This window comes from Cricetulus griseus, chromosome 2, assembly GCF_003668045.3.
Source record: "Cricetulus griseus strain 17A/GY chromosome 2, alternate assembly CriGri-PICRH-1.0, whole genome shotgun sequence".
Classification (NCBI taxonomy): domain Eukaryota; kingdom Metazoa; phylum Chordata; class Mammalia; order Rodentia; family Cricetidae; genus Cricetulus; species Cricetulus griseus.
The window spans coordinates 8,555,190-9,068,943 of NC_048595.1; the positions used below are offsets into that span (position 1 = coordinate 8,555,190).

The following is a 513,754-nucleotide window of genomic DNA, read 5'->3' on the forward strand; positions in this document are numbered from 1 at the left end:
ATGTAGTCCAGGCAGGACTCTAATTCAGGCTCCTCCTGTTTGAACCCCATCATTACAGGCATGCTGCCACCACTCCCTGCCAAGAGCCATCATCTATCCATCTCTTACAGTAAGCTGGTCATGGTGTAAACCAGGCTCTCAGCATAGCCCTCCTGGGGAAGGGCATTCTTTTTCACAGGTGGGGACACAGTTGTTGGCTCAGGAACATAGCAAGTGAGTGGTAGGAGCAGGGTTTTGAGTATAGCTTCAGTGATTGAAGCAATCACATCCTTGTCCCGAGGGATTGCCATCCATGTTTGGAAGGCAGAAAATGTACCAAATCAATGCGCTTCCTGTAGACTCTGTGATAAATGCCAAATGTCACAGTGGCCACAAGAACAAAGATGTGTAGAAACAGTAGGGAATGGCCAGCTAGTATAAGCTATTTTTTTTTTAATTTATATGATTTTTGCCTCCTGGGAGACTTTTAGCCATGTCTGAGGCAATTTTTGGTTGTCACCACTGGGGAAGGCAGTGCTACTGGCTTCTCATAGACAGAGACTAGCATTGACATCCTAAAACATCAGTAGTTCTGGAGAAGGTTTGTCAGCAGATGTCACTGAAGCTGGGCCTTAGTGTGAGGAGGAGGGAGGGACACAGTGTTGGGTCCCAGTAGGCCTGGAGGGTGCAGGTGACTGGAGGAGGTCGTGTAGGCAGGTCAAACTGTAAATGGCTATTTCCCTATGTGTCACAGCTTATTTTCTTATGGAGAAGCAGGGAGGGGTTATTGTGGTTTTGAGATGGTATCTCTGTGTAGCGAAGGCTGATATAGAACTCATAGACTGGCCTTGAACTCAGGGAGTCCTTCTACCTTAGCCTCTCCAGGTCCACTTTCTATTTCGATACTGTAACAAAATATGACAATCTGGGCAACTTGTAAAGATGCCGGGGTATCCAACCTTTTGACATTCCCAATTGACAACCATTGTCATCTACAAATGTGTTGAGCCGAAGCCATAGCTACCTCGAGACACCACGTGACCCTCAGGCCACAGGTTGAGTACAGCTGGCTTACAAGTTTCTATCATTGGGTATGATGGTGCTCGTCTGTAACCGCAGCACTGGGAGGCAGCTGTGGGAGAGTGGAAAGTTTCAAGCTAGCCTGGGCTACATAGAGACCCCCATCTCTAAAAGCCAATGACAAACTAAACCAAAGCATAGAAGTTTATGAGTTCTGCAACACTGGGAGCTGCACCACGGTGGAGACGTCACATGACCAGGCAGAGGGTGCAGGCTCCCTCAGATTTCTCTTCCACTAAGGCCAGCATGGGGGTCCACCCTCATGATTTTATCTAATCCTGATTGTTCCCCAGAAGCAATACCTCCAAATGCCATTAATGGGACCTTCTCAGAATTAGGTTTGCAACATGGATGACATCGTAGGTGTCTGTGGCTGTGATAAAACCCCCTTACGAAAGGCAACTAGGAGAGGCTTGAAAGGGCTTGTTTCAGCTAATAATTTTCAAATCACACTCCATCACTGAGGGAAATCTGGGCAGGAGCCTGGAGACAAGAATTGAGGCAGAGGCTGTGGAGGAGAGCTGCTTACTGGCTCGACAGACCAATCTTATGGAGGTACTTCCTCGGCTGAGATTTCCTCTGCTCAGGTGATTCTAGCTTGTGTCAAGTTCACAAACAATCATCTGGCCAGCACAGACAGAGAACACATTCAAACTTAACGTAAGCGAAAAGGAGTTGAATTCCACTTGGAAGCAACCGGTTGTTTATGAATTGTGTGTATTGGAGCTGGTGAGTCGGCTCAGCCAGTAGTCACTTGGACAAACTGATGACTTGAGTGTGATTCCCAGAACCTACCATGTAAAGGGTAGAGGAAAGAATTAATTCCACACACATACCCCTTACATACCCCATGGGCACTTGCACGCACACCTCACACACATAATAATGATGATTTAAAAAGAACAGTATGTATGCCTTTCAAAAGATCCTTGAGTTTTGTTCGTTTGTGGCAAAGTTTACCTGTGTACGCCAGGCTGGCCTCTTGTGATCCTCCTACCTCAGCATCCTGAGTGTTGGGATAACAGACATGAACCACTATTCCCTGTTTATGGTTGTTTTTAACTAATAGTGACCATTTTTCTGGTTACAAATATAATTAACATACACGATGGAAAAAGTCAGTCAAAATAGGAAAGAATGACACAAGAAAGCCTTCTGCAGTTGGACCCAGCTCTCTCTGGACTCATTTCTAGTGGCAGTCAGCAATACTGGAGGAACTTTGTCTTTGAGGGGTTAAAGGAAGGCCTCACGGTTTGGAGTTCTGGTTCAGAGAAGCCCAGATTAAGGGTAAGATGCCTGGGACTGGGCTAAAAAATTCCTTCTTCTATCTAGGATGGGAATAGGGCCTAGGTCAAAGCTTGCAGGAGGCTACAGAACAGGAGGAATGGGCAGGAGAGGTTTTTAGGTAAGGTCCTCCTGGTCTCTGACTTGGGTTAAGATTCCACAAAAGGGAAAGGAAATGGAGTTCACAGTCTGTGCTCAGAGAATTCCCTAGGGAAGCTGAGGACACTGGAGGAGGAGACACTCTGTGCAGCTAAGACCTCAGTGTGCACCATACCCTGAGGTATGGCGAGGGCGGGGTGTGACTGTCCAGTCCAGAGTCTGTCATTACAGACAGAAGGCTGCCCTGTGGGCAGTAACTACAGCTTTCCCTGACTCACCTCCCTGGAGACTCAGAACTGGAGTGCTGACTTAACCTCTAAAGCTGTCTGAGGCATGACTGTACCCTGGCTATAGGGCAGTGCCAATCAGTGGAAAGCAACACGAGAGCTAGGTGTGGCGGTGAGTGACTACAGTCTTAGCCCTAGGGAAGTGGGCAGGAGGATCTTCTGTTCAAGGCTGGATTGGGCCACCTAGTGGGAACCCTGCCCCCAAAACAAACAAACAAGCAATGTAGTACTCACTACAAGGGCAGGCCACTTGGGTGATTTAAAATATTCAACTAGCCATATTATATGCTTTTAAATATTGTTTCCTATTTTTAGTTAATGTGTGTGAGTTCCCGCCTACATGTTTAAGAGTGCACCACACATGAGCCTGGTGCCCATGGAGGACAGAAGACGTCGGATCCTCTGGATTGTAGTTACAGATAGTTGTGAGCTGCCATGGGGTTCCGGGTTGTCTGTAAAAGCCACCTCCCTAGGCCCCAGCCATATTTACTTGTGTGTGTGGGATGGGGGGTGGATACACCAGGTCATGGTGCTTGTGTGAAGGTCAGAGAACAACTTTTCGGGAGTGGGTTTTTTCCTTCCACCCTATTGGTGGACATCTTTACCCACAGAGTCATTTTGTGAACTCCACGATTAGCTATCCTTTTAGAAGTAAAAAGAGACATGACTTTATATGAAATTGATAATGTATTTCATTTCGTTCAGTTTATCCAAAGCCTTAACAACATGTTATCAATATAAGAATATTAATGAGGTAGTTTGCATGTTTTCATATTTAGCACTGGGGAATCTCTCAGTTTGCAGTAGCTGCATTTCAGGGCCTCGGCAGCCAGGAGTGGCTGGTGGGCGATGTTACAGAACTCAGGCTTGGAGTCCTCCCAGCTTGGGATCGTCTGCTGTATTCTAGTTCCTGAGGTTGGGCAATCATGCCCTGAGTGTCCTGGAACTACTGTGAAAACTGAAAAATTGCATGTTCGATACTCAGCTCAGTGACCGGCACCTAGTAGGTGCCTGCATTGTGGCTGCTGTTTTGACTGCCTCAAAGGCAACTGAAGGACAATTACTTCACCCTAACGGTGAAGAGGCTTCCCTCAGATTATGAAATGTAAGTCTAGATTTCAAAACTGGCAGGTGTTACAGGGTCAAGTTCTGGAGTAACAAATGAAAACACACGCAAACCTTTAATCCACACCCCTGTCATCGTCGTCGTCCCTATGCTCCACCCACCCCCACGCTTGACAGCTCGAGGCTCCGCCCTACCCCGCCCTGCGCCGCGCTGATCCGAACTACAATTCCCATGATGCACTGGGAGCCCCCACCCAAAAATACGTCATCTGCATAGGACGCGGGACGGTTATCAGGCACGCGGAGGCACCTTTTGGAGCGTGGACCCTCTGGACGCTGCCGCGCTAGAGTGGTGGGGATGAAGTGACTGAGCTTCTGGGCCATCGGCTCATCTGGGCTGCGGTGGAGCGAGTGACGAGCGCAGTCCCCTCCCCTCCCTCTTCTCTTGGTGTGGCGACAGCTAGTGACGTCGTGGGTGTGATGGCCGCCGCGAGGCCGGGAAGGTGAAGGTGAGAGGGCGAGCGCGCCGGGGTGGTGGAACCGGCAGGCCCCCGCCGGGAGAGTCCTGAGCCGCCCAGCTTAGGACGCCGGGACGCTGGGGCCCCTGGGGCTCGGGCTCAGGCTCGGGTCACACGGGCGTTCCCCTGCCCCGGCCTCGCCGCCGAGCCCTCCTCGGCTCTGAAGAGGGGGCGGGCCGCAGGACCCAGGACTGGGAGGTGGGCTCCTCGAAGCTCCCGGCACCCCGGTCTTCCCTGCCCTGTGGTCACATTCCTGACCCCTGACCCTTTCCCAGTTTTCATCCTATACTTTTCTGTTTTCTTTTTGCCAGCATTCTTTTTTTTTTTTTTTTTCAGGACCCAGTTCACTGCCTACTCCGTTTATGGTGGAGGTCCTTTTACTTGTATGACTTCTCATTGCACGGTTAAGACCCTCGATGGTTGGAGCTATTCTTACCCGTCCCTGACCCTAGCACCTAGCACCTAGCACATTGAAGGCCTCAGAAAATACTGAAAAAGATAGCTGTTTGGGTGCAGAAAGGCAAAGCTGCTTGTAATACTCCTCTCTCACCCTGTTTGTTTACTTTCCCAGTCATCTCTGCCTACTTCCAGAAAAGGATTCTTGATTTTCCCCTTCTTGTCTTATGTTGGAAAACACAAGTGAGCTCTGGAGGCACAGTTAGTGTATCTTGGTCTCTAGCTTGGCCACTTGACTATATATATCTTCTCACTTGCTTCCCCCCCCCCCCCCAGGGTTTCTCTCTGTAGCCTTGTCTGTCCTGGAGCTCACTCTGTAGACCAGGCTGGCATTCAACTCACAGAGATCCATCTGTCTCCCAAGTGCTTGGGTTAAAGGCATGGGCCATCACCACTGGTGTTCCCACTTACTCTTAAGTGCAAGTTGATTCTATAGACTTGTGAATGGAACAGATTACTTTGTAGCAGCTGGGATAGACAGGCTTTCGATCAGGTCTGCTCTCTTCCTTTCCACACCCCTCCCACTGCTAGTTGACAGTTTCCAGGTCCTCAAGGCCGGGCCTTGTCCTGGTTGTCTCCCTCCTCTCTCCTCTGGATGTGCCTTTTCGAGGACCTCATTGGCGCCTTGCACTAGCACATGGCTAACAGTGTGTTTGTGCATGCCTGTGCTTTGTGTTCCTTGTCTCCACCCCCCCACACACACACACACCCTTCCTCACCTGCTCCTGAAGTACCTCAGTGAGTAAGCTTCCCTCAGGGATGAGTTAGTTTGGCTTTAATACTTGATTAGACATGCTTTGCACATCAGGTGGCATTTTTTCTTCCTGGTTGCCTATTGACCTCTCCCTTTTGCTTTCCAAAAGTGGGGACAGGTGGAGTCAACACCATCAGTGGCCAACCTGGACCTGAATCAACACAGAGGAGACCTCAAGTTCATTTCATCTTTTTGACTCCAGCCATGTCCAGGACGCCCACCCTGTGAAGGTCTCTTACCAGCTAAAAAGTAAGTGGAAGCTGTGGTTTGGGGCACCAGGGCCTGGCTCGAGAGTGAAAGAGCGTGTTCTGCTGGCTCTCGGGTGGCAGGTCTCTTGGATGGGATCCTGGAGCACAGAGCTGATGGCTTCCAACTTGTGTTGGAAGAAGCTGCTGTTTCTCCTTTCTGCTTCTGTGGCACTTCACTAGTTGACAGGTGAGAACATTGCTGGGATCTATCTCCTGGGGTCCCTGAAGCATTAGTCTCTTTCCCTTGTTTGTTCCTCTCTGTGTTGGCTCTTCTCTGTCTCTGCTTGGCAGAGGTTGGCTCCTTATCATGGCTCTAAGAGTTGGCTCTGTCCGTTACCCTGTGTACTCTTTTGTTTCAATTTCTCAGCTTCTCCTCTGCTCCAGTTTTGTCAGCAGACGATCTCTGGACCCATTTTATTTTCTCTGCTAGGAGTTGCTGTACATAAAACTGGGTAAGGAGGTGGTGTGGATTCAGAATTGCACCTCGGATCCAAACACCTTGCACTGAATTTTGCTGCTGCTGTGCAAACACCTAATACTTCCCCACTAATAGCCTGGGTTGAGGCAAAGCTTCTGATGGCCTTCAAGTGCTAATCCTGGCTTTTATTCAGAGTTGGGTTTGTTTCTGATTTAAATTAATATGCTATTACTGGGCTTTTGCAACTTCTGGGGGTGGGAGAAGTCTGTCAGATAATGAGTCTTTCCCTAAAGTGTGAGCCTTAGAGTTTTAAAGCCTGTTAGAAGTTTCTACTCACCCCATCCCTCCCTGCTTTCTTTTGAGAAAGGTAGGGCCACATGAACAGGTTGGCCTTGAACTCCCTGCTTAACTGAGGATGACCTTAAGCTCCTTTTTCGTGCTCTTTTCCTCAGATTTATTTATTTAGTGTGCATGTACGTCCCAGTGCACATGTGGAGGTCAGAGGACAACCTGTGGGAATTTGTTCCCTCTACCATGTGGGTTCAGATATTGGATTTAGGGTGTTAGGCAACAAGAACTTTTACCAGTGGTGGAGCCATCTCTCCATCCCAGCCTTGAACTGGTGATTCTCCTGCCTCCACCTCCCAAGTGCTAGGAGTACACTGTGTGCCACCATGCTGTTAAGAAGTGTCTTCTCGCCGGGCATTGGTGGCGCACGCCTTTAATCTCAGCACTTGGGAGGCAGAGGCAGGTGGATCTCTGTGAGTTCGAGACAAGCTTGGTCTACAGAGCGAGTTCCAGGATAGGCTCCAAAGCCACAGAGAAACCCTGTCTCCAAAAAACAAAAAACAAAAAACAAAAACAAAAAAGAAGTGTCTTCTCCAAGCAAATTGTTGTTGCCAATCAATTGCAGTGAGGCTGAGTTTAAGTCTGCCCTCCTGCCCAGGCCTCTGCTGCATTCATGTGCACAGAAATGTTTTGACTGTATAGTGTTTTTTTTTTTTTTTTTTTTTAACATGGTCTATTGGATACAATTGGAGTTCTGGGGGGGGTCAGTCTTTGGGAAATGCTACTGTTAAGTGCTCCAAAATCTGAAGTACTTTGAGGCTGTTAACAAAAGTTCAGAGTGTGCCATTTGGTATAACTAAGCTAGTGAAACTGATATTGGAACTGGACCCTCTGGCCCAGTTGTACTTAGGGGACAGGCCCCACATGCCTGCAGTGAGCCCTGTGGTAAGGGGAGGCCTATCAGGGCTTTCCAGAAGAGGGACAGGAACTCAGCCTCCTCCCGCCACCTCACTGGCAGGAAAAGCCCCAGATAGCAGGGGTTCTTTGGGGGCTTTTGGGCATGTATTTACAAATTTAGTCCTTTTGTGCACATAGACATGTGCAGTTTGCTCTTTGGGTTAAATTTCAGAATCTGAAATATTTGCTCATCTCTCTTGACTGGCTGAGCTCCAAATGCTTAGCTTCAAATTGCTTCTCAGGAAAAAGTGGATTTGGGTATTTAGGGATGGAAGGTTTTAGATGGTTTCCCTGGGCGGTATTCACTAGCACAGCCTGTGCGTCTCACAGCTGTGGATGAGGAAGGTTTCTAGAACTCAGCACCTGGGTAGAGACACGGTGTGATTTTTAAAAACAATTCAGACTAAAAATTTGGTAAGGTTGTGTCCTCTGTGTGTGGGTGACTTTGAGTTATGTCTAGAAGGAAAGTGAGCCTATGCAAAATGAACAGAAAAGGAGAGTGGTTTCTAGACAGAAAGCAAGGTCAGATGCAGACACTCCATCTGGGGATTAGCAGAGCCAGAGAAATCTGAGCTTGGAGCCAGCTGTGGTAGGTTTCTGCAGGGCTAGGGCGCATAGCCACAGGTGTGAGGTCAGGGCAGCTCCTGGCCAGGTGAACACGCAGCAGGCCCTTGGAGGTTTGCAGCCACTTGGTTTTACTAGTGTGTATGCCCTGGAGTCTTGCATTTACTGAACACCGACAGCTCTTGGTTTATATTCTTTGGGCTTGAAGACAAGGATCAGCAGCTTGGAAGCACCCACTTCTAAGAGCTCAGCTATAAAGGAACTTTCTTCCTTCAAGCAAATCACTGTGGGCTGGGCACTGCTTATCTCTTCCAGCTGACCTGTTTACTCCATTTCCATGGTAGCGGGTCGGAGAGTACAGGATGTGCTGGTAGGGTTACTCACCAGTGTTACTCCCAGCATCCTAGGCTGGGTTGCTGGGTGGCCGTGGGGAGAGTCTTGTGATCTGGCTGTAGTTTACAATTGTTTGCGACCATGAGCTACACTCTGCCTTTGAGCCTTGACTCTGCTGAGCATGTTGCTTATGCTATCATCTTTAGTCATCTGACAACTTACTCCATTTCTGATTTGTTGAATGTGAAGAAACCAGGGTTCCAAAGTGTAATACCTGGCTTGGTTTGTGCAGGAAGAACACAGGGACTCTCACTTTGTGCTGATTTCAAAATCTTTGTCCTGTGCAACCTTACCCCATCCTACACTCTTTCTCCTTCTCTGTCCCTTCCTTGTTCTCGTCTTCTGCCCACCCTACCGCATAACTAACTTCACGCACTCTTCCTTTGCTTTGTTGAATTATTTTATTTCCAGTGCCCATTCTGGGATCTCCCTTGTCTTTTCTAGTTGAGAAAGTTCATCTCAGAAGTGGGGTGTGGTGGTACACGCCCATAATCGCAGCCCTTGAGAGAGAGAGCAGGAGGATGGAAAGTTCAAGACCTCCATGACCCTGTCTCACCAGCACTATGACTACCACCACACACACCAACACACACCACACACCACACACACCACACACACCACACACACCAACACACACCACACACCACACACACCACACACACCACACACACCAACACACACCACACACCACACACACACACACCACACACACACACCACACACCTCACACACCACACACACCACACACCAACACACACCACACACCACACACACCACCCACCACACACACCACCACACACCACATACCACCACACACACCACACACCTCACACCACACACCACACACACCACCTCACACACCACACACCTCACACCACACACCACACACACACACCACACACCTCACACCACACACCTCACACCACACACCTCACACCACACACCTCACACCACACACACACACACACCTCACACCACACACCTCACACCACACACCTCACACCACACACCTCACACCACACACCACACATACCACCTCACACACCACACACCTCACACCACACACCTCACACCACACACCTCACACCACACACCTCACACCACACACCACACACCACACACACACCACCACACACACCTCACACCACACACCACACACACCACCTCACACACCACACACACCACACACCACAACACACACCTCACACCACACACACCACCTCACCCACCACACACACCATACACACCACAACACACACCACACACACCACCTCACACCACAACACACACCTCACACCACACACACCACACACCACCACACACACACCCCACCACCACTATACACATCATCACCATATACCCTGAAGAAAGAAGGAGAAGGTAGAAACAGCAGTGTGCTCACTTCCTTCCCCTGGTCCTGTAGAATCTGTAACATGCAACAGGGTTTGTTGATTTGAGCAACATATGTTGGTCCCCATTCCTGGACCTGTCTTTTTGCCTACCTTGATGTTGGCCCTTCTCAAAAACCCAGTTTTAGCAGTCAGGCTTCTTGTGCTTTTTTTCTGGCTGCTCTTCCTGCTCAGGACCTGTGTTGCAGCTTTTGACACCATTGTTGGGTTATCTTGTGTGTTCAACCATGAACAAGTGCTGATGGGCTGGAGGCTTGGCAGCAGGCGCCATGGGTAGGGTGGCCGTACACAGAATGACAGGACCAGACAGCCACACAGCTGCACACACTCCCCTCATCCTCGAGCCCCATTTTCCTTTTATGTTCCAAGCAAGGTCTCTGTGGGCTCTGCTGGGGAAGCAGCTCTTTCCATGGTTGGAACTCTAAGTAGGACCTTCCAGGGCTCCACTTGGGGGCCAGCCACACCTGGGAGAGACATTAGTATACATTTTGACATTTGATGTAAGATGTCTAAGGCGTTGCAGTCAAGTGTTGTGGCTTCTGTGAAGATATGTGAGACTAACAAAAAGACAAGCAAAGATAGACTAGCAGAGAGCAAAATGCCCCGTGTTATCACAAAACAGTACAGGGCTTTACCTTTCATTTCCAAATAGGCTTCTGCCGTACACTATCATAGCAGAGCCTGATAGGCTTTTGTTGTCATTTATTTGTTTATTTGAGACAGGGTCTTATGTAGCCCTGGCTGGCCTTAAACTCACTGTGTAGTCATAGCCAGCCCTGAACTCTTGATCTTGTCTCCAGCTTCCAAATGCTAGAATCACAGGCATGTGCTTCCATGCCTGCCACAGTACATTCCATTTTTTTTCCCTAAGTTTTAGAAGTAGATCTCTCTCTCTCTTGAGGGTCACTCGTGCTTGTCTCTACTCCATAAGCAAGCAAACTAACAAACCCTGTTAGGAATGAGGACCACAAAGTGGCCATGGAAGGGTATGGGTAATCCTGACCTTGAACGCACTTGGCTTTCACTGTCTGATGCTCCTTTGGGCTGATGGTGTTGAGGAAATAGGTCCAATTTTTTTTCTCTACCTGAGGATTCCTGTGTGTGTGACTGTGCGATCCCAAGACTTCTCCCCTCTCTCTGAGGTGCTAGTCAGTGTTGAACAGGCAAGGCAGGGATTGCCAGCACCAAGCCTGAACTCAGGGCTCTGCAACCAGGCATCTGTGAACCCACACAGTGTGACACGGGATGGGCCCAAGTGAGCCAAGAACTCCCTTCCTGTTTAGGCTGTTGGGATCTTGCTTCTCCTGAGTGAGTCCAGAGTACCCCATATTCTTGGTGGTCCCGGTTCTTGTCCCATGTCTGTACCGAAGCAGCATGGCCCAACATGGACGTGCCTATACAATACAGCCTTGGTTCTCTTGCAGCGAGATGTCCCTGCTCTTCTCTCGATGCAACTCCATCGTCACTGTCAAGAAGGATAAGCGACACATGGCTGAGGTGAATGCTTCCCCACTCAAGCACTTCGTTACTGCCAAGAAGAAGATCAATGGCATTTTTGAGCAGCTGGGGGCCTACATTCAAGAGAGCGCCAGCTTTCTGGAAGGTGAGAAATTTGAGTAGCAGGATTTGGGGATCCCAAGTAGGCCTGCTCTAGGGAAACACAAGCCCAAGTGTGCCATTGCCCTCACCTGTGCTCTGCTTGGATCCCTGTGGGCCCTGAGTACCAGGAAGATCAGGGTGAACTATTACCTTAGGGATTCCACGGGCTTCATTTGAAGGGTTTTTGTTTTGTTTTTGTTTTTTTTTTAAAAGATTTATTTATTATATATATAATATATATATTATGTATGCCTGCATGCCAGAAGAGGGCACCTGATCTCATTATAGATGGTTGTGAGCCACCATGTGGTTGCTGGGAATTGAACTCAGGACCTCTGGAAGAGCAGCCAGTGCTCTTAACCTCTGAGCCATCTCTCCAGCCCTTGAAGGAGGTTTTTGTTGTTGTTTTTTATTTTGTTTTCTTTTTGAGACAGCGTTTCTCTATGTAGCTCTGATTGTTTTGGAACTCACTTTGTAGACCAGGCTGGCCTCAAACTCAGAAATCACTTTGTAGACCAGGCTGGCCTCAAACTCAGAAATCCACCTGCCTCTGCCTCCCAGAGGGTAAGTGAATCTTTTTGGTTTTTCGAGACAGGGTTTCTCTGTGGCTTTGGAGGCTGTCCTGGAACTTGCTCTGTAGACCAGTCTGGCCTCGAACTCACAGAGATTCACCTGCCTCTGCCTCTGGAGTACTGGGATTAAAGGCGTGCGCCACCACCGCCCGGCTTGGGTAGGTGAATCTTACCCCATCAGAAAGGCAAGCAGGCAGGAGGTGTGGTATGGTGATTGCTCTGTTGGTAAAGCCTGGCTTACATTACACAAAGCCTGTGTTCCATCTCCAGCACATGCATAGGTATATGGTACATGCCTGTAATCCCAGCACTTGGAAGATTGCAGTGGTAGGAGCAAGAGTTTAAGGTCTTGACTGCTAGTGAGTTTGAGGTCAACTTGAGCTTTGTGAAACCTTGTCTCCTAAAGCCTACCAAACAGAAAAGCCAAAAGGCAAGTAGACTAAGGTTTGAGAGTTATCTGATGCCTTAGTGTCAGAGGGATGAGCTGGCTGTACCCAGGTGTCTCTAATGCCACAACCCATGTGTTTTATTTGGCTTGGTTCTGGCTGTCACAGCACCAAACACTGCTGGATGTTGATTATTTTGGACAGGGTGCCCTGTTTGGTATTTTTAGATTGGTGTTGGAAGTGCAAGTAGGAAACTCATGTCGCTGTGTCTTTTCTCCAGTTACTAATTTGAGCACAGCCTCTGTCAGTGGAGGACTGCTTCCCAGCCCCCTCTCTGTCTGGGGGCACTTCCAGCCACTAGCTATCAGGCTCCTTCTAAAGGGTGACCAGCTACTGGCCTGGAGCTTGTCTGTGGAGACTCAGGTGCTGAGTCTTCTCTGTGCTTGGTTTCCTTGTGTGTGAAGTTGTTGGGGGGGGGGGTCATGAGAGACTCAGCATCTTCAGCTTTACCTTCGGAAGCTGGCAGACCCAGTGGTGTGGGGGGTGGGGAGGAAGGGGATGGACAAGTGACACTACTCCTAACTCAGTGGACCGTCTCTCTGGCCTGCTCATTGTCTGACTTGGGCTAGCCGGTACATGAGGCCCCGATAAAGACAAGGACCATGTCCAGTTTTGCTAACCTACCTGTGCCCTGCCCTGTGTATGGGGCTTGAGGAAGCAATGATACCTGGGTAGTTGGATGTTTGGCCCTGAATCTTAGGGTGTGATGGAGACTGAAAGGATTGCCAATCACAGCCTGTTTATTAGCGGTAGCTCTGCTCTGCCTTCCCTGAGCTGGGCCTCGGTGTGCAGAGGTGGGGAACAGGCTGTTGCCTTCCCAGAGCCTGACTGGCCTCTGCCTTGAGTCACTCACTCATGTGATGTTGTGGACAGGCAGGTGTTTCAGGAAGGTGCCCTGTCACAGCTCTTTGATGTGTTCTTTTGTGAAAATAGGAGGCTTTTGTTTATTGACCACATGGAAGGAAAGAGACTGAATGTTGGAGCTGTGTTTGGGATTGCTCTGGTCAGGGGAGAGGAGGTTTCCCACCCAGGCAAATAATGAGAGCTAGTCAGCCTGCAAGCGCTTGTTGTTCTGTGGAGCCACGTGCCTGAGAGACAGCTTCCTCCTATGAGGCACTGCAAAAGTCATGCCCATGTGCCCATTTAAGGGAGGAATGTTGATGCATCTGGGGTGGGGTGACTGCTGGCTGGGTTGGGGGGGCATGTTGACTGGGTCACTTCCTTTCATGGCACTCATTAGAGGGAAAATTCACTAGGTAGTCTCTGACATGCCACTTGGCATATTCCAGATGCTTTAGGGAGTGTTCTTAGGGCTGGGACCAGCCAGTCCGGTCATTTGCAAGAGTTTGCTGCAAGCCCAAACACACAACTGCTTGCCAGAGAGTTGAAGCACTTAGTGGTAGAAGGGTGAGGCTGGGTCTTGCTCAGTTCCATCTTCTATAATGACTTTTTTTTTTTTTTTTTCACCCATCTGCCTGTCAAGGGCACTGGGGAAAAGCAACACAGTCCTCTAAGCATCCATTCACTCAGCCAGTGATGGTGAATCTGCTGGTCCAGCCATCACATGGGAGCTAACACAGGCAGGTGAGCTAGCCAGTTACACTGGGGAGAAGTACAGCGTACTGTGAATGCACAGACACACTCAGGCGTGAGACCCAGTCATTACTTCCTCAGGTCAATTGGGGCAGGTAGCAGCAAGCAAAGCCTCGAGGGACAGGAGGCTGGTGAGTTTGGGGAGATGGTGTGGTGGAGTTAAAAGTGGGAGCTGGCAAGGCCAGGCATGGCGACTTACACCTTTAATACCAGCAGTAAGGAGACAGAAGCAGGTGGGTCTCTGTGAGTTCGAGGCCAGCCTGGTCTACAAAGTAGATGTCAGGACAGCCAGGACTGTTACACAGAGAAACCCTGTCTCAAACAGCCCCCCCCAACACACACACACACACACACACACACACACAGAGAGAGAGAGAGAGAGAGAGAGAGAGAGAGAGAGAGAGAGAGAGAGAGAGAGAGAGATTTCTCTATTAAAGAAAAAATACTGACATAAAGAGTCAAGTGTTCAGGTACTCACTCAGCACTTTGCATTTGAATTCATTTCATTTTTAGACACCTTGGGAAGTAGATACAGCTGTTCTTATGAAAGAAGATGGGGGGACCCTGTCAGTCTTGCTCCCCAGTCTGTTCAAAACTGCCACACAGTAGGACTACAGTAGGGAGTCTGGGAGAGCAGGGAGTCCGCAGAGGTGGTCTTGTGTTGGAGAGGGAGGCTGTGACTCTGGAGCTTTCTGACCATGCAGTGACTGCTGTCATCTTCCCTGCAGACACTCACAGGAATGCAGAGCTGGACCCAGTTACTACAGAAGAGCAGGTCCTGGACGTCAAAGGGTACCTGTCCAAAGTCAGGGGCATCAGCGAGGTCCTGGCCAGGCGACACATGAAGGTGGCTTTTTTTGGCCGGTGAGTACTTGGAAGTCCTCCCTGCTTCTCGTTTTGTGGCCTGGGGCTGGGGTGGGGTGGGGGTGGGGTGGGGCTGTGGTGGGGGTGGGGTGGATGCAGGTGTGGAGAGAGGTCTTCTCCGCTGGACAGCAGTGGCTGGCGTGCCTGAGTCCTTGTGCTCCTTTTGGGAGCCAGGGCTTCACACATGCTGACTCTGTGTCTGTCACCCATCTGTGCCCAGCCCTGGATGAACCATTAGAAAGGGTGTGTCCCTGGAGAGATGCTGGTGCTGCTCTGCAGCTAGTCCCCAGAACTTTTCATCATGTGGGGTGGAAGTTGTCCCTAGTAAACAGTGACTTTCCACTCTACCCAGCTCGTGGCAACCAGTATTCTGGCCTCAGACCTGCTGCTGTGGTCATCCTGCCTCAGCCTCCCAGTGCTGGGATTTGATTATACTTATCCTGACCAGGAAGCCTAGAATTGATTGAGAAGTCACTGCCCTGGATGCCACACACGTGGACCCTTATGTTGCTGATGGTTCTCTTGCCCCACCTAGGTCCACTGCCTCTTCAGCCCCAAATAAGCACACAGATAATATATTAATTATAAAACTATTGGCTGATGGTTTAGGCTTCTTCTAGCTCTGTCTTAATTATTAACCCATTTCTATTAATCTAAGTATTTATTTCCACATGGTCTTATCTTATCGGAGAAGGGTCAGTACCTGTTACTCCTTTGGTGGCCTACATGGTGACTGTTCTGGAGGCTCCCCCTGCCTACCTTTCTTAGAATTCTCGTCTCCTAGCCCCGCCTGTCTTCCTGCCTCATTGGCCAAACAGTGTTTATTCATCAACCAATAAGAGAAACATATATACAGAAGGACATCCCCCATCATCTCCTCTTTTCTGTCTAAATAAAAAGAAGGGTTTTAACTTTAACATAGTAAAATTATATATAACAAAACAGTTATCAAGTAAGAACTGTAGTTAACAATATTTAGTCCATTAACATTTGGCAAAATTTAAAGAAAACATATTGTCATCTATCTTATCTTTGTGAGTCTTATATGTAACTTGCCTTTTACTAAGAAAACCATAACCATAACTGTCTTCAACTTCATCAAAGACCTCAAAAGGATAATATGTAAACTCTAGAATTGACAGAGACCTCTTGCTGTCTGGACAGTCACCCAAAGTTTCTCTGTAACATTAGAGCATCCAAGTTTAGTCCATAGGCCATAGTGTGTCTGGCAGTCCTCTCAGCGAAGCAGGAAATTTTAAACTGTCCACCTGTATTGGCAGTTTGTTAGTTATTTTTTTCTGTGTCCTGTAGAATGTCTGGCAGACTCTTCCATGAAGCAGGAACCCTGAAGGACTGTTATCTTGTTTTGGCAAATTGAGCAGTCACTTTCCTGTGGGTCCTGTATGTCTAGTTCATACAGTGTACAGTCAGACAGTCCAGTCAAGAGCACTGTCCTGCACAAATAGCTGCTCTTGCCATGTTGAAGGCAAGATGTCCGTCTTCCTCTCTGACATCATTGGTGTTGACATGGCAGAGAATCAGACTCTGGAGCCTAGGCTGGCCACTACAGTATGACAGCCCAGACTGTGTAATTGTTCATGGCCTCACTGTTGTTTTCTCCTAGGACGAGCAATGGGAAGAGCACTGTGATCAATGCCATGCTCTGGGACAAAGTTCTGCCGTCCGGGATTGGCCACACCACCAATTGCTTCCTGCGGGTAGAGGGCACAGATGGCCACGAGGCCTTCCTCCTCACTGAGGGCTCGGAAGAGAAGAAGAGCGTCAAGGTGGGTGCTGGCCAGCCAGCTCTCTGCCTTGGGAACCAGTGGGTGCAGTCTGGACTTGAACACTAGCACACCAGTGTCACAGGGCTCACTGGACCGCCATGCTCATGAACTTGGTGGAGGATTGGGAGAGTGTGGGGGGGCAGCAAAGGGAGCACCACTGTTAGCACTGTTGAGGGCGAGAGGCTGAGCTGGCTGGCCTGCGCCCTAAGCAGGGAGGAGAGCACACGTGTTCTCCAGGGCTTGCCAGCAGGGAGTGGTTCCTGAGGTTGCTCTGGGATTCTCAGGAAGCAGCCAGCAGCTGCTGCATTTTCATTTCCTGAGAGGCAGCTGTGCTCTGCTTGGAACCAGGTGTGCATTTTGATTCATAGAGAATTAATCATTGCAGAATAAATGGCTTCAAGGTTATGTTTGAGAAAGAGGCTTAAAGAGGGGAGTGCAATGACAAAGGGGTGCTGAGAGATGGCTCCTCAGCTAAGAGTTCTTGCTGCTCTTTCAGAGGACATGAGTTCAGTTCCCAGCACTGTCAGGTGCCTCATATCCTCCTGTAACTCCAGCGCCAGAGGATCCAACACCCTTGTCTGGCTTTGTGGACACCTATATACACACATGCACATAGATAAAAATTAATGAATCTTTTAAACGTTTTCTTATTTTATGTGTGTATGTGTCTGCCTGCTTGTATGTCTGAGTACCACATAGGTGCCTGGTGCACACAGAGTCTATCCAGGAGGGCATCAGATCCTCTGAAACTGGAGTTACAGTTGTGAGCTGCTGTGTAGGCACTGGGAAATGAACCCAAGTTCTCTGGAAGAGCAGTCAGTGCTCTTAATCTCTGAGTCATCTCTTCAGCCCTTGAATCTAATTTTCTTTCTTTTTTAAGGAAAAGGGGTAGTCAGTTGGTCAGCCATCCTAGGCTGCTGTGTTGCAGCAGGTTGCGCGGGAGATCTCCCAGCTGATGGCACATCTTGGCTGATATTTATTTCCTTCTCCACCATCAGACTGTGAACCAGCTGGCCCATGCCCTCCATCAGGACGAGCAGCTGCATGCAGGCAGCCTGGTGAGTGTGATGTGGCCCAACTCCAAGTGTCCACTTCTGAAGGATGACCTCGTGCTGATGGACAGGTGAGAGGGGAGTGACTCCTAGAAGCTCAGTCTGAGGGTACCAACTCCATTTCTGGGTGATTCAGGTCGAAGGTCCCTGTGTCCTCTCTCTCTTTGTTTAAGTACTGATGCCTTTCAAACATCCGACCCGAATCCTTCTGCCCCTTGGATTTCTTCCAGGGGCTGGTTGGTTATCATGCCTATTGGCATCAGAGCCCTGCAGATGTCCCATGGGTAGGTTGTTTGAGAGATAGGGGTGCTGAGAAGTGGGGGAGTCACTGTGTTTGGGTTCTGCCAGTTCAAGCTAGTTCAGGGCTTCAGAGGCACTTGTTCTATGAAACAGTCCTTGGCAGACATGTGCAAGCAGACTTAGTTAGGCTCTTTGCTTCCTTAGTTCCTTTCCTCTGGAAGCCAAAATACAATACTGTGTAGAGCATAGCCTGCAATAGCTTAGGACCTGTTTGATCATTCTATTTCTCTTTGTCTGAAATGCCCGTGGCAGACTGGGCCTTTAGACATTGGCTCTGGGAAAGCTGGTGGTTCAGAATAGTTAGTATGTGTGTTGGTAGCATATGTGGTCATTTTGTTCCTCTTGAAGGAATGCTTTGCCCTTCCTTTTGGACATGTTAGACCTACACCAAAAAATACAATACAATGACCTTGACCCGGACTCAAATACAAACTTGAAAGTCGGACATAGTAGTGCATGCCTGTAATCACATCTCTAGAGAGTTGGAGGCAGGAGGATCAGGAGTTCAAGATCAGTCTCTGCTACATGAGACCCTGTCTCAACTGAAAAAAAAGGAAGAAATTCTGGGGCTGGAGAGATGGCTCAGGGGTTAAAAGCACTGACTGTGCTTCCAGAGGTTCTGAGTTCAATTTCCAGCGACCACATGGTGGCTCACAGCCATCTGTAATGAGATCTGGCACCCTCTTCTGGCATGCAGGCAGGCAGAATACTGTATACATAATAAATAAATCTTAAAAAAAAAAAAAGAAAAAGAAAAAAGAAATTCAAAACCTGACTTCAGTTGTATATCTCTAACTGAAAACTACAAGATAGTATGTTTTTATAAAAGTAATAGGTGCTGCTGGGCGGTGTTGGCACATGTCTTTAATTCCAACACTCTACAGAGTGAGTTCCAGGACAGCCAGGGCTACATAGAGAAACCCTATTTCAAAAAAACAACCAAACAAAAAAAGTGATAGGTGCTAAAAAAAAAAAAAAAGCCTCCAAATTCTTCAATGATCTGGAAGGGCAGGGAAGGGGAAATGAAGATCCCAGTGAGGGTGGGCTTAGCCCCCTCCTCCCTTCCTTTGCCTGGCCATCCTGCAAGTCCCAGGGCTGTTCACACTGGGGCCCATGCCCTATGCCTGACCATACTAATTTACACCTGTCATCACCAGCCCTGGGATTGATGTCACCACAGAGCTGGACAGCTGGATTGATAAGTTTTGCCTGGATGCTGATGTGTTTGTGTTGGTGGCCAACTCAGAGTCCACACTGATGCAGACGGTAACTCTTCCTCCACCTTGTCCCTGGGCCTGCTGGGTAGGACAGCTAGTGGGGCTTCAACTGACAGGAGCCCTCCTCCATCACACCCTTGTTTAGGAGAAGCAGTTCTTCCACAAAGTGAGCGAGAGGCTCTCCCGGCCTAACATCTTCATCCTGAACAACCGCTGGGACGCGTCCGCCTCGGAGCCTGAGTACATGGAGGAGGTGGGTGTATCTCTGGCAGTTTGGAGGCTGCCAAGAGCCATGAATACTAACCACTCAGGTCTGCTTTCCGTCCCTGTCCCCTCCCAGTCACTTTCTTTCTTTTCCTCGATTTCTCCTAGGTCAAAAGAGCATCCCTGCCATGCTTGTTTTGTCTTTGTTTTTCTGTTCGCTTGGGCCAGTAACTTAGGTTCACACAAGCTCAGTACATACAGAAACAGACTTTAGGAAGACATTTGGGAAGGAAGCTTAAAGAGAATGAGGGATAGGTGGTTCTTAGGACAATTCCCAGCTCCGATTTTGTGTGAAATAAAAGAAAAGGGATTTGTGAGTCCAAATGCTGCTGAGGCTCTACAGTGGAGCTTTGGTTGTAATCCTGTCTCCACACCTGAGGGAGTGGGATCTGCTCACAACTTGACGGGTGGGCGTGGGTGGGCGTGGGTGTGGGTGTGGGGGAGTGGGGATGGGGCCTGTGGAGGCTCTTAACTCTTTAAGTCCTACCTGGGGGCTGGGACTCTCTAGGGGTACCTATTGTTTTCTAAACCAAGGTCCTGGGAGGCGTGGCCTTTCCAAGTAGAGCCAGGTTTAGGCTCCTTCCCTTCTGGAACACAAAGAACAATACTAGGCAGACTTCGACTTGAGGCAGACTGGGGCCTCAGGAGTCCTAGAGAGGAGCTAGGGAGACTGGTGGTGGCTCCACCAAAGAACAATAGTAGGCAAACTTGGACCTGAGGCAGACTGGGGTCTGTTCTGTGTCTCAGGAGCCCCAGACAGGAGCTAGGGAGACTGGTGGCTCTAGAGCAGAGGTGGTGGGTGACCTTCATTGTGTAAACGTTTATCCCTTTGGCCTGTTGAGCCCTGTGGATGGGGTTTCCCCACCTCTGCCCTGCTCACGCACACCTGTCTGTCTGGGCCCAGGTACGGCGCCAGCACATGGAACGCTGCACTGCTTTTCTGGTGGACGAGCTGGGCGTGGTGGATCGAGCTCAGGCTGGGGACAGGATTTTCTTCGTATCTGCCAAGGAGGTGCTCAGTGCCAGGGTCCAGAAAGCCCAGGGCATGCCAGAAGGAGGTAACCATGAGAGCTGATGGCTCCTTTTTATGGGTATTCAAAATGTAGAGTCTGGGTCTGTGGTCTGGCAGGGAGGTAGTGAGCAGAGCCTGCAGGAGGTCCTCGCTCCTTAGAATCACCTAGGAGATGCCTCTGGGCATGTCTTTGAAGGCATTTCCAGAGAGGACTCCCTAAGGTGGGATGACTCACCCTGAATGGAGCTGCAGCAGAGCACACCATTCCTTCCATTTCTTTGCCCAGTGAGGTCTGGGCAAGCAAACTCGAGTTCCTGCTGCTATTCCTTGCCTGCCATGACCTACTGTGTCCCCTTAGGCTGGGGGCCAGAGCAAGCCTGCCTCCCTCCCTTGTTTTTTGTTAGGTGTTTTGGTTGCAGGGTTAGAAGAGTATCCTAGAGAGGGCTCAGTGGTTAAGAGCACCAGCTGCTCTTCTCTTCCAGAGGACTCAGGTTCAATTCCCAGCACCCACACGGCAGCTCACAACTGCCTGTAACTCCAGTTCCAGGAGATCTGACACCTTCACACCAATGCACATAAAATGAAGTTAGATAAAATAAATTAAAAAAAGAAAAAGAAAAGTAACCTAGAGAGCAGCTTTCCCCGTTTTTGTCTGTGCAGCTGTTTCCTCACTTAACACTGCCATCCTCCTAGGGGGCGCTCTTGCAGAAGGATTTCAAGTGAGGATGTTTGAGTTTCAGAATTTTGAGAGGCGATTCGAGGTAAGTCTTGGATTCTGGTAGGTGGTGATTCTGCCCTTCAGGCTCTCTCTAGCCTGTCCCTGGCTATGAAAGCCATGGACAGCCTAGCCCTTGGAGGTGCTGGCTCCCACTCGGTGCTCTGTCTGTTCCAGGAATGCATTTCCCAGTCTGCAGTAAAGACCAAATTTGAGCAGCACACAGTCCGGGCCAAGCAGATTGCAGAGGCTGTTCGTCTCATCATGGATTCCCTGCACATTGCGGCTCAGGAGCAGCGGTGAGAGCTCTGAGTCTAAAGCCCAGGGAATGCTAGGAAATTATGGTTCTCTGTATTTTGCTTTGGGCAGCTAATATCTTTATGATCAGATCCTTAATGTTGAGCTGAGTCCATGGGCTCACACCAAAGCCTGTGTAGTAGAGCCACACAGACACCCTGGCCTGGAGGGCCACTTGGTGTCTGACACCTTTGTTCTTAATTTTCAGTGGTACGGGGTTCAGAGTGGAGGGCTTGCACCAGTTAGAAAAGCATTTGACTACTGAAGCTCTAGCCGAGGTTTTTTATTTTGTTTGTGGGGTTTTTGTTGTTTGTTTGAACATATTCTTGCTATGTAGTCCAGGTTAGTCTTGAACTTCAGTGCCCCACTCAAACATACCATATCCAGCCTAAACCTACCTTTTTGTTGTTGTTGTTGAGACAGGGTTTTAACTATGCATCTTTAGCTAGCCCAGAGCTTGAAATGTAGACCAGCTGGCTTTGAACTCAGAGATCTGCCTGTCCCTGCCGCATGAATGCAGGGACTAAAAGTGTGTGGCAGTTTTCAAAACATGGTGGGCGCTGGAGATGTGCCCAATTAGCAGTGTTTACCAAGCATGTAGGAGCCCTAAGCTCAGCCCCCAGCACACACTTGTGCACACATGCAGGTACACTGGCTTGGCTATAGGAGTGACAGCCTCTAATCCCAGCATTCTAGAGGTGGAGGCAGGATGATCAGAAGTTCAGCATTCTTGGGTATATAGGAAGTTTGAGGCCAGCTTAGGATACATGAGATCCTGTCTTTAAAAAAAAATATATTTGAGAAATTTAAAATGTAAAAAAGCACAGGGACTCTTATACAGACAATTCACAGTATTGCCCCTGAGTTAAAACAGAACAGAAAAGGAGTTAAGTAACCTTGATTCTGTGGTCCCACCCACTCCTCATGGGTGATGGTGAGTTTGTGTGGTTCTATGACCCAAAATTAAAAGTGCTTCTCGCCAGGCGTTGGTGGCGCACGCTTTAATCCCAGCACTTGGGAGATAGAGGCAGGTGGATCTCTGTGAGTTTGATGCCAGCCTGGTTTACAGAGTGAGTTCCAGGACAACCTCCAAAGCAATACAGAAAAACCCTGTCTCAAAACAAACAAACAAACAAACAAAAAAAAACAATCAAAAACAAACAACAAAAAAGTGCTTCTGGAGGAAAACATGAAGAGACTGTGGCTGCTGGGCACGTGCCACACATGTTCAGGCATGGAATTGCCTGTGTTGACACTCAGCCTGGTTTCCCCCTTTGTTCTTGTGGGGATGCTTGCCGTGGGTGCTGGGAACTGAGCAGGTGTCCGACCCACTGTTACTCAGCTTGTCATGGGAGCTCTGCAGAGCATCCGTCTACTGTGCCTGCTTGGAAGACCTCCTGTTCCTGTAGCTCTCACCACATCTTGAGACACAGGCATTTTCTCCAGGTGATCTGCTAGTTGCTTTCTTTAATTTCATTTCCCAATTACTGGACCAGCAGAACATTCTTTTGTTGTTGTTGTGTTTTTTTGTTTTGTTTTGTTTTGTTTTTAATTTCACACTGAACTGGACAGTGGTGGCAGCAGCTAAGCCTTTAATTCCATCACTCGGAATTAAAGTTTATAGTTTATAGTTTATATGGGAGGCAGAGGCAGGTGCAGGTGGATCTCTGTGAGTTCAAGGCCAGCCTGGTCTACAAAGCAGACAGCCAGGGCTACACAAAGAAACCCTGTGTTGAAAAAAGAAAATGTTTTTTTCACACTGTTGTGGCACAGCTCACATGTAGAAGTCAGAGGACAGCTTGTGGAATCAGATCTCTCCTTCTGCCTTTATCTGGGTCTTAGGGACTGAATTCAAGGCGTTAGGCTCGCACAGCAAGCATTTGACCCACTAAGTCATGTTGCTAACTTGTGAAGTACCTCCCTCCCCCATATTATTTAGCAGAACTGTTTCTAAACCTCTCTAGCCACCTCTCTTCAGACACCCTGTCCAGGCAGGATAGGTGTAGCCTAGGTGAGCTTCCCTTGGCTCCTCTGCTTAGTCATGTGGGGGCATGGGTTTCTGAGCAGTACTTTTTTCTTTCAGGGTTTACTGTCTGGAGATGCGGGAAGAGCGGCAAGACCGGCTGAGATTCATTGACAAGCAGCTGGAGCTCTTGGCTCAAGACTATAAACTGAGAATTAAGCAAATTACAGAGGAAGTGGAAAGGCAGGTGAGAAGTGAAGAGACGGTTCTGTGGGGAGATCCGTGCTCAAGAGTCAAAGTCAAGTTCAGTGGCAGCAGATGCTGAAAGCAAAGCGTCTCCTCCCAGGGCTTCCTCGGCTTTCTGGGAAGCTCTCTGTGGCCCCGATTCAAGAATATAGTTTCCCCTGGGCCTTCTTCCAGGGCCATTTTGGTTGCCCGTTTTCTTCCGCCTCTGAAGCTTCAAATCAAGAGGAGCCGCTTTGTGTGGGGACAGGCGAGCCATTCACTGCAGCCTCCTGGGTGTGGGGGCAGGCGAGCCGCTCATTCACTGCAGCCTCTCCTGCCAAAGCAAAGCACAGTCCTGATGCTCACAGGGCCCTCCCTTGGCTGCAGGTGTCCACAGCCATGGCTGAAGAGATCAGACGCCTCTCTGTGCTGGTTGATGAATACCAGATGGACTTCCACCCATCCCCAGTCGTCCTCAAGGTTTATAAGAATGTGAGTGAAGCACTGTGTGCTCTTGGCAGAGGCCTTTAGGCAGAGACCTTGTAGACAGCAACTCAGCCTTAGTTGGTCTGTCTGAGGGTCCCTGAGTGGATCAGGGACATGAGACCCAAGCTTCCTCTGCCTCCTTGGTCAGCTGGCGGTCTGCCTAAATCCCCAAGACTCCTGATGGTGGGGCCTCCTATCTTACCCTCTCTTTTCTGGAGGCAGGAACTGCATTGCCATCCGAGACTCCTGATGGTGGGGCCTCTTCTCTTACTCTCTCTTTTCTGGAGGCAGGAGCTGCATCGCCATATAGAGGAAGGCCTGGGCCGGAACATGTCTGACCGCTGCTCCACAGCCATCACCAGTTCCCTGCAGACTATGCAGCAGGACATGATAGGTTAGTGCCACAAGGGGCCTTGGGATCTGTGGAGCTGCCCTATCCAAGATGAGGCTAATCTAAAGTAAGATGGGGCTGGAGAGAGAGCTCAGTGTGTGAAGAGTGCGCACAGCTCTGGCAGAGGACCTGAGTTTGGTTCTCAGAGCCAGAGCCCATGTCAGGAGGATCACAGCGGCCTGAACTTCAGATCCATCCAGGAGATCCTGTGCCCCTGACCTCCATATATGCACCTGCACCCATGAGCGCACGCACACACACACACACACACACACACACACACACACACACACACACACACAATCAAAATAATAAATCAACTAGGATGGCCTTCCCTTACCTGTTACCTTTGGTGGTGATTGAACTTATTACCTTCGGGTTCTGGTGTCCTGAGCTCATTCTGTATGAACTTGGGTAGCCATGTGGGACAGTACACAAGCTGAGACTTTGGCAAGACCGATGGCAGGTTTGGGAAGGTGACCTGCCAGCCAGTCCCACTGGCTGACCACCTGGGCGTTGTTTCTGCACAGAGCTGCAGCATCCCCAGCAGCTAGGATGGACTGTGCCTGAGGGTGGGCACTGGAGTGGCGCGAGCCTGAGCTGATGCATTCTCTCCCCGCTTGTTCCCTTGACAGATGGCTTGAAGCCCCTTCTTCCTGTGTCTGTGCGGAATCAGATGGACATGCTGGTCCCTCGCCAGTGCTTCTCCCTCAGCTATGACCTGAACTGTGACAAGCTGTGTGCTGACTTTCAGGAGGACATCGAGTTCCACTTCTCCCTTGGGTGGACAATGCTGGTGAACAGGTTCCTGGGCCCCAAGAACTGCCGCCGGGCCTTGATGGGCTACAGCGATCAGGCAAGAAGCTTCTTTCCCTAGGGCATCATGGGAGATCATCTTGCCACCAGATACATGTATCAGCCTACTAGTGGGGTCCCTAAGGCAGACGGCCATGGCAGTGTGCTATTCTGTCACTGGTTGGCATTGTGGCCAAGCTGGTCTTGTCCTAATTACAAATTCAGAGGGTTTTCTAGTGCTTCCAAGGGTGTGATCTTCAACACAGACCACTTGGAGGCTGGGGTGTGGCTCCGTGGAAAGGTGTGCGCCTTGTATTCAGGAGGCTTTGGATTTGATCCTTAATGCTGCATGGGGCAGGGCACAACCACTTTAAGATTTAGTGAAAAAAATTAAAAATATTTTAGAATAAAAATACATTAGGAGCTGGAGAGATGGCTTAGCAGTTTAGAGTACTTATTCTTCCAGAGGATCCAGATTATCTCCTTAGCACCTATATGATGGTTCACAACTGTCTTTAACTCTAGTTCCAAGGCATCCAGTGCCCTCTTGACCTTCACATACACCAGGCACATATAAGGTACACAAACATACATGCAAGCAAAACATTCATACATACAAAATGAAATAAAGCCTATATTAAAAATACACATCAGGACTTTAAATTTTAGAATAAAAAGTGCATTAGGGACTCAGGAGAAGGTTCAGTGGATGCAAGCACTTACTCCTCCTCCAGAGTTAACTTATCAGCCTGGAGGAGACAGAGCCTCCAGTTCATTGAGAGACCAGTCTTACAGCAGGAAGCGGTGAGGGAGGGCATCTAACACTCTGCTCTGGTGTCTGCGTGTGGATGCATGGAGACACCCCCCCACACCCACACACACACAGAGAGATGTGCGCGCGCACACACATACACAGAGAGATGCACACACACACACACACACACACACACACACACACACACACTCACATCCATGCTTGAATCACTGCTTTTAGTACAGGTCCTGTGCTGGCACAAGCCAGGGCTTACAGCCCCAGCCCATGGCTGTCACGTGCTCACATTGGGCTAGCCGGTCTCTTAGGAAGCAAATACCCCACTGTGGTGCGCACAAAGGTCACTTTCCCTCTTCTGCCTGTTGGGAATTGAAGAACTGCTGAGTCCCTGTCCTGCCTCATGTAGTCTTGAGGGTCATTGAGGGTTGCTTGAAGGACAGTCTTGTAACAGTCTTGTCGTTCCTTTGTCATCTCTCTCATCAGGTGCAGCGGCCCATACCTCTGACACCTGCCAACCCCAGTATGCCCCCCTTGCCACAGGGCTCCCTCACACAGGAGGAGCTTATGGTCTCCATGGTTACCGGCCTGGCCTCTCTGACATCCAGGACCTCCATGGGCATTCTCGTGGTCGGAGGAGTGGTCAGTGACACCTGCTCAGGGAGGGGGAGGGGCAAGGGAGGGGCCTGGGGCTCAGTGAGGGTTTTCTACCTTGGGGAGCTGTGTGTCCGGAGCCCTTTCACACACATGTTCCACTGAGGCATCACACAGCTAACAGGATGTTCCCATTTCCTGAAGATAGCTTGCAGAAACACACCGCTAGTTTGAACCCTTCCCCCCCATAATAAGTAAACAACAGGGAACAACTAAAGGTTAAGAAGGAGCCCACCTGACCCTTGAACCAAACCCCAAGGGGCAGCTGAGTGTCCTCTGGTTTCTGTGGAGCTCACCTTGTTGTGACTCAGGACACTGTGAAGCCATGGTCCCTCATGTTTGAGATCTCCCTGGTGGTGTTGGCAAGCTCTCATGCCCTTGTAGACTGTGGCGAGGCAGAGTAGTGGCAAAGGGTAACTGTCAGGAGTCGCTTTTCGAACATGTCGTACAACGTGGATCCACTGAGGCCCCTCCCCTGAGACTGAGAATTGCATCCTTCAGCTCTTTCCATAGATAGTGACCTGGAAGAGGGTCGTGAACTGTGACCTGACCCTTGACAGACCCTTTTATAGCATCTTGTTCACCTAGATATATAACCTGGGAGTTAAATTTACACCACATACCTCCTTTGTGATTGAAGAAGCTTATAAGTAAACTGGCCAGAGTTCATGCAACCAGGATGATGCATGCCATGAAAGTCTTGATCCTGAGCTCCAAGCCCCATGCTATGACTAAACTACACTCTCTTCAGCCAGCTGTGGGGAGTGACTCTGAATTCTGCTTCTTAGAATAAGCTATTGCTTTGGATCGTGTGTTTCTCTTTAAGAAGCCTGCTTCTCTGTTTGGAGCTGAAGCTCAACACAGAGAGCTTGCCCGACATGTGCTAGGCCCCTGTATTCCATCCCGAGCCCTAAAAAAAGCAAACTTCTCACTAGATCAGGACAGTGGTCCTAACCCTAAGTTATCTCCTGTGGCCAGCAGCGTTTCCCTCACTCCCAGATGGAGATAGTCCCTGCCCTCTTAGCCTCCCTGGTCACAGAGACCTTGTTCAAATTGATCATGCATTCCTACAGGTGTGGAAGGCTGTGGGCTGGAGACTCATTGCCCTCTCATTTGGACTGTATGGGCTTCTCTATGTCTATGAGCGGCTGACCTGGACCACCAAGGCCAAGGAGAGGGCCTTCAAGCGCCAGTTTGTGGAATATGCCAGTGAGAAGCTGCAACTCATTATCAGTTATACTGGCTCTAACTGCAGCCACCAAGTCCAGCAGTGAGTAGCCCAAGGACCTGAGGAAGGACACCCCAATAGTTGGTCTCTCCCCACCTCCCTTTGAGCCTAACCTGAGAGCCCCTGGGTCTCGGCATCATGGGCTCCAGGACTGTGTAGTGCCCGCTTTATGTCCAAGGATAACGGGTCCAAGGCTGAGGTCAGGTAGGCCTCCATTGCCACAAGAGGGGAAGGAATGGGAAAACAGGGACCTGGGGCATGCTTCATAGACTTTAAAGGTTTGTTTGGGACTGGAATGGAACTCAGTTGGCAGAGCACTTGCCCAGCATGCATGAAACCCTGGGCTTGATCCCCACTATCGTAGAGACCAGGTGTGATGTCTTACACCTATAATCCCAGCACTCAGGAGACGGAGGCAGGAGGATGATCATTGGTATGGGGGGTTTGGGGCCATCCTGGGCTATATAAGACCCTGTCTGTAAGTAAATAAATAATTAAGGATTGCCTTGAAGGGCATGAGCTATGCCATCCTAAATCAAAGCCTGGTTACAGTGCCTCAAGTAGGTCAGGGGTACCTGTGGTTGCTCCATCTTGGAGCATGGAGAAGGCAGTTTTTCTACCCTGCACTGCCTAATTGCAAACTCAGGGCAACCTTCTGGCTTCAGCAGCCTGAGTCCTAGGATTGCAGACATGAGCAGACATGTTTGTTTGTCCTGTAATTGGCACGGCAGGCCCCTTATGCAATAGCTTTCCCTTTACTCTTGTAGCTGTGTGCTAGATGTTTCCTTGATAGGACTAGGGACATATAGCTCTGCTGGTAGAGAGCGCACATGCTCGCTCGCTCGCTCACATGCACGAGAGGATACTGAGACTTGGACTTGGAGATGAGGGAGGTGAAACCCTTTCCTTGCCCCATAGCTGATGAGCATCGGAGTCGGAATCCTGGCCCCTGGTATCCTGGTTAGCTTCACCACTGGACTGATGTCTCCTGTGGCCCTGCCCAGGGTCTTTGATGTGGGCATTGGGCTGTTCGTGGTTTCAGCAGAGATGGGAAGGACCTCAGGCCAGAGCAGGTGTGGGTGGCTCAGCTGCTGCTCTGTTCTGGGTGGATGTGGCCACCAGCAGAATCCTGCCTGAACCACCACCTGCCCTGTTGATCCCATCTCTGTCCCCTTAGGGAACTGTCTGGGACATTTGCTCATCTGTGCCAGCAAGTTGATATCACCCGAGAGAATCTGGAGCAGGAAATTGCTGCCATGAACAAGAAAGTCGAGGCTCTGGAATCACTTCAGAGCAAAGCCAAATTGCTCAGGTGAGTGGCCTAGTGGCCAAGCTGGGGGAGTTGGGGCTTGTCTGCCGTCTGCAGAAAATTGGTGGCCGTGGAAGCTAAGTCCCTTGTCTGGAGTGCCACAGGAAATGTCCAGAAGCAACTTGGGGTGCAGGTGGGCTGCACTTTTATTCTCCTTGCCCTGTGTGAGAGATGCCACACTGTTTACCAGCTGGGGCTTTCAGGACAGTGTCTGTTGCTGCTGGTAGCCACAAAGACAGGCTGAGATAGCACACAAACCTTCACCTGTCAGCCAAGAAAGCTGGCCTCCAGAGATTTGGGAATCTGGGCTGCAGCAAAACCAGAAAAACCTGGCGGGCAATGGTGGCCCACGCCTTTAATCCCAGCACTTAGGAGGCAGAGGCAGGTGGATCTCAGTGAGTTTGAGGTCATCCTGGCCTACAAATCAAGTTTCAGGACAGCTAAGACCTGTTACGCAGAGAAACCCTGTCTCAAAAAATAAATAAATAAATAAATAAATAAATAAATAAATAAAATAAAAGAGGCAGGAGGATGGCTGTGAGTTTCAGGCCAGTGTGGGCTACTTAGTGAGATTCTGTCTCAGCCCACCTCTTTTTTAAAAAGCCTGGCTCTGTCCCATCAGCCGTGACCTCCTTTTCCTCATCTGCAGAGTGGGAAAATGTGCTGTTGGAGTGTTAAATGAAGGTTAGTGTGACCTGTCATTGTCTGCTGTCTGTATAGAGCCATCTTGTCTTCGCAGGAATAAAGCTGGCTGGTTGGACAGTGAACTCAACATGTTCACACACCAATACCTGCAGCCCAGCAGATAGTGGGCAGCTGGGGCGGGCCTGCACTGAGAAGAGGCAGGGCTGCGCCTCCCATCAGCTCCAGTCCTTGGCCATGGCAGAGAGAAGAAGGAAAGCACCCGCTGCTGTCTTGTACTGTTTTGAGCCCTTCAGCACCAGTTACTCCCTACCCTTGCAGGAAGACCCCTGGCTCACACCCTGAAGGTGACTGACAAGAATTGGACAGCTCATCACCAAGGAGTCACGCATGTCCGTGTCTGCTCATCATGTTCACTTGGTTGAAATTCACTGTGCATTTGATAAGGTCTTCCTTAGGGTAGCAGCTTGCAGAATGACTGAGGGAGCCTCACAAGCATCAGGAAGACACTCCCACCTTCTCCAGCCCGAGCACCTACAGGGAAAGGCAGTATTGGGTGACTGGACTCACTGGAAGGATGCAGGATAGTGCTGGGAGGGCCAGTTTTGTCCCAGAGGACTTGCTTCTTGTGCTTGGCCCTCAGCTTTAGCGCTTTTCCCCACTCGCAGTCTTTCAGTTGTGCTTGGTGGCCAGGCTCAACATACCCTGGGCTTTAGACTCGGGCAGCTCGTATGAGAAGCTGGGGAGCTCGGCCAGCCAGAGCAGAGGGAGAGCTCAGGAGAAGGTATATGGATTAGGTGTCAGATGTGGTAATGCTGTTGGTGGCCGACAGTTGGTGAGATGGGACTTGCCTCGAGGTCCTTGCTCTTTCTTCAGCTCTTGGCCTATTAGTCCTAGCTTATTAGTGAGAGCTAGTTTCGGCCAGGTGGTTAAAGGATGTAGCAGGAGGAATGGTGGAAGATGGTGGCCTGGGGTGGCTGGAAAGGGCAGGCACAGACTCCATCTCTCTACCTGACTTAGCGCTGAAGGGCTCACAAGCCCTTGAGCTTATTTCCCTAACTTCTGCTTATCCCCGCCTTGCTGCAAGCTCCCTGTGGACACCATTCTCTAGACTGTACCAATGACTGCAGCTGGCCACAAAACAGCATGAGAAGCCTGACAGCCATTTTCCTACTTCCCTGACCCCTAGGCCTCCTCTTAGTCTACTCCTGAAACCTCCTGCCGTTTGCTTAGCCTCCTGTTGACTCTGAATTTCCCATGGTTTAATGTTGGAATTGTTACTGGTCAAAGTGAGGAAGATTCCAGTCACCAAGGTTGGTTGTCTTAGAAAAGCAGTTTCGGGGTGATGAAGCCTTTGTAGACCAGGTAGAGAGTGTCTTAGATAAACCATTGCTCCAGCCCCTCCCAGAAGCCCACAGCCAGGAGCTCCCCTGGAGACAAGTTCCTGCTGATTGGGTGCCCCGTGCCCATCTCCTCTCCTGCCCATGTCTGCGTGCTTGCTTGCCCCTCAGTCTACCCTGTTTGCAGTGACAGTGACCGTCTTAGTCAAGGTCAGCATATAATGGGAAGAAGTAGTGGGTGTATTACCAGGCTGGACAGAGGGGTTACTTCGAAGTGGGTCAGGACAAATCAGCGTAACATGATCCCAACAAATGTTGTGTTCTTTTGGGGGAACAAATAGAATACACTCTTTTTCAGTGTAGCCCCTGAGTAATGAATGAACTTTTGAACTATATTATATAAGTAAAAATTCCATTTATACCACCAGGGAGAGCCTGTACCTGAGACGTTTAGCGGAGCACTTTAGTTTCTTGCTGCTAACTGTTGTGTGATCTTTGCTGGGGCGCACAAGGCTCCTGACACAGTGAGTTGCTTCTGGTATATTTGAGGCAATGCACTTGCCTGAGTTACCTGTATCTCTGCTGATGTGTTGGAAACTAAAATAAAGCCCCAGTTGTGACCCTGTGTGACCTCTCTGCCTGGCAGTGGCCCTGCAAAGTCTGTGGGTTGGTCCGAGAAGAAAAGGGCATGGCCAGCCCCTGAGGGCCAGGAGATCCAGAGTGATTCCTGTACAGAGTTAGTTCTCTGTAAATCCACTCATGCAGGTTCATGTAAAACATCAGTGACTCAGCAGGCCACCCCACTCTGCCTTCTGAGAACTTGCCTGTGACCTTTCTTGAAGGGCCCTTTGGAATGGAAAAGGCCATTGGTGTCCTCTGCATGTGTCCTGTTGGCTGAGGTCCCACCCCTACCACCCACTTGTCTGTCTCAGAAATTCTTGAGCTCAGCTGATGGTAACTACATCCTGCCAGATTCCCAGGCCACAAATCCACCATCATGCGGGCTGTACCTCATCCGTCACTTTCTATGAGTCTCCAGATCCTGATCTCTTCTCCATCACAGCTGCTCTGGGGTGGTACAGGTTATTACCTCCTACCCTATTCCCTCTCCCACCCTTCCCTCTTATGACCTTTGCACTTGGAGTTGAGCGTGCGCCACACCCCAAGCCCCTCTACCTCCCTGCCCCTCTGCTGTACACGGGCGACACCGTCTTCCTCGCCCTGAACTGACAGCTTACCCTGGGTGTAGCACACAGGATATGCACGTGTCCCAGAACAGTCATCTCAGGAGGGGCCGTGTTTGGCTCCCCGGCTAGAATAGGCTCTGTACGTGTTGCTCTAGTGTTTCAGGAGAGCAGTTCTATTCACACATTAGCAGTCTAGGACTTTGGGGGAGTTCAAATGTTCCTGGAAGCCTGTGGGCAGACAGTTCTAGGACATTCAGATGTGTATGCTAAGAATTCAGCTTGTTCAGCCCCTTTGTGGGAACCAAAGTTCAGAGAAGTAAGACTAGCTGATGATGTCCTAGTGTCTTGGGCTGATTGGGGAGGGAAGGGAGGGGGAAGCCTACTTTTGAGCCCAAACCTGATTTTCCCCAAGCCTGTCAGCTTCAAGTGTGCCCTCTACTCTCCCCTCCACTAGAAACACCGCAGTCTAGTGCATGTGTACCTGAAATGAAGTTTCCCAAGGGCATGCACTCAGGGTGGGAGCTTCTGTCACTAGCAAGCTGCTGCTAATCACCCATTAGGTGGCAGTGCACAAGGAAAGGTGTTCTAGACCAGGCAGTGGTGGCACACGCCTTTAATCCCAGCACTCAGGAGGCAGAGGCAGGAGGATCTCTGTGAGTTTGAGGCCAGCCTGGCCTACAGAGTGAGTTCCAGGGCAGTTGGCTATACAGAGAAATCCTGTGTGTGTGTGTGTGTGTGTGTGTGTGGGGGGGGGGGCTATGTAGACTCTGGGATCCAAAAACCCAGTTGTCATGATTATGCAGCAAAGTCAACACTGAGCCATCTCTCTACCCCCCCCCTTTTTTTTCCTTCTCATGTGGCCTTGTTATCCTGTAGTAGACCAGGCTACCCTTGAACTCACAGAGATCCCACCTGCCTCTGCCTTCTGAGTGCTGGGATTAAAGGTGAGCATCCCAGGGATGTGTGCCCTCTACACAGCACTCTGCCTTCTGAGTGCTGGGATTAAAGGTGAGCATCCCAGGGATGTGTGCCCTCTACACAGCACTCCGCCATCTGTGCTACATCCCCAGGACACCTCTCTTGGAAACTGTGCACGTCCACACATTGGTGAACCGTATCATGCATATGGAGGTCACAAGTCTGTTCTTACCACTCCCCCCCCACCCCCACCTTATTGAGGCAGGGTGCCTCTTTGCTTCCAAACATGCTCCAGACTGGCCAGAGAGTTTACAGGCCATTCTGTCTCCACCCGCCCTCCCCCAGTCTTCCCCGAAGGGTGCTAGGGTTTCAGAGGTGTGCCATGTGTAGCTTTTATATGGCTCCTACTGACTGGACCCAGAGTCCTCAAGTTTCACAGCTAAAGAGATTGACCTGAGCCATCTCCTAGGCCCCACCATATTTTTGAGACAAGCTCTCTCTGTGTAGCCCAAGCTGTCCTCAACCTTAAAATTCTGCCTTAGCCATCCTAGTGCTAGGGTTATCGGTTCTTGCTAAAGTCAGACAAGTTCATTTTTAAGAGTATATTCAATCAGCTGGGCATAGTGGCTCCCACTGTTAGGTTCTGTACACAGAGCTCTTCTAGTTCTCTGTTGTTCCACTGACAAAATGTAACCTCATAGTAAAAAGTTTCTACACCCCAAAAAGTCTCTTCATTGATGCAGCAACCCAAATCAAACCAAATTAGAAAAAGCCCACGTTTAATGGATGCAACGCTCCCCGGTGGCCTTCTAGCCCCTCTTAGAGGAGACGGGAAAGGAAGAAAGGAAACCCACACATATGTTTTCGGAGGGGGGGGGGACAGTTTAAATACCCTGTGGGAGTGGTCTTGATCATCTCTGGGGGAGGGGCCATCATTTGCTGGGCTTTCTGAGATGCAGCAGAGTTTAGAGGGAGATACAGGAGGGGCTCGGGTAGAATTCCACAATAACATCCCAGACACTTTGGGTATATGATGCCAGGGCCTCGGATGAAGTTTCCACCATAACACATAGGTCTAGCGATGGGTACATCCTCTGGGCCCCTCCATTGCACAAGTAACTTTTACACAAAGACCACTCCACCATTCCGAGTTCCCTAATTTTTTAAATCCCATCATTAATAGAGTACCACCACAGGACATCAGGCATCGGCAGCTTTGTCATAGTAGGTCATCTTTGGACCCTTGCTTCAGGCAACCAAGCAAACTCTTGACACCATTTTCTTCTACAGTGTGAGCTATGATGTTAAACAAAAACATTAAACCTAAACCGATGAATTCAGTCTGATCCAGTATTGTGATCCTCCCACCTTAAAATCCATCCCCATACATGCTCTTTCCTTTGACTATTTGCATAAGCAAGCAGTTCGAGTTCTTAGGGAGAGTAGCGTTTCTGACTTGTAGGGATAGACAGACTTGGGTCTGGTCACAGATTCAGAAGTAACTAAGGGTGGTGAGGACTGGTTCTGAGGACTTTGTCCTGCTTGGCATGCCCTTTAGACAAGACAGAACACCCCTCCCCCTCAGACAAGGGTGGAGAGGCCAACACTACAGTGGGCAAGCCTGCTTTCTCAGTTCCATCAGAACCAGCATCCTCCCACACATCTCCATCCCATTACAGGACCCCACTCTTGGCCACTTACGAGGTGGCTGACACTTGACCTCCAACTGTAATCAGCTAATCTCACAACTCTCCCAGGACACACTTGAAACCTTTAGATCTTTAGTGTGCATCCAGGGCTGGGAAATGTCATCGCTAAGTTGGTCTCCTCCCTTTGTTACTTTATGCAGAGATGCCAAAAGCAGCTTAACAACTGCATCTAATTCCCTAATCTTCCAGAAATGTTCCAAAGTATATAGCTAGAGTCACTGAGTCCCTTCCTGCTCAGAAAGCATGAATGTCGGGGGTGGGGTCAGTCAGCCACATTTATCTTTTCAGCAGCTCACACCATTAGTGTTCTCTGCACTACCAGGAGAGTCATTGGCAACTTCAGGTTTGAAGAGCCAGCTCCAGATACCACCAAGCACACGAAGGAAAAAGTCATCCATGTCTCTCTAGAACCTGGCTGCTCAGTCCTACAAGCCTCAGATCTAAATTCTAAGTCTTCGCTGCAGGAGCCTAAAAGCACCCTAGGGAATTGTTGGTGTGGAGGCCACGTTGAAAGGTCAAAGAGGTCAGAGAAGACAGCGATGATGGCAAAGCAGTTTTCCCCTCTGACTTGACCTTGTCTTTGCCGCCAGTAAAAAGGTGCTGCCCTCACTGAGGGCGGCTCTTCCTCTGATCAGTCGCTGCCCCACCTGTCAACCCTCTGTCCACCCGCCTCTAACAGGGATGCAGATGTTTCTCTAGTAGGTAACCTTCAGATCTTTTTCTTTTGTCTTTTCTTTCCCTTACCCCCTTTTTATGAGTTCATCTCTCTCTCTCTCTCTCTCTCTCTCTCTCTCTCTCTCTCTCTCTGTTGATTGTCTGTTTTAAATGTTGGAACACTTAAAAATTTGGGTTGTATTACAGGGCTAGTCAGCAGGGGGAAGGCAAATTTGTCACCAACCCTAATGAACCTCAGGCTCCACATGGTGGAGAGAGCCATTTTTTGTTGTTGTTTTGTTTTGTTTTTCAAGACAGTTTCTCTGTGTAGCCCTGGCTGTCTGGAACTCACTCTGTAGGCCAGGTTAGCCTTGAACCAGATTGGCTTGTCCCTGCCTCTTGATCAAGGGGGGAGGGGCACCACAGCACAGCTAGCCATTTGTCTTTGTTTTTGCTTTAAGCCAGAGTCTCACTTTGTAGCCCCTGCTGGCCTGGAACTCATTATATAGCCCAGCAGGACTCGAACTCACAAAGACCCTGCCTCTGGAGCCCTGAATTAAAAGTATGTGCCGCCATACCCAGATAATAGACTGGACTTTCTCAAATGCTACAAGACCCCAAGAGAAAAAATCAGGATGCCTCCCATGTCCAACCCCTAAGAAAAGGACCAGGCTTATTGGGTTTTCTGTCTACGGAGATGATTCGGCTTTGACATCTTGTCTGTTGGACACCACAAATTGTGTTGTTTCTGTTGAGACAGGATCTCACTACGTAGCCCTGGCTGTCCTGGAGCTCATTATGTAGACCAAGCTGGTCTTGAGCTCCTACCTGCCCCTTGCCTACTGAGAGCTGGGGTTGCAGGTGTGCCTTAGTGCGCCCATGGAATTGTATCGACTGTAATGCTCTTGCCGAGGACTTCATCCTGCTCACTGCGCCATACCCGGCACAGATTAGGCACATACAATAGTAAAGTGTGCTTACTGAATGAAGATAGTGAGGGCAAAACAGGCCCCTTACACTAAATTCCAGGATGCTTATTTCAAGGGTCCTCCTCCGAGACCCTTTCCTGGGGCAGGCTGGCCTTCTGACTCTGTGACAGGGAGAGAGGAGAACAGCTAATAGCCTGGGGCATTTAAAACACTAAGGTAACACACTTCCATGCACAGAACTTCGGGTTCAGTCCCCAGCACCACACGAACTGTATGTTGGAATATTCTTATAATCCCATTATTAGCGGGGACAGAGGCTGCAGGTTAGAACGCAGTCAAGGTCATCCTCATGACATCGAGTTAGAGGCCAGTCTGAGCTACATTAAACTTTGGCTTAAATCTTTTTTTTTTTTTTTTTTTTTTGAGATAGTGTTTCTCCCTGTATCCTGGGCTGGAATTTACCTCAAACTCGGAGATCCTCCTGCCTCTGCCTCCCCGAGTGCTGGGATTAAAGGAATGCGTCAACATGTCCCGCTAATTTTGGTTTAGTTTTACAGAACCAGACTTTGGTATCTATGTTGTAATTTTGCCAGTGAGTTCTCTCCCTCGGTCCCCACTCGTTTACATCCTTGTCTTCCAATATCTCTGGCACAAAGTAGGCACTTCACAAAGACTTGACGTGTTAAAGAACGCGGGCCGTTTTGGGCAGGCCTGTAACCCACCCCGCCTCCCACCAACCCAGAGCAGCCTGTAGTCTGAAGCAAGCCCAACTTTGAAGCTTGACCGATGGAATTCTTTGCCCTCATCGCTTGTCCCGCCCATCCGCAGCCACTCGCAGCTTCACAATCATCCGGAAATTACGTACGGGGCCACACTGGCCAATCGCAACCTGTAGTTCTGGTCTTTCCATTCAGTAAAATTCGAGTTGGCAGACTTGACATTATGAATTAACAAATCAGCAGTGAGGGGCCATTAGCCCCACCCCCAAATTGAAACTGCCGCTTCCGGATGCGAAATAACGTTTGTCTGGCGGCCCGCTCCGCCAATTGGCCAATCAGGACAGCTGGCGGAGGCCCCGCCCAAAGGAGGCGGAGCCCCGGGCTGCTGGGGCCCTAGGCTTCCGGGTGGAGAACGTCTGAATGCTTTCATCCGCAGTGGCCACTGATCTTGGGACCAGAGGGATGTTCCTACGCCCGGCTAAGCCAGGTAGAGAAGGGGCAAGCGCCCAGGCCCGATGGGCACCCTGCTTGGGTGAGTGAGAGGCTGGGGTCTGCTTCTCTGCTCGTCCCCTGCAGACTGCATGGAGTCCCGAGTCCCCAGGGGCGTGTCGGGTGGCAGAGCTAGGACAAGCAGGGGTTCTGACCCAACCCGGAGTTAAAGCTCTGGTGCTGGTGGAGGAGTCTGGACCTGTGGTTGTAAAAGAAGTGGGAAGCGCTTCCCTACACTGCAGAAGCAAAGTGGTGTCCCCGAGTTGAAGGATCAAAGCTGACTCGAGAAGGGGGAGGTTTCCCAGGATCCCACTAACCCTGTCAGGGCCAGGCTTTCCTAAGTGCAGACCGACCCTTACTCGGCAGTCATATGCCAAGAAAGGTCTATTTGCCCCAGAGCACAGCCAAGAGAGCAGAGAAATGATTCCCCCATGGGTGAACCAATGAGTGTATTGGGGTCACTTCGGGAACTTATTTGACCCAAAGGCAAGCGGCTGCTTCATTGACAGACTCACTTAGCATGAGTTCTGATTCACCCCTGTACAGCGTGCAGGTGGCTCCGCTCCCGAGTCTTCTGTCTTTAGCACTGTCTAGACCATAAAATCTTGCAACTTTCCGAGGAAACTCTCTCCTCCCACCACACACGAGGGAGATGCTTGAATGTCAGAGGGAGTAGCCGCTGCACAACAACCAGAAACTTACATTTTAGTTCAAACCTTCTTTGACACTCACTAGCGATGTGGCCTTAGGGAACATGTGTGCGCACACAAAAACAAATTGACTGGGGGCAGCTTTGTGTCAGAGAACAGGCTTAATGCTGCAGGTCCTGGGTTCAGTGCCAGCACCAGATTACACAAGTTATTAATTTTGAATTAGCACTCTGTACTAGCCTCTTTCTGTATGATAAAGGAATCCTATTAAATTTAAAAACATTTTTTATTTGTGTGTGGGTATGGGCAAGGGCATGCCACGACCCACGGATGGAGGGAGGTCAGAAGACAATTCGTGGGAGTAGTTCTCTCCTGAAGATTGAACTCACATTGTCAGGCTGGCCACAAGCACCTTTACCCACTGAGCCATCTCCCAGGCCCCAGGAACAAGATTACACAAGGAAGGCCCAATGGCAGTCTTAGTCTCTGGGCAGGAAAGCGTTTTCTGTTGTCCATATCCATTCAAAAACAGCCCTCCACACCATCCTGAGATGTGGTCTTTGGGGAAAAGAAATAGCACAGTTGGCACGAAAAGCAGATTGTAATTAAGAATGCTGGAGACATTCCAGGCATTCTGGCTGGCTTAGCAGTAATGAACATTTGTAGCATGCTATCCTGATGGTTTAATGTGCACTGTCCTGTGTTGCTCTGAGTGGCAGCATGGTAGGGTAAACTCTCTGCTACCCTATTTAGTAGCTTAGGACAAGAGGCACACAGAGGTTAAGTAACCTGGTGACGGTTTGTATTCAGGCCTGTGTGACAGGTTCCCTCCCTCATCTTTTGTCATTGATGCTTTGACTTCAGGTAAAACCTAGCCCGAGCACTTCCTGTGAGTATCCTGCAGCCCAAGGCCAGTGACATTGCTGTGAAAAGCCGTGACCCAGGCCCAAGATGGCAGAGACTAAGGACCCCATCCAACTTAGGCTGCTCAGCCTGGAGCTGCTGAAACAGCTGTGGGCTGGGCATGATGCCATGTGCCGGTCAGTGGCCAGAGCCGTGTCAGAGGTGGGTGGCCTCCTTGGTAATGCCCGGGTGTCGAGGAAAAGACTGCCTACCCCATGTGACTATGCCCAAACTTCCAGGGTCAGCCTTATCCAATGCACCCATTTTTGCCAATGTTGCAAAACTGAGGCCTTCGGAGGAAGGGACTGGGCTGGGACACCCAGAGACGACAGCAGGACAAAGACCTATGTGTTCAGAGCAAGCAAGAGTGGTTAGACACTGGCCAGGCTACTGCTTGGGTAACCTGACCTGTTTCTTGCAGCCAAAACAGGACTGTAGCAACAGCAGCAACTTAGAGATGTCACTGTCCCAAGAGAGTTCTTGCACCTCCTCAGTGGCCCCAAGCTCACAGGACAAAAGACACGTGTGGAACTCACTGGACAATCATCGAGGAAACACAGCTGATACATCTTGGTATGACAAGGAGAACTCCAGGGTGAACTCTATCCCACCTGCCACGTGCCAACACCCAGAGCCCCAGAATGGACTGTGGCCCCCCTCAGTACCCTTGCTAGCCCCTGAAGCTGTGAAGGGGCCACCGAAAGGTATGGGACCGCAAAAGACACAGGTCCCAAAGTCTGTCCTGTCAAGACCAAGCAAGCCATCTAAGGTAACTCAGGAGCGCCTGGAAATCATGGGGACCTTTTTGAGCCTCAGTTGCCCTGTCTGGACAAATTGTTCTTGGACAAGCCTCCCTTGTAGGGGGTGAGGCTTCTAGAAGGTCCAGTGAGGTGTGTCTAGTTATTGTTCTTAGTTCTTAGTGCTTTGGGAAGAAAGAGGTAAGCCATGTTATGCTGGTGGAAAGACTGAGGCTTGTTCACAGTCATACCCAAAGTGGGCCAGACTTACCTTCTCGTTTCTGAGCTCTCCAGCTGAGGTCAGCGTCAACCTGGAATCTAAGTCAAGACACAGTGTGCTGTTCCCCTGAAATGGGGCCACCTCTGGGCCAGGCCTGCTGCTCTAGCCTTGTCCTCCTTGTCTACTTCCTCAGCCCAAAGTGACCTTCTCCCAAGAGTCTGTAATGCCTGAGAGCAGCCGGCGTTTCCTGCCATACCTGGGCTATGATTGGATTGCAGGTGAGGGACGGGGTTGGATTAATCTCAGCTTGGACACACATGAAGCTGAGTGAGTGGGCGAAGCAGGGCTGCTCCATATTTCAGTGTTTATAGAGGCCAGGCCCCTGCCCAGCACTGGTGGGAGCATCTCCACTCGACTGCCCTTCTCCTGGCATCTCAGGGCTCCTGTCCTCCGCCAACCTCTTCTGCCTCATTACTGTCAACTGAGTGCTAAAACGCACACAGCACAAATGTTGCCAGTTTAACTTTTTGTTTTTAATTTTAACTATTGATTTGTGAGTGTGTGTGTGTTTACCTGTGTGTATGTCTGTGTGTGTGCGTGCCTGATACTTGTGGAGGCCAGAAGCGGGCATCAGAGCCCAGAATTGGAGTTATAGATGGTTGTGAGCCATGCTGTGGGAGATGGGAACTGAATCTCTGCAAGAGCAGCCAGTGCTCTTTTTGCTTGTTTTGTTCGTTTTCTGAGACGGGGTTTCTCTGTGTACCCCTGGCTGTCCTGAAATTTACTCTGTAGACCAGGCTGTCCTGCAACTCTGAGATCGCCTGCTTCTGCCTCCCTAGTGCTGGGATTAAAGGTGTGCGCCACCACCCCTGGGTATCCTTTTGATTTGTCCACGTGACTTCCTTGGTCTCTACTCTGGTCACCTTCTCAGACCTCCCTTGGAACCTCTGTCCTGTGGCACCAAGCTACCAGGCTTTGGTCTCCAGCTTCCCAGCAGGTGTCTCCATTCAGTATTGAATCACAGTCCTTGGTGACTAATTAGTCTTTCATCCCTTTAGAATATAGCCCCCTCAGAGTGAGAACTTTGTCTAGTTTCCTGCTCTTCTCTAGCTAGTAAGAATGTAAGCCAGGGGCTAGGGAGATGGCTCAGAGGTTAAGCTCACCGGTTGCTCTTTCAGAGGTTCTGAGTTCAATTCCCAGCAACCACATGGTGGCTCACAACATCCGTAATGAGATCTGGTGCCCTCTTCTGTTGGGTAGACATACATGCAGGCAGAACATTGTATACATAATAAATGAATAAATCTTTAAAAATGAAAGAATGTAAACCAGGTACACGCTTACAGTGTTGAGTTGGAGGCCAGCCTAGGCTACATGAGACCTTGTCTCTAAAAAAAAAAAAGTAAGCAGAGCAAAAAAAAAGTAAGCAGGGCATAGAGGTGCATGCCTTTAATCCCAGCCCTCAAGAGGCAGAGGCAGTCCAGTCTCTGTGAGTTCAAGGCCAGTGTGGTCCGTATATGGAATTCCAGACCAGCCAGGCATACATAGCTCCTGTCGCTATAATAAAATAAGAAGAGTATGGGGCCCCTCTTAAGGGCTCTACGAGAGAGTTGTCTGTGGATGGCTGACTATATCAGGGCAGGCTGGTGCTCAAACAGAGCTGGCTCTCACAGTGGGTGAAGAGTCCTAGGGGTGAGGTGGGGCCCCAGTCCATGTAGCCTTAACTCACCCACCGGTGCTTTGCCCACCCACCCCAGGGTCCCTGGACAGTAACTCTCCAGTCACCAGTAAACCGGATGCCTTCTTCTCTGAGCTTCAGAGGTTTCGAGAAACCAACAAAGAGGACTGCATTTGCGACTCCCCTGAGTAAGCAGGGGTGCATGAGGAGAGCAGAGGGTGGTTAGGGGACTCTGTCACTCATCCTGCTCATCTTCTCCCCACCCCCTCCCCCCAGAGCTGTGTTCCCAGGCCTGCAGGAGAGCAGCTGTATGGAAGGGGACCACGAGTGTGAGTGTGTACTTCCACCAGGTCACTCTGAGCTGGCGACTCGGGGAGGGCAGCCTGGTGTCTGAGCAGTGTGGGATCCACTCTGGCCTGGGGCTCTGGCTGGTTTCGGTCCTGCCCTTTGTAACCACCTCTCTGTAGCAGCTTTCAGAGATGGCCGGGTGTAGCTCCCAGTGCCCCAGGAGAGGACGTTTCCCCTGAACCTAGGTGTGGACCCAAGACTTTGGGAGGGAAGGGCCTGGGGGAGAAAAGTAGCACAGTGTGACTCCTCAATGGATGGCATGGCTTGTGTGACTAGGGACAGCCAGAGGCCCTGGCAGCAAATTCCCTGGCTTAGGGGGAACTGTGCTATCATGGGCCTCACAGGTGTGTACTGTTACCGTGTCAACCGGCGCTTGTTTCCAGTGCCAGTGGATCTGGGTACCACTTGCCGCCTGTGTGGGATATCTCGAGACCAACAGGGCCCTGAGACTCTGGCGGAGCCCTCGCAAGTCAGGTGGGTGCACTGGAATTCCTGAGAGGTCCCAGTGGACAGTTGCAACTAGGGTAGGGTGCAGAACGTGGCCCCCGCTGATTTTAATACTGTGCCCCTTGCACAGGGTGAGCATCCCACTATCCATTCTGGACCCACCACATCAGTATCGGATTCATAGACGGAAAAGCTTTGATGCATCTGACACTCTGGCTCTCCCTCAGGTAAGCTGCCTGCCTGAAGAGGCCAGAGGCAGGCATGTGTGGGCAGGTTCCTGAGCTAGCATGGAAGAGAGCTTGCTCCAAGGCTCTTGAATGCCAGCAAGGGCCTCTGGCCTCACCTGGGATGGTGTAGAGCCTGTCCCCCACATGTTGTCTGAGATGGGTGTCTATATGGGCCCTATTCACTGAGCTCTTGGGTACCACATGCATGGCTCTTAGGAGGGCTGTTTCCCAGAGCCACAGCAACCACTGTCTTAGCCCACCCCCACACAGGCCACAGAGGCAGAGTAGAGCTGGTAGGAGAGATGGATTTGAACCCAGACTTTTATGTTTCCATTGTGTGTCATTCCTAGTCAGGATGGAAGTCAAAGGGCGTCCTGCTCATACCGGGTGAAGGACAGAGTAGCTGCAACTAGGACAAGAGAAGGGGGAAAGACCCTCTGGCTCCTCTATAAAGTGGATAGAAAGGGAACTTCCTCCGTGTTGGAGTCTTGAAGATGAAGATGGAATTTCTGTCCCACAGAGGCCTGCTGCTGTTTGGCCCCAAATAAACACACAGAGGCTTATATTAATTGTAAACTGTTTGGCCGATGGTGAAGGCTTCTTATTGGCTAGCTCTTAATTATTAACCCATTTTTGTTCATCTATGTATCTCCATGTGGCCCTGGTTTACCAGAGAATATCCCAGTGTCCTACCTTCCTGGTGGCTACATGGCATCTCCCTGTCGACTGTTTCTCTGCCTTTCCCCTTCCCAGAATTCTCCTAGTCTGGTAGTCCCGCCACTACGGCCAATCAACATTTATTCATCAACCAATAAGAGAAACATATTGACAGCGCCCAGAAAGACATCCCGTATCAGGGTCTCAAGGGTGGTTTAGCGAAGTCATGCAACCTAGGTGTTCAGGGCCACGTCCATCGTGGAAAGGACTCCATCACTACCCTCAGCCTCTCACCCGTCTTGGGGAGGGTTAGGGTGACCAGGTCAATAGGGACTGAGATTGGGGTGACCCAGGATAACTGATGGTTGGATGTACCTGCTGCCCCAGGGAGGGCATCATGCTGCTCAGGGGCCTTTTCCATAGTTGGGAATGACAGATACCTTTAACCTTTGCTCTCCACAGCACTGTCTACTGGGCTGGGACATCCTCCCTCCAAAGTCTGAGAAAAGCTCTGTACCCAAGAGTCTTGACCTCTGGTCCTCTGTGTCCTGTGAAGGAGCCCAGCGCCGACATCTGTCAGCCACCAGCTCATCCCTCCTGGGAGGGTCCAGGGTGTGTCCCAACCTTGGGGGGTGGTGTCCAGGTGGGACAGATCCTATCAAGATGGGAGCTCAGGCCCTGACAAGGTGTCCCTCCAACTTTGGAACTCATTGCTGCCTGCCCCATTCTACTCAGGAAGGTGGCCCTCACTCCAAGGTGCAGGAGGAATGGAGGCTAATACTGGGCCCCACCTGTCCCTGAGTGACCGCCCAATGTTTTCCCATTCATCTGTCCTCTAGTAACTCCCAACACCTCCGCATTCACCCTCCAGGACTTTCCAGCACAGGTCCCACCCCCCATCTGGTCAGAGCCTCGGGTTCCTCAGTTCCGTCCCTCCCACTAGAAGCCCTGCAGACGGACCACTCAGAAGGGAAACAGTATTCTACCAGCACCATCAGCCTCCCCCGAGGAGCCAGCACCTGAGAGACGGAAGCCCTCATGATGAGGCTGAAACCTGACAAGATGGAAGCAGCTGTGCTGTCTCCTGGCCTGGGCGGATGGGAGGGTCCAGGCCTGGCCCTGGCCCATTTGCCTCCTGGGAGTAGAACTCCAAAGTGGAGGGGAAGAGATACTGTGAGGACTATGTAAATAAAACTGAGGGCCCTATGACTCCCGTCCCAGTGTAAGCTTGTTTTTTCCTGTCAGCCCCCTTGATGTCCAGGTGTCCTGGCCTCACCTGGCTTGACTTTGCCTACAGGAGACACTGGCTGCCTGGAGGTGAACACCCTGTGAGCACCCATCACTTAGAGTGTGGCTTCTGTTGTGATCTTATTTAAGTTTTTTTAAAAAAGGTGCAAGATGAGAGGTGAGACGAGAGATACGTTAACCATACATAGTTTATTCCAGGTGGGGGAGGGAGAAAGTGGGAGAGAGAGGAAGGCAAGAGAGAGAAGAGAACAAAGAGAAGAGGGCTTGAGTGAAGGAAAAAGCTTGTAGATTCAAGATCTCTTCATTCAGATAAACACCAGCCAAACGCAAGCCGGAGCACGCCCAGGGGCAGCAAGGCAGGGAGGCCAGAGAGAAGGGGCAGCCGAAGGGGAAGAGAGCCTTCCATGTGCTCGTGGTTGCTTAAGAGCCCATGGCGTGTCTCTCTGACCTCACCTTGACCACGCCTTAACAGGCTTGAGGCGTGGTCAGGCACACCTGTAGCCAGCCCTTAGGGGCGTGGTTACGGTGTCTCCCCACACATGAGAGTAGGAGAAGAGAGGAGAGAGCAAAAAGAGAGCATAAGTGGGCTGGGGTCTGTCTTTTAAAGGGGTTCTCTACACCTGCGTGCAGACTTAGTTCCCATGGTACCCTGGGCTGACCAGGGTCCTGCCTGAGTGGATTCTGCCAGGTAACAGGGCCAGACCAGCATAATGCCTGAACCTTTCAGCTTCTTTTTTGTGTATCTTTTTCGACAGGGTCTCACATGGCCCAGGCTGGCCTGGAACTCATCATGTACCCAAGGATGACCTTGAACTGCTTTGATCCTCCTGGCTCCACCTGAGCTATTAGATTATAGGCATGCCCCACCGGGCCCTGCTCAGGCTTCTAGCTTTTTCCTGTAGCTCTCAGATCTAGATAGATGGCTATCTACCAGCCAAATGGGGTGGTTCCCCAAGGCAGGCTAAAACCAAGGCCAGTGTTACAGTGTTACAGGCCTGGGGAGGTGACGCAATGGATAAGAATCCTTGCTTTGGAAGTTTGAGGACCTAAGTTTAAATCCCCAGGACCCATATAAAAGCCAGATAGGGAAGCAAGATAGGTGGGACTATGAGTTGAGGAAGACTCTGGGAAATGTAGTAAGGAGTCGCCATGTGATCCCACGAAGAGAGGATGTATGAGGCTGGTGTCCTCGGTAAGATAAGACCTTGAGAAATATATATATATATATATATATATATATATATAATGTATATGTATGTATAGCAATCATGAGTTAAATACTTAAGGCAGAGTTAGCTGATAAAAGGCATTGACCAACAGTATTGTAACTAGTATAAGTCTCTGTGTGTTAATTGATGAGTTATCGTTACAAATGGCTTTTGTATGGGTCCCTAGGACTCATATAAAAGTCAGATACTTACTGAGTGTCTGTAATTCTATGGGAAGACGAGAGGTGGAGATAGAGGAATCCCTAAGGCTCATGGGCCAGTTAGCCTAGCATATACATTGGAAAAGCAACAAAGAAACCCCCTACCTCACAGTGGAAGGTAATCGATCAGCACCCAAAGTGGTCTTCTGACTTGTTTATGCACACCATGGCATGTGTGATGTGTGCACCTACATACACACACACACACACACACACACACACACACACACACACACACACGCGTTCACAGGTACTCACTGAAAAATGTACCTCATATTGAGGGAGCGAGCTCTGTCCTTGATCTCAGTAGAAGGGTTCTCTTTAGGTCCCTGGCAACTACAGCCCATTTCTGGGCCCAATTCTAGACACTGGGTGACCTACAACCCTAGGAAGGATTAATTGGGAGACTGACAGTTAGGTAACACATGAGAAACAGATTTGGAAGGTGTTTGGGATCCTGGTTCTCTCATTCCTTGTATGGTTTAGGTTGCATAATATTACATTTCAGCTTTGTGGGCTGGAGAGATGGCTCAGAGGTTAAGAGCACTGACTGCTCTTCCAGACAGAGGTCCTGAGGTCAATTCCCAGCAACCACATGGTGGCTCACAACCATCTATAATGAGATATGGCACCCTCTTCTGGTGTACAGGTGTACATGCAGGCAGAACACTGTACATAATAAGTAATAAATCTTTAAGACAGATTTTTCAGCTGGGCGTGGGAGCCAGGTGACAGATGGCTCCCAGTTAGGAGCACATGGAGTGCTTGTTTGAGTGAGAGTATTCTCTGTAGTCTCTGGCATGCGAATACTCGCTCTCCAGTGGTGGTGGGGTTTGGACAGGCTAGGAGGTGTGGCCTTGTTGGAGGAAGTCTGCCACGGGAGGTGGGCTTTGGGAGTTTAAAGACTCACTGTTTTGAGTGCCATCTCTGTGTCCCATTTGTGGTTCTAGATATGAAACCGCCATGCTGCCGCACCGTCCGTCATTATGGACTCTAGCCTTCTGGAGCCATAATCCCCAAGGGAACCTTTCTCTCTGCAGGTTGCCTTGGTCCTGGTGTTTGACCATAGCAGTGGAATAGTAACTAAGACACTGCTCCATCACAGGGCTGGCACTGAACCACTCATACCAGGTGGCACACCGATGCCTAAGACTCCAGCTGCAGGGGATCCAACACCCATCTCTAGCCTCTGTAGACACTTGCACTTGTGAGCACACACACACACACACACACACACACACACACACACACACACACACACACACGTATTTAAGTTCTAGTTTCAGGCTGGGGAAATGACTCAGCAGTTGGTATAGGCTGTTCTTCCAGAGGTCCGGGGTTCAGTTCCCAGCACCCACATGGTGTCTTATGACTTTCTGTAACTTCAGTTCTAGGAAACCTGATGGCCTCTTCCAGCCTTCTCAGGCACCAGACATGCTTGTAGTATACAGACATACATGCAGGCCAAATATCCATATGTACAAAAAAAAAACCTTTAAAAAAAATGCCAGAGTCACAGGACAAAACAGAGCAAATGGGAGCTGGAACCATTCAGAGGCACTTTGTGTGTGTGTGTGTGTGTGTGTGTGTGTGTGTGTGTGTGTGTGTGTGTGTGTGTTTTGAGATCAAGATGGCCTAGTTGGCTTCAAAGTCATGGCAACCCTCAGACCTTAGCTCTGGGACTAAGAATGCTGTTTTTGTTGTTATTTTGTGAAACAGGGTTTCTCTGTGTAGCTTTGGATCCCATCCTGGAACTCACTCTGGAGATCAGGCTGGTCTGGAACTCACAGAGGTCTGCCTGCCTCTGCCTCCCGAGTGCTGGGATCAAAGGCATGCGCCACCACTTCTCGGCCCACTTTGCCCTTCTTAGCATATGGGTTTTTGCTTTGTTTTTATTTAAAGTTTCTCAGCTTAGAGGATTGTATTGTCCCATGGCTCATGTCCAAGAAGCTGTGAAAATGTTTTCCTGTCTTTCATCCCCCTGGTGTTAGTTAGTCAGGGTGAGTCAGGTCATGCTGCAGTAACAAGTTAATGCCCCAAATGTAAAGGGTTATTTCAGTTACTTTTAAAATTTTCCTATTTATTTATTTGTATACAATATCAGACCTTTTACTTAAGACAATTTTCCCTTGCTTTCTGCTGGAGAGATGGCTGGAGAGAGTGCTTGCTGCTCTGACAGAGGACCAGAGTTCAGTCTTGGCACAGACATGTGACTCAAATCCACTCATAATTCTGGTTCTGGGGAAGCCAACTCCCTCTTCTGGCCTATTCGCCCAGTGAACATTTGTACTTGGAGGCAAAACACTCAAACACATGAAATAAAAATAAATGAATGTTAAAATGTTTTGTTTTCACATAATATGTCTTCTCATGATTAATTTCCACAGTAGAAAAATAAATAACAACTTACATTTGTGGACAGATTATTTAGGACAGGTAAAACATAAGAGAATGGTCTGTTCAGAATCTGGAAGGACAAGTTGTCCCTAAAAGGCTCTGTCTGCTATTGTGAGGGGACACATGCTGAGGTGCTGAAGGGGGTCAGGAGAAGACTCTGGGGAGTCGGTTCTCTCTCTTGTTTACCTCAGTCCTGGGATCAAGCTCAGGCCGCCAGGCTTGCCCAAACCGTCTTGTCAGCACAAGAATTCTTGCTCAACTTCCCTCCACTTCATCTGGGGAAACCCTGTCTCATTAAGTTGGACCTCCTGACATCTGTCTCCTCTTGCTGCTGGCAGCCATCATACTTTCTGTATTTTTTGTTTTGTTTTTTGAGACAGGGTTTCTCAGTGTAGTCCTGGCTGTCCTGTGTACCTCGAGATTGCAGGTTAAGTTATCTTTATTCAAATAATACTGGCCAAGCACAAGCCAGAGGCAGCAAGCTAGGGAGGCCAGAGAGAGAGAGAGAGCGAGAGCAAGAGAGAGAGAGAGAGAGAGAGAGAGAGAGAGAGAGAGAGAGAGAGCTCCCACGTCTCTGCCGCACCTTAAGAACTCCCTACTCATCATCCTGAACCTCCCCTGACCATGCCCTGACAGGCAAGGTTAAGCACACCTGTAGCCAGCTCTTAGAATTCGTGGTTATAGTGTCTTCCTACAATTCCCCTTTTAGTCTAAAAGAGGATTAAAACTTAATAGTGTAAAACATCCAAAATTAACAATCATAAAGGTGAAATACAAGAAGATACAATAATCTGCTATTGCACATCCTATGTCTATTCCAGCTAAGCCCTAAAGTCATCTGAAAGGGGTGTCCAACCTTACACCACCCTAATAGACAATAATGGGGAACGGGGGCGTAGCATCTTCCAAGTTACTTCCTGATGAAATGGGACGATGGTAGCCTTGTGGGGTCCTGAGGGAAGAAAATGTTAGTATAGTGACAGTCTCTAATGGGTTATCTCCAGTCCATGTTAGATGGGATTTGTTTGATTGAAGATCTAGGTTGAAATCCTCAACTTGATTGAAGCCAGTACTCAAAGCCCTGGTCGGAGTGTCAGTTGAAATGGAGTAAGTTGGATCCAGTGCACTCCAGGAGGTTATGGCCCAATTCCTTTTTCGGAGCATCCAGGGATTGTTGTCAGGCGGGTCTTCCTTGGCTGTATGGGACTCAAACACGAGTGTTAGCAGAGAAATGTTTGCTTGCATATGTATGTATGCTGGGAAAGGCAACTGTGGGAAAACGAAAATTATGAGAGGGTATAGAAAGAGCCAAGAAAAGACAAAAGATAGTCCTCAAATTCTTCATTTATTTTGTATTACATCAATTGGCTTCTTGATATAATACAGAAACTCTAAAGTTTAGTTAAACAACATTCTTGGATTTTAGGGGAGGAAAACCAAATCCAACTCTAAATCCAGCATTGATTTACTTGAATAGGGACTAGGAAATGAAGAAAAATAGTTATTTGAGAGACAGCTGTAATTTTTACCGTATGGCACGTTGAAACCCACGATCCATTCCGGCTCTTTGCAAGCCCGTGTGTGCCTCTGCTTTTGGCCACGAAAGGCTGCCTTTCGGAGTCTCTGTGACATGGCAGACCAAGCGGTATCTCTGCCCACTGCTGCGCTCTGACAACCTGCTCGCTGAATGGTGAGTTAAGTCTACATCCCGTGCCTGCCCCGCAGGCCCACACGCCGCTCATGTCAGCCGGTTGCAGGGACCCACTGGCTTGCAACGCCATGCCGCCTCTGGCCCTGCGTGCTCGGCTAGCTCAGTTGGTAGAGCATGAGACTCTTAATCTCAGGGTCATGGGCTTGAGCCCCACATTGGGCGCCAGGTGTACTGCGAGGTTGCAGGTTAAGATATCTTTATTCAAATAATACCGGCCAAGCACAAGCCAGAGCCTGACCAGAGGCAGAGGCAGCAAGCTAGGAAGGCCAGAGAGAGAGAGAGAGAGAGAGAGAGAGAGAGAGAGAGAGAGAGAGAGAGAGAGAGAGAGAGCGCTCCCACGTCTCTGCCGAACCTTAAGAACTCCCCACTCGTCATCCTAAACCTCCCCTGACCACACCCTGACAGGCAAGGTTAAGCACACCTGTAGCCAGCTCTTAGGAAGTGTGGTTACGGTGTCTCCCTATAGTCCTGGAACTCACTCTGTAGACTAGGCTGGCCTCGCACTCACTGAAATCTGCCTGCCTCTGCCTCCCAAGTGCTGGGATTAAAGGCATGAGCCACCACCGCCCGGCTTCTTTCTGTATCTTTGAATTTGACTAGCATAGGAACTTCATATAACTGGAATGAACCAAGAGCTATCCTTTGTTGACTGGCTTATTTCACTGTATGTAATGTAAGTTTTATCTGTGTTATAATGTATCAGGATTTCCTTAGTAATTTTATTTTTTTGCAAGAAATTAAATTTATTAAGTATATTGCCAGGGCTGGTAGGCTGGGTAATAGTAAGACTACAGCATGCTTTTCTTTTTTCCTTCAGAGTTTCTTTCATTTTTGAAGATTGAATAATATTCCACTATGTGGCTATTCCTCATTTTGTTTAACCATTCATATATATATATATATATATAATATATATATATATATATATATGTGTTTTTTTGAGATAGCATTTCTCTGTGTAACATCCCTGGATGTGCTGAAACTCTCTCTATAGATCAGATGGCCTCGAACTTAGAGATTCGCCTGCCTCTGTCTCCCAAATGCTGGGTTTAAAGGCGTGTGCTTCATTATTTTTTGGGGGGGGATGAATCCAGCACTGGCCTTGATTCCTCTTTATTTTTTATGTGCACTGGTGTTTTCCCTGCATGTATGTACGTGTGAGGATATTGGATCCCTTGGAACTGGAGTTGCAGACAATTGTGAGCTGCCATGTGGGTGCTGGGAATTGAACCAGGGTCCTCTGAAAGAGCAGCCAGTGCTCTTAACCTATAAGCCATCTCTGCAGCCCCCAGCGTTGGCCTTAAGGTCCTGATATTCCTTCCTCTCGCTCTCTAGAACTAGGATTACAGGTGTGCGCTACTTCTCCAGATCTCTTCAGTATTTACCCCTGTCCCTTCTGAGTGTGTATGTAGTATGAAATACAAGATTTTTACTTCTAAGAAAAGAATTTGGGGCTGGATAGATGACTCAGAGGTTAAGAGCACTGACTGCTCTTCCAGAGGTCCTGAGTTCAGTTCCCAGCAACCACATGGTGGCTCACAACCATCCGTATGAGATCTGGTGCCCTCTTCTGGTGTGCAGATATACATGGAAGCAGAATGTTGGATACATAATAAATAAATAAAATCTTTAAAACAAAAAGAATTCAATGATACTCATGTTCTAGGAATTCACATTTTGGTCCAACCCAAGGTCTTCCTGGGCCTTGCTCTCTTGACTTGCTCTGAGCATTTCACCGCAAACAAGGAGAGCAGGGTAAGGCTTCAGAAGCACCGCCTCCCACTATTGTGACCTTAGGTATATTGTGTCAACTCTTGAGCTGGCTTTCATTACTTATAACAGTGTGACAATGCCAATGAGAGGTGAAGGGGACAATACAGCCACTCAGAGTACTGCAGATTTTACTCTGTGTAATGTCTAGATGTTTTGCCCTCATGGTCTCCTGGCTGGGATCTGAACTGGGGTCTCCCTCCAGCATCAAGAAAGAGGATCGGGCCTCATAGCACCAGCACATAGAAGAGTCAAGACTCGATCAGGTGTGGATAGCTTCTATGGGATTCCCATGAAAGCACTGTTGTTATGTGGAAGGTTGGTAAATTGGACCGTGATAAGTACGGGATGTTTGCACCCAGGGAGACATGAAGCCTCTCCTTGGTTCTCTCCTGCTCTCTGATCTAGCCTGTCCTAACATCAAGATCATCCCCCAAAGGAAAAGGTGCTGAATTTGCTGTCCCTCCTCCTCCTCCTTTCAGACAGGGTTTCTCTGTGTAGCTTTGGAGGCTGTTCAGGAGCTTGCTTTGCAGACCAGTCTGGCCTCAACTCACAGAGATCCACCTGCCTCTGCCTCTGCCTCCTGAGTTCTGGGATTAAAGGCATGTCGATATTTCTTGCTTTCATCCGTTACTATGTTTGGACTCTGAGCTCTGTCCACAGAGAGGAAGAAGGTCTGTGGGTGACCAGGGCTTTCCCTGTGACCAGCACATGAGGGCTGAGAGTGGCTGTCTAGGACATGAGGTACACAGGAAACCGAAAGGGAAAATCCAGGCTGATGTGAGCAGTGAGAACCACTGAGGTTGGGTACACAGCAACAGGATCCCATGGTGGATTGGGTTGAGTTGGAGCCGGCCTGGCAGAAACAAGCCTAGTATTTGGCTTTCAAACCATTGAAGCAAAAAGCCCAAAAGACTGGGATTGCCCCAGGAATCTCACGCTGGGAGAAGGGAAAGGCTGCCGTTCCTGGGAGCAGAAAGTGTAATCACACAGTTCTGACTTGTCAGACCACCTTTCGGGAGAGACTGGATTTGAAAGGATAGGACAGTTTAGCTGGGTGTGGTGGCGCACACCTTTCATCCCAGCACTGGGAGGCAGATGCAGGCAGAGTACTGAGTTCCAGGCCAGCCAGCTCTACACAGCTAGTTCTAGGATAGCCAGGGCTACAGAGAAACCCTATCTCAAAACAAAAAGCAAACAAAGAAAAAAGAAGAGGAAGGGGAAGAAGAAAGAAAAGAAGGGGCAGTGATGGCCAGAACCACACCCTGGCCAGGACTGCTTAGCCCTGCCCAGCTCTCTCCTAAACCTCATGTCAGAACGAAGAAGATGCACTGGGGTGGGGCTGGGGGTCATTGGATTTCTTTGTTCTTCTTCTCAGTGTGGCCACATTGAATACATTTCCTTTTTTCTGCTTTTCACTATGTTTAAAAATCGGCTATTGAGGAAAGATGGCCGAATCTGGCTTATTAGAGCTGCCAGGTCCAGACTTTAACCCCAATAACTCCTGTAAAAATGTCAGTGACCTAGCCAAGAATTGAACATGAGATCTTCTGGTCGGCAGCCAGATACAAACTTTACCATGGCGCCACAGATATAACCCTCCCTGATCAGAGTACCTCAGGCCCCTTCTGGTCTGGTCCTGACACTGACAGCTCCTCTTCCCAGATCCATCAGTCCCTGAGACAGCAGAAACTGCTCAGTTTTGTCAGCCCCTGCTCTTGGGACAGGCGCCTGCTTCCATGTTGAGGATGTTTGTGTCTGCTGGGCAAGGTTGGGGACTCACCATCAAGACTCAGCCTGGGGAGGAAGATAAGGGAAGGCCTGAAGAAGTTCCAGGTCTAAGTTCTGGTGTGTCTGCAGGGTCCTCCTCCCTGTTGGGGTAGGTGAACAGGGAACAGGCTAGCCGAGGAAAAGGCAGAAGACTGAGAAATGAAAGGTTATTGGCCTGCAGGCTTGGAAGTCCTCCTGCTGTTGGCTAAGTGTCAGGACACAGAGCTTGCACATATGCACACCTTGCAAATGACCCCGGGATGCCATCTCAACCTCTGGGACAGGACTGCAACCTAGCCCTGGTACAATTCCCAGCCCATCTGTTTCTCTCCTTTGAGAAGTCATTTCCTTCCCCGAGTCTATCCATGTGCCTTCGCCGCACTTGCCAACCCTCCACCTCCTAGGAGGTTTCTATCTCAGAGGGAGAAGCAATGGGGCACAAGCCTCCTATTGTCATGGGCTCAGTGCTAGCTGTGGGTGGTGGGGCTCTGCCTGGGGCTCAGAGTCCACCCCAACCTTTGGGCAAGTCAGGACACTCAGAACCTGAGCCTGTTTCCTTGCCTGTCCATTGGGGTTCCGGCGCCACCCGCTTGGGATGTTTGGAGGATGGGGTGATTTGACCAGCGAGATGTAGAAGCTCTGGCCATTGACTCCTGATAGCCTTCGGGTCACCACATTGGTCTTTTCTCCACTGTCCCCTGACCCAGGCTGGGTGGGCTGGGTGCCCTGCTGGGCTGGGACTCCTGAGGGTGGGGTCTCCAGGTATGGACTGTCCCAGTCCCTACCGCTCAAAGGCTCCATGGTCATTGACATGCCCGTAAGTGAATGAAAACCCCTGAAAAGAAGCCACGTCTGCAGAGACTCACTGACTAGAACGGCCGGTCTGTGGAGAAGTGGGATGATGGGAGTCCACAGGATGATGGGAGTCTGACTTTATTTCAGACTAGTTCTGACCCTCTGAAACCGTCATTCCTTGCCCACCTACCATCCCCAGACTAACAGGTAAAAGCCTTTTAGAATCTACTGACTTAGTAGATCACCAGCTTCCACCAGCCCAAAAGCTCAATCCAGGGCATAAAGAAAAGCTTCCCTCAGCTCACGGAACCACCTCTCCGATGTACTCACCAGTATGTTTTTTTTTTTTTTAAGTATTTTTTTAAAGATTTTATTTATTTATTATGTATACAACATTCTTCTTCCATGTATATCTGCACACCAGAAGAGGGCACCAGATCTCATAACGGATGGTTGTGAGCCACCATGTGGTTGCTGGGAATTGAACTCAGGACCTCTGGAAGAGCAGTCAGTGCTCTTAACCTCTGAGCCATCTCTCCAGCCCCACCAGTATGTTTTTAAACTTGCCTTGATTTATGACTTTCTTTGTTCTGTAAAACTATAAAAAAATTCATGAAACTGCTTCCACATTGGAACATGGAATTAGGGTAACCTAAATCTGTGTTCCCCAGCCATGACCCCTCAAAATGGCTCTAGAATTCCCATTAAGAGGAGAGGGGTTTTGTTTTCTGGGTGGGTTTTTTTTTTTTCATTTGCATGCACCCTCCCCCATGTTCCTATATCCACACACGCCACAACACACGTCCACTAGCATGCATGAACACACACGGGCTGCAGGAGGCACCACCTTCATCACCACGGCCCCAGAACTGAGTCATTTAACAGTCTTGGGGCTGTGTGTCTTTCACAGAAGCCGCCGTTGGGCTTCTCCGTAGCAGAGGCCTCGAACTCAGTTTCTCTTGGTCTCACTTTTCATTCTGACTGCGAAGGGCTGTTTTCTATCTCTCTCATGTGGTTTTTGACAGAGCTGTGGCTGGTGCTCAAACCCCAAGCCTCCAGGCTACCACCTGTTTCTATGGTCAGTCCATTCGGGCTGGGAGAGGCCCAGGATTTCCCTGCTGGCCAGCCCAGCAGTTTGAGAGTTGGAAGGTAGAGAGAAAGGAGACAGGAAGACAAGAAAATGATGTCATGGGGGAGGGGTGTGGGGACAGACCCTGGCACTTAAGTATGTCATTCAAATTTCCTCATCTTGACCTGCTGAGGGACATCCAAGAAGTGCTGGTTCAGAGAATTATGACATGAGCTAGCTGGGAACTCTGGGGCGGGGGTTGCTTGGGGTCACCAGCTGATGGCAGAGCTTCTCCAGGGCTACTGCCACCGGCACACCCCATCCCCCAGCATCAGATTAGGGGGTCCTTTCTGTTGGCACCTACACACTCTTCCTGCAGCTCTGAGGGGTGCTTGGAGCTGGCTGTTCTGGTTCTTTCTCCTTCCCTTCTCTGTTCCCCTTTTCCCAGTCTTCCAATGCTGGGAATTGAACTCGGGCCTCATGCATGCTAGGCAAGCACTCTACTGCTGGGTTATACCCCTTGTCTTTCCTTCTTCTGATGTGACTTGGAACAAGTCACCTCTAAACTCAATATCTGTTTTTTCATTTTGTTTTGTTTTGTTTTTGTTTTTGTTTTGAGACAGGTTCTTACTCTGTAGCTCTGGCTGGGCTCAAACTCACAGAGATCTTCATGCCTCTGTCTCCTGAGTGCTGGAATGAAAAAATGTAGATCTCATGCCTGCCTCAACTTAGTATCTTTTAAAACACTTATTTTATTTTTATTTGTGCGTATATGTCTCTGTAGGTATGTCTATGTAGTGTGTGTGTGTGTGTGTGTGTGAGTGCTTGGAACCAAATTCGGGTCCTTTGGTAGAGCAACAAGTGCTCTTAACCACTGAGCCAGATCCTCAGTCTCCTCAACTCAATATTTTATCTACAAAATGCCTTTTACAATGCCCGGTTCGTGTGGTGTGGAGCAGAGAAGTGAGCATGTACCCAACTGTGCCCCTAAACCACAATTTGTGTGTCCAAGCTCTAGACACCCCATCACATAACTGTATCTGAAGGGAAAGCCTTTAGAGAGCTCGGCAAGTTAAGGCGGGGCCCCACTCCAGTAGGATGGCTGTCCTTTTAAACAGGGGACTTCCACAAGCTGCAAGCACAAAGATGCTGTATAAGAATCTGCCAGAGGGTGGCTGTCTATAAGCCAAGGACAGAGACCCTCAGAAAAGCCAGGCCACCAATATCTGACCTTGGCCTTCGACCTCCAGAACTAGGAGCAGTTTGATTCCTGTTGAGTGAGTATCCTAGTCTCTGGTGTTTTGTCATAGTCCTGGAAGACCAATGGAAGCTACTTCAGGCCCACTGTCTCGGGTCTGGAATGCATGAGGCTAGAACTAGTATAGATTTCAGGAGTTTTAAATATGAGACATTTTGGGCATAAGGCACAAATACAAACACACAATTCAAGTGTGCTTTATATACATGCAGCTATGAAAAAAAAAAAAAAAGCCTAACCCAAGGGCTAGTGAGATGGCTCTTAGGGTCAATTTGCTTGCCACACAAGCCTGATGACCTGAGTTCTGTCCCATGGTCCCCCACAGTGGAAGGACAGGAGTACTGAAGTTATTTTCTGACCGCCACACTTGGGCCCATCTGCTCACACATCCAAATAAATTAGAATAAGCCTGACAAAAGCAGCTTACAGAAGGAATGCTTTGTTTGCACTCCTGGTTTCAGAGGGACACAGCCCCACATGCCAAGGAAGGCATGGTGACAGGTCACATTGTATCTGCAGTCTGGAATCAGAGAGAGATGGATGCTCAGCTCACTGTCTCCTTGTGATATTCACCTCTGCACTTGTGTGTGGTCACAGGTGCGGAGTGATTGGTTAAAAGGAAAAGGATTTGGGTCTCGTAGAGCATCAGGGTGGCAGGGTCTTCATCCCTGGAGCTGGAGCATCGAAACAGTCACTTGTTTTCTGTGTTAGCTCTTTTTCCCCAAATAAACTCCACTACACTTATATTGAGTCTAGTGAACCCTGATTTCCACACCCATAGGCTCCTTTTTATTGAGTCAAAGACCCCAGCCCACATTCAGGGCGTGTCTTCCCACCTCAGCTGAAGTTCTGAGGAAATGTCCTCAGTGGCAGGTTTCCCAGGTGACTCTAAACCCAGTCAAGATGACAGTGAAGACACAAGGTCAGGGAGAGAATTTTCCACTTATGGCATGACATCGGCACTTGGAGAGTTTTGGAGTTGGGGATGTTTCGGAGTTTGAATTTTCAGATTAGGAGTGGCCACCCTTCAATGCGATGGCTGGCTTGCACATAGCAACCACTCAGGAAGTTAACAAGTATTATTGTCTGTCCAGGAGAAGGCCCTGGGACCTAGAAATCTGTCTTCATCTGTATCCTGGGGATGGCTATTCCGAGGCAGTGAGACCGTTTCCAGGGCTGGAGATGTGGCTCAGTCAGTAGAGTGCTTGCCTAGCACGTTCCAGCCCTGGCTATAATCCCAGCTTTTAGGAGGTAGAGATCTCTAGAACCTCAAGGTTATCCTTGACTGACACAGCATGCTGGAGGCCAATCAGGGATGTGTGAACAGATAGGCTTGCCAGTAGCTCCTCATAGACTGGGGAACTCCTATCTTGGGTGTCCAGCATCCCAGGGTTCTATACATAGAGCATCCTACAGGCTTAAAGAGCTCTCAGAGGAGCTCTACAATGGTGGCGCATGCCTTTAATCCCAGCACTCCGGAGGCAGAGGCAGGCAGATCTCTGTGAGTTTGAGGCCAGCCTGGTCTACAGAGCGAGTTCTAGGACAGGCTCCAAAGCTACACAGAGAAACCCTGTTTCAAAAAACCAAAACCAACCAAACAAAAAGAGCTCTCAGAGAAAATCAATGGGGAGAATAAGCTTGGCACAGGGATGCCCACCTATGATCCAAGGCCAGCCTGAACTACAAAGGAAGTTCAGGGATAAGGTCTCTCTTCCACCCCAGAGCTGGGATTGCAGACGTGCACCACCATACCTGACTTTCATTTGTTTTTTATTTTTATTTATTTATTTCAAGACAGGGTCTCACTGTGTAACCCTGGCTGGCCTTGAACTCATAGAGATCTACCTGCCTCAGCCTCCCCAGAGCTGGGACTAGAGATGTATGCCATCAGCATGCCTGCCTACTCCCATTTTTGATGTAACTTCTCAAGTAGCCCAGGCTGACTACGGGGTCACTATCTAACTGAGGATAACCTTGAACTTCTGATTTGCCTGCCTCTATTTCTCTAAATGCTAGGATTATAGGCTTATGTTGTCATACCGGGTTTTAGGCAGTGCAGGGGACTGAACCTAGGGCTTTCTGTATGATAGACAAGCATTACAGAGTCCTCCAGCAGCCTGGACCATAAAAGCTCTCTCCCTTTCCTCTTTTACATGCCTGGATACCTCCAATTACACACTGACTTTCATGACACAAACTGAGTCTCTGTGTGCTATTTGTTTTCATCTGAGTCCTGGGGAAGGCCACGGGGACCAGCTGAGACTAGGAAAAGCTGTCCCCCTATCTGAGCCCGTGCAGTGTGTTGCTCCCCACACAGGGGCCCCAGGGGGCTGACCTGGTCATTTGGAGATGAGGGGCCCTCTCCTAGGCAGTAGTGTGAAGGCCCAGTGAGCTGCAAGGCAGGCTTGAAGCAGCAGGCGTGAGATGACTCAGCTAGCGCTATTCTCACCCAGCATTTCTCGATCTGATTGGGTCGCTCGCAGTCCGAGCCCCTTTCCTTCTCAGAGCTGAGTCAGCAGCCTGGACTGGCTTTGCCCACTCCTGGCCTCCTCTGGGGCTCACTCCCTTTGCCTTCCACACTGAGGCCCCCCTGGGGCTGTCGGAAGTCCCCCTACAGCCATCCTTCAGGAAGCCTTCTCTTCAGAGATCACTGTCCCCACATTCAGAATGGGCCATCCTCACAGTTGTCTGCCCTCTTTCAGGACTGTCACTGTCCCCCAGCCTGGTCTAGCCTGTGCTCACAGCCTCGCTTCTTGCTTCTTGTTCACATCCAGTCATCAGCACACCCCAAACTTGGGTCAAAATCTGGTTCCTTTTCTCCTCGCTGTCCCTGCCTGGTGGGAACCTACATCTCCTAGAGAGCGCCTATGTGCTTTCCCCCACACCTGTTTCCAACACAGCAGAACTCAAAAAGCCCCCCTCCCAACCGAGGGACACACCCCAGAGTGGCCTCTCAGCAGACAAAGAATTTCATCCACCTTCAGCCCCTTAACAGACCCCTCCTCCTCTCCCAGCCCTCACCCCGATAGCCCGAGGGGTAGCCCCCTCCTACCTCAGGACCTTTGCACTGGTTGCACCTGACCTTCTCTGCCTATCTGCCTTCTCTCCAGCTTCAAGAAGCCACTTTCTCAGGGAGGTGCTGATCGCGTGATGTGATGAAGCCATCAACCCCTGGACTTCACCTGCACTAGGACAAGCCCTGCCTCATTTGCACCCCTAGTGTTCTGACCACCTCACACCTGTGTGCCCTCTGCTCCCGCACATGCCGCCTTTTTTTTTTTTTTCTTTGTAGCTCCTTGGACAGACCGTCTCCATGTCAGGGCAGACATTTGGTTTTGTTTTGACACAGGACCTCATGTGTTCTGGTCCAGCCTTGAATTTCCTTTGCAGTTGCAAAGGTAGAAAGATAACTCTTTCCTATCCTTCTACCTCCACCTCTTTCTCCCCAAAGCTGTCGGCCTGGGACCAACCCAGGAGTCCTGCATGCAAGGCAGGCACTTTACTACCTAAGCCACACGCGTAGTCTCTGCCTTCGGCTTCTGCATGATGGGTGCAGCATCCTAACAGGCTGCAGCCACGCCCAGTGCACGCTGGGGTCCCTAGCACATCTTCCCATAGTGGAGGCTGAGCCTCAAGCTCTTGCTCCCCGATGATGGGCTGCAGAAGCATCAGATCAAAAGCCACAGATGAATACAGAGAGGCTGCCGTTGTCCCTCGGAATCCGGGCCACTCAGGTGGGAGAAAGGTTCCCTGCTGCCTGGGGGGCCCTGAGATGCCTTCTGATGCCAACCTAAAACACAATGAGTTGTAGGGAGTCATGGCTGACAAATGGGTTTCTCTCAGTTGCTTTTGTCACTAGAGGTGACATCATGAGCCTCAGATCCAGCAGAAGCCTCTGGGAGCCTCAGGCTAAAGCAGTCCTTTAAGCCTCAGGCCTTCTTCTGTTTGAAACGAGGAATGCTGGTTGGCACTGGCCCTACCTGGCTACTTATTTATTGCCGTCGACTGGGGAAATCTCTGAGGGATTTTTCTGACAGAGCCACTCATGGGTGGACGGGGTCTTTCCTCACCCAATACTTCTTGCCTGGGGCAGTGACAATGGGGATGATGGCTCTGAGGAGCAGCCACATGTCTTAGCTCTCTCTGGGTTCTACTCTTTGATCAGTTTTGGTCCTCTCTGGTCTGCTCAGCACCCCTGGAGGGAGCACCAGCAGCAGATCTTACACCTTCCTGTTGTGCTTCCTAGGGCACTTGTCCTTGGTCACAATTAGGGCCACCTGTTTACATCTACTGTCAGAAGTATGATTTACACTGACCACACTTTCAACTTTGAATGAGTGAACTTGTCATGTAGGAGGAATAATTTTAAAATAATAAGCCTGGTTGTGGTGGCGCACACCTTTAATCCCAGGACTTGGGAGGCAGAGGCAGGAGGATCTCTGTGGTTCAAGGCCAGCCTGGTTTACATATCGGCACCATAGAAAGACCCTGTTTCAAAAAACAGAGAGAAAAAAAAATCCAAGAAGAATAAATAGCAAGTGATGATGGATTGATGGCAAAATATCAAAAACAAAACAAAACAATCACTAAACTGGGCTCTTGAAACACCCAGCAGAAATTGACTGGGGAAGCCCCTCTGAGGCAGCCAGCTGGGGTTCCCAGTAGATAGAGTCCTGGGCAGAGCAAGAGTCCCCTGGGTGAGGCTTACAAGTAACAGAACAAATAGGAACAGAGAGATGACATCATCAGTTACTGGGGGCTCATAATATCCAACCGAAGTCAACTGGGGAAGTTGAGGCAGTCAGCTAGCGTTTCTTTCCCATTTTTCTTTTTTTTTTTTCTGTGTTGTTTTCAAGATAGGGTTTCTCTGTAACTGCTCTAGCTGTCCTGGAACTAGTTGTATAGACTAGTTGTATAGGCTGGCCTGGAACTCAAAGAAATCTGTCTGACTCTGCCTCCTGAGTGCTGGCATTAAAGACATAAGCAATCACAGCAGGCTAGAGTTGCTAATGGAGCGTTCTCTCCACAGCAGAGTACCCCAGGGCTGACCTTCCAGCTCCCCTTCCTTCTGCAGGTCCTTTCCTGTCACTCATGGTAACTACAGTGACACACTGGAAATGGCTGCCCTTCCAGTTGTTCTCAAGGACCCTTGCAGAATCTTTGTTTCCTTCCCTCCCAATGGTAACAGAGTCAATAGGACCAGCCCATTCCCAAACAAGGGTTCTTGGTGACACTTTCAGACGAACAAGCCAGAGATGGTGGTGGTTGTGGTGGTGGTGGACAACCCCACTTCTGAAGCCAGCTTCCCAGTGAGTTTAAACAGCACCTGGCAAGGCAGGCTCGGTCTCTGTCCCCCTGTTCCTGTCTTAGCAGAAGTGAGCCTGTGACAGAGTGGCACCATCGGTGATAGCGGAGGAGAGGGAGTCTTAAGGCGAGGTTTTTACCTGAGCCGGGATCTTGATATATCACATTTGAGCCAGACACGCTGGCATATACCAGGGCTACACAGGAAGACTGTGTCTCAACTCAACATTTGAAAGCTTTTCTTATTTATTTATTTATGTGTCAGAAGAGGGCACCAGATCTCATTACGGATGGTTGTGAGCCACCATGTGGTTGCTGGGAATTGAACTCAGAACCTCTGGAAGAACAGTCAGTGCTCTTAACCCCTGAGCCATCTCTCCAGCCCCTTGAAAGCTTTTCTTTAGGGACATCCAGCTTTGTTTAGGTTCTTGCCACTAGGCCTGATGATCTCAGTTCTATTTCCCAGGCCCACACAGCAGAAGGAGAGAACTGACTCCGAAAGTGTCCTATGACCTCCACATGGGTGCTGTCCTGGATCTACATAAACAAACAGATAAATAAATGAGAACAAGAAAAAATACTCAGTTTTACTGAGGAACAATAGGGTGCAGTGAATCTAGCCTATTGATTTTATATTTATTTACTATTTTTTGTTCTTTTCAGACAGGGTCTTGTATAGCCCTCAAATTTAAAAAAAACTTTTAAAAGAAGATTTATCTATTTTATTTTATGCATGTGAGTGTTTTGCCTACTTGCAAGTATGTGTACCATGTGTGTGCCTGGTGCCCACAGAAGTCAGAAGAGGGTGTCAGATCCTCTGGGATTGGAGAGTTACAGACGGTTGTGAGCTACTGTGTAAGTGCTTGGAACCAGCCTAGGTCCTCTGCAACAGCAACAGCTGTTCTTAGCTGCTGAGCCTTGTCTCCAGCCCCAGCCTCAGTGGTTTTCATCCTCCTGTCTCCATCTTTCTTCTTGTTGTTTTGTTTGTTTGTTTGTTTTTTTCCAGACAGGTTTTCTCTGTGGCTTTGGAGGCTGTCCAGGCTGGTCTCGAACTCACAGAGATCCGCCTGCCTCTGCCTCCCGAGTGCTGGGATTAAAGGCGTGCGCCACCAACGCCAGGCTCTTCTTGTCATTTTTATAGACAGGATTTCTCAGTGTAGCCCTGGCTGTCCTTCTGTAGACCAGGCTGGCCTCGAACTCAGAGTGTTCCTCCAAGTGCTGGGATTAAAGGCAGTATGCCTGCATTTTTTGTTTGTTTGCTTGTAGTTTTGAAACAGGGTCTCACACTGTGGCCAGGTAAGCCTGGAATGTATTATGTAGCTCAAGTTGGCCTTAAGCTCAAAGCAATCCTCCTGCCTGAGCCTAAGTACAAGGGTTACAGACCCACTGCATCACATCCATCATTGACCAACTTATACAAGTTTGAGGAACACCAAGATGGCTCACCAGGTAAAGGCATTTGTCACAAAGCCTGATGACTGAGTCAACTCTTGGGCCCTCAAGAGAACCTATTTTCACAAGTTGTCCCTTGGACCTCCACAGGTGTCTCTCTCTCTCTCTCTCTCTCTCTCTCTCTCTCTCTCTCTCTCTCTCTCACACACACACACACACACACACACACACACACACACACACTAAAAAATGTAAAAAATAACGAGAGTACAAAAGTTTATGAATTGTGGCATGTCTACATGTGTCCCCACGACCAAGGTGACAGATATGTCATCACCTGGCATGGTGGCATTTTGAAGATCTGAGGAGATAGGGCTTCAGGCAGAAGGACCAGCAGGTGCAAAGGCCCCATGGCAAGGACAAGTCTGATGGCCCCAGGAACAGAAAGGAGCCCAGTGGGAAAATAGGGCAGGGGTTCAATTCCCAGGTCCCACCCAGGGTCCTTGTCTGGCTGAGGTGGGCAGCTCAGGTCTCTGTTGTCACGCCCTGAGCCAGCAGCAGCAGCCAAGCTGTGCTTGACTCAGAATCTTCTGGCCCCATTCTCCTGAGTTCTTCTGAGAAAAGTGTGAGGTGTGACACTTGCCAATGACTTAGCAAGTGGTTTCTCCAGAAATGATTTACATACATAGAGAGCCCGCCAGGATCCTGACCAGAAGCTGTGACTAACAGCGGCTTTTCAGGGTTGAGGGGCAGGCTGGTAGGTGGGGCCTCGTTCACCAGTCCCTCCTCCAGCTTCTGGAAAGGGGGGCCTTCAGGAGAGCCTAGGGTACTGGTTTCTGGAAAATTCAGAGATGTAAAATGTGATCTGATCACAGCATGCCTTGGGGCCCCTCAGATCCTCCAGGCTGCTTCTTGGGACTTTCTTCCTTGACCTCCACATGTATGCTGTCCCCCACATCAGAAAAACACAAAAATGAATAAATGAAAACCAAGAAAAGGTGTTCAGCTTTACTGAGGTACAACAGGGTGCTTATTTATTTTATATTTATTTACTATTTTTTGTTCTTTTCAGACAGGGTCTTGCATAGCCCAGGCTGGCCTCAAATAAATAAAAAAAAAAAACTTTAAAAAAGACATTTATTTTATTTAATGCTTATGAGTGTTTTGTCTACTTGCAAGTATGTGTACCGTGTGTGTGCTTGTTGCCCACAGAAATCAGAAGAGGGAATCAGTCCCCTGGGACTGAGTTACAGATGGTTGTGAGTTACCATATAAGTGCTTGGAACCAACCTAGGTCCTGTACAACATCAACAGCTGTTCTTAACTGCTGAGCCTTTAGATGAGGTGAATTTCCTTTACCACAGAGAGTCCTGGTAGTCCAGAGCTGATGCCATGGCAACCAGGGACTGTATGCTATGCCAGTTGTGTGTGTGTGTGTGTGTGTGTGTGTGTGTATGTGTCTGTGTGTGTGTGTTGCTACAGCAACCATCCTAGGTAGGGTAAGTCTTACCCTGGAGCCACAGCTCTGGGTGTTCACTGTGGCTCTGGACAGGCTGACCAAGTCACTCTGCAGAGTATCCCTTTTTCCCAGAGTTGGAAATAATTGTAACTCTTTGTAAGCCTCCTGTGCATACCTTGTAAGCATGTGCTGTTTACTCATTCTGCATGCATGTGTGCTTACACATGAGTGTGTATGTGTGTGCATGTGTCTCTGTGTATATGCATGTATATGTATGTGTGTATCTCCATGTCTGTGTCATCCGTGTGTTGCTGAGGACTGAATCCAGGATGTCAAGCATGCTAAACACATGCTGTACCCCTGGGTGACTCTCTCAGGCCCACACCCCATATTTGGTCCTAAACACCCACCCTTTCCAGGCATGGAATAAGATGAGCAAAATCCATGTCCTGGTAGTTTCTTTTCCTCTCAAGGAACCAGAAGACTCGGACATTATTTATTCTGTATCTAAGGAGGGGCAGGACTTCCCAGAAGGGAGAAGAAAGGTCCTGTGAGAGGCAATCCTCCCTTCAAAGCTGAGGTTATACCATACACCCTCTGCTCTAGATGTACGGGGTCCCCATCACCCCACAGGGCCACACCCATGGGGACACTTCCGTGGGCACCTCTAGCTGCTGTTACTGACCGTTGGGTCTGTTTCTTCATTGTGCTCAGTGTCTCTGAGCCTGTGATTAAAACTGGACCGGGCTGGGTTTCCTGCGAGTCTAAATGACTCACTTCCATGCACGGTGGCTTTGGTGAGATGGGGATGCCTTGAGGGAGGGTTTAGCCTCTTGTCTCCTCATTCTCCTGGGACCTTTCTTTTTATTTAAAAAAATTTTAACATTTATTTACTGTATGCATATGTGTGAATGTATGCATATGTCACCATGCGTGTGTAACAGGGCTCTGTCTTTTCTACTATGTGTATTCTAGGGTTCCAATTCAAAGCACCTTTACCCAGAGCCATCTTGCCTGACCATCCCAGGCCTCTAAAAGGGACTTTAGGATCATGGGTGATCACTAAGGATATATCTCCATTTTAGAGATTAGGGCACTAAGGCCCGAGGTGGGGAGTCTCCAGACCCTCCCTGGGGTCTTCTCAGGCTGAAGCCTAGGCTGAGTGAGCCCCAACTTGGTGCCAGAGGCCAAAGGAAGTATCCCCCTAGAAAACGTGACCAGCAGGCTGACCAGTCCAGAGGAGTAGGAAGTGGCCACCCATCTTACATCACCTGAGGGTACAGAAAAGAACATGAGACCTGAGTCTCTCCCACTGACCCACCACAGTGCCCCAAACCCTCTGTGAGTCACACCCTGATGGACAAGACATCCTGCAAGAAGGGGAAGCCCAGGCTTGAGCATGGGGCTCTGCTCCAGAGCGATGAAACCCGAGCCTGAGGCTCTTGCAGAGGCCCGTGGACACAGGGGTGGGGGACAAGAGAATTCAGAGCTCTTCCCATTTCTCCCCTCAAACTTCCAAAAGTGTCCTGAACCAGGTAAGTAGGGTGGTACCATCTGTAGTCTCAGCCCTCAGGAAGTAGACGTCAGAGGACTAGGAGTCTAAGGCTGTCCTTGGCTACACAGTGTGCTTGAGGCCAGCCTGGACTATTTGAGACTCTTACTTTATTTCTGTTTTTTATGTGCATTGGAGCTTTTGCCTGAGTGTATGCCTGTGTGAAGGTGTCGGATCCCCTAGAACTGGAGTTATAGACAATTGTGAGCTGTCCTGTGGGTGCTGGGAATCTCTCTAGCCACTTTTTGTTGTTGTTGTTGTTTTTGAGACAGGGTTTCTCTGTATTGCTTTGGAGCCTCACTCTGTAGACCAGGCTGGTCTCGAACTCACAGAGATCCGCCTGCCTCTGCCTCCCAAGTGCTGGGATTAAAGGTGTGAGGCCACCAATGCCTGGCTTCAAGACTGTCTTAAAAGGAACCACATACAGACACACTGAAGGCATGGTGATGCCATATCCCATAATAACTGTGAGTGGGCTGCCCAGGGAATTACAGTCCATGCCTGAAGAAGGAGAAACTGACCCCTGGATTCCCTGGCCCTGATGCTGACTCAGGTGTATAGTCCCCTCTACACTGAAGAGAGTAGCCTGTGTAACAACAGAATGTTCTGGAAGCTGCGCTGGGAAACTTCTGAAGCTAGGTCATCAAAGACATGGTGCTCTCTGTCTTGTTTAGTTGCAGTCATTTCCTTGGAAAGCAGTCAGGGCTCAACAGCTCGGCGATACTGTGACCTGCCCACAGCCACGGGTGTGGCCCAGAGAATCCATCCTCCAGCCCCCTGCCCACCTCTTAACTGCAATCCCACGAGGAATCCCAAGTCAGAGCCCACTCCCCCACCTCCTCCCCTCTACCCCCACTCACCCTTGCCAAGCCCTCCCATATTGCTGCCCAGCAGAATGTGCCAGGCAGTGCTTCTCGTGGGTTTTGGCATGTAGAATGCAGGCGAAGGGAGCACACATGTGATACACTCAGGGAGAAGCAGCATGCCCACAGCCACAGGGCCTGAGTGAGACTCCTTCCCAAGTGCTCTTGCTTCTAAGCAAAAGCCAGGGCAGGAGGGGAAGGAAGACGAAGCAGGAGGCCTGAGAGCCAGACAACGCTTGAACCAAATCCTAGCGCTGTCTCACCTGTGTAGCCTCAAGGAAGTTACTTAGCAACTCTGAGCCTTACTTTTGCTCACCTGTAAAGGTGGCAGGTCATCCTTGGCTACAGAGCAAGTTCAAGACCAGCCTGTGCTACATGATACCCTGTCTTAAAAAAAAAAAAAATCTCAGAACAGTAATCCACAGACTAAGGACCCCATGTCCTTTTGAGAGTAGGTCCCCAAAGACCCAGGGACCTCTGGCTTGGCCCTATTTCTTCAAGAATCCACCAGCAGCTTCCATACTGCCATACTGGAGACCAAGCTCCTAACACATAGACCTCTGGGATACCAAATGATACCAGAACTTGTGTCCGGTACAGCCTGACCCAGGTACAGCCTGATCCTGGGACCCAGGTAGGGGACAGACTAGGGACAACTCCGTGAAGCCACCTGATGGAGAGTCCTGCCTTATCAAGGAAACCCCCTGTGGGGTTCTGTAACTCAGTCAGCAGATCGATCACCTTAGCATGCACAGAGCACAAACTAGGTAGAGTGATGCATGGCTGAAATCCCAGTACTTTGGAGGTGGAGGCAAGAGGAGCAGAGGTTCAGGGTCATCCTTGGCTGCACAGTGAGTTTAAGGCCATCTTGGGGTACATGAGACCCTATCTCAAAAGGAAGGAAGGGAGAAAAAAAGAAAAGCCCTGTGCCAATGCGAAGAGAAAAGTCCGCGCCTTTCTCTCTGACTTTCAGCCGCCTACCTGCCTGCTGCTGCTTGAGGCAGGAGCAATCTCTGTCTGCCAAGGGTATTTTGGAGCCATTCGGGGCTGGGGTTCCCAGCCGCTGGGGAAGTCCCTGAATTTCCTGAACCAAGTCAGGACTGGCATCTTGCTCAGCATCCTTTAGCTAACATGACTCCTGCTCCCTTTGAAGGCTTTCTACTGAGCCCATTGCCCTCTGCTTGCTCTGGGGACCAGGCTAAGACAACACTGCAGGACTAGTGGCTCATAGAGCCAGAGTCCAACCCCAGGCGGCAGGGCAGGCGTGGGGACATAGCCTCCACAGCGGGCCTAGGCCCCTGTAGTCACAAAGGGGCTGCTGCTCTCAACCTAGGGACTTCCCCTCCCATTTTCAAAGCACTTTCACACCTGTTTAGGGGTTCATGAACTGCCTGGGACCTGCTGATGGCACCAGGGCCTCTGTTCGGAGTCCCAGGAGCAGCCGCTTCCCTAGGATGCTTGCTTTTCACCCTTTGCTTAAGATCCAGCCCACTGGCTGCAGGGTGTAGCTTTTCTCTCCAGCTAAGTAGTCACGGCCATAGCTGCATGCCACACACTGTCCTCAGCACCCCAAGCACTCTGTTTCTCTAAGACCCCACAGTGTCCTAGGGTAGAGAAACATTGTCTTAGGTAGAGTTTCTATTGATGTGACGATGATTCAACATGACTAAAAGAGAAAGTTGGGGAGGAAAGGGCTTATTTATTTGGCTTACACATCCAGAGCAGAGTCCATCACTGGAGGAAGTCAGGGCAGGAACTCAAGTAGGGCAGGGACCTGGAGGCAGGAGCTGATGCAGAAGCCATGGAGGGGTGCTGCTCACTGGTTTTCTTCCCCTGGCTTGTTCAGCCCACATTTTATAGAACCCAGCACCAGCAGCCCAGGGATGGCACCACTCACCATAGGCGGGGCCCTCCCCCATTGATCACTAACTGAGAAAATGCCCTACAGCTGGATCTCATGGAGGTATTTATTTCCTCAACTGAGGCTCCTTCCTCTCTGATGACTCCAGCTTGTGTCAGGTTGACACAGAACCAAGTCAGTACAGACATCGTGTTATGACTTGGTTAGATCAGCTCTGGAATTGAAACACAAAACAGCAGAAATGGCCATTTGACCAGAAAGTGGCGGGAACTGCACTAGATAACCTACAAATAGAATGACAGCCCCGGATCTAGAAAGAGTGTGAAGGAACACAGGCTGTGAACTGCAGCAGCCGGAATTCTAGATGCTTTCCTCTTGGAGTGAGGTAACCATGGATCAGCTGCTCCGGGCCCTAGTTTCTGGATTGCTAAATGGGCTCAAAAGTCAGGCTTTGCCGGGCGTTGGTGGCACACGCCTTTAATCCCAGCACTTGGGAGGCAGAGGCAGGCGGATCTCTGTGAGTTCAAGGCCAGCCTGGTCTAAAGAGAGAGTTCCAGGACAACCTCTAAAGCAATACAGAGAAACCCTGTCTCAAAAACACGCAAAAGAAGAAGAAGAAGAAGAAGAAGAAGAAGAAGAAGAAGAAGAAGAAGAAGAAGAAGAAGTCAAGCTTCATGAGATTTCTGAGAGGATTTACATTTCTGATGCCTGCAAACTCTTAGCAGGCAAAACAGGCCATAGTTTGCACTGTCCAATCAAGAATACAGAGCTGGTGAGGTGGCTCATTGGGTAAAAGCACTTTCGTGTGAAGGCTTTACCTGCGGAGAGGGGCAGTACAGAAACCACTGAATGGCCACGCCATGGTACAGTTAAGGGAAAGACTTTGACTGTGAATAGGAGAGAGAAAATATTCAGAGGCAGCTGGAAGAGTCTAGAGCAGAGCAAAGAGAGGTAGACTGGGCATGACCAGGGCTATCTGCCAGAGAAGTGAGAGAGCTGGGGATGGGAGTGGGTGTAGACAAATCACACGGATTATTAAGAGGACGGTGGCTGGGGGATGGGAAGGCCCAGGAGGCTAGTGTGGGCTTTGAGATGTATAGCATGTACTTGTGAGCAAGGCCTGAGGGAACCTGGAGGCCTGCATGGGTCTTTGACATGCAATCACAGGTGTATGTCCGTGGAGCCCATGTCCCTTCTGTCAGAGGCAAGGAAATGACTTCCTTTGGAACCATTTCAAAAGTTCTTGAGGAATGCTGGCTTTTGTCTAACTGCCAGAAATCCTTGTATGGACCAGCTTGAGGTTACTCTGACCCATAGGGACTGTCTGAGACCTAACACTGATGGCCTGATTTGATCCTCTGAACCTCGTAAAAAGCCAGATGAGGTGGCACACATTCGTGACATCAGTGCTTCTGCAGGATGGGATGTCTCTGGCTAGCTAGCCTAGAGTCATAGTACTCCAGCAGAAACAGCAGGAGAGACCCCGCCTCAAAACACGGTGGGAGGGAGGAGACCGCCAACTCAGAAAGTTGTCCTCTGAGTGCCACCCATTGCCTGTGGCACTTGTGCGGCTAGACTCACACACATATGTGTGTGTCACATGCACACACTAAAAGAATCAATCAGGTTTTCTTTTAAGAAAAAGAGTCTTGACAGTCATGGTGGCATACACCAATAATCCCAGCACTTGGAGGCAGAGGCAGGTGGATCCCTGTGAGTTTGAGAACAGCCTGGTATACTAAGCAAGTTCCAGGACAACCAGGGCTGTTACACACAGACATTGTGTTACACACAATGTCTTGCAAAACCAAAAAGAGAGTCTCCAGGGGGTGAGGCCGTTTCCTCCAGTCACAGTGAACCTCTGCTAGGATCCATGCTGAACAAAGGCCTGGGGATATGTGTATAGCAGAAGTTGCCTGTGTGTGGAGGAGAGCAGAGGGACAAACTTCTTCATCCACAGTATTATCATTTTGCTTGGATGTGGAATATCCCTTAAACTGGTGGACCTCAGTTATTCTCATTTCCTACTGTGTCTCAGAGTGAGTGTTCCCAACTTTTATAAATACCATTTAAGGAGACATTGGCAAATTTATAGTTTTCTGTTTTCATTTCCAAGTGGCACCATTGATTTTCATTGTTTTGCTGGTAAAATTTATGGAGCAATAAGTTGTAAACTTTAAAAAAAATTGTTGGGGAGCTGGAGAGATGATGGCTCAGAGGTTAAGAGCACCGACTGCTCTTCCAGAGGTCCTGAGTTCAATTCCCAGCAACCACATGGTGGCTCACAACCATCTACAATGAGATCTTCCAGCCTTTAAGGCAGACATACAGACAGAACACTACACATAATAAATAAATAATTTTAAAAAATTGTCCTTTTGCTTTTGCTAAGAACCTTCACGATGCTGAGAGAGCACATGAGCTGACCAGCACAGAGGAATGACATTCTCTTCTTTCCCCTAACTGTTGTTATGAATTAAAAACCCACCGGTGACTTAACAGGCTCAGGAGACCAATGAAGGCTGCTTTCATTTGCTTGCCTTTTGTTACTAGGAAGGTTGGACTTCCACAATGTGTGATTTTTATTTGGTTCTCACCTGGTACAAGCTATTTGGATGCTACAGTTTTGTTTTCTGCTCAGGGCAAACACCAGCTGCATTGTGGGAAATGGGCTCCAGCTTCTTCTGTCCCTCCCTGGCCCTGGGATTATTAGAGCTGGGCACTTTTATTTCTTTCTTTTTTTTAAGTTTATTTAATTTTATTTATGGGCATTGGTGTGAGGTTGTCAGATCCCCTGGAACTGGAGTTACAGACAGTTGTAAGCTGCCATGTCAGTGCTGGGAATTGTACCTGGGTCCTCTGAAAGAGCAGCTAGTGCCCTTAACTGTTGAGCTGTTTCTCCATCCCTGAGGCAGACACTTTTATCATCAGAGGAGGGGAGGGTCTGGAGTAGCTCTATGAAAGATGCACAGGAGGCATGGGTGGATTTTTCAGGTAAGATGAGGACATCAGAAAGGCCTGAATATGGGAGAGAGGGTTTGCAGGGACTTTGGAAGGTCCTCATTGGGAGTGGCAGCTGGTGCCCTGGTCCTCTACCAGATGGGGGCCTAACACTGAAGGCCAGACCAAAGTGTGGAAGCCAAAAGGTCCTTGGGTCCCATTGTTAGAACACACAGACAGCTTGCCTGTTTCTGTGTTGGTTTCTATATTTGAAAATAAAACAAACCGGGCATGTTCATACACGCTTTTAATCCCAGTACTCGGGGAGGCAGAGGCAGGCGGATCTCTGTGAGTTTGAGGCCAGCCTGGTCTACAGAATGAGTTCCAGGATAGCCAGGACTGTTTCACAGAGAAATTTTACCTCAAAAAAGAAAGAAAGGAAGGAAGAAAAAGGGAAAACAGACCAAAGCAGGCTATACCCGCTGGTCAGTGCTCATCCAGTGACCATGTGCTGAAGGTATTAACTGAAGGAAATGGAGAGCCTGGGGCTCGGGGGAGCCCCAGGTGGGAACAGCAGCTCCACAGAAAGGGAGTAGAACAAGGGTTCGAATGAGGCTTGATTGTAGGTAAGATGCCAGGTACCTTCTTCAGGTAAGCCAGCATAGGGGTGGGAATAGCTGTGAATTGATACACAGGTGCCCTGTTCTTCACAGAGTTCTTCCACCTGCCTACCCTGCTCCATGCATACATCTATCTGTCTGTCTATCTATCTATCTATCTATCTATCTATCTATCTATCTATCTATCATCTATCACTTTATTCATCCATGTCCCCATTATCCCAGGTATCCATTATCCCCTCTCCTTATCAGCCCTCCTATCATTTGTCCAAATGTCCGTTTCTTAATCTCCTCATACATCCCTCCACCCTCCCACCCACCCATCCTGGCCTCATCTCTTCACCCACCCACCCATCTCCTCATCTCTTCATCTGTCCACGCATCCATCCCATCCTTCTGTGACCCTCTCATCCATCAGTCCCCATCCATCGCACCATCCATTGGCTCTCTACCCATCTGTCCATCCATCCCCTTATCCGTCTGTGCGTTCTCTTGCCCCCTCATCCATCGACTGACCCACTTCCTCATCCATCCATCCACTCGTCTACCCTCCACCTGTCTGTCCGTCTTCCCTCACCCTCCTGTTCACTCACCCACCCTCCGTCTGTTTGCTCTCTACCCATCCATTCATCCCCCATGCACTCATTTATTTTACAGCAAATCTTCATGATGAAGAAACGCTCACTTTCTCTGAAATATTCTGATTCTGTCCCTTCCAAAGAATCCCAGTGACGCAGAAGAAGGCCAGTTTCTGTAGTGTACTGTCAAGAGCAGGAAACCGGCTCACCCTTCCTTGGGCTAGGGATGGGGCTGGGGGCCTCAGGACTCCGGATACCTCTCAAACTCCCGCGCCCTGCACCTTTAGGGTTGAGCTGCCTTCCCGGTTCCTCCTCAAATCCGGGGCGGACCATTCAAAGTGCAGGGCGCGTGCCTCAGGGGAGCCCCCTGAGTGTGTGCGCTGTGGCTAGCCCTGAGTCATCTCTGCACGCGGTGGCCCCTTCTCTCTTAGGCTTCACAGGGAAGCAGATCGCTGCATCACAGGTGGCAAGGGGGGAGGGAAGAATTAGGTCTGAACCCGAGGAAGGCGCAGCCACATTAGAAGTGATTTCACCGTGGGAGGCAGGGTGCCGGCAGGTGACCAGGCGCTGCGGCTATAAACTCCGGGAGACAGGATGAGCGCCCTCCGCGCGGCCTTGGGATTGCTGCTCCTGGGGATGCTTCGAGCCTTCCCAAAGGTAAGGAGGAGGGGGCAGTAGCCCCCAGGCGGCGTCTGCAGCAGGGGAGGACAGGGCCACTCCTCTCCTCATTCCCTCACCCAAACCGGAGTGCGGCAGCGCGGGAGGCAACTGCAATAGACAAGCACCCACAGGTGGGTGGGTCACCGAAGGGCAAACACAGAGCCCCGTCTCTTCACACCCGCAGGTAGTACATGGCTGGGAGTAAGTAGTTCATTCATTCTCCGTGAGCTGAGTCGGGGCAAGAGAAAGCTGTTCGTGTCCCCTTACAGCAGGTCGGGGTTGGCCGGTGGGGGTGGTGGGGGTGGTGGTGTCCTGGACAGATGAAAAGAAACCTGTGTGGGCCATTTAGGCTGGAGGATGATATCCGGCTGGTGGTGCTGGAAGGTCTCAGGAAAGAGAGGAGGGAAAGAGAAGACGGTCTGGCCAGCCCTGGAGCTGGGTGTGGGCTGGGTGCCCTGGAGCACATGGTGGACGCTTGTCCCCAGGAACGCCAGTGGTGTCTCTGGCTCCGTTGTTTGGACGCCCCAGAAATGAGTCTGGGCAATGAGTTAGGAAAACTGGACACTTCCTAGAAGACAACACCACACTGGGCATTAGGATGTAGGAAGGACGGGGCACTCAGATGGGTCAGGTATAACCTACTACGTGAAACCCTGGGTCAGCATAGGGAAAAAAAGGTCCATAGCTGCCTGGAAGCTGGGGGAGGGGAGGCAAGGAACAGTACCAGGCCGGTGTGGGCATGAGGTGTGAGGAAAGGGGTGGAGACAGGGCAGGCTGCGGGCATGAGGTGGCCCTTCCATCCCCAATGGGCAGTGTAATAACACCTGCCCTGGAGAGGGCAGAGGTGAGCAGAGGACCCCTCTCCCCCTGCCCCATACCCCTTCATCTGGGGAGGTAAGAGCGACAGGACCCTGGAGGTGAAGGGAAGGGTGTGATGTGTAAGGGGGAGCCCTGGCCAGTGTGTGAAGCCCGTCTCCTTCCTTTATTATACAAAGTGGGAACTTTCTTGGTCAGAGGCCGGAACACACTCTCAAGTGCATGTGGGGGTCAGAGAGCAACTTTTGAGAGCTGGTTCTCTCCTTTGACCTTGTGGGCTTGGGGAATAGAACTCAGGTCATCAGGCTTGGCAGCCGGCACCTTTGCTCATGGAACCATCATCTCTCAGGCCCCTGAAAACACTTTTGAAATTAAAATAGACAATGTACTCAACACCCCCCAAACTATAAATGCTATGATAAAGCCGATTTCTTTTTTTAATTATGCAAGTATTTTATTTATATAAAGCCGATTTCTTAATACCAATTCCTCCCAAGCTGTAACCATGCTCGCGCCTTCCTATATCATTTGCAGGCTTGCACAAATGCGTATCTGTATTTGAATCTCTTTTTATCAAAATACATAGAGGGTTTTTTAAGGTCTCATGTAGCTCAGACTGGCCCCCAACTTGCTCTGTAGCCAAGGATGGTCTTGAACTGACCTCCTCCCTCCCCTCCTGCTTACTCAGATTCCATGTTTGATGTAATATAGTCACATGTGTGAGGTTGGGCCCAGGGCTTTGGGTGTGCTAGGCAAGCCGTTTGTCTTTGTTTTTGTTTTGAGAATAGGCTCTGTGTAGCTCAGGTTGGTCTTGAACTCTCATGTAGTCAAGGATGTCTGCAAATACCTAATCTTTGTGCTGGTACCTCCAGAGTGCTGGGTTTGTTACAGTCAGGCACCACACCCAATCATGACTCCTCATTTGGCTTTTACAGAGTCTCGAGTAGGTCTTGGGGAGTACACCATCTACCCATTCACATACCTGGTGTACAGACAGTGAAGTTCCCACCACTGCTTTTTTGTTTTGTTTTGATGGGAGAGGGTCTCAGTGTGTCATCCTGGTTGGCCTGGAATGCGATGTGTAGACCAGGCTGGCCTTGAACTGACACATCTGCCAGTCTCTACCTTTCAAATGCTGGGAGTGAAGGTGTGTGCCACTGAGTGGCCCCATCATTGTTTTTTGTGTATTTGCTGTCTGGGGAGTAAGAGTGGCTCTTTCCTAGAGAAGAGACAAGAGAAAACCAGTGGTTGACAGGGCAGACGTGCGCTGGTTTTAAATGACACGCCGTCCAGTGTGCTGGGCAATGTTTTTTCCCACAACAGTGTAAGACAGTAGCAGCTTCCCACATCCTAACCGACACTTGATCTTATCAATCTCTGTTTTGTGGTCTTGAATGGGGCTATATCCTTCTTATGCTGATTTGCATTTCCCAGTGACTGTAGGCTGAACATCAAATCTCAAATCTGTGGGCTTTTCATGGCAGGACTTGGGGTATCTGTGGAGGAGCCGCCTGTCCAGGAAGATTCTCCATTTTGGTCCCTCAAGACTTCTGTCACCTTTCCTGTCAGTTGAGGTTTGAACTCCTATTTAAACCAACATTAGCAAGGAAACAAAAACAAAACAAACAAAAAGCTATTTAGAGCTGGGCATGGTGTTGCACGACTTCAATCCCAGCACTCAGAAAGCAGAGGCAGATGGTTCTCTAAATTCAAGGCCAAGTTGGTCTACATTAGCCAGGGCTATGTAGAGAGATCCTGTCCCAAAAACCAAAACCCAAGAGCCAAACAACCAAACAACATCTCCCCATCCCCCAAAAAACCTATTTAAAAAGCTGGGTACTACATGCCTGGAATCCCAGCCCTAGGGAGGCTGAGGCAAGAAGGATTGGAAGGCTACAGGTAGGACTGGCAAGATGGCTCAGTCGGTAAAGGCACTTGCCACCAAGCCTGACAGCCTGAGTTTCATTCCCAGGACTCACATGTTGGAAGAGAGAACTAACTCATGGGCATTGTTCTCTGATCTCCACATGTACACGGTGGCTTATGTGTGAGCATGCACATACACATATACGCATGCACACAAAATAAATAGTATACATACATACATACATACATACATACATACAAACAAAGTTCCAAGGTAGTCTGGACTACATAGAAAGTTCCTGTCCTTAAAAAATTTTTTTTGGTCTGAAATTTCAAATCCTTTTCCCAACTCCTGCTTTTTCTCAACTTTTGCCGCTTTGGTGACAGCATGTTTTCTGAGAAGGAGATGAGCCTTATTTTGTAATATTCTCTGGGACTCGGGTGGTGCAAGTCCAGAGAGGCAGAGTTCCCCCTGATTCCATTCTTTTCCTCCAGACTCCCTGAGATGGTATAGGGCCCTGACTTCTGGTGAATTCCATGGGTTTAGAATTCCCCTCATGTCTTCCCAGATACCTCCTGCCCACAGCTCCCCTCTGATTGCCCTCCTCCAGCTTTGGCTTTGTCGAGATTCTCATAGGGGAATTCTCATGAATGAGTCTTTGCAACATGCAGCCTGCTACTGGGCTTCCATTGGTGGAGCATGCCCAGTGGGCGTAAAGGTGACCCTGGTACACCACAGAGGGCAGGAGAGCTTTCTTGGATCCTGTCGGGGAAGTGACTTCCAGAACCAGTCAAATTCTGCCTAGAGGCATTATTCCATAGGATGCCCCAGAAAGGGAGTGCCAGAGGAGACTATGGCTTCTCTCCTCGCCCCGGTCCCCCCCTCCCCTCCCCCCCACCCCCCTTAGACAGGGTTTCTCGGTAGCTTTGGAGGCTGTCCTGGAACTCACTCTGTAGACCAGTTGGCCTCGAACTCACAGAGATCTGCCTGCCTCGGCCTCCCGAGTGCCTGGATTAAAGGCGTGCGCCACCACCGCCCAGCTGACTATGGCTTCTGTTAATAAAAGGTTGCCTTCCTCGATTGAGATGGATGCTGCCGCAAGAGCTCAGAGGCCACTGCAGGGCAGCTGCATTACTCAGCTTGAGAGCAGTTCTGCTGGGACTAGGACAACCCTTACTGGAAGTTTCTGCGGCTTCCACTCATATCTGACCCAAGGGCTTCATGGGAAGATGTGATTCATTTCTAGGTCTGCACACGGCAGCATCTGCTGCATCTCAGGACAGAAGGAAGGTCGGCGAGCCCTTGAGGCCGGGGGTCCTTGCATTGGCAGCTTAGCCTAGTTTGGGCCTGAGTGATTCTGTTGAACTGTGCTCTGACCTTGGGGATGGCCAAGCTAAGATCAGGCTGCAGTTTTCCAAGTAGCAGACGTACATGGCTGGACCTGCGGACAAGGCAGCCTTTCAGAGGACACACCAGCTATACACACACACACACACACACACACACACACACACCACATGCACGCACGTGCACACAAAACACACATGCATGCACACTCATGCACACACACACACATGTATGCACACACACACCAAAAGCAAGGGATCTGTCTAAGAGAGATTAGCAGAAGAGCTTGGCCTCTGAAGTGGGGGCGGGAAGAAGGTGGTGAGTGTGGCTAGCCCAGAGTGAGCAAGGAGGGAGCACCTCAAGGAGGAGGTAAGGGAGGAGTTGAGCTGTGCAGATCTCAGCGGGCTGTGGCCCCACTATCACTGGGCAGCCCAATCAGTTGCCACATCTTCCTTAACAACAGGAGCTAGTGATTGCAGCTGTCAGGAGAGGGGCAAGCAGAGGAGGGGCTGGGGGGGGTTCTAGCTGTATCTAGGGGTGGGCACCCAGCTGGATAGTGGGAAAACCCTGAGGAGACATAATAGGTGCTTGGGAGGAATACGAATTCTATTTTTGCCCAAGTTCAGGTGTCAAGTGGGGCTATTCAAGTGTGGATGCTTCAAAAGACTTCAGTTTCTGATCTAGCTCTCTAGTACGAGAGTAACTACAGACTTCCTGGTGCATTCTGGGTCACCGCCAGCAGCATCAACCCTTCTCACTGGAATTGTCTTACTAAGTTCGCCTAAGACTCCACAGATTTTCGGCACCTTTCAGTCTACTGTTTCTTGCCAGCCCAGGGTTAACATCTCTCCCTCTTTGTCTGTCTGTCTCTCGCATGGGCATGTGTGCGTACCCTTGTACTTTTAATGACTTATTTTTTATGTGTGCTGGTGTTTTGCCTGCATGTATGTTTGTGTGACGGCATCAGATCACCTGGACCTGGAGTTACAGACAGGTGTGAGCTGTCATATGGGTGCTGAGAACTGAACCGGGATCCTCTGGAAGAGCCGTCAATGCTCTGAACCGCTGAACCATCTCTCCAGCCAGGGTTAGGCTCTTTCATCAGCCTGGTGACATTGTATTAGTTTCCTCTTGCTACTGTAAGGAACTGTCACAAATAACACAGGTGTATTATTTGATGGTTCTCAGTAGGGTGGGGGGCTGAAAGAGGTCTCAGAACGGGGTTTCTTAGAGAGGCGCCAGGGGCCTCCTTGTCCTTCTCAGTTGCTTCCTCTGTCCTCATCTTCTCCAGGGCTCTGGCCCATCTGCCTGCATCTTCTGAAGCCATTGCAGGCTCACTGGGTCCCACGGAGGTGAGTTAAACTTACACTAACAATCCAGACCTGACCGGGTTCCTTGTGAATACACTAATGTTTTCTAATACTTGACAACTTCCTACCAGCTTCCTCTTCTTCTTCCTCTTCCTCCCCCCCTCTCTACTGACAGTCTAGGCTGCCTGATAACTCACTACGCAGCTACAGCTGGCCCTGTACTCCAAATCCTCCTTCTCCTACCTCCCAAGTTTTGGGATCACGGGCATGTATCACCATCCCTTTTCTTTCTCTTCCTCTTTCTTTCTTTCTTTCTTTCTTTCTTTCTTTCTTTCTTTCTTTCTTATTAAATGTATTCATTTAGCTCGGCATTGGTGGTGCACTCCTTTAATCCCAGCACTCGGGAGGCAGAGGCAGGCGGATCTCTGTGAGTTCGAGTCCAGCCTGGTTTACAGAGCAAGTGCCAGGATAGGCTCCAAAGCTACACAGAGAAACCCTGGCTCAAAAACCCAAAAATAAATAAATAAATAAATGTATTCATTTATCTTCCATCTTGATGCAGTTTCCGTCCTTCCTCCCACACCGCCCTCATCCTTCTTTCTGATTGCAGTCATTTACTTGTGTCACGTCTGTGTGACCATGCATGCCATGATGTGCATGTGGAGGGCAGAGGACGACTTTCGGGAGTTGGTTCTCTCCTCCCACCGGGTGGGTCCTGGGAACTTGACGTCATCAGTCTTGGCAGCATGCACCTTTACCTACTGGGGACTTCACTCATGCCAAGACTCCATGAGTCCCGCAGTGGGAGATCCCTGGGGATTGGGCGGGTGGGCTCTGTCTAATGTCACCCATCCTTACAGCAAAGAGTTTAGAGAGGGTGTGGAAGAGGAGACATGTGCCTGAGGACTTGGCCTGCCCTGCCAGCTCTGCAGACGGAAGATGTGGCCTGGGTCGTATGTGCTTGTTGTAACAAAATGCATGAGGCTGAGTGCTCCAGAGAGGTTTTATTCGGGACTGACTAGACGGGTCACTGGGTGAAAGTGTTTATTGCACAAGCCTGATGCCCTAGAGCCAACATAGAAGCACGCACCTGTAAGCCCAGATGAGGTTGGAGGTGGGAACAGGGGGTCTAGGTAGCAGAAGCAATGAAAGACCCTGCTTGAAGAAGGGAAGGTGGAAGGAGAGAACTGACTCTTGAGAGCTGTCTTCTTACCTCCCCAAGTGCATTATGGTTATGTGTGTGACTGTGTGTTGCACACGTACTCTCTCTCTCTCTCTCTCTCACACACACACACACACACACACATTCTCATATACATACACACAGAGAGGCATCATTATCATCAATATTTTAAATGTCAAATGTTTTTTAAAAAGAGGTTTCTGTGCTGGAGAGATGGCTCAGCCGTTAAAGGCTAGGCTCACACACAGAAGAAGAGGTTTCTTTGGCTCCTGATTGAGGGGGCTGGGAAGTCTGAACAGTTTGGTACCAGCACCCTATGGAGAAGAACTCAATAGTGTGGTTTCAAAGATCCTTTGGTAGTACCTGGAGAGAGACTCGGTGGTTAAGAGCACCTGTTTCTCTTGCAGAGGACCAGAGTTCAATTCCCAGCACCCACATGGTGGCTCACAACCATCCATAACTCAAGTTCCAGGGATAATATACCTCTTCTGACTTCAAGGGCACCAAGTAAACATATGGTACACATACTACATGCAGGCAAAACACATACACATAAAATAATCTGAATATATGTAAAGGAGAAAAAAAGCTTTTGATAGTAGCCAGACTCAGTGGTATAGGTCTGTAGGCAGGAGGATCACAAGTTCAAGACCTGACTGGGCAACTTAATGAGGCCTTCAAAATAAAAACAGAGGATAAACAAAGGGGGCTGGAGGTGTAGTTCTGTGGCAGAGTGCTTGCCCAGCATGCACCAGGCTGCAAGTTCTTCCGAAGTACCACAGAAACAAAGGCAATAAAACAAACCCCTTTCAGGGCTGGAGAGATGGCTCAGCTGTTAAAAGGCTAGGTTCACAACTCAAAGCAAAGACCTTTCTGGTGTCTGTATTGTAAGTGGGGATGGCAGGAAGGTGAGGAGGAGCTGGCGGACGGGGGTGGGGTGAAACCACAATTCAGGTAGAGGCAGGGACAGGTGGGAATGAGGGGGAAGGAGGCATTTCAGACTGCAGCCAGAGTCTGGGGCGGTAGGGATAGGAATGGGGGTCCCAGAGCACTGGGTGCAGCCACGCCCACAGCCTGTGGGTAGGAGCATCAGCAAGAGGAGTTCAAGTCCTGCCTGAAACATTTAGAAACAGGCTCTCATATACCCCATGTTGGCCTTGAACTCTCCATTTGATTCCTCTGCCTTCACCTCCCCAGTGCTGGGATTACAGGTATGGACCACCATGCCTAGATTATGTGGTCCTGGGGCTAGAACACAGCGCTTTGTATACAGACCCTCTACTAACTCAGCTACATGCCCAGCCCCAGTAGAGTTTCTTAATTTCCCTGCATCTCAGTTCCCCATCTTTAAAATGGGGGTGAAGTTGGCTTTTCCTGGTTGTGGGGAGCAGCATTTATAATTCTTTCTTTCCAGTCTGTCTCACACTTTCTTTAAAAATGAAAAACAAAAACAGGATCTTCTATATATGCATGTAGGTACCCTGCAGGCCAGAGAGGGCATCAGATCCCTTGGAGTTGGAGTTACAGGCAGTTGAAAGTTGCCTCATGTGGGTGCTGGGAACTGAACTCGGGTCCTCCACGAGAGCAGCAAGCCCAGGTGACTGCTGACCTATCTCTCCAGCCTCATCTCTCACTTGGAAGCAAATTCGGGTTCTCATTCAGTTAATTCTGCCTGGGGTGGTAGGCCACATCTCAAGTATTACAGTTACTGTTAATTACCTTGACTATGAGGTGGTTGTTGCATAGAGGTAGAGGTGAGGCAGGTGCTCACTTCTTCAGTTCTGCCCAGTGCTGGCCCGCTCGGGGATTTTGCTTTGACATGACTTTGTTCCCACAGGTATGACCCAGCTGTTCTTTCTCTCTTTCTCTATTGGCTGATACCAGGTGGGACTTTCTAAAAGTGAAATTACCAGGTCTGCTAGAGAAAACCAAACCAACTTGAAAATAGTCCCGGCGACAGTGAGGTTTTGGGTTACTCTTTTCATACTAGGACTGCCCAGGTAGGGCCTCAGCTTCTGGTAGCATAACTCAGCACCCTGTGGACATGTCACTTTGCCTTGAACCTATGGGGAACCCCACCTAAAAGCAGCCACCCCTTGGTCCTTGGCCTTCCCCCACCCACTCTTCCCTTCTGATCCCCCTCTTCCCTCCCAGGCAAAGGCCAGAGCCCAGCTGCTAAGTCCCCCACCCCTTGCCCCAGCCCCTTAGAGGACATTGGGATTGACCAGCTGTCTGGGCTCGTCTCCACTGGCAGCGGTGGGCTCTACAGTTCATGGGTAACACTGCCATAAACAGACACTGAGGCTGTTACCACCTCTCTGCCAGGGCCCCTGGTGGAGGTCAGAGGACAGGTTGGGAGTCGGTTCCATTAAATGTGTGTGCTGGGGCGCAAAGTCAGACTCGGCAGCAAGCCGCACGTTTCCCCCTGAGCCATCTCATCAGCCATTACAAGACTGCATTAGCTTAACCCAGTACTCCTGGCTCTTCCAAGGAGATGAGAATGGGCAGCAAAGAATTTCCTGAGGCTCTGTGGGAAAAGGCTGGCTCCGTGGCCTGGGAGCATTCCGGGTGGGCTTCGGGGCTAAGATGGACCTCCACTTGGCTTCCGCTTACGTCTCTAGGAATGGGAGGGTCTGTGGTTCGGTCCCTTTGTGGGACTAGGAGAAGTAGCTCCTTTCTCCCTAAGCCCCACTTGGGGTTCCCTCCACGGGGCTCTGAGTGACAGGTTCCCATTGCTTCCCTGGACAGTGAGAAGATAGCGCACCCTGCTGGCGGGTTGTGAACTTGCTCAGAATTTTAGAAAAAAGACCCCACCACCACCACCTCCTCAACATCCTGAGCTTGTTTTTCCGGTGCCACGGTTTACTGTGTTCAGGCATGGTGACGTCCAGTTAAGTCCCCGCTACTCAGACGACTGAGGCATGAGAAACTTGACAACCAGCCTTGTCCACATAGCATGGCTCCATGTCAACAAAGAGAAGCAAAATAGATGGCCTGCATTCTGATTTTACCGGCTATTCAAATATTGTCCATTAGCTGGATCTCCGCCCTCACATTCCTTAGCCCATGATTCAGACACTGAGGTTTGCTTGCTTGTTTAGTGGTGTTGGGCTTAAACCCGGGACCTCACTCATTTCTAGGCAGGTACTCTATCACCTGCCCCCTGGCCCCTGCCCCCAAGTCCTTTTATTTTGAGATAAAACCTCACCTTGTCTGCACCAGGGACCCAGGCTAGACTTGAATTTGTGATCCTCTTGCCTCTTTCTCCTGAGTGGTGGAACTATATGCATGAACTTTTTTTTTTTTTAACCTTTTGAGGCAGGGTCTCAGTAGCCCACACTGGCCTTAAACTTGATATATAAGTTGAGGGAGAACTTGAGGCCTTAATCCTACAGCATCTGCGTCTGGAGAGCTGGGTTACAACTATGTGCCAGCATGTTTGACTCTGAGCTGACATTTTTATTATTATTTATGTGAACCAACCGATATGGGTCAGGGATTTGAAACCTGGTCCTTATCAAAGAGTAGTAAGCACTTTTTTTCCCCCCTGAGACAGTTTCTTTATGTTACCCTGGAACTAACTCTATAGACCAGTCTGCCCTTGAACTCAGAGATCTGCCTGCCTCTGCCTCCCTCTGAGTGCTGGAAATAAAGGCGTGTGCCACCACTACCTGGCTGAGTGCTAAGCACTCTTGAGCCGAGACGACTCCTCAGTATCTGTACTGACATTTTAAAATGTGTAAATTGTAGAAAGTCCCTTAATTTTGAATCAAGTTTTGATATGGGTTATGGGGTGACTCGTTGCCCTTTCTGGTACACTGGACTTTTTAAAGATAGTCTGTGGCTGAGAAGGGAGAAAATAGAGACATTGTGGGGCTCCCACAGTAGTGTTGGCTCTTGGTTGCTGTGTGAGTTTGGGCAGACAGCTGTGCCTCTCTGGGTTGTAGTTTCCTTATCTATAGAGCAGGAGTTGACTGAAAGCAGGCTGGGTTTGGAGGAGTGATACACCGTATCGCACCCCCCCCACTGACCAGGGAAGGACAGCAGGGAGGTATGAAGACAGGTGACGCTCAGATGTTCCAGGTCTAGGGCCACACTCTCTCAGACTCTTCAGCTATCAGTGAGATGATGAGGCAGGCCAGGAGGGAAAACCCAGGGCAAGGACACAGAACTTTCCCACACTCTGAAGGCCCCCACGGGGCTGAGTCCCGACAGCTCTGTTAGCTGTACCTCAGGTTTCTGTGTACACTCAGGGAGGTGCTGCCAGTCAGGGAATTGCAGCTGGTGCTGCTGGGTTGCTGCCTAGAAGCTCCTGGGAGCCCCCCAGTGACCTGAAAAGAAAGAAAGGGTGATTGAAGTAACATGGATGGATGGTAGCAGAGACACTCTGTACCTCCCAACTGTGCTGTGTGAATGGCTCAGTGTTCCAAGCTGCTGCAGTCGGAACCCCGGCTTCACACATGCAAGGCAAACGTGCCATTGCTGAGCTACAACCCAGCCTTAAATGTACGTTAGGTTATATTTATCGTTTCAAGTACATGGTTTCAGATGTGTCAAAAAAAAAAAGATGTAATTAACACCCACATCCCCACCTTCCAGCCACAGTGACCTTGGTGTTGCTTGCTAAAGTTTCCAGAAATACCCATCTGTGTGTGTGTCTGTGTCTCTCTCTCTCTCTATCTCGCTCTCTCTCGTGCGTGCGTGCGTGTGTGTGTGTGTGTGTGTGTGTGTGTGTGTGTGTGTGTGTGTCCAGGTTGGCAATATTCAGGGTGTGTTTTCCCAAGTTAAAATTAACCTAATCTAGAAAATTCTTTTCAGGTGTGCCCAGAGGCTTGTCTCCTGGACAATTCTAGATCCTGTTAAGTTAACCATGACAAAGCCCATCCCACAGTGGGGCTTATGGTTCAAAGAACTCTAGAAAGCTCCAGGAGTTGATTTCCAAGAATAAATGAGGCCGGTGTTACTCATGAGAGAAATGCAAAGAAACCATTAACACCGTGCCCCCATCAAAGCTACTACTGAAACTTAAAAAAAGTTTTTGGTAACTGGCACGCATGGCTAACTGGCATACATGGGTGAGTGCTAGCAAGCGTGCTGGACAGATGGCAGCCTCACATACTGCAGCTAGTGACAGCAGGTGCTGGTGCTTGAAAAACTCAGGTGGAGGATCAGGCTAGGGGTGTGGCTCCGTTGGTGGAGTGCTCACCCAGCATGCCTGGGACCCTGGGTTCCAGCCCCAGCTTAAAACTGAGTGTGTTTTAAGCTGTGGGCACATGTCTATAATTCTAGAGCTTGGAAGGTAGGGGCAGGAGGACCAGGAGATCAAATTACCCTTGGTTAATGGTGAATTTGAGGCCAGCCTGACCTACATGAAAAAAAGGGGGTCAAGGAAGAAAAGAAGGAAGTAAATCGGATTCCAGTCAATCAGAGTTGTCAACTCATTGCATTGTAGTTGTGTTAGAAATAAACACATAGACTAGCACTCACCTTTAATCCCAGGACTTGGGAGGCAGAGGCAGGTAGATCTTTGTGAGTTCCAGGCCAGCCTGGTCTACACAGAACTTCTAAGACAGATATTCTACTATTCTCATAGATGGATGCCTAGTCCCGTGTCATCAGCAAGGCTGCCTCCAGCAGCTGATGGGAGTGGGATGCAGACAGCCATAGCCAAACATTAGGCAGAGAGCCCAGGTTGGAGGTCTCCATTAGGTCCCTCCCCTTGGAGATTGGGCAATCCCAAAGAAGAGGGGGAGGAGGAATTGTGGGAGCCAGAGGGGTTGAGGACGTGGGAGAGAATGCCACAGAATCAACTAAGCAGGGCCCATAGACACTGAAGAGGTAATTGTAAGGCCTGCATGGGTCTGTGCTAGACCCTCTGCATATATGTTATGGTTGTTGGCTTGGTGTTTTGGGGGGGATGCCTGACAGTGGGAGTTGGGGTATCTCTGACTCTTTTGCCTGCCATTGGGACCCTTTTTCTCCTCTGTGTTGCCTTGCCCACCCTTGATATGAGAGTTGGTGCCGAGTCTTGTTGCATCTTGTGACCTGTTTGGTTGATGTTCCTGGGAGGCCTGTTCTTTTCTTTTCTTGTGTGTGTGTGTGTGTGTGTGTGTGTGTGTGTGTAATGATAACTCTTTCCACCAGTCGCCTGAGATCTGCTATCACATTAGGGCCCCCAAATAATACACAGAGTCTTATATTATTTACAATGCTGCTGACCAATGACTAGGATTTCTAATTTGCTAGCTCTGTCTTAAGTATCAACCATGACCATCAATCTATATATTTTATAAAGACTTTATCTTTATAAAGTGGTGGCATGCATCCTCTTCATAGGGGCTGGAGAGATGGCTCAGAGGTTAAGAATACCAGCTGCTTTTCCAGAGGTCCAGTGTTCAAGTCCCAGCAACCACATGGTGGCTCACAACCATCTATAATGAGATCTGGTGCCCTCTTCTGGCTAGCAAAATGTTGTATACCTAATAAGTAAATCTCTTTAAAACATAAAATAAAATGGTTATTATCAATGGAGGAGGTTCTGTTTTAAAAAAATAATCATCATAATAAAAAGACATTCTGGGGGCTGGAGAGATGGCTCAGAGGTTAAGAGCATTGCCTGCTTTTCCAAAGGTCCTGAGTTCAATTCCCAGCAACCACATGGTAGCACACAACCATTTATAATAAGATCTAGTGTCCTCTTCTGGCATGTAGGCATACAGACAGACAGAACACTGTGTACACAATAACTAATTAACTAACTAACTAACTAAATAAATAAATAAACAAATCTCTAAAAAAAAAGATATTCTAAGACAGTCAGGGCTACATATAGATACCTTGTCTTAAAACAAACAAACAAACAAAAAAAGGTGGTACAACCCTTTAATCCCAGCACTCGGGAAGCAGAGGCAGGCAGAGCTCTGTGAGTTTGAGGCCAGCCTGGTCTCCAGAGCAAGTGCCAGGATAGGCTCCAAAGCTACACAGAGAAACCCTGTCTCAGAAAAAAAAAAAAAAAGCAGCATTAAATGTCCACCTAGAGTAAAACAGACATACATTGGCCATATTGCAAGGCCATTGGCATTAGTGACTTCCAAAAAAGTGAATGAGTCTTGAAACTTAATACTGAATTAAAGAGGCTGATTGTAGAAGCTTGGGGAGATGGCTCAATGGGGGAAGAGTGTGTGCTTTCTAACACAAGGGTCTGGGTTCAGATCCCTAGAAGCCACTTAAAAAGCCAGGTGTGGTCACCAGTGTCCGTTGCTCCAGTGCAGTGGGAGGAGGAAACAGGAAAATAGTTGGAGCCTGCTGGATGTTTACCTGGCTTTGGGTTCACTGACAGACCCTTTCTCAAGGGAATAGGGCGGACAGTGATAGAGCTGGACACCTGATGTTCTCCTCTGGCTTCCAGGCACACACACTCACAAAGATTTTGAAAAGCAGCTGGCTATAGGAGTGAATGCAAGCAAGAAAGCACAGTGATATAAACATGTTTGCATAATAAAACATTTTTTCTTTCTTTCTTTTTTTTTTTTTTTGTTTTTTGTTTTGAGACAGGGTCTCACAATGTAGCCCTGGCTATCCTGGAACTCAGTATGGAGATCAGGCTGGCTTTGCAGCCTGTCTCTGCCTCCCAAGTACTGGGAGTAAAGTGTGTGCTACCATGCCCTGCTCCCAAACCCATTATTTTGTACACCAATTTTTAAAAAGCCAGTTGCAAAGGAAAAGCCTGGGTAGCTTGATCCATGTCAAATTCAAGAGCAGACAGTTAGACACAGAGGTCAATGCCCTCTTTCCAGAGGGGCTTCTGAGCATGCCCGGTGAGACCAGCTGCAGCCAAGGCTGATGGCCTGAAGGTAGCTGAGAGAACTGGCTGGAGTATGTGTCTGGTTGAGTGGGGGTGGTGGCTGTGAGCAAAGCAGGGCGTGGAGACTCCTGGGTGCTCCACCTGCAACTAAGCTGCCGTTAGCTCCATGGGGAGATGTCAAGTCAGGGATTCTCTTCCTGACCTCTGCATATAGGTCTCAGTCTGGCCTTGGCAGTGGGTGGGCACCAGGCTCCCTGGGACAGCAGGGTGGCATTGAAGATAGAAGTCTGGCCTTGTCTCATCAGTTTCTCTGACACTTCAGGATCGACCACTCAAGACCACCTGTGCCGGAGACCCCAATTACTATGCTGGGAGCTGCTGTCACCGTTGCCCCCCAGGTGAGTGGGGTGCTGAGGGCAGGATGTTGATTCCTTGTTTTGATGTATGACCCTCATGGGGAACTGGTGACAAGGCAGGGCTGGATAGAAGCTAGCAAACACTGTCATGGTCATGGTTGGGTACAGGTATCCAAGGGCCATCCCTAATGTCAAAGGGTCTGGGGAAGAATAAAGCCAACAAATAGGCTAGGTCTGCTGCTGCCACAAGAATGAAGACCCCTCTTAGGTTTTAGTGTTGCCTATGCAGGGCTCTAGCCATGAGCATTCCGGCTGCCATGCTGACTTTCTTCGTCTCAACTCACTACTTACTTAGTGTTGTCTGAAGGAAAAAAAGAAATAAAAAGGAAGGACATGACGGCGCCTAGGTATGGTGGAGGGAGGAGAAAGTTTGTTGTAGAGAAAAGAGAGCGTAGCCAGAGACAGGGACATCTGGGAGAGTCCAGAGTGGACGTGACCTTGAGCCAGGCCATGTGAGGAGACGGGGGAGGGGAAGGGAGAGGGCAGACAGGGGAACCAAGTGTAGCAGCCAAGAGGGCAAAATGTCGTGGCCCGGCATGTCTCAGTCCCAAACCACGGAAGCCACGAGGTTTGGCCTGAGTGGGGGAGCGTGGACTTGGAAATTCCTAGCAACCCAATGGCAATAAAGACCAGACACAGGCATCTTGTCATTTTTAGAGAGCTCTCGATTCCATGCTGCAAAACTGGAGTCTCTCCTTTATTCAGCATCTTCCTGGCTGTAATCTAACTTCTTCCCTGACCCTGAGACCATTTCTGTCCCATCTTCCTAGACCCTATCAGCAGATCTCTCTCAAGTGTTCCTCCTCCTGTAGACAGCTCCGCAGATACCTCCAAACCATTAGTCCTCACTGTCATGTAGACCTAGCCCTCAGCCCTGGTGCAGGCCTATTCAAAATGCTTAGTTCTGTAGAGCTGCAAAACTAGGGGACATTCTCCACTGAGGCTATGCCATTCAACAGCAAATCAGCTAGTGTCTGCAATACAATGCAGACTGGAGCTCCGGAGGTTTGGACCCTCCCCGTCCAAGAAATTCTCCAATGGAATTGTACGCAGCTCCCAACAGCAAAAGGTACAAAAGTGGTGGGTAACCAAAATGTCTGGATTACATAGGGAAGAGAGCTCAGGGTAGAGGGTGGATATGCCAGCCCATGTCCTGTAACAAGCAGGGACTGAGGGATGCTGGGAGAACCTGGTCAGGTCCGCTTTGATGTGTTAAGTACCTCAGCTCTTTGTCCAGTGTTGGAGACCTAACACGGTTTTGCTCTGCAGATCAGGCTGTTGGGGTTCAGGAAGTTATGTGACTTGCCCAGGGTTACAGAGATGAGCATGGCAGCATTGGCTGGGGCTAGAGTACAGGAATTTGTGACCCCAGAATCTCAACAGCTAACACCCTCTGTGACCAGATGCCATTTCTGGAGCTCGGAAGCCTTTGCAAGACTTTATTTTCTCCTCTTCTCGCTTCCTTCTTCCCCTCCTCCCTTAATTTTTTTAAATTTTTGTTTCATTCTTTCGAGGCAGGGTTTCTCTGTAGCTTTGGAACCTGTCCTGGTGTTAGACCCCAGGAAAACTCAGGCCTCGGGGGTCTCAGCCCAGGACCACGGTCACCCCAATCACCAGGCGGATTAGAAAGCTTGCTGCAAACTGCATGAGGCTTTATTGTTGTTTAATGAGCTAACCCCATGTTAGCTCGGGTCTTTCATCCACCCACCATGGCGGATGGCTAGCAAAAGACAGCTAGAAGGGGCTGCATAGAGATCTTATAGGGCAGTGTAGGGGAGTGTCTAGGGGTACGAACAGGCTCAGGATTGGTGTGCCTCCAGGCTTGGAGGGCTTGTCCTGTGTTGATTGGCCAACTGGTTGTTATGGCCCATAGGACCTCCCAGGGTGGTTGCTATACTCTGTGCGTCATTGCTGTGTGCTTGTCCGTAAAGCACACCCAGAGCCGTAAAGCATAGCGCCACCAGCTAACTTCTGATTGGTTCCTTGCCACGAGGCAGGCACCTAACCTCTAGTGACCAAGGCAAGGTCCGAAAAGCACGTGTTACTGTCATGGCTGCCGAAAGGGGCAGGCATCTGACCTTAGTGACTAAGACAAGGTCAGACAAATACTTGTTCGGCTGTTATGGCTGCCGAAATGGGGAGCTGGTCCCTTCACTGGAACTAGCTGTTGTAGACCAGGCTGGTCTTGAACTCACAGAGATCAGCCTGCCTCTGCCTCCCGAGTTCTGGGATTAAAGGCGTGCGCCACCAACACCCAGCCCAATTTTTAAAAATTCCATGTGTATATTATGCCTGCGTGTATGCATGTGCACTACATACATGCAGCCCTTGCATAGGTCAACACGGGTGTCAGATGCCCTGGAACTAGAGTTACAGGTGTGTGTGAGCCACCATGTGAGTGCTGGGACTTGGCTCTGGGTCCTCTGCAAGAGCACCAATTGATCTTTTAACCACTGAGCTGTATCCTTGACTCCTCCCTCCCTCCCTCCCTCCCTCCTTCCCTCCCTCCCTCCCTCTCTTCCTTTGCCTCACAAAATTTCCCAAGCTGGCCTTGAATTCAATCTGTAGCTCAGATTTAGTTTGAACTTGCTGTCCTTCTGTCTCAGCATCTTTAGTGCTCGGACTGTGGTACACCACCTCTTCCTGACCTTTCCCGTTCTTGTCTGCTCCAAGTCAGGACATGTGTTTGTGCCAGGGTGCTCCAGGCTATAACTTTCTGGGGAACAGGGTTTGCCTAACCGCTGGCTTTCTGGAATGCTCACCCACCCCTAGCACAGCAAGAGTTATGGTAGAATGCCAGGAAATCCTGCTGGAACATTCTTCAGGCTTGAAGATTAGAAAAGGGTTATGAAGCATTTTGGTCCCCTGTGACTATGATCAAAAGTCCCAAGCACATGTGAGGGGCACTGGTGGCTGGGGTATGAGGTAAAGCTGTGCTGTGATCTCTGAGCTCCAGGGACAGATGGCAATTTGGAAGAGAGACATTAGCTATGAAAGTTGAGGGTGGGAGGAAGTCTCTGTCACTGGCTCAGTGTAACTGGCCCCTGCTTTTAGGACAGCCAGGCATCGGAGGTAGGTCACTGTGTCTGGAGAGATTCCTGTGGGTAGGGAGTTGCAGGCTTATGTACCCACTGTTAAATCTTCCCAGGCACACTGTCTAGAGGTGGGGACAGGCAGTACTATTCAAGGTCATTGGGGAAGTGGCTGGAGTTGAAGACTCTTGGTCAATTACTCTTAGGCCTGTGTTGTCTGAATGCCCCAGGAGATGGGACTCCAGCCTTGCACAGGCTACCAGAGGAAGTATCTACTAGTGTCTATTCCCAAAAATGATTTCAAAATGTTTTGGTGGGGCTTGAGAGATGGCTCAGTGGTTAAGAGCATTGATTTCTCTTTCAGAGGACTCAAGTTCAGTTCCAACACCTCCTTAGGCAGCTCACAGCTGCCTGTGAACTCTAGCTCTTCTAGGTGATCTGATGCCCTCTTCTGGTCTCTGAGGGCATCCACACACATGACATACACTCATAAACATACATTCGGAAAGTGTTCTTGTGACCAGCCTTCTGTGACAACTGGACAGTGTCCCATGTAGTTAGTCTGGCTGGCTTTGAACTTTTTGTGTAGCAGAGGTTGGCCTTGAACCCTTGATCCTTTTACTTCTGCCTCCTGAATGCTGAGATTAGAGGCCTTTATCACCGTACCCAGCTTCTCTTGGGTCCCTCCCCTCCCCCTACTGGCTTCCTCCATCCAGCCTATCTTCCTCCCTATTCCCGTTTGGGGTCCTCCAGGCCATTACTTTCCTCTGGTTAGAAAACAGAGAGTCAAAGGGCTTGTCCTGGCGTGCAGTCTGACCCGCCCACCTTCCTTGGTATATGCTCCCCTTTTCATGGAGGCCTTCCGCCCCCATCCTATGGGATGAGGGCTCCTTTATCCTTAGTGAGTCCCTAAAACTGTCTCTCCAAATAGTTCTATTGAAGCTAAGGGCTTCACTATGGGAGGGGGCGATTCTAATTCACAGTGTTCCCCTCCCCCACCCTTCACTCGGCCTCCCTCGTCTCTTTCCTCCCTCCACCCACCTCCCCTCAGACCAATGGCAAGTTCACTGTCTACTCTTGAAGAGGTCACCCCTTCCAGCTCCTCCTCCCGCTTTCAGGCCTGTAGTCCTCCGGCTATGCCTGTCTCCCCTGGGCGCCCCTCTCTGCCATCTCAGCCCTGCAGCAGCAGCCCTGACACCGCCCCCCCCCAGGAGCCTTCCTTTTTTGCAGGGGACTGGTTCCTACACCTCTCGGCGTTTTCCACCCCTCTGCCCACAGCGAACTGTGGCCACAGTGTGTTGTGACATTCCATGGCCACAGTTCCCTCACAGAAAAGAGAGACGAGTTCTCGAGCGAGCGTGACATCTCCATCTTAGGCTCTCTCCACTGAACAGCTGAGACTGACAAAGAGTGGTCACTCCTTCCTCCCACTCCCCCTCTCTCTAAGGCCCTGAGCAGAAGGTAGCGGAGCACCTCAGGCCTGGGTGGTGGGCGGGGCATTTTGCTGGAGTTTTATTGACCCTGCGTTTCCGGGCAAGCCACAAAGGAAAACCAAAAACCCCCCTCCTTCCGTGTTTTGGGGAAATTTCTGACATTTTGCCTGCCCTCTCAAATCAGCGCTCAGCTGTGTGGCAGGGTGTGCACGTGGGCGGGCTGGTGCAGGAAGGAAGCTGAGAGACCTTTGAATTTGAGAGGTCGTCCCATGTCTCTCCTTACGTATGCCCACAATGCCTTTCGACGCTCCTGACAGCTACTGCCCAGGTCTCTGCTTACAGACCCTTGGTGACAAGGTCACCCTGCCTCACACAATGACCCACAGTACTTACCGATGGACGAGAGAGAGAGAGAGAGAGAGAGAGAGAGAGAGAGAGAGAGAGAGAGAGAGAGAGAGAGAGAGAGAGAGAGAGAGAGAGAGAGAGAGAAGAGAGAGAGAGAGAGAGAGAGAGAGAGGGAGAGAGAGAGAGAGAGAGAGAGAGAGAGAGAGAGAGAGAGAGAGAGAGAGAGAGAGAGCAGCCCGGGCTGAGAGCGTCCTGAGCCCTTACCCTCCCTCCAGGCCTTGCACACAGTGGGGATGGGGAAGGGCCTGGCATATCTCCGGCTTCTATTCACGAAGTTGGCCGAACACGGCTTCACCAAATATGATCCAGGCCCTGCAACAGGGGAGTCATTGGTGGCTGGAAACAGAGCCAGCCGTCCTGGAGAGTCTGGAAGAATTGCAGGGAATTCAGAGACTGAGATTTAACCCCCAGGCGTGGTTAAAGGGACATGCCACCAAGCCAGGCGCTTGAGGAAATTCGGCAGTAAAACCAGAGGCCCTGGCGTGAAAACGCTCATGGCCAGGTGCCCAGGTTGAGCCAACCCCCGTTGGTGAGAAAGATGGCACGCTCTGATTGGTCTGTTGGAGTCACATGGGAAAAACGAAGTATTCTGATTGGCCCACCTGGGCCATGTGCTCGTTCTGTGACTCAGCTGTGGGGAACACACCTGAACAAGCCTGGCCGACCCTGTCAGAAAAGACAGAACCCTTTGCAGACCTCAGGGGTGGGGTGGGGTGGGGTGGGTGGGGTGGGGTGGGGTGGGTGGGTGGGGTGGGGTGGGGGATGATGCCCACTCCTCATTCTTCCCCTGCCTCGGCGTTATCATTCTGAATCTCCAGTCCTCAAAGATGGAAGGAAGGCCACTGGGTGATTCCAGGACCTCTCAGTAGCTTGGGTCGGGATCTCCAGGGTCTTGACTCCCTACAGTCCCCTCAGTTCCCTCGGGGACTCAGGACCTCTGCTGAGTTTGCTGACCTCCACAGCCCCCTGCATCCATCCGTTCGATGCTAGCAGCAGAGGCAGATCTCGGTGTTAGTGTGGACGACGTCATTGCCATTGTCCAATGCCACTGGGTGTCGGGTGGCTGCCCAGGAGTGCCAGATCCAAGTCCCCCCACCCCTGGGTCTCTCCAGCAGTGCCAGATCCAAGTCCCCCCACCCCTGGATCTCTCCAGCAGTGCCAGATCCAAGTTCCCCCATCCCTGGGTTGCTCCAGGAATGGCAGATCCAAGTTCCCCCACCCCTGGGCCAATCCAGGAATGCCAGATCCAAGTTCCCCCACCCCTGGGTCGCTCCAGCAGTGCCAGATCCAAGTTCCCCCAACCCTGCGCTGTTCCTTCTGCTGGCTTAGTGGCCTCCAGCGAGGCTCACACCTCCATCTGATACAACCTTGGGTTGCAGTAAGAGATGGGCGGGGTTTAGGTATGAGAGATGGATGACGGAAGGCCAGCTCAGGTTCGAGGTGACCGAGCCTCGAACTTCCCTGCTGCTTTTTCCAGGGTTGTCTCCAACACAGCCGTGCCCACAGGGTCCTGACCACTGCAGGAAGCAATGTGATCCCGACCACTACGTGAACGAAGATGGGCACTGCACAGCCTGCGTGACCTGTTTGGAAGGTGAGAACCTGTTCTCTCTCTCCCTGAAATGTGTGTTATAGGGAAATCTGAGAGGTAGGACGTCTCAGGATTTGATCCGCTGCTGCCTCAGTTTACCTTTCTGGATTTGATATAGGCAGTCACCTTTTGCATCCATACTTTTCAGAGAGACCTAGCGGGCTCCCTGGAGGGAAGACTCACGTCTCCACAATGGCTCCAGGGAGGACACTTTTCTTAGCTCGTTTCTGTAGAGATGAATCTGAGGATTCATGAGGTGAAGGGCCTTCCTGGTGTTGTGAAACGTGGTACATGGTAGAGGCAAAGTCTGGGCTGGTGACCTGGCGTCATGAGCCGCCATTTCCCAAGTCCTTCATCCTTTCCGAAGACCATGATGCTTCCAGGAAAGTCTCGAAACAGGTTCTTCTTAGGTTAATCGCTTGTGCTTAGTGATGGAGTATGGTGTTTTCTTTTGATTTTGTGTGGGTTTGGGGGCGTGGTTAGGTTGGAAGATGTGTTGAGATTTTCTTGAAACCTAATAATCATTTTAAAAAAGTTTTCAGTGTCTTTTTAAAAATGTAATTTGTTTATTGCACACAAAGTTCTTTTTGGTAAGATTATATTTTTTTTCTAGGTGTGTGTGTGTGTGTGTGTGTGTGTGTGTGTGTGTGTGTGTTTCTGCCTCCGTGTCCTGAGTTCTGGGATCACAGGTGTGCACGGTGTGCCTGGTTCATTCGGGGCTGGGAACGGCATGCAGGGCTTTGAGCATGTTAGGCAAGCAGTGCTCTTAGCCACTGAACCGTCTCTCCAGCACCGCCTTTCCTTCCCGTTTCCTAAAACATGGGATCCACAGATGAAACTCAAGTCCTATGCTTACATAGCAAGCGGTTCACCCACTCAGCCATCTCCCTCAGAGGGGACTTTTTCCTATACTATGGACATGGTGTTACCAAGTCCATCCCTCACCCTGATTCAGCTGGGGTGCCCATACTGTGGGTTTTGGCAATGGACAGTGTATGCCTGCACCCAGAACATACAGTGTGTTTTCTAAAACTCCTCGTGCTTCTGGAGTTTATCCTTCCATCCTCCACACCCTGCAACCACTGATTGCCCTCCTGCCTCTAGAGTCAGAACCTCATCTTTCTTTCTTTTTTTTTTTCCAAGACAGGGTTTCTCTGTGTAATAGTCCTGGCTGTCTGGAACTTACTTTGTAGACTGAGCTGGCCTCAAACTCGCAGAGATCTGCCTGCCTCTGCCTTTGCCTCTGCTGGGATTAAAAAAGTGTGTGCCACCACTGCCCTGCAAAGCATCATTTTTTGCAGGAGGCCCATGGAATCACAATGTAAAGCCTTTCGAGAATAGCTTGTCACACAGCGACATGTAGTTCAGTTCCCTCCATGTCCTGGGACATTATTTATTTTTGTATACATGCATGCTGTATGTGTGGCCAGAAGCTGACGCCAGCTGTCTTCCTCAATCCCTCTCCAACTTAGTTTTTGAGAGAGACTCTCTGGAGGCTACTGATTCACCTACACAGGCTGGGCAGCCCCAGGACTCCTCCTGTTTCTGCAACAGACATATGGGGTCCTGCTAGTTCAGTTTTTCACATGGGTGCTGGAGATCTGAATTCACATGTGTTAGGAGATCCAAGGAGAGGTACAGAGGTCCATGTGGCATCTTACCTTCACCCTGGACTGTTCCTGTGTTCCCTGGATCCCACCCTTGGCTTCCCTCTTCCCTTCCATCACCCTCTCTGTGTCTCTCAGGTCTTGTGGAGAAGGCTCCATGTTCCATGAACTCTTCTCGAGTCTGTGAGTGTCAACCTGGCACTTACTGCAAAACGCCAGGTGTCAATTCTTGTGCCCGCTGTTCTCTACACTCCCGCTGTTCTGGAGGCGAGGTCGTCAAGGTCCCAGGTGAGTGTCCCCTTCTCCTTCTCTAGCCCAGTTGCAGCTGCTGCCCAACCTGCCACAGGCCCTCTGGTGCCCCCCCTCCACCGTGGGGCCCCCTCCCCTCACAGTAGGTCAGACAGGCCGAAGCTTCTCTCCAAGCACTGTGATGTGCCTCGCACCTGGCTGGGCCTTTTGCTGCTCACATCTGTGTCCCATCAGAGGTACTCAGCTGGCTGAAGCCCAAGCCTGAAGCTTGGGGTTGGGGAAGGTTCTCTGGTGTCACACAAACAGTAGGAAGCCTCAAATGTCTGACCTGGGAGGTCCCTGACTAATCAGAGCTGGCTTCCGTGCCTCAGAATAGGGCATTGGGTGGGAGAGGTACCGAGACATTGGACACCGGATTCAAGGCTGAGAAAATTTCTTTTTCCAACTTACCTTGTGACCTGAGGCTACTAATTTCCTGATGATACAAAGGAGGGGCTCAAGGTCACTGAAGGAATAAGAATCATGGATCCTCTCTGGTTGCCATTAGAAGTGCTGTTTAGGGGGCCAGCCTAGGCTATGTAGTGAGACTCTGTTCTCAAAAAGTGGGGTGATGATGTGCTCTTTAGAAGGGGGTGGGGTCAGCCAAAAGGGTACCACTACAACACCACAACATGCAGATGGGGCAAACTGATGGTAAGGGCTGGGAATTGCAGGCCCTGTGGGGACCTTTTACAGTCACCCGTCTCCTTGGCATTTCTAGCTTTGTGGGCTCTGCCCAGCTGCCTGCATCAGGGAATGCTGTCTGCTAAGGGACACTGATCCCACTGTCTGCAAGCAGAGCAGGGTGGCTGAGGGACAGCGCTCAGGTGGGCCTCAGGCTGGGCTTTAGCAATGCTTGGTACCTGTGGGTGGGGCCGGTCCCTCTGCTCTTTCTCCCTACTCATGTGATGAGGAGATGTAACCTTCTGGAGCTTTCTCCACACAAAAACTCCTCTTTTTGAAAAACAGGTTCTGCTTAGCCAGTCAGGCTGCCTGAGGGTTGTTCCTGAGACTGCCACATGGGGGCGACAGAGGCCTGTCTTTGAGGTTCTGCCGTTGCTCACACTTGGCCAAGGAATGCTTAAAATGTGGCTGGTGGAGCCAGATGATGGCACACTCCTTTAGTTCCAACACTCTGGAGGCAGAGGCAGGTGGATCTCTGTGAGTTGGAGGCCAGCCTGGTCTACAGAGCTACAGCCAAGGCTATTCAAAGAAACCCTGTCTTGGAAAAAAAAAAGTGCCTGTTCTAGGTTGAGATGTTCCAGGGGGTTTCAAAGACCTAGCATGTAAATGAGAATGTGATGTATCTTGTTATATTTATACTGACTGACATAGCTCATTATGCTGTTAGGTTATGAATTTTTGAGACAGATCTTATTTTGTATCCCAGGATATCTTGTAAGTCACTATGTATTGAGGCTGGCTTCAAAATCACAGCAATCCCCCTGCCTCATCCTCTCAAGTGCAGGCATTACAGGGGTGAGCCACTATGTCCAGCTTGTGTGTGTTATTGCGGACAGGTCAGGCAAGTATTATATCACTTAGCAATACTCCTAGCCCAAATTAATGCATTATTAAAATGAATTTTTTATTTATCTTTTGAGATAGAGTTGCTCTGTTGCCCAGGTTGGATTTGAACTTGTGATCTTGTTTCCTCACACTCCTGTCTGCTGGATTACAGACATATACTATATATGAGTATTTTGCCTGCATGTATGTCTGTGTACCACATGCATGCCTAGTACCCAAAGAGGCAAGAAGAGGGTATTGGATTCCTTGGAACTGGAGTTGTAGAAGGTTGTGAACTCCATCTCCTGGAAGAGCAGCCAGTGCTCTTAACTACTAAGATATCTCTCAAGATCCATCCTCAACCCTCTATTGAGACAGGGCCTCACTATGCAGCTCTTGACTGGCTTGAAACTCACTCTGTAGACCAGGCTGGCCTGGAACTCACAGAATTGCCCTTCTGTGCCTCTCAAGTGTTGGGATTAAAGCTGTGTGCCACCAGCGTTGGCTCTCTTTCCACCATTTTAAATGCTGTTTCCAGAAAACTAATGCTGGTGTAGTGACCCACAGCACATCCTGTCAGCGGGTCTGCCATGGCCACCTGACCCTTTTCAGCTCTGAGGCCCTGTGGACTCTCTCAGAAGGCTGGTCTGGTCGATTGGGGCTTTCCGGCTGTGAAAGGAGAAAGTGACTTTTGTTTCTGTGACGCGCACGGCTAACCATCCCCTCAGAGCTATCATATCATAGACTTTCTCCACAAGGATTGAGTGTTTGCAAGGCAGACTCCATCACTCCCGTTCTGTAACTGGGGAGTTGACCTCCCAGAGGTGGCAGTCGAGTAGCCCAAGAACAGAGAACGTCCTTTCCAGCCATGACTGGGCGCCTCTGAGCTTTGTTAACTTCGTCAAACTGCTGACCTTGCTGTGGTCACCTCCATGGAAGCCAGAAGCCATTGGGGCATCTTCTGACCCATGTGGGTCTTTTTCTGAGAGATGAGATGGGAGCTGAGGTGTGGAAAAGGACATCCTCTTTGTTGAGGCTTGCTGTTTATTACTTAGTGTGGCAGACTCGTTCACACATTGTTGTTTATGTAAATGGCAGCCCCGTGAGGACTGTGTTATGGTCACTTGACTGCCGGGCATAGTAAGGGTATGGTAGAGGTGAAGGGCAGGTCCAGGGGTACCTGATGGTGTGCGGGCACACACACGTGCGTGTGTGTGTGTGTGTGTGTGTGTGTGTGTGTGTGTGTGTGTGTGTGTGCGTGCGCGTATGTGGAGAATAGTGCTGAGTGGCTTCGGGTATGACCAAAGCCAGGGACTTTGCCTTTTCTCACCTCTCATGTATATCTGTGTTGTTTTGTCTGTGAACTGGTAAGTAACCGGCAACCATAGGTCAGCCCCCTGACCAACCCAAATGGAGGGATAGATTGTCCTCGCTCTGGAGTGAACAGATGCTGGGAAAGCCACTGTCTCTGGATGGTCACTGTCATTCATGACTTGGCTTGGTGGTGACAGGTTCTGTTCCTGGGGACTCTGGGTTCCTCCATGTCTGTTCTGAGGTCATTGCTGTCCCCATTTCAGGCACAGCAGAGAAGGACACCGTCTGTGAACTGCCTTCCTCAGGACCTGGCCCTGATTGCTCCAATCCAGATGACTGCAAGACACTTACTAGGTGACTCCTGGCCTCATTTCTCTCCCCTTCCAGGTGACCTGTGGATGGGCCATTCTGTCTCAGGGACATATAGGGTACATGGATGGGGTCAGACCAGGCTGGCAGGACCCCAGGGTGATCCACCGCCAAGCTCACCAGTCATTGGAGACCCTGCTGTGTGTGTCCAGCCCTGCCTGGTGTACACAAGAGACCAAGAAGGCCTAGGGAACACAGCTCTTGCCCTCAGGAGCTCATAGCAGGGCTGAGGCAGGAGCTTTTATCCGCAGACACTAACCCCCAAGCCCAGACCTTGTAGACTCATCAGACTTCTGCCTGGCTTCTTCTCCAGCCATGCCACTCCTCAGGCCACACCTACTTTGAAGACCTCAGCCACTGACAGTATGAGGAGCTTGACAACGACAGGGAGCACCGGCCTTGTGCAGGAAGATGCTACTGAGCTGTTGAAGGTCCCAGAGTTTCCCTCTTCCCAGGCAAGGGAGCCCAGTCCAGACCCAGGTACTGTTGACTTGAAGCTGTGGCAGTCACCCATGGTGCTGCTCTCTGGTGAAGAGACCTGGTGGCTGTGGGGACTGAGGAACATCTCTAGGACACAGCCCCTGAGCCTGAGGCTTAAGGGCCAGAGGTTCTGCAAGGCCTACTTCATTCCCAGAATGCATGAGTGTCCTGCATGCCGGGGTCTGGGACAGGTGCTGGGTGTCCCTGTCCTGTACTCAGTGCTTGTCACAGAACAGGTGGTCTCTGCCTGTGGCCTCTAAATGTCCTCCTCGTGGCTCCCATGGTGGAGGACCCCACTGCTGTTTCACCCCTCTGTGAAAATGAGCAGCCTGTTCCATACAGATTCACCACACTTGGCTCATTCAAGCCGCTTTTAGAGGTTGGAGATGTTTCCACCTTGGGGCTCCAGGTGACTATTGAGTAACACACACGCGCGCACGCGTGTGTGTGTGCGTGCGTGCGTGCGTGCGTGCGTGCGTGCGTGCGTGCGTGCGTGTGTGTGTGTGTGATGCGTGTGCCTACGTGTGCGTCTGGAAGTCAGAGGATGACTTGTGGGAGTCAGTTCTCTCCTTCCACCATGTGGGTCCCAGGAATCCAGTTTAGGTCCTCATGGTTGACAGGGAGCATTTTTACCTGCTGATCATCGTGCTGACCCTTAGGAAGCTGCTGGGTACCATTCCCATGCAACCACAGCCTCTCTAATTTGATCTTTTAGAACACAATCCTGATGGTCTTTGCTGTAGCCAGGAATTCTGTGTTATGGAGGACCACCAGTCACTACCTCCCACTGCCTCCCACTGCCCCACACTGCATGATGGTCAAGTCTTCCTGGGGATTCAAAGTCTATGGTATTGATTCTAATATGTAATCATCCCTATAGATAAGGCAGAGATGAATATGAACTTGAAACTGCCATCTCCAGGGACTCTTCCTGACTTCAGCACCTCAGGAAACAGTGAGGAGCCTGCCAGGTGACTCCAAACCCCTCCTGTAGGCGGGATGGAATGGCCCCTTGTGTGTTCAGGTGATGCCCAGGGTAGTCTGGGCTGGATGGAGGTGCAGGGGCATCAGACCTGTAGATCTTGGTGGGGTTGGGGGTGGGTGGAATGTGACTGTGTCTGTCTCTATGATGACAGGATTGTAAAGCCAGGAGGTCTAGAAGCTGAATCCCTGCCCCCACAATGCCTGACAAGACTGCAGATGTTCTGGGTTCCCTGGCTCTCTTTACCTCTCTAGAGAAAGAATCATCCTCCATTAGACAGACGACCCCCCCCCCCCCCGCCCCGTGCATGGCAATTGTGATTGTCACTCCTGTCTTGGGTTTCCTTTGGTACAGTACCGCCTCCACCCTGAGCCTCCTGGTAGATGTGCAGACCAGCAGCAGGATGCAGCCCACCTCTCCCTTGTCCACAGGAACACCATTTCTGGATCCAGGTAGGGACTGCTCATTGTCCAAAACAAGAGATGGAGGGGTTTCCTCCCAGGGCTGTGGCCTCAGGTGCAATGTGGAAAGAGGTTGTTCCAGTTTTCTGGATTCTAGGACTGAGGCTGGGGCTCTGTCCCTTCCTAATGGGACAGGACTTTTTTCATGACATCATCGTGAAGACCTATAATTACCCAAAATATAGTTGCTAGGCTGGAGGTGTGACTTAGTTGCTGAGGATTTATCTCGAATGCACAAGACCTTGGGTTGGATCCCTAGCAGGGTATACACGGGGCTTAGTACTGTAATCCACTGCTGAGCATGGCAGTGTGTGTCTATAATCCAGTGCTGACTGAGCATGCAGTGTGTGTCTGTAATCCAGTGCTGACTGAGCATGCAGTGTGTGTCTGTAATCCAGTGCTGACTGAGCATGGCAGTGTGTGTCTGTAATCCAGTGCTGACTGAGCATGGCAGTGTGTGTGTCTGTATTCCAGTGCTGAGCATGCAGTGTGTGTCTGTAATCCAGTGCTGACTGAGCATGGCAGTGTGTGTGTCTGTAATCCAGTGCTGACTGAGCATGGCAGTGTGTGTGTGTCTGTAATCCAGTGCTGACTGAGCATGCAGTGTGTGTCTGTAATCCAGTGCTGAGCATGCAGTGTGTGTCTATAATCCAGTGCTGACTGACTGAGCGTGCAGTGTGTGTCTGTAATCCAGTGCTGACTGACTGAGTATGCAGTGTGTGTCTGTAATCCAGTGCTGACTGACTGAGTATGCAGTGTGTGTCTGTAATCCAGTGCTGACTGACTGAGCATGCAGTGTGTGTCTGTAATCCAGTGCTGACTGACTGAGTGTTCAGTGTGTGTCTGTAATCCAGTGCTGACTGACTGAGCATGCAGTGTGTGTCTGTAATCCAGTGCTGACTGACTGAGCATGCAGTGTGTGTCTGTAATCCAGTGCTGACTGACTGAGCATGCAGTGTGTGTCTGTAATCCAGTGCTGACTGAGCATGCAGTGTGTGTCTGTAATCCAGTGCTGACTGACTGAGCATGCAGTGTGTGTCTGTAATCCCAATACTGAGAGGTAGAGGAAGGAGAAATTCTAGATTGGGCCAGTGCGATGGCTCACTTGCCCTCTGCCCTGCCCAAGGATGTAATCTAAGGACCTGAGTTTGATCCCCAGAAATTATGGAGAGGCGGAAGGAGAGAACTGGCTCTACACACCCGACCTAACACAGGCACACACCAGCACTCAGGGGACAGAGGCAGGCATGTAGTCAGTTCAAGGCCAGTGTGGGCCACATGAAGCCCTATTAAAAAAGAAGTTACTGAATGAGTTACTGAATGGCTAGGAGCTTAATTCCTTTCTTCCTCAGTTTCCTCAGATGTAAAATGAAAAGCGAGCAGGAACCCAGGGTTGTCAGCATGTAACACACGTGTGGTCTTCATACTACGGGAGCTGGGGAGAGGCAGTTACTGTTCATGCTAATGAGGTGAACATCAGGGAATTGGCTTTAGGACTAGCAGTACTTGTTAGGGACACCAGGTGGCGATAGTTCTCAAGTTAACGGTTCTCAGGGCACCCTAGAAAAGTCTTTGAGGGTTGGTGCTGTGGCTCAGTAGTAGGCAGAGTGCTTGCCTAGCATGCCAGAGGGCCTGGGCTCCATTCCCAGAGTCACATAGGGCCAGTGTGGTAGTACACACCTGCAACCCAGCTCTGAGCAGGTGAGTTAGGAAATCCTGAGATCTTGACCATCCTTGGCTGCACAGAAAGTTTCAGGCTACCCTGGATCTTGGCCCAATATCAAACAAAGGATACTTGAGCAGTAACACCCGAGACCTGTACCCAATTAGCCATTGCGTAATTAAGATCACCAGAGTAGGCTGTGTAAGGGCACAGGTGTGGGCTAGGCTAGGTTCAGTTGTAGAGCACTTGCCTTGTATGCATTAGGTTCTGTGTTAGATCCTTGTTATTGAGCGCTCATTGTGTGTGTGTGGGGGGGTGGGTGCGTGCGTGCGTGCGTGTGTGTGTAAAAAGGATGTGGGATACTGAAGCCACCTGGCCTGGCCTGGGTGGTGGGTGGTGACTCTCTAGGTGACTTTAGACAAGCTTCGGTTTCCCTCCTTTGGCTTTGAAAAAAAAATTCGTTCATGTGTGTGATGTTTGAGTGTGCATGCCTGTGCATGGTGTATGTGTGGAAGTTAGAGAGCAACTTTTGTGGGGTTTTCTCCTTCCTCCTTTACGTGGGTTCTAGATATTGAACTCGTGTTATCAGGTTTGCAGTGAGTGCTCTGAGCCATCCCAGAAGCTCTCTCCTTTGTTTTAATGGAGAGAGTGCGTGCTGAGCCTGCCCTCAAGAGCTGATGGTCTCAGAGTTTTTCTAACCAGACTTCACCCTCCCTATCCCAACTAGCCATGGCCCTCAGCCTCCTGGAGTTCAACTCCTTCTTTAGTCTGGCTCTTTTTTTGTTTAGTTTTTAATTCTATCTATCTATCTATCTATCTATCTATCTATCTATCTAACTATCTATGTGTATGTGGGGGGGTTCAAGACAGGATTTCTCTGTGTAACAGCTCTGGCTGTCCTAGAACTCACTTTGTAGACCAGGTTGGACTTGAACTAACAGAGATCCTCTAGTCTCTGCCTCCCAAGTGCTGGGACTAAAGGCACGTACCACCACCACTTCGCTTTATTTTATTTTGATATGGGGTCACACTTTGTAGCCTTGACTGGCCTGGAACTATCTCTGTAGACCAGGCTAGCCTCATACTCACAGAGATCCACATACCTCTGCCTCCCTATATTAAGAAATAAAAGGAGCTTGAGATAAAGATATCCTTTATTAGAAAAACACCAGCCAAATGCAAACCAGAGCGTGCCAGGGGCAGCAAGGCAGGCAGGCCAGAGAGAAGGGGCTCCCATGTGCCTTGCAGCCCTTTAAAACCCTATCATGCATCATCCTGACCTCACCTTGACCAGGCCCTGACAGGCGTGTTCAGGCACACCTGTAGTCAGCTTCTAGCAGACATGGCTTACACTGTCCCCTACAATTCCCCTTTTAGTCTAAAAGAGGATTAAAACTTAACAATGTAAAGTATCCAAAATTAACAATCATAAAGGTGAAATACAATAAGATGCAATAATCTGCTATTATACATCCTAACTACGTCTATTCCGGCTAAACCCTAAAGTCATCTGAAAAGAGGTGTCCAAGCCTGAGCACCTCCTTCCAATCCCAACCATAAAAATAGTAAGTTATCCCTAACTAGGCTTACACTACCCTAATAGACAATAGTGGGGGACAGGGGCATAGCATCCTCCAAGTTACTTCCTGCTGAAATGGGACAATGGTAGCCTCGTGGGGTCCTGTGGGAAGAAAATGCTAGTACAGGGAAAGTCTCTAATGGATTATATCCAGTCCATGTTAGATGGAATTTGCTTGACTGAAGATCTAGGTTGAAATCCTCAACTTGATTGAAGTCAGTACCTGAAGCTCTAGTCGGAGTGTCAGTTGAAATGGAGTAAGTTGGATCCAGTGCAGTCTAGGAGGTTTGTCCCAATTCCTTTTCCGGAGCGTCCAGGGATTGCTGTCAGGCGGGTGTTCATTGGCTGTATGGGACTCAAATATAAACAGTTAGCAGAGAAATGTTTGCTTGTGTATGTATGCTAGAAAAGGCAACCATGGAAAAATAATGATAGTGAGATGGTGTACACCTTGAAGGAAAGAGCCAAGAAAGACAAAGACAGTCCCCAAATTCCTCTCTCGTTCTGTATTACATCAATTGGCTTCTTGATATAATACAGAAACTCTAAAGTTTAATTAAACAATGTGCTTGTATTCTAGGGGAGGAAAGTCAAATCCAACTCTAAATCCAGCATTAATTTACTTGAATAGGGACTAGGAAATAAAGAGAAATAGAGTTATTTGAGAGACAGCTGTAAAGTTTACTGTATGGCCCGTTCCTTTTGTTTGATGGTTATAGCTACCTTCTCTCCTTAAGTATCTACCCATGTAGTGTTCTTGGACTTCTGGAGATGAGTTTTCCTGTGAAGATAGAAGCAAAACACTTCCCTTTCCTTTGGGAGGTTTCTATTCAGTTTATGAGATATACCTCAGTAAAATACCTGTCACTTGTCCTTGTCGAGAGGTTTGTCTTTTTCAATTTGAATCTTGATCAACTTTGATGGTATCCACAGTTTTTCTTCTCTTGTGGAAACCAATGCAAAACCTCTACCCCAACATAATACTTGTCCAGGCTTCCATACCGAGGTTAGTACATCTTTGAAATATACTGGTTGATTCAATTCAGCAGTTTTTTCCATAGTCCAGTGTCTTTCTGTAGCTGTTTGTCCTTTGCCATTGGCATTAAGAAAGTTTAGGGTCAATAAAGCATTATGCAACCTATGTTTGGGGGGTTTAGTCTTCCCAGCCTGTCTATGGAGCATCTCCTTTAGTGTTCTATTGGATTTCTCAACCACTGCTTGTCCTGTAGGATTGTGTGGCATACTGGTGACATGCTTTATGTTATAATATTTGAAAAACTGTTCCACTTTTGTGGAGACATAATAAGAAGTGAAAATGTTACCAATTGAGGAGAACGATAAATATTTGGCCATATTTACCAGTCAGCGTCTACTCCAGATGCGGTAGGAGGTTTTCAGCTAGATGAATGCTTCCACTCCAGATGCAGTAACCACTTTGACCAGCAGGTGGCGCAGGTGTTCAGGGCGGTAGTGCTCCTTTGGCTTTGGAGGCCCGCAGTAACAAAAAAAACTGTCCCAGTTTGGTGTGGCAGGACAAAATGCAAAATGGGCCTAGCTGTGCGGCTCTCGACTCCGGGCCGCAGGCGTGCACACGCAGTTAGATCTAAATGAGAGCCTGCGGCTGAAAGCGGCTGTGGTATTTGCTGCCTAAAGCAGTAAAAACCGCAGGGAGGCTTGTGGGAAATTTAAAACTCTCCCAGCCGGGTGGAGGGCCCGACCCGAGCGCTTTGGGTGCGGGAGAGGCCACAGGCCTAGAAGGTTTAACTTACTGTGTTCCCAGGAACTTCGGTAGCAGCGGGTCAAGGTGCAAGCTTCTAGGGTTTTGGGTCGAAGCAGTGCAGAGACCTGGAGTGCAGCGGTATCCTAGGGCCCTCTTGGGTCACGCAGTTTCTGGGCTGGGCCCAGAGGGCTCACAATAAGCCTGAATGGGTTGTGGATTTCTGGTGGGCGCCAGATATTAAGAAATAAAGGAGCTTGGGATAAAAATATCCTTTATTAGAAAAACACCAGCCAAACGCAAGCCAGAGCATGCCAGGGGCAGCAAGGCAGGCAGGCCAGAGAGAAGGGGCTCCCATGTGCCTTGCAGTCTCTTAAAACCCTATCTCGCATCATCCTGACCTCACCTTGACCACGCCCCGTAGTCAGGCACACCTGTAGCCAGCTTCTATCAGGCGAGGCTTACACTGTCCCCTACATCCCTACTGCTGGGATTACAGGCGGGCACCAACCATGCTGGAATTGTTCTGATTGATTCCTTGATGCCTTAATGTATCACCCTCTAGATGGCTTGTTTTTCTCACTTTCTGAGTTAGCTGACCAGCTTCCTGGAGCCAGGTGACAGGGGGAGGGGCAGGCCGGTGAGGGCTCAATCAGATGGTCCAGCCTGAGGAATGGTCCAGCCTGGGGAAGGTCCAGAACTACTCATCTTAGTGGGACCCATGTCCCTGGAGGAGGAGGAAGTAGGCTGTGCCTAGGGCTGTCCCAAATGGCCTAACTGTCCACACAGTACAGGACGGCACTGTGTTTCAGGGCCCATGCTCTTCTGGGTGGCCATGGTGATTCTGCTGCTTGGCTCCAGCACCTTCTTCCTGTGTTACTGGAAGGCCTGCAGGAGGCGGATCCAGCAGAGTAAGTGTGCATGTGTCTTGGGGTCCCCTAGGGAGGTGGCTGCTTTATGTTGGCCTTGCCTAGGTCCTGCCCTGCCTGTCCCTAACCTGCTGCTCACCCCACTAAAGCTCCACTCCTGGTATCTTTGCAGAGCTCCACCTGGAAAACCTAGCCCAGACCTTCCAGCCGAAGATGGAGCAGGTGGGTGAGTATCTGGTAGTGCAAAGGGCAGCCTGGACAGGTGGGTGACCATCATAGGCTGGGGCTGGGTAGACTCACACCAAAACACTGTCCACCAAGGGGGTTTTGAGTTGGAGATGTTTCTTAAGTACGCGCTCGTACCTCCAAAGAGCTCCCCAGCGGAGGGGGTTTTTGTATTTTGATGGTTTCAAGCTTCTTTCCATGAGCTGCCAGGCAGGGCTTATTGAAACCAGTGTTTGCTTTCTTGACATTTCTCTAGTATTAGAGTTTCCATTGCCGTCAGTTAATTTTTTTTTTCTCTCCAAACATTCGTGAGAACAGTTTTGTTATAACAAGAAAGACAGAAAAAAAAAAAGATTAAAAAAACAAAACAAAAAAACACCTGAAGAAGCTGGGCTTACAGGTAACTGAGTGAGTCTGGGGTCAATGATTGTGTCTGAGCCTGGTTCTGGACCTCTGGCTTCCAGTGGGTCCCTTGATGTCTGGGTTTCAAGGACTGAAATGAGAGAAGGTTTAAATCAGGGTGAGCACACAGGGACCAGGTGACCATATCCTAGGCAAGGTTGGGCATGGCCTAGGGTGGGTGGGCCTGAGCAGGGTATGGATGGTCAGGACAGGGTGGACATGGCCTGAGCAGGGTGGGCGTGGCCTGGGCAGGGTGGGTCTGAGCAGGATGGGCATGGCCTGAGCAGGGTATGGATGGCCTGGGCAGGGTGGGCATGGCCTGGGCAGGGTGGACTTGGCCTGGGCAGGGTGGGAATGGCCTGGGCAGGGTGGGTCTGAGCAGGGTGGGTGTGGCCTGAGCAGGGTGGTCATGGCCTGAGCAGGGTGGGTCTGAGTAGGGTGGGTGGGTCTGAGCAGGGTGGGCATGGCCTGGGCAGCGAGGGTCTGTCCTGGAGCAGTGGGTTGTTCCAGCCCCTCTCACCTCTCCTCTGCAGGGGGACTGTCATTCCCTTAGCGGAGGACTAAGAGCAGGAACCTGTGGTCCGAACAGGTGCAATCAGTTGCCTGTCACCCGTCATCTGTATTAGCCCAACATTACAGCAAGTGCCCTCAGTACCTCTGCAGAGGACAGACACCATCACACTTTACTCCTGGGGTGGCCTTTTCAGCACCCACCACCGCTGTCTTCATCCCCCAGATGAACGGCGTGAGGCACAGGAAGATGAGGTCATCGGGCAAAGGCCACTTGAGAGCTGACAACAGGGTAGAAATTTGCTGTTATTGTCACTGGGGTTTCCATGAACAGGGTGTCTCATTCTTAGCACTGCTGACACGTGTCAGAGGAGAGTCGTTTGCTGCAGAGAGCCTGGGCTGGGTGTTGAAAGATGTTTAGCAGCCTACCAGATGCCAGGAGCACCTCTCCTCAGCTGTGACACCCCCAGGGTGTACCATGGCAGCCAGCCCGTCTTTTTATTCTATCTCTAATTAATTAATCTTGACAGGGTCTCTTGTAGCTCAGGCTGACCTCAAACTTGCTATGTAGCTGAGGATGGCCTTGAACTTCTAACTCTCTTGTGCTCCAACGGAGCTACATCCCAGCCTTCAGTCCTTCCCCTCAGTCCTCATTTTAATATACACCTGAATACCTTGACTATCTTTTTGAAATTGTTCTTAATAATGTGTCCATGGGGGCAGGCGTGTGTGTGTGTGTGTGTGTGTGTGTGTGTGTGTGTGTGTGTGTGTGTGTGTGTGTATGTGTGTGTGTGTGTACACGCGCACGCACGGAGTTGCCTATAGGAGTTAAGTGTGGTTGTGAACCACTTGACATGGGTGTAGGAATTGAGCTAGAGTTCTCTTGAAGAACAGTATGTGCTCTTTTTTGTTGTGTTTTTTTTTTTTTCTTTTGAGGAACTTTCTCTATGTAGCCCTGGCGATCCTGGAACTCACTGTGTAGACCAGGGTGTCCTTGAACTTGCAGAAATCCACTTGCCTCTGCCTCCTGAGCTAGGACTAAAGGCATGTGCCACAATGCCTGGCTAAGGAGTTGTGTGCTTAACCATAGAGCCATCTCTCCAGTCCCAACCTGCTGTTATCACAGGAAGGGTGGAGGCTGAAGAAAAATTCTTTTGCTCTGATAGAATTTCAGATTCTCAGAAAGTTGTAAACACAGTATGGAAAACTTACCTTTTCCAAAAGAGTTTTGGGAGTATCTTACCAGGCTCCATTCACCCTTGAATTCCTCCCTGTGTGTTTCATAATAATCAGGGCACTGCAGTAAGACCACTGGAATCAGAGAAATTATCCTGTTCCGTTACCACCAATGAGTGCTCAGGCCAGATTATATGTGTGTTTGCTTATGTGTCGTTGTCTTCTTCTTCTTCTTCTTCTTCTTCTTCTTCTTCTTCTTCTTCTTCTTCTTCTTCTTCTTCTTCTTCTTCTTCCTCTTCCTCTTCCTCTTCCTCCTCCTCTTTTTCTTTCCCCTCCTCCTTCTCTCCACTCCTCCTCCTTCCTCTTTTTCTTGTTTTTGAGACAGTGTCTCTCTGTATAGCCATGGCTGTCCTGGAACTCGTTCTTTAGACCAGGCTGCCCTCGAACTCAGATCTACCTGTGTCTGCCTCCCAAGTGCTGGGATTAAAGGTGTGCACCATTACACATGAGCAGGCTGGGTTTCTCGATGTGTCCCAATAATGTCTTTGGCTTGGATCCTGTGCTGCCATTGGTGAACAGGTTTGTGGGGTATCCCTGTTGTCTGGGTCAGTTCCCAAGCTCTTTCTTTGGTATCACTGCCTTGACAGCAGGTAGAGTCATGAGCCGATCCTGCCTGTGACCCTAAACTTGACTCGGTCTCGTATTTCATGGAAAATGGATTTGGGCATCAGTCTGATGCCGGGCTCTTTGGGGGCACTTCCTTCCAGCTTTCCTGATGCTTGGCATACTCTTGCAGGCACAGCCGCCAGGCTGCACTTGATAATGACTTGGCCATGGCTGTTAAAGGAGGGTTTTTGAGACTCTGCCAGTAACCTCTTCTGCTTTTTATCATGCTTTTGTTTTTGTTGTTTTTGTTTGTTTGTTTTTTGTTTTTTGTTTTTTTGGGGGTGGTTTTGAGACAGGGTTTCTCTGTGTAGCTTTGGAGCCTATCCTGGCACTCACTCTGGAGACCTGGCTGGCCTCGAACTCACAGAGATCCGCCTGCCTCTTCCTCCCGAGTGCTGGGATTAAAGGTGTGCGCCACCAACACCCGGCTTGTTTTCTTGTTAGTGTATGGATTTATATTTGTGTGGATTCATGGGCTTCTCTCATTATTTTAATGTCACCATCATTGTAGCAGATTCTTGATCACTGTCCCAGAGCTGGGAAGCAGGAACCCCTCAGGACATGTCCTTGTCCTCTTGAGTTGGCAATACCTTTTTTTGTTTGTTTCTGATTTTTTAAGATGGGGCCTCACACAGCCCAGGTGTCCTCAAACATGTAATGTAGCTGAGACTAGTCTTGAACTTGTGTCTTTTTATATTTATATTTTTTGCTTGTTTGTTTGAGCCTGGTTCTCGCTGTGCAGCCCTGGCTGCTTCTACCTCCCAGGTTGCTGGAGCTCCAGGGGTGAACCTACCATGCTCTGTTTTGAGTTGTGGGGACTATCCTCTTTTCTGGACCTCTCCACCTAGGGAGCCCACTGACTAAGCCTACTGGGTCCCCAGTTGCAAACTTCTACCTTGGGGCTGTCCTGCCTCCCTGAGCTGCAATGGGATTGACAGGGAGAGCTCAGGGACAGGCAGCTGGGACAGACTTTGAATCCTGCTTCGGCACTTGGGAGATGACATCCCGGGGCCGCCACTGTACAGAATGTCCTGGATTTGGATCCTAGGGTGCCGGATGGATTTACAGGAAGACTGTGATGGTTTCAAAAAGCAAGGGAACTAAGAAATGAGGACAAGCAGGCTAAAGCAGTGGCCTTAGGGGAAGAGCACTTGGGCAATCTGAACTCTGCCCTTGGCAGCATCGGCTTTGGATCTTTCTCAGAGAGCTCATGGGCTGGAAACGGCTGTTGGCAGGTTCTGGGGCCTTCTAGATTCTGCCTTTTAAAATGTTTTTATTTATTTACTTTTTTGGCTTTTTTGAGACAGGGTTTGTCTGTGTAGCCCTGGCTGTCCTGCAACTGCTCTTTAGACCAGGCTGGCCTTGAACTCAAAAATCCGTCTGCCTCTGCCTCTGCCTCCTGAGTGCTAGGATCAAAGGCTTGGGCCACCACCTCCCGGCTTAGACTGTCTTTTTTTTTTTTTTTTAACCTTGATGTTAGTGCCTGCTTGTTTCTGAGAGTTAGAATCTGTATTTCCTTTCTCTTGCCATAGAGTGTCTAAGCTATATTAGCATCTAGGGCTTCACACAGATGTCCTCAGGACCTCCCTTTGGTAATAATTTAACTTGAAAAAGTTCTAAAGAGACTTCACTTTTTTTTTTTTACCCCCCTGAGACAGGGTTTCTCTGTGTAGCTCTGACCGTCCTGGAACTCACTCTGTAGACCAGGCTGGCTTTGAACTCACAGAGATCCACCTGCCTCTGCCTGCAGAGTGCTGGGATTAAAGGTGTGTGTGCCCTGGCTGGAGACTTCACTTTTTAGAAGAATGTCAGGATAAAAGAACTCTGTTCGCTCCCTCCCTGAGCTCTCCCTGTGAATCCCATAGCAGCTCAGGGAGGCAGGACAGCCCCAAGGTAGAAGTTTGCAACTGGGAACCAGGCTGGCTTAGTCAGTGTACTCGCTAGGTGGAGAGATGGCCTGGAAGGACTCCAGAAGAGAGGACAGTCCCCACAACTCATTACAAAGCATGATGGTTCACCCCTGGAGCCCCGGCACTGGGGAGGCAGAGGCAGAGGCAGAGGCAGGTGGATCTCTGTGTAGTCATACCAGCCTTTGCTACATAGTGAGAAGCTGTCTCAAAGCCAGATGTGATGGTACACACTTGGGGTAGCAGCACTTGCAACAGTGGGATCAGGAGTTCAAAGTCATCCTCAGGTACCAGTTGGAGACCACCTTGTCTTACTCCCTTCCCCAAACTGAGAAAATAATGGAGTTCCAGCATGCCCATGGCCAGCTGATTTTATTATTGACCTCTTATGTTGGGGTGGCACAGTTACCACAGTTAAATAAATAAACAGTAATGTTCTAATTTTTTAAAGATACATATGAGCATTTGCTTGCATGTATGTAACTGTACCACATGCGTGGTACCCACTAAGGCCAGAAGAGGGCACTGGATCCCTTGAGATGGGAGTTTCAATGTTGTAAGCTGCCATATGGGTGCCGAGAACCAATTCCGACCCTCTGCAGGAGCAGTGGGGCTCCTAACCTCTCCTTACGGTGCCAGGGACCCTTAAGCTTCACAGTCTGTAACAGTTTTTCAGACTTCCTTTTGACCTAAGTGGCCTTTGACAACACTAATCAGACATTTTACAGGATTTCCCCTGCTGGGACTTGTCTAACATTTATTTTATACCATGAGACCAAGGTGCTGGATTTGGAGGAGGAAAAACACAGAGCACAAAGCCATGCTCATCACAGCCTGTTCTCCAGATGGCTTATCACAGAAATTTTACTCTGTGAGTGTGTGTGTGTGTGTATGGTGTGTGGTGTATGTATGTGGTGTGTGTGTGTGTGGTGTGTGTGTGTGTGTATGGTGTGTGGTGTTTGTATGTGGTGTGTATGGTATATGGTGTGTGGTGTTTGTATGTGGTGTGTGTGTGTGTGGTGTGTATGGTGTGTGTGTGTGTGTGTGGTGTGTATGGTGTGTGTGTGTGTGTGTATACACATGCTTGCACTGGGAACAGAGTCCTGGCCTTCACATTTAGCAGACAATGGCTCTCCCACTAATCCTGCCCACCCCCAGCCTTTTCTGCTGTTTTGAGATCTCCATCCTGTCTTCCTAAACCCCTCTGAATCTGGCCAGGTCTGTCCCATTTCCCAGATAGAAAGGCTGAGTCTTAGAGCTGTGAAGTACAGCTGGTTTCCTCCAAGGTGGTGTTGGGCTGACTGGCTCAGCCACACTATTGTTTGTCACTTGGCGTCTTTTCAGCTTTGGATTATAAATACTCCTGCTTTTGTCTTCATTAGTGTGACTTCCTGAGGGTGTGGTCCCTATTAGGAGGGTCCCCTGGTTCAAAGACACCAAGGGTCCTAGCCAGAAGGCCCTGTAAAGAGATGGCGCCTACTTACAGCTTCCCAGCCTCTAGCTCACCTACTTCTTTCTCAAGACAGAGTTGAGCACCTTTTGTTTGTTTTCTCGCTACTTCAGCACACACTTTTTTCTTCTCCAGGTTCCCACAATGACTTGGCACCACATGCCAGTTGGCTGATTGCAAAACTCAAGATTGCTTCCAAAGGACAAAAATTTCGTTTCACTGATGTCACTTTTAAAATAGCTCATTAAACCCTGTCCCACAAAACGACAATCAAACAAATAAAATGAGCAAACCATGGGCTGAGAGATGGCTCAGTGGTTAAGAGCACTGGCTGCTCTTCCAGAGGACTGGGATTCAATTCCCAGAAACCACATGGGGGCTCCCAACTGTGCAATTCTAGTTCCAGGGTATCCAATACCCTCTTCTGGTCTCCTTGGGCACCAGGCATGTGCATGCTGCACAAATGAGCACAGGTGCAGGTAAACACTCATACACAGAGAACAATAAAAATTTTTAAAAATCCAGACCCATCAAGCAGAACTTGTGTCTCAAGCCAGAGAGTACCTGAAGTGTCAGTGGCTTGGACTTGGTGGTTAGTAGCCACCTCAAGAGACCAAGCCACGACTTCCTGAAGTGACCACTCTACTGGGGACAGTGGTTACCAGGTTACATAAGCAAGGCACATTTGCTAACCTGAGACTTGGTCATGCCATTTTATGAGAGAGCTGTTCTGAGCATCACGCAGCCCATCCCTCTAACCCATTTCCCTGCCAGGCTGCTAAAAGCTCATCCCAAACTGCAGTGGCCATGTGACAGTTCTGTTTGTTGTCAGTTACTCTGCTGTGTGCATGTCAACTAGCATTCAGGGTCAAGCTGCTAAGTCAGAGAGCATGTTCTAGAAGCAGCCCATCCTGCATGCTAGCCTTTCCTGGCATGGTTGCCTTGTCAGTGTGAACCTGATTGGCATCGCAGGGTCCCTAGGTGGCCTGCTGGGAATCCGTAATGACTCTGTCCCCATGTGGGCCTGGGCTAGCTTGTGTTAAGTTGGGCTTGGTAATGTGGCCACTTCCTCCTTTCTCAGGTGTCTGGTGAGCTATGGTTAAATGTCACCATGTTCTTGGGTAGCTGGTCTTTATTTAAGACAAAAGGATACTGGGGTGAATGTCTTGGTGGGGGTGACTGAGGTGAACAGAGAAAGGTTGGGCCTTGAGAATTGTGGCCCAGGCATCTCCAGAGCCCTCAAATGCCACCTCAGGCTGGCACAAAGAGAAGCAAAGCAGACAGAGCAGGAGTGTCCTCCAGGGCTGCAGCCTGGGCTCTTCTGACTTGTGGAAGCGAGGCCCCAGTGCACTCCTGCTTCGGAGACTAGCTTTAGGCTTGCCAGAGGCTCATCCTGAAAGGATTTACTGCCAGCCTGGGGATTTGAGCCCTGGTGTGGGCAAGCCTGAACCTCACTGAAATCCTAGGGTGCTGTCTGTCAATAGATGGAAAATGCTGGAAGGGCATGAAACTCTTTTTGATGACATCACTACTTTTTTTTTTTTTCTTTCAGATTTCAGACCTGCCAAAAAACCAACTGTAAGTGCCGTCTCAACCCCAGCCCCCAACCCTCCTTTGCCAGGCTTCTGTCTTCTTGCTCGACTTCTTTCTTTACAGATCTGTGGTTTCAGGGCTGCTGGGGCCATAGGAAAGCAGGAGAGCTATCTCCTTCTCTGGCACCCAGAGTTCCAAGTTGAGCAGCTAGGAGCCCAGGGGCTTGGCCTAGGGCTTGGCCAGGGACAGAGAGCCCCACCCCACAGCAACCTCCTGCTCCTGGCTCAACCCCAGGGGATTTCCAGCAGGGATTGCAGATAGCAATTTGTTTTGGGCCACTTTGAGGTACTAAGTCTAGTCTGGAGGGAGGCTGTGTTATTTATCTCTCTTTACTCTGGGAGGCTTGCCCTCTAAACTGGATGACAGACACCAGCAGCAAACGCTTGCAAAGTTAGCTCTATGTATTGAGTGGTTGGCATCTGCTAGGCACTGACATGCCAGTCCTCCCCTGCCCTCTCTTCAGGCTTTCACCGAGTAGCCCACACCGATCTTGAAATCCAGGTGTGAATTTCACCACCACATCTGCCTTGCTAGACACCTTTATGCTTTCTAGAAGTTACCTCAGAGAGTCCTGACTCTCAGGAGTTGGCACTCTTATCACATTTGGTAAAAGAGGAAATGGCAATCAGACAAGTTAGGGGTTACCCAGTTGGTGGCTCTATTAGAACCCCAGCCTGTACTGGGGGGGGCTTCAGAGCTGGTGCTAGACCCTGGTCCCCTAGCTGACTCCTTTTGGGGCACTTGCATTACCTCTTACAGAGTGGCTCCCTGTGTGCCTGGTGCAGGGCTTTGAGGAGGCCTGTCCTTTGTCAGGCTTCCTAGGGGACATGTGATGGAGGGGTAGACTGGGGGAGGGGTGGAGGGTTAAGGATGAGGCACCTGCCTGTGGCCATGTGCTAGGTGCTTATGGCTCACACAGTTTTTACTTTTTTTCCGTTGAGCAAGTTGCTTCCCTCCCCCCCACCCCGCCTTTCTTTTATAACAGCTATTTTTTTTCTCAGTTTACTCTTTCTGTTTTTCATTTTTATTTTGTGTGTATGGATGTTTTCCTGCATGTATGCCTGTGCACCTGGTACCCGTGGAAGCCAGAAAGGTGCTTCGGCTCCCCTGAACCTGGAGTTACAAATAAATGGCTGTGAGCCACTGTGTGGGTGCTGAGAGCCAAACCGTGGCCCTCTGGAAGGGCAGCCAGTGCTTTCAACCACTGAGCGCCACCCCCCCTCCCGGTTGCTTATTTATTTATTTTTGAGACAAGGTCTTATGTAGCCCAGGCTGGCTGAAAATTCATTATATAGCTGAGGGTAACCTTGAACTTCTGATCTTCCTGCCGTCACCTCCCAAATGTGAGAATTACAGTCCTACACTTTGCCTGGCTAAAATTAGGGTTTTTTTGTTTGTTTGTTTATGTGTTTTCTTTTTCCTGTTCTGAGAATCAAATAGGAATGCTAGGCAAACACTATAATTTTGAGCTATATTTGCCAGCCCTGGCCTTCAGGTTATCATAAAAGAATAATCAAGATTACATATATCTGCTCTCTGAATCCCTTAGCCTGGGTCCTTTTGAAGACCTGAAGGCAAATGTCATACTCCAGGTATCTCATTTCCCTTTGCACTACTAACTCATGAACTTGAGAAACCAAACCACCACATTTCTAAAGATGTGGTTTTTTTGTTTTTTGTTTTTTGTTTTTAAACTGTATTAGGACACAATTAAAGACTGCTCTCCCCAGCAGTTGGGAGTGAAGAGGCACCGGAAGGCGATGAGCCTAGAGGAGCCTCCAGCATTTAGATCCTTGGCTAGAAATTTACTAACTGTATGTATGACTCTTGAGTGAGTTACCCCACTCCTCCAGGCCTCAGTTTCTCCATCTGTGAGAGAGGCAGGTGCTAATTCTACAACCGTGCAGGGTGGTGGAGCATGGCACATCACTCTTGGAAGGGCTCACACGCAGTAAGAGGAGAGTGTGTAGTGTGTGAGTCACTGACCGGCTGCTCAGCACAGAGTAAGTCGAGGATGTGGCCCAGTGGGTAGAGTTCTTGCTTGCCTAGGAAGCACAGAACCCTGAGCTGGAGCCCTAGCCTGGCATAACCTGGGCGTGGTAGCACCCCACCCTGTGATATCAGTGTTGAGGAGATGAAGTTCAAGGTCACCCTCATCTGCATACCAGGTTTGAGGCCAGCCTGGACTACAGGAGACTGTCATGGATGAAGACAAACAGCAGCTGGGCGCACGCCTTTAATTTAGCACTTGAGAAGCAGAGGCAGATGGGTCTCTGTGAGTTCTTGGGCCAGACTGATTTAGATATTAAGTTCTAGGTCAGCCAGGGCTATATGGTGAGATACTACCTCAATTAAAAAACAAAAAAAACCATGGGGGAAAAAAAAACCTGGACATTCTTGGGAATGCCACACACAGGTGCCTCGTGCTGTCACATGGCTTGCGGCAGCTTTAAGTCTCCCTGGCAGTTTGGTGGAGTTGGGGGAGCCCTGCCTCAGCTCTGACTCTTGTTCACAGCAGCTGAAGAGAAGTGTGTCAGCGACAGATCCCAGCACAGGACACAAGCTGAGCCCGGTGAGCCCTCCAGTTGTGGAGACTTGTACCAATGTTGGGGCAGCATGCCTGGAGAGCCAACCACTGTTGGATGACAGCACAGCCGGGAATCCTTTGACCCCCAGGGAACCTCCAGAGCCCCGGGTATCCACCACAGAACACACTAATAATAGAATTGGTGAGTCCTCCTGGTGGGAGGGCCTGGCCAAATCAGTGGGCAGAAGGGGAATGGATGCTGAGCTCTGGTTGGGGCTGGGGGGTGGGTGGGTTTACATTCCTTCACCGCTCACTCTGCCCAGGGAGAATGGCAGGGGTGTTACTTCATGGGGACTGCTGGGGGACAGTCAGTAAGTGGGCATGGGGTGATGAGTGCAGGGTTTATCATTATTAAGGAGAAAGAGAATCCTTCCCCCATTGGCCTAATACAGAGCTTGAAGGGACAGATGGCAGGCTGGTGGCATCAGACAATGATCTTTATGTCAGTCACATACATCTGGGAATGATGACTTCACCCTGCCTCATGGCTGGGGAAACTGAGGCTTGGGGTAGGGGATGTGAAGGGAGTTTGCGGAGACTCAGTCCCATATCTGATGGGTCCTGGAGCACTGGTTTGTCCACATGAGTGGATCTCAGCAGGAGCCCAGAGTCCAGCGCTGAGCCCCCAGCATTTCCATCTCTGCTGCCCTCCAGCCAGGACAAACATCTGCTGTGGCTCCTATGGGCCCTGCCTCCTGCCTCCTGCCTCACTTCTACCACCCCAGAGATATACATCAGTGGTTCTCAACCCCCTTAGCAATCCTCTGTCTACAGAAATATTCACATTACAATTCATAACAGTAATGAAAATACTATTTTGAAGTAGCAATGAAAATAATTTTGTTTTTTGGTTTTTCGAGACAGGGTTTCTCTGTATTGTTTTGGAGGCTGTCCTGGCACTCGCTCTGGAGACCAGGCTGGCCTAGAACTCACAGAGATCCGCCTGCCTCTGCCTCCCAAGTGCTGGGAGTAAAGGTGTGCACCAGCCACCAACGCCCAACTACAATGAAAATAATTTCATGGTGGGGGGGGGTCACCACAACCTGAGGAGCTGAATTAAAGGGTCACAGCTTTAGGGAGGCTGAGAAGCACTGATATGGTGTCCTCTCTCAGGATGGCGTGTTCAGTTCTCACTCTGACATTCAAGGCTGGTCCCAGCCAGCAGCTCCATCACATCAACCTGTCTGCTCGCCTCTTAGGGCTGCTTTTCTGATTTTCAGCTCTCTCTCTCTCTCTCTCTCTCTCTCTCTCTCTCTCTCTCTCTCTCTCTCTCTCCCTCTCTCTCTCTCTCTCTCCCTCTCTCTCCCTCCCTCCCTCCCTCCCTCTCACCCTAAGCTGCTCTACTGGGCTGTTTCCTCACCTACAGCAGGCAGTTCCTGTCCTTTGACCCTGGCTATGGTCTACTGTGAACCAGCTGACTCTCTGCCGAGCTTCTCCACCCAGTGGAGCCCCCTGCCCACAGCACCCCACCCCCCCCTCTGGGGCAGGTGCTCCCTGGGCCCTGTAGCCTTCTCTGAGTGTTGCAGACCCTGCCATGATGCTGGAAGGGAGTTCTTCACATTTCCATGGCAGTCTGTGGAGGTGAGAGCCTCTAGGGCTGTTTTGTCTCACAGCCATGTTTGCAGTCATTGCTTTCGGTAAGTTCTAGCTGCAAAGAATGTGTTTGGGAAAACACTGCCAAAGGCGCCTTCAGTTTCCCAAGAAGTCCTTCTGGCCTTTCGGTCCAAGATGACCGAAGGGCTTGGAACTTGGAGACAGGGCCAGAGCCTGTACAGGGAGGGAGGTGGCAAAGGCTGGGTATGGGGGTGGGGCTGCCGAGGGAAGGCCTTGGAGGTCCCCTGGGACACCAGGACTCTGATGACCTTTGTCCTCTTAGTGACACACCAGAAGAGCAGCCTCCCCATTCAGTTCCCAACAAGGACAAATGGGTCTAAACCTCCTTCCCTGGCTGTGACCCCCTGCCTCTCCTTTCCAATGCCTCATCTCTTTCTCTTAAATATTTGTTTATTTATTTATTTATTGTGTGTGCACTCACACACATGCACACACATCTGTCACAGTATGCGTGGAAAAAAAAAGGTCAGAGAGTGACTTGCATGTGTCAGTTCTCTCTTTCCACTATGTGGGTCCCAGGGATCAAAGTCAGGTCTTTGGGTTAGGCAGCAATTACTTTATCTGTCTCGTCACCATGCTTCATCTGTCATAGGTATAACTTTATGTATTTATGAATGCCGCTGCGTGAGTGTGGAGGTCAGAGGACAACTTTTAGGTGGGGAGTGAATTCTCTGCTTCAACCATGTGAATCCTGGGGATTGAACTCAGGTTTTTGGCTTGGCGTCAGGCACCAAATCCTTGGCCCCTTATCTCTCTTGGCCCCTCGTCTCTCCTTTGTCTGCTTCTCTGGCTTGTTCTCAGGTGAACCCAGCACCTGACCTATGGTCCCATCTGTCTTTTTTAGTACCAGGGATTGAATCTGGTGGCTTCTACATGCTAGGGGTGTGCCCCACTACTGAACTATAGCCCACCCATCTCTGTTTTAAATTAAAAAACTGAGCGTGTGGTATGTGTGTGTGTCGGAGGGGGGGGGTTGACGTTGGTTATCCTGATTGCATTCCACCTTTCGTCTTGCTGCAGGGTCTCTCACTTGAACCCAGAGCTCACTGATGCAATTGGTCTCGCTAGCCAGCTTGCTCAGGGGTCCCATTTCTGCCCTCCACACGCTGCTAATAGAGACTGCTGCCACACTCACCCAAGCATTACATGGCTGCTGGGGATCTGAAATGTGGTCTTCATGCTTGTGTAGCCAGCGCTGTGCCTGCTTGGCAACCTCCTTGGCCTTTAGAAGATGGGGGGGTCTCATGTATCCCAGGGTAACCTTGAACTTGCTTTGCACCCAAGGATGACCTTGAACTTCTGATCCTCAGGTGGTGTCCCATTGCTGCTGGTGCAAGCATACTATTCTGCACAAGCCCCCAGCTCCCTTTTACTTTTTTTTTTTTTTTTTTGAGGCAGAATTTTACTGAGTTACCCAGGCTGGCTTTGAACCATTCACTTTGTAGCCCTAGTTGGCCTTGAACTTGCTACCTTCCTGCCTCAGCTTTTCCAGATTTACAGGTCTGTGTCGCCAGGCCCAGCCTGGCTCCCATCTGTGGCTAGCCTCTCAGATGAGGGTTCCAGCACACCTTGATGGAGGACGTGGTGGGCGCTGAGGCCCTGCTCTTGGCTATGGAACCATGGGACACACAGTTTGTTTCTTTCTCTTGCCCTTGCCTCCACTTCTTGTTCTTTCCTATACTTCTGTCTTTCCTGGGTGTGTGGGAAACCAAAATAGAAGAACTGTCATGGTGCAATGCCCTCAGGCATGGCAGGGCATCTGAGAGACTTCTGGGCTTCCTGAATCTGAGGGTGTAACCGGGAGGCAGGGGTCCATGTGCCCCCTGCCTCCACCCATCCCCACTCATAAGTTCCTTTTTGAGTTTCCCCATCCCATCTGCAGAGTCCATTACAGGACGGGGGTAGGGGGATGCAGCACCCAGCTGAAGCTGTAGGTGCCATGCCCAGTGAGTAGAGCCAGCTGCTTCTCAGAGTCCAGACTTCTGCTTCCCAGTGCAAATGGCTTTGTTTCCCCAAGGCTCCCTGACTGCCTCTGTGGGAGGGCCATTCCAGCAACACCCCCCACCCCATGAGCCTGTGCTGAGGACTGTAGCATGCCCTAGTGTCGGGGACTGGGTTATCCATCCACTTGGCATTCATCGTGCACCCTGCTGGCTGGCAGTGAGGCTCAGGAGCTGGCCCACAGAAACACAGAGCCCACTGTTGCACATTGTCAGGACCCAGGTTTTGGAGGGCATTGCCAACCAGCCAAGTTTGCCTGGACTGAAGAGGCTCCTGGGACATGGGACCATCAGTCCCAGGCAAACAGGGTCACATTGGTCACCTAGTGTGTGGATGAAAGGAAAGGGCAGCCAGGTGGCTGGACGTTTCTTTGGAGGTGTCTCCAAACCTTACCTGCCAACCCTGGGGAGGCCTCAGGTTCTTAGCCATGCAGCAGATGGATGGTGGTGGGGGAGGGTGGGAATGCTGGGCCTCAGAGCTGGCTTGAGAATAGTCGGGGACACCTGTGGCTCAGCTGTGTCCCCAGCTGTTCTTGTTATCCTGGCCTCTTTTACTGCTTATTTCCTGGACTGACTGCATTCTCTCTCCGCTGGTCTCTGATGACATACCTATGAAACTATGGGTGGCCCCACAAAAAACCTCTGTATGCAGGAGAGGCTGTGTGAGCTGTCTGAAGTCACCCCGCAGGTGAGGTGGAAGTAGCTGAGGCCCTGGTTTCGCCTCCCTCACCCATCCTCTTGCTTTACAGAGAAAATCTACATCATGAAGGCTGACACAGTGATTGTGGGCTCTGTAAAGACCGAAGTCCCTGAGGGCCGGGCTCCAGCAGGGTCTACGGAGCCTGAGTGGGAAGCTGAATTGGAAGTGGATCACACCCCTCACTACCCTGAGCAGGAGACAGAGCCACCTCTGGGCAGCTGCACTGAGGTCATGTTCTCAGTGGAGGAAGGAGGAAAAGAGGACCACGAGCCCACGACTGTCTCTGAGAAGTGATGCCCAGTGTTAGCTGGGGCTAGAGAGCAGCTGAGTATTCCCTAGAGATCAGGTTAGCTCCAAGCTGGGAAGCTAATGTGGCTTGAACTAAGGCCCCAGAATCCGGTGGTAGCCCAGAAAGAAGCCTTCAGCTGCTGCCAAGAGCATTGGCTCTTGTGCCCCAGGAGTGGGCACTCGCTGTCAGGCTAGTGTCTGCCAAGGGAGAAGACACCTTGCCCATACTCTTGTGCCCTGCCTTCCCTCCCTGGGTCTCAAGTGATGGCTTTACTGACATGCTACCAGCCTTCAGTTGCTGTCCACATGGCCCCCTGTGGGAACAGATACAGCACCTGTTGGTCCTACTCCTGAGGCAAAGGGAAGTTAAAGGGGTGATGCTTGCTCGTTACCACTGGCCCTGTGACAGCCTGCATCCATCACACAGAACTCTGTACCACAGGGAGTCTACAATGAGAGTCTCCCAGCCGACCTCCCTGGTCTGAAGTCTACAAAATGGGCCATCGAGAACTCATTGTCCTCGGATGACCCTACCATGAAGCCTCTTGGAACCCACATATCTTTGCCACCCCCCCCCCAAGAAGCTGCAGTGACCCCCCCAGTGCTGCTAGAAACTCTGCTTTGTCCACAGACTTCCTGTCACATGGAGGTGGGAGTGCTGCCATCCTGGGGGGTCCTCTGTTCTACTCTAGAAGTGAAGAAGCATCGTCCCCAAGCCACCAGGATCAGGCCTGGTATCTAGCACCCCTGCCCTAGCAGGTTGTTGGAGGCAGCCTGGTCACACTGCTTGCCATACTCTGTCCCCACTGGGAGGAAGCAATACTGGGGGACACACCTGGAGTTCTGCTCTTAATTGTTTTGTTTTTTTTTTTTTTCTTTTTGAGGTGCTGGGAATTGCGCCTATGGCCTTGAACATGCCAGGCAAATGTTGCAGGGGTGATTTATATCCTCAGCCCCAGCATTTCATACTAAGTACTAAAGCTTCTGTGACTCCCAGCCTGGCTTGCTCCCAGGGACTTGAGGCCTCTTCTAACAAACAAGCAGCCGACTGGTCTGTGGCAGCCTGGGGACTCTGGACTTACCCTTGGGCCAGGCAGGGAGAGTTCTGTTTACTCACCAGCTGCTCGCTCTCTGGAGGAAGCTGGGGCCCTGTAAGGAATCAGGAGGGGAAGTTTCTGAAACTCTCTGGATCTTTGGGGGAAAGTTGGAGCAGCTGGGTGCCACCAGAGGCCTTATACCAGGGTCTGGATACTGGCCAGAAGGGATGTGTGTAGGGGTTGAATAGTTGCCCAATTGCCTTGTGCAAGGACACAGTGGGCGTGTGGGAATACACAGTGACCCTAAAGCCATGTCATGATGACCACATGGATGCTACACTCCTGAGTGGAAGATATTGCCAAACACACACACACACACACACACACACACACACACACACACACACACTCACACACACACACACACACACACTCTCTCTCTCTCTCTCTCTCTCTCTCTCTCTCTCTCTCTGATAGAATCTTTTTCTGTATTCCATGGTAGATTCAAACTTGGTATGTAGCCCACCCTGAGCCTTTGACCCTCCTACATTAGCTCCCTGAATGATTTTAGGTTTGAGCTACCATGCTAGACTGTTGTCACATGCTTCAACAAAGTGATATATTCTTTTGTAAAGTGACCCTTCACATAGTTTTCGACCCTCTAAAAATTCATAAGGGTCTGCAAAAATGTGGAAGTGTGAGGCTGCAGACTCTTGACAGAAATGAGTGATGAGAAACCCTGAACGCAAAGGCTGGCAGCCTGCTCTCCCCGACTGGCCGGGATGCTCTCCGTGTGCGTGCCACTCACAGCTGAGGACAGGAGCCTGCGACCAGCTGTGTGCCCCTTAAATCTCTCCTTGTCCATCCAGGCAGTGTCCTCCTCCCTGATAAAGGCCTGTCCTCTGAGGATGCTGGGAATAAATGGTCTCTGATCACAAGGCTACCTTTGGTGTTTATAGGAAGAATCCTGGAACTCTCTAGGACTTTCTTCCTACAGGCAGGTTTGGATCACACAGCTTTGGAAAGGGGGAAACTCCATGTTGCTGGAGGAGCCCGGGGGTCTGTGGAACCCGGAGCCTCTATGGCTAAGCAGGAGAGGCCCTGCCGCCCTGCACACAAGGCAGGGCAGAGCTCCAGCTCCAGGCAGCCAGCCTAGAGTCTCTCCTCGCTGGCTCTTGTCTATTCCGTTCCTAGGACTGTTGCCCATACCTGTGCCTGACACTGAACCAGCAGTTGCTGGTTGGCCATGTAGTCAGGCCAGGAGCCAGAGCTCTAGCTGATAGTGAAGAGACAGGCCCTGTTCTCAAGGGGGCAGCCCTGTGTGGTGAGGAACTCCGCCCCCACCTCTTCCTGAACAGTTGTCTACAGTTGGTAAGTGTTCAGTTCTTTGACGCTGTTGCTTCCCAAGGTAGTCCTGTGGAATCCCCAAGACCTGGCACCAGTCCCCGTGACCGGACAAGGGGGCTAAGTCTCCTGAACTCCTTCCCCTCCCGCTTCCCCTTCCTTCCTTCTCAACAGTGAGTATGCAAGCACGGGCTCTTGCCCGTCTTCACCAGACAGTGACGCACTGAACGGAGCAGACATGAGAGTGTCCATGTCAGGGCAGTCCCCAGCTGCAGTTCCCCACCTGTTTCCTCTGGCAGCTAGACAGCTGGTGCTTAGACGCAGGTTCAAATCCCCGCTCTCCCCGTGACCAACCAGGGAGCTTGCTTGATCCCTTGAAGACTATCATCATCTGTTGCTATGACACAACACCCGAGGCTGGGAATATTTATTAAGAAAGGAGTTTATTCTGGCAACGGTTCTGGCAGATAAGAAATCCACAACTGGGCAGCCACATTTAAAGAGGCTCTCGAATTGACTCATCCGTGGCGGGGAAACCAGGGCAAGTAGGTAAAACGTGGGCCAACCTGTTCTCACGGTAACTTCCAGTCCTCAGACAGTGTGGACTCACTCCTGCGGGGTCCTCGAAGTCCTGTCGACTGTGAGTGCCCTTGCGGCCCAGCCCTCCTAGGGCTGCCGCCTCTCACTGTTGCTACAATGACACTTGGATCTCAGCATGACCTTCGAGGGGCCCCACATACTCGCCCCACGGCTCCATGTCCTTATCTGTGAAATGGGTATTGGTCTCAACCTGAGAGGGCCAAGGGTGTCACTCATGACAAGTGACTTCAGTTTTTATTCCATCCCGGTGGCCACTTGTCCAGCCTGTGCTGTGGACTCAGGTTTTCTCCCTCTTGTAAGAGGGTCTCTTCTCAGAGGTCATTAGACTGGACATCTGAGTTCCAGGAGGAAAAAAAAAAGTGTGCTTAGTGATGGTTGGCTCCAAGGCTGTTCCTCCAAAACCTATTTTTGGGCTAGCCTGATACCTTGTCTCCCTTGGGGCCACGCTGTCCCCACAATGGACAGGTTACTTCTTGCTGTCTGCAGTACCCTGAAAACCCTTCAGTTTAGTCAGAGGGCTAGCTATGTGTTAGACATCTAAAGCTCTGGGTATATTTTGGGGGTTCCCTCATGTCTCTAGTGCTTTCCAGACCACATTACATTACTGTCCAAGATCTTTTCTTTGTGGTGGCCCCCTCCCCCAAACACCCAATCTGAGTAAGAAACCCAGGCTAGCAAAGAGTTCCTGGCACACAGCTTTCCTCCCAGGGATCCTGTGTCCACCCAGTCTGTGATGTCGTGGTGAATGCCTTCAATCCCAGTACTAGTGAGGTAGATGCAGGTGGGTCTCTGTGAGTTCAAGTTCAACCTGGTGTACATAGTCAATTTCTGGGCAGTCAGGGCTTCATATAGAGAGCCTGTCTCAAGAAAAAAAAAAAAAAGGCAAAAGTCCAGTTTGTGCATTAGCCTGATCTGGGTTCCCGTACAGAGTGTCTACAAGGAAGAAGTTAGGGACAGCTGGAAATGTCCCCTGGCCTCAACTCAGTGAAATGAGTCAGTGTGCCTCAGAAGGTAAGACCAGCCACTGGAAAGGGCCTGAGGTGAAAAAGCTTCTGGACTTGAGCTTCAGGAAGAATATAGCCATAGAGGAAGCCCAGGGTGGGAAGAGAAAGGGGGCGGGTGGAGAGAAACTTGCCCATGAGCCATCACAGGGCATCGAGATTTTTATCAGAAGGACACCACTTCGTGCTTAGTTTATTGTTTTAAAGGACAATAAACTTTTCAGGGTGAGTGACAAAAGCCAAACCACAGGAGCAGAAAAGTCCCAAGAGCAGATTTCAGGGGGAAGCTGGGTATGCTGGGGACAGGGAGCAGTTGAGCAGGCACCCAGACAACACTCCTAGGTACTGTTGGGGAGACCCAGGAGGAGGGAGCTGAGGAGTCAAGGTTCCTCTTTCTTCTGGTGTCATCCAAGTCTAGGCAGAGAATTCTAGGGAAGGCTGCAGGTCTTTGGGCATTGGCTCTCCTGTCATCTGAGCATCACAGGAGTTAACAGTGGCCTGGGTTAAGTCTGGGGACACTTTGTCATCGATGGCGATAGTGTAGGTTATGGCTATGGGCAAGGCGGGCCTCTAAGGTTCAGCCTTGGGCTCTGCCAGTTGCCAGCTACACAGTCTTACTCTTGCAACTAGTTTCCTGATTGAATTCAGACCTAGCAAAAGGCTGAAGGGTGATGGGGATGACAGGTGCAGCCCAGCAGGCCATCTCCACAGCCACCACCAGCTGCCTTTTAAGAGCCTTTGACCTCCCCGAGCCCTCCTGCAGTCTAGACCTGCCTGTGCTTCCTAGGAACAGCCCTGAAAGCTAAGCTGGGCTCTGGGCCGTGGCTCACAGGAATGTTCCAGAGTTGGAATCCATCCTCTCAATTCTGACTCCAATTCCCTGCATCCAGGTGGCCTGGCTGTCTCTGTGGTGAGGGGTAAGGTTGATGCTGTGGACATTCTAAGCCAGCTTGAGGCAAGTTTCAGCTGTGAGTCACCATCTCCATGTCATGTGAACAGCCTTCAGCACACATTTCCTTGCCTTGATGGACTGAAACCCTGTGAGACCACAAGCTGAATTCATCTTTCCTTCTCAACATTGTTTCAGTTAGACTGTGGTCACAGTGCTGTGGGAATTAAAAAGGAGGTGGATTTGGTGTGTGTGTTTGTGTGTGTATGTGTGTGTGTGTGTGTGTGTGTGTGTGTGTGTGTGTGTGTGTGTGTGTGTGTGTGTGTGTGTGTGTGTGTGTGTATGTGTGGTGTGTGTGTGTGTGTGTGTGTGTGTGTGTGTGTGTGTGTGTGTGTGTGTGTGTGTTGCACATGGAGGCCAGGGGAAGATGTCAGGTATCCTCTGTCTCTTTTTATCTTACTCCCTTGGGACAGTGACTCTCACTGGGTCTGGAACTAGGCTGGCAACTAGCAATCCCCAGTGATCCTCCTGTCTCCACCCCCACAGCTCTGGGTTATAGGTGTTTATAGCCACATCCTGCTTTTTACATGGGCTCTGTGGATTTGAACCCAGCCAGGTCCTAATGTTTGTTTACCAAGTATTCTGTCTTAGGGTTTCTCTAGCTGCACTGAAACACCATGACCAGAACAAGGTGGGGAGGAAGAGGGTTATATACACTCCCACATTGTAGTCTTTCACTGAAGGAAGTCAGGACAGGAACGCAAACAGGGCAGGGACCTGGAGGCAGGAGCTGATGCAGAGGCCGTGGAGGGTGCTGCTTTCTGGCTTGGTTCTCCTGGCTTTCTCAGACTGATTTCTTATAGAGCCCAGGACCACCGGCCCAGGAATGGTACCACTCATAATGGGCTGGATCCTCCCCCATCAATCTCTAATTTAGAAAATGCACTGTTGACTTACCTACCGCTGGTCTTATGGAGGCATTTTCTCAGTTGAGGCTCCCTCTTCTCAGATGACTTTAGTTTGTGTCAAGTTGACATAGAACTATCCAGCACACACTTACACACCGAGCCATTGCCCCAGCCTTTGACTTCTTCTTCTTTAATTTGCAGCAGGGATGGCACCAAGAGGCTGGATCATCTGTGGTTGTTTTCTGTTTGTTTGTGTTTCTGATCTCTCTGGCTGGCACTGAGGACACGGCTAAGGCAGCCAGAGTCACTTTCCTTGAAGGAGGGTGCTCTGCGATTCAGGGAGACCAAGGTCTAGAACATGTATATGGGACAGTTGCCTGGCAGGAAAATCTACTAGGACCTTTGAGACATTTGTGCCCTGCTCTCCACTCCAATCCAGGGCCCCTCAAAAGAAACAAGGTGTTTCTCCATTTCACAGTTGGAAAGTTGTGTCCCCCAGAACCTCCCAGGGCACTGTGTGGAATAGCTATGGCTGGGGTGGAGAGTCTTCTAGCCTAAGTGAGCAACACAAACACTTGCTGGTTTCTGTGCTTGCTTTAGAAACAAGTTGATGGCCCTGGGGGTGGGGTGAGGGTGGTGCACACCTTTAATCCCAACACTCGGGAGGCAAAGGCAGGCAGATCTCTGTGAGTTCGAGACCACCCTGGTCTACAAGAGCTAGTTCCAGGACAGGCTCCAAAGCCACAGAGAAACCCTGCCTCGAAACCCACCCCCCAAAAAAAGAACAAGTTGATGTTATAAATAGAGAGTAAAAATGGGGTGTAGAGGTCTATGCCTGTGGTCCCAATACTCAGGAGACTGAGACAGGAAGATGACCTGAGCCCAGGAGTTCAAGACAGCATAATATGATCTTATTTAAAAAGGAAAAAAAAAGTAGCTGGTAAGAATTGTAAATATATGTGTTTACATTTATTTATTTTTAATGGTGTGTGTTTATAGGAAAGAGAAGTTGGTTCTCCACTATCTTATGGGTCCCAGGTATTGAATTTGGGTTGCCAGTCTTGGCAGCAAGCACCTTTAGGCTCTGAGCCATCTCTCTGGCCTCAGTACTTATTTACAAGATCCAAGGTGCCCCCCCATAATCAGAGGGGACAGAATAGCACAGAAAGGGATGGGAGTGTAGCTCAGTTGGTAAAATGCCTGCCTAGCATGCCCAAAGCTGCGAGTTCAATCCCCAGCACGGGATAAAACAGGCATGGTGGCTCATGTCCTGGGAGGTGGAGGGGGGATTAGAAGTCTAAGATCACCTTTGGCTGCTAAGTGAGTCTGAGGCTAGCCTGGGCTACATGAGACCCTGTCTCAAAATACCCCCCCCCAAAATAAACCTCAGAACTGAGTGGCTTAAACCAACAAAGGTGGTAAGATTTGCTTGTAGTTCTGCAACTTGGTCTCAGGCTGAGCCACGGAGCATGTCTCTACCCACAGCCATTCCAGGTGGGGACAGATGGGGTGGAGCTCCCATTGCCCGGAGGCCTGGCAGGGTGGTGGTTGCTGTGCAGCCATTCTCTCCTTTCTAGAGTGAGTGTCTCAGTGGCAGTGTTGGCATCACAAGTCCCATGGCCCCGGTGCAGCAACAGAAAGTGCCAGGTTCTTCGAACGGAGCATGCGCCACATTTGCCCTACCTAGGCAAGGAGACACAGAACCCCAACTCCAGGGCTCAGGGGACTTTCGACAACATTTGCCCTACCTAGGCAAGGAGACACAGAACCCCAACTCCAGGGCTGCAGGGGGACTTTCCAGAACATCTCGTGTCAGGCCCTTCCACAACACACTTTCCCCGAACATTTTCCTTGTAGACTTTTCATGTGTGTGGTATGCGTGTGTGTGCATGTGGGTGTGTGTCCACATGTGTGCTCTTGAACACCTGAGGCTGAAGAATTATTCTTTATTGTTCTTCCACTTTATTCTTTGAGGCAGGGTCTCTCAATCAAGCCCAGATCTCACTGATGTGGCTAATCTTGCTATCCTGCTTGCTCTGGGGATCCCCTGTCTCTGCATTCCAAGGCTGGAATTACAGGTGGGTTTTACTTCCACTGGGCATTTATGTGGTTTCTGGGGGTCTGTACTCCAGTCCTCCCACTTGTGTGGCAAGAGCCCACCAAGCCAGGGCTCTAGTCCCGGATTCAAGTCTTTCTGTCTCCAGCTTGTGCTCTGCAATCCTCAGGGATGTCTTTGAGCACCCCTGGGCCAATTCATACATAAGGGGACAGGCTGAGCTTCATATTCCCTTGATGATTTAAGAGCATCGGTGGCTGCATTCTGTTTCCTTTTTAGAAGGGGAAACTGAGGCTCTCAGAGTCTCTGCCTAGCCTCCTGAGCAGGGGACAGAATCCAGCACTTTCTAGGGTAGGACCTCTCTCCGGCAACCCTTGATATGTCAAGCTACAAGGAGCCTGGCCAGGAAGTTAGAGTTGCCAACAGATTGCCCAAGAGAAGGATGTCAGAGGTCGTGGGTTTTTATTTGCTGGTTTGTATCACTTGGGAAATGCCAGCAACTTCAACACACATCAGGGAAGGCCCCAGCTTGAGCAGAGACCCTCCGCCAAATACTGGCACTCACAAGATGAGCCAGGGTCCCTCTGATCCAGGGTCAGTCATGGGTCAGATAAAGGGGCCTTATCCCTGCCCTCCAGGGATTCACACATGTTAGGAGGAGAGAACCAACTCCCTCAGAGGCTTCTTGTACTCTCTTCCATAACCTCACAGGGTGATTGAAGATGGTAACATTAGATACCCCTATGCTACTGGTAAGGAACCTGATGCATAGAATGGTCACTTGGCCAATGATACACAGCTACTAAATAGTGCAGATAGGATTTAAACCCAGGTCACCTGGCCAGGACTCTCGTTCCCAGTCACTGGGCTGTGATGTACTGTGGCTCAGGCAGGGGTCACCACTGGCCTCTTGTCAGTTGACATTTTACTTTATTCAGTACTTTTACCACTGTCCTAGAGTTGCCTCCAGGGAGTTTAGTTACGTGCTACAGTGCCAAGTTTACCTGGCCACAGTTAGAATGCGAGGTGTAACACGAAAAATAAAAGCCCAGAGACAGACATTGGGGCCCAAGCTTCAAGCTGAGATCAGAGAAACAAAACAGTTGGCCACTTGCTCTTACCTTTACCAAGCTGAAATGGCAATCCTGTCTCCATGAATCCTCAAAAGGCAAAAGCTCTGAGCTCCTATCTCCTCCTGCCTTATATTCCTTTCTCTGCCTAGCCATGTCCCTCCTGTCTCCACCTCCCTAGTGCTGGGATTAAAGGCATGTGATCCCAAGTGCTGGAATCAGAGGTGTGAGCTCTGTTACTCTTCACTCTTGCGTAAACCAGGGTGGCCTTTAACTAACAGAGATCCATCTGCTCATCTCTTGAGTCCTGAGATTCAAGGTGTGTGCCACCATCGCCTGACTCTGGCTAGCTAGTATGGCTGTTGGGATTAAGGATGTGTATAACCATTGCCTGGCTTCTATGATTTATGGTTGACTTTGCTTTCTGAACCCTCACCTAGGGTCTCAGAAAACACCCAGCGAATGGATTGGCTCCTGGCTTCTGCTTTGCCTTTCCTTTCCAAAGCTGGTCAAGCTGCTCTCTCACAGAACCTTCAGTGACTCCCTAGGGCCACAGTCTACCAATCTGACCTCATTTTCTTCCATAGCTCTCCCCTGTCTCTGAGACTCAGCTGTGTTCCCTGAATGGCCACACATGGAGGACATATTCCCAGCATGAAGCCTCTACTTAGTGGTGCCATCCCAAACTTCACCGATTCCTTTCTCTAACAGAGGACCTTCCAGGTCACGCAGGGCAGGACTTCCATGCCTTCTGAGCTCCTGTAGCACTGACTGATGGAGAGATGGAGGGAAAGTTTCAGAAATCTGGAAAAAATGGTCTGTATCTGAGAAGATGAGTCCATTCTGTCCAAGCCACTGTCCTAATTCTGTGAAGAGTCACCATGACCAAGGCAACTCTAACAAAAGGAAGCCCTTAATTAGGGCTTGCTCAATGTTTCGCAGAGTTAATCTATTATCACCACAGCGGAACATATGGTGGCAGGCAAGCGGGCATGGTGCTGCAGAAGCAGCTGAGAGCTTTCCATCTTGATCCTCAGGCCACAGAGGAGACACCGGGGCTGGTATGGGGTTTTGAGACCTTAGTGCCCACTTCCAGTAACACATCTCCTCCAACAAGGCCACACCTTCTCATCTTTCCAAACAAACAGTTCATCAACTGGGGACTCAGCATGCAAGCATCTGAGCCTATGGGGGAGTATCTGAGCCTATGGGGAGTATCTGAGCCTATGGGGGAGTATCTGAGCCTATGGGGGGCATCTGAGCCTATGGGGGTACCTGAGCCTATGGGGGTACCTGAGCCTATGAGGTTATCTGAGCCTATGGGGCTATCTGAGCCTATGGGGGGCATCTGAGCCTATGGGGGGCATCTGAGCCTATGGGGGTACCTGAGCCTATGGGGTTATCTGAACCTATGGGGAGTATCTGAGCCTATGGGGAGTATCTGAGCCTATGGGGGAGTATCTGAGCCTATGGGGGTACCTGAGCCTATGGGGGGCATCTGAGACTATGGGGGTGACACTGTCATTTAAACCACTACACATCCATTCACTCATTCAGCAGAACACTCATCAAGTATCAGGCAGGGTGCTGGGTGCTAAGCTGTACTGTGAGGATAAGGGGCCAGGCCTGGGGAGGCAGGGCAATTCTTTGAAGGTCAAAGCCCACCTGGGAAGAGCAGCCTGGAGCTGGGCTTTGACCTTGAGGAGCTTGGAGCTTTAGGATGAAGTAGCTGGTGTCCAGGGGAGGCCGGGCCTCCACTCCTTCCTCTGTGGAGTGGTCCTAATCAGCCTGCCTGCACCAGATGGATGCAGTAAGAATGAAGCTCTTATCTTAATTTGTTAAACGGATATTTATCAAACCCAAACTGCGCTCATGGTGCTGAGGGCATAGGTCATGCCCTCTTGGACCACTGAGGATCTGAGCTAACTCTATTTGGTGCAACTGACAGATAAAGACTGTGGCACAGGAGGACCTCACGGTGGGTCAGAATCACAGCAGGACTTGAGGATGTAGACCAAGCTATGAGGATGTGTTTTAGTTATTTTTTTCTTTGTGATAAAATACCTAACAAAGGCAATTTAAGGAAGGAAGGATTTTCTTTGGCTCACACTTTGGGTCCATCCTGGTGGGGAAGGCACAGAGATAGGCGCTTGAGGCAGCTGGCCACACTGCATCTGCAGTCAGGAACACAGAGGTGGACACTGGTGCTCAGCTGGCCTTGGAATGGATCTGTCCACATTTAGGGTGGGTCTGCCCACCTCCTTAGCTCAATTTAGGAACTCCCTCTGAGGCAAGCCCAGAGGTTTGTCTTCTAGATGTTTCCACATCCTGTTAAGTTGATCACCACCACTAACCGTCATGGGGGGGGGGAGGTCTGGAGAAGGAGGCAATGGCTAGAGCGTCAGGAGGAAGTGAATGGCTGGCAGAGAGACAAAGAGTGGGTAGGTTGTGAGTTCGGGATGCACACTGTCATGTCCCCCCCCCCCCCCCGCATGCGCTTGTCCAGGTTGCTGAAGGGGATAAAGCCATGTGTGGGTTGAGTTTTTCTTTACGAGCTCCAGGAGGAGGGGCTGGGAGTGCTGTGCAGGCAGGCAGCCGGAAGTTGTACTGGCCTCAGGAGGGGCCGGAGACACTGGGGTACAGGGCTTCCCTCCTAGCCTAAAGGGGAAGAGCAGAGCTGACATTTCAGGGAACTCATGCTTGCATCATCTAGTTCTGAGTCTGCATTTATTTACTTATTTATAGCAGGGGTTACAGGCATGTGCCTATCCATCACACCTGGTGTGTGTGTGTGTGTGTGTGTGTGTGTGTGTGTGTGTGTGTATGTGTGCTGTATTTATACACCTGGTGTGTGTGTGTGTGTGTGTGTGTGTGTGTGTGTGTGTGTGTGTGTGTGCTGTATTTATAGCAGGGGTTACAGGCATGTGCCTATCCATCACACCTGGTGCATGAGCTGTTAGGAATGAGCCCAGGACCATGCACCTCCTAGACAAGCACTCTGCCAACTGAGCCACATCACCAGCCTCTCTGAGTCTGCGTTTGCTGAGCACCCCATTGATACCAGGTGCTGTCGGCTTTGATGTGGAGAGAACCCCTGCCAAACAGAGGCCTGCCACCTCTGTCCTGCAGGGGAGGGAGGGAAGCTCAGGAAGGTGAAGAGACTGGTCCATGGTGAAAGCTTGATCCTGAGGTTAGGTGACCGCTAAATTGTTAACCCAGCTGCCTAAAGCAGCTCTCTCTCTCTCTCTCTCTCTCTCTCTCTCTCTCTCTCTCTCTCTCTCTCTTAATTTCACTGTTTATTTTAGTTAATGCACAAAACAGTGGGTTTCAATGTATTTTCATGCATGTATGCTGTAGAATCTCCTAAAATAGCCTCATTGGGAAGCTCCTTGGCAACTGAAATGCCATGTTATTCTAGGAGCTAAAGGTTCCTGGGTTCTCTTTGGGGGCACAGAGCTGTGTTTCAATTGAATGAGGGCAAAGGGCCATAGCTATTCTGCCTGGCATACAGTAGGTGCTTAATATATGTTGAGTTTTCAGGGCATGCAGAACAGGCCTGGGGAGTAGGAAGGGAAATGCTGAAGACAGACTTCATCCCAAGGACCAATTAGAGATAGCTTAGTCACTGTCGCTTTGAGAACCTCCAGGGCTTCTCCATCACTTCGTTCCCCTCTTTGGTCTGTCTACAAGGAGCTGGCCCACACTGAGTCACTGTGTTCCACTCTAGCCAAGGCTACTGCAAGGTACAGACTCATAAACCTATGACCGAGTGAAGATTGAGAAACTGGATGCTGGGAAAATTCTTTTTCCTTTTGAATAGAGGAAGGGTAAAGAGTGGTTGGGGAATCTGTGGTCCGTGACATGGGGACTGTGGGCTTACGCAGCTCCTCCGTCAGAGCAGGAGCGGGAAGCTGAGTGCTGGCCCATGAAATGGGACTCCAGCCATCCTGTGCCCAGCCTGGCAGGGAACTGACCCCATGTCCATCACTGCCCCTTCATCTTCTGTCTACTTTGGCTCTAAACTGAAGGCATAGCAATTTAGATGTGCAAAACACTCCATGCTGGCTCTCAGCAGTCCCCTGGGAGAGGCAGTGTGGTGGCCTGGAGGAAGCAGAGTGTGCAGGACTGAGCTGAGTTACATGAGAGCCTCATAGCTTTGAGGCCCACATCCTCCCTGTAACTTTTCCTTCTCAGAGTATGGGTTGGGAAACTGAGGCACAGGGAGGCGTGAGACATGCCAAGGCCATACAAAATCAGTGGCCATAGAGCAAGACAGGACTGTTGCTCAACCTCTCCCAAGGCGCTATTCCTGGAAAAAGCCATATTTTTTTGAGAATTTCTTCTCAGCAGGAGACAGAAACTATGCATACCCCCTTGATCAAACCAAAATATGATTTTACCAACGTTCACCCTGAAAAGTTTCTACATCCCATAAGTCTCTCTGCCAATGCAGCAATCCAAATCAAACCAAATTAGAAAAAAACCCACGTTTAATGGATACAACGCTTCCGGATGGCCTTCCAGCCCCCAACAGAGGAGATGGGAAGAGAGACAGGAAAACCACAAGTCTGGTTTCTGGGGGACAGTTTAAATACCCTGTGGGAGTGGTCTTGAGCATCTCTGAGAGAGGGGTCATCATTTGTTGGGTTTTCTGAGATGCAGCAGGGTTTGGAGGGAGACGGGGGAGGGGGCTTAGGTGGAACCTCCAGACACTTTGGGTATATGGATGCCAGGGGCTGGGGTGAAGCTTCCACCATAACACATCCCAGGCAACCAATGAGTTTATTGGGCTTCTTTACAAACATGAGGGAGGGGCTACTTGCAGGAGCCTAGATGACCCCAAAGCTGCCACACATGCATGGTGGCTTCCCTAACCCCATGGAAGAACCCCAGTCTATGTTCTCAGCATCTCCTGAGACCACAAACCACATGCAGTTAGGGCACAGTGGAGTGCCTGGAAACCCAAACGACTGTCCAATGAGCCTTCTCATTCCCTCCTCCTGTGAATGGATGCCAACAGTCAACAAGCCAGACCACAAAGGACCAAGGCAAAAAGTGCCACTAATTTGATGACGATGGTAGCTTTTTTTGCTCCAATGAGTTCTACACCCCTTATGTTTAGGGCACCTGAAGAACTTCAGTTTCTCTTTGAACTGGAGCCTCTTTGGAGGGCCTGGTGCAAGATAGCAAGCAGCCATTGCCTGGCAAATTGCACTACACAGACTTGAGATTATAACGAGATTTGCTCTGTATCAGGTGCCTATGATACACTGGCTGTGAGGACTCATGGGAGCTGATTAAAATAAAAGGTGAGATTATGAAGCTCTGCCATTTGGCTGTTCTCAAGTGACTGGGAACCCAGATGTGAGGTGGGTAGGGGAGTCAGGAGAAGGTGAAGTCTTCTGGCCCCAGCCACATCCAAATGGCCAGAGAGGAAAGAAAGCCGAGGGAAGACTTGAAGGGAACCTGCGTGTGCGCTGTGCTCACGGATGGAGTAAATCTCACCTGTCAGTTTGGTGAAATCTCAATTGAAATCTTCTACATTTCTTTGTGTGTATGCGCACGCACACATGGCATGACACTCATGTGTGGAGGTCAGAGGACAACTTTATGGAGTTGGTTCTTTCCTTCCACCATGGGCCTCTTGGGGACCAAACTCAGGGGGTCAGGCTTGGCACCGAATGTCTTTACCTGCTGAGCCATCTCGCTGGCCATGAGATCTCAGTTTAAAGCACAGTTGGTGTTTGGGGGAATTTGGCAAATGGATTTAGTTGAGAGGGTGATGAAGGGGTGATGGTGTGTGTGTCCATGTGTGCATGGACAGAGGACAGGCGAGGCCATGTGGTGTCCTGCACTGGTGCTCTCGGCCTTCTTCCCTTGAGACAGTGTCTCTCACCGAATCTGGAGCTCAGATGGCCAGCCATCCCCAGAAATGCTCTTGTCTCTGCCCTCTACTGCACTAGGGTTGTAGGCATGCATGACCAAACCTGCTTTTTTGTTGTTGTTGTTTCTTTTTTTATGTGGGTGCCGGGGATTTGATCTCAGGTCTTCATGATTGTATAACAAGCACTCTTAACCACTGAGCCATTTCCTTAGCCCTTATTATTATTGCTGTTGTTGCTGGGGAGGCAGTCTTACCTTAAGCCAATTATGAAAAAGAATAGCAAAGAGAATTCGCCCTGTCTAGCAAGCTTTCTTCAAGGCTCTACTAACAACAATGTGGACTCTGTCCAGAAATAACAAGACCAAAAGAGGAGATGAGCTCTCTCAGGAACAGACCCATACACTTGCAATAAATGGTGGAAGGGTGGGACATTTGGCTGGTAGTGTAAGAAAGACAGGCTGGAACTCTTTTTCAGAGTGGCTTTTTAACATTCTTACTAGGAATGAATGAGAATTCAAAATTTTCTTCCTGTTTGTCAGTACTTGTTTTGGTTTTGTTGCTGTTGTTTTAATTTATTTTGTGTATGGGTGGTTAGCCTGCATGTATGTCTGTGTACACTACATGTGCCTAGAGCCCACAGAGGGCAGAAGAAGGCATTGGATCCCCTGGGACTACAGATGGTTGGGAGCCACCATGTACCAGGGTACTGGGAATTGGACCCAGGCCCTCTGGAAGAACATCCATTGCTCTTGACCATTAAGTCACCTCTCCAGCCCTGTTTTTTTCTATGAAAAGTTATAATGTCTAATCCATGCGGAATGACACCTTACTATGATTTTGATTGTCTTTTCCCAGCTGAAAATGAAAGAGGCTGGACATCTTTTATGTTTTTATGATATATCTTCTTTGCATTCAAGGGTTTTACCCATTGTAAGTTACATTGTTTAAATTTGTTTGTTTGTTTGTTTTTTGAGACAAGGTTTTTCTGTGGCTTTGGAGGCTGTCCTGGAACTAGCTCTTGTAGACCAGGCTGGTTGAGAACTCACAGAGATCCGCCTGCCTCTGCCTCCTGAGTGCAGGGATTAAAGGCATGCGCCACCAACGCCTGGCTTAATTTTTGTTTTTCAGTTATAAAGATTTTTTTTACTCAAAATTGATAAGTAATTGCATGGAAAAAAAAAAAGACAGGCTGGCAGAAATAAAGTTGGATCTTTAGATCTCTCATACTGCGTGTAATTCAGATGTGTGACTGGCCCAGCCATGACAACTAAGATTATAAAACTAAGGAAAAAAATAGAGAAAAATATCTCCATGACTTCCAGGTAAGGAAGGCCCTTTCAATCATGAGCCAATGGAGAATTCTGATGCATTTTTGTTACATTAAAGGTAAGGAAGTTTTGAGACCAGTGATGGTGGCAAACCCTTTTAATCCCAGCACTCAGGAGTCAGAGGCAGGAGAATCTCCAAATTGGAGGCCAGTCTGGTCTACAGAGGTAGGTCCAGGATAGCCAGGGCTAGACACACACACACACACACACACACACACACACACACACACACACACACACACTTATTTACTTTTAAAATGGACCTTAAACATATTTTGGGTTATCTTAGTCTCTTTTTAAAACTGCCTTTATTTGTTAGTGTGTGTGTGTGTGTTTGGGGGAGGAATATGTAGGAGAACAACTTTCAGGAGTTGGTTCTCTCCTTCCACCATGTGGTTCACGGGGATGGAACTCAGGCCATCAGGCTTGGTGGCACTCACTCTCTACCTGCTGAGCCATATCAGCCCTCTAGCTAAGGAATTTTTAAACAATAGGGGGAAAGCACAAATAAGGACTGCAAACACAAATCAGAACACAGGAGGTCTTTATGATATCTAAGAGGGACAAGGGATTAATATCTAGAAGATACAAGGAATCAGAGCAGATCTACAAGAAGACAGGAAATAATCGGAAAGGGTGTTGAAAAGCAGTTCACAGAAGGGGAAACGCGAATGACTCAGCAGCAGCCAAGAGGTGCTTAGACCCCAGAACTTCAGAGAAATGCAAATGAGGCGCCATCGGGTTCCACTTCACACCCACCACATTGGCCCTGGGCAGAAAGCTGGCTAGTGGCGAATTCAGGGGAAAACGTGCAGAAATAGGAACTCTCTGCCCCTGCTGGTGGGGGGTGTGACAGCGTGAGCAGTGCAGAGGAGTCGGGCAGCGTTAGGAAATAGGTACACAAGTACTGGGTACCCTGTGGTCCCAAGCCCTCTCCTGAGCCGATGCTCCATCCATCAGCCACACCAACTGATTACAAGGATGGATGGATTGTAGCAGTAGGGATGCTGTGCAAAAGAGGTCAGGCAGCACATGTGTACACACACACACACACACACACACACACACACACACACACACACACGCGCGCGCGCGCGCACACACACACACACACATACACACACACACTTGCGAGCCTTGTATGGCAAGATCTGAATCTCGTTCACTCTACCCTCTGAATCCAAATTCCAATAAGCAAATGATCAAGAGGAGTTAGTTACATTAAAAAATGTAACGATGCTCAGAGCAGCCTCAGAATCATGACATGCCTGGGAAATACAAGGAAACACGGAGGAGGCCAGAGGAGCATTTATAGAGGGGACCAGGGGAACGGAGGCCAGAGTCGGTAGAGTATGTAAGGGTGAGGGCAGCCATTGCTGGCCCACAGATGGGACCAGCATCTCCCTATGCGGGGAAAGGAGAAGTGGATGTGGAATTAGAGGAGTGAGGGATTGGGGGGGGGTTGGCCCTGAGAAGGGCTCTCTCAATCATCAGGCGAGAGGGGCCAGACTGTGGGGAGGCAGAATTGAAAGCACTTTGAAGATGAAGGGGGCAGGGCCGGAGGTGGGACTCCTTTCCTAGGGTTTACAGGGCTCACCAGGAAATGTAAGTAAAGAATAAAAGGGGACTGGAGATAAAACTCAGATGGTAGCATCTTGCCAGCACTCAAGAAGCCCTGGGTACCATTCCTAGCATGGCATGAATGGACACCCTGGTGAGCAGCCTGGTAACCCTGGCACCAGGGAGGGGGAAGTAGAAGGGTTGGGAGTTCAGGGTCATCTTTAGCTACACAGTTAAGTTTTAGGCCAGTCTGGGCTACATGAGAGACCCTGCCTCAAAAAGAAATCTTAAAAAAAAAAAAATTGAAGGAGAAGAAGGGGAGAGGAGAAAAAGATAGGAAAGGCAACACTCGTGGAGATGAAATCACACTGCAGATGTAGGTCCTGGGAGTCTGGAGTTGACACTACAGGAGCCAGGGAAAATGAAAACGTGCACCACCCCTTTCCAGATGCCCCACTTTCTAGGTTTATCACCCGGGGAAACGCTCTCCTGTGCCTCTGACAAGTGCATGAGAGGGAGCACTGTTCACCCCCAAAGTCCACAGCTGGAGAGCAGCGAAACACGGGGTGGACGTTGGGGCATGCACACAGCCCAACTCCACCCAGCAGGTGAAAGAGAAGTAAGCCAGAACTGAACTCAGCAATGTGGGGATGCTCTCATCTCAGACAGTGCTGTTTGCAGGCAGGACCAAGCTGCTGCTGTGTGGGTTGGTACAGGTGAAACACAGTCGCCCTTCAGCATCTCTTGGGATGGCTTCCAGGAATCCCTCCTTGCAGATACCCAGACGGATGGATGCTCACATTCAGGAACCCTGCTTCTCAGCGTTCCCATACCGTGCGTGCTCTAGAGTCTTATGTAACAGTGCTTGGTGCTTGCAGGTAACACACATTTGCCTGTAGACTTCAATATAGTACCTCTATATCTTTATAAATTATCTTTATATAGTACAACTATATGAGTTTAGAGAATAAACAATAATGTCAAGAAAAAAAGGTCTGCGTGTATTCAGTATGCGCACACAGTGTTTTTTCTTGTCTGGTATCTAGAACATGCCTGATCCCTGGCTGGGTAGATCCCAGGATGTGGAGCCCACAGATCTGAGTGTCCACTGGAGTCCTCTGTGTTGTTTGTTTTCATATGAAGGCCCAAAATAGACTAGAGAAACAGTAAGTTCTAAGCAGTTGTCCTCGGGCAGAGATTTCGTGAGAGCTGGAACACAGAGTCAAGGACCTCGAGTTTAGTGATAAAATGAGAGAGTTTGAAATAAGGGGCTGTGGCGATGGCTCAGCGATTAGAGGGCTGGCGGCTTCAGGGTTTGGTTCCCAGAACCCAATACAGGCTGCTCAGATCCACCTGCAACATCAGAGGAATCTGATGTCCTCTTCTGGCCTCTGAGGGCACCCACAGACCATACACCCACTTGTACACATTAATAAAAATAACTCTTAAATTGGGTCCTCTGAAAGAGCAGTAAGCACCCTTAACCTCTGAGCCATCTCTCCACCCCCATCTATATAGTCTTGTGTGTGTGTGTGTGTGTGTGTGTGTGTGTGTGTGTGTGTGTGTGTGTGTATGTGTGTGTATGTGTGTGTGTGTGTGTGTGTGTGTGTGTGTGCACGCATGTTCATGCTCGATGTGTCTATGTATTTGAATGTGCGTGGGGGTGTAGAGGCCTGAGGAAGATGTGGAATGTGTTTCCTCAGCCATTTTTCACTAGATTTGGCTAGTCTGGCTCCCTAGCTTGCCCCAGGGACCTGTTATCTTCACTTCTCACATGTTGGGAATACAGATTGGCTACCACACCCACAAAGCATTTGTGGGTGCTGGGGGTCTGGACTCTAGTCTTCAGGCTCATGTAGAAAATAATTTACCCATGGAACCATCTCTCCATCCCCTTAGTTACTCATTTGTCTTTAAAGGGTGTTTATTGATCATACTTAAAAACACCCTTGCGCTGGAGAGATGGCTCAGAGGTTAAGAGCACTGACTGCTCTTCCAGAGGTCCTGAGTTCAGTTCCCAGCAACCACATGGTGGCTCACAACCATCCGTTATGAGATCTGGTGCCCTCTTCTAGTGTGAAGATATATATGGAAGCAGAATGTTGTACACATAATAAATAAATAAAATCTTTTTTTTTTTTTAAAAAAAAGCACCCTTATATCACAACTACATACAAAGTGCACGGGTGTACAATGTAATTCGGAGGCCATGCCCAGGACCCTCCTCCTCTCTTGGATAATGATTTAGCAATAAATTCTGGCCAAGACTTTGGCAGCTGTTTTAGAAAGCCTGGGAAAAGAAAACTCAGAATGAGAGATTTTGGTTGCCTCATAACAACCTTCCTCCAATCGCCTGGGCCCTCTTTGCAGCCTGGAGATGGGAAGATCTGTGTCCTCAAGCCCTCCCTTGCCTCAGAAGGAGATGGGACAAGAGACAGAATTTTTGGGTCAGTACCCTACCTCCCAGCACGAACGACTAGCTTAGCCCAAGATATGCAGTCACAAGTTCGTGCTTGCATGCTTGTGTGTATGCGAGAGAGTGTGTGTGTCTGTGTTTGCACAAGTGTGCACTTGTGCATGTGTTTGTCAGGGGTTACAGGTGGGAAGACAGCCAGGGGAGACAGTTGTGAGTCTGTGGCTAACACCAGGCACAGCTTCCTGTTAGAGTTTTTAGACTGTGACTCACCAAGGGGCTGGCCCAGCACACTCAGGGTGTGGTGATAAGCACAGGCAAGAGTCAGGCCAGAAAGGTCCTTGCTGGGACCACTGAAGGGGATGACAAGGGATCCTCTTGCCCAGAAGCAGCCTGATATGACAGGAGTCACTGGCCGCTAGAGGCCACATGGGAAGGAGCTTGCTTTGTGGCCATTTCTTGGAGTTCACATAGACAAGAATATCAGAGGTTCTCCCTCTTAGTGGAAACTGCCTCCCCCAGCAAACTTAGAGTCACTGTGTGCTGCTCCTAAGTCTCTGGTGGTTTCCCTCAGTCCCAGATATGTGTGAGGGCTCATTAAAAAAAAAAAAAAAAGAAAGAAAGAAAGAAAAAGAAAAAAAAATCAAACTGGATCAGACCATCAAGGGCTGGGGAGATGGTTCAGTAAGTATTTGCCAGGCAAGCTTGCAAACATGAGACCCACAGTTTGGATCCCAGCATACATAGGGAGGAAACAAAGCACAGTGGGTATGGTGGCCCTCCTGTAATCTTAGATTTGGGTGTAGAGACAGGATCTGAAGAGCAAGATAGCTAGACCAGCCAGGTAGGTGAGCACTGGGCTCAAGTGAGAGCCCAGCCTCCACATATAGGGAATTGACATTAATTTTCAGTCTCGATGCCCATATGCACATGTCCGTGCCCCTGAGTGTGCACATAACACACACACACACACACACACACACACACACACACACACACACACACACTGTTGCAGAAGGCATTCTCCCTAGAAAACATTGCCGTCTTCCTCAGATCTGCTGTGCTGAAAAGAGCCTACCATAGCAGGGGCCTATGGACTGTTAAATTTCCCTCAGAGGAGAAGCAGGTGGGGAAGGCCATTGGATCCTCCCTCACCTGACATCCCAACCACTCCTCCAAGACATTTGTACACTGTTCTGTCTAAATAGCCTCTGGGGGCTTGGGTGTGTCCCCAGAAGTGCCAGAGTAGGTCGTTGTAGAAGCCTAGAAGAGGAACTCTATCTATGGGACCATGTGGAAGTTATCCACGCTGGGTGAAGATGCTCCAGTGTGGGTACATCAGGGTCACCCGTGCCCTGTAAGGAAGGCCAATAAACTCATTGGTTCTCCAGGCTGAACCTGGGCAAAATCATCGGAGGAGGAGGTAGGCCAACACAGGCACACCACCCACACAGAACAAACAAAAAGTCATGGGGTCCTGGCACCGTGGCCTTTGGGACACAGTTTCTGGCTCAGTCTCTCTGGGTGCATATGGTGGGTGGTGTCTTGGAAGCTGAAGGCTATACTGGCTGAAGCTGGAGTGCTTCCTCCCAGAGGCTTGCTAGGATACCTGGCACACGGTAAGTGCTCAGTTAACAGCCTGGGCAATCCTGCACCCCTTGCCTTTCAAATATGAGTCTTCTGTTTATAGAAGCAGAGCTGCCAGTTTTGGGGTGTGAGATGACAAGGGGGATATCTGGGGGTTGGAGCTGCCCTGGAAAGTAGGGAGAGGCTCGGGAACCCCATGGCCAGGTTCATATGCTATGTCTGCAGCCCCTGAACAGGTCACCATCCTATGTCTGCTAATCCAATATAAGAACAACAGGGCCTTTCTGCACTATCGGGCTTATGGCTAAGAGATGCATGGTGGGGTGGGTAGAGCCAAGGACTGACTGGATTAGACTAGAGTCTAACCCTGATACGCATGCATTCATCCATTCCTTCACTCATTCATGCTCCCTCCACTTGGTGTTTTGAGACAGGGTTTCTCTATGTAGCCCCGGTTCCTTGTAGTCACTGTATAGATCAAGCTGGCCTTGAACTCACCACAATATACCTGCCTCTGCCTCCTTAGTGCTGTCATTAAAGGTGTGCACCACCATTTTTTTTATCTTATCGCTTCCTGTGTATACTTAGAAGTTTTCATTCACTTCTACTTTTTTGAGCCCTATCCTTTGTGTGTTTCCTGGGTTCCGAGGGAACAGCCAGGAGGGGATGGTGTGCCCAGACTGTGCAATGCGGCAGTGTGAGCAGGAACTGAGCTGGGAAGGAGCTCCTTGGCTACAGAGGCAACTAAGCTGGTTTGCCTCTAAGGACCCCTCCTAGCTGTGTAAGGTCCTACAAAACTGCAAGACCATGCGTACCAACAGACAAGTGTTGGCTACCCAGAGTAGCCCTCCAGTAACTGCTAGTTTCACAATTGCTAATCATTATTAGTGTGAACCACAAGTGATCCCTGGTGAGCATTTGCAAGGCACCTGCACAGATGCTAGGTTAGCTCATAGGGTGGGAGGGCAGGCTTCGGTGTTTTCACAGATTAACAGCTGATGCTATAAAAAGCAGTGACTAGCATTAAAGTCAAGGTAGAGCCCCCGTGGTTGGTATTGGTGGCTTTATGAGAAGAGAAACACAGACACACAGACACACAGACACAGAACACACACACACACACACACACACAGAGACACACACACACAGACACACACACACACACACAGACACACAGACACACAGACACACACACACACACACAATTCACATTCACCCCTTGCCTCTTGCTATGCAGGTTTTTGCCAGCGAGGTCATCATCATTGACTGTGACCAGAACCATGAGCCCAAACCATCCTTTTTTTTTTTTTTTTTTTTTTTTTTAAACAATGTACCCAGTCTGTGGTGTTGATTTAGTAGCCACAGAATACAGACTAAGATAGGAACTCGCCTGTGGCCTCCCATGTGTGCTCCCTTTTTTATTGTTCCCTGGCTGGAAAGGGTCAGTCAGTTGGACCAAACAATCAGGGTCCAGGGCAGACCACTGACTCTTCTTACTGGTGACAGCCTTTTCGGCTTTCAGCTTTCTGAGCGCCCCTGAGATGTTTTCCATAGGAGGCTGAGGGACCAGAACTCTCCCTGCCTGCTCAGTGGCTGCCCCTCTTCAGGGTCAAGGCTGTGTCCTATGTCTCAGAAACATGTGGAACCAGGTGATTTCCCAGGCTTCTGCCCATCAGGTGGGATTTTCCATCCTGCAAAGGGTCACTTCCCAGTTTCTCACCCAGCACCGAGAAGTACCATCCTTGCAGTTGCTCTATCAAGGGCTTTTTCCTGTCAGCCTACAGTGTGTGTGTGTGTGTGTGTGTGTGTGTGTGTGTGTGTGTGTGTGTGTGTGTGTATGTGTGTGTGTGTAAGGAGGGCGGGCAGAATAGTCACCTGTCTCACTGCCCAACTCCCCTCTCCAAGTGCGGCTTGTTCAGGGCTGGAGGAATACACACTGGCCTTGGGGCTGGCACTCAGATGGCAGCTAGAGCGAACGCTCTGATGAGGTCATTTCTAGAAAGCATGACTTCCTGGGTGCCTTTCTTCCTCCGCCTGTTTACCTGTCAGCCAAGGGGCTCTCACTGAAGGCTCCAAGCATGTTCAAGGAAACTGGAACAAATGAAATGTATTAAAAATAGTTGTACCTGTGCAAAACTGCACACCGTGCTTGTAACTCCGAGCAAGCAGACACATGTCACATGTTATAGGGGCCATGTTAAGCAGCCTATATTAATAAACTCCGTAGAAAAGTGCAAATATTCCTGTGCTTGGCTGGCTCTAGGGCTGTGGTTCGCACCCCATTTGGGGTCTCATGTCAGATCTCCTGCATTTCTGATATTTACACTACTATTCACGGCAGTAGCAAAATTACAGTTATGAAGCAGCAATGAAAATAATTTTATGGGGGAATCACTACAAGATGAGGAGCTGTATTAAAGGGTCTCAGCGTTAGGAAGGCTGACAACCACTGCTCTAGGAGGGAAATGAGTGAATGATCTAGAGCCCTTCGGTTCTCCAGAGCGATTGTCACCTTTGGGCTGTTTTCCCCAGTGTCCTACCACTGAGAGTGGGAAGTCAATGAGATTTGGGACACAAATACAGTGGACACCTATCTCCAGTGCCAGTCTCTTCCTCTGCATTGGAAAGGTGACCGGGAGGGGAAGGGGCGATGGAGAGAGCCTGAGTCTCCCGGGGCTGGAGACCCAGAGCTGCTTGGAGGGGAGTCCAGGTGGAGGTGCCCAGGGAGAGCAGAGGACTCTGTGTGAGGGGGCGTGTCTTCAGGCCGTGGCCCCTCCCCTTCCCGCCTCCACCCCCCCTCTACCCCCCATGGTCTGCCCTAGCTCCAGGCCTGGGGCTTTCGCTTTCAGTCACCAGCTAGATCGCAGCGGAGGCACTAGAGGTCCAGGCTCAAGGGCGGGAGCCACCGCCGCCCCTATGGCGCCCGCCGCCCTCTGGGTCGCTCTGGTCATCGGACTGCAGCTGTGGACCACCGGGCACACCGTGCCCGCCCAGGTGGGTGACTCTCAGGGTCACGGGGGTAACAGCCGCGCATCACACAGTGCCCATCGTGGCTATAGCACAATTCCGGGACAGCGCGAGAGGCCATCCCATCCCAGCCTGACATGTACCACGCGCCTCTGGGGAGTGACCGGGGACCCGAAACCTGGCACATTGGGAGCCTGGGCTGGTACGCGGTCCCGGCAAACTCTTGTTCCAGAAATGCGCTGTGGCTCTGTCCACGAGCGCGGCCAGGGCTTGGGTAACACCTAGCCACAGCCACTGCTCCTCTGCCCGAGCGCGTTGCCTGTTGTGAAGACTTCCTTCTCTGCGCCATGGTTTATGCCTTTCTTGGAAGCACTGGGGCTGCTAATTGTTGTCGGGGCCAGGAGTCTAAGTAGGCGCTTAACGTAAGAGACAGTTGAGCAGTGAGTCACTTCTCTGCCACTTACCCAGATCCCTTCCAACGATCCGCCTGCTGTGTTCAGGGGCCATTTCAGAATGATCTCTGTGTGCTGGGGACAGTGGAGGTCAGGGCAGCTACCCAGGGACCCCCAGGAAAATGGACAGAGTAAAAACCCCAGTATTCACTCAGCCTTCCCCTTACTCACTCCAAGAGCAAGGTCAAGTCTACAGAGTGGCCTTTCTATTTTATTTTTCCTTCCTGCCTCCATTGTTGGTAAGACAGGGTTTTAAAAGGAACACAGATTATGGGCATGGAAAGCCAGGCCCAGAGAAATCACCGTTTTTGAAGGGTATGGAGGAGGGAGCTGGCTACATAGGATACGCCTTCGCCTTGCTCCACAGTTGGGCATGCCTTCTGCCCACCCTGATGGACAGAGTGTATTTACCTGTCTGCAGGGGAGAAAGGGGAGAGGTGGCTTCTGTGGTGTCCTGAAGTGACTCCATGGCGCAAGACCTTTTGCCGTTCTCAGGATGGAAAGGAATGGACTCACCCACAGTGGATGTTGTGCCTCAGGGAGGTGTCAGGGATGGCCTCCGGATCAGGACGGTCCCAGTTCTGAGGGCTGAGTGTCAATGTGAGTGGTTGTGGTCACCAGCATGACTAGGGACCATTCTTGGAACTCCAAGGAAGAGTAGGTCTTTGGGCACTGAGCTCGGGCACTGGGACCAGAGCATATGAACTTCCAGACAGAAGGAGGGGCAGCCCAAGGCCTGTGGGACTCAGGTGGAGTGCTGGCATGAGTGTGACTGGAAGGGCTTCCCTCACACTTGCTTCCTTACCTGACCAGTCCCAGGTCAGCTTAGACTCCTACATTCTGCGACTCTGGCCACACGCTCTTAGCTGGTCTGCCCGTTCCCATTCCCACAATCCTTCTTTGACAGAGAGGCCTTGCTCAAGCCCAGATGTCTCTCTGCCAGTCTGGGAAGCCTCTGTGGCTCCTAGTAGTGGAAGGAGAGCTCTCACCTTCCAGGTTTGGCAGGCCAGAAGGAGGTGTCTGCATTCCCTGCTCACGTGCTCCTATGCCCTGTGACACTGGTCACTAGGTGCCTGTCATCGTGCCTGTATGAGCCCTGTGCACGTTTTGCCCACTCTACAGCCTTAACTCTTCCAAGACTTTTGTAAATACCAATTCTCCAGAAAGGCCTGTCTACATTCCCCCACTTAGACATGACCTGTTCCTTGGAACAAAGATTCCATGCTCCCTTTTATTCTCTGTCTGTCTTACCTGCCTTAAAGATGGGAGGGACCTGGAGCTAAGAGCTGTGCAATCCCCCTTCTCATGATTAATTCCACAGTAGTCCCTGGGTTGGGACACTCAAGTGCCAGACACTCTGTTGAGTACATTGTCACAGACTGGCACTGAAGCTTCCCATGCAGCTGTTTCTACAAGGTGGGTTCGCTGAAAGGTGTGAAAACGGGTGGCAAGCTGCGGCATTTCCCAGGGCCACAGAACTGGGAGGTGAGGAGGTGGGATTTGAAGGCAAGTTGAGCCTTACTCTCAGTGTTATTTCCCCTGACCCTCCCTTACCTGTATCCCCACTCCTAACCCTATTATGGGACTCAGAGATGTTGTGTGTAGCTGGATTGGGCAACAGAGAGAGCCCTGAGGACACTGGAGCAGGTCCTAGGGACGGCAGATTCACTTTGCCTTGGGGCTCTTGTCCTCTTTGATGGGGAACCCACCATTCACCCTTTCATTTAGTCTTTCGTTTATTTGGTAAATAAATACATGTGGAGACAGGATACTTGTTCTGGTCAGGGATAGGTCGTTCCTACCCTGGGAGTCCTGGGGCTGAGGGCTGCTGTGTGCTGCTTGGGCTGGAGTCTGCAGCATTTCAGGCTGGCACTGGAATGGAGTTTGGTGCCAGCATGTCACTGGGCCAGAGGGCTTTTCCCTCCTCCTCTCATATCTTTGCCTTTTGTTCACCGACTGACCTCCTTCTGGGGCATCTGTATCATGACTGAGGATGTAGCCTGGTGATTGGGACATTCAGACGGTGGTGGCCTAGTGGCCTGGCGCCCTGATTCATTGCCATCCATCCATCAACTCTCCCAGTGTTCATGGATACCTGCTCCGCACACTACCTACTATGTAGCTCTAGGAAGGCACCCCTAGAACCCCAAGAGCCACACTGCCGGAGGGTTACACACCTTACAGATGCACATTTTGCTCAGAACTGCCCCTGTGACCTGGGTCAAGTTAGCTTTTGTTTGCTCCCCTGTTCACGGTGAGAGAGACTTTGCTTGGCTTTTTTTTTCTTTTTTCTTTTTTTTTAAAGACAGTGTCTCATGTAGCCCAGGCTGGTCTCCAGTTCATTATGTTGGTTAGGATGACCTTGAACTCCTGATCCTCCTTCCACATCTCCAGTGCCAGGATGACAGCTGTGTGTCGTCAACACCTGACGCATGTAGTTGGGACATGTGTTTCTGCATGCTAGACAGGCACTCTCCCAGCCAAGCTATACCCGGGCGCTTGCCTGACATTCTTGGGTTGAAGAATATAGACTGGATTATTGTCCTGGTGCGTGGCCCAGTGACTTCCTGAAGCGTTTGTCCATCCCAAGGGCTGGGTGACACTTTGACACTTCATGGCCCTTGCTACCCAATACTAGAGGAGTGGCTTTGTGGGGGGAGAGGTTTGTCACCATGTCTGGTGTACGTGTTCCATTTCTTGTTGCTCTTCCTGAGAAATGAATCCCAGCACTCCAGGAAGTAAGGACAGAATTATCAATTCAAGGCCATCGTTGGGTACAAATGGTGTCTGAGATAACCTTGGGCTTCATGAAACCAAAAAAAAAAAAAAAAAACCAAAAAACTCAAAAACCAAAATGTTTGACTAAATGTCAAAGACATTTGACTGACCTTTGTAGTGACTCGTGACCCCATTTTACAGCCAAATGTGACAGGTTGGTGGGTAGATCCAGGTTCTAGCAGCCTTCCTCTTTCAAAGTGTGTCTCAGGGCTCCTCCCCTCTGCTGCGGCAGATCTGATGGGGTGGGGACCCTCTCCCTAAATAGCTCCACCTTCCTGCTTTTGCCTACCCTAGGTTATGATCGGGCCATCCCACAGGTGGTGGCTCAGGCCCTGGAGCTGGCAAGGAGGAGAGGAGTTGGGGGTTGGAGTTGGGAGAGGTCCCAGCAAGCAGAAGTGAAGCAGACACCCTACACTACTCCCCGTTTCAGACACTGCCAGGCACCAGCTTCCTCAGTCAGGGCCCGAGGCCAGAGTTACACAGATGCTAGCTTATAGCCTTACTCGGCTGTCCAGTGGCTGTGCAGCCTGTCCACCTCCCCCCCACACACAATGGAAACAGCCCCCTGCTGGTGGCCAGGACTGAGGTGTTTCATAGGTTTTGAAGCCACTGGTGGCTGTTTGAGCCACAGGTAGCCTGTCCTGGCTTGGTTATATGCGGCACTCATAGCTAGGCAGGGGACCACAGTATGCTCAGATCAGACCCCATCTCAGGGAGCCATAGGACCCCAAAGCTTAGGTGTCGGATATCCAGTTGCCCCGTGTTCCTGCCTCAGCGACTTTGCTACCTGGCAGGCACTCCAAGACCAACTTCCTTCCTGTCACCTTTCCTGCTATACTTCCTGCCCCATGCCCTCTAGTTAGGCCCCCTCAGATCACTTGCCTGCCTGCCTGGGGTCCAAGACCCCAGGTAGCAGCAAAGGCTATGTGGCCAGGAAGTCAGCGCCCCACCCTTTCAGGGGCAGGTGCCAAATGTCATTTGTGGGTGAGGAGGAGTATGTTTGATGAAGACAAAAGGATGCAGAAGGCCTTCGCTCAGTGGTTCTCAACCTGAGGGTCTTGATCCCTTTGTGGGTGGAACGACCCTTTCACAGGAGTTGCCTAGGGCCATCCTGCATGTCGGATATTTACTTTGTGATTCATAACAGTAGCAAAATCACAGTTCTGAAGTAGCAAGGAAGTGTTTTATGGTTGGAGATCACTGCAGCATGAGGAACTGTATTAAAGGGTTGCAGAATGAGGAAGGCTGAGAGCCACTGCCTAACACATGCCAGCGATCCCAGGCTTTCTCTAAGCTCGCTCTTTCTCTAAGCGCGCGCGCGCGCGTGTGTGTGTGTGTGTGTGTGTGTGTCTGTGTGTGTCTGTGTGTGTCTGTCTGTGTGTGTGTGATAGAGAGAGAGTGCACCTGTGTGTGTGCATGCATGTGTGTGTGTGTGTGTGTCTGTCTGTGTGTGTGTGTGATAGAGAGAGCGCGCACCTGTGTGTGTGTGTGTGTGTGTGTGTGTGTGTGTGTGTGTGTGTGTGTCTGTGTGTGTGTGTGTGTGATAGAGAGAGAGCGCACCTGTGTGTGCGTGCATGTGTGTGTGTGTGCATGTTTCTGATATTCTGTTTACTTATGACCCAAGATGGGGAAGCCCTCTTCTGACTGATGCTGCCCAGTCTCCAATGCCCACGTGACTTCTAAGACAGCACAACCTTGAGGAAGGATCATGGCCTGGGTGTTAGCAGAGCAATTTACCAGCTTGCTGTGTGTCCTTGCTCGGGTTATTTAACCTCTTTGAGCCTAAACCTTCAGCCAGCACAAGTCTCAACGTCTCAGAAGACGGGTGGGGAGTAGCTACACGAGTCAGCAGAGAAAAGGGCTGATACCCTTCTCCCTCTTTTTTCTTTCTCACTTTTTTGTATGTATGCATGCATGTATGAGTGGCGCATCTGCACACGTGAAGGTGTGTTTGCATGTATGAAGGTGCATGTCTGTGTGCGGGTGCCCAAATTGTCTTCCTCCATTGATGCCCACTTTATTTAATTGAGGCCGGGTCTCTTGCTGAACCGGAGCTCGCTGATGGGGTTAGTCTAGCTATCCAGTTTGTTCCGGGATCTCAGTCTCTGCCTCCCCTATGCTGGGTTTAGAGTCAGCGGCCACATCTCTCCAGTCCTTCTTGCTCACTTCATTCCCTCTTGTTTGGGCTAGAATTATTTCCCTGTCCCAGGCCCCAGTGCCATCAGGATTTCATGGCTGCCCATCATCAGTCAGCTTGCCCGAAGCTGGGGTGCCGATATCTCAGACAGGCTTGGAGGTCATGGGTTTCCTGCCCTTGGTTCACTAGAACTTAACACCTTTCATGTGTCAGCAGGGAGGCGTGTCCCCTGCTGAGGAAGTCAGAGTTTCACAACAGTGAGCAACAGGACTGACTATCTGGGAGCCTGCAGGTTCAAGGAAGCCCTAGTGGGGTGGGTGTTTCCTCGAAGAAATTCTTTGTCACCCATAAAGAGCACACTTTGTTTGGGGCCCATTCTGGCCTGACAGTGTGTTTCCTTGTCCTGGGATGCAGGTTAGGGGCTTTGGGGTTTGGGACCCACCCTTTTCCTGTGGGAAAGAGGCTCTGCAGTGCCGGGACCCACCCCTCTGGGGCCCACATCTTTTTTCCACCTCCATACCTTGTGATGCCATTGCCGACAGTGACACCACTGTGGTTTGGGCCACTTAGCTGTGAGCCAGGGAAGAAGTCTGCTTAGCTCACCATCGGGAGGCTGGGGGAAAGAGTTCCTTGTACCTCGAGTGTGTGTGAGCATGAGCCTGTGAGCCGTGCTAGGGCTCTGGTAAGAAAGTGTGTTCCCACCTGTAGCTCTGTCTGACCCTTGCCAGCTTGAGCAGGGTGAGACAGACTGCGTGACCTCTCTAAGGTCTCCCTCTCACCCTGTTTCTTCTTGTTTTCTGAAAGAGTCTCACTTTGTAGCTTTGGGTGGCCTGGAACTTGGTTCATGGACCAGGCTGGCCTCAAACTCATGGAGATCCACAGGTCTCTGCTTCCTGGGTGCTGGAATTAAAGGTTAGCACTACCACACTGGGCTCTGTTTCTTCTTTTTAGAGCAGGAGGGGTTAGTCTGTGGATGATACTCGGTTCCTCATTTAAGAAGGCCTCCTCCCAGCCGGCACGTTCAGTGTGGGACGATGCAAGAGGCCATGCAAGTGAGCAAACTGAGTGTCCTGTGACCGGCTCTGGGGTGCTGGGTCCTTGAGAGGCTCAGGGAACCACCAGTGTGTTTTCTTTGGGACCCGGGGCCCTCGGTCACCCCAGTCCCTCTGTCAAGACATGGGAAGACAACCCCCCACCTGGGGGTGTTGTTTGTCATGGTGGCCAGTGTGTGTTTCATCTGACCTTAGCCTTAGGACTGTAGTGACCTGAGGTTCAGGAAATCAAGTCGGTCTGAGGTTGAGAGGGTCACAGAGGTAGTTTTACAGGCCGTGCACAAGGACATTTTCTGTCTGTGCAGGACAGGGTAGAAGCAGGATAGAGTTGTGCATTGTGAGTTATGGAATCTAGGGCCCAGGCCTGGTGTGGCTTCCACTTTGCAGGAGTTGGCTCACCAGTTCTTGTCTCTGTTATGAATCTCCATTGCCCCAGCCCTGACCAGGTCAGCAAGGACCTCTCCAAGCCAGCATTGGAATCCAGGCCTGCAGCTGTTGGGAGGGAAAGTGAGGACAGGGCTCGGCAGCTTGAGCAGAGGGTGGAGGATAGCTCTGGACTGGACAGTGAGTCTATGGGGAACAGCTCTGGCGTGTTGACTCAGTCAGCAGAGCCCCTGCCGGTGCCCTAGCTGTCTCCAGTGCCTGGCCTCCTCAGCTGACCTACAGCCCTGGCTTCTGTGTACAGCTCCCAGAGCCAAGGTTCCTAATGGGGCTGTCACCAGCTGTTCCCGCTCAGACTGCCTTGTGGCTCTGGCCATGAACCTAGGTCCTGCCCCTTCTTGTTCTCTCTGGCAGGAGTCCAGCCCTCCCCACTCTTTGCCCTTAGGCCTCCAGGCTTGCCTCCCATGACTTGGTCCTGAGGTCACATCCTCACCTTCTTTTGTCACCCCTTTGATTCTCCCCACACTCTGCCCTCCTGCAAGAACTCCGGGAGAACTTTCCATGGCCTTGAGTGCCCAGCATGGCAGACTGGAGATGAGCGGATACCAGGTGGAGGCAGGAGGGCTAGACCATCTAGCGGGGGCAGGAAGTTTGTTAAGAGTCAACAATCACACATGAGGCTGTATGTCTGTGGTCAGTGTGTGAAAGACGCAATGCCAGTGACATTAAACAGCTGTTGGGCTGGGTGTGGCAGATTGCACGTGTAATCCCTTGGGAGGCAGAAGCCGGGAGATGGAGAGCTCTTAAGTCCAGTACTGTCTCAAAAGTTCACTCTGCAGAGAAAAAAGACCTTTATTTATTTGAAAATACAATGAACAGGCTGGGGCTGGGGAGATGGCTCAGCAGTTAAGGGCACTGGCTGCTTTTCCAAGGACCTTGGTTTGATTCCTGACACCCACAAAGTGGCTCACAACCATCTGTCACTCTGGTTCCAGGAGAACTGATTTCCTGGGACACCAGGCACACACATACATTGAGGAAAAACTCTCATACACATGCAATTTAAAACAATATGTGGGATGGTGGTGGCGCACGCCTTTGATCCCAGCACTCAGGAGGCAGAGGCAGGGGGATCTCTGTGAGTTCGAGGCCAGTCTGGTCTACAAAGTAGGTTCCAGGACAGCCAGGGCTACACAGAGAAACCCTGTCTTGAAAAACCAACCAACCAAACAAACAAACAAACAAACAAAAAAAAAACAAAAAAAAAAGAAAAGAAAGAAAAGAAAAAAACCCAACTACAGCAACCTGACAACAACAGCAAAATAACAGCGAATGGGCTGGGGAGGTGACTCTGGTCAAAAGCAATGGCTGCTGCTCTAGTAGAGGACCCAGGCTCTACTTCCAGCACCTACACGGTGGTTAACTGTCTATAATCCAGTTCCAGTGTATCCCATGCCCATTCTGACCTCTGTGGGCACCAGGCACACACGTGGTACATAGACAAGCAGGTAGGCAAAGCACTCATACACATAAAATAAAAATAAATGCATCTTTTAAGTATGTAACAAATATTCAAACAAAAATACAACAAACAGGGGCTGGGGAATACAACTGTACAGGAAAGGAGTCATGCTTAGTGTGTATAATAAATTAATAATTACATTAATTAATTAAAAAATAAACCCCACAGAAAAATAATTCCTTCAAGATGCCTGCCAATTAGAGAAGTAGTCTGAGTTCAAAGTCAGGCTTCCTTACTCCAGCGCAGACTGCCAACGACCACACCCTCTCCTCATCAGGAGATGAACCAATGGGAGCCACTGATAGTCTGGAGGCGAGGAGTGGCCTGGGGCAGAGCGCAGATGAGCTAGCTGGTCATTCTGGCCTTGGTGTGAAGGGCAGATGGGCTGGAAAGGCTGGAGGCAGGGAGGCTTGCTAGAAGCTGTCGTGGTGACTCAGGTGGGGTGGGAGGAGCCGCAGAGCAAGGGAGGAGTATGAGGGTTGAGAGAAGAGGAGGCTGAGGGTCAGGACGTTTTTTTTTTTTTTTTTTCCCCTCCCTCTTGCATAGAGGATTACGGCCCAGACTGAGCTGGGTGACCGTTTTGGTCACTGTGATTGTCTGGCTTTGAAATCACTATGTATCTGAGGATGAACTTGTCCTAATCCTCCTGACTCCCCGTCCTGGGTTCTGGGACTATGGATGTTCATCACTGTACCTGGCTTTTAGTGCAGTGTTGAGCATGGAACCCGGGCCTTCATGTGTGCTAGGCATACACTCTGACAACTGAGCTGCACCCCAACCTTTTCTGGGTCTTTCACAGCCAGCCACAGGAGCAGCCTCGCCACAGTCGCTCTGGCCTCCCACTCTGACTGGGGTGGAATTGGAGCTGGTGTCTGTGGTGTCTGCTGAGAGCACGCATGGGTCTGATGCACTGGGCGCATGGAGCCCTTCCATCCTCAGCCAGCGGGGGTGGCGGGCCCCAGCTCTTGCTAGCAGAGGTGAGAGAGCCAGGCCTGCTCAGGGGCCCAGTGCTCTCCCCAGCCAGAGCCTGGCTTCCATCCTTAGGGAAGCAGAGTCACACTGTGGCTGCCACCCAGATGTGATGGTGATTGCTTGAGGCCACCACATGCATGGGCTGTGCGATGAATGCTGCCCTGCAGTTTCTGGGGTCTGGGGACACTGCCTTGTCCATTTCTTGCTCAATTCTCATGTGAGCCAAACTCGGCTCAATGAATCGGCAACTAAATCTTTTGCTTCTGTTGATTATCGATGCATCCATTAGACACCTGTCCCAGCCATATGTAGCACCCAGCTCTTCACACGCACTGGTTCGGTGAATCACAGCACTGGGTATGGTGGGCATGGCTCTGTTCTCATTTTGTAGATGCCAAAACCAAGGTGGGAGAATAAGAGAAGCGGAGTCAAACCAGGTTCAGACTCAAGGAGAGATCGCAGTAGGGTGTCAGGGCAACACAAGGGAACCCAAGAATTAACCTAAATATGGTCTAACCTAGGAATTGTAGAAATAGCCCTAGGTTGTCACAGGTGCCTCCTGGGGGATTCTGGCCATCTGGGGTTCAGAGGTTTACATGAGAGTGAGATGGTGGTGGTGGGGTGTGGCGGGGTAGCAGTAGGGGTCAGCGTGTGGAAGAGGGGTGTGGGGGCCAGATGCTGTCTCAGGTGACAGGCAAGCCAGCTGAGGGCAGCAGCAGATACTGGAGAGCTTTTGTTCCAGCCTGAGGATAGCAGGTGCTGCCCAATCCTTTTAAGAAGGGCCAGTCTCAGAAGAGGAAAGGTGTCTGCAAAGGGACACATGCTGGGGCCCAGTGGTGAGGAGACCAGCTGACAAGAGTTGCCCCGGGGTGGAGGAGAGCCAGCAGGGGAAGGAGAAAGCTGCACCAAAGGGCCTGAGGAGGTGATAACGGGGAGGGTGGGGCATTCTCCATCACCCATCACTGAACCCAGTGCTACTTGGGGGCAGAGACCTTGGCATGCAGCAGGGAGCCTGGCTCTAAGAACCGGATCCCAGCGTGGGTTTCCTGTCTGCTGAAGCACACTTCTGAAGCACATCACAGGCGGCAGCTCGGAGGAGAGATGTGTCACCCCTGGGCCACCCACCTGTGATGTGGTTGGTCCTCCCTGACGCCAATGCTCTTTGTTTCCATGATGGTTGACAGGCCTGGCTGCCTAGGCCTTGCGTCGCTGTGACTGCCTAGCTTGATGTGGCTGTACCCTCATAGTCTATGGGGCTCCTGTAAACCTCCAAAGTCAAGACTGAAATGTCCCCCTCCACCTGCCATGCAAATGAGGTGGCCTCTCTAGTGCTTGAAGATAGCTTCCGGCTGTGTGTGTGGGGGGGTCCTTGTGCAAATGCCTCTGCCTGTCCCCGACAGCTGTCTCGTTTACCCAGGCATGTGGTGTCCCTTTTGTCTGGAAACATCGCTGAACTGTTTATCACAGGGCCACAGGGTATGAAGGGCTTTCGGTACAAGCATGAAGACTTGATCTCTAGAACTCATGTAAACATACCAAGTGTAACACATGCTTAGTATCCCAGTGCTGGGGAAGTGGAGATGGGCAGGTCTTTGGGTTTACTGAGTGGCCAACCTAGCCAAATTCATGCACCCCAGGCCAAAGAGAGACCTTGTCTTGAAACTAAGGTAGACAGTGCACTGAGAAGAGACCACCCAGGTTGCCCTCTGGCACACACAGACACACACAGACACACATAGACACACACAGACACACACATGGGCTCCCACATTCACACATAGGACAGCTATGTACATGTGTACCTGCACACGCATGTTCACTGTCCCATGCATGCATGTGGACCTGCACATACACAAACAGACATGCACACACACACCGAGATCACAGGGTATAAAATCGTCAGAGCTATGGAGGTGGGTATAGCTATAATGAGCTCCCAGTCTGCACCTGCATTGAACCTCCTGGACCCTCCATTTGTGCATCGAGAAACAGGCTTTGTTTAGTTACTTTTTGATTGCTGTGGAGAGACACCATGACTAAGGCGATTTATAGAAGAAAGTATTTAATTGGGGGCTGGCATACAATTTCAAAGGATGAGTCCATGACCATCATGGCAGGGAGCATGACAGACTGGCAGGCATGGTGCCAGAGCAGTAGCTGAGAGCTTATATCTGATTCACAAGTAGAGGAGGGAGAGAGGGAGAGAGAGGAAGGGAGAGAGAGAGAGAGAGAGAGAGAGAGAGAGAGAGAGAGAGAGAGAGAGAGCGCCTCCTGACATGGGCTTTTGAAACCTTGAAGCCCCCCCACCACCACCATGTGTCACACTTCCTTCAACAAGGCCACACCTCCAAATCCTACCCAAAACATTTCCACTAACTAGGGACAAAGCATTCACATATATGGAAGGGAGCCGTTCTCCTTCAAGCCACCAAAGGCTTGTACTGACCTCAGCATTTGGTTCAGAGAGAAAAATGGGGAAATTCATGTGAGCGTGCCCTGAATGGCACCTCACACAGTAGCTACTCTTTCCTGGGTCTAAGCTTTACCAGTCCTTCTAGCTGGTGGGTACGTACCCTTTTCCATGAGCTAGAAGCTCTTCCATGTCGCTTCTCCACCGTGTCCCATTCCTGTCTCAGGGGTAAATCCATGCCAGAGGTCTTGCCACCTATCATCCACTCATCTCTCAATCTTCTGTGTGTGTTCTGTGTACTTCTGTGTATGTTCATCTTATTGATTGTTGAATAAAGTACTGTTTGACCAATCAGACAGCAAGTTAGGCGGGACTAGGAGTCAAGGAGGATTCTGGGAAATGTAGTAGAGAAGTGCTGATCCAGGCAGAATATGACATAGCAGGGAGATTCATACATAAACAAGGGAAGAAGGAAGTGGGCCCCTTCTCTCTTCCTCCAGAGTCACCACGTGATCCCGGGGATGAGGACGCCAATGGAAGGTGTCCGATAAGATAAGTCTTATAAAATATATAGATTCATGATAATTAAGACTGAGCTAGCAGATGAGAATCCTAGTCATTGGCCAAGCAGCATTTGTACCTAATAGAAGTCTCTGTGTATTATTTGGGGCCCTAACTCGGAGGGCAGAACACAGACGACTGGCGGAAAGCGCCCATGTGGCAGTAGGGTTCGGGCGGCTTTTGGCGGAAAGATTTATCGTAACATCAATCTGTCCATCTCTACATCCGTCCATGTGTCCACCCATCTATTCATCTGTCTGTCCACCCACCCATCTATCTGTTCTTCCATCCATCCATCCATCCCTCTCTCCCTCCATTTTTTATCTATCCATTTCTTTATCCACCTCCACCCATCTACCCTCTTTTTAGTCTCCACCTACCAGGTTAATTCATATATGTTCAGTGGGTGGTTAATTCTTACCATAGGTTTCTAGTTCTGACCTGGGGGGTTGCCTTTTGTCGGGGGGAGCAGAGTCTCTCTATGTAGCCCTCGCTGTCCTGGAACTCTCTATGTAGACCAGGCTAGCCTTGAACTCACAGAGATCCTCCTGCCTCTGCCTCCTGAATGCTAGGATTAAAGACATGGGCCACCTCCCCACTCCCTGTTTGGGGCTTTGTGTTTTGAACAGCTGGCTCCAGTAAACATGCTGAGAATGGCAAGAGCAGTTGGGTTCATTTCCTCATTTCTCGGTGTTAGATCCCCAGGACTGTGGGTGGGGGCGAATCTGCATCTCCCCAATTCAAAGTGAAGACCGAGTCTCCCCAGCCCCATGAATGTCGGGACTTGTCTGCCCCTGCCCTTGCCTCATCCCAGTGTGCATGGTCCCTATAGTGGCCCTGAGTCCCAGCTCTGAGGGCTATGTTTTGGGGCTCTGGGGAGCTCCCCGAGCGGGAGTGACCTTTTGTTCTGCATTGTGCAGGGGCTTTCTGTTCCTCATTGTTTAGCCCTGACGAGGTTGTGGTTTGGTATATTTTTTTTCTTTCTCTGTCCAAGAGAATAAACAGGCCTCGAGGGTGTTGAGGGAGGGCTGGGCCCTTATGCCAGCCACTTGGGTTGGGGTCACACAGAGCCAAGGAGAAAGTACCAGAGTCCTTATTCATTGTGAAGCTGGGGACAAGGAGGGCCCTGGCAGGCAGGAGCTGAAGGCCATGGGGTCCAGCTGGCTACTAGGAGCCCTTGGCCATGGGCAGGTCAATGAGACAATCCAATTTGGTAAAGCCAAGGCCCTTTCCCATCAGACCCTCTAGGTCTGGCAGGAAGTTGTCCCCTACCCAAAGCAGTGTTTCTCTGGGCAATTAGAAGCCGCCCAGGCCCCAGATGAGGTAGGGGCTCCCCTGATTACCACAACCCAGGATACTGGAGGGGATAAACTCCAGGACTGGCAAGGGTAGGGTTCCTATGAGATCCAGGCCACCTACAGCCCCTGGTTGTGGGGAGGGAGACTGCTGTTTGAGGAAGTGGAGAGAGTGGGGTGAAGGAGAAGGTACTTAGTTAATGAGACAGTTTCCCCAGGGAGACTAGTCTGGGAGTTTTGTGGGGGACACTCAAGCCCTCCGTGTCAGTTAGCATTCTGTGGAATGATGGGTGAGAAAGCTATGACACTGTGATTTCCGGGGTTCGGTCCCCACCCTTCCCATTGGCTCTGTGAGTCCTGCCTTCTCCCAGCTTATCTTGCTCTGTCCATGGGGTGGGATAATCAGACCTATGGAGCACAGCAGAGGACTCTGCTGCCTGGGGAGAGTTCTATCTTATTTTTCCTTTCTTCTTTTGGAGCAGTGTCACCCCCTATCCCTGAGATACCACCCCCCGTAGGTGTGGAGGGGGCAACCAGTACCACTGACACCCTTTGCCTTGGACACAGGCAGTGAGGTCCCAGACAGTGTGGAACACCCTTTTAGCGGCTGCTTCGTTTCAGTGCATCCTTTCGTCATGAAATGGGAGAGCAAAGTGTCAGGATAGTGTGTGCACACATGTGTGCGTGTATGTGTGCCCCTGTCCAGAAGGAGCTGCAGTAGCTTTTTCAGACTGGGTACCCAGCACAGTTGGCTCTGAGGCGTCCCTCACCCAGCTGCCTGCATGACCTCCCTGGAAAGATGGTTTTGGTGGGGGACTCAGGAACAGGCCAGGATGGCAGGTGCATTTCTGTTCAGAGGCCCAGGATGAGGGCCTCTCCTCCACGAAATGACATTGGAATTACTGCCCTGCTCAAGGTAGCAGCTGCCGGTCTCCCTTTTCTGTCTGGCTCTGGGTAGAATAGCTCACACTGCAGCCCCAGTGGACCCCACCCACCCACCCACCCACACCAATCTGGGAGTACTGGGTGAGCACAGAGACAAGGTAGGGTCTGCATTGTGTGTGCATCCAGGGAGGGGCCTGGGCAGTGGCCTGCAGAGGTGATGCACTCTGAGGGCATGTGTGGACTTTGGCTAGAGGGAGCATGAGACAGCTAGAGCACAGGGTAGGACCAGAAGAACCAAAGACTGTCCACACCAGGAGTGCCTTGAGTCACAGCCGGGGTGGCTTCCAGCTGCTTTCACTGAATGGCTTGTTGGCTGGACAGGGAAGAACACTAGGGAGCAGCTCACTTGTCACTCCCTGCTGGGCAGGGTAGTGATGCTCCCCAGACAGTGCTGGGATGGGGAGGGAAGGCAGAGGGCAGAGCCACAGCCTACAGATCCTAGGAACTTGTCCAGTCTATACAGACTAGATGAGCCCAGTATTATATATAGTAGGTAACTTCTCTGATAGACTTGTTTACAGCTGCTGTTCAGGGGAACTGCTCAGTGCCCTTGTGCTAGTTGTCAGATGTTTTGTGTATTTCTCCTGCTCCCATGGAGTTCAGTCAGGAACTGAGGTCCAGAGAGGTGGAGACACTTACCTATGTTCCTACAGCTGATAAGCGGTAGAATAAGAAAATGAAACCATCTCTCTCTGTCTGTCTGTCTGAGGACTTATCATGGTTACTGCTTCAATAAACGTTCACTGAGCTCCTACTGACCATGTGATGGAAGCTGTTGGTACAATAAAGAGTATAAACCAGCCCTCAACTTTGACCTAGAACCACCCCCCCCCCCGGTCGTTTTTCAGGTGACATCAGCGGGAACGTTCAAGGACGTTGGGTGTGTGTGAACACCCTCTTTGTGCTCGGAGAGCCACTCCCGTGTTTGCCCATGTTTGCTCACATTCTTGCAGAAGTGGCTAACTCATGCTTGTCCCTAAAGGCTCAGATTGCCATCCCAACTCTTGGAAGAAGGCTGGAGCTCAGGCAGGTCTCCAGGGTACTGGGACAGGCACAGGGGTGACAGTTGCCGCTGCTGCACACTTTCCAGGGCCACTTGGGGAAGGGCCCTATGTTTCTCACTGCTGGTTCTGTGTCATGTGGGCTGTTTTCCTTTTCTCTCCTCCCTATCTGTCTGTCTGTCTTTCATAAATATTTATTAAAAAATAATTTAAAAGTGTGAATGTACCCAACTTAGAGGAAGAGTTAGACCCCCTGGAACTGGAGTTGCAGGCAGTTGTTAGCAGCCATGTTGGGAAACGAACCCAGGTCTTCTCCAAGACTAACAAGTGCTCTTAGCCACTGAGACATCTCTTGAGCTCCTTCTTCCCAACATTCCTGACTTTGCTGGTCTCTCCATGGAGGTACTTGGCACAGCCATCAAAAACATGGGCAAGAGAGGCAGACAGGACCCAGTTTCAAATCTCTGCCACTAACTCTAAGACCTTAGGTGGGTGATGAGCCCTCTTTATACTCCTGTTTCCTTTCTATACACTGAGAACAGTCCATCTTGGCTGGTTGTTGGAGAACTGCAATAATACACCCATCTCAGATTCAGTTTCTAGAAGCAGAGCCTGAGGTCTGGTTTCTTGTGACAGGAGAAGGCTCTCAGGCAAGAGGGTGGGGAGGCAGGATGTGGCAATGGGGCCACATGGTTGCCAGCCAAGACATATGGGCGTTGGTCCTGGTTTGAGGACAAGGTTTTGTCTCTTAGTTGGAAACTTGTTCTTAGCCAATGCTGAGGCCATTCTCCTGGTAGGGCCAGGACCCCCACTGGTCCAAACCTTCCCAGCCCCTAGGTTTGTTTCTATCCTGTATTCACTTCATGAGGCAGCTCCGCCGAGGCCTATGTCAGAAGCTTGGGTCGAGAGGTGACAAGGCCACTGCCTCTGCTCTTTGCATCATAGGTGCCAGCATGTAAACATGCGTGTGTACACCTGCATGCATACACATGGATGTGAGTACAAGGAAACATAGTGCCACGCCAGAACAATGACATGATTGTTGGAAGGGGCCATATCTATGTAGAGAGAGCCCAGAGGAGGGAGAACCTACATTGGGTCCAGAGGAGTCAGAGGGTACTTCTGGGAGGAGGCAGACCTCAGCCAGAAGGACAGAGGGACAGACAGACAGGCAGGCATCCTAGAAAGAGAGCAGCTTTGTATGGAAGACCTTGTCTCTGTGACCAAAGCCATTGTCTTCAAAAACTGCATCTTCTCTGAACCCTCCTGGGACTCACCCAGCAAGAGGGAAGGCCTGACAGGACTCACCCAGCAAGAGGGAAGGCCTGATGTAACCCAGTCCCTGGCCCAGCACCTCCTCCTGCAGACACAAGTGTGCCTTGCTGAAGAGCGAGGGAGGCCAAGGAGGGAAAAAGCCAGGACTCTGCTTTCTCAAGCCTTCTTCCTCCTCCCAAGCCAAGAACCCATCCATGGCGACAGGTGTTCTGGAGGCCAGAGTCACGGTGCTGATGGCTGCCTCCCTTGCTCTCTTCCAGGTCACCTTGACACCCTACATGCCAGAACCTGGGGACGCATGCCGGGACCCGAAGGAGTACTACAACAAGAAGGTTCAGATGTGCTGTGCTGCGTGTCCGCCCGGTGAGAGGCAGACGCTGAGTGTTTGGACGGTGGCGCCATGGAGAGAGTGCTTGTCCAGGGGTGGGAAGAGGGCCTTCTATTCTCACTGGGCTACATCCCAGGGCCCGTTAGTCATCCTGCCCTGGGCTTTTGTATGTGCTGTCCCTCTGCTCATCCCAGGGCCCATTAGTCATCCTGCCCTGGGCTTTTGTATGTGCTGTCCCTCTGCTCAGCACACTTCTCGGTGACTCTTCTTGGTTAACACATACCTACATTTTACACACTGTCTCCTTGTCCAAGAAGCCTGCTCCATACTGCAGTGATGGCCTGGTTCTTCCCATAGCCCTACCGTGTGCTCCTCTAGAGTAGAGACTGTAGCTTGGTCTCTGTGGAATTCCCAGCACATGACTGGCCCATAAAGGTGTCCTGTACATAATTACCAAGTAAATGAATGTGTACCCATTTCATAGATGGTGGATCTGAGCCCTAGCCTCAGTACAGAGGACTGAGTAGCTGGCCCTCAGGGCTGAGTAGCCCATCAAATGTATGCATTCACTTAAGTAGCATTCACAATGCACCTACTGTGTGTTCAGTCTGCTGGGATGATAACAGAATGCCAGGTAGACGTTCCTGGTCCTCATCCTACTTTCTTTCTTTCTTTCTTTCTTTTTTTTAAGTAAGATTTATTTGTTTTTATTTTACACATATGGGTGTATTGCCTGCATGTATGTCTGCATGCCACAGTGCCCTTGGAGGTCAAAAGTTGACATAAGGTCCTTGGAACTAGCAGTACAGATGCTCGTTAGTCACCGTGTGGTTGTTGAGAGTCTAACGTGGGTCCTCTGAAGAGCCACCGGCGCCTTTAACTGCTGGGGCATCTCTCCAGCCCATGTCTGCTCCTAAGGGTGGACAGACAGACTACCTAAGAGATGATGTGCTGCTTCTGCCAGGAGGTGCTGTGATGGAGAGAAGGCTAGACAGGCTGATGGAGACAGACAAGGTTGTGTGCTCCAGACGAGGTTGGGTGGTCCAGGAAGGTCTCTCTCAGCCCTGCAAGAGGGACAAGAGCAAGCCACACAAGCATACAGGGGATATCAGGCCAGGAAGTGAGTGGGAAGCCCCAAAGTGGAAGTCTGTTTAGTGAACTCAAGGAACCTTGTGGTTGGTGTGTGTGTCCCAGAGTAAACGGACAGTGTGATGAGAGAAGGGACGATGAAATGAGGGCGGCTGAGATGGCTCAGTGTGTTAACACACTTGTTGTGCAAGCCTCATGACCTGAGTTTGATGCCCTGAACCAACGGTGGAAAACAGGTTACACACACACACACACACACACACACACACACACACACACACACACACACTAATATTCATTTGATTAAGTGAGATGAGCATAGTCACCATGAAGAATTCAGATTTTATTTACTGGAGGTGTTGTGCCATTTGCTTGAGACCCAGTGAGTAGGAACACAAGGACATGTATGTGTGTTACCCTCCACAGTCACTTTGAGAGACGCCAGGGACAGTGGCTTTTATATTGACTAGAAGAGGGTCTAAGAATAGCAGTGAGCTCGGCAGAAGAGGGATGGAAGAGGATCTGGCTTTGGAAGAGGAACAAACACTTTAAAGGTTTGCCCTGGTGTCCCCATCTCCTAGACTTTCAGGAGTCCTGTGCCCTTGGCTCTGACAGGCTACTATGTGTGACATCTTTGTTGCTACCCTTTCCTTATAGTTCATACACCAGAGTAGAGAATTTTAACCAACTGTCAAGAAGACAGGGGTTGGCAAACCAACTCTTTCTAACGTGTTATGGACTGACAGTAGGTTTTCCTAGTGGTGGTGTTTCAGCTACGTGGAGAGAGCAGAGAGGGAGGCATGTTCAGAGGTGGAGTTGGCTAGGGTCCAACAGATGTGTGATGAGTCCATGGAGGATCAAAGGTTTTCCTGGCTAGGGTTCAGAACCCTGGAATCTAAGACCTTGACTGAGACCTGTCTTCCACTGAGACTTTTGGTCCTTGTTTTCTCAGGCCAGCATGTGAAACACTTCTGCACCCAAACCTCAGACACCGTGTGTGCCGACTGCGAGGAGGGCACGTACACCAAGCTCTGGAACAGGCTTCCCACATGCCTGAGCTGTGGTTCTCGCTGTGGTGATGGTAAGTGGCCTGAGAGGGATGGTCCCAGCCTCTTTCCTGACCACTAGCCCTGCAGCCTAGGAAGGAGTTAACCTGGGCCAGTTGTTTTCATCTCCCTGGACCTGAGTGGCTGGGACTGCTCTTTACCTATGTATTCATGTGGCTGAAACCTGGGGCTTCATGTGGGTAGTACACACACTTTTTAACTGTGCTACACCAATCCCCTGATCTTTCTTTAAAATTTAAAAAGATGTATTTATTTTTATTGTATGTGTATGGGTATTTTTGGTGGCATGTAGTGCCCACAAAGGCCAAAACGGGGCATCAGATCTTCTGGAATGAATTACAGACCTTTGTGAGACACCATGTGTTGCTGGGAACTGAACCCAGGTCCTCTGCAGGAATAGCCAGTGTTCTCAATCAGTGAACCATCTTTCCAGCTGCCAACTTTGGTTTTATTTGCAGTTTTTGGGAACTGAACGTAGGGCTTGTGTTACTCTATCACTAGGCTACATCCTTCCTGAGCCCTTTACTTATGAGACAGGATCTTAAAATGGTTCAGGCTGGCTTTGAACTTAACGAATTGCCAGCCTCAACTTCCTGGGATTACAGGCCTGAGCCCTCCAGACACAGCTTTCAATTCTGTCGTGACCCGGAATGTCTCAGCTCCAAGCCACGACAGCCATGAGGTTCTGCCTGAGTGGGGGGGGTGTGGACCTGGAAACTCCTAGCAACCCAGCGGCGATAAAGACCAAACACAGCCATCCTTTTGCCTTAACTTCCCCGATGTTGGGATCACAAGTGTGTGACACCTTGCCTGGCCACTTACAGATGATATTTCCTTCTAGATCCCACTGAGTCTTCATTTGGTCTCCAAGGTGGGAGGAGGGGAGGGGAGAGGCCGCCTCTATGTCAGAGTTGAGAATGTAGGACCTCGGAGAATAGAAGTGTGGTGAAGCTGGGATACAGACAACAGCCCCGAGAGACAATATGCACAGAGGCCTTTGGGTCTGTGCCGAGGGCCTACCAGCTCTGGCAGGCAGGGTAGAGCGGGTGAGTGAGACTTGACCCTGGCTGTCCTTCCCTCCTCCAGACCAGGTGAAGACCCAAGCCTGCACTAAACAGCAGAACCGAGTGTGCACCTGCAAAGCTGATATGTATTGCGCCTTGCCAACGAATACTGACAGCTGTCGACAGTGCATAAGGCTGAGCAAGTGTGGCCCCGGCTTCGGAGTGGCCGGCACAAGTAAGGACCCCTCTTCCTTTCCCGCATGAACACCCCAGAGATGTCTCAGCCTCATCTAGGAACCGAGCATCTGTGTATATGTCTACCGGCACCCCTGGTTAGGCACCTGCTGTGCATGAGGGTCTAACATAGATCCAGACATGAGTCATACTAAGCCCTAAGCTGGTAGGAAGTCAGATGGGGCAGGAAGATAACCCTGGGGAGCAGGTCCATGCAGGTGTATGGGCATGTGTGTACATTCATGTGTGTGTGTGTGTGTGTGTGTGTGTGTGTGTGTGTGTGTGTGTGTCTATTGTATGTGTATGTATACAGATGTGTGTGTGTTAAGGGAGAGACAGTTACAAACAGGCCTCTCCTGTGACCCCAGTGCTAGGACACTCCTCACCTGGTTGCATGAAGTATTCATGTTGTTGACCCGCTCTTGATTTTCTCTTCAAGGATCTGCCAATGGGAATGTGGTATGCAAGGCCTGTGCCCCGGGGACGTTCTCTGACACCACATCATCCACAGATATGTGCAAGCCCCACCGCATGTGAGCGTTGATTTCCTGGGTTCTGAAAGAGCGGGGAAGGGCGACCCCTGGGTGACTGGGGCCCGGGATATAGCACAGCTTGTCTCCCATTGTCTCTGGGGCTGAATTCTGGGACAGACATTGAATGACACGAGCCAGAGCCTGACTTGGAAGTAAGCTGGATAGGATGACTGGGGGAAACGTGGGCGTGGGAGAGAGTACCGCTAAGAAGCCATGGCTCATACTCACTGCTTGGCTATTGACATCCTTGTCCTCCAGCCTTGTTCCCTGGAGTAAGATCACTGTCCTCTGCAGCCTCCTGACCAAACCCTTCCTCCCTCAGATGTAGCATCCTTGCCATTCCTGGAAATGCAAGCAGAGATGCAGTCTGTGCATCTGAGTCCCCAGCTCCGAGCACCATCCCAGGAACAGTCTACGTATCTCATCCAGAGCCCACAAGAACCCAGCCTCTGGAGCCAGAGCCAGAGTCCAACCCAATTCCACCCACCTTCTCTGTCTTTGAGAGCTTGACCCCCCGTAGTGCACATAGCACCAATGGTGGCATCTCTCTTCCAATTGGTGAGTCCCCATCTCCAGAGTGACCTGTCCAGGCTTTCAAGTGCACAGTCTGAGCTATTGAGGAGGCTGAAACAGGGGGATTGCAAGTTCAAGGTCAACCTGGGCTACAGAATGAGTTCAAGGTTAATCTTGGTGTCTCAAAATAAAAATACATTTAATAAAAATGTATCCGATGAGAGAGTGCTTGACTAGTTTGGGGTTAAATACCCAACAAAAATAAAATAAAGTATAAAAAAGAGGCACTTTCTCTCCCTCCTTCTCTCTCCTTTTTTGCTTCTGGGAATTTCCATGTGGGCAAACCTGGGAGCCTGGGCTCTGTCCTTTAGAGCAGATACAGCTGTGGAGAAGCTGGGTCTCTAAAGGCCTGATGTTGTCACAGGGAATCCCTGGGTGGGATGAATGTGAACATAGGTTCTGGTTGCTGGTTCTCATGAACCCATTTGGCTTATGAGACTATGGACTGGTAGTGTATATGGCTTTCCTCCTGGCGTTAGCATGGCACCAAGCTGGAGGCCCCAGACTATGGCCCTCTGGCTGCATGTGGTTCACAGATGTTTATCTTTGATTCATCCCCGAATCTGAAGACTTCAGGCTGGACTTGTTGATCTCAGCACCAGCCCCAGCCACCTGGTACCTTCGTTTCTGACTGTTCTACCTTCTTCCTAGGTCTGATCGTTGGGGTGACAACTCTGAGTCTGCTGGTGATAGGTCTGGCAAACTGCTTCATCCTGGTGCAGAAGAAAAGTAAGGTTCTCCCTCCCTGTTCCCAGCCTCCCTGCTCCCCCTCACCGCTTTTCTGGGAACCTCAGGCCTGGGGGCGGGGGTGTCTAGTACAGAACACATCTAGAGACTACAGTGGCTTGTTCCCTAGGAGCTTAGAGGTTGGGGCAGAAGGTACAACCTCTAACCTGGCCACTGGAACGTAGTGTTGAGGCTATCCCAGGGGATTGACGTCTCTAGGACTCTGTGAGCTGGGCTGGATCTCCATGGATGGAGTGTGGTTGAGGCAAGGCTATATATAACTCAGGCTGGGTTAGAGGATGGCTGGGGGGCAGGGCACAGTGACTAAGAGTAGGATGGGCTCATCTGTGGGCCTTACGGGGCAGGTAGCTACCCCCTGGGCTGGGTCTGCTCCACTGGCTTGATCCTAGCCATGCTGTGTCCGTTAGGACACATGTGCTTAAGCCTGGCTCCTGACTTGTCCCTCTGTCTTCTTTGTAGAGAAGCCCTCCTGCTTACAAAGAGAAGCCAAGGTGGTGAGTATCCCTCTGTGGTCCTCCTCATCTCCCCCTTCCCTCTCCAGTTCCTTTTCTAGGGTACCGGGCATCATACAAGTACCACACCACAGGTATGGGGGTGCATACCTGTAACCCCAATAGCTGGCACAGATGAAGGTGGGAAGATCAGGACTTTCAATGCTCCCTCAGAGCCAGCTAATACCTAGCCACATTCCGGTTGGGGAGAAACAGGCTGGCTCTTCCCTGGCTGGGCATAGCCAGGCTCTTTTCCTGAACTATGCCCGACTCCTCACTGGTCCCCATGAGTTGGGCACCCCCCACTCCTCATTATATAGATGAGGAAAGGTAGATTTAAGGGCTACTGTCACTCTTGAAAGGGTTAAGAGTTAGGTCTGTGGTATGTGGTGGGGCTCAAAATCTCTGAGCAGATGGGTTTGGCAGACACATCGGAAACTGTAAACAGGCCTCTCCCATCAGGGCCTGCTCTCCAAGCTTCATCACCAGGAGTCGGAGAGCTTAGATACTGCCTTTTTCCCAGATCTATACCTCATCAGCCCCCTGCCTCGGGGCCCTCTTGGGAGCCCCGTGGATGGTGTCCTCATGTGCTAGAGTGAGGCCATCAGGCAGGACCTGGAGTGAGTGACTCAGCTCCTACTCCAGGGGCTGGGGAGGTAGGGTCATTCAGAAAAGCAGCTGGTGAATTCATCCACACTGTCCCCAGTCATGCGCATGGCCTCGTGTTTAGTCACCAGCAGTCATCGGGTATTGAGCTCATATCAGCACTGTCTGTGACACAGTCTCTGTGATTACTGTCCCCAGCTTTACAAAGAGAAAGATGCCATGGGACACGGTTCAAGCAGAGGGTTCTTTTTTGTGTTTTTTAATTAGGGAAAGGGATCATAAAAGGGGGGAAAGGGAGGGGGAGATCAGCCTCCGGAGACAGGAGCAGCAGGAGAGAGGAAAGGGGGGGAGGAAAGAGGGGAAGAGGAGAGAGGGGAACAGACAGAGAGGGAGAGAGAGGAAGAGAGAGAGAGGAAGATGGGAGGTGGGCAGGGCCCTTTTAAAAGGAAAAGTAATGAATGTGCACAGGTGGTGCTCTTAGTGGCTGCAGCTGAGGGTGTATCCTGTCAGAACCCCAAGGACAGGCCAGTGCAGATGCCTGGATACCAACAGTCCTGAGGCAGCACGGCTGATGGGCTCATGCTGGAACACAAACCTAGGCATGCATCTCACATGCTAGCATACAGTTACTAAGCCACTCTCAGGCACGCCCACGTGGCCCTACACATAGAGACACCCTTAGCTCCAAAGCCTACTGCAGCCAGCCATGCCTCTGTCAGTCCCAGCTCCATGTAACAGGGACAGGCCCAGAAATGTAGGAGGTGTCAGGCAAGCTGAGATCTTTGGTGCTCACTCAGTGGGGTCCCAGACTGAGTCACAGGACGGTGATGGTGTCTATACTTGAACATTGCAGCTTGTGGCTCTGAGCTGGGAGGTGGCTGTGACCTTTGGTTTTTGGTTTTTTTGTTTTGTTTTGTTTTGTTTTTTTCTGCTTGGCTCTAGCCACAGGCAGAGAGGGGAAGGCCCAGAAAAAAGGTCCTTCTCAGGAGCTGGTGAGTGTGACATTTATGAATGCTTCTGCGGGGCCACAGGGTAAGGCTGGTGCCCAAGGTCAGACTATGCATTCAGAATGCCTTCCATCCCTTCCCGACTAGGGTACCTGGCTGGCAGGATCCCAGGGAGGCAGGAGGTGTGCATTGCTTGCACACGCTGGCCTGGGTGATCTTGCTGAGCCCATCACAGCTATGTGATTCTGAGAAAGAGTTACCTGTTGTGGGCTTTGGTGGCCTCATGGGGAGAGCTTGTACAGGATCCTTCTAGTCCAGAGTCAGAACTGTGGACCAGGCAGGAATGGAGGCCTCAGGACACACATGGGCATCTAGGAAGCCATAGCAATAGTAGGCAGAGCCCCCCAGATGGCATATCAGTGACTTCTAGAGAGAGCACCAGCCACAGGAAGGATAGCTAAACTATTGCTTCTGAGCAGACTACACCTGGCATTGTGCCTTCCTCTGGAGGAAGGCCAGGGGGTTCCAGCCCTGGCCTGGCCACTTTTCCAGCTGGTGTGGACAGACAGTGGCCTTGGAATGGTATTTCCAGGTGTCCTCAACAAGGGTCACTGTGAAAAGGGATTTTGTCTTAAGCCTCTGGAGCTGAACCCCAGACACCCAGAAAAAGCTCAGTGAGTTTTAGCTTACCACACTGTATCCTAACTGTGACCTCGGGCAAGAAATCCAGTTTCCACATCTGGAGAGCAGGGTGCCACTAGGCTAGACTGAGCTCCTGAAAGAGCTGAGGTAGCTGTGACTCAGGTGCAGTACTTGGCACTAGGTACTCAGGTCACGTACAGTCTTGTTATCATTCTGTAAGAAGCCACAGGGAAGCCACAGAACATCCTCTGGGTGAACCATGGGAAGGGGGAGCTGAGATGGGCCAGTGAGGAGCCCTGTGAGTGGCCCCGGGGAAAGGGCTCCAAGAACCGAGCTGATTCATCAAACGGAAGGAATGGAGCGCAAAGGTGTGAAGCTTCCAGGACCAGGACGGGCCCCTGAGACAGCTACTTAGACTTGCCTGTAAATTAGGAAAGTCGCCCTTTGCAACTGAATGATGGTGGCTTGGTTGCACCAAACTTGTTTATTTGTGGGCACGAAAACTCATACTTTAGGTCTTGGGAATTTTGTTGCTTTAGACAGGGACTCATGTAGCCCATATTGGTCTTGAGCACTGGGGATGGCCTTGAATTTCTGTTGTCCCTGCCTTGCCTCAACCTCCCCACTCAGTCAGGGCTGGATGTGCAGACATACACCACCACACCTTGCTTATGCAGTGTTGGGGACGGAACCCAGGAGCCCTGTGCATAGTCTTTAGTCCTTCCTGTTCTTGCAGAAAAGGTGAGTTCAGTGCCCAGGACTCACAACCACCCGTGACTCCAGCTCCAGGGGACCCGATGCCCCTTACTGTCCAAAGACATCTGCACACACGTGTACCTACTCACACTAAGGCAAAAGTGTATACACACAATTGAAAATTTAAAAAAAAGAAGACTTAAAGAAAAAGAGAAATGTTACTATCTCTCTCTCTCTCTCTTTTTTTTTAAATTGGAACTGTTTAAAAGCATGAAGGTCATTCCTGGATGGCAGGCTGTGCCACCCTGTGAGTGGTACTTCTGCTAAGTTCTTATAAACAGTATCTAGGGCAGGGCTTATTACACAACTATCCTCGAAATTTCCAGATGTTTAGCTTTCCCTATAACCCTAGATGTAAGCTATAATTGTTCCTTTATATATGAAAACATAGAGGCCCAGAGAGGTTAGGTAGCTTTTTCAAGATCACACAGCCAGTGAGTGGTAGAGTTATGAACTTAGACTCAGGTGGTTTGGACTCAGAATTCAACTCTTAACTACCAGGCTGGGAACATCTCCCTACCCTGATGGATGACTTCAGAAAGTCGATTTTTCCGTTCCCTCGTGTGGACTGAGGGTATGGAAACAATGTGTGGCATGGGCAGAAATGTGTAGGCTGTGGAGCATGTGTGATGGGGGTGACAGGAGGGCAAAGACACCAGCAGGTGGGTTAACATTCTCCCTCTTTCCCCCAGGCTCACCTGCCCGATGAGAAGTCCCGGGGTGGTGCCACAGGCCTAGAGCAACAGCGCCTCTTGACCACAGCCCCCAGTTCTAGCAGCAGCTCCCTGGAGAGCTCAGCCAGCGCTGGGGACAGGAGGGCGCCCCCTAGGAGCCAACCCCAGGCAACAGCCACGGAGGAGGTCCGAGGGTCTCAGGAGGCCTGCGCAGGCTCCAGGAGTTCAGGTAATAGGCCGGAACCAGCTGGCTCCCTCCCGCCCTGTGCAGACAGGTGGTTCTCCACCTACTAGCTGAAAATAACCCAAGAGGAAAATGTCCTTAACACACCTGGCAACCGTGATGATTGGGAGCTTCGACTCTGAGCCGCTGCCTGTCCTGGGAGGGGAGCCTACTGTGTTTCACTGGTTCTTGAAGAGATCCAGGCTCACAGTGCTAAGCACAGCTTCTGTGGAATGTGCATGTCGCATTCCCATGGCTGCAAAATCTCGAGTCAGGCCTCTATAAGTCAGATTCGTGTGCATTCCTTGCCTAGTCTCTGCGAGTATCCCACAGTTGCCCTGTGGGGCTAGCCTTGCCTGCCCACAGCTTACTTCTGTTCCCTGCTCCTGGGCAATACAGCCAATTTAGATTCTAGGTTCGGCCCCGCCTTGCCCTGTGTCAGTCCTCTCACTGGCTCACCCTTCTGCCAGACACTCCTGCTTTGTCTTTCAAGTCTCCCATATCGCGTGGGGAGTATTCCCACCCCACCCCCACGATGTCATTCCCAGCTGGTGTGGCTGTTCCTCAGGAATCCCCAAGGCTATGCCTCCCTTCCCCAGGATTGTCTGTCTCCTTCCTCCCTTTACTGGGCTGTGTGATTCCCAAAAGCCAAGATCCTGCTTACATCCCCAGGCCCAGAACTGGTCTGACTCTAGATTTTATTCATTTATTTATTTTCTTTTGAGACAGGGTTTCTCTGTGTAACAGTCCCGGCTATCCTGAAACTCCTGAGTGCTGGGATTAAAGGTGGCCTCCAAGGTTCATATATATATATGTGTGTGTGTGTGTGTGTGTGTGTGTGTGTGTGTGTGTGTGTGTTTTACCTGCATGTATGTCTGTGCACCATGAGTGGAAGCCAGAAGAGGGTGTCAGATCCCCTGGAACTGAAGTTACAGATGATTGTGAGCTGCCATGGTGGGTGCTGGGACTCTAACCCAACTCCTCCGCAAGAACAGCCAGTGCTCTTAACTGCTGAGCCATCTCTCTAGGCCTATTCTTTGTAGGATCTACTCACTATAGCTCACTGAGGGTCAATTTGGGTCAGAGGCACAATGCAGGGACCTGTTGCATTTACTTGGTCTGCATCTTACCCTATAATCTATAATCTAGGATAGCACTAGGATAGTAATTGGCATGTCTAGTGCCCACACTGGAATGAGTCCCCGGTGGGGTTCCCCAGAACCCTGGGATTTCCTTTGTTTTGTAGTGGGAAGGTCAGGTCTACTGGCCTTTGCGGCCCCCCCCCCCCGTGACACTGACTAGTGGGGCAATAGAAATAAACATGAACGTGTTTGGTCATTTATCCAGTGCAGCCTAACTGCCCTGGGGCCATGAGAATCCAAGCCAGCTCCTTAAACCCATGAGCCTCCGTTTCCTCTTATGGCGATGAGCTGTGAACCTCCTTGGCGTGCTGTTGAGACACTGACTGCAGCATTGCGGCCACATTGGCACCTGCCAGGGGACTGGCAGCCGTGGTCACAGCTGCCTCGCACACACAGCCTCTTCCAACACCCACATTCTGCCGCTCCACTGTCTGTTGCACCCTGTGCTTGTCCACACCCTGGCGACCTTCTCTGCCTGCAGCACCCCTGCCTCCTGCCCGCCCACAGGAGCACGAGTGTCTGTTTCTGCTTTGCCCCTCAGAGCCCCCAGCCTCACCAGCCTGTGATGACTTGTCAGGGGCCCTCAATACAATCTGAGGATTCTCTGGGCCTGTCCCGGAACAGAGCAGATGGCTCTCAACATTTGTTGAGTGAATACATGTGCTCAAATAGGGATGTGATTCGTCTTCCTTGGCTTCCCTTCTCCCATCGTGTCCCACTGTGGCTTCTTCCTTGGCCCCTGACGATTTTGTCTGTCCCTCCCCTTTCTCCTCTGCCTTCTGCTCTCCTCTTTCTTCTCCTAGATATTGTGTACCCCGTCTCCCTGACCTCCCCATTGCTTGGCTCTCCCCTTCCTCTCTCTTCCCTCTCTCTCCCACTGATACTTCTCTCTACTATGGGAGCCTGTCAACCCCAGAACTGCCCACCCAACACCGCAATGTTTTGTACATGTAAAGGTCATGATGACTTTGCATGACTTTTGGGTGTTGTGGAGGCCCAGGATAGAGATTTCTTTGTTGTTCCTTGATTTCAGCCATTCCTCTCTCTGGTATATTTGAGGTTGCTCTGAGCAGAGTGGTTGGCCGGCTCTATCCTCACCCAAGCTTCCTTGGCCTCCGAATTCCTGGAGTCAGGAGTCAGGCTGAATAGCCAGCTGCCATTGCTATCGGCCCTGGCAGGTTCCGTAGACCAGCGGCAGTAGCAGCAGCAACTGACATACAACTGACATTTGGAGGAACTGTTGTGTGGCAAGCCCCTCGTGTCCACCCCTTGCTAGTCTGGCATCCAGTCCTCACCAACTTAAGAAACTTAGACACCCTGAGAGACCAGACAGGAAAATGGGTGGGCCGTCCCTGACATCTCTTCTGTTAGTGGCATCTGCCAGCTATCCCAGTGGTAGGGATCAAACTCCTCGTGCGTGGTAGGCAAGCCTTTCCCACTGAACTATGCCTCCAGCCCTGGAGCTTTAAAATAACCAACCCCTGAAGTTTAAATGTCGGTGGTCAATTTACTTAAAACCCTATTATTGCCGGGAGGTGTTGGTTCACACCTTTAATCCCAGCACTCGGGAGGCAGAGGCAGGTGGATCTCTGTGAGTTCAAGACCAGCCTGGTCTACAGAGCAAGTTCCAGGACAGCTTTCAAAGCAAAAGAGAAACCCTGTTTCAAGAGGGAAAAAAAAAGTACTTATATAAGATTTCTTTTTGTTTTCATTTTCCTAGTGAGTGTTTTGCCTGCATGCACATCTGTGCACCAGATGTGTGTCTGGTGCCCACAGAAGTCAGAGAGGGCACCTGACCCCTTGGAACCACAGTTACAGATGGTTGTGAGCCACCATGCAGTTGCTGGGAATTAAAAAGTCAGGACCTCTGGAAGAGCAGCCAGTGCTCTTAACCACTGAGCCACCTCTCCAGCCACACTTTTTGTTTTCTTCTTTTTGAGACAGAGTCTCGTGTATCCCAGGCTGACCTTGAATTGGCTGTGTAACCAAGAATAACCTTGAACTTCTGATCCTCCTACCTCCCAAATGCTAGAATTTTAGACATGTGCGATGATACTAAGTCTGTGCTGGGGACTGAACCCAAGATTTTGTGCCTGCAAGGCAAGCACTCTACAAATTGAGCCACATCTCCAGCCCTTCTGTACCCATTTAACAGCAGAGTAAACTGACAGAGGGAAAGTGATTGGCCAAGACTGAGGAACTCAGAATAGTCAATCTGCTGAGGGTCAGCATCCTAAGCCTCAGCTGCATAGGAAGGCAAAGTACCAATGCCCCCGTCTCAACTCCCAGATTCAGGAAGACCTAGGCAGCTGTGGACAGGAAGGGGTTCACTGAGAACAAAGATGGCATCAGAGTCAGGGACTGGCCACAGATAACGTGCCAATGATAGAGAGCTTTTACTGTTTGGTTGGTGGTGTGGCTGTCATGACCGACACCTTTCAGTGATTATGGGGGGGATGTTCTTTACCAGTCTTGGCCATGGCCAATCTCCTATAACTGTGTGCTGCTCATATGCCAGATTCTCTGGTAGGTCACAGTCTCTCTCTCTCTCTCTCTCTCTCTCTCTCTCTCTCTCTCTCTCTCTCTCTCTCTCTCTCTCTCACACACACACACACACACACACACACACACACACACAGGTCACATAGGCACAAGTGTGCTAATGAACCCATGTGTCTATGTCTAGAGGACAACCTGGGTATCATATTTGGGACACCATCTACCTCCTTTAAGACAAAGTTTCTCATTGGTTTATAGCTTACCAAATAGACTATGCTGGGGGCCAGCAAACCCCAGCTGTCTTCCCTTTATCACCTCCCAAGCACTGGGATTACAAGTTCTTGCCACCATGTCCAGCCTCCTTATGTGAGTTCAGGAATTGAACCCAGGTCCTTGTGCTTGCAAGACAAATGCTTAACTAACTGAGCCATCTCCTCAGCCCAGGGTTTTGTTCTTCTTGGAGCACAAGATTCTTTTGGGGGGGGCAGGGGGCATTTTCGAGATAGGGTTTCTCTGTGGCTTTGGAGGCTGTCCTGGAACTAGCTGTTGTAGACCAGGCTGGTCTCAAACTCAGATCCGCCTGCCTCTGCCTCCCGAGTGCTGGGATTAAAGGCGTGCGCCACCACCACCTGGCCCTTGGAGCACTTTATTCTGATTTAGATAATAGTTTCCTGTCGGCTACATGGAGAATTGGGCTGGGCAGCTGGGAGGTGAGCAAACGGCACAATGAGGGTTGATGATGTGTCTGGTGCCATAGTAGAAGTGAACTAGAATCTTTGGTTTCTTGGTCCTTGACTTACTGCTCTTTCCCACAATCTTAACCTGCCTCTGGGCCAAGAAGAAAACTGCAAGGACATCCCCACCCCAAGACCCCCAGACTCACACCCCCCTCCATCTTGTGCTTCGCAGATTCTTCCCACGGCAGCCATGGAACCCATGTCAATGTCACCTGTATCGTGAATGTCTGCAGTAGCCCTGACCACAGCTCACAGTGCTCTTCCCAAGCCAGCACCACAGTCGGGGACCCAGATGCCAACCCCTCAGGATCCCCGAAGGACGAGCAGGTTCCCTTCTCCCAGGAGGAGTGTCCTTCTCAGTCCCAGTGGGACGCCCCAGAGACACTGCAGAGCCATGAGAAGCCCTTACCCCTTGGTGTCCCTGATGTGGGCATGAAGCCGAATCAACCAGGCTGGTGTGACCAGGTTGCAGCCAAAGTGGCCTGACCCCTGCAGGGGCAGCACCCTGTAAATGGACCCCCAGTTCTAGACCCTCAATCCCCAGGACTTAACGACTCTTTCTGGGCCCATCTCCCTTAGCGGCCTCCCCAGCCCGACTTGCAGGTCAAGTGAGGGCTGAGGCAACCGTTGTGGTGGGAAACTTCTGCCATGGTGTTATATGGGGCAGTCCCAGCAAGTCCTTGCCCTTCTGTGACCTCTGGCTCTCCCGGGCTCTTGCCTGATTCTGGCTTCTGAGAGGCCCCAGTAGCTTTCCCTCCCAAGGAGCTAACATCCTCTTCCATACACTTGGGTAAAGGATAGCACAGCTCTTCAGCATGAATGCTGATACCACAGGGCGGTCCCAGCGGGAAGGAGGAAGTGGTGGCCTCATAGGGCACAGGGCCCTCGAGGTTAGTGCTGGACTCTTGGCAAGTACCCCCTCCAAACCCACCACCGCCCTTTTGATGCAAGAATCAGATGCACAGAGGCCCCGACAGGCAGGGTTTCTCTGCTTTATGGTGCTGGGGCTGTAACTCAGTGGTAGAGTATGCTGCTCGCACACCCTGGGTTCGATCCCCAGCTCCACAATGAGAAAGTGTGTACACACAGCTGGTTCTCATCCTCTGTCTTTGTCACTCCAGTGGGCACTCAGAGGGCTCCAGCTCCTCCTTCTGACCTTTTAAGGAACCCTTCCAAGGCCACACCTTCCTTTCAGGGAATCTCAGGGACTGTAGAGGTCCCAGGCCCCTGCAGCCACCTGCCTCCTCCTACCTCAGCCTGGACCACTCCCTCTAACTCTCCAACTGCTTGGTACTGTACCCACGGTGATCCTGAGTGCATGTCTGTCTTATGCATGCTGGGCTGGAACAGCTCAGGGCATCAGCTGAAAGAGCCGATCCGGAAGCCCCTGAAGCCGCTACAATGCCAAAGGATCCATCCCCGTTTTCTAATCAACACGCTTCCTTAGCTAGCGTGCCCAGATCTGGAAGGAAATAATTCAGGAGACTCAGTCTCAGGTGCTTGGATTCCATGTTCACAGATTCCATTGGATATGAAGTTAGGAGTTAAACTACTGGAAGTCTGTTACCATCGAGACTCAAAAAGCTCAGCCCTCTGGAATCAAGACTTAGGACCTATTGGTTAGTTCTCTGCAGTGCATCAGACTGGAGAGGCTATGGAACACGTCTGCACCCTGGTGGCCAGTCCTGAGATGACCTCGGGCTTCCTCGGCAACAAAAACATGAATGGAACGGACAGTATCTGGGTGTTGCCTCCGTTCCCGTGCTTGTGTGGGCCCCAACAGGGTGTGCTAAGGAGCATTTTTGCCTTTATGCTGGACAGAATTAATTCCTGCTTATAAATGGTTTTTGTTGTTGTCTTGCACACTGATTCCTTGCCGTGTCTCGGGGCTGGTTTGGGGTTTGTCTGTGGCCTTGCTGGCCCACCTCCAGTGTGTGAGGAGAGATGGGGCTACGGTTAGTGAGGTCCAAGAGGTCCATGTAATGAATGGCTCTGGAACCTCCCACCCAGGCCACCTTACAGCTGCTCTTGCTGAGGGAACTTCCAGCCAGCTGGTCTCCAAGTATGCCCCTGTCTCCTGCCCTCTCACCTGAGTCTGGCCTCCTCACTGTGTTCTGGGAGGGAGGTGGTTTCTGCCATCTGGGAAGCCCACAACATGGGTCTGAGCAAAGGCTGTACCACAAGCCCATCCCTGGGTACCAGCTCAGGGCTCTGTGAGCAGAGGAGGGGTCAGGGAACAGTTTGAGTGGTGACCTCTGTCACATTCTTGAGAGATAAGCAGTTTTCCAGAACTTCTCTTTCTCTCTCTCATTTTTTTTTTGTATGTGTGTGTGTGGGGGCGGGTAGAGAGGTGGGGTTGTGGGAGGGTGGTATCTGTGTGGTGTGTATGTATATGTATGTATTTTTGCATATATGTGTGTGTCTGTGTGTGGAGGCCAGAGGTTGATTTGGGGTGTTCTTGGCCATTCTCCATCTAATCTGTTGAGGCAGGGACTCTCATCTAAAGCCAGAGCTTGCATATTTGGCTAGTCTAGCTTACTTCAGGGATCTCCAGAGTCTGCCTGAAGTGCTTGGATTACAGGCAGGCTGCTGTACCTGCCCTGCATTTCCGTGGATACTGGAGATCTGACTCCTCATGCTTGTGTGGGGAGCACTTTATCTACTAAGGCATCTCTCCAGGTGCTCCCCCTTTTAATAAGTTAATGATGGCAAGATGGCTCAGTGGGTAAAGGTGATTGCTGACAAAGCCCGAGGACCTGAGATGGATGCCCAGGACTCCTACAAGTTGTCCTCTGACCCCTCCACACGCAACATGCATGTTTCTGCACATGTGTGCACGCACACACACAATAAATATAATAAAAATTTTAAAGATAAAGTTGATTTTATTTTGTATCATTATTTTTGCTTATTATCTGTGTGTTTATAGATGGGATCTTTCTATGCACCCAAGCTGGCTACATACTCTAGGCACCTTGCTCTTGCACATTCTCCTGCCTTAGCTTCCAGAGTGCTGAGATGATAGGCAGGTGCACCATGCTGGGACTTTTTTGTCATTAAATGTTAGTTATATATTTAATCTTATTTTTTCAGGGAGGTCTTGTGTATTACATGCCGGCATTAACCTTGTCTAAGGATGACCTTGAACTTGGTATCCTCTTGTCTCTACTTCCCAAGTGTTGGGATTACAGGTGTGTTCATGCTGTGCCTGGTGTATGTGCTGCTGGGGTTTGAACACAGGGACCTTGAACATGCTAGGCAAACACGGCCAACTGAGTACATGCCCAGCCCCAACTTTACTTTTTTCTTTTTTTGGTTTTTTAAGACAGGGTTTCTCTGTGTAGCTTTGGAGCCTATCCTGGCAATTGCTCTGTAGACCAGGCTGGCCTTGAATTCACAGATAAACTTTACTTTTTGTTTTTTAGTTTTTTTGTTTGTCTGCTAGCTTGTTTTGAGACAGGGTCTCACCATGTAGCTCCAGCCGTCTGAAATTCACTGTGTAGACCAGGCAAGCCTTGAACTCAGGGTTATACCTGCTTCTGACTCTGGAGTGCGGGGATTGTGCGCTACCACTAGCCAAACTTACTTTTAACTTGTGAATTATCATTAACACTGTTACCAAGCAGTCAACTATACTGGAGTAAATGGTGGTCATGGGACCACCATTCTGTTGCCTTTATGAACCCTGCACTTGGCTTTACCACAGCTCTATTTACTAAAGAATGCTAGTTGGGCGATGGTGGCGCATGTCTAATCCCAGCACTTGGGATGCAGAGGCAGGCAGATCTCTGTGAGTTGGAGACCAGTCTGGACCAGTCTGATCTACAAGAGCTAGTTCCAGGACAGGCTCCAAAACTACACAGAGAAACCCTGTCTCAGAAAAAGAGAGAGAGAGAGAGAGAAAGAGAGAGAGAGAGAGAGAGAGAGAGAGAGAGAGAGAGAGAGAATGCTTTTAGAGTTCCAGAACTTGCTCATCGTGACCTCTTTGTGGGCCACCTATCAGATACCCTGCATATATTTGCAGTTACAATTCAGAACAGTAGCAAAATTACAGTTATGAAGTAGCAATGAAGTAACATCATGATGAGAGGTCCCCACAACATGAGGAACTGTATTAAAGGGTCGCAGCATTAGGAAAGTTGAGAACCACTGTCCCAAAAGATAGTGGAAGTTGCTAATAACATTTAAAGAAAGATTTAAAAATTTTTGCTCTGTGTGTGTGTGTGTGTGTGTGTGTGTGTGTGTGTGTGTGTGTGTGGCTCAAGGAGGTCAGAAGAGGTTATTAAGTCCCCTGGAACTGGGGTTACAGACAATTGTGAGCTGCCAAGTGGGTGCTGGGACCTGAACTTGAGTCTTCTTCAAGAGCATCAAGCACCCTTACCTGCTGAATCATCCCTTTAGCCCCAATAGAATTTGCTTTGTTTTTGAGACACTGTTTCTCTGTATAACAGCCCTAGTTATCCTGGAACTAGCTCTGTAAACCAGGCTGGCCTCAAACTCACAGAGCTCTGCCTGCCTCTGCCTCCTGAGTACTGGGATTAAAGGAATGCACCACCACTGTCCAGCCCAATATATATATATTTTGAAGTCAAGTTTTAAAAATGATTTATTTATTTATTATGTATATAGTGTTCTGCCTGCATGTATGCATACATGCCAGAAGAGGGCACCAGATCTCATTATAGATGGCTGTGAGTCACCATATGGTTGCTGGGAATTGAACTCAGAGTTTAACCACTGAGTTCAATTCCCAGCAACCACATAATGGTTCACAACCATCCATAATGAGATCTTGTCCCTCTTCTGGCTTGCTGGCATACATGAAGGTAGAACACTGTATATACAATAAATAAATAAAAAGAACTTTAAAAAAATTTAGCATTCTGCCAGGTGTGGTGCATATCTTTAATCCCAGAATTTGTGAGGAAGAGGCAAGTGAATCTCTATGATTTAGAGGCCACCCTGATCTACACAGTGAGTTCCAGGCCAGCCAAGACTACATAGTAAGTCCCTGTCTCAAAAAAATTCTAGCATTCTTGAGGTCAGAGAGCTGGCTTGCTGGGTAAAGGGCCCAGGACCCATGTGATAGAAGAAGAGAAGCGACTGACTTCCAGTCATACACCATAAAATAAAACACACATAATTTAAAAATTTAAAAAATATGTAGTATCAACCGGGCGGTGATGGCGCATGCCTTTAATCCCAGCACTCGGGAGGCAGAGGCAGGCAGATCTCTATGAGTTTGAGACCAGCCTGGTCTACATGAGCTAGTTCCAGGACAGCCTCCAAAGCCACAGAGAAACCCTGTCTAGAAAAACCAAAAAAAAAAAAAAAAAGAAAAAAAAGCAAAACATAAATAAATAAATAAATAAATAAAGTTTATTAAAAGATATGTAGTATCCTTGGCTGGGATAGAGGGTTAGCCTAGCATTCGTGAGGCTCTGGGTTCAATACCCGGCATTGTATGTATGTATTGAGTGACCTGTAATCCCAGCACTAGGAAGCAGAGGCAAATGAATCCTAAGTCCATGTCATTCTTGGCTACATACCTAGATCAAAGATAGCCTAGGCCACATGAGACCTTTTCTCAAAAAGGAGGAAGAAGAGAGGAGGGGGGAAGAAAAAAATACAAAAAAAAGGAAGCTGGGCTGTGGGGGGCACACCTTTAATCCCAGTACTTGGGAGTAGAGGCCGGAGGATCTCTGTGAGTTTAAGGCCAAGCCTGGTCTACAGAGCAAGTTCCAGGACAGCCAGGGCTATACAAGAAAAACCTGTCTTGAAAAACAAAACCAACACAAAAAGACAAATCTAGCATTGTTCTTGTGACTAGACCTGTTACAGATCTTATGCCAGTTAGAGTTTAAGCCTTGGTTTAATACATTGTAACACCGCATCAAAGCAGGAAACACAACTATATTAAGTATTGCATATGTTACTTTTCCCTTTACCAACGAGGAAACACCTAACAAAAGCAACCTAAGGAAGAAAGAGGGTTTGTTTTTTTTTGTTGTTGTTGTTTTTTGGATCCTGTTTATAGAGTCAAGGCCATCATGGAGGGGAAGGCTGAGGGGCGCAGAAACAGGAGGTGTCTGGCCACATTGCCTCTGCAGTCAGGAAGCAGGGGAAGGGAGGGAGACAGACAGACAGAAAGACAGACAGACAGACAGACAGACAGACAGACAGACAGACAGACAGACAGACAAGGAGGGAGGGACAGAGGGAGATCATTTAGTTCCATCCATGACCCCTGTCCCTTAGAGCAGAGGTTCCCAACCTGTAGGTTTCAACCCCACAAGGGTCTCATCAGCTATCCTGTGTATCACATATTTACATTATGATTTATAACAGTAGCAAAATTACAGTTATGAAGTAACAATGAAATAATTTATGGCACATGCCTTTAATTGTAGGGAGATACCCTAGCCTCACCCAATAGTCCTGGGACAGGTGCCAGGTGGACCTGGGACTCACCCATAAGGTCGGGGTGAAGGAAAGCCGGGGTGACATAAGGGAAGGTTCTTAAGGGCTGCACGTGGAGACCCTAGCCCCTTCTCTCTGGCCGCGCTAGCTGGATTCCTGTGACCTCGCTCTGGCCTGCGTTTTGCCCTGGTGCTTTCTTGAATAAAGAAATCTTACCATCACGGACTACAGTTCATCTCTGGGCTCACGCGGTAATCTTAAGAGTTGGCGCCCAACGTGGGGCATGAACCCACGACCCTGAGATTAAGAGTCTCATGCTCTACCGACTGAACCGGGTGCACGTGGTAATTTTAAGATTTAACGTCACCACTCCGGAGATCAAGGCTAGCCTGGTCTACAAAGTGAGTTCCAGGACAGCCAGGACTGTTACACAGAGGATCCCTGTCTTGAAAAAACAAAACAAAACAAAATAAAATTATGGTTGGGGGTGTCACCACAACATGAGCATTAAAAAAAAAAAAAGCTCATGAACTTCTTTGTGTAGGGGGATGGGACGGGGGGGGGGCAAGGGTGTGGCTGAGACAGGGTCTCACTTTGTAACCTTGGCTGGCCTGGAACTCACTAAGTAGACTAAGCTGGCCTTGAACTCATAAAGACCTACCTGCCACAGCCTCCAAAGTGCTGGGATAAATGGCATGCATCGCCATCGCCATGCCCAGAACTTCATGAATTCTTTGTTGAAAAATCTGGCACTCAAAATTGAAATGCCAAGGCTGTGGGTGTAGCTTAGTTGCAGAGCACTTGTCTGCGTTCTGCAAGGCTCTGGCTTTAGGCCCAAGCATAGAAAAAGAAAGAAAGGAAAAAGAAATTATGACTCAATCATTGATGCTATTTTTGAGACGCACAGTTTCGTCCTCATGATCACAGAGAAGCTAGACAGGCTAGCTCTGGAGCTACATCCCAAGTGGGTCAAAACACAGGTGCACATATCCCGGGAGGAACATGATCGATCCCACAGCCTGCCCTGAGTATGCCATTGGAACGCAGGCCATGGCATTTTAAAGTGTGCCTCATGCTTCCCCAGCAAGCTACCTACTCAAGCAGGGGAGCTGCCACTTAAAAGCTAGCAATTATGCAGGGCAGTGGTGGTGCACACCTTTGATCCCAGTGCTCCAGAGGCAGAGGCAGGCAGATCTTTGTGAGTTCGAGGCCTGCCCGGTCTACAGAGTGAGTTCCAGGACAGCTAGGGCTATACAGAGAAACCCTGTCTCAAAAAACTAAAAACACAAACAAACAAAAAAGCAGCACTTGGTGTGGGGGAGACTTGGGAGTAACCTCCTCCATTAGGAACACCGGCTGTTCTTTCAGAGGACAGGGGTTCGATTCTCAGCACCCACATGGAGTCTCAGAACTGTCTGTAACTCCAGCTCCTGAGGATGTGATGCCATTGTGCTGGACCCTTTCTCAAATTGATTTTGTCAGGACATTTTATGTTAGCAACAGAAAAGAAACTAAGACAAATGGTAAAAGTGCTGGAAGCATCCTGGGCTGGGTCTCTCCTCAAAAATGCCCATGTTCCTGCCAGAGGCATGCCCCACCAGGCATGCCCACTGCCAGAAGCTAAAGTCACCTCTATTGGCAAAAAGTCCCACCACTGTGAACAAGTACTCAGAGTGAAGCTAGGTGTGGGTGTGCCTTGTGTCCTGTGTGTTTGTGTGTCTGGTGTGCCTGTGTGTCCTGCTGTCTAGCAAAGGTAGGAGGAGTGCTTGTTGCTAAGCCCGATGACTGACTTCCACAGTGCCCTTCACGTTCAAAGACTGCGGTGGTCCACACCTGTGAATCCAGCATTTGGGAGGTGGAGGCGAGGAGGATCAAGAGTTCAAGGTCATCCTTGGCTACCTAGCAAGTCTGAGACCAGATAGATTCCCTTGCATCAGAACCTGTGACTAAAGAAACAAAGCAACATAAAAACAGACAGTGCTGTAATATTTCCTGAAGCCACCTCCTCTCTCCGTCTTAAGACAGGGGCACCATGATTACCCTGACATGGTCCTAGGTGCTCTAGATTCTTCTGAGGGGCCACTCATTAGGCAGCCCTCTTCCCCACCGCCCACTCACTGTCCAGTAGACTCTTTCGCTCCTCTCAGCCTGGGCCCTGACTTGGCTCCTCCCTCATCTTTAGGTGGGTTGCCTGTCACTGACAAAATGACAGAAACAAAAGGGAATGCCTGGAGTCCCTAAGGCCCCCTCCCCCAAGCCTGCACCTGGGCGGTTCCCTTGGCTTCTCTGTGGTCATGGTGGAGAGTTCCTCATTCTCACACATTCTCAGCATATCCTTTCTCTCTCAAATAGCTATTTATTCTTATCTTACGTGTATGAATGTTTGCCTGCATGCATGTGGACCATGTTCATACAGTGCCCTCAGAGACCAGAAGAGGGTGGCGTCTCCCCTGGCACTGGAGTTACAGGTGGCTCTGAGTCACCATAGGGGTGCTAAGAATTGAACTTAGGTCCTCCGCAAGAGCATCCACTGCTCTTAACCGCTGAGCCATCTCTCCAACCCGTGGCAGCTCTCTTGAGAGAAAGGTATTGCTTCGGTGACAACGGCTTGCTTTCACTCCTTGAGCATCAGCCTCCCTTTCTCTGGGTTCTCCCTGTCTGATTACAGTGATCTTTTTTGTCCCTTTCGCAAAACAACGTCCTACCTCTCACCAGAAAAACAGAAAATAACAGTAGTTGGTGCCATGTGGAGAGAGTGAAACCCTGCGCCCTGTGGGTGGGCTGTAAAACAGTGCAGCTGCTGGGGCAGATGGTACAGAAGTCCCTCAGAAAGCTACACATACGAAATGAGCCCCGGATTCTGTCACAGGCACTGAAAATAAACCAAACACACAACTACCAGATGATCCAGAAATCTCACTTCCGGATATCTACCCAGACCACTGCAAACGCATGCCTGGATGGGTAACCCATTGGACATCGCCACTCCCTGCAGCACTGGCCACAAAAAGTGGGAGATGGAAGCAAATGACAAAGACAAAATGCAGACTAGACTACACATGCAACAGGGGCATTCTTCCTTAAGAAGGAAAAGGGCTGGGCTGGAGAGATGGCCCAGCAGTTAAGAGTGTATACTGCTCTTGCAGAGAACCCAAGTTCAGTTCCCAGGACCCCTGTGATCACACTTGTTGGATCGTAAACATCGATTACTGCATCCCGGCTCCAGGGGATGCAACACCCCTAGTCTCCATGGTTACCTGCATTCATGTGCACATCCCATAGACATAAAATAATAAAAACCAGAGCCAGGCATGGTGGCACATGCCTTTGATCTCAGCACTTGAGAGTCAGAGGCAAGTAGAGTTTGAGGCCAGCTTGGTCGATATTGTGAGTTCAAGGCCAGCCAGAGTTACATGGTAGGATCTTGTCTCAAAAAAAAACCAAATACAAACAAACATAGTGAGATCCTATCTTTTAAAAATGTATATTCGTGTGTATATTAGAATAAAATCTCAGAGAGAGAGAGTGAGAGAGAGAGAGAGAGAGAGAGAGAGAGAGAGAGAGAGAGAGGAAGACAGTTGACATCAAACTCTGGCCTCTGCGTGCACACATGCATGCACACATGCGTGCACACATGCACACACAACTTAAATAAAGATAAAAATAATTAAAGGTCTAAAAAAAGAGGAGATGGAAGAGGTGGCTCTGTCAGCAAACTACTTACTGAGTAAATAGGAAAACCCGAGTCTGTACTAAGTACCTGAGGTAAAAAACAATCAAAACCAAACGGGCTGGAAAGATGGCTCCGTGGATAGGAGCACTAACTGCTCTTGCAGAGGACCTGTGTTCGATTCCCAGCAATCCCATGCCAGCTGACCCAGCTCACAGTCAGCTGTAACTCTAGTCCCAGAGGACCCAACACCTTCTTCTGGTCTTTACAGGCACTGCATACATGTGTGATACACAGACATACATGCAGGCAAAACATTCTTGCATAAAATAAATTAAAAGAAGACGCATCTGTTAGTATTCAGGCATCTGCACTGGCCTGTCCTTGGGGTTCTGACAGGATGCGCCCTCAGCTGCTGCCTCTAAGAGCACCACCTGTGCATGTTCTCTATGTTCCCTATGGGCCCTGCCCACCTCTCATCCTTCTCTCTCTCTCTTTCTCTCCCTCTCTCTGTCTGTTCCCCTGTCTCTCCCCCCTTCCCTCTCTCCTCTCTCCTGCTGCTCCTGTCTCTGGAGGCCAGTCTCCCCCTTCTCTTTCCCCCTTTCATGATTCCTTTCCCTAATGAAAATCCCTCCTCTTGAACCCTGTCACATGGCGTCTTTCTCTTGTGTGCCGTTTTTCTTAAGTTCCCTATACACACCCCTACACATTTATGTGTGTATAAATAAACAAAAGGAAGGAATTGTGATATGCGATATGGCATGAGTGGACCTGAGGGCGGTGTATGTGAATGAAAGTAGTCACATAATCTCATGTGACTCCTCCATGAAAGACGTACAAGAGTCAAATCTGTAGCTGGAAAGCAGAGTGTTGGCTGCTAGGGGCTGGAAGCAGGCAGCAGGTCACTATTGTGGACAGCGTTTCAGTTTTGTAAGGCAGAGTTCTGGAGACAGTCAATAGTGAGGGCTGCATGTCAGTGCCAATGGTTAAAGGGTTAATGGGAGCAGGGGTGTGGCCCAATTGGTAAAGTGCCTGCCTAAAAAGCACTGAGACCAGAGTGTGGTGATGCATGCCTGCCATCCCAGCCCTCAGGAAGCCGAGGCAGGAGGATCAGAAGTTCCAGGTCATCCTAAGCAACATAGCAAGTCGAAGGACAGCTTGGATGCCCTGTCTTAAGAAATCAAAAGAGCCGGGCGTTGGTGGTGCACACCTTTAATCCCAGCACTCGGGAGGCAGAGGCAGGTGGATCTCTGTGAGTCTGAGGCCAGCCTGGTCTCCAGAGCGACTGCCAGGATAGGCTTCATAGCTACACAGAGAAACCCTGTCTCGAAAAAACAAACAACAACAAAGAAACAAACAACAAAAAGAAATCAAAAGAAAATAAAATACTACAAGCAGTTCTTGCCAAATGCCAATGATCACGTGAAAGAGTATTTGCCATGTTCTCAGCTGATCTTGCTTTCTAGGCTCTGGGATACTAAAACAGAGCCTGCCCAGGAAAGCAGGTAGGAATGAAACAGTGAAGGTGTGTTGGATGGGACAGGGGAATGGGTACCATTTTGGATGAGTGGTCAGAAAGGGACTGGAGCAGAGGCCAAAGGGAGGAGGGAGGAACCAGGCCTCCCGCTCTGCTCAGACGACATGGGAGGCAGAGAGGGGATGCTAGGGCAGAAGTGTCAGAGGGCGTCGTCCCCCAGTCGGCAGATGGAAGCAAGAAGCCAGCGGGTGTCAGTTCTCCTCCACTCTCCCCACCTGGTTCTTCCTTCTGCTTGCTGGTGTCCTGGGACTCTGCCCTCTGCACCCTTTGTGGTGGCATGGAAGACTTTAGCAGGAGGAGAGGGAAGCCAGGCCTGGACTCTTTCCTCCTTATGCACACTCAGATCCCATACGGGTCTGCTATGGGCAATGCCGAGATCGATCGTTTATTAATTGGCACTGTGCTAGAAGCCTCAGAATTTCATAAAAAGCGTCATGTAAATAGCAAAGGTTTAAAGAAGGACTTCTCCATCACTTGGCAACAAGCCAAGGAGATAGTGAGAAACTGTCCTACTTGTTCCTTTTATAACCAAACTCTGCTGCCAGCAGGCTGTAATCCTAAAGGCATTTGGAGGAATAAGATCTGGCAAATGGACACTTTCACTTTACAGAATTTGGAAATTTGAAATATGTGCATCATACCACTGACACATTCTCAGGTTTCCAATGGGCTACTGCTCTCAACTCTGAAAAAGCTGATTCTGTTATTACACACCTACTGGAGTTGATGGCAAGTTATGGGCATACCTGCACAAATAAAAACTGACAATGCTCCAGCATATGTCTCTACAAAATTGGAACAGTTCTTCAAATATTATAACATAAAGCATGTCACAGGTATACCACAAAATCCTACAGGACAAGCAGTTGTTGAGAGCTCCAATAGGATGTTTAGGAGATGCTCCATAGGCAAGCTGGTAAGTCAAAACCCCCCAAACATAGGTTGCATAATGCTTTATTGACACTAAACTTTCTTAATGCCAATGACAAAGGACAAACAGCTGCGGAAAGACACTGGACTATGGAAAAAACTGCTGAACTGAATCAACCAGTGTACTTCAAAGATGTACTGACCTCGGTATGGAAACCCGGACATGTGTTACATTGGGGTAGGGGTTTTACATTTGTTTCCACAGGAGAAGAAAATCTTTGGATACCATCAAAATTGATCAAGATTTGAGTTGAAAAAGACAACCATCTCGACAAGGACGACAGGTATTTACTGAGGTATATCTCATGAACCAAATGAAAGCCTCCCAAAGGAATGGGAAGTGTTTTGTTTTTATCCTCACAGGAAAACCCACCTCCGGAAGTCAAAGGACACTGCATGGATACATACTTAAAGGAAAGAAGGTAGCTATAACCATCAACCAAAAGGAATGTGCCGTATGGTAAAATTTACAGCTGTCTCTCAGATAACTCTATTTCTCTTCATTTCCTAGTCCCTATTCAATTAAATCGATGCTGGATTTAGAGTTGGATTTGGCTTTCCTCCCCTAAAATCCAAGCATGTTGTTTAACTAAATTTTAAAGTTTCTGTGTTAAAAAAGTTTCTGTGTTATATCAAGAAGCCAATTGAGGGGCTGGAGAGATGGCTCAGAGGTTAAAAGCACCGACTGCTCTTCCAGAGGTCCTGAGTTCAATTCCCAGCAACCACATGGTGGCTCACAACCATCTATACTGAGAACTGGTACCCTCTTCTGATGTGCAGATATACATGGAAGTAGAATGTTGTATACATAATAAATAAATAAAATATTTAAAGAAGCCAATCGATGTAATACAGAATAAATGAAGAATTTGAGGACTATCTTTTGTCTTTTCTTGGCTCTTTCTCTCAAGGCCTACACCCTCTCATAATTGTCATTTTTTCAATGGTTGCCTTTCCCAGTACACATACATGTGAAAGCAAACATTTCTCTGCTGACACTTATGTTTGAGTCCCATACAGCCAATGAAGACCTGCCTGACAACAATCCCTGCATGCTCCGGAAAAAGAATTGGGCCATAACCTCTCCGACTGCACTGGATTCATTCAACTCACTCCGTTTCGACTGACACTCCAACCAGAGCCTCGAGTACTGACTTCAATCAAGTTGAGGATTTCAACCTAGATCTTCAATCAAGCAAATTCCATCTAACATGGACTGGAGATAACCCATTAGAGACTTTCCCTGTACTAGCATTTTTTTTCCACAGGACCCCATAGGGTCCCATTTCAGCAGGAAGTAACTTAAAAGATGCTACGCCCCCGTTCCCCATTATTGTTTATTAGGGTAATGTAAGCCTAGTTAGGAATAACTTTCTTATTGTTTAGAGTTGGGAATGGAAGGAGGTGTTCAAGTTAGACAACCTTTCCACATGACTTTAGGGCTTAGCTGGAATAGACATAGTTAGGATGTGCAATAGCAGATTATTGTATCTTCTTGTATTTCACCTTTATGATTGTTAATTTTGGATGTTTTACACTATTAATTTTTAATCCTCTTTTAGACTGAAAGGGGAATTGTAGGGAGACACCGTAGCCACACCTCCTGTCAGGGTGTGGTCGAGGGGTGCAGGATGATTCGTGGGGAGTTCTTAAGGGGGCAGACACGTGGGAGCCCTCCCTTCTCTCTGGCCACGCTAGCTTTGTAGCTCTGGGCACGCTTTGGCTTGCACTTGGCTGGTGTTTATCTTAATAAAGATAAATCGATTAGCTAAGGCTAATCGATCTTAGCCTTACGGACTACAGATCGATCTCATCATCCACCTGTCAATGACAGCTGTAGGGTGACCCTCTCCTTAGGTGATGCCTGGATTCTGACTTACACTGAAGAAACTAATTTCTGGGGTAGCTAGATGGCTCAGCAGGTAAAGGAGCTTGTTGCCAAGACTCACAATTTAAGTTCGATCCCTAGAACCCATGTGATGAAAGGAGAGAACCAACTGCCTAAGTTGTTCTCTGACCTTTATCCTCTCACCACGGCACACTTAAATGTAAAAAAACTCAGAGGGCTGTAGAGATGGCTCAGCGGTTAAGAGCACTTGTTGCCCTCATAGAAGATGCAAGTTCAGTTCCCAGCACCCACATCCGACAGCTTGCAACTGCCTATAACTCCAGCGTCAGGGGATTCAGTGCCCTTTACTGACCTCCCTGGGCACACACACACACTTGTGCACACACACACACACACACACACACACACACACACACTTGTGCACACACACACACAAAAAAAAAATAATAAATTTTTTGTTTTTTTTTGTTTTTTTTGTTTTTTGAGACAGGGTTTCTCTGTGGCTTTGGAGCCTATCCTGGAACTAGCTCTTGTAGACCAGGCTGGTCTCGAACTCACAGAGATCCGCCTGCCTCTGCCTCCCAAGTGCTGGGATTAAAGGCGTGCGCCACCAACACCCGGCAAAAATAATAAATCTTTTTATAAAAGGAAAGAACTTCAGAATGAGTCAGGATGAACCAAGTTGGGATGTGTGTGTGTATGCCTGCCTGCGTGCAGGTATGTATCTGAACCTCCTGCCTCCAGCTTCTGTGTGCTGGGGTTACAGGCTTGTGCCACCGTGTTACATTTATGTTGCGGACTCAAATCTAGGACTTCTTGTCTGCTAGAAAAGTGCCCTCCAAGTTGAGATACACCCTTGATAAGACAGGGTTTTACTCAGTAGCTCAGGCTGAACTAGAAGTCACTGCCTGGCCCAGGCTGGCCTCCAATTCACAGACTCACCGCCCTACCCTCCTCCTCAACCTCCTGAGTGCAGTTATTACAGGCAGGGACTGCCACACCTGGAGTTGCTGTTCTTAAATTACAATTTTAAAATTTATTTATGGGTGTGGTGCATACATGGCACAGCACTAATGAGGATTGTCAGGGAACCACTTTTGGGAACTGGTTCTCTCCTTCTATTATTTGGGTCCCAGGCATTGAACTCAGAAGGTCAGCCTATTGGGTAGGCACGTTTAGTTGCTGAGCCCAGAGTTGGGACCTGTTAAGCACATTCTCTGAGGCACATACAGAGCACAGCGGTCCAGAAAGAGTGGCTCTTAAGTGTTAGAACAATAGGCACATACATGCATGCATATGTGTGTGTGTGTGCGTGCTCGAGAGTGTGTAGGTTTGATTTGTTTCTGAAGTCACACTGTCCAAAAGACATAATTTACATAATCTACAACCATATTTAAAGATTAAGTAGGTTTAAACCTTAAGTTAAAAACTATGAGATGGCTTAGTTATTTTTCTATATAGCATTTCTTTCTGTAACTGAAATTATAGGGTGGGTTATGAGATTTCGTGCTGCAGTTTAGGGGTGAGGAGGAATCCCGATAAGCTTAAACTCAAAGGTCATGTGCATTTGGCACTCAGGATAGACTGTAGTTAAGTGTTTGCACACTCTTGCTGAGATAGCTCTCACAAAAGGAGGATTGTCTCTGTGCAGGTGGTCCTTATAGGTAGGTGTGTGTGTGTGTGTGTGTATGTGTGTGTGTGTGTGTGTGTGTGCAGTACAGAGGCCAGAGGAGGATCCTGGGTACCCTGTCCTATTACTTTATACCTTATTCTCTAGCTTGAAACATAGGCTGTCACCTGGAGCTAGGCTTGCAGTCAGCAAGTCCCAGCAATTCTCCCCTCTCTATTACCCTCCCTGACAGCACCAGGTATACATGTGGCCACACTTGGCTTTTTTATGTGGGTTTTGGGGATTTGAACTTGGGTCTTCACACTTACACAGCAAGTTCTTTTACCCACCAAGCCATCTCCCAAGCCCCACATAGGGATGGGTATTGACTGCTATGATGAAATCCTCAACTCTCAGCCGGTGAGAAATGCAAACCAGATCTTCAGGTGACGGCTCCCTTTCATCTCCGTGCTTCCCTAGTTTCCCATCCTCCCATCTCCCCTCATCCTTACAGCTACCGCCCGGTTCTGCCTCTGCCCCTCCCTTGGCTCTAACAACTTCCATCTGGCTTGTACTTTTTAGGGTAGAGATGGTCAGCTCTGTGGTCTCCCCTGCTGGACTACCCTCAGCAAAGATTGCCCACGCCCCCTGATTTCCCATGTTCTGTCTCCTTCACCAGGACCCATGTAAACTTGCAGCTCAACAGCCCACTTACTGCACATACTGACCATCACCCTGAGATGCTGGGGCCATCTGTGCGGCGTGACGCCATTCCTGGGAAGATGTGAAGGGATGTGTCTATCACCTCATATGTGAAGGTGGGGACACCACCTGTCCAGCTTGGGGACCCATATGTTTATTGGGGTTACTTGCAGGAGTGTGGGTGAGGGGTTACAGGAGCAGAGATGACTCAAAGGCAGCTGGGTTGCTGAAGCTCGCCCCAGCAAGAGTGACAACTCATGAAAGCTGGAAGCCTGGAGCTTACTGCACAGGCAGCTCTGTAGTTGTAGGTGTGTCTTCCAGGCAGCCCTGCTGGTCTGAATGTGCCTCTCAGCAGTCTTTAGTGTTTATAACCTCAGGGAGTGTGGTCTCAGGGAGAAATGTCCCCCACAGGCCGAGGTGTTTGAATAGTTGGTTTCTGGTTGGTGGTGCTGTTATGGGAGGTTGTGGAACCTGCAGGGCATTACTGGAGGAATTACGTCATTGGGGGGGGTTGAGCCTCACCCCATTTCCAGTTTGCTCTCTTTGCTTCATGTTTGCAGTTGAAGACACGATTGCTCTGCCTTCCTCCCTGGCTGTCTGTGGCTGCACCTCCCCCAATGCTATGGAGTCTCCCTCTGGTACCACAAGCCCACATAAACTCTTCTTTCTAGAAGTTGCTTTGATCATGACATTTTATCACAGTACCAGGAAGTAACTAAACAGGAAAGGAGGGACCTAGTGCATCTGGTTAGTTTCAGGGATTTCCTGAAGCTTTTGCGTCACTTACCTCCTGGGTTTTCACTAGCTCCAGAGAACATTACTAGGCAATGACCCTATTCTAATCTTTGAGCTTTTCCATTGTTATAAGAGGCTTAAATCAGCCTTAGCCCTTCATAGCCAGGAGTGGTGGTGCACCCCTGTCATCCTAGCACTGGGAAGATAAGAAAGACTTTCAAGGCCATTCTTGGCTACCAAGTGAGTTTGAGGCTAGCATGGGTTACCTAAGACAGACAGATTTAGAGAGAATGTGGAGAGCTTGAAAGGGAGGGAGAACGAGCTGAGCAAACACAGTAGGTCAAGGGCTGATAAAGGGCTTCAGGGAAGGGTCATTGCCTCTTTAGTCTCTGGCTCCTTTCACCACCGGGCATTGACATGAACTGAGGATGGACCTCAGAGACCTAGCTGTGACTCACACCATTGAAGACACAGTAGCTGGGGACGCATCGGGTAATTAAGTATAAGGTACAATTTTGGAGCAACTGAGGCAGCCACCTGACTGAAGTCACCAGTAAACAGGTCAGGGGCATCCCCTGCTGACTGCTTTCCTCAGGACAGAGTAAGTAGTCTGGCTAAGATGGGGAGGTTGTGTCTGCTTGCTCTTTAGTTTTTGTAGCTTATCCCATTGCTAAGGGTCATGCCGATGCAGTAACAGCAGCCAGAATCAATGTCCTCCTGTCCTCAAAGCTGACCTGCCATGGAGTGAATGTTGGCTGTTCCACTCACTTCCTGTCTGTGTGATTGATATCAGGCAAGCAATGCCTGTTGCCCCTATCTGGAAATTGGGGTTAAGAAAATACTTCCCTCAGAGGGACAGATGGCTTGAGTTCCTACCTGTAAAATGCTTGAAACACTGCCTGGCCCACAGCAAGAGCTCAGTTTGTCTGTCTTGTGTGAAGGTTCCAGAAAAGCAGGACAGGACAGATAAGTCCTTTCCAAGAGAGCCACATACAGAGGGTGGGTGTGGGTGGGACGGCTGAAGTGCTGGTGCTTTAGTGAAGCCTGGAGGTGAGATAGCCCTGGGAGTATGAGGAGATAGAGCTGGGGTTGGGGAGGATCTTAGCAGTGCACGAAGTACAGCAAGTCCAGTTTCAGATGCCACAGGAGCGTGGGAACTGTTCTAGCATTGCCTGATCTTAGAGTTGGGAAACCGGGCTTGCGTAATTTCATCTGGGACACTGTTGAGGGAGAAAGGAAGCCGGCCATTGTCTGCTTTGTGGAGGATGACTAGGAGGCCAGGCTGGTGGGGCTGGTTAGGTGCGGCTTGGCGTTTATCTAAGGAGTGGGCTGGTTGCTTGTAGCAAGCTGTTGACTGTGGGAGGCTCCTGATAGCCAGTTCCTTAGAAATGCATAAGAAGCTGGGTGTTGGTGACGCATGCCTTTAATCCCAGCACTTGGGAGGCAGAGGCAGGTGGATCTCTGTGAGTTCGAGGCCAGCCTGGTCTGCAGAGCGAGTACCAGAGTGAGTGCCAAAGCTACACAGAGAAACCGTCTCGAAAAACAAAACAAAACAAAACAAAACAAAAAAAAAAAGCCAGAGTTTTTCAACTCTGTGGGTCACAACCCCCTCAGGGTCACATATCAGATATTTACATTGGGATTCGTAACAGAGGCAAAATAACAGTTATGAAGTAGCAAGGAAATAATTGTATGGGCAGGGGTCACCACGACGTGAAGAACCCTATTAACGGGCCACAGCTGTAGGAAGGTTGAGAGCCACTGGACTCTAAGAAAAAAGTGGCTGTGCCCCGTGCCATCACCAGTTGTCCTTAGAGTGTGGCATGGCCTCTGCCTTCCAGAGCTCAGAACCTCCCCTCTGAGCCAAGGGCTACAGTCTGCCATTTGTCTTTTCCCATGTCCCCGGGGTGACAGTGACCTTCCTCCCTGGACTGTCTCCCTTTTCAGTACAGACTGTAGCCCTGGGCCTCTCAGCACCATAGCTGCCTGGCAAAGGGTGCAATTGAGTTATCAACAGCAGGTCCACCCAAGACTGCACAATGAGTGTCAGTGCTGGGCGCTGGCTGTGGAGGACGCGGCTCAGACACACTTCTCTAAGCACTTAGACACATTACACAGTCACACACGCAGCCGTGTCATGGGTTATTTTAATGCTGATTACATATTTAAATTATGTTTTGGACGCCTTGGAGTCCATACAAACTTTAACATGAATTTCACGTTTTTTCTTTTCTCTTACCCTGATTTGGCTACTGGACAATTTCAATCTCTGCTGCTTGAGCTCCTGTCCATTTAGCAGCACTGTTCCGGAAGGTTAAAAGCATTCAAGAAACTGGGTGTGCACACATGCTTTTAGCCCAGCACTTGGAGGCAGAGGCAAGTGGATCTGTGAGTTCAAGTCCAGCCTGATCTACATATGAATTCTAGGAGAGACAGAGCTACGAAATAGAGAAACCCAGCCTTAGCAAAGACCTTTTTTTTTTTTTTTTAATGTTTTATGTGTATGAGTGTTTTGCCTACATGGATGTATGTGCACCATGTGCGTTCCTGGTGTCCTTGCTGGTTAGAAGAGGGCATTGGGTCCCCCTGGAACTAGAGTTACAAATGGTTGTGGGATGCTGGAACCAAACCCAGGCTTTCTTGCAAGAGCAGCAAGTGTTCTTAAATGATGAGCTCTCTCTCCAGCTCCTGGCTTTTGTTTTGTTTGAGATGGGGGTCTTGGTATGTTGTCCAAACTAGCCTCAAATTCCTGGCTTGAGTATCCTCTTGCCTTTCAAGTGGGTGGGACTACAGGCACAGCTACAGTGCTGGCTAAAACTGCTTGTTTAATTTCTTCTTATTAGCACATGCCAATCGAGAGCTCTATCAATGAGCCCCTCCCTCAGCCCCACAGCTGCTCAGATAGAGCCCACGACTCTAGGCTGACCGACCTAGCCTTTGAGGCTGAAAGGCTGACTCCCTTCTGCAATCCAGCTGGAGAATCCTAGGTTTTGTTCCCACATTGTGGCTGCTGAGGGGATCGGGCTTTGAGATGCTAAGATGTCGGTGGATTTTATCTTCCTGGGAATCCAGGCCTCAGTGAGGAGTGAGTCAGCTCACAATCTCACAGACACCGGCATCAGGGCAGCGTTATGAGGCTGGATAATTACTACAGGGAACATATTGCTACAGCCTTGCCCTTCAGCTTCCTGCATCTTCTGACTCTGTGAGCCCTAGGTTTGGCTCTTGCTCTTTCTGGGATAATGGAAGAATGAAGTGTTCATTCACTCATTCATTCATCCATCCATCCATCCATCCATCCATTCATCCATCCATTCATTTATTCATTCTGTGTTGGTTACCTTTTCTCATCACGGTAGCCCAATACCCTACAACAGCACATAAAGGGGAAGGGTTAATTGTGTCTCACATTTTGGGGTATGGTTCTTCATGGTGGAGAAAGCATGGCGGTAGGGGTAGCTTGGTCTGTGGCAATGACAAGGAAGCAGAGAAAGGGGAATGCTGGCGCTTAGCTCTCTTTCTCCTTTTTATTTAGAAATGTTTTAAATTAACTTTTATGTACATGCATGCATGCGTGCTGGCTTGTCTGTAAGTGTATCATGTGAAAACAGTACCCTTAGAGGTCAGAAAATGGTGTTGGATCCTCTGGAACTGGAGTTACAGGCAGTTGTGAGCCACCTACTGTGGGCACTGAGAACCAACCAGAAGCGGCCATCTTAACCGGGGTGAGGTGTTCTCCGTTCTCCCCTTTTCTCCTTTTCATTCAGTCTGAGCCATGGGCTCAACTTTCACATTCATCTTACTCCTCAGTTGATGCTCTCTGGAGAACCCCTCAGACACACTCAGAGGCGCGGCTCATTAGTTAGCGCCCTACGTGTTCTGTAGTCCAGTGACTAGCATAGACGCTTGAGAATTCCTTTCCTCCCTTTTCCCTGCCCTCTCCTGCCCTCCCCTCCTTTCTTTCCCTTCCCCTCCCATTCCTTCTCCCCTCCTCTTCCCTCCTCTCCTTTCTCCCCCCTCCCCCATCCTCTCTGCCTTCCTTCCTGGTAGGGTCTCTTACAGGCTTGTCTCAAACTGGCTGTGTAGCTGAGGAGAGCCTCGGACTCCTACCTCCCCAGCCTCCGCCTCCCAAGTGCTGGGATTGCAAGTATGTGCCATCACCTGGAGCTCAGACAGTGTTTGCTGAGGAGACGTGTGGACAGATGAAGCACCTGTCTTGGAGTAACTGCCAGGTAACCAAGGAAAGGTAACCAAGGAGTAGACACATACACAGATCATCTCAAGTAGCATTAAGTTCCATGAAGAGCTGGGCACCTCGGTTCACATCCGCAATTCCAGCTCTCCAGAGGTGGAGGCAGAAAGGCCAGGAGTTCAAGATGAGTCTTGGGCACACCAACCAACCAACCAACCAACCAACAAGGTCTATGAAGAAATATAGGAGCTGGAGACACGGTTCAGTGCTTAGAAACCCTTGGCTGCTCTTGTAGAGGAGGAATTTGGTTTCCAGCACCCACACAGCCACTAGGTAGCCCAAGTTGGCTCCCAACTATCAATCCTCCTGAGTGTTCGGAAGGAGGAAAATATTTTTTAGCTGAAAACTTTGCATTTATTAATTTTGTGTGTATGCGTGGGCAGGCACACAGAGGCAGGGGACAGCTTGTGGGAATCAGTGTTCTCCTTCTGCCATGTGGGTGTTAGGGATTGGACTCAGGTGATCTGTCCTGGCTGCAAGCTCCTGTACTGGTTGAGCCATCTTGCGGGTCCAGGAGGTGAGTTTTAATAAAAGTATAGTGGGGGAGGGTGGTTCAAGCAGAAAGGGGCATGGTTTGAATAACAAGAGTTCCGTGACAGTCAAGGGGTCATCGTGGGAGGGATGAAAAGTTGGTTGGAAAGCTGGGTGCTTTTGGAGGCACAACACTAGCTCGAACTAGGCTCGAACATCCCTACACGCTCCTGGGACTCAGTTGCAAATCAAGAAGCCCCCCCAGCCTCCTGCAAGGGCTCCGCAGCCCTGCAGGAGCGGCATGCTGACGCTAGGGGGCGCGCCATCGATGGCTCGGTGCTCGGCTGGCCAGGCGCAGGAACATAGCCCTTCGACTGGTCGGGTCTGGCGCTCCAGCCAGCGCCATTGAGGAGTGGCGGAGAGGAAGCGCCTCGCAGAGCCCGGCTAGGGCGGCAGCGGCGGCGGCCCGAGCTCCAGCTCCAGCTCCGGCTCCGGCTCCGGCTCCAGCTCCAGCGACAGGTAGCGGGGCGGCGGGCAGGGCCGAGGGAGGGCCTCGCGAGCGAGCGGCGCCCACCGCGATCGCCACGGCGGTGCTCGGGCGGCCCCGCTCGGGCTCCGCGGCAGCCGGCCTCTCCTGCCGGAGCCCGGGCGCCCTCGCGGGGACCCCGGATCCCGAGTGTCGCCGGCACCTCAGGCCGGGTTCGGGGCGCCGCTGCCTGCAGCCCGGCGACGCCCCTGGATGGTGGTGTCAGGCCTCCCGAGGCCCGATTCCGCCGTGCGAGGGTCCCTCCAGCACTGCCCCCGGCGCGGCGTCCTCCGTCCCCGCTGGGGTCAGCCCGGGCTGGGGGCGCCGGCCGGGCCTGGGCCCTGCGGTCCGCGCCGGCCCGGAGGGGACCCTGCCCCTTCCCTCTCCTCCCTGGGCTTGGTGGCTCTGCCCCCTGCTGCAGCCGGGCTTGGCGTTCTGACGGCCGCCGGCGTGCGGGAAGGGCGGGCGGGCGGGCGGGCCGGGAGGCTCTGCGTTCCCGTGCAGCCCCTCGGAGTTGTCCCCGCACGCAGAGCCCCCGCCGTCCCTCAGCGCGCTGCCCCAGCAGCCTCGCAGACGGACTCCCCGGGTCCAGTGGCCAGTGCGTCTCCTTCCCCGGGCTGGCCTCCTCTCGGGAGGGGCCTGGCTCAAGGTCACGTCCGGCTGTCTGCCCGGGCTGTGGGCTGAGCCCAGATCCTCAGTGTCACCTGCCACACTGGCTAGGGGAAGCCAGGTGGAGGTTATTGCCGGGCAGCTGCCTACAAGTCCTGATGGACCCGAGAGAGCATATGAACGCTCTGGGATTCTGCCCAGTCTGGCGGCCCTCCCTTCCTGAAACCGGATTCCTTAAGGCGACCCTTCAAGTGGCGTCAAGCCTGGTTTGGATGCTTCCCGGCCTGGCCCCGATTTACTACTGAGCAGAGGAGCGTCTTAGGGCGCTAACCGTCCATGCTTTTGTAATGTGTACTTCCACATTGAGAGTAAAGTACGGTGGGGCCCGAACTTGGGGACAGAATACAAAACGACAGTAGTTTCCTGAAAAAGTAAAATTAATTTACGTGTGTGTGTCTGTGTGTGTGTGTCTGTGTGTGTGTCTGTGTCTGTGTGTGTGTGTGTGTGTGTGTGTGTGTGTGTCTGTGTGTGTGTGTGTGTGTCTGTGTGTCTGTGTGTGTCTGTGTGTGTGTGTCTGTGTGTGTGTGTCTGTGTGTGTGTCTGTGTCTGTGTGTGTGTGTGTGTCTGTGTGTGTGTGTGTGTGTGTGTCTGTGTGTGTCTGTGTGTGTCTGTGTGTGTCTGTGTGTCTGTGTGTGTCTGTGTGTGTGTGTGTGTGTGTGTGTGTGTGTGTGTGTGTGCGTTGTCAGAGGACAACCTGTAGGAGTCTGGTCTCTCTTTTCACCAGGTGGGTTCCGGTGATTAAACTCAGGTGTGCTGTCTTGGTAGCAAGTACTTTTACCTTTTGAGAGATCATGCTGGCCTGACACTGGTTTCTCTTTACTTGGAAAACATCTGGAGTTGGCACTTCAGGGAGAGTTGGCGTTTAGGGCTGAAATTAATGGCAATAACAAAAATAAAGAGTACTCCAGCCTTGGCTGGGTGCCCAGCACTGTTTGAGGCTCACATAGTAAAACAGGCTAGTCAGTTTCACATTCTGTTTTAATAGATCTGTCTTTTCAAATGACAATAGAGAAATGTTTCTTTTTTCTTTTTGGTTTTTTGAGAGAGGGTTTTTCTGTGTAACAGCCCTAGCTGTCCTGGTACTAGCTCTTCTGCCTCCCGAGGAGAAATGTTTCTTTTACCTACACTGAGAAGCATTTTTGATTAAAAAGAAAATTTTGTTTTTGTGATCTATTTAAACAAATAGTGAAGGGTCTTCCCCAGATTCTTAGTTTTATGTCTGGAGCATTTTATATATATATATATATATATATGTGTGTGTGTGTGTGTGTGTGTGTGTGTGTGTGTGTGTGTATGTGTGTGTGTGTGTGTTTGGAAGAAATAAGCCAAGTATTTTGCAAAATGTTTGAATAATAGTATTATTTAGATAGGGTCTTAGTATGTGCCCTGGCTGGAACTCCCTATGTAGATGTAGACCAGACTGCTTTTAAAATTTAGAGATCTAAAGCTGGGATGTGGTCATGAACGCTCAGCAATTTAATCCCAGCACTCGGGAGGCAGAGGCAGGTGGATCTCTGTGAGTTCAAGGCCAGCCTGGTCTACAGAGCGAGTTCCAGGACAGCTAGGGCTGCCGAACTAAACCAAACCAAACCAAATCAAGCCAAACCAAGCCAAAAAACCCCTCAGAGATCTGTCTCCTTCTGCATCCCTTGTGTTGGGATTAAAATTTCATACCACTTCCCTGATTAGTTAATTGATTTTTAAGTGTCACTGATAATAAACAAATCTTGTAGGAAAGTGCTAGACATTACTGAGAAGTAAATGTCAGTCTGTCCTGGAGACTGACTTAACTCTCAGGGGGCTTTTGCCTTGGGTCTTCTTTGTGGTGCTAGCCCTTTCCTTGGGGTGAGTGTGTCTTCTGGCTCTTAGTTAACTCACTAGTCACTGGGCAAAGTTCTTGGAAAGGATCCTGATAATAGTCTTGTTCCAAGTGGGGCACATGCCACAGGAAATCTGGACTGTCTGGTGTGGTGGCTGGTGATCAGCATGAGTGGCCTACAGCAAGAATTACAACTCACAGTTCTAATTGGGATCCACTAGCTCAGTAATCTGAGAACCTGCCTAAACTTTTGTTTTTGTTTGTTTGTTTGTTTTGAGCTGTTCTGGAACTTGATATGTTGACCAGGCCTGCCTCCAACTTAGAGAGATTGCCTGCCTCTACCTTCCTCCTGGTCTGAGATGCCAAAATTAAAGGCATGCACCAACATTCTTGGTTCCACTTAAACTTTGTTTGTATGTTTGCTTGTTTGTTTCAGTCTTTCTCATGTTAACTTTTAAAAATTTTGTTTATTGTGTGTATGTGCAATTGAGTCTGTGTGTGGGTGTGCCCATTCCACAGCTTGCATGTGGAGGTCAGAGGGCAATTTTCTGGAGCCAATTTTCTCCTTCCTGTGTGTCCTGGGGATGGAACTCAGGCCCTCAGGTTGGCAGCAGGTGCCTTTACCCTCAGAGCTATTTGGATGGCCCTCATGTTAACCTTTTGTAGCAGTAAAGATCATCTATGTAACTTGAGCAGAACCTTGTTAACAATTATTTTATGAGTGTTTTGTCTGTTTGAATGTCTGTGCGCCAGGTGGGTGCCTGCTGCAGAGGACCAAAGAGGGCTTCAGATCCCCTGAAATGGAGCTACAGATGGTTGTGAGCCACAATGTAGGTGCTGGGAATTGACTGAACCTAGTTCTCTGGAAGGAGCAGCCAGTGTTCTTAACCAATGAGCCATCATTCCAGCATCCCCCCCACCAAAACCTTTTATAAATATTTGCTAAAGTATCTTAGTTGTTCTTATACCAGATGAAATGAAAACTGATTTTAATTGCCAATGTTTTGATAAGCTTTAGCATATTTAAAAGAATAGTTTATTTTTTTTTTATAATACTGGTAAACACAATATTATACCACTTATTGTAACAAGCAGTTGTGATTCAATAGTGAATCTAAATACCAAACCAATAACCAGAGGATTTCTGGTGTTTGGCTATAATAGTTCATTAGGTCAGCATCTTCGGGATGCAGGGCTGGGGATGCAGCTCAGTTGGTAGGGTGCTTGCCTAGCATGCTCAAATTAGGATCAATTAGGATCAATTCTCAACACAATATAAGCCCACTTCTAATTACAGCACTGCCCTGGGAGCTGAAGACTAGAGAGTCAGAAGCTGTAACCTCAGCTATATGGCGAGTTCAAGGCCAGCCTTGGGTATATGAGACCCCATCTGGAAAAAAAAAAAAAAAAGGAAAAGAAAAGTAGCAATAAAACACTGCCATCCATTTAGATGATTTTATGAATGAGCCGTATGAATGAATTTGCAAATTTTAATTAGGACACCTTAGCTAGTGTTGTAGAGTGTGAATTTCATTCACATAGCCTCTTGAACATTTTTGCTTTGACGTAAGTTCCCGCTTCTTAGCATTTGGGCCCGATGAGTCAATGCTCTGTGGGGTTGTCATGAGCACTGGAAGATGTTTGACAGCTTCCACAGCCACTCTTCACAAGACAGCCACAGCAGAATCTGAAGTGACAATAATCAGAACGGTCTCCACAGAGCTGGAGAGATGTTAGGGACACTGGCTCTTGCAGAGGATCTGGGTTTGGTTCCCAGCATCCACATGGAGACTCACAGCCTTTGTAACTCCAGTTCCAGGAGACCTTACGCCATCTTTTGCCCCCCCCCCCCCCAGGCTCCTGCATGTGTGTGCTGCACACACACACACCTGACCACATACACATGTTCAGATGTTGTCAGATTGGCCCTGTGAGAAGCCCTCACTAGGGCAGGCTGAACCAAGTCTAGTTCCCAAAGGAAGTATTTCAGAGAATAGTTAATTTAAAAGTCACGGCTTCCAGTTGTGGGTGATTTTCAGTAAGTTTCCCAGTGACCTTCCCTGTAGCTGAAGACCAGTGTGGGCGCTGGTCTTACATCCTCCCGGAATCTCGGTTAGCCCGCCCCTTGCATTCTTCCACTTGCAGGCAGGCAGAACTGGCGGTCAACAGAGAAATCCATCCAGGCTCTATTTTGTTGTTGTTTTTGTGAGCTGGCTGGCTTGGAAGTCTAGACCAGGCTGGTCTGAACTCACAGAGACCCACCTACCTCACCTCCAAGTGCTGGGATTAAAAGCAGGTGCCACCACACCCAGCCAAGCTGTTGTTAATTTCCTTTCCCCCCTTTTATAGATTCTGTGACCATGAGAGAGAGGACTAAAGACTGACCCATGATTTTCCGCACCTTTTCCTGAGGCAGTAGTCATGTTGGAAGGTCTTGTGGCCTGGGTTCTCAATACCTATCTGGGGAAGTATGTCAGTAACCTGAACACAGACCAGCTCTCAGTTGCACTCCTCAAAGGTAAGCACACCTACTCTAGCTAAGTGTGGCCTGCTTCCCTCCCTCCCTCCCTCCCTCCCTCCCTCTTCTCCCTCCTTCCCTCCCTCCCTCTTCTCCCCTCTCCATTTCTCCCTCTCTCCCCCACCCCCTTCCTTCCTTCCTTCCTTCCTAATTAAAGTGTGTGGGAAGGTGATGCACCTGTGGAGGTCAGAGGACAACTTGTGCAAGTTGGTTCTTTCCTTCTACCATGTGGGTTCTGGGGTGGGTGGTGGGGGTTCAAACTCATGTTAGCAGCCTTCCTGGCCCTGCCCTTACCCCCCGAGTCACCTCACCTGCCCTAGTTTACCTGTGGGTTTATGTGGTAACACCCATGCTTGTGCACAGGTGAGCTCATGGGTACTTTTGGAGGCCATAAGTCAACTTGGGGTGTCTTTTTTTTTTTTTTTTTTTTTTTTTTAGTGGGAAGTTTTATTGGGGGAAGGGAGTGGGGAAAGGGAAGGGAGAGAGAGGAGAGAGAAGCACTCAGGAGGCAGAGGCAGGCGGATCTCTGTGAGTTCGAGATCAGCCTGGTCTACAAGAGCTAGTGCCAGACAGCCTCCAAAGCCACAGAGAAAACCTGTTTTGAAAAACAAAGCAAAGCAAAGCAAAACAAAACAAAACAAAAAACAAAACAAAGCGGCTTGAGAGAGAAAGATGCATGCAACAGAGTTCAAGCAGAGGGTTGTTTTTTTGTTTTTAAATTAAGGGAAAAGGATAGTGAAAAGGGGACAGGAGCATCGGGAAAGGGGGGGCAGGGGGCAGAGGGAGGTGGAGGTGGGCAGGGCCCTTTTCAAAGGGAACATAATGAATAGGCACAGGTGGTGCTCTTGATAGCAGCTGAGGGCGTATCCTCTCTAAAGGCACTCCAGTAGAATGTCTAAATACTTGGTGACATACTGTTTGCTGACAAGATGAACCGATGGAGCTTTAAGGCATAGGATGTATTCCTGGATTTAGTAATGTCAGATTTCTAATCTCAGCGCTTCTAGGTAGAATATGTCCTTTTTTTTATTATTAAAGTGCCAGGTGTGGTGCATCCTTTTAATCCTAGCACTTGGGAGGCAGAGTCAGGTGGATCTTTGTGAGTTCAAGGCCAGCCTGGTCTACATGTGGGACCCTGGCTTAAAAAAGGAGGGGAGGGGGACTGGAGAGATGGCTCAGTGGTTAAGAGCCTTGACTGCTATTCCGAAGGATCTGGGTTCAATCCCCAGCACCCACATGGTAACTCACAACTGTCTATAACTTAAATTCCAGTGGATCCAACTCCCTCATGCAGACATTCATGCGGGCCACATACCAACACATAAAAATTATTAAATGAATAACAAAAGATTAAAGTTGCATTTATAGCTTTTGTACGTTTGTAGGCACACATGCTACAGAATGTGTGGGGAGTCTACTCTCTGTTTCCACCATGCGTGTTCTAAGGATCGTATTCAAGCTGGGCAGGAAGCACCTTTATTTACCCTCAAAGTCATCACCCTGGCCCTTCCTAATGGTTTTCACTCTGTAGCCCTGGCTCAAACTGACACAATGAAGTCTCTGCCAGCTTCAGACTGGTGGAGATCCTCCTGCCTCTGCCTCCCAAGTGCTGGGATTATAGGCGTGTGCCACCACACACAGCTTAGACAGAATATATCTTTCTTTTTCTTTTTTTAAATTATTTAACTTTTTTCATTTATTTTACACCCCATCACAGTTTCCCTTTCCTCTTCTCCTCCCGCTCCCCCTCCCGCCAATCTGTTTCTCCTCCGAATCCATTCAGCAGGATATATCTTGTAGCATCTTTCTGGTGCTTTAGGGTAACTTTTATTACATCCTTTTTAAGGACTACTATTTCTTTGACTTTTAAATCTATGGAATGAAGCTGAGTGTAGTGAGTCGTGCTTTCAGTCCAGCACTGGAGAGGCAGAGGCAGAGGCAGAGGCAGAGGCAGGCAGAGCTCTGTGAGTTCGAGGCCAGCCTGCTCTACATAGTGAATTTCAGTTAGGGCTATGTTGACAGACCTTGAATTAAAAAAAAAAAAAAAATTAGCTGGTGGCTTTCGAGGCCAGCCTGGTCTACAAAAGTGAGTTCTAGGACAGCTAGGGCTGTTACACAGAGAATTCCTGTCTCAAAAAACAAAAGCAAACACACAAAATTTATGGGATGAAACCTTGAGGAATTTTTTTTTTTTTTTTTTTTCGAGACAGGGTTTCTCTGTATAGCCTTGGAGCCTATCCTGGCACTCCCTCTAGAGACCAGGCTGGCCTTGAACTCACGGAGATCTGCCTGCCTCTGCCTCCCGAGTGCCAGGATTAAAGGCGTGCGCCACCAATGCCCGGCGAGGAATGTTTTTCTTTCATAACTGGTATTAGTTTTGAAAGAACTTGACCCCTTTACTTCCGCAGTGTGTGGGGGCTGTGATCTGAGGGACTGGTGATGAGGGACAGGGTGCTAGACAGGCCTGAGAGTGCTATTCTGCTCTAGCAGCGAATATTTCCTGTGTAAATGTTTGTGGAGATACAAAGGAGACAGCGCTCAACTGGCTGGACTGATAATAGGTTCCTGTGGCTGGACTGCATGGAAGGGGCAAAATGGGGGGGGCAGTCAGCCGTGCTGGGGTGGGACTGCTGGCTCCAGCCATGAGAGAGAAAGTACTCTACCTATTGAGCAACAGCCTTGGCCTTGGAGTTTTGATTTTTGTTTGGGAATGCTCAACCAGTGAAATCTATGTAAATATTTTAAAATCAGAAAATTCCCCAAATCTGAAATATTTGAAATCCCAAGCATTCCAGACAGGGATATTCAACTTGTAATCTTTCTTTGCCTTGTTATGAAGGTTGAGTGAGACAATACATGGGCTGGAGATGGCTCAGCAGTTAAGACCCGGGTTCAATTCCCAGCACCCACTTGGCAGTTTACAACAGTCTTTAATTCCAGTTTCAGGGGATCAGATGCCCTCTTCAGGTCTCTCTATGCACCAGGCACAGAAGTGGCACAGATATATATATATATATATGTATGTATTTATATGCGGGCAAAACATCCATATGCATAAAATAAAATTAGAAATTAAAGTGTATTGTCGTAGTTACTGTTCTATTGCTCTGAGGAGACATGACAACCAAGGCAACTAATAAAGAAAGTGTTTAACTGAGGGCTTGCTTACAGTTGGGGGCTAGGCCATGATGATCATGGAGGGAAGCTTGGGAGCAGGCCAGTAGGCATGTTGCTGTAACTGAAGCTGAGAGCTCACATCTGATTTGCAAGTTGCAGACAGAGCGACTGGGCCAGGCGTGGGCTTTTGAAACCTCAAAGCCCACTCTTGAGTGACACACCTCCTCAACAAGGCCACATCTCCTAATCTTTCCTAAACAGACCACCACCTAGGGAACCAGATATTCAAATATAAAGCCTCTGGGGGGCCTCATTTAAACCACCACATGTATTAAATATTTAAAAATTATTTCTTTTATTTGCTTGAGATTATATCATTCTCCCCTTTCCTCTTTCTAAACCCTCCCTTATTGCTCCCTTTCAAATTCCTGGAACATATATATTTTCTGATGAGATAATTCAGGGGCTGTGGTTATAGCTTGCTGGTAGAACATTTGCTTTGCACGAGTGGGTGGGAGATGAGGAGGGTCTGAGTTTGAGGCCCACTATTTGGGGGGAAAAGGGATAACCATGAAGTATTTGGCACACAGTAGGACCTCACTAAGTTGTAGATGCTATCATTATCATTGTCCCACCTCAGCCTGTAAATTCCCTGCCCTCAGAGCCACTAACCTGTTGGGGAGGCAAATTAAGCAGCAACACAAACAAGGCAGCCACTGCTAAATGGTTGGACTTCAGCTACAGGTGATAGTCGGATGTGAAGACTGGCTCTTGTGATCCCAGCACTTGAGAGGATGAGGCAGGAGGATTGCTGTGAGTTGGAGGCCAGTCTGGGGTACATAGTGAGTTCCAGGTTAATCTAGGGGGCACTGTAAAACTCTGTCTTTAATTACAATAAAAAGTTACATTATGCATTTGAGTGCATAGGAGAGTAGCCCTTTGTCTGAAGGGCCTGGGGGAAGCTACTGTGGGTGGCTTTTGAGTGAACCAAAAAGGGTTTCAGTGGGTTGCACAGGAGGGTTTGCCACACTCAAGGTGGAGTGAATCCCAGGAACAGAGGCTGGGAGCTTGTAGGCTCAGGGGAGTCAGAAAGTAGAGAGAGGCTTTTCTGTACAAGGACTCTGCACTTCAACTCCCCCTTGTTTTTAGAGCCCTATTCAGCCTGGTCCTTTAAATAACCTGGAGCAGAATGAAGAGAATCTGGTAGTCCACAGAGATGGCGGGGAAATGCTTGAGGCCTGAGTTCACTGCAATGTTGGTGAATAGATCTCTGGCCAGTGTGAGGTCAGGAATTTTGGGGCGAGCCATCCATGAATAAGCTTGGAAATTGTTTCCCTGGAAATCAATGAGTGGCATTCTGGCTTCGAAAGGCCTACCTCCTTCGGGTGCTTTGTTGCCTGACTCTCACTCAGGCAATCCTTCCTAGCAGGGCAGGACCCTTCCCAGCGGGGCAGGCTGTGGGCACACATGAGTGAGGGAGTGTGTGTGTGTGAGTATGTGTGTGGGAGACTAGCATGTCTTCCAAATTGGTGTTGAGCCATTCCCGTGTTTGCTGATGTTCTTAGCTGTTGGCTTCAGGCTTCTGTTTCTTCTCCGTCCTTTCTAAACCTCCGGTGCTTCTCATGTTTTATGTGTAAGCTCCTTCCCCTTCTCTGACAGCACAGCAGCCAGGGAAACCCTGGATTAGCATATGGAAAAACAAGGCCAATCAATGTGTAAAAGAGGAAAGGGCCAGGGCATGGCTGCACATGGAGCATTCACCACACGTGTGAGATCTGCCTTCTGTCCCTAGTGCTGCAGAAACAAAACAAGAAACTGCAGGTGTCTCTCTGAAAGTCATTTTCACCCAGCGAGATTTTCTGATTGTTTTATTTTCTTCTTTATGATAATTTTCTCTCCACGTTTGGAAATAGGGTTATTTTGCTTCAGGTTATTCTTAAAACATGTAATGTGGAACGCCCCCCCCCCAAAAAAAAAAAAAAAGAGATTACACTTGCTTAGAATCTGCCAAATGGCTAGGTTTGACCTGGTTTTTTAGAGTCTGCATAGTCATTTATTCAGGGAAGTAAGGTGCCTACATCATTACAACTTTGCAGTGAGCTTTGTCTGCCCTATTTCTGGACTTTCTACCAGTTAATGGTTGTTGTCTGTATGCCCTGTTCTCAAAAATATCTATCCCAGACAGATCAATGGCTCAGAGATGGTTTTGTGTTGTGCATGCAGCTTTATAATGCCAAGGCCCTCTCCTCAGGAGTTTGTGGCTAGGGGCGATGTTTTCTCTCATGTTTGGAGATATATATGAATGGCTTGCAAAGTCAGGTGAGTCTGTCAGTCTTCCCTTACTGTGATAAAATACCAGAGACAATCAGTTTAAAGGAGGAAAGATTATTTGGCTCACTCACAGTTTTGGTTCACATGGGTTGCTTGGCTGCATTGCCTCTGGGCCTACAGTGATGGTGGGAGTGGAGCGCCTGGCACAGCCAGCCTTCCCTAGGACAGATGGGGAGCAGAATCAGAGAGGGGCCCCAATCTGAGTACCCTTGTGAGGGCATGCCCTTAATTCCCTAATTTCTACGAAGTAGGCCCACATGTAAAGCCCCCACTGCCTCCCAGTAGTGTCATGGGCTGGGATAATCCCTTAGTTCATGGGCCTTTGGTGGACATCTGGATCCAAATGGTAGCAGAGCTGGAGCCGGCTGTCCTGTCTTTGCACACCTGGGTTGGAGTCATCATACAGGCTGGCCCTGCTCTTTCTGTGCCTTCAGACCAGTTAGTGTGCTTCTGGGAGGTGCAGAGTGACCATTTGGTCTCTCTAGAAAAAAGAGTACTTTGGGGTGACCAGTTTTATTTAGTTATTTACTTTTTTATTATTTATTTTTTTGAGGCAGGGTCTCTACCTATCCCTGGCTGTCTTAGAACTAACTATGTATAGACGAGGCTGGCCTCAGAGATCCGCCTGCCTCTGCATCCCAAGTGCTGGGATAAAAGGTGTGAACCACCATGCCTGCCTTCAGTTTTATTAACTAAACCATGGGCTCTCAAGCATTTCTCACTTATGCTCAATTATGGAAAGTCATTGCTGAGGGCCGGGACTGCCTGTTAAAAACCACAGCAGATTCTTGTGTTTTAACCTCAGAGATTCTGACTTGGGAGATGTTAGGGGGGATCAAGGAGCCTGCATTACATCTTAGAGACTCAGGTGATGGCATTCTTGCGGGAACTGTTAGCCTAAGCTGGGGGTCTTCAAACTAGCCAGCAGGTCAGACCAGACCTCCATCTCAGGATGGCTTTTACTAAATTTAACTAACTAACTAATTATGTGTGAGAGCTTCTGTGCATGCCTAAGAGTACAAGTGGTCAGAGTACAGCTTTTAGGAGTCTGTTCCCTCGTTGCACTGTGTGGGTCCTGGAGATTGAACTCAGGTCTTCTGGCTTGGCATAAAGCGCCTTTATCTCCTGTGCTATCTTGCTGGTCTGTCTGTCTGTCTGTCTGTCTGTATCCATCCATCCATCCATCCATCCATCCATCCATCCATCCATCCATCCATCCATCCATCCAGGGTTTCTCTGTGTAACAGTCCTGGCTGTCCTGTAACTCACTTTTGTAGACCAGGCTGACTTTGAGCTTCTGCTTCTGCCTGCTGAGTGCTGGGATTAAAGGTGTGTGCCATCACCACCTGTTCTCTACTTTTGAGCAGAATCTCTTGTAACCAGGCTAGTCCAGAATTTTGCTATCCAGCCTAGAATTATCTTAAATTCCTGATCCTTCTGTCTCTACTTTCCAAGTGCTGGAATTCTGTCTTTTACTTTCAGACTGGTCTTGGACTCACTATGTAGCTGAGAATGGTCTTGACTTTCTGATTCCCCTTGTCCCTACCTCTGAATTGTGGATTACAGGAATGTACCGCTAGGGTGGTGGTACATTTTCTTTGGTGGGGATCACAGGGTTTTGTGTATGGTGTATGACCATTGAAACCCCTAGCTGCCTGTTACATTTCTAAACCTTCTTTGGAGGAATAAACGAGCTGGGCTTAGTGGCATATGCCTTTAGTCCTAGCTACTCAGAAGGCTAAGCTAGGAGGATAGTATGGGAGCCCAGAGGTTTGAGGCCAGCCTGGGCAATACAGTGAGACCCATGAGTCAGGAAAAGAAAAGGAAATGCCAGCAGGAGAGCTGGTGGGTAAAGGTGCTTGCTGCCTGGCATGGCGACCCGAGTTCGATCCCTGGAACCACATGGTGGGAGGAGAGAACTGACCTCTGCAAGTTGTTCACTGACTGCCACATGTGCACAGCACACATGTGACATATACATGACACGTGTACACTCACACAAGTAAATGTAATAAAAAACTTTAAAAAGGAATGCCATTGTCATGATATAAAGGCTTAAAGTACCTACTCTCTGGCCCATTACAGAAATAGTTAGGATCTCGCCTGAGCTCTTCTGGCTGCTGTGCTTCAGCTGTCGTGTATGGTTCATTGGGCGGTCAGATTCTTACTACAGCCAGGACCCTCGGGCTAGTGGTGGCCTCGCCATGGTCCTTAGCCTTTGGTGTTGTGTGCACAGCCAATAGCACTGTCTTTGTGGGCTGACTGTTTCGTGCTGTTTTGTTTCTAGGTGCTGTTGAGTTAGAAAACCTCCCATTGAAGAAGGATGCCCTGAAAGAACTGGAATTGCCCTTTGAAGTCAAAGCCGGTGCGTGGGGCCAAAGGAGGGAGGTGGGCCTGGAGACCAAGGTGTCTGGACAGGAGAACAAAAGCCCTGGAGTTGGTAGACAGGAAGTTTGAGAGTTTATGTTAGCTTATATCAGTCTCACCATGTGGGCAGGTGGAGCTCTGTGAATTCTAGGACAACCTGGTCCAGATAGAGGGTTCCAGACTAGCCAGGACTATGCAATGAGACCCTGTCCAAACAGACAACAAAACCTGGCCTTAGAATAGTCAGGGAAGGCCGTGTGTTGGTGGCGCACGCCTTTAATCCCAGCACTCGGGAGGCAGAGGCAGGCGGATCTCTGTGAGTTGGAGGCCAGCCTGGTCTCCAGAGCGAGTGCCAGGATAGGCTCCAAAGCTACACAGAGAAACCCTGTCTTGAAAAACCAAAAAGAAAAAAAAAAAAAAAGAATAGTCAGGGAATAGGGTTAGGGGTGTAGTTTGGTAGTAGAGCACCTGCCTAGCATGCACAGGGCCTGGGATTCCATCCCAAGCATCATACACACACACACACACACACACACACACACACACACTCTCTCTCTCTCTCTCTCTCTCTCTCTCTTTCTCACACACACACACACACTCTCTCTCTCTCTCTCTCACACACACACACACACCCTTGCACACACAGAAAACCACAAGATCATAATAGTATTTATATGTCTTGTATTTTTAAAAACTTTCTACAGTTATTTATTTTTGTGTGTGCGTGTGCATGCATGCATACCACCAGCAAATATATTGACAGATAGGAATCTGAAAGGTTCAAGAATGCTGACAAGGTTACTTCCAGGAGAACATTCTTCAAATATTGAAGGATTAAGAGAAACTCTGGGGGGAAAATTGATGGTTTTCTAATATTGTATTAGCAAACTTGACCTTGTTTCTTACAAAAAGTACATAAGATGTGTGAAGTTCTGTCTGTCAGAATGCTTTGTGTCCTCTTGCAAACTCATTCAGTCCCACCACTGTGCCCAGCATGGAAGAGCAAGCCTATAACCCAGCATTTGAGAGGGAGAAGGAAGGTCAGGCTTCAGGCTTCAGGACCGACATAGGCTGTATCCAACCCTGTCTCAAGCCAAATAAATAGCTGCCACTGTGCACTAATTCAGATTGGCATATAAGTTCAGTTATAAATCTTATTTTCTAGAGAAAACTCCTTTTTCATTTTTTTTTTTTTTTTTTTTTTTTTGTAAAATACCCTCCCCCTCCATGGTACCGAATGTTAAACCTAGAGCCTTGTACATGCCAAACAAGTATTCGATCACTGCATTTCACCCCCGGTACTCTTAATTTACTACTGGGTTAGACAGTCAATCATTTGTATTCTCATTAGAAATACCATTGTGAGGACTGGGGCTATATCAGTGCATAGCCCTTGCTGAACATGCGTGAATATGTAAGGGCCTTGGTTTCCTCCTCAACTACATACAAAGGAAAATCCCTTGCTTTTTGAGACTGAGTCTCACTGTGTAGCCCTGACTGGCTTGCAGGTATGTCATCAGACTTGTTTCAAACTCACAGAGATCCTACCTTTGCCTCCCAAGTGCTGGGATTAAAGGCATGTGCCACCATGTCCAGTGACCTGCTTTTATTAAGTTGAATTTAAAGGCTTGGCTAAAAATGGAAGAAATTGGGCAATAAATATACTTTTACAGCCCAGGTAGCTCTCTGAGCCTTTCTTTCTTTCTTTCTTTATCTGTATGCTGTATTGTCTGTTTTAGTTTATGATGGGTATACTCAGGGTTAAATATGTAAACACTGCAACTCCTGACACATCCTTGTCAATCACCCAATTATTAATTAACAAGAGATAAGTTCTGTGACCAGGGTGTGTGCAGGTGGGTGCCAGGGGAGGGAAGACACCCCCTAGGAATTCCAGGTGTGCTCCAGTTGGAAGAGTGTCTGCATAGTAGATAATTCATAATTGATATGAAAAAGACTCACTGGTTATTTTTCAGTTTAATTCATTATAACTGGTTCTTTTTAATTAATTAGTTTATTGCAATTTAGCTCGACAGATTCTACCCTAACACTAGTTTCATATACATAGGAGCCTGATTGGCTACCCTTGAACTCACTTTGTGCTTCAGGCTGGTTTTGAACTTGCCATCCCCCTGCCTTAGCCACCTGAGTGCTGGGATTATAGGCATTCCCCCATCACTCTTGGCTTGTGTCTGTTTTTGTGATTTTTGCCTTTTTTTCTTCTGGTGCTGGGGACAGCATCCAGGGCCTTGCACTTCCTAGGCACATGTTCTAGCAGAGCTAAGTCCCCCCAACACCCCCCGGCTGGCCTTGGACTTGTGGTCCTCCTGCCTCTGTCTCTTCAGCATTTTTTAAATGCACCATCATAGTGGCCAGTTTTTTTTTTTTTTTTTTTAATAAAATAAATAATGGTAAAAGTAACCTGTGTGTTTTAAGGGGAACTAGTAAACACAGGTGTCTAATGAGCCGCTCCTTCTCCTCCAGGCTTGATTGGGAAAGTGACCCTCCAGATTCCCTTTTACCGCCCGCATGTGGACCCCTGGGTGATCTCCATCTCTGGCCTCCACTTAATTGGTGCCCCTGAGAAAATCCAGGACTTCAACGATGAGAAGGAGAAGCTGCTGGAGAGGGAACGTAAGAAAGCGCTGCTTCAGGCCCTGGAGGACAGATGGAAGGCAAGCAAGGCTTAGAGCCTCCCTCACGGTCTTAGGGCGGGGCCTTAGGGCTCCTGTGAGCTCCCGAAGCAAAGGGCAGGCCTGTGCTGACACTGGCTCTTTCCCTTGCAGAGTGAGCGACAGCAGAAGGGAGAGCCTTACTGGTATTCTGTCACCGCCTCAGTCGTCACTAGGATTGTGGAAAACATTGAGGTGAGCCCTGCCAACCTTCCTGAAGACATGTGAAGGGTTTCTGAGCCTTAGATGTGTTTTCGCTTCTGAGTTGCTCGTTTCTTGTGGGTTTATGGCTTCTCAGGTGTGCCCCTTTGGAGGCTGCACCAAAGGGAAAACCTGTAAAGCAAGTCCTGCTTTGTGAGGTAGACACAGGTCTTTCTTGCTTTAGCAAGGTATGAGTGGCATAGGCATTTCACGCACCCCCCACCACACTTTCTTTTTTAATGTTAGATGTTGGAATCTTACTTGCTAAAGGATTTATCACCTCAGAAGCCAGGTTACTTAGGCCTACATGACTGGTTTCAGGGCAAGTCATTTAACCTCTCTGGTCTCAGTTTTTTCACCCGCAAAATGGGAGAGCCTGGGTCCCCATTGCTTATCGTGTTGTGAACTATAGATGGCCACTAAGGCATCTGACCTGTCATTGATGTATCTTACGGAGTTTGGATGCACTGCACTGCTGGGGCCATGTTTTTGATCATTAGGAATAGGATAGTGGATGAAATATCCATTGAATGTCACAAGACAGTCCATGCTTAAAGTCTCTAGGGTTCTATTGCAGTGTCAAGGCAATCCAGGCCAAATGTGTTCAGTGTGTGCTATGTTCCCCAAAAGTATGATCTGAAGTTGTTAGTTTCATAATGGGGATGAAAAGATTGATGCACTTGAGGGCACTGATTTTTTAGAAAATGTTATTATTGCCAGGCAGTAGAGGTGAAGGCCTTTAATTCCAGCACTTAGGAGACAGAGGCAGGTGAATTTCTGTGAGTTTGAGACCAGCCTGGTCTACAGAGTGAGTGCCAGAACATCCAGGGCTGTTAGACAGAGAAACCCTGTCTTGAAAAACAAAAACAAAAACAAAACAAAAAATAAAAAATAAAACCCAAAACAAACAAAAACAAAAAACCAGAAAATATTAATATGATATTTTTGTGCATGTGGTATATATAGCTTTATGTGCAGGTGTATGTATATATTTTCTACAACAAAAAATATATTTTTCTCATAAAAAGTTTCTTTTTACATTTATTTATTTACTGGGGGTAGGAGGCACATGTGGAGGTCTGAGGATACCTTGTGGCAGTTGGTCCTCTCCTTCTACTGTGTGGGTCCTGGGGATCAAACTCAGGTCATCAGGCTTGGTAGCAGGCACTCTGGCACCCTTACCTGTCTAGCTATCTGCTGGCCCCAGAAATGTCTTTTTCTAGGACTAACTAGAAAGCCATTTCTCTACAGTGGAATCACAGGAATAGTCTTGCTGGTGGTGCACAGGTCTTAGGTAGAGAAGTCCACTGCAGCAGGTCTGAGCCAGGTGGGCGTGTCTTCACTGCATTCCTCATCCTCTGGGTCTAACATTTTTCTGTCTCTTCTTCCTTGATGTTTTCTGAGCCTTGGGGGTGAGGGTGTGATGTACTTCTGCCATTTAGAGCCGAGTACCCTGCCACCACTTTTCTTTTCTTTGTGTAACAGCCCTGGCTGTCCTGGCACTCACTCTGTAGACCAGGCTGGCCTCAGAGTCACAGAGATCCGCCTGCCACTGAGCCACCTCACGGCCCATATTATGATTTTGACATCAATATTAAGCATTGGTTTTTCCACGTTGGTCTCGATACCATGATTGTCTTTCGATTGTAATCATATTAATAGAGTGACGACTCACTGTTGTTTTATGTGTCTTTTCCTTCTCTGTGGTGTGGTGTGTGTGGTTTATGTTTGTTGGGCATGCACACACATTTGCCCTTGTGTTCATGGATGTGGAGGCCAGAGCACAATGCCAGGTGTCTTCCTCTCTTGCTGTCTGCCTTTTTGCCTTGTACAGGGACTCTCTCTAAGTTGGAAACTTATTATTTTGACTAGGCTGATCCAGGTCCTGGGGTCTGTCTGTTTCTGTCCCCTCCCTCAATACTAGCATCACAGGCAAGTGCAGCCAGGCCTGACTTTCTGTGTAGTGCTGGGGATTTGATCCTCAGATCCTCATGCTCCTCAGATCCTCATGCTTGCAAAACAATTGTTCCTACTCATTGAGCCATCTCCCTGATCTAGTTTGTATTTTCATAATGGTTAATGATGCTGAACATGTGTATATAGTTTTCTTTTTTCTTGACCACACCACGTGTTAACTTTCTTTATGTAGTGCTAGGACTTGAGCCAGGCCCTTGCACATGATAAGCACACACTCTACTTTTGAGCTGCTCCCAGATCCTATTATTGGTTTAACTCACTGAAGCAGAGTGCCTTCCTTCTCTTTCTCACACATGTGTAGATTCACACAGACCTTTTGTGCCTTGCTGCCTTTCCTGGGCTCAGATTCCTCAGAGACAAGAGCGGCAGGACCAATTATCTGGGTTCAATGATGTTGTTCTCTCTTCCCTTCTCTGTAAAACTATTATTTATGTATATATTATTTTATATGTGTGGGGGTACGTGTGCATAGGCGAGAGGACAACTTTCTGGCGTCTGTTCTTTCCTTCTATCTTTACGAGGGTTCTGGGGATTGAACTTACATGGCTAGGCTTGCACGACTGCTGAGCCATCTCTCTAGCCCCTGGTATTCCTGTGTTTAAATGTTTACAGTGACTTCTGGAATGATTTGATGGGAGCATTGCAGCCTTCCTGAGATAACGTCCATGGCAGTGAACTGTCATTCTTGAGTGGTTTGTCATCGTGCTCCCTTGGAATTTTGAGCACACTGGGAGCCCATTTGCAGATGCCCTCTGATTGGACCCCACCAATAGGATTCCACCTGCAGAAGTTATCTAAATGTTTTCCCTTCCTGTCTTTGCAGTTAAAGATTCAAGATGTCCATTTGCGCTTTGAAGATGGTCTTACCAATCCATCTCATCCTTTCGCATTTGGCGTCTGCATTAAGAACGTGTCCATGCAGAATGCTGCAAACGAGCCTGTGAGTATGAGATCTGACCACAGACCAAGAGTAAAACTGCCCTTGGCTCCTCAAAAGTGTTACGTAAACAAGCCCTGCTACTTGCCCACCTATGCCGGTGTCCTTTTCTTTTTGAGACTGGTTTCTCTGTATAGTCCTGTCTTATGGTTTTATACACAAGCAAGCTGAGGTGCAAAGGATTCTTGTCAGCAAAGGATTTCAACCTCCATTTTCCCACTCCTTTGTCAATCATCAAGGAAACTTGTTCTACTTAGGTTTCACCCGCTGTCTGGGAATGTCTGTGATGGTTTCCACGCAGTCCTTTTTTTTTTTTTTTTTTTTTTATAAAACTGCTAGGTGACATTTCTGTGGTGTTTTAGACTATCTGGTAAAACACCGATTCTCCACACTCTTCACATACCCTGGGTTTTTGTTTTTCCGACAGGGTTTCATTATCTTCTACTAGGATGGCAGGCCTCCACCACCACACCTGGCAACTGTCTTAATTGATTGTATTTCCTATTCTAGAGTCAGATAACGCCTTGTTCCATAAAACAAGTGTTTTGTCGGGCAAAGGGGGTCGATACTGTTGACATAGAAAAGTTGACAGATTATTTAAAAGTTTGAGATGGCCTCATGTCACTGAGGGCAACCTTGAACCAGATATGTAATTTACTAAACATCTCTTTGGACTTCTGGTCCTTCTGTCACTTCCCAAGTGCTGGGAATTACATGTATGAGCCACCATGCCTGCCTCAGCATCCTATAATTTTTACTTACTAGGACATGCATTTATAGCTTTTGAGCCTTGTGTGATTGTGGGTTCGGCACCCTCTTCTGACTCTGCAGGCATTGGATACAGCTGTACAGATATCCATGTAGGCAAAACATCCATGCACATAAAACAAAAAACAGCAGGACGTGGTGGTGCGCTCCTTTAATCCCAGCACTCGGGGCAGAGGCAGGCGGATCCTGAGTTCAAGACTAGACTAGTCTGGTCCATGCAGTGAGTTCTAGGCCAGCCAAGGACAATGTAGTGGGATCCTGTCTCAGAGCAAACCAGAGAGAGAGAGAGAGCGAGTGAGAGAGCTGAAATGTGAAGCTAAGAAGTCAGCGTGTCCTCATCCCTGTCCCTTGTCTGAGGGTCACTGGGAGCCTCTGGTTCCTTGGCTTACAGATGTGTCTCTACAGTCTCTGTTGGTGTTCACAAGGCCTTGTCTCCTCTGTCTTTTTGTTTTTCCTTCTTGCAAGGACCTCACTCACTCACTAGCTTTGTACCAACACTCATCCAGGATGGCTTCCTTTAATGTGAGTCTTGTGCACAGGTGGTGTTTACAAAAAGGACACACTCACACTTGGGGGTGAACGCAACTTCCCAGAAGAGTCCAAACTGATGGTCCAAACTGATACCCTAGTAATATTCCAAGATGCTTTTTCAACACTAACTGACTCCTGCTTCAAATATGTGTTCATGCACATGTGTCCATACTGTTTCCCTGCCATTCAGAGTTCTAGTTAGGAAATGTAATCACTGTTTCCTGAATATAGCAGGCCTTTGGTGCTGACTCAGTCCCTTGTATGAGAAACACTGGCTGTCCTGGAACTCGATCTGTAGACCAGGCTGGCCTCAGACTTACAGAGATCCGCCTGCCTCTGCCTCCCAAATGCTGGTAGGTACTGAAGGCATGCTCCCCCACTGCGTGGCAGAGATTTACAGATATTTTGACACTCCTCTGTCCAGTGATATTTTCTGTTTGTTTGCTCATAGCATCCTTTCACTGCTTCTTCTATGTAACTAAAAATATCGTGCATGTTGGTGTTAAATTTTGTTTTTGTTTGTTTATTTATTTATTTATTTATTTTTTTAAGGTAGGCTCTTAACTTTGTACTACTGGTTGTTCTGAAATTCACTGTATAGACCAGCCTGGCCTTTAACTCACAGAGACCCACTTGCCTCTGCCTCCTGAGTACTGGGATCAAAGATGTGAGCTGCCAGGCCTTGCACGGATAGTTTGAGCTGTGTAGGAGTGGACTGTTTACCTTTGGTCTTTTAGCCTTTGCAACTTGCAAAGTGCCTGATGTGTGAGGTTTCACACACGGTTTGTTGAGTGAACAGTAAATATAGCCGAGATTAAAGGTCGTCATCACGTTGTCTCTTTCTCCCTCAGGTACAGAAACTAATGCGGAAAAAAAGATTAGATGTGGCTGAGTTCAGTGTCTACTGGGATGTCGATTGCACTTTATTGGGGGATTTGCCTCATGTGGAATTACAGGTATGTTCTGGCCAGGGCTTTAGTGGAGCATGGCACTAAAGCCCCATGGTGTGGGGCCCTGATTTGCAGGCTGTGGTCCTCTGTGCTGTCCCTCTCCAAGCATCGTCTGTCTAGAGTCTTTGCCTGCGGTGCGTACTGTGTCTTCGGGTTTGAACTTCAGGTATACCATGGCTTTGTATTTTAACTTGGATCGCGCTGTGTGTGGATGCTTTTGTGTCTTTTTCATGTGAAGTTCTTTTTCTTTTTCTTTTTTTTTTTTAATACTTACTTTTGAGGCAGGGTCTCACTGTATAGCCCTGGCTGCCTTAGAACTCACTATGTAGACCAGGCTAAACACAAATTCACAGAGATCCGCCTACTCCAAATGCTGGGATTAAAGGTGTGCACCACCACACCTGGCTAATAACATTCTGTTTGTAAGATGTGTCTGTGTCTAATTCCTTACTTTTTGCTGCTATGTGCCTGTGGCACACTGTATTGGAATTTTGTCTGCCAGTAGGAATGGAACATGAAGATTTTAAGTGAACAGAGCAGCACATCAGCTTCTTAGAGAGGGGCCAGCCAGCTGGGGTTTCTCCTTGGACATCACTATGGAGGTGTCCCTTTAAGACACTTACATGGATAGACAGCGTTACTGTGGGAAGAACTGAGGAAAAGCTTCACTTAGTGTTTTTGTAAAGAAACTGTAGGTACTGTAGTGAAATGGAGACAAACGATTCATTTCCCCAACTCCAGGAGACATGCTGTGGATTAGGTATCAGTGAAGCTAAGGCACAGACCATGGCTTAGTTTGACTGTTCAGTCTAAATTCCCAGTGTTGTAGAAGGTAACAGCCAGCCGGAAGCCTGGTCTGTGTAGAACCAATGTTCTTGTGACACAGGAGGCCATGGCCAGAAGCATGGAGAGTCGCAGTCACCACTACATCCTGGAGCCTGTGTGCGCATCTGCCCTCCTGAAAAGAAACTGCTGCAAGGAGCCCCTGAGGTCCCGGCACAGCCCGAGGATCGAATGTGATATTCAGCTGGAGACCATTCCCTTGAAGCTGTCCCAGGTACATTTTCCTCCCAGAGGCTCAGACCCACTGCTGGGAGCCAGATAACGGAAACCCGCCTGTAACAGTGTCCTCAGCATTGTTTCTCTCCAGGCCAGAGTATGATAGGTGCAAATTCAGGTGCACCACATGGTGAATTGGGTTCATGTCCACCTCATTTTGGTTTTGATTTGGTGTTATTAATTTTTTGTGACAGGGTTTCCCTGTATAGCTTCAGCCTATGCTGGCACTCTGTAGATCAGGCTTCACCTGCCTCTGCTTCCAGAGTGCTGGGCGCTGGGCTAAAGGCATGCACCACCAACGCCAGGCTTGATTTGGTTAAGGGCTGAGCAAAGAACATAGGAGAACTAAGTAGCCACAGAGCGTGCCTCATGCCAATGCTTTGGTCACTGATTTCACCTCAGCGGAGTGAGGTGTTCTTGTTAGATGTAGGTCTTGACTGAGCCAAAGAACCAATTCCATCGTCATCTAGTGTCTCTTACTCTCTCACAAAGCTGCAGTACCGGCAGATCATGGGATTCCTCAAGGAGCTGGAGCGGAAGGAGAGGCAGGTGAAATTCCGGAAGTGGAAACCAAAAGTGGCCGTGTCCAAGAAGTAAGGGCACCTCTGCATGTTACCCATAATGCACTTTACAGCAGCATGGTTTCCTTACACAGAGAGGAAACATGCCTCCCCATCCTTCACTTGTGACTGCAGAGAAAAGGGCAGCTGGGTTAACTTTGGTAGAGTTTGTTAGGTTTTAAAATGTGTGAATGTGTTAACCTATGAGGAAATAGAAATAATATCTGTGACAAAAGGGGCGTGAAGTGTCTGTTGTCATTATTGCTTATCTCTGTTGAGGTAAGATCCACCCTTAGATCAAGAGTAGTGAAACTCAAAAGATCCTTGGTGTCTCTTAGCAAGCAGATCGCCGTTGCTTGGGGACATTTTGTGTGGGGACATTCTCTACTGTACTCTTCAAACTTCCTTTTCTGTGTCCTCCAGTCTGTTGGGTCCACATTATGTAGGTTGTGCTCTCTGACTTCAAGAGCAAGCATCAGTCCTCTTTGTTAGAAATATATTTTAATTTAAATTACGTGTGTGTGTGTGTGTGTGTGTGTGTGTGTGTGTGTGTGTGTGTGTGTGTGATTGTGCATGTGTGTGAGTGCAGGAGCCCACAGAGGCTGGAAGAGGACATCGGGTGGGAAGTAGAATTAACTGAACTCTGGTCCTCCATAAGGACAGCATGTTTTATTTGTTTGTGTGTTTATTTTTATGTAGCCCTGGATGTTCTGGAACTCACTATTTAGATCAGGCTGAGTTCAGACCCAGGTCTGCCTCCCTTGTGCCACCATACCTAGCCTCGGTATGTGTTCTTAGTTACTGCCATCTTTCCTGCCCCATAAACCCTCTTTTCATGTTACAGCGATACACGTGACCAGTCTGACATGCAAACCGTTTTAAAGATCTCAGGTGCTTCTATGCATGTCCTTAGAAACTCAGTTAAATCTGTAGTGGTCAAGTCTGTGGTGACTGTCTCAAGATGGTGCTTGCTGTACCGCCAGCAGCAATGTCCTCCTGGGGAAGGACTGCTCTGGGTGAGGCGTGTTGGTTACCTGCCGCAGTGTCATTGACACAGTGTAATTCAGTGGTCTTTTTGGTGGCAGATTTACTCTTCTACATTTTAATTTGTTTAATGTTAAAATAGACCCAAGACAGAGACTAAGGGCTGATACAAGAAATGTCTCAGGAGTAAGCAGTGTTGTGGGGTTGTCCTGGGCCAAGAGCATCACAGTGTTTTTTATTCAGAAGAGTAACACATTGTCACGGATTGTTGCAGCTGCCGAGAATGGTGGTATTTTGCCTTGAACGCTAACTTGTATGAGATCAGAGAGCAGAGGAAGTGTTGGACCTGGGATTTCCTGTTGCATCGTGCCCGAGATGCTGTGTTTTACACGGAAAGATACTTCAACAAGTTAAAAGGAGGCATGCTGTCTGCGGATGAAAAGGTGAGTGGGCTGCTTGCTTATTATGTTTTCTTGGTTTGTTTGTTTGGTTTTGAGACAGCATTGCATGTGTCCCAGGCTGTCCTCATACTCTATGTAGCTGAGGCTGGTTTTGAACTCCTAATCCTTCTGCTTCTATTTCTGTAGTCCTAGGATTACAGGCATGAGCCACCAGTCTTAGCTAAGAATATTTTCTCCCAGGCTGAATAAAAGCTGAGTCTGTGAAGATACAAAGTTCCTTACTGGAGGCACAGTTTTATAGGCTAGTGTTGGGCTCAGTAGAGTGGGGGCTTCCTTGAAATGTGTGAGCCTCATCTCAGCCAGAAGTGTTTTCCTCCTCCATCCCCACACCCCCTCCCTGAGAAGAGCCATCAGGTAGGCGGAAGCAGAAATGGCCACGACCCTGGCAGACCCCTCCTGTACAGTATGCATTTCTATGCAAGCAGTTCAGGGCGACTTTCATGGGATCACCAGCGTCTCTTCCAGTCTTGCACCTAGTCTAAGTGTTAGTTGGTCTGTAACTAATTTCTGTGGACTTTGACCTACATTTTCTATAATCCTAGTTGACTTGCTTGATTTGGGGTGGTAGAAGTGAAGCCCAAGTAAGTGACAGGCGAGAAGGCTGGCCTTGGCTGAGTCTTTTGTAGGCTGGATACCTAGAAGCAGCCCTGCGGATTCCTGTCCTGGCCCCACCCCTTCCTGGATCTGTTTTCCTTCCTCCCCCAGGGAAAGGGAAGGAGTGGGGCTGCTTTGCCCCTTAACTGTTTAGCCTTTGTGAGTGGCTGTACTTTGGCTCAGGTTATTTCTAACGGATTGTTCCTCTAGTTGACCTTTATAAGCAAAAAGGAACGGTTCTTCACTGGACGGTCCCTAGGAGCCATGCTTACACCCTGAGTTCTCACCCATCAACCAGCATGCTGAGGCCATGGCCCTCACTCGCCTGTGGCTGTCTCCAGCAGTGCCTGACATGGCTCCTGACAATGGGCACCTTGTGAAAAGGGTAGATCACATCTGATATTTGTCCTGATTGCTTTTCTTGAAGGCAAAGTCAGGGCACTACAAGGGAGAATCTGAATCAGTGCTGAGGTGTCCAAGTAGCGGCAGCTCCGCAAGCTCTGGGCACATGCTCAGGGTGCTCTTCTAAAGTTAGCAAATAAGGCGTTGTTTAGGATGGGTGATTTTACATTCTTAAAAAAAGGGACACAATAGCTGACATGCCGTTTACTGACTAGTGTGTAGAAATGACCACACCGTCACTCACTGTACATATGAAAGAGCTGGCGCCAGATCACACACACCGTGAGATCTGGGCCTGCAGGTTCCTCTTGGAAGGTGGGGACAGTGAAGGGTAACGTGGCTTGTGACTGTGTCAGTGCTGTGCAGAGCAGGCTGCCTGGCAGCCACCCCCTGAAGCAAAGTGTGTTCTCATTGCTCTGCCGGCTTCCACTAGTTCTAGGGGTTTTTTGAGAACAAGTAACCTCTGCTGGATTGTAGGGGAAACCCTGTAAGCCAGAGACAGGGTGTGAGTGGTCACTGACTCTCAGCCTTCAGGGGGTGTTGGGGCTAGTGACTGATGAGGGTGCTGACTTCCTACAGCTCTGCAGTGTTCGGGTTTCATTTTGTCCCAAACAGGAGGAGATGTGTCGGATTGAGGAGGAACAGAGCTTTGAGGAATTGAAGATTCTGCGAGAACTGGTTCATGACCGATTTTATAAACAGGAGGAGCTCGCAGAGGTGAGGAGTCTGTTGAGGAGGGGCCGTTCGGGCCCAGTGCACTCTGAGCCCTTCGGAATCAATATGCGTGCGTTTCTGTCGGACGCATGGCAATGGCAACCTCTGGCCCATCACAGCCCATATCTGCCTCTTTGTGATTACACAGAGTCTTCGAGAGCCTCAGTTTGATTCTCCAGGAGCCTCACCTGGTGACCCAGACGCCAGCGGAGGCAGCGGGATGCTGCAGTACCTGCAGTCCTGGTTTCCAGGGTGGGGAGGCTGGTACGGACAGCAGAGCCCTGAAGGGAAAGTGGTGGAAGGACTGTCAGCCGAGTCACATGAGCACTGGACCCCTGAAGAGATCTTGGGTATGTTGGGAGTCTGTCTGCACCCTCTCTCTCAGCCAGAGTGAAGGGTTAGATGCTAAATGTCATCCTGATCTTTGTGCAACAGTTTGAGAGATCATTTCTAGACTTAACCAAGGGAGATGACATTTGGACAGCCGTTTGTTACTTAGAGGTAGAGGGAGGACACTCCATGGCTGTGGTTGTTTGTACATTATTCCATAGACATGAGTGACAGCCATTGTCAGAGAACTAAATCTGAGCTTGTTCACAAACTCACTCTGAGGCTTGATTCCATCCTAGTGGCCCACTGTAGTCCTGTGCTGTCAGTGCGAAACCATAGAAACAAGGGACTATTTAAGTTAAATTGCATTAGCCACATTGGCCACATGTATCCTGCTGCCTGGTAGCCACATGTGGGTAGTAGCCACTGTCCTGTAGTCACCATGTCTTTGGGTTCTTGCCTGAAGAAGGCAAACCTGGTTCAGCGGCATCATCTCCGTCAGGGCGCCTGCTCTTTGATCTCCATGTTTTCTCTTAAGCTCGTTCTCCCTTACTGTCTAGGCACTGAGGAATTTTTTGACCCCACTGTGGATGCCTCGTGTATGAACACCTACACAAAGCGAGATCATGTCTTTGCCAAACTGAATGTGCAGCTCCAGCGAGGGACCGTGACTCTCCTGCACAAGGAACAGGGTGCTGCTCATGCCAGTGAGAGCGCGTTCATGCAGCTTGAGTTCTCAGGTACTGCACAGAGCCAGCTCTGCCCATCTCTAGTGCAGCACACTGTCTGTTTTCATCACCGGTGGCAGTTAGAGTCTGTGAGAAAGTAGGGGCTGGAGAGATGTCTCAGAGGCTGAGTGCACACTGCTCTTACAGAGTTTGGTCCCTAACACCCTTGTCATGATGGCCCCAAGGGATTTGTCTTAGTTAGGTTTCTATTGCTGTGATGAAACACTGTGACCAAAAGCCACTAGGGGAGGAATGGATGGTCATCTCAGGACTCAAGACAGGAACCTGAGGCGGGAACTGAAGCAGAGGCCATGGGGGAACTTTGCTTGCTAGCTTGTTCCTTCTGGCTTTCTCAGTCTGCTTTCTTATACACCCAGGCACTCTTGGGGGGTCTAGGACCTAGGTGCCCAGGGCTGGCATCATCCACAAGTGGACTGGGCATGTGTGTGTTTGTGTGTGTGTTCAAATTGCATGGAAAATTTACTTCCTAGTGTCAAATAGTTCTCTGTAAAATATAATCACTATTTCTAGACATAAAACACCTTAAGCCTTAAGTCATAATACCATCTCCTGTTTATTTTTTATAGATGTCAAACTTCTAGCAGAGTCTCTTCCTCGAAGAAACTCCTCCTTGCTTTTAGTCCGGTTGGGTGGACTGTTCCTCCGAGACCTGGCTACGGAAGGAACCATGTTTCCTCTCCTGGTCTTCCCTAATCCGGTATGTCCTGCGTTGGCGTGGCTAGCACACGTGGGTGTCAGTGTGTCCTGCAGGGGCCTGACTAACACATGTGGGTGTCACTGTGTATTGCAGAGGTGTGATGAGCACACCTGGGTGGTGGTATATCACTCGTGCCTGTTTTAGGAAATCAGAAGTCCCGTTAACTGGATTGATTTTGACATCTGATCTTTGGAGACAGGGTGGAACTAGGATACAGGACCTTGGTTGACTTTGTTAGAGAGGAAATGTTGGTGACCTATGTGGCTCTGCCTCTTCCCTCCCCATGCTGTAGCCACTATGGAAGTGACTGTCTGCCTGGGAATAGTGCCAGAACACCCTTGCTCTCTGCATTCCATGGCTAATACTTGAGTCTTTCCCATGTCTACCATCTGTACTCAGGACTGACTGTTAATGTGAAGTCTAACCTTTCTAGGAGTCTAAAAGAGAATTGTCTTAAGTCCTTTATTTTTGTTCAGTTTTATGTGTAATATCCCTTACTAGCTTTGGGTTCTTCAGTCCTATTAAGTTGTCAAAGACATAGTCTAAGCTGAATATTTACCCATTTACTCTGTTTGTACTTCTTTTTTAATGTTTTTAGAGAGTGACAGAGGGTGGACTCAAGTTTAAAAACTTACAAATACTTAAAAATCACTTGGCAGTTCATTAGATGCACTGGGAACCACATAGCATGGATGCGGTAAAACTCAGCGTAAAGGAGTGCAAAGGGGTCGTGTGTGCAAAGAGGGAGCAAGGTGTGCAAGGTGAAGGGCAGTGCACTATTCCTCTAGCCCACTGAAGCGTCTGTTTCTGTGTTAATAGCAGAAAGAAGTTGGCAGAGTCTCACAGTCTTTTGGTCTTCAAACTTCATCAGCGGACAGAAGTGATCAATACCCTGGTAAATTTTCATATGTTCTTAAACCTAATCCTTACAAGAAATCATTATTACTGATCGGTAGACTTTGATTTCTATTCTGTGCATAGTGGCTTGCTAGGTAGATCCAGGTTGTGCAAGGAGTCAGCCTGGCACTCTCCAGCTGGGACTGTGTTCCTCTGGTGTCACTAGGGTAGCTTTGCAAGGCTCCTGTGCTTTGGTTTGCATTATTAAAACAAATACAGTAGCCTAGCCATCATGATTCCTATTAAAAATTAGAGTCAGGCCTCATTAGACTTTATTTTAAAAATCTACATAATTGTGAACTGATTAGAAAGAATTTAGAAAATGTCTTTTTTCCCAGAATGCTTTGTGGACTTGTGTGGGTATGGTGGTTGTTTTTGCTGTGTTCTACTCTTTCGTTCTCTCCTTTAGCTGCAGACCCAGACAATCCAGTCTTTGAGATGCTCTATGAGAGGAACCCAGTGCACAGCCAGTTTGAGAGGCGGCTGCATGTCAGCACGAGGCCCTTGAACATCATCTACAACCCACAGGCCATTAAAAAAGTGGCAGACTTTTTCTACAAGGGAAAGGTTCATACCTCAGGTTAACTTTTTTTGTTTGTTTGATCCTATGTTACCTTTGGAAAAAAAAATCTTCTTTTGGGTCATTGCTGGTGCTCTGGACAAGGTTGTAAGGCATTTAGATGACCTGGTATTGCAGCAAAAGCTGCAGAATAAGTGACAGGATTGTGTGTGGACACTGAGTCGGTGTCCTTTGCCAGTGTCCTTCCCATGTCCCTGCAGGATGCTTCATCCAAGGGCAGCAGTTTCTTTGGCCAGCCAGGATGTTTTAGCTTGATGGACTGATGTGGAATGTTCAATGATTTCTTTTAGATAGCAGCATCTGTTTTTCTTTTGTTTTTCACTTGACTTAGACTGTAGGGCTCTAAGTATCATTGTTGGTCACTTTATGTTTCCCAAGGAGGCTGAGGTGGTTAGAGAAGTGAGCTCACCGACAGGGAGGCTTGTGAAACAGTAACGTTTACTCTGTGTGCATCTTTCCTTCTTGCTCACTTTGATGTTATTTTTTTTGACAGTTGTGAGGCTTTCATATAAACAATAGCTGTGTGTGACCGAGCTGACATTTTCCCCTCAATACAATAGTCTGCAGTTTGGAGTTTTCAGAAATGTTTCTAGGGACTCTAATAAGTTAGGCGCCCTTCCCTCATGTACCTCCAAGCCCTTAAGGCTGTCCACCGTTCCCTCTTGCCTTCTCCTGGCTGTCGGATGGTGGACCATTTCAGAGTAATGAGCTGTTTTTGGCTGGGCAGTGGCGCACGCACGCCTTTAATCCCAGCACTTGGGAGGCAGAGGCAGATGGATCTGAGTTTGAGGCCAGCCTGGTCTACAGAGCTAGTTCCAGGACAACCAGGGCTACACAGAGAAACCCTGTTCAAAAAAACAAAACAAAACAAAGAAAAGAAGACCTGTTTTTGTCATTGATTCTGGGTGAGAGCAGAGTGATGGCTTTTTTATTGGCCTAGCTACTTGCAAGTTCTGACGTCTTGTGCCTTTCCAATCTTGCAGGTTTTGGTTATCAGTCTGAGCTTGAGTTGAGGGTAGCTGAAGCAGCTCGAAGACAATATAACAAGCTGAAGATGCAGACGAAGGCTGAGATCCGCCAGACTCTTGACCGGTTGCTTGTGGGAGATTTTATTGTAAGTAGCCTTGTGTGAGTGATTCTGTTTGGGGATAGGAGAGGTGACTATGATTCCTGACAAGTTTAGGTAGACTTGCTCGTATCAGTTATGCCAGCTAGGTAAGGAAATCCATAGTTATATCTAGCTAACAAGCAGCCCATGTCTTTCCCATTAGTGGTTAAATTAAGGAAATGAACAGTGTTGACCAACCAGATCATGTTTTCCTTGCTCTGAGGGCACTTTCTAGGCTTGCCTGGGTGCTTCTCCAGACCTAATCTGCTGGTAGTTCCCAGAAGAACCTTCCTCTTACTGTTATCAAAGGGTATTCAGTAGAACAGCGTTCCACTTGTGGGGTGACTTTGTGTGGCTAGAGAGAGCCAAGAAGCTGCTGAATTGTCCAGAAAGGGAGTTTCTGACCATGTGTGTGGTAGTGCACTGCCCAGGCATGGCAATAGATGGCGCTGTTAGACAAGTGTGGCTCTGTGACACCCCTCCCTCCCCATAGAACCAGTTGTGGATAGAAGGTTGGCAGAAATGTTCCAAGTCAAATGCCTAAAGACTTGTTGTGGTGGGGGTAGGGAGGTGGGGAATTAGTCTTGTTTTTCTGTGGGGTGTGTGTGTGTTTCAGCATCAATATAGTTATCAGTGCCTTCCTGTTACCTTCAAAAAAAAAAAAAAGAGGGTTCTTTCTTTTTTTCTCTAATTTTTACTACATTTTTTTGCCTATAATGTATTTTGATATATTCTTCCCCTCCCCCAACTCCTCTCAGATCTGCCCACGTCCCTACCCATCCAACTTCATGTTATTTCTGTCTCAAAACAAAGTAAACCCAAACAAACATGAAAATTAAAATAAACAACCCAATAAGACAAGACAAAGCAAAGCAAGCACACACACACCATGGAGTCTGCTTTGTGTCGGCTCACTGCTCTTGGGCGTGGACTACCGTGGAGTGGGTGATGTAGTCCGTGATGCTCCCCTAGAGAAAACTGATTCCCTGTTCCCAGCAAGCATCAGTCGAAAGACAGCTTCCTGGTCAGGGGGTGGGAAGGCTCAGCAATGGGCTTGTCTGGTTTCTACCTGTGCAGGCAGGTCTGGTGGGCACTGTCACAGTCTCTGTGTGTTCCTATGTCGGGTAGTCCGTCGTGCCTGGAAGTCTGCCTCCTTGCAGTCACCCGCCACTTCTTTCTCTCTCAGTGTTTCTTCTGCTTCCTCCTCCACATAGGTCCTGGAGTCTTTGGGGAGGGGTTTGGTGGAGACATCTTCTCTAGGGTTGGATGCTCCAAAGTCTCTCACTTCTTGCACTGTCCTGTTGTGGGTCTCAGTGCTAGTTACCGTCTATGCAGTGCAGTGTGACATTAGGTGTCATTGCTGTGTTCCTCTAGCAGAATCCCTTCGCCTTTACCACATACATGTAATTACAGCCAGTTTTAATCAGAAAGAACAATTATATTACAAATACTAGAATGTATATTTCCCTCAAGATACTTTAGCATGAAAACTTATTTATCTATTTATTTAGGCTTTTCGAGATAAGATTTCTCTGTGGACAGCCTGTCCTTTGTACTCACAGAGATCCACCTCCCTCTGCCTCCCAAGTGGCGCGATTAAAGGAGTGTGCCACATGTCTGGTGAAAGTTTATGGTTACCTGTGTCTATAAATAAATAAAAGTATTCTGATTTCAACGTTAGTTTGTATTTCATGATTTCTATGATGCTTTGAAGTCTTAAGCCCTCTTACCCTATGGATCATCAGTTAGTACAAACAACTCCTCAATTTAGTAATTTGCTAACTTTTTCTCTCTATTTCACACATCAGCCTGTGGTAATGTTGCCAGCCAACAAGTGTAAGTGTCTTGTGTTGCAGTCCTGAGGACTGGCATCCTGGCTGGGGTTTCGGGAATGTTTAGAAACTTCCCGAAAGCTGCTTAGCAGTCACAGTTAGCAGTGATAAAATGGAGTAGCCCAGGCTAGCCTTGAACTTTGGTCCTCCTGCCTCCTGAGTTCTGGGGTTACAGCTCGCTTACAGCTGAGTTTTATTTTGCCTTTACAGGAGGAAAGTAAGCGGTGGACTGTTCGGCTAGACATTTCTGCCCCTCAGGTGATATTTCCGGATGATTTCACCTTCAAGAATCCTGTGCTGGTTGTTGTGGATCTTGGAAGAATGCTGCTGACCAACACCCAAGGTAGAGTGTCAGTGTGAGGTGGCAAAGATCTGTCTCTGCGTTGTAAAGCTGGGCAGGGCAGGGTTTTCATAACTTTTTTAAACTCTAAAGTTTGGGGTTTAGAGAGGTGCTTAGTGGTTAAGAGCACTTGCTGCTTTTACAGAGGACCTGGCTTCAGTTCCCAGCACCCACATGGTAGCTTACAGCCTTCCTTAATTCTAGTTTCAGGGGGTCCTACATTCTCTTCTGACTTCTCTGGGTACCAGGCATGTATGTGGCGCACAGACACGCACTCGGGCAAAAATGGGAAAAAAACCAAATAAAACCCTCAAGTGCAAAGTCCACTAACCCATCCCTTTGCTGCCTGCTCTTTAGGCTGCTACGGTCCCTCTCTCTCCCTCTCTCTCTCTCCCTCCCTCCCTCCCTGCCTCCCTCCCTCCCTTTCTTACTGTTTTTCTTTTTTTTTATTTTAAAAATTTATTTATTTATTACGTATACAACATTCTGCTTCCATGTATATCTGCACACCAGAAGAGGGCACCAGATCTCATAAGGGATGATTGTGAGCCACCATGTGATTGCTGGGAATTGAACTCAGGACCTCTGGAAGAGCAGCCAGTGCTCTTAACCTCTGAGCCATCTCTCCAGCCCTCTTATTGTTTTTCAAGACAGGGTTTTTCTCTGTAGCTTTGGTTCCTGTCCTGGAACTCACTTTGTAGACCAAGCTGGCCTCGAACTCACAGAGCTCCTCCTGCCTCTGGAATGCTGGCATGCGCCACCATGTCAGGCTCATGCGTTGCTTTAGTAATAAGGAGATAAAACTCACACTGCAAAATGTGCGGTTCAGCCAGGCTGAATCTAAACCCAATGGTAGTCTCTTAACACCTCTTCCCTGGCAACCAACCTTGATCTGTTTTTCTTCTCTTTTCTTTTTTTTGCTTATATATTTGTCTGTTCTAAACATTTCATGCTTGTGGAATATTTGAACACATTGCCTTTCATGTCTGCCTTTTTAATTTGAGTACTTTCAAGGTTCATCCATGTTGGTGTGTATGTGTTATCACATTCCTTTTTATGGCTTTCTAGTCCCTTAATGGATATACCAGGTTTTATTTATCTGCTCTTTGGTTAGGAAACATTTGCAACAGCCCCACCCTCGCACCCTGCTGTTTGAGTAACCCGCTGCCTATAGTCAGGTCATGTGTTTGTGGAAGCATATATTTTCAGTTCTCTTACATGCTCTCCCTGGAGTGGGGGGTGCTGGACCATGTGGGAGCCTTATGCTAACATCTCTAGGGACAGGGTTACTTTCCTGAGGAGTGGCTTATGTGCCCCCTGGTTTCTCCACATCCTTCTTGTCACTTGTTACCCGACCATTTGATGGCAGCCGTCTTGGGATTGTGAAGGAGTATCTCACTGTGGCTTTCTCTGTCTTTCTATGTGACATTGTATATCTTACTACACATTTCCTAATGCTTAGTGTTAGAGATAGAAAGTTAGCTTTTTATTTTTAAAATGTTATTTACTTATGATTATATGTATGTGTGGGCATGCATATCATTGCACATGTGGCACTAGGGACAATGTTGTGCTGTTGGTTTTCTCCTTCCACCTTTATGTGCCAGATAAGGATTTTCTATAGAACAAGAACAGAAGAGAAAGAAACACTACGACAAAGGGAGACGTGTGTAAGTTTGGAGAGTGCCATAAGAGAGTTGTGTCAGCAGCCCTGCCAGTGACAGGCACAAAGACTGTCAGTAGCTGGTGGCCTTAGCATCTCATTATTTAGGCCTGGTAGGCCTGGAACTTACTATGTAGAAAGGCTGACCTTCGACTAAAGAGGAGTGATCTCTGCCTTCCTGTGCCTCTGAAGTACTGAAATATTTCTTATGATAGAGTTCTCATATATGTATGTCTACAACTTGTTGAGATTCTTTTTTTTTTTTTTTTTTGAGACAGGGTTTCTCTGTGGCTTTGGAGGTTGTCCTGACATTCGCTCTGTAGACCAGGCTGGCCTTAAACTCACAGAGATCCACCTGCTTCTGCCTCCTTAGTGCTGGGATTAAAGGCATGTGCTACCAATGCCCAATGAGATTCTTTTTAAAATTTATTTTTTAATATATATGTGTATGAGTTTATATGTACCATATGTGTGCAGGACCCTGAAGAGGCCAGAAGAGGGCATCTGTTTCTTTGGAACTGGAGTTACAGGTGGTCATGAGCAGCCGTGTGGTTGCTCAGGTGCCCCTGAGCTCCGGAGCTGTCTCTTCATCCCTCCTTATTGTCATATGGCAAGGAGGGAGGGAAGACATAGTAGAGATTTTACTTACTGTCTTTTCATTTTCTCTTCTTAGAAGACTCTAGGAGGAAAAGTGGAGATGGGTCCGCTTCTGAAGAGAATCAGTTCAGTGACGATGAGTATAAGACTCCACTTGCCACACCTCCCAGCACCCCACCTCCAGAGACCACCAGCAGCAATGGGGAGAAAACACCGCCCTTTTCCGGAGTGGAATTCAGTGAGGAGCAGCTTCAGGCTCATCTGATGAGCACACAGATGTACGAGAGGTACTCCTTGACGTTCATGGACCTCCAGGTCATGGTGGGGCGCGTGAGAGACAACTGGAAGCGTGTGCAGGACATTGATGTGGGGCCAACACATGTGGTGGAGAAGTTCAATGTCCACTTACAGTTAGAACGCCGGCTGATTTACACGTCAGACCCCAAGTACCCTGGGGCTGTGCTGTCAGGCAACTTACCAGACTTAAAAATCCACGTCAATGAAGACAAGATATCTGCTCTAAAGAACTGTTTTGCTCTCCTCACCACACCCGAAATGAAACCCCCTGACACCCAGATCAGAGAGAAGATTTTCCCCCAGGAAGGACCGAGGGGAAGCTTGCAGGACTCAGTAATGAACTTGACCCAGAGCATTGTGATGCTGGAGCAGCACACACGGGAGGTGCTGGTGGAGTCGCAGCTCCTCCTAGCGGAATTCAAGGTGAACTGCATGCAGCTTGGTGTGGAGAGCAGTGGCCGCTACATCTCCGTCCTCAAAGTGTTTGGCACCAACGCCCACTTTGTGAAGAGGCCGTATGATGCTGAGGTCTCCTTGACTGTTCATGGGTTGCTCCTGGTGGACACCATGCAGACTTATGGTGCTGATTTTGACCTTTTGATGGCTTCACACAAGAACCTGAGTTTTGATATTCCCACAGGAAGCCTCCGGGATAGCAGGGCACAGTCTCCTGTCCCTGGACCTAATGTGGCCTTCCTAACTGACATGGCAGCCCTCAACAACCAAACGGCCACTAGTGTTTCCCTGGAGAAAATCCTCACCAAAGAACAAGAGTCCCTCATTAAACTGGAGTATCAGTTTGTGAGTTCAGAGTGCCCGTCCATGAACTTGGACAGCACACTGCAGGTGATTTCCCTGCAGGTAAATAACTTGGACATCATCTTAAACCCAGAGACAATTGTGGAGCTCATTGGCTTTCTTCAGAAATCCTTCCCTAAGGAGAAGGATGACATGAGCCCTCAGCCTCTGATGACGGACCTTGAAAGAAACTTCCAAGAACAGGGCACGATGCAGTCGACTTACGAGCAGAACACCGAGGTCGCCGTGGAGATCCACAGACTCAACCTCCTGCTGCTTCGGACAGTGGGGATGGCCGACGGGGAGAGGCAGGGCAGGAAAATCGCAACGGCCAGCATTGGAGGCACCAAAGTGAACGTGTCGATGGGCAGCTCATTTGACATGAGCGGTTCTCTTGGCTGTTTGCAGCTCATGGATCTGACACAAGAGAACGTGAAGAACCAGTATGTGGTCAGCATTGGGAACTCCGTGGGCTACGAGAACATTGTCAGCGACATTGGCTATTTTGAAAGCGTTTTCGTCAGGATGGAAGATGCAGCCCTGACGGAAGCTTTGGGCTTCACGTTTGCCGAGAAATCAAAGCAGGAGTGTTTCCTGAACCTGAAGATGGCGTCCTTGCATTATAACCACTCTGCTAAATTCTTGAAGGAGCTGACGCTGTCCATGGATGAGCTGGAAGAGAATTTTCGCAGTATGTTGAAAAGTGCCGCCACCAAAGTCACCACAGTATTAGCCACGAAGACTGCTGAGTACAGCGAGATGGTGTCGCTCTTTGAAACCCCGAAGAAGACCCGGGAACCCTTTGTCTTGGAGGAGAGCGAAATCTATGGGTTTGGTCTTCCTTCCCCTCGATCGGACACTGTGAAGCTCATCTTGAACATAAACATTGAGTCTCCAGTTGTCTCTATCCCTCGGAGGCCTGGGAGCCCCGAGCTGCTGGTGGGACACTTGGGACAGATATTCATCCAGAATTTTGTGGCAGGAGATGACGAATCCAGAAGTGACCGGCTGCAGGTGGAAATCAAAGACATTAAACTCTATTCTTTGAATTGCACTCAGCTGGCAGGCAGAGACAGTGCTGGGCCTGAAGTCACCCGGACGTTTTGCCCGCCCTCTGGGTCTGCCAGTGCCACCAGTCAGGAGGAGGCTCACTTCACACGACATGATTTCTTTGAATCTTTGCATAGAGGCCAAGGTGAGAGGCAGTATGGGTAAAGGTTCTCAACCCAGCTGCTGTGTATGTGTCCTTGAAAACAATACAGCCCCTCTTAGGGTTATCTCTGGGTAAGGTGTGAAAAGTCATAGTGGTGTTTTAACAGCATCGAGTCTCTCTTTGGACAAACTAAGAATGTACCTTTAGTCCCAGCACTTGGGAGGCAGAGGCAGAAGGATCTCTCTGAGTTCGAGATCAGCCTGGTTTACAGAGCTAGTTCCAGGACAGCCAGGACTGTTACACAGAAACCCTGTCTTGGAAAACAAAACAAAACAAAACAAAAGAAAAGAATGTACTTTGAAGTGTTGCCCTTTGAAGCTGGCGGAGTGCTCCTTCCCAGAGCTGCTCCAGTGGACAGATGTAGTGTGACCTCATTTTGTATACTTATTTCTGTTCTTTTGCTCTAAGCCGTATTTTCTTAGTTAAATATTGCTGCCTAAGGTAGAGCAAGAGGCTAATGTAAACAGAAAAGGAAACTTGGTCTCTGGGTGTTGGGCTCTTTCACTGCTCTGGCATCTTCTCATTGGGTCAGTGCAGGGCTCAAGGAATGGTGATGTTTCCATGTTTGCGGAATGGTGTTTTCGAGTTTGTACTCTGGATGTGGACAGTTAGATCCAATCAGATCCAATCAGTTCTCCTGTAGATCGAGGGAGGTTCTGGAGACTGTTCAATGGTGAAGAAACTAATGCCTTTGAAAACATCTGTGGTTCTCAGAAGGCCTTCACTGATTGATTCCTCTGAAATTTGGAGAGCCATCCTCTGGCCTCAAGTGTGCTAGGTGTGTGCTCGGCTGCTCCTTCATTTCCATGCTTAGCACACAGTTCTTAGAAAGCGTTCAGTTGGAATGATGATGTCTTAAGGCCTAATGAGAAGGCTGTGTTTGTATCTCTGAATGCTAAGGAAGGAGGAAGTCGGGTTTGGAAAACTGGCTTTTATGGCTAAGAGAAATGTAAGGCAGTCTGTGGACTGACATAGTGTTTCCCACACGATATACATTTTAAATTACATTTATTTGTTGTGTGTGGGTGGGCATATACACACTTGCATGCACACTACAGTGCTGAGTGTGGAGGTCAGAGGGCAACCCATGGAGTTGGTCCTCTTCTTTAGCCATGGGAGGTTCCAGAGATCGAAATGAGGTCGTCAGACTTGGCAGCAGGGCCATTTTGTCAGCCTTACTACTTAATATTTTGAAGCCGCCAAGCAGAAAATATCATGAAAATACCTTGTTTGCCCTCTTGTAAACTTGTCTTGAGGTTCTGCTTGCTGTGAGTTTTGGTCTCAATCATAGACTTAGTTGCCAGGCCAACCCACCATTAGATAACCCCTGGGCTTTATTTTATATACAGGCTACTTGATCATCAAAAACAAACCAGATAGTAGTGTTCATGGCCTGTCATTTGTTCCCTTCTGCCAGCCTTTCATATCCTGAACAACACCACCATCCAGTTTAAACTGGAGAAGATCCCTATCGAGAGAGAGTCTGAGCTGACTTTCTCCCTCAGTCCAGATGACCTGGGGACAGCCAGCATCATGAAGATTGAAGGAAAATTCGTCAACCCAGTTCAGGTAAACTAACACAGGATTGAGTATCAGGTCAGGGCAGCTGAGAGCCAATCAGGTTGTGTTCCTTGTCTGAGATGCCGGAGATCTGATGCATTTTAGCTTTTGGAACTTAGTGCATTCAGGACATTTATAAGCCCTTATGACCAGTCAAGCATCTCTGATCTCTAATTTGAAGTCTGAAATGATCTTAAGTTGGAAACCTTTGAACGTTGGGGTTGTATCAGCTATCAGAAAGCTTCAAATTTCAGGGGTATTTGGATTTCAGGTTAGGGGCATTTAGTTCATCATTGTTTATTTAAGTTTTATTTTATGTGTGTGAGTGTTTTGTGTGCGTGTATGGAGTCCACTGTGTATTTGTCTGGTGTCCAAGTAGGCCATTTGAGGGTATTTGATTCTGTAGAACTAGAGTTACGGGTGATCGTGGTTGCGGGGAATTGAACCTGGGTCTTCTGTAAGAGCAGCCAGTTCTTCTGATTGCCAAGTCATCTCCTCAGCCCCATCCATATTTATTTTGTATTATATGTAGTACTCGGATTATAATGGTATATATTTATGTATATTAAGCATTAGAAGAAAAATATATTAGTTCAAGGAAATAATCACCAGTGCATGTTCCTGTTGCTGATGACTTGTTCTCATAGACATGGAACAGCTTTGTAGCCCAGGCTGACTTTCAATTCATAATCCTCCTGACTCAGCCTCTCAAGTACTTGGATCCCTCAGCAGCATGGGCTCCTTTTGTCATGTGACTTTGTCCCTGGAAGTGGCTGTCTTCCTGTGCCACGGAGGAAGATAGTGGATCTCTAATCCCATGCCCAAAAGCCAGTTGCTCTTTCCCAGGAAGATGTCTTTCTCACCACCCGGGGACACACTTGGACTAGACTGCAGAACAGTGTGCTTTGAGCCATTGACAGATCTTTTTGATAGAGTTAGGCTTGTCCTCTCTGGATTGAATTGGGTCAGATAGGACACACAGGTGTATGTGTGTTTGCGAACTGTGTGTGTATGTATCTTTTCTCCTTCATAAATGATTTTTTTTTTTTCCTTTCCAATTTCACAGGACTAGGAGAAAAGAGTAAGGTTAAGAAAACATGTGTACTCAGGATCTCAGGACAGTTGACCCTCTGTCAGGCTGCAGTTGGTCTTGAGTTTGTCTTTCAGTTGCTCTGAAGTGACCCAGGAACATGTATCGAGGTCTCTGTTGGTGTCAGTGGCTCCTAGATGTAGGTCTTGGGGTGAGAAACCTTCCCCCACTGCTCACTGTCTTTGTGTCTGTGTCTGTCTGTCTCTCTCTCTCTCACATACACACACAATTAGATTTTTTCTTCTGTATGTATGGGTGTTTTACCTGCACTCATGTCTGTGCACCACATGTGTGCCTAGAGTCCACAGAAGCCAGAAGAGGTCATCAAATCCCTTGGGACTGGAGTTACATATGGTTGAGAGTTTGGGTGCTGACAAATGTACTTGGGTCCTCTGTAAGAGTATCCAGTACTCTAAACCACCGAGCCGTCTCTGCAGTTCCCCGGCCCCATTTTATTGAGACAGGTTGGCTTCTAACTTGCTGTGTTGCTGAGGAAGACCTTGAATGTCTGATTCTCCTGTTTCTACCTTCCAGTACTAGGCTCATTTTTCTTTTTTTTTAATGAAATGTTTTGGGGCAGGGCATGTGAAATGACTCAGCAGGTGAAGTGCTTGCTGTGAGAGCACTATGACTCAGCTTCCATCTCCGGAACCTACATAAGGGGAAGGAGAAAATCAACTTACTGTGCCGTGACTCTACACCTGCTCTGCACACACGTACACTGCACACACAAGGATAGCAAACATTACAAAAATCATTATAAGGCTTTTTTTCACTTCGTCTTGTATATTTGGAATGTGTTCTTTGAGCTGTGTGTCGTCCTATGTATTGCAATGGCTTTTGGTTCTTAAGAATATCTTCCCTTTGGTTTGTTTGCATTGGGATCCAAGCAAGGTCTGCAGCAGATTGCAGTTAGGTGCTGTGTCTTTAGGTCTCTCTGGGTCTGCCCCGCCCTATCTGCCATGTTCTAATTCTGTGTGGACACTGGTCTGTTGCCTACAGGATGTTGTACATGGTACACTGGCTGTTGTTTGTGTCTTTCCGAATGTATTCCTGCCATGAGCTACACGGGCTTCTCTGGACTCTGGGTCTTTTCTTGGCTCTGCTTCTCATTTGCCTAGAACTTCCCAGGTGCTGTCATGTGCCTCCGGTTACAGCAGATGTGTCACACAATGTCTGCATTTGATGAGGGTGTGTAGGTGGAAGAGCCTGATCTCTCACTTGCAAAATTCCCTGTCAGTCATTCCTGTTGCTTCATTCCACTGAAGAACCCTGTGGGGATGAAGATTAAATTAGGGGTTATAGAACGGTCACTTTGCAAGTCTGTCAAAATTTCTGTGTCTTTGAGTTGGAATCGCTTTGTTAATTGCCCTTAATTAGTAAGAAAGATGTACTTGAAAATATTTTTAAATAAGAAATTCTAACTAAAAGAGGGTAAGAAGCTGGGGGTGCAGCTCAGTGACAGTGTTTGCCTACCATGCATAGGGCTCTGGGTACCACCCCAGCCCCAACAATGGAAGCTGAGGAAAAAACATATAATTGCAGATTGGCACCTTTGTTAGAAAAGTCTTGTTTTTCGGTCCTGCGCTGTGCCCACTTAGACCTTTGGAAGGTTCCTTCTTGCTCTCTGCAGCTATTTTGTGTGGTTAGAAAGAGTGGCTTTGCTGACTCGAGCATACGGGGAATGCTTACTGAATGTTGATGTGTGCAGATTGTTTTACAAGGGGCTAGGGAGAGCCTTGTTAATGGAAGTGAACGGAAGGAAGCAAGGACAGAGAAGAACTGATGATCTTTGGTACCAGCTAATGGAAAGCCTCTTGGGAAACAGAACCTCCAACTGGGAGTTTAGGCGCTATGTGGTAAGAGTAGAATGTGAGGGGACTGGAGAGACGGCTTGCTGGCTAGGGTCACTTACTGCTCTTCTGGAGGACCTGAGCTAGGGTCCCAGCATTTTTATGTTGGGGGGCTGCCAGCCGCCTGTAACTTCAGCTTGGGGTGATGTGTATGGGGGCAGGTCCTGAGTCTTCTGCCTCCATGGGCATTTGCACTCCTGTATACCCCCAAACACAAAATTACAAATAAATTCAATGTTTACATGAGTGTTCTGGAGTAACGGGGTTGTTCTCTTTGAATGCAGGTGGTATTAGCCAAGCACGTGTATGAGCAGGTTTTACAGACTCTGGACAACCTTGTGTACAGTGAAGATCTGAATAAGTTTGCAGCCAGCGCCGCATCCTCCCCCTGCCCTAACTCGCCCCTGCCCCCACTCAGTTCCTGTGGAGAACCTTCTGTGGAGAGGAAAGAGAATGGATTGTTCAGTCACTCGAGCTTCTCTAGCACCTCTCAGAAGTCCTTGTCTGTGAAGGAAGCCAAAGCCTTTACTCAGATTCAAGCCAACTTCTGCATATCGGAGCTGCAGGTTCAGCTGAGTGGGGACCTGACTTTGGGGGCCCAAGGGCTGGTGAGCCTAAAGTTTCAGGATTTTGAGGTGGAGTTCAGTAAAGACCATCCACAGACCTTGTCCATTCAGATTGCCCTGCGCTCGCTCCTCATGGAAGACTTGCTGGAGAAGAATCCAGATTCCAAGTATAAGAGCCTGATGGTGTCTCGAGGGGCTCCCAAGCCGTCTAGCTTACCACAGAAGGAGTATCTCTCCCAGTCCTGCCCTTCTGTGTCGAGTGTGGAGTATCCCGACATGCCCCGGTCTCTCCCTTCCCACATGGAGGAAGCTCCTAACGTTTTCCAGCTGTATCAAAGACCCATCTCCACGTCTCGGAAAAAGCAAAAAGAAGTGCAGGACAAGAGCTACCCCATGACCCCACCCCCTTCTCCCACAGTGGACGAGCCCAAGGTGCTTGCTGGGAAAAATAAATTTGACGATTCCTTGGTCCACATCAATATATTCTTGGTGGATAAAAAGCATCCAGAATTCTCTTCCAGTTACAATCGCATTAACCGGAGCATCGACGTTGACTTCAACTGCTTGGATGTGCTGATCACCCTGCAAACCTGGGTGGTGATTCTGGATTTTTTTGGGATTGGCTCCACTGCAGACAACCACGCCATGAAGGTGCCGCCTGAGGGCCCGCTACAGAATGTGAAGTCAGAGTCCAGTGCTTCCATGGAGTCTGAGCTCCAGGAGCCAGTGAACTCCAAGCTGGATCTCAAGGTATGGTTACACTCTGATGAGTTTGAATCATATCTAAATGGGAGCAGTTTCCATTTATCCTGGAAAAGAGCTCTTATTGGCTGAGGCCTGTGTAGTCTCCGTCTGGCTGTTGAGAAATATAGACATTAGTGACGTCGTTGATGTCTTGGAAAGGGTTTTGTTGTAAACTCCATCTGGAGGCAGAGAGAATATGAAGTGAATATGCCATTTAAGCAGCTTGTCTTCCCCCTAGGCCATGTCATTCCAGGGAGTCCTTTTTTCTCTAGCTTGTTTCCTCGCCGTCCATCTTCTGTGACGATGTGAGGGGTGTGTGCAAAGCACCTAGCCAAGTGCATGGCAGCAGTTTGTACTCTGCAGTTTCTGTTCATGGCTTTCTTGCTAGTTTCTCACCCTCTCCCAGCACACGGAGTGCAGTGTGCAAAGTTAGATTGCCTGTTGGAATCCTGGCACGGAGTGCAGTGTGCAAAGTTAGATTGCCTGTTGGAATCCTGGCACGGAGTGCAGTGTGCAAAGTTAGATTGCCTGTTGGAATCCTGGCCCTTGTACTGTAACCTGCAGCTGTGTCCTTGAGTGCAGAGGGAGCCTCTTCCCCTTCAGGCGTTTTCACCAGTAAACTGGTGGCGTGCTACAGTGCCTGTATCGAGGGTGGTCCCAGCATTAGATGAGATTAATGTGAGATACCACCCCCACCCCCCTCATAGTGTGTGGCACATAGTGAGTATCCATTGAATGGTTGTTGTTACAGTGTCTATCATGACATGGGTTGCCGTGTTTTCAACTCAGTCTTGACATTCAGATTATAAATATTAAAAAATAACCCATAAGGTAGCAGTGAAGACTAGATTTAAGGCGGTCTGCAGTGTATGCTGGAAGAGGAGGCAGGTCCACCGAGTTGACCGTGTGGCAATGCAGGCCTGTTGTAAGTTACAGGGCCTTCCCAGAGTTCTGGCACCTGAGCAGCAGCGGCTGCTCACTTGTGTGTGCCTTGGGAGGAAGGCCTTTATCTGCATGTCTTGGTGCATGCGGCCTTGCGTGCACTGTTGGGAGCAGCCAGTTAGAGAACTCTGTTACCCATGTCGGTGTTGTCCACCTGGGAGGAGAGATGGGGGTGCGGGGCTGGGTGGGGCACTTCTGCCTCTTGCTCAGTGGGAGGGTGAACCATACTACTTGGCTGCACTCTGAAGCCCTGGGACATTGGGCCTGAAAGTTGACTGGAAGTGGCAGTGTTCAGTCATCCTTTGGTTGCATTCGATATGTTATTCTCCTGGTGCCTGTGGGGATCTCCTCAGGAACCCTTCCCTGCTACGGTGAGATGTGCTGGGCTCCTGGGGACTTTGCACAGACTGCTGCTGTAGGAGCACAGAGCTGCATTTTTTGAGACAAGAGTTTTTGAACATTTTTACTCTTTTTTTCTGAGACAAGGTTTCTCTGTGTAGCGCTTGGATGTCCTGGAACTTGCTCTGTAGACCAGGCTGGTCTCAAACTCACAGAGATCCGCCTGCCTCTGCCTCCCAAGTGCTGGGATTAAAGGCGTGCGCCACCAACGCCCAGTTTATGATGGATTTCTAATACATCACAGAGAAAATGAGTCGTGAACCTCAATATTCCCAACACTAAAATCCATCACATCACCTTTCTCCCCTTTCCCTCCCTGAAATCTTTTAAAGCAGAATCTAGGCTGGGTCAGATTGTCCGGTGGGTAGAGGTGTCTGCCGTCAAGCCTGGTGACTCACGTGGTAGGAGGAGAGAACTGACTCCTGAAAATTGTCCTCTGACCACCATGTCTGTACACATGCATGCTGTCTGTCACACACACACACACACACACACACACACACACACACACACACACACACACACACACATAAATGTTAAAAAGTTAAAGCCAAGGCTATGTAGTGAAATTCTATCTCAAAAACCAAAGTAAAATTTAAAAAAATTCTAGATACCATTACACCCATTTGTTTCTAGAAAAATATGGATATTTTTCTTACAAAATCACAATCATTGTTCGTCTTGCTACATTAACAGATGTGCCTCGGTGTTACACAGCACCATCAGGCCACACCCAGATTTCCACACATGCCTTTTTCTGGATGGATTGTGGAGGCGTGAGTGATTGGAGAGGCTTCAGGCCTTTCTTTTGGTATCTGCAGTGCTAGGCTTTTCTTGAGAGGTGAATTTTCTCATCTACAGAACGAGAAGAAGTCAGTAAAACAACACATGAAAATCTGAGTCAGTGTCCACCGTGGGTCCCCGAGTTACATTTGCTGCCGTGTTTCCTTAGTCTCTTGTGTGGAAAGTGAGTGTCTCTATTGTGTCTCCCCAGCCTTCTGTGCATCGACTTGCCAGGGAACCTGGGTTCGTGCTGGGGTACACTCCACATGTTAGTAGTTCTGCTTCCCACATGATTCCATCCTGCTTTGGGGATTGGAAGTTAGTGTGTGGTTTGATTTAGATTTAGATTTCTTGGAGAGGATATAGCACCACAGTGGCAAGTGCTTCCTGTCACTCTGAGGCAGGAGGCAGAGGACAGACAGCTGGTCCTTTCTCAGTGATGTCAAGGCACCATGTCATGAAGTGGGTTCAGGGGGCAACCGCTGGGTTCCTTCCAACAGAGCATCGCTTAAGGGTTTTATTTTCCCTTTTTATGGGACCTTGATGTCTTGAGATCCTTCTGTGGTCCCTGTCAGAGAAACGAGAACATCTCGGCTGAGGTCACTGCTCTGACGATGGTCCTTGTTCCACTTTCTCTGCCTTTTTTTATAGGTCCCTTCCCCCCTTTCTGCTCTCGTTTTCCTTCTCTCTTGAGTTTTGTACCCATCTGGCAACTCCTGAGGTCCGATTCTGTGAAGACTTGGAGGACAAAGGGGTGTGTGGTGAACATGTCCTTCCATCTCCCGATCCTGCTCTTCTGTCAGAGCCTGGCCCATAAGGCAGAGGAGCTGGGGACTGACCCAGCAAATTCTTAGACATACAGTGTTTTCAGTAGTTGGAATTACTTTAGTGTAGTGCAGCCTGTTAGAGAATTCTATTCTTGAGACAAGAGGACGATGTCCCTGTTCCCGTGAAGTCCCATTGCTGAATAGAGACATCTGTTAAATATGGGTTCAAAGACATTAGGCAGGATTCCAGGTCATTTTCATCATTTGCCTACATAGATTTTTATAGCTGAGACCTGACTTTACAGATCTGTGAGTCATTACAGAACTGTGCACTGCTAACAACTGATGCCAAGATGAGGACCCTTGCTTTATACTGAGTAACATTTCGCCACCATCAGAGGAATATAGGGAAGAGGCCACAGACTCTGAAATTGGAATTCCTTCCTCATGTGCTTGATTAGCAGATCTGCTCTGGGCACAGATGCAATTGGTATCATGAAAAGGTTTGAGCTGGCGAGGTGGCTCAGCAGGTGTAAGTGTCTGCTACCAAGCCCGACAATCTTGAGTTGGATTCCCAGAACCTATACAGTGGAAGGAGTGGAAGGAGAGATTCACTCCCACAGATTGTCCTCTGACCTCCAAACACATGTGCAAGTTCGCTCACTCGCTCACTCACTCACTCACTCACTCACTCACTCGATCGCTCACTCACACACACACACACACACACACACACACACACACACACACACACACACACTGAATAAATAAAAGATTTATTTTCTCCTTTCCAACCTGTCCCCATTCCTGCCCGTTCTGTCCTGCTGTTTCCTGTTCCCCTCATTGACTACTTTTTGCTTTGTACCTTGTGTCCTAGGTTCATTCGCTTTCTCTTGTGCTGAGCAAGGCCACCAGTGAGCTGGCTAAAGCAAATGTGTCCAAATTAGTAGCACACGTGGAGATGATTGGTAAGTGGGGCAAGACCAAACATGCACAGTCTGGTATGTATTCCACCACCCAGCACAAAACTAGCTGTCCTCACATGCCAAGTAAGGGGTCTGTCTGTGGCTTGATGAGGGTATTGGTATGGCCATTGTTTACAGTGGTGGTCCCAAATCCTGGCTTTGGGATCAGTATTGTCTGGAAGGTACAGCTTCCTCCCTGCTCCTCTCCCATCTCATCCCAAGGGCCCCTAGCATCTATTTGTGTAGTGTGACCAGATAATTTTTTTTGTTTACATTGGGATACTTTGAGAGTGATATTAATAGTTAGATCTGGAGGACAGTCAGGTCAAAGGGCTGTCTGTTGAAAATGGGACAAGCTTAATCTGTTTGTGCTCTTAAGTAGGATTTTGCCAAGAGAGGGTGTGGTGTTCTGCAGCAGGGGAGAGTAGCAAAGCTGGCCTCTTTCTGGTGGGCTTTTGCAGGTTGGAATTCTTACTAGAACACCATGTTCTAAGTGATAGGGTTTATAAAGCATGAACTCAAACACTGTCCTTTATAAATATAAATAAACATATATTTATGTATAAATAGAAATAAATATAATATAAAAAATAAAATATAAATAAATATTTATATATATAAATGACTATATGCCTTTGAGTCCTTGGGGAGCTGATGTGACCTGCCAGAGTTGTATAGCTTAGTGATGATAGTGACAGCTGTGTAAAGTTGCGATTGCTTTTGTCCTGTAGAGATAATAGTTGACTAGCTGGCCTGGAACCTCATGTAGACCAGGCTTCACTCCCAGGGATCCACCTGCCTCTGCCTCCTCAGGACTGGGATTACAGGCGTGCGCCAGTCACTGCACCCTGTAGGAAGGAACATTATATGCTCACGTTCTAGTACGTGTGCCCGCACCCATCTCCGTGCTCTCACCCCAGGGCTGTGCTCCTGCCAGCAGACTCATTTCCAATCTATGTCAGCACCGTCATCCCCACGCATCAGCCAATTTCCTTCTTTTATCAAGTCACTGCAAGCCCACACCGTGTTGCTTGAGCAGCTGACACAGACACTTCCTCCCTTGTTCTTTTATTCCTAGTACCATGAATAGACCTTGTGATGGGTATCCCACTTCTGACCAGTGGTCTGGTCTCCGAGGATCCTGCTTCTATCTATCTGCAGCTGCCTGTGTTTTGTTCTTCAAGTTGGCAATGCATTTAGTTTGCTTCCCTCCCCTTGTAGATGTGCCCTCTGGTATGCAGTGTTGCTGGCTTGTGCAGATTTGTTTGGACTTGTTCAACTCCTTTAGACTTTGGCATTGAAACCCTTAGAAATAGCACATCAAATGTTTTTCTGGTGCCTTGGCTTCTGGAAATTTACCTCTGACATTTAGTTTGATTAAAAGTGGAAGTCTGAGGCATGTGCACGTCTGTTTTAATTCAAATGTAATAAACAATTTCAGAAGAGGTCCGTAATAACGTGTTCTAATTTTAACACTGTAGAGGGAGACCTGGCCTTGCAGGGAAGCATTGGGAGCCTGTCCCTGAGTGATCTCACGCCTCATGGAGACTTCTACAGAGAACGCTTCACCACAAGTGGAGAAGAGGCGCTCATCTTCCAGACTTTCAAGTAAAACATGCACGTCTTCTCTCTGGGCTCTGTCAGGGTACCTGCTGTGAAGCATCCGTCTTTTCTCTGGCTGTGTATCGCGATCACTGCTGTGTGGAGTCCTTTTAAATGTTGCTTTACATGTGCTTATTTTCTGTGTGTCTCCTACTGTGTGTGTGTGTGTGTGTGTGTGTGTAAGTGTGTGTGTGTGTGTGTGTAAGTGTGTGTAAGTGTGTGTGTGTGTGTAAGTGTGTGTGTGTGTGTGTAAGTGTGTGTGTGTGTGTGTGTGTAAGTGTGTGTAAGTGTGTGTGTGTGTGTGTGTGTAAGTCAGAGGACAACTTGCATAGTTGGTTCTCTCCTTCCACCATATAGGTCCTGGGGATGGAACCCAGGTTGCCAAGTTTGGCGGCAAGTGTTCGTCCATCGAACTGTCTTGCCATCTCACTGTTTAAAATTCTTATTGACTAAGCAGGTAAAAAAAAAAAAAAAAAAAAAAAAAAAAACCTTTATTTTTCTTAAGTAAAATTTAAGAAATCTAACTTGTGAGGAGTCCTGATTTATACTGAATTTTCTTGGAGAGATTTGCATTGGAGATTACTTATATATTGATGTGGACCAAGGAATTGTCAAATTTATTACTTATATAATCGTCCCAGTTATCAGAAGACCTGGGGTCTGTCAGCTCCTACCAACTTGGTGTGTGACATGAAGCAAGTCACTTAATCTCTGTGTGAGCAATCTCCACGCTTGGGTGTAGCCCCGAACATTCTTGCCTGATTCAGTCTGAGAGCCCTGCTCACACCGAGTAATTCGAGTGTGCTCTTTTTGCAAATAAGTATGACTTACATTGAGTTCCTGCTGGATTTTAGAAGGCATCTTTAGCTTTGTCTGCTTACTTTAAAGAACGGTTTTCCTGGATGAGGTTTTCAGCTTCTTTGAGAGGAATTAGAAAATGTGGTTGTGTAGCCCCGCCCATCCGTGTTATATACGGTCGAGGCTCCTGTGCAGTCCCCTTCCACTTTTAGTGGCTGAAAAAAGTGGTTCCCAAAAGCCACCTGTGGGCTGAGGATGTGATGTACTTCCTGGTAGAGTGCTGCTAGCTTGCGCAAAGCTCTGGATTTTCTCTCTAGTGAACTCCCTTAGCTCACTCTCCTGAGTCTGAGAACTTCCAACTGTGAGGTTGCCTCACAGAAGTCCAACTGTGAGAATTTGGACTTCGGAGTTTAGTTTGATTTGCTTATTTTATACACGGCAATGACATGGTTCCACAATAAACGAGATGATTAATATGAACCTTAATTCTTTACATGACACAAAAGTGCATTCCTTGGTAAACGTGACTGTGTCCTTTAGTCATTTCTTTCTTGGCCCCACAGTGCTCTGTTGGTCCTTGACTCTACACCTGACATTGGAGTCTACATTTCACTGATGTGAAAGGGCAACTCCTCTCTGTTTCTTAGATGCCCCATTCCCCGGAAGCAAGCTCTGCTGCTTCCATTTCTCCCAAACCACTCTTGTCACAGTGTCTGCCAGGAGCCGCTGCAGCTCTTAGGCAGGGACGGAAGGGGCCGTGCAAGGGCTTCGGTGTTTTCCAGAGTGAGCTTTGTGTGTTTCGGTGTAGTGAGCTTTGTGCTCAGTGGTGCCCACTGTTGGTAGCCCTGGGTGTCATACCACCCTTTTTGTTGATGTCCTTATTATTAAATTATTAACAGGCTTGTTTTGGGGATTTTCATTTTAATAGCTAAAGCTTTTTGGAGGGGAAACCCTTAAATCAACCTTAGTTTTCTTCTAATACTCAAATCTTGCTGATATCTGAGTCCTATTTTTGTCCTAATTTCCAGATATGGGCAGCCAGACCCTCTGCTCCAGAGAGAGCATGATATTCGTGTGAGCCTGCAGATGGCCTCTGTGCAGTATGTGCACACGCAGCGCTTTCAGGCGGAGGTGGTGGCCTTCATTCAGCACTTCACTCAGCTGCAAGATGTCTTAGGGCGCCAGCGAGCTGCTCTCGAGGGTCAGACGGTGGGTAGCATCATGTCTCTAAGTTGCCTTTTCAATTTGACTGAGCCATAGAACTTTAAAACAATTATTTTCCGTTACTGATAATAGATTTTTTTCATACAGTATATTCTGATTATGCTTTCCCCGCTCCCAGCTCCTCCCAGTCTCTTTCCATCTGGATCCACATCCTTTCTGTCTATGGTTAAGAAACAGACATCTAAAGAATAACAGTAAAATAGAGTAAAACGATGTGGTGTTTGTGGTTGTGTATTTGCATGCGAGCTTGCTTATGTGGGCACATATAGGCATCAGAAGTTAACATCAGGGGCTGGAGAGATGGCTTAGCAGTTAAGATCACTGGCTGCTTTTCCCCAAGGTCCCGAGTTCAATTCTCAGCAACCACATGGTGGCTCACAACCATCTGTAATGAGATCTGGTGCCCTTTTCTGGCCTGCAGGTATACATGGAGGCAGAACACTGTATATATAATAAATAAATAAAAATCTTTAAAAAAAATAAAGAAGTTGATATCACTTCATATTAAGTTTTTGAGACAGGGCTTCTCACTGAACCAGAGCTAGCTGTTTCAGTTAGCATGGCTGGCCAGCAAGTCATCACTAGAATTCTCCTGTCTCTGCTCCCTGGCCCTGGGGTTACAGTCATGTACTGCCATGATAAAATACCCTAACACAAAGCATTGTAGGGGAGAAAAGGGTTTATTTAGCCCATATTCCTGGTTACAGTTCATCACAAAAGGGAAGTCACAGTGGCTGGAGTTTTTGGCAACTGCTCACATCACTTCTGTAGTCAAGAGCAGAGAGAAATGGAGGCACGAAGGCTCACTTGCTTGCTTGGTCAGCTTCATTTCTCCATTCTACAACAGCTCAGGACCCTGTCCTTAGGGAATATTGGGCTTGGTTCTCCCTCATCAGTTTAGATGTTCCCCGCCACCCCAGACATCGCCACAGGGCATCCCAATGTAGATGTTCCCTCCCTGAGAATCTGTCCCCATGTGATTCTAGGTTGTTACAGTTAAGTCTGATCAGCACATGTAGGTTCTGGAGATCCAAACTCATGTCCTCGTGGCTTACAAGCCAACACTGGTACCCGTTAAGCTATCTCCACAGTCCTGCTCATTAGAATTTTAAGAATTGTTTTATGATTTTTAATTAGGCAAATGGTGTGTATGTGTGTGGGTAGGTGCACATGAATGTATCCATTGCCCTGGGAACCAGAGTTTCAGGTGGCCGTGAGCTGCCCATTGTGGTGCTGGGAAAGGAACTCCTGGCAGAGCAATGTTTCTGTCTTCTGAGCCATCTCTAGTCCATGATCAGTGGAACCTCTAAGCCTCCAGGGATACCATCTAGGCCATCTCACTGAGAAAAGGAGAGGTATTTTCTGCTGAATGTGTGGTCTGTGTGGCAGGTTGACCCTCATCTCTAAGTCAGACTTTAAGTTCCTTTGAAATTTAGCTTTCGGTGTCTGTGAAAATAATAGAAGAGATTTATGGTCGACACTTTTTTCAGGACTTTATTGGGTCACTTCTGGAAACTTGGATGATTTTCCAAATGGCCGAAACTGTCTTAGACATTTCAGTTCATGGCACTGTTGGTGATGGAGTTCAGGGTCTTGCACAGCTGGGTACCTCTGCTACCCTTGAGCTATATTCCCCAGACCTTGGTTGGTGAGGCAGTGTCTTGCTACATAATCCAGGCTGGTTTTGAACTCACTGTGTTGATGAGGCTGGTCTCAAACTTGTGACTCACCTGCTGTAGCTCAACGGTTGGAATTATAGGCGTGTGTTACCTTGCCTAGATATTCCTCCTATGCATTTTTAAATGTTATAATGTATTTTATTTTTTCCTTTGAGAATTTTAAACATGTATACAATGCATTTTTATATTATAACTACCTCTACTTCTTCCCCCAAGTACCTCTCATGCTTCTAAAAAGTGCCCTTCCCAACTTAATGTCTTCCTCTTGTTTTGAATAACCCACTGAGTTCAGTTAGCTGCTCATGTACACATGGATGTGGGGGCCCTGCTGGAGCATGGGTAACCCACCAGTGGCTACACCTCCAAAGAAAAATGGCTCCCAGTGTATTTTAGTGTGATGACAGCAATAGGAAAACAAGGCTAATATAATACATTATGGTTATTCCTAGAGAAATAGTGTGTTCAGGCATGTAAAGTATTGGCTCAGATTTAAAGGTATTTGCACAAATGCCTGGTATGCTGAGTTTGACTCAAAAAATCCATGGTGAAGGTGGAAGAGAGAACCAACTCCAGTAGTCCCTTGACTTTTACATAGGTACCACAGACTGCATGCATGTACTAACCCAACACATGGGTACACACACACACACACACACACACACACACACACACACACACACACACAAATTAAATAAATTAAAAATTTAAAGAGAGTTGTTTGGTGGGTGTAGCTCAGTGACAGAGCACTAAGTTCAATCCCCAGAATCCCCTCCCCGACACAACCTCTTTGTACTGTAAAGTTTTATTTTTCTCTTAAAAGCAACTGGGCAGTGGTGGTGGCACATGCCTTTAATCCCGGCACTTGGGAGGCAGAGGCAGGCAGATCTCTGTGAGTTCGATACCAGCCAGGTCTACAAGAGCTAGTTCCAGGACAGCCTCCAAAGCCATAGAGAAAGCCTGTCTCAAAAAACAAACAAACAAAAAAACAAAAAAACAGGGCAGGGGGTGGGCTAGAAAGATAGCTCAGTGGTTAAGAGCACTGGCTGTTCTTGCAGAGGACCTAGGTTTTTGGTTCCCAGAACCTAGATGGTGGTTACCAACTGTCTGTAACTCCAGTTCCAGGGAATCTGATACCCTGTTCTACCTTCCTAGATACCAGGCACTCATATAGTGTATGTATGTACATTCAGGCACACACTTGTATGCATAAAATACATTGCCAGGTGTGGTGGCATATACTTGTAATCCTAGCATTTGGGAGGCAGAGGCAGACGGAGCTCTGAGATTGTGGCCAGTGTGGTCTACAGATGGAGTTCCAGGACATCCAGGGCTGTGGAGAAACTCTGTCTTAAACAAAAACAAAAACAAAACAAAACAACCAACCAAAGAAACAAACATCAAACCAACCAAACAAATTTAAAAGCAGCACAGGCCTGGTGAGAGTCCTTGTTACAAATCAGGTGTCCTATAATCTTATGTATTTTCTTCATCATCCTTGTGAAAGTATTTTCCCATTTCTCGTATGATTTATTCTCTAATCTGTGGTTATTTATTAGTATGAAATTAATTTCCAAGTATTTGGGAACTTTCCATTATCATTTTGTTTTTGGTTCTAATTTCCTCTGGTGGCCACCAATAAACTATTGTGTTCTTTAATTGCTGTGTAAGTTTATAAGAGTTTTTGGACCTTGTGGAGGTTTGATTATAAAATTGGAGAACTGACTGAGTCTCTGGTGCTTTTCTTTCTTACCAGGTGAGGGACCAGGCGCAGCGATGCTCCAGGGTTCTTCTGGATATTGAGGCTGGTGCTCCTGTGCTTCTCATCCCAGAAAGTTCCAGATCAAATAATCTGATAGTAGCAAATCTGGGCAAGTTGAAAGTGAAGAACAAGTTTCTCTTTGCGGGCTTTCCCGGGACCTTTTTACAGGATAAGGTGAGCCCTCAGCATCTGCAGATGTTGAGTTTATCTTGAATTTGAATGTGAACTGAAAAGTCCCCAGTCTGCAGCTCAGGGGCTGCTTTGTTAACTTCTGAGGTCCTGTGGCTGGGAAATTTCTTTACCATCTTATTGGCATTTCATCTAACCTTTTCAGCTGAAATAGTGTGAAGTTGTAACCCTCACTAAGTGCCATTAACTTGTTTGAGGCAACAGCCCTGTGGAACCGGGTCTTCCACTGGGTGCAGCGCTCTCTACAAGCATAAATCATTTCTGGGGGGCAAGGTCACTCACTGGATCAAAACACTTGCCACCCAGCCTGACCACCTGAATTCAGTCCCTGGAACCCATAGTAGAAGGAGAGAAATAACCCCCAAAAGTTGTTTTCTGATGACACACACACACACACACACACACACACACACACACACACACACACATCACTACATAATGACATTGGATGAGCCCTTTTCCTGATTTTTTACCTGAAGACACTTACAAATGTCTTAGTGGTAAGATGTTAGATTGTGCCCTGCTCCAGGTTTAAATGACCTGGACATTTGTTTCTTACCGTGTTTGGAGTACTCGATTGGAGGTCTGCCAACATTTTCACTCGACATTTGGGAAAGCTAGGACTCTGAGCATGAACAGCCGGAAACTCCAAAGCTGAGTGTCCTTGGAGACACTCTGATGATCCCCTCACTGGCTTCTGCCTCCCAGGAGCCAGAGTGACATTTCTTTCTTTCTTTCCTTCTTTCTTTCTTTCTTTCTTTCTTTCTTTCTTTCTTTCTTTCTTTCTTTCTTTCTTTCTATTTTTTTTCCCCCCAAGACCGGGTTTCTCTGTGTAGCTTTGGAGCCTAACCTGGCACTCGCTCTGGAGACCAGGCTGGCATCGAACTCACAGAGATCAGCCTGCCTCTGCCTCCTGAGTGCTGGGATTAAAGGCGTGTGCCACCAATGCCCGGCCTGAGTGACATTTCTAAACAGCGGAGATGCCATTCACAGGGTATGCTTTCACCACTCCTTGCTCTCCAGGCCCTCATGCCCTGTGCTTATTCAGTACAAACTCATTTTTAGTGTGTGGGAAAAGCACCCACTGGAATTCACACCAGCTGTGCCTGTTTGACATCCCAGCAGCTAATAATGTGTAGGGAAAGAGAGGCATCGAGGAGATGGGTGTAAGATTTGATTGCAAGCTCGTCAGAACAACAAAAATAGCAGTGAGTAGCTGATGCTTGTTGAGTACCATTACATGCCATTTGATGCTAAATCCTTTACATATAAAAAGAAACCCTGTTTCTTATAGCATTTCTGATACCAGCTGTGTGTGGGCTTCCCTACGCCCTCCATTTTTACCTTTGTAGAAAGCTGTTGACTGAGTTCAAAATAAGTCAGTCATGGTGCAACTACCTGAAGTTAGCTAGCCTGGGCTAACCACAGGTCTAGGTGACTCACAATTCTGACTAACCAGTGACAGATTAGGGGTGTCCACAGTTCCCCCTCAGGTCCAGTAAGTTGCTGTAAGAACTCATAGAGCTCTGGGGAAACACATTTGCTGGCTCCTTTACAGAGGGCGGAGGGAAAGGCTCAGCTGAAGAATCACATGCATAGGTGTGTAGGGCGAGGGTGTGGCAGGGTTAGGAGCACAAGGACCTTTCTTGAATGCATTGGCACGTGCCCCCCTTCTCTTACGTATGTATCTAGCAGCTTGTAATGGTGAGCCCATTGTGTATGCTGTATTGGTGAGCTCCTTGGCCCTTCATGACAGCACTTTTTCTCTAGTCCTTCTCCCTCTGTGGAGGTCTAGGCGTATGACAGAAAGTTCCAGGAGTCACATAGTGAGTTCTTGGGAATGTGTTCTCAATACATCTTTATTTTGAGGTCACACTGAATGTTTGAGGCATGGGGTACCTGTAATCAGAAATCTAGTTTAGTAGCACTGTTTCGTGTCTCTCTCCTTCCCAAAAAAGGAATGGGCTCATTCTTTCTGTCAGATGTGTCTGTGTATGAGCAGACAGGTGTGCTCTAAAGTTAGCCATGGACGAAGAATTGTCAACTGTTTCAAGATGTTTTTACAAAAAGATTCCTATTTTTGTTAAGCCAAATAACAACACAAATTATAGCATTTTAATGACAAAAACTTGTCTGTTTTTGTTTTTGAGGATTTGAATTTAGGTGTCAGTCTTTACTCCATCTGCCCGAGCCCCGCTGCCACGTGGGTGCCCAAAATAACACACAGAGTCTTATATTATTTACAATGCTGTTGACCAATGACTAGGATTTCTTATCTGCTAGCTCAGTCTTCTTTTCCTTTCTTTCTTCTTTCTTTCTTTTTTTTTAGATTTATTTATTTATTATGTATACAGTGTTCTGCCTACATGTGCCCCTACAGGCCAGAAGAGGGCACCAGATTACATTACAGATGGTTGGATCCCACCGTGTGGTTGCTGGGAATTGAACTAGCTCAGTCTCAATTATCATAAATATATATATTTTATAAGACTTATCTTATTCAAGATGCCTTCCACTGGCATAGTGTCTCCGTAGAAAAGAGAGCAGGAGGAAGAGAAAGTGAGTGACTTCCTCTTTGTCCCTGCTTATATTCTGAGTCTTCCTGCTATGCCACTTCCTGCCTGGATCACAAGACTTTACAACATTTCCCAGAATCCTCCTCAACTCCTAATCCCACCCATCTTGCTTCCCTATTGACCAACAGTACTTTATTTATCAACCAATAAGACAAACACATACACAGAAGGACCTCCCCCATCAGTGGCAGTACCTACAGAGATTGCCTTTTCTTCAAGATATAATGTAGTTTCTCCTTCCCTCCGTACCTCCTTCTGTCCCTCCCTCTGTCCCTCCCTCCTTCCCCTTCATCTCTTGGCTATTTGGGGGGAAAAAAACAACCTTAATGGGATTCAGCAGTCAGTTCACACTCATGTACTTAAAAATAGAACAAAATCAAACCAATCAAAGCCCCCAAATGCTGACCTTTTGAAATGCTTCACATCAGGAGAGGCCTGCTTTATTACTCTGTGTGGACACTTTGAGGAGTCACTCGTCACCTGAGGAGAGAAGCCTTTCTTAAGGCCTGTATTCAGGGGCTTTTCAGCCCTGGCGAGTACTTCCTGAATGACCTTACTTTATATCCAGAGATCCTAGGACAGCTGCTGTGCTGCACACTGCTGGTTGTTGGGTGGAAGTCCATAAGGCTGTGTGGAGTGTGTCGTTTGTTCAGATCTCTGTGATCTGGTGTGCTTAGCTGTGCCGTTCACCTCTCCTCATAGGAGCTCGGTGTTGACTGATGGTTTCTGCTCATACTTAGCTCTTCTACTTTGCGTTTACACTTGATGTTCTTGCTCACATGAGGTATGCTAATATGCAGTCCAGTGGCCCAAGAACACCAAATACTCTTCACATGGAGTCTGTAGCTTGCTCGAGCACTTGTGCCCCATGCCCTCAGGTTTTATGACTTCCGAATGTGGGTACAGTTTCCTGTAAAACCCCATCTTACAGAAGACATGTTTGGATTTTTGGTATGTACTTGCCTTTCCTTTTCTCAACCATAGCGTTTACTTAAACCATAATTTCTGAGTCAGTGTTGCTCAAAAGCTTTGGGTTGATCTCCTCGAGCCACTGGTTTATTTAAACGAGCTGCAGAGAGGATGTAGAGGGAAGTCAAGTGAGAGCCACAAACACCTGTGCAGCTGAAGTCACAGAGCACTAGGGTGGTCGTAATGTGGAGACATTTAAATGATAGATAGCGTTTACCTAGTCCTCTTCCTGAAAAAAAATGCAGGAAGCTTGTGTGACTGTTAGTTGTAATTACTGCTCAAGAAGTGGAGAGATCATGGGGCTTTCACCTTTTAGTCCAAAGCTGAGGAGTCAGCCTTGCAGCAGCAGCAGGGGACCCTTGCTTCTCATGCTGCCAGGATATATGTGACAGGGCCAAGAAGGAGCTGTCCCATGATGCAGAAACCACACGCAGACTGGGCTCTGAGGGGTCCTGTGGACCCAGGGAAGAAGTTGAAAGGTCAGTGACTGGCTCGCTTTGTAGAATCAACTAAAAGTTCTCAGTGAGAAGAGTCCTGTCCTTTCCAAAGGCTCCCAGGACTGACTTTCCTCTGTATGAGCAGAAACCTGGCCCGGGGAACTCACCTCCTTGGTTTGCCTTCCGTTTCATTTCTGTGGTTACTTAGATGGGAAATGTAAATGTGTTGGGGAGACTCAGATGCACAAGCACCTTCCTGGGGTAATTCTATTGCAGCAATATTGCCATTGGAAACTTTTTGTTTATATCCCAGGCTGGCTTCAGACTCATGTGTAGCTGAGGGTAACCTTGAACCCCTTCCATTTGGGATTACAGGTGTGCGCGACCACATCCAGTTTACTTGATGCTGGGCATTGGACCCAGGGCTCCTTGCAGACTATAGGGAGACATTCTGATAGCTTAAACACATCTCCAGTCCCCTAGATACATTTTCTCTCTCTCCACCAAAGCAGTAAATATATTGTATGGTTGAGAGATTTGCTTTGGTTGAATTTGATTAAGATTGGTTTTTGTTCCTGAACCAAAAGACAGTGTCTTCTTGCATAGCTGCTGTAGCTCTCAGCAGGTGTGGAACCTTTGGCAACGTTTTTGAAGACAACTGTGTAAGGCGCTAAGTGTCATGACCCTCACTTTCTTGTCTCTAGGTCTGAGGGCGGTGTGCCCAATACAGCCTTCGAGAGCCTAGGGTCTAGGATATGATTTCTGAGCCAGTGAAGGCATTGTTATCCCCTCATTTCTGCATTCTAGTTTTCTTTTTTTCCTCCTAGGAGTCCGTGCCTTCAGCTTCTCCTACCAGTACACCCAAGCACAGCGTGAAAAGGACGACAAGCACAGAGGAGCCCAAGGGGCCGCATGGACAGGGCCTGTTCATGATGCCTCCTGCGGGAGTGGGCCTTGGCAGCCTGAAGAGTGAGTTTGTGCCCAGTGCCTCTATCAAGCAGCGTGGGCAGCAGGCCATGCCACCTGTTAGCCAAAGTTCCAGCAGCCCAGGTAAGAAACGAAGAAAGAGCTGTACAACGAATGTGGGGATTGTCCTGAAGCTCTTCCGGGGAGCTCTGTGGAACTCAAGGCTGACGTGAGGTGGTGTCTGTGTGATGCCCAGGCCTCATGCTGCTTTTGAGCCATGAGTGTCTGAGGTGTGGTTAGTCTCCGATAACTTCCAGAGTAGATTCATTTAGAAGATGCATTAGAAGTGGGAGGCTCTCGGTTATCTGTGGGACTCTCACAGGTCCAGCTGGCTCCTGTGTCCTCATGAGCTGTTACCCAGACCCTGTCCTTGCAGGCCACTGTTTTGTTCCCCAAAATAAGACGCTAAGGTTAGTGTCAGTGAAGCTTAAGGACAGAAGTGCTGTAAAATGACCTTGTAGGTCTGAGTCACTCTGCTATGGGTACTCTTGTTTTTGATTTTTTTTTCTTTTTGGGCTTTTTGGGATAGGACTCTGTAAGTAGCCTAGGCTAGCCCGACCTCTTCACCATGCCTCTGCCTCTCCAGTGTTGGGATTGTGACTGTGGCCCTTTGTGAACACGAGAATCTGTCATTCTGAGCCTGGGCCTAATCTGTGCTCTGGAATTTCCAGCATGTCATTGGATGGATGCCATGCTGGACAGTGAGGCGCTTCTCTGAGGAGTTTGGTTGGAAGGGAGGCTGAGATGAGCTCAGTGCGGCTGCACTGTGGGCAGTGAAGGGTGCAGCTGAGGGAGGTTCTGGTTGTTTTTACTAGATAGCCCTGAGGATTGGTGGACTCCCTGCAGGACCTCACTGTCCTGGAGGTGAGAGCAAAGAGACTAATGACTGTGCTGAAGAGAGATAATTTCGTTCACCATTGTGCGTTTTCTTGAATACACCAATGAACTCAATGCCATTGTGTTTATTTGCATGGACTTATCCTTGTGGTACCCTGCTCAGGGTTCATCTCCCCTTCATAGGAAGGAGGAGCAAAAGGCTTAGAGAGATGAAGTAACTTGGCTCATCATGTTGCTAGTAAGTGGTAGAGCTGGATGGTGAGTTTTGGAGAAGACGGTTGATCAGGGTGACTTTGTCTCTTAGCTCTGATTGGTGCTGTGGTACTTGGAAGGGTGCCTTGAACCACTCTGTAAGTGGTTAAGACAGTGATGATTAGACGTGAAGCCAGTCTGATGTACAGGTGGATGCCTGTAAGAAGAGATCTGGTGGGTTGGGGAGGGGCGCTAGGGAGATGGCTCAGTCAGGAAAGTGCTGTACACAAGCTTGAGGACTGGCACTTAATCCCCAGCACTCATGTTAAACAACAGTAACAACAAAACTGGACAAAATGACATATGCCTGTAATACCAGTGCTGGGAAGGTGGAGGCAGGGGGATCCCTGCGATTGTTGGTCAGCCAGTCTAGCTGAATGGGTAAGCTCCAGGTTGAGTGAGAGACCTTGCTCCAGAAATAAGGTGTAGAACAACTGAGGACTTTGATGACACAAGACAAGTGAATGTGCATGGCTGTGGCATGCAGATGTACACACGTGAACACGCACAAGCACGCACAACAGGGTTATGTCTGTTCCAACATAATTTCTTCTGCCCCTTTGATGGCTTTTACTAAAATTCGCTCCCCAGTGCTATGCAGCTTTGGATGAAGGCTGTGGTTTTCTCACTGTCTCCACGTGGTTCTCCTTCTGCAGCCGCTCCCTGCAGTCTGTGTGGCCATGCTATTACTGTCTACAGCTCTCTCCCCAATTAGCCCTGCTCTCATGGGTTTCACATCTTTGTTAGTGCAACCATCCCATCAAGAACTGTTTACCAAGCTCCTGCTTAACGCCAGGTGTTATAGTATACTCTGTCCCCTGTATACGTATATTAATGCATATATATTAACGTCCCCTTAGATACAGTTCCTCCCAGGGTGGTACTCACAGGAGAAAGGTATTAAATGAACATAAGCAGTGATAGATTATAGTAATGTTATGGGAAAGACAGAAGAAATGTGAGGACCTTATGTAGACCAAGTTGGGAAGGTCATGGTACTGATGAGGCTGCCCAAGAAGCAAAGAGCCTGGCTTTTTGGGAGATACAAAGGCCTGGATGCCTGAAGTTTGGAGAGCAAATGGGAGAATGGCTTGAGGTGAAGTCAGAAAAGTGGGCTATGGGCTTATGTAGGACCTTGCAAGCATTTGCAGGGAGTTTTGCATAGTTTGGATTAAACATAGCCACTGAAATTTCCAAAGGAAGGGAGTATTTCAGTCTGTTTCTTTTTTATCCAGGTATTTTGTGGAAAGAATGTGGAATTATGGAGGTACATTGGAGGATGTTTGTGGAGGTTTTGTAGGCAAGGGTGAAGTTGGTTTGGGTTTGATCAGTGGTGGTAGAAATGGTTAAACATAGTTTTTGAAAAAAGAGCTCCGTTGCTGGGACGGGTGTGGATTTGGGCAGCAGCATGTGTTGGACACAGCTATGCTGCTTTGCATGGTGGGCTCTAGAGGCCGTAGTTGAGGCCTCTGATGGCCAGGTTGCTGAGTAGTGCAGAGCAGGGCAACAGCTGCTTGATTTTCAGGGACAGAGCGGACTGTCTCTGAGCCTGTAGTTTGCTCAGGCCCAGCCTTTCTGCATGCTGCTCTTGTCCTTCCCTCTCTTCCCTTGGGCCCTTGTAGGAGACCATGTGTGCCTGCTGGATTGCATCGTGGTGGATCTGCAGGACATGGACATCTTTGCTGCAGAGAGACGCCCCAGAGACGGCTCTCAAGCCTCCGGCAGCAGCAGCGGGGACCTGATCTTCCCTTCCTATTTCGTGCGGCAGACAGGAGGAAGTCTCTTAACTGAGCCTTGTAGACTGAAATTGCAGGTGGAGAGGAATTTGGACAAGTGAGTGTTTTATCTGAATACCATGTAAGTAGAATCCTAGTAGCTTAGAAATCAGTGCTGTAAGGTAAGTAAGGAATGTTTCTTTTCTTATGTAGTGAATGCTAATTGTTCTTGCCGTGTGCTAGACACAAGGGCTTCTGTGATGGGAGAGAAACTGCTGCTGTCACCGAGGAAGCCGTTTAGAAGACTCTGACTTAGTGTTTGATTCGGGGTCTCTTTTGTAACCTTGCCTTGGGGACAGAGAGGAAAGAGTTTTAATTTAGCATGGACTTACGTGGTAATAGGGAGGTAGTGAGAACAGGCAGGGTATCTGGAAGATGGGCATTTGGAGTAAGTGTGCCAAGTGCTCTGGACCTGCTACTCCTGACCCCTGGAGTCCATCTACTTTGCATAACTGCCCAGGTGCAGTTTTGCTCCGTCCACATCAGGAAGCCCATTGAGAGTACAGGAAGCTTGTGTCTGTAGCTCAGAGCAATCACTGATTCCATTCTCACTGGCTTCATAACTGTCTGGGAAACTTGATGATCCTAGACCAGCAGAATCATGCTCAGGGCCAAAGCTTGGGTGTGTGTTTAGCAAGGTTGTGGCCTAGGGTGTGCTCCTGCTTGCCTGGCCCACACATGTGGCCTGGAAGCACTGATGACAGCATATCCCATCTTTCAGTATGGTGCTTTGGTTTAGGAGGAAGCAGCATTTTGCATTTTAACTCCAAGGAAAGATAGCAATCAAAGAGATTGGCTGAGGCTGGAGGTGGCTCAATGGTGAAGAGAGCTTGCTGCTCTTCTGGGGAACCCAAGTTTGGTTCCTATCTGTGCCAGGCACCTCACAATCTGCTTCTTCTGGTTTAAAGAACACCTGTACACACATATGTACACACAGATGAAGTAAAATAAATAAAACTCAAACAAAGATATTTGCAATGGGGACACCTTAAAAAGCAGGCTCGTTAGTCACTTTGCAGTCCTCAGGGTTGGGCAGCTCACTTCATGCCATTTTCCATTTCACTTTAGCTCACTGGGGTGTTTCTCTCAGTGGAACCTGTTATTCCAGAGCTCCCTGGCTGCTGTCCAGTTATGGTTAGCATGGGCTCTGTTTGGCTAGCCTGGCTTGGCCATCCCAAGATCTCATTTAGGAACCAAACTCTTGGTTTTCTCTGCAAGCAGCGGTCTTTAAGAAGTGCTTTTCTTTTCTGCCTCTCTAAGCTTCTCCCCTGCCTCTGGTGCTGTGTGTTGTGGCACGGCTGTGTCGGCCAGCGAGAATGCACCAGCAGGTGTGCGGTCCACTCCCCACCCACGAGCGCACCACGTGGTAGTGCCTCCCAGTAGTCCTTTGTCGATTGCATTGTTGGTCTTGAAAACTCTACTGTGGGACTAGAGAGATGGCTCAGAGGTTAAGAGCTGTGCTGCTCTAGAAAGGCCCTGAGTTGGGTTCCCAGCACCTGTGTCAGGTGGCTTATCTGTAACCCCAGCTTCAGGGGCTCCCGTGCCTCTGGGCTCCTTGGATGCCTGCACTCAGCTTGCATGCACTTTACCCCGCCCCCTCACGCGCAGTAAGTTAAACAAAACAAAGCAGCTGGGTTGTATATAGGCTTTCCCTGTGCAGACAAGTCAAATCTGTTTGCTTATTGATTGTTTTGCAGTCTGAGAGTCAAACCTAGGGACATAGTACATGCTAGACAAGCACCCTACCAGGGAGCTTTATCCTCAGCCCTACAGCAGAGATGTATGTATGTTTGTATGTATGTGTATATACACATACACACACACATATATATATATATATACATATATACATATACATACATACATATATATCTTTACACATCTTCCTCTTTAAATCCTAGCCCTTGAGTTCATGTATTCAGACATTGTGTATTGAGGACCCATGATGCCTGTCGTACCCATGGAAGAAAGAGAGCTCTTTAGTCCTAGCATGAGGCATGTGTGTCCCGGCTGCCCTGGGTGTCTTCTGTCTCAGTCTAGCTCCTCCAGGCACTATCAGGTGTCATCCTAAGTCATGTGCGCCCCTTGGCTCAGGAGGAAAGACCCATTTCTTCTTTCATCTCCTATTGGAGCTGGAGCTAAGAGCTGGGCATCTGGTCTTTATTACTTCCCCATCTGGAATGTTTAAGCTATCTCTGAGCCCTGTGAGAGTTTCCTTATTACTAGGATAGTCAGGCCTGGTGTAGTTACACCTGTAATCCCAGTGTTCAGTATTCAGGAGGGAGGAGGGTTGCTATGAGTTCAAGACTATGGGCCATAATGTGAGACTGTCTCAAAAAAAAAAAAAAAAAAAAAAAAAAAAAAAAAAAAAAAAAAGGCAAAGCAGAACAAAAGAAAACAACGAAAACCCAGACCCGAAACTAAAACCACACTTGTGGTTGGAGAGATGGCATTTTTAAGTACTGGTTCCCGGCACCCACATGGCAGCTGAAAACCACGTGTAACTCCATATCCAGGGGATAAGATCCCTTCTTCTGACCTGTGCAGACACTGCACACATGTGGTGTACAGGAATACATGCAGGCAAAACAACCATATCTGTAAAATAAAAAAGCGTTAGTTACCTCCTATGTATTTATGTGTATATGTTCATGTTTGTGTGTGCACTTATTTGGCATGCTGGGGATGGAACCTGGTGCCCATGTGTGTAGACTAGTGCTCTACTGCTGAGCTACATCCCCAGCTCATTAGACCCGGGTTTCCCCATGACATCTGGATGCTAAAAGTCTCTCTGCAGTTAAAGCATGGCAGTCACATTCACAGTAACTTGATCGTAGGGAGAAGTCAGAGAAAAACTGGCTCGTAATGTAGGTAGCCACACCGAAGCCTCACATCTGGCTGTGCTGTACCAAGGCAGTTAGTGACTTGTTCTTGAGGGTGGCCTCCTTTCTTTCTCATAGAGAAATACGGCACACTGTTGCAGACATATCTGTCCATGGCAGTCTGTCATCCGTGCACTGCTCCCTGGATCTGTGTAAATACAAGCTGATCCGTGGCTTGCTAGAGAACAACCTGGGGGAGCCCATAGAAGAGTTCATGCGACCTTACGACCTGCAGGATCCAAGGATTCATGTGAGTGAGACGGGCTGGGTGTTCTTCTGCAGCTTGTACCTTAGCTGATGGCCACCCATGTGGAGATTCCTCCAAGAAGGGGTGGAGGGTGCAGGAGTGGGAATGGGTGAGGCAGCGAGTGGCTGGGACTCGTTTACCTGAGAGTTGGTTCTCAGGGTGGCGCTGTCCCCCAGGCTGACCAGCATCTCCCTTCACAGACCGTGCTGAGTGGAGAGGTGTACACGTGCATGTGCTTCCTTATCGACATGGTGAACGTGAGTCTGGAGCTCAAGGACCCCAAAGGAAAAGAAGGCCCTGGCTCCCTAGCCAGGTCAGACCTGCATGAACTCTGATCTCACCGCTAGCCAAGAACGCCTTGAGAGCGGACCCTTCCCATTAGCACAGGGCGTGCCCATTAGCAATGGTGACCCTTCCCATTAGCACAGGGCGTTCCCATTAGCAATGGTCTGAGGCTGACCAAGTGTGTTAAGTGCTCTGTGCGTGCGTGCATGCAAGCATGTGTGTGTCCGATCATGTTTGTACATGTGTGAGAGTGAGAGTATGTGCGCACATATGTGCTCACACCGAAGAGCTGTGCCCCTGACCCCCGAGTGCTTTATTAGAAGTTTCAGTTTGGTTATCCTATGAGCCATGTCAGGTTAGCTTATGCCATTTTTTAACAGCAAGCCCCAATTACTAGTGACTTAAAGCTGTGAAGGTATGTTTTCCCCTCAAGCTAGGACACTGTGGGTGACAGGCTGTTCTGCTGTTTTATGTCTTGAGTGACAGAACATTTGCTTTGGCTTTTATTTTGGTTTTGAGGTAGAGTCTTGCTGTGTTGCCCAGGTTCGGTTTGAACTGCAGGATCTCAGCTTCAGCTTCCTTGAGTAGCTGAGACATAGGCATGTCACTGTACCCCATGTGATAAGCATTTTGACAGGGCAGATTGAAAAACAAGAGCCGTGGAGTAGTAAAAACAAGAGCTCTAGAATGGCCTTGGGTGGCACTTCAGTGGCCACCCAAGGAGCATGGAGCTGGAGCATGGTCTGACCAAGGTGAGGGGACTGGAGGGACACCTTGCCCTGTGTCTATATAGTTTTGGCATAGTTCGGGACAGTGCACCACTGGTGACTGACTTGTGGGTCAATGTTTTAAAATTGAGAGAATTCAGATAGATTAAGACAGACAGACAGACAGACAGACAGACAGAGAACATGAATGAGACCAGTTTTGAAAATTGGCAGCACTGGGCTGAGTTCCCTACTTGGAAACCTCTGGAAGCAACACAGTAGCTGCTCCCTTTTTGTGTGTGTGCTGGCCCCGGAGTTAACCTCTGCCACTGGTTTGTTAGAGTAGATGTGGGAATTTGCGGTAGAGTGGGATTTTGAAGAGCTCATTGTATTTTTACCCTGGAAGCCCGCCCTCCCTTGTCCTCTAAATTGGGCAGCTGATATCCCAGTTTTCCAGATTGATTGCTGTTGTTCATATATAATGTTCTAAATTTAATTTTTATTTTACTAGCCTAAGATTATATGGCTGGAAAGTTGGTTCGCATTTCAAAATGTGGTGCCAAAGCTAGTAATGTCTGCCTGAAGTCTCTGACTTCCAGCTTGTCTTTCTGTTCAGAGCCTGTGTGGCCTGCTTCCAGCTCAGCTGAGGGGAGCCATGTTGGTGAACCTGGTTCCCAAACTGTGTTCTTGGGGGCCAGCTACTCTTTAGATGCCTGGCTGTTCCTTTACTTTTTCTAGTTCTTCTGGTCCCACGCTCCCCCCCCCCCCCCCCCCCCCGTTTCTCTGTGTAGTCCTGGCTGTTCTGAAACTCACTCTGTAGACCAGGCTGGCCTCAAACTCAGAGATCTGCCTGACTCTCCCTTTTGAGTGATTGAAGGTATGTACCACCAGGAGCTGGCTTTTTTTTTTTTTTTTTTTTTTTTTTTAACTTTAGTTTTTCAATGATTCTGATTCTGTGTTTATCATCATCATTCATGTTACCGAACAACTACTAATTGCTTTATGCAGCTTTCTCTTTTTCCAGAAAGGAAGTGGGTTTGGATGCATTTCTGGGTCAGCTGACTTACTTCCTTGTGTGCAGAGTAGGATGAGTTCTGGTTGCTTCTAGTGAGCTGTGGTCTTACACAGGTGTGCAGGCTGACTCTGGGAGCTATGGTGTCTCACACAGGTGTGCAGGCTGGCTGTGGGAGCTATGGTGTCTCACACAGGTGTGCAGGCTGGCTGTGGGAAGAGAAGCCTCAGGCAAGGTATAATTTCACAGATGGAGGTCAAAAGAGACCCTAGATATCCATTGGGGGTTATGATTTAACACATGGCTTTCTTAGCGTAGCATGGGACATGGGACCATAAAGCATCAAAGATATAATAAATAGATTGAGTATATTGTCATTCCTCATGCATTCCTGTGGATATAATCACCCCTCTGCAAATGGAAAAGACTTAAAGCACAGTACACTAACTGCATTTTGAGTGCCTGTGAACAAAACCGATGCAGTGTCTCATATTGAAAGGTACTCTGGTACATTGCTGACAGCACGCTTGTTCCACACGTGAATTTAGTTTTGTAAGGTAGGATTGTGTTTAACTTCTCCTTTGCTTTCTTCCCTTTCAGATTTGACTTTAAGAAATGTAAGCTGCTCTATGAGAGTTTTTCCAACCAGACCAAGTCCATTAACTTGGTTTCCCACTCTATGATGGCATTTGACACCCGCTATTCTGGGCAGAAGCCCAGCCCCGGCATGACCAATGTGTTCAACTGTATCTTTCAGCCCTCCAAGAGCAGCTGCGCCACCCAGGGCTCCATTCAGATTGAACTGCATTTCAGGTAGACTGCAGCTCTGCTGTCCTTTTCTCTCTCACCCATTCCTCCCCCCAATAGGTCTCTCTGTGTAGCCCAGGCTGGGTTGAAATTTACCTTGTAGCCCAGGCTTTCCTTGAAGTTAGTACCCTCCCACCTCTACCTTCTACATTGCTGGGATTACAGGAGTGTGCCCCCATACTTGGATCCCCAGCTCATTCTCTCTCTCTCCCTCCCTCCTTCCCCCTCCCTCCCTCCCTCCCTCCCTCCCTCCCTCCCTCCATCCATCCATCCTCCCCTTTCTTTTTCTTTCTCATTCTCCTCTTCCTCCTCTTTCTTCCCTTTCCGTGCATTGGTGTTTTGCCTGTGGGCATGTCTGTGTGACAGTGTCAGATCTTGGAGTCACAGATAGAAGCTGCACATGGGTGCTGGGATTGAAAGAGCAGTCAGTGCCCTTAACTGCTGAGCCATCCCTCCAGCCCTCCAATGCTAGCTTTCTTTATGGAAATATTTCATTTTGTGGTCAGTGGGTCAAAGGATCAAAAGCTTGGAGGCTGACTGGCACTCGCCAGCACCATGCTGGATGTTAGCAGGATCTGCTCCCTCGCAGTATTAAGGACCCACCAAAAGATGTCTCTGTTTCCTTAAAACAAAACAAAGTAGTTTGACGTGGAGCCAGATCCTCAAAATCAACCTCCTTGTAAGCTTTAATTTGTTAAGTGACTTGGGAAGTAAGAAATTATGTGAGTTGAAGGAAAACCCCAAGCCAGAGCTTTCTGGCCTTCATGAAACGAAAGGCGTTTCGACCTGAACCGTTATTTATTCAGGTCTCCCTGACTCTGACATTATGGGAGGTGGTGGGGACAAGAGATGGGAGAGAGATCTTCTAGAATGAGACAGACCTTCGACCAGGACTTAGTCTTTCTCTGCATAGCTATGTATCCTTGTGAGCTTTGAGATTCACTTTCCTCTTTTATGGAATGAAGCAACACTGAGTCATTCCGGCGAGTCACTTGGCACCTGAAGCAGCTGCTGCTGTTACTGCTGTTGTAGTTTGTACTGTTTCATGCTCCCCCAGAGCAATGCTTCTCAACCTTCCTAATGCTGCGACCCTTTAATACAACTCCTCATGTTGTGGTGACCCCAACCATAAAACTATTTTCATTGCTACTTCATCACTGTAATTTTGCTACTGTTATGAATCTTTTTAAATTTTTAAAAAAGATTTTATTTATTATGTATACAACATTCTGCTTTGATGTATATCTGCACATCAGAAGAGGGCACCAGATCTCATAACGATGGATGTGAGCCACCATGTGGTTGCTGGGAATTGAACTCAGGACCTCTGGAAGAACAGTCAGTGCTCTTAACCTCTGAGCCATCTCTCTAGCCCCTGTTATGTATCTTAATATAAATATCTGATATGCAGGATATATGATACGTGACCCCTGTGATAGGGTTGTTTGATCCTCAAAGGGGTTTCAACTCACAGGTTGAGAACCAGTGCTCTTGTGAGATTCTATGGCTCATGGATATTCTTGTACTTGTATGGCTGGTGTTTCAGTGTGCCACTCAAGAGCTCCTCCCAGTTTAGCTTGGGAAGGGAGAAGTTCTTGGTCTTTCCATATGCCTGAAGGAAGCCTGACAAAGGAGATATTTTAGCCCTTGTGGGAACATTAGGGGCCCAACAGTGTCAGCACTAGTGGCTTCTTGCTGGTTCCTGCCTCCACCAGGCATCTTATCTACTGCCGGTTGACTCCTCCCCGCTCTGCAGACATGGGCAACTTCGTTCCACTTTCACCCCCCCCCCCACACTTGGAGAAGGTCCAAATGACTTCTGGAAGATTGCACAGCTCAATAGTCTGGTAGTCACAAGTTAGACCTGGGCCTCTGATATCAAAGCTCAGTGGCACTAACTCTTCATGTCCTCTGGCCTCTGTCACTGGCTGAGTGTAACCCTGGGATGGATGGTGTGTTTGGCAGTGCTTCTGAAGATGTTTCTCAGGATGGGAGGCTTCCATGTATTTGGTCCTCCTGCAGAGGGCTGGTTTGGTATTTGCTTTATGTTCTTCGTCCCCTCCCTGTCATGTCTTTAATGTACAGGAGGCCTGAAGTATTATTCTGTGCATATACTAACAGCATATAATTTCATGGAGTCAAACAAGCAATTCTTACCTTGGCTTTTGCTAACAGACATGCCCTTGTTAGCAAGAGGAGTGAACTGCTTCAGGAAGAATTGTTCTTCTGTTGGGATTTTGTATGTCAAACATAAATCACTTCACAGTGTTTAAAGGCTTGACATATTTTCCAGAATGGGGTCTGACACACTGACTTTCCAGTTAGCCGAGGCCTAACAGTCTCGGCTCAGAATGGAGTGGAAAAATTTCACTGAGGGCAACATTTTTTATCCATTACAAAAGAGTAGAGTGTTTCTGTGACAAGTGCTGTGTGTGAGGAGGAACTGTGCCTCACTGTGCCCTTTTCCTAGAGACAGTGAGCCAGGGTTAGCAGAAGTGAGATTGGAGAAAGCAGCCTTAGGCACATCCCAGGTCAGTCTCTCCCAGGCAGGCCAGGGAGTGAGCAGATATAGCAGATTCACAAAATCAATTCAAGTCCTGAACCCTGTGACCTGTCTTGTAGTCTGCCTCTGCTGGCTTCCCTTCCTCTGCCTGCTAATATGATAATAGGGCTGGCCATCGCCCTGAGGACACTGTGGTTTCAGGTCAGGCCTGAGAGTCTTTCTTGGGAACCTTGAAGACTATAAAACCAGTCCCTGTCCCTTGCCCATCCTTCTGTCCCATTTCTACTCCAGGGTGCTTGCTCTCCCTGCGACCAGTGTCCTCTTCAGGCTGGAAGATCTGGACTCTGGGGTTAGTTGCAGTTAAAGCCAGGTAGTACTAGTACATGAAGGTGGCGTTTGTGAAGTAGTGCTGAGCTTCTAAGAAATAGCCTCATCAATCTTAGACTTCCTGTCAGGAACGAAGGTGGCGTGTGGGGTAACACCTGCTATGTGCTTTCTCTTACAATGTTAGCATTTCTCACTTTATCTATGAGGAAACAGGATGACATACCCAGGATAACACAGCTTGAGAGTGACAAGATTTTAATCTGGGTTACTTGACTTCAAAGCCTTTGCTCTTCATACTGGACCAGCCTTTCCCAGCCTTAGCACTGCAGGGTGGCTATTCCTTCAGAGTAGGGCTTGGGGCTGGTAACACCTCAGAGTTTGGACTTTCCCCCTCATATTTTGGAGAATTCACATAGGCTTTGCCAGTCAAACATCTCTAATAAACCTTCAAATATCCAGGGGCTGGAGGAATGGCTACGCAGTTAAAGCTGCTTCTTCAGAAAGTCCAGGTTTTGTTCCCAGAACCCAGACGACGACTCACAACCATTTTGGAACTCCTGTCCCAGGGGACCAATGCCCTTTCCTGGCCTCCTTGGGCCTGCACACATGTCCAGGCAAACACCCATGCACATACTACACATAACAACAAAAACAAAGAACAGCCAAAGGCTCTCAGTTCACATGTGAGCATTTTGTATTAGTATTTCAGAGCAGGCTGCTTGTTCCTGTAAGGCTGTCCTGTGCATTGTGGCATGGTTAGGAGCATCCCAGTTCCATCTACCAGGTGCCAGTTGTTCCCCCTCAGTTATTATTGTTATTATTGTTTTCCAAGACAGGGTTTCATTGTGTAGTTCTGCCTCTCCTGGAACTCACTCTGTAGGCCAGGCTGGTCTCGAACTCATGGAGCTCCATCTGCCTCCCAGTTATTATTACTAATAATTATTGTTAAAGACCCCAAAACAAAAATGACTCTAGACACCGCTTAATAAATGCCCGTTGTGGACTCACGTGAGTTGAGGGCTCTGCTATTCTGCTATCCTGCTTTCTTAGATATAGTCCCTGCCCCCCCCCCTTTTTTTTTTCATGACTGGCTGGAGAGATGGTTCATTGATTGAGAGCACTTGTTGCTCTTGCTGAGGATCTGGGTTCAGTTCCCAGCACCCACATGGAGACTCACAACTGTCTGTAACTCCAGTTCCAAAAGATCCAGTGCCCTCTTGTGACTTTCATGGGCACTGGGCACGCATGTGGTGAACAGATGGGTGCAGGCAAAACCCTCACACACATGAAATAAAATAGGTTCTGTAGAAAATATGATTCACCTCCAGAAAGCTTATGCTTGGTATGCTCATGCAACGTTACTCAGGGTGTTTTCATGCTCAAAGCTGGCAGTTTAAGGAATGCTGGAATGGGGCCTGGCATGGTGCTGCACACACACCTAAATTCCCAGGTCCATAGGAGCCTGAAGAGGAGGACCACTGAGTCCAGGCATCCGAAGAAAACAGAAGAAAAGAAAAGGCAACACTGCCTTGGCCGTGATTGAGATACTGTATTTCTCCTTGTGATTCTGTTTTTCTGGCTTCTTCCTTGCAGATCTACAAAGGATTCCTCCTGTTTCACTGTCGTCCTCAACAACCTCCGAGTGTTTCTCATATTTGACTGGCTGCTGTTGGTCCACGACTTCCTGCACACTCCCAGTGATCTTAAGAAACAAAATGCCACTCCCGCACGCCACCGCAATGCCAGCAGCGAATCTGCTGTCATTCCCAAAACCGTTAAGAGTGGAGTAGTCACCAAGCGTTCTTCCCTCCCCGTGTCCAATGAGAGGCACCTGGAAGTCAAGGTCAATGTAACAGGTGACTGTTCATAGTGTGCGCCACTGTTTGTTAGTTTGGATGTTAGCTCAGATCTTCTCTGAGCCAGCCATACCTTCCTTATTTTTTGAGACTGGATCTCACATAGACCAGGCTGGCCGCAAACACTAAGGTCTACCTACTTCTGCCTTCTGGGTGCTGGTATTAAAGTGTTTTTCATTTTAGAGGTGGGACTCACTCTATCACAGGCTGACCTGAGATTTGCAGTAGTCCTCTTGCCTCAGCCTCTGTCTCCCAAGTGCTGGGATTGTTGGTATAAATCACTGTATCTAGCTTCATACTGTTTTTGGATGAAAAGCCATTGTGAGTGAATCTTCTGGACACAGATGAGTAGAAGAAGTCTGTCTGCACTCACTCCCAGTGGCCGCAGGACATCAGTGGCCTGCACTCTTGTGGGCAGTGTGAACAGCTGAGCAAAGCTGTCGTAATACCCCATGCTGCTTGACCAACACATCTGACGACTCTTCCCTGGGTTCTAAGTCCTCTGAAGATGGGATGCTCTTCTTAACTTCTGAGCATCTTTTGGACTTCCCACAATGATGAGAATGTCATTTCTCTGTCTTGAACATGCATATATTGAACAGAGGAGCTACATTCTACTCCTTTCTGCCAGGCCCTGCTCTGTTAATTAGCTGTGCTTGTCAGGTTCTGAGTCTGGGACGGCAGTGAAGGAGGACACCGGGAGTTCACCTGGTGCAACTGGGCCACTTGTGTTGGGACAGCCTGCTGATGCCAGCTTCCTTGCTTGCCTTGACTGATGCTGCTGTCCTTTGCAGGCACGGAGTTTGTGGTTGTTGAAGATGTGTCCTGCTTTGATACCAATGCCATTATTCTTAAAGGCACCACAGTGCTCACCTATAAGCCCCGCTTTGCTGATCGCCCCTTTTCAGGAAGTTTGTTTGGCATTGAGGTAAGTTTGTATGTTGACCATGGCATTGCAGAGGGCTCTGGAGAGAAGCATCTAGAAAAGTATTTACTCTTGTTGTGCAAAAGTTTTTGCTCTTTTGACTTTTTGGATTCTTTGAGGAGCCTACCACCCAGCTCCCAAATAAATCACACATGGAGGATTATTCTTAGTTATAAGTGCCCAGCCTTAGCTTGCCTTGTTTCTTGCCCACTTTTCTTAACGTAAATTATCCCATCTATCTTCGGCCTTGGGGCTTTTATCTTTCTCTATTCCCGCAAACCTTTCCTTTCCTCCTTACTTTGTGTCTGGCTGGGTGGCTGGCGCCTGAAGGCCACCTCCTTCCTCTTTCTTAGCCCAGATATCTCCTCATATTTATCCTCTCTGCCTGCCAGCCCTGCCTATGCTCTCTCCTGCCTCACTATTGGCTATTCAGCTCTTATTAGACCATCAGTTGTTTTAGACAGGCACAGGAACACAGGCTCACAGAGTTAAACAAATGCAACATAAGCAAAAATAACACACTTTAAAACAATGTTCCCCAACAGCCTCTTGAATGCTTTTTTTTCCATTGCTAGAAATGGAAGTAAGTGAGGGCCATGTGAATGTTTAGGCAAGCACTTTGCCACCACGCTACATCCTTATCCTGTCCCCTTTTTATGTCAAACTGTTTGTTAGGCCGGACCTCCAGAGCTTTTGAGTCAGTAGGACTGGGAAAAGACCCAAGACTCTGTCTTTATAAATATGTGTGTGTATAATATATATAGTGTGTTTGTTATGTGGTAATTTATATATATGGCTATATAGTGTATATAATTTGTAAATATATATGCAAGTGTAGATATATGTAATATGGTACAATTTATATATACACATATAGTGCATCTATATGATTAAAATAGATATATAGTATATGATATATAGTATATGTGTAGTTTATATATACACAAACATATGGTGTCTATCATTTACATATTTGCATATATAATGTATGTGATGGACATACACATATATAGTATGTATGTGATTTATATATAATATGGACATACTGTGTGAGTATAAGGGAGTGAGTGGTGTATGTGCGCGTGTGCGTGTGTTTCTTTGGATTAAACCCAAGGCCTTATGCATGTTAGGCAAACACTCTACCAACTGAGGTAAGCTACATTCCCTGATCAACTCAGTTCTTTTCTGTTTTGATTGTCTTAGTTGCCTGGGCTAGCCTTGATCTTTGGATCCTTTTGTTTTAGCCTCTGGAGTAGCAGGGATTATAGACCTATGCCACCGCATCCATCATGGCATCCTGAGCACGTCTATAGGGAAACATTCAGTGAAGGGTATAATCGGTGATTCACCCATACGTAAGCAGATAGGATTCGGGTGTTTTATTAGGGAAAAATATCTTACTTACGTTTCACCTAACCAACCTGCAGGAAAGCAGAGCAAGTTGAAGCAACAGGGAGAAGAGAGCTACCATGTGACTTACTTTAAACCTTTTACATGTCACCCTGACATCACCTTGACCTCACCCTGATGGGCGTGGTCAGGCATACCCGTAGCCAGCCCTTAGGAGGCGTGGTTACGGTATCTCCCTACAATTCCCCTTTTAGTCTAGAAGAGGATTAAAACTTAACAGTGTAATGTATCCAAAATTAGCAATCCTAAAGGTGAAATACAAGAAGGTACAATAATCTGCTATTATACATCCTAACTATGTCTATATAACTAAAGCCTAAAGTCATCTGAAAGAGGTGTCCAAGCCTGAACACCTCCTTCCAATCCCAACCATAAACAATAGAAAACTATCCCTAACTAGGTGTACATTATCCCTAGTGACAACAATGGGGGAAGAGGGTGTAGCATTCTCCAAGTTACTTCCTGCTGAAATGGGACAGTGATAGCCATGTGGGGTCCTGTAGGAAGAAAATGTTAGTATAGTGAAAGTCTTGAATGGATTGTATCCAGTCCATGTTAGATGGGATTCGCTTGATTGAAGATCTCACTTGAAATCCTCAACTTGATTGAAGTCAGTACCTGAAGCTCGGTCGGAGTGTCAATTGAAATGGAGCAAGTTGGATCCAGTGCAGTCGAGGAGGTGTGGACCATTTTCTTTCCAGGGTGTCCAGGGATTGCTGTCAGGCGGGTCTTCATTGGCTGTGTGGGACTCAAACATAAATGTTATCAGAGAAATGTTTGCTTGTGTAAGTGTGCATGCTGGGAAAGGCAACCATGGGAGAATAACAATTATGAGAGGGTGTACACCTTGAAAGAAAGAGCCAAGAAAGACAAAGACAGTCCCCAAATTCCTCTCTCATTCTGTATTCTGTATTGTTTAGCTAAACAACGTGCTTGGATTTTAGAAGAGGATAGCCAAATCCACCTCTAAAGCCAGCATTGAGTTAATTGAATGGGGATTAGGAGACAAAGAGAAAAAGGCGTAGTGGAAATTGTCTTATGACCAGATTTCTTTTGTTTAATGGGTATAGTTACCTATGCTCTTTTACCTATGCAGTGTCCTTTGATTTCTGGAAATGAATTTTCCTCTGAAAAGAAAAACAAAACACTCCCTTTTCCTTTATGAGGTTTCTATTCGGTTTATGAGATATACCTTGATGGTATATCTGATTACCTGTCATTTCTCCTTGTCAAGAGGATTTTCTTTTTCACCTCAAATCTTGATCAACTTTGATGGTATCCAAAGTTTTTCTTCTCCTGTGGAAACAAATGCAAAACCCCTTCCGCAATGTAACACATGTCCTGGTTTCCATACAGAGGTTGGTACATCTTTGAAGTATACTGGCAGATTCAGTTCAGCAGTTTTTTCTGTAGTCCAGTGTCTTTCCGTGGCTGTTTGTCCTTTCTCATTGGCATTAAAAAAGTTTAGTGTCAATAAAGCATTATGCAACCTATGTTTGGGATGTTTTGACTTCTCATCCTGTCTATGGAGAATCTCCTAAAGTGTCCTATTAGACCTCTCAACAACTGCTTGTCCTGTAGGATTGTGTGGTATACCTGTGACATGCTTTATGTTATAATATTTGAAAAACTGTTCCAATTTAGTGGAGACATATGCTGGAGCATTGTCAGTTTTTATTTGTGCAGGTATACCCTTAACTGCCATCACCTCTCGTAGGTGTGTAATAAAAGAATCAGCTTTTTCAGAGTTGAGAGCAGTAGCCCATTGGAACCCTGAGAATGTGTCAATGGTATGATGCATATTTCAAATTTCCAAATTCTGCAAAGTGAAAGACATCCATCTGCCAAACCTCATTTCTCTGAATGCCCTTAGGGTTACTGCCTGCTGGCAATGGAGTTTGATTATAAAAGGAACAAGTAGAACAGTTTCTCACTATCTCCTTGACTTGTTGCCAAGTGAGGGAGAAGTCCCTTTTCAAACCTTTACTATTTACTTGGTGTTTCTTATGAAATTCTGAGGCTTCTAGCACACTTCCAATTAATAAATGATCAATCTCATTATTGCCTTGTGCTAGTGGGCCTGGAAGACCTATATGGGATCTGATATGAGTTATATATAAAGGATTAGTTCTGTTCCTGATAGTGTCCTACAATTGTATAAACAGTGAAGTTAATTCTGTTTTGTCAGGAAAGAATTCTGCAGTCTCAATGTGTAACACAACTCTCTGCATATTGAGAATCAGTAACTGTATTAAGAGGCTCTGTGAAATCCATAAGTACCATGAGAATTGCATATAATTCTGCCTTCTGTACAGATGTATATGGACTTTGAACTACTTTACTTATCTCACCTGCTTTATAACCTGCCTTACCTGGTTTGTGGGCATCAGTGTAGAAGGTAAGAACTCCAGAAATGGGAGTTTGTCTTACAATACATGGAAGAATCCAGACTGCCTTTTTTTTTTTTTATGAATTTAATTCTGTCAGTTTTGGGATAATTGTTGCTAATTGTTCCCAAAACATCAGTAAGAGCTATTTGCCAATATTCATTGTCCTTCCATAAGGAAGAAATTTCCTCATTAGTTAAAGGTACTATAATGTCAGTTGATGAAGTCTTAATTTGCCCTTTAGAATCAAACCAGAAATCCTTTCTCTGTATGTCTTTAGCTTTGTATTCTGTTTATGTGGCAGAAATATCCACTCCAATATTCCCTCTGCATCAGAATCCCAGAAGGGTATTCTCTAGATGGCAAGATGACCAGAATGCAGTCTAGATTAGAGTTTATATGATCTACATGTGCATCCAGAATCCTACTTTTGACTCATTGTAATTCTTTTTCTGCCTCAATGGATAATATGCGTGAACTATTTAGGTCCATATCATCATTATTTAGGGCCATTTTTAAATGCTTTAAGTCTTGTTCTTCTACACCAATAATCGTCAGTAGTTGAGAAATTTCTCCTAATAGTTTCTGAAGAGAATTAAGGGTTTGATAATGATCTCTCTTAATTTGTACCTTCTGGGGCCTGGTTCTTTGTAAGTCTATCTTGTAACCTAAATAATTAATAGAATCTCCTCTTTGTATCTTTTTCAGGGCAATCTGTAACCCCCAATGAGGCAAAACTTCCTTTACCATTTCAAACATACCTTCCAATGTTTCTTTATTAGAATCTTATAAAAGAATGCCATCTATATAATGGTAAAGAGGAGATTGTGGAAATTTCTTACGAATTATTTCCAAACGTTGCTGTACAAAGTGTTGACACAAAGTAGGACTATTTAGCATTCCTTGTGGCAAAACCTTCACTGATATCTCCTAACTGGCTGTGAATTATTAAGAGTTGGTACAGTAAATGAAAATTTTTCTCTGTCATTTTCTTGTAATGGTATTGTGACAAAACAGTCTTTTAGATCAATGACTATGATAGGCCATCCTTTAGGAATCAGGGAAGGCAACGGCATTCCAGGCTGCAGAGAGCCCATTGGCTGAATTACCTTATTGATAGCTCTCAGGTCTGTCAGCATTCTCCACTTACTTGACTTCTTTTTGGTAACAAATACAGGAGAATTCCAAGGGCTGGTAGATTATATGTCCAGCATCTAGCTGTTCCTGAACTAGTCTTTCTAAAGCCTCTAGCTTCTCAGTGGTCATAGGCCATTATCCTACCCAAACATGTTCATCTGTAAGCCACTTTAATGGTAGGGCCTTTGGCTCCTCTGAAGGTCCATCATTTGTACCTAGTTTCTATACAGCATGGATGGTTGGTAACCGTTTTCCATAGCGTCTTACCAGATCTTTTCTACTATCTAAAGGTTGTACATAATTCGTATCCGACCCTGGAGGAATATTAATCTGAGTATTCCATTGCTGTAAGAGGTCACGATCCCAGAGATTTATAGCTATATCTGCCACATATGGTTTCAGTCTCCCTTTCTGTCCTTCTGGTCCAATGTAGACCACTGAGTGAACACTCTGTCGAACTCTAAAGTTCCAATTCCTAAAAATTGTACATTCACCTCTCTAAGAGGCCATCTCTGAGGCCAGGACTTTTGTGTAATAATAGTTATGTCCATGCCAGTGTTCAGGATCCCATTAATAACTTTATTATTAATTCTTACCTTCAAATGGGATCTGTTATCATTAATAGAGGTCTGCCAAAATATATGTTTCTTGTCTTGTCCAGTCATATTTGATTCTTCATCACTAGCCAAACTACTATCTAGAGCAGTATCATTTTTCACAATAGGTAAAGACCTATTTATTCATCCTGTGAGAGATTGTCTTCCGCTGCTACTGGGAACGACCAGACCTTTCTCGATGTGGGGGCCTTCTTCTTCCTCCCCTCGGAGTTTCCTGACCTTAACAGGTTTCCTTGCATGTCTCTGGTCGAGCTACATTCATTGGTCCAGTGTCTGCCCTTACCACATCTACACAATCCAGAAGGCAGTGGCCTTTCGTTGAGGCATTGTTAGAATTCTCTTGTCTACAATTTCTCTTAATTTGTTCCATTCTGTCACAGCTGAGACATCTAGGTTCCTAGAGCCTTCGTGGTCTCCTGGGGAATGCTCTTCCGACCCAAGGTTCTGGTTCATAGTGTGATAACCTATGGCCTCTTGGTACCTCTGCGTCATTACCTCAATAACTTTTAATCTCCTGTTGCCTTTTTAAACCTTTAGAGATTGCCTCTCCTACCCAAGCTCCTGTATCTTATACATGATAGTCAAGGTTGGCTGTATACAAACCCCATTCCTCTAGTGGCACTGATCTGATCTTTAAGGGCAAAAGTATTCTTTTGCATATTGGGTTTGCATTCTCATAAGCTATTGTGTATACGATTTTTTTTTACTTGTTTCTGGATCTGTTGCCTGTAATTCTACTGCCCTAGTTAACCTTTGTAAAAAGTCCTGGAACTGTTCTGTTGGTCCTTGTTCTATCCTGGTATAAGCCTCTACCTTTTCTCCTGGCTCACGAACCTTATCCCAGATATTTAATGCTGCTTTCCTGCATAGGAACAATATATGGTGATCATATTCAGCCTGAGCCTGTGTGTTAGCATAAATACCCTCGCCAAGAATCTTACCTTGGGGGGCTTCATAACCGTACTTTATGCCTTGATGCTTGAGGAGTTTCGCCTCCTCCTTCCACAAAGCCCTCCATTGTATTTGGGATGAATTCTCAAGTACAGCTGTCACTAAGCGTTCCCAGTCCGTGGGCGTCACCCTTTTAAAGGTTGCCCACGAATGTAATAGCTGTTTTAGGAACGGCTATGGAGACCATATGAGACAACCGATTCCTTAATATTCTTAAGATCCTTAGCTGTATGGGTTGCCATACATAAGCCATCTGTCCCTGAAGGTGTTTTTTAGAAGGTGGCTTCTCTATCATGGTTGCTGGGAACACTAACGGTGTACGAGTAACAACCTTAGGAGAGTCCTTGAGAGGCTTGGGTGGAATAGGTGCCTTGGATTGGAGTGATTCCGTTTCCGAGGAGTCCCACTGAACTTTCAGTGTAGCTATGATATCCTCACGAAAAGTTTCAAGTTCTTGAATCATAAAAGATTCCAAGCACATTAGAGAATCAGTACGTTTCTCTATTTTACCATCTACGTGTGTTTCTAGCCTTTTAAATGCTCCTCCTTAGACGGCATCTGAATGGCATGGAACTGCCTTTTAAATATTGAAGCCTAGACTCAAGTTTGTGACCTGTTGTAGTAGATGCCTCAGCAATCGATGGAATGGTCTTATTTCGTTTGCCAACCCTGTTCTGTAAATTGCCTTCCAAACATCCGAACCTTGACTCAAGCTTGTGACCTGTGTTGCAGTAGATACCTCAGAAATCGATGGTCTTATCCAATTGGTCAACCCTGTTCTTGGTATCTGCAACCTTTGCATCTAGATTATGGGACACAGAGCATATCTGTGCTTCTAGTTAGCTACAGATTTTCTTTAGTTCGTCATGGTCCTCAAACAGCCTAGCCTCTAATGCCTGGGGCATGGAGTATCTCTCTGTGTTTATCTTACCATAAATACACTGTGTTTTGTCTTGGGTAACAGACAACTTTGCCTCTAGTGTAGTAGAAATAGAGCAAAATTTATCATCTATAGTCCCATGAATCTGCTTCCCTTGTTGTAACAATGTGGCATGGCTAGAGTGATTATCCCGTGCCTCCTTACGGAAAGCTCTTATTTCCTGCAAACAGTCCGTGAAGGTGTGTCCGTCTCTATTCCTGAGGCCTCTGGCTAGAAAAATTACTTGTGCCACAATGCTGACTGCTAATACGGCATATAGGCATGAATTTGGCCAATTGGGACTCTCTTCAAGCATTGAATTTACATAAGAATAAAGAATATTACCAATTGTTTGTAAAGAGAAGTTCTCTGCCATTTTACCTGTTGGTTTATACTCCACGAGCAGTAACTGTTTTTGACCAGCAGGTGGCGCAGGTATTCAGCAAGTTGAATCTGAAATGATAAGAAAGTTCCCAGGAGATTGTTAAAAAACGGGTGGAAAGGCTTTTGGGAGAGATGATGCCCGGCAGGGTCTGCTCTTGAAACCTCGCGGTGTATGCAGGAGACCTGGTGTGTGCACGGATGACAGCGGTGGCGGGAGGGAACACGGAGCGGTCGCGTACGCCAAGGGCGGCTCTGGGCATGATGCTGCAGCGGGTGGACTCGGCGGGGGGCGGGAGGGGGCTAGCAATAAGCTGTAGGCCGCGAAAAATGCCGACGTAGCTTTTCGGGGTTTGGAGGTCTGCGGGGAAAGAAAAGTTTCCCTGGCATAGTGAGGCGGGATGCAGCGGCTTCCGGTGCTGCAGTGGTGGCTTCTCAGCGCGAGCTGCAGGGCAGAGGAAGGCTGGGCACTTCCGGGCACGGGCGGTCTGCCGTCACCCTGGTCCCTTGCACTGAGGCACTGTGCTTGCTGGGCACTGGCGTTGCTCAGGCCGTGGCTGCTGGAGAGTGCCAGAGATGACAGGAAACACTGGGAAAGCCTGTGGGAAGATTACAACTCTCCCGGTGGCGGCGCTGTTTTCTGAGAGGTCCAGCAGCGGCGGTGGTGGGAATGCGCTTATGTGGTGTGTTCTTTGCGGTTTGCAGCAGTGGCGATTGCGGCTAGCAGGGTCGGCTGCGGAGCTGGGGGCACCTGTGGAGAAAAGGGGCTTTCCCGGCGGGCTATCGGGCTATCCGGGCTATCCGCTGTCCCGGTGGGTCCTGCGAGCAATCCCGAACGGGGCCTAGGCTTGCAATATCCCACTTCTTACACCAGATGTAATTGGTGATTCACCAATTCGTAAGCAGATAGGATTCGGGTATTTTATTAGGGAAATATGCCTTACCTACGTTTCACCTAGCCAACTGGCAGGAAAGCAGAGCAAGTCGAAGCAACAGGGAGAAGAGAGCTACCATGTGACTTACTATCCCTTTAAACCTTTCATGTCACCTTGACATCACCTTGACCACACCCTGATGGGCGTGGTTGGGCACACCTGTAGCCAGCCCTTAGGAGGCGTGGTTACTGTGTCTCCCTGCAGAAGGGCCTTTGCTTTCTGCTCCAATCTAGTAGCTTACCCTCCTGTGTTTTGTCCTCCGGTGTGAGCTATGAACACAAGGATTTTTTGTAATATACCCGCCTTTCCTCAGGACATCGGGCAGGGAGACTCTATATTCCTAGTCCCATTAGCCCCTTGTTGGGTGGTCTGGTTCTGTATGTCTTATCTTCCTCCTGTCAGGATTGATGCAGTATTTCTTTCCAGTGATGACCAACAGGCACCATGGGGCCCCTTAGCATATGCCTGGTTAACATCTTACACTGTGAAATCTCCCCCATGATCCCTCAAGAACTTAGAAGTGAGATTCATTTGGGGATTGAATAATGGATAGCCAGGTACAACTGGGTTTTGGGTGTCCCTGAAGGAACAAGGAAAATGAATATTTTCTCTCTAAAGCCTTAGAAAAGCTCCATGGCAGGTTTGCACAGTTGAGGCAGTGGCCCTGCTTCAACTCTCCTCCTCACATTGAGCACTGTCCTGTGAGGAGCCAGGGCCCAGGGGAAGGGAGGCCTGCTTAGGATGGGCAGTAGGCTTTTATATGGTATCCATCCCTTCAGGAATATCTGGCCTGTATTGACACCCGGAGAGTCCATGTGCGACCTAACGGACCATGTCGGACTGGTATGGTTATTATGAAAGAGTTAATTTGTACCTGAGTAGCCTTTGTCACCTGGACATGTCACACGCAATATTAATCAGCATCCACCCTGTGATAAAGGTTCAGATGTAGCTGAATTAAACAGGGGGTTTCTCTCCTTGACCATTGCTTTTGTAAGGTGAGGAAAGCTCAGTTGGGACAAGGAGCTGTATGCTCAGGTGCTGCAGTTGACCGTGGGATTGCAGTTTGTCTGCTTTCCAGGCAGTGGCAAGGTCAGCTTTGAGTGGGGCATTGTGATGACTGATTAAGGGACTGTTGGCAGTTGGGCGCTATGCCGCTGAAGTCCCCAAAAGAGAAGAGGAAAATGAAAGTTTGCGTTCCAATGTCTCAGAAAAATGACGTGGCAGAATATTTTCGATGCCTGCATTTGTAGTTGGTACAGCCAGATCTCAGTTTTAGGGCCTGTGTGGCAGATGACTGGGGAGAAGTGATCTTGGACATGGTGAAGGGCTCTGGTGTTCCGTAGTGCTAATGAAATGCCCTGTGAAGATGGAGGCACGAGGGAGATGAGAGTGGCTTCACATGAGTGCTCCCTTCTTTCCCCCGTGCTCCTTCTGAACAGGTAAAATAATTTGATTCTGCAGTGGGAGTCCTCCCTTACTCCTTCTGTCTGCCCTGAAACACATCTGTTTACTTGTTAGCATTGTGGACTCTTTCATGCATAGAGTGTGAAGTCTAATGTGATGGATTCCTTCCTATGCACCTGCCCGATAGCTTTAATAATTTAAATTAGGAAATTCTGAGAGGAGGGAAAATTACCTGTCCCACCTATAATTTCTCTTGTTATTTTGGTGTGTTCTGTCTTATTCTTAAAAGAAAGTCAATGTTGTTATTATTTTGTTCACTTAAAACAGGGTCTCACTGTGTAGCACAGGCTGGCCTTAAATTTCAGTCCTCCTGGCTCAGCTTTCCTAGTGTTAGGATTATTGTCATGTGTCTCCAAGCCTAGCTTTGTAAGATTTTGATGCGGCCGTGTTTGTACATACCCCGTGACGTGCTGACCTTCCTCAGATTGAAGGTGTGTACCACCACCCTCCTGGCCCTCTACACCGTCTTTTCAATTGTTTTTGCCCCTCCTTTCCTGTTTCTTTATGTTTCTGGAGACAGGGTCTTGCTCTGTAGCCTAGGCTGGCCTGAAATTTGTGATCCTTGTGCCTCTGTCTCTCAAGGACTAGTGTGTCACCACCGTTCTAGGTTTTAGGTCCTTCCCTTTTACATGACTGCAGGTCTTCACAGGTAGATGTGGTGCCATTTCATTTGCTTTTTTTTTTTTAGCTATTAAAATGGTTAATGAAATTTTCTATAGTTCGTATTATTTCCTTTGACTAGTTCCTATAGAGAAGTGGGATTATTGGGTCAGAGAGCAGATCTGTAAGCCATTGTGGATGGATTGGAAACATTTCCCTGCAGGTGAACCACTGTACCTACTCTTAGCTGCAGGCTGGAGTGGCAGCTCGGATCTTTGCAGCATTTCCTCCAGCAGCTGATTTGGGTCCTGTGAGAACACAGGACCGATTGCTCCTGAGGTAGTCCAACTGACAACTGGTAGAGCCCTCCTAAGGCAGACAGTAATTTTTGCTGTATGCATTTCATTTTCAGGTGTTTTCTTGCCGACTAGGGAATGAGCAGGACACAGCACTTTCCATTGTGGACCCAGTTCAAATCCAGGTGGAGCTGGTGGGAAACTCTTCTTACCAGAATAGTTCCGGGCTGATGGATGCTTTCAACAGTGATGATTTCCCACCCATCCTAGAGGTAATGCTGAACAGTGTTGTCACAGCCTGTGTTTGTGCCTGAGATGGTGAGTGTGGATTAAGAAATGGCAGGTTGGAAAATTATAGATACTAAAGAAAAAACAGAGACACAAGATAGAATCAGGAGGGCACTGCAATGACTACTGGGGAAAAAAGCCCCAAGTTTATTACACATAGTCTTTATATACCCCAATCAAAAGTGGGGGAAGGCAAAGAGACTTCCTTGCCAAAATACAAAGAACAAGCAAACACAATTACCTTCTCAATACCCAAGACATCAAGTAACCACACCCTAAACCAAGTATCTGTCCTGTTGTCAAGGTGAGATAGACCTTAGCCACATCTTAGGCTGTTGTTAAAGTAAGACATCCATTAGTTACTTCTTAGGCCAACTATCCTGTTGTGTAACCTTGAACAAGCAGTAGTGGGTCTGAACTCTGACCTTACGTCAAGATGAAGGGGAGCCATCTGTAGGGCCTGACAGTGCCTAACCTATGGGTGCACCTGTGCTTCCCTGTGCAGACACTCTTGACCACTCTGAGTCTAGCACCAATTGTAGCTATCCCAGCAGACGTAATAAATATGATGGCACCTATGATCTCGCAGTATGGACAAGGATAAAAGACCCCTTATTAAGCTAGTGTCATTTTAAGTTCTGTAAAAGTTGACAGGAAGCAGATCTCAACACAGGTAGGAATAGTAGGTAGAGTGCTGCAGGGTGGAGACATCTGGGGGTGTGGTGGGCAGGTAGGATATGAGCCAGCAAGGGAAGGAGGACATTCCAGAGCAAGAGGCCGAGTTAGGGCAGAAGCAGAAGGCCTCACTGGGAATGAGAGGTGTTGAGGGGGTGAGGACTGAAACTGAAGCTAGGTAAGCTCTGGTGTTCTTGATCTTGCTTTCATTATTTCCGAGTGTGTGTGTGTGTGTGTGTGTGTGTGTGTGTCTGTGTCTGTGTCTGTGTCTCTGTGTCTGTCTGTCTGTCTGTCTGTCTGTCTGTCACTGTGTCTGTGGATGTCCACAGTAGCCAGAAAAAAGAGCTGGAATTCTAGTCAGTTGTGACTGTCTGGTGCAGGTGCTGGGAACTGAATGCAAGTCCTCTGGAGAGCAGTAAATGCTCTGAACCACTGAGCCATCTCTAAACCAGTTGTTTTCTTGAGAAGAGGGCAGTTATTAATCAGTCCACCTGAGTCATGGGGACCTGAAAGAGAAAAGCTTCATTGCTTTTCAGTTTCAGCGGTACCTCACTGGAAAAAACTGAGTGAGTGAATAAAGAAAGGTTCTTTCACGACCCTTTGCATCTTGTCCAGTGTTGCCTGCTTGTAGGTCTAAGCTGCCCTCGCCAGTGGAGCTGAATTGCTTACCGCTGAGGAGGATTGCATTTCAAAAACGGTACTTTCATACTTGACCAATGTAAGGTTATGTCTGAATAAAGACAGGAGTTTTTCCATCATTGTTGTTTTTATTAATAATAATGTTGTTATTGTTGCTATTTATTATTATTATTTTCATTATTATTGACAGGGTCTCATGTAGCTTAGGCTGGCATGGAACTCCTTCCTGATTCTCCTACCTGTATCTCTGAATGCTGGCAATATAGGGCAAAGAGATCCATTTTGTAGTTATCCTACTTTCATTTCTGTTGCTTTGATGTAATGTAATGAAAAGCAACTTAGGGGAGAAAAAGGTATATTTCATCTTATAATTCCAGATTATGGCTCCATGTTGTAAAGAGGCCAAGGCGGGAACTTCAAACACCTAGTCACATCATATCCACAGTTAGGAGCAGAGGGAAATGAGGGCATGCTTGATTGTTTTCTTGTTTATACTTAGCCTGATCTCTCCACTCTCACACACTTCAGCACCTCCTGCCTAGGGAATGGTGCTGCCCACAGTGGACTGGGTCTTTACTCAGTTAAGACATGCCCTCTGAGACATGTCCAAAGGCCAGCTCAGTACAGTCACTCTCTCACTGAGATGCTCCTCTCAGGTAATTACAGGTTGTGTCAAGTTGACAAAGCTACCCATCACAGTTGTTCAATTTATTTCAGAGATTAAAAAAATATATATAATGGGTCATTGCAAAAGTTATTAACAAAATATTACCATTACGTGTTCCTTTCCCCAGCCATATTTTTATCTTGTGAGGTACTAATTGCTCTAGTAATTATCCTAATTTAGGTTTTTTTTTTTTTTTTTTTTTTAATTTCATTCAGTTTTGTGACTATTATCTGAGCCTGAGACATTACCTCATCATTATTTGCTTAATTTTAAGATCTTTGCCATCTTTTAAATGAGAAGTTGTGATGATGTCTGGACTTCTGGGACATAAAGTAGGAATTATGTTTGAATGATATGTGGGCACAGAGCCAAAAGCAACTTTAAAACTATTGCTACCTTTTACATTCCATTAGATTCAATTACAAGCCCTGGATATCAGACTCTCCTATAACGATGTTCAGCTGTTTCTTGCTATTGCAAAATCCATCCCAGAGCAAGCTAGTGCTGCAGCCCCGGACACAGCAACCTTGGAGGCAGACTCCGTCAGCACTTGCCTCCCAGGGGCATCTCGAATTGGAGAGGATGTCAGAGAGGGGTCTAAACACACCTTAGATCCTGTCTTGGGTAGGTGTCTAATTGGAAACCTGACCAGTCTTCTTGATAATATATATCTCTCTCTCTCTCTCTCTCTCTCTCTCTCTCTCTCTCTCTCTCTCTCTCTCTCTCTCTCATATTTTACTCTGCCTCCTGACTGGTCCAACATTTGATGTGTCATACATCATCCATGCTGTTCTCAAACTTATGGCAGTCCTCCTGCCTCAGCCTCCCTAGTACTTGACTTGTCCACCATACTGGTAGCGCCCCCCCCCTTCAGTTTTCTTGTGCACAGTTCAATTGTTCATAATCTAATTCTTTGCCACTGAGTATGATTGTAAATCATAAGTATGACTCTACAGCAACTGCTCCAGCTAACAGCTCAGTTTCCCCTCACAACTGCTAATCGAGTTGTACGGCTTACCTTCCAGTTTAGTTTTAAAAACTGAGACTTTTCCTCTGAAAATTTGGAGTCAATGTTGCTCACACTAAACGATAGTCTTCCACTCTTAAAGATAAAACATAAGGAAACGATGGAGAAGTCCAAGGTATACATGATAGAGGTCTGCACTAGGAGCCCATTTCCCCTCAAGAAAGGAAATGCTATTAGTTCCCCCTTCTACTACCCCCAGACTGTGGAGTAATTTGTGTGAAATTGTTTCCTAGAGTTGCAACTGGCTAGACTGCAGGAGCTGGGCTTCAGCATGGATGACTGTCGCAAGGCTCTTCTGGTGTGTCAAGGTAATTTGGATGTGGGGTCCATGATCTGCTGTTTGTCTTGACAACATGCATGCTTCTTTCTTATTTCCTCTTCAGTTCTGAGAGAGAGAGAGAGAGAGAGAGAGAGAGAGAGAGAGAGAGAGAGAGAGAGAGAGAGAGACACTGTATATATTCGGGGGGCTTAGGTATCCACTGTGTGGGGGGGTGATTATCATTCTGGTTTGGCCATGGTTGAGATCCGAAGGATTTTCTGTGATCAGGGGTTGACTGTTGCTGGCTGTGTGGGTCAGATTCTTCCTTTGTCCCTCATCAACTGCTTTTAAGGGACCCTGCGCAGTCATCAAGCCTCTCTGGGCTAGTGAAATCAGGGAAGTGCCTGGCACTTGGGAGTAGTTGTTAGTCCTGGTTACTGGTGGTGTTATTAACAGTGGTGATTCTGGCAGCCATGGCCATGACCATGTGCTAAGCTCTTATAGCTCTGAACAAACCAACACCGATTACATTTATTTCTTTGTGTGGATGCATGTATGTTGACAGAGTTTCTGTTCTGCCTGGTCCTGCCTCCCTTAGTCCCAAATAAATCCACAGAGGTTTCTATCAATTATAAACTGTTTGGCCAATGGCTCAGGCTTCTTATTGGCTAGCTCTCTCTTAATTATTAAGCCATTATTATTAATTGAACTATTTCCACGTGGTCTTGGCATACCGGAAAATGTCCGACCCTGTTATTCCTTTGGTTGCTACTTGGTATCTCTCTGGCTTTGCCTCTCTGCATCCTCTCCCCAGAATTCTCTTCATCTCATAGCCCCACCTATGCTACCTGACTGACTACTGGCCAATCAGTGTTTTATTCATCAACCAGTAAAAGAAACATATATTAACATCATCCAGAAGGATATTCCCTCATCATGTAAGTGGGTATTCACATGCCACTGTGTGTGTGTGGAGGGTCAAGACAGCGTGGAGTTAGTTGTTTCCTTCTATAGGTCCTGGGGATTGAACTCAGTTGTCAGGCTCAGTAGTGAGTGCCTTTACCCACTGAGCCCAGTTTTGATTTATTTAGCATCAGAGCTTTGTGTAGCTCAGGCCAGCCTTGAGCCCATTATGTGCTTAGGATCATCTTGAAGCCCTCCTGTCTCTGCATTTCTAGCGCTAGGATCACAGTGTGAGCCACCTTGCCTTTTATGCAGTGCTGGTGATGGAACCCAAGCACTTTGAGCTCCATCCCTGTCCCTAGCCTAGCTCTGGGTTTTCTTTCGGAGTCTCCTAGCTTTTAGAAATGGCCATTACTGTCCATGCTTCAGATGAAGAAACTGGCTCAGATAGGTTAATTTGTCTGAGTTCATCCATTAATGTGGGCCTAAGGTACGTTAAAGAGATGTCTGTCTGATTGGAACCTCTGTCCTTTCTATTGATGGCAAACTGCACACTGTGTCCTTCTACTATGGCACATCATACCCACCTTTTGTTTCTCTTAGGAAAAAGAAACACAGCCTCTTTACACTAGTGTGGTTTCTCTACTTTTCTAGGTGTATATATGTGCAGGTGCAAGGATGGACACACACACACACACACACACACACACACACACACACACACACGTGCATGCACACATATCTCATTTTGCTCTCTGCCCTCAGGGTTTGTGATTGAGAAAACAAACTGCACAAAGGAAGACATTTGAGGACAGTTAATATCTGTGTGTGCAGAACTGGAGTTGAGATGACACTTGCATACCAAGTGGCCTTGAGACTCAGGGCAGCTCCACTCCTGCCCTCCACCCCACCCCTTCACCTCTCTGTCCACAGATGGCACATGACGGGGGCCTTGGGAGTCAGCAGGGAAGGTGTTGTCAACTTGAGTGGTGTATGACAAGTGGGATCTTACTCTGTTTGCTTAAGAGTAGAGTTTCTGTTGTTCCCCTGCCCCATGCTCTCTTGGACCACTCTCAGATTTCTGATTTTCTTGAAGGCCAGCTGAAGAAGGCAGCGAGTTGGCTGTTCAAGAATGCAGAGCCTCTGAAGTCCCTGTCCCTGGCCTCCAGCGGTAGAGACAACCCAGGTGCCATGTCGGCCCCACGCATCTCTGGAGTGGAGGTCAAGGCCGAGAGCATTTGCATCTGCTTCATTGATGACTGCATGGACTGTGATGTGCCCCTCGCTGAGTTCACTTTCTCCCGTGAGTGTATCTGGCTGGCCACCTCCATCAGCTCAGGGCTGCTCAGTTCTTAGGGGCTGCCTCTTTAAGTTTTCCATGTATTCTTGTTCCCCTCTGCTTCATAGTGTAGTAATTAGGTAATTAAGGTAAAACTTAATTGTTTAACATGTTTTTTCAGGGTTTTTTTTGGTGTGTGACAGTTTCTCTGTATATCCCTGACTGTCCTGGAACTCCCTCTATAGGCCAGGCTGGCCTTGAACTAAAGAGATCCACCTGCCTCTGCCTCCCAGTGCTGGGATTAAAGGTGTGAGCCATTATGCCCCACCAGATTTTTGTTTTAAAGAAAGCAGAGTTGAGGCTTAGTAAAAAAAATTAGTATAGGCTTAAGCAGGAGGGTTAGGATAGAGAGAGAGGCACTCAGAAGAAAGTGAGCCACACCGGAGGGCATAGGTGTTTGCTCTCAAGGGACACTCGAGGAAAGTAAGACATACTCAAGTATGGGTATGAAAAAGAATCACCCAGAATTTTTTTTTTTTTTTTTTTTTTTTTTTTTTTTTTACTTATTTGCCATGCGTGGCTTCAGCCTGTAGCTCAGGAATAGTAGAGATAGACACTGGTAAAATGCCCATCACTTCAGGAGCTCTGGCCCAGTCACTGTGTCTGTCCATTCTTGTCTTCTCCCACACATGAACAGAGTGGTTAATTGACTCCCCTGGGAATTCTAAAACACAACCTGGGAGAAGAATGCTGCTGTCTGTTTCTCTCCTGCAAACCAAACCAGGATCCTATTAGAAAGCTCACATGGCCTCTCCTGCAGAGGGCCACGTGTGAGGTGATACTACTCATCTGTTTTTGGTAGGCTGTGGCCTGGGCAAGTGTGCTTTCTCCTCAGTGCCCTCTTGCACATGCTAGGATGAAGCTTCTGAGGGGAGCAGGTGAAAATCACCTGTCACTAGCTGGGTGGTAGTGGTGGTACACGCGTTTAACCTAGGTGCATGCCTTTAACCTCAGCACTTGGGAGGGAGAGGCAGGCAGATTACTCGGTTCAAGGCCAGCCTGGCCTACAGAATGAGTTCCAGGACAACCAGTGCCACAGAATGAAACCCTGTCATGGAAAAAAATATCATCTGTCACTTCCATGGTTTCCAGCTTGCCAGCCTTCTCTCCCTGGTGAAGTTTGGTTCTGGGGACTTGAGGTCAATCTTTGTCCCTTCCCTGTGCTTTTCAGGGCTGCACAATTAAAAGCCACTGGGGTTTTGATTGCTGCCAGAAATGTCTTTTCTGTAGAGAATAATTGTCTGACTTCTTATGTTTTCTATGTCAGTCTTAAGATTTTGAGTTAGTATGGGGTAATAAGGGCTTCAGGAGCCTTCACACCATCTGGGGAGCTATGGAAAATGGTGGTCTCTATGCAACACATCGCCAGTTTCTTTAAGACTCCTGTTAGGTCAACCATACTGCAGTGAATGGTCATACACCCAGGAGTGTGTGGGCAGCTCGCATTGAAGTTGATGGGCTAAAAGGGGAGAGAGCAACGTTGCCTGGGGTGGGGGTGAGGTCTAGAGGTCGGATTGGATCTGGGGGGAGTTAGCAAGAATTGGGGATAAATATGATTAAAATACATTGTATGGAATTCCTGAAGAGTGTATAAATATACTAAAAGCAATTTAAGCTAGTGTTCAGCAGGGCATGTGTTCTGCTGTCCCTGGCCTCTTCCCATGCATTCAAGGAGAAATACCTTTTTATGTTCCAAAGGCTGGGGGCAGGGGGCGTGAGACCATGTCTTAGGTACAGTGCTTAAGGGAGTGCCAAACACTCACAAATTCAGATAATTGTTAAAGGTAGTTGTGAGCTTCCATGTGGTTGCTGGGAATACAACCCAACTCCCCCAGCAGCCAGTGCTCACTGAGCCATCTTTCCAGTACAGTAATAATATTTAAATGCGGTGGTTATAAAACATGAAAACTGATGCACAAACTTACATGGTAGTTCTGTGTGCTCTCTCATGAGGCTGTCAGTACCAGCTGCAGCTAGTGTCTGAAATGCGGTTCATCTGGGGAGGTCAGCTTTGCTCCTGCCTCTGTAGTGAGATTCGCTTCTGTTGGCAGGTCTCAATTTTCTTCAGCACATAAGAACTAGCCCTGAAGGCTACGCCCACTTCACCCTTTCTGGAGATTATTATAACCGCGCTCTCTCAGGTCAGTATAAAGAGTATATTATTATAGGATTTAAAGAATAAGTGACATGTTTACCCAGGCCCATTGCTGTGTACATATGACATGAGGAAAAGGGTGGGTGGGGTGAGATTGAGAGAGGAGAAAGGTCAGCATGTGTGTTTGATACATGTTGATGTGTTTGATATGTTGTGACTGTACTTACAAGTCTTTCAAAGGGTAGTAAACTGGTCTTGAAGAGTTGAGCATCTTTGGTTTTGTTTGTGGACTTGTTTTGAGACAAGACCTCACTCTGTAGTTCAGGCTAGTCTGTGCCTTACTGTTACAGTTAGGCTGGCCTGGAACTCATGGAAATCCTCCTGCCTTGGCCTCCTGAGTGCTAAGATTAGTCTTGCACCACAACACTTAAACGAAAATATAATTTTTTAATATCCAACAGCCAGGCAGAAGTGTGAGACTACTATATACTGGGTATAAATGAACCATAGTTTCTGAAGTGGCTTTCTCATTTGTGTTGTTCAGAGGTTTGCTTCATGACCTCGTGATGCTGAACACAAGAATATTAACCGTTGGTCTGCACACCCCTGGCTGGGTCTGTGCACAGCACACAGGGACACAGCGTTTATAATGATACTCTCCCTAGTAGTGATGAGTTGAGGGAGCATCTTTCAGGAGTAAAATGATCGAATTAGATTGGTGGATTGCTACTCAAATGGCAAAAAATACATCTCAGTCAGCGTCACCAATACATTGCAACAGTGTGCTCACACATGTTTTCGGGGCAAAGAAATCTTGAAAAGAATACACATGGGATTGCATTTATGTATCCATCTATTCATAGACAAGTACAAAGTCTAGAAGCATAATACAGACAGGAAGCAGAGAACTGTCCAGGCAGATGGTTGCTGGGAGTGGCCGAGAAGGTTGTCAGGAAGAAGGTGGGTTAGCACTCCAACTTCACAGGGACCTGTGGCTTTTCCAATTCTTCTTTCTTCCTCTTCCTCCCAGTGGCCACCCGCCTTTTTTGAGACAAGTTCTCTCTATAGCCCAGGCTGTCCTCAAACTCAACAGAGTACCATCTGCTTCTGCTTGCCAAGTTCTTGAATTAAAGATGTATGCAACCATGCCTGGCCTGATTTTCTATTTCTTAATTTCTTAAGTTGAATCATTACACAGGTGCTTGTGGTAGTATTTCTTTTAAATTGTGTATACACACACACACACACACACACACACACACACACACACACACACACACACACACATACACACACACACACAATCTTGCTTAGATTCCCTTTGTACATGTGACATATTTTAAGATTAAAACAAAAACTTGAGAAAGTTAAGGTAATGGGCCTCCAAATGTGCCTCTGTCAGCCAGTGGATGGATCTGCGAGCAAGAGGATTGATGTAGGTACTCTTAGCTAAAGCCACTCTATCTCTTTTCTAACCTAAGCCTGAGGCTCTTTTTCCTGTCTCCATTGAGGAAGAGGTCACTTGGCTTTAATGAAACAGAGTATGTGTCCTCTCTGCCCTTCTTCCTGCCACCTGGAGAAGAGCCTGGTGGGGGGGGGGTGTTAATGCTCTTCCAGGCATGTTCCATGGACAGGACAGCAGGCATCTGTAGGGTGACCTGTGGCCAAAGGTGGCCCTTTCATTGTGGGATTGAATTGGAGCCATTAAGCTGCAGCCTTTCCTTGCTGAGCATTCATGAACAGTGTTTTCCTATAAACCTTTGGTATCTGCTGAACAGATGTCTTATTTCCTGCATTCTTTTAGGCTGGGAGCCATTTATTGAGCCATGGCCGTGCTCTGTATCCTGGCAACAACAGGCAGCTAGTCGTCTCCATCCTCCTCGCCTGAAGCTGGAGGCCAAGGCCAAACCCCGCCTGGATATCAACCTCACTTCTGTGCTGATTGGTGAGCAGAAAGCTGCCTGCTGTAGACTTAACATTTATCTGTAACATTAGCCCTTTACTTGCAAACAAGGATGCCAGGTGGGCAAATGCTCGGCCCTGTACCTGACATCACGTACTCATCATGGCTGCTCTCTTAGTGAACCCTAACCTGGTCTCTGTGCTGCTCCCTATCCACTGTCACACTCACTTAGCTCTGAAAACACTTAGCCCTGAATGAACAGTTGTGGGTCTAGATTTCTCTGCTGTGTCTCTCCTGCAGTGTGTGCACTGAAGGTACAGCATTGCACTCAGGGTTCCCCGAGAGTCCCATGTTCTTCAATGTCTCAGAGGTTTCCTGGTCCCTTCACCTAGAATGTGACTCTGTCCTCAGTCTCATTGAGTCTCTGTTCACTTTTTCAAGAACCAAAGCACAGGTCTGCCTCTCTAAAGACTTCCCGGACTGTGGCACCCCCGCCCCCCCAGTTGTCAAAGCTGAGAACATCTACCCTTCTCTGCTTCATAGCGTTGCATTTCTGTCTTTGCCTTAGTCCTTTTCACTTCATGGGGGGCTTAATGGAGGTAGTTCTTCTGATTGCTTTGATTCTCTTCCATGTGGAAATGCTTTCCCCTGGGCCCAGGCTTTTCTGCTTCTAGCATAGGCGCAGCAGATAAGGAGGCGCTTAGGAAAAGCTTGTTTGGCTGAATTGAAATAATTTGATATGAACCTTTCCCCTTTTCTGTCTCCCTCTTAATGCCTTCACGGCATCCTCTCTAGACCAGTATGTAAGCACCAAGGAGTCGTGGTTGGCGGATTACTGCAAAGAAGACAAGGGAACAGAGTCAGCCAAGTCAGAAGAGTGGATGGGCTCCTCAGTGGATCCACCATGCTTTGGACAAAGTAAGGTTTTTATATGTGCATGTCTGTCTGGATCAGTGTTAATCTACAGAGCCGCCCTTCACCGAGAGATTAAAATAGAATGGTCATTCTCTGTGGAGAACTCCATATGAAGTCCAGACTGGCCTCTGTTGTTCCTTTTAGTCTTTGTAAAAGACAGTTTTCTGGCACAAACTACTGAACTGTTAATGCAGGCTCTAATTCCACCGACGTGGGGGAGACAGGATCTGCAAACCGTTACTCTTGATTTCCAGTGACATCGAAGAAGAGCTGGTGCACCCGAGAGCATGTCAGGACACGCAGTTGGTTGCTTTGTTTTCAGTTGGGCAGAAACAATTGGTGTTTCAGTCGACAGGATTTTTTAAAAACTGGGTTATAAAAACATTTAAAGCTAGTGCTAGAGGGTTTGCATGTATTCTTGGAAAGAGGGAGGGCAAGATCCCAAGTGGGAAAATGTTTTTAAAAGAGGGGCCTGTATTGTTCATAGAGCATAAAGGGATTGAATACAGGCCTCTTGAGGAAGGAGTCAGTGTGTTCTTTGTTGATGATGTTTTTGGTTCATATGAATACCTCAGCATGGAGCTCTGTTTGCTTCCAAGCTGGGGAGATGGTGACAGACAACACGGGTCCTGGTTGCCCCACAAGCCATTGTCATCCAAATTCAGCTCAGCCCCAACTCTTTCAGTGTGGTTTCTTTGGAGAGTCTTGGCAGAACTTCACATAGCTCATGAATACGTAAATATTCCATCTGGTCTGCAAACAGTCCAGGAAGATGGCCTTTCTTAGCATAGGAAGCATTTGTGCTGGTTTGCCTCTCCTGGGGAGTGTGAGCAGACAGCCTCGTGCTTCTAGAAGGAAAGACAAAAGCTTCGGCTGTGCTGTGCGCGTTCTCTCTTCTGTGCTGGTGCTTCTGAGCCCAAGCCCCAGCTCTCCTAACCCTCCTAATGACCCTGCCTGTCCAGAAGACTAAGTCATCCTTGTATGGCCAAGAGTGTGGTTCTGAAGAGAGAGCTCTACTAGGTGACCTCAGATCCATTCAGGGCCAACTCCAGGAAGGTCTGATGTGCTGGAAGGCCCCACTCTCTTACACTTTCTCTTCTTTATATTGTTAATAAACCAACCTATCTATAGAAAAGCTTGATTTTTATTTATCTAGATTTTTATGGTTAATGAGGCTGTTTTGATACACTAACCCTGACCCGAAACTCATATACCTAAGTCTGAAATGTCTTTTTCAGAGGTGCCCCACAGCATGTGTGACGTTGGCTTTCAGCCATGTTGAACTGACCTCTAATTTTCAGATCTTATTTGAGAATTTTAATCACAACTCTCCCCAAAGTTAGGTTTTTTGTTGCCATGGTTGTTGTTTTGTCATGGTGGTGAGCCTCTCAGTCAGGGCTTATTTATTTGATAGGCAAACCTCAGCAGCGTGACTCCATTGATCAGTCTATTAGAAGTACAAGTGTTTTCATGATGTTTATATTCAGTTGGAATTTAGTACTGTGAGAGAAACCCCAACAAAGGACTATTGAAATCTGGAGGCTGGACTGACTCTTGCCTTGAGTATTTGAGGTGCCCAGGGTCCAATACTCTGTCACTCCTGCATTTTTCCAACTGGTATGGTATGTCTCCCTTAAAATCCACACTGATTAGACTTTTCTGGACCAATACATAACATGGTTTAAATTAACCCCTCCCCCCAAGGTTTGTTGCTCTCTTCGAAGGGATGTTCAGTGCATTCATTGTTGCCTAATTAAAAAAAAGGGTTGCACACTGCCTTGACACAGCCGTGCCATCAAAGCCTTGCAGAAAACTGCTGGCTTTGCCAAGCACATTCTTGGCTCCTAACAGTCAGGAAGGGCGCTCTCACAACTACACGATGCATGCCATTTGTAATGTTCTTAACTCGTGTTTGTGGAGGTGATTCTTCCTTACCCCACCTGCTCTTACCCTCTAACTTTGTCTCTCCTGTCTACCAGGCCTCCCTCTTGTCTACCTTAGAACTAGGAGCACAGCCAGTCTGACTAACCTAGAGCACCAGATCTATGCTCGAGGTACAGTACAGCCAGAGGGCTTGCATCATCTTCCTGTTTCAAGAACCGCCTTCTACGGCCATTCGTACATTGTTTTCCCATATGTGTTGTTAACTGGAGCTGATCTGGGGTATATTCAGTTGTAAGTACTCTGCTTCAGTGACCTGAAAGAATGTCTCCAGCAGATAGATGAGCAGAGAGGCACCTCAGCATGGCAGTGGCAGCAGATATGACATCTGCTTCCGTGTCAACTGCCTAGACCACAACTCAGAAAAGCCAAAGCCATGAAGGGCCCTTACAAGGACAAGGAAGGAGGGAGGGTCCCCATCCTTTGTGTGGCTTTGCCTGTGGAGTCCTCAGTCAGCGTTTATTCTGATGGGGATGCAGGGTTCTGTGAGGGAGGAGCTGTAACCATTAGTCATAGAGCCAAGAAAGTGTTTCCCAACAAATAGCTTGGATACAGACTTTGGTTTCTTTACATCGGAATTTATGTCCTTAGGAGATAGGAAAGGAGACGTTCCTAGAGAATCGACTGCTGAGCGAGACGGGAAGAAATAGATTGTGGCTGACCAGGCTACGTTTCTTCCTTTGTGTTGATGAGCGCTGTTTGATTTGTGTTTGTGACTAATTGCAGATCATCGGTCTTGATATATCTTATTTTAAAAGGCCTTTCAGCTGGGTTTGGTGCTCCACGTCTGTAATCCCAGCCCTTGGGAGGCTGAGGCAGAAGGATCATAAATTCCAGGCCAGCCATGGCGTCATAGCGAGACCCTGTCAAAAGGAAAGGGAAGATAAACCAAAAGGCATTTGAGCCTCTTTTCCTGGGAATATGGAACAGGTTTATGAACACAGAAGGGTGACTGTATACGCTGATTTTAGAAGGCTGTGCTGAGATAGGTCTTTGAGAGAGGCTCTCATCTTCGTTTATTGTGAATTCACCCTGCTGAGCTTTCCAGGATGAGTTCCTCATTGAGGCAAACACTGAACGTTATTCCCTTGTTGCCAGTGTGAGACAGGAATTTGCCTTCACTTCTTTGAGTATTTAGCATCACACTAGGGGCTTCAGTGTCTTTATTATGATCCACAAACCAGGCCTTTTCTGATAGGCGGAGCTGCTATGGAGCATAAAAATCCCACGCTTTAGAATGGCCAATTACTTTGGAAAAGTCATGCAGAGGGATAGGATTTCCTCAGCTGGCCTAGCTTGATACTGAACTTGGATGTGAGGAGCTTGAGGATTTCTCAGCCCCTGAAGGAATTGGATTCGCTCACTGGAGGCAGATTTTTGAGGTCATCAGGAAATAATGTTCTCTTTGATGGATTTGGGAGTTTTCTCTTGGTAATGTGCCAAAGGCAAGGAGGACACAGACGAGTTGGATGCTGATGCTGTGCTGGGATTGTATGTTCTCTGGTTTTAGCCTCTGTTATTAGGTCTGATCAGCACATGAAACTTTGGGTCCTGTGCACTGTGCCTTCCATGTTATCTAATCCCACAGAAGTAGACATGTAGATTGCTTTGTATGGATTATTATTATTTTTTTTTAGTTGAGCCTGTATTTCAAAGTGATCAAAGCCAATCTGCCACCTGTTCTGTGAAAGCATGACATGAAGTGGAAACTTTCAGTCTGGTTTACAGTGGGATGGGAAGGCATGTCTGGTCCTTTTCCTCCTGGTCCTTGTCTGTCGTAATGAAGGCACTCTCTGAGCACATGAGCACTGTTTATCCTTTGGAAAGCTCGTGATGCAGCCTCATAGCTTTATCTTTTACTTGGGGAGCACCTAGGGAACCAAATGAGGCCCCTGGGATGGAAGTGCTCACAGTCGTAGGTAACCATTCTCCTTAGCAGTATCCTCACACGATACAATATGGGACTGGAGCACCCTTTAGACCAGTTGTTCTCAACCTTTCTAATGCCCTTTAGTACAGTTCCTCATATTATGGTGACCCCTAAACATAAAATTATTTGGTTGCTACTTCATAATATAATTACTATTATAAATTGTAATGTAAATAATTTGGGGATAGAGGTTTGCCAAAGGAGTCTTGACCCCCAGGTTGAGACCACTGCTCTAGACTGTTTCTGTCCTCAGTAGATGGTTGTTGTTGGTCCTGCCGAGTTGCAGCAGTCAGAGAGAACTTGTGTTAAACTGAAGTCACCATGCTCCTCCCCTTTGGAAAGCTGTCATAATGCAAACACAAGATAAAATGATGGATTCTTAGTAGGCTGATGATTATCATGGCTGGACATGCATGGCTTATCTTCTTGGTCTTGTCTGTGGGAGGCATGTGGCCCTGTGAAATGATTTCAGCCTCACTGGTGTTCTCCACTGCTGGTGCACGTGTCTTCTCCCCCCCACCCCCACCCCCCCACACACACTTACTTTGTATGGTTACTGGAGGTGACAGGCCCTTGGTCAGAGTGGACTGCAGAAGGGTCCTGAGGACACTGGAGTGCCCTCTGACAGTTCTCAGTGTTGATAGTTTACCTCTCCCTAGGATTTGGTTACATCATTTTCTTTTCATTGTGGTTTCTTTGCCAATCAGAGGCTGTTTTGTGAAACAGTTGTGTGGAATGTTGCCTTTGCAGCCTCCTTGAAGGTACCCTTTTTTTGTTGTACCAGCTGGGTTGCCTGGGTTAGTTGGGGAGCTGGCTCTTCAGTGTAAACAAGAAGAGTTGAGTTTTGCTCCCCAGACCATGTGGAAAAGCTTGCACAGTAGCATGTGTCCATAACCGTAGTGTTGGTGTAGGAGGCGGGCAGAGGCCACCAGTCGGTCGGTGACCTCCAGATTCATGCGGTGCCCTGTCTCAGAATAAGTAGTAAGTAAGTAAGTAATACAGTGAAGAAAGATAGAGGAATTTCTACATGCCTGCCTGCACATATGTGCACACACAAACACATACAGTACCCACTTAGAAACTGAGAGCTTAAATTTCATTTTAAAAGTTTGCAGATAGCATGGCCTTGATTTCCGAGAGAGAGAGAGAGAGAGAGAGAGAGAGAGAGAGAGAGAGAGAGAGAGACAGACAGACACAGACACAGACACAGAGAGAGACACAGAGAGAGACACAGAGAAAGAGACAGAGACAGACAGACAGAGACCGAGAGAAAAGATAGCACTAGAAGAGAAAACAGGGGCTTCAACCAGGGTTAAGTTAAAAATGTATTGCTTGGGACGAGTCGCCTATTTCAGCCTTTTATTTTATTTTGTTTTGTTTTTTTTTTTTAAAAACCAGGTCCAGTCCTGGTGCCCTCTTCTCTCAGCAGTAAGACCCATGAGAGTTGTGGGGACTGTGTGTATGTGTGTATACACGTATGAGAGAGAGACATCATACAGAAGCCAGCAAATCCATGAAGCATCTGTTTGTCATGTCAATAAGCCTGCAGTTCCTTTTCTCTTGCTTCTGTCTCCACACAGGAGACAGAGTAGATGTTAATAGACTTTTTTGTTTGTTTGTCATAGCAGAGGTGAAAACCCCCAAGCGCCGGCAGCCATTTGTCCCCTTTGCTCTGCGGAACCACACGGGATGCACGCTGTGGTTTGCCACTCTTACTACCACACCCACCAGGTAAGGTGCCTTCATTCTGTCCCTGGAGCCACCTAGATCCCCAGCAACGTCCATGCAGCTGCCAGGCAGGGCGAGGTTGGCCCCAGCTCAAGGCCTCTGGGCTTGTGACTAAATCCGTAACTAATGTCCCGAAATGGATGGTGGAAGTTCTGATTCCGTGCGCAGTAGTGGAAATGTGCTCGTCGTAACCTGGGTGAGAGAAGAGTCATTCCAGGGCTAATAGGTGCCACACTCTTTAAAGGAGCTATATATGCTTACAAAAGTAACTATTTCACGTTTTCCTCCCAGCCTGCTTTGGAAATGCTACTCCTGAACACTTGCTTTTTTCTCTAAAACACACTTTGGCCCGGGACAGCATTGGGTGGAGTCGGGAGGGCATGAGAATTTGCCTAAGCTAAATGCAAAGCTTGTCTGACAACTTTGCCTGCTTGGGTGTTGGCTCAGTGTTCTAAGTACAGAGGGGCAGGGGGCGCTTTCAGCTTCATGAAGGGCAGAACTGAGTAACTGTCAGCTGATTTGAAACTACATTCTCCTGTTTCCAGTAGCCATGAGGGTACCTCGGCCAAGACTTTGCTGTTTACCAGTTCATGTCAGTTAAAGGCTTGCTGGTCACCAGCATGCTCCCTTAGGAAGTCTTGCCTTGCTTTCCATGTTCCAGACTCACTGCTGGAGCAGGTGACTGGGTACTGACAGCTCTTAGGGGTTTCTTTCTTTTTGATGCATGTGTGTGTGTGAGTGTGAATGAATGTGGCTGTGGGTAAATGTGTGTTTTGTGTGTTTTGTGTGTTTTGTGTGTGTGTGTGTGTGTGTGTGTGTGTGTGAGAGAGAGAGAGAGAGAGAGAGAGAGAGAGAGAGAGAGAGAGAGGATATGAGAATGGATGTGGCTCTGTGTGTGTATGTGTGTATGTGTGTATGTGTGTATGTATGTATGCATGCAGGCCAGAGAGCAACCTTGGATGTCATCCTCAGGAATGCTGGCTGGCCACTCAGCCCCAAGTGTCCTGTGTCCCCTCCTCAGTGCACAGCCATGCACTAGCATACCCAGCATTCTTCTGTGGATTCTGGTGATCAAGCTCCTGAGCTCATGCTCATGCGGCACGCGCCTTAATGCCTGCTGTGTAGGACTAGGAAGATGGCTCAGTCAGTAAAGTTCTTGCTGTAAGCATGCGGATGTGAGGTGCAGCTCCGGCACCCTTGTAAGAAGCTGCAGAAGGTGGTGTACCTATTGTCCCAGCACTAGGAAGTGAAGGCAGGGAGATACCGTCTCAGTTAATGAGGTAGAGAATCACTGAGGTGGACACCTGATGTTGACCTTTGACCTTTTCATATGCAGACTTGCATGATGTAACACACACATGCTCACACCACAGACATACAAATGAACTTCCTTTAAATTAAAACACACACACACACACACACACACACACACACAAAAAAAAAAAAAAACCCATAAAAGCAGGGTCTCACTCTGTAGCCCTGGCTGACCTAAAACATGCCGTATAGCACAGACTGGCTTTATACTCGTCATCATTCCTCAGCTGAGGTAATAAGTTTGTGCTACTGTGCTCACCATTGCTTCAGTCTATTTCTAAGCATCCGAAGGTGCGACCAAGCTGAAGTCATTGGCCTGTCAGGTCCTTCTTTGGTCAAAAAGAGCAACCAGGTTATGTCAGGCTCATGTAGTTAGTCCGTTACAGGCGGCCTGCTTCTCCTTGGCTTGGAACTCGTGTAGGGACAGCAGGGAGAGCAAGGCAGGGGGGACAACCAGTCATCTGATTTGGTTCCAGGGCTGCACTGTCTCACAGTGGGAGTCCTGGGGTGGTTCCAGAAGGGAATGGAGCATTTCTCGATGATGCCCACAACGTCAGTGAGTGGCGAGAAGTCCTCACGGGTGAAGAGATTCCTTTTGAATTTGAAGCCAGAGGAAAGTTAAGACACAGGTAAAATATGGTTGTTTATTCTTCTGTGAACGACATGATGTGGATGCAAATGTTTGTCCCCGGTGTTTTGCCTTTCACATATTCATGACTTGAATGTTTTGTTGTGAAAAGATATTTTGAAAGTCACTGTTTTCCCCTTAAAATATAGACTGTCATGCCATCTGAAAAACCATTTCTTTCTATTCCCATTTACTTGATGTGTGAGGAGATAACTAAGTATTTCAGAATCTGGGCAAAGGCTAGATGCATCCTAACACTCAGATCTATTGTATCCTGGCCAGTTTTCCACGTGCAGGGGTGATGTGTTATTCTAGAAAGGTTCTCAAAGCCTGGTGATTTCAATCTGAACAAATGTTCTGTAAGCAGATAGGCTCAGGATGCAGAGCCAGTAACAGTAAGGCAGCAGTTCCAAGCAGTGTAAGATTAGCTCTTCAAGGGGCACTGCTGGCCCGGTCACTCCTGAAGCAGCCAGGTAGAGGACTTGGCCCAAATATGGAAGAAGGCTTTAACTCCATTTCCTGCAAGATAATAGAATGCCCAACAAGGCATCTCACTGTGTTTTTAAATGGGAAGGCTGCTGTGGGCGTAAATGGGTAAAGATTTAGTGCTTGAGCCTCGAATTGATTTCAGGGCAAGCTGAAGTGGAAGACTGGTTTCAGGCCTGAGTCCCATGCTTCTGTGCAAATCTCTTACAACATTAAGCACTCTTGTGTGGGTTTGCACAGGCTAGTCCTGTTCAGCGAGGGCTCTGAATGTGTGGATCTGAGTCTCGGGGGGGGGGGGTCTTATGGAGGTAAGGATGGAATCTCTATGCTGAACAGATTTCCAGGGTGTCCTGTCCTTCGTGAGGCTCTTGTTGATGGTGACTTTGAATACGCAAGCCCTGCCTCTTGCATTAGAGAGGGCTTGACCTTGGTGTCATTTCCGTCTCGGTTCCCATGTTCTATAACCCACTGTTCTGCTTGAACTCGTCAAAATAAATGCCGTTTTTGGCATTTTCCCCTTGGCACACTGTACCCTGTGCTGCCCTCCTCCCTTCCTGTTAGCCTCAAGTTCAGTTCCCCATTTCAGCCTTCTGGCTTGAATTAGGCAAAATCTAAAATAGAATTAAACGTGCAATTTCCTCTCATTCCTTCTGTTCTGCCCGCTGCCTTCTGCTCCAATTTCAGCTGAGCACTCGAGCTCAGGAACTCCAAGGGCTCTGTCTCCCAGGCCTGCCTGTGGTTGTGTAGGGCTGGAGCCAAACAACTGCATGTGTTCCTGAGAGGAGTAGAATTTTCAACAAAGGAACCAAAAAAAGAGAAAGCTTATGTATCCCCAAGGGCGTGGTTACATGATTCAATGGCTAGCATACTTTGACTACCCCACTCAACTGATAGCCATTGACAGCATTACCTCATCAAGGCTAGGTAGGGGCTGCTGGGTAGATCTGGCAAGCACACGGATTGCATGGTTTGTATGAGAGGAGAGAGGGTGCCCCTTGGTTCCAGCCTTTCACATCTCACCATTTGCCACCAGCATAAAAGCCAGTTAAACCGTCCTCTTGACTTCTCTCACTAGGTAATGCTGAGAAGGTTTAGCTGGCTGGCTTTTACACCAATAAACTGGATTAGAGTCTCTGCTCCTAATTTCCTTCCTTTCTGAGACTGGACCCCTTCTGTTCTGATCGACAGACATACCCACCATTTGCATATCCATCAGCTGCAAGTTCGAGTGAACGGCTGGGAGCCAGTGAGCCCAGTGTCTGTGGACAAGGTTGGCACCTTCTTTCGGTATGCAGCACCAGACAAAAATTCGTCGTCTTCTACGGTGAGTGGCTGCTGTGTAGAGTCATGCCATAGCCTGCCAGGTCAGACTGTCACATGGTGAAGCTTGCAATAACCTTGCTCCAGAGAAGTGCTTTGTTCCCCCCTTATTGGCTCAGGCGTAGGGACTGGCAATCTACAAGTAGGTAAGCCGGGCCATGGTTGACATCAGAAGAAAACAAGGTGGAAATTTGGCAGCAACATGTTGTCTCATGTCAGCAGTTACCTTTTTTGGCTGCTTACAGTCTGAGAAACTTGAGTACCGTCATCCCTCAGTGTCTCTGGGGGATGGGTTTCATGACTTCACATGCCCTCCCATACCCAGATCTTAGGTGCTCAAGTCCCATAGTGTCTGCACACAGGTCATGCATATCCTCTAGTAAACTAGACCTTATCTTTAGACTACCTAAGGCACCTAGCACCAGGAGTGCTGTGGGAATGGTTGCTAATACTATCTTGTTTAGGGGATAGAGATGAGGGAAGAGTTTGTCCATGCTCAGTACAGGGTGACCACTATTAGCCTGACCACACTGCACATGATCTGGGCCTGGTTAAGTCTGAGGGTGTGAGACCTGTATACACAGAGGGATAACTATAGTGACTGTTTTTGATGTATTATAAAGTTTTATAATTTATATACATTTTCATATTATTGTGTTTTTCTATTGTCCTTTTAGCTCTGTGTCCTCAAATCCTGTGTGGCACAGAGGTACAGAGGTGACCATTTTATCTGATTGCACATGAGTTCACATGCTCTCACTCTAGTTTTTCCCTGGCCTGTAGTCCTGGGACTTTGGGACACTGGGGAAGGATGCAGACACTGGGGAAGGATGCAGGCACTGGGGAAGGATGCAGGCACTGGGGAAGGATGCAGACACTGGGGAAGGATGCAGACACTGGGGAAGGATGCAGGCCCCGGGGAAGGATGCAGACACCGGGGAAGGATGCAGACACCGGGGAAGGATGCAGACACTGGGGAAGGATGCAGACACTGGGGAAGGATGCAGGCCCTGGGGAAGGATGCAGGCACTGGGGAAGGATGCAGGCAGCTTCCCTGGCTGCTGGTTTAGGCAGAGGCCACTGTCCAGGTGATGCAGGTGCCGTAAGTACTCTTGTGCCATATTCACTTTCTGTTGGGAAGGTGACCTCTCTATGGGCGCCAGTGATGAGTGAGAAACTGTAGAGACACCAGCTTTCCTCATGAGAGATACTTTTGGAGAACACATTCCACAGGTGCTTATTTTCAGGGTCTCTCTCTATGTCTCTCCCTCCCTCCCTCCCTCTCTCTCTCTCTCTCTTTCTCTCTCTCTCTCTCCCCAGTGGGAGAAAGCAATTCTCCCTCCCCCCTATTTTCTCCCCCCAGATTATTTTTCTGCCTAAATTCTTGCCAGGCAGTGAAAGAACCAATTCTCACTATACATACTTTTCCATTGCATGGATGGGTCCTATAGAAACCTCACACCTGTTAAATGATTGCAGACTGAATTTTGTTTTCTGCCTACTGCTCACAACATGGTATAGACATTGTTCCTGAAAGTAATCTCAAAAACCACTCAAAGCAGTTACATTGTCACTGAATTTAATTGCACCTGCTATTGGGGGTCTGTGCCTACACTCTGACTCTGTGACTCTCTCTTAGATTGGCAGCCCAAGCAGCAGAACAAATATCATACATCCCCAGGTTTATGTGAGTATGATCTCTGTTGTCATCATTGTGGTTAGTGAATGTGCATTGCACTGAGACTGTACAAAGCCGTGTGTTACTGAGTGTGTGCACCGCATTGAGATGATTGTATATAGCCGTGTGTTATTGAGTGTGTACACCGTACTGAGATTGTACATACCTGTGTGTTTCTTGATGGTCAAAGGACTCTTTTGCCTGCGTGTAACTGGCTCTTACCCTATCTTTTCCTATTTGTGGTCCCCCTAAATGAGTGCACATGGCTGAGGGTTATGATGCATCCAAGGCCTCTTTTTCCTTCTCCACCTGAACTAGCCATTTTCCCTGGTTCAGTTGTGATTCCTATGCTTGGTCCAAAGGCCATGCGAGGGAAATACAGGACCACTAGATTCCCTCCTCACTGGTGCTGAAGTGTCATTACAAAGTGATATGAATGGTATGGTCTAGGCTTTCCTTTTCCATTTCTCGGGCTCCATGATCCCAGGCACTGAAGTTTCTTTCAGGTGGGCCTGAAAGTTCTGGCGTGTAGTCCTTGGGAGCTGAGCCAGTGGAGGCTGGAGCTTTGATGGTGATTTGTGACTCGATGTGCTCCTTAAAAACACTCCAGAGAGGGGGCTCAGAGAATCCAAGTTTAATTCCCAGCACCATGGCAGGCAGCTCCCAGCTGCCTGTATCTCCAGTTCAAAGGGATCCAATTCTCTCTTCCGGCCTCCAGGGACACCTGAACATGCATGGTATCACTCACACTGAGATACACACATCCACATAAATAAAAAAATCATAGTCAAAACAAAACAAAACCCCCAGAATACCTCAGAAAAGATGGTTTGATTTCTGACTTGGACTTCTCAGCTCTCTGGTTTGGAAGCAGAGTGCTTTGCTTCATTGCTCGCTAGGGCTGCTCTCACACAGTTTGCTCTAGTAACAGTAAAGTTGGCAGAACGGAGTACAAGGCTGTGCTATCATATGTTTCTGTGGCAAAGAAGCATCGATAGTGTGTCCTAAGAGTTGTGCCTCTAGAATCCTCTTTTCACATGGAATTCATTCTTAAGCAGATAGTTCTGTATGGTAGTTGCACGAAGACTGTTGGGTGCAAGTGAACACACAGGAACTTAACACAGCTACTGTAACCCAACAGCAATAAGGAACCATTTCTCTCTGTTATACCGAGTGTCCAAGCTGGTGTCCCCTTTATTAAGGTTGTGCATACTGGTAATCTCAGCACTTGGGAGGTAGAGTCAGGGGGGGTCAGGAGCTCAAGACCATCCTCAGGCACATATGGAATTAAAAGTCAACCTGGGCTACATGAAAAGCAAAACAAATGAAGCCAAATCGTGGTTATGGAGTAGAACCTGGAGGGTTATGATGAAGAAAGAATTTTATTTTTAAAGTTCTTGAAAGCATGCAATCGTTTTGGTTGGCATGAGGGTAAGTTGAGTCACACTGAGAGAAAAAGAAGATATGTACTCTGGAGGAACGACCCCCAAATAGACAAGGCTTTCATACACACTGCTTTTCACAGACAGGTTGAATCCTCTGAAGACATCCTTCTGTCTTCTGTGTGTCTGGGCAGGACCCGGCCCCTTGTTAGTGTTCCGGGAATACTTTGTCAGCCTTAATTTGGAAGGGAGATGCCACGCGAGAGAAACCAGTTGGTGCCATGCAAGGTCCTACCTCAGAGTCTCTAACTTTAGCTGATTCACATGACTGTTCTTTATTTCCACAGGAGAGATAAAAACAAGTCTTGTCTACAGTTTCTTTATGAAGCTTGTGGTACCAATTCACAGGAAAAGTTGAATAGGTTATTACCACTATCTTAGTTGAAGCTCTTTATAATGTATCTGGAGACCTGGGCATAACCCTCCTTCCTTTCTCTGTACATCTAAGGACTGAAGCCAGAATCTCTTGCGTGCTACGCAAATACCCTACCATTGAGCCATACCTCCAGCCCTGATGGTTCCTTTTGGGACATAATTTGTGGAGTTATATCTGAGTAGATTATTTTATAGACATTTTTAGAGTTGGCTCTAAAAAAATTCATTGATTTTCTTGAGTATTTTATGTGTGTGATTGCCAGCATGTATGTAAGTGTGCAATGTGAGTATTTTGTTCCTGCGGAGGCCAGAAGAGTGCAAATCCCCTAGAGCTGGAGTTACAGATGGTTTTGAGCTGCCATGTAGGTGCCGGGAACTGAACCTGGGTCCTCTGGAACAGTGGCCAGTACTCTTAACCACTGGGTGGGGCAGTTGTTGTTTTGAGAGAAGGTCTCACAACAGAACCTTGGCTATTGTGGAACTCACTATGTAGACTCCAGGCTAACTCACAGATATCTGCCTGGCTCTCCCTCTAGAGTTCTGAGATTGAAGGCATGCACCACCATGCCTAGCAGTCCTGGCTCTTTTATAGCAATATATATGGCCTGCTTGTTTACTTCAGAGTTGAAAATTGGTGTGGGGTGGATAATGGCTCATTGAAAATCTGTGGTGACAACAGTACTCCAGATTTCTCATACTCTGGAATTCACATACTGTGTGTTTTCCCAGATGCACAGTTACTTTCTTTCTCTTTCACAGTTCTCATCGCTCCCACCCGTACGGGTGGTGTTTGCCGTCACAATGGAAGGCAGTGCTCGGAAAGTAATCACTGTCCGGTCGGCCCTCATTGTAAAGAACAGACTGGAGACACCAATGGAATTACGATTGGACAGTCCCTCAGCTCCTGACAGTACGTCAGATGGTGTAGAACTAAGTATTGTCTACTGTTGTTGTGACTGGCTGTCTCCATGCAGTCAGTGTACATAGTGTGTCTTGCCTCTGTCCTGAGATTAATGAGTTGTGAGGTGGGGATCGTCTCCTGCCAGCGCTGAAACCCTTCTTTCCATGGCAGAGCCGGTGGTGCTTCCTGCTATCATGCCTGGGGACTCGTTCGCTGTGCCTCTCCACCTCACTTCCTGGAGACTGCAGGCCCGACCCAAAGGACTGGGTGTGTTTTTCTGCAAGGTTCCCATTCACTGGACCAACGTCGTGAAGACTGCAGAGGTCAGCAGCAGCAAACGGGAGTGCCATTCCATGGACACGGAGAAAAGCCGCTTCTTCAGGTGTGTGCTGCTGGAATGGCTGCCAGGCATTGGCTTTTCCCCTGCAGGGGCTCTGCTGACCCTTAGTGAGTCTTTTGTGTTCTCATTCTGTAAGTTGTTGAGTGAAAGTTTGTGGCAGGAACAACCAACGATGGGTGTAGCCACATCAGATCAGTGCAAAGAGAGTACACACAAAGAAGACAAGAACAAAACAAAAGTCACCAAGCTTCCGTATCTAAATTGGGAAGCCAAATCTCCGGCCTGGGTTCCTCCTAATGAGTGATTTTAAAGATTCACAGCTGGTGTTGACTTTCTTGAGCATGCTGATGAAACTGCCTCACACTTAAGCCATGCTCCCCTCTGTAGCATGGGAGGGGATCTTCCTGGGGTCAGGCTCTCAGAGACTTGAAGCTCATCTGTTCTGCTTTTCATATAGTGAAATGGGCATTCACTGAGTTCAAACTCAAGTGCAAGCGTAGTGTGGAGAGTTCTAGTACACCCTTGCCCTAAGTGTGCAGTTGTAGGGAGACTGGACAGAGAGAGACGAACACACAGAGGATCACAGCTAGTGACGTAACAAAGATAGCAGAGATTTCAGCCACAGTCAACTAGCTTATTTTAGTCGGCATATGCACAGAGAATGCCTTGGCCAGTAATTCCAGATTCTATGTTACTTTCCAGTACATGTGGAACATTCTTTGAGAGGCCATCTCTTGGGTCATAAGATCAATAAATATTTAAAAATTGAAATCATACATAATACATATCCTGATCATAATAGAGTTGGGTCAGATCAACAGCAATGTGATGTCTATACAACCCTCAAGTATTTGGAAATCAAATTGTACTTTTAAATAACCTTTGGGTCAAAGGAAGAAATTACAAAAGAAATTAGAAAACATTCTGAATTGAGCAATAACAATAAAAAAGTAATAATAAAGACATCTCAAAAATGGGGCATCCTGCGAAAGCAGTTCTATGGGAAAGCTACAATTTTTAATGTTCTGTGAGAAAATAAAAATAAGTAAACCCACCTATTTAGCCTTGCGAAGCTAATAAAAGCATGAGATGAAGCTAGTAGAGGCCAGGCATAGAGACACAAACCTGTAATCCTAGCAGCTGGGACATGGAGGGAAGAGATGAAGAGTTTGAGGTCATCCTCAAGTTTATTGTGAGCTTGAGTCTGGCTTAGGCTACATGAGACCCCGTCTCACCCCAATCCAAAGCCACAAACACACACACTGTAATTTTAACAAAATAGTAGGATTCCCTATGACTTTTTTCAAACATCCTTAGTGTTTTTTAATCTCTCTTCCTTAAATGCTAACTTGATACAGCTTGGAGTCATCTTAGTGGCAAGCTTCAATTAACGAATTACCTAGATCAGATTGGCTTTTGTGATCGTGCCTGTGGGGGATTGTCTTAATTATTAACTGATGGAGGAAGGCCCAGTCCACTGTGGGTGTCACTATCCCTAGGCTGGTTGCACAGTCCTGGGCTGTACATGAGCCAGAGAGTGAGCCAGCTCTTTTCTTCTCTAAAGTGCTTTTGGTCAGAGTGTGTTCCCACAGCACTCTGTGAAACTAAAATGCCATGCATACAACAACATGCATGAATTTTGTTGAACAAGAAAAAAGCCCAACACAGAGTAGTATATACCATGTGACCCCATTTGTATGTAGTTCAAGACAGACATGTCTGATAAAAGGGGTTTCTTGAATGGCTGGGAGAACATACTGTTTGGAAAGTTAGTGAAGGCGCTTTGGGGTAAAATAGTCTTGAACTTGTATTGAGTGATAGTTACCCAGGAGCACGTAATGGCCAAAGCCCATTAAACCCCAGTATTCAAAACCTATACTTTTACCATGTGCTACATCTCAGTACATATATTTTCATCAAGGATTGCAGCTCTCTGGCTGTCCTGAACTGTCTTAACATTATTCAGCTAATCAGAAACAAATTCTAGTTCTTAATTCAGGCTGACGTTTTTCATACTGTTTTGTCTTTGCAGGTTTTGTGTGGCCATAAAGAAAGAGAATTATCCAGATTACATGCCCTCAAACATATTTTCCGACAGTGCGAAACAGATTTTCAGACAGCCAGGGCATACCATATATCTCCTACCAACAGTGGTCATCTGCAATTTGCTGCCTTGTGAGCTTGACTTCTATGTGAAAGGAATGCCAATCAATGGGACCCTTAAACCCGGCAAAGAGGCAGCCCTCCCCACGGCTGATACGTCCCAGAATATTGAACTGGGTAAGGCGGTCCTGGCATCATTTGTAGTAATACTGTGAAAAATACCCAGTATTTTTTGGTTTTTCGAGACAGGGTTTCTCTGTGGCTTTGGAGGCTGTCCTGGAACTCGCTCTTGTAGACCAGGCTGGTCTCGAACTCACAGAGATCCTCCTGCCTCTGCCTCCCGAGTGCTGGTATTAAAGGCGTGCGCCACCAACCCCCGGCACCGGGGAGTATATTGTGAGTGTTCTGAGCCCCTTGGAGAAATCAAGTCCAATGCAGTATTTCAGTGAACAGGCTCAAAGCCAAGGACTTAGCCAGGCAGCAGTCATCAGAGCCCTTTATTGGTGTGTGAGTATAGTGAGTGATTCCATCTGTTCAAACCGTGCATATTCCTAGCTGTAGGATGGGAAGAGGCAAATGTGTGTATGCCCTCAGCCCTTGAAGCAGAAGGCAGGCTCTTTACCTGTGTCCTCATGTATTCCACCCTTTGGATGATGCAGAGATGGAGGTTACAGTGTTTACTGTAGCGAGTAGTTTTCCTTTGTAAGGGTCAGGGCAGAGAAGAGCCACCAAGGGGACATCACTAACCATAACTTTATTGGGGCCTTCAAGGAAGCTAGGTGGTGGAGCACGCTTTTAATCCCAGCACTTGGGAGGCAGAGGCAGGCAGATCTCTCAGTTTGAGGCCAACCTGGTCTACAGAGTGAGTTCTAGGACATCCAGGGCTGTACAGAGAAACCCTGTCTCAAAAAACAATAAACATAAAAAAACCAACAAAAAACCACCCATGTTTATCATTCTGTAAGATCTGTACGAGGCTTTTTCTTTTGGGCTACCCACCCAAACGATAATGTAGAGACTTATTAATTTTGAATGTTTGGCCTAGCTTAGGCTCATTTCTGGCTAGCTATTTTAACTTAAATTAACCTGTTTCTCTTCGTCTACTTTTTGCCTCAGGGATTTTTACCCGATATCTGTATATCTTACTTTCATTGCTTCTTTGTGTCTGGCTGGCTTCTTGCCCTGGGTGTGTCCTTTTTTCTTCTTCTCTGAGCCTAGATTTTTCCTCCTGTTTATTTTGTGTGCCCACCAGCCCCACCTATCCTTTCTCCTGCCAAGCTTTTGGCCATCTAGTTTTTTGTTAGACCAATCAGGTGCCTTAGGCAGGCAAGGTGAAACAGCTACACATCTTTACATACATAACAAATGCAGCATAAATAAAAGTAACACACCTTTACATAGTTTTAATATTCTGTAGCCAAAGCAAATGTAACTCATCTTTGCCTAGTTAAAATAATATTCCACAACACAGACTTCCTAATGTGACTCTTGGGCTCTGGTTTGCTTCGGATTTGTTCCTAGCCAACAATAAGAAGTGGCCTTGAGGTTTCTATCATGTAGGCCCATATCGATTTCTCCAAAAGAACTCCATTGTAGTTTTGTTATAGGCTATTTTTGACAGACTCAAGTGCAAGTTCAGAAAATCAGTGTCTTGTATCTTTAGGGGTGTCGCTGGAGAACTTTCCACTCTGTAAAGAATTGCTCATCCCACCTGGGACTCAGAACTACATGGTCAGAATGCGACTCTATGATGTCAACCGCCGGCAGCTCAACCTCACCATCCGAATTGCATGTCGAGCAGAAGGTTCCTTAAAGATCTTCATTTCTGCGCCATATTGGCTCATCAACAAAACAGGTATACCGGGAGACCATCCAGGTAGATGTTTTCCTTGGGCCTTTGGATGTCTGCTCAGCTGACTAACTGGAGCCAGTTCGGACATTACTTCCACAGTCTGATCTGCTTGGGCATCCCTACTATCTGTCTGACCACAGTCAAGCTGCCCACTTAGGTTCCTGCAAATGGTGGGCTGAGCCCCTGACAAGCTTCCTTCCCTACTTCCCCCGAGGTGGTTCTCCTTTGCTGTTTGCATGCTTCATGGGGAGACTGGGTGGGAACGTTATAAACTTTTCCCTCCTTCCTAAAGGGTTACCACTGATCTTCAGACAGGACAATGCAAAGACAGACGGTGCAGGCCAGTTTGAGGAGCATGAGTTGGCCCGGAGCCTGAGCCCTCTCCTGTTCTGCTATGCTGACAAAGAACAGCCAAACCTGTGAGTGTGGCTGTGTATGGGAGGGCCAGTGAGCTGGGCGTGCAGGGTGGGGGAGAAATCAGCAAGGCTAGCCTCTACCTGAGCAAGGAGAACTGTCCTGTGGGCCACAGGCCTGACTTGGCAGCAGTGGAGCCCTGATTTAATGGGGTTTTTCTTTCTTTAACCCTAGTTGTATGTTATTTGATACTGAGAAGAAACCACTTGTGAGGTAGTTTTATTTTACTGAAGTAGGGCTCTTATTTGTAACTGTGCTAGAGAAGAGAAACTGGCACCCCCTCTCTCACTGCCATCTTCCCTCTGCTGGCAGCTTGGAGACCTGGAGAGGAGTGCCATTAGGGAGTGCACAGGCTGTCCTTGGTGAAGTCTTCAGCCCGTGAATCCCGCTGAGATTGTTTGTGGGAGGTTTTGTGCTGTTGCACCATCTTAAAATTCATGGCAGTCTGGGGGTGGGGGAGCAGTTGTGAGGTTAAGTGAGGTGTCTTCTTAAGGCACACAGGGATATTAATTCACTTTTGTTGGTTTTGGCATTCAGTTTTCCTCAAGAGTTTACAGCCCTCATCTAAAGATAAATGGTGTGTCCTGTATTTCTCGCCGCCATCTGTAGGACTCTGCTGAAACCTCACAGGAAGGCGGCTCCTGTGTACTCCAGTGGACACTGTGAGGCAGCCCCTGTGTACTCCAGGGGACACTGTGAGGCAGCCCCTGTGTACCCCAGTGGACACTGTGAGGCAGCCCCGTGTACTCCAGTGGACATGAGGTGCTTGTCACGGCTTCTTGAGTCTAGTGTAAGGTTGCAGTTAGTCAGAGTTCTGGCTCTTGGAGGAGACACAGCTGGACAAGTGGTATATCCAGCAGCCTGTCTCTCATGGCAATCTGAGATCTAAGACTTGGCATTTGTCACAGTTTGGTTTACCTGTGGAAGTCACACTTCCCAAAGGGTTTTGTGTAGACCATCTCATTACATTCTCCTTGGCCTCCAGTGGTTTAGAGAGGGCAGGAAATACTATTAAATCTTGAGACGAGGAGACTGAAGCACAGAGAGTTTCTGCCTAAGGCCACGTTGTTAGTGGCAAAGCTGGAGCACGGGTCCTATGAGAAGACTCCAGACACCTCATCAGTGCTCTACCCCGCCAGCTGCCTCACTCTACAATGTTTTCTCAGGGGGTTCTTGAGTCTTTGGAGTTTAAGGAAATGTTAGAGTTGTAGCATGTGACAGGCTTATGGAGAATTCTAGCATTTTCTCCCAAAGTTAGTTCTTAGCTGCGGTTCTCAGTCATCCATCCACTGCTGTGGGTGCTGTGGCTGGCTCTGGACTTCACTGTCTCGCTGTACTTGGGGTCCACAGGAGGTAAGGTTGAGTGAGAGTCAGTGTGAGAGACCTAAGTGGGTGGTAGCCACCGAGTTTCCTTACCCGGAATCCTTTGTGGATGGCTGTGTACACGCTTCCTTACCCGGAATCCTTTGTGGATGGCTGTGTACACGCTTCCTTACCCGGAATCCTTTGTGGATGGCTGTGTACATGCTTCCTTACCCGGAATCCTTTGTGGATGGCTGTGTACATGCTTCCTTACTCGGAATCCTTTGTGGATGGCTGTGTACATGCTTCCTTACCCGGAATCCTTTGTGGATGGCTGTGTACATGCTTCCTTACTCGGAATCCTTTGTGGATGGCTGTGTACATGTTCCTTACTTGGAATCCTTTGTGGATGGCTGTGTACATGTTTGCCTTTTGCCCACCACAGCTGCACCATGAGAATTGGAAGAGGGATCCATCCAGAAGGCATGCCGGGCTGGTGCCAGGGCTTCTCCCTGGATGGTGGCAGTGGTGTCCGAGCTTTGAAAGTCATCCAGCAAGGAAACCGCCCGGGGCTCATCTACAACATCGGTGGGTTGTGTTTGGGGCTCAGGGTGGATTGGAACCACGGGGCAAAGACCTTAGACCTGCATGAGCAAACCATCCATTCATGATGGTCTGGCAGCAAATACAGGTTTTCTGATTTGACGGTGGTCATCCGTCTCTTCTCTGGATGCTAGATTGACATCTACGTAGAAAAGTTCTCTGAAACACCCTTTTTTCAGGGGAATAATAGGAACACTTAGAGCACTTCCATCCTCCAAGTGTTCCCACACATGAATTCAAACTTAGAAACCATGAGCAGGTAAGAAGAGTTCACCTGGGACTGAAGTGTAGAGCTTGAGTGACAGTCCAGATGCAGATGGGAGGTCTAGGTCAGAGGCAGGAGGACAGTGGCATGTGATTTTGAGGAAGGGAATACAGTAAAGTGTACTCAGGGCTGTCAGGCCCCCAACTTGCTTGTCTTTCTGGGTGTTTTCAGAGAGGATTCTGTACCCATGTCCCTCAGAGCCACCTGAGGACATACAGAGCATTTCCTGAAGGCTCAGTGTCAGTTGGATTCAAGTATTCCCTGGGTTTTACATGTTAGCAGTGTGTCCGTGTAGTAAGTCATTTCCAGGGACTTAACAGCCGTGTTTAGCCTAAAACTGCCTGGTCCTGGGTCCTGTAGAACTTTCTGTAATGCTAGAAGTGTTCTCATGTGTATCGTGCAGCACAGTAGCCCAAGCCACAAGCAGACACTGAGCACCTGAGGGCACACCCCTGAGGATGGTTGCATAACCAAGGGAGCCAGCAGCTTTTCATTGTATTCAACATTCTTAAAAAGATTTTATTTATTAATTATGTATACAGTCTTGTGCCTGCATGCCAGCACAGGGCACCAGATCTCATTCCAGATGGTTGTGAGCCACCATGTGGTTGCCGGGAATTGAACTCAGGACCTCAGGAAGAACAGTCAGTGCTCTTCCTGAGCCATCTCTCCAGCCCCATCCACATTTTTTTTTATATTTATTTTATTTGTATGGGTATTTCATATGCCTGTCAGGAAGTGTTCCAGGTGCATGCAGTGCCCAAGGAGGCCAAAAGAGGTCGTAGGATTCTCTTGAATGTTGTACAGTGTTGATGTTGGTGCAGACAGTCATGTTGTAGGAGGAAGAACCATGATGGTATAGTGTAGCCTGAATCCTGCAGAGAATGGGGGCGTTTAATCTTGAGTTATTTTCTTTAAAGTATTTATTTATTTTTTATGTAGTGTGTGTGTGTGTGTGTGTGTGTGTGTGTGTGTGTGTGTGTGTGTGTGTGTGTGTGTGCGCGCGTGCGCGCGCCTGCATGCACATAGAGAAGACAGCTTGCAAGAATTGGTTCTTTCAGTTCCACCATGTGGGTCCTGGGAATTGGATTGAGGTTATCAGTCTTAGAGGCAAGTGCCTTTAGCTGCTGAGTCATCCCAGTGGCCATACTTGAGGATTTCTTAAGAGAAGCATTGTCCAAGTAGAGTTTCCTTTTCAGATTATTTAACCTGGATTTGTATTCATGCTTCCATTCAAATTGCTTCCCTACAGTGGACATAAAGATTTTGAAAAGAAACCTGCTTTATTTGAGCCGAAGAGAGTATTCTGTTCACATCTGCCTGCTCCACTCCTTGAGTTGGCTTTGGCTTTCTGCTGGCCTGTCTTGCCCTTAATTTGTTTTCCAAAATAAACTACCCAGGTTGTCTGGAAGCTATATTTGGTACAGATTTGGGAAGGGAGAGGAATGAAAGTTGCTCCTTTTAACACAGCCTTTGCTGAGAACCCTAGAGCTGTGGCAGACAAGCAAGTGGAGCAGTGAGCCCATGTGTAAATGTGCATGCATGTGTGGCCGTGTCTGCAGGTATAATTTGTAAATGCATGTATAACCTTGCAGTACCTGTAAACATATGGGCTAGGAGAGTGTTCCTCACAGACCTGGCGTCTGCCTCCTGTCCTTCTTCCAAGTGAAGGGGCAAAAGGCATGGGCCGAGATAGGTTTGTGACATGTGTGTGTGTGTTGTCAAGGCGATCTGTGGACTCTCTTAGTGCATATAACCAGTTTCCTCTTGGGAATGTTTACAGCACAGTCCCCAACAGAAAAGCTGGAGCCATGCATCTTGAAAAGGAAGGATTTTGTGTATTTGATCTCAGCTCGATTTATTGGGGGTCTGCCAGGATAAACCAGGGTAGAAGGGAAACACAAAGTTCACCTTTTTCCAAAAATAGGGTGTCTGTGCTGCTCTGGGTGGCTCTTTGTGCTTCCAAATTAAGCACAACTTTTGAAGTGGACTCATGTCAGTTAAGCTCTGATGCCTCTGACCTGTCAATTTCTGGCAACTAAATTTTTCCAGAAGAAAAGTATCTGTGTGTGTGTGTGTGGGGGGGGGTGTGTGTGTGGGGGGGGTCCCATCAACCTAGAGCCATGTGGCATTTCTTAGGTAAGAGTTCCAGAGACAGTCTCTGGAGACTGCTCAGTCTTTTAAATCAGCTGACTTCTCAAGCCAGTTGAAGCCTGTTGGAGTCAGTAGGTTGTGGTATCTGTAGCTGGGAGGTGTGCTGGCTCTCTTGAGGTGCCCGGGCTGAACACCTGGCCTTGTCTACATCCACATGACCTAGAGCAGGTGACTCATGCCTTAGTTTCCTCAGCTGTGTAGTGGAAGTGATAACTGTATTCTAGAGGGGTGTTATGAGAAATTAGTGTAAAGCCAAAGAGAGGCTTAACATATATGATGGGGTCGGTAAGTATCAGGATTGTTATTCTTATTACTTTGGGTTAAGCATTTTAATTACTATATAGCCAGAACTCAGCACAGAGCTTTGGACTTATTTTCTGTATTTATTGTCATACTGAATGAGTGAGTCATCCCACTTAGTGCTGTATTTTACAAGGTAACTCAGTGTTACTTCATTTGTCTTTATGTGAAACTTGTTTTGAGATTTCATTCTCACTGGGACTTGTGTGTATGTGTGTGTGTGTTTGTTTCTGTTTCTGGTTTGTAGTAAGTAGGAAAGACTTTATTTTTATTTTTATTTTGTTTCTTGAGACAGAGTTTCTCTGTGTAGCTTTGGAACCTGTCCTAGAACTCAATTTGTTGACCAGGCTGGCCTCGAACTCACAGAGATCTACCTGCCTGTGCCTCTGGAGTGCTAATTTTTAATGAATAAATAATCCTAGCATCGTGTATGAGTTGGGTTATTTGGTAGTAAGCTAAAATTGCTAGAGAAGATTCTATCTAGAGAATGCTTGATTGTGTTCAGGTTGGTATAGAATACAACTAAGTAGTTTGAGGTTTCTACTTATCCTTTAACAAAGGAAGGTTCTTGGTGGGGAGTTTGTGTCCCAGGTGTAAGCATAATTGTAGCTAGTTTCATAAACAGAAAGCTAAGCTACATGTGACCAAAACACCTGTTGTGTCTTCACTGTTCCTATATTGGTGTATACAGGTCAAAGAGACTAGGAACCAAAGGGACATTGGCACTGACCCTGAGACTTTTTCAACATTTACTTATGTATTTTGTGTTTACATGTGTGTATGATATGGTCTATGTGTAGAGGTCAGAGGACAACTTGTAGGGGTGAGGAATGTGGGTTCCCGTGATCAAAATCAGGTTGTCAGACTTGGTGGCAAGTGCCTTTACCCATTGAGCCATCTTACCACCCACCCCCAGGACTTTCTAAAGCCTAAATGGAATAATTCCCTTCTTTGAAGGGCTTTGTACGGTCGTCAGGTGACATGTGTGTTTGCTCACAGTGACTAAGGAACTATGAATTCTACTTTACTTCTGTCAGACCTAGAATTTTCTATCACGATTAATCAATGAAATGGTTCTTGTCATTTGCAGGTATTGATGTCAAGAAAGGCCGAGGTCGCTATATTGACACTTGTATGGTCATCTTTGCCCCCCGTTACCTGTTAGATAATAAATCATCTCACAAGCTTGCATTTGCACAAAGGGAATTTGCCCGGGGACAGGTAAGCAGTTTGCTTTGCAGAATGGCTTGTTAAATAATGGGGGGTTTAATGTTAAGGCTGGCTTCTCATCGAGACTGAGCGTTTTGTGACATGAGTGACCCAAGAGCTCAGAGTAGGGACTCAGCAAGAATTGTATGTGACTTGGAGGGGTATTGAGTAATGTGACTGAAGCCTGTGATTTGTACATTTTAGGGGACAGCCAACCCCAGTGGCTACATTTCCACCCTGCCTGGCTCCAGTGTGGTGTTCCACTGGCCTCGCAATGACTACGATCAGCTCCTATGTGTCAGGCTGATGGACGTTCCCAATTGCATTTGGTCGGGAGGCTTTGAAGTCAACAAGAATAATTCCTTCCATATCAACATGAGGTGAGTTTGAGGCTTGAGAGAGACAAAACATAGCTTTGTTTGAAGCACGTTAATAATATAATATATTGCATACACATATATAGCAAGCCCATTTCACTCTTTGTGAGTTAGGCTAGTGGATTCTGGGCTCAGGTTGAGTTCTTAGAACTTGTTAAATCGCAGGGAAGTGGGAGCATTTTGATCAGATGAGTTATGGAAGATGCTTTAAGTGGTGAATACAGCTTTGTGGTCTTAGTCCAGAGTGACTGTCTGTGTTTACATGGGACTACCGGTGGTAACTGCTTTTGTTTTTATTGGTGTACATTTGAATGTTCTTCTTTCATCTGATGTTGTTCTGGTAAGTTATCTGGCCTTCTCTTCTAGTTTCATTTCTGTTACCAAGATGAAATACCCTAACCCAAAAGAAAAAAAACAAAAACAAAAACCAAAGACAAAAACAAAGAACAAAACAAAAAAAACAGCTTGAGGGAGAAAGGGGTTTATTTCAGTTTATTCTTTCAGGTTATAGTTCAACATAGTGGAAAAGTCAAGTCTGGACTCCCCATGGCTAGTCACATCACATCAGGTCAGGAGAGAGAAAGAAATGAATGCATCCATGCTCTCTTGCTTATTAAATGTGCTTAGCTCCATTTCTCCAGTGTCATACAGTTCAGAACCCTTTGCCTAGGGAATGGTGCTACCCACTGTGGGTTAGGCGTTCTCATATTTGTTTTTAATATTTTATTTATTTATTATGTATAAAACATTCTGCTTCCATGTATATCTGCACACCAGAAGAGGGCACCAGATCTCATAATGGATGGTTGTGAGCCACCATGTGGTTGCTGGAAATTGAACTCAGGACCTCTGGAAGAACAGTCAGTGCTCTTAACCTCTCAGCCATCTCTCCAGCCCTAGGCATTCTCATATTGATGAACTAAATTAAGACAGTCCCTGACAGAGCCACAGGCCAAGCCAATGTGAGACAGTCAGATTTTGTTCCTGGGTGACTTTCGGTTGTGTCAAATGGACAAATCTAAACATCCCATCTTCTTTGCTCACTCCAGTGAACCTCTGGTCCTTGTTAGAAAAATCACCCAATTCAGCTTTGGGTAGCTCAGGATACTTTATTGCTATCATTATTGTTGTATTTCTTACAATTGAACCATGCTACGCAGGCACTGCCACTGAGCTCATTCCCAGCCCCATCAAACAACAACACTTTTGGGGTTTTGTGTTTTGTTTTATTTTCTTGAGACTAAAGGTTTTTTTCTGGTTTGTCCAGCTTGACTTTAAACTTGCTAGCTACAGGGATCACCCTTATTGACTGTGCCCTCAAACAGCCAGTACACATTCACATTGCTGTACCCCTGCAGGGGTCTCTGAGGCCACCAAGGCCAGCAGAGTGGGAAGCAACAGGTAGTTCTGTTCAACACGACTTAATAGCTGGTGTTGGTTCAGACAACTTTCAAGTAGTGTATTTGAGGCATATTTAAGCACAGTGCAAGTTGGTGAAGAATTTCCTGGTAATAATTAACTCAGTCCATCTGCACACTACAGCTTAATACATGGCTACATTGAAACTCTGTAAAGAACATGTGACACCTTCCATACAAACGAGTTCTGTAGATTGACAAGCTCACAATCAGGATCTGGGGAAGCTCCAGTGTGGTCTCCCCCATACAGATAGTGCAAAGATCACCAGGCTCTTAACCATGTCTGCTTCCTGCTTTCTTGGTAGATAACGGGTTGTGCACCCTCCCTTTGAAGGAACAACCCTATGTGTTAACATTCCTGGTTTCCCTAGTGCTTATCTGTGAGCACAGGAACCTTTGTGCCTCCCACACACACCCTTGAATAGCCAGTGCACACTCACTGCTGCACACCCCTGAACAGCCAATGCATACCCACACTGCTGCACACCCTTGAACAGCCAGTGCACACCCACACTGCTGCACACCCCTGAACAGCCAATGCATACCCACACTGCTGCACACCCTTGAACAGCCAGTGCACACCCACACTGCTGCACACCCCTGAACAGCCAGTGCACACCCACACTGCTGCACACCCTTGAACAGCCAGTGCACACTCATACTGCTGCACACCCTTGAACAGCCAGTGCTCACTCACTGCTGCACACCCTTGAATAGCCAGTTGCATACTCACACTGCTGCACACCCTTGAACAGCCAGTGCACACTCACTGCTGCACACCCCTGAACAGCCAGTGCTCACTCACACTGCTGCACACCCCTGAACAGCCAGTGCACACTCACATTGATGCACACAGAGCCTAGAACTTCATGTAAGCTTCATGTCCCATAAAACCCAAGACTCCACACCAATTAAATAACTCCTTATTTTCCTTGCCCTAGTTCTTGGCAGCTCCCATTCTACATGGCGTATCTAGAAATTTGACTATTCAAGAGCATTTATGAGCGGAAATGTACAGTATTTATTTATTTTTTGTGACTATCTTATTTTACTTAGGATAATAGCCTATGGCATTGTCCACATGGCATGGGCCAGCATTTCCTCCCTTTTTAAGGCTGAGTAGCATCCCATGTCTGTTCCACATTTTCTTTACCTACCTCCTGCTGCTTCCACCCTTTGGTTCCTACTGTGAACGCAGGTGTGCACAGACACACTCCAGAACCTGATTTCCTACTGTGAACGCAGGTGTGCACAGACACACTCCAGAACCTGATTTCCTACTGTGAACGCAGGTGTGCACAGACACACTCCAGACACCGGGTTCCTACTGTGAACGCAGGTGTGCACAGACACACTCCAGAACCTGATTTCCTACTGTGAACGCAGGTGTGCACAGACACACTCCAGAACCTGATTTCCTACTGTGAACGCAGGTGTGCACAGACACACTCCAGACACCGGGTTCCTACTGTGAACGCAGGTGTGCACAGACACACTCCAGACACTGTTTTCCTACTGTGAACGCAGGTGTGCACAGACACACTCCAGACACTGGTTTCCTACTGTGAACGCAGGTGTGCATAGACACACTCCAGAACTTGATTTCCTACTGTGAACACAGGTGTGCACAGACACACTCCAGACACCGGGTTCCTACTGTGAACACAGGTGTGCACAGACACACTCCAGACACCGGGTTCCTACTGTGAACACAGGTGTGCACAGACACACTCCAGACACTGGTTTCCTACTGTGAACGCAGGTGTGCACAGACACACTCCAGACACCGGGTTCCTGCTGTGAACGCAGGTGTGCACAGACACACTCCAGACACTGGTTTCCTACTGTGAACGCAGGTGTGCACAGACACACTCCAATTCAATTCTTTTGTGTATAGATCTAGGAAAACAATTTTTGGATCATATGATTCTTTTTTAATTTGTTTTTTGAGATAGGTTCCTAGTTTGCAGTCCTGGCTGTCTCAGAATTTGTTATATTGACCAGGCTGACCTTGAACTCATGGAGATCTGCTTGCCAATCTCTGTGATTAAAGGTGTGTGCCACCGTGCCCCACTGTTGTATTTTTAACTATTTTCTTTAATGTGAGGTCTTACTGTGTTGTCCAGGATAGCCTTGAACTGTGAACTCCAAGGATTGCAGGCCTAGATCATACATGTAGGTCATTGGCTTTATCATTTTTAATCTTTCAAGGATGTGCTGTGCTGTGTTTTGTTAGGATTATAACATTTAATTTTTTTCTGTGAGCTATGGCTGGGGACTCCAGGTTCTCCAGTTTCCCCCAATACTTACCATTTGCTGTTTGGGATATCATAGTAGCTATCCTAATAGCAATGAGTGGGGATCTGACTGTGGGTTGTCTCTGGGCTCCTGGGCATTGAGCCCCAAGTTCTCATAAATGCCAGCAGGTACTCTGCTACTGAGCCAAGCCCCCAGGCCTCACCATAGCTCTGGTTCACACTTCCCTAATGATCATTTTGTGTGCTTGTTTGTATTCACCGAATTGAACTGGGTTATTTGAACTGGTTTTTGTTCCTTTGCATGTTAGCCCGGACCAGGTATGTGATCTGCTAATCTCCTACTCTGCCTTTTCAGACTCCTGAGTGCTTCCTGTGATAGTTGTGTTGTTGTCTAATCCAGTTTATTGGGACTTTGGTCACTTTTGATAATGCTTCCCAGAAACAGTTGTCAAATCCAGTGCCACGAGGCTGTTCTCTTTTGTTTGCTTAAGGGTTTTATAGTCTCAGCTCTTCTGAGTCTGGTCTGCTTTGAGTTAACCCTTGTGTGTGGTGTGGCTGTGAGGGGCCACGTCTTGCTTGACATGTAGCTGTTCTGCTTCTCCAGCAGCACTGGTTGTTGGAAGGCATTTGGCCCTACACACAAGGGTTTGTTTCTGGGCTTCCCATTTGTTCACTGGCCTGTCTGCCAGCCCAGTACTAGTGTCGATTGCTGGAGCTTCCCAGCACCTTTTGAAATGAGGCAGTGGGAGACCCTCAGTTTGGTCTCGGTGGTTCTTTTGTTCAGAATCCTTGAGATCTGTAGGAATTTTATGATTTTTATTTTCTATTTCTGCTAAAAACATGCTGTTGGGCTGGGATTAAACATGATTACTTTAAAAAGGTGAGGGGGGGTGGATACAAGGGAAGGTGATGACTGTGTGCCTAGTGTTAATCCTTTAAAAATGGCTTCAGTGTGTAATCTAAGCTACTGAGTGACCGGGGCCACCCGGTTCTTCTTCTGTCCCCAATTTTTCATCTGGAAACAATTTTAATGAGAAGTCACAGCAGTGGTGCAGTGACCTCTTCATCTCACACCTCCACTGACACCAGCATTTTGCCAGACCCTACTCCGCCCCTCCTCCCTGTTCCCACACCTGCTCTGTTGTTCACACCTGCTCTGTGGTTGAGCGTGTGTAAGCACACTTTGCTGAACCATTGGAAAGTAAGTCAAGATCATCGTGATCCTTGAGATGAATGAAATCCAGCTTCTACCACAAATAATGGTATGATATGGATCTAGGGAAATACCTTTGTTTTCAAAACAAACAATGCCATAACTATGATACCATACACCTGCAAGGCATACAGTACCAGCACAGTGCTTTCTAGTAAGTGAACTCTGTCACAGCCTGGATGAATGGACATGTCTTCCTTCATGAAGCCCACTCTCTGATCTGGGAGCCGGTCTGTGGTCTCTTGTCTAATGCAGATAGATGCTCCTACCTCTGGTAGTGGGGAGCAGGCCCCGCCCTCCCTTTTTGGCTGTGAGCCAGTGGTGTTTGTTTGCCAGTTGTTCTGATTGTCTTGTAGCATGTGCTCTTTCTTTCCTGTATTTGGATTCTAGTGTCCTGTGTGTGAATAGCTCAGCTCATGTGATGTCTGTTTCCCTTGAGTAGCATCAGAAGGCCCGTGACACATTGGTCTTGTTACTGGTGTAGTTTGATCATCACTTGGCTGTCATAGTGCCCACTATGGTGCCCTCCTTCTCCCTCTGCTGCAAAGTCATTTTCCGACTCCATAAATGGGACTGATCCATTGATCAGTCCGGTATTCTGTTTCCTCAAACCTTTTACATAACTGGAATCATTTATTATTCAGGGATTGGAAATGGTGATTTTCTTAATTTCTTCATTTGTTAATTGATATTCTTCTGTGAAAACAAGGATTTTCTTTCATTATACATCTAAATACAACACATATAATACAACACGAAATATCACCTGTGTGTTTCTTTCCCCAGGGTCTCACGTAGCCCAGGCTGGCCTGGGACTTAGTATGTACCTGAGGGTGACCTTAAACGTCTGAACCATACCCGACCCTTTCTATAGGTCTTCTTTTAGAAGAGTATCAGCTTGAAGAGATGAGAAGGAGCTCACCAATTGGGCATGATATCAGCTTCTAATTTCTCGGTTTTAGAAGCTTTAGTTTTACTTCTGTGTATGCACGTGTGTCTGTGTGGGTGTGTGTAATGTGAGTGCACGTGTCTGAAGAGGCTGCGGGTGGTGTCGCAGGTGTGGGTGTTGGGACTAAACTCCCCTGCATGGGTTTTACATGCTTCTACCTGCCAAGCCATCCCTCCAGGCCTTCTGCTTGCTTAGTTTGCTCAGAGACCACACAGTGGGCTGCAGTTGCCAGCGTCCTTGGAGGATGCTGTGACTGAGGAACGAAGGAACTGCAGTCTCTGTCCTCCTTTTCTCTTTCTTTCTTTCTTTCTTTCTTTCTTTCTTTCTTTCTTTCTTTCTTTCTTTCTTTCAAGATTTATTTCAGCTTTCTGTGCAGGAGTGTTTGAGTGCATGCATGTTCATGCATCAAGTGTGTTCCTGGTGCCCTCGGAACCCAGAAGATATCAGATCCCCCCGGAACTGGAGTTGCTGCTCTGCCCACTGAGCCATCTCTCCAGCCTGTCTCCTTTTAATGTGGCCTTCACTCCTTGTTCTGCAGGGACACCCTGGGGAAATGCTTCTTCCTCCGAGTGGAAATTACTCTCCGAGGAGCTACTTATAGGATTTCCTTTAGTGACACAGACCAGTTACCACCTCCTTTCAGAATTGACAACTTCTCCAAGGTACCAAGTGCTTCTGAGGGCTGGCGGCTGACATGGGCAGGGTGGAAGGTCATGGTGCAGTACACACATGACACTCACTAAAACTCTGTGGCCTCGAAACCCCTCCTTACTGCTATTATCGTTTGATTTCCTAATTTATTTCATGTCTGAGCGTTTTGTCTGCATGCATATGTGTATGCCTAGTGACTTTAGAGGGCATTAGATCCCCTGGAACTGGAGTTATGGATGGTTGTGAGTCACCATATGAGTGCTGGGAATCGAACCCAGGTCATTGGCAAGAACAAGTGCTTTTAATCCCTGAATCATCTTTCCAGCCACTTCTGCCAATTATTGTGGTCACTAACCTGCCTCATCCAAACTTATTTTGACTGAAAATTTGGTTGACACAGTGCTCTCTGTAGACATGCTCTGCAGGCAGAGACAGGGGTCAGATTGTTCAGAAAGAATTGAGTGGGTACACTGCTATTGCACAATTACAGTGAACATTTTTATAATCCTAAATGTTAATCAGAAGGTTTTGGTTTTATTTTATTTTATTTTTTTATTTTTGTGTGTGTTTGGCTGTGTGAGTGCCATAGTGGACATGTTAAGGCCAAAGGACAATGTTCAGGAGTTGGTTTTCTTCCACCGTGTGGTTCCTAGGGGGTCAAACTCAGGTCATTAGGCTTGGCAAAATGTACCCTTATCTGCTGAGCCATCTCCTTGGCTTGAAAGATTCCATTTTAAGTTACTCTTTCAAATTATGTCTTAGAGTGTAAAAGCTTTTGTAGCTGGTGTCCAGACCACCATTTCTTCCGTATTCAGACATCCATCCACAGGGAACTAGAATAGCAAAGATACCATTGAAACAATGGAATTGCTGTCTTAGATATTTTGGCACAGCCTCTTTAAAATTGATTGTTTTTATATTTTTATTTGTGTGTGTGTATTACATATCAGTACCTACAAAGGTTCACATGTTGTATTTCCTGGAGCTGCAATAATAAGCAGTTGGCAGTGGTCCTTGCCTTCCAGAAGCAGTTCTGTGGAATCCCTAAGATGGCCCTCAAAAGCATTGTCTCCTCACTAGTCATTCCTCCCTCGAGTATTCATCTGGGAAGATGGGAGCTTCTACCTCGGGCTGGCTGGCTCACTCTCCAGGAACACTGCCCTGAACAAGGCCCTCTGTCTGCCCTCTAGGTTCCTGTTGTCTTCACTCAGCATGGTGTAGCTGAGCCCCGGCTGCGGACTGAAGTGAAGCCCATGACGTCACTGGATTATGCCTGGGATGAGCCGACCCTCCCACCCTTCATCACGCTGACCGTTAAGGGGGCAGGTTCCTCCGAGATCAACTGTAACATGAACGACTTCCAGAATAACCGACAGCTGTACTATGAGAATTTCATTTACATCGCTGCCGCGTACACGTTCTCTGGGTGATTCTGGACTCAATTACTATTCATGCAAAGCAGAGTGTTTTAACTATTCACTGATTTTAAATTTTAAGCAGTTTCTGAAGAGACAAGTCTCAGCAGATCCCTTCTTTACCACACCCCAGGCTCAGGGTCTGCTTGATAGTCTAATCCTTGTCCTCACCTGTAGTAGCTTGATTTCCCCTGAGCCTAGACTCATTGTTTTTTATTTTTTAATTTTCCTTTTGAGACAGGGTTTCTCTGTGTAACAGTCTTAGTTGTCTTGGAACTCACTCTATAGACCAGGCTGGCCTTGAACTAACAGAGATTTGCCTGCCTCAGACTCCCAAGTGCTGGATTAAAGGTGTGTGGATGACACCCCTACCCACCCCCCAGTGGCAACAGTTTTTACTTCTTTAAAGAGCTCCCCCAGGGACTGAGCCTATTATGCAACACTGACAAGTCCCTTCCTGGATCTTGAATTCCTCCAGTGTTTGTCTTGACATTGGGCTGGTAAGGTTTGTTTGTGGGTTGTTCCTATGGCACTGACTAATGTGACCTTGTTAAGGGTTAGTGCCTGAGAAACTAGTTCAGTCTAGTTGTGAGTCCCACTTGCTGTTTGTTTTCTGTAAGTTCCAGCAACCACTGAGCTCTTTAAAGAGAGATCCCTAATGGGGACCACGAGCTCTGAAGTGAGTGTGTGAAGCTGGGAGGGGGAGAAGCTCTTGGGAACCCAGTCATAGAAGGAACCCAGGCCTTGTCGGGGTGCTGGGAGTTGGAAGCAGCTTTTGGTGTATACTTGATGCTGTTGGTGTGCATTCTAATTAATAATGGAGAAGAAAGGAGCGTTTTCTTTAATCTTTATTTGAGCTCAGGCTCATGTAAGAGGAAGTTACCATTTCAAACTGAATAGTTGGTGGCGTTGAGTACCGTTTCGATCATCACAGCTCTTGTCATCACTGCTGATTTCACCAACACATTTTGTTGTTCTTAAAAGAGCCTCTGCTGGCACTGTCCTTCACCCCTCCCCCCAGACCTCAGCAACCACTAGTCTGCTTCCTGTTCCTGTGGGCGTGGCTAGCTGGGTAGTCCATGTAGTCCTGATCACCCCAGGGACCTTCTCTGTCTGGCATGTTTCACTTAATGTCATGTTTTGGGTTCAGCCATATTGAGGCTTGTGACTCTGCTTTTATGAAATGTGTTCAGTCTGCATGAGCCTGAGAAATGCTCTGTGCTATGTCCTCGCCTGCCTCCCTGTCTATCTGCCTGTCTGTCAGTTTGTCTGTCAGCAGGCATCTCAGCTTTGCAGATTGTTTTCCCATTTTGTGGCTTGGCTGTTTTTGGAAGGTATCATTTAAAGAACACATTTTTTTTTTTTTCATTTCAGTGAAATTTAATTCGTTGAATTTTGTTTCACTTTTGTCACATGTGCTTTTGATGTCCAGGTGACTAATTTTTAACCGAACTCATCAGTACTTTTTGTAATAGTAAAGATTGATGGAAACAGGCGAATGATATAAATTAAATGTTATTCAGGCATTATGCATGCCCTACAAGGCGAGAGGCTCTAGAATAGCTCAGTGGGTACATGCTTTACTCACAAGCATGAGCTCCTGAATTAGGAGTCCCGTACTCTTATGGAAAGCTAAGAGCAGTGGCCAGTGCTTGTGACCCCAGCTCTGTGGGCAGAGATGGGCAGGTCCTGGGCCTTGCTGCTAGCCAACCTAACTGAACCAATGAGTCCCAGGTCTAATGAGAGACCCTGTCTCAAATCATAAGGTGCAGAGTGGTAGAGACAACACCCAGTGTTTACTTCTGACCTCCAAAGCACACAAACAGTGAGCCCCTCCTCCCATGTATATACAACCTGCAATATCCCACACAGATAATAATATAAACAAAACCCCAAGCTGAGCAACATCCAAAAATTTGGGATTTTTAATCACAGGGAAGTACTACAGGGAGAAGGTAACTATTGGCCCATTGGATTCTTTTCATCCTGAAAGGACTTTTCCATTTCTTGCCAAGACTTGGGAGTGCGATGGTGCTGATGCTCTGTCTGGCAGAGCAGAGCATGGCTGTGCCCTTGGACATCTGCCTTGGGCTTACCACCCTCCCTTAAAGATTTATAGCTGTCGTTTCATGTCTAAATTTTGTGCCACTTAAATTAGAGGAGAGGGAAAATAGAGTTTTGTGTTTTTACAGATGAACCCTGAATTGTGCAGGAGTACAGGTAGCTCTAAGCCTGTGTGTGCTCTGTCAGGCTTTCTTCTGTATTTCATGGGTTCTGTTGGTTTATTTGTCTCTTTTGACCGGAGTCTCTTCTGTATAGCCTGGGTTCTCTTTGTACTTGCCCAGATGACAGGCAGGGGCCAACTTTCTTGTTTGTTAATAGAGATTTATGCTATACTCATGTGCCTGTGTGTATACATACATACATTTGTGTGTGTGTGTGTGTGTGTGTGTGTGTGTGTGTGTGTGTGTGTGTGCGTGTGCGCGCGCGCTCATTTATTTCATCTTAGTTTGCAGGAGGGGAAAGGAAGGCCTGTAGCTTCCCACAAGGCAGTTACCTGTGCAGAACTTGTCTTGGATGTGTCCCCCAAAACACAGAGAGTCATCCTAAAAAAGAAGGTAAGAACTCAGAGGCTGGAGCTGAGAGTCCGGGCTCAAGGTCATTTACTCCCAAGAGTGTTCGGCACTGGAGGCAATGGGTTGGGAGCCCTGGAGGCTCTGGCTTTCCCTCCTGTTGTAGTCACTGTATTCATGCTGGCTGCTGGACCCCAAGCCTTCTCATGCCCAGGACTTTCTGGAAAGTGGACAGTCCTGAATCTGTGATTCCTGGTTATGTGACTGTGTTAGGGAGGCAGCATTACAGAATAGTTAAGGGGCTCTGGGATTGGACAGGGTTAGGGTTACAATTGGTCACACTGCTCACTAGTTGTGACAGCATAGTGAAGTGACTTCTCACCAAGGCGTAACTTCCTCATCCGTAAGGACAGTGACAGCATGAATCTTGTTGGATTCTTTTCATGGTTAAATGAGTTACTGTACCAAGGCCTGACCTACAGCCGGTTCTCAATAAAGTGTTAGTACTATAGTATATAATGGATTATATAAATTTCCTTGACTGACCCTGACTGACCTAGAAGCCTAATTGCAGTATTTAAGTATTCTAGCAAAGAAAATGCATTGAAAATTAGAAACAGTCAATTGGAAATAACCTTTAAATGCAACCAAATTAACAATTGATTAAAGTCAATGTGTAAATATTGAGATGGTAAGCACTGGACATAGTGAGAGCTGCTGCTGTCCCTACTCTGGCAGTTTACAGGGATGCCAGAGACGGTGGTGTATACTCGCATGTATTCTTGTGTAATTAGACTCCTCTGGACTAAAGACATCTGAGATCTTCATATGGAACAGTGGTAATCATGGCAGTATAGCTAGGTGAGAGGTTGCCCAGCCATTGGCTTCTGATTTTGTTTTTTAAGAGGAAAAATAGTAGGTGCATAAGTTACGAAAATGTCTTTTAATCATACATGTGCAAATCTGCATGTGGGCATGTGGACTTATCAGTGCTTTGCCTGTGGAATCCAGAAAAGGTCCTTAGACCCCCTGAGAATTATCCTCAGATTCCCACACACATGCACCATTGGATACCCATGCTGGCACTCAACATACACACATACACACACACACACACTGAAATAAAAGATGAAAAAGAGTTTAGCATACTTCATCTTAGTCTAACTAGAAATGCACAATAATGAGATCTTTAGTTGGGTATTTCTTTGATGTGGAAAACTAAGTCCAGTTCCAACTGGAGAACCTCCTAGGCCCTTAGAGGGGGCTTGTGAGGGACAGAGCTGGCTGTGGCCACATCTTTGTGTATCTGTCTGTCAGGAACCAGGAAAGCGCTCTCAGCTCTGGAGGATGACGGGTTCGGGAATGCTGGCCCACGAGGGCTCTGCAGTTCCTCACAACCCCAACAAGCCCTCAGCAACACGATCCATCGAGGGGTCTGCCATCTTGGATATTGCTGGCCTGGCTGCTGTGACAGACAACAGGTAATCTGATGGGTAACTTCCTAGTCAGGCTTATTGCCTTCAAATTCAGACTCAAGAAATTTGCCCCTTAAAAGAAGAGTTCTGTAAACCCTCCTGATAATTTGTGGGTGTTTTTTTGTTTGTTTTTTTTGCATTTTTTCTTAATGACTGATGCCTGTCAAATTCTCAGATATCATTTAATTTTAAAAATTATTGTGATATTACCCATCCATGCAGGTGTTAAAGAACAAATTATAAGATCTTTTATAGAAAATGAATATTTACTAAGAATTCCAGTCTACCCTTGCTTGTAAAAGTGAACAGTTTCTGTTCTTAAGTTTTTCTTTTCTTTTGGGTTTTTTGTTTTTGTTTTTGTTTGTTTGTTTGTTTGTTTGTTTGTTTTTGAGACAGAGTTTTTCTGTGTGTAGTTTTTTTAATAATTTGTTGTCTTTTGAGAAGAATTAATTTTCTGGGCAGTGGTGACATACACTTTTAATATCCCAGCACTTAGGAGGCTGAGGCAGACAGCTTTCTGTGAGTTCAAGACCACCCTGGCCTACAGAGTTAGTTCCAGGACAGCCAAGGCTATGTCTCAAACGGTGTGGGGGGAGAGAATTAATTAATTTAATAGCATTATTGAGACATGTTTTTATGGGTAACTCTCTGGACTGTTGACATGAGTTGTGAGTTACATTAGCTTAAATAGGTTACTTTGTTTGCCATATATTTGTTTCTCCATAGAATCAGGGTTTGTTTTCGAGTGCTACCTCATTTATTTCCAAAAGTGTGAAAATTAAGACACAGTAAAAGTATTTAGGAATAGAACAGTGGTGACAGTTGAGAAAATTTTAACTATTGGGCAGATAACTGCTTCCAAGTGCAAGATGGCCTGTCCCATGAGACTGCAAACACCTGTGTTGTGGGTCTCCATTCTTTTGACTTTCCTCATGTCGAGGCTCAACTGGGATACCCATCAAATTGCAGGGAGGGGGTGCTGGAAGGCAGAGGGGCAGAGCCTCAGGATTCGACTCAGAGGAGTCATTGTGTGTCTCTGTCCAGATATGAGCCTTTGATGCTGAGAAAGCCAGACCGCAGGCGCAGCACAACACAGACATGGAGCTTCCGAGAAGGAAAATTGACCTGTGGCTTGCATGGGCTGGTCGTTCAGGTCAGTTGCTTTTGACACCCTCAGTTGTAGCTCCCAGGTGTTGAACTTTTTCAAAATAAAGCATTACCTAGGTTATACATGATGAATTATGGGAAAATTAATCAGAGAGCAGTACTCTCTAGTTACTCCATTTTTGTTAAAGGAAATCAAGAAACTTGCTGTGTATCTGTGCGTTGCTACATAGGAAATGCTCCTAATTGAAACAGAATCACATCACCTTCCCCCTTCCGTTTCCCTGCTGCAGCTACCTTCCCTCAAACCCCTCTCATGCTCCCCCACTTTCAAGTTGGCAGCCTCTTTTTCTTTGATTATTGTTACATGCATACATACATATGTATGTGCATAAGTGCGTATAAATGCAGCCTGCTGAATGCACTTTTGTTCTGTGTGTGTCCTTTTAGGGCGGGCCACTCTTCATAGAACACTGGTGTAGGTGGCTCATCTCTGGGGACCAAGTCTCCTTCTCCCTGTAGCCGTCTGTTGCCCCTCCCATGTTGACATGATCATTGATATTCCCATTTTATGCAGCCATTTCTAAGAGCGATTGTCATGGCAGGATTCATGGCTCTTATAACCCTTATAATCTTTCTACCCCACAGCGCCTGCATCTATGGCTCAAGATTTATTTTAGTTTAATTATGTGTGTCTGTGTGCACCTGTGTGTGGATATGTGTACATCAGAGTGCTGGTACCTGTAGAGTTCAGAAGAAGGTGTCAGATTCCTTGGAGCTGGAGTTATAGGTGGTCGTATGCTACTTGACATGGGTGCTGGGAATTGAAATTGGGTCCTCTGCAAAAGCTACAGGCATACTTAACCACTGAACCTTCCCTCCAGCTCCATAGGATCTGTTCTTGAAGGTATGTTGGAAGTAGCTGTCCTGGGTGATGGCTTCCCCTCTCCCCCACTTCTGACACCAGCTAAAGTGGAATGCAATTAATGCAGATGGCAATGGAGTCAGAACTAGTTTGAAAAACAGATGGTTTATTAGGAAGTACTCACGCGATGGAGCCAGTCCTGTACAGCCAGGCGAGAGAGGGAACAGAGAGCTGCATGTGTTTGTCCCTCATATTTAAAGCCTTGCTACGTCACTCTGACCACACCCAAGTGTGCATGGTCAGCGTCACCTGTGCCAGCCCCCAAGTGAGCATGGACAGCGTCTCCCCCTACATCCTTCTGTTCTTAGTTTCTCTGAACTTTTTTCCCTGGTGACATAAATTAACTTTTTAAATGAAGGAGAAAAAAAAGTATCTGTTAAAAGACTAAGATAATACTTAGTGGGTACTAAGAGAACTACAGTTCTCTTCTGTAAAGTGTGGGAGCCAGTCATGAGCTGTACATGATTGTCCTCGTCATCAGTGTTGTCTTCTTTCTTCGCCTCTTCTTCTCCAATAGTTAGCTTGCCAGTATCCTTTTTAATTTTTTGAGGTCATATTGTAATTACATCAGTTTCCCATTTTCACCCCTTCAAACCCTCCAGGATCTTTCCCCTTTGCTCTCTTTCAAATTCATGCCTTCATTTTCTTTAATTGTTAAGTGTATGTATGCCTGCACACATGGGTATGTGTGTGTTTTACTCGTGTGTATATGTTTTCAAGGCTGGCCATTTGGCATTGTAAAGCCAATTGGTGTGTATACACGTTTTTTGATTTTGCTTATTGCTACATTCTTAGTGGTATCAAAGTTAGCATTTTGCTTTAGCAAATGTGGCAGTCAAGACTGCTAGACATTTTTCTTTGTCCTCAACTCAGCCAGCCTATAGCATAATAAATTTCCAGGGACTTTATCAGGGATTTAGATTTCTGCCCTTTCTCTCTTTGGGCTCAGTATGGGCCCCTGCATCTGAGGTGAACAGGTGGGAGGTGGAGGCTTGGGCACATAGCAGAGCAACACAGTGACTGTGTATGCAGGCCTGCCCACCGTGGGACTCATACAAAACTCAACTGTCCAGCAGCAGACCTGCAACAGTTAGTGTTTCTCTCCCTGGTGGAGTGAGACTGTCCTCTCCTATGGTGGTTTGTACAGCCATAAGAAGCCTCTTCTGTTTGGTGAGATTTATTTTCTTTACCTCTGTGGCCCTGAGCTTTTCTCATCAAAGGCCAGCTGCTTACTTATGTGAAGCTCACATCTGGAGTGGATTTGGGATTTTCAATTAGCAATACAATTCAGACTTCTAGAGGCAAAAGAAAGCTTGTTATAATTGGTGGGTTCCGGGTCTGACCCTGACTTTACTTGTAGGGGTTTTTTTTTTTTTTTTTAAAGCCCATGTAATTCCAATTTTCGTGGAGCATTTTCCTCCTGCCCAAATCCCTTTTTAATGTTTGTTGTTTCCTGGATCTGCCCACCATGTCTTTGCTGTGGATGTGTTTGGTTAGGGAATCGAGTTTGTTTCATTTCTATGCTAAATCCAGCAGTAGAAGGCTTGCAAACGCTTTCTGGCTTTCCCGTTCCAGGTTGTGTGTATGCTTTCTAAACTTACCCTTATGAAAAGCTTTCCTCGTATGGAAGCCTGTTCTAGATGCCTTTCATCACTCAGTACTTAAAATGAAAAAGATGGGTGGGCATGGTGACACCTACAGTCCCATCAAACCCAGGCGATGGGTTTGAGGCTGCCCAGGCAACAGAGCCCTGTCTTAAAAGCCAACACAAAGAAAGAGAAAGAATTGAAATATTTGTTCTCTCTAGCTGTGGTGTCCCTAAGGGCCTCACCCTGCCGACCTGCATTTTGTGTGGGAAAACAGCAGGACTATGACTTTTTCTAAAACTCACCAAACGTGTGCCAATGCTTATTACAATTTAGACGTGGCACTTACTTGGTTGTTTAGCCATCAGCTTGGGGGAAGCATTAGCTCTGGAACTGGCTTTTTAATTGGACAGCTGAGTGATTAGTAATCAGTTTTATAACAGTTAAGGTTTTTAGGCAAACCTCAATGATAATACCCAAGCAAAACTGATTTGGGCTACTTAGTAAACTTAGTTTTAGTGATGGAGATTTATTATAAGGTGGAGTAAAACCAAGCCACTTTGTTTGTGGGGTTACCTCCACGTTAACACAGTAAATGTACCTTGCCATTTTACACAGTCCTACCATTTTTTAGTCTGTTGGACTAACACACTGTGAGTCTCCACAGGAGAATTTCAGTTCATTTGTCTCCTAGGTACTATAGTGAATTGTCCAAGTCTTTGCTTTGGCCTTTTCTTGTATCTCTTTACTTTGACATCTTTTAGGCCAAAGGAGGGCTTTCTGGATTGTTTGATGGCGCTGAAGTTGTTCTTGGTCCTGACTCATCTGTTGAGCTGTTGGGACCAGTTCCACCAGAACAACAGTTTGTGAACCAAAAAATGAGACCTGGTTCTGGAATGTTGTCCATCAGAGTCATCCCCGATGGACCGACTCGAGCACTGCAGGTAAGAATTAGAAAGACTGATGAAGCTGTGTCTCTTCCTTCCCGTCACCATGGCCAGTCAGATATCTGCCGAGTGTACTCGTGCTGGCTGTGGACTGTGTGCTGCCCCCCTTCTTAAGAAAGGGCTGCGTCTCCATTACAGAGTTGTGTAGGTGACCAAGTCCAAAAAGGCTCAGGAGTTAACCAGTCACGGAGGCCATTTCTCATACTCAGCACTCAAGAGGCTGAGGCAGGAGACTCTCGTGAGTTCAAGGTCAGCCTGGGCTACATCAGAAGACCTTTATCTCCAAAGTAGAAAAATGTCAATAGATAAGAAGAACACATAGCGGTATTCTCAGTGTAGTTAACTAGTACACTGATATTTTGAGTAACTGGTGTGTGGCCCTTTGTGAGGAGAGAGGAGCTTTCCCAGCCAGACAAGTGCAGTGCCTCGTCATGAAGGGAGGAGTGAAGGGTGCAGAAGAGACTGGGTTCTGAGGCTGAGGGAGCTCCCTGCACGACGGGATGCTCAAGCTGAGCACCACGTTAACAAAAGAGTGAACCTGGGGGAGAAGGCAAGGTGGAGGGGCTTTGCCGTGATGGGCATGTTCACAGAGAGGCCATTTGCTGAGCAGCTGTCGGGACCAGGCAGTAATAAGCATGTGACAGTGAGCACCCGGCTGATAAGAGATGAACTTAGTAAGTTATTATATCAGGGTCCTTAGAGGAGCAGGACTGCTAGAATGAGGATGTGTGTAGTTTCCTTCCTTCCTTCCTTCCTTCCTTCCTTCCTTCCTTCCTTCCTTCCTTTCCTTTCCTTCCTTCCGGAACAGGGTTTCTTTGTGTAACTCCAGCTGTCCTGGAACTCACTCTGGAGACCAGGCTGGCCTTTAACTCAGAGATCCTCCTGCCTCTGCCACCTGAGAGCTGAGATTAAAGGTGTGCGCCACTGCTGCCCCGCTATATATAAAGGGGTATTATTAGAGTGGCTGTCTCCCGCTGAAAAACCAAGAAGTTTGAGAGTTGTTAAGCCGTGAGGCTGTATGCCTCAGCTGGTCTTCAGTCTACAGTGTAATCCTGAAGGAGTAGGTTCTAACACCAGCGAAGGAATGCCTCGCTCGGCAGCAGGATGGATGAATTTGCCACCAAGAGTGAGGGCAAGCAGGCAAAAAGAAAAACCTTCCTTATCCCATGTCTGTCCATATAGGCTGCCACCAGGTGTGGCCTAGATTTAGGGTGGGTTTTCCCACCTGAAACGATTGATTGGGAAAACCCTCACAGGTGTGCCTAGCTACTTTGGTTTTAGTTCGGTCCAGATGTAGTTAAGTTGACAACCAACCTTAGCTGTCACGGTTGCATAGTGTTTGAAAGCTGATTAGTGAAGAGACTGACCCATGGTATATGGTAAAAAATAAGGCTAGAGACGGGAGTGGGGTCTGAAATTCATACTGAAGTTAGAATGTTTGTTCAAGGCAGGCAGGAGTCAGTGGTTGCCATGGTAAGGATTGATAACTACATTGGCTACAGTGTTGAGAAGACTGGAGTCAGAGAAAGCCAGGCTAAGAGGCTCCAAAGGCATGACGGTCAGAGATGGTGGCTTAGAGCAAAGTGCAGGGAAGTGTGTGAGGGTGAGGGAGAGAAGTTAATGCAGAGGAAGCTGATTGAGTGGTCAGTATGGCATGAGGCTTGAGGCAAAGTGGCCTCCAGGAATCTAGGGAAGACAAGCGCCCACATCACTAAGCAAAAAGGGACAGACTTGAGGAAAACAGAAGTTATGTTGGCACTTACTGAGCTAAGGTAGCCTCAGGATTCCAAATGATGATGTTCAAAAGCCATTGTTACTTCTGGTCTGAAGCTTAAGGCGAATGTGTGCTGGAACCGCGGTCATCAGTCATAGAGTAATAGGGAGCCGAGGGAAGTAAGACAAGAGTACTGTGTGAGCATTCTGATGAAACACATCAGGGTCCACACCCTGATCTGCAGTGCCGCTGTACAGATCAGTGCTGCCTAAAGCAAGTGTGCTGTGAGGCCTGCCTGTGCTCATGATGCCTGTGCTCTGTGAGGCCTGCCTGTGCTCATGATGCCTGCCTGAGCTCTGTGAGTCTGCCTGTGCTCTGTGAGGCCTGCCTGTGCTTATGATGCCTGTGCTCTGTGAGGCCTGCCTGTGCTCATGATGCCTGCCTGTGCTCATGATGCCTGCCTGAGCTCTGTGAGCCTGCCTGTGCCCTGTGAGGCCTGCCTATGCTCATGATGCCTGTGCTCTGTGAGGCCTGCCTGTGCTCTGTGAGGCACTCAAGGTGGTTAGCTGGATAGAGTGCTGTCTAGACTCAAAATTGAACCTGTTTCATTATTACCCAGATCTTGTCCTAGGCTTCCTGGGCGTATGGTGACACTTGACCTCTAGTTGACATGGGAGTGTGAGCCCTCCTCATCTTTTTGTTTTGATTTCAGATAGCAGACTTCTGCCAGCGGAAAAATGAGCGCTCATTATATGACACGGAAGAACTTCCCGTTACAGAGCAGGAACTTCGGAAACTGAGAAATCCAGACACACAGCAGGAGCTGGAAGTAAGTTTACCAGTTCATTCATACGTGTGGGCATGACACCACAGCATGTGGTTCGTCAGTGAGCAACTTGTGGGAGTCAGTTCTCTCATTCCGCCTTCACCTACTGAGTCATCCTGCCACCCCAAGCAGTAAGTTTTTTAAATGCTACAGATAAATTTTCTTGGTCACCAGTTGGTTGAGGATTTGCTCTGTGGTTGTGTGAACTCTTGAGTGTGGGGTGCTGTTACACTGTGTTTACTGTTAACTACACGTGTGTTTATGCCATATGAGTGATGTCTGGAGCTGATGTGGAATCCCAGAAAAACAGATGTTGCTCAAGTGAGATGACAAAAAGGAAGTTAAATGATCCAAATTTCAATAGTATTTAGAGAAAAAGAAAAGTTGATTTTTTTCCTCCATCTGACTCAAATCCTTATTCCTTTCTCATTGTTTGGGCTTTGGGAAGTGATGGCAGGTTTGAAATCCAGATGAGATGAACATGAGGAAGCGTGTTTATTTGATCATGGTGAATGGGGTTTAATGAAATGCTTGTGTGTAGCATGCCAGCCATGTCAGGTGCTGTGCAAATGCACAGAGTAACCTGTGAGAGAGGTTCTAGAACATCCACTCTGCTGTACTGCACGGCATCTGTGTATGCTGGGTGAGGGGTCTGCACAGCCCTCTGCCATTCTGAGCTGGCTGAGGAACACATCTACCGTGGAGGGCTTCCAGGGAGACGCAGGTGACTAGTGAGGCGCTTCTGTGCTTTTCTGCTCTTCAGAGGTAAAGAGCAGAGGGACTGGAAACCGTTCATGTCTGTGTTCCCTGGCTACTATGAGCTCTGTTATAAACTGTTCATGGACAGTGCTTTGATTTCCTTTTAGGTGCTTGTGCGGTTGGAAGGTGGAATTGGTGTCTCTTTAATTAATAAAGTCCCAGAAGAATTGGTCTTTGCGAGCCTTACGGGAATCAACGTCCACTACACCCAGCTGGCAGCTAGTCACATGCTTGAGCTCAGCATACAGGATGTGCAGGTACCCGGATGAGGCTATTGTCTTCATGCCCTGTCTCCTCCATTCCAATTATGTGTGTATCTGTATGCGAATGTGCACACGAGTGCCAGCGTCAAGGAAAGACAGAGCAGCTTCCTGGGTCTTCATGCTCTGTCTCCTCCATTACAATTATGTGTGTATCTGTATGCGAATATGCACACGAGTGCCAGCGTCAAGGAACAACAGAGCAGTTTCCTGGGATCTGAAGTTCGAGGCAGTTGTGAGACCTTCAACATGGGTGCTGGGAACCATACCCGGGTCCTTTTCAAGAGCAGCAAGCAATCTTAACTACTGCACCATCTCCAGACCCTGGAGGAAATTTCTTGTGATCTTCAAAAGAATCATCCTGTGAAGTAGCTTCCACCCCAATGTGTCTCACAAATTCTCTTTGTTTTGGAGATGGGATCTTACTGTGTAGTCCTGGCTGGCCTGTAACTTAACTGTGTAGGATCAAGTTGGCCTGACACAGAGATCTGCATGCCTCTGCCGCCTGAGTGCTGTCCTCAAAGGCATGGTCATTATTCCTGTCGATATAAATCAGAAGAATTCTAAATGCTCTAGCTGATGTATAAATAATCTAGGTAACTGATTGGCAGGGGATCAGTGGCTGGTCCATGCACAGTATACATGTGGAGGTCAGGGGACAAAGTCAATTCTCTCCTCCCTTTTTTACCTGGATTGTCAGGCTTGCATTGTCCGGCCATGTCACCAGCCTCGGGTTTCCCCATCTTAGCATCTTAGAAAAAAGAACCGAGTCACGTAGCCATTTCTTGGAGGAATTGGGGTCATTGTAGGGATAAACAGCAGGGTCTAAGATGGAGTAACTGAGATTGCCTTTATCCTCCTATGGAGATAAACCCTAAGTCCACATAGAACAACAACAGCTTCAGGACACTGGACATCGAACCACAAAGGACAGTGGCTGTTGAAAGATGGGAAATAAAAGTGGTAGACTGTATAACTGATTTAGCTTGAGAACTTTGCAGCCTATGGCGCTGGGAGAGGAGGCTGGAATGGGGCCTACAGAGTGGAAGTGTAGAGAAGACAGAACTGAGCATCCACAGGGATTGACAGCTAAGTGGACAGTAGTGGACTTGTGGAGTGGCTAAAGGTTTGACAGAGTGCCAGTCTGTGTGAGGAAGACCAGAGAGAGAGAGAGAGAGAGAGAGAGAGAGAGAGAGAGAGAGAGAGAGAGAGAGAGCAGGCTGTGAGCTGCACTGGAACTCCAGAATTTGTGGGACATTGAGAAAAGTCTCAAGCACGTCCTGCCTCCATGGTTTATTTGCTCTAGATTGAATGCTGCTCTGACACTGTCTTGAAAATCATGAAAGGAAGATCTAAAAGGATCCTGGGAAATTGACTGTGTCCCCAACAAGTCTCATAATGTATTGGAGTGCAAACATGTCCAGCACACTATAAGGCAAAACTGACAGGTTCACATCCTGTTAGCAGCTGCCTTGTGTGTAGATGAGCAAAGCAGCACACTGTGAGGGCGAGAATACCTTCAGGGATGCCTCAGTGCTAACATAGTCATTAGAACATATTCAAACTGGAGTTCTGTGTGTTTAAAAAAATTCAGTAGAGACCCAGAAAACAAAAACCTGACTTCAAGAAATGAAAATGTCAGTGGATGTGTATAACACACAACCTGGACTCCAGTTGGCCTTCCAGGCCCATGGGCTCCATATACATAGACCTTTCTCCATATTATTGTTTCCTGAACAAAGCATAACTGCCGCTTCCATAGCAGTACATTGCATGAGGTCATGAGGTGCTGTAAGCCATTTAGAGACTGTAAAGTATACAGGAGGCCATGTGTAGCCATGTGCAAAACTGTTCTGTAGGCTAGAGCATCCATGGATTTTAGCTTGTGGGCATCTTGGAACCAATTCCCTGCCACTATGAAGTATCATGGTCAGGTTGCACAAAACCAATAGGAAAGTGAGTCATGGTTAAATATATTATATACAAAGGGACAAAGATAAGATGACAAAGATAATAGCAGATTTCTTGTTGGGAAAAATGCAAGTGAAAAGATTGTTAGCAATGTTAGTGTTGAAAGGGCGCAAAAAGCTGTCATTCTAGAAACTACTCCCAGAAGAAGTGTCTTTCAAAAATAAGGGTGTCTCAGTTCAGTGCTCTGTTGAGGTATAGAGACCACGATCACAGCACCGTTTATGAAAAAAAGCATTTAATTGGAGCTGGCTTCCAGTTTCAGAGGGTCAGTCCACTGTCGTCATGGTGGGGATCATGTGGCACACAGGCAGACATAGTGCTGGAGAAGTAGCCAAGAGTTTGACATCCCGAACCCCAGGCATCAGGCGGATAGTGAGACTGGGCCTGGTGTGAGCTTTTGAAACCGCAAAGTCCAGCCCTAGTGACAGACCTCCTCCAACTAGGCCACACCCTCCCAATCCGTCCCTGAACTAGGGACTAGAAGTTCAAATACAGGCACCTCTGGGCATCCTCATTCAAACCACCTCGAAGGGTAAAGCAAAGATGCTCTTAGACAAAGAAATGATAAGCGGATTTATCATCACTGACCTCAGCTTCCGAAAGCATTAGCGGGCATTAGTCAGCAGACAGAAGATGGTGCTGATGGAATTGGGATCAACACAAAATAGAGAAGGAAACCTGAAGTGATGGCATGATCAGGCTTCTCAGGTGAGTCTAGGCAAGCCCGGCAACTCTGCTGTGGTATCTGAACCACATAAAAGTGAGATGTTTGCCAGCAATGGCGTGAAGTCTGCAGGTGAGAAATGGAAGGGGAGCGTTGCAAGTTTGTACAATGTCATTTAATAGAGCAGCACATTGAGTTAGATACTGTAAAGCTCCCAAAATAGTGATAGTCGTATGTAATCAGTAAAGTGGAGTAAGTGCTTGACACAGAAGGCAGAAAATAAGGACCATAACGTGGGATGGATAGCAAGATGGCAGACAAAAACTTCATGATCGCAAATGCCACCCCCAAGGAACACACATTAGTAGGGCCTATAATGAGCATGGAGGCTGAGGCAGGAGGATCATGTGTTCAGAGTTAGCATGCACTACATAGTGAGACCTTGTCTCCACCCCCCACCCCCCACTTGTTAGCTAGAAAGACACAGATAGGTTAAAAAGGACCTGGGGTGGGAGAAGCACACTACACTTTTAGCTAGTCTTGAGGAAGGAAGTAGGAGTCACACTGATTAATGTCAGAACAAAGAATATTAGCAGAGATAAAGAAGGTAATTTCCTAATGATAGGAGAATTAATTAATCAAGAGGACATGACACATGCGAACACTGATACGCCTAATCACAGACTCTAGCCTTCTGACATTGTGACACCGTGTCATCTCCGGAAGCCTCACTTGAGAGCGGTGCAATTGAATTACAAAGAAAGAAACCGCAAGAAGAAAAAAGAGAAATCTCAGAATGTTTTAGTATGTTTCATGTTGCGTTGCATTTGTAGCTGTTCTTGGCTGCATATGGCTCAGAGCCTGAGGGTTGGACATACCTGATTAGAACTTCAAAATAAGCAGAAGAGAGCTCGTGAGATGGCTAGGTCAGTAAAGGCTCTTGCTGTCAGGCCTGCTGAGAACTGACCTCCACATGCACACACATGCGAACACCAATCAGGTGTGTGCTCAGCCTGGTGTATGCAGGGGTGAGCAAGAGACCTGTCTCAAACAAGGCACGGACTAACACCCAAGGTTGTCCTCTGACCTCCACACGTGTGACCACATGAACACACATCATACATACCTGCATGCATACACAGGCACAAAGGTTTAAAAAAACAGAAGAAATTGAAGGAGAGCAGTAAATACAAGCAGCAAGGAAGAAAAAAACCCACTAAATGTCTGAAATCTATGAACTAGAATCTACGATTGTGGTAGAAAATAATTAGTGAGATCAAAAGTTGCCTTTGGGGTCTGGAGAGACAGCTCAGCCCCCGGAGCTTGCAGAGGGCCAAGGTCTCTGCTCTCTCACCTTCAAGGAGTTTGGAGTGAGGGAGAGGCATCAGTAACACACCAGTAAGAGCCCTGGACTAGATGCAACCAATTCTATCTTTGGTCAGCTTGAGCAAGGGCTGCCCTTTACTGTTCCACCAATAAACAAGCTAGGGACAGCGTGCTGAGGCCTGCACCCAGGCACTATGGTACGGTGACCAGCATAGTTCTAGGCACTGCAGGTTGTGATGTCTGGGGTGACCCAGTTTTGGACATGACAGGTCTACTCACCTGATGCATTAAGGGTTTTTTTTTTTTTAAATTTTGAAGTTACTTTTTAATTGGCAAATAATTGCCATCTATATGTGCTATATATGACATTTTAAATATGTGTATTTTGTACAGTGGTTAACTTGAGCTAACTTCTTAGTCTTCACTCACCTAAAAAAGTGTAACTCCCCTTGTCATTTCTATTATTACTGTGTTGTTATTGTCAGGAAAATTTCTGGTTATTTTGTGCATTTATATGTGTGTGTGTGTGTGGCACGGTGTGTGTGTGGAGGAGAGAATAGTCTGTCTCCTCCCTCCACCTAGATACTGGAGATTAAACTCAAGTCTGCAACCCTGCCAGCTAAGGCCTTTATCTGCTGAGCCATCTTGCTGGGCCTATTATTTTTGAGACAGGGACTCAGTGTCTAGTGCAGTCTGGCCTCAAGTTCTTCTGCTTTGCTTTCCTAGAGCTGGGGTTACGGGTATATACCGCCTTGCCCATCATCATCATCATCATCTCCACTGCTCTTGGATGAGAGAGAGAGTGTGTGTGTATGTGTGTGTGTGTGTGTATGTGTGTGTGTGTGTGTGTGTGTCTGTGTGTGTCTGTGTCTCTGTGTGTGTGTGTGTGTGTGTGTGTGTGTCTGTGTGTGTGTGTGTGTGTGTGTGTGTGTGTGTGTCTGTGTGTGTGTGTCTCTGTGTGTGTGTGTGTGTGTGTCTGTGTGTGTCTGTCTGTGTGTGTGTCTGTGTATGTGTGTGTGTGTGTGTGTTGGTAGGATGGCCTGGGGACTCTTTTACCTACATAGTATGAGGTAAAATATGACACTAAGCAGCTTGTTTTGTTTGTTTTTGTTTTGCTGTTTTTTCCTGTCCCAGGTGGATAACCAGCTCATTGGTACTACTCAGCCCTTCATGCTCTATGTGACACCCCTGAGCAATGAGAACGAGGTCATTGAGACAGGCCCTGCTGTGCAGGTCAATGCCGTGAAGTTCCCCAGTAAGAGCGCGCTGACCAACATCTACAAGGTGGGCTGGCAGGGAGGCTGCGGGCGATGGCTTGTAGGAGGCACTCTTGCTCTCTCAGAGCCAGGTTACAGAGCAAGCAGCAGCAGCACGGTGTGTGTACAAAGGTGGCTCTCAGGGCCGAGCCCCGTGCGGCTTGTCTGACCGCTGAGGGAAATGTTAGGAGCACTTTTTCTTGGCACTCTTGTATCCTAGTTGTGTTTTCAGTGACCTTGTAGCTGAACCCACGGAGGCCAGAGCCTTCATTCCTGAGTGAAGCAGTATCCTGTAGGCTGCTGCCATCTGTTAAGGGTTTGAGTAGGCTGGAGGTACTTCTGAAGTGCTGTGAGGGTCTGACTTTGGAACAGACAACATGCTATGCAAACTTCCATGCTTGTCCTATCAGCAGAGAGTTACAAATGAGAGCTCTCTCTGACCTAGAGGGGCCCCAGGTAGAAGCCGGCTGTGATAGCGGCAAGCTGCAACATCGGGAGGCCTCAGTCTAGTCCTTTGTTACCAAGGCTGATGGGGCCAAGTCTACCTTGAGCCCTCCACCATAGACTAGTTAGCTGTCCTCTCACTGGTGAGGCCCTGGGGACCAAGCAGAAGGATGGCCAAGTGTCTCCTGAGTCCCTGGAGTTCTGTTCACTGTAACGAGACAAAGAGAAGTGAGCCACATGTTCATTAAATCACACAGGCAAAGAAGCCTTGAACCAGGGTCTTGCTGTGCTGCTCAGGCTGATCTGGAACTCCTGAGCTCAAGCAAACCTCTTGCCTCAGCCTCCCTTAGTAGCTAGAACTGTAGTGTCACCATGGCTACCGCCCTGAGGCCTGCTTAATGGCACATACGAAATCTGCTTTGGCGATTGCCTATAAACTGGACTTTCTTTCTCTCTAGCATCTCATGGTCACGGCCCAGAGGTTCACAGTACAAATCGAGGAGAAACTGCTGCTCAAGCTACTAAGTTTCTTTGGCTATGACCAGGCAGAATCAGGTAAAGCTCAACATTCTACACTTCTGCCCGAGATGGGTACACAATGATGGGTTAGTCTGTGTGTAAAGTGCAGGTGGTCATTCCCTAGACGCTACCCAAGCTGGCTCTGCCTCTTACCCTGAGCTAGCAGGCTCAGGTTTGCAGTCCAGCAGCTCCCTTTCCAAACCTGCTTATTGTCTGAGTCATGTCCTCAAGCTAGTCTACAGAGAGGGTCATGGTACCCTGCAGTGTTGGCAGCTAACTAGGAAGCCTTATACCCTGCTCTGTGCTTTGCAGGTTCTGTTCCCTGCTCCCATCGGTTAGCAGAAATCAGCTCAGGGCCAAGGTTTAGAAAGGCCTTTTAGCTGGCCGCTTTGGTTTAGTTTGAAAAACAAAAACTGCCTAACCTCTATTACTGGCTTTTGACATCTGTGCCCCTAAGCCTTAATGTCATGACAAAGGGTTCTTGTTGCTGTCCTCTGGTCTTTGCAGGGGGAGTTAGATTGCTATCACAAAGTGTAAATTTCCTGCAGTGCTGGAGGGAGAGTTCAGCTGTTGTGGCTTTAGCTTGCTCCTCACAGCCCTTTCTCTTGCTTTTAGGTGACTACTTAAGGCTACAGCTAAGAAAGAAGCCAATGTTGCACTATCTTTCTCGAGACTTCTCTCTCTCTCTCTCTCTCTCTCTCTCTCTCTCTCTCTCTCTCTCTCTCTCTCTCTCTCTGTGTGTTGTGTGTGTGTGTGTGTGTGTGTGTGTGTGTGTGTGTGTGTACCTGTGGAGGCCAGAAGAGGGTATGACTCCCCTGAAGCTGGAGTCATACGTGGGTGTGAGCTGCCCATTGTGGCTACTGGGAAGTGAACTCAGGTCCTCTAAAAAAGCAGCAGCGCTCTTAACTGCTACATCATCTTTCTAGCCACTTGGCTGGTTTTTTGTTTGTTTTGAGACAGTCTGTCTCATCATTCAGTGCCTTTGCCTTTTAAAAGCTAAACTGAAGAAATGATGGTAAAGAGGTGTTTGGGCTTGTCTGCATTTGTCTGCCATGTTGGCTAGAGGGAAAGTGTATATGCACACCCTCTATGCAGCAAAAATAGTTTTGTGTTTGTATGCTCGATTTAGAATTCAGCTCAAATCTCAAGCCCCACAAATAAAACAGAATGAAGCTCTAGGAGTATTTAGGATTGTCTAGGGAGTCTGCTCAGTGTTATAACATGTAGGGAGCTCGTATGAGGTGCTGTGCTGAGTCCTTAGTGCCTCAAAAAGAAAGAAAGTAAAACAGTTTTGGAGACAAGCATTTGGGAGGAAGAGCAGGGCCCCGTCTGTCCAGTGCCGTGCTCTCCCCTTGCCTTGAATTCTGGTTTATTTGGAGTCACACAGCCACCTGAGTGCCCAACAGCTAGGCAGGCTGGCTGGCGGGCAGGTGGGCGTTCTGTTTGTCCCCTCCCCAATAAGATTCAGTTCAGGTTTCATTGGTCCTGCTTTTCTGTGTTCTCCTAAGTCCCTCTTGGACATCTCATACCGCACTGCACAGAACACTCAGGCTTTTGTAACGACCTTGTCTGCCTTTCTTTACTCTTCCTCCACTTTCAGTAGCCAGTTGTTTCCTGAGTGTGGAAGGCAAGTCTTCCTTGGAGCATCCTTGCTTGGAGTAGAACTGCTAACAGCTTTGACTGGGAATATGCTAAGTAGCTGTGAGCATTGTCTCTGGTTTTCCTCAGGATCCTGCTGCCTGAGTGGATGCATGTTCTAGCCCATGTCCCTCCTCTTGACTGCCCTATTTGGGAGACTCCCACTGCTGGGGAGGATGTTGCTGGGGAGGTTGCTGACCCAGCTCTCTCTCAGGAATGGGGTTGTTCACAGTATTATTTCCATTCTTGAGAGGATCCTCTTTGGTTTAGCTGTACTGCACTCTACATTCATATGATCTGGATCATAGGTACTAGTAGTGACAATAGTAGTTCTGAAAAGTGTGTGGCCAGCAAATGAACCTGTGACCTTTGGCTTTCCAAAATGCTGTCTGCTGGGTGGCACAGAGTCACAGGTTAAGAGATGGCGATAATCTAATCCAATATACATTGGATAACCTACGTAAAAACCTGCTTTTATATAGAAATGGCATCTGGATACTGTATGCATTGCTGAGCCCACAAGAAACTAAGAAAGTGAGATCCCTACGTTTTGTTTGTATAGATTTTTTATGTGAGGTCACACATGTTTGAATAATAATGCCAACAGCTTTTGGTTTTGTTTTTTACTGCTGCCTTTCTACCAGAGGTGGAAAAATATGATGAAAACCTCCATGAAAAGACAGTGGAGCAGGGGGGGACCCCAACTCGATACTACTTTGAGAATCTCAAGATCAGCATCCCCCAAATCAAGTTGAGTGTGTTCACTTCCAACAAACTGCCCCTGGACCTCAAGGTGAGCTGATAGCTGCATGCTCTGGGAGGATGTGTTGATTATTCACTTTCTCTGACTGGAATTAGCAGCCATTGCATCCTTTTGGTACCTTTCCTTTCACAGATGTTCATTAACTCACGTAGTAATCTTTTTGCCTAACATTTGGTTATAACTTTGCTAAAGATCAAGGCATTACTAAGCAGGATCAAACAGGATGATGCAACACCCATCTACTCTTTGGAAAGCTCTAGGCTTACCTCAGAGCTGTAGAAACCTCTTTCTGGGCTTGGCCTGAGTTTTAACTGAGACCAAGACAGTCTTTCTTGAACCACCACCCAGGTCTCTGTTGCTCTTTTTGTTTGTTTGTTTTTTGTTTGTTTTGTTTTTTTCGAGACAGGGTTTCTCTGTGTAGCTTTGGAGCCTATCCTGGCATTCGCTCTAGAGACCAGGCTGCCCTCAAACTCACAAAGATCCTCCTGCCTCTGCCTCCCGAGTGCTGGGATTAAAGGCGTGCACCACCAAAGCCCGCTCTGTTGCTCTTTTCTAAGCATCCGTTTCTGCTATGATAGCTGTTAGAGGGAAGCTCTGCCATCTTCAAGGGAGACACGCTATAAGCTGAGAAGTGGCCTTGCCCAGCTTAGGATGTAGCCCTCCTACCAACCGTCTGATCCATAGTTGTCAGTCAGAGCCTCAGCACCACCTTCATTCTTAGTAGCAAAGCTTATTTTGAGGAAGGGAGAAGGCTGGCATTCAAATCCAAGTCTATGCCACATCTGGGTTCCCCACTGTACTGTGCCCCACCCCCTCCCCGCAGAAGAGGATGCTGTTAGACTGCACCTCCTCTGTGGTGCTGAAGTTCACTGATTTGTGTCTTCATCCAGTGTGGTAGCAAGGTGATGCTGGGCGCAGGATAGGGGCAGGTGGCTGTTGAAATGCCTTTCCTTGCTTTGACTCTAAATCTGCCTTCTCAGACTGGCAGTCATTGCTTCTGGTTCTTCCGTGTGACGTGCTTGAAGACAGTTGTCCATCCCCCCTGCCCACCGCACACTGGGTTTCTGCACTGGCCTTCGATGCCTTTCTCTTAGGAGATCCGCAATCTCTCCCTGGAGCGCCATCTAGATAGCGGATAAGCCGTGAGCCTGCAGCGTTGGGTTCAGAGCCCAGGCAGGTTAGGATGCAGGTCCGTCTTGGGGTGCAGGGGGCCTTCAACCTGAGGAACAGTTGCAAGAGGAGGGGCAGCACAGCCCCAGTGCAGCCCCTTGCTGTGGATGGGGGAGTGTCAACCCAGTGCTGCCAAGTGTTCAGGTTTTTAAAGAAAGGCTTGAAATCTGCATTTTTATATGGAATCTCCTGGTTTTTAAATGTTGGCAACCAGTTCACATTTTTAAAACAACAAAACAAAACCAGCCTTGTGGGCCTGACAGAACACATGTGTGGGCCTCATGTGCCACAGCCTGCCAAGTCTCAGCTTCTAAAATAGACCTGTAGGTGATGAGACAGCTGTCTGCTCAGCCTCAGGCTTCAGTGACTGCAGACAGGGGAGCACCAGCAGGGTCCAGGGGCAGCATCCTGGGAATTGTGGCGCTGTACCCTGCTCCTCTCACTGCCCTGCTGCTTCCTCTGCCCTAATGTGTTTCCCAGGAGGCCCGAGATGCTTATAATTAGCCAGGGAGTGAGGGGAAAACCATGGGAAAACTACTGTCTTGCTAATATCCACAAGTATCCACTTGACTTTTGTGACCTTTGGAATGGGTTTGTTTGATAAAGTCTGTTCCCCCAGAACACTTGGCTCTCACCCAGCAAACCAATGCTAAGCATTTCCTGCAAGTGGAAGACTTCTTGATTTAAAATCATCTCGTTAAAGAGCACAGACAACCCCCCCCCCCAGCCTTCCTCTCAGAGTGCTCCCAGCAGAAGTGCTTGGTGCCTAGTCCTGGAGTACCGATGCCATGTGTGCTCTGCAGTCCTGGGGTACCGATGCCATGTGTGCTCTGCAGTCCTGGGGTACCGATGCCATGTGTGCTCTGCAGTCCTGGGGTACCGATGCCATGTGTGCTCTGCAGTCCTGGGGTACCGATGCCATGTGTGCTCTGCAGTCCTGGGGTTCCGATGCCATGTGTGCTCTGCAGTCCTGGGGTACCGATGCCATGTGTGCTCTGCAGTCCTGGGGTACCGATGCCATGTGTGTTTGGTCTTTCATGTTGACTCTTGACACTCTGTTGGAGGACTGTTTTCAGAGTACCATTAAGCAGATGCCATGGTACACCTGTATTTCAACAGGGTGTTGGGAATTGGGACTTCAGAGTTAGCTCCGAGCCCATGGAAGTCACATGTTGCCCTACCTTGAGTGTTCCTCCTGGAGTCTGGGACTAATATCATTGATTCAGAGTTTCCTAACAGAGTAGCAGCCCTTTATTAGGAGCTCTTAGGAAGGGCAATTCGCTCTTTCTGATGAATATGGAATCACTAAAAACATGTGCTTAGGAAATGAAGCCTTCTCCCTGAACAGCAGCGGCAGGAGTCTGACTCAAAGGTAAGCCTGTCTTAGTATTGAAGGAACAATTGCTTTCATTCTCTGGATTCCCAGGCTGGAGTGAGGCTGTCAGAAATCTCAGAGGGGGGCCTTTCCAGGTTTACACTGAGGCACATTGTTGCTAGATACAGTGTCTGTCTGGAGACTTAAAGGCATCCACACTGCCCGGATAGTTCAAGCCCATCTACAAGAAGGGACGTTAATATTCCATTTCATAGAGACTAGGACACCGCTGCCCTCCCTCACTCCATGCTCTGTATGGAATTTGCATGTTAGAGATGCCCTGACATATTGAAAACCCAGGTAGCTTTTATATGGGGGTTTCCCAACTCCTTTAAAGATCAAAAGAGACCAGGGGGTCTCTAAAAGGTTTCAAAAGGTGGCCTACAGCAGGCCTTTTCCCATTTAGAGCATTGGGGTATAACAAAAGAAAGACCTTAATTGAGCAATCTAGTTTGGAAGAAAACCCACACTTTAATGGTCAGAGAGCGAGCGGGTGGGGGTAAGGGGGGAATTTCAAACAAAGACACTATTTAAAAAGCCTAAAACTGTCTTCTCAAAGGCTTGAAATAATTTGTTGGGAAACTTCAGACCCTTTACTTTTTCCTCCCCTCCCTAAATGAAAACCAGATTTGTTAAAAGGGAAAAAGGTCCAGTGTTGTTACTGTGTTTCAGAAAGTGCCAGAGAGGGAAGTAGCCCCGTAGCTTTAAACACTGTCCCCAAAGGGAAATGGGCAAATACCCTGCTCCACATAAACAGTCTCTGTGTGCCATAAATAAACCTTTAGAGAATGAATTCCAGACAGTTTTGTTTAGTGGGAGATAAACTAAGAAAGGAAAGGACAAGGCCCAGAGACTAGCTGTGATCTGAGGCCTTGTGGACAGGTATTTCTTCTTTCAACTCGGCGCCCGGTCTCTGGAAGGCTTCAGCCGTTTTGTTTGGGAGGTGGGAGTGGACAGTTTCCTATTTTATTAAGAACTTATGAGCACAGGGCTGCTTTCTCCAGAATCCATTTTATAACAGGAAACTGCTACTTGAGTAAATAAGTGTCAGCGCCGAGTCCTACTGTATGTGACCAGCCACTGGATTCTTCAGGAGGGAGCAACCCTGTTTGGCTTTCTTTCCTGTTCATGCCTTCTCCTTCCACTGACCACATCAGCCTGAAGGTGGCGGAGTCATTCAAACCAACAGGCTGGCACTGTGCCTTTGCAAATAAGGGACCTGGGGCAGTAAATGACTAGGTGAGGACAGTTTCACTTCAGGCTGGGTACTTCCTTGGTTCCAGGGTAGATGGTGTCTGCTGTGAGGCCTTGGCAGCCTAGTAGAGGTCAAAGGTCCTTGCGGCAGTGTACCAGTCAAAGAATCTTTAATGTTAGGTTGCAATGAGGAAGTTGTGTTTTTTGTTTTTGTTTTGTGTTTTGTTATTGTTGTTGTTGTTGTTTGGTTTTTTTTTTAAAGCTTTCTTCCCTAAGCTTTTGTCTAACATTTCTTTCTTTCTTTCTTTTTTTTTTTTTTTTTTTTTTTTTTTTCTGAGAAGAAAGTAAGACCATGTGCCCAGGGTTCAGTCCCTTTCATAGCGTGCTTGGCCTGGGGCTTGGAATGAAGGAGTTAAGCTGGTTGACCATCAGTTTTTCTGCCAGTGAACTGAGGGAGTTCAGGCATGCGCTCTTGGGTGGCGGGCATGGTGGAATGAGTGGTAGAGAGTTTTGAGAAGAAACATAGATATATTTTTAAGTGGGCCTCTCTGGCTTGTGTGCTTTCTATCAAATAGGTAACTGCTGTTAAAAACAGCACATCCAAGTCTGGGATCTGCTCATGACTTTAGGTCATGCCCTTAACATATCTTCAGTTTGGGTAGGAGGAAGGGTTAGGCTGGCCTTAAGTTTAGTCTGTACCCTGCCTCAGCCTTGAAGGTGTTAGAGTAAGAGGTGTATGCCACCACGCTAGCAACTTAGTTCTTGGTCCCTAAAGTTCTTCCTTCTGATATTCCCAGTGACATTTCATGGTACCAGGGCAGTGTTCTTCCCTGGTCTTTGTCTCTATCTGATCCTCTGCTGTTTGGTGTTGGACTCTGTTTGTGCCGTGTTTCTTTCTTCTGCCATTGCTTCTGGATCTTTTTTGGTGGTGGTTGTTTGGTTTTTTGTTTGTTTTGTTTTGTTTCGTTTTTGTTCTTCTCCATGATAAGTGCTTGGCTTAATTCTATGAACTGTCTGGTCCTAGCACTGGCCAGGTTCCTGTCAGGTTATTGCTTTTTTATATCTTCTCATTTTACAAACTCTTTATAAAAGCCTTGTCTTTGATGGAAGTAACAGGCGTTTTCAGAGTTTAATTTGTCCTTTTATCTGGCTGTGCGTGTTCAGGCCCGCGTGTATGTACAGGCCAGAAGACAACCTTACACGGTATTCCTCCAGAGCTGCTCCCCTTGTGTGTGAGATAATGTCTCACTGACCTGGGGCCTGGCTGATTAGGGTAGACTGGCTGGCCTGCAAGTCCCAAGGACCTGCCTGTCTCTGGATATCAAGTACAAACCACCATGCTCGTACTCTCTCTCTCTCTCTCTCTCTCTCTCTCTCTGTGTGTGTGTGTGTGTGTGTGTGTGTGTGTGTGTGTGTGTGTGTGTGTAGAAAGGCTTTTGAAAACACAGCAAAGTACATGGGAACATCCATTTGTGTAATATGAAAATCAGAAAAGCCCAGTCTGTGGAGGGAGGGAGGAACGGGTAAAGGGAATCTGTGTAGAGGGCAGTTCTGCTTGCTCTCCTACCTGGGGACTGCAGCAGTGACTCACTTAGTGGCTGTAAGCACTGTAAGCAAGAGGACTGCAGTTGTGATCCTTACAACCCCACATGAAATGATGAGTCGGCTTGGCATCCTACCTGTAGTTCAGGTTTTGGAAAGCACAGACGAGATCCCTGGAGCAACCTGGCTATTGAGACTGGCTCTCTGGGAGCTCTGGGTTTGAGACACCCTGCCTCAAAAGAAGGTGGAGGAGAGTTGAGGAAGATTCAGTCTCAGCTCTGCATTCAGCACATGTGCACACTCTGTGCCCATACACAGACGTGTGCACCCCACACGGGAACAGGAAAGTGAAGATGAGAGGTGGAAATGCTAAGAAAAAAGAAAACAAATCAAGTATTGGTTGTGATGATCCAGTGTCCCTGTGCAGTTTACACCAGTTAAAAAGGAGAACTAGGCAAACACAGGTTTCAAACAGACTGGGAGGAATTCTGCTGTGCGGCCAACAGTGTTTGCTGCTGTAATGCTGAGATGTGTGTGACTTTGGGTAATGGATTTATATGACTTCTTTTTTCTGTTGTATTTTACTTTTGTAATTGTAGGGGTAATCCTTATATCTAAATGTTAATATATAACTCATAGTTTGTCATGGATTCTAGAATTATAGAAACCCAGGAAATCATCTTGTGTCTGAAGTCTGTAATTTCCTTTCTTCCCTAACTAGGCCCTGAAAAGCACCCTGGGATTCCCACTCATTCGGTTTGAAGATGCTGTGATCAATCTGGACCCATTCACTCGGGTGCACCCCTATGAGACCAAGGAGTTCATCATCAATGACATCCTTAAACACTTCCAAGAGGTGCGGATGCAGAAGGGAGGGCTGGAGAGGAAGGGCCAGCCAGGGCCAGGCAGTTTTGTGTTACTAAGATGTCACTACCAAGACATGTCATAGCTCTGCCAGTCGTGGGTCAGGTCATGCCTCCCACCTCCCTCGTAGATATCCTGAGAATCCTAAGGCTGACTTATGAGCTGTTTGTCTTTTTCCTCAGGGCCAGTCCCAGGGGCTTCCCTAGGTTAGTCACAGGTCTCAATGGCTTAGTTGATGCTTCTACTGTGAACTCTTTATGTATGTACCAGGCATGGCCTGCTTTCAACAACTACACCACTGTTCTTAGTGCTTCTGTGATCTTGACCTTGAGTTGAACTTGACTTTTTTTAAAAGCCAAACTGGACATTTTCCATTTTGTATTTTTCAATCTAGACTGAATAGCCCCAAATATAGCCTTTAATGGATCATCATATAATACAGAATTTGTTGGTTTCCACAGTCAGAGCTTACTCATTTCCTTCCCTAACTGGAGCTATTTCCCCCTCTACCTCTAGGGAGGTGCACAGCAGGTACTCCTGGAGCCAGGCCTCAGGCAGGCAAAGGGTCCAGTGGGGATTTGCTGGCCAAGCCAGGCTCCCTCTCTCCTCCCATGCTCCAGCTGAGCCTGCCCTCCAGAATCACCCTTCCTTGCTCCTGCCGGATTCATCCAGCAGGGATGGTGGGACGGAGAGTATGATGCTGTTCATAAACACCCCAAAGAATCTTTCCAGTCTCACAGCTGGCTGCTTTTATTCTCCTGACTGGCCGGGAAGCATATTTTTTAGTGTATTGAAAACAGTCCCCAGTGTGTGTGTTGGGTGAAGTTTAGGGGCATTCATGAGAGCACAGTAGGTCATTGGTGGGTGAAGATTGAAAAAGTCATTCATTGTTGACAGTCCTGGAGGATGAGAGACCCCTAACCTCTTCTTGGGCACACTAGCACTGACGTGGCTTTCCTCTCCCATTCCACCCCACAGGAACTCCTCAGCCAGGCAGCTCGGATCTTAGGATCAGTAGACTTCCTTGGCAATCCCATGGGTCTCTTAAATGATGTTTCTGAAGGGGTCACTGGACTGATAAAGTATGGAAATGTTGGGGGCCTCATAAGAAACGTTACCCATGGAGTGTCAAATTCTGCTGCCAAGGTAAGGGAATGCTGATGGAATCATGTGATGAAATCCTGGCCCACTAGACTTTCATTGGTGGATGGCTGGCCTGGAGAGGCTGCAGTCACTGCCTCTTGCTGCAATGGTTTGCCGGCCTCTGCTGTAGAGGTCAGTGAGCATGCTTCAAATCATGTTTCCTTCCCCTCTCCTGGTTCTGCAGCTTGCCTGCTTGGTTCTGTAGGTAGTCACCTGACCCCTGGGCTTCGTTTATCATTCCCAACACCAACAGAATGAACTAGCTTTTTGTAAACATGAAATTGCAGGGTTGAGGTTGTGGCTCAGTGGGAGGGCACTTAACCTATCATGTCCAAGGCCGTGGGCACCTTCACCTTCCTTAATACAAAGTAACACTCCCCAAACCAGACAGTGTGAATTGAGCTACACCTTCTGTCTGACATTTGCCAACTGATCCCCACACCTCCATGGAAAGTCTGAGATAAATGGGCTTCAACAGTATAGTGGCTCTCCAAGCTATGTGAGTCTAGCTGTGGGAGGACAATGTGGCTGTTCTCCTGTGTTTTGCAGTCCAGTGACCTCGAGTCATTGGCATCTTGCTTGGTGGGCATTATGATGGCCTATTGTTGGGTTCTGTGTGTGAAGGTGGCCAAGTGCAGAGCTGTTCCATGGCGCTGTTCCATGGCATAGGTGAATTGTCTGAGAGCCCATCTTGTTCCCAGAAAGCCTCTCTCCTTTCTGCTCCACCATCTGTTCATATGGACACTGTCCTGTTGTTCATGAAGGAAGCCTGCGAAGCACTTTTGGGTACCTGCTGCTCCTTCCTATAAGTGATTCCTGTGTGGTCCAGGGCTGCTGGGAAGAAAAGTGGCTATGGCAGGGCGCCCCCACCCCTCTACTTCACCGTCTGCTGTGGAGCAGGTGGAAAGGACAGTTGGATAGTTTTTCTGTTTTGTATTCGTTCCTGTTTGTAGGTTGTGTGAGACAGGGAATGGGTGTCTTTTTCAAGAGTGTCACCAGGGAGGACGGTCTCTCTTGAGTCAGTGACTCTGAGGCTGTGGTGTTTCTGAGTCATAGCAGAAGTGTTTGTGCTATGGTTCAACACAAACAAGTCTTGATTTCAGAAGAAGAGAAAGAAGAAGGAGGAAGAATATTTTAGAGAATAACTTGGAAGTAGGTAAAGTCATCTCTTCGGGAGTCTTTCTTATGTTGCCCTGGGCCATGTACATCACAGTGTATCGCAGCTCAACGTCTAAGCCCTTCATCTAGCTCCTCGACTCCATGTCAGCAGATACTCTGCAACATTCTGTTGTAAACACTCCGCTTAAAGCTTTTTATTAAATTTTATTGGAAATCATACTTTATAGTGTCATTGCTTTTGCATAAGGGACTTTCCAGGCCGGAGTCGCTTGACTGCAAACCTTGTTAATTGTGTCAGCATGTTTCATGAGTTCATCCTGTCTTCGGTAAGCTGAACAGTATTAGGGTCACAGGCTACTGATGGAAATTGCTTTCTAATTTATTTTGGTAAACCCTGGGCTTGTTACTAAAAAATTAAGTCCATCTAGGTGCAAGATGAGAAAGCTCCGTCTTGATACGGGCTGATCTGTCTGCCAGACCATCTTTGCTGCTGCTGTATGTGTGACTGGGCTAAAAGCTCTCCAGCCTCAGTATTTGGGGGTTGAAACCAGACCTTCAGGGTTGCTGTGCTGAGCTCTTTTGTCTGTGTCTCTGCATACATGAGGGAGTTTAAGGAAGTGCAGAGGATAGCCTGGGCCTGTGAGGGAGTAATTAGAGTGCTGAGTTCCAGTGAGGAAAAGGGCAGAAGCTGGCCCTGCCCCTCACTGAGCCGCTGTCAGCCACCCGCTTTGCGCTGGTATTAAAGTCGGTTTGTTTGTTGTGATTTGGACAAAGTTCTGGTAGTTCTGTGGCATTGTTTTTTTTGTTTTTGTTTTTTGTTTTTTGTTTTTTGTTTTTCAAGACAGGGTTTCTCTGTGTAGCCTTGGCTGTCCTGAAACTCACTCTGAAGACCAGGCTGCCCTGGAACTCACAGAGGTCCATCTGCCTCTGCTGGGACTAAAGGCGTCCGCCACCACTGCCCAGCAGTTCTGGGTGTTCTTGATGCCAGCAGCATTAAGAGAGAAAGGTGCTGGTGTAGGGACAGAGCAGAGCACAGCCGTGTGGCTCACACTGTCCCTTGCAAACACCTACTGAATGTTCTCTGTATGTCAGGCCAGTGACAGAAGCCCTTGTCACACACTGCCATGTGGTTAATCTCTACCCTGCAAATCAGGAAGCCAGGCTTAAAGGACTTGGAAACATTTTCAAGGTCAAGTAACTAAAAATGACTGGGTTGGACTTGATTGAAGTCCAACTCATTCTAAACCCCCCCCCCCAACAATATCTCCCCTTGTGTGTGTAAAGTCCTTTTTCAGGCACTTTAGAGAGTACAAAGTATTACAGCTGCTGGCTTCCCACTGGAAGCTTGTTGCTGGTCACAGCCATTGCTCTGTTAGCTGGTGAGTCTGGGGCTGTCCTGTCCCCTTTTGTCCTCTCACCAGTGAGCCTGAGAGCTGAGTGCTTGCAAATGTGACTCTGGTCTGGTGACATTTGTGTCCCTAGGTAACCCAGCCACATTGGGCATTGTTAATGTGTCTATGAAGGGACTAAAACTCAGAGGTGAGGACTAACCCTAGTTAGCAGATGGCTGTCGCTTTACCTTTCCTGGGTCACTCTTTCTTTTTGAGAATTGCATACGTTGCTACAATGTATTTTGATCATATCCATCCACCACTTCCTCTTCCAACTCCTCCTAGTGGCTCCACTTTGTTTCCCTCCCAACTTCCGTTCCATCCCCTTTGTTGTTGTTATTAATAGTCCCCTGAGTACAGTCAAAGTCTAGCACTCAGGAGGCTGAGGCAGGAGGATATGAGTTTGAGGCCAGCAGAGGCTGCTGAGTTGAGATGCTGTCTCAGAAACCAAACCAAATCAAAGTGAGGCCTGCACTCAGCATGAGCAACACTGAAGATCAGTATGGGCAGGGGTGGAACGAGACTGGCCTTGGGTGACGTCTGCAGAGTCCAGCTGGGACCCCAGATGATGTTTTCTCCCCCTTCCTCGCTTCCCATTTGGGGCAGCAGTGCGCATTTGAGCCATTCATTCCCCCTGCACTGGCCCTCTGTCCCAGGAAACCAGATCTGGGACATCTCAGTCATCAGTGGACTTTCCTAGTCCAGAGCTGCTTGGACAGGCCCTGCTCCAGCACCAGCCTCATCTGCTGTGGCCTTGCAGCAGGCAGGGCAGCCCAGCTGCCTTTTGTTTAGGAACTATCATTTGTTTGTGTTTGTTTTGCAGGCAGTGTATTTATAAGGCTCAGATGAGACTAACGCACTGTTTATTCAAGGAGAAAGTTAGATCTTCGCACAAAAGAATGTTCTGTGTGGATTCTGAAGGGGTACAGCAATTTATGACTCGTGTCTGTTTTTGTCATTACGTGTGACTGTTGCATTTTATTGTCGAGCTGATTATCCCCATAATAGCTTTTCCATGTACCTATAAGCGAGACTAGGTGGACGACTTCTCATAAGCATTGGGTTTTACTGTGCTTAAGTTGGCATGGTTTTAAGTTGAGTGAGATTTGCTTCAGACAGTTATCTACCCCTTAGAGAATGGAGGATTTTCTCTTTTCAAAAACCCTTTGATCCTGTCACCTGAAGGATTCCTTTTCTGCCTCACATGGGTATGTTCCGCTTGTCACATGTGGATAAATTACTCACATGTCTGGCGTCAGAATTTTCGTTTTAATTTCCCTCTAATTCCCTTAGTTTAAATTCCGTGTAGTTAGAGGGAGTTTTCTGATGCGGACTGCCCCATCCTAGGTCAGGCAAGTCTTAAACATCTGGGTGGTCAGAAGAGCCTTTTTGGCACAGGGATGTAAGTGGAGTGGTAGCATGGGAACCCCAAGTGGCCGAGGTTCCCAAGGACAGCTTTGGCATTTCTCTCCTTCAGCAGAGGAGGCTGCTCCCCAGCCTTGCAGAAAGTAGATGACAGCCCTACATTTCCTAGCGTTGTCCAGTCGGGAGTGGGCTCCTGAAGCTGTCTTAGCAGTGAACAGCACACAGTTCAGAGACTTTACCTCACCACCGAGAGGTACAGCCGCTTGGTGGAAGGGCGTGAAGCTGAATAGATCAAAGAGAAAAAAGGCTTCCCCAAAGCAGCGGGCTTTCTATCTAATACAGAGATGGCTACTGAAAGAAAGGCTTAGGAATGCACTTTGCTGTCCTTCATTTCAGTTTTTGGTGTCCCCTACATATTGTGACAAATGAGTTGGCATGATCTATACTCAATCTTTACAAAGTTCTATTATTATTATTATTATTATTATTATTATTATTATTATTATTGGTTTTTCCAGACAGGGTTTCTCTGTGTAACCCTAGCTGTCCTGGCACTCGCTCTGGAGACCAGACTGACCTCAAACTGACAGAGATCCACCTGCCTCTGCCTCCCGAGTGCTGGGATTAAAGGCGTGCGCCACCATGCCCAGCTGATTTTTACAAATTTCTGAAGGACACATCAACTAATTTTGACAGCTGAAGATGTGTCTGGAACATTCTATTTTCCTTGAGTTCTTTCTCCTTTATAATTGTCGAAGTACTTTTTTGGCCAATATCATAGTTAAAAGTCACAATGTGCAACCTGGCTGTGGTCTTCATACCCCTTTCCTGGTGCGGATCAGCTGAATTGTAACTTCTCGGTGTTACTTGACTACTTTCTAGGCAATTAGGTTGTCATTTTAATATTAACATTGAAGGACTGGAGGAGGGACTGAGCAGCTAAGAGCACTTACTACTCTTGTAGAGGACTTGAGTTCAGTTCCCAGCTCCCACAGGATACTTCACAACCTCTTTAATTTTAGCATCAAGGGATCTGACACCCTCCTGTGGCTTCCATGGACACCCACACTCACATGTGTTCATGCATGCATACACACAATTAAAAATAATCTAATAACATAGTATTTAATTTCAGCTCAGAATGCCCGAAACTAGGAAACACTGTAATTTCCCTACTATCAATTAACGGCAGCCCATTAATTTGTTTTTCTCAATGGCTGTCTTCCCTTCCTTCTTTCCTCATCTTTGTCCATCCCTTTTAAGCCTTTTAAGCCCCATAGCAGCTTGTCTCTGGGTTCTCTAAGCACATGGCTGTCAGATGCTTAGCAGTTGAGTTAAAAAGGCCAGGCAGAGAACACTGGGGACAGTGTGTCATTCTGAGAAGTTTATGCTTAGTTCTGTTGACCTGTTCTATAATTTGCTTCTTGGAGGAAAGAAAAAATCTTACTCATGACTGGTGCTTCACCATTTCTCACTAGTCTTTGTCTTAGTCACTTGTCACTGTTGACATCTGCAGTAGGGAGGGTTACCCCCATTACCTTACAGAGGAAGAAACACAGACCTGGAAATAACTCCACCAATATAGCCTGATGGAAGCTGGTGAGCTTTGAATGGCCCCTGGGTCTTCTAGCTCCTAGAACTTTGCTGGTTATTGTTTCTTGAGTCTTCCCTTGTGCTACAGAAACAAGTGTGATCTTGTATTGGAGTCTCTCCTGTCAATGCCCTCTGTGAGCCTTGCTAGCAAGTCTTCCCTTGCAGAGTGAGTTTCAGAGACAAAAGGCGAAGGAAAATGTCTTTCCTCTTAGAGGCTTAGGAATCACACGTTAATCATGGTGTTATTTGTGTGGGATATTTAAGAAGTCACAAAAAGCCAGGTGGAGATAAAAACAGATTGGAGCAGAATCCTTGTGGATGGAGGGGCTGGAACAACTGAGGCTTCTGTCAAGGCATCGCATTAATTAACCTGCACCATTATTGGGAAGAAAGACCATGGAAGAGAAGGGCACTTTTTTTTTTTTTTTTTTTTTTTTTTTTGAGACAGGGTTTGACTGTTTATCCCTGGCTGTCCTGGAACTCACTATGTAGACCAGGCTGGCCTCAAACCCACAGAGATCCACCTGCCTCTGTCTCCCGAGTGCTGGGATTAAAGGCGTGTACCATCACTGCCCAGTGAAAAAGGCGCTTCTAAAAGGCTACTAGATGGACCTTTTCTTTGCCTTGCCTCATAGCCAGATGGTAACATGCTCAGGCCTAGCTTGTAGGGAACCAAGGACACCCCAACATGGCCACAGGAGAGCAGGGGGGCACCATACTCACTTGACAAGCATGTGGGAAATGTGACGTGTCCTTTACTGGTCTCTCTAGTCGGGAAGGCCTCCTCTGCATTTCTAAGATGGAAATGTCTAATTGAGTATGAGGAAAGCGGCCATAAGCTAAACTTTAGGAGGCTTCTGGAGAGTCAGGTAAAGATGAGAAGACAGTGAAGCCGACTGCCCCAGTCTCTCAACTGTATGCTATTCTCCCTGCTCTTATTCTCGTCATTTTGCCTTTGTTTGTGATGCTCGTTGCAGCTCAAGCCAGAGGCTCTGTATTTATAAGGTCCAGTCCAAATGCCACCCAGAAAGTGCTCTTTCTCCACTCCAAGTCCCCATGGCAACTTCGTATTTCTGTTATAGCAGCAACTATGCTTCCTTGGATTATAAGCATTGGTGCATATTCTTCCAGTGTCTGTCAGCAGACACTTGGCATTGGATTAGCTATAATGAAGAAAGAAAGATGAAGATGATGCTGTAATGTGTATGTATTTGTGTCTGTGATGTGTGAGGGGGTGGGGAGAGCGCATATGTGGGGTAGGGCTCCCTGTGAAAGAGTGAGGCTTGCCGTGGGATCTGTGCAGACTGGGAGCACTCCCATGGGAAAGTGCTGTGGGGGGCATAGGGTAAGAGCACTCTGTTCTTCCTCAAGGATGAGGTCCAGGGCCTAAGGAATTGTGGAATGTAGATGTCTGCTTATTGCTTGCACCCTTGACTAGACTTCAAGTTGTCCGCGGGCAAAGATCTTATCTAACAGCGGCTTTGGCCAATATTCCTTATGACCAGCCATAAATATTTGCTGTAGGAAAAATGGAAGTGGGCCAGGTTGCACTGTGCAGGGTGTCTCTCATTTGGCTCGGCATTTTTTTTTTTTGCGTTTGTATATTCAGCAAAGTTAAGAAATAAAACACCAGTCTGCTTTTTATTATCTGTTGTTTAGTTTTAAATGTAAAATAAACAAACTATAGAAGGGTTGATTTATAAATGTACCCCAAACATATTTGAAGCCTGCAGCTAACCCAAATAGAAACAGGGCACCCATGGCCTGCAGAACCACAAGTTCAAGGCCAGTCTTGGAGACAGAGTGAGACCCTGTATCATGGACATTGACTTGGAGGCGATGCCATCTCATCAGCCCTGTTGGCCTTCAGTCTTACATGGCAGTCCACAGCAAACACTTATCCCTCAGGGTTCCAGCAGGCCCCCGACTCCACCCAACATGGCAGGAAGCTTTGGTGGACCTTTGCAAGAAGGGGAAACAAACCCAGTTCCTTTTGATCTGATGAATAAAAGTGTGGGTGGGAAAGAGCTGTTTACTTTCTTAGTGGTGAAATATGTAGGTAAATTAAATTTATATAAAAAACCTTAGTTTGGAGGCATTTGCAGAAGTGAATGTTTAGCAGAATGTGCTTTCAAAACCAAGGCATTGTTTCAGTTCTGTTTCCTTTGTGATGTTCAAAGCTGGGAATTGTAGCCAGTGGGGTGATTTCCTCTTTATTGGTAACTGGGAAACGGACAAGGGTTATGGCAGTCACAAAAGGAAGTGCAGCAGCTCCGTGAAGTTTTATAGACATTTAAACTTTGTAGCATTCCCCTGTTACCATCTGATCTATACATACTTAGACATTAAAGGTCAGGGATTATTCCCATTTGACAGATGAGAATGTTGAGTCACAGTGCAGGTAATTAGCTTGTGGAAGGTCAGATGGAGCTTGCAGAAAAGGACAGGACCCTGGGCTCCTCTGCAGCCTCAGGGTGTTTCCCATAGCAGGCACTGCTGCTTCCTCCTCAGGAGCGGGAACACTTTCATGTCTATTGGCTCACAGGGCTTGCATCATCCGTGTGGGGCCAGCAGGCCAGGCTGTCAGCACTTTCCTCTGAGTGGTGGGAAAGTAAGTCACCAGTGTGTAATGAGGCAGTTAGTGTTGAGCCAGGCTGCCAACCCCTCTCTGCCCTCTGGACCGAGCTACGCCAGGGAATGCAGAAAAATATCCCCCGGGAGCACTCTCTCTTCCAGGAGGCCTCTCTCTTCACAGCTATGTTATGTTGTGAAGAGTGGACTCTGTAATCCCAGGTAGGGCTGCAGTCAGGCATAGGGAAAAAAAGGCAGGTAGATCCTAGCAGCCTATTTCTAGTGACATCTGTGACTTTGATTCTGTGTCTCATGGCCTGAGCAGGTGAAAATTTTAGACTGCTACAGAGTAATTGGCAGGAGAGACCAATCAAGTCAAATTCATCGGCAGTCAAGATGAATTGCCAGGTCACTGAATAAATGCTAAAACTTCTTGGGACGAAATGCAGGACAAATTTGCTGCCTAAGTTCCATCAACCTAGTATCACAAACACAAACTTGAGGTCCATGATAGACCCTGTTGTGAAAACACCATACATGGTAGCAGACTGGAGCCTCTGTCTTCCCTAAGTGCATCTTGTATTCCCAGGAATTCTCTGACCAGATGCTTGCTTGCTTGTGTCTGCCTTTCTTAGATGTACATGGAGACACACCCTCTGCCTCTTTCTGAGACACACTGAGGATAGCAGATGTGGGAAAGAACATCAAGATTGGCACTGAGCCCTTGCAGACCATTGTGGAGAAACCACGAGCCTATGAGGGGTCACAGCTGGTCAGTTCCAGGGCAAGCTTTCAGAGGCAGCCCTTGCCCTTGGGTGGGCAGCTTGCAGCTGCCTGCTTCTTACCCTGTAGAAGGGAAGGAGAGAGAAGTAATGGGATCAGAGCCTTGGGTTGTAGATTTTTGTTTGGCACCTCCTTATAAAAAATGTAAACGTTGTATATGGCTGTGTGTGTGCATTTGTGGTGCCCGTGCCTGCACGTACAGAGGTAAAGGCTGACACCAGGTGTCTTTATTATTCTTCACGTCATCGTCATCACTGAGACAGACTCTCACTGAACCTAGAGCTCACCTGCTTGGGCTGGTGAACCCCAGGATCCATCCCACTTGCCACCCCTGGCAGGCGTGCTCTGCCTGGCTCTGAACCCACCTTGTTTGCAAAGCAGGCATCTTCTACCTCTCCATTTCCCCACACCCTGTTTGGCATTCTCTGTGGATTTATGTGTTTCCATGACTGTCTTCCACAACAGACTAAGGAGGACAAGGATCTGAGTAGTTTGCTCCTGTGTTTTAAGGGCTGTGCTGTGGATAGATAGTGTGGATAATGTCCTCGGGTTGTTGTCCTGACCATCTGCTCACCTGCGTGGGGAGGGAGGCGGGGCCCCTTTGAAGCGCCTTGCCTAGCTAGTCTTTCAACAGGATCCCATCCAGCCAGTAAACCCAGGCAAAACTGCACCTCCCCTGTACTATACAAAGCCAAGTAGGAAGCCCTTCCATAACCGGGTTTAGAGGACAGCTGGTGAGTTGAGGCAGAGATGAACTTTAACAGGCACACAGTCTTCTATGCCCAAATTAATATAAGTGTTGGTTACATGCATCCAAAGAGGTCTCTAATTGTTCATGGCTTGTCTGTGTCTTGCTAGTACCAGTTGTTGTCACCAGTTCGTTCTAATGCCTACATGAAGAGAGAATCTACGAGTGGCCTGCCCTGGGAGGAAGCTCGGGCCTGTCTTCTTTCAGGTCATGCAGCAGGCCCAGGGAATGTAAAGGCCCTGTGCTCAGTACAAACATGAACCACAAGCCCTTGCTGCTCCTCCCTCCCCTCCGGGAAGGGGTTCCGTGTGCTGCTGGGAGGGTAGTGCTGGTGCTGGTGCTGGTGCTGGTGTTTACTCGGTTTGCCGTGGCCTCCTTTTGGCACAGTAGGCTCTAGATGGCTCTCTGTGTCTCTGTGGGTGCCAGGAGCTGGGGCAAAGCTAGCCAGGGTGGGCTGGGTATGTCTGTGTCCCGGATTTCACGGTCTGTGCCTGGCCAAGGGCTGTCACTGTCAGGCCACTCCCAGCCACAGCGTCCTCGCTGGTGTCAGTTGGTGAAACCTTAACATTTTGTCTTTTTTTTTTTTTTTTTTTTTTTTAAAACACCTTAATCCAGAACACTTTGCCAAACCAGCAGACCAAATGTTGACTGAGTCCTGCCCCCTCTCTGGGACACATGAGCACTATTCCTGCCTGGACCCTGTGGGTCTCTGTGTCCTCGTTCTGGTTCCGACCTGACTGCCCCCCCTCCTTCCCAGTCTCTTCACAGCTGAGGTGTTTTGTCAGAGCAAGATTGCAAAGAGTTAACACTTTTGCTTTTTTGCAAAGTTATCTGTGAAGAGTATTAGTTGTTTAATAAAGCGTGCCTGCCCTCCGGATGAACCCGCCAGTGACTCTGCAGCTGGGGTCATTCCAAGTTCACGCGGTGGACTTTTGACTGCCTCTGTGTCTGTGAAAACAGTCGGCAGCTCCTGCAGGGATCATTCATTCAGGCCTGTAACACAAAACTATTGCCAATGGGCACCTGCTGGGCCAGCTTCCCAGGAGGGTGTAGAGAGAAGATACCAAACTCCTCAGGCATCTGTGGAGATAAGAGCTACAGGGGCTCAGGGGATCTCTAACTAGGCCTGCCCCTGGGACCCACTGTGGGCCAGTAGGCCAGTGTCAGGAAGTGTTAGCCTGGCCAGGCCTCTTGGGTAGCATGGGAGCTAATAAAGGCGGTGTGTGTTTCGGGGGGGGGGGTAGGAAGGGGAAAGGGGGTGGTACAGAAGGAGGAAGAAAGATTCAGAGTACATTCCCCAAATTTCCAGCACATTCTTAATTCCTCAAAACAAGAAAACAGAGCCTGTCAGGCTAGACATGTCTAATCTAAAACCGTTCCTTCTGCTTGGAACCGTATTTATTGGTTCTAACTGCTCTCTTCATGGAATTCATGAACCACCACAAGCATATCTCACTGCCATCGACTCTGTCCCTGAAAACCTGCAGGCCAGCAGCTTAAGGCCCATACATTTATGACTTACATGTCCAGGAATGGATGTATACATGGGGTATGATTCAGATTTCTCCCTTGGCTTGGAAAAAAAAATCTACCTGCCCACCGGAGAAGACATCCCTGGGAGCTCTGAGTAACTAACTGCACATACACTCTCGCAAGTAGTGGCGGAGATGCAACAGCGTGCCAGAGAACCTTCTGGAGAGTACTGCACAGTTCTAATGTAAACCCATGTGCTCCACACATCCGCTTCAGAAAACGCAAGCCATCTGCAAATATTTGATTTGCCTGCTCATCTGGGCACTCACTTGCCATCATTTCCAGTCAACAGTTAGCTGTGTGTCTAGGCCTGGCTGACCCTATTCTGCCCCACGATGGTATACTTTTTAAAAAGCAGTTTTGTTCTCACAAAAGCCTTTCTTACTATGCCTGAACCATTTCTCATAATTGTGCAAAGAAATATTTAACTCAGTCCTGCACTACTGATAACAGTCCCAGGAAATTCCAGGCAAAAGCCACTTTCTTCATCCAGGACCCTGTCTGGCTTTGTGTGCTCTGATAAGGAGGACAACAATGTTAATTTTGTATTTCCTTAGCTTTTGTCTCTCATAATTTGTTGCCAAAGTGAGCGGGCAGCTTGTCCACCTGCGAGCTGTTTGTGGACTGTGTGGTCACAGTGCAGAAAGGAGCCAGACCACACAGAATCTTGTCATCTGTGAACCGCATTTCCCTTTATTCCTTGGGGCTGCGGTACAGGAGATTTGGAGGAAGCTACCAGCACCCATTGTACCATTGTAGGTAGCTTTGTGTTTAACCGGGGAAACGAATGGGCATCTGCCAATCAGTACAGGCTGAGCTGGGGATGTTGTTCCGTGTTCAGGGTTTGTCTGGCATGTGTGAAACCCTGGGCTCAAGCCTAAACAGCACTGTTTTGTTTTAAGGTACTAGCTGGCATTTATTGTCGACTATGTGCTGGGCACAGTGATGGATTTCACACCAACTGATCTGGTTTTAATTTTTTTTTTAATTATTGTGGGTGCACATGAGCATACATGCCACAGCATGTGGGGAGGGCAAAGGGTTCTCTGCTAACACCAGGAGTTCTGAGGATTGCTTCTTACCTGCTCAGCCACTTCACCAGCCCGAAACTAGTCTGCCCAATCCTTAGCCTCATCCTCTCAGTTTCTCCTTTTATACAAGACTCCCTCAGGTGTCAGTGCACTTGCTCAGGATCGGGAAGAGAGTGAGGCCCACATGTGTGGGCCTCATAGATGAGGCACTGTTGCAGGTTTCCCTGCTGGGCCCCGGAGGTATCTCATTTGTGGGAGTTAACCAAGGAGGTGCCGAAAGTACTCAGCACAGCTGAGCGTCAGTGTCATTTCCCTTAGTTTCCTCTTGCACGAGAGTGCTAATGTAGCTGCTGCTGCCCTGTCCAGGATGAAGCATGCAGCCCAGAACCCAAGACACTTAGTCGAGGTGCCCGAGCCTCATTCTAGCTCTATACCAGGACCTAACTAAATACAGAGCTGTGCAAAAATGTAACATATTAACAGGTTTACTGTTTTTTTTTTATGCCTTTGCCTTTAGCTCACAGCTGTATATAGACAGCTAGAAACACCAGGCTCTGTGCTAGACATCACCGACACATTGGTAGAGAAAGCCACTGCTCTGTCCCTCAGGGACCCCACAATACGGCAAAGAAGAGGGTGGGGACCATGTGTCAGGGAGCAGCAAGTGCTGGGGCTGAGAGGACTGGCATGGGGAAAGCTATGGAGATGGGTACCCCGCAGACAATAGACTGCAGACAGGAAGAGGCTCACAGGAGGGACTGTGTGTGGGAAGCCCAAGGCTTTGGGGTAGGGGTAGTGGTTTCGCTGTGCCAGAGCCTGGGATTGGACCACTTGGCCAGCTGAGCTAATTAGGAGATTGATCCACTCTTTCCCCCATAGGGAATGAAAATAAAAGAGAAGAGACCCAAGTGTTTGACATTTGGAGCCCAGTACTGTGTAATAATACCCGTGATATACATAGAAGAGTTACTGTTTTGCAGTTGCATTGTGTATGTTGAAGAGAGTCACACATTTCACAGCCAGGGCAAACCAAATTGACAGCCTCCCAAACCCAGGGGTAGGAGGCCTGACTCACTTAAAAATTTATCTATCTATCTATCTATCTATCTATCTATCTATCTATCTATCTATCCTTATTCATTGTGTGTGTGTGTGTGTGTGTGTGTGTGTGTGTGTGTTCTCATGTGGAGGTCGGAGGACAACCTGAAGGAGTCAGTCCTCTCCTTGTGGGTTTCAGGGATTGACCTCTGGTCATTAGGCTTGGCAGCAGGCACCAAATGAACCACCTTGGCTCCTCACCCCACCTGGGGCTCACCTCAAAGGGAACTGTGTCTGCTTGCTTGCCAGTGGCTTGCAGGTGCACCAGACTGCTCTGTATGGCCAAAGTGGCTCTGCCGGGGCACCTCAGCACTCCTGACTAACCAGGTGCTCCACTAGCCACATCATGACATTGGCTTTCTGAAGCTGGAGCCAGTGGACCGAGGGCCTTGTTAAAAGGGCCTTTGGCCAGGACGTGAAGCAGCTGGGCCACAGGAGGAAGAGAGGTGGCGGGTCTGTCCAGCTGAGCTGCTGTGCGTAGTGCGGAGCTCCGCAGGGGTGCTGTGTCCCATTGACCACCAGGCCACACTTGGGAAGCTCTCTGACCCTGCTTGACTAGCCACTAAGCTGCGTGATATCTTTTTAGCTGAACTAGATGTGACCTCAAATTGAGAGAGGAGAACATGTTACGTATGGGAGTGTGTCTTTTCATGGCCTCCATCCCCAACCCCTGGTCTCATCTGTTTTGATCTGTAGATTCTTCTCTGGCAATCCTTTCATGTTTTACTCGGCACCACTAACAGTGCTCAGAGCTTGGCTGGGACTTTTCTTTTTCACGTATGGATTAAAAGAGGCCATCTGTCTCCAGGCCCATGCGACCTGTGCTTTCCTGCAGCTATTTAGACTTAAGACCGGGTTGACTTCTTGGAGCCTGTGATTTCCAGTCTCAGAGTGTTCACACTGGAGTCATTTGCCCAGCAATTGGGCTAGGAGGCAGGCTGGGACTTGGGCTTGAAGTTGGGCTCCTTGGCATATATGGTCACGGGCGAGTCCCTGGTGCAAATCTATCAAGACTGTCTGTCAGGATTGACTCCCTGGCCCTGACTTCTCAGCATGATTGTTTGCTCACTCTGCATCACCCAAAACTTCAGACTTTGTAGCTTGTGTCCTGATCTTGAGCAGAATGAGTCACCATTAGGTGACTTGGAGAAATTTGCATATGCTACAGACTGACTGCTCACATCCCCAACTCCATCATATGTATGGTTGCTCACCTGCAAGGTGATGTTATTAGCGTTGGGAGCCTGTGAGAGTGAGTGATGAGGTCATGAAGACAGAGCGGCCATGATTGGAATTCGAACTGTATTCTGAGATGAGGTCTTGGACTGTACTTGTACTCAAAAAGTGATCATTCTGCCTCAGTTTCTCAAGTAGCTGGGATCACAAACTGTGCCACCACATCTGGCTGGGTCAGCACCCTTTTATTTTTGAAACATTATTATTGTTGTTTTTAGGTAGAGTCTTGTTATTTAGTCCAGATTGGCCTCAAACTCACGATCCTCCTGCCTCGAATTTTTAGTGCAGGGATTACAAGCTCTCATCATCATCATCATGCCTGGCACATTAGTGCCCTTCACAAATGAGCCAGTTCACCCTTCCCACCGTGTGACGTTACAGTGAGAAGATGGGTGTCTAGGAAGTAAGCCCTCTTGCAACTCCCGAGGCCTAGGCAAAGCCAGAGCTTTCCTGGAATACCTAAACTGAGAGTTTGGTTTTGACTTGGCTCACCTGCAGGGTGGGGACATTTGGCTCCATCTTACCAAGAGAGTCTTCTTTTGTCTTTTTGCCTGAGTCTGACCTCAAGTTTCTCAGGGAAGTAGATGAGACTTAGATCTGCACTCACTCCTTTCCCCCGACTTTCTAAAGTTAGGACAGTTTCCAGTGGGCATTCGTGCCTGCTCAGCAGGCACTTCCCCAGACACTGCCTGAAGTGATCAGTGGCTCTGTGTATGGCACTCCCCAAGTGCAGCCTCTGTCCCACATGTCACCCCCAGAGGTTAGTATGTTCTCAGAAACTGCTTGCTTCCCCTGGGAATAATGTGCTGTTGTTAGAGTCGAGGGTTCTGGGGAGACAAGAGGAGCTGTTAGGGTGGGGAGGAGGAGCTCGTGAGGGGTCTGGATGGATGTCACTAACTTTTAGACCCGGGATTGAATCTATTGCAGTTCACCACCTTGGGTGTCTGTGTGAGCTTCCTGGCTGGCATTCTAGAAGGCATTTTCGCACTGAGGTCATAGCCACCCTGCAGCTGAGTTCCCTCTCTAGATAGATAGCCCTTGTTCAAGGAGGCTGCACATAGTGCACGCATCTTTGTTGGCAATTCTCGCACTTCCTGTTTCTTTTCTTGGAACTGGGGATTGTGGCTGTCCTCCTGTGAGGACTGAACTAGGTGATTTCACAGGTGCTGTCACAGGGTAGCTTCTCAGGAGGGCTTGTCTAGCTAAGGTTCCACTAAGTAATTTTTGATGAAATTTTAAGACAGAATTTATTGTCTCATGAATGAAGACACTGTTCTTAAAGAAAAAGTTCCTGAAAAGAGTTTTGTAGTTTTGTTTTCTAGTTCTAGTTGATGCTAGCTAGTGTCAGAGGTGGCCTGGGACTAATTTTCAGAGTCTGTGTGGCAGGGCTAGAGAGATGGCTCAGCAAGTAAGAGCTCTTGCAGAGGACCCAGGTTCAATTACCCAGCACCCACAAAGCTCCTCAAAACCACCTGTAACTCCAGTTCCGGGAGCATCGAACACCCTCTTCTGATGTCTTTGGGGACTGTGTACATGTGGTATACAAGCATACTTACAGGCAAAACACCATACACATAAAATAATAATGATAATAATAATAATAAAAATGAGGTCTATGTACCTCCCTAGAGTAGAGCTAATTCACCCACCTAGGTAGGCATCATGATGTGGTTGCTACAGAAGGATCTTTTCTCATTATCTAGCTCAGTAATTGGGCAAGGGCCTTTGGTATTTGTTGCAAATCCTGTTAAGATGGCACAGCTGTTTGGGGTCACCTTCTGTTTTCCTCTGTGTCGTAGCATTCTCAGCAGTGGGTGTGTGGCAGCCACTGCAGGACCAAGTTCATACACGGCTGTCTTTGCAGAAGTACATGGGACTGGTGAGATGGCTCAGGTGGTAAAGGTGATTGCCACCAAGTCTGGTAACCTGAGTTTGATTCCTGGTTCCCACATGGTGGAAGGAGAGAACTGACTCTGACAAATTGTTTTCTGAGCTCTACACACACACACACACACACACACACACACACACACACACACACACACACAAACATATAGTCCCCTAGTAAATCAATCAGTCAATCAATCAATCAATCAATCAATCAATCAGTGTAATTTTTGTTGTTACTTTGAGGCAAGCTCTCTCTACACTGCCCTGGCAGTCGTGGAGTGCATTATGTAGGCCAGACTGGCTTCAAAGTCACAGAGATCCACCTGCCTCTGCCACCCTAGTGCTGGGATTAATGACGTACACTGCCATGCCTGGTAATCAATGTAATTTTTAAGTCAAATATGAAAAACAAAGAGGCACCTTGCCTTCATGACCCTCATAATCCACGTGGGAAAACCCTGGAATCTGGCTGAGCCCCTTCTTGTGGTCAGCTGAGGTCACTCTCCCAAGCCTGCCTCCATCCTGCTGTCTCGGTGCTTGCAGCTCATAGCAAACCCTGCCAGTCCTTTTGAGAGAAAAAGCCAAATCCTATTATGGAAGTGCTTTAAACCACTCGGAGCTTCCGGATTAATCTGAAGCAACATCTGAGTTCATAACTGGGTCACGGTTGCAGAGCAGCAGAGCCTTGCCAGTTCAGCTGGCGTGTGCCTCGGGCCAGTGACGACCCCGGCAGTCTCGAGGCTGGACCTGACTGGATGCCTTTAGACCTTGTGTGCTGAGATAATCGGGTGCCTGTTGATAACTTTGTTTCTTAATGAGAAGGAGTGGCGTGTCCTGATAAGTGTTTGTCCATGAAATGGCTACACAGGACACATCCCAGGGTTGGAGGGCCTCGAGAGTCCAGAGAATGGAGGAGGGGAAAAGCAAGGTCACTGACTTGGAGGTGCCGCTGACACAGTGAATGTCCAGTTAAGCTCTCAAGTGCCTTAGGATTCTCAGGGCTCCCCCCCCCCCCAGCTCTGTATCCTCAGGACTACATAGAATTGTAACCAATAGAATTGTAACTGGAAACAACCTCTGCTCTGTGACCTGTTACAGAAATCTGGGGTTCCTAAATACCCGATTTCCACCAAACCCCAACTTATTCTTTGTCCCTTTTTTCAATGTGTGTCCCCATTTGCCCCGTCCCTTGGCCAAGTGACAGATAGTAGTTTGGTTTACCTCTTGTCAATGACAGTCACTGGTTTGGGGTCATTATTTCCTTTAGCATTCCTGTTCATAAGTACTGTAGAAAGATTCCATGTTAAGACAAAACTCAAAGAATAACATTTGAAAGCCGCCTCCCCCCCCCCCCGTCCCATCCATCTTCCCTCTTTCCTTCCCTCCCTCCTTCCCTCCCCTTCTTCCTGAGTGTATGTTGTGCTGGGGATTGAGCCTAGGCAAGTGCTGTACCATTGAGCAACATTCCTAGCCCCAGGACATAAAAAAAAAAAAAAAACTGGGACTGTTTTAATGGTATCGAGCAGAAGGGAATGGTTAGAAGCTTAGTTTTGAAATGATTCCAGTCACAACTGACTTGAAGCAGGTTTTCTTGCTTGCTCTAGCAGAGTTGAAAATGACTCTGGAGTTTAAAGTCCCAGACCGCTTCTGAGAAACTTGTTAAAATGGGCAGACAGTGGCCCAGCACTCTGCCTTAATTACTTCTGCAACCCCTCAAAGAAAGAAACCTGCAGCTAGATAAACTGAGGTCCAGAAGCCAGGCGTCCCTAAGTATAATGGACTGTTAGTGATGCACAGATGCCACCTCTCTGTCCCTAAACGCTGGCCTCCTTGGCCACGCACACAGAACCCCTGCCTTCCTGTGGCACATCGTGTAGCCGCCGGTCATTGTGATTATGTGTCCTGGGCACTTCTGAGGGACTTGGAGCTTGCTGGCCATGCTGCAGCTATGCACCCTTGTCCTTAGGTGGAAAGAGATCCTCTCCCCTATGCCAGAGTCCTGTTACTTCTTTCTCTTTTCCTGTGAAATGCAGTCACCACCTGCCCTGGTGACTGTGAAGACACTGTCACCAGCAGTTTGCAAGGATCTTAAGGAGGAACTTTCCATTAGGTAAATAACTGAAAGAGAAGAGCCCCAGAGAACAGGGAGAAACTGAACCCTAGGCTCCTGTTACACCATCCGAATACCTTTGGCACCGTGCTTGCTGGGTATCATGGAAGGGTCAGGGAAGTGGACAGGACAGGACCCAAGAACGTGGTGTGAATTTTCTCCCACATGCCATCACACTGTCTACTTAAATTTCTGAAGCCAGCAGTTCGGAGCCAGGCCCCCAAGGCCAGGCTGGCTTGCAGTGCGTCTGCACGTCCGGACAACAGGATTATTTTGGAAGGAGTGCTGATGCACAGTGCGTGTTTGCTATTCAGAACAGGCATCTCGAAGTACTTCTGAGTTTTTGCCCCTGTGCTGAATACACTGCTTTATAGAACTTAATGACTTTGGCCAAAATGCACAAGTGTGGCGAGTGCTGACGCTTCCTTCTGCTACAGAAGGGGAACCCTCAGCAAGTGCGTGAGCAGGTTTCCCAAGGAAGGACATTCTGTTCCTTGGCACCTTTCATCTTAGCCAGGCTGACGTTCACTTGAAGCTCTAAGTGTTTTTGTAGGCTTGAACTTGTTTTCTAATGAGCTAGATTGACTTACCTCTGCAAATCCTCTCTGCTGTGGAGAGTTTGAGATAACCACCACAGTACGTTTCCTTACCTGCACATGACCTCTGGGGTTCCAGGAGCTTTCCCATTGGTAGCCAGAGCACACACTGCTCTGGAGCTGTTAGGGCCCCCTGCGGAGACCACACACCAAGCCAGAGGATCCTCTGTCACAACACAGCAGCCCTGTGCAATGTGTTTATTCCTGGTTTAGAGAGGTTGAGGCCACTCGGCACTGTCTTATTGAGTATCTTGTATATCTCTCTCCTGTGGTCACATTGTCCAACCTCACTGCATCCTCCAAAGTGATAGTTTTCATGCCCATTTTGGAGCTAAGAGTTAAGCCACTGTCCACAGTCCCTCTGCTACTAAGTGTCACAGTCAGAATTTGAACTCGAGTGTGATTGTCTTTTTGTTACACTATACACACACACATACTCCTCTGTGCTGAGGTCTTGAAGGCAGGAGACAGCCCACTTGTGATTGCCTCTAGTCCCAGCCTCTAGGTGGCCTCAGTGGCCCTCACTGTGCTGGACTGCTTGCTGCCTGTTAGGCAGACTGGCCACATAGCCAAGTGGAAGCTGCTCATGTCTTGAAGACGTATCCTTTTCCCCTAGAACCTCCGAGAGTCCCATCTCCTATGAATACTCTGTATGCAGACTTCAGCATTCATTTATATCAAGACAGTGTGGGCGGCGGGGGTGGGGTGGGGGTGGGAGGTGCGTGAGGTAACTGTGCCCTGGGTCAGTTCGATCTCTCCAGTGCTGATGTTCTAGTTCTTTTGAGTGTCTCTACCCTGTTGATGGTCTCCTTTAAAGCTGAGGGCATGATGAGGGAGTGTTTCCCAGCCACAGGAATATAAGGCTGTGGGCACAGAGAGCAATGGTCCTAGAATCCCCGCCTCCATCAGCCTGCATGTCAGCGTGCTATCTGTGAGAGAGACAGTGGTGTGTTTTACCGACCCACTTGGATGGAAATAAGAAGTGGATTTAAAGATGACCACACGAGTGTCCCCAAGGTGATGGGAAGCTGCTGTCTTGATCACTGTGTCCATCTGCGTTTGCTTTCTTTTCTGTAAAATGTCTCTTTTGGTGAGAGCTAGTCAGCCTCCCATCAGCACAGTTCTGGGTAGGTCACAGACTTCAATTTGTACCCTTTCTCTATCCTCAAAGCTGCTTTCTGCTGGACAAGGTGCCACATACCTGTAATCCCAACATTTGAGAGGGGAGGCAGGGGGATTAGGAGTTCTAGAGCAGCACACTGGCAAAAACAAGACCATCTCAAAACCAAACTACAAGGCTGCCTCCCACCAGGGCAGATCTTTACATCAGTAGCCTGTGAATATCTCTTCATGCTTTCAACTCAGAAGTGACAAGTAGCAAGTCTAGATGGCTCGAAAAAAAATAGTATTTATAGCAGAAAAGAGAGACTAGTAAATTGACTTAGGTGTGGACACCTTTCATAACAAAAGTCAGGCTCCTAGCCAGGTAGGGTGCTACATGCCAATTATCTGAGGCAGGAGAACCACCAGCTTGGACACATATAGATAGACCCTGTCTCAAAAACAAAAAACAAAAAGTGAAGCATCAGAGAAGCAGCTGGAAGAATCTGGCATTTGGGATGAAGGAATAGCTCTCCTTGAGGTACTGAGCTTCTCTTGGGTTAGCATGGACCTTTGTACAGAGAATCCCTAGGAACCTGTTGGTGCTGGGTGCAAGGCAGCTGTAGCAGAACCACGGGCTGCCTCCTGAGCCTCAAATATCTAAGTGGTTTCATGAAGGGGATTTAGGAGGAGATGAGGTCATGTTGGACATCCTCTTTAAGTAACTTTCCATGTTCTCTCAGAGGAAGAAAAGTTGGTTTTTATCTTCATTCCTTACACTTTCTTGTCAGTGCTTACTCTTTTCCAGCTGACCAAGACACTGACGGCAGCCCGGGTGCTCTAGTGCACCCTGCAGACACTGACATGCCCCTTGACAGTCATCTTACCACCTCTGGGGCTTTAGCACAGGCTGTGGGCTAGTGCTGCAGATCTGCTGTGCTGGCCCATGCATCCAGGTCACCACTGCTATTGCTTTGAGCCCCGTGGCTGCAGGATAGGCTCCAAGGCCTGTTGAGATTGCTTGAAGGTAGAGCAGGAAAGGTTTGAACACCATCCACTGAGCGCTCTTAACTTTACAACTTTGGAGGCTTGCATTTTTCTGCTGTGGAGTATGGGTTGTTAAAGTTAAACCCTAGTGTGGCTGGCCACAGTTCTAACCCTTTGAAAGGGTGATGGTTGCCCTTGATTAGCAGCTGATTAACTAGCTGGACACCAGGCACTGAGTGTCCAGTGGCCTTGCTAGCCACGGGGTGAAGTCAGTAGCATCACCTCACCCCAGTGCAAAAGGAGGCTCAGAGCACAAAGCTCTCACAGTGCTCAAGAGGGGCCCAGCATCTGGCTCAGGCCAATGTGCAGGTTCCTGGCTTTCTGTCCTGGGTGGCTCTCCAAGGACAAAGTCCTTCCTCCAAGGATCCATGGTGATGGCTTTGTAACCTCCCATGGTTCGTCTCATTGTCCTAAAGAAAGCTGCCAGATTAACTTCCATTAACCTTATTTCTGTAACTAACTGTGGAGTGATGGAGAAGGTGGGGCTGAAAGGCGAACTGTGATGGGGATCAGGTTTCCAGGAGGGTGTGCATCAGTGCCCTGGACCACATCAGCACTGGGGGTGCGGGTGGGGAAGTGGGAGGAGCTTTCCCATAGCTGATGCCAGGAAGCACTTGCTAGTTCTTCCCCTGTAGAACTCACCTGCCACTCATGTCAAGAAGCCTGATGGCTTCCAGGGCAGATCTGATATGTGTTAACCACACCCAGAAACCCTCCTTCCTCACCCCACCCTCACCAAATCAGAATGAAGTTGGCCCCCAGATGGCTGCCCAGTGTCCTGGGTCCTCCAAGTAGGCTATTGGCCTCTTGTCTTCCTATTGAGCTGTGATTCTAAATAACATTCTGGTGAGTTTTCTAAGAGGTTAGTCCTGGGTCATTGGTGCTTAAACCAGTTGTTTTGGTAGATCCTTCCTGAGAAGGCTAATTATATATTTGATACCCTTCTCTTGTTATGCCTGAATGATGAGGATAAGTACCCTGTGGTTTATTAACTGTCACGTTAAACCTTTTCAAATTGTCTGGTGACAAAACAGAGTTTATGTCCTTTTTATCCAGCTTTGATGGATGAGACAGCTTCTCTGGGTAAAGTATGTTAGGGAAAGCAAATCCTCTGATTTGTGGGGAATGATGGGTTTGTACTCGAAGTCACGGGTTCAAGTCTGCTGTTAATCTTTTCTCCACTTCCTTTTCAACCTTTGATAAATGGGCTGGGTACCTGATGGGCACTTGGTAATTGCTGAGTGAGTGAAAGAAGGCACGAGGTTAAGAAGGTTTGTCTCACCCTTTCTCTTTGCCCATCAAGCCCCATGCTCAGTGCATGTCGGGTAAGCACTCCAAACTGCACCTTCACCCACCTCTCCAGAGATCTTGATATAAAACCCTAGAGTCATACTCTGCCATGTCTCCTGCCTTGAAACCAGCTGATTCTCAGAACACAGGGCTATATCCTTAATATCAAAGGATCCCAACTCTTACCTCCTCTCCCCCACCCCCCACCCACCCCCGGCCATTTTGTATACTCATTTAACTTAAATTTAAAAAATGTATGTATGTGTGTTTGTGGTGCATGTACACGCGTGTGCCTGTGTATGCACACACAGGCCAGAGGAGATGTCCTGCTCTCTGAACCTCTACCTCGTTTTCTTGAGACAAGGTCCCTCAATAAGCTTAGGGGTAGATGGCTGGCCAGCAAGCCCCAGCAACCCATCTATCTCTGGACAAAGTATGCCTGGGGAGATAAGATACTGTGACTTTTGGGAGAGAATGGATTTTTCACTTGCAGTAATGGGGTCAAGCCTGCTGTTGGCCTTTTTAACAACTGCCTCAGCACTGGAGTTCCAGGTACCTATACAGCAGTAATGGCTTTTTACCGGGGTAGGAGGGATTTGAACTCTGTTCCTTGTGCTTGTTTTGCAAGTGTTTCAATCCAATAAACCATCTCTCCAGCTCACACCTTTAACTTTTCAATAAATTTTCAGGGGTACAGGCAGAGTAGCTCTTTCCTGAAATACCTGGGCCCTTAAGTCTTTGAAACTTTCTGGATTTTCCAGCTTCATGACTGTTTGTCTACATATGATATTTCCTGGGGAGGAGGGAGACCTCCTCCAAGTTTAGATGTGAAATTCTCCTGGGTTTCATGAACACCTCACAGGTGACTGTTTCATGTTTTTGGTTCTCCAGCTTTCTGACTGCTGTCCTTCGCATGGGGCAAGGCATGGAATGTTTCACCTGTAGTACCTTATCAGTGCTCAGAAACTTTCAGAGTTTAGAATATTTTGCATGTAAACTGTTTTTGTTGGATTTGGCTTATATTGTGTAAATGATTTGAAGGGATTCTCGTAGCAGCTGTGCCACTCAGGCTTTGAGAGCCACTCTGCTGGGTCAGGCAGTGTACGTAACTCAATAGTTAATCTTTCCGTATGATCATGATTCACTGACTCCTAGCTAAGAACAAGGGAAGGCATTTATTTAATATAAAAAATGATGCTGAGGCTTTAAAACTCATCTCAGTTTTTTGGTTTGTTCCAGTTTGCAGGGACATTATCAGATGGCCTGGGGAAGACAATGGACAATCGGCACCAGTCTGAGCGAGAATACATCAGGTACCATGCAGCCACCAGTGGTGAACACCTCGTGGCCGGCATCCATGGCCTGGCGCATGGTAAGTTACTTGTAGTTGGGCTCCTGCCACAAGTGCCTTTGTATGCACATCTCAGTGCGAAGGGAGAAGAAAGCTGGCAGCAGCATGGTCCCGGCGAGGTGCCCTGCTGAGCCCGCCAGCCACCCACCCTTCCCCTGAAGTTCTTTGTCCCTCTTCAGGGTGCTGGGCACATTGCACTTTCTCCCGGTTGGGCAGTTTCCATTCCCAAGGGCATCAGGTATGTCCCAGCAATCTCCTCTCAGAATCTGGACCTGCTGAGGAGATGGCCTACGAGTGCTAGCATGGCAGACACAAGGACTTGAGTTTAACCCCAGCGTCTACATCAAAAGGCAGACCTGCTAGACCCCTGGGGCTTCCAGCCAGCCAGCCAGCCAAGTAAAAGACACACTCTCCAACAACAACCACAAGTGGATGACACCTGAGCCTGACCTCTGACCTCTGCATGCATGTACACACACCTATACACATGACTGCCTGATGCTTACCACTGGTTCCTTCCAAAGAAACTGATAGATGGAAATGGCTGTTGGACATACAGCCTTGATCTTTCTGCATCTGTAAGAAACGGGAGTATAAAGCCGTGGGATTGCAAAGCAGATCATATGTCATCTCTGAACTTGTTTCAACTCAACCACCAGTTATTGACCAAAGTCAACTTTTCCACCAATGTCCCTCAGCCGCACAGAGCCCAGTGCTGCCCCGATTTGCTCTAGATTCTTCCTGCTCATATTCTGACAAGTGCTTGTGTGAGCCTTCATTGTCCACATGGCCAGTGATGTGTGTGTGTAGCTCGTGGTCAGATAGATTGAGTGTCAAGAAAGCAGAGGGCCACCCAGAGTCCCCTGACCCATAGTGCTTGCTCAGTGATGCCTGACAGGCTTGGTCAGGTCCTAGGAATCATTGACACCATGGCAGTCCCTCAGAGTGACCAGTCCCAGTTGTCTTCATTTTATGATGGTGTAAGCATGATTAATCCTATACTTAGGATACAGTGTTTATTGCAGGGGGAGGTTTGGAAGAAGATGTCTTTGCTTTCCCTAGGCTCATCAACTGTAAAGGTGGTGAGTGCCTCCCGAGCATCAGGCTGGATGTAGAGTTGGGCTAAACTAATCTGTTTATAGACTTTTAAAGTGGTGTTTGGAGTAATCATTCAGGAGTAAAGGTTTCATCTTTATTAACTGTAACAATAATGCAGTAACTATTAGAAGTGTCTAATTGCCATCCTTTCTTCAGAGAGAGGTGGCTGGCCCTGATTTTTGGATGATCACAGCCATGTGCTAAGAAGCTTGATAATTTGTTCACAGTTGCCAAGCAAGAATTGTCTCAGTGCTCTACATAGCCCTTCCAGGAGCCAGTTAGGCTAGTCTGAGACCAGAACCAGTGCCCCCTCATCCAAGAGGATACTGAGCTCTGGGCAGTGTGGAAGGAGTATCTCCTTTAGGAGGAGAAAACTCACATGATGATAGGCCCAGACTCCATCTGACCTTTTTGGTTTAAAGCTGGAGTCCTAGCGTCTGATGACCTGCATTCAATAGCCAGGCCCCATGGTGGAAGGAGAGAACTGAGTCCTATAAGCTGTCTTCTGACTTCCTTGAATGTACTTCAGCTTGTGTGTGTGTGTGTGTGTGTGTGTGTGTGCGTGCGCGCACACACACACACACACACACACACACACACTAAGTGAGTAAAAACCTGGAGTCCTGCTTGGCCCCGGGTCTCTTAAGTCCTGGCTGTTGGGCCTGGAATGCTATTCGAAGATAAGGATGGGGACATTGCCTCATGGAGCAGCAGGACCCAGAATCTGAAAGAAATGCTGTGAATTCTTAGTACTTTCTCACCCAGCCAGCTTCCTTCCCCAATTTGTCTCACTAGAGCTGAAGAGTGCAGAGAGCTTCCTCACACCCCGACTGTCAGAGGGTAAACATCCTGTGAGTGTCCCTGGCCCAAGTCCTGGAAATGCTCACTGGACAGGGCCTGCCTCTTCCTTCAGGGCCTGCAACCTCACTAGCTTTTGCCAACTTGTGGCCACCTCTGGGCATACATCAACCATTGCTGTCAGCTTTTAAAACGTTTGAATGCCCTTTTCACTTAGATGGGTCTTGTAAGCTTGACACAACCCCAGGGTCCTGGTTAGCCTTGGCAGCTGTAGTGGATTATTTGGGTGCCTTAATGCATCCTTCCATTCACTCCAATGGTCTCGGCAAAACTTTCAGTACTACATGAACTGTGTCAGACACTGGGCGGCATTGCCCCCCCCCCCCAAGTATTCATGGAAAACTGAAATATGGGAGTTAGCTAGCCTCCTCTCTTAGATTTTAGAGAACCTCAAACCTTTCCCAAGGACCCTATTTTCTAGCCCCCTATTGCCTCCCTCCCTCTTCTGTTTATTGCCTACATGCTGCCTAAGACTTGGAATAGAAAATAAAAAGGTCCACCATTAACTTTCCAGCCTTTTCTTCCTTAACTGATTAAGTAATTTTTTTTTGTTTTGTTTTTTTTTTTTTTTTTTTTGAGGCAGGATCTCATTTCTTCCAGGCTGGCCCTGAACTTATTATGTAGCTGAATTCAAGATGAACTTGCATTTCTGGTCTTCTGGTGTCCACCTGCCTAGTGCTAGGATTGCAAGTGTGTGCTACTGTGCCTGGTTTTATGTAGCAATGGGGATTGAACCCAGGCTGTATGCACGAGGCAGGCACTCTTCCCACCAAACTCTTAAGACATCCCTAGACCAAGGTTTTGTTTTGTTTTAATTATTCAAGACGCATGCTCCTTTTAACTCACAGTCTGGTACAACATCCTCTGATTCTGGACTTTCTAAACAGAGCAACACACTGCCTTTAACATTCCAGATTCATGAACTGGGAGTTTGGTTTGGAAAGCTTTTGGTTTTGTCCTTGACCAGATCACAGAAATCCTTGTCCCCCTTCTAGGTATCATTGGTGGGTTGACCAGTGTCATAACGTCAACAGTGGAAGGTGTGAAAACAGAAGGAGGTGTCAGCGGCTTCATATCTGGCCTTGGCAAAGGACTCGTGGGCACTGTGACCAAGCCAGTGGCAGGTGCTCTGGACTTTGCATCTGAAACAGCCCAGGCGGTGAGAGACACAGCCACACTCAGCGGTCCCAGGTCAGTGGTCATGGCTGAGAGTGGATCTCTACCTTGGAGCTCAGGTCTGAGGCTTCTCTAGTCCACAGTGATGTGTTTAATGATTTTCTGTCTGCATTAGCTGTATGTCGTTTAACTTAAATACATGTAACAGAAATGTCTGACTTGTCCATAAACATGTATGTAGAGGAGGTGCACCCTGGCATTAAGAAGGGATAGCATGTCTATAATTCCAGCACTGGGGAGGTGAAGGCAGAAGAACCAGGAGTTCAAGGCCCTAGCAAGTTCAAGCCAGTCTGGGCTGCGTGACTCCAGCTCTCACTTCATCTACCATCACAAAAAGTGGCATGTGTTTTTCCATAAATACATAATACCAGGTTGGATATAAGATAAGACGTGGTTCTTTCATTAAAGAGGTCAAAACTAGGATTATATCATTATAAGGTTCCCCAAGCCAATTGTGCCTCCATGCCCATCAGCTTACTGAAGGCTGGTGGTCTTTGCTCCTAGACTAGACTCCATGTAGTTCTAGAACACATGCAGATGCAGTTCATCACGTGGGTTGTTCCCTCCGAGTCAAAAATGCCAGCCAGTCCTCCAGCCCTGGAGAAATGACCATCCACACTCCACAAGCAAGTCAGTGATTCTGCTGTGAAATATTGCCTTATCTGACACCAGCTAGGACCTGACATCAGAGATGGCCCATGCAGTGCCAAATCCCACAGAACCCAGCCACTTTAACTTAGTATCTGGTTAATGGTCTGTTTTCGCCTCCCTCCCTCTCCAGAGAGACAAGGAGGGTTGCTGTTCCCAGTGGGGCTCCACTGTGCCCATCTGGAATTCACTGCAGCCCAGATAGCTGATGTTCTGCTAGTAAAACCCTGAGCCTCTTCAGAAGCTGGGCTGGGCTGGGCTGTGCCCACACCTGTTGCTCCTTTAGTCAGATTCACAGTGAAGTCCACCCCAATTAGGATGAATGCCATTGTCTGTCACCAGAGAACCTCAGGGGTGACATGTGGCTGTAGTAGACGAAGTGCTTGTGGTTATAGACCAGGCCTTGCCATGTGCTCTGCCAGGGTGTCTTCCATCTGGAAGCAGCTGGGTTTTTTTTGGGGGGTGGGAGGGATGGAGGCGCTAGGGGCTATGGGGTGTGGAGTTTACTTTAAAAGTTAAGCTGCATTCTATTCTCAGATACGAAGCTCAAACAGCCCTGGCGTCTATTTTGAGCATGTATGCAGTAGTGAGGACAGCAGGCAGTAGAGAGTGTTCCCAGCTAGTTCTTTATTTCTGCTCAAAGCCCAAGAAGTCTCCTCCAGCATAAAGTGTGAATACAACTGAAGTCCCTCAAACATTCTCAAAGAACTATTCCTTATTTGTTAAAACCCTTAAACATCAAGGGATTGGTTTGTTTGCTCAAAAAATTTTTTTGAGGTGCTGGAAAGGTGGCTCAGTGGTTAGGAGCCATGCACTGCTCTTTCAGAGGACCCATGAGTTCAGTTCCCAGCAGCCATGCCGGGTGGCTCACAACCACCTGTAACTCCAGGTCCAGGTTGTGTCTTTTCTTGAACTCCATGAGCACTTGAACTCAGACATGCACAGACATTTTCTCCCCGCATATACACATGATTAAACATTGAAATTTTTAAACGATGGTTTCTGCCAGGTGGTGGTGGTGGTGGTACATGCCTTTAATCCCAGTCTTGTCATAGACCAAGTTCTAGCACAGCCAGGGCTACACAGAGAAACCCTATCTCAAAAAACAAAACAAGATTTCTTTGCTGCAAAGGTTAGGGGTGTTGACTAACCTTTGCACAGCATTGGTTTGGAAGCCTCTGTAAGACTTTGTATTCTTTCTAGGAGCATAAACTATGGCACCATGGTTGCTGAAGGAGTAGAAATATTCCTGTTGTTTTTACTAGTCATCCAGCATTTTCACAGAAAGTTTGACTTAGTGCCATCCGGTTTCCATCATTCACTCATCCATTTCCAGTCAGTAAATGCTGATTGAAAATTTCCTATGAACTCTAGGCTGAGAATAGAGTAGGTTATAAGACTACCCCTAGCCTTGGACCACTCAGGATTAATCTGGGCAGCAGACACAAACAACCATAGAAATAATGATTTCCGGAATGATGTAGATTGCCCAGAAGTGATATGGAGATGGTGTTGTGCTGGGGTCTGATCAGAAAAAGTGCAGGGCTGGGGAATGACCCGAGGTCTGGCAGTCAGGACACACGTCTCTTCCGGAGACGAAGCCTGAAGTGCAAGTAGGAATTGAGTAGGCAAGGGCAAGAGGTCTCCAAGGGGAGCCTGGCAGGACAGAGCCCCAAGGGGAGCCTGGCAGGACAGAGCCCCAAGGGGAGCCTGGCAGGACAGAGCCCCAAGGGGAGCCTGGCAGGACAGAGCCCCAAGGGGAGCCTTGTCTAGAGGCCTCCACCTGCACAGTTCCACTCATCTCCGAGCTTTGCTTACAGACACTTCAGAGAGCTTTGTGGTCTTCCACAGCCATACAGCTGGCTGGAGATGATAAAGCCAGACTCAGGCAGCCTGTCCTCTGACCCCAGCCCGGCACCTGCTGTGTAGTGCCCTGCTTGGAAGCTTACTTTGCCTAGAAACCAGCCACAGATCTAAGTGAAGGGCCTCTGGGCATGGGCCACTCAGAGGAGGCGTTATCTGTCCTCTAGGCTCCTGCAGGGCCCGTGACTGGGAAAGCCACAGCAGTGCGCCCAAAGGCCAGCAGATCAATCATGGTGCCCTCTGCTGTACTACAGAGGTGGAGCAGGGTCTTCGGAAGCCTTTTCACCAGGGTCCCTCTGCGTGTTTGTCAAGGTCCAGGTTATTAATGAGAAGCCATGTGTTCATGAGAGCAGAGTACTTGACCCAGAAAACAACAGGGCAGAGTCCCAGCCCCGCTGGTTTGATCTCTAGCCTGTCCACACCTCAGCATTTTCCAACTATAAATAAGAGATTAGATATACCTGTCTGTTAAGTCTACCTCCCAAGGGTTTGAAGCCCAACCAGGGTTATTTTAATATAGAAGCCATGAAGAGCTACAATAAGGCTGGGCAATATTATCTTCGGGTCATGTTCAGAGCTCCCTGCAGGTGGGGAAGCGTGTCCTTGTCTCTGGGCTTTGCTCCGATAACACCGAAGTCTCCCAGAACACCCTGACACTACCCAAGGGATAAATCACCCTGGCTTCTTGGAAGTGAGGTAGAACCATCCAGCTATCCCGGTTGGTTGAACAGCATCCAGGGGTGTTACTCAGGGTTTTTCCCCACTGTTTAGACAACAGGGACTAACAAATGATTTGAAGGGATTAAAAGTGAGATTCTGACCGAAGACTGACCTGAGCCCAGGGAGCTCGCCAGGAACAGAACCCAAGAGTCCAAGAGTTCTGCCTCTGAGTCTGCACTTGGAAGAGACTCTCTGCTTCCTTTGCCATGTTTCATCCCATTGAAGGCTTAGATCCGAGCCATCTATGTTTTAAATGATCCAACTTTTGAGCAGATGATAGCAAAGCAAGTCATAAAACTGTGAAAGAGTACTCCTTCCAGTAATCCATCTGCATAGTAGCTTTACAGGAAACACTGGCTCCTTCTCATGTTTATTAGACATAGTTTTATTTATAGGAACCCCTAACCCTCCTTATGTCCTTTCAGATCAAAATGTTTCCAAAAAGACAGCCACCTAGCTTTCTTCCAGTGTTCCCATGCATTCTAATAGTCCTTAGGAAGGCAGGTGGGGGGAGGGCGAGAAGAGGGCGACAGCAGCACCTCTGGCCCTGCATCCATGTGGCAGACAGCGCACCCCCCCATTTGTTAACTCCACAAGTATGTGTGGTTTGGAACCAAAACAGGAAGCTCTTTCCAAGGCTGTGTTCTGCTGGCTCGGGGTGTGTCTTTTAGTCTACGTGGAGTGGGCCACATTCATCTGTTCTTAAGTAAAGTTTATAAAAATGGCACAGATGCTTGTGGTACCACTGATGCCACAGAAGAGCGACTGCCACTCTCTGAGCAGACCAGGCTAAGCAGGGCAGTCGGCCATGTGCATGTCTGGTTCTCTGCCTGAATGCACGGTACTGAGGGGGGCTGCCTGTGGGTGAAGGTGGCACTGCCTGCCCGGGCTCACACTTCTCTGTGTTTCGGACTCTAGGCAGCATGGCATGCTGGGAAATGGCAGACAGAGATTTATGAAGCCGGGCCCTGAGGTTTCCTCCAAAATATTTCTTCACCTTTTTAGTCAAGACCCCTAAAGGCAAGCGAAATGGGAGTTGGCAGAACTTGAAATATTTAAACCCATTTAGCAAAGCCCAGGAGTGTTGGGCTTATCTGGTTATTTAAGTTAGATAAGGGGGGGGGGAATTGAAGGATGATGATAGGTCAGTGTTTAAGAACATAGCCATCAGGATGGATGGTCAGGAATCTCAGGACCCAGAGAGAGATTCCAGTTGCTGGGGAGCTTTTGAATAAGCATGGGTTGATTTCATGGAGAGGATTTATGCGGGGCATCTGACTTTTTTGCTAAAAACACTCCCAAGATACCACCCAAAATTTATTAACGACACTGTTAATGGCCAGCTTTTCCGTAGTTAGAATCCTTTCTGGAACAGCGTTTGTACTTTGCTCTGGCTCTCAGGAGTGGGGAAGAACTGCTCCCAGCGCTTCCCGATGGTGGTGGCCCTGCTTTGGCGCCCTCTTCCCTGCATTGGTGTCACAATGAGATGACCAGCAGGCTTGGTTTGACCGGAACCTTTAGGGACTTCCCAAAGAGCAAAGCCTAATAGAACTAAGGTGTTCATGAAAACACATACATGTTCTCAGTTTTCCCAGCTGTGTTTCCATCAAGATGGGAAAGCAGTCCCCTTGTCTGAACAGGGCCAAAATTTCTCTGGAAGTTCCTGTTTGGTCTTCAGACTGCAAATGAATTTTATGTGTTTTCCCGTATTAGTTTTCAGAAGGAAATATTTTTCACTTGCTGCTCAGTAGAATTTACCCTGTGAACATGCACTGGGTCACTCAGCCTGTGGCTCTGCCTCTCACTTGTTTAAGTTCAAGTGTGCACCTTCCATACCGAGAGCAGGGGTACAGATGTGTGCATTGACAGGCTGGAGGCTGGAGCTCTCTGTGTCCTTCGAAGGTGGTTCTTCAGGTCAGCCTGGTACCCTTCTGCTGTGGTGGGCCATGGTCGTTAGTATGCATGAGACTCTGTTTCCGTGAAGCCAGAACAGCAGCACAGTGGACATCCTGACCTCCAGTTCATCTGTCTCCTGCCCATGGCTACAAATTGAGCCATGGCTTCTCATCTGCTAGACCAGGTCTCCCAGGAGCAGGTGTGGAAGGGGTTAGGTCATTTTCACATGCCTCAGTCTTCCCCTGCTACCCCAGAAGCGATGCCAGGAGCTGTGCTAATGATAATGACAGTGGCTGTCTCACTCGGGTCTGAACTCAGGCTGAGGGAATTGCAGGAGAAGATATTTTTAAGAAACATCTTAACAGGCCTTCATGCCTTATAAGTTAAAATTCTCTCACAGGAACACAAGTAGAGAAATCTTATTTTCTGAGACAGACTCCTTCCCTCTTGTTGAACTCTAAATCCTCCCCACCCCTTCACTCAAAAGGCCCAGACAATGCCGTCCTCATTATAGCATGACTTATGGAAAGCTCAACGCTACCGCTAAGAGAGAAAGGCAAGGCATGTGTGTTCGTGCTCACACATATTTGAGAAAAGCCTTCCATTTCTGAAATCCCATGACTCATTTTTATGCAAGATTATCTGTTAGCGGGGAAAACACTTTTTTGGTCATGGTACATTATAATCATTTCTAGAGAGGAGAGCATCTAATTTTTGCCATTTTTGGCATTTTTGGCATGCCAGGATGACTGACTTCATGGAAACAGCACAATCCTGCTCCTAAAGTCAAAATCAACTAGGAAAGAGAAAGGGGCTGCTCAAGCCCAGTCCCGCGTCTCCACGAACACGTCCTGCACAGAGAAAGCAGCATGCTGCCTCTTGGGGAAGGGCTTCTGCCATTTGAGAATCGGTAATCCCGCCATTGGTCTGTCTTGTTCAGTGAGTTCACATGACTCACATTTGAGGTCTTCAGTCTGAACCTCCAGCAAAGTAGTGCCCACAGTTCTCTCAGAGAGAAGCTTGTATTCTGTGCCTAAGAAGGGTGCGGAGCCATTTGCTGCCTATGGGAGTCCTCTGCCTCGGAGGTGTTATTTCTAGGTTTTGATGACTGTCCGGACCCTTGAATCCTGCTGCAGCAGGGTCTTTGCCTGGGATGAGACTGGAGTCTCCTAAAGATTGATCCAGGCAGAGCCGTTAGCTCCTCTCCCAGAGAGCTTCAGATGGGAAGAACTCTGAACTGCACAGCACTGATCCCCTGCTGCAGGCGAGCAGAGAAGGGAAACTGGGTAATGCGGTAGGGTGAAGGGCAGTGAGCGTGCGGGGTGAGGGGGTGGTAGGCCTGGGCATTGCAGTTCCATTCACCTTCCTCCCACCTTTCAGAGACAGAGCCCTGTTAAATTTCCCACTAATTCATCTTTTCAGAGGAGAATAAAACCAGATCAGGTCCACATTTTCAGTGGCAGTATACTCCAGGTGAAACTGTCTCACCATGGTGGACTTATATAATCAAGGCAGTTGACAGAGTTACGAGTCGGCATCCGGAGTGGACTAAATCGGGAGTGGGAAGTGGTTTCTAATTAGTGCAGGTTTGAGCGCGCATGGGACCTTAGAGCAGGGACCACTGGGGAACCCCAGCTTGGTAATAACCCTATTCTTACTTTCGTGTACTTATATATGGACTATAGGTACACACTAGTGTTATCCATCTCTAATGAATGTACAGTGGCGTTTTCCAGAACCCCCAAAAGAGTGCATGCAGGAGCACACATAGGATACAGCTGTTTTGGATTAAGCAAAACTCAGAGATTTGCGGAAATGTACAGCAGTCCCCTCTTCTCACCTTTGGTGACTCTGCCAACACATCACTGGTGACAGGTACGCCTGTACCTGGTTAATTTCCTCGACAAGCTGTTCTGTTGGAAAATATAGATGATCCCTGCTCTTGCTGATGAACAGCAAGTATCAGTGATGGTGTGTTAATCTGGAACACTCGAGGGCAGCAACAGTAACGCGATGCTCCACTTTGGCCTCCTGCCAACTGTTGTCAGCCTTCCTGGCTTGCTCCTGAATTTTTACTGGGTTTCTCAAAGTAGTGATTGGGAAGATTTTATCACATTTCAGAAAGACCTCTTACGATAATTTACCTCACTTAGTCCTTCACTTAACCTGCCCAACCCAATAAACTTTAATTTTGGCAACATAAGTGGTGAGCAGAGAGCCCAGGTCCATCCTGTCAGAAGACCACTTGGTCAGGTCAGCACAGCCCCTACTGATCTCAGGTGATGAGGGAACTGTGTCTCAGTTTTAGAGCTCTCTACCCTAGTGACACTGGTGCAGCAGGGCAAGCCCACAGCATTTGCATGAGCCCTTTGAACTCCTGACGGAAAGCTGTTTTTATGAGGCTGTTGCTCTGTGTTCACACTGGAGTCAGCCCCTGGTACATTTTCCCCAAACAGACTTCAAACATCGATAATGGCAGGGGCGACCTGGGTCATATCATAAAATTCCCAGCGATCACAGAAAACTTCAAAGAGGAAGCATGGAGCCCTGCCTCTTCTTGTGAGGAGCTTGGGTCCCGGGGATCCTGGCTGGAATCCAGTCAGCCTTGCTGAGGAAGGCAGAATGGCCAGGGCGGGGCTCATGGGTTCCCCAGATTTCACCAGTTGACCCCAGCGGCACAATTCGGGTGGGAATAGCTGACGCCTATCTACCTCCACTGTGGAAATAGCCACATGTGCTTCTCCAGCCCTTAGAGCAGTGGTTCTCAACCTCTGGGCCACGACCCCACGGGGGTCGCGCATCCGAGGTTTCCACTTCAAATCATATCAGTAGCAAAATTACAGCTAGGAAATAATTTGATGGTTGGGGGTCACCACAACATGAGGAACTGTATTAAAGGGTTGCAGCTGCCTGATAGGGAAGGTGGGAACTTCAGGGTGTGTGTGTGTGTGTGTGTGTGTGTGTGTGTGTGTGTGTGTGTGTGTGTGTGTGTGTGAGTGTGTGTGTGTGTGTGTATGTGTGTCTGTGTGTGTGTGTGTGTGTGTGTGTGTGTGTGTGTGTGTGTGAGTGTGTGTGTGTATGTGTGTGTGTGTGTGTCTGTGTGTGTGTGAGTGTGTGTGTGTGTGTGTGTGTGTGTGTGAGTGTGTGTGTGTGAGTGTGTGTGTGTGTGTGTTTGTGTGTGTGAGTGTGTGTGTGAGTGTGTGTGTGTGGTGTGTGTGTGTGTGTGTGTATATATGTGTATATGTGTGTGTGTGTCTGTGTGTGTGTGAGTGTGTGAGTGTGTGTGTGAGTGTGTGTGTGTTAGTGTGTGTGTGTGTATGTGTGTGTGTGTCTGTGTGTGTGTGAGTGTGTGTGTGTGTGTGTGAGTGTGTGTGTGTGTGTGTCTGGTGTGTGTGTGTGAGTGTGTGTGTGTATATGTGTATATGTGTATATGTGTGTGTCTGTGTGTGTGTGAGTGTGTGTGTGTGTATATGTGTATATGTGTGTGTGTATGTGTGTGTGTGTCTGTGTGTGTGTGAGTGTGTGTGTGAGAGTGTGTGTGTGTGTGAGTGTGTGAGTGTGTGTGTGTGTGAGTGTGTGTGTGTGTGTAGGTGTGTGAGTGTGTGTGTGTGTGAGTGTGTGTGTGTGTGAGTGTGTGTGTGTAGGTGTGTGTGTGTGTATATGTGTGTGTGTGTAGGTGTGTGAGTATGTGTGTGTACTGTTGAGGATCCCATAATTCAGCTTCACTAGTTCTTGACTTGTGATTTTCCAGATACAGCTCCTTAGTATTATTGCAAATTGACACTTATTCCCTTTTTTTGTTTGTTTGGTTGGCTTTGGTTTTTTTAGACAGTCTCTCTGTGTAGCTCTGGCTGCCTGAAACTCTGTAGACCAGGCTGGCCTTGAACTCATGCCTCCCAAGTGCTGGGATTAAAGGTGTGCTCCACCACTGGCTTGCAGTAGGTATTAAGTGAGAATAACCGAATAACTGGAGCCTAACTGCTTTGAAGTTTACCCAGGTAGAGCATCACCAAACCTTTTGGTTTGTGTCTTAATGCTATTCCCTTTACACATAGAGGTGTTTTCCTTGTCTGTGTGTCTGTGCATGCCTGATGCCCACAGTTGTCACAAGAGGGCATTGGATCGCCTGGAACTAGAATTACAATCAGTTGTGAGGGCCTCTGGAAGAACAGCCAATGCTCCTAACCCTGAGCCATCTCCAGCACCCTGTTGGTACTCTCAAATCCCACTTACATGTTTACTAACATAAATGGGAGGTACTTAAAATGCACTTGTAGGTGAATTAACAGCTTAAAAAGAGTAAAAGTATAGCCAGGGGCTCCTCCCCATTTTTTCAAGTCCCCCCGCCCCCCATTTATTTCCAGGGTTACAGCAGCTCTTTCCAAACAAATCCTTTAGTCACTATTTTTAAAGTTAACAAACAAGTCTTTAATTTTTCAGCTCTTTCTACCATGTTATATGTAGTAACTATTACTTTGGCAGATGTTAAGAACAGTATTTTTTGTTTGTTTTTTATTTGTGGCCTGCACTGTTTCCTTATAACATATTTTTAAAAAATGAATCTTAATTTAAGGGGAGATAGCTTCACTTTGGGGTGACGGGGGCTTGAGACAGGGTCATTCCAGAGCCCAGCCTAGAACTCCTGATTCTTCCACCCCTCTCTCTCAAATGTTGGGGTTACAAACAGCGCCACCACAGACTGGAGCATTTTAACCTTATTTTTTTTAAGCCAAAAGACTTCTTAGTGTCTCAGTAGCTAACTCTGCAGTCTTCTGCCCATCTCCCCTGTATCTGATTCCTGATGCCCAAGGGGCAGCTTCCCTCTTGTGGGAACATTCTCCCTGGAGAGATGTGAACAAATGTCCCTGCCCTCCTTAGAGGGCACAGACAACAGACTGAAGTGTGCCCGCAGAGCATAGGTGGTGAGTCACTTACAGGAGGGGCATGAATGACGATATCCACATAGCTGCACAGGTCAAGTGCCCCTTCAGTTACCCCCCCCCCCAAGTCTGTATGCTCGAGCACCACTGAGACTCTGAGAAGTGCATACAGTTAGCTGGGAGGTGCAGAATGCCCTGGCTGAGAGCAGGTAAGGGTCTACCGACCCTCCCACATCCTTCCTGAGGGAATATCTACCGTCCACAGGCCTGACCTCAGAGTGCTCTTGGAATTAGCGGTGGCCTCTCTGATGAAGACGCAGGATGTCGGGCTCCGAGACAGCACTCTGCAACACCCCTCTCCTCAGCATGTTTGGTTTCTGCAGTTTGGAGCTATCTATCTGTCTCATGATTCTAAAGTGAATGAATGAGCAAGCAACTGCTAGTCACTCACTGGTCCCATTAGACTTTCTGTTGAAACACACAAGTGCTCCTTTTTGTTTTCAGTATAATTCACTCGTCCTGTTTTGATGAATCAATACTCAGATTTTACATTATGACTATGTAAATGGTGTTCCCAGTGAAGCCTACTTTTCGTTTTAAGTTGTTTGGTTTGTCCTGGTCCCCAATCCTACCACCCTGTCCCCCAGTTTGTAACCGCCTTTAATATTGTTGTTTGCTTAGTTTTCTATTTTTTAATTTCCATCTGCCTATTGCTAATTTACCCACAAATTCCTCTCTGTGCATTTCTAAACAACTTAGTTTCATTCTTTCTTATGGGAATTCCTCCTAGACCTAGCACTCATCCATCTTATGGACTGGTCCTCCCTATCAGCTGGTCCTATTCTCAGCTAGCTATTCTCAGCATCACCCTCAGAACTCCTGTCGTACCCCTGGTCTGACTTTTTCCTTCTGTTTGTATTTGTTTCTGTCTTTTTCTTTTCTCAATAGACAGTACTTAGTTGTTGGTGATTATCCACCTTCTGTCTAAGTCTGAAGAGGGCTCTGGAGTGTCTTGTGATGATGACCTGGTGGAACCCATCAGCTGAGCTCTGCCACTGAGCAGGGCAAATGGGTATCTGAGGAGATATGTATGCCCAGCTCTTCCTCATACAGCCTTTGGCCCAATCCTCCTGCTTTCACCACCACCACCACCACCACCACCACACACACACACACACACACACACACACACACACACACACACACACACCCCTCCCTGTCCCCCTTTATACCCAGGTCTTCAGGACTCCTTGGGACCTTTGTCTTTCTGAAATCTAGCAAGTTCTGCCGCACTAATTAGCTCACTGCTCTGGGGCTTCCCCTCCCTCAGGCTTACATTTCATCGCTATGTTTCCATCTGTGTTTTGGCTTCTAAAACTTGTTGACACCTTCCTTTTATCCGTTTGGGTGTGTGCCATGTGCAGCCTCTTGCTTTCCTGGTTTTTTTGGGGGGGTGGGTGGGTGGCTGGACTCCATCTGCCATATATAATCAGAAGCCCCATAATGCAAACTTGATGCTAATTCATCTATCCTTAGTGCTGTCCTTTGCCTGGTAGCTGTGGTGTGAGGTGGTTTCCTGAAATCCAGAGCGTTATCTCTGCACACATCACCAGTACACATTTGGTAGTGTTAACACAGAACAACACTGCTAGCATTTATAAGCTTTTCTTGTGACCCAGGCCCAGTTCTGTGTGGTTGACATGGATTATCTCAGTATGCTATCACATCAACTTTGGGGCGTCTAGGAAGGCAGACTGTGGTCCCTCTGCCAGAGCGATTGTTGCCAGTCTGACCCTACCTTTGAGTCCGGCATTGCTCTTCAGTCTCTTTCTGTATGTTGTAAAGAAACAGGTTGTAGAAGGCTCTTGTCAAATCCAAGGGACATGAAAGAAATAGCACACTCAATGGTAGTGACGTGGGCCTGTCACCACCCCTCCTTGAACCATAAAGGCTATTCAGAGGGGCTGGCAGCTGGTGAGCGACTTACTTAGATCCTGGGTGCTGATGGGTGTTTGTAGTTTGCAAGGGAAGCTGCTGAAAGTTTTCTTATCTTGACACTCAGAGGGCAAGAGGTCTTTCTTCAAAGAGAAGGGCTTGTCTCCGAAGGAGACGTGGGAAGAACATAAAACCTCAGGTTCTTTTCTTCCGGGTGCTGGACAGAAATGTGACAGCCAGTGACAAAGAGAACACGCTCCAGATTCTGATGGTCTCCACATCTCTGTGGCACATGGCCCTGCTGACAGTCCATGATTTGAGTCAGTGTCCTGCTCCTTGGTCTGAAGCAAGCGTTCCCCCCTCTTAATCTCACTTAATCAAAGGTGAGATCGCTTTGACTCATAAGGACTAGGAATAATCATACCTACCTCATCAGGCGGTGATGTGGGCTGAATTATATAATGTATATAAACCACTCGGCCTGGGATGGTGCAGCTCACAGTTACAGCTCAAGCAATGGTATTTATTTCAGTGGTCTCTCCTGAGTGTGGACTATGGAACAGAAGTGAAGCCAACAGTTGTATCAGTCTGAAATCTGGCTGACTCCTTGCTGTGCTATGAATCATGGGAGTTCTGAGTTATGCTTGGTTTTTGTCACATAAAATCAACAGTTAAATCAGGCCTAGGAACCTGGCTGGAACTGCTGGCTGGCGGGTCTCACCTGGGCTCTTAGCCCACGTTCTAGAACTCTACCAGAGATGGTGTGCAGAGGCCACGAACCTGCCCTGAACTCACTTGTGATGAGCAGGTGACCCCCAACTGTTGTTAGTGTGAGCTGTAAATGAGACGCCTCTGAGATGCAGCAGAGTTCAGCCAAAGGCCCCACATGACATGGAAACCTGCCCTAGAGCCAGGCTTGTCGGGTAAAAGTTATGTAGCAAATGTCTCCAAACACTGGCATCTGTTGTCTGCCGGGGGTAGGGCAGCCGAGACTGATGGAGTGCTTACGGAAATGTGGACGGGGCATGCGACCTGTGACAGCTGACAGACCGTTTTTGGCCACCGAGGCACGTCCAGCTCTTTGGATAAACAGCTTTAAAAGCATTACATGGTTTGGAAAGCATTCTTCAAAAAACGGTTATAGTTTCCAGACGCATGACAATCTTCGGCTCAGTATTGTGTAAGGGTTTTAAATTGTACAACCAGATTCCTCCAGCAGGGCTGTTGTCACTTCTGAGGGCTTGTGCATCGGAGTCTGCCTGGACAGTCTTCCAAGTCTACTGTCATTTTGGTTGGGGTCCCTAATATCTGTTTAGAAACAAAACAAAACAGCATACTCAAGTTCAGGGCTAAGTGTTTAGGATGAAAAACTGTTTCCTTTTTTACCTTAATGTGTTTGGCTCTTTAAAAACATTCCTATTATGTCCTCTCTTCACAATTTGGCAGAAATGAGGCGGTGGGCAGCTTGCTTGCTCTCATGCTTAGAGCCCTCGAAGATGAACGTTCTCTAGACTATAAATGCTCATTCCCAATGCACTTCAAACCTCATCCTCCCACTTGACCTATTCCCAGAGATTTAACCCATCCCCTCTTGAGCCTCCTAGGAAATTCTGAATAACATTAGGCAAGAGAGGTGACTCTCGGTACATGGCATTCAGGTCTGACAGTTTTTCTGGGCCTCTTCTGGACCATGCAATAAATACAAAGTGTTTTATCTAGTGATAATTTGAAGAAGAAAACGTCTCAGAGTCAAATATACAACAGACTTTTTAAGTTTTGGGGAAGGAGTCATAGGATTGTGTTCGCAAACTGCAGTGGGGGAGCATGATGCTGATGTGATCTGTTGAAATGGCAGCAGTTCTTACTCTGACTGTGTAGGATCAGTTCCTCCTCCACGCAGATCTTTGTGGTCAAACAGCCTTTGTGGATGTTACATTTGGGTGTCAGCATGGGTAGATCTCTGGGCGTGAGAGCAGGGTTGCAGACAGTGGGATCCACATCCCATTTCCAGTCTCGGCATGGCTTTGTTTACAGACTTGTGCAGGTGACTTTGACCATTCTCACCTGCTACCAGGGTCAATCTCTCCAATGGCAAAGGTCATCTGTGTCCTGGTCACAGGCATCGTGAACACCTGTGTGTGGCACAGTGAATACCTATTGAGTTCCCTGTGGGAACATCAGACAGTGGACTTCTTCCAAGAGTTGACTCTCTAGATATTGGGAAGAAGGTCCATGCAAGACATAAAAGTTAAGCTCGATACTGTTCTGTTGAAATTAAAGGCATTAAGGCAGTCTGGGCTGGATAGTACTTAAAGCATTCCTCAGCAGCTGTGGCTCTAGTCCTGTCCCCAGCTGGGCTGACCACCACTTAAATTGATTCTATCTAATCACCCGGAATAATTGAGTCATTGGCCCAGCCTTACCCACCACTGCTTTAGCCCTCCCTATGAGTTCTTATAGACACCTCTGGGAAACTCACAGACATACCAGGCTAGCTCAAACTGGTGGAGTGTGTTGCTGCAGCCTACGTAAAGTGTAATATTCAGGAACCTGCTGTAAATGGAGCCCTTTCCACATGGCCTCCCAGCACCCCCCATCCTCCGGAGAGGAACATTCAACTCCCTTGATTGTTCACAGTGGTTGTTTTGTTTGTTTGGTTTGGTTTTTTAAGCTCCTGGTCAAGAGGTCAATATCAAAACAAAATAAAGACCTTGAGAGGCATTCCAGCAAGAGTGATGTGTATGTTTTTAGAAAGCAAATCCCAAATCTGTTTCCTCCTGGTCCCCGAAACCCACATATTATAGCAGTGCTTTTTATCCTAACCACGTCAGGGACATAAGTAGCAATGTAGAGGAGGTGATGGAAGAGATGGCTCGCAGACAGCCAGGAGAGACAGGCCGATGGTATGAGTCTGCAGACAGTAGCTCTCACCAAGCGATTGGCTGCTACTGCTGCTATGTGAGCAACTTGTGTGCCTGCATTTTCAGAGTCTGGTCTCCTTGTTTGCTTTTGATGAAATGTCCCTGGAATATTACCATAGAAGTGATCTTAAGATAGAAAAGGTCCAACAGGAAGTAGAGGCATTGAGGTCACTGCTTATAAGTTCTCCAAGTCAATGTTGACTGATGATGGACTCTCATTCTCAGGGATAGGCTAGAGACTTCTGATGCCTGGAGTCCCACTGTGAGCCAAATCAGACCTCCAGGGGTCTTTTTACTCCCTAAAGGGGACCGAATTCACTTAGTTGTATTGATCTGATCCGTGTGACACTGTGACAGAAGCACTGTGTTGACTGCCCCTGGAGATGCGAGGTGGCCTTGTAGCTAAAGCTAACTGAACTGGCCATGTAGAGAAGCAAGTAGAGGCGCGTCCGTGGATTACACATTTCTCTTGAGAACTGTCTTCACGAGCCTGTCCTTTTGTTGCTTCTTGTTTTCTGGCTCACATGGCTCCTTGTGACATTTTTAACAAATCAGAATAAAGAATATGCAAAAGAATTGTCACAGACAAGAGGGATTCGAAAGAGCCAGAGAGAGTCTTTTGTGGCCCATTCTTTCCCAGGCACCGCCCATGCACCCTGAAAAGGTGCTTTAGGCTTCAGAATGACAGATTCACTGGCTTGTCAATCTCTCAGCATTGGTACGTGGACAAAGAAGCCTTTGAGGGAAACCAAGAATGCCCTTCAGAAATCCGAGGCTTGCTTGGAATGAGGGAGCGAGTAGCTTCAGCTTCAGCTTCAGCTGAAGCAAACCCTGGCCTCAGTAGCCTCCTCAAGGAAGCCTGCCTCAGCCCAGAGTTAAAACTCACCTGTTGGCATGCTGTCACTAGAGAGTCTCTTTTGTTTTCAGATGGTTTGGGCATTGTCAAGGTGTGTCCACTCAGCAGTGATGCCCTCAGAGGCTTCCTTCCTTGGGGTGCCTTTGATGGATCTTGGCTTTGGTTATTTTGTTTTTCTGCACCTCTGTGTGCCCCCTGCTCCTTTGGCTCTTCTGCCTGGACCCTGGTTAGAAGAGTTCCCACTAACCGTTCCAGACCTCCAGAATTCAACCAGGCCATCTCATCACACAGATGCAGCAGATGCACAGGAACCCGGCACACTGCTGGGGAACTTGGGGAACCTTCTGAGACCAGCGTTCCTCTTCCAGTTTGTGTGCATTCTCCGTCAGCAGTGAGCACACATGAGCTGCTGGAGTCCATGAGGAGGGCCTTCTTCATGGGTAGACCCTCAAGCCAAAGGAAGCCTGCCAGAGCACGATGACTAGCCAGCTCTGTATATGCTAATCACAGATCCTGGCTTCAGGGCAGAAGAATGGATTCATTCATTCTGATGCTTGGGGCCTTCTACTTCATTCCATAAGATCAACTGCCCAACACCATGCAAACATGTGCGCGCACACACACACACACACACGCGCGCGCGCGCGCGCGCGCACACACACACACAGACACTCACACGCACACACACACTCACACACGCACACACACACACGCGCGCGCGTGTGCACACACACACACAGACACTCACACGCACACACACACACACACACTCACACACGCACACACACGCGCACACACACACACACACACGCACGCACACACACACACGCACGCGCACGCACGCACACACACACACTCACTCCTGTGGGGTACTCATGTAACCCACTTCAGTAGTCAAGTCCTGAAAACTAAGATTGCTTTTTTCTGTATTAAAAGTAGCTCGTAGTCAGCATTTGTACCCCTGCCTCTGGTGGAACCAGGAAGACTAGAAGATGGCTGCAGACAGAGTGTGCCTGCTCCTGATGTCCTAGAGGTTCAAATGCATGAGGACTTGGTGGCTGTTTTACAGAAAGTTTGCCAGGGATTGAGCCGAAGATTTTGCTTTTGTGAGAACAAAGTGAAGTCGTGAGTTGGAGCAGTTCGGGGCCTATATATAGGGGCCCAGGGCCTGCTGGGATGGGGTTTACACTCTGCTGTCCTTTTGCCCTTCCACTGAACTCTCTTCATTTCAGCCATGAGCAAACAGTCAGGGCCTGAACTAACAACCCTGCAGTCCTCCGAAGCACGGCTCGCTTACAGTACCGAACAAAGAGAGGGAGGGCCGCGTGGGCCGGCCCAGGCCGTGGAATGCAGCTTCAGGGTTCTGCTCCATAAATTTAACCAGCACGACGAAAAGAAGATAATATGAGCCTTCGTGATGATCTGAAAGGGGGAGGCTCTGTGTCCCATTGATTGCGGTCTGGCCCGTTGCCAGGCCCAAGCCTGACCGACAGTTGAACCATATCGTTAAGGCGTGTAATACAGCTCGAGTCTTGTACTGCCGCCAATGAGTACATATCCACAGGGCAAAAGTTTATAAAGAGTTGAGGCCGTCCTGCTTAACCCTCTCACACGGCATGTAATAGACCCAGCTGCCACTCAGAACCTGCCCATCCGAGGTCACATAGGGAAGCCCGCGTGCTTCCTTTCTTCAAACAGCATCTCAGGTCCGGGGAGAGAGAAGGAGAGCCACCGTGAGGGGGTCACAGTGCTGGAATGTTCCCCTCTGGAGCAGCTAAGCAGTCTACCTCCATCCCTCCCCCGGCCCCCAGCCCAGAAATGGGACACCACGGTGCTTTCTTCCGAGTGGCTCTCTGTTTGCAGTATAATGTTGCTGAAGGAAACAGGGCTGACACAACAGGAAACCTAGCCGTCTCTCAGGAGGCTGTGCTGGTGGCAGAGTGGTGGATGCCGGGATGCCGTATCTTTTCAAAGCAATGCTGAGGCTAGAGGTGGTTCTAGCTCCCCCCCGTACTGCCCCACTCCTCAGGGCTGTGAACTGTCAAGGACTTTTCTCTCTGGCTGCCTCGTGGAATGGCCTGGTGTGGCAGGTAGTCTCAAAGGAACTCTACCCCCCCAACACACACACACACACACACACACACACACACACACACACACACACACACCTACCCACCCCAGGAAGGGCATAGGGAAGTAGATATCCCAGCAAGGCCTAGGCAGCCTGAGTTCTCAGAAAGAGTAGTGAATTGAGCAGATAGGCAGACAGAAGGGACTGACTTAATGGAGCCAGAAAGGGAGGCAGCCTGCACTCAGAGGACCTGAGAGGGAAGGTACTTTGGGAAAGTTTCATCCTGTTTGTAAGCCCAAGTGGGGACCTTGCCCATTCTTTGTGCCTCTGTCATTTCCAGAGCACAGAGGGGTCCTGGCCTTTTGTGGCTCTTGTCCAGAAACCAGGTTACCAAGCTCTGTGCCCAGGAGCTGTGGGCACGGCTCCCTTCCACACCCAAAATCTGCCCATCCCAGGAAGCAGCAGTGACACTCCCTGGCTCCAGCCTTGTTTCTGCTCTGCCTTCCAGAAGATCATCTTGATCTGCTCATCACCTAGGAGCTCCAGCTGCTACACAGCTGGCACAGGAAGCCTCTACATAGGATGCCCGAGTCAAATGTGCTCAGCATGCTGTGACCTCTTAGGGAGGCCATGGGATTTCTGTTTATTTTGGTGCTATGGGCCGAGTGAAAAGGCTTTAGAGGTAGAAGAGATGCAGTGGCCAGCCAGCCTAAGACTTTTGGGTCCTTTGTCGGTCATGCTGCCACTGCCAAGGTGCTCTGAAGGCCTCAGGGGGCTCTGGTGGTAACTCCGACATGGAGGGTGCTGTCATCTGGACTCCATTACACAATTGCTGAACCTAAACTGCATGTGTCTCCTCATCGTGCATGTGAGGCCAAATTGTATGAAGAAATTCTTATGCTCTTTGGATGTCTTTGGTTCTGTTTAATAATCACTGAAGATGCCATGAGTTAGCCAGATGCTAACTAGGGTTTATAGAGATCCTTATCTGCAAAATCTGCAATCAGAGCACCAGAAAGTCCTCAATGGTTTGTGTGCCACATAGAGGGAAGCTCGACCCAGCTCCCTGGTCTGAGCCGTCCTTTGGAAACGGAGCTGTGAAGAGCTACGACCAAAGGAAGAGTCACCCCTGACCTCCAGTGACTCACCCTTTGTCAGCAGCAGAGCTCTTCTAGGCTTGTGTGTGCCTCTCCCTCCCCCAGGAACTTGGTCATTGGACAGCCACATGCTTGCCCTCACTCTCTGCTGTCTGTGCCTGGGTCCAGAAGGAAAAACGAACACTCGGTTTTGGAGAGAGGTGGGAGCAGAGCTTTTGTGTTCCTTGGTAGGTACAGAAGAGGTACAGCTGCACGCCGCCTCTCTCCCTCGCTGAGAGAGGCCTGGGCAGGAGGGCAGGGTCTACTGCCCACCTCTGCCTTGCTCACAAGCCTGTGTGCCCATGCATGGGGAACCAATTAGAAAGGCACATGCTGGGTGTGAGCAATGGTTGGCACCAGATCTGGGAGATTTTGCTTACTGCCCCATCTGTCTGGCAGGGTCTAGCATCTTACCCCCGTCTCTCTGGCTCATAACAGGTTTTTAACACAGTTTGCATGTGTGCTTTTTTTCCAGGCCTGTAGAGACAACCCCCACCCCTTCCCCAGGCCAACAATCCAAATGAACTCAGTCTTACTGGCTCTTGTCCCCTAAGAGGACAGGCGCTGGGGAGGTTTGGTGTCAACTCTGACCCAGGAGTGCATCTCATTTTTACAAAACCTCAAAATATACCTAGGATGCCCCAAGCCCTTATCTTTCCTTTCAGTTTGATCTCTTTCCACCTGGACCATCAATTCTGCTTTCAAAGGCAGCCGGAGCGAAGAGCCTTTCAAAGTGAGGTGGATTTGGTCTCTGAACCAGCTTGTCTTCTGGCCGCTGCTCTGCCCTGATGAGAATCAGAAGGGACAGCCATAAGCCCCTTCAGTCTCATGGACCTGCAGCTGGAGAGCCTCAAAACCAGTTCCAGATGTCACTCTCCCTTTGCTAATGGGCTGAGACTGGGGCATTCTGGGAGGCAAGCTGCACGTGCTCTTACCCATGCTTATGGCGTGCATGTGCAATTCGTGTCTTACCTGGGGACCCCTTAACGGCTGTACCATGCATACCCCAGTCCCCATTGGGCCTGTGAGCACCCACAGCCCCTCTGTCAGAGTGTGTTACTCTGAGCTTGCTGGCTCAGGGTAACTCAGCCAGCATTGAGGGTCAGAAAGTGAGGCAGTGCTACAAAAGTAAGTTCATGCTCCGGCCACGGAGGAGTCCTGCAGGCAACTGCAGCTTGGCAAAGCCTCATCCACGGCCCTCCTCACTGTGTCCAGGGGAAGGCAGGACCTGGCCAGGCTGGGGGAGGAGACATGAGTAGTGATGGTCACTCCCCTTTGAGTGCCCCTTCTCCAGAAGAAAGCCATTCAACAGCTCCTTCCCCTCCTCACATAGCCCACAGGCTGTAGTGTTATTCCCGTGGAAACCTAGTCTAATCTGTAGTTTCATTGTGAGTGTACTTCAGACATTTTGCTGCTTGAACTCAACTGCTTCCTGAATTGTCGTGGTTTTTTAAAAACATAGTTTTAGTGTCTAAGTAAAATAGCACACGATATTTGTACATTGGCGTTTGGAGCACTGCTGGCTGAGTTAGCTCTTTGATCTCTTCAGCAAGCCATTGAGATGGGTGCTGTAATTCTCTCCCTTCCTCCGTGTCTCGAGAGAGTGAGACAGAACTCAGTGTAACCAACCTGTGATTAATAATCACCAAAAAGTTACTAATATAACCCCACCAGACACCTCCCTGGGTGCCTGTATGTACACATGTGTAGGCATACAAATATGTGCGCATATATATATATATATATATATATATATATATATATGCATGTTACATAAAATAGGTGTGTGTATGTGTGTTGGTGGAGGCTCAAGCATCCTAACTAAGCCTAGCTCTGCTACCAAGCTGCACCTGCAGCCGCAAGCACAAACAATGATGTCTCGCATAAAAACAACTTTCCATACCAAAGGCAAGTTACTTTGAACATTTATGTAATATATTGCAAATATTCCGTAATACACTTGCCTGTTACAGACCCTTGAAGCTTTTCACATTCCAAGTGTCAGCTGTAACTTTCTGCTCAACGATGTCTTCAGGATGAATTTCTAAGAGCTCGATTGCTGGGTTAACGTGCCGTGTGTTCTGTGGTAACACATTATAGATTGCCTCCTAGGAAGGTGAAGCAGTTTGTGCCTGACCCATGGGCTGAAGTGGAGCCATTTCTCCAGCCCTCTGCCTGCTCACTTATTCAGAGCAGGAGACACAGTTTTTATGGGGTAGCTGCTGTGCTCGACACCATAGGAAGAAGCAGGCTTCATCTTTTAAGCCTGCCAATCAGAGCAAAGGTCTCAATGCTGCTATTGCTCACACTTGTCTGAGTTATTGGTGTCGAATCATCTCCTGTATTTCTGTTGGCTATTTCCATTTCTCCATTTGGGACATACTTTTCATAATCTCTGTCCCAATCCTTTTAAAACCCCTTGGAGTGACTCTGTTGCTAGAGTGCATATCTAGTCTGGATGGAGCCCCAGGTTTGAGCCCCAACACTGCAGAAATCAGGCACTGTGCACACTCAGGAGATAGAGGCCAGAGGGTCAGAAATTTAAGGTCATCTTCTGCAACATAGCAAGTTTGAGGCCAACCCAGGCCACTTGAGACCTTGTCTTGAAGAAAAGGGGAGAGGACAGATATTTGGGAGATGTTTAAAGGAGCTGTTAGAATGAAATAGTACTTTTTAAAGAAAAGTAAACCTCTTGAAGTCAAGTATTCCCTCCTCTTTAGTGTGCTTTCTGTGGTTTCCTCCACCCTCCAAGCAGTAGCCATGCATCAGCCCCTGTCAATGGAAGTTCGAGTCGTCCTTCTAGATGTTGATAAAATGCAGCTTAGCTACTGGCAGGTCCTTTCCATGTGCCTTGGAGTCTATGTCATGACTGTTAAAGCACATTGTCACTCTGTCTCCAGTAACACCAGTTGCTGCAACTCTAAAAAAGTTAGTGCTTGGCGGATGTTTTGATTGTGTGGGGGTGTGACCTGTTGACTGGCTTTTGTTTTGTTTTGTTTGTCTTGTTATTTGTTGCCTTCTATTCTTAAGTATCTGTTTACAACCCATTCCTCTGCCCTCACAGCAGGCTCCTGCTTGATGCCAGGCCTTCTTGATGCCAGGCCTTCCCAAAAAGCTGTAGCATGCCATTCCAAGCCTCCGTAGCGCATAGCACTCCCATTAGCTCCTGCGCTCACTCATCTGATACAAGGTAGACTGTGGGGTGCTGCGTGGGAGACACACACATCCATCCACTCACCCCAGATAGGGAGCACACAACAGACCGGTGAGTTTTATTGGCATTACTTACAGGAGCAGAAATGGTTCAAAAATAGCTTCATCACCAAAATCCAGCCCAGCAGAGAAGCTGAGGACCTAGAGTGGGTTACACACCGTGCAAGCAGCTCAACAGGTTGGAGGGTGTCCTTTACAGGTAGTTCAGTAGGCTTAAGCCTCTTCCAGGCTGCTCAGTTGGTTCTGCTTTTTCTAGACTTTTAGGCTGGCCTCAGAGGCTTCTTTGTGACTTGGCTTGTCCAAGATTTACTCTCCCACAGTCTTTACTGTTTACCCTTGGGGAGGGAGGGACCTAGTGAATCTGATGAATTTCAGGGAGTTCCTGGGGCTATTTTTAATTGCTTACCTTCTGTTTCAAGAAGCTTCCCTTTAAGATGGGTTGTTTCAGGAAACTATTATATAACTTGGGGCTAGAGAGCTGGCTTAGAAGTTAAGATCACTTGATGCTCTTGCCTAGGGCCTGGCTTTAGTTCTTAACACCTACATGGTAGCTCACAGCCATAACTCCAGTTCTAGAGTACCTGACACCCTCTTCTGACCTCTGTGGGTCCTAGCATTAATGCAGCATACTACATACAAGTAGGGAAAATACACACATACAAGAAAGTAAATAAATATTTAAGAAGAATGTAGACCTTGGGTACTAGGGAGGGTTGGTGATGAGCTTGAGGACCTGAGTTCAGATCCCTAGGACCCACGTAAAAGCTACATGCAGCATCTGCACCTGTAACCTCAGCACTGGCAGGAGGTGAATTTCTAAAGCCTGTTGGCCAGCCAGCTAGCCAAGTCCATGAACTCCAGGTTCAGTGAGAGACCCTGTCTCAGAAGTTAAGGGAGACAGAACAACAGAGGAAGCCATCCAGTGTTACCTTCTGACCTCCTATGTGTGTATGCACACATATACAGTTACCAGCCACATACACATACACACACGCACGCACGCACGCACACCCCAAAGGGAGGGCAAGAATGTAAACTGTACCTTTCTGATTGTAAGCTTCTCAGAATTGCCTTCTCGGGTATCCCTTCATGGTGTGCAGGTGCCTAACCGTGTTGGAGTCTGCGTGTGTTGAGAGTCTGTACCCAATAATTTACTGAATCCACCGGAATCAGAAAGATGCTTGGTCAAGTTTGCCACTTCCAGGAAGACATGTTTTTCTTCACCATAAATGAAGTGAAATGCTAGTGAATACCTTCTGAGAAGAATAGCATGAGGCTAGAGAGCTTGGGATTCAGTCAAAACATTCATGCCGATAGCCATAGCCATACCCAGCATGCCAGCTGCCCAGTCCTACCTGATCTTCTCACCTGAGGCTGATGAGAAATGCACATGCAAGAGTTAGTGCCACAACCATACATGACACATGCACATTGTCCCAGTGCCTTGGGACATATGCACACCCCTCTGTTGTGTTTGAGTCACCCATAGGCCACAGTTGTTCTCTCATGCTCCGCCATTTCCTCAAGAGAGAGTGAGTGTGTGGCACGGGCCTCGATGTATGCCTGTGTGTAAAGTGCGTGGGATCAACACAAATGAGTTTCATTTTTGCCCAGCATAGCAACTGTTACCACCAAGTGTACTATAAGTGATTTCCTTCCATTCTGGTTATTTGTTTGTTTGCTTTGTAGTCATTTTGATGTATGGAGAGCCAGCCTAGTCATGAAAACCTGTTATTTACTTTAACCACCAAGGACTGAAGAAAGGGCAAAGTGGTCATTCCCTCATGCACACACCAGACAGGGGCAGCTATGGTCCCTGCCCCCCCCCCGCCCCCTTCCACCCCTTCTTGTGTCCAGTGGGCTTCAGCCCTGCTGTGGCACGCAGCGTAAGAGCCCTTCTGGTCCACATCACACCCCCCCCCCATTCAGCAGATCTATTGAGTGCGTGTTTAATGTGACACAGATGGGGGACATCCGACAGACCTTTCTGCTTTACAAATTTTCAGCTTTTTGCATTTCATCAGCGTTGCTTATTGTTTACAGACTGTAACCTGAGACAGCAGAACAGATTGTAATTTTTAAAAAGGTTTGGGAAGGGGGGATGACAAGGCCACAGGGGATCTGGGAGAGAAAAAAATCCAGTAGTGTGGAATGTTGTTTGCTGTCCAGACCAAACAAACCAGTTTGCCAAGGGTCGATGGACTATGACAGTCAGCCCAGCTCATGTTAACACTGGGCAGCACAGAATTAGCAGACAGCTTGACCGTTTTATCACCAAATAAAGAATGCCCTCTGTCACAGGTGGAACAGCCCGGTTCCCTGCGGAAAGGAGCCCCTTGTAGAGGGACCAAAGGGTGTGGCCAAGATACCAGCTTTGTTCTGTTTCCTTCCTGTCTAGAGAGGACTGCTGAACCCAGTCAGACCCCTGGCTGTTCTTCACCTCTGTGTACGGGCTCATGCCTGGCCCTCAGAACAAAGAGAGGGGTCTTCTTTGGTATGAAAAACTAGGATAGTCTTGAGGACATTGGACTGGTGGACCAGAGCCAGGCAGACACAAGTCCCAAGACAGAGTGTGCCAGCTCTGGTTTTGGATGGTGTGACTGGCTGGAGGTGGCCTTGGCGTCTGTGAGAGCTCAGCCATAGGAGAAGCCTAAGGATCAACAGGAAGATACCCAGCTGATGAGGAAGGGAGGTAACTGGTTGTCTTTTAAGATCAAAAGATCTAAAGCTTGGGATGATAGCGCATGAACCATGTGAGGAACTGACTCTGAGGAGGCTCTCCTTGGTGGTGAATAAGTTCAGAGACTTGATCATTGAGTCAGGCATTTCTGAGCCATTGGTTATCTGAGTGTCAAGACGCCATTGACCTATAGGAGCTGGACCCAGAGTGGCTACCAGGCTTCCGAGACTTTTTCCCCCATTGTTGGAAAAATGCAGACATTACATGGTTCCCCAAAGCTTCCAGATACCCTCTGGGAGCATGTGACCTGGGTCAGGAGCTTCCTCGTGGCTCCCACAGTGGAATGTCCAGCATTCCTATGCTCCAGGAGTTCCTGGGTCATTACCAACTCCCAGCCTTCTCCTCGCTCAGGCTCCAGAGGCCCTGCTGTTGTCCAGCCTTCTCTGCTTGGCCCTCCTGCACCCGCTCCTACAGTTTCAGGGCTGTGCATTCATGTCAGGTGTGTCTGGGCTGGAAGGAGGTGTACCTGGAACCTTCCTTTCTCCCTCTGCCCCCTACAGTTCAGCTGCAAGGCCTGAAGCCAGGGGGCCTGGATGCCTGGACAGCTTTCATTCCTTCCCAATTCTTTCTTTCCCCACTGTCCCTTCTCTTTTCCTACCGCCCCTGCCTTCCACTCCCCGACCCCTGTTTGACAGGAAAAGGATGTGTGTGAGAGGCTAGAGGCTGAGCAAGCAGGTAGTCCTGATGCAGTAAACAAACCACCAGCAAGGGCTCTGAAGCTGTAGCATCCCCGGGCAGGGGCCTCCAGAGCAGCAATGGCTGCAGAGGGAGAGAGTTTATTGCAAACTGCATTTAGAAAAAGTGATGTGTATTTGGTAAACCCTTGGCTAATGGTGAATTTTCCTGAAGTTGGTACTCTGAGATTATTTCAACTCGAAGAATTGTATGTCTGTTGTAATTTGTTGAATGTTGGGTGATTAGCATTGCTTCTTTATAAACATTATTTCAGGAAATTAATATTTGAATGGAGCATGGAAAATATTCTTATGTCCAGCAGTTCCAACATGTTTCTTAGGGGTCACTCTTACAGGGAATCATGTCACGCCCCCCCCCCCACTAGAGCTTATCACAACGAAACTATAAATACTGTACACTTTTGCATTGGGGTGAGTTTTGTTTGGGCTGTCCTGGAACTCACTCTGTAGACTAGGCTAGCCTCTAATTCAGAGATCCTCCTGCCTCTGCCTCTCCAGTGCTGGGAATAAAGAGGTGGACCACCACTGTCTGGCAAGAATTTGTGGTTTTGTTTTTGAGACAGGGTTTCTCTGTGTATAGCCATGGCTGTGCCAGAACTTGCTCTGTAGACCAGGCTGGCCTTGAACTCATAGAGATCTACCTGCCTCTGCCCCCCAAGTGCTGGGCCATCACTGGCTGTCAAGGTTTTGGGTTTTTTGAGGCAAAGGCTCACACTGTAGCTCAGGCTGGCTTGGAACTCATTATGTAGCCCAAACTGGCTTCAAACTTGATAATCCAGCTGCCTTAGCCTCCCAAGTGCTGGGATTAAAGGTGAAAGCCACCGTGCCCAGCCACATTTAGGAATTTTAAGTTGACTTCTTTGTTCCAAGGAAGTGTAGGAGGATGCTAGACAGTTAATTTTATGAGCCCTACTATGTGCTGTGTATGTGTCATATTTCATGTCAATGCTATCAACCAAGTGCTTGGCTGGGGTAGCATTCCGTCTGTCCATTCCCAGCCAGCCTTTCTTCTCTGTACCACCCTGATCTCAAAAGAGCAACTTTTAGGAGATAATTTTTCCCTTTGATTTTCACCTTATGTAGTCATTTGTCAGAAATGGTCTGAAAATCAGTTTTTTATCACTAGCCTTACAGACTCAGCTTTGGCCCATGTATACTGTCCTCACAGTGACAGGCTTGCGAGGAACGTGAGTCTGGTAAGTGCTGGACTCTGGCTTGGTGTCACCCGAAGAACACAAAGCCTTAGGTTGTGAAGTGCTCCTTTCCTGTAATGGTCCTGAGAGTTGCATGCCACTTTTAAAGTAAAGCAACCCCAGAATGCAGGCAGATTTATGACATTTGGGGACCCTCTTCCAGGGCTCCCAGCTGCACTGAGTTCATGATAAAGTGAGCCTTCTCAGTCCTCCGCAGCCAGCTGAGTTAGACTGATAGTCTCACCCTCAGGCAGTTGACCAAGAAAAAAGTCTGGAGTATCTTTGTCCTCAAGTTGAAGTCCCAGTCGCACATCTGCTGGCATTTGTCCTACCAGCTGTCACGGTCACAGTGTCATGGGGTCCCCAAATGCATGTGATTACAGAGAGCCTTGACCCCTATAAACAAGTCAGGTGTGAACCCCACTGATGGGTGCAAACCAGTCCAGGAAATCACCCCTGCCGGACTGCTAAAACCTAACAATATAAATAGGGTTTCTGTGCTTCCTTGAGTCAACATCTCCCCCGTTTCCAGTGGCAATGGTATGGTTTGGGACTTTGTGTGTTGCCTTACATCTGACTTCAGAGCTCCAGGGAGGGGGTGGAATGTCAACTGGAACAGGAATGGGAGGCACTTCTTCCATGGCAAGCTGTGAGCCTTCCCTGGCCCATCTGTCTGGGCTGGGGCCTCCTTGTGTGCCTTGGGTGGTGTTCTGTGCAGTGTGTTGTGTAGACCAGCCCCCACTCTGAGCACTACGTATTTAGTGACTGATTGACTGCCAGTAACAGTCCCATTTATCAGCTTCATTTTAACTTTTGTTGCATTTATTAATTTTCACACTGATGCAGTGTCGTCTCTCACCATAAACCAAGTAGAATGAGGACTTTTAGTTCAGGAGAAGCACTTTCCTCATAGTCTTTGGAAATGGACTCATGGGGCAGAGAGGAGAGAGCTGTAGTCAGAGGTCTTCTGGACCCCAGACCCTGCATGCAGTAAGCACCAGAGTGTGTTTTAACCAACACACTCTCCAGTGTAGGCAGTGCTGTTCAGGCGCACTGTTTGGTTCTGTTCAGAGCAATGGCAAATGTTTGACAGAGCCATTCAGCCAAGACCCCTGATACCTTGTAGCTGTTACCAGTGAACAGTCAGTGTTGAGAATCTGGGCCAACCTTCTGTTCTCAGTCTAATTATTTGTGCTTTGTCGAGCACACTGTGTATCGTTAGATAGTTAGGGAGAACACATATGTAATAAATGTGAGCATCATCCATCACTCCACAGAGGCCAGCACGTAGCAACCCCAGTTAGATGGTAACCCTCCACTGAATAAACATCTCCTGTGTCTGGGCGTCAGTCTGTGCACACGCTCCAGTCATCTATTGATGGTTGGTGAATATCACTAGGTTGATAGACATTGACCATGACAGACTTCTCAGCCAGCTATCAGCTTGTGCCATGCCGGGGTGGACATACACAACCATCTGTCTCCAACTAGCAGAGCTGTGACACAGCTACTCATCATATAATCAGAGAACAAACCATGGCCTGGCCAACTCTTGACCTCAGGCTGAAAGGCAAGAGCAACCAAGTGGAACTGGTTAGATCTGCCTGCCACCTTGTTTGGATTTACTATTGCTTTAAGACTGACACAGGTTCTTTTCGTTGCTCTGATCTTTGGTGTGGGGGCCCGCAGTATCTGTCAGATAGCCCCTGCCAGATGAAGTGAGTCTTCATTGGACAGCTCTCCCTGGGTGGGTATCTGCAGGGGATCAGCCACTGTGTGAGTAGCCCCTTCCCTGGGGGAAGAGGCATCCATGGTGTATTGCCGCCTCCTGACATTTTCATGGAGTTCAAAGCTCAAGTTCATTTGGTGCTGACATTTTGGATTAGCTGGTTGACTGGAAGGGCTGCTTCTTCCTATATGCTGTGAAATTTATAAACCACAGCAGCTGAGGGCTTAAAATGGCCGACAACCCCCAGCTGGGAGCAATTAAGTGCACCACAGACCTTTGGCTAAACAAAGGCTTGCAGAGGAGAGACGCTGCACACACTGACTGACTCTTCGTTCTCAGTGTCAGTCAAGAAACACTTAACCAAAGAGAGGTGAGTGAGGGGATTTGCCACTCCTATTTAGTGTGGTACCAGACACTGCCCAAGTGACATCATGACAGCGTTGGGGTGGCAGAACAGTTTCAGTGTTGACCTTCATGCTCCGGCACCAATGACAGGAGCCACCCTGCTGCACTGTGAATACCATTTAGTCAGAGTTCCCTAGGAAACACAACTGGTAGAATGAATGGCAGATATAAATCAGGGAGCTGGAGACTGGCTTACAGGCTGTGGTCTGAGATGCTCAATGTCTCCACTGTCCAAATCTAGAGGGTTCCTGGAGAGCTGCTGATCTTCAGACAACACTGGAATCAGTCGCAGCAGGCAAGATGAACTTTACCAGAGTGGGACAAGCAGGCAAAACACAAAGCTTCCTTCATCTACAGCCTTTCATGTGGGCAGCCACCATTCGATGTGGCCCAGACTGAGGGTGGGTCGTCCTTGTTAAATAATCAGGTGAACAAAATCCCTCCCAGGAGTGCCCAGCAGCTTGGGTTTTCATTGATTCCCAGATGCAGTCAAGTTAGCAAGCGAGACTAGCCAGCCATCGCAGGACGCCATTCTTTCATTTGACAGGAGGAAATGAGTGAGAGAGTACTGAGGCCATTTTATACCCACTCAAACAGCAGGCCCAAAATTCTAGACCAGGCTGACAGGATGACTCAACAAGATGAAAGACGTTTGCTGCCCAAGCCTGATGACCTGAGCTTGATTTCTAGAACCCACAGTGAGACTCCCAATAATTGCCCTCTGACCTCCTCACATTCTCTATGGTATGCCCACCACCCCCACAATAGATAATCAAATAAATAATCAGATAAATAAATGAATAAAATTTAAATAGAGTCTATGTCAGTATTCTCCAAGATACAATGTAAGTATAAATCAATTTAATTTTGCTTTGTTTTGATCCTTTGAGACAGGAACTCAATTTGTTTTTAATTTGTTTTTAACTGAGGCTTGCCTTGAACTTCTGATCCTCCTGCCTTTGCTTCCTGAGTGCTGGGATTATACCATACTCCTGACTTCCCTTTGTCTGTTTCTTTGTTTGTTTGTTTTGAGACAGATTCTCGTGTGAAAGTCAATTTAAAATTTAGGTCTTTTGTTACTCTGGCCACACCTTGAGTGCTCAGCAACCATGTGACCAGTGACAGCATATTAGATAGTGCTGTCTACACAGTACCAAGCATTGGAAGAGGTGTAGCTATCAAGTGTCTCATAACCGCATCGTGGCAGGAATGTAAAATGGTTTTGTCCCTTTAAAAATAGCTCAAATTCTCCGCTTAGCCAAATTTTTATATCCTGAAATCTGGCAGAAAGTGTGTGTACATGTGTGTATTTGTGTGTACCCAGATCCAAAGGTCATCAGGAGACATGCACAAGCATGTTCACAGCCACATCACCTATAATAGCAAAACCTTAGCCGGTCTCAGATATGTCATAGACGTTCACACCATGGAGTATTAGTAAACAGGCAGAAGCAAATTCCATCTGCCCACGGAAAGGCCTGAGTCCTCTCAATAGGTCCAACATGATAGGAACTCCAGACTGCGCTGTGCCAGAACATGCTCAGAGGTGTGACAGGACTGCCTGAGAGAGAAGCATGGACGTGAGACATGAGACTCAGACCTGTGGCTGTGCCAGGGAGAGAAGGAATGGCTGGCGTCTGCATGCAGAAGACACCCAGACCGGGGCCAGCAGTGGGCTGTGTGTTGTATTTGTTCAACTAAAGAGAAAGGTCGGTGATGGTGGCAGGCCCTGAACAGAGCAAGAGGAAGTCACCCTGTTGTCCTCTTTCTGGTGCTCGGCCCACTGGGACACCGGATAGTGGCTTAACAGTCAGTCTTATAAAACCGAGTCACAGCACAAGAGCAAACATAGGATTGCTGTTGTACATGGATGCACTTGTTTGTAAGGGTGATTTGAGTTCATGGTGTGTGTGTGTGTGTGCGTGTGTGTGCGTGTGTGTGTGTGTGTGTGTGTGTGTGTGTGTGTGTGTGTGTGTATACATACATACATACATACATACATACATACATACATATATTTATTTATGTATGATTATATGTCTGTATTTTTAGATCCTTGTGCAATGATAAATCTGACTCTACTGATAAATGTTTTGTACAATATTTTTTGTTGTTCATGTTTGGGTGGTTTTGGTTTTAGTATTTTGGATTTTTGTTTTGTTTTTTGGCTAAGTAGGCCTGGTTGGCTTCAATCTTGCAGCCGTCTTCATATCTGCTTCCCAAACACTGTGATTACATGTGTGTGTCACCATGCATACTGACTATAAGAACAGTTCTACCACACAGTAGAACTGGTGGTTCCATTTCCCTGGTGAAGGTCCTTCATAACCTTTCTGCCAGCTACTGGGTTTGGAAACATTTTCTTATGGTTGTTTTTTTGTTTTTGTCTTTTTTTTTTTTTAACTCTTAAGTAAGTTTGGGTCCAGATTTGTTCTCACGATGATTTTAAACACTATCCACCAACACCTGCTCACAGCCAAACAACTTGAACATGAGAACTTGAAATTTTAGCTGTGTTTTAGAGATGAAAAACTAGCTTTATTTAGTCACTGACAGAACATTGTAGAAGAATGAGGCAGAATGTCTTTATTCTGCCTCTCTGCCTCACAAATTAGCTCTCTGTGAGGGAAGCCCTCATTTATAGAGCTGTGTCCTCTCTTTGAGGCTATAATGGGGGGGGCTGTGATTTTTTTTTTCTTGTATACCATGTGACAGAAAATGAGCCTCAGCCACCACAGTGTGCTTCTCCAGCACTAGCACTAAGCAGTGAGTCCAGCGTGGCCATTGGTGTTTGGTAGACCACCAAGAGGGGACCATAAAAATTGGGGGTAGTTTGCTGTCCGCGGGGAAGATAGAGGAGATGAACATAGCACATGGTAAGGGCCGATCCACAGGGAGCTGCTCTCCCTGCTCATTCTGGATGTTTCTGTGGGTTTGTAGTTTGCAGGCTACAAGATAATACATCGGGAATAGAGATAAAGTTTGAGGAAGGCTCTAGTGGAGGCCGCTGAGTCAAGGAATTACTGTGTGCACTTGAACTTTTTGGTAGCACGGTGCATGTTTTCTTCCATTCTGAGTTGGCCCCCAGCTGATGTGAAATGTGACTTCAGGGCTCAGGAGCAGAGCCTGCCACCTCTCTTTGCCTTGCCATCCTTCCTTAGGCCTCTGCCGTCGGTTCCCCTCACCCCAGTGTTAAATGCTAGGGAAAAGCTGGTCTTGTAAAGAGCAGAACACGTGTCTACAAAAGTTCCAGTTTCACACCCAAACTTTGCTGTCCCTAGTGAGCTAGACAGAGGCCCCCTGGACCTTTCTCTTATGAAGATGTGATTCTGCTATTCACCCTGCGCCTGATGAGCATTGGCTTTTGAATCTCAACCTTGTCTTTGCTTTGTAGCTCAGTGAAATCCTCAAGCTGCTCCCCACCCACAGAACACTTGAGCTTCTCTTGTGTCACTGCAGGCAGCCAGGTGCTGCTGAGACAAAATGCCTTTTCCTGTGGTGTGTGCTGGTCACATGGAGACAATAAATACACACATATCCCAGTGCAGTGATGTGCGTTGCTCTAAGTTATGTTTCCAGAAGGGCCATTTTCACTGAGATAGCAGGGAGGAATTGGCATTTGGGAGGCTAAGGCAGGGCAGTCAGTTCAAGGCCAGCCAGAGCTGTGTAGTAAGTTCAGGTCCAGCATGGGCTACAACATAGTGAGACCCAGTCTCAAAGCAGATTCATCCAAAGGCCATTTGTTAGGAGCTGTAGAGAGGTGAGAATAGTCTTGGAAGGATCTTTGGTTTTCTGCTTGGCAGCCAGTGGCCCTTTCACGAGCCTCAGGCAAAAGAGCCATGGGAATGCTTTGGGGAAGACATGGAATGACAGCAGTTGTTTTGCCAAGCCAGGAGACTAGAACCGGTGCCTGGAGAAGTCTGCCAGCTCCTTGCTGGGGACCCCTTGCATATGGTTATCTGCTGGCATCCACAGATGAAGTCCCTCTCTCAGCGGGCTCACTGTGTCTGCCTCCACCACCACCCCTGCTTTCAGGGAAGACTCTGGAATGAGAGCCATTGGTAGCTCTAAACCTTGAAGGAGGCTCGAGAATAAGTACAGCAGGAATCTGTAAATATGTGCTGTAAATGAGGCTTACCCGTTACCCAGTCCTTCAGAGAAAGCCACTGCATCTTCCTCCGAGTCTCCATGTCATCCCTGAAAAACACAACTAAAAGGCTGTGAGGTGCCCCCAGAACTAAATATGTGAGGAATATTTGAGACTTGTCTGGGGTGGGAGACCTGGCTTCCTAATAGCTGTCACCCCCCCCAAACACACACACACACACACACACACACACACACACACACACACACACACCCTGTCATGGCACCTCCTGGAACCAGAGCCTGGTGAACTCAGCCTGACCTGGGTTCAGAAACACTTGCAAAGATCTTAGCTCTGCAGATAGCCTGTGGCCAGTTCCAGACCGCCATTTTCTCCCAGGGTCCCACCCCGACTCGCCCCGCAGGACACTGCTCCCCAGCCAGTCCATCTCTACTACCACCAGTACGTGGTTCTAAAGTGCTGACTCAGTGTGGCCGCCTGTTCCTCTCTTTGAGGTATGTCTAGAGAGGGATGTTTTGCTTCAGTGGGTTCCAGGAACAAATAATAAAAAGTACAGCAAGTACAAGGTCGAGGACAGACCCGGTACACTCTTATCAGTCATCTGAAGTATGCACCGCCTTTCCAAGACAAATATGGACTCCTGTTTCTAGGAAAACACCAAAAAGTATTTGTCAATTACCCTGTCTATGGCTTGTGGAAAAAGACATCAGCAGCCGGCCCTGAAAGCCATAGCAAAGCAGATTCCTTTGGGCAACCAACAGCCAAGTTGCATGAGTTAGGGCTGCTGCTGTGGCCTGGGACTGGCCCCCTCACATGGCCACTGCATTCCTTACCCTTTACCCAAGAGACTGAGCTCACCCCTCAGGAGTCTGGCAGCATAGCAGGTTCACACTGAAGCCCAGGCCCCTTGGTGTTCCTCCTGATGGCCCAACCTAAAGAGATTCCTTAGCAAAACATGATGAACCGGTGTGGTCCACCAGGAGGCTAGTTATGATGACCTTAAAGAGCCGCAGTGATGGGTAGCCTATGTTCTCCAGCACAAGGCCAATGGGTACTTTTTTATTTGATCTTCCTGCCAGGAGGTAGGTTGTGCCAGCCCATTACACAGAAAGTGAGATGGAGGCCAAGGAGGTCATCTGATTGAGCCAATAATCCTGTAGCGAAAGGATTATGAGGCCCAGTCTGAATTCATAGTGGGCATGCTATAGACCACACAGCCCTGCTGCAGCTTGCTCCTGTGTATAAACAGTGCTTTTCCAAGTGAGGATGTAAAATCCTTTTAACCTTGGCACTTAACCTCTCCCTTCCATTTGTCTTCTAGGACCCAAGCCCAGAGGGTTCGGAAACCACGTTGCTGCACTGGCCCACAGGGGCTGCTTCCTCGATATTCTGAGAGCCAGGCAGAAGGACAGGAGCAGCTCTTCAAGCTGACAGACAACATCCAAGATGAGTTGTGAGTAGGGGCTGGAGAAACAGTCCACTGTGTTGCTTTGTCTGTCTTTGAGTTTGAGAAACTTCCCTGTGACCCAGGAGTTTCAAGCTGATGTGGCCCTTGGAAGAGGCTGAAGGATCGCTTGTCCTAAATGTCCAATGGGTATCAATAGGACTTCTTATAAACTGCCTTTACTGGAGGGAGTGGCTCTCAGTCTGTTCTGGAGTGGACCTTGCTGTGTCATTTCTGCAGCATGACTCTCTGTAGATAGCTCAAAGAGAGGCCAACGTGTGGAGTATTAGAGATGCCTTTCCCATAAACAATTAACTTAAACTTTGCTTTCCAGTGTTTGCTATAGGATGCTAGCAAAATGAACCACAAGCAAGTAGCAAACAATTACTCATCAAATGTTCTGGAAAGGCAGTTATCTTGATTGTTTTGCCACTCTTTGAGTAACCCAGGCAGGACCTTGTCACATTTTCAGCCACTGAGATTATTCTTAGCTGATGTGGCAGCCATGGCATGCTTTGATGATATTCTGTGGAAATCCTTAGGATGTAAAGTGCTCTGTGACTTGACCAGGTGTGAGAGGACTGCATTTGGGACACAGCAATGTGCCAGTGTAACTTGGGTCTTGTGAGGCGAGGCGAGGATAGCAAAGGAGAATCTGAACACTGTGGTGTGGCTGGCTGCTGGAAGAGCTCAGGGGGAGATTGGCTCCTGGGATGGCCTTCAGTGTCATTGGTGGAGACGGTACCAGAGAGGCTCAGCTCACATCTCATACCTTTTTGAATGGGGACTTAGAAAGTGAAGTCCAGGATTTAGGAGATTTCTTGGATGTGGCCTGCCATGTGTCATGGGAGCATCTCTAGATAAGACTGTGTATTTCATCCCTGGAGCCTGCTCTGCTACCTAACAACATGCTGTGGGCTGAGCGGCTTCCGTAACAGAAACTTAGATGTCCATTTCTGAAGGCTGAGAGGGCTGAGACCATCCTATATACCACACTCTTGATGGGACTTTGGGCCTCCAACTCAAAGGCCGAGAGAATCATTTCTCAGCCAAGCAGGGCATAGTGTAGACTACTAGAATGACAGCCAATGATGGCTAAGGGTGTTCCATACGTTGGAGAACCCTCCAAACCCAGAGCAGTGCCTGGGGTTCAAATCATTCAATAAACTCAGCTTGGAGAACTGCAGTTCAACATTTGTGTTAACTCAGGTCCCGCTTTCCAATCACTGGGGATTTAGGGATGCTACCAAAGGTTAGGTATGGGTTGAGGGATGTAGCTAAGCAATAGAGTACTTGCCAGCATACACAGAGTCTTGAGTTCCATCCCCAGCACTGCATAAACCAAAGTCACGGCATTTGTACTCAGGAGGGAGAGTCAGGGGGATCATAAGTTCAAAGCCATGCTCAGCCACCTTTATGGTCAGTCTGGGCTATAGGCATCCCTGTCTCAAAAAGGAGGGTAGGTTAAGTAAAATTATAGATCCTTGTGTGTTCTATTTTAAAGTCTTTGCTAACCCACCTCTAGTCTATCCAAACCGGCCCTGGTCCATTGCAACAAGATTTATTTGTAATAGAATGACATAAGACTAGAAAACACAAGGGAAAAATTGTGTAGTCCAGTCACCATGGGACTGCTGTCCATGTGGTACACACACTGGGAAAGGGCCAGGGACCTGAGATCTGGAGTCAGGATGAAATCAGTGAAATCGATTTCATGAAATGCTTGAAGTTCATGTGATCTGGGCACAGTTACTGGCTGAATGAATTTTGACTTTGAAGATGAAAACCCTGTGTCTCCACCCAAGCTGAGGGTGGAACCCGGCCAGTGGGTGGTGAGGGAGGCATGTGACCTCGGTCTTCCTGGGCATACAGGAGAGGTCAGCAGAGTCTGTGGCAGACGTGACTCGGAGTGTCCTCACTCAGCAGCCTGTCCCCAGGGCAATGCGAGTGGTCCAGACATCTGTCTGCAGGAAGGGGGGTGCTCAAGAGAGGCTCGGGTGCCGACTTCTGCCTGACTTTTCCCCTAGATTTGTAATTAAAAACATGTCTAAGGACCTCATTATTTGCATATTCCCTCAGAGTTAACCCGTTAAAAGGGTCTTTAATACCTTGCTCTACTGTTGTAACTAAATGTTTCCACATTTTTTTCCAGTTAGACTCCCTGTTTTACTTCTGGAAAATATTGTGTAATTACTTCCTGATGGCGTGAAAACCCCACAAAGTCCCCAGCCCCACAGCAGCTTCAACTTTGATCTCCCACATCAAGTTGCATTTAGTTTTGTGGGGTTTTTTCCATTTAATTAAACAGTATTGAACAGATTGTCACTGACATCCGATTTGAGGTCTGGCGGGCCTCATTGCAGGTTCATCAGCGGTGCCTCTGTGACTCCTTCTCAGCCTTAATCCAGAACCTGGCTGGAGATGGTGGTAAAACGCTACTTGTTCTGTACGATTAGCTTCTCTGAGCAAGGCCTATTTGGCGGCCAGCAGTCATGTGTTAGTTATCTTTCTGTTCTTTTGCTTTTTGTGAAATTCCTACTTTGAGTCTTTCGTCAAGGCTGCCCATTCAGATGGCAAGCCCAAGGGCCACCTCACTTTTCCACAGAAGCCCAGCAGCTGCCACAGCACCATCCTTGGCTTCTTTCCTCATTTAGATAGAAAGTAATGTTTAGGAAATTTGTTGTCGCAAATGCAGAAAAGTATATAAAAAGAAAGCAAGACAGGCTTGTAAGCCTCAGGTGTTTCTCTTTAAGGGCTTGTCTCCTAGAGGCATGGGAGGAGGGACTTTTTCAAGAAGAGAATCCTGCCCAAGGGAGCATGCTAAAATGCCACTTTCTCTTCTGATGAAGCCAACTCATTTCCGTGGCTAGTAGACTCAAACAGAATTCAGAAAACAAATAATCGTTAAAATCCCCTTTCTTATCTCCCTCCCTTCCCCCTTTCTTTGCTGGGAATGGATCCCAGCATGGCCAGGTGGGTTCTGTGTCTCTCAGCCACAGCTGTAGCTTCAGCTTATACTTTCTAAGCCAGGAACTAATCCATCAGGAATGCTTGACACCTGAGGACCTGTGACAGGTTCCCCAGCTGCTCAGATAAAAGTTCTGAGGGAAGCATGGCCCCTGGCACCCCACACCCAGTGTTGATGTGCAGTTGAATTCCTCCAGACCTCGTAGTGGCCTCTCAACTGTGGTCTTCTGACCCTTGCCCAATCCAGTGAGCCTCCCTGTGTGCCAGGCCAAATACAAAGTTCATGGTGTTCCTCAGCGAGTTCATGGTCTAGCAAGTCAGACAGAGCTGTTTGGGAGGAGAGGGATATATAATAAAGGTGATACAATGAGAGATTTTCACTACTATTTCACTTGCTACCCACTGCACACAGGGTCTCTGTCCTAAAAGAAGTCTGAGTTGTCAGACTTGGGGCCACTAGTGGTTAGTTTTCCAGAGAGGGCCTCTCTGCCCCCTGTGTCAACAACAGATCATGGACAGATGGAGTGTCCCTCCTCTGTCACCTATGAGACTCTCCATCAGCCCCTCTGTGGGCCAGCGGCAGTGAGGAGTGGCCGTAGGTGGAGAGTGGGAAGTCCAAGTCTAGGTGTCAGCATGCGGTCAGCCATGGCTCCTGCTCTGTTGGCTGGGGGTGGGGGGTGCCGAGCCTGTAGAGAGCTGACCTGCAGGTGTGCAGGCCCAGAGAAAAGGAGGTGGGAAGGAATAGGAGAGGGAAAGACCAAGAGACCTCTGCTCTGCCCCCCAAGTTGACTTCTCACAGTGAGTGACAAGTTTGGGATCAGGACAGCGGGTGAAGGGTCTGCTCAGGAGCCATTTGAATGAATCTTTGATGTGTTTTCCAGATTTGGTGTTGGGGGGAGGTGATAGGGGATCAGCTGTAATGACAGCAGTGGTGTTGGTGGGACCCCAACCTTGACCTCCAGTAGTGGTTTGCAGGGGAAGCCTCAGCGAGGGTGGGGAGGCAGCCCTTGGCTGCCCAGGCCCTGGGTCATTGCCCAGCTGTCTTTCTCTCAGCTCTGCCCTTGGTTCTGACCTGCTTTTGGTTTGAAGGCCTTAGAACAGGGAGTACTACCTAGGAGCAGCGGCAGCCCCAGGGCCTGAGCAGGGCTGCTGGGCGCAGAGGGCAGACGTGACAGATATGACTGCTGTACTGCATTTGTTCTGTCCCACCGTGGAGCCTTTCCATCTTGTGTTAACTGAAGGAGCTGGAAGGCAGCACCGTCTCCCTCAGAGAAGAAGGAGCTGAACTACCAAAACACAAGCCACGTGGCCAGAGGGCTTGCAGGCCCATCCTGCAAGCCTAGCCCAGCTTTTCTTCACCATGCGGTCAGTCTGCCTTCCCAAAGCTACCATTCCTCCTCAGGTTTCCTAGCCTGTGACGACCTGAGCCATGGCAGCCTCCTCCTAGAAGGGAGTTGGGTAGTATGCTCGGGACCAGCCCCTGTGTCCTTGGGTGTAAATTATCTTCTGGGTGTCACTGAGTCCTCTGGACAGATGGAGTGTCCCTTGGTGAAGGATGGAGCTTTAGCGGGAGGCTAGAGAGCCGGTCTCAGCTGGATGTTGTAATGTGTGTGCCTGCCGTCACCTTGCCTCCTGGCCACCTTTAGAGTCTCCTCAGAGTCTGGGACAGCCTTCATGGCTGAGCTCCTGGCCCTGTGCTCCAGTACAAGGTCATTTCTGTGTGTTTACTTCATTTTCCATCCAGTTCCAGCTGGCCCTGTGCTGTTCCCTCTTCTTTCTGTCTCTCCGTGTCCTGGCCTGCTCCCTTCTCCTCACTCAGTAATTCGGCCCCTGACTCTCAGAGTGTGGGACGTGAGGAGGGTGTGTAAAGCCAGCTGAGCATGGAGGGCCGCTGGGCGCTTCTAATTTTGGCAGTGAGTCTTTACAAGTCTACATTCTCAGCATTGCCAACCAGTTAAATGAGAACAGCAAACCCCAATTTTTATCATGGGAGCCATAATTAAAATGACGATTAGAACAAGGTGGATACTTAGCAAGTCCTCACGGGTGACTGACTTGGTGGTGGGTACTCAGGAAGTCATGTGTGGGTATACAGTGGACCACACCCAGGCTTAGAGCTCCACCGAGAGCCAGGATGCTTAGCTCGGAAGCAGAGCAAATCCTCTGGCAGTGCTTTGGCAGGCCAAAGTGCTGAAATGTCTGCAGTCAAGGGCTTGGGCATTTGGGGAAGCTTCAAGACTAAGGATGGTGTCTCAGACTGGGGGAGCAAGAGAGTGAAGTGTGAGCTCCAGAGCTCCTCCCGCAGAGGAGAGTGAGGGCCAGCCACGCTTGGGTCTGACAGGAAAGCCCCTGGTGGCCAGCAAGCAGGCCTTCTTCTGCCCTCAATGACTGCCCCTCTCTGAGGATTGATGCCTTATGACCCTGAACCAAGGCTACGCTGGACCTGGATTCATGGCAGTACCAGGTGGAGCCTTGGCTCTGAGCAAACACAGTTTAAAAGGCCAAGGTTCACAGCCAACCTGTTGTCAGTCAGCCCTTACTTAGTATGCTTGCTATCACCCAGTGTGTCCTTGCTGCCCCTAATGCCCAGGCACACTGTGAAACGCCAGCATAAGATACAGGAGGCCACCAAGCTGGGAAGGCTGTCACTGTGTTTCCATGGTGACTACTCTTGGCTCAGCAGCTGAGCAGAAAGGTGTGACCTGCGGAAGTTTCCTCAGCAGTCTGTGAGCTCTGCAGAAGATGCTCAGGTGTCTTGTCTTTCTCTTCTTCAAAACTTAATTTGCTAGCCTTTCCTCTGTCTGTCCGGCCCTCCCTCCTTCCCTTCTTTCTTTCGAGACAGGGTTTCTCTTTAGCTTTAGAACTCGCTCTGTAGACCAGAGCTGGCCTTGAACTAACAGAGATCTGCCTGTCTCTGCCTCCCCAGTGCTGGGATTAAAGGTGTGTGCCACCAACGCCCAGCAACTAAATTGTTTCTTAGTGGCCTGGGATCTCTTAGAAGCCCTGACTATCGTTCTGAGAACGATGGGAAGTGATGTCTCAAGCCCCATGTCCCTGGCCATACTGGCCAGGGGTCACATGAGCTCTCTTCAGGGCTGTCAGAGGGAAACAGTAATGCAGGTATGCAAATTCTGGGTGTGCGGTCAGACTGTCTCCTTAGTCTTCTAGCATCTCTCCAGGCCCAGCTGGCCTGTGTCATGTGTCCTGTCAACACAACATTGTTCCCGTTTTCTCTAACTCCCAAGCTATCCACAGCTCACTGAGTACCCCACGAAGCCCATTTCAGAGCAGGAATTTGTTTCTGGTCTTGAAACTCTTGGCTGACATCCTTTGTTCATGAGCACCCTACAGCTCATGAATATGGGCCTGCCTGACAGCAGCTCCTGAGGCCAAGTCCTTCCTGATACAAACACACAAATGAGGAAATGGAGGCCCAGAGTACTGGAGCCACACACGTGCACAGGTGTGGTCATTGGGAAGCCTGGGGAAGCCTTGGCTGCAGACCCAAGAGACCTCAGCAGGCCTTTGTCCCTTTGAACATGAAGGGACAGCCTGACCCCAACGTGGAGCAGCTCAGCATCCCCCGTTCTCTCCCCATGCAGCTTCATAGCCGTGGAGAACATGGACAGCTACTGTGTGCTCATCTCATCCAAGGCCGTGTACTTCCTGAAGAGTGGGGACTACGTAGACCGAGAGGCCATTTTCCTCGAGGTCAAATATGACGACCTCTACCACTGCCTTGTCTCCAAAGACCATGGGAAGGTGTATGTGCAGGTGACCAAGAAAGCTGCCAACTCCAGCAGCGGCGTGTCCATCCCAGGCCCGTCCCACCAGAAGCCAATGGTGAGTACCTTGCCACTCACCTGGACAAGCCCTGCTCTACCTCCTGCTTTACCTTGACTGCAGTGGGAGGTTTGCCCTGCTCCCGCTCTGCTGGAAGCCCCGGGTGTGTTCTCCTGCCGTTGTGTCTCCCTTACCCATCAACAAGCTGATAACCACGGTTCAGATAACACAGTTTTGTGTCCCTGAAACGTGGTACCAAGTGCTGATGGGTGCCTCAAGTCCAGGACAGTGACACAGCACACACTATTATTTCTCTGGTGTCCCGAGAGCACAACCTTTTGCTCTGTGCGAGCAGTGATGGATATGAAGCACACCCAATGGCTGTTTGTAATAAAAGTGCTGTTTTGCCTCCCCCGTGGGAGGTGTGTGTCAGGACCTTTGGGTGGAGATGCTCCTGCCTTCTAGTGTTCATTCCCCACTCTTCCTCCGTGTTGTTAGACAAGGAGTCAGGGCAGCTGCTTTCCTCAGGCCACATAGCTGACTCTGGCACAAGCTGGCACTCAGACCCAGGTAACCCACCCGATCCCCATGCTAGTGTCTAGACCGAAGAAGTCCTTACTCTACTAAGCTGGGCCAGCGAGCCCACAGCAGAACAGGTGCAGGAAGCAGCTGTGCTACCAGGTGTTGGTCGGTCCTGCTCCATCTCCGTCTCCAAAGCTGCGCCCTTCAGAGTGGCTGTGTGCATCTCTGGTCTTTCTATAGATCACAAAAGCCATCCTGCTGGGTCTCTCCTCTGGAACTCTTCAACCTTCCCCATTCTCTCAAGAATGAACTCGAGTGGGTTTGAACTTGCCGGGCCCCTTGTGATCACTGGCTTAAATCAGAGCTGGGTGATTGAAAGTTAATTCCCCAAAGTGTGTATTTTCCACCCATTGTGCCTACCCATCACTGTCTTCCCCCTTTCAAGGCAGACTAGCATGAAGCATTCTGGATAAGAAAGGCTTCAGGCACATGCTTGCTAATTCTTCTTCCGGTGCCGGTCACCACCAGGCTTTGGACTTGAGTAAGGGGTTTAATTGTTATCCCTGCCTTACCTCTGAATGGAATCTCATCAGTTACAGTCACAAATGCAGGTGGTAACAGTCTGCCTATAGTAACCGGGGGCATAAACTAAAAGCTTGGACCAGGGAGAACCAGACACAGGCTCTTGGGAATGTGTCTTGGATGCTCAGATGGGACCTGCTCTTGGGTAGCTGCATTCTGCCCGTGCCCTCTGGTTGTGTTTGACTGCCCCACCTCAGGACAGTGTGCTCATCCTTGTCTTTTCCCTAGGTGCATGTGAAATCGGAGGTCCTTGCTGTCAAGTTATCACAAGAAATTAACTATGCAAAGAGCCTCTACTATGAACAGCAGCTCATGTTAAGACTCAGTGAGAATCAAGAGCAGTTGGAGCTGGACTCCTGAGGACACCCGGCTGCTGGAGAGGAATGCTCCAGACGAAAGCCCAGCCAGGATGGCGGACGCCCAGACTCACATTAAGGGGAGCCAGAAGAGGGTTTAGGGGGAGATATCAAGGAACAAGGGAAAAGAAATTTTCACAGGGAAGAATGTAAACAGAAACCATATTAGTTTGTGGGGCAGGGAGTTACTTTAGATTATGGGGAAATAATTTTTAATAGTATTGATTGAATAACGTTAAAAAGTGTATTAAGATGGATCTAATTTTTAGAATGCCCTGTATTTTGTTAACGTGTATATATGTACAACTGTGTGTTTGTAAATACATAGAAGCTGCCAAGCAGGGCTGTGCTGTGTGTGAAGATCTGTTATCTGTACAGTAATGTAAAATTGGACTGGGTCTTCTGTCACTCTAACTACACGGCTCCTGCAGGGGGTCCACATGGAAGGGTGTTTCTGGAGGTTGAAGGGTGCATTGTGTGAGTTGCAAATTCAGTCAGTGTTCAAGGGCGAGCCTCCAGTCGCCTTGATGGGAGCAGAAGCAGACACCATGGAGAGGACTAGAGAGCGGCATGGCGCCCATCCTTGTTCTCTCCTGTGTTACGGGAAGGTCTAAAACTCTCAGGCAATTCTCTAGTTTGTATCTCTTGGCTTTCTCTTGCCACTCCAACCAACGGGGAGGTAAAATGGTCACTTGCTGAGTGTGTGCCCACACATAGCAGCCATCAGGTTTCCTCATGCAGTTCGTGTTTAGAGAAGTTTGAATCATTGGTGGGCTCCCTTGACATAAGTGAAAAAAATGCACTTCCCACTGTGTTCTTTTTAATAAAACTACATGCTGATGTCACAGCACCATGGCCTCCTGGGAACAGCATAAGGAGGGAGAGAGAGCTCCAGAAAAGGGTGTGAACTGTGAGGACTGAAGGGGTAAGCATGGGAGCTTGGCACCAGGTCTTGGCCAAAGCCTGTCTTGTCCTTGGTTCTATCCTGAAGTCTGGTATGGGGGCTGTGGGCTTCCTGGGTCTTACTTTTGGTGTTTATCTTTTGTAGAAGAAGTAAGCAAATAGGAGTCAGAGGAGGGTGGGCCTTACCTCTCACTAGAATCAAACCTTACAGTTTTGGTGGGAGTTTTTGTTTTGTTTTGCTTGTTTGTTTTTTTTAATAAAGCTAGCCAATTTCTACAATCTTGTCACATATGTAGCAGAGATCCAGCGTGACCCAGTGGATATGCAGAAGGTTTTGGTGTTTGTCGTTCTCATCCTTCCAGGACACAAATGCAGCCCATCTGTTCTCCTCCTCAATCCCCCTGTGCAAGTGTGTGCCTGTGAACGTATGTGTGCGTGTGCCCGCCATGGCGCGTCACCGTCCTTAGGTAAGGGCAGTCCTGAAGGAGCGCTTTAGCTACATAGTGTTTTCAAGGATCTGTCTTCTTGAACGCCAAATTTGCCATCTTCCCTGAACTGGACTTGACTTTTGTGGGTTGGGTCTTTGGTTGGCGATTCATTGCTCCCTGGGGAGGGCAGGATGGTGTCAATGCCCTTGCTGGAGACTCAGTCTGAGGGGGAGGGGCTATCTCCTGACAGACTTCCTCACCAGGCTGGACACTGACACCCACACAAGTCCAGACTGTGGTCTTGCTATCAGTAACTCACTGCCTGAGATCTTGGTCTCTTACAGAGGAGGCTTCAGGAGCCTTGTCAATGTGTGTCCCCTGCCACTTGCTGGGACAGTCACTGGTGTTGCTGGGGGAAGTCTGCCCTGGGCCCCTTAAACTCAGTTTCTCAGTCTGCAGCTGGTGCTTCAGGAGGTCCCAGGGACAGACACTCTCCCCTGGTTCCTTTCTAATTTATCAGCTCTAAATAACTGTGATGGCGTACCTCCTCCTTGTGATACTTAGCCTTAGAAGGAGCAGACATTAAATGGGGTTTGGGGACCAGATGGGGTGGGGCTGCAGGGGGAAGGGAGACCGGCTTTGAGTTCTTAGCTCTCCTGGCCCTCCAGCCCTGATGCCAGACCTGGGGAAATTTCTGGGGGTTTTCACCATTGCTTCCTGGCTTGCCAGGACAGAGTCCAAGGCTTCAGAAGAAACAGGTCTTGCCATGGTTCCTGTTTCCTCCTAGGTTGGTACTTAGCCATGGTGCCAGAAACTTGCCTGGGACAATTTCACACTGCCTCAAATACAGTTATTTGGGAAGAAGTTAGCAGACAAGGGAAGCTGGATAAAGAGACATCAGAAGCCGCCCCAGTTCCTAGATCCCATCAGAAAGCCAGCAGGAGAGCGTCCCCGCCCCAGGCCTACATGAAAGGGGCAGAGAGGTAGCCTCTTGTGGATGCTCATCCCACCTCAGTGTTCAAAAGGGTCCAGGGCCACTTTGTGTTCAAGTGTCATTTGTGCCTCAAAATAAATAAATAAATAAATAAATAGCATCATAGTTGATCAGTGGATGGGGAATAAAATACCTTGTTCTTCACAATGTAAACACAGACTGTGCAGCCAACCTGCATACCAAAGAGTTGGCACTGTTCTTCTGTGAAATAAAATGCATTGTTGACTTCCCGTGCTTGCCTGTTTTCTTCTTCTTCCTCCTCCGCTTCCTCCTCCTCCTCCTCCTCCTCCTCCTCCTCCTCTTCCTCCTCTTCCTCCTCTTCTTCTGTAGAATTCTAGAATCATCACCAGGGACAGACATCAAACATAGTACCTCAGCCAGGTGCAGCTTCTGGTAGACTCCCACGCCTGGAGTGAGCAGCTGGAAGCAGCCCTGCCCTCCAGTGACTGTGTGCTGGATGTTGCTCACTACCCACCACCCTGTTAGGGGCTGTTGGGCTGAGCTTGCAGGATAGAGGTCATCATTTAGAGTCCAGGCAGGTGAAGAGGAGGCAGAGCAGGCCCATTCAGACACAGGGTGTGGATCGACGTAGGGTTCAGGCTTGTGTTAGCAAATGCAGCAGATAAACCAGGAGGACCACACTCATGATGCAGAATCGGGAGCGTGGAGACATTGCTCAGCACTTTTGGTGGGGTGCTGGGGCTGAAAGCTGGGTAAGAGGGAGAAAGTTCAGGGAAAATGAAAGGAGAGAAACTGGTTACACCTGCAGAGAATTTAGCCATAGGTAGAAGGTGGCCAATACCTGGTACCTCAAGAGGAAAGGGTGGCTAGGGACAGTGGCTCCCACCTGTATTCCCAGTTGCTCAGGCTAAGGCCTGAGGGTTCCTAGAGCCCAGGTGTTTCTAGACCAGCAACATAGCAAAGAAAAAGAAAAATTAGGGGAAGGGTGAGTTGACCCCCTGGGAAGACATTTGACTGCTTCCATATTCTAGGAGCATGAGCTGAGTATGACAGGGCAGGAGGTGATGGAGATGTAGAAAGATGTGCAGTCACCCCACAGGGCAGTTGACAGTGTGCAGGACAGGTTTGTTTACCATGAGGAACAGGGCTGGGACATAGGTGTCACTTTATGTGAACAGATGCCAGAGAACAATTTTTCTAACGTAGGCGATCTCCTTCCACCATGTGGGTATTGGGGATTGAACTCGGGTCGCCAGGCTTGGCTGCAAGTGCCTTTATCTGCTGAGCCATCTTGCCAGCTCCCCTCTCATTTTTTAAACTTAAAACATTATACGACTCGATTTCCTGATACAGACGGCCTTAATTTCATTTCTACAGTTATAACTTGCTATTCTTCCGACACCTCCCCTCCCCTTCCCTTCCCTACTGTTGAGGCTTTACCTTTAAAGTAGAAAATACCTATGATTTTCTTAAATGGATCAGAGAGCTGTCCACGGTCTGGCTTGTGCTACTTAAATTACAGTAGTGCTTCCTGCTCTGGTTTTTGAATGCTAGATGAGAGTGTTTGCTTTGCCTTAGGTCCTTTAATGACTATTCCTCTGTCTGACCATTGGGTATTACAGATTTTTCCACTTCTTAGGTCAGCTTTGGTGACTTAATTTTTTAAAAACGTGATTTAGTTCTCTTAAGCCTTTTTGTTATCTGACAGTTGTGTGGCTTCTCTTTCAATTGTTTTAAAGCCCTCTGTGTTTTATCATTCCAAATCCTCCATTCGTCTTTAATGTCTTATTTTCTCTATCTGTCTTGTTTTGATTTATGCTACTCTTTCTTGCTTTCTAAGATAAGCACAGTAAACCGTTGGTATCCATGGAGACTGCATCTAGGAGAAACATCCCTGTTCCCGTGGGAAACATCCTCAGGATTTGCCTACTCAGGTGGTTGAAGCTTTGCGTGGATTTGGAATCACCTAGAAAACACACTTTTCTGCGTGTCTGTGAGGGTGTTTATGGTTAACTGAGGAGGAAAGATCTACCATGAATGCAGGTGGCCCCAGCCCAGGGCTGGAATTCCAGAATGAGAAGAGGAAAAGAGACGAAGCCACCAGAGCACCAGCATTCATCTTTCTGTTTTCTGGTTGTGGATGCAGTGGACCAGCTGCCTCGTGATCCTGCTACCCTTTGCTCCCCCACCATGAGGGACAGGACCCTTCCTAAGTTGCCTTTGTGTCGGATGTGTTGTTGCGTCAATGAGAAAAGTCACTACCACAGAAAATTCACCCTAGCAGCAGGCTATGGCTGTGATAACCCTCTCTCTGTGTGGCTCTTAGGGATTTGGAACTGGTTTGTGGGAGGGATGTGCAAGAGTTTGGTGCTTGGGGCCAGAGAAGCCCTAAGGTCCTGTAAGCAGAACTTAATGGAACATTCTGGTGGGGTTCCAGAAGAGAAATGCGGTCAGTGGAGTCCCAGCTCATGAGGCTTCGGAGTGGGACAAGGACTCCATTGGGAACTGGACTAGAGGCCATTCATGCATGTTCTGGCTAAGGGTGTGGCTACATTTTGCCCACGTCCTGAGTGAGTCTGCAGACAGGTGTAATGGACTAATTTGTTTCTCAGAGGAAATTAGCAACTAGCACCCAAGCTGTGGCATGGTTACTGGAGCAGAAAGATATATACATAAAAAAAAAAAAATGTTCAACTTTGTGATAAGAAAGTATCTTAGTTTCTTGTAACAGGAATAATAAACATGCCGAGACAGATATTGGGGTTCAAGTTGAAGATGAGAGAAGCAAAGCAGTCAGCCACTAGAGAGTTGTCACCTCTACCAATGCTCAGACTGAAGGGGCAATCCAGTGAATTCCATCTCCAGACTGCTCTGCTCTCCACGAAGCCTCAGAATCCTAGACTGCTATGCTCTCTTCAACATGGCTGGAGACCAGTTGCCACATGTGACCCTTTGTTTCTTCCATATATACCTCTCTATTGCTGGGATTAAAGGCGTGTGATCCCAAGTGCTGAGATCTCCGTGTGAACTTTCTCTTTTAGACTGATTATCTCTTGTGTAGCCCTGGGTGTCCTTGAACTCACAGAGATCCATCTACCTCTGTCTCCTGAGTCCTGGGATTAAAGGTGTGTGCCACCACTGTCTGGCCTCTATGGCTGGATTTGCATTCTGAATCCTCAGGCAAGCTTTATTAAACCATAAATAATATATCACCACAGTTACTCTGCTGTTTGAGTTTAGCTGGTGCCGGCAGGAGCCCCAAATGCAGGCCATGAGCCTGTAGGACTTGGTGCTTGCCTATCTGAGCTCTGGTCTTGTTTTGGTCCAGTTTCTTCTAGCTATGCCCTCCCCCACCCCCTTTTTGGAATAGGAATGTTAACTGTTCATTATTGTATGTTGTGGGCAAGTAAAACCTTGTAACTGTTATTTTCTAGGGCTGACAGCTAAGAGAGTTCCTGAGTGCCAGCAAAACAAAACCAAACAAACAAAACCCTGCAGTAATACTTTTGATCAATTAGAAACTGTTAAGATTTTAGAGACTTTGAGAGATGGCCTAAGTGCATTTTGTATTACGAAATTGATATGAGACTTTAGAGCCCAGAAGTGGATTCCTGTGGTTAACAGTGATGTGTTTGGGGCATCAAACTGAAGGGGGGGTGAACTTGTGATGGTTGATCTTCAGTGTCAACTCGTCTGGCTTTGGAATCACTCAGGAGACACACCTCTGCCCATGTCTGTGAGGAGTTCCCAAGGAGGCTTAACTGAGGAGGGAGGCTCACCCTGAATGTTGGTGGCACCATCCCATGAAATAAAAAGAAGAGGAGGCCAGCCAAGCACAGGCACCCACCTCTGTGGATACTGTGTGACCAGCTCTCACACACTCCTCTGCCATGCCTTCTTACCATCATCACAGAAAAAGGTAATGAATACCGAAAGTTAATACCAAGACTGGGATAAGCCCTTCCTCCCTTAAGTTGCTCTTGTCAGAAAGTAACCAATACTCATAGAAGCTACATACATCCTCCTATGTGCCTAAGTTACCTCTCTTACTTATAAAACCTAATTGTTGTATTGCCGTTTCCTCCAAATTGCCGTGACTGTTGCTCTCCTAAATTATGTTTGAGTGGATAGGTGTGTAGTTGGGTAGGTGTGTATTCATACATGCAGGGCACACGTGCGGAAGTCCAAGACAACTCATGGGAGTTGGTGTTCTCTTTTCACCAGGGGAGTCCAGGGATTTGAAGTCTAGTCATGAGGCTGGGCAGCAAGAGCCTTTCTCAAGTCAGAGTAACTGCTCACCCTCATACGGTGGAGCTGTTAACATTCCCTTGTGGCGGGAAGGGGAGGCTCCTCACTCTGGAGTGATGTGTGGTGACTGAACCAGGAAGTGGGCCTCCTCGGTGACGTGACTGCCAGTAAGCTGCACAGCAGTCGTCTGCGATGTAGCCCTCCTGAGTCGTCAGCCACACTGGGGAGGGTTTTTCAATGACATGTCTGCCTGTCTCTCTCTTATGCTCTGTGAGTAACCCTAGAAAACTCACTGGCTCCCCAGGCTGAACTGGGATGGAATTGTTTCTTTGGTGCTGGCGTCCTTTCTGGAGTGAAAAGACATTTCTGTGTATTGCCTCAGGAAGTCACGTGACCCTAATGCAACAATGTATTTAAATAGTTATCAAGACCAGGTTCTTTATAGGCTAATGTCAGAGGAAATAAGTCAGTTCTCATTCAGACAGTGTTTCTCCGGAATATTCCCCGTCTCCTTCCCTCTACCAACATGGACCCTGCACATAAAATGCACAGACATGCGGACTGACCGGCTCTCCATTCTGTTTCCTTGTCTTTTTCACCTTTCTTCTCAAACATTAGTATTTTAAGGTTATAAATTCGGGCTGGAGAGATGGCTCACAGGGGGTTGGAGAGATGGCTCAGAGGTTAAGAGCACTGACTGTTCTTTCAGAGGTCCTGAGTTCAAGTCCCAGCAACCACATGGTAGCTCACAGCCATCTGTAATGAGATCTGATGCCCTCTTCTGGTGTGCAGGCATACGTGCAGGCAGAATGCTATATAAATAATAATAAATAAATAAATCTTTTTTAAAAAAGGTTATAAATTCTTCCCAGAACACATTTGTTTGCCTTATCAGTTTTGATACTAAGGATTAGTTCATTGCCACCAGTTTAGGCAATGGGGTTACCTAGGAATATGTTCAATTTCTAAACATTTTCTTATGTTGTCTCCCTTAAGGGTGTGCATCCTTGGAGCAGGGACACCACCACAGTTACTTACTATTACCTGTGTCAGCTCATCCCCAATAAAACACCTACTTATCATTTACCTTGGATCTGGTGAACTCATTTAAACCTTGCCTTCAGTTACGTCCCTTAGATTAGTGTTTTGAATTTTCATTGTGATGTCACAACAGGGCACTGTGACGTCACAAGTGAGCATTGTAATATAACAATGGGACATCAAGATGTGACAGTTGAGCATTCTGATGTCACAATTCGGTACTGTGTTGTCATAAGTAGCACTGCAATGTCACCCTGGAGCACTGTGATATCACACTAGAGAGCTGTGATGGCCCACTGGAACATTATGATGTCACATTGAGAATTGCGATGTCACAATGGAGCATTCTAGTATCACAATGTAACTTTAGAAGGAGCGGAAAGTAGAGAGGGTCCTGAGAAGGAAGAAGACACAGTCAAGAGGACTGGATGGTGACACTGTCAAGGCCATGTATTGGTTTCAATGACATAGAGGACGCCACCTCCATGCAAACTTTCACTGGGATTTGGGGAGTAGAAGTCACATCAGAGAGGGTGAAGCTGGCCCATGAGATTGCTCAGTAGGTCAAAGCACCTGCTTGCTGTGAAGATGTGGTAACCCAAGTTGGATACTGGAATCCATGTAAATAAAAGTAGAGGGAGAGAATGGAGATGGCCTCTGACCTCCACACAGTCACCGTGACACATGTGTTCACACACACACACTAGAAAGAGAGAAAGACATCGTGCATGCATGTTACGTGAATACCATAGTGATAAATACAAACCTTAAATTAAGAAAAAGCAGTAAGTGGAACGAAAGAGATAGAGAAGGTGAAGTTGATTGGCAGGTCAAATGGAGATAATGGTATGACAGGGTGGCCTGTGATGGTGATATCCTAAGGGCAGTCTGGGAGTGTGCAGATGGGCAAACGTGTGGCCTGGAGAGGACCAAAAACAAGAGCAGGACCAGGACAAGCTTTCTTTAACCACCACTTGGCTGTTCCAAACAAAGGCTGCAGATTGTGTGGCTATAGAAGTCCCCTTTGGTGACTTTAAATTCCATTGAGTTCTAATAATCACATATAATCAATTTAGTACATTTGTATTACTTTACTAAACCTTGTATTCCACATGGAAACTAACTCCGAGGACTCAAAGTGATGGGCTAGGTACCCATGGCAACAGAGTCTCACATATCTTGGGTGTGGCCAAGAGATTTGCTCACAGACTCTCAGGGTGCGGCTCAAGACTCCAGCCCTGGGGAGAGGCTCCTGATTCCAGGCTGTCCTAAAGGAGCCTTTGCTGTTAATGCTGAGGGGGGGGGAGTATCCGCCAACAGGATACCCAGGCTCCTGTATGCAACCATCATGAAACTCAGTGGCTCAAAAGAGAGAAGAAAACAACAGCATGGAGGTAGCAGAGGGACTAGACGGGAGGAGGAGAGGATCAGCAGGAGTGAGAGGGACCACAGAGAGTATGAGGTGCGCGTGATCAAAGTGCGTTATATATGCGAACGGCCTGTCACAGTGAAACCCATTACTATGTATAATTCATATATGACAATTAAAAGAGTAGGGAAAACGCCAGCCCTCATTTCCAGCATACTCCTGCATTTAACCAGGCTCATAAACCATGGCACAGGATGGTTAAAAGAAAAGTGGAAATGTTTTTCTGATTGCACCCTCCTGTGTGGCCACTGAAGCAATGCAGGCCAGGGTGCAACATGTCTTTGTTGTGTAAATGCAAGTTTTAGTTCATGCATGAAATACAGGAAAGATGAAGTGCATCCTGTCACTTTGGAGGTGAGGCAGAATGACTAAAAATTCAAGGCCAGCTTACACTACATAGCAAACCATATCACAGAAGGAAGGAGGGAGGGAGGGAGGGAGGGAGGGAGGGAGGGAGGGAGGGAGGGAAGAAGTAAGCTACACTAGTAGTGTGTTCCAGTTTCATTCTGTTTCAATGATAAAACACCGACCAAAAGCAGCTTAGGTTAGGAAAGGGTTATTTCATTCCACACTTCTAGGTCACAGTCCACTGTTGAGGGAATCAGGCCAGGAACCCAAAGGCAGGCCTGCTTGCTATTCCGTGCAGCCTTGGCTCTGCCCAAAGAACTCACTCAGAGCCAATGAAGTGCAGCAGGCTCTGGAGATGCTGCTTGCTAGCTCACTTACAGGCTCACGCTTATTTACCATTCTTACACAGTTCAGGACCACCTGCCCAGGGAATGGTTCTGCCCACAGTGGACTATGCCCTCCTATACCAACAACAATCTAGACAACCCCACAGATGTGTCCACAGGCCAATATGATCTGGGCAATCGCTCAACTGAGATACTCCGGTGATCCTAAGCGGTATCAAACTGAGAGTCAAAGCTAACTAGTACATGGTATGACGTAGTAATAACTGAAATTCCTGTGTGACTGTGTGTCTGTGTGTCTGTATGTGTGCATGTGTGTATGCGTATGAGTCTATATGTATCTGTGTGTCTATGTGTGTGCGTGCGTGCGTGTGTGTGTCTATGTGTGTGTCTAACTGTGTATGTGTGTATGTGTGTGTGCCTGTGTGTGTGTCTGTGTATGTGTGTGTATGTGTGTGACAGGTGTGTATGTGTCTATGTGTGTGTGTGTGTATGTGTGTACCTTTGTGTGTATATGTGTATGTGTGCCTGTGTGTGTGTATATGTGTGTATCTGTGTGTGTATGTGTTTGTGTATATGTGTGTGTATGTGTGTTTGTATATGTGTGTGTGCCTGTGTGTGTATATGTGTGTGTCTGTGTGTGTGTCTGTGTGTATATGTTTGTGTATGTGTGTGTATATGTGTGTTTGTATATGTATGTGTGCCTGTGTGTGTATGTTGCAGATAATTATTAAGCTGTGTGTGCTCTATATGAGTGTGTGAAGTCAACAGTCTGAGGATGTTTCGTAGCTGGCTCTTTTGCCAATGCCAAGCCTGCCTCATCTGAACCCTTCCATTCCAAGAGGGTGTCGCTTACTCCCCACTGCTGTCAGTGCCACACAGTCCCCCTTGAGCATCAGGACTGTGGCAAAGCCTCCTGGCCTGTCAATGGAGCCCTTTTCTTCTCAGATTTGCTGTCATCAGCAAACATCTCTTCCTTTACCATCTTTTTGAGACCTAACTCTGGACAGTTTGAAGGTCCGTCAGGCTCCCAGTGCCAGCATCTGTAACCCCTCCCACTGGAGACCCCACCTTCCAGAGGTCACTAAACTTCTGTCCAGTACTTTTTCTGCCACCACTTCTTGAGGATTATCTGTAGATTTTTTACTTCCCATTTGCTTTCTTTCCATTTTTTTTTGTAATGCAGTTTTAAGGGAGCCTTTTTTATTTTATTTTATTTTTAAGTTACGGATTTTTAAAAATTCACTGTTCATGTGCTCCAGGCTGCAGCTGCCTTTTCAGACAGTGTGCCTCAGATCCTAATTGCTGGTGTTCTGATGGTACCTTTTCCAGATGTGTGACTGTATTACATCTGCTTACAGGTTACTGCAGAACCCTAGCAAACCTGTGTGATATAGTGCAGCAACCAAATTAACTTAATTAAAACATTAATGCCAGGAGGTGATTAATCCCAGCACTCAGGAGGCAGAGGTAGGCAGATTTCTGTGAGTTCAAAGCCAGCCTGGTCTACAGAGCGAGTTCCAGGACAGCCAGGGCCACATAGAGAAACCCTGTCTTGAAAAACAAGAAAGAACATTAAGTTCTTTAAAGCACATTTAAAGTTCACAAAAGGATTAGTTGTATAGTCTTATACTATAATACTTACTTAATGTTTTTACTAACATGATTATATATTTTAAAAGTTCAGGGACCAGCAAGGTGATTCAACTGCTAAAAGTATCTGCCATGAAGCCTGATAATCTAAATTCAGTCCTTGAAACCCATATAGTAGGAAGTAGATAATTGATTCCCTAAGTTTCCTCTGACCTCCACGTATGCACAAATGTATATGTGGGTTCTTATACATGCACATGATGCATATAAAATAAATGAATGAATGAAAAATCTAACAGCTTAAATATATAGACACCTTTTCTCGAAGACACAAATTAGAAAAACTAATAGAAAAGAAATAGAAAACCCGAATAACTCTATATCAAAAAATTTGATAGCCTCCCCATGATATCCAGGACAAGCTGGCTCCACTTGTGAATTCTGTCAAACATGCAAGGACAAATTAGTATCGGTTCTTCATGGACTCAGAGAGTAGAGAGAAGATGCTTCAATTCATTTTACTCTGACACCAAAACAAGACAAAGACTTTATAAGAAAAGAAAACTAAAGACACAGGGAGTATAAAGTATTTAAACAATTTGGCGAGCATTTCAGACATGCAGCCTAATTGATTTATTTCAAATATTTATTTATGTATTTGTGTGTGTGTGTGTGTGTGTGTGTGTGTGTGTGTGTGTGTGTGTGTGTGTGTTGGAGTGCATGCCACTTGTGTTTGGGTGCCCATGGAGACCAGAAGGGGGCGTCAGAAGGTTGTGAGCTGCCTGCTAGGGCTGCTGAGAAGTGAACTCAGATCCTCTGGAAGAACAACATATTCTCTTCACCATCAAGCATCCATCCCTCCAAGCCAAACGCAACTTAATGAAAACTCAGGGAACAACTGAACAGATGCTTCACAGAAGAATCAAACAGGGTCCATGAGATAACTCAGCAGGTAGAGACAGGCACTTGCTGCTAAGCCCTGTGACCTCGGTTTCATCCTCCGGACCCACATAATGGAAAGAGAGAACCGACTGTCTCAAGTGTCCTCTGACCTTCACACCCTTCACGGCGGCACATGGTTGCCCCCCCCCCCAGATAAACAGACACAAGTAAACTTTCAAAAAAATTAAACAAACAGCCCTTGCTTTCTGAAAGACATCCAATGTCACCCGAGGAAGTGCAAATTTACATAACAAACACTACCTGTCCCGCAGAGTGACTAACAGGAAAACATTAGACAACCATTAGTGTGGACTGCCTAGGATTCTCACTCGTTGCTGGTGGGGATGGAAGGTTACCATGGAAAAATTACCCTGATAAACAACTTGGCAGTTTTTCAAAGCGTTAGGCTCGTACTCACCTTGTGACCCATTTAGTCGTACTCCTTGGCATCTCAAGAGGAAGGAAAACATGTCGGCACAGTCACATACATAAATATTCAGCCTCAAACTGGAAACAAATCACATGTCCATCACTGGGGGAGGGGTAAACAGGCCACAGGAGGCCACAGCATTTCAGTACTACTTGGCCATCAAAGCAAACTACTGACACCCACGCCTGTGTGGGCCAGGCTCACCATGGTGCCTGGTGAGTGACGGGAGTTAGCCAATCTGAGCTTCCTGAAGACAACCAAGTCATTCATGTGAAAGATGTGGGGAGAGGGTTAAACAACACGGGGACAAGGGACAGGACAGTGAGGTTACACCCATAAAACACACAGAGTACATTTGGGGTAAGAATTAGCCCAGTGTTTTAAGAGTGTGACTGGGAGAGGAAGGGGCAGTGTGAAGAGACTTTGGAAACAAAGGTGGTAACTGCTATGCTTGCTGGGCCACACTCGACTCTCTCTTCTTCTGGAACTATCCTTCTTTTTCTTCATGGGATCCCATCTCTCACCCATTCTATGTCCTCTGTCCGAGAGCCTAAGCATGTCCCAGCCCTGGGCATCCAGCCTCCTGCTCTCCTGTACAGTAAAGATACACAGTTTCTAGAGTAGTTAAATTACCCCGGTCTGGCCTGGCCATGTGCTCCCGTTCTTGGAGACAGAAATCATTCCAGAATGGAACTGTGGCCCTTTCTTCTACTGGGCTTCAGTTGTCAGGGATGAGCCTGGAGCTGCCAGGAGCCAGTGTGGAGGGAGGGCTTGTCTCAGAGTGACAGACCAGACACAGGACAAGCTGAGAGGAGAAGAGGGCCAGGTCCTTGGGACATCATGGAAACCTCTGAACTCTATGTAAGCCTGATCAAAGGTTTAGTTAGGCCACTACTGTTGTAGTGGTAGGGAGGGTGATGAGATACATTCGGACATCTTGAACTTCAGGCCCTGTAGAATGCCCAAGAACCAGAGGCCTGGAGTCTCTCAGAGAACGGATTAAACAGACATGGAAGACAGTGCACCAAAGAGCAGAGGGCTGAGGCCAGAGCCCTGGAGAGAAGTTGAGGTACAGCTAGAGGGGTTGGAAAGGTCCCTGGGGAGAGAGCACAGGTACCTTTGGAAAGGGCAGGGGTGACCGCTCCACCCACCCTGACGTCAGGTTGTGCAAGATCAAGCAGAATGAGGAAACTAGGCCATAGGTCACCTGCTCCCTGAAGGTTCTGGGAGCCCTGGCCAGAAGCCAGCCTGGTTTTGAAATGGGTTCCAAAGGTTAAGTTGGGGAGACAGGCAGGTCCCTGCCTCTAAAATTTGACTCTAAGAGAAAGGGGTGGTTTGGTTTGGTTTCCGATTTTAAAACAGCAGAGAGCTGTGTAGGCTTGTAGTAAGGGAAGAAAAGGCGGAGGGGGAGAAGGAGAAAAGGAAAGGGAGGGGGAGAGAGGGGTGAGTCGGGGAGAAGAAACATCTGGACAGGGAGGAGAGAGATCGGGGTGAGAGGAGTGAACTCCTAGGCACTGCATGGAGCCCTGCGGCATCGGGGGCATGCATGCCTGTGTCCCGTGCATTTGCTCCTGTGGCACGCATATGATTTTATGTATCTGTATAAAATGTAGGGCATGGGCTGGAGAGATGGCTCAGAGGTTAAGTGCACTGACTGTTCTTCCAGAGGTCCTGAGTTCAATTCCCAGCAACCACATGGTGGCTCACAACCATCCGTTATGAGATCTGGTGCCCTCTTCTGGTGTACAGATATACATGGAAGCAGAATGTTGTATACATAATAAATAAAATCTTAAAAAAAAAAAAATGTAGGGCATGGGCCGTCAGATGGCTCAGCAGGTAAAGGCATTGGCTGCCCAAGTCTGTTGACCTGGGTTCAGCCCGCATAAAGGTGGAAGCAGAGAATAAACCCACAAGCTTGTCCTTTGACCTCCACACAAATAACATGCTGTGTAACCACACACACACACACACACACACACACACACACACACACACACACATGCATACACACTCACACAGACATACAACGTCATGCACACACAGATACACACACACACACACACACACAGACACACATGGACACACACCCACACACACACACCCCCCCCCACACACACACATTTACTTTCTGAAACTGACTTGATTTACTTCATCTCAGTCTCTCCATTCGCACCATTTCTCTGCAAATGATCTAGCTTAGCCGTATATCTAGCTCTCACTGGTTCCAGAACTTAGCCATTGTTTCCAGACAAGTCTTGCTATGAAGCTCAGGTTGGCTTTCAGAGTCACGATCCTCCTGCCTCACCTTCCTGAGATGACAGGGCTGCACCACCAGGCCTGGCAGGAAATTAATTTGAATGATACATTTAATATGGCATATACAAACAAATCAATGTATAGATTATCACTGGGCTAGTTTACATTCTCATTTTGTACCAAATCTTCAAAGGTTGTCACACCAGGTACATTCTAGTGCTCCTGAGAACTAGTGGCAGCCACACTGACGTGGTTTAGTCAGTGTCATTTACTGAAATAGGTCCATAGAAGTGAAAAAAACCTTTCCCCCTTGTGTGTGTGTGTGTGTGTGTGTGTGTGTGTGTGTGTGTGTGTGTGTGTGTGTGTGTGTGCGTGTGTGTGTGTGTGTGTGTGTGTGTGTGTGTGTGTGTGTGTGTGTAAGGTTGACAGAGTCTCACATAGCCCAGTCAGACCTTGAACACATTATGTAGCCTAGGCTGGCTTTGAACTCTTTATTCTCCTGCCTCATCCTCCTGCATGCTGGGATTATAGGTGCAAATATCACCTCTCCTATCCTATTGAGGCTGTTTTGTTTGGTTTTGAGATAGGGTAGCCCTGGCTGGGGCTGAACTCCTGGCTCTTCTGTTTCAGCCTCCTGAGAGCTGGGACTATAGGTATGAGATACACCTGGGAATATAAGAGGGTTTTTCAGGCATCTGGGTTCAGAACCTTGAGGGAATGTATGGCCTGGGTCTTGACATGGGGAACCTGGCCCAGGAGACTCCCTTGTTCTTGTTGGCCAGTTTTTCATCACCTGTTCCTTGCCCAGTGGAGAGAAGCCAGCTATGGTCCAAGACTGGTCCTGTGTGACTTCTCCATGTAGATTACCCTGTGAAGATTCAAAATACATGCTGTGTTCTCAAGGCTGGAGGTCCAGGGCCCCTGGAAGTGGTACTGAAGAGTGGGACATCTTTCCCAGGACTAGACAGAGCTGAATCAACTAAGGCAGTAGTGAGGCTGAGAATATCTCTGCCCCAGGAGTTTGTCCTGAAGGCCATGGAGATTCACACCTTTGTACAGCCTTGGCCTTGGGGAAACTTCTTGATGGCTCAAGGCCAGATGTTCTGAGATACTCAACCTCAGGCTGGGAAAATGACAGGTCTGCTTAGTTCTGGATCTCTACAGAAGCCAGAGGTTAAGGATTGGATAAGGAACCATGGAGACAGAGGACAGATTCACTGGGAGGATGTGAGGGTCATGGACTCCACACTGCTGGGAAGTACTGGCATCAGAAGAGGAGAGGCAGGACGGCACAGAGACATCTCCTCCCATCCCACTTGCCAGGTCTGCCAGCATTGATCTGTATTCTCTGTCATGTCTTCTTTGAAGGCCGCTACTCACCTTCGAGAAAGCTAAATCGGAGACCATTTCTTGGTGCTTCCTAGTTCCATTGGAGACAGACCTTTGTGGGACAGAAGAGGCCAGAGGGCCCTATGCTGTTTGGGCTCTACGAGCCTGGCTTTGTTTGCTAAACACTAGCAAGATTAGGCAACTCCACAAACAGAACCAAGGCCCTGGCCAGCTGCCCAGGGTGGTTACAGTCCTGGGCACAGAAGCAGAAGTGCACGTGGACACACACGCAGCGAGCAGGCAGCAGGCAGGAGAGGTTGGCTGGAGGCCTCGGTGGTCACCTTTGCCTGGATGCCTAGATGCTTCAAAATAAGCACTGGGAGGTAAAAATTTTAGCCAGTTTATTTCAGAAGATAACATCCATTCTGGTCATACATGCTGAGGTTGTGGGAGGAAGAAGGCATTCAATTCCATCTGTGCTTAGCAGCTCATATTTTGAACATAAGTCAGTCCAGGGATCATAGCAATAGAGCTCAAGCAAATAAGGAGAGAATGCTTATGGCTATTAGTATTTTAATATAATAGTTTATAAGGCTTTTTAAATTTTTTCTAAAAATGTTATATGTATGGCTGCTTTACCTGCATGTATGTATATAACCATGTATGTGCAGCGCTCTCAGAGGCCGGAAGATGGTGTTGGATCCCTGGAGTTAGAATTATGGACAGGTGTGAGCTGCCACGTGGGTGCTGGGAACGGAACCCGAGTCCCCTGGAAAAGCAGCCAGCGCTCTTAACCACTGAGTTTCCTCTCCAGTCTCTAGTTAATATTTTTAAACACACACACACACACACACACACACACACACACACACACACACACACCTCTAAAAGAGTGATTTGTTCTTTATAAACTGCCTTCCAAGAGTGGTTAATTCCACCCTAAGTCAAAGTGATAGGTAGATCTAACCCTAATTGGTATCTTTCCTCTTTAGACTGGTGAACTGTCTACTGTGGGGGATTAAATTCCCTTTGGATTTTCTCTTTGTCTTCCTAAACATCTCTCTCTCTAGAAGATGGAACATCTCTCTAGAAGATGAAGTGTGATACTCGGAAGGAGAACGGGAAGTTGGCTACATTGAGATCTTTTGTTACAAGCTCTCTCTTGCCATCTGTGTTTGTGTTTGTTGATGCTTTGTCTTCCTCCTCCCTCCCACTCCTGTCATCCAGTGTCAAAGTTTCCCCTCCCTGGTCTTTTGTGTATTTTTCCAGATACATGCACCATGCACACATAGACACATTTACAAGTGTATGTGTTTCAGCAAATACATGCATGTCTATATATTCTCTGCCCTTTTTAGTTTTATGACTAAAAGTTTTTAGTTTTATTTCTCCCTTTGCATTTTCATTAGTGATATGTCTTAGAAATCACTCTAATCCACACATAAATCATGCTGTTTTTCTTGGATCATGGTAGGATTTCCATTGCATGTAGAGTATTTACTTTGCCAGTGCCCTACTGGTGGCCACTCAGATTTTTTCCAGCCTTCTTGTTATTGCAAACAAAGCTGCAGCGAAGCACCTTGTACCGGCCTGATTTTGCAACATTTGCCCAGAGTCCTAAAAGGGATTTGCTCTATCTTTACTCTTTGCAGTTTTCACAAATGTTGCCAAGTTACTTTCCACAGAGTTTAGCAATGTACACAGCCACCAAAAAGAAGGGCAGCGAGCTTCCTCACACCTTTTCCAAGGTCATGTGTTAATCTTTTCTTAATCTGGGCCAGCTGGGGAGAAAGGAGAATCTGAGTGTTGTTTGCTGCAGCTCCAATGTGGGTTGTTTCCCAGGTGTTCGTGGTTGGAGGCTTGGTTTTCCAGGCGATGATGTTGAGGGGTGGGACCCAGAAGAAGGAGGGCCTAAGGAGAGGTTCTTAGTCTGACGTATGCCTCCAGGAGGGATTAATATAGTTCTCGTTGCCACCACTAATTTAGGCATGGCAAGTGCAAGTTGCAGTGGTGGCCAGGTGTGGTGATACACATCTGCAGTCCCAGCACTAGGAGAGCTGAGACAGGAGGATCACGGATTTGTAAGCAGCCTGTGTGTTACGTGACTTTTTGTGGAAAGACAGGAACAAATGTCTGTTTACCCTAGATTAGAGCACACCAAAGATACAATTCCACCCAAGGCTACCTTAGTGCTCTAAGTGAGTTTACTGGGATGATTTACAGGTACATGCATGAGGGTTACTTACAGAAGCATGGATGACTCAAAAGCAGTTGCATCATCACCAAAAAGCCCACTCCGGGCGTGAAGGACAGCTCTTAAAGGCTGCATCACTGGACCACTTGAGGGTAGCTCACCTGGTTGAAGAGTCTCCTCTCCAGAGCAACTGTTACTGCTTATAGAACCTTGGATGGGGGGTGGGTGTATTAAGTCTTGTAAGTTTCAGGAGGTTCCTACAGCTTGTGAGTTGTATTTACTTCCTGAACCTTAATAAGCCTCCCCTCCAGGAGAGAATGTTTCAGTTAGGTGGAAATAGCCACACAACATTCTACCTCTTCCTCTGGCTCTCATATTTTTTATGCTCCTATCTGCAATGCTCTTTGAACCTCATGGAAGCTTGATTCTTTCCCAGTGGGCCACTGTGCCATAGCCACAGTCAGTCTCTTGACCACTGTGGTTTGAATGAGAAATGTCCCTTATAGGCTCATGTACATGAATACTTGGTCCCATTAGGCAACACTATTTGGGGAGGTAAAGGAACCTGGAGGTGGTGGAGCCTTGATGGAGGAATTATGTCACTGCCTCACGCTGCTTCCTGTTCTATAGCTCTGCTTCCCCTATGTAGATGGAATGTGATCTCAGCTTCCTGCTCTGACCCCTAGGCTCCATGCTACCCCAGTCATCATGGATCTTATGGAATCTCCCTCTGAAACCATGTTAGGATGAGGTATTTAAGTTTAATTGAGCAAGTTAGTTAGGTGAGCCAAAGGGGGCTTCTGATTGCTGGATTTTGATAGTCAGCCTCAGGAAGAGGAAGTGGCCAAATAAGGGAATAGACCTTGAGGGCTAGCTTCAGGAATGTAATGGTTTTTAGCAAGGCAGAGGGAATTGGGAAGAAGGACAAGGCCTGCCAGAGCCACATGCTCCAGTGGGCTAGTGTCCCTTCATCCCTAACCTTCATGCCATTATTGCACTGGTGCACACATCTTTCCTGGCAGGTCAGTACTGTAGCATTCTGGGTTGGCTGTTGGGGACACCATTGTTGGGGCCCATGAAGATGGGTCCACTTCATCTTGCCTCAAGGTCTGAAAGTTCAAAACTGTCCTTAGTAAATCAAAAGACCGAAAGGTCTAAGGTCTTGGCTACTGCAGGATATTTTGGCCTTGGTAGAGGATGTCTTATCTAAATAGCAACAGACTTGGGCCCAGATGTGTCCACTGTTGACCCTGAAGGCCAGATAACAGGTGTGGCTACCAAATGCCTAGAGGATTAAGGGAAGTGAGTCTGTTTGCTCCTTATACATGGTAATAGAAGTCTTTTGCCACATCCTCCCTTTTGGTTGGGATACTTAAGAATGTTGAAGAATAAACTGGGGTGTTCAGTGTTCCCTGGATTGCCCTCCTGTCTCTTTCATGTGTCTCTTTTTCTTAACATCTTTACCTACCCTTTCTCGATCCTCTCAGGTATGAACTGGGCAAGTTGGCTGGTTCCCACTGTAGCCCCACAAAGACAGCTTCCCATGGATGGGGCTGCTACAGAGGGCGACCACACACCATTGATGTCTTTTCTCTCTTAGCAGCTGGAATAGCTAGCTAGCAGGGAAAAAATGTCAATTCCAATTTGATTTCTCTATGACCTGTGAAGAATGTGGTGTCTTCAGCAATAGGGTTCGACTATCTAGTTGTGGTGCGCCACCAAGAGCGGTGGCAAAAGCCTGTGTTGTTGTGGGTGCTTCTGGGGCCTCCCTGACCAATAACTGCTAGGGAGCTATCCCATACCTAGTACTGATATTTTCAATTAAGAACCTATGTCTCCTTGGGAATTATTGTTACTCTATGTAGGAACTCTATATTGAAACTCCAACTATTTTTACATTGCATTTTAATTAGTTTACAAAGTATTTTTTTTTTTGAGACAGGGTTTCTCTGTGGCTTTGGAGGATGTCCTGGAATTAGCTCTTGTAGACCAGGCTGGTCTCGAACTCACAGAGATCCGTCTGCCTCTGCCTCCCGAGTGCTTGGACTAAAGGCGTGTACCACCACGGCCCAGCTAAAGCATGGATTTCCACAGAGGTTTTTTTCATATATCTTTAGTTTTGTTTAACTTGCCCTCACCCTCTCTCCTCTCCCTTGCACCCCTGCTTAAACCATTAACTCCTAGTATTCCATGCCATTACCCCCCCCCATCCCCTGGCTGTCTTCATATCATATGTGTTCTACTCTCCTTTCTCCCATTAAGGCCTCTTTCCCTGTCTCTCTTATGAGCCCTTTCTTGGTTTCTGGGCTCACAGTTACTCCAAATTAACACAAAAATAGAAAAAATGCAAGCTAGGATCTACATATAAGGGAGAGCGTTTGACATTTGTCTTTCTGGGCCCAGGTTGCTTCACCTAGTGTAATATTTTCCAGTTTGATGTAGTTCCCTATAGATTTTGTTATTGTTTTGCTTAAATTAGAATAAGGCTCAAGATGAGACATGAGACTACAGAGATGCATTAACGATAGTTTATTTCATCACGGGAGAGCTAGCGAGAGAGAAATTGAAAAACAGAGCAGGACAGAGTAAGAGAGGAGAGAGACAGAGTTAATGGCTGACCGCCATGGTCAGAGAGAGAGAGAGAGAGAGAGAGAGAGAGAGAGAGAGAGAGAGAGAGAGAGAGAGGTACACAGTTTAAAGGGAAAGCTGAACATGTGCACTGAGGCTCCACGCATGCGCAGTGTCCTTCGTAATGCGTGACGGGTGGCGTGGTGACAACGAAGCAGTCCCTGTGCGTGCCCCGCCCATCGTCAGGGGGCGGGGTCAGTCTGGTTGTCTGTCCTAACAGATTTTGTTTTCTTTATAGATGACTAAAAGTTCATTGTGTTTATTTCCGTTGCCCATCCTTTGGCTGGCAGACATCTAGACTAAGTCAGTTTCCTGGCCAATGTGGGCACAGCAGTAATGACCATAGATGAGTAAATCTCTCCTAGGAAGCCTGGAATCTTTTGGATACATGCCCTGGAGTATCATGGCAGGATCATATGCAAGTTCTATTTTTAGCTTTTTGAGAAACTTCCAAGCTGTTTTCCACAGTGGTTGTACCAGCATTGTTGTCATTTGTTTTCTTGATGATAGGCGTTCTGACTGCTATGAGATGGAATCCCAAAGTGGTTTTAGTTTGGTTTCTCTGATGGCCAATGATGTTGGACACTTTTTAAAATGATTTTTAACCATCTATATTTTTTGGTTCAATTCCATGGCATATTTTTTTTAAAGATTTTATTTATTTATTATGTATACAACATTCTGCTTCCATGTATATCTGCACACCAGAAGAGGGCACCAGATCTCATAACGGATGTTTGTGAGCCACCATGTGGTTGCTGGGAATTGAACTCAGGACCTCTAGAACAGCAGCCACTGCTCTTAACCTCTGAGCCATCTCTCCAGCCCCTCCATGGCATATTTTAAATTGTTTTTTTTTCCCCTTGATGTTTATTTTCTTGTGTTTTGTATGTTTTAGAGACTAGTGCTTGGTCAGACTTATAGTTGGCAAATATCTTCTCCTGTTCTATAGAGTGTTTCCTCATTTGACTGACAAATTGTGTGTGTTTGTGTGTGTGTGTGTGTGTGTGTGTGTGTGTGTGTGTGTGTCCGTCCAGGCTTAGTATGCAGCTGGCTTTTTTACATTTATGCAGTTCAGAGCCCAAACCCTGGGAATTAATTGAGCCACCCACAGTAGGCTGGGTCTTTTGATATCAATTAATGTAGTCAAGACAATCCCTTCTAGACATCCCCACAGGCCTTACCTGTTCTAAACAGTCCCTCACTGAGACTCTCCTCCCAGGAGATTCCAGATGCTGTCAAGTTGACACTTAGAGCTAACCATCTTGAGAAGCAAATGTTGGCATCTGTCTTTCCTCCAGTGTCTCCCATTGAGTGAGGCTAACTAGAAGTGAGAGCTGGGTGCCCATTGTACAGTGTGTGGAGGCCAGTCACATTCATAGCTAGGATAAATCATGGAACTCAGCTATGCCCATGGCAGAGAGCAGGCTAGAACAGAAGGCACATGGGCCATGTCCCAAACTTCGTTGTTCCCTATCACAGTCCATTCTCCATGGAGCAGCCCGAGGATCCCATGAGCTGTCATGGAAAGGTAGAGAGAAGCAGAGCCACAAGATGGCCAGAGCCTGGGCCTCTGATGACTCTGTCACACCCTGACTGGAGGAGGACTGCCGGTGAAGCAGGAGCTGGTACGTGGGTTAAGAGAGAGTTGTAAACCACAGCCACGTTAGAGTTACTACGTGTGTGTGTGTGTGTGTGTGTGTGTGTGTGTGTGTGTGTGTGTGTGTACTTAGGAACCTGACTCTGCATATCCACAGAACAGGGTGACACCAGTGTCATCGCTGCAGAGTTCTTGGGAGACTTAAATCAGGTAGGATTTGCTTCAGACAATGCTTGAAAACATCACAAATTCCCAAGCAATGGCAGTAACTATTATCATTGCTTAGTATTTGAAAGAAAATAAAATGCCATTTCCATCTCATGTGTATGTGTGGCTTCCATGCATGTGTGTGTCAGGGTGGGTAGGGGGGCGCAGGTATGTGGGGTGTACATGTGGGGCACAGGTGTGTGGGGTGCACATGTGTGGGGTGCAGGTGTGTGGGGAATACATGTGGGGGCGCAGGTGTGTGGGGTGTACATGTGTGGGGTGCAGGTGTGTGGGGTGTACATGTGGGGCACAGGTGTGTGTGGTGTACATGTGTGGGGTGCAGGTGTGTGGGGTGCACATGTGTGGGGTGCAGGTGTGTGGGGAATACATGTGGGGGCGCAGGTGTGTGGGGTGTACATGTGTGGGGCACAGGTGTGTGGGGTGTACGCAGGTGTGTGGGGTGTACATGTGGGGCGCAGGTGTGTGGGGTGTACATGTGGGGCGCAGGTGTGTGGGGTGTACATGTGTGGGGCGCAGGTGTGTGGGGTGTACACATGTGGGGCGCAGGTGTGTGGGGTGTACATGTGTGGGGCACAGGTGTGTGGGGTGTACATGTGGGGCGCAGGTGTGTGGGGTGCACATGTGGGGCACAGGTGTGTGGGGTGTACATGTGTGGGGCGCAGGTGTGTGGGGTGTACATGTGGGGCGCAGGTGTGTGGGGTGTACATGTGGGGCGCAGGTGTGTAGGGTGTATGCAGGTGTGTGGGGTGTACATGTGTGGGGCACAGGTGTGTGGGGTGTATGCAGGTGTGTGGGGTGTACATGTGGGGCACAGGTGTGTGGGGTGTACATGTGTGGGGCACAGGTGTGTGGGGTGTATGCAGGTGTGTGGGGTGTACATGTGGGGCGCAGGTGTGTGGGGTGTATGCAGGTGTGTGGGGTGTACATGTGGGGCGCAGGTGTGTGCACCTACATAGGGAGGTCTGCGGTTGACTTTGGGAACCTTTCTAGATTGCTTTGTGCCATATTCTTTGAGGCAGCGTCTCTCAGGCAAACCCAGAGCTTGCAGATATGGCTAGTCTCCTGAATCAGCTTGCTCCCAGGATCCTCCGTGTCTTTCCTCCAAGGCTGGAATTACAGGCAGACCCTCCATGCCCACCTGGCATTTAAGTGGGATCTGAGGATCTGAACTCTTGTTGTATTGTTTATATAGCAGGCACTTTAGCTGCTGAGCCACCACCCCAGTCCACTAACTCTTCCCTTCCTCCCTCCCTCCCTCCCTCCCTCCCTCCTTCCCTTCTTTTCTTTCTTCCTTTTTTTTTTTTTTTCTCAATATGTAGCTTATGGGCTTTAGTTGGAGACCAGGTGGGCTGTGAGGGATATACAGAAGCAATACAGCTCTCCCACCTCCAGCCCCCATCCCAAAAGGCTTCTGCAGTGTGACCTCTAGACATTGAGCTTGTGCACCCCCCCCCCTTGCCTCCCAACACACACACAAGGATTCTCAGTGTGGCATTCAGGGACACTGCATATAGGCTGTAGACAGCATAGGGGCAACGCTGCCTTCATTAGGCTCAGCACCTTCCACTTTTATGAGGGTACTGGCTGTCGTCAGGTTACCCTGGGGACAGGACAGAGAGAGGCTACCAGACAATGTGGAGAGGAGAGGTAGGCCCCGCCTCTCCAGTGCACTAGTGAACTCAGCCTTCCCGGTGCTGCCACAAAAGCACCAAGAATGTGCTTGAGCCCATGGCCGTTCCACACCCTGTGACTCCCTACCCATAAGGCCATGGCCTTTCCAGCAGCTAGCAAAAGGAGCTGATTTCAGAAGAGGAAATCGGATGGCCTATGTCACCAGTGTGGCTATCAAGTAGCAGCAGATACCCAGCCATAAGCCTCAGACCAGGCCAGGGCAGGGTGTCCCCTTCTTTGAAGGACTGGCCCCAAACCCCACCTCCGTACAGAACAGACCCTCCTCAGATCCGCAATGTTGCAACCAGATGTATCTGCTGGCCTGGCTGGCCCGGTGGAATGCACTGCTGGCTCTCTCAGGGAGCCTGGATCCTGCCCCTTGGGGAGAGGTTGAGCTCACCAGTTTTCTCCATTCCTCTTTTTGATTGGCACTTTAATGAGGGCAGAAGGGGCTGACCCCCTGCCAAGGGGCCAGTTCATGCTCCGTTTATCTCACAGCCCGAGTCAGACTAAAACAACACTGCAGGCCTAGCCGCCAGGAGCCTGGGGGCCTGCCGCCCCCACCGTGGGTGATGGATTGACTGACCGCAGTGAGCTGGCAGCTGAAGTGTGTGGTGGCTGCACCTCCCTGTCAGTGTGCAACAAAAGAGCCTGGCCCCACCGGCCCGCTGGCCAAACTGCTCCCCTCCTTGGGGCAGCTCCAGGGTCTTGGCCTTCCTCCCTGCCTCCTGAACACCAGCGCCAAGCTACTCGAGACAGGTCTGGGGACCGGAGCCTGATACACTCTGGAACCATTCTGAGGTTCTGGGGGCAATGCCTGGATGGGGGCATTCTGAGGTTGCAAGCTTGGCTGACCATTAAATGCTTCCTTGTTTGGGTTCCAAGCTTTAGGGTCTGAGACAGAGTGCTCTTCTCAGCCAGTGCCCCCTAGGTATACATCCAAACAGCCCTGAGCCCACTCACGGGGAGTCCATTTGCTGTGCAGCTGTGAGTGAGTGTGTCAACCTTGCTGAACCTTTGGCTTCTCTTTGGTCTTTCCCTCATTGGCTTCTTATGAGACTGAAAATGAGGGCTGCCAGCAAGCCCTGCAGTCAGATGGAGCACAGGATCCTAAAGCCAGGCCTCAGCTTACCTGATTGGCAACAACCTTCCCCCCAGCACCCATAGCTCGGTTGACTTTATTTTTTATTAGATTTGTTTATCGTGTTGGTGTCTGTGTGTGTCTCTGTGTATGTGTGCCTGTGTGTGTGTCTGTGTGTGTGTCTGTGTGTCTGTGTGTGTCTGTCTGTCTGTGTCTGAGTGTGTGTGTGTGTCTGTGTATGTGTGTCTCTGTATCTGTGTGTCTATGTGTCTCTGTGTGTGTCTATCTATGTGTGTGTCTGTGTGTGTATGTGTGTGTTCCTGTGTGTGTCTCTGTGTCTCTGTGTGTGTGTGTCTGTCTGTGTGTGTCTGAGTGTGTGTGTCTATGTATGTGTGTCTCTGTATCTGTGTGTATGTGTGTCTCTGTGTGTGTCTGTTTGTGTGTCTCTGTGTGTGTCTATCTCTGTGTGTGCCTGTGTGTGTGTCTGTGTGTGTCTGTGTCTCTCTCTGTGTGTGTGTCTGTCTGTCTGTGTGTGTCTGTATGTGTCTGTGTGTGTCTGAGTGTGTGTGTGTCTGTGTATGTGTGTCTGTATCTGTGTGTGTGTCTGTTTGTGTGTTTCTGTGTGTGTCTATCTGTGTGTGTGCCTGTGTGTGTCTCTGTGTGTATGTGTGTGTCTGTCTGTGTGTGTCTGTGTGTGTCTGAGTGTGTGTCTGTGTGTGTGCCTGTGTGTGTGTGTGTCTGTGTGTGTGTGTGTGTCTGTATGTCTCTGTGTGTGTCTGTATCTGTGTCTATGTGTGTCTGTCTGTGTGTCTGTGTCTGGTTGTGCACATACACACACACACACACACACACACACACACACACACACACTCATGCCATGGTGTGCCTGTGGGTCTCAGAGGACAACTTGCAGAAATCAGTTCTCTCCTTGTACTATATGGGTTCCAGGGGACCAAACTTAGCTTGGCAGCCTTGGCAGCCAACATTGTCACCTACTGAGCCATTTTGCTGGCCCCTTTGCCTGACTATCTGAGGAGACACCAGAGGCAAACCTGACGTCTCAATCAAGAGTTATCACATGCCCTCCACTGGCGCCCCATCCTACAACTTAGGGATGGCACCCACTTTACACACACGGAGAATCTGAGGCTCACAGATGCCCGTCTGCCCAGTGTAGTGCAGAGTGGAGGGAGAGTGATTTCAACCACACAAGGCTCTGAAGTCCATGAAGTTACTCCCAAGGCCCTGAGTTAAAGGCCAGAATCCCCCTCTGGGGAAAAGGAGGCAGCTTCAGGTGCCCCCAGAGGTGAAGAGCCAAAGCACGGTTTGTAGCATTTTCTGGGCCACCTGGGGCAGTCAAGATGCCAGGCTGTCTCAGGGCTCTGCTGGTGTCATCAAGTGAACTTGAACCCTTAGCTATTCCCCAGACCTCACAGGAAGCAGTTGTCACAGAAGGAAATACTCCTCCCCCTTCACCTTAGAGGCATTGCCATGGTGTGTCCGCTGCCTCAGGGTTCCCCAGGGCCCTACACCAGGAACAAGACAGTCACGGGAGTCCAGCTGTTTGGTTCCTTGGAGCCTCATCTATACACCCAGGCCTCCCTAGAGTGGGAAGGAGCCAATCTCCACTTGGATGAGACATCACCTCCCTGTGAACTCCCAAAGGGCAGGAGGCCAAGTCCCAGCCGAGGTCAGACAAAGTAGCACGGCCATAGTGGGCCTCCACGTGGTCCTTCTCAGGCTCCCTGGCTCAGGTCCTCCAACTCCAGCATTGATGCCCTCCCCATTGGACAAAAGGTGACTTACCTGAACAAGGCAGGGCAGATGGGGCCTCGGGGTGGGTTAAGTCCCAAACTCTGAGCCAACAGATGAGTAAGAGCAGTCTTTGGACCTTTAGTTAGGTCCCAGAGGCCTGGTGCTCAGCCCTGAGTCTGGCCTGGAGAGGCCTTAAAACTTCTTTTCCAAAGTCTTTTCATCCTGCCTGTCAACTCCAAATCAGCTTCCAGCACCCTTTTGACATGTCACCTCCCAGAAAGCCTTCCCTCACTGACCCCTCTCCCAGACAGCCCCCACCCCAAGACAGAGCCCCGTTCTGGGTCAGGCTCTGGGGGGCTCCCTAGGGCCTGCCTAAGAGGATGTCAGGCAGGCAGAGCTGTCTCTGCTTGCCTAAGTTCCCAGCAGCTAGCCAGGCAGATGTCTGACGTTTGCCGGATGCGCACCTGACAAACTCCACCAGGGAGTGTCCAGGGACCAATGTGTTTTATTCACCACTGCAGTCCCCAAACCTAATAGGCTTTTGTCGGATATTTAATCAATGGATAGGGAGGGGTGTGTGTGTGTGTGTGTGTGTGTGTGTGTGTGTGTGTGTGTGTGTGTGTGTGTGTGTGTGTGTGTGTGTGATTCTAACATAATTTAGGATATCTCTGGGGGGGTGGTTGGAACAGACATTAAAAGATAAACTTCCCAGTATTGTATACAAATGTTACAAAGCAGGATACAAAAGAGGAATGGCTACAATATATAAAGAGCCAAGGGGAAGAGGAGGTGGGAAGATTCTCAGAGCCTGAGGGGATGAATGACCTACTAGGAAATAAGTGTTTTCCAGATACAAAGAGACTGGTGCACATACGAACTCACAGAGATTGTAACGGCGTGTGCAAGCTTGCACAGGTCCCGCCAGACAGGGTCCCAGCACCCAGAGGGGCAGTGTATAGGAGCTCTCATTTCTAACCAAGAAGTTATCTCCAACTGACAACTTCTCACAAAGGAAAAATGAGTTTTCTCCAATGGAGTCTTTCTGGGTACACAAAAACCACACTTAGGGGTAGGCCCCATGCCCAGCAAGAGATAGCCAACAGAAAAGAAAATCAATGATGCTCTTGTAGATCTATTTTTGGCACATATTGTTTTGTTCGGGCATTTTATTTTTATCCTATTGGTCTTTTGCTTGTATAGTACAGTTTTCAATTTTGTGTGTTTATAGGTTTCATTTCTGGATATGTGTATGTGTTTCTTGTGTTTTTTTTTCCCCCTTTGTTTCTTATTCTTTGTGTTTCTTTGCCTGTCTGTTTGCCTGTCTGAAAGAGATAAAGTTGGGTGGGAGGGGATAGGAGGTAGAGGGGCTGGGAGAGGGAAAACTGTAATCAGAATATATTGTGTGAAAAAATTCAATATCTATGTGTGCACGGATGAATTTTCTATCCATATGGTATTGTTATATTGCAAGCTGCCTAAAAAACAAAACAAAACTCAATTCATGGTGGACTGGGCATGCGGCTAAGTTGGTGGTGCCTTGCAAGAGGACCTGAGTTTAAGCCCGGGGGCCCATGTAAAAAGCCAGGCAAGGGCTGGGCAGTGGTGGTTCATGTACTTAGGAGGCAGAGGCAGGCAGATCTCTGAGTTCGAGGCCAGCCGGGGCTACACAGAAAACCTTGTTTTGGAACCCCCTCCCCCCCAAAAAAAAGCCAGGCAAGGGGATGCATGCTTACAATCCTAGCTTGGGCTCACTAGCCAGCCAATCATGGATGGGTGAGCACCAGGCCAATGAGAGATTCTGCCCCAAAGGCAGTGGTCAGTACACACACACACACACACGCACGCACGCACGCACGCACGCACGCACGCACGCACACATGTGTGGGTACATATTAAACAAATAAGAAAAGATTTATAGGGCCAGTGAGATGGCTCAGCAGGTAAAGGCACTTGCTGCACAAGCCTGCTGACCTGAATTCAATCCCCAGAACCCTCTAGATACACACTCGTGCCTATACATCACCCCCGCCACACACACACACACACACACACACACACACACACACACACTGCAGCAGCAGCAGCATAACAATACTAAATTGGAAATCTAAAAGAAGACTGCAGCCATGGCCGCCAAGATTTGCCTGCTGTCAGCAAGGTGAGGGTCGTCTGCAGATGAGCACTGAAGCCACTGGCTCCCTGAGAACGAGGGAGTACCTAATGTCTGCTTTCATTTTCCCCTTCTCTCCTGCCACAACGTCATTTTAATAATTCTGGGCAACTATCTTAAAACAATGAGCCCATGGATGGCTCATCCACTCTGGGAAGCCCCTGGCCCAGGAACTGTGGGAAACACAGGAAGCAGAAAGGTCATGGTCTATGGGGGAAATCCCAGTTTGATGACGGGTTCGGCTTCGGAGGACATGCCTCTCCTGGCTGACCACATGGCCCACGAAAAGAAAAATCTTTGTGTGTGCGCATGTGTGTTCACGGGTTCATGTATGTGAGCACAGTGTTTGTAGAGGTCAGGGGGAAGCTGGAGCTTTGGTTCCTGACTTCCATCTTGTTGGAGATAACTGTCATCTCCAGTTTCTCTTCTGCTGTGTGTGCCAGGCTAGCTGGACCCCGAGCTTCCGAAGGGCCCCCGTCACTGCTCCCATCTCAAGTTTGAGCACTGGGATTACAGATGCTGGCTACTGCGTTTCACTTTGGGGTGGGTTCTGGGGGTTTGAACTGAGGTTGCCCTTGAATGCTTTACCATCTGCCCAGCCCACGTGGTCCATTTTTTTTTTCTTCTTAAAGTAGCACTTTCCAAAGGGTCACCCAAGTTTAATGTGAGGCCACAATTCTTCCTTCCTTCCTTCTCCCCTTCTTTCCCCTCCTCCTTCCTCCCTCTTTTCCTTTGTTCACCTGACGGCTGAACAGAGAACTTTCTGGACAGACATATTTGTAACGAGGTGGGCTAGGAAGAACCTCTTGGACTCTATGAAAGTTTAGTCAAAACTCAAATTATTTCAACCTTCATTTTGTTGATCTCAAGACTGGTCTCATGCAGCTGAGGACGACCTTGAACTTCTGATTCTCCTGCCTCCCATCCGGTTCCAAATGCCAGGACCACAGGCATGCGCCCCCACACCCAGGTTATGCTGTGCTGGGGATTGAATCCAGGGCCTCCGGCATGCTGCAAGCACTCTACCTATCAAGCTGCATGCTTAGCCCTCATCACTCATTTTTAACGCTAGTGAGGACTGTTGGGGTGGAGCTCAGCTGTAGGCCGCCCACCTGCCTAGTGTATGAAAAGCCTAGGGCTGATCACCAGCACTGAGTATTGTCAGAAATGCTCTGCTCATGTGAGAACCTAAATGGTGGTTTATGAGATCCCAAGAAGAAATCCAGAAACCAGCACTCTGTGTCCAAAGGCCACCTGCAACTCTAGCTCCCCGGTAATGACCTGTGAATGTCAGTCAGGTGACAAGCAGAGTCCCTCCCAGCAGGCCCTGTCCCCAGGCCTCCAGGATTCTGAACTCCAAGGAGCAGAGATAAGAGGGCTGATTTGTGCTACCCTGCCCAACTCAGGAATACAACTGGAGTGGTCATGCTCTTTAATGTCACTTCACCCCTGACTGAAGAGGTGGGACAGATGGCTCTGGGTGCCACAGAGGCACAGGTGGCTTCCATCAAAGACATCAGCTGGGAGGAGGAGAGAGGGATGAGGGATGGACAGAACCTCTCTTCCTATGAGGATCTCAGGCCTGCTAGCACTGAGGAACATCCCCAGGGATGGAAGAAAGTTCCAGGCTGCGGCTGAGACCATAGATTTCAGGCTTTCATTGACTCCAGGTGTGCTGGCTGCTTTTGAGTGTCTGTCACTGCGAAGATGGAGCCCGACACTTCTACTTTCTTCCCAGCCCCAAGCTGGTCTTCATCCCTCCTCCTTTACTTACTCAGGGGACCAGGACTTCCTAGTGAGTTGTATGTGGCCTTTCTTCCTCAGCCCAGGAAGACTGGGGCTGTGTGCCCGTTCCACCGGAGACTGAACTGAGCTCAGGGTTGGGAGCATCTGTGTCACAAGATTCCACTGGCAGAGCTGGGTGATTCATCCCGACACCCACCCATGCAAGGTCTTCCCTGTGTTTGGAAGATGAGATAGAGCCCTGTCAGAGGGATGGGAGGCCGATGGCAGGACATTGTGCAGAGAAGCCCAAGGGGAAAGCCACGTCTGTGACTCTGGTCTCAGCCCTTGCTCCTTTCCCTGGATAAGCAGGCCTGGCCAGCTCTTCACTTAGCCCAGGCCACTCTCTTCACACAGCCTTGTCATGAGGACTAGAGTCACATAGCCACGGTCCCCACAAGCTGACTCTGATGAACCAAGCTCTCATGACCCTGTGAACCACGTAGCCCGTGCCCTGCTGTTGACTTCACCCACTGACATTCACTCACCTCGTCCCACACTTCCTCTTCCCTCAGTGGGTGTGCAGTGCTCCTCTGACTGGTTCCCTCTCTCTGGGCACAATACTCAATATGCTATTTCCGGTGCCCAGGTAGACCCTTCACCTCAGCCCAGCTCACTTTTGTGCCTTGGAATCTTGCATATCCTCCAAGTGCCTTCATGAATCTAGGCTGGGCAGCCACTGGCGTTGAGGCAGTGCAGACCTGGTGGCTGGGTGTAGGGCCTCCTTCGGCTCTTCTGCAGACCCTCTGGTGACTGTGACAAAAAACACCGGAAGCAACTTAAGGAAGGAAGGGTTTATTTGAGCTCACAGTTCCAGGGCGCAGTCTGTCAAGGTAGGGAAGGCACGGTGGCAGGAACATGAGGTGGCTGGTCACATCGCACTCAAAGTCGGGAAGCTGCATGCTGGCGCTCAGCTAGCTTTCTCTTTTTCCTTCAGTCCTGGGGTTACCCTGATCACCTTCAGGGAGGGTCTCCCTCACGCCTTTAAACCTTTTTAGACACATCCTCAGAGACACACCCAAAGGTGGGTTTCCATGGTGATTCTAAAGCCAGTAAAACTAACAAGGAAGGTTAATTAGCATGCCTCCCTCCTTCCTTCCCAGGAAGACCCTATAATGCCAGGGTTGCCCTGACAAATATGTCCTCCTTTGGCACAGGCCCTGTGGCTTGGTGGCCGGAGAGACCATTTCTGCCCACAGGACCTGGTTGCAGGGAGACTTGCTGTCTGAGGACAAGCCTATTTGCGTCAGGATCCCAGATCAAGGACGACTGTACTTTGCCTTAGGGAGGGCCCTTCCCTTGCTCAGGAAGAAAGTGGGTGGCCTCAGAGGGTGTGCAGCTGGAGGCAGAGAAGGGCTGGGCTTTGAGCTTGGAAGATGCAGCACATCAAATGGAGACAGTCCACCTGTCTCATTTGGCCCTATCCTGGCGAGAGCAGAGGCCAAGGCCACCCTGCCCACCATGAACTTGGGTAGGCAGGAAAGTCCTCTGATTAGAGAAAGGAGGCAGCTGCTCCCTCCTGGGGCCTTCAATCTCAGGCTCTCACCTGGGCCTGTGGGGGTGGGGACTCGGGAAAGAGGCAGGTGACAATCCCCCCAGGAGAGGTGACAGCCCCGAGGTGGGAGCCGCACCGCCACCTGAGAGTGGGTGAGGAGCAGGTTAGCTGGGTGAAAAGTTCGCTGCGAGGGGAGCTGTCTGTTTCCTTTTCTTAATTTATCCACTATTTGGCTAACCTCACTCTGAACCCAGGCCCGAGACCCCTCGACTCTCTCCCCCGCCTCCCCACTGGGCTCCTGGGCCGCCACTAACCCTCAGCCTGCCTGTGGCCAGGCGGGGACACTCTGGCCTTGAAGCAGCCTGGGGCCCACAGGCTGCCTGGGGGAGAGGCCTGCTGCCTGGCCAGGAGTTATTTATGGCCGAGGTCTTCTCCCCATATTTAGTGACCAAAATAAAGTTCAGTTGCCACAAGGTCTGGGGCCCCAAAGGCCAGACATCCACCAAGCCATACAAGGCATCCCACCGGTTGCCTTCGTCAAATACACAATGGCACTGGAGACATGACCTTTCCTTCAGAGCCATCTGTCATCCTGGGTTAGGGCTGCAGCTGGGCACATGGACCTGGTGTCAGACAGGCCCTGGGGTAGCTTCTGTGACTTCCGTCTCTCCTTGTTGTTCAGAGCAGGCCCTGTAGACTCAACTTTATCCCAGTATCTCTTAGTCTCTCTCCCTTCCCACCCCCCCATTTTATCTCCTATTTATATAAATGTTTGTATTATTTACAGTGTTTTGTGAGTGTGTGCATGCTCCAGCATATATGTGGAGGTCAGAGGATGACTTGTGGGAGCTGGTTTTCTTTCCATCATGTGGGATCTGGGGATTGAACTCAGATAGTCGGCTTTGATAATGCATGCCTCATTCTAAATCATCCTGCTGGCCCAGCCTTTAATCTCTTAAACACATGAAAGGAGGGACAGTGCAGTCTGGGCAGTAATGACCCTTTCCATACAGACTGTGACAGGGGACAGGCTGGGGAGCCAAGACAGCACTGTAGGTGCCCTCATTATTGACAGAACAGCCCAGATCACTCTGCCCCTGCAGCCAGCGTGGTCAGCCCCGTTACTCACTTTCCATGCCAGCTCACCTTGGTTGCCAGCTTGACACCACTGGGAAGAGAAAACCTCTGTCGAAGACCAGCCTCCATCAGATTGGCCTCTGCCATTTTCTTGACTGTGAAAATCTGGGAAGGCCCAGACCACTGTGGGGCAGTGCCATCCCCCAGGCAGCTGGGCCTGGGCTGTGTGAGGAAGGGAGCAGTGTTCCTCTGTGGTCACTGCTTCAGTTCCTGCTTGAGCCCCTGCCCTGCCTCCCTCAGCGATGGACGGGAACCTGGAATATAAGCTGAATGAACCTTTCCTTCAAACATTGATCTTGGTCATAGTGCTTTTCACAGTAATGAGCAAACAAGGTCATTTTCATACTCCCATTGTGATCTGTCTGGCAGCTTGGACAGTCACATATTCCCAGCAAGTGGTAGAATAAAAATATGTAAAGAATGGATTGTCCTGTCCTGTCACCTCCAGGCCTTGGAGGCCTTTCCTGAATGCTCAGCTCTGACTTTGGGGGGCACAGGTGCACGTGGTCAGGGCATAATTGTTACAGTAGTACTTAGGACCTCTCGGGCATGGGGCACATCCCTCTGTAGCCAGTGAGTGATATAAAGAATGTTTTGCTATGCGTGTGTATGGCATATATGTGTTTGTATGCATATGTGTGAATGCATGTGTGTGGAGGCCAGAGGTCAACACTGGGTGTTGTCTTAGGGTCTCTGTTGCTGTGAAGAGAGCATGGCAACTCTTGTCGGGAACACATTTAAATGGGGCTGGCTTATAGTTTCAGAGGCTTAGTCTATCATCGTGGTGGGGAACACAGGGACACATAGGCAGACATGGTGCAGGAGAGGTAGTTTAGAGTTAGTTCTATATCTAGATTGGCAGGCAGCAGGAAGAGAGTACAATACTGGGCCTGGCTTGGGCTTCTGGAAGCTTCAAAGGCCACCCCCAGTGATGCACTTCCTTCCACAAGGCCACACCTCCTAGGAGTGCACTCCTTCTGGGCCTAATGGGGAATATTTTCATTCAAACCACCACAGGTGTCGCCCTCAACCACCTTATTTTTTGAGGCAGGTTCTCTCACCTAACCTGGAGTGTCTTGTTTCGGCTAGGCTGGCCAGCCAGAGAGCCCCAGGAATGCTTCAGTCCCAGCCTCCCCAGCACTGGGTTGACAGATGAGCGTCACTGCTGCTCAGAGATCCTCATGCTCATACGCAAGGGCTTTACCAATGGAGCCATCGCCTCAGTCTCCCAAAATGGTTCTTGAGACAAGGCTGGCTTTGAACTCACGATTGTTCCGTGGGAACTAAAGGCATGCACTCCCGTGCCTAGACAGTCATTTTTAATAGCTGCATGATATTCCTAATCTGGGTGAATTGAGATTTCTGCTTGTTTCCTTTGCTGTGAGGTAGGCCACAGGGTAAGTCCTAAGCACAGGGCTTAGTCAGTGTCATGTGGGTGACTGCCATTCATTCAGATCATCGTGACAAATATTCCCAGCCCTCAAAGACTTCTTCCCTTCCCCCTCTAGCCATACCAATCCAAAAGATGGTTAATCACCAGACCTGTTTCTAACTTCCTATGAATTGAATCATGGCCAAGAGAAGTCTTTCATCTCTGGTTTCTCCATAGGGATGTATAGGGCAGGAACCCATTTGTTTTCAGTGCTGAGCAATATTCCACCACAGGAATCTTAACTAGAGCCTGTCTATACTACAATAGATGGAAATGGGCAGAGTTTCCTGTGCCTCCAGCAACAAACAGGATGTTGCAACAACTGTCTTTCTGCAAACCTCTGCGTGTGCTGGAACTTCTGTCTAGAGACTCCATATGTCCATTTGTGAACAAGAATAAAAGGTTTCTTTCTACTACACTTGACTCAGAGATGTTTTTTTCTTCCATTTTCAAAAATTTATGGAGCCTTCATGGGTCTGGGTCGAGTCAGAAAGGGCCTATCCTATGGGCAGTGGTGAGCCATGGAGGGCTCTAAGCGGGGAGCTGTGTGTTTGGATCCGTATTCTGGAAAGAATTAATGAGATGCTTGGTGTCCCAGGTGAGGCAGAGGACTCAGATGTAGGGAGGACTGGATGATGTGTTGGGAGGGCTAGACACTGTGGGGAGGAGCTGAGGGGACTTAGTGAGAGATTGGCCAAGGGCACAGCTTAGGGGACAAGTTCCCACCTCACCAAAGCCTTTAGTCACAGCAGGGTGGTCCCTCCTCAGAAGCCATGTGGTACCAAAGGGAAGGCAGCCTCAGAGGCTCAAGTCTACAGGGACAAACACTACTTCCTTTTCTTGTGGGGTGTCTGCCTTATGGCCACTCCCTGAATCCTGAGTTCTCTGTCTGTCAGACAGGGATCTCCAGGTCACCACCAGGAGAGGTAGGAAAGGGACCCCACAGGAAGGGGTACATGCAGCACACCAAGGGCCTGGGCATGGCCCCATTCGTGCCTGCCTAGAAGCAGGGCCTGAAGTGCCTCTAGGGGCTGCGTCTCCACAGCAGGCATGAACCAGCCAGCCCGGATCATCTTCCCTGGCTCTGGGCTGCTGCCTCCCTTTAGCTACCCAGCTGTGGGATCCTTTTCCTCCCTTGGCCTTGTTCTTACAGCAGACAAGCCGGCCACATCCATGATGATGGTATAGAGTGGCCTCATGCAGTCCCCTCTGGTTTTAGCTATCACCCAGTCCTGCCCCAGGTCACCTTCCTCAATTAGTTTTGACATTTCCTCACAGTTAGCTTTGGAATCCAGCAGGCCTTCCTTCCACTCAGGGCCTGTGGTGGCCCATGACTCCCAGAAGACACTGCAGACCCCAAAGAGCCTCTTGCCCTGTAAGGCAGGACACTTGCTATCAAACAAGGGCAAATGCATTAGAGCCTGTGCAGCCTCTACTCCGTCTGAACAGGAGAGAAAGCTGTTCCCAGTGCCACCAGTGGACTGGAGGCCACATGGCAGTTGGGAGTGGGTGGTGAGGGAGTCCCTCTCCCTCTTTTCCTCAGGGCAGCGGTGATGGGCTGACAGACAGGCTGGGTCTGCCGCCAAGCACCACACTGCCAACTGCCCACCAGGATACTAACTGGACTGCCTGTCTTTAGGAGCCTGCCAACTGTCTGTCGCCTCGCTAGCCAACTGCCAGTCAGACCAAGTCCTGGGAACTCTGGACTGCATGTCTGGACCTCAGCCAACTGTCATTCCCAAGCCCCAGGGGCAAGTCAGGGGTCCCACCACTGGTCATCCTGATGACAGCTACTGTTCCTGCTACCTAGTCTCTTGTCACCCGTTCCTTGGCAAGCAACTCACCATCTCCAACTCTTAGTCTTGCTTCTTGGCTGCAAGAGACAGAACACAAGACTCAGGCTTTGTCCATTCAAGCATCTGCTGACTGCTATCATTGGTTTATATGTAGACCAGGGACTCAACCCAAGACCGCTGTAACCAATGAGAATTAAGCCTGTGTAACTAGCGTCTTGCTTTTCCTACTGTCCTTGAACCTGGGAGAGTGTGAATGAGGCTGGAGCTGAAGCAGCCTTCTTGCCATCATATAGCGAGAAGGAGGCCAGTCCAGAGACATGGAAATGAAGAAGACAAAGAGGCTAGTGTGTGTCAGGTCCTGGGTTCAGCCATTCCTTAAACAAGTTACCATTGGGCTTTCTGGACCTGTGAACCAATAAACCCTGCCTGTTGCCAAGCAGGAATGGCTGTGGATGGTGCCAGCAATCACAGGGAATTTTTCCACTGTCAATGGAGGGGCGCTACCTGCTGGCCAGGGCACCAGCTCTTGAATTTCTGCCTGAAAGGGTTAGGCAAGCCTGACTGGGTTTGCTTACCCTGGCTGTGGTGGCTGGTGTGTGGGTACAAGCTGGATGCTGCCTTGTTTTGGTTCAGAGGCAGAGAATTGAAATTGGGTCCCTCTCTGTGGCTTGGTGGCACCTGGAAGTACCAGGACTCAAGGTGACAGCAGCTGCAGTATCTGCAAGTTCTCCAAGCTAGTTTTGAACTCTTCATATCCCCCCAGAAGCTGAGATGTCATTGCTGTCTATTGCTGAGGACGGGGGGGGGGGGGAGAGGAAAAATGGAACCATTGCCTTGAGTGAGTGAGGTGGGGACTAGGGGGTGGTTGGCAGACTCCCACCTGGTTACCACTGTCCACAAGCTTGACATGCGTCCCTCCGGTGCCACTGCCTCGTGTCTGCCATCCCATGCCGGAGCTGGGCAGAGTGCTGGGCACACTGCAAGGGGGTCTGGGAGTTGCTGATTGGAACAATCCGTATAAAGTATTTGATTTAAACAATTTTATTTATGTCGCACATCCCAATTGCCACTCTGGAGTCCAAATGCCTTTGGACTTTTGCTTTGGCTTTTTGCTGGGGGTGGGCAGGCGAGGGTCTAGTCCAGCCCGCCCTTCTTTGCTGTGCTAGGCCTTGCTGCCCTGCTGCCTGCTCTGTGTGGGATGTCATGTGAAGGGAAGCCGGCTTGGCTGTCCATCCAGATCAGCCAAGCCATTTCTGCTGTGTGCCCTTGTGCTATCTTGCTGAGCGCTGAGCTAGCTTCATAGCCAGCTAGCCCACGGGAGCCTCCTGTCTCCCTCATCCTGCCTGCAACTGGCCACGGTTGCCGGGATTACAGGCCCTGGTCCACTCCTGGCTTCACATGGGCGCTGGGGATTTGAAACTGGGTCCTCAGGCTTTGCACAGCAAGTGCTGTCAGTGAGCCGTCTGCCTAGTTCTAGTCCTTAGGTACTAGCTTTGTCCCTGGCCCTTGGGGTGGGAGGACAGAAGGACAGAAAAATGAGGTGGAAGGGGGAGAGAGAGAAAATGGAAGGAGTACACTTTACAGCTTCCTGTAGCGGACAGGCAGGGCTGAGGCCGGCACATTCTAGTCATAGAAAGTCCCCGAAGCCCATTGGAAGTCCTCCTGCTTGTCCTCCATGCTGCAGCTGGGCAGGGTTGTTTCAGATTCCAGCAGTGAAGGCAGTGAGACATGGCTGAGATACGGTAGGAAGCGTCCCGGTTGGGCCAGATAAAGGTGTTGATGATTAACGGCAAGTACCAATGATATTTTTTTTATTAAAAACAATCTTATTTTACATGCCAGTCCCAGTTCCCTCTCCCTCTCCTCCTCCCTTGCCTCCCACCAACCCCCATTACAGGCCCCCCCCCCATCCACTTCCCAGGGAGGGTGAGGCCTTCCTTGAAGGAATCATCAAAGTCTGTCACATCATTTGGGGCAGGGCCTAGGCCCTCCCCCATGTATCTAGGGTATCTAGGCTGAGAGAGTATCCCTCTATAGGGAATGGGCTCCCAAAGTCTGTGCACTAGGGATAAATACTGGTCCCACTGCAAGAGACCTCATAGACTGCCCTGGTCTCCCAACTGACACGCACGTTCAGGGAGCCTGGTTTGGTCCTATTCTGGCTCCCCAGCTGTCAGACTGGGGTCCATGGGTTCCCACTTGCTCAGGTCAGCTGTTTCTGTGAGTTTCCCCAGCACAGTTTTGACCCCTTTGCTCATCCCTCCTCCCTCTCTGCAACTGGATTCCAGGAGTTAGGCTCAGTGTTTAGCTGTGGATCTCTGCTTCTGTTTCCATCAGCTACTGGCTGAAGGCGCTAGGATGGCATTTAAGGTAGCCCTTCCTCTATAATGAGATTGATGACTACCAATGATCTTTACACAAATGGCTTCTTCAAAAAGACACAAGGCCGGGATTAAAAGCAGGATGCTGTAATTAGACTCTGGGGTTCAAATCCCACCTCTACCATGGCTTAGGCTCCTTTCCTTGCTAAGCGTGTAATCCTGGGTCTGTCCCACCAGGCACACAGTGACTCATTACTGTTATTACAAAGTAAAGAAGATACACGGTCATTAATGGATCTTCACTAGTGCAGAGAATGGTGGTTCATTATTTGCATTTCTCTTTTGATTTTTTCCTCGGTAACTGTGGTAGACAGGGCCACTGGCTCTGTCCTTCAGATGAGGAAACCAAGGTTAGGAAGGTGACTTCACTTCAGGTTAATGTGAAGAGTCTCAGCCAAGTGTGGACGGCTTCAAACTCCAGACTTGCCCTTGCTCAGCCTCCTTCTCAGGCTCTCTTCATTCAGCAACCCACCCAGGGCAGCCAGCAGGGCAGTAAGGTCTAGCACAGTGAAGAGGGGTGGGCTGGGCTAGACCCTCGCCTGCCCACCCCCTGCAAAATGCCACGGCACTTGGACTCCAGCATGGAGCAGCTCACAAGCCCAGAGCCCGGTCTTCCCGCCTCTCCCAGTCTGGGGTTTTGCCCAGACCCGAGTCACCTTCCCAGGCAGGATCCAATTACAGCCGGGCAACAGCCTGGGATAGAGCACAGCTTGTGTCTTCTTCAACTGCTTATTTCCTTTGTCTGTGAGCCTTGAAAAATGAAAGGAATGATAAGGATTTGGGCGGGGGGGGGTATGCTAGTAAACTCTGCAGATACTGGGTACCTCACCAGGAGAGAGGCATGGAGGCCTGAGTAGAGAGACCTTGGGGGGTTACAGATCCCAGCCTGGAACAGAGAGAGGCTCATGCTCCTGGATCTGCTGGCCTCCTGGGAGTCAGGCCACTAAAGCTTCCTGGACCTCAGTTTCCACAGGCTTGTGCAACAGTCAATGCTGACTCTGTCCTTTTTATTTTATTTTGAGGCAGGGCCTCACTGTATAATTCTGGTTTTCTTGGAACTCACTATAAAGATCAGGCTGGCCTGTAATTTACAGAGATCTGTCTGCTTCTGCCTCCTGAGTGCTGGGGTTAACGATGTGTGCTACCATACTCAGCAGCCTCAAAGGCTACTCTCAGTGTCACTCCTGCCCCTAGTAAGGACACGCCTCCTAATCCTTCTCTAACAGTTCCACTAAACAAGCACTCAAACATGTGAGCCTATGGGGGCCGCTCTCATTCAAGCCACCACACTCCCACAGCCCTGAGTTGCTACAAAGAAGAAATAAGATCAAATGCTCCCAGCAGGGTGACTCGACTCCTTAGAAGACATTCCATAAAGTCCAGGGGCTGCTTTTGATCATCACAACTGGGAACTCAGCTAGTAGGTGAAGACAGGGGTACCGACATCGAGCCCAGGACAGCACTGCCAGTGACCCTGTCCACCATGCCAGGAATGCTGGGATAAAGTATTGAACATTTAGCAACACACAGTGCTTTTCTTGCTCAGGGGCTCCATCTGGACAGAGAAGGGATAGGGTACACTAGGATGATGGTTAGGCTTCCATATTGGCAACCATTGGTGAAGAGTTTGTCTGTGCAGACAGCCAGGTTGTGCCAGATGCTCTGCCTCACGGAGCGTCTGGTCTTCAGGAGGCAAGTACAGCAAGCAGATACCGTCCTCAAGCATCCAAAGTTGTGATGGACAGAGAAACTGTGGTCTAGTCATAGAATGGGAGATTTTTTGGCCACCATCAGGAAGGGGAATTGTCTGACATCTTCCTGTCCTGTTTGCATTTGTGTGTACATACATGGGAGCCATTCTCTTCCTGGCCTTATTAACTGGCTAAGATATGGAAAGAGGACGTCTTGTCTTGCTCTTAATTTGGGGTGAATGATCTCAGTTCTCCACTTACTATAATGTTAACTACAGGTTTGTTGTATGCAGACTTTATTCTGAAAGGTTCTCATGCTATCTGTCCCTTGTCTCTTTTGACTTTTATTGTGAAGTGATATTGAATTTTATCAGATCTTTCAGCATCTATTGAGAAGGTCGTGTAATTTTTTGTCTTGATTCTGTCTACATACTGGTTTTTCTCTTTGAAAAGCCTCCATTTTTATTTTTATTTAATTAAGTAAATATGTCTATGTACATTTGTAGGCTTGTGTATGTGAGTCCATGTGTCCATGGAGACCAGTTCTAAAAAATATATCACACACCATTGGATCACACAGCTTAACGAGTTTGACTCTTATCCCAATAAAGCTACATGATATGCACTGACCAGACAACTTCCTGGGCCAGGACAAGCCACCAGTGTGATGGTTGTTCTCACTCGTCAACTTGACTCCATCTGGAATTAACTAAAACCCAAGTGGCTGGGTACATCTTAATTAAATCATTTGAAATGGAAAGACTCACTTTTAATCTGGATTTTTTGAGGAGGGACCACACCTTCTGTTGGCAGCCTATATAAAGGACATGGAAGAAGGAATCTCTCTCTCTCTCTCTCTCTCTCTCTCTCTCTCTCTCTCTCTCTTCCTGCTTGCCCTCATCCTTGATGGTATGATGGTAAGTCCATTCCTTTATTGGCATTAGAACCTACTTCATGATTCTGGTGTATACTGAAGACTAGCTGAGACATCCAGCCTCATGGACTGAACATCTATTGGATGTTTGGACCTCCCATTGGTTGACAGCCATTGTTGGACAAGCTGGACCACAGCCTGTATGTCACTCTAATAAATCCCATATATGTATGTGTATATACATGTGACATATGTATATATTCCATCATAACACACACACACACACACATAAACAATTCTGTTCCTCTAGAGAATACTGACTAATAGAGCTTTTGCTGCCAGTCATTTTGGTATGATGTCTCTGTGTGGGCCCCGAAGTTCAAGCTTTCTGTCTACCCTGGGCATTCCCCATCTGGAGAGCAGCATCCCAGTAGGGTGATAGCTGTCACTCCCAGCTCTGCCTCCTGAGGGGTCATCACTGTTTCTTCTCTTCCCAAGCCACGGGGAGCTGTGAGTGTCAAAGGGCTTCTCGGAACCAAGGATGGCAGGCAGGTCAGCGTCCACTAGGCACTGAAGGACTTCAGCCCTGCTTTCCAGGAAGAACCTTCCATCCCGCTGAGGTCTCCACAACTGTCTTCCCCAAGGCCTCTCCTCATCCCCATGGTATTGCCCATGATGGGATCTTCTGAGCCTCAGCTTATCACACCCTAGTCAAAGCCAGCCATGCCTCAAAGGATGTCACCACCAGAGGCCAGGACAAGGCAGTGAGTGATCCAGGTAGTTCAAGGGGCCATCAGGTCATGTTTGGGGCTGTGAGAACCACAAGTGTCAAGTCACTGCTTTAACTTCACTGTGTCTCCTCCTCCCCTTCCTCCTCCTCCTCCTTCTCCTCCTCCTCTTTTTTGGTTTTTTCAAGACAGGGTTTCTCTGTGTAGCTTTGGAGCCTATCCTGGCACTCACTCTGGAGATGAGGCTGGCCTCGAACTCACAGATATCTGCCTGCCTCTGCCTCCAAAGTGCTGGGATTAAAGGCGTGTGTCACCACCGCCCGGCCCACTGTGCCTTCTTAAGCTCAGTCCACACTGGCTAGTCACCAGCCCAGAGACAGAAGCGCAGGAGAGATGGTATTAAAGAGGAGGGGCCTGAACCCAGATGGGACCCCAAAGGTATGGATTCCGTCCTGTAATAGTGAATGGTAACTGCTACCAAGACAGAACCTGGAGTCACCTTGGAGGAAGAGGAAGGCCCCTGAGCATACCTGTGGGAAACTTTAATGTAGAAAGAGCCATCTTAATTGTGGGCAGGGCCACTCCCTAGGTTGGAGATTCTGGCCTGTTTGAGACCCGGGGTGAGCTGAGCCCTAGCATGCTTGCAGACATGATGTGACCAGCTATCTCAAGCTCTGACTTCCCCAGCATGGCGGACTGTCCCTTGAACTGTGAGCCCAAGCAAACCCTTCCTTCCTCAAGTGGCTTTTGTCAGAGTATCTTATGAGAGCAATGGGAAAGGAGAATAAGACACCCTCCATTTCCTCCCATTTCCTGTAGAGCCTTCTGGCTTCATGCTTGGCCGTAGAAGACTGGGAAAGTTGGGGTGGGCATCTGAGCCCTGACTCTGCTTGGAGGGCTGGGTGTGAAGGCCTTAGGGACTAAGAGCTGAGGCTTTGAACAGATGGGGCACAGTAGCCCTTGAGAATGTGAGAAACTGACTTAGTCCCATTCTGTACTGCCCTCCCATGTAGACACAGGTGCAGTCAGGTGAGTTTTCTGGAAAAAGATGTTTTACACTGGTCCGTTTATTGTGTGTGCACATGTGTGTGTGCATGGGGTCCATGTGGAGGCCAGAGAATAATCTGAGGGAATTGGTTATCTCCTTCTACTATGTGGATCTCAGGGGTCTAACTCATGTCATCAGGGTCCACAGTAAGTGCCCTAATTGCTGAGCCATCTCTCTGGCACCTAATCAATGGTTTCTGGTTGTGGTTTTGATACAGGGCCTCCTGTATCCCAGGCTGGCTTTAAGCTCTTTATGTGGCTGAGGATAGCCTTGAACTTTCGATCCTCTTGCCCCCATCTCTCAAGTGCTAGAAATAAAAGCATGTACCAAGCCTGTTTTTTGCGGTATTGGGGATCAAGCCCAGGGTTAGACAAGATTTCACCAACTGAACCACACTGCAAGACCCAAGGAATGTTTGGGAACTTAGTAAGACGTGTCTGGGAATAGTTCCAGCCCTTCCTTCTGCGTCAGCAGATATTTGTCGCCTTTTTGGCTTTGCCTGAAGCGAGGGGTGTGTGTGTAGAGAAGTCCTCTGGGCTCTTAGTTCTGTTCCAAACCTTGAGAATCAGAAAGGGTCCCACATGGGCCACAGTCTCTTCTGTCTTTTCCCAGCCACCCAGAGCTGTTCTTTGAGGACCTCAGCTCCTGGGCCTTGTGGCCTGGGTTCTTTTTGTCTTCCGTTGGATAGGAACATCTCAAAGGTAAAAGCTGCCTCTCTTGGGATGGGGCTCTTAGGTAGGAGGGGTAGGGGCCTAGTGGTGACTCCTGGAGTCAGCTCTGGAGCTTTCCATCACCTGGTCCCTTGAGACATCAACTTGATCCTGGGAGAGTCAGTTTCTCAAAGTATTTGTTCCCCAGGAGCTACTGGTGTCCACAGGACTGAATTCTTGACCACTGGTCCAGCCAGACAGCCTGCTTTCCTGGACCAGAGCCAGTCAGGGCTGAGGTCTGCTGCCTCCCTGGGCTTGGCACCCATCCTTGATATGCTTCTCTTTGGGGCTGGGGAGGAACCCCTAGCCTGGCAACTGGGTCATTTCCCAGGACCCAAGGTTTCTTTGCAAGGTTGGCACAGCCTGTTACGCCCCTCAGGGGGTTGGCGCTTGTCACTCTCCTTCACTTGGACAAGCAAAGGAACAGAATTAGCTCTCCACTCTCACTCTTGAAGCTCTCCAGGCAGTCAAACCATTCCAGTGAGGGACCAGAGAGGTTTCCTGGGAATATGCCCAAGGCCTTTTCCCTGGTTCCTCTGGGAATCGATCCAAAAGAAGGAGAAGAAGAAGAAAAAAGACCAAAAGCGGGGTGCTGTTATGTGTATGTGTTCTGGGAGCATGAGGCTCCATCCTACCACCAAGAGAAACCATTTGCATTCCGGGAATCCCAGAGATCCCCCTGTAACCAAGGCTGTGATCATGCTTGGTGGATCCTGGGGAGGGCTGTCTGGGTGTGGCTGATCCCAGCATCCCACCATATCTCCCTGGGATCCTCACTGCATTTCTGGTTTAAAGAGGCCAATGGAACCCCCAATGATCAAAGTGTCTCCTAAAGGGGCACATAAACACATCAGCTGCTCAGACATGGTCAGGAAAATTGGGGCTCAACAATCTAGAGCCCCCCACCTTGCCCCACCTACTTTTCTATGTCCACCAAGATGGACTCCCTACCCCCACCCCAGCCTGTCTCCTGGAAGAGTCAGCCATAGGCACCTGCCTTGGAAATTGTTCGGACACCACAGGGGGCTGAGGTGGGTAATAACATCCCACGCAGTGGAGACACCTGTCCTCAAGGACCAAAAAGATGATGGATGGTCCTGACTCAACTCCTTGTTGCTTGCTACTGTCTGGTGCCATGGAAAACCAGGAGTCAGAGCTGTGTTTAATTGTGGACCTGGCCGAGTCCACATCCTACTCCGAATTCATCTTGTCATCTGTGGGACAGGGTTCCGAATTCTCCCGTTGGAAGGATGCTTGGGAAGACAGCCAGGCATCTGCTTTTGCAGGGATTGCCCAGTACCAGTGGGGGCTCCTGGCCGGCACCAGCAGGGGCTCCTGGGCTGCTACGTCCTTGAGTTGGCTTCTCTCCATCCTGGGCTTCAATTCTAACTTTAACTCTTCTTCCACGGCTTGGCAGACCACGTGACCTCTGTATTCAGCTTCCCGGGATCTTTTAGCAGGTATGATCACATGGCCGGATCTGGCCAGTGAAATGGGAGTGGAAGCAACACACACCATTTCAGGGCAGAACTTGAAGAAGGCATGACGGTGGACCAATGTACATCTCCTCCCTGGGACATCTCATCTTGGCTGCCCAGAGTGAGATGGCTTCATGAATAAATTGAGATCATACGGCAGACACCTTCCCCGGTGGAAGCCATGGTGATCTGGGAGTCACATCTGGCTGACACCCACCACCAAGTGGTTAAACTGTTCAAAGTGGTCACTCTGAGCTCTTTTTTTTTTTTTTTTTTTGTCTTCAGTAGCTGCAGGGAGAGCTGGTAATGGACACAGTGCAAACACTGTGCCTCAGACTGGCTGTGCCCTATCAATGCTCCATAGACACCAGAACATCTAGTGTTTCTCTTGCAGACCAGCCTGCCTTCACTTGGGTTATCTCATCCTCTTTACTGTGAGCATGTGGGTCCAGCCTGAGGTGATCAGGTCTATGTGGCCTTGGTGAAGCTTTCAAGGAAGCCCCATTAAGTCACTTGGGACCTTCTCCTCCCCACCCCTGCCTGCTTCCTGTCACTCACCTACATATAAATGGATGCTATTCCTAGAGGGTCACATTGCCCCTCGCTCCACACTGACCACAGTGTCACTGACTCAGTTTTCTCAGCGTGAGAGTCACACCAGAGAACCATAGGTGCCTCTACTCTTGTCAGAGACCATGCCAACTCCTTCCATTCCCTGGACTTTCCCCTCTCCTACAATGGGATGTGCTGTGGGGTCTGTGGCAGCCCACAGTGCTGGCCTAAGTGATGAATGGCCACTGTCGGCTCAAGATTCTTTCTTCTCCAGATGAATGGCATCTTCTGCCAGTATCATCTTGGCTTCTTCATGCGAGGTAGACAGCAGGTGCTCAGTAAACCCTGCCTTTACTTTTAAGTTGGTGGCCCAGTGGGGTAAAGGAAAGACAGACAGGACTCTAGTTGTGGTGAGTTCTTCTGTGGACTAGCTCTTAGGGATCCTAGCAGGGAAGCCATGAGTCTGGAGGGGCCTCCCCGACCCTCTCTCCTGGGGCTGGGCTGCAGCCCGTCTCCTACTCTCTGTAGACTCTGAGATGACCCTTTCCTTCTCAAAAGATGGGGCTGCCTCCCTCCCAGGATGTGAACAAAGGAAGCTGTGAAGGCCACCTCTTTATTCATTACTGCCCTTTAACCAGTTTGCACGAGCTGAGGGTGAGAGGGTTGGAGGGGAAGGCGGAGTGTCTGGGGGCAGACTCTCCTGGAAATCACAGATGCATACTGCTCAGGCGGGCTAGACTGGAGAAGCAATTTAACAATGAACCCTACAGAGTGAGAAACGCACAAAGTGGTCAGGTGGCTGCCAAATGGCATCTCGCCTCCCCATGGGGGTCAGAGTCACACACATCAGTCTTGCAAAGGTCCTGGAGTTGACCTAGGAGCCGCAGAATCTTCCCCGGGGACAGGAACAGTCCTGCTCACCCAGCAGATGGGCCAATGCACAGGCACACGGGTGTGTGCCCAGGTATCGTGGCTCCTCTCAGGCTCCATGGCTCCTCAGGTGCCTCTTCCTCTATGTCCTTCCCTTAAAGGTGTTCATGCAGGTATATGTCCCTGAGAACCTGTGGATCTCCTCCAGTGCAGCCTGTGGGAGTATGCTGAGGGGAGATGGGCAGACGGTTAGCAGGGTGGTCAAAGGTGGTGGGGCCAGTGATGGTAATGCCAAGCAGGGTATAGACAAAGGTTTTAGAAGCTCTCCCGTCTCCTCTGCAACCCACACCCCAGCTCCCGACCTCCGAGAAGGAACACTTTCACTAGGTAAAGGGCCGAGCACAGGAACAACAGACAGGCTGTGCGCTCCGGTGCGCTTTCAATGTGTTCCGGCCCTTCCAAGATGCAAGCTGAAACTTGACTGTCTTTGTGGTGAGACAGAGGTGGCTGGGTCATGAGGGGATCCGCCCAGTCATGGATTAATGGACAGCCTGAGTGACTCTATTATTGAAGCCAGCTCTCTGGGTATACTTGCTCTGTCCTTTATGGGGAACTCTCTGTCATGTCATGAGGCAGTAGGAAGGCCCTTGCCAAATGCTATGTCAGTCATACTCTTGGGTGTCCCCAGCCTCTAGAACCCCAAGATACATGCACTTCTGTTTTTTTTTTTTTTTTTGTCTTGTTTTATTTTTAGTAATGTGGATGTCTGTGCGTCTGTTTGTGCACGTGAGTGCAGTTGCTCACTGAGACCAGAAGAGGGCATTAGATCCCTGAAAGTTGTGGTTAACAGGAGGTTGTGAGCTGCCAGATGCAGGTGCTGGGAAGTGAACTCTGGAAGAGCAAGGGTTTTTAACCTCTTGCCATCTCTCCAGTCCTCTTTCAAAGAAATCTCTCTCTCTCTCTCCCTCTCTCTCTCTCTCTCTCTCTCTCTCTCTCTCTCTCTCTCTCTCTGTGTGTGTGTGTGTGCTGTATACATTCACCTGCTGCAGTGCACATATGAAGGTCAGACATGGGTACCAGGGATCAAGTTCACATTCTCATGCTCTCACAGCAAGTGCTTTTCCATCTGAGCCATCCCCAGAGTTCAGGAGCTTGACGCCTGCTCTTCTAGAGGATCCCTCAAGCAGTCAGAGAGCATCTTGGACTGAAGGTCAGGGTATGCTGGGACAGTGTGAGTGCTCCAAGTGCTCTCTCCCCAGCTCTCCACTCTCCACCCTCTGCTTGCACGGACACTAGCAGAGTGGAAGACAAAGGGCTGGTTGCCACTGTTCCCTTAGTCACACATCCAAGGGTGGAGTTTTTCTGGGAGTCAACATTTGATGATAACAACAGCCTGGAACAAGGGGCTGCACTCCGTGAAAAGCAGGAGCCACAGTTATGGCTGCAGGGACACAGGCCTCCCGCTGTATGGAGAGCACACAGTTACGTGCACTGATAGTCCCTTCAGCATGAGGCCCAGATGCAAGGCCTTGCTGTACCAAGTCTGGACACTTGTAGGTGAATTCAGTGCTGGGAAAATTCTCGAGAAGAAAGTATCTACACTAGGAATCCCACCTCCCTAGGTGGTCTTCCCTGGTAAACCCCAACCCCCTCGAGCTATAACCCATCTCCAGATTCTGAGCCTTAGGCATGAAAACTTCTGCCGCCATTAGACTGAGCTACCTGGGAGCTGGAGCTATTCCTGACAGTCTGCAGAGCAGTGGTTCTTAACAATGTGGTCCAGGAACTCCTGGGAGTGCCTGAGATCTTTCCAGGATACTTATAGTAACACTGCAGTGTGGTTTGTTTTTCTCCTTCTTCCTTCTTTTTTTTTTCCTTTCTCTATTTCTTAGCAGTCTTGTAAAAAAATATCACCCAGGCTAGCCTCAAACTATGCAGGATAACCTCATACTTCTCATCCTCCTGCCTCTACCTCCCACACGCTGGGATTATAGGCGGGAGCTATCACACGTGCTTCCTGCAGTGCTGAGGACCAATCCCAGGGCATGCTAGGCCAGCTCTCTACCTATAGAGCCACATCCCCAGCCCATGGTTCATCTTTTATCCTTTTATTTTCTCTGCACGTGTGGTAGAGTTTCCCAGGGGTTCTGCTACAGGGGACTACCCCAACTGACTGAAATAAGAAGCAGATGTAAGAATCTAGTTGTTTCAGATTAAACCAGACAATGGAGAGATCTGCAGGAACTTAACCCAGCATCTCTCCCGGCTACTTGTCTGTGTTTTTTTAAAAAGTAGAATTGCTTATTACAAAAATATATTTATGAGTTGAGGCTAGATTGGGATACCTAGTGATATCCTATCTAAAAAAAAAAAAAAAACTAAAAAGGCAAACAAACAAAACAGTCATGATAATAGTTCTGTTGCTGCCCTCTTTAGATGAAAAATATTGTGAATAGAAACTAATTCATAAATCTAACTTCCCCTCTCAGTTTTTATTTCTAATGCAGTAAGCAGTGATAGATAAAACTCACACAAGCAAGAGCTGTTTGGATCCCTCAAACTTATAATCCTCATACTTATAATCCCAGTACTAGAGAAACAGGAGAATTGCCAAGTTCAAGGCCAGCCTAAGTTTTATAGTGTGTTCTAGATAAGCCTGAGCTACAGTGAGCTCTGCCTCAAAAATAAGGAAAAAATAAAAACAAACCTCACAGAGAGCCTTAGACCAACAAGTCTGCGTTACTGGTCAGTACAGTCAGAGAGAGGTGCTACTCCTCAACCTCCTGCTCTGTGCAGACATGACTAATCAATTTTACATTCACTTTCTCCTGCCTGTCGCCTTTTGTCCACTAGGGCCCACTGGAGTCAAGTAAAAAGTTGGACCTGAACCTGGGTGAAGAACTCTCCCCCGCCCCCATACCTTTTCAAGATGACGAGGATATTCATGGTCCATGGGAGCAGGAGGAGGGCCTGGTTTTGTTGTACAGCTTCCACCGTCCTCCGGGCTACTGTCTCTGGCTTCAGCGGTGGGAAGAGGTTGGGAAACCTGGAGGCAGGAAAATACTGGTTTCTCCTGGAGAAGTTGGCCTTTCTGCTGGGCACCTTGGTGAGTGGCTAGTGTTTCTGAGGGCATCACTTTGGCTCTTCTGTGTGAGGGACTCGAGGCTGTGGGATTCTCTCCCAGTCCATGCCTGTTAAGAGTTCCTGGATCCTGCCCCACCACATGAATGGAGTCTGCCCACCAGCAGGGGGCATCTCTGACAGAATCAAGGAATTAGTTTACCCTGCCAGATTCACTCTCCAAAGTCCTGCAGGGCTCCTGGGACTCACATTGAACACCCTCCACATTTTAAAGCATGGGCCAGCCCTCAGCTTTCTTACTCTGCAATCTTTCCTCATCAGCCATTCCCATAGACTGCTCTCAGGTCTCCTAGGTCCTCCCCTGAGAGACTGCTCCGCCTCCCTCACCGCTGGGTGACCTCTGATCTTACCTCTTCCTTTCTAGTTGCCTTAACCACAACCACAACTGCATCTAGAATGACCTTGCTTGTCAGGTTGTTCCTTGACAAGGGCCTGTCTCCTCCATCAGGTTATGAGTCCCCTGAGGGTGGAGGCCCAGTGACTCTCACTCCCTGTTGCATCCTCAGCATCTAGTAGGACCTGATACACAGCAGAAACTCAATAAATACTTTGTCATCTCGCCCCGCTCCTCTACTGGGCCTTTCTGATTGGGAGGTCCTCAGTCTGCTGGCTCCCTAGCCGGTCAGTCAAACACAAAGTGGCTTTCCATGGGACTTCCAGATGAACATGCAGTCAAACAGGGGCTTCCCATGCCTGTTCAGAGGAATCTGACCCCAGACCTGTGCACCCACTGTGTTCCCTAAGTATCGGGCCCATGCACAAATATTCTCTCCAATTTATGGATACGGAAACCATGAAGCAGGGGCAAACCTGTGAGCCCCTGGCACTACTCCAGTGACTCTGTTCTGGCTCTTTCTGCTTTCCCCAGTCTGAAGGTACAGGGCATGTGCTGCCGGCCCTGACCCCTGTCTCTCAAAGGCCTTATGAGTCACTGTGGTACCAGTAAGATTATGAGTGATGAGTCATCAGCCATTCCTGAGCAAGGGGCGGCCTTGGGCTCACTGACTGCTGCCTTTCCTATACCTCCTCAGTTATGTGACAAATGCAACTTTGGTTTGTTTGTGTGTGTGCAAATGTGTGTTTGTGCACAAGTGTCTATGTGTGTGCAGGTACATAATATGTCCACGTGTGGAAGGCAGAGGTCAGCCGTCAGTGTCATTCCTCAGGATGTCATTCCACTTTGACTTTTTACAACAGGGTCTCTCATTGGCCTAGAGCTCCACGACTTGGCTAGCCTGACTGGTCAGCAAATCCCTAGGGCTTTGCCTGTCTCTGCCTCCACAGTGCTGGGGTGCACACTGTCTTTGCCTGGACTTTTATAAACGTGGGTTCTGAAGATCAAACTCTGCTGACTAGGTTGTCTTTTCCAGACCAAGATAGTGACTCTCAGATACTGAACCTGTAGCCTAGGAGGGTTGGCCTTGGGTTTTTCAAAGTGACACGTGCTGAGGTAGCTCACTGACTGCAAGTCCAGTGGCATGGTGGCATATCTGTAATCCCCAGCCTTCACCTGTGTCCAGCACTGCTTCTAGCAGGGAGGAGACAGGACAGCAAGAACCAGCTATACCGGCTTTAGGGGACCCTTCCAGGTAAGACCCTTGCAGAAGGACCTGATGGAGAGGCCTCAAACCTGTTAAAATTTCCCCCTTCCTCTCCATAGTGGGTAGGATGACAACAAAGGACACTGGGAAGTGACTAGAGAAGCCTGCTCAGCTGGCCCAATTCTAGCTGTGTTGTCTCATATAGACACTCATACAGTTCCTCTATCTGTGAAATGGGTTTATAGCTCATTTGCCAGGCTGCTGGGAGGGCCAAAGACAACAACTGTGTATTGGAAAGGAAGTGTCTAGTGTGGCTGGAATACAGAATAAGTCAGTAAAAGAGAACGGTGGCACCCTCGGACACAGCCAGTCTTGCTGGATGTCCACCTGTCGGTCCTAACCTGATCACCAGGGAAATTGCTAAGATGGCTGCAGAGCAAAACCAAGGCTTTTCTTTCTTCCTTTTTCTTTCAATAAATAGGAGCTGGTTAAGCATAGCTCTTCTGGTCAAGCCCTTGGCTCTCACCTGCACAGCTATAGGTAGCTGGCATCCACTCAGGGCTCACAAAGCAGTCATAGCCAGTCAATTCCCACACAGGTTCTCCCCCAACTTGTGAAGTAGAAGGTGCTATTAGCAATCACTTTTAAATATATAAACAGGGAAACTGAGGCACAGAAAAGTCAAGTCACCTGCTGGAGGCTACACAGAACTAGGATTTGATCCCAGGACATCTGGATAGTCTTGAGTATAACCTCCTTGAAATTGAGAATGTATGATAGTTTGTTAGTAAGTCAGGTAGAAATATCTGCTTCTGGATAAACTCTAAAGAGACTGTCTTCTAGGAAAACTCATTAAGACCATATTTATTCTTGGTAGAAAATAACAGCCAGGAGTAGTGGTGCACTGTTCTAACGCCAAACACTCAAGGGGCTGAGGCCAGAGATCACCATGAATAGAAGGCCACCCTGGGTTACAGATGAGATCCTGTCTCAAAAAAAATAAAATAAAATAAAATAAAAAAAATAAAACAACAGGGGAAGCGTCTCTGTTATGAGCAATTTGTGTGCCCTAGGGTTTGTACTCGGTATGCTGCATTCATTATTAGTCCTCATTTTACCTGCAATCTATCTGGTAAATACCATTCCTATCCATTTTATGGATGAGCAAAGCACAACTCCAAGAAGTAAACAAATGTTCCCTTAAATTGGGTGTGTAATGTGTCGTGACACGTGTTCCCCATCAATGCCATTTATTGCTTGTGATTTTATAAACTGGCAGTGAAGCTTGGCATCACACAGCACATGACAGCCATAGGAAGATGCCACCCCAGGTCTTGGCATTCAAACCTGAACATTAAGCCGAGGTCACATTCTTCTACACAAGATGGGTCTGTAAGTAGCTTGAGTAGTGGACTTTGGGGTTTCTTCACATGGGGGCTATAATTTGTATTTATTAATTTAAAAAATACTTGTGTGTGTGTGTTTGTGCCTATGTGTGATGTGTGCGTGTGTACACACTGTGTGCCCATGTGTCACAGAACGCCTGTGGCAGTCAGAGGACAGCTTGCTGGAGTCAGTTTTCTCCTTCCCCCATGTGGGGCCCATGGATCACACGCAGACTGTCAGGCTTGGTAGACAGCACCTTTACCCACTGAGCCTCCTCACCAGTCCTGGCTCTATAAAAGGTTCACACCTTCAGCAAACAGCTCAATTAGCTTTCACTTGTTTAGCCAACACCACTACGAAGTTTCCTGGGGCTCCCTCCCAGGCTCTATACCATTGATCCTGTCTCCAGCACCATAGTTTTGCCTGGCTCTGAATGCCGTGTACTTGGGACCGTGCGGAACGTGCTAGTGTGGCTTCTTTCGCTCAGCACCATGGACGTGAGCTTCATCACACAGGTCCCACATGACTCACTTCCTTTCTTTGTTGTTAGGTAGTATTCCACCGTGCACATCCAGCACTGGTGTTCTGTGTAAGCTCCTGCAGTGAAAAGCAGGGTCCTAAGTGTGGGCAGTCGCTCTTGGACCGAGCAAAATGGAGACTGAGCTGGGCACCAGCTTTGCCTCTCTCTGCTTCCTTATAGTGGATGCGATGGGACCAGCTGCCTCATGCTCCTGCCACTGTGAATTCCTACCAGGACAGACTGTACCCTTTTACTGTGAACCTCAAAAAGCCTTGCCTTTCTTAAAGCTGGAGAAGTAACTGATACAGTGCAGTAATAGCCTGTTGCCCCGTGAGTGGAAAATGATGTCTGAGAGTGTCACCAAGGCCAAGGGATTCTGAGGCTCTTCCTGTAAAGCTGGGCTGGCTCAGGAGAGGTGGCTGGTGTCACCCACTGACCTGACTCGCATGCCCTGGAACATCTCAGTGCTGGTGTGAAAGGGCAGCACGGTGGTGGCACTGACACCAGGACAGTCCAGCAGCCCCAAGGTCAGGCTCTCCATGAAGGCGAAGGCGGATGCTTTCGATGTGCAGTAGTCGATGGCTCCAGGGATGGCCGACAGTGCAAGCACAGAATTGAGGCACACGATATGGCCGTTCTGCAGCTCCAGCATGCGTGGCAAGAAGGCCTTGGTGGTCTGAGGGTGGGTAACAGAGGTCAATGTGGAGCAGTGCGGCTCCTGCCAAGCCCTGCACCCCTGCACTGGGGAGAACAGCCCACTCTAGATGCATAGCTACCCTAGTGACTTAGCCTTACAGTATGGAGGGGCTGAGGCTTCCCTGCTACAGAGCACTACGTTAACCAGTCAGAAGTTCCAGTGTCTCCCCGTCAGTCAAAAGTTCCTATGTCTCCCCGTCAGTCAGAAGTTCCTATGTCTCCCTCCAGTCAGAAGTTCCTGTGTCTCCCTCCACTCAGAAGTTCCTGTGTCTCCCTCCAGTCAGAAGTTCCTGTGTCTCCCTCCAGTCAGAAGTTCCTGTGTCTCCCTCCAGTCAGAAGTTCCTGTGTCTCCCTCCACTCAGAAGTTCCTATGTCTCCCTCCAGTCAGAAGTTCCTATGTCTCCCGCCAGTCAGAAGTTCCCATGTCTCCCCGACAGTCAGAAGTTCCTGTGTCTCCCTCCAGTCAGAAGTTCCTATGTCTCCCTCCAGTCAGAAGTTCCTGTGTCTCCCTCCAGTCAGAAGTTCCTGTGTCTCCCTCCAGTCAGAAGTTCCTATGTCTCCCTCCAGTCAGAAGTTCCTGAGTCTTCCTCCAGTCAGAAGTTCCTGTGTCTCCCTCCAGTCAGAAGTTCCTGTGTCTCCCTGTCAGTCGGAAGTTCCTATGTCTCCCTTTTATCTAGCCATTTTGCCTTGGAACATCCCTACTAGTGTGAGCCCTGGTCCCAGTGTACTTCTCTTTTCCCTCACCCCACCCAGGCTTCCTGTCATACCTATGGCTGGCTCTGGGCCAGGAAAGCCCTTACCCAGAATTGGCCCAGGGTATTGACGTGCTGGGACTTGAGGAGAGCATCATCATCACTGTCCATCAAGCTCTTTCCATGGACCACAGCAGCGTTGTTCACCAGGATGGTGATGTCACCCACCTGTGGGCAAGAGGGGGCTGTGGAGCCGTGAGGGCAGCCAGTCCCTATGGGCTGTACCTGTAGGGGCACAGACCAGGCTCCGCAACCACCAGCCACATGGCCTTTCTGAGCATCAGTCTTGTTTATAAATGGCGCTGGTGCCATACCAGCTGTGTCTGAGGATTAGAAATAATTTATGGTACATACTATACCCAGAACGTAGCATATTTATAATAAATGAGGTTATGGGCACATAAAAATGGTAAATGTCACTATGCATGGGGTATGTAACAAGGTGAATTCTTTTCTTTCTTGGTGCTCACTGATTTACCCAGCCCAAATGTCTTAGATTAGGGAAAGGATTTTCCCAGAAGGCAATGAGACATTTGTCTTTGAGAGAAACTCATAGGGTCTAAATGTCTAAAGGACTATAGAGGTCTACTCTTATTGTGTTATCAGCCCCAGTCCCTGCCCTAGTAACTTGGACATGCTTCATGGAGAGTCCCCAAAGGTGACCTGTACAAAGCCAGTCTACCATAGCAACACTCCCTCCCAGGCCACATGAATTCAGTATGCTGGGGCTAGATGTGTCCAGGCTACTGACCTTTTCACGGACAGCTTTGGCCATCTGGTATACCTCTTCCCGGTTGCCCACATCACAGATGAAGTAGTGGCACTCTGTGCCCATCTGCCGAATCTCCTCTGTTGTCTCTTTCAGGCATTTCTCAGTGCGGCCCCAGAGGACAATCTGGAAGGAAAGAAAACCAGCATGGAACCAGTGGCTCTGAAACGGGCTGTATCAGTGTAATGACTGCTACCAGGAGTTTTAGTGGGCTTTAAAATGCTGGCTTCCTCGGTTCCATCCCAAAATAAAGTAACTAAAACAAATCAACTGTGAGCTATAAATAAAACATTAGTTATTATTGTGTGTGTGTGTGTGGGGGGGTGTACCACAGAGCATGCCTGTGCATGGGTGGAGATGAGAGGGCAACTTTTAAGAGCTGATTTGTTCCTTCTGCTGTGGGTTTGCGGATCAAACTTGGGTTGTTAGGACTGTGGTTACCTGCTAAGCCATCTTGCTAGCTGTCTTAGTTAGGGTTTCTATTGCTGTAATGAAACACTGTGACTAAAAGCAACTTAAAGGGTTTATTCAGCTTACACTTGCAAGTAACTAACAGTCTATTACTGAGGGAAGTCAGGACAGGAACTTACTCAGGGCAGGGATCTGGAAGCAGGAGCTGATGCAGAGGCTATAGGGAGGTGCTGCTTACTGGCTTGCTCAGCCTGCTTTCTTACAGAACTCTGAACCACCAGCTATCTCAGGGGTGGCATAACCCACAATGGGCTTGGCACTCCCCCATCAATCACTAATTTAAAAAAAATGTTCTACAGGCTTGTCTACAGACCAAGTTTATGAAGGCATTTTCTCAATTGGGGTTTCCTCCACTCAGATGACTCTAGCATGTGTCAAGCTGACATAAAATTAGCCATCACAGTGGCCAACAATGAGGATTTTTTTTTTCAATTTTTACTTTTATTGTCAGTGTGAGTGTGTGCGTACATGGGCACGTGCCTGTATGTGGGTATGTGTACAATGAGTGCAGGATCGAACAGAGATCAGAAGAGGGCATCAGATCCCTTGGAGCTCAAGCTACAGATTGCCCAGAACTTAGGTCCTCTGGAAGAGCAGCAAATTCTCTTAATCACTGAGCCATCTCTGGGCTCTAACAAGATTATAAAAGGGACATCACCGACTCTTAAATGAGCCAGCGGTTTTGGAGCACACTTATGGCCAGTCAGCTGGTATGTTAGTTCAAGTCTTTCTGATCTATTCTTCCTAGCAGGGCACCTCTTGCCAGCCCAGTTATAGCCTTCTCCATGATTCTTAGAAGCAACAGGAAAGCTTTTTGGACACTATTCTGGAATTCTGTTAGGAACCAGCTGGCCTTCTCACCAATTATGTTTAAAGCTGGGATTATTCCCGCCAGCCACTAGGAAGGATGAGGTCACATTCTTCTTCTTCATGGCCTTGGGGGCTTCCAGCTCACTGTGGTCACACTGGGAAGGATGTAAGGAGGGACAGGGGAGGGACAGTGAGACTCCTGCTGAGAAGCAGGGGCTCCCTTACTCAACAGGTAATAAGTAGGAGTGACCCAGTGACTTTGAGAGGACCTGTGAGTGGGTGCTTAGAGGGGTTGGGCAGGTGTATTACTGGTCTACAGGATGCTAGGCATTGAAGCCTGGCTGGTCCTTAGCCTTAACCTGAAGGAGGACAATACATCTCCCCATTCCAAAGAGTCCGAGTTTGGGTGCCTGGGGACCTAGCTGCCCTGAGATACAGCTTTATGGTACAGAGGTAGAACTAGGGAACCACAGCATCCAAGAACATCAGGGCTCCAGCAAGGGTCTGCATTCCTTTCTTTCTTTTTTTAAGATTTAAAAAAATTCTTACTTTGTGTATGTGTCTGATGTATGTATGTGCACCTCATGCAAGCCAGTGCCTGTGTAGGCTGGAAGAACACATGATCCCCTCTGTAACTAGGTATAGGTGATTGTAAAGCTCCATATAGGTGCTGGGAACTGAACCTGGGTCTTCTGCAAGAGCAGCCAATTCTCTTAACCGCTGACTCATCTCTCCAGCCTCAGATCTACTTTTCTTTTCTCTTTAAAATCATCAACGAGGGGCTTGATATCACTGTGAACCCCTGTGGCTTTCTTAGCACAAATAGGTGTGCAGAAGCTTCCATCAAAAGGAGCCCGGGTGATCCATGGTCTCGATGTTTCTGGGTCAGGGTTTAAGGCTTGCCATGCTCTGCTCAGAATATTTGCAATCAGGAACTGGGGAGAGCAGCCCTGTCCACTGGGCTGGGAGACAGCCCCAGAAAGGGGGATAACGGTGGTCAGGCAGGTGAGATGAAGGCCTGTGTGCACCGTCTCTTGTGAGTAGGTGAAGACCACAATCAGAACCCTGGTCCTCTTGAAGTCACCCCTTATGTACCAGCAGAGTGGCTCTTTCTCTCTCCCTAGTACCAGGCTACGTGTCTCTGTGAACCTGGAGTCCCTAGGACCTAATTCTGTTCTATTTATCTTAAGATCTCAATGCCTGCCAAAGCACATGTCTGTTGGATGAGTGAATACATGTGAAGGGCCAAAATTGGGGCAGTACGGGTGGGTGTTTAACTTCCTCTAAAGACTGAAAGATTACCCATCCTCTCTGTGCCTGAGCTAATTGCAGACCTAGAACCTTCCATATATGGGTCTGTGTGGACCAGGAGACAGTGGGATCTGGGGTTTCCCAGAGCACCTACCCTAAAAGGCTGAGCTGAGGGGAGGCTTGCTGGGGCTGGAGTGTACAGGAAAGGAGCTAGCCATGGTGCTGGGCAAAGGTGAGCTCCAGGGGACAGGTGCATCTCTCTGTCAGGTGTGTGTCTGTGTCTGAGTGCTAGTACCTCCAGGCCCATCTGAGTGTGCACCTGGGTGTCTGTAAGTGCAAGTATGCATTTGTGTGTCTATGAATGTATTCATATCCATGAGTTCACAGCTGTGGATGTCTGTGGGTCAGTGAGCATGCTCTGTGGGTATGGATCTGTGAGCCTGGGCCTATGAGCCTGCATCTGTGAACAGGTCTGAACATAGGTGTGCTTCTGTGAATGTGTGCAATCCTGTGTGCTTCTGTCCCCAGGTCCTCTGGTGGACACACATAGGTCTTCGGATAGGACACCCTATGTCCATCTGTCCTTATGAACCAGCCCTCATCTCTGTGGTGATTGCGGCTCCAATGCGGTATGGGAGAGGGCTTGAAGGCACATGACTACCTGGGTGAAGCTGCTCTAGCGACAGGCTTCTCCTGGAGTCCTGCTGGCTCTCAGGGAATCTGTGTCCCTGTGAGGTGCCCTGCATACAGGATGTCTGCCCCAGTGGCTCTGCCTCAGTCCTCTGGGTAACCACAAGTGTTGACAGGTCCTGTCCAAGACCAGATGCGAGACAAAGGTGTCAGGGAGAGGTGAGGTTTGAGGGAGAGTGGGTAGGGCCCTGGGGGAGGAACAGTCCTGGAAAGAGGTCCAGTCTCCTCTCAATCCCCTGGCTGACCAGCTGGCAGGGTCAGGCTAGCCTAAGCTTATGAAGTCAGGACTGGGTTCTCTACATCTCTTGGCCTCCAGTCTTCTGTGAGGTGAGACAGTGGTTCTTTTTGTCCCCTTCCCACTGCAGGTGAGCAGGAGGAGGAGAGAAAGGGCCTTGGCCCCGGGTGTGGACTGTCAGCGAGGGCCTGCCCTGTTTTGCCTTACTGGCATCTGCTGGTCTCAGCAGCAGAAGCCCTTCTCATCTCTTGGTTAGAGACTTCCATCAGCCACTTTCTGTCCTGGGGACCTGAGGCTTAATGAATTACATCAGGTGTCCAAAGCCACACCTGGTGGGAGATGGAGGTGGGATCTTAACCCAGCGTCTGCTCTCTGCTGGTACAGCCTTGAGGCGTGGCAGCATGGGTTAAGCAGTTCCCACCTCAGGAGTCCATCCCAGTAAGGAAGGCTGAGGGATCGAGGAAGTGTCACTCACAAGTGAGGGTAAGAGGGTAAAGAATAAGCAAAGGTACCTAGGGGATCTGGGAGCTAGCCATACTGTGACTATTCATAGAAGAGGGAGCTGTAGCTCACAGAGGCTAAGCACCTTGTCTGAGGCCATACACTGAGTGACAGAGCTCACATTTGAGCATCAGTATTGTCTGGCTGCAAGCACGGGCGGCCAGTGACAACTGCTATTCTCCATCCTAAGTTCAATTCCCCAGTACTACTGAAATGAAAGACCAAAACCAAAACCACTGTGTATGTCCCCTCCCAAGGCCCCAAGGGGGCTCAGGGTGCCCACTGAATATCTTGCAGGCTCACTCTGCTGGGATTTCACTGGGGAGGAAGGGCAGGCAAACCACACATCACCCTTGACACACTCTATAGTCACTCGAGAAACTGGTATGTTATGGCCAGGAAAGAAGTTCAGGGTTCAGGGCACAAACAAAAGGGGAGCAGCAAGGAATAACCCAGAAAAGCCCACTCCTGACACCTCAGCAGGTCAAGGAGCAAGTGACTTTGGGGGGACCCCAGAGGGAAGGGTCGTGCTTGGTTGCTACTCAGTTCTTGACATCTGTTTATGGGGAAAATCGCTAACGAACTAAGGTGACTTCCGATCTTAGAAACCAGAGGCTGGTGAGAGGGCTCAGCTGGTAAAGGTGCTGGCCACCAAGTCTGACAACCTGAGTTCGATCTCGAGGACTCACATGGTGGAAGCAGACAACGGACTCCTTCAAGTTGTCCTTTGACTTCCTAACATGGTCTGTGTCACCCTCCCCCCTACCCCACGTAAAAATCAACAACAACAACAACAACAAAAATCCAGAAGTTAGGTGTGATGGTACACACCTGTAATCCCAGTTCAAGGCCAACCTGGGCTACACAGTAGGACCCTGTCTCAAAGCAACACAGGTAACAATAAGAACAGAAGCAAAACGGAAGATGTAACATAAACTTCCCCACGGCAACTCAGCATCAGTAACCCCTGCCTAGCCTCAGCCCTACCAATACCTGTCCAGGGCCTCCACTCAGGGCCTCCAAAATGGCTTATTTGTCGTCTCTCACCATTATTCTTTAAAACAGGAAGGCTCTTTGCAAACTCCTATTCATCCTGCAGAGCACGGTCTGAATGTCCCCTTCAGTTCCAAAGCCTCTCTGGCTGTCCCTTCCACCCTTCCTACAACACTGGCCAATGGCTAATATTAGAGTCCTCGCCATGGGTCAGGCCCTGCACCGAGCATATGGATTGGCCTCTTCCATTCTTACACCTTGTGGGTGGATATGCTACTCCCCACAGTATGAGAGTCTCAGGCAGATAGACTTGCCTAGACGCTCCTGTCTACACAGCCATATGACTCAGAACCCCTGCTCCTCCCTACTAAGGCTAGCCCTTGTTTTGTGTTTCCGCTGGCAGATAGAAGAGTTTGTCGACCATTTGGAAGCCCTTTGCCTTGGCTCAGATCCCTCAGGGACTCTTATTCATCTTGTGAATCCTGCACCAGCCAGGCTCAGCTGCCCCAGTCACATGGCACTGGTCCATCTAGAAATCCGCTGAACCTAGGGCACTGGTAACCCTTCCTACTCAGCCTTGCCTTTCCGACCAGGGGGGATATCCTAGAGATGGGCTGTGTGTGTGGTGGGGGTGGGGTGGGTCATGTAAGCAGGCCCTTGGGCAGTGACTTCAGGGCCCATGGGCCCTGTGGCTTAGAGTCAGACTGGTAATGTTGGCTGTGCAGACAGAAGGAAAATGCCCAACAGAGACTCCAAGGATGGTGGGCAGGGCAGCAGACTGGGTGAGGGAGGTTCAGAACGGGTGCGGCTTGCCTCCACTCAAAGCAGAGCAGACAGGCGGTAGGAGGACGCTTATTAAGAGACATGCTAATGTCTGGATGAGCATGAGCACAGGAGTTTCAGTCTATCCTACAGTCAAAGCTAGGGCGGTCCTGAATAGAAGGAGATGGGCGCAGCTCTGGGGGAGTGCCTGTAGTTTCTGAGACATGGACACGGTACTTTGTATTTATTTTTTGTGGTACCAGGGATTGAACTCTAGATTCTGCACATGCTAAGTAAGCATTCTACCAGTGAGCTATAATCCTCCAAGCCCCACCACTTTTCAAAAAAACATTTTACTTTGAGACAGGGTCAAATGTTGGCCAGGCTGACCTTGAGTTGACTCTATAGCCCAGGCAGGCCTTGACCATGTGACTCTTCTATGTCAGCCTTCTAGGTAGCTTGTGTTACAGGCCTGGAAACAGAGCACACTCTCAAAGCTAAAGATGCGAGGTGCAGTGGCACATACCTGTAATAGGATCAACGGAGGCTGAGGCAGAAGGACCATGAGTTCATGGCTGCCCGTCTCAAAAATACCCTTTACATTCCTGGGTATTTTCTTTTCTTTTTTTTTTTTTCTGATTGGGTCTCATACAGCCTAGGTTGTCCTTGAACTCTAGGTGACTGAGGGTGATCTTGAATTCCAGCTCTTCCTGTCTGCACCTCCCAGGTTCTGAGATAACAGGTGTGTGTCACCACATCTGGCTACCTACTTTGTTTTTGTTTTTGTTTGTTTGTTTGTTTGTTTTTTTGAGACAGGGTTTCATGTATCCCATCCAGGCCTCAGATCCAGTATGGAGCTGAGGGTGACCTTGAACTTCTGATCCTCCTGCTTCCATCCCCCTTGTGCCAGGATTACAGGCATGTGTCAGCATGCTGGTTTTATGCAGTACTGGGGAACCAAACCCTGGGCTTCATGCAGCCTAGGCAGGCCCTCAACCAACTGAACTACACCCCATACTCAATCCAAAGGTATTTCTAAAGAGAGGAAACCCTCCCCTGAACACAGTGGAACCTAGCTCTGGAGCCAGTCTGGGTTAAGTCCCTCTGCTCTGTCACCGTGAGCTTGGGGTCCCTAGGAACCTCTATGAGTTGAAGTTTGAGTGCCTGCTTGGAAGTGAAGCAGGATCACCAGGGAGCTCATTTTGGACCAGCTGGGGTTATTATCAACAACACGACAGCCATAGAGCCCTCTTTTTGTAGATTTGCCAGGCCCACAAATGGAGGTGTTGAGGATGACGGTGACCCAAAGCCCCCACCCGGGGCACTCTGGTTTGCTTCCCTTAGACACAGCCTTGCTCGGGTCAGAACTCCAGAACCTTAGTGGTCTCTGTCTCATTTCCCCTGACTTGAAAGACATCCTTCAGCTACAGCCACAGGCCAGGCAGGCAGAGACCAGGGTCCAAACTGCCCATCTGCAGGATCAGCTGCAGGACCTTGGTGGGCAGATTTCCCTAGGAGGCTAGGTTTTTAAGCTGGACTCTGGGAGTTTCTGGGAGTTCTAGGGAGGAGACTCTGGGGCTGTTAAGAGGGAGGAGTCTTTGAAAGACATGTTCTGCCTGCCTCAGGTATCCACAGTAGTGTCTGTCACTTAAATTCAGCTTCCAGAACTGTTGTCTCTACAAAGACTGGTTCAAACAGCAACAGGCTTGACACTCCAGCACCCAACTGGCTGTTAGGAGGCCCTTTTCCTAGTGACAAGCCCTAGGTGGCTGCCCCATTCTCATCCACTGCCAGCGCTGTCCCGTCACCCTGGTTAGGACAAGAGGCCCCCTTCTTTCCAAAAACAACCATTCAAAGTGATGACCACAAACCTGCTGAGTGCCACCTCCCCAGTCACTCCCCAAGGCTACCTGATCCAGTCCACACTCAGAGGACAGGCCTGGAGGAGCAGCTACTACATTCAGCATACTGTGACCATCTTCTCAGCGCCACCATGGACAGCTCTGGTTCTGCAGGGTGTGTGTGTGTGTGTGTGTGTGAGAGAGAGAGAGAGACGTGGCTATCTTCCTCCAATGCCCTCCAACCCCCGTGACAAAGGGCTCTCACAGAATCTGTACCTCATCGATTTCAGAAACACTACCTGGCCAGCAAACCCCAGAGATCATATCTCTCTATGTCCCCAGGACTAGGGTTCCAGATTTGCGATGCTGGGCCTAGCTTTTTACCCAGGTTCCAGGGATTTGAGCTCATAACCTTATGGAAACACAGTCCAAAACATCAGCATTTTGCTGATGGAGCCATCTCCTAGGTGGTAGGATCTTTTATGAGAAGGGCCATCTGTTTCTGTTTGCTATGTTAGTGACAATAATAGCAGTATGTATTTGACAATACTAATGGTCTCAGGTTTATTAGGAATTCCATGGCCAACTCCAGGCCAGAGGTGACAAAGCCTACCTACAAGTCCCTCATGGCAACCTGGAACTGGGCAGTGACTTCCTTCAGGCCAGGTGCCACTATCCCGGAGCTTGGCCCTTCAAGGAGTCAGCATAATGACCAAGAGCTCTGACATGTGTCCTGTGGCTCTGATAACTCTAGGAAAGGGTCCACAGACATTGCCACATGAGGAAACTGAGCCACAGAGGGGAAGGCTCACACAATTTACTCATACTCGACCTGATTCTCAAACCTGTGTCCTTGGCCACTAACTGCCTTGGAGAACAAAGGGATCCTTATGCCTGCTCACTGCACAGCTATCACTAAGCAACGTGTCCGGGTATTACAGCACCCACGTGCCTGTCTGGATGGCCTCCCAGGGGAGGAGGGCCAGCATGGACCTGAATGTGTGTGGCTCCTGCCCCCGCTGGCCAGGTGACTACTGAGTGGGCAAGAGTGATAATCCTCACCTGCTGTGAAGATGCCCGGGTCCTGCAGGCTGGACCAAAAGGGTCAGCAAGTCATGTGCTCCTATTGGTGGTAGCATAGGAAAAGCAAGTAGGAAGAAGGATGGCACCAGCCAGGGCCATCTGTGATCCTCACGTGAGTGGGAGGGAGGCGACAAGCCACTGCTTCTTGGGTTCTTGTTTTGTGCATGCTCCTATCTTAGGAACCTTAGATTAAATCCTCACAACAGCCCAGGAACTGGATGAGTGGGAGGGTGTGCGACCTCATGGACTCATGTCCAAGTCCTGACAGCCAGTGCTTGCAACTGTGGCCTTCTTTGCAGATACAGCCCAGTCAAGGCCCCCAAGGAGACACTATTATGAACCAGGGTGGATCCCAAGTCCTTATTAGAGATGAAAGGGTTAAACAGAGGAATCTGTTGGGGGAGTAGGGCCCAGAACTGTGACAGAATATATCTGTTTTGTTTTTTTTTTGGTTTTTTTTTTGTCTGTTTTATTTATTTTCCCTGAGACAAGGTCTTACTCTGTAGCTCAGGCTGGCCTTAAACTTGGCAATCCACCTGCCTCAGCTTGTGCCACCACACCAGGCTAAGACCTGTAGCTATATGTTACTTAGCTGGTGATCTCTTCTTGTGGCTGCCATAGGTGGGTCCTGCTATCCCCATTCAATAGACAAGCCCCAGAGACCCCGTGTGACACTGAGGCGGGAAAGCCACGGAGCCTGTGGTCTCAGTCTCCAGACCACTCGGCCACCCTGCTGTTTGTAGATGCCTCCTCCATCCTTCCCAGAGATGCCTCCTGCTGCCAGTAGGTTCTTTTCTCTCACTCTGCACCCAGCCCTCCCATCCATGCCATCCATGTGTAGCCGCCTCTAGCCTTGCCAGTGTATTTGTGTTAGTGGCCACACCCCTTTGGGCGGGACTTCAGGTGCGGAAGGCAGGGTAGCACAGGGTAGCGGGACCCTCTCTCTCAGCTCTGTCTATTGGGCTGTGGATTGGATCTGAAGGACAGAGAAAGGCTGCGGCATTCACCCATTTATCGTTTATCTTGGGTCTAGTGAACTCATTACAACCCCCACCTTCATCCATGCCCTGAATTCAGCTCCTCTAGGCCCAGCTGCCCCCTCTTCTCAAGCAGACCGTGGCCATGGCCCCAACGGATCCTCTCCCACTTTGCCTCTGCTTCAGGTCAGACAGAGATCTTTCTAGAATAGAAGCAGGACTTTGCCACTGGATTCCATAGCTCATTAAGCAAAATTTTGCAATGGCTGAGTTTGCTATTTGCCAACCCTCTCAGGACGTATTAGCTTCCACTTGAGCAATCATTTGGTCCCCTTCTGCCTACCTCAATGTGGCTTTTGGCTCTCTGTCCTTGAAGGGCATCCTGCCTCCTCATGACTGCTCCAGCGTATACCCACGAGGCCTTCAGGGAGTCAGCACCAACTGACCAACACTTGCTCTAACACCCAATCCCTGCCTTATTTACCGACTCCTGTCTTCTCTTTGAGACAGACACTCCTATCTCTCCACAATGGATCTCTCTAGGGACCCTAAAACTGCTACCTGCCAAGAGGCGGTGTTTAGCCTTGCTCAGAATCAAGTGAGACCTGACCGGGGGGGGGGGTGTCTCCCCACTTCCAACCCCACCCCTACTCTGGTGCGATTCTTACATTGTTTCTGAGTCAGCTGCTCTCTCTAGCTCAAACAAGGGCCCTTGCTTCTTTCCATAAATATCAGTTACCACCACAGACAGCAAAGGGCAAGCCGCAAAGGGCAAGACACAGGCTACAGTTCCTGGCTGAAGTCCTGTGACCCCTGTTTCAGTTCCTCCAGTTGGACCTTGTGGAACAGAAGGCCAGTGTGTCTTAAAGTGCTTGCCAGGTAAGAATGAAGACCAGATTTTGGATCCCCGGAGTCACATGGGGACCACCCTCTTATCCCAGCACGGGAGGCAGAGACTGAGCCCCAGAAGTACATTGTCTGTGAGACTAGCCCAAACAGCAAACCCAGGGTTCAGTGAGAGACCCCGCTTCAATACATAAGTGGGAGAGTGATGCACACAGGCACACGCTCGCTCACACAGGCGAGCATGCCGACACACATGCATGAATGTGTACTACAACCCTCTCAAAACAAAACAGAAGCTCCAGATGACCATGCAAAGAAGGGGCGGCTGGAAGTGTCCCAAGAGAAACACAGAGCCTCCCAGGATGGAGAAAGATGGTGGCTAGGAGTGGCACTGGAGTGGGCAGGCTGCTGGAATAAGGTAATATTTCAGTGGAGACCTAAGGGGACTCGAAGGAGGGAGCCAGGCAGATGTATGGGGTGGGGGAGGGGTGGGCAAACAGAGCAGCTAAATGCTCGCATGCACAGGCCCAAGTGGGAAGGGGTGTGATGCCCAGTGTGTCAGAGCTGAACAGCAGCAGATGCCAACCAGAGGACAATGAATTCTACTTTGAGTGCGATAGTGTGGGGTTTGGGGGTGGTTGAACAAACAGGGACATGACGGCCTCTGGTTTGGATGTTGGAACAAGTTTGGAGTCCCAGAAGGGGAATTGAGGACCCAGGTCGGGTAGAACTAGTGGGGACTGTGGTACATTCAGGTGATGGGGCGCTTGGGAAGGAGTGGAGGAGAAGAGGGGTCTAGGAGGCTTGCAGGGCTGGCTGTAGGCTGTCAGGAGAAGGCACAGAAAGAAAGCTGCCATCCGTGAGTTGGGGGGAGAACAGAAGAGAGCAAGATAAGAGATAATATAATAGAGGGAGACATTTTAGGTTTACAGAGAAATCAGGCACTAGGGAAATGTCTGGAGAGCTACAAAGATGACACCAACTAACAATCTAAGCAACAGAGGAGAGGCTACCTTAAATGCCCTCCCCTGATAATGAGATTGATGACTAATTCATATGCCATCATATAGTCTTCATCCAGCAGCAGGTGGAAGTAGAAGCAGACACCCACAGCTAAACCTTGAACTGAACTGAAATCCAGTTGCAGAGAAGGAGGCGTGATGAGCAAAGGGGTCCAGACCAGGCTGGTGAAACCCACAGAAACGGCTGACCTGAACAAGGGAGAGCTCTTGGTCTCCAGACTGAGAGCTGGGAAACCAGTATGGGACTGATCCAGATCCCCTGAATGTGGGTGTCAATGAGGAGACCTCGGAAATCTATGGGGCCTCTTATAGTGAATCAGTACTTATCCCTAGCATAGGAATGGACTTTGGGAGCCCATCCCACATGGAGGGATACTCCCTGAGCCTAGACACAAGGGGGTTGGCCTGGGCCCTATCCCAAAGAATATGACAGACTTTGAAGACCCCCCTCTAGAAGGCCTCACCCTCCCTGGGGAGCAGAAAGGGTATGGGATAGGTAGGGTGTTAGTTGGGGGGGGGCAGGGGAGGAGGAGAGAAGAGGGACCTGGGATTGACATGTAAAATAATTTTCTAATAAAAAAATAAAAAAAAAGCTGCCATCCAGAGCCCCAGGCCTCTTGCACTCAGGAAAGTGGGCTTTGTTAGGTCTGGGTATCTGGGAAAAGAAAGATCTTGACCAAGTCAGTTCCCAGGCTCCTTCAGTTTCTGAAAGCCCAGCACTGGTGAAGCAGAAGGGAGGGAGGTGCTGGCCAGCTACCCATTTAGGTTGTAAACACAGATTCAAATAATAGAGTGGCCCCTGTCCCCGGTGCCTGACAATGACCACGCTGCTGCTACGGCTCTGTGTGCTCTATGTGGATGGAGCAAGGCTGGCCAGCAGGCTCACATGACAGAGGCAGTGGCCACGCACAGCTCACAGACCACTGGGCTGACAGGAGGCTCCAGGAAGTTTTTCTGTGAGCAGGGGTGGGGGTGTGCTGGTGAAGGAGGAGCAGATGCAGGGCGGGAGCTGGACTGATTGGTGAGGGAGGGATTAGGGTCCCAGGCTGGGTGGGGAGAGGAGGGACAGGGATACAATGGCTTAGTAGAAACCTGGGGTTGGAGTCCAAAGTGCAGATAGAGGTGAGGTGGGGGATCCTGGCTGAATATAAGGTCAGGGCTGAGGAGTAGGGAGCTGGTGTCGGGATCGTGGGAGCATGTGGGAATAAAGTAAGGTGTGAACAGGACGCTGGGGTTAGGATCCTGGGCTCAAGCAGGGGTGGGGTGGTAGAGGGGTAAGGGGCCTGGGGGGGTCCTGAGTGGAGGCACAGGAGGGGTAGGAGGTGAGTAGGGGACTGGGGTGGAGTCTCAAGTCACATAGGAAGAAAGGGGAGACAGGAAAGGGGTGCTGGGCTCAGATGGCAAGGGGTTAGAAAAGGGGTACAGCCCTTGGCCCCTCAGACCTCGGGTTCTTCCTCTATGACCCATCTGGCAGTAAGCAAACACACTGAGGCCGTGGGTGCTGCTGACTGGCAGCTGAACCCAGAGCTGCATATGGGCTGCAAGGTGCCAAGCAGCCTCAGGCCACATGGCCTGTTAGAGACACGCAGGCTTGCTCCAGCCACATGTTTGCTCCTTGCTCTTGAGAGAGGGCAGCCCAGCTGATGCTGCAAAAGCCACCAGACATTGCAACACACAGCCAGCCTGCTGGCCGCTGGATGAACCATGCGCCACCCACCCACCTCAGCCACCGGCACCCACCCAGCTGGAGGGCTTGCCTCCTATGGAGCACCTCCAGGACTGGCAGCTTCCACCACAGTTGGATGCAGTCAGTTTCCTCTGTAGGGATGCAGGGGAATCCCGGACCGGCACCTCCCTCAAGGGACCTCCAAACTCGGGGGGCAGGGTTTGGGTCTGCTCTGGTCTTTGTCCAGTGGGTTGGTAAGTGTCTGCTGTGGCTCTCGGTGTCCACAGTGACTCTGGACTTTACAAAAGTTCATGGAGACAGGCGGAGTATTCTCCAGGAATAACGATACGCCAAAAGGGATGGTGTCTGCTGTCCCCTGCCAGACTGCTTAGTGCAGAGGTCTCCCTGGCTGCAGCTTCTTGGCCATGCTGCCCTTGGGGTGGGAAGCTGTCTGGTCAGGGCCCCCAGGAATCTACTTAGGAGTGGATTTGCTATGTGGCTGGATGGGTCACTTGGGGTCTCTGGACTCCACCATTTCCAGCTGGCTTTTTTGTACTGGGGAAGGTCAAAAGTGCAAGAAAATGCTCTCTGGAGAAGGCAGGCTGCTAAGTAGCCAGAGAGGCTGGACCTGCCTGGGGACAACCTGGAGCCACAGAGAGCCCAGGGCATTATGGCCCTCAAACTTGGCTTCTAGTTTACAAGGAGAAGTGGGGTTTTGGCCTCTCAGAGATAAGCAGTTCTCTGGGCCTCAGGAACTGACTTCCCTTACACTGACTTCCCTGGTGGGTAACGGAACTCACATCTGCCTTGTGGAGGGCAGAGAGCCTTGGAGTGACGCCAGGTCCTTGGGGGTAGGGGTGGGGGCAGAGGTTGGCACTGGAATGTGTTCTGTGGTTCTCCAGCTTATTTATTTATTTATTTATTTATTTATTTATTATTTTTTTTATGAGACAAAGTCTTGTCACTGAACATGGATGTCACAGTTCTGGCTAGGCTGGCTGGCCATCAGGATCCTGGGATCCCCCTGTCTCTTCCCAGTACTGGGGTTACATGTGCCCTCAGCATCCATGGCTTTTACATGGGTGTCTGAACCCAAAGTCCTTATGCTTGCACAGCAAGCACTGCGTCCACCAGGCTATCCCCCAGTCCCACAAACCCCAATAACGATCACCGATCACCCCTGGAATATGGCGAGGCACAGTCTTCTCTTCTGGTTGACATGGTCTTTGCATCCCTCCCCTTCAAATGTCCAGCTCTATTGTCTTTCTAACACCTGGTCACTATGTGGAATGACAACAGTTAGGAAGTGCTGGCCCCTCCCCCACCCCCTGCAGAGAATTCAGGCGTTTTGGGTCATAGGGCACCTGGTGAGCATATGAGTGATGGATGACATCATGTTGCCATTTTTGTCAGCAATGATAAAGCTGCTGATTACCACTAGGAGCAGCCACAAAATGAGAAGGCCTTTGGCCAAACCATCATGAAGAATTTAACCATGGAGACCTGGAGAGGGAAACCAAGTGGAGGGCTGAGTGGGATGGCCTGTCACACCCAGGGAGCCAACCTAGCTCTCACAGGGGCCATGTGTCAACAATACTCAATGCTGTGGGTGACCCATGAGCCTTCCGCCCATCCTGGGGAGCAGGAAACACAGATCTGCCACTCAAATCTAAGATGCAGGCTGGGGGATGGGTCAGAGAATAAGGGCACACATACACATAAAATATCCTTTTAGATTTGTTTTTATTTTATGTGCATGAGTAGTGTGTGTGTGTGTGTGTGTGTGTGTGTGTGTGTGTGTGTGTGTGCATGTCTGGTGCCAGAAGACTCTAAAATCACGTGGGTGCTGGGAACTGAACCTGGGCCCTCTGCAAGAGCAGCAAGCATTCCAAACCACTGAGCCTTCCATCGTAATTTCTCAAAGAAATTAGTATTATTGTGTGTATGTGTGGATAGTGTGTGTAGGGGCATGTGTGCTGTCCATGTGTGGAAGGCAGAGGACAGCTTTGTGGAACTGGTTCTCTCCTACCTTGATGCGGGTTCTGGGGATTGAACTCAGGTCACCAAGTTCATGCATCAGTTGTCTTTATCTGTTGAGAATCCCGCTGGCTCTGAATCACTTTAGATATGGGCGCCAAGACCCTAGAGGCATGCCTATTGAGATTACACCCTGGATGTGGGTGAGTTGCCCTGGCCCCGGCAGGTGGCACAGCAGAGGTAAGAACTCAGCTGCAGTTTAGAAAGATGAATTCCCCTATGGCCACTCCTCCTCTCCTCAGCGTGGTGTAATTCAGAGGTCACAAAACATGTCTGGTAACACACCAGGGCTGCTGGTTCCCAGGGAGGCTTAGCTCGTTAAGCACTTTATTGACCGACTTCCAAAGGGAAACCTTAAAGAGGCGGTGTGCAGGTTGTTTGCTGGGAGCCATTTAATCTCTGAGAGGACGCAGGACACATGCCATGGAGTTGACCTTCCAGTTGTCTGCTGGTGGGCTGTCAGAGTGGGGACCTGGGCATGCAGGGCTGGGGAATGCGACAGGAAGTGGTGCAGCGCAGCAGGAAGTGGCTGGGTCAGCGCATCCTGCAGGAAGCAGGATGGTGGGAGCACAGCTGTCAGGAAGGGCAGGGCTTTTCTGGGGGACCAGCCCTACACAAGTACCCTTCCACTGAAGGCGCTGCAATCCCTCCACTTTCAGAGAATGCTGGTGGGAAGATCAGACTCCCTTCACCATCCTTTAGCCTGTTGTCATGCATTTCTGCAGGAAGCCTTCCATGGCTCCCTGGTGTTTTCCCAGTCAAGTCCAAACTCCATGTACAGCCACTAGATGAGTGGTTCAGTCCCTGCCTTTCCTCGCCTTCCCCTGGCACTTCTGTTCTGGCCAGCCCATCCCCTCCTGTGTGTTCTTTCCCAGACACGTTTCCTTCTGCTGCTGTATCTAACTCTTCCGTTTGTCCCACTTGGACTCAGGAAAGTATTTTCTGAACAGTGGGGTCAAAGATGGCAGCCACCTTCCGGCACCACCAGAGCCCCCATGGCACTAAGGTGTCACACAGGCAGCAGAGCAAGATGCTTGGTCCTTTCCACACTTGAGTGGCGCCCCCCACCCCACCCCCCAGTGTCCTCAGAGAGTCCCAGGTGTCCTTCCTTCCAGTCTATGGCTCAGCAGGACACAGTTAACACCCACTTCTCCAGTGAGTCCACAACATGGCCCTGCTTGTAAGGATTCAGGCATCGTGCTGGCCTGCCCCTGTCACCTGGCAGAATGCACTCAGGCAGTACCCTGGTCAGCCCAGGGCTCCATAGTTGCACAGTCTGCACAGGTGCAAAGGACCCCTTTAAAAGAAAGACCCCCCCACCCACTTACATTCTCTTTTCCAGCTCTCCTTCCCTCTTCCCCCACCTTCTCTTTGCCACTCTCTGTCTCTGTGTCTCTATCTCCCCGGCTTCCCTTTCTAAGCTCTGTCTGCCTGGCGTGTTTGTCCCTCCGCCTTGGGCAACCTCACCTGCCGTGGAATCTGCCCAGGTCCCCCACGCAAGGTCCCCCTCAAGCTTGATCATAACACTGCTGCCTGCTGGGACTGTGAACTCTTCTGGCCCTAGAGACTCTGTGTGTGGCTTCTGGAACAGATTCAGAGTGAGAGACAAGGGGGCCGGATAGACAGCCCAAGCTTTAGGCAGCTCTCCCAAAGTCATTGGGAGGCTGGAGCAAGCACACCATTTCACAGATAAGAACACTAAGACCTGCTCAGGGACTGGGGAGTGACTCACAGGATATCAGGCCCCAATGGGGTCACCTCAGAACATGCTGCTTTCCTTGGGAAAGGGGTGAAGTGAAGAAGCCTGGGGGAAGTGAACGTGTGGACCCTTTGGTTTTCAGATGGACTGTCCTGGATTGGTCAAGCTAGCACACACAGTCACAGGGTGGCTTTAGAGCAGGCAAGGAGGTCTGGAGAGACAGCGGCATGATTAGGAGCTCAGACTGCTCTCGCTAAAGTCCTTTGCACCCACAGAGTGGCTCACAGTCACCTGTCACCCCAGCTCCAGGGGACCTGACGCCCTCTTTGCCTCCACACACCCTGCATTCACGTGCATGTATCCTCTTTGCATACACATAGTTAAAGGGAGAATAAAGTTTAAAAGCAGGCAAAGGAAGGGCTGGGGCCGAGAGGTGGTGGAGTATGTATGATGTGTGGATTCTGGGTTCTATCCCCTGATGAATGGATGGGGAGGCAGAAGAACCTGATGGCTAAGGTAGGGGGGAGGGAGGGAGGGAGGGAGAGAGAGAGGGGGGTACAAGGGTTCTGGAATTGAGGAAGCATCTGGACAGGGGTCATAACCAGGGACTGCAGCAGCCTGAGGAGGCTGGGAAGAGGAAGGAAGCAGCTTCCAGAAAGAACACAGTCCTGACACTTGCATTCAGTCTAGCTGAGATCTGGGCTGGGCTGCGCTTCTGACCCTGGAACCCTTTTTGAGACAGTGTGCGCTGTTGTGAAGGCACTGAATTTGTGGCCACCAGCAGTGTGGCCATGGAAGCTCGGATGGAGAGCACTGATCATGAATCCCCAACAAAATCAACAATATAGCAACTCGTGGCAACCTATCAGCATCCGCTCAAAGCTCAAAGGAACTAAACTGTTTCTGCCTTAGAGACTATGGCCCGTAGCCTCACTCGCCACCGTGGCCAACACTTACTGATCCTTCACCTTGTGCTCTGAACTGTACATGGTTATCTTGCTTAATTCCATTTAGCAAAGAAGGAAAGAGAGCACCAGAGAGGTTTAGCAACCTGCCCCGGGCAACACAGTACGCAAACAGAAGAGCCAACCTTCCAACTTTGTTGTTTCTGACCCCTGAGCTTAAAAATCTGTATTGTTTCATTACACCTGTTCCTTCAGAATTGCATGGACCACACACACACATACACACACACACACACACACACACACACACACACACACACACACACACGATGCAAGACAATTGTGCCAGCCGAGGAGTTGCAAACCCCTGGAGGGCAGTCTCCAGCCCATGCAGAACCTGTGCCTTGCTGTCCCTAAGGTCCCTTCCCACTCTGCTGTGTATTCATAGGGAAGGGGCTGTGACAGTCCAGGGCAGACTGCTAGTCTTTGCTAGTTGAGGCCATGGGAGGTGACTAGGCCCACGTGGGTGTGTCTGGCAGCACCATGTCCCCATGTGAAGGTGAAGCTGCCCTCTGTGGTCACACTGACCCCTGCAGTGCAGCTGTGACAAGCAACTGGCTATAGGCCCTGGGTGATAGACAGTAGGGGCTGTAAGAGAACAGCGGCTGGGGAAGCCTGCCTGGGCCAACTCAGAACTGCCTGTTCAAGGGCCCGATGCTGCAGGAGGAAGACTAGATCTCTCACACCTACAAAAAGGCCCTCAGACATCTACCTAGCAAAGGCTTTCATCTCCTCACCTATCACAGTGGCTTTAAATTGTCTACAAAATTTGCACAGGAGGTTCCCTTGATGGCCACTGGAAACACTTTGGTGGCTGTTCATTCTGTCCCTTTGAACTACTAACTCTGGCGAATGGAGAGGTTTCCTCTCAACTGCTAGAAGTCCCTTCCATCCTTTTTGCACACAGTGACCTGATAAATGCCCTACTGGGCTATATGAGGAGGACAGGCTGACACCAGTGGGCCTGGATCTTCTGGCAGTTTCTAGGGAAGATGACTAAAGGGCAGTGTGAGTAGCCTCATGGCAGAGAAGTCTGCCTAAAGGCAGGGCAGCTTATGAAGCAGCCCCGTGAGGTGACTGAGCTGGGCATTGATTGCTGTGTGAGCATGGGTCTGAAGTTCCTGGCCCCAGACCCCCCCCCCCCAGTGTCGTCAGGACACCTCCAGAACTCCACCAGGCTCGCTGGCACTGCTGTTGGCTGTTAGACACACACACTATGCTCCTTCCCAGCAGGCTGTCAGCAGGGTCCCTTCCACCCTGAACTGAGAGGCAGCAGAGGGAGGCGCTATTAGGGCAGACATACTGGGTCTTTCAGGAGCTGTGATTTGGGGTCTATGTGTGTGTGTCTAGGAGTGTGCATCTGAGCAGCTAGCTGCATGTGGAGCCCAGAGGTTAGTGTTGGTTGTCTTCTCCAATCAATCTCCACTTCATTTTCTTTTCTTTGAGTCAGGGTCTCTCACTGGCCTGGAGCTCACCAAGTAGGCTGGGTTGTCTGGCCAGCAAACCCCAGGGACTGCCGGTCTCTGTAATTCAGTCTTTGTCTCTCAGTGTTGGGATTGCGGGTGTGTGCTGATGCAGTCAGCTTTTCACATGGGTACTGGGGCTAACTCATGCTTGTGTGGCAAGTACTTTACCCATGAACTCATCTCCCTGGCCCATAGCTGGTGACTTCAGGTTGCCTGTTTTTAGAGTCTTGGTTGCCAGGAGAGGATGGCAATGGTAGCCCCACTGGAAGGGGTTATGGTTAACAGTCACTGTCAGTTTGAGAGGGTCTAGAATCACCTAGTAGACTCATATCTGGGTATGCTTCAAGGCATTATCTAGGTTAGGCTAACTGGGGAGGTCCACCCTGAATGCAGGTTGGGTCTAAGATAATCAATCAAAGGGCCTAAATGAAATGGAGAGGTGAAATTGAGCACTGGAATTCACTCTCTGCTTCCTGACTGCAGAAATGGGATCAGCTACTCATGCTCCGGCCACCATGGACTGTATGTAACTCCTCAACTGTGAGCCAGGACAAACCCTCCCTCCCTTAAGCTGCTTTTTGCCAGTATTTGTCACCGAGATGAGAAAAGTTACTAGCACAGGTTACTATGTGGAGAAAGTGGCCTTGCTATGTGTGAAATGACTAGAAAAGTTCTTAGTAAACACTAGTTTTCAGTAGCGAAGATGTGTGGGCCCTGTGTCTTTTCAGACAACAGTCATTTAAGAACTGCCACACACTGTGCTAGACACCTGGTCACCCAAGGACACCTGGTCAGCAAGGAAAGCCAGGGCCTGCCCAGGTCTCCTTCTTCCTGGAGGATTTAGATGTACAGACTTGTCAAGCAGCAGCTAGTTTAGGGAGTTGTCATGGTAACCCAGGACTCTAGGCTTTCCACAGTCCAGCCTTGAGCAGTGAGTGACTAATGGAGGGAAGCCGGGTTCAGGTCTCTCTAGCCTGCAGCCTCCACAGAGTCTTCACTGGACCAGTCCCTGCCCAGGAAGAAACTGGCTATTGTCACCGTTCGTGACACCAGCATGGTTTATGGCCTGAATGGGCCAGGATCAAGGTCAAAGGCTAAGATTGGCCCATAGCTTCTGTGGCCCGGGCAGAATCCTGTCCTGGAGGAGTCGCAGGCCAAAGTTCAGGCCCAGGCCCAGGCCCAGGCCCAGGCAGGTCATATGCCTTGTGGTTGGTGCCACCTGTATTCCAGTAAGAACAAAGTGCAGGGCTGTGGCTGTGAGTGTCCCTGTCCCCCTTCTTGGCTTCTACTGTCCTCATGGATGGGCACTCACTTTTTGGAAAAGCTTTCACAAACAGCTAGAGCTTTAAATGAGTTTTTGGTTGAATCTTTACACTTCCATTTGTCAGATGAGGGAACCAATGACCAGAGGTACAGTCATTTGCCCAGGGTCACACAGCAAGTTCCTTGGAGGTCCTCCACTAAGATCGCTATTATGGAGAACTGGTTCCTAGCAGCCCGGGTCTCACAGCACTAGGTGCTCTGGCTAGTGAGCCACTATCAACACTTAGGAGACTTGGCAGGTGACCCTGCCTGCCCCTGTCAGGTCTTGGCTTTGGGGCTGGCATGGCCAATCATGTTCTCCTGGGCTGGGTGCCTGTTGTGTGGTGTATTTTTCTCTGAGCATAACATGATTCCATCTTGGAGGGGGAAATACCTTGGCACAGTAGCCATGGCAACTAAAGTAGACCAATACAGTGGTTGCCTGGTCTACGGTAATAGTAAGGGAGCCGATGACATTCTCCAGTGGGTGGAGTAGGGGAGGGTAGCAGAACCCTCACTTGGAACTTCTTCCTGCCCTGCCCCACCTCCACCCACAGCTGCAAGTGATCCTGGGAGATGCTACTATATAGAAAGTGGAAAGGCAATTGAAGACTCCATGATGTAGCTTCTTCCATGGGGTCTCCACTGCTTACCTACTACTACAAGAGCTCCAGGTGTGCCAGGACTGTCTTGTGACCAAAGCCATACAAAGGCTGTAAAGCTCCTTCAGAAAAAACAACTCTATAGATGACGGAAAACAGCCACTGTTTTCCACAGTCATTCCTCCAAGGTCTAAGCCCTTCTAGAAAACAACTATTCATTCTGGTGTCTACCCTAGAGACAGGGAAAACAACTATTTCATTCTAATGTTTACCCTGGACACAAAGATTCTGCTGGACTCCCACAACACACCATCTAGGATGAGGTGGGGCTTTACTGCATTCCCCTTGGCAATCACCTCCCTCCAGAAGTCTCCCAAGATTTCCCTCCACCCTGTAGGTTCAAAGGTCACAGATCATTTCTCAGCATGAGATTCTAACTTGGTGGCCTCAGATTTGGCAGGAGGGGGTGAGGACTCATCTTGTGACATACAGAGAGGTATTTATGCTTTCCCCAGTTTCTCCCCAGGACTTACTTATTTATAGCCTTGGCCCTTTACTTAAAAGGTCAACCCCATACTGGTACCCCAAAGATGGGCTTGCTAGCACTTGTTTGTTTAATTGGTGTATTGAGAAAGGGTGAACTACCCTGGCTTTCTAGGGCTGCCAGAACCCAGACTTTGGGCCTAAAAATCCAGAAGCAATCTTTTAACAGCATCTCTGAGGTGCTGTACCAGATGGCCATTCCTTTTTGGGGGGGTGGGGGTGGTTAATAGTTTCAGGTAGCCAAAGAGGGTCTCAAACCTGCTATGGGGTCTGGATAGATGACTCAGCAGTTAAGAGTGCTTGGTGCTCTTGCCTGGCACTGGGATTCTGTTCCCAGCACCCACGCTGGGAAGTTCACACACGTGAATTTCAGCTTCAGGGGATGCGATGTCCTCCTCTTCTGGCCTCAATGAGTATCTGCACACAGACGGTGCACTTACATACACTCAAGAATGAATACACACACACACACACACACTAAATACCCCCCCCCCAAAACAACAAAACAAAACAAAAAAGAACTCTGCTATGTAGCAGAGGTTGGCCTTGAGCTCCTGATCTGACTGCCTTAGCTCTCAAGCACTGAAATAATAATCAGGTCACCAAGTTTGGCTTAAGATGAACCCTGATGGCTGCTGGCCCTGACCCTTTGGCAAGCATCCCACCCATTGTATTTAAATACACCCCAACAGGGTTCTTTGAATAAGTGGGGTTATCCACATCCTGCCTGCATCCTGTTGACTCGTGCTCACCAGACACCCCCCACCCCTCCAGAGCCCTCTGTAGACCAGGCTCCAGGATTTAACAGCTCTTGCCTGACCTCTCTGTGACCCCGAGGGAAGACAGTTGGGTGGGGCTGAGATTAGCTGGCCCAGAAAGAGAAACTCTGGTTGTGAAACTGGGAGTTCAAAGCTGGCATCTAATAAAGGGCTCTGGTCCCAATGCATCTTCATTTTGTACACAAGCCACACCATCAAGGCCACTCAACACAATGACACAAAAAGGCCCTGTGGTCACGTATGTTACCACGTAGCAGATGTTGCCACAACTTCCCTCTCCCATAGTGTTACAGCCCTGTGTGGGATGACTGTTGTGTACAGTGACGGTCATGCTCATGGCCATGATAATGTGTGTGACTTCAGTCATTCATGCCACCAGTCAACACAGACAACCACAGCCAGGCTGACACTTCCAAGTACCACCAGGAACCAGGAGCCAAGGCACTCACTTCCAGAGACTCACAGTACAATAAGATTAGAGTTGAGAATGAAGGTTGAGAGAAACCTGGACAATGGCAAGCCATAACTACCCAAGGTCCTGGCGAGGGCATGCCAGGAGAGCTGTCTTCTCCTGTGATGTGTGGGCAGACACCCCTCCCTGCTTTGAGATTTGTTTATGTGTGTATGTATGGGTGTTTTGACTGTATGTGTATCATGCAGCAGTGCCCTCAGATGCCAGAAGAGGGCATCAGGTCCCCTGAAACTGCAGTTACAGACAGCTGTGAGCTGCCATGTGGATGCTGGGAATCGAACCCAGGTCCCCTGGAAGAGCAAAGAGCGCTCTTAACTGCTGAGCCATCTCTCATGTCTAGCCTGACAATTCCCAATTGTAAGGGAAAACCCATCAACTCTGCAATGCTCTGTTGGTGGCAACACGGCTTTAGGAGCGACTTACTGGGATTGTGACAACCAGACCCCTTTCCTAGGTAGAAGGCCACCTTCTCATGAGTACAGCTGGGCCTGCTTTCTTAAACGGCATGGTAGGCAGCAAGCTGGGGGCAGCTGAAGGTGTTTGGAAGTCGGTATGTAGTGTTCTGGAAGCAGAGGCAGTGTCTCTTCACCTAGTGAGATCTAATGACTAGCCAGAGAGGCTAAGACAATCGGTGACAAGGTCCACAAGTCACCTGTCATTAAGCTACCTGGTGTGTGGTTAAGTCACAACAAAGGCCACTGGAAGCTACCATGACTAATTTCTGCCTTTGCTGTAACATCTAGCTGTGACAGGGAGTCTTCAGGAATCTGTGGTATATGTCTACCTAGCCTCTGCCCCTGCTACCAGCCCAGAGCTGGGCCACCATCTGCCTGATGCTATAGGCAAGCTTTGAACCGGGTCTTTAATCAAGGGGATGGTAAGCTTGGGTCAGCTCAGCCACGGGGAGAGAGGAGGATGGCACAGAGAGGAAGTGGCACTTACAAATGAACCTGAGGGTCAGACCCAGGCTGGTTGCTTCATGTCCACATGCCCTGTAAATGCACAAATACTGAGGCAGATGCAACTCCAGGCTACCTCTTACATGGCCTTCCTGAAATATGACCTTGGATCCTCAGTGGGGATACTGGGCCCAGTGTCCCCGCCTCTCTAAGTCTCCAGTCATGGTCTGGATATTTGCATCTAACTGAACCAAAGTATTTGGGGTGCCCAAATACTTCCAAACAATCCCCTCACAAACCTTTTCTTGCTTCCATCAAGAGGCCATGTTAATTAAAACCCTGACAAACTTGAGGATGAGCCTGAGTTTTGATTGTTTGTCGGGAGCAATACGGAGGCACCAAAAATTTAAGACAGCTTAGCTCAGGGGATGAACCAACAAGGGACTTCCCCTTGAACCCACAACGGTTACTGTTTCTGTCTCTGCTCATCTTGGTGTCTTGTAGGTAGGGAGAGCTGTTTCTTGATAAAGAACTTTTGATTCTTGACATCTGTGTTTCCTTTAAGACAAACTGTTAGTGGTTGGAGAGATGGCTCAGAGGTTAAGAGCATTTGGTGATCTTGCAGAAGTTCAGGGTTCAGTTCTGAGCACCCACATCAAGCTCTAGGGGTCAGACATCCTCTGGCTTTTACAGGCACCTCTCTCTCTCTCTCTCTCTCTCTCTCTCTCTCTCTCACACACACACACACACACACACACACACACACACACACACAAAATAAATCTTTTTTTTTTTTTTAAAGAAGCCCTTTATTTAGGTCAGCTTTGTAGACTAAGGCTCCTCACGGTCTACAAATATTGTAAATCCAACTTAACTCAAGGTCATTATGGGAAACTGGGTTGCCCCGCCCCCTCCTGGACATGCTCACTGTTTGCAAAAGGCTGCAAGCCTCCTCCTGCCCTTCACACTGGGGGAATCTCTCCTAGATTCAGGCAGGGAGCACTCCCAGTGTCAGACTCTACTTTCACCAATGCTGCTGCTGCTGGTGGCTACCTCTTTGCTAGCCTCCCAGACTCCTGGGCCACCTCCAGTACCCAGTTCACACCTGTCCCCAACCAAACTCCCACCCCCATAACACTCAGCCCTTCTGTCGACAAGCCCACTGGGCCTTAAATACTCCTGGCTCTGGGGATGGTCCCAAGGTCCATGCACTGGCCCCAGATGCACTCAGGCAAGAGGGTCCAAGTCCACATTCCCATGGGATAGCTGGAAAAAGCTTGCTGAGTGCAGTGGCTCCACGAACTTCAGATAGTTGCGATTCCAGGGAGCCCTGAGGGAAGGGGTTATCCTGCCAGCCAAGTGAATGGCACTGGGAGTTTCCCAGGCCTCCCTGGATTTTGTTTCAGGTGACCCTGCCACCAATTAAAGGCCTATTTCTTCTCATCAGCCTAGGCTTGTTTCCTGGAAAAGTTTGTCCTTTCCAAGGTAGGTGGGGTTGTGTCTTCCAGGGTATGAACCTGTCTGATCCACTCTGCACTGTTAGCCCCCGCACCCCCCCCCCCAAGCGCCTTTTCCTTCACTTTAGGATTTGTTTACAGTCGGTCAAGTTTTTCCAGATTAACAAAGCCTTCCTCATAAAGCTACTGCAGTCAAGTACAAGAACAGGGAACCAACAGCAGGGCCAGGGCCAGCTGGGAGATTCAGATGGACTGGGACATAGACAGCCAACTAGTGTCAGCATAAGCAACTGTCACCAAGTATCCCTTCCACGAGGGTCCCCTTTTCTGCCTTCCACGAGGACACACCCTCCCCAAGAGAAACTGCTGCGAACAACTTTTACTTCAGTGAGTCCAGGGGTTAAAAACGCCCCCTTCTAAAGGCAAAGTTAAGCAGCTGTCCAAACCACCCAAGGAGATTCAGGATCCCTGGACAGCTGGACGACCCCCGCCCCAGCTGTGCTAGGACAGCCCGGCCAGGGAAGAGTTAATGGGCAATCAACTTTGGCTGGCAGTTCAGACTCCAAAGTTCAGTCCCAGCCACTGAAGGAATTGTAAATCTCAGGGCAGTATTTAACAAAACAAAAGCAACCTGGAATTACATGAAGGTTTGGCTTTCCACAGAGCTTAGTTCCTCTAATCCCCAAGGTATGCAGCTCCATGTCAGATCAGCTGGCTTGCCTGGTCCTCCTGCCCCCTCCTTAGCAACAGTTTAAATTTCAAACTAATTCCCTAGTTTGTTCTTCGTCTTCGCGGGCCGGCTGGAGACAGCTCGGCCTGCCGGTCTCAAATCCCTCTCCATTGCTCTTGCCACTGGGTGGGTCAGCCGAGTCTGCAGTTTCAAATTGGGTGACAGCTGGCTCTCCCTCCAATACTCTCCTGCACGTCTCCAAAACCTGGGAGCAAAGGGAGCTGCAGCCACCCACACTGCGAGAGACAGTGGACAGTGGGGGCATAGTGCCACCTCCTAATCCAGTGGGGGATCCCCTCTGCTGAGGTGGGCCAGAGGATCAAGGTTCAAGGTGAGGACAAGGGCTCTTTATCAGCGCTGGCTGCCCCCGCACTTCTCTTTCCGGATTTTAAACACCTGGGCCTCCCAGTCTTTCCGGCGGGCTAGACCATCCAAGTCAACTCCTTCTTCAAACCCAAGCCGAGCACCCCTTCTCACGTCCCTGCCGAGCTGCAGCCGCCCAGGTTTGGACTCGGCAGCGAGTTGCCAAGCAAAATACCAAGCGCAACCTAGCAGTCAGGGTTTCCAGCTCTACCCAGGGGCGCGCACACCCCGCGCTCAGCGTGGTGCCCGCAAAGAGGGGGAGGGTGGGGGGCACAACACCTTAGAGATGAAGTCAGGAGGAAGGATGGGTGGGTGTCCTAAGTCTGGGGGTGGATGGGGGTAAATAGCCAGCCAAATACCAATCTCAGGGGAGCCGATCAGCTCAGGACTTGCCAAAAAAAAAAAAAAAAAAAAAAAGACTCGGGTGCCCGGGAAATTTACAAAGGTTGACGCCGGCTAGTTTAGCAGTCCCTGGTGATGCAAGGGGTGGCCCGAGACTCTCAGCTTGTTGGCTCTGGTTTCCGCAGCCGCAGCAGGTGGGAGAACCCTCCCCTCCCAACAATCCCCCCCCCCGGCACGCGCGAGCGCCAGAGTCCCCTCACCCTCAGCGCCCACTTCCAGGTGTCGCAGTGCCACCCCGCCCCCACGTCGCGTACCTTTCTGGCGCCACGCTCTGCGAACTCCCGAGCGAGGTGGCGCCCGATGCCTCTCCCACCGCCGGTGATGAGGACTGACTCCCGGGACAGGTCCCGAAGCTTGGGGGGCAACACCAGTCCCACGGCTGCTTTGGTCACCAGATAGATCATTTGCAGGGGGAACACTACCAGCGCGCCCAGCCATTTCCACACCATCCTCCGCGCGGCGGAGCCGGGCACAGGGGGAGGAGGTAGGAGGCGGTGGACGAAACTCCCCGGACTAAGCAAAACAGGAATTAAAAAAAAAAAAAAAAAAAAAAGGAAGGAAGGAAGAAAATACCCCCAAATAATAAATAAATAAGGAAAAAGAGAGGCGTCCCACCTGGCCACTCTTGAACTGACCTCCTCTTTCCAGATGCAAAGCACTGGGCGAGGAAAAGGGGGGTGGTGGTGGTGGTGGTGGTGGTATAAACTCTGCTCCGGCGGAGGGGGAAAAAGCGTCTCAGAAGATTGGGACCGTGAGAGGGGTAGAGGGGAGGCCGGGTTGGGAAGTTCTAACAAGAAGTTTCTTGCCTCAACAGCCGTTTCGGCTGGGCGATTCACAGGTAATGTTTACAGACCGACAGAGGAGTTTAGGCAAGGCAAGGGAAGGGGGGGAAAAAAAAGAAGAAAAGCACCAACCACAAGAGCGCACACTGCTACAGTCCGCGGTTTCAAAGTGCAAGATTAAAAAAACAAACAAAAAGCAGTTTCCCAATTGTAGCGCCCCCTCCAGAAAAGGAAAAATCAAAACAAAACAAAAATAAACAAATAAAAAACACCACACACACACACACACAAAACCTGGGGAGTGGTTGCAGCTCCCAATTTCAGTCCGCCAAAGTCTCCCAACTCATTGCTATTCTTGGGCTCAGGAAATTGCTTAAACGCGATCTGATTGCCAGCACCGTGCAAGAGAAGTGGGGGGTCCGGGTGTCAGTTTCTTCCCGTGCACGGCTCGCCCTCGCGCGCGCCCGCTCTCTCCCGCTCCCGCCTCCTTCTCTTGCAGCCCGGGCTGGGAGTTGCCGCTCGATCTGGCTTCCTCTCTCTCTCCTTCTCTCCCCCTTAGCATTTATTGCCTTCTTTTTGTCCTTTCCAACTTGGACGGGGCCGGTTTGTGAAGCACGCGTGGATAGGACGCCCTCGTCTGCACCGCCGTATTCCTTCGTTCACAGGGCAGGAGCGGCGTGGACCCACCGAAAGGGCGCCCCCTCCCTTTTTTTTTTTTTTTTTTTAATACCCCATTAAGTCTGATTGACAGTTAAAGTTGTTGGGAGGCTTCACTACCATGCCTCTGAGTGGCTGCAGCGACTTCCCCTCCCCCTGCGCCGTGGCGGGGCACGCGCCTGGGCGCGCACCCGGTCTCGCTGCGACTCGCACTCTCCTGGGACTGGCTTCTCATTTCTGCGAGCCGGGACTTGCCGCCCTAGTCCCCGAGGGCTCCCCCTGGAATTCGAACACGCTGGAACCGTCTCAGGCAAGCCGGCTTGCTCCATCAGATATTCCTCCCAGCTCGGGCCAGGTGACCACCCCTGAGCGCGTGCGGGGCAAGCCGAGGGGGAACTCGCGCATGTCTTGATGCAACCGGGTCGCCAAGGGTTCATTTCAGGTCACTTGGTCATCCCCCCCTGCCTCCAGGTAGGGCCAGGAAGTCAAGCTTCATCTTTGCCTGGCCCTTTTTTTCCTTCATGGAGTGTACATTCGAAGTTATACGAACGTGGAGTCTCCCACGTTGCGGAGATTGGGGCGGGGGGGGGGGGACCTCTGGGAGCAGGATTTTGCTTTGAGAGAAAGGGGAGCAGGGAAAAGTAACCCCTGATCCCAGGTGCCAATAAAATCCCCATAAGATTAGCTTGGAGCATATTTATTGCGTATCTGGGCTAGAATTACCTTGACTGACAGCAATTTCCTTAGTAAGAAAAGCCTGTAAACAACACGTCTTCAACCTGCGCCCCTGTTCAGTTCGTGCGGTTCCCCCATCTGTATGAGTGCCCCTTCCCCCGCTGCTGCCTTGTTGGGTACCCACGTAGTAACCTCTTACCCACCCCTTACAAGAACGTCTCCCTGTTGGGAGGGTGGGTCCCAGCTATTTAGGGTTGCCTGTTGCGGGAAGTCTGGGAGGTGAGTCATGAAGAGCAGGCCCAGTTAAAAGCGCTGATGAGACTTGCCGCCCGCCCCCTCTGCACATCCTTGGGCGGGAGAAGGAGAGACAGCCAGAGAGCCGGCCCTGTAATCCCGGGCAGCCTTTTCCAGCCCTGGACGTGTTCAGGCTGGGAGTCCTGGGCCTCAGCCCCAAAGACTCATCCAGCAGGCCCTGGGTGCACAGGGAACCAACTGCTTTTACACTCCCCGCCTGGGTGGGTGTGCGCAAGTCCTTTAGAGAGGTGCTGATTTGGGGGGGGGGGGGGGTCAACTCCTCGTTGCCAACTACTGTGGTTCTGGGAGAAACTAGGCCTGAGAACTCCCAGTTTCTGGTGGAGCCAAAGGGACGGAGGAGAGCCACTCTCCTGCCTGCCTGTCTGTTCTGACATTCCACCCTCAGGCTGACCTCGCCTTGGGGACTTTGTCATCCTATTTCCCAGGTTACCCAGCCAGGAAGCGCAGGAGGGAGGGATCGGTCCAGACCTAATTTCTCTTCCCACCCCACCCCACCCCACTCTGGCAAGAAGGCAGGCGAAGTGGAGGACAGGCTTGGCCAAGGACTGCAGAGAAGAGACTCACTACAGACAGGCTCCATTCTTCTTTTTAAAGGCCTGTCGGAAGGGCTGGCCATGGCCTTCATTAGATCCCATCCCACCATAGTGACCGGGTCACCTCGTCTTCCAACAGGAACGATATCCCAGCAGCAGAGAGCCAGACTCTTGGTGCCCAGCACTTGCTCAGGTCTATGTAGAAAACTCGAGCGGGGGAGACCCCAACAGGCTGCATAGCTTCTACCCTCATCTATTATCCTTGGAGCCTCCTAGTGACTAACATGGGACATTACACCTCCAAACTACTCCAGTTCCCAGCACCATGGTGGGGCTAAATCTTTTTGCTTGGGGCTTTCTCTCCGTGCAAGGTTAACACCCCAAGCCTTGTAAAGCTAAGGACTTGTAAAGATCACAGTCTCTTTGCTCTCTGTTTCATGGCAGAGGTCAC

The 513,754-nt window shown here is 48.5% G+C and overlaps 6 protein-coding genes across 24 annotated transcripts; 5 read left to right on the top strand and 1 right to left on the bottom strand.

Annotated features, from left to right (window-relative positions):
• Positions 1-4,064: 4,064 nt before the first annotated feature.
• Positions 4,065-31,944, top strand: Mfn2 (mitofusin 2). Of its 5 annotated transcripts, none has more exons than XM_027398170.2 (20): positions 4,065-4,303; positions 4,649-4,695; positions 5,632-5,771; positions 11,224-11,402; positions 14,738-14,873; positions 16,498-16,660; positions 17,659-17,783; positions 19,170-19,278; positions 19,375-19,482; positions 20,398-20,551; positions 21,199-21,266; positions 21,398-21,519; positions 23,601-23,727; positions 24,093-24,197; positions 24,483-24,585; positions 25,218-25,438; positions 26,633-26,788; positions 27,874-28,070; positions 29,206-29,340; positions 30,077-31,944. In XM_027398170.2, exons 4-20 carry the CDS (start codon positions 11,228-11,230, stop codon positions 30,144-30,146), a joined length of 2,274 nt encoding a protein of 757 aa, XP_027253971.1. In that variant the 5' UTR covers positions 4,065-4,303; positions 4,649-4,695; positions 5,632-5,771; positions 11,224-11,227; the 3' UTR covers positions 30,147-31,944. The 5 variants fall into 5 exon arrangements, with proteins under 5 accessions (XP_027253971.1, XP_027253972.1, XP_027253970.1 ...); XM_027398171.2 differs by having other exon boundaries at positions 4,649-4,683; XM_027398169.2 differs by lacking the exon at positions 4,649-4,695.
• Positions 31,945-37,771: 5,827 nt separating this feature from the next.
• On the top strand, positions 37,772-45,005 carry Miip (migration and invasion inhibitory protein). 6 transcript variants are annotated; one of them, XM_027398166.2, is made up of 10 exons: positions 37,772-37,922; positions 39,439-39,639; positions 39,899-40,246; positions 40,628-40,712; positions 42,192-42,300; positions 42,389-42,441; positions 42,805-42,934; positions 43,038-43,134; positions 44,254-44,403; positions 44,663-45,005. In XM_027398166.2, exons 2-10 carry the CDS (start codon positions 39,526-39,528, stop codon positions 44,732-44,734), a joined length of 1,158 nt encoding a protein of 385 aa, XP_027253967.1. In that variant the 5' UTR covers positions 37,772-37,922; positions 39,439-39,525; the 3' UTR covers positions 44,735-45,005. The 6 variants fall into 6 exon arrangements, with proteins under 6 accessions (XP_027253967.1, XP_027253964.1, XP_035295315.1 ...); XM_027398163.2 differs by having other exon boundaries at positions 44,254-45,005; XM_035439424.1 differs by lacking the exon at positions 44,254-44,403.
• A 29,396-nt stretch (positions 45,006-74,401) lies between these two features.
• LOC100762705 (tumor necrosis factor receptor superfamily member 8) lies at positions 74,402-125,060 on the top strand. Its single transcript, XM_027398143.2, has 13 exons — positions 74,402-74,464; positions 89,117-89,192; positions 95,558-95,674; positions 97,417-97,566; positions 100,653-100,743; positions 101,072-101,238; positions 102,119-102,209; positions 102,575-102,672; positions 108,453-108,551; positions 108,682-108,735; positions 116,398-116,423; positions 118,954-119,167; positions 123,389-125,060. The coding sequence occupies exons 1-13, from the start codon at positions 74,402-74,404 to the stop codon at positions 123,631-123,633; spliced, it is 1,491 nt and encodes a 496-aa protein (XP_027253944.1). The 3' UTR covers positions 123,634-125,060.
• A 23,078-nt stretch (positions 125,061-148,138) lies between these two features.
• On the top strand, positions 148,139-181,213 carry Tnfrsf1b (TNF receptor superfamily member 1B). Its single transcript, XM_027398162.2, has 10 exons — positions 148,139-148,298; positions 165,313-165,415; positions 167,422-167,550; positions 168,623-168,775; positions 169,214-169,307; positions 169,630-169,865; positions 170,532-170,609; positions 171,087-171,121; positions 174,762-174,972; positions 179,517-181,213. Exons 1-10 carry the CDS (start codon positions 148,221-148,223, stop codon positions 179,828-179,830), a joined length of 1,431 nt encoding a protein of 476 aa, XP_027253963.1. The 5' UTR covers positions 148,139-148,220; the 3' UTR covers positions 179,831-181,213.
• Positions 181,214-201,884: 20,671 nt separating this feature from the next.
• On the top strand, positions 201,885-429,677 carry Vps13d (vacuolar protein sorting 13 homolog D). 8 transcript variants are annotated; one of them, XM_027398154.2, is made up of 70 exons: positions 201,885-202,038; positions 206,883-207,051; positions 214,787-214,864; positions 217,351-217,541; positions 217,653-217,733; positions 220,540-220,656; positions 222,804-222,908; positions 223,789-223,959; positions 224,454-224,554; positions 225,780-225,948; positions 227,578-227,679; positions 227,825-228,026; positions 228,567-228,746; positions 229,322-229,452; positions 230,272-230,347; positions 230,759-230,929; positions 231,913-232,043; positions 234,080-234,212; positions 236,546-238,759; positions 240,195-240,346; positions 243,565-244,596; positions 248,359-248,449; positions 249,928-250,054; positions 251,875-252,055; positions 255,503-255,682; positions 260,507-260,729; positions 263,357-263,567; positions 266,470-266,641; positions 266,839-266,951; positions 269,243-269,455; positions 273,873-274,135; positions 274,930-275,063; positions 286,277-286,432; positions 288,843-289,053; positions 289,690-289,764; positions 291,715-291,921; positions 294,009-294,098; positions 295,857-295,997; positions 296,751-296,873; positions 298,850-298,924; positions 302,370-302,472; positions 304,260-304,412; positions 306,086-306,221; positions 307,857-307,904; positions 310,472-310,622; positions 310,785-310,995; positions 312,986-313,233; positions 314,720-314,911; positions 315,201-315,327; positions 317,070-317,212; positions 321,037-321,167; positions 321,360-321,535; positions 327,909-328,032; positions 329,212-329,447; positions 331,946-332,054; positions 333,327-333,490; positions 334,529-334,637; positions 337,864-338,043; positions 340,473-340,589; positions 341,453-341,602; positions 346,701-346,850; positions 347,725-347,821; positions 350,068-350,216; positions 356,189-356,323; positions 357,310-357,477; positions 381,216-381,348; positions 384,279-384,474; positions 418,790-418,921; positions 425,482-425,722; positions 426,995-427,126. In XM_027398154.2, exons 2-70 carry the CDS (start codon positions 206,955-206,957, stop codon positions 427,124-427,126), a joined length of 13,161 nt encoding a protein of 4,386 aa, XP_027253955.1. In that variant the 5' UTR covers positions 201,885-202,038; positions 206,883-206,954. The 8 variants fall into 8 exon arrangements, 7 of the variants coding, with proteins under 7 accessions (XP_027253955.1, XP_027253957.1, XP_027253958.1 ...); XM_027398156.2 differs by having other exon boundaries at positions 236,549-238,759; XM_027398157.2 differs by having other exon boundaries at positions 230,275-230,347.
• Positions 429,678-474,399: 44,722 nt separating this feature from the next.
• Positions 474,400-511,840, bottom strand: Dhrs3 (dehydrogenase/reductase 3). Of its 3 annotated transcripts, none has more exons than XM_027398149.2 (6): positions 510,596-511,840; positions 483,460-483,603; positions 482,757-482,933; positions 481,698-481,936; positions 477,593-477,718; positions 474,400-474,899 (listed from the first exon to the last, which is right to left on the bottom strand). In XM_027398149.2, the coding sequence occupies exons 1-6, from the start codon at positions 510,788-510,790 to the stop codon at positions 474,815-474,817; spliced, it is 966 nt and encodes a 321-aa protein (XP_027253950.1). In that variant the 5' UTR covers positions 510,791-511,840; the 3' UTR covers positions 474,400-474,814. The 3 variants fall into 3 exon arrangements, with proteins under 3 accessions (XP_027253950.1, XP_027253951.1, XP_027253953.1); XM_027398150.2 differs by having other exon boundaries at positions 482,757-482,876; positions 510,596-511,837; XM_027398152.2 differs by lacking the exon at positions 510,596-511,840 and having other exon boundaries at positions 482,757-483,031; positions 483,460-483,598.
• Positions 511,841-513,754: the final 1,914 nt, after the last annotated feature.

Coding starts and splice junctions, on each gene's coding strand:
- Mfn2 (XM_027398170.2), top strand. CDS start 11,228: ATGTCCCTGCTCTTCTCTCGATGCAACTCCATCGTCACTGTCAAGAAG. Junction 14,874..16,497: donor AAGGTGGCTTTTTTTGGCCG/GTGAGTACTTGG, acceptor GTTTTCTCCTAG/GACGAGCAATGGGAAGAGCA. Junction 20,552..21,198: donor CCAGGGCATGCCAGAAGGAG/GTAACCATGAGA, acceptor CCATCCTCCTAG/GGGGCGCTCTTGCAGAAGGA.
- Miip (XM_027398163.2), top strand. CDS start 39,526: ATGGCAGAGACTAAGGACCCCATCCAACTTAGGCTGCTCAGCCTGGAG. Junction 42,442..42,804: donor TATGGAAGGGGACCACGAGT/GTGAGTGTGTAC, acceptor TGGGCCTCACAG/GTGTGTACTGTTACCGTGTC. Junction 42,935..43,037: donor GCGGAGCCCTCGCAAGTCAG/GTGGGTGCACTG, acceptor CCCCTTGCACAG/GGTGAGCATCCCACTATCCA.
- LOC100762705 (XM_027398143.2), top strand. CDS start 74,402: ATGAGCGCCCTCCGCGCGGCCTTGGGATTGCTGCTCCTGGGGATGCTT. Junction 74,465..89,116: donor TGCTTCGAGCCTTCCCAAAG/GTAAGGAGGAGG, acceptor CTGACACTTCAG/GATCGACCACTCAAGACCAC. Junction 97,567..100,652: donor CGAGGTCGTCAAGGTCCCAG/GTGAGTGTCCCC, acceptor TCCCCATTTCAG/GCACAGCAGAGAAGGACACC.
- Tnfrsf1b (XM_027398162.2), top strand. CDS start 148,221: ATGGCGCCCGCCGCCCTCTGGGTCGCTCTGGTCATCGGACTGCAGCTG. Junction 169,308..169,629: donor ATGTGCAAGCCCCACCGCAT/GTGAGCGTTGAT, acceptor TTCCTCCCTCAG/ATGTAGCATCCTTGCCATTC. Junction 169,866..170,531: donor TGGCATCTCTCTTCCAATTG/GTGAGTCCCCAT, acceptor CCTTCTTCCTAG/GTCTGATCGTTGGGGTGACA.
- Vps13d (XM_027398154.2), top strand. CDS start 206,955: ATGTTGGAAGGTCTTGTGGCCTGGGTTCTCAATACCTATCTGGGGAAG. Junction 240,347..243,564: donor AATTCGTCAACCCAGTTCAG/GTAAACTAACAC, acceptor CTTTGAATGCAG/GTGGTATTAGCCAAGCACGT. Junction 328,033..329,211: donor GAATTGACAACTTCTCCAAG/GTACCAAGTGCT, acceptor TCTGCCCTCTAG/GTTCCTGTTGTCTTCACTCA.
- Dhrs3 (XM_027398149.2), bottom strand. CDS start 510,790: ATGGTGTGGAAATGGCTGGGCGCGCTGGTAGTGTTCCCCCTGCAAATG. Junction 482,934..483,459: donor CCAAAGCTGTCCGTGAAAAG/GTCAGTAGCCTG, acceptor GTGCCCCTACAG/GTACAGCCCATAGGGACTGG. Junction 481,937..482,756: donor ATACCCTGGGCCAATTCTGG/GTAAGGGCTTTC, acceptor ACCCACCCTCAG/ACCACCAAGGCCTTCTTGCC.